Source organism: Calliphora vicina, chromosome 1 (assembly GCF_958450345.1).
Source record: "Calliphora vicina chromosome 1, idCalVici1.1, whole genome shotgun sequence".
NCBI classification, from domain to species: domain Eukaryota; kingdom Metazoa; phylum Arthropoda; class Insecta; order Diptera; family Calliphoridae; genus Calliphora; species Calliphora vicina.
In genome coordinates, this window is record NC_088780.1 from 13,527,561 (window position 1) to 14,091,843 (window position 564,283).

The following is a 564,283-nucleotide window of genomic DNA, read 5'->3' on the forward strand; positions in this document are numbered from 1 at the left end:
TTATGCTTTAAACCTTAATATTTTTTATAATTAAAGATTATTAAAGAAATATTTAGCTTGGAAATGAAAGCGCGTATCCTTTTTTTATATTTTAGACAAATTTCAGTTTTATAGCTTTTCAAATGAGGGATATATTCGATTTTGATTAAACCGGTTTTTAGTCAAAATAAAAGTGGGCGGTAACTAATAATGATTTTATTAAACAGGCTATAACTAGAGAACTACTTAAAATATTAAAACAAAATTTTCTTTATATAATAGACATAGAAGTCAGCTTTTAGATTTTGTATATTTTTACCTCCCAGTGCCACGCCCACTTTGATAGATTTACATTTTTATAGTTTTAACCCTAATATTTAATAGAAAAGTGGGCGTGGCAAAAATTTTGTGTAAAGAGATTTAAAGCTAATTTTCTTGGTTATAAGTGTAATAATTTTCAGTTTAATATCTTTTAGTACTGGGAAAATATGCCACAAAAACCAAAAAAATCTAAAAATTTTAATTTTTGAATTTTTACAAATTTCTTGATTTAGCAGGAGAACAAAATTGTGTAGAAGGTGGTTTTTTACTAATAAATTAATTTGAATCTTTATAACTCTTAAATTACCAAAGATATTTGTATTTAAATTGCTTTAAGTGATTGAATTTTTTGAAAAATTAAACATATTTCTTTTAGATTTCTTGTTTTCAATAATCTTTTTGTTTATTTTTAATTTATAGTTTACAATATAATTTTACAAATTCTTTTTTTTTCTATTTGGTTTTAACAATTAAAATATTAACTAACTTAATACAATTTATAAATTTATAGGTATTTTTGTTTATCATTTATTTATGTTTAACTATACATAACTTAATAATTAAGTTGGTTTTAAATTGTAGATTTTGGTTTAATGAATTAAAAATGTCTGCTTAATATACATTTGACATAAATACATTAAATAATAAAACTAAAAAAATAATAATAATAAACAATTTGCGACAATTTGATTCTATAAACTTTAATTTAAATTGAGAAGACTTACTTACAATACTAATAAAAACAGTTGAAACTTTTTATCATTTTATATTTTATAAATAAATTACAAACTTAGTTTTAGTAATTCATAAAAATAATTACTTTGTTTATACACAAAATGATAAATTACAAAAAGTTGCTTTTTTCTTTTTCTATAATTAGAATTATGTATTAAACGTTATGTATGTGTAAACATTTTAGCTATTACGTATAGAAAGAATTAATTCTCTTAATTGATTCTTATTGACTTGACTTGGTTTAACTCTAGTCCTGCGAAGAATCTCTAGAGGGTGAAGACTTTGGACTTAAATTACCATCTATGTTAACAGATACAGATGATGATGATGCTGGTGGTGGAGGTGATAAGGAGCGTTTTCTGGGTGGTGGGGATGGCGAATGATTTCGATGGGAGGGTGGTGAGGGTGAATGATTTCGTCTGGTGGGTGGCGGTGTTGGATGGATTTTATGTTGCATATTTTCCATTTCGATGTCAGAACAATTATCTGAATTTGAAAGAGCTGAATCCATAGAGGTCACAGTCATATTGACCTGTTTATCGCTGCAATCTTGTGGCAGCAGTAGAGGTCTTTCAGCTGCCGATTTTTCCACATCGTTGGGATCACTCTCTTTTAATTGATTTTGTACCACGAAACTGTTGCTGTTAATGTCTTCGATGGCTTTGCGCAACTGGAAAAGAAGAGAGGAATGAAAGGAAATTAAAAAAAATATTTTACAAAAAATCTAAAATTCTTTAAAATCTAAACTTTTGATTTAAATTCCCTTTCATTTCTTGTTTTAAAAATTAAGATCATGAACATTTGTTTAAAGAAAGTTTTCCTTGTTAAAAAGGATTGTAAATTTAAGCCACGCCCACTTTTTAACTCTTAATTAAGGTGTCAAATACATATCAGAAAATTTATCAAAGTGGGCGTGGCAAATTTATTCATAGAGAAAAGCTTACTTTAATCCCTACAAAATACTAAATATTTCCAGATAATATCTCTTATAGTTTCCAATATATAGCCTTTTAAAGGCTATATATAACGCCCACTATTATTGTTTACTTAAAATTTATACAAACTTTAGGGATTACAATAAAATATCTCACTCAGTTTTAAAGATAATTGACTGAAATTTGTAATTCTAATAGAAAACAAAGTCAGCTATTATTTCTATAAAAAATAATTCACTGAAATTCTTGTAACCCCCAGTAACACGAAGGCTGGCTATGTGTTAACTAATAGTTATACTGACAGTTTTCATACAAAAATAATTTTAACCGAGTTAAGGCATAACCAGGCTTCGTGTTAATGGGGGTTAGTAAGAAATATTCAACTTCAATTTTATTCAAAATAACCTACACTAGTTTATTTAGAACTCATAAACTAAACAAGTTATTAAAAGCAAATTTTCTTTATATAATAATGATGAAAGACAGCTTTGTGATTTTTTGCCACGCCCACTTTTCTAATGTTATATATTTAAAATTTTAACTTTAATATAAACAGGAAAAGTGGGCGTGGCAACAATTCTAAATTTAGAGATTTAAAGCTCATATTTTTGTTTATAATTAGACTAAATATCAGCTCAATATTGTTTAAAACTATAAATATATTTCATACAATTTAAAAAGAGAAAAATCCATATTTTTAAAATTTTCTAAATCATGGATTTTTGCTAACAAATTTACTTTGAAATGCTGCAGCTATAAAATTAAATAAGATATTCTTATAAAATTCCCAATTAGTGATAAAATAGCATCTCAGCTTTTTGAAAATGAGAAGTTTTTAGCTGATAGGCCACGCCCATTTTTAAGTATTTTGTATATTTATAATTTAAACTTAAATATTTCTAATACGGTTCATTATTATTAAATTAAATTGCTTGAAAATGAATGCCTATGCCTTTTTCAATATTTATGACAAATTTGAGTGTTGTAGCTTTTCAATCAAAGGATTTATTTGAGTTTAAACAAAATAAGTTTTTGTTAAAATAAAAGTGGGCGTTAAGTAATAATGCGGTAATTTAACAGTCTATAACTATTAAACTATCGAAGATAATAAAACGAAATTTATATGATAGAATAGAAAGAAAGTAAGCTATATGATTTTGTGTGATTTTTTGTCTTAGAGCCACACCCACTTTATTAATTCTATATATTTATGATTTTAACCCTAAAATACATTGGAAAAGTGGGCGTGGCACAAATTCTAAGTTAATGGTATTAAAGCTCAAGTATTTGTTTATAAGTGTGCTAAATTTCAGCTTATTAAATTTTGAAACAATAGAAATATTTCACAAATATGAAAAAAGTACAATAATTACATTTAGTTGGATTTTTGCTAAAAATTTTGTTGGAAAATTGATAACTACCAAATTAGTTAAGATATTTAAATGAATTCTGCTTTATAAGATAGAATTGAATGTCAGGTATTATAAAACTTGAAATATTTGTTTAATTTTGATAAATTTTGTTTAATTTTGATTAAACATATTGTTGGTTAAAATAAAAGTGGGCGGAAACTAATAATCATTTGCTTTATAAGACCACAACTCGTAAACTACTGAAGGTATTAAAACATAATTTTCTTTATATGAAAGGGCAGAAAGTCAGGTGTTTGATGTTAAAGAATTTTACCTTCTAGTGCCACGCCCATATTTACAGATTTACATATTCAACCTTTTAGCCCTAATATCTGCTAGAAAAGTGGGCGTGATACAAATTTTAAGTCAAGCAATTTAAAGCCCATTACGTTCTTAACAATTGTAACAAGTTTCAGCTCGAAATCTTTTACAACAATGGAGATATTCTATTTTGATTAAACATATTTTTAGTTAACATAAAAGTGGGCGGTAACTAATAATGATTTCATTCTCGTAAACTACTAAGGATATTAAAACAGAATTTACTTTATATGATAGGACAGTAACTCAGCTATTTGATGTTAACTGATTTTTCTTTCTAGTGCCACGCCCATATTTCCAGATTTACATATTCAACCTTTTAGCCCTAATTACTGCTCGTAAAGTGGGCGTGGCACAAATTTTGAATCGAACAACTTTACCTTCTTAACAATTGTGGCAAAGGTTTAGCTAGAAATCTTTTACAACAATGGAGATATTTGATTTTGATTAAACTTAATTTTAGTTAAAATAAAAGTGGGCGGTTAGTGATAATGATTTTATTTATAAAATCACAACTCGTAAACTACTGAAGATATTACAACAGAATTTTCTTTATATGATAGGGCATAAAGTCAGCTATGTGATGTTAATTGTATTTTCCTTTTAGTGCCACGCCCATATTTCCTGATTTACATATTTAAACTTTTAGCCCTAATCTCTGCTCGTAAAGTGGGCGTGGCACAAATTTTGCATCAAACAACTTAAAGCCCATTACCTTTTTAACAATTGTGGCAAGTTTTAGCTCGAAATCTTTTACAACAATGGAGATATTCTATTTTGATTAAACATATTAGTTAAAATAAAAATGGGCGAAAAAAAATAATGATTTCATTCTCGTAAACTACTAAGGATATTAAAACATAATTTTCTTCATATGATAGGGCAGTAACTCAGCTATTTGATGTTAACTGATATTTCCTTCTAGTGCCACGCCCTTATTTCCAGATTTACATATTCAAACTTTTAGCCCTAATATCTGCTCGAAAAGTGGGCGTGTCACAAATTTGGAATCAAACAACATAAAGCCCATTAACTTCTTAACAATTGTGGAAAGTTTTAGCTCGAAATCTTTTACAACAATAGAGATATTGGATTTTGATTAAACATAATTTTAGTCAAAAAATAAAAGTGGGCTAAAAGAGATAATAAATTTATTTTTATTTCGGGATATAACTCCTGAACTATTAAAGACATTAAAACGTGTTGTTTATAAAATAGATATGGAAGTCAGCTTTTTAATTTTAAGTAATTCTCCTCCCAGTGCCACGCCCACCTTGCTAGATTTACATTATTACACTTTAAACACTAATATAAGTTAGAAAAGTGGACGTGGCACACATTTTGAAGTGAAACAAATAGAAGCGCATTTTCTTCTAAACAATTGTGCCTTATTAATTCAGCTCAAAATCTTTTACAAATATCTACAAAGTAATTTGAAATTATTTAAGTTCTAAGTTTTTTAAATTTAAAATGTTTTTTTTTAGAAAATTCTTACCTCTTTGAGACCAACAACACCCACCAAACGGCCAATTTTCGTGACATACGCATGATTGATGCCGACCATCGAGAATAGGGAATGGACTTTGAGTATGGAGGTGCGTTCGACCAATTGAAATGGCGATGGATCTATATGGACATTCGATTTTTCCAAATCAATGGCTTTTTGCATTTCTTCCATTTCCCATTTCTTTTGATCTTCGGGAGACATATCGATGACACGTTCTCTAGGCTAAAAAAAAATTAAAGAAAACAAAATTAATTTCCATTCAATCAAATAAAGGGATTAAAGTTATAATTACAACAGTTTCAATATTAATATTCATACACGTCAAGATAACATGAGCAAGTCTTGAGTTGATAAAAGAGAGAGACGAAAGGGAAACATCTTTTTCTTCCCCTCTCTTCTATAAATTCAAGACTTGCTCAAGTAAACTTGACGTGTGTAAACCAGCACTAAATGTATTTTAAGGTTTGGACAAACTGTCATAATTATAACCTTTAAATAATAATAATTATTAATTTATTTTTACATATAACCCACATACCAATCTAACTCTTTTAATACTGCCTTTATATGACTGTTTATTTAGTTTTATATACATACAGTTTTTTAAATGAAATGATGATAAAAAAGAGAGAGAGAGAAAAGAAAGAGAAAGAACACAAAATATACATTAAAATGTTTGCTGTACTTGGAATATCAAAAACCCATTAAATTATTAAGAAAACATTTAATAGCAAACAACAATTCCAGCATTCTTAAGCAACCTACCGCAGCCTCATCTTCAGCAGTTTTTAAATCTTGGCTTCCGCCCAAACTTTTATCCTTTGCAGTCTGCAGCATGCATTTAAATATAAACCAATTAAAAACAACCTATCATTGCTTTGTTTTTAAATAAAAAATTTACCTCTTCTTCAGTTTTTTCCAAACCATTCTTGTCTTTATTCTCACTTTTATTTTCTTGCTCATTTTTTGAATCTACCTTTTCATTGCCAACATCCTTGGCTTCCTTATGATTTGGCATTTGCCCTTCTGTATTGGTTTCCTCCTTTTGTTGAGCTTGTTTTAAAATAGTTTTCAAATTATCATGTTTCTTGAGTATAGTTTTAATCGATGGCTTATTGATCTTATTTTCTTTGGTGTTCTCCATCACTTTGGCATCGAATTCTGCCTCCGTTAGATTGTGATAGTAGGCATCTTTGCTGATTTTTGAATTCTTTAGTATAGACTTTAAGGGTTGGATTTCGGGTGCTGTTTCGGTGACCTCTTCGGTGGTATTGAGCTTTTTAGTTTTGGCATTGCTTTTGTTTTGATCGTGAACTCTTCTCCATTTGGATGTGAAGGATTTGGTGGTGGTTAAATGATTCAAGTGTAGTTTCTCTTGTTTTGGTTGTGTACCGGCTGGTACTTGCTTGCAAATATTTGATTTTGCAATTAAAATTTTTCGATAAAGTAGTGAAAGAAACAAAAAATATTGGGTGAGAGCAACGTAGGGGAATGTGGATGATGTGAAAGTGACAACGATCTTCTAGATAGAAAACATCCATTGAACATTTTGAAAGCGCCGCAATATCGCATTTTAGCGTACTAATTCTTAGTTAAAAAATGAAGTCCATAATAGAAAATTTAAATAGTATTAAACCTTTCCAAATTAGATCTCTTAAAATTGATTTTTTGAAACATGTTTTATAGCAAATATTTCTGGAGATTTGTTGAAGAAAATATTTTGATACAAAATATGTTTATAGCGACTACTTTGGTACTAAACTCTTGGTACCTAATTCAAAAGAATAAAGCCTGACCTCAGTTAAGCCAGAACGACTTTTGTTTTAATCGGCAGAATCTCCTCGTCGTCTGCTAATAGCACCTCCAAGTAGAACTGATTGGGTTCAAGTCAATTCCGTGCTGCGATCAAATGGATGCTCTCCTCCTGGATCCTGTCTAACATGCCTCGTTGGTCTCCACCAAACTGTATGATATCAAAGTTTAGATGACTCCTCCGATGACACATCCGAGAAGGAACTGTTGGGTTGTGGTCTCTAATTGCTATAACCTTTGTTTCCCCCAGGAGATGATGTTTGGATGTTATTTTAAGGCAGCATTTAGACAGCTTTGATAATTTCAAATGGATGTTCTCCTCCTGGATCAGGTCTAAAATGCCACGTTGGTCTCCACCAACTGTATGATATCGAAGTTTAGATGACTCCTCCGATGACACATCCCAGAAGGAACTGTTGCGTTGTGTTCTCTAATCGCTATTATAACCTTTGTTTCCTCCAGAAGATGATGTTCGGAGGTTATTTTAAGGCAGCATTTAGACAGACAGCTTTGAATATATCTCCACTGGGTAGCACTAAACTAAGGTGACCAGGGACAATCATAGTTGATCACTGAACGATCGATAGTTTTGTAAGCAGTTAGCAAGGTTTCTTTATCCATACGCCAAGTACTGCCGGCTATCGCAATTTGTACATGTTAGCAGTGGCGAGTGAGGAGGTAAAAAGTCCATCAAAAGTGACATCTAAAATATTCTGGTGGTTTACTGTCGGCATCTATACGCCATCGACTACGATGCCTTAGTTGAATTGCTCATCCTTCGACCAAGCGTTGAATATTGTTGCCTATGACTTTGGTAGTGAAAATTTCATTTTTCGTGCGGTGAAGGAATTGTAGATTTCGTTGAGATAACTCATCAGTGTTTTAGCCTGTCCGCATATAAGTATCATCACCACGCCTTGAGATGTTAAACAGGAGCGGATGACAGGACCCTCCCCTGAGGCACTCCTTATTAAACTCTATGGGGTTTTGAGCATATTTCTCTACTCTCCACTATCTGACTGCCGATCACTATGCATCTATGGTATAGTTGGGCATTGTGGAGTAGAGGTTGTAATGGAAGATCGTGGCTGGCGGTATCGAAGGCCTTCGACAGGTCAAATGCCTCTAGGGTAGTTCGTTCACAAGACCTCGGCTCGTTCAAACCTTGCGAGACCTGAGTGAGTATCTATATGTTCCGGAATCCATGCGATTATGGAGGAGAAGAGCTTTCATCATTGCTACAGATGACAAAACGGAAATCGGGTATCTATATCTATGAGTATCTATATGTTCCGGAATCCATGCGATTATGGAGGAGAAGAGCTTCCATCATTGCTACAGATGACAAAACGGAAATCTCTCATTTACGATTTGACGGGTTTCAGTAACGGCTCACTCCTTGGGAGTGCGGTATATTGTGGCGACTTGAAAATGTGTCGAGTCATCAGGAAAATCGCCAGTGAGAAGCATGCCAACCACCTATAGCAAAGACACTCGAAGCCCCTGCCACAGCTGTATCTTCAGCTGCCAGATTCTCGCCATCTGAATGAAAATGCGCCATTGTCACTCGTATCTCACATCAGACCCAAGGAGTGAGCCGTAGCTGAATCCCGGAAAATCGTAAGTAAGAGAGAGATAGGCCGATTTCCGTTCTGAAATCTTTAGCGAAGATACACGAAGCTCTTCTCCTCAGACAACCAGCTGGTCAACTACCAGCAGCTCCTCAATCGCATGGATTCCACAAGATATATGTAGGTACTGACTCAGGTCTATATCGACACATTTTCCAGCCGCTTTATACCATACGATCCTCTTTGAAAATCGTTGTAAGCTACATGACTCCCATCCGGCTGTGATTAAGCTATGCGATCCTTGGGTTGGATGTGAGATCTTGTGATTAAGGACCTACTAGTAGTTGCGAGGCAGCTGTAGTAGGGGAAGAAAGGAGAAAAATCGGACTATCTCTTACTTCGGATTTCCGGGTTTTAGTAAAGGCTCAGTCCACCCATTTTCCGAGCGCTGTGTATAATTATGCTCTTCACTGACAAGTTTAAAACAATTGCAAGATATTAACTCCTCACTTGCCTGGTGATTTTGCGATTTTACTGGTTGATACTCGGACAGTCAACCAGCTTGAATGAAGACAGCGAAGTTCAGATAGTTTCGCGGAACCTCCACTCTGTTTCGTGTAGGGTAACGGAAAATCATTGACGGGAAATTCTCTAACGCCTTGCCAGTCTTTTGGTTGATGTAAATCGGGAGATCATTAAAGACACCATCGATAGATTATCTAAAGCCGTGTCAGTCCAATTTCTTTAGGTTGCCGTGAATTCGGTCTCCAGAGACAAATAGTTAGGCCAATCTATTTGTCTCTTCATTCAAGGTTGTGCAGTTAATCAGATCAGAACTCGCTATAATGATATCTGGCAATCTCTGAGGCCTACGCCATTCAGAGAGCAGTATATGGATGCGTCAATTTGATTAGTCCTCCAATGATTTGTGTGCCAGAGATGAAGGTGAGCGTTAAAGTTCTCTTCCAATAAGGCTCTGATGTCGGGACGGTAGCGTTTGAAGAATGTAGACATTGCAGAGTTATGACTCAGTTTTTCCCGTTTTCGTGCGGAATACCTTAACGAATAATTCGAGTCCAGAGACTCGAATTATTCGTTAAGTTGTCTCTAAAATCTTTCCCAATACAGTTAAATTGCAATAAACTATTCGTACTGTAATCGCTGGTGTGAACGGATTGTACATATGTGCGATTGTTGTGGGGAAGATGGCGTTGTTGGGAACATGGATTTCCCATCCACTCCCCTTTATGACTTAGTCCTGAACTGTTGCTGAGGTGACACCTGCCAAACAACCGTTGCAATAATTGGATTGACATTTGGTGAAGTAGTTTCTGACAAACAATGCAGAACCATTGTATGGAATTTTGATAAACTCCTGCTCGGATCAAAAAGTTGAATCGATTTCGATTTCAATACCAACATTATCGAAATTATTACTGATAACCCTATTTGCATATAAACTTAAGGAAACACATTTTATTTCGACTTCCAGAGAAAAAATTACGTTGTATGTAGAGACACAAATCGTAATCATAAATACTCAAATCGAATTAACCAAAATTAAGAAAACTAATCGACCAATGAAATCACAAACATCTAAGAACCAGATAGGAATGACCCAAAATGTCTATGAATTAATGTTAAATAGGAAATTTTAAAAATTATTTCAGAAAAAATTACCATAATGTCAGTTGTTATATCTGATCCTTCAGATGAGCTTTGTGCTTGCTTAATTTTATAATTAATTAAAACAACATTATAAATAAATAAGAAACAACATTAACAAAACATGCAAAACCCAAAAAAAACTTAAAACCAAAAATTTCACTACCATGCAACCACTTACCAATTGAACTTTTTTCGAAATACCCGGTGTACTGGGTGCCCTATGCACCGTGGCAGCACCCGGTGTCATATCGCCCGCACTGGTGGCGGCCGATATGCTGCCCGCATCACCAGCGGCCGGCTGAACATCTTGCAAGGTGGTTGATTTCTTAAATATCGCCTCAAAGGCATTGCGTATGCGATATTCGGTACCAGTTATCGTTGTATATGGCGTTATATTGGGACTATGTAATGAGGCAGGTGCAAAGGCTTTAAGATTAAAGGAATTTGTCTTTTTCAATATGGATTTACGAGGCTGTAACGTATTATTTAATGATTCTTGTTTCTTTTTGGGCGGTAACATTTCATCGTTGGCTATTTGACGCAAACTGATAATATCAGGGGCCGGCAAGACCTCAAAGCGTGAGGGTCTTCTCATTTTTTGCTCGGCTTCTTGCTTTTTGCGCTCTTCTTCGCGGGCTCGTTCTTCGGCCTCTTTTTGCCATTTTTGTGCCACTTCCATGCGTTTCTCACGGCCTATGTGCTTCTCAATCATTTTGATGAGTTCGTAGCGTTGTACAGAGCCCAACAGAATCATATTATCGGGACTGTCTACCAGAGGCAGGGAACGCAAGGTCTTATTGGATTTTAAAACTTCCTTGAGTTTTTGATAGGAAATACCCTGCCATATATACTTGACTTCACGCACCATGAAATCTTCCACATAGATGCTGTACATGCCCGACGAGGAGGGCAATAAATCGGGCAGGTAGGGCAATTTCTTAATTAAAATAATGCTATCGTACATGGACGGTTGCAGGAGAGCAGCAATGGCATTTGCAATTAAAACCGCTATCATGACAGGCACCACATGAGTTATTTGGCCCGTCATTTCGAACACTATCACAGCTACCGATACGGTATGGGTAACAGCACCTGAGAAGGCGGCCGCACCTACCACAGCATAACCACCCGGTATAATGGGTGAAAGACGGCCGCCATAGCGTACACCCGAGGGAAACCACAAGTGCATACTTTCGCCTATCAAACGTCCCAAACCGGCACCAATTTTGAACACGGGTATGAAAATACCCGATGGTACGGGTATGGTGGAAGCCACAATGGAAAACAAAAACTGTAAAAAAAGATAAAGAAATATTTAGCTTGTTGTGAAATACAGATTTATTTGAGGTTATATTTACCGTGAACAAAACATAGCAGGCTAAATTTATAAAAACATTCGTATAGGGTGTCATCCAATGGGTAACAATAGCTGCCTGCTCCACTGTCAGATAATCCTGGCACCAAGTAAAATTACTAAACAATTGTGTAACCTGTTCATGGGTGCCCAATTCACCGGCAATAAATTGTCCAGTGCCCAAAGGAAATGATAGTGTAGATACCAATAAGGCCAAGAAACCGGGATACAAAAACCGGCTGGAAAAAATAAACAAAAAGAATTAGATTATTTGAATTTTGTAAGCACTGAAATGATTCTATAAAAGTTTTTATACTAAAATATTGCAAATATAACAAATATTAAGATCCTAGGAAGATTGTCTATTGGACTTTACTGCTTTACATCAAACACTTGTCAAAGCAATTAATTACAGGGCAATGATGTCACACATTGCACTGTCAAATGCAAAATATTGCGGTTCGAAGGACCATTTTAGGACCTTCACCAACATATACAGTGACGGACATTACAATAGAATCACTATCAATATTTCATTTAAAACTAGGAGCAATCATAAGGATTGGTGTGGGCCAGAAAATATAAAGAAGTGGCAAAATATGTTGTGGACGGACGAAACGACCATTAATTTAATTGGTGGTGATGATAAGACATGGGTTAGACGTCCAACAAATGGCAAAAACCAAAAACGTTTAAACATGGTTAGGGAAATATTATTATATGGGGATGCTTTTCTTGGTATTGCGTTGGTCCAATTTATTGGATTAAAGAAAATATGGATAAGCACTTGTATGTAAATATTTTGGAGAATGTTATAAAGCCACATGCAGAATGGAATATGCCCTTAAAATGGCTCTTCCAGCAAGATAATGACCCAAAGCACACATCAGGTCTTGCCAAAAAATGGTTTTTATATAACAAAATTCATGTTATGGAATGGCCGTCTCAATAACCAGACTTAAATCCTATGGAAAATAGTAAAAGACAAACTCGGACCTGAAAAATTGAAAAACAAGGAAGAACTTTGTTTAGGAAATATGGTATGTAATTTCTCGATCTACATGCGAAAGTTTGTTAAATTCAATCCCGAAAAGATTTGATGCTGTTATTAGAAATAATTGATATGCAACAAAATATTAAGAAAACAACGAATTCTTACGATGATTTTTTATTTTTAATCATTTTAAAACTGATTGATTCTATTTGAATGTCGCATATTTTATTTAGTCTTTTAGATTTGACATCGTTTTTAACATAAGAATGTGTTATTTTTTTATTTTATTTTTTTCTATTTATTGTTTACAAACAAATTTTAAATTTTGAAATCAAATTTTGTAGTTGTACCGCTTTAATCGAATTCATACATACATATGTAGTGACTCTATTGTATTGTCCGTCACTGTACTTTAAAATAAAAATTTTAAATATTTTTAGGTAAACGAAATTAAATTTTTTTTCCAGTTGTTTTTTAAAATTTTTTTTTTAATTTTAAATTTAATAATTTTTTTTAATTTTAAAAAAAAAATTTTTTTAGTTTTTAAATTTTTTTTTTATATTTAGTGAAAAAAATTTTGGTGAAAAAAAAAAATTCGGGTTAAAAAATTTCTTTACCGATTTTGACCCATTGTAGATCCAACTTACTATGGTCTTATATACGTCGTTGCACAGGTCTTTGAAATATCTATCATTAGATATCCATATTGTCTTATTAATGATTTAGTAATCCAGATATAGGTCAAAAATAGGTCGAAAATCGAAGTTGTCCTAGTTTTTTCCTTATATCTCAGCCATTTGTGGACCGATTTTCTCGATTTTAAATAGCGTCCGAGCCGGAAGAATTTCGGAGATATTGATGTATGAATCGTGTATGTAAGTTATTTGGGGGCTTCGGAAAGTTGATTTCAACACACAGACGGACATGGCTATATCGATTCCGCTATCTATAACGATTCAGAATATATATACTTTGTGGGGTCGCAAATGAAAAATGTGGAAAATACAAACGGAATGACAAACTTATTATACCCTTGCCACTCATGGTGAAGGGTATAAAAAGAACATTTTAAGCAAAAATAAATTTCAAAGCATCCAAAACAAACTTTTTAATTTTAAATACTTCTTTCTGCAGTCTCTATATGGAATTCACATAAAACATATGGCTAAAAGACAGCAACATTTTCAACTCAAAGTTCGAAGGACCATGAAGGACGGATGAAAATTGTATTTCAAAAACGTTTCCATACAGCTTGTACAAAATAATTTCATTATGGGCTTCTTGTTTATTATTTAGTTTGGCTGTGATAAAAGATTCCATAATTTGAGGTTCGAAGGACCAACTCAAGCTAACAAAATGAACATTGTTATTAATAGGGTGAATTCCAAAATGTATGTATGCAATGCAGTCATATCTTTATCAAGACAAAGCATGCAAACGCGTAGTTAAAATTTAAAAAAACTTATCATACTGCCTGTTTTTACTTTTTCATACATTTTGCGATATGATACATTATCAAAGTTTACACGGTTGCGTTAAGAATCGCTCGACTTTTTAAGGTTGCATTGCATACATACATTCTGGAATTCACCCATACTGCTTAATGTTTAATTCTTAAAATTTCAATGAGGTTCGAAGGACCACTCAAACACTTTAATATTGTAAAGCAATTTTTATTATCATTCTGTAGAATTTTTTTTTTAAATTTATTGTAATGTTTGATGCTACGAGGTTGCATCAATAAATCCGTGACTTTTTTTAATTTCCCGCCTCTTAACTGAAAGGGCAACACTGCTCCTTTCAACAGGAATCTGGCTGTTGATTCCTGTCAAAATTTAAATAAGCTGCATCATTTAATTTGCGTTTGACAGCCATTGTTAGCAGACTATCTAGTGACTTGAGGAGAAATTGGAATTTTTTTGCTGAAAATCAAGACTATGCTTGATAAATACTAAAACTTTGCACCATTAATTCCAATGGTAAAAAGTCGTTTTATTTCGTTGTGTCTGTACAAGCATGAAAGATGTAAAACTTTCTGGAAGCCCAGTTGAGGCCTCTACACCCTAAACAACAGAAACAATTCACGATATGCTGTTGGCCATAGGCATGTCTCTTGACTCAGTGGTTTCAAGTGGAGAATGCAAGAAACAAGAAATTTTTGTATTGTTTCTTTTTCAAAAGTAATGAAAAGATTTTAACCCTCTAACCGGCCAATTTTATTTTGAGGTAATAAAATATACCAGGTTATTATTTGAATAAAAAAAAAATACGTTGGAATAAAAATAAACAAAAGCCAAGTGCACGTTCATATTTATCACAATAAGTAAATTGTTTGTCTCTTTACACATATTTACCGTTATAACGGGAGAAATAAGCAAATAAAGCAGCATTACATACATTTAACATACCTCGCCTAAAGGCAGCCTTGCCGGTTAGAGGGTTAAGATTTGAAGGACCATCCCAGCGGGTTTTTTAAGGTTATACATGTATTTGCAAACAGTTTAAACAATATATTTGCAATAAGATTCTTTACTAAATGAATTTTAATGATTTTAAGAATCGAAGGACCATTCAAGCTATTAAAAAGTGGAGTTTAAAAGTTAATTTTAGTTATAAATACATTTTCAAACTAGTTGAAACACGAAATTTTTAAAATCTTTGATATTGTTCATTATGCTATGAATTTAAAAGGTTTTAAGGTTTGATTTGGATGAAAACAGAACTCATAACAGATTGGAAAACGGGTCTATCCGGAGCGTAGATTCAATTGTCGTGGGAACAATCTTTAAATTAAAATCTTTGTTCTTAATTATGCTTAACAAATTATATGTGAACGGTTAGGAAACTATTGATACAAAAAATTTTTAAAATCATCTATCTGAGTTCCTAATTCTTTATTAAATGAATTGAAAAAGTCTTAAAGGTTCGATGAACAATCACAGCTTATTACAACTTGTTATTCAAAGAATTTGAAATATTTTATACAAGAAATTTGTAATATATTTAAAATGGTTCTGTATTAAATGATTTTAAGGTTCGAAGGACCATCTCAGTTTGATAGTAAAAATTTAACTAAAACGTATAAAAAATACTCACTTTTTCTGCAGAAATTTATTCATTTTCTTATTTGAACGCATAAATAACACATAACGGCGATGGACCCAAACATAAGCAGCGCCGCCCAAACCGCAAATAACACTAAAATAAAAATAAATAAAAATAAATCAATATAATTACTAAGAAGAGACAAAATATCAAAACTCACCCCATTAAAGCAAATACAAATAATTCCTGAGGATCAAAAGGAAATTCGGTGGTGAAATTGGTTAAAAATACCGCTCTCACAGTATCGGCATTTTGAAACCAAACGGCCAATAAACGAAAAACGGTGGCACCACAAACGGCCGCAAAGAAACCACGCCAATAATTGCGCACCGCAAAATACGTTGTAGTTACCTCTATGCTAAATAAGACACCTAAAATCATTTAAATAAATAATTAACTTCTAATTCTTATGAGAAACATGTGAATAATTGAAACTTACCCCCTACAGGAGCTGCAAAACAGGCGCCCACACCCACCGCACAGGCGGCTGCCAACATTTCTGAATTACGCGATTCATTTTCATAGATACCTTGGAATGATGTTACTAGCTTACTTAATAATTGTGCTACTATACTTGCTATATGTACGAATGGACCCTAGAAGATTTATGCCCAAATGAATTATTAATTAAATTAATTAATTTTTAAATAAAACTATTGTGTAATTATGAGAAAGAAGTTTGAGAATTTTGTTTGTTTGTTGGTTTTTTTTTACCAATTTAAATACTTACTTCCTTTCCCAATGGCATACCACTGCCCAAAGTTGCCGTTAAACCAACAATTTTGGCCACTAATGTTTTAAATGTTAAATATTCTTTTAGGGCCACGCCACGTAAAATTGTTTTCATTTCGGGTATACCGGAACCTAATAATAAAAATATTTGTATGTATTTATGTACAGAGATTTAATAAAATTCGTAATGCTTTAAAACTAAAAAACAATTGCAGGCACTTTGCTTTATTTAAAAGACCTAATAATAAATTATTTGCATACTTTTAGGCTGGATTAAAAATATATAAAACAGAACATATGTATAACCTTAAAAGTAGGCTATTGTTTATTTGAATTATTCCTAGATTATTGTTATTTTTAGGATTAGTAAGTTAATTTCTTAAATTTATGTTAATATTTCTTCTAATTAGTCAAAAAGGCTTTAATGGTTTTTCAGAAAAGAAAAAAATCTTCTAATTGGCCATATTTCTCCAAATAGGCATTAATGGTTTTAGATTAAAACAAGTAAGAGAGCTATATTCGGCTGTGACAAATCTTATATACCCTTCACCCAATTATACTTTAAAATAAATGGCCCATAATCATAGTCAAAAATAAAGAATACTTTAAGAGAATTAAACTCGACTTTACTTATGAGTGGACTTTAGGTCTATAATAGACACGTTAAAGTATACTTCTGACGTTGAAGTCGACTCTAAATATAAAACTATCTGAAGCTGTTATTAACTCGTTTAACAACAGCATCAGCTGTTCTTCACCAAGTAAAAATGTTCGGCAAGAAGTAAAAAATGTTTAAGTTACAAGATATTGGTAGAGATTTTGCAATTATTGAACAGTTATAAATAAAATTAGTAACAAAATATTTTTTGTTTTTTTTTTTTAATTTTGTATGTCAGCTGTTCAGCTATTCAGCGTTGCCATTTGTCTGTTTTTTGTTGTATATTGTATGAAAACATTTTCTACATTTGCGCTGGCACCCAGTTAAAGTCGGTTCAATTTAAAATATACTTTAATTTTGACTATGGTTGCAAATTAATAAAAATCAGGTTTTTATTTTAAAGTTGTTTTTAAAAAGAACCGACTTTAGTGTTTGACTAAGATTATGGGCCTATTTGTTTAAAGAATACTAGGACATTTTAATTATTAAATGATTTTAAGGTACGAAGAACCATTCTAGCGTCTTAAATGTGGAGTTTGAAAGTTTATTTCAGTTACAAATAGATGTTCAAACAGTTTTATCCAAAAATTATCAAAGTTACTTTTTAAATCGATTCAAGTAATTTAAAGGTTCGAAGGGGCAACCTAGCGGTTAAAAAATAATATTTGAAGGATTAGGAAACAAATTGTTTAAACATTTTTTTGTTAATTGGTTAAAAAATACATTTTAATTAGTTTAAAGTTCGAAGGACCATGCTATAGTCTAACCCGAATCGTAAGAGATCGTATGTATAATTTGACAGCTCCAAAGAAAAAATTTTGAAAAACTTTAAACTGTTCTTTATTAACATATTTAAGGCCTAATTTATCAGTGAAATTTTAAACTGTTACTACTCATTATGACTAGATAATCAAGAGATTCAATCGTTAAAAACTATGACATAAACTTGTCCCGTTTCAAGAAAATCGGAAAATAAGTCTATTTCAAAAATACTGGGACATTGTTTTGGACTATATGTCTAAGCGTTTTATTAGCTTGAATTCAGGATCTTTGTAAAGCTATCTTTTCTCACCCAGGTTATCAACATAGGAAGCGACGGTACTGAAACAAGGGAATGTATATCTTGCGTCTATCTATGTGCCTTTTGACTCCCCGACACCACCACCTACGTGGGAACTGACAAAACTGGTCCCGGAAGCAATGCGAAAAGGTAAGTAAATCTTAGTAGGTTGTTATGTTATCTCACCATGTAGCTAGGGTTAGTATGAATACTAACTACAGGGCCAAACCCTATTGGAATTTCTCAATACCAATGACCTGTTAACATTTAACAATTAAGGAATCGCGGCACAATATCCTGTCAAAACAAGAGGGACATTGATGTCAGCATAGCAAAGGTAACGAGCCTTGGTTGAATCGTTTGAGGTTAGTTACCCACTTCGTGAACGGAGATCAGCCTACAAGAATCGGGTACGTCGTAAAAACTTTCAGTTTACTATGAGGACTATTGTAGGAATATTGCAGGAATACTATTATAGGAATACAATAGAATCGTAAGAACGGCTAAACGAAATTCTCGAAAACTCTATTACGAACAGTTTGACAGCGTTAATGACGTTTCAATGATAAAGAAATTCCTATACAAAACCCAAGTCAATGATGATATGGGCAGAAGATTGGAGAGCATTGAGCAGACCATAAAACTCCTGATGGACGCACACTTTCGACCGGGTATAACCGGGGGAAGAAAGGGAAATTAAACAGGAAATCATCTTTACAGACCAAATGGTGAAGGAAGCGATCATTGAGGAGACCATCAAATTCGATATGGACGCAAACTTTTGACCGGATATAACGTGTATCGAGGAGTGACCATTGTGAGAAGAAATGGAAACCAATCAGGAAATCATCCTTACGGACCAAATGGTGAAGGAAGCGATTATAAGCACACCGATGCTGGACACACTGTAGGAGAACCTTAGGCTCAAAATGGGGCCTAAGTCCTAACATGATACACTAGCTTTATAGAAGCATGATTAGGCCAATTCCAACCGTACTTTTATGAACCGGAAATGTAGTGTTTGGTTACTACAGGCAGTTCAGAGCACATGCTACTTGGGTATAAGTGGGACGATAAGAACCACATCTACCAGGATCTTGAACACCTACGGTATATACTCCCTAAAGGAATGCATGTCAAATAAGAGGTATCACTCTAATAGTCATTAGTTTATACTCGATACCCTGAATGGATATACACAAACGAGACAAACTTAATAGGAAACTGTGAGACACTTATTCCAGATAGACAATCGTGGTCAAGCTAAATCCATTAGCAGATAACCGCGGGAATAGTTTGTTAAACAAACGGCTCTAAATTAAGGAATAAAACGGGTTTAGAGACCTATATAGAGAGATCCCATAGATCGAGATATTCCTCCGCCTTCCGGACCACAATACCAACTTCCAGGCGGAAATCCGTACCATCACGGAATGTATTAATTGGATTAAAGCAACTATGGGGCCGATAGATGGGAACATATTTACTGATAGACAGAAAACAATCAACGACCCATAAGGTCAAATCGAGAATAACATTGAAAAGGGCAATAATCGACTACTCAGCTAGTGCTAGGATACGCAACATCTGGGTGCCGGGTCACTCTGGGATAGTGGGCAATGAAGGAGCTAACGACCTCGCCATTAGTAGAAGGGAACTCGTTGAGACAAATTTGGACAATGCAAAATAGTTCGGGTAAGAGAAACTCAAACCTAGGATAGGACAAGGTACCTGCTCAAAAGGACTAAGTCTGGTTTAAGATCATGGATAAATGTGGAAACCTTTGAACATTTTCTCTGCGCCTGTTTTTGCCAGAATTATATCGACGCACTTCGGGCGGGATCAGATACCGGACAAAATCCTCAGCAATAACCTAGACTGGAGTAATCTAAGAAACTTTGTTGAAGAAACCGAAAACGTCGAATGATGACTAAGTATTGAGTCAGCGAGACTGTACCTGAGACCTAACCTAACGCTTTCTCCCTTTTAAGGTTAGGTTTGTATGGAAATTTTGTATAACTAAAATATAAAGTTTCCAATCAAAAGACTTTTTCTTTTAATAACCAATAAAAATCCTGAAAAAGCATTAAAATTTCTTTCCAATTTAGCTGCATAACCTACAAAAGCTTGACAATTAATGAAAGGTGGCCACTTTTGATTCATTGTCATTATTAATTTATGGCAACTCTGTGTTACAGAGGTGAATTTAACAGTGTTTAGAATTTCATTTAAACAATTTTAAAACAATATTAGATATATCAATAATTGAATAACCAATAACCATTAAAGTAAAGTAAGTAAGTAAAAAAATTTAGTAATTTATAAATTTTATTAAAATCAAATGAAAGAATTTTTTTTTTTTTTTGAAACCAAAACTACAATATTAAACACAAATTAAAAAAAAAACTGACTAATAAACCAAATAACAAAATAATTACTTTACTTGAATGATTGAAAAATAAAGAAATAAAAGCTTTAAAATAATATAAAAATAACTAAATAATTTATAAAAAATAATTAAAATTAAAAACTTACCTATACTTTGGGGTGCTATTAAGTGAACAAAACCAGCTGAGAATAAAATCAAACACACGGGCAACGAAACCCAGGCAAAATATTGAGCTATAGGTTGTGAGGTTAGATCCCGATATAACCAAACACGAGCTAGAATTTGAATAAATTAAAATAAAGGTGGTTAAAACCTTTTACATTTGTTTAGTTATGTTATTTAGAACTTACCGCTGGTACATATCGAAATGCCCTTGTCCATGACATAGGATAACAGAGCCATTATAATGCCTAATAATGCTAAAAATACCCAATCTTCGCCCAGCCGGGCAAATGTATGTTTCCATATCCATGATGTTACTTTAAATGCACGTGATTTGCGTTTACCTAAGAGTTCCTGAAAGTATTCCCCAGTTCTGCTACTTTATAATCAATTTGTTTTAATTTTAATTTCATTTAGCAGAAAAATCAGAATAAAATAAAAATAAAGAAGAAGAAGAAGAGATAGCAATAGATAGAATGGTGACAGTGTAAAAATACGTCATAGTGTTGAAATGTAGCGATTTTGTAGTGTTTGGATGGAATTTTATTTTTATTTTAAGTGTTTGAATCAAGGTTTTATAGTTAATTTGTTGCTGTTATTAATAATTTTTAAGCAATTAATTATTCATTTTATAAATTTGTTGTATTTGCAAAAGATTTTAAGTTAAACCGGGTTTAAACCAAACGGGAAATCATCTTTACGGACAATGTATGTAAACCGTATCAGAATCACTTTCTGAATAGATTTAATTATGTGAATCCGAATGTCAGTCTGGCTTTCGCAAATTTGTAAATATTTCAATAAGATTTGGGAAATTAGTTTTTTTTCGAAATATGGCAGCATATTCTGGGATTCAAACGAATCAGTTGCGTTCGGTACGGGTTCCCAATGATCGTCTGGTCAGATTTCAGCTGATCATAATAGATAGGACCATTTTGCTCCCACCAATTACAGAGAATTAGTTTAGGGCCATGGATATTTGGCTTCACATACGATCTGTTACGTTTCGGGTAATGTAAGTAATGATTAGGTTTCTTTTAAACGTTCAAGCATCATTTCGGACATGAAAAATCGTCTATCAAGGTCTCTCTCAAGGCTTTAAATTCGTATGGTACCCAATATATCTGCTTTTGGATGAATCCTTTTTCTCGCAAATGTTTTAGCTGCTTGAGTTGCTCCCAAAATTTAACAGGAATACGTTTTATATAGAAAGAAATCACGCGACCTAATTTCATGGCGATCGGTCGATAATTGGTAATAGTTCTATATAAGGCCAAAATGGGCTAGTTATTATATGATGGGGCTTGACCAACTATACTTTCTTATTTTTTTTTTCGATAAGTAGAAATATCGACAGATATTTATATGTAGAAAGAAAATTTTCAAGAATTTCTTAGCAAAAAACCGCTGCATTTCAACATTATTTCTATTAAACCGCCATTATTAAAATATTTTAAATAGAAATATGATTTTAAAAACATGAATTAAAACTAATATTAAACAAAACTAACAGCTGTATAAATATCAGCCTTAAATACTTAAAATATTTACAATAAATTTTATAACTTTTCAAAATAAAAAATTTTATCATATTTAACGAAAACCGAAATTGTACTATTTACCAGGCACTCGTGAAAAAAACAAAAATATTGAAAATGAGAATTACAATTAACATAAAAATTTACGATAAATTTTTAAAGTTGAGATTTTTCAAATTAAACATAAACCGAAATTAGATTTACATCAGAGCTTTCCTATGAAATAAGAAATTTAATTTAATTTGTGCCTTAAGTATTTAAAATATTTACGATAAATGTGAAAAAAAAATTAACGTTTTCCAAATAATAAAATTTATGAAATCTAGTAAAAACCGAAATTGTATTATTTACCATGATTTCAAAAAATAAACAAAATTTTCATTATTTTTGCTAACAAATAACTTAAACATTTACGATAAATTTTGAAAGTCGATATTTTTTAAATTAAACAAAAACCGAAATTAGACTTGAATTAGAGCTTTCCTATGAAATAAGAAATTTAATTTAATTTGTGCCTTAAGTATTTAAAATATTTACGATAAATGTGAAAAAAAAATTAAAGTTTTCCAAATAATAAAATTTATGAAATCTAGTAAAAACCGAAATTGTATTATTTACCATGATTTCAAAAAATAAACAAAATTTTCATTATTTTTGCTAACAAATAACTTAAACATTTACGATAAATTTTGAAACTCGAGATTTTTTAAATTAAACAAAAACCGAAATTAGCCTTGAATTAGAGCTTTCCTGTGCTATACTAAATTTAATTTAATTTGAGCCTTAAGTATTTAAAATATTTACGATAAATATGAAAAAAATTTTAACTTTTCCAAATAATAGAATTTATAAAATCCAGTAAAAATCGAAATTGTATTATTTACCATGCTTTCAAATAATAAACAAAATTTTCATTATTTTTGGTAACTAATAACTTAAACATTTACGATAAATTTTTAAAGTCGAGATTTTTTAAATTAAACAAAAACCGAAATTAGATTTGAATTAGAGCTTTCCTATGCTATAATAGATTTAATTTAATTTGAGTCTTAAGTATTTAAAATATTTACGATAAATATGAAAAAAATTTTAACTTTTCCAAATAATAGAATTTATGAAATCTAGTAAAAACCGAAATTGTATTATTTACCATGCTTTCAAATAATAAACAAAATTTTCATTATTTTTGCTAACAAATAACTTAAAAATTTACGATAAATTTTGAAAGTCAAGATTTTTTAAATTAAACAAAAACCGAAATTAGACTTGAATTAGAGCTTTTCTATGTTATAATAAATTTAATTTAATTTGAGCCTTAAGTATTTAAAATATTTACGATAAATGTGAAAAAAATTTTAACTTTTCCAAATAATAGAATTTATGAAATCTAGTAAAAACCGAAATTTTATTATTTACCATGCTTTCAAATAATAAACAAAATTTTCATTATTTTTGCTAATAAATAATTTAAACATTTACGATAAATTTTAAGTCGAGATTTTTTAAATTAAATAAAAACCGAAATTAGACTTGAATTAGAGCTTTTCTATGTTATAATAAATTTAATTTAATTTGAGCCTTAAGTATTTAAAATATTTACGATAAATGTGAAAAAATTTTAACTTTTCCAAATAATAGAATTTATGAAATCTAGTAAAAACCGAAATTGTATTATTTACCATGCTTTCAAATAATAAACAAAATTTTCATTATTTTTTCTAAAAAATAACTTAAACATTTACGATAAATTTTGAAAGTCGAGATTTTTTTATATTAAACTAAAACCGAAATTAGACTTGAATTAGAGCTTTCCTATGAAATAAGAAATTTAATTTAATTTGTGCCTTAAGTATTAAAAATATTTACGATAAATGTGAAAAAATTTTAACTTTTCCAAATAATAGAATTTATGAAATCTAGTAAAAACCGAAATTGTATTATTTACCATGCTTTCAAATAATAAACAAAATTTTCATTATTTTTGGTAACAAATAACTTAAAAATTTACGATAAATTTTGAAAGTCGAGATTTTTTAAATTAAATAAAAAACGAAATTAGATTTATATCAGAGCTTTCTTATGCTATAATAAATTTTATTTAATTTGTTCCTTAAGTATTTAAAATATTTACGATAAATGTGAAAAAATTTTTACTTTTCCAAATAATAGAATTTATGAAATCTAGTAAAAATCGAAATTGTATTATTTACCATGCTTTCAAATAATAAACAAAATTTTTATTATTTTATGTAACAAATAACTTAAACATTTACGATAAATTTTCAAAGTCGAGATTTTTTAAATTAAACAAAAACCGAAATTAGATTTACATCAGAGCTTTTCTATGCTATAATAAATTTAATTTAATTTATGCCTTAAGTATTTAAAATATTTACGATAAATGTGAAAAAAAAATTAACTTTTCCAAATAATAGAATTTATGAAATCTAGTAAAAACCGAAATTGCATTATTTACCATGCTTTCAAATAATTAACAAAATTTTCATTATTTTTGCTAACAAATAACTTAAACATTTACGATAAATTTTGAAAGTCGAGATTTTTTAAATTAAATAAAAACCGAAATTAGACTTGAATTAGAGCTTTCCTATGCTATAATAAATTTAATTTAATTTGAGCCTTAAGTATTTAAAATATTTACGATAAATGTGAAAAAAAATTTTAACTTTTCCAAATAATAGAATTTATGAAATCTAGTAAAAACCGAAATTGTATTATTTACCATGCTTTCAAATAATAAACAAAATTTTCATTATTTTTGCTAACAAATAACTTAAATATTTACGATAAATATTGAAAGTCGAAATTTTTTAAATTAAATAAAAACCGAAATTAGACTTGAATTAGATTAAATTTAAATTGAGTCTTAAGTATTTAAAATATTTACGATAAATGTGAAAAAAATTTTAACTTTTCCAAATAATAGAATTTATAAAAACCAGTATAAACCGAAATTTTATTATTTAACAGGCTTTCAAATAAAAAAATGTCATTATATCTGGTAACAAATAACTGAAATAAAATATTTCAAATAGAAATATGGTTTTAAAAACATGAATTAAAACTTAATAAAATTCTAATATTAAACAAAACTAACAGCTGTATAAATGTATAAAAGTCTTTTTAAAATAAAATAAATATTTAAACTATTTTATTTTTGCAGTCTATAATACAAAATTTAATTAGGTTTTTTTTCTATTTTTTAGCACACTATAAAAATATTATACTACATACAACGTCATTATTTCAATATTATTCTAATAAACAACTAATTATTTAAAGTATGTTTACCTTAAAAATATTGTTTGCTTATTGTTTATATAATTTTTAAACAGTGTTTTTTTTTTGCAAATATGTAGAATCCAGTGTTAATTTCAATTCAATTAAATATAGTAAATTTTGTAATAAATAAATTGTTAAAAATAAACTAATTTACAACTTACCTTGTTCCTCTGTTTGTCCTCCAATTTTCGTCTCTTTTCAAGTAATTTGAGTTTTCTGGCTTCATCTTTTGCAAATTCTCCTAAATCTTTGGTATAACGGCCATACATCTAAGGGAAACATAATTTCAAAATAATTTATTAAAAAATATTTCAAAAATTATTGAGAAAAGTAATAAAGAATTTTTACTACATATTAATTCTATTAAACAATTGCAAGTAATAAATTGATTATTTTATGAGTTTCCCATATAAAAATAACAAAGATTTTATAATTTATTGAGAACAAATACCCAACAAAATTTTTGAATAAAATATTGAAAATAAATTTGCACTCTTAATATCAAAGTTCTAAGTTTTAAATAGTAATTATATCATCATTTTAACCCATTACTTTGTAATAAAAGTTTTTGTATTTAAATAACAAAAAAATTCTTTTAACTTACTCATTTTTAAAACTCAAACACAAATCTGCAAATGCTTTATTTAACGTGATTTACTTTTGCCAGCACAAAGAACAGACTGAAGAATTTCGTTTATGAATTTTCTATAAATATGTAGACGACGACGTCATTAAATGACATTGAAAAAGATTTCAATTTAATGTTCATAAAGTGAAATTAATTTGCTTTTATAATAATTTTAACAAAAGTTTAAAATATTATTCAAAATTTAGCAAAGAGAAACAAAATGATTTGCTGGGTTATGTCCAGACGTTAAATTTCATTAACAACTCATTTTGTAAAGCAATAAATTATTTAATTTATTTTTATTTAATAATGTAATTGTTCGATTAGTTTAAAACTACAGGTTTGCAACATTTCATATTGTTTTTTACTTCATAATAAATTGTTTCCAAAAAATATTAACATTGTTTATTTTATTGTAACAACAAAATTTCCAAAATTCAATAAAAACCGAAATTGTAATACTTAACAGACTTTCACACAATATACAAAAATGTCATCAATGAGTACAAAAAATAACTCATAAATTTACGATAAATTTTTAAAGTCATGATTTAATGAAATAAACAAAAACCGAAATTTAACTTAAATTAAGGCTTTGCCATGGTACACTTTTTTTAATTTAATTACAGCCTTAAGTCCTTAAAATATTTACGATAAATTTGATTTTTTTTAAATTTTCTAAATAAACGAATTCTTTACATTTAACAAAAACCGAAATTAAACTAATATTAAGACTTTACTCTGATATAAGATAATTTATTTTATTGCTGTCCTAAGTACTTAAAATATTTACGATAAATTTGAAAATTTTTATAAATTTTCCAAATAAAAGAATTCAATAGATTTAACAAAAACCGAAATTAAACTAATATTAAGACTTTACTTTAATATAAGATAATTTATTTTATTGCAGTCCAAAAAACTTAAAATATTTACGATAAATTTTGGAAATTTTCCAAATAAACGAATTCATTACATTTAACAAAAACCGAAATTAAACCAATATGAAGACTTTCCTTGATATAATTTAATTTATTTTATTGCTGTCCTAAGTATTTTAAATATTTACGATAAATTTGAAAAATTGTATAACTTATACAAATAAAAGAATTGAAAAGTTTTAACGAAAACCGAAATTTTAATATTTTGCAGGCTTTCACAGTATATATAAAAATATTGTATATATATAGCAAAAATAACTAAAATATTTACGATAAATTTTTAAAATTTCGTTTTATCGAATTTAACAAAATACAAAATTAAATAAAAACCAACGCTAGTTTATAGTGTTACAAAATCGATATATACAGTACTTAAAGTATTTAATATATTTACGATAAATTTTAAAAAATTTATAACTTTTCCAAATTAACGAATTTATTATATGTAACAAAAACCGAAATTAGATTTATACCTTATCTTTTCTATGGTATAAGAAATGTAATTTAATTTGAGCTTTAAGTATTTAAAATATTTACGATAAATGTAAAAATTTTTTTAACTTTTCCAAATAAAATAGTTTAAGAAATCCAGTAAAAGCCGAAATTTTGTAACGTAACAGGTTTTCAAATAATAAATAAATTTTTTTTATTCCTGGTAATAAATAACAGAAATATTTACGATAAATTTTGAAATTCAAGATTTTTTAAATCAAACAAAAACTGAAATTAGATTTATATCAGAGCTTTCCTATGGTATAAGAAATTTAATTTAATTTGAGCTTTAAGTATTTAAAATATTTACGATAAATGTAAACAATTTTTTAATTTTTGCAAATAATAGAATTTATGAAATTTAAAAAAAATCTAAATTTTAATTGTTTACCAGGCTTTCTAATATAAACAAAATTTTCATCATCAAAAACCGAAAATAATTTTATATTAAGGCTTTCTTATGGTATAAGAAAAATTATTTTATTGGATCATTAACTACTTATTAGATTTACGATAAATTTAAAATTTTTAATAACAGTTCCAAATAAAATAATTTTTTAAATTAAATAAAAACCGAAATTTTACTATTTACCAGACTTTCTTAAAATAAACAAAAATATTTTAAAAATATATGACAAATAATTTAAACATTTACGAATAATTTTAAAAGACATGATTTTTTAAATTTAATATAAAACGAAATTAAACACAAATCAAAGCAAGCCTATAAAATAACAAATTTTATTTATTCCCTACTTTAACTATATATTATATTTACGAGAAGTTTCTATGTGACTCTACAACTATTCCCTAGACTGTTTCCTATACAGCAGCCGCACTCATGTGTGTGTGTGAGTGAGTGTATTTTTGTAAATGAAAAAAAAAAAGTAAAATTAAAAACAAATTAGCATTTTATGCATTTCATTTTGAAATGTGGACAAAACAAAGCATATAAAAACAAAAACAACAATAATAAGAAAGAAAAAAATACACACAACAATTATAAAATGAAATAAGTATGAAGAAAAAAATAAATAAAATATTTAAAAATAGTTTAAATTTAAAATGTATTTAAAAAGGCAAAAGAGTATAGAACAAAAGCAGACAGACATCTTAAATGAAAGAGAGAGAGAGAGTGAGAGGGAGTGAGAGTAAATGACTTATTTATTATGATTGCGGTTGTTTCAAAATAACGACAACAATAAAAACACATGTGTAAATAAAACCATACATAAACAAACAATAGACAACAACAATATAACGAATTTTCCATATAATTATTGTTATTGTTTTTGTTATATATCGTAAATTAGGATGAGGAAGGTTTGCATTTTACAGTTACAATTAAATGTTTTAATGGCCCTAGTCGGTATTTTAAACAAATAACAACTGAATATATTGTATATACAGTAAACATTAAATACATATTTCCTTTCATTAAGAAAACTAAACAATATATTGTTTTAATAAAATTTTAATTAGTCTGTAATTTGTTGTTTGATTATGAATAATGTTTATATGTAAGTGAAACCAATTCAAGGGAATTTTTTTAGGTTTTTTTTTCAATTTCAGTTTCTTCACCTTGTCTTCATTAAAAATCATGTAGTTTCCTTGATTTTGCTTAAAATAGATTACTTTTCATTCAAAGTTTTTTGCTTTAATTTCATTTATTTAATGAATATTTTATATTTGTTTGAGTATTGTTATTGTTGTAAATGTGCTTAATTATTAGGTGCTTTGTAAGATGTTTATCTTAAAATTGTTTAAATTTACATGATTACTTACATGTAGTAAAAGTAGCCATTAATTAGACACTTGAGCGTATAATTAATAAATATGAAATTTTGTTGCGTATACGTCTACGTACATATAATTATACCAGCAAACAATTTTGTTTTAAGCTTAAAGGTAAATTTTGGAGATATTCTAAATATCATTTTGACACTTATCGTCAAATAATTAGAAGTAAATTTCATTAAAAACTAGAAATAAGTATCAGAAAAATGATAATTTAAAAAATTCTTAATTAGATGTTGCGATTTTTTTAATCTGGCGTTTTTTTTTTGTAAAATTTATGATTTTTTGTATAAAATGAATAATTTATTGTAAAATAAGCAATTTTTTTAATTTCGTTTAATTTTAGTAAAAATATAGATTTCGTTGATTTGTAATACCCTTCACCATCGTGAGAAGTTTGTCATTCCGTTTGTAATTTCCCCAATATAATTTTCCGACCCTATAAAGTATATATATTCTGGATCCTTATAGATAGCGGATTCGATTAAGCCATGTCCGTCTGTCTGTCTGTCTGTTGAAATCAATTATAGAAGACCCCAGATATCTTCGGGATCCAAATCTTCATTAATTCTGTCAGACATGATTTCGGGAAGTTTCCTATTTAAAATCAGCTAAATCGGTCCACAAATGGCTGAGATATGAGGAAAAAACCAGGACAACCTCGATTTTTGAACTATATCTGGATTACTAAGTCATTAATTTAGAAAATATGGATATCTAATGATAGATATTTCAAAGACCTTTGCAACGACTTATATAAGACCATAGTAAGTTGGACCTACAATGGGTCAAAATAGGAACCCGAATTTTTTTTCACCAAAAAAATTTAAAAAACTAAAATTTTTAATTTAAAAAAATAAAAAATTTTAATTTTAAAAACAAAATAAAAATAATTCGAAAACAAATTATTCCAAAAAATTTACAAAAAAAAAAATTTGGAAAAAAAAATTTTTGTTTACCTAAAAATATTTAAAATTCGGCACAGCCGAATATAGCTCTCTTACTTGTTTTTCTAAATTTTGGCGTTTTTTTTTTTTGCAAAAATATCGTTTTTGTAAAAATCAAAACTTTCACGAAAAACGTCAACGCCAATTTTATAATAAACTAAAATTTTAAATTTCACCAAAAATCGCCAAAATAAAAACCGCTCAAAAAAATTCTGCAGTAAAAAATTTATTATTTCACAAAAAAGAGTCTTCATTTGTTACACTGTGTTATAAGTTTTTTTTTTAAATATTAATATAATAATAAAGGAGTTAATAAAAAATTATTCATTAAACGTCAATTTGAAAAAAATCTCTATTTTAAAACAAAAAATCCTAAATTTAATAAAAAAAATAATTAAAAAAACTTTTTTCTAAATCAAAATTAATATCTAAGCCTAAACAAATTGGCGAATTTCACATAAAATCAATAATATTGGTCAACAGCAAAACAAGGCTTGACTAGCCACCCAGCAGTTTGAAAAGTGCCAATTAGAAACCTTTCACTAGCTATATTACTACTTGTACAACTAACTAGTTCGATGTGGCTGCTAAAGTGGTAGTTAAATGGTTATTAATTGCACTACATTTCACCAGCATATTCAGTAATAAGCAATAGTCAGCTATTTGTCCTAAGTTTTTGAATTTAAATTCATGAAAAATAAAATCCTCTAAAATATACCACTTCGATGGCCACATGTAATGCTGAATGTGGACGTTTGTGTTTTCGTTCCCATTGATGATGTAGAAAATGCAAAAATTGAGAGCACAGTGGTTTAGTGGTTAGAGCATTTGACTAGAAAACGAGAGGTTATGTGTTCAACCCCGCTCTCAGAAAAATTTATTTTTTCTTTTTTTCTCAAATGTTGGAGTATTTGTACTACTGAATTGAATAGTGAAGTGTTATGCAGAGTGTGCCAATCGGCCACTTGCAATGACATCCCCGTGTTAAATTCACCAGTCAATAACGTTGCGAGTGGGTTGAAAATTCACTAGTAGTAGTTCTTAGTGGCCAACGAATTCGACGTAGCGGAACTAGTGCAATGAACTGCAGGGCATTATATAGATTTGATACATCATGGCTACCCAAGTACATAAATGGCCAAATTTTTCAATTCTATGAATAGATTCTTTTTTCAAAAAATTTTTAAGTAAAATTATAAATTTTGTTAGACATTTCTGCACATAATTAATGATAACTCAAAAAGGGTTAGTCCAATGTTATTAAAATAAAAATAGAAAAGTTGAGATTTACATAGCCTTTAATCCATTAATATATTGTGTTTCAATCGGCTCAATAGTTTCGGAGTTATAATAACAAATTGAAGCAAAAAATATATCTTTTACGTGATAATATCAATTTTTTTTGTTTTAAAAAATCATGAAAAATCGAAAACGGCAGAAATTGTTTAGATTTATTGCTTTATCGCAAAGCCACATATAATAGAAACAAAATGAGATATCGATTATAAAAATCGATGGATTCTTTTCGAATTTATTCATAATTAAGTGAATACGCTCATTTTCACAAAATTGTCCAATATCCATGGTGCTAAGGTAATGATCTGTATTTGGTGGGGGCATAAGAGTCCCATCTATTATGAGCTGCTAAAATCTGATCAGACCATCACAGGGAACCTGTACCGAACGCAACTGATTCGTTTGAAGCGAGAATTGGTAGAAAAACGACCAGAATATGCGGCCAGACATGAAGCCGTAATATTCCATCATGACTACGATCGGCCACATGTTGCAATACCTTTTAAAAAGTATTTAGAATGAAGTGGTTGCTATCAGTGTTTAAAAAACTAGACTACAAGTAGCAGTAGCAATGAAAAAACACAAGTAGTCTAGTTAAAAAATTAATAAAAACTCGCAGTCAATCAATTACTACTACTACTGCTACCTTCACATTTTGGTAGCAGTAGTTGTAGTAGTACTAATAAAAGAAAAATTTAAAAGTAGCAGAGTAATTTATTTTCTATTGCTACCTTAAAAAAGAAAAAGTTTTGATGTAGCAGTCATTAGTTTTTTATTAATTCTGCTACTTTTAAAATTTAGTAGTAATAGAAGTAGCAGTTGAGGTAGTAGAATAAGTAGCAGTTAAGTAGCAGTTGAGGTAGCAATAAAATAAGTCAGAAATAAAAATCTTCAGCCAAAAAAGTATTATGTGTTGTTGTTGTGAATGTATATTTGTGTAAGTTGGTCGTGTTGTAAACAAAAGTTCGGCTTTTTTGTTATACACACAGAAAACACGATCTTTCTGTTAGCAACACGAACATCTGAGACGAATAAAATCGAATAATTCTTTCAAACTCTATCAAAACAAAAACAACACACAGTGTTTAATTCTGCCAATTTTGGTGTTATGACTGAAGATTTTCTTTTTTGACTACTTTTATTGCTACCTTAACTGCTGCATCAACTGCTACTTTACTGCTACCTTAAAAATTAAAATATAGAGCAGTAGCAATGATTTGTATTTTTATACTACTACTCCATTTACAATTCATGTTTTATTACTACTGCTCTGTTAAGAGTTTTATATTTTGAAGGTAGCAGTAGTTTTAAAAAAACAAGAAAACGAAAAAAGACAAATGCTACTGCTACCGCTACATACACTTTTTTGAAGCAGTAGTTGTAGCAACAGTTAAAAATTTGTTAGTTATCGAAGCTTTTTAAACACTGGTTGCTATTTGTTTCGATCGATGCAGAACGGTCCTCTGGAACACATTTCACTTTGGAATACACTATCCGAAATTGGCTTGATTCGTTCTTGGCATCAACAGATAAGCAGTTCTTTTGGCTCAGAATCCATATGTTGCCAGAAAGATGGAAAAAGGTCATAGCTAACAATGGTCAATACTTTAAATAAATTTATATTGTACAAATGTTTCAAAATAATAGATAAACATTTAAAAAATCACAAGAGCTTCAATTTCATAAAAAATCTGTTATTTCATAAGAAAAACAATTTATAATAACTTTATTACTAATATTTTAAGTAATTTATTTAATAATCACAAAAAAATAAGTGGTAATTTGCATAATTTAAATAAAGGGACGAGTTATTTTAGTTCTCAGAGAAGTTTGTAAACAACACACACAGTTAAGTAAAATGGTAGCAGTAGTAATAGTAGTTGCAGCAAAGTAGGAGTAACATTTAGTAATGTCAACTTTATTATTTATTTAGAGGTTTTAGCTGCATATTTGAATTATTAATTCTATATTTATTTCATTAACACCTAATTAAGCCCCTTTATTATTGTTTCTAAATGTAAAAGTATGTGTTTTTGTGTAAAACTATTTTAATTTAGCAATTTGTTATTTTACTCATTTGTCTGCATGGTTTTTTTCTGCAACGAATATTATTTTTCTTGGCAAAAAATCTTTTTTCAAAGCAGACAAGCATTTTTTTTATATTTGATTTTTCTTTTTCTTCTCATGATGCATTTTGTTTTTATATGTTTGTATATCTGTTGTAGAAAACATGTGAAATTTTGTAAGAGTATTTTTATTTAATTCATAGTCAGAGGTCTATGCGAATATTTCGTAAATAAAATATTTGTTTGTTTGTATTTGTTGTTGTTGCTGTTAAATTTTGAAGACAACAGACGTTAGCAATGGCAGTGACATACAAAAATGCCACAACGAAATAAAAAAAAATAAAAATAAATTTAAATATTTATATAGAAAAAAGAAAAAAAGATTTCAAGTACTTTTTTTTAAGGCATTATTAAATTTTTGCTTTTATATTCATTTAGTCACTTGTTTTCTAATAGAAATGCTAAATAAAATTTAAATTAATTTAATAAAAATATTTAAGTTTTAGATTAGATTTATGTATTAGAGAAGGGGATTATTATTTTTTTTTTTTTTGAAGAGGATTATTTTCTATTATTAGCAAAAGATGTGGATATTTTTGGTGAATATTTTATGTATTAAAATTAAGATGAAACGTGTAAGTTTTTCTATTAGTTTATAAGATATTGTGGCCAATTTTATATTTTTAGTTTCAATTACAAAATTTTTGGAAGTTCTATTGCACGAATAGATTATTAAGAATATTTTGGCGAATAAAAGTAATATTGTTACGAAATTGTACTTGAATTCAAATGTAACGATTTTAACGGCTGATTTAAAAGTAGCAGAATGCTTTCAAATAGCAGTGCTGTAATAGCAAACTGTAACATATCTGTGGACATTATTAATATTGAATAAAAGCGTTCAGTTGACCATTGATCGTAAGTTGGCAACGCTGTTTGCTGCGACCGTATATTCGAATTCGAATATTCAGTTAAAGAACATTGTAGAAAGTACACCACAGATGGCGTAGACAGTTAAATAGAATCTAGATGGCAGTGTTATAAATAGTGGCAGAGGTTGCAGTCGTTAGTGAGTTTATCAGAGACGCTATTCGAATAAGCATCATCTAGTGCCTTAAAGTGTGTTGTGTTTTTCAAGTGAATTCGTGTACATTATAAAGTGTGTCTGTATTTCTGCGAATTTATAAACGTGTATAAAAAACATTGAGTGACTAATTCTGTTGTTGTACATTTTAAATAAATAAAGAGTTGTAACCATTTTCAAACTACTAAACGGCTTTTATTTGCAACCAAAAGTATCCGGTTTATTTAAAGGAAATAAACAAACGTTTTGAAAAGGTTAAAACGTAACAATATGAATTTCCATTCAAATTCAATTCGAATTCTGAGGATTTGGATCGTTAATTTCCCAAATTTATTTCGAAAAATCAAATATATTTCCTAAGAATCTTTAAAATCTTTCGAAAAATTCAAAATATTTCTCATAATTTTCTTGGAAAAACTAAAATCGTCGTTCGTCATTAGAAAATATTCAGTATGTTCAATATTTTGCCGAAAAATATCAAATATTTAAAAAATTTCAACTTTGACCTCTGCAGTAAAAAGGTCAGAAAATATTTTTCACAACTTTTTTTAAAATCCTTTAAGAAATGAAAAACAATAAAATGTATAATTTTTTGAAAAATCTCAAATTTTAAAAAATTGACCTTTGACCTTTATAGCTAAATGGTTAATTTTAGCCTTAAAAAGTAATTTTTCCAAGTTTCTTTAAAACGTATAAAATAATAAAAATATTCGGCTATATTTTCAGGACAAATCTGCAATATTTTAAAAATTTAACCTTTGACCTTTGCAGTGAAAATATTAATTTTATCCTTAGAAAATATTTCCTTCGACATTCCTTCAGTTGTATTAAAAATATGAAATATTTCATCATATTTACATATAAAATTTAAAATATTTGACCTCTAACCTTTACAACAGAAGGAAAATGGTTTGTTGAAACCTCTTATGTTTGATTAAGTATTTTCAGTATAAATTAAATTTTTTTTAACTATTTGAACTGTGTTTTCCCCAGTAAATATTTCTTCAAAGTTCTTTCAAATCTGTTAAAAACCACGAAATGTTTTGCTATATTTTCCTGAAAAAATATCAAATATTTACAAGTTTGACCCTTGACCTTTACAGCAGAGACGGCCAGAAAGTATTTTTAATATGTTTCTTTAAAGTTCGTCAAAAATTCACTAGGCTAATGCTCTATATTCATGAAAAATCGTTAATATTTAAAAAATTGACCTTTGACCTCTATAGTTAAAAGGTTATTTTTAGCCTTAGGAAGTAAATTTTTCTAAAAAAACGCATTAAAATAAAACCATTTGATTATATTTTCAAGGACAAATATCAAATATTTAAACATTTGTGCTTGAAAAATATAAATTTATCTTCAGGATTAATTTCCTTTAAATTGTTTTCAAATATGTTGCAAAATACGAAATATTTCTCTATATTTTCACGAAGAAATAACAAATATTGAAAAATTTGACCCTTGACCTTTGCTATAGAAAGGATCAGAATTTACTATTTTTCTCATTTTTATTTAAAGTTCGTCAAAAATACAAAATAAATCGCTATATTTTCATGAAAAATATAAAATATTTGAAATTTTAAACCTTGACCTCTGCAGTGAAGGTAATCATTTCATCCTCAGCAAATAGTGCCTTCAAGTTTCTTTCAATTCTGTTAAAAAATACAAAATGTTTTGCTATATTTTCCTGAAAAGTATCAATTATTTAAAAGTTTCACCCTTGACCTTTACAGCTGAAAGGGCCAGGAAATATATTTCCCATGAATTCATCATTTTGTAACATACTTAATGAAAAATCCTAAAAATTCAATAACTTGACCTTTGACCTCTGCAGTTAAAGTATTAATTTTTGCCTTGGGAAATATTTCCTTAAATTTTTTTTTAAATATTCAGGAAATGTTTCAAATAATTTAAATATTAGACCTTTGATTTCTGCTGTAAAAGTGATAATTTTATTCTCCGGAAATATTTCCTTCAAGTTACTTTCAAACCTGTTAAAAAATACTAAATGTTTTGCTGTATTTTCTTAAAAAATATAAAATATTTAAAAGTTTGACCCTTGACCTTGCCAGTAGAAAATGCCAGGAAATATTTCCCTTTAGTTTCTTTAAATATTTAAAAACCTGACCTTTGACCTCTGCAGTAAAAGTGATAATTTTATGCCCAGAAAATATTTTCATCAAGTTTCTTGAATAATTTTAAATATTAAAGATTTTTACCCTTGACCTTTGCAGTTTCTTTAGTTTCTTTAAAATTTGTTAAAAAAAATTAAATCAGTTTCTTATATTTTTATAAAAATCTTAAATATTTAAAAACCTGACCTTTGACCTCTGCAGTAAAAGTTATAATTTTATCCTCAAAAAATATTTTCATCAATTTTCTTGAATAATTTTAAATATTGAAGAGTTTGACCCTTGACCTTTGCAATAGAAATGGCCTGGAAATATTTTCCTTAAACTATGTCAACAAAAAAATTCATCAATATGTTGTATTTCCATAAAAAAAATCTTAAATATTTAAAAATGTGACCTATGACCTCCATAGTAAAAGTGATAATTTTATTATCAGAAAATATTTCCATCAAGTTTCTTCCAAATCTATTAAAAAAAAAAAAACATTTCGCTATATTTTCATGAACAATTTTAAATATTGAAGAGTTTGACCCTTGACCTTAGCAGTAGAAAGGGCCAGGAAATATTTTTCTTAAAGAAAATATTCATCAATTTGTTATATTTCCATAAAAAATCTTAAATATTTAAAAACGTAACCTTTGACCTCCACAGTAAAGGACTTAATTTTATGAAATATTTCCTAGTTTCTCCTAGTATCTTTCAATTTCCATAAAATATTGAAAAGTTTTCGCTATATTTTTATTAAATATTTGAAATATTCAGCCCAATTATGAAAAAAAATTCACCGCCAGTTTTGAATTCGTGTACATTATAAAGTGTGTCTGTATTTCTGCGAATTTATAAACGTGTATAAAAAACATTGAGTGACTAATTCTGTTGTTGTACATTTTAAATAAATAAAGAGTTGTTACAATTTTCAAACTACTAAACGGCTTTTATTTGCAACCAAAAGTATCCGGTTTATTTAAAGGAATTAAACAAACGTTTTGAAAAGGTTAAAACGTAACAATATGAATTTCCATTCAAATTCAATTTGAATTCTGAGGATTTGGATCGTTAATTTCCCAAATTTATTTCGAAAAATCAAATATATCACCGGTAGTTTTTCCCTTTTCGTTTTTATAACCTTCACCTTCGTGAGAAGGGTATATATAAGTTTGTCATTCCGTTTGTAATTTCTACATTTTTCATTTCCGACCCTATAAAGTATATATATTCTGGATCCTTATAGATAGCGGAGTCGATTAAGCCATGTCCGTCTGTTGAAATCAATTTTCTGAAGACCACAGATATCTTCGGGATCCAAATCTTCAATAATTCTGTCAGACATGCTTTTGAGATTTTTGCTATTTAAAATCAGCAAAATCGGTCCATAAATAACGGAGCAAAAAACCGCTACAACCTCAATTTTTGACCTATTTTTGATCTATATCTGAATTACTAAGACATTAATATAGACAATATGGATATCTAATGATAGATATTTCAAAGTCCATTGCAACGATGTAGATAAGGCTGTAGTAAGTTGGACCTACAATGGGTCAAAATCGGGAAAAATATTTTTTAACCCGAATTTTTTTTTCATCAAAATTTTTTTTTGTCATACATTTTTTTCAAAAAAAAAAAAAATTTAAAAAAAATTTGGAAAAAAATTTAAAAAAAATTTAAAAAAAAATTTAAAAAAAATTTAAAAAAAAATTTTAAAAAAATTTAAAAAAAATTTTAAAAAAAAATTATTAAAAAAATTTAAAAAACAATTTTGAAAAAAAATTAAATTTTGTTTACCTAAAAATATTTAAAAAAATTTATTTTAAAGTATAATTTGGTGAAGGGTATATAAGATTCGGCACATAGAATTTGAATAGGAAAAATGAGAAAAGGGAAAAAACTCCCGAGGAATTTTTTTTCATAATTGGGCTGATTATAAAATTTTACCTTTGACCTCTACAGAAAAAACAGTTTATTTTATGCACAGGAAACATTTTCTTCCTGACCTCTGCAAATAAAGGTTTAATCTTGGACAAAATTGCCATCTGTTAAAAAATGCGAAATATTTGCTGTATTTTCCAAAAAAATAAGTATTAAAATTTGACCCTTGGATAATCTTTCATATATTTTTCTGAAAAGTGTGACCCTTGCTGTAGACAGAAATGTTTTCCCTAAAGTTTCTTTAAACTTTGACAATAAACTACAAATAATTTTGTTATATTTTCTTAAATATTTAAAAACCTAACCTTTGACCTTAAATTTAAAGGAAGAGAAAAAAATTCCTAGTTTTTTAAGGCACTTACATGATAGAAAGCCTCAATCTCGATTTCAACTTGCGTTTTGTACTCATGATAGCTGTCGGAACTGACACGACGTGAATAACCCGATGTGGAGGCATCGTCTAAACGAGCCGCTGACTCCGCCGCCGATATGGATGATGATGAGGAGGCGTGGCGTTCTTGTTTCAAGAAGTCATCACGATTTATTAATAACTCCGGCTCGAAGGCATATTCGCGTATATATTCATCTTCGGGTTCTTCGGCTTGTATGTTTTTAAACATGAAAACGAACGAATGTTAAAAACCCCAACTCAAAATAAAAACTAAAATAATTAAACGGGCACGTGCGACGGCGACGACGACAAACAGCGAGCAAGGGGCAAGCATTTATAATCAAAAAAATAAAACACAGATTTTAGGCTGAAAAATTGATTTTTGATTGATTGTTTTTTTGGAAGAAAACTTTTGTTATAATTTAATAGCAGAATGTTTTTTTGTTAATTTTTATGTAATTTATTTGGTAAAAAAATTATGATTTATTTTGGTATGATGCAGCATAAATGCACCTGGTTTGAACATACACAACATTTTATTCTTATCACTTTTTGTTTGATCTTTGTTTTTTTATTATCTTATAAACTTTGCCAAAATTTTTCAATTTTACATTGTAATTTTTATGAAAATTTTGAAATCAAACAAGCACCAATTGCTTTTAATATGTCACATACATATATTTTTATTAAATTAATTTTTATTTTTATTGTATAATAAAAATCTCTTTACAATTTTAGAATCATTTCTTATTTAAATGAAAAATATTTGAAATTTTTGTTGAGTTAATTTTTTAAGGTTAACTAAACTAAAGGTGCAGCTTTATGGATTTTTTCACATTTTCCTTTACATTTCATTATTGCAATTATTGATTTATTTTTTTTTTTATATTTTCTAACTAAGACCACAAATTTGAATTTATTATATAAATTTTTATCATTAATGAAATCACTTAAACATAATTTTTTTATTATTTATTTAAATTTCATTTAATTTCCATTTTTATTTCTTAAAATTTCAAAACTTTATTCAAAAAATTTTTTTTTAAAAAAAAATTTCTTTTTTGCTTTAGAATTTTGAATAATTTTTTTTTGTGTTCTAATATTTGCAAAAACTTTTAGAAAACTAAAAACATTCGTTAAGCTTTTTCTTCTTGATGGTGGAAAATTATTATTGAAAAAAAAACCCCTCAAAAGATACAAGAACAAAACCAAACAGAATCACCAAGAAAATATTAAGAATAAGAATTATTTGAAATGTTTGTTACTCGTCGTATTGTGTTTTTTGATTTTCGTTGAAATATTCTTTTAGATTTTTTGAATCAGGGCAATCAACGAGCAAAGAAACAACAACAACAAAAAAACAGTGTTTCAATAATACTCGTAAAACATAAATTGTTGTTAAAACAATGTTTTCTTTAATAATTGAGTGAATACAGTGCCCAGCATAATAATACAGGCTGTAAAAAAATTTAAAAAAAATCAAATTTAGTAAAAATTTGAAATATTTCACTGCTTAGGTCATAGGTCACGTTTTTTAAATATTTGAGTTTTGTAAAAGAAACTGTAACAAAATGTAAAGGTCAAGGGTAATAATCTATATAATTTTATACTGAGGAAATATTTACCTCAAGATCTTAAGAAAATGTATCCTTGATCTTGATAGTAAAAAATCAGGAAATATTTTTCACAGGTTTCTTCAACATCCGTCAAGATAATTTCGCTATATTTACAAGAATAAGCTAAAATATATAAAAGTTTGACCCTTGACCTTTGTTGCAGAAATGGTCAGGAAATATAGTTTATCTTCAGGAAATATTTCCTACGTGTTTTTTTATAGTTTGTTTTTTGGAAAATATCAAATATTTAAAATTTGACCCTTGACCTTTGTTGTTGAAAATATTTTTTTTACCTTCGTGAGAAGGGTATATATAAGTTTGTCATTCCGTTTGTAATTTCTACATTTTTCATTTCCGACCCTATAAAGTATATATATTCTCGATTTTTGACCTATTTTTGACCTATATCTGGATTACTAAGACATTAATATAGACAATATGGATATCTAATGATAGATATTTCAAAGACATTTGCAACGACGTATATAAGACCATAGTAAGATGGACCTACAATGGGTCAAAATCGGAAAAAAAAAATTTTAACCCGAATTTTTTTTTTCACAAAAAAAATTGAAAAAACAACTGGAAAAAAAATTAAATTTTGTTTACCTAAAAATATTTAAAATTTTGAAGTATAATTTGGTGAAGGGTATATAAGATTCGGCACAGCCGAATATAGCACTCTTACTTGTTTTATTCTTAGGAAGTAATTATTTACATTTTCTTTAAAGAATATGTAAATAATTACTTCCTAAGGCTAATATTAACCCTCTAATTACAGAGGTCAAAGGTCAAGTTTTCAAAGATTTTAAATTTTCCATGAAAATTTTATATTTCTAGATGGATTTTAAAAAACTAAGAAAATATAGAAAAACATTTTGAATTTTTAATAGATTTGAAAGAAATTTCGTTGTAGAGGTCAAAGTTTAAATTTTAAAATATTTGAAATTTTCAATAAAAATACAGCAAAGTATTTTATATTATTTGATAGACTTTAAAGAGACTTTGGAAACCCCTAGATCTTGTCATATTTCCCTCACTGTAAGCTCTCATTTTAAAATACTCTTCAACATGGTCACCTTAAGAAAATATAATAATTAAATCAAATAATTTTGTAAATGAAAGCAAAAAAAAATGCCCTTTACCTTCACATTGTTTAAAGCCAAGCAACAAAATAACATAATATTCTTTATATTTATTATAAACATTTCATTTTTTTCCTTTAACAAAAACTTTGTTTTTCTACGCTCTCTTTAATAAATAAAAAAAATAAATATAAATTTAAACGAAAACAAACTAAAAGAATACTTAAAAATGGTAAATATTAAAAGAAATGAAATAATAAATAAATAATAAACATTTTCAATTATAATCCGATTATAATTTAAGAAAAAAAAAAAAACCAAACACCTTCCCTACGTATTCCTCATTTAATGGCTGCTTTGTTTTAGGTTTTTCGAACTCATTGAAAATGGCAAGTGTTAAAAAACAATTTGTTGAAAACTAAACTAAATTCCTTTATGGATTTTGAGGTATTAGTCTTAAACTAAAACTGCTACACTGTGTTTGGGGGCCATAATAAACAATAAAAATAAAAATTCAATAATTTGCTATTTACTTGTTATAATTTTAATGAAAAATAAAATCTCTTCAAACCAACAAATTTGAATTTGAATGAACAACAAAAAAAATTATTTGAGATTTCATCCAACAATTTATAAACACTTAAATATAAAAAAGTAATACAAATATAAAAAAGATAAATATAAAATATAACAAGGTGTTAATTGATTGCTTTGGATAGAGTTGAATTTTAAATATTTGTGTTGAAAAAAAGATTTAAAATAAAATTTAATAAAAACAAATTAAAAAAAGTAAAATAAATTAAACTGGGAAGCAGGAAATTGCAAAAGTTGTTCAATTAATTAAATATCAATCAAAATTGTTACAAAGGAAATATAAAAATTTTTAAAGAAAATACAAATTTTTATATTATTTTTTCAAAAAGTAGTAAATTATTTAATACTTTTTAAGAAAAAGTAGTAAAATATATTTTATTTTTGTCACAATCTATTAAAAATAATCAGCTGAATTTAAAAATGTAAATTTCAATCATATTTAAAATAGTAGTAGAAATACTACTTTTTTAGAAAAGTCTCAAATTAATTACTTTTTCCTGTAGATTATTGTTGTGCATAAAATCCATGTTAAGAAAATACAAAAATTTATATAAATTTTGTAATAAGTAGTAAATTATTTAATACTTTTTTTTAAAAAAAGTAGTAAAATATATAAAATTTGTATGACAAAATATGAAAAATGATCTTCTGAATTTAAAAATATAAATTTCAATAATTTTAAAAATAGTAGTAGAAATACTACTTTTTATATTATTTTTTAAATAAGTAGTAAATTATTTAATACTTTATAAGAAAAAGTAATACAATTTATTTAATTTTTCTCACAATCTATTAAGGACTCACCTGAATTTAAAAATGTAAATTTCCATTATTTTTAAAATAGTAGTAGAAATACTACTTTTTTAAAAAGTTTTAAATTTATTACTTTTTCAAGCAGACTATTATTGTGGTGAAAATTTATTTCAAGAAAATGCAAAATTTTTATATTATTTTTTCAATAAGTAGTAAATTATTTAGTACTTTTTAACAAAAAGTAGTAAAATTTATTTAATTTTTGTCACAATCTATTAAAGACCATGACCTGAATTTAAAAATGTAAATTTTAATCATTTTAAAAATAGTAGTAGAAATACTACTTTTTTAAAAAGTTTCAAATTTATTACTTTTTCATGAAGACTATTATTGTGCTTAAAATTCATGTTAAGAAAATACAAAAATTTATATAAATTTTGTAATAAGTAGTAAATTATTTAATACTTTTTTTAAAAAAGTAGTAAAATATATTTAATTTGTATGACAAAATATCAAACATGATCTTCTGAATGTAAATTTCAATCATTTTAAAAATAGTAGTAGAAATACTACTTTTTTGAAAAAGTCTCAAATTTATTACTTTTTCAAGCACACTATTATTGTGGTGAAAATTTACTTCAAGAAAATACAAATTTTTATATTATTTTTTCAATAAGTAGTAAATTATTTAATACTTTTTAAGAAAAAGTAGTAAAATTTATTTAATTTTTGTCACAATCTATTAAAATCAATCAGCTGAATTTAAAAATGTAAATTTCAATCATATTTAAAATAGTAGTAGAAATACTACTTTTTTGCAAAAGTCTCAAATTTATTACTTTTTCCTGTATATTATTATTGTGCTTAAAATTCATGTTAAGAAAATACAAAAAGTTATATAAATTCTGTAATAAATAGTAAATTATTTACTACTTTTTTTAAAAAAGTAGTAAAATATATTCAATTTGTATGACAAAATATCAAACATGATCTTCTGAATTTAAAAATGTAAATTTCAATAATTTTAAAAATAGTAGTAGAAATACTACTTTTTTGAAAAAGTCTCAAATTAATTACTTTTTTCTGTAGATTATTATTGTGCTTAAAATCCTTGTTAAGAAAATACAAAAATTTATATAAATTTTGTAATAAGTAGTAAATTATTTAATACTTTTTTTAAAAAAGTAGTAAAATATATTAAATTTGTATGACAAAATATCAAACATGATCTTCTGAATTTAAAAATGTAAATTTCAATCATTTTAATAATAGTAGTAGAAATACTACTTTTTTAGAAAAGTCTCAAATTTATTACTTTTTCTTGTAGTTTATTATTGTGCTTAAAATCCAGGTTAAGAAAATACAAAAATTTATATAAATTTTGTAAAAAGTAGTAAATTATTTACTACTTTTTTTTAAAAAGTAGTAAAATATATTAAATTTGTATGACAAAATATCAAACATGATCTTCTGAATTTAAAAATGTAAATTTCAAGCATTTTAAAAATAGTAGTAGAAATACTACTTTTTTGAAAAAGTCTCAAATTAATTACATTTTCCTGCAGATTATTATTGTGCTTAAAATCCAGATTAAGAAAAAACAAAAATTTATATAAATTTTGTAATAAGTAGTAAATTATTTACTACTTTTTTTTAAAAAAAAGTAGTAAATTATATAAAATTTTTATCACAATATATTAAAGACAATCTCCCGAACTTAAAAATGTAAATTTTTAGTATTTTAAAAATAGTAGTAGAAATACTACTTTTTTGAAAATGTCCAAAATTTAATAGTTTTTAATACCGTGATGAATATTTACTTCCAGAAAATAATATGTTTATATTATTTTTCTAATAATGACATGGTCACACCTTATAATAGATGCATCACTAGGATTTTATTAGGATTTTTAACCATATTCTTAATAATCCTTTTGTTCAGATTGTGATTTTCACAAATCTAAAAACAATTCAGGGGATGTTTTCAGGCTTTTGTATTTACATCTAGCTATAACTATTTTAATGGATTGTTAACAAATATTTAGGCTGACACAAATTGCTATAAACATGATCAATCTGTTATTAGTGCTGTATTTTTTAGTAGGATTTTCAATAATTTTCTTAATTATCCTTTTTGTTTTGATTCTGATTAGAGCAAAACCTGGAAAAAGTCTGAGGATGTTTGCAGGCAGCTGAAGCAGATATTAGTAATAGGAAATTTACAACTTACTCAAAAGGATTTTACAGAAAACACTTTATAAACATGATCAGATTGCACAGATAGATTCATATTTCAGTAGGAATTTTAAAGATATTTTGTAAAACACTTATTGTAATGGAATCTTTTTAAAAATTGTCTTTGTTTTAAACATTTCGTTTCTTTTCTCTTAATTTTAGTTTTCTTTAACATTCCTCTACACTTTTTTTACTATTAAACACCAATTGATTTTAATTTAAACATAAAATAATAAAAAAAAACTTTGAATTTCTTTTCAAAATGCTTACAAGTGTATCGATATAGCCAAAAGGATCATCATCGTCTGACGATGAATCGGAGTCACGGCCGTGTTCAGCTGGTGGTGGGCAAGGATAAAATGCTTGCGACTTAATACGTGGCTGTCGCTGGGCATGTCGCAATTCTTCCTCCATCGATGTGGTACTGCTGCGTCGCTGGCGAAATTCACGTATGAATTTCTCAAAATCCGCCCATTCAGAATCGACTTGTTCGACATTTTCTTCGCCGAACTCCTCATCATGTATGATGCGTTCGACTTGCTTTTGACGGCGATCACGATCGCGTAAATACACCATTTTTCAAAGGCAATAGCAATAACAATATCAATATTATTATAAATGATCGTGATGGTGATCGATAAATGTTATTATTGTGTTTTTTTTATTGGTTTCGTTTTCTTTCTTTTCTTTTCGTTTAGTTTATTTTGTTATTGTAATTGTAGTTTAAATTAATGTTGAAATAATTGTATCAATTGTATTCAATTTAACAAGGACGGCAAAAAGACTTTGTTATTAAATTGTTTAGCTATTAAATATAAAGTAATTTCATCTATTCTCTTTAATTTTTTTTCTTTCTTTTTGTTTCACTTAATGGCGTTATTTTGTTTTTATTTTATTTATTTTTTTAATTGTTTCTTTAACTTTTTTTTTCTTTTTTTTTTTTCTTCAAAAAATTCTTTCGTGTCTCTCGTTTATTTACAAAATTTCATTTAAACTTATCAACGTTTTCAACTCAACTAAAGAAATTTAATTCCATTTGAAATTTCTTAATAAATGAGGTTTAAATTTCAATCTTAAGTCACTACTCTCACATCCCTTCACCTTCCCCAATGTTTATAAATTGAGCTTTAACTCAAATTTTTCGCACGTAATTTTGACTCATTTAAGTAACAGATCTTTAACCCCAAAAGATTTATATATCTTGTATATAAGAAGATCTTTATTTATTTAAAATGTAACTTGTTAAATTGACTATAATGAAATTGAAAAGACTCTAGTATAGAGAAATATAACAATTGTAATAGACCCCCTCTTGCTGGCTTACAGGCGGCGATTTCATTGAGTTTGAGCTTAAACAATTTAATTGAGTCAAAGTGTTAAACGGTTTTTTTTTTGTTTCGTTATCATGTGTATCATCTTTTTATTCTTCTTTTTTGTAGCTGGCATACAATCCCAACCCATTTCAGTAGATCGTCGTTTTTTTTATCTCACAAATGATTTTCAAATTTACTTTCATTCAAATGGTTGGAGTGTGTTTAAATGTGTGTGTGTCTAAAGCGGCCGGCTGACTCTCTACATAATATTTATTTTATTTTTATTAAATTCATTAATTTAACCATTTAACATGTGTGTGAAAATGGTTCATTACACACACTGAACAAAAAAATATAAGTAAATGGCAAATAAAGCACTGAAATATTAGATAATAACCTTAATTATTATCACCTTTTCATGTAGAAAAAGTAGTAAAATTTATTTAATTTTTAACACAATCTATTAAAAACAATCACCTGAATTTAAAAATGTAAATTTCAATCATTTTAAAAATAGTAGTAGAAATACTACTTTTTTAAAAAGTCTCTAATTTATTACTTTTTCATGTAGATTATTATTGTGCTTAAAATTCATGCTAAGAAAATACAAAAATTTATATAAATTTTGTAATAAGTAGTAAATTATTTAATACTTTTTTTAAAAAAGTAGCAAAATATAAAAAATTTGTATTACAATATATCAAACATGATCTTATGAATTTAATAATGTAAATTTCAATCATTTCTAAAATAGTAGTAGAAATACTACTTTTTGGAAAAACACAAAAATTCAATACTTTTTTTAAGCTGACTATTATTGCGGTCAAAATTTACTTCAAGAAATTATAAATTTTTATATTATTTTTCAATAAGTAGTAAATTATTTAGTACTTTTTTAAGAAAAAATAGTACAATTTATTTTATTTTTATCACAATCTATTAAAGACCATCACCGGTATCTAAAAATGTAAATTTCAATCATTTTAAAAATAGTAGTAGAAATACTACTTTTTTAAAAAGTCTCAAATTTATTACATTTTCATGCAGATTATTATTGTGCTTAAAATTCATGTTAGAAAAATACAAAAATTTTTTAATAATTTTGTAATAAGTAGTAAATTCTTTAATACTTTTTTTAAAAAAAGTAGTAAAATATAAAAAATTTATATTACAATATATCCAATATGATCTTCTGAAATTAAAAATGCAAATTTTAAACATTTTAAAAATAGTAGTAGAAATACTACTTTTTGAAAAACACAAAAATTTATTACTTTTTCAAGCACACTATTATTGTGGTGAAAATTTACTTCAAGAAATTATAAATTTTTATATTATTTTTTTAATAAGTAGTAAATTATTTAGTACTTTTTAAGAAAAAGTATTAAAATTTATTTAATTTTTAACACAATCTATTAAAGACCATCACCTGTATCTAAAAATGTAAATTTCTATCATTTTAAAAATAGTAGTAGAAATACTACTTTTTTAAAAAGTCTCAAATTAATTACTTTTTTTTGTAGATTATTATTGTGCTTAAAATTCATGTTAGAAAAATACAAAAAAATTTTAAAAATTTTGTAATAAGTAGTAAATTATTTAATACTTTTTTTAAAAAAGTAGTAAAATATATAAAATTTGTATTACAATATATCCAAAATGATCTTCTGAATTTAGAAATGTAAATTTTAAACATTTTAGAAAATAGTAGTAGAAATACTACTTTTTGAAAAACGCAAAAATTTAATACTTTTTCAAGCACACTATTATTGTGGTGAAAATTTACTTCAAGAAATTATAAATTTTTATATTACTTTTTTAATAAGTAGTAAATTATTTAGTACTTTTTAAGAAAAAGTAGTAAAATATATTTTATTCTTGTCACAATATATTAAAGACAATCACCTGAATTTAAAAATGTTAATTTCAATCATTTTAAAAATAGTAGTAGAAATACTACTTTTTTAAAAAGTCTCTAATTTATTACTTTTTCCAGCAGATTATAATAGTGCTTGAAATCCATATTAAGAAAATACAAAAATTTATATAAAATAAGTAGTAAATTATTTAATACTTTTTTTAAAAAAAGTAGTAAAATATAAAAAATTTATATTACAATATATCCAATATGATCTTCTGAAATTAAAAATGCAAATTTTAAACATTTTAAAAATAGTAGTAGAAATACTACTTTTTGAAAAACACAAAAATTTATTACTTTTTCAAGCACACTATTATTGTGGTGAAAATTTACTTCAAGAAATTATAAATTTTTATATTATTTTTTTAATAAGTAGTAAATTATTTAGTACTTTTTAAGAAAAAGTAGTAAAATTTATTTAATTTTTAACACAATCTATTAAAGACCATCACCTGTATCTAAAAATGTAAATTTCTATAATTTTAAAAATAGTAGTAGAAATACTACTTTTTTAAAAAGTCTCAAATTAATTACTTTTTTTGTAGATTATTATTGTGCTAAAAAACCATGTTAAGAAAATAGAAAAATGTATATCAATTTTGTAATAAGTAGTAAATTATTTAATACTTTTTTTTAAAAAGTAGTAAAATATATAAAACTTGTATTACAATATATCCAAAATGATCTTCTGAATTTAAAAATGCAAATTTTAAACATTTTAAAAAATAGTAGTAGAAATACTACTTTTTTGATTAATACTTTTTTTAAAAAAGTAGTAAAATATATAAAATTTGTATTACAGTATATACAATATGATCTTCTGAATTTAAAAATGCAAATTTTAAACATTTTAAAAATAGTAGTAGAAATACTACTTTTTTGAAAAACACAAAAACTTAATACTTTTTCAAGCACAATATTATTGTGGTGAAAATTTACTTCAAGAAAATAAAATTTATTACTTTTTCCTTAATAAAAATATTAAGAAAATACAAAAATTTATATAAAATAAGTAGTAAATTATTTAATACTTTTTTTTTAAAAAAGTAGTAAAATATATAAAATTTTTGTTACAATATATCAAACATGATCTTCTGAATTTAAAAATGTAAATTTTAAACATTTTAAAAAATAGTAGTAGAAATACTACTTTTTTTCAAAAGTTAATTTCTTTTAAAATTTAAAAATTCTTTCTATACTTTAATAAAACTTTGCTGAAATCTTAAAAAAAGTGAGTGAGTAACCTTTTCATTAACATTTATGTATAAACAATTTAATTAAAACAACTAAAATGCTTGTACAACTATTAAGCAACATGTTTCTGTTTTGTCTATTAATTGAATTGTCACAATCACAGTAAAACAATTTAAAGTGAAGGTCGTCACTTGTCAAAAAAAGCAATTGTGCTTGTCCAGCAAACAAAAAATACTACTGATTTGAGAAAGTTTTATGATAAAAAGGCAGGTACGTTTACAAAAGGAAGGGAACAAATGAAGGAAAATACAAAAAATTAATAATAATTTTGTAATAAGTAGTAAATTATTTTATACTTTTTTTAAAAAAAAGTAGTAAAATATATAAAATTTGTATTACAATATATGAAACATGATCTTCCGAATTTAGAAATGTAAATTTTTAACATTTTAAAATAGTAGTAGAAATACTACTTTTTTAAAAAGTCTGAAATTTATTAATTTTTCCTGTAGATTACTATTGTGCTTAAAATCCATGTTAAGAAACTATAAAAAATTATATAAATTTTGTAATAAGTAGTAAATTGTTTAATACTTTTTTTTAAAAAAGTAGTAAAATATATAAAATTAGTTTTTCAATATATCAGATATGATCTTCCGAATTTAGAAATGTAAATTTTTAACATTTTAAAAAAAGTAGTAGAAATACTACTTTTTTAATAAACTCTGAAATTTATTACTTTTTCCTGTAGATTATTATTATGCTTAAAATCCATGTTAAGAAAATACAAAAATTTATATAAATTTTGTAATAAGTTTTAAATTATTTAATACTTTTTTTAAAAAAGTAGTAAAATATATAAAATTTGTGTTACAATATATCACACATGATCTTCCGAATTTAGAAATTTGAATTTTTAATATTTTAAAAATAGTAGTAGAAATACTACTTTTTTAAAAAAATCCCAAATTCGTTATTTTTTCATGCAGATTATTTTTGTGCTTAAAATCCATATTAATAAAATACAAAAATTTATATAAATTTTGTAATAAGTAGTAAATTATTTAATACTTTTTTATAAAAAAGTAGTAAAATATATAAAATTTTTATTACAATATATCAGATATGAGCTTCCGAATTTAGAAATGTAAATTTTTAACCTTTTAACTCCTGAAATTCTTTTAAATAATTCTTTTTTTCATATATAATTTTTTAATACAATTTAATCTCAGTGCCTGTTTTTTATGGCCTTTTCTTTTCTTTTTCTTTCAAATGTAAATAATAATTTTGTTTAAACAATTTGCTTGTGTTTTTTATTACTTCTTTATAAAGATAATTAGCATAGATTTGTTTATTTAGCATTTATTTTTTTTATTATTAGTATTATTTATTGATAACAAAGTCTTAATAAATAATTAATGAACGTTTCATGACTGCCAGAGCTGGGTGAAATTTGCATTTAAGACAAAACAGTAAAATATAAAAAAGAATTAGAAACAACTACTCTATAATAAATGATTAAATAAATAGAGATTTATGTAGATGAATATAATAAAGATTATTATTTAACACAATAAGTTAATTTATGATTTAGGTTATACAAAATAATTTGTATTTGCAATTTTCAACTTTGGAAACACTTTCCAAAATATCTAGACAAATTTTATAAAATATCTATTAAAGCCTACTAACTTTAAGAAGTTTTCTTTACAAATATCATTAATTTTAATGAAATTGTCTAACAAATTAAAAAGTTATTTAACAAAATGTATAATAACTCCTTCATTAATATTAATCATACGCCTCCAAGTAAAATTAATAGAAAGGCTTAGAAAATGATTTTAAAAATAAATTAATGGCAAGAAATTGTTTAAATTCGAAATTTTTGTAATACTGCTTCAAGTTTATTATGATTGCTTAACGTCAAACGTTTTTCCAGACAAATGGCAGACATTTCAATATGAAATCATCAACTTTGAAGATACTTGCCAACAAATCGAATAATGTTTTTTGATATAGACTTTCAAATCTACGAACTTTAAGAAGTTTTCTTTACAAATATCATTAATTTTCATAAAATCCTCTAACAAATCAAAAATTTATTAAACAAAATGTAAAATTACTCCCTAATTAATAATAATCATACGCCACCAAGTAAAATTTATAAAAATGCTTAGAAAAAGTTTTTTGAAGCACATTCTTGGCAAGGAATTGTTTAAATTCATAATTGCAGTAATATTACTTCAAGTTTATAGTAAGAAAGGATATATTTAATGTGATTGCTTATAGTAAAACGTAAACATTTAAAAATTTTAATTTTAAATTTTCAACTTTGAAGACACTTGCCAACAAATTGAATAAACTTTTTGGATATAGACTTTCAAATCTACAAACTTTAACAAGTTTTCTTTACAAATATGTTTTATTTTAATAAAATCCTCTAATAAATTAAAAAGTTATTAAACAAAATGTAAAATTACTCCCTAATTAATAATAATCATACGCCTCGAAGTCAAATTTATTAAAATGCTTTTAAAAACAAATGTATGTTAAGAAATTGGTTCAATTCGTAATTGCAGTAATATAACATCAAGTTTTTACATTTAAATTTTGTTTTCAAATCTAAACTCTTTATTTTGAATATAAATTTACTTAAAGCTGAAATAACAATAAAAATTTCTACTTAAAATGATGTATTAACCATAAAAATGTCAATATAATAAAGGCAGCTATTATTACAGATTATTTTTATAACAAAAGTAATAAAAAAAAAAACACTTAATCAGTCTTAATCAATAATTTTTTTTAAATGTTTCACTGAGAAATAAAGTTCTAAAGAATATAACAAAATAAATATTAGTTTTTTAACATAAATAAATATTTGAAATTTAATTAAATTATGTATTTAAATAACATTAATAGTGTTTATTGGCCCAGCTGTTTCATTTATTTAAAATAATGAATAAAAAAAATTCCATAATTTACTACTTTCATAACAATTTAAGCTTAAATTATACAACTTTCTTTAAATTATTTGTCATTACTACAAACTTTTGAATGTTTTAAATAAAATTCCAATAATATTTAAACAAATTTTAAGGAAATAAAAAAATTGTAATAAAAAATCCAATAAAACAGACCAATTAATACTAATCATACGCCTTTTTTTAAATAATAGACATTTGTTAGAAAATTTGTAAAATTTTATGAAAATACAAGATGTTTGTAAAGAAAACTTCTTTAAGTTTGTAGATTTAAAAGAGTATTTCACAAAATTTTATTAGATTTCTCAGCAAATGTCATCAAAATTAAAAAATTTCAATTTAAAATTTTTAAATTTTTTTGCCATTTATCTTAAAAAACATCTGACATTAAGCAATCACGCTAAATAAGACCTTTTGCACTGTAAACTTGAAGCAACATTACTGCAATTATGAATTTATTTAATTACTTGCCATTAATGTGCTTTCAAAACCTGTTTCTATGCATTTTTTATTCGTTTTTACTTGCTGGCGTATGATTATTATTAATTATTGAGTTATTTGACATTTTGTTTAATAACTTTTTTATTTGTGTGAAAATTTCATTCAAATTTATGATATTTGTAAAAAAAACATCTTATAGTTTCTAGATTTTAAAGTCTATATGACACAAATTTATTAGATTTGTTGCCAAGTATTCTCAAAGTTTAAAGTTTCAAATTAAAATTTTGAAATTTTTGCCATTTATCTTAAAAAAACGTTTGACATTAAGCAATCATGCTAAATAAGACCTTTAGCACTGTAAACTTGAAGCAATATTACAGCAATTAAGAATTTATTTAATTACTTGCCAATAATGTGCTTTCAAAACCATTTTCTAAGCATTTTTTATAAATTTGACTTCGAGGCGTATGATTATTATTAATTAGGGAGTAATTTTAATTTTTGTTTAATAACTTTTAAATTTGTTAGAGGATTTTATGAAAATGCAAGATATTTTTAAAGAAAACTTGTTAATGTTTGTAGATTTGAAAGTCTAAATCACAAAAGTTTATTAAATTTGTTGGCAAGAGTTTTCAAAGTTGAAAGTTTGAAATTCAAGTTTTGAAGTCTTGAAGCAATATTACAGCAATTAAGAATTTTACCACTTCCTTGCCAATAATAAGTTTACAAAACCATTTTCCAAGCATTTTTATAAATTTGATTTTGAGGCGTATGATTATTATTAATTAGCGAGTAATTTTACATTTTGTTTAATAACTTTTTAATTTCTTAGAGGATTTTATTAAAGTTAATGATATTTGTAAAGAAAACTTGTTAAAGTTTGTGGATTTGAAACTAAATTTCAAAAAAGTTTACTAGATTTGTTGGTAAGTGTCTTCAAAGTTGAAAACTTTCAAATTAAAATTTGGAAGTTTTTGCGATTTGTCTGTAAAAATGTTTGACGTTAAGCAATCAAGCTAGATATGCCCTTTCGAACTATAAAATGGAAGCAATATTACTTTAATTAGGAATTTAAACAATTTCTTATTATTCATTTGTTTTTAAACCCATTTTCTAAGCATTTTTATAAATTTGACTTCGAGGCGTATGATTATTATTAATTAGGGAGTAATTTTACATTGTGTGTAATAACTTTTTAATTTGTTAGAGTATTTTATGAAAATTAATGATATTTGTAAAGAAAACATCTTAAAGTTTGTAGATTTGAAAGTCTATAGCAAAAAAGTTTATTGGATTTGTTGGTAAGTGTCTTCAAAATTGAAAATTTATTTTTATTTTTATTTAAATTTTTCGACATTTATAAAGAATTTAAAAAAAAATGTAATAAAGCGAAACAAATTATTAAAAAAGAAAATATGTTTCTTATATGCGACTTCCTCTACCACCAAGAATTCTTAACTTCCCATATTAATTTAAAACTATAAATAAATCCAGACAATTTAGAAAACTATTCAAATTATCTCAACTTTCAATAAACAATTTTTCTTGCACCTGAAGTTTCTTTAAGAACATAAACCAACTAACTGCATTTGATATAAGAATTTAAATAAAATCCTACAAATTTGTTCACAAAATACATAAAACTTTGTTAATTTTATATTATATTTATAAGACTCAACCTTTATGTTAAGAAATCTTAAGTTCTTAGATATTATTTCCATAATTTAATTCATTGCAATACTTACTTTTTCTTTTAAATGTTTTGTATTAAACTGCCCATTCACTGTTATAAAGGAAAGATTTTATTTTTTAAATAAAAAATTTTGTATAAAAACACTTGAATTTCTTTCACAAATATGATAAATTTAAAAAAAACTTTTACTTCAAATACTTTTATTTAAAAACTATTTAATTAATTAAAAAAAATTTTTAAAACACTTCTTTAGATACTCAAATATTTAATTTTATTGAAAACATTTATAAATTAATAACACTCATACGCCTTGCATCCTTTAAATATAAAAACCGATTCGAACACTTACTATTTCCTGATTTTATTTATTGAATTTTTATTTTAAACAAAGGAAACCAAAACCGTTAAAAAGCAAAACAAATTGTGGCTAAATGCGTATAAACGTTACGCTCGCTTGCCAAAAAACTGTTGTCTGAAATTGTGTCCCCAATATTGTCAAGTCTAAAATCGTCTAGTATTATGTATTTTCTTTTCGCAAAGATGTGCTCCACATACTCTCTATATAAAACAAATAAAATAAACATAATAATACGAATACGATAAAAAAAAATCGTGTACGCAAATGTTTAATAAACAAAATTATAAGAAAATTTAATTAAAAAACAATTCGTACGCAAAATTATTCAACGCTAATTCCTCGAGTAAATACAAACAAAAGACACTTGACTTGGTAGTTCCACAACCACCACAAAGTGTGACTCCAGAAATGAAATTAATATTAAAAACAAATAACAAAAAAAAAGAACAAAAAAAATAACTTCCACCAAAATAGTGAATTAAACAAATATACAAAACAAATAGCCAATATTTGCCAATGGAAACCGACAAAGAAATTTTTTCAACAGGATTAAATCATGAACAAATTATTTAAATTGAAATGAATAAATAAATAAAATTAAATCGTCTTTTTCACTACTAAACAACCAATTTAAATAAACCAATATTTATGGAAAATTTAAAAAAAAAATCAAAATTTTTTTTTGAAACTTTTAAGTTTGAAACTAACTAGGCAACAAATCAAATAAACTTTTTTGATTTAGACTTTCAAATCTACAAACTTTAACAAGTTTTCTTTAATTATATATGACATTATCTTTAAATCATTTAACAAATTAAAAAGTTATTACACAAAATGTAAAATTACTCCCTAATTAATAATAATCATACGGCACCAAGTAAAATTCATAAAAATGCTTAGAAAATGGTTTTGAAAGCACATTAATGGCAAGAAATTAAATAAATTCATAATTACTGTAATATTGCTTCAAGTTTATAGTGCGAAAGGACATATTTAGTATGATTGCTTGAAGTAAAATGAAAAAATTTCAAAATTTTAATTTTAAATTTTCAACTTTGAAGACACTTACCAACAAATCTAATAAACTTTTTTGCTATAGACTTTCAAATCTACAAACTTTAACAAGTTTTCTTTACAAATATCTTTTATTTTCATAAAATCCTTAAACAAATTAAAAAGTTGTTAAACAAAATGGAAAAATAACTCCCTAATTAATAATAATCATACGCCACCAAGTAAAATTTATAAAAATGCTTAGAAAATGGATTTTGAAGCACATTCTTGGCAAGGAATTAAATAAATTCATCATAATTGCAGTAATATTTCTTCAAGTTTATAGTGCAAAGGACATATTTAGCATGACTGCTTAAAGTAAAACGCAAAAACTTTTTGAAATTTTAAATTTTCAACTTTGAAGACATTTACCAACAAATCTAATAAAATGTTTTGCTATAGACTTTCAAATCTACAAACTTTAACAAGTTTTCTTTACAAATATCATTAATTTTCATAAAATCCTCTAACAAATTAAAAAGTTATTACACGAAATGTAAAATTACTCCATAATTAATAATAATCATACGCCTCGAAGTTAAATTTATAAAAATGCTTAGAAAATGGGTTTGAAAGCACATTAATGGCAAGTAATTGATTAAATTCATAATTGCAATAATATTGCTTCAAGTTTATAGTGCAAAGGACATATTTAGTATGACTGCTTAAAGTAAAACTCAAAAATTTTAAAATTTTAATTTTAAATTTTCAACTTTGAAGACACTTACCAATAAATCTAATAAACTTTTGTTGATATAGACTTTCAAATCTACAAACTTTAACAAGTTTTCTTTAGAAATATCTTTTATTTTCATAAAATCCTCTAACAAATTAAAAAGTTATTACACAAAATGTAAAATTACCCCCTAATTAATAATAATCATACGCCACCAAGTAAAATTTATAAAAATTAATAAAAAATGATTTTGAAAACTCAATCTTGGCAAGGAATTGCTTAAATTCATAATTGCAATAATATTGCTTCAAATTTATAGTGCAAAGGACATATTTAGTAAGACTGCTTAAAGTAAAATGCACAAATTTCAAAATTTTAATTTTAAATTTTCAACTTTGAAGACACTTGCCAATAAATCTAATAAACTTTTTTGCTATAGAATTTCAAATCTACAAAATTTAAGAAGTTTTCTTTACAAATATCATGTATTTTCATAAAATCCTCTAACAATTTTAAAAGTTATTATACAAAATGTAAAATTACTCCCTAATTAATGATAATCATACGCCTCGAAGTCAAATTTATAAAAATGCTTAGAAATTGCTTTTGAAAACCAATTAATGACAAAAAATTTCTTAAATTCATAATTGCAGTAATATCGCTTCGAGTTTATGCTATTATTGCTTAACGTCAAACTTTTTTTAAGCGAAATACCAAAATTTTAATTTGAAACTTTCAACTTTATAGACTCTCGCCAAAAAATCGTATAAACTTTTTTGAAGTGTTCTTTGATATATACAGACTTTAACAAGTTTTATCTACAAATTCTTATGAAATACTCGAACAAATTAAAAGGTTATTAAACAACATAAAAAATTACTTCCTAATTAGAATTATCATAAGCCATCTTAATTTTTTATTTTGTAAATTTTTGTAATATGTTTTCGAAAACAATTTAAGGGCGAATATTGGGTAGACTTGTAATTGCAGTAATATTGCATTAAATTGATGCTACGAAAAAGCATATTAGTCATCACTTCTTTAGCCCCTGTCTATACCTGATAAATGTTTATCATGATAAACGTCAAAATGGTTGTCAAGAAAATTATCAGTTATAGTCTCCATTTATTAGTATTTTTATACCCTTCACCTTCGTGAGAAGGGTATATATAAGTTTGTCATTCCGTTTGTAATTTCTACATTTTTCATTTCCGACCCTATAAAGTATATTCTGGATCCTTATAGATAGCGCAGTCGATTAAGCCATGTCCGTCTGTCTGTCTGTCTGTTGAAATCAATTTTCTGAAGACCCCAGATATCTTCGGGATCCAAATCTTCAATAATTCTGTCAGACATGCTTTCGAGAAGTTTGCTATTTAAAATCAGCAAAATCGGTCCATAAATAACGGAGATATGAGCAAAAAACCGGGACAACCTCGATTTTTGACCTATTTTTGATCTATATCTGAATTTCTAAGTCATTAATATAGACAATATGGATATCTAATGATAGATATTTCAAAGTCCATTGCAACGATGTAGATAAGGCTATAGTAAGTTGGACCTACAATGGGTCAAAATCGGGAAAAATATTTTTTAACCCGAATTTTTTTTTTCATCAAAAAATTTTTTTTGTTATACATTTTTTTCCAAAAAAAAAAAAATTTAAAAAAAATTTAAAAAAAAATTTGGAAAAAACTTTTTTTAAAAAAAATTAAAAAACAATTTCAAATAAAAAAATTTTTGAAAAACAATTAAAAAAAAAATTAAATTTTGTTTACCTAAAAATATTTAAAAAAAAATTATTTTGAAGTATAATTTGGTGAAGGGTATATAAGATTCGGCTTTTGCTCAGACAACTTTGTCTTGACAACAAAACTTCATTAATTGTTATGATAAATATTTGTCAAGTATAGACAGGTGGTTACATCTCATTATTCTTATTATACCCTTCAGCTTCGTGAGAAGGGTATATATAAGTTTGTCATTCCGTTTGTAATTTCTACATTTTTCATTTCCGACCCTATAAAGTATATATATTCTGGATCCTTATAGATAGCGGAGTCGATTAAGCCATGTCCGTCTGTCTGTCTGTCTGTCTGTCTGTCTGTCTGTCTGTCTGTCTGTCTGTCCGTCTGTCTGTCCGTCTGTCTGTCTGTTGAAATCAATTTTCTGAAGGCCCCAGATATCTCCGGGATCCAAATCTTCAACAATTCTGTCAGACATACTTTCGAGAATTTTGCTATTTAAAATCAGCAAAATCCGTCCATAAATAACGGAGATATGAGCAAAAATCCGAGACAAAAAAAACAACAAAACGTATGCATGGATGTGCAAGCTTTGTGTATTTGGTTTTTTTTTGTGTTTTGTTTCTTTTGGCGTTGTTGTTGTTTTTTATACAACTAAAGTTTAGTTTGGTTGTGTGTTGGTTTTTTTGACAAAAAAACAACAAATAGTATGTTTGGGTGTGCATGCTTTGCGTTTTTTTGTTTTTTTTGTGTTTTGTTTCTTTTGGCGTTGTGGTTGTTTTTTATACAATTAAACGTATGTTTGGATGTGTGTTGGTTTCATTGCCTTGCGTATTTTGTTTTTGTTTTTTCTTTTGGTGTTTTGTTTCGTTTGGCGTTGTTGTTGTTTTTTGTGTTCTTGATAAATTTAGGATGCTGTACGCTGAAAGTGGGCAATGTACATACATATGTATATACTAATTATAAAAAATAAGAATGCATCCACAACAAAGGTGAAGGGTATATAAGATTCGGCATAGCCGAATATAGCACTCTTACTTGTTTTTCCATCACTTTTTCCTTTAAAAATATTTACATTTCTCCATATTGTTTCTACTGCATTCTATCTTTAATAATATTTTATTTAAAATATGTTTTACATATTAATTATTCATTAATAAATTATTAAAATCGCTTATTATTATTAAAACATGCTTAAAACCCAACAACAACAACAAAAGAAAATGCAAAAAGTAAACAAATAAGTCTTATCACGACATGATGGCGGTTTGTTTGTTTATTTGTTTATTTACACACAAAACAAACAACAACCACATGAACAACGACAACATGAAGCAAAAGCAAAACAAAATCAAAGTAAGATAAGTGATGCCAAGTATTTATAAAGAAATCAAGATGAGTAGTGCCCCTGAAAAAATGACGTAGACTTTTTTCTTCGCTACTTTTTGAAAAAATGCTTATATATAAAGTACTGGTCATTGCAGCTGATTATATAATGCATCAAATTAACCAATCAACTCAAGAAATAGAGAAAATTAACATAAAAATTTAAAATTTTTGTTGAAAAAATATAATTTAAATTCCAATATTTATAAGTCTCTTAAAATATTGACAATTTATATGTAAGTCTCTTAAAATATTGACAATTGGTCGATTCCCATCATGTCATAGAATAAGTTAATCAATTTTTCGATTTCGTCTTTTTTCAACAAAAAGTTATTCGAACAAACGACTTTTATAGGATTCATAATCGGGAAATATTTATTTAGAACTGTATTTCTGTATTTACAGTATTATTTCAGCACAGATTCATTGTAATTTTTTTGCCAATCGAATGATTCGTTTATATCAATCGATTTTTTTTAGTTGTAATAACCGAAATTGTTCTTTTTCTTAAGAATTCCCGGGAAATTTTTCTTTAGACTTATGGACCCTAATAAACTTAAAATAATCACATATACGAGTATTGTTTTTGTTCTCACATAGTTTTTTTTTCATATTTTGCTAAATATTTATTACTTTTTAGTATAAATATAATTATTTGGCCAACAAATTGGATGTGAAAAATTAATTTCCTCTTATTTAAGTTTATGTGGTTTTACTTAAAATGTACTTGATCAAATCTTTAGATAAAAGAACTAAAAATGTAAGTATTTTTTTTCTCCAAAAACCACTTGTTCATTTAAAATCGCTAAATTCGCCCTGCTGCTTAAACAAATAAATAAATAAATGATTGTGTATAAACATAAACCAAAAAAAAAATAAATAACAAATGTAAACCAACAAAGTAGTTTTTAAGAGTTTTAAGTAATAAACAAATTTGTTTATTTAAGAGAATTCAACAATAAGAGAACAATTTAGTCGAGACAAAAACCTTTTAACTTAAGAGTTAAAACAAATTAAGAGAACTTCTCTTAATAGTGTTTTAATAATGTAAGAAATATTAAGAAATTCTTGCAAACAATATAGAGATTTATGGACAATGTGGAATTCCCTATTAATAATTTATAAAGTTTAATAAATTGTATATAAAAAAATAACAATACATATTTATGATTTGTATTGTTTGTCTTCATGCGATTCGATGTTATCTGATAAAATTTATTAAATTTTGTATGGGAAATTAATAAATTGTATTAAAATTAATATAATTTATGGTTAAAGAATGTAATTTAAGTAGCTGCTGCTGGTCTTAAAGAATTGGAAATTTATTATAATTATGTACGTAGTTAATTTATTAATGGCGTTTTAATGATTATTTGGTGGCTTAATATTTTAACAGGTTGTTTGTTATTGTTATTGGTTTTTTTTTAAATTCAAATTAAATTTTAACAAGTAAGAGAGCTATATTCGGCTGTGCCGAATCTTATATACGATTCACCAAATTATACTTTAAAATTAATTTTTTTAAATATTTTTAGGTAAGCAAAATTTAATTTTTTTTTTATTGTTTTTCAAATTTTTTTTTTCCAAATTGTTTTTTAATTTTTTTTAAAAAAAGTTTTTTTCAAATTTTTTAAAAAAAAAATTTTAAATTTTTTTTTTTTGGAATATTTTTAGGTAAACAGAATTTAATTTTTTTTTAAATTGTTTTTCAAATTTTTTTTTTCGAAATTGTTTTTTAAAAAAAGTTTTTTTTAAATTTTTTTAAAAATTTTTTTTCAATTTTTTTTTTTGGGAAAAAAATTTATGACAAAAAAAAATTGTTTGATGACAAAAAAAATTCGGGTCAAAAAATATTTTTCTCGATTTTGACCCATTGTAGGTCCAACTTATCTACATCGTTGCAATGGACTTTGAAATATCTATCATTACATATCCATATTATCTATATTAATGACTTAGTAATTCTTATATAGGTCAAAAATAGGTCAAAAATGGAGGTTGTCCTGGTTTTTTCCTCATATCTCAGCCATTTGTGGACCGATATTGCTGATTTTAAATAGCAAACTTCTCGAAAGCATGTCTGACAGAATTATTGAAGATTTGGATCCCGAAGATATCTGGGGTCTTCAGAAAATTGATTTCAACTAACAGACGGACAGACAGACAGACGGACATGGCTTAATCGACTCCGCTATCTATAAGGATCCAGAATATATATACTTTATAGGGTCGGAAATGAAAAATGTAGAAATTACAAACGGAATGACAAACTTATATATACCCTTCTCACGAAGGTGAAGGGTATAAAAACGGGATGATGATGATGTTTAAATTTTAGCTATTTGTAATATTGTTTATATTGTAATATTGCCTACATTTGTAACCCCCTGTCTATACTGGACAAATATGTATCATAACAATTGATGACTTTTGTTGTCAAGACAAAGTTGTTTGACCCCCTGTCTATACCTGATCAATTTTTATCATGATAAACGTCAAAATCGTTGTCAAGATAAAAAAAATTAGCAGGTATAGTCCCCATTTATTAGTATTATTGCTTCGCTATGAAAAAAATAAAAAATTGTTAGTGCTTTTGCTCAGACAACTTTGTCTTGACAACAAACGTCATTAATTGTTATAATAAATATTTGTCAGGTATAGACAGGATATGAGCAAAAGCACAATTTTGTCATAACGAAGTAATAATACTACTAATAAATGGAAACTATAGCTATTGACGTTTATCATGACAAAAATTTATCAGCAATAGACTAGGGTTCTATAGCTGAAACAAAAAGTCGACTTTTCGACCTTTCGACTTTTTCCGTTTTTTAAAAAGTCGACTTTTCGAACTTGCGACTTTTTTCGTTTTTTAAGAAGTCGACTTTTCGAACTTTCGACTTTTGGTAATTTATAAAAGTCGACTTTTCGAACTTTCGACTTTTTAGTTAAATCGACTTTTTCGACTTTTTTAGACTATTTTCGACTATTTTCGACTATTTTCGACTTTCCGACTATTTTCGACTTTTTTCAACTTTTTACCATTTCTTGTTTGTACATTTTTTGATGCGCCTTTTGTAATGTTTAGCAATAAAAATGAAATTTATCAAGGCGATAATAGTTAGAAGAATGTTTTGTAGAAAAAAGCTTTAATTTATAAACATTTATTTATTATTTATATTAGCATATACTACAAAAAATGCAAGTGTACAAAATTGCAATAGTTTTAGTATAATGTTGCAATTAATTTTTTTTTTTAACAATCGACTATTCGACTTTTGAGATAACATAATCGATTGTTCGACTTTTTTCCGACCAAAAAGTCGATTTCGACTCTTCGACTTTTTTCAGCAAAAAGTCGATTGTTCGAACAATCGACTTATAGAACCCTACAATAGACATAGAATGAGTTAACAGCTGCATATTTGGCATCACTGCTTTATGTCTTCCTTTTCTTCTTCTTATCTGTGTCATTCATCATGGAATGATATCTAGAGGGGAAATGTACTGGAGACACGAAGTCGCAACAGCTTTATGGCAAATGATTTCTAATGCAAATTATTTGAAATAAATTATGTATTTTAACACGTAATTGGTTGCAGATCACTGACTCAATGATGCTCTAATTTACCGCAATTACCATGTCTTTATAATTAAACACCTTCTTTGGTAAATCACTTTATCATGAGAAATTTTTCATATAAATTTGTTGCATTTGTTCCAGACAATTTTGTAAATTTTTCTGAAAACATTTTTAGATTTTCAATAACTATTAAAGCTTTTTTTAAATTTATTTAGTTGTTTAAACAAAACTATTTTATCTGTAAATTTTCCGCTATCATATTATCATCTGCCTGGTAAAAAAAAAACAATAATTTCTTTCAATTAATTTGTAAATAATCGTAATTTTTTTAATGTGCTGCTGCTCAACGGAAGTGTGTCTTTTGTAAAGTTTTTTTTTTTTTGTATACAAATTGTTCGTGGTAATGAAATGCTGTTGTTATAAACAGTTAAAAACATAAAAATAGCATTTTATTTATAAAAAATCTAAAAATCTAGGATTCCTAATCAACGAATCAAGCCAATATCGGTTACCTTTTGTACTAAATTCCATATGGCAATGCCGTAAGAAAAACGTATGGCAACTCAATTGCATTACATATTTGGCATTACTGTTATTAGTGATGCCAAGTTTGCTTTTACTATTAGGAGTGATGCTACATGATTTTACAAAAATTCTATCAATTCAGCTATAAAACTTATTTCAAAACCTCGTTGCCAAAACTCTTATTATTTATTTAGATTAAAAATGTACGTTTTACATTCCTACCCATTTTTATGGTCTCTACTTTGAAGTGCAACAATTTATGTTGAATGCAGCACTTATTGAAATATGTTGTACTAAATCAAGTTACACATTAAAATAAATCAAGTTACAAACAAATCTGAAACTGAATGAAATACTATTTATTATGCCTTGAAATTGAAGCATCTCCTATTACTCCTGCATAAATACAACAAAAACGAAAACAATTGGGTTTATTACATTATGACAGTTTTATTTATTACGTCTTATGATTGCATATGACAGTTAACGATTACAATGTGATGGAAGTATTTATGTATTATGATGGATATAATATTGTTGTCAACTTATTACGACTTATTTATTTATTAAATTATGTGAATTATTTATTGAAGAATGCATTGAAATATTTTATCTAAAAAGAAATAGCTGCATAGGAGTTTAATGGTCTATATTGTGAGACATTTATTTTGTTTTGCTTATAAATTCTTTAAAATTTATATTACTTATAAAGCATAATAATAATAATAATAAATGTCATCATTATGTTGATAAATTATAATAATAATGAAGATGAAGTTGATATTTTTCTTGATTTTACTTTCCTTTTAAGTGTTTGCCTAAAAGTTGTATGACCTTTTGAAAGGTCAAAAATAACTCGTTCCCTTATTCAAATTAGCCAATATATCACTTATTTCTAGTTATAGAAAATAAATCACTCAAAATATTAGTTATAAATTGTTATTTTAATACTTGTGTTGAAAATATCCAAATCAATACCACGGTAATGGCTAGTCTATCAGTCTGGGGATTGCGGGCTCGATTCCCGCCAAAAACTCTCTGTCTGTTTCACGGTAAATAAAGTTAGAATATACATAATTTGTAATTGCATTGTAATATGAAATAAAGAAATTTCAATGAGATAACTTTTTATACCCTTCACCATGAGTGGCAAGGGTATATATAAGTTTGTCATTCCGTTTGTAATTTCTACATTTTTCATTTGCGACCCCACAAAGAATATATATTCTGAATCGTTATAGATAGCGGAGTCGATATAGCCATGTCCGTCTGTGTGTTGAAATCAACTTTCTGAAGCCCCCAAATAACTTACATACACGAATGATACATTAATATCTCCGGAATTCTTCCGGCTCGGTTGCTATTTAAAATCGAGAAAATCGGTCCACAAATGGCTGAGATATAAGTAAAAAACCAGGACAACCTCGATTTTTGACCTATATCTGGATTACTAAATCATTAATATAGACAATATGGATATCTAATGATAGATATTTCAAAGACCTGTGCAACGACGTATATAAGACCATAGTAAGTTGGACCTACAATGGGTCAAAATCGGAAAAAAAAAAAATTTTAACCCGAATTTTTTTTTTCACCAAAATTTTTTTTTTACTAAATATTAAAAAAAAAAAAATTTTAAAATTAAAAAAAAATTTATAAAATTTAAAAAAAAAAATTTTAAAAATTAAAAAAAATTTCGAAAAAAAAACTGGAAAACAAATTTAAATTTTGTTTACCTAAAAATATTTAAAATTTTTATTTTAAAGTATAATTTGGTGCTCTCTTACTTGTTTTTTAATAAATAAGATTTTTTTAATTTTTAATTTTTTTTTGTAAAATTTGTGATTTAAATTCAATCTTCTATAAATTAAAATCTTTTGTTAAATTTTAATTTTTTTACGGTCTGGACTATAAAGCATTCGAGGCAACTCTTTCCAACTACTTCATCTAAATAGTTTTTAATAGGTATTGCAACACGTGGTCTAGCTTTTTCATGATGGTTTCACTGGATATGGATATTACGGTTTCACTTCAAACGCATCAGTTGCGTTCGGTACAGGTTTCCTGTGAAGGTTTGGCCAGATTTCAGCAGCTCATACTAGATAGGACCATTAAAACCTGGCGATTTTATATAAAATTGGCGATTTCTTGTGCAATGGAGAATTATTATTTATTTTAGCGATTTTTTTTAAGTAGCGATTTTCTAAAAAAATACAAATTTTTTGTAAAATTTCAGATTTTATGAAAAATTTGCGATTTCTTATGAAATGACTTTATTTTTTTGTGAACTGAAGAATTTTTTTAATTTCAGCGATTTTTTAAATTTTAGCGATTTTTTGGAAAAACTGGAGATTTGATGTAAATTTTTGAATTTCTTCTAAAATCAGTGATTTCTTGTGCAATGAAGATTTTTTAATTTTAGCGATTTTCTTAAAAACTGCATGGTTTTTTTGTAAAATTTTGGATTTTATGAAAAATTTCCGATTTCTTATTAAATGAATTTATTTTTTTGTGCAATGAAGAATTTTTTTTAATTTCAGCGATTTTTTGGAAAAACTGGAGATTTGATGTAAATTTTTGAATTTCTTCTAAAATCAGCGATTTTAATTTTAGCGATTTTTTTTAAGTAGCGATTTTCTAAAAAATAAAAATTTTTTGTAAAATTTCGGATTTATGAAAAATTTCAGCGAAAAATCTGAAGAATTTTTTTTAATTTCAGCGATTTTTGAAATTTTAGCGATTTTTTGGAAAAACTGTAGATTTGATGTAAATTTTTGAATTTCTTCTAAAATCAGCGATTTCTTGTGCAAAGGAGAATTTTTATTCATTTTAGCGATTTTTTTTAAGTAGCGATTTTCTTAAAAACTGCAGATTTTTTTGTAAAATTTCGGATTTTGTGAAAAATTTGCGATTACTTATAAATGAATTTATTTTTTTGTGAACTGAAGAATTTTTTTTAGTTTTAGCCATTTTTGTGAAACTGGCGATTTTGAAATTTTAGCGATTTGTTTAAAAACTAGAGATTTTTGTAAATTTTTGAATTTCTTCTAAAATTAGCGATTTCTTGTGCAATGAAGAATTTTTTTTAAGTAGCGATTTTCTAAAAAAAAATTAAATTTTTTTGTAAAATTTCGGATTTTATGAAAAATTTGCGATTTCTTATTAAATGAATTTATTTTTTTATGAACTTAAGAATTTCAGCGATTTTTGAAATTTTAGCGATTTTTTTTTTAATTTTTGAATTTCTTCTAAAATCAGCGATTTCTTGTACAATGAAGATTTTTTTTAAGTAGCGATTTTCTTAAAAACTGCAGATTTTTTTGTAAAATTTCGGATTTTATGAAAAATTTGCGATTTCTTAAGAAATTAATTTATTTTTTTGTGTTTTTTTTTAATTTTAGCCATTTTTGTGAAACTAGCGATTTTTAAAATTTTAGCGATAAAGAATTTTTTTTTTAATTTTAGCGATTTTTTTTAAATAGCGTTTTTCTTAGAAAATTTTAAAATTTCGGATTTTATGAAAAATTTCCGATTTCTTATGAAATGAATTTTTTTTTTGTGAACTGATCATTTTTTTAATTTTAGCGATTTTTGAAATTTTAGCGATTTTTTAAAAACTGGAGATTTTGAATTTCTTCTAAAATCGAATTTTTTTAATAGAAGAAATAATATAGAATTTTTTTTAAGTAGCGATTTTTTTTGAAAATTGTAAAATTTCGGATTTTAAGAAAAATTTGTGATTGAACATTTGATGAAATGAATTTATTTATTTGTGAACTGAAAATTTTTTATTTAATTTTAGCGATTTTTTGTGAAATTTTTGAATTTCTTCAAAAATAAGTTGTTTTTTCTTTTATGAAATGAAGATTTTTTTAGTTTTTGCGATTTTTGAAAAACTGATGATTTTATGTAAAATTTGCGATTTTTTGTGCAATGTATAATTTTTTTGTAATTTTAGAGTTTTTATTAAAAACTGGAAATGTAAAATTTTCGACTTTTTATTAAGAACTTTTTGTGAATTATTTATTTCACGATTTTATATAATTTTTTTTTTTTTTAATTAGCGATTTTTTGTGAAATTAGTGATTTTTGATATTTTGGCGATTTTATTCAAAACTGGAGATTTAATGTAAATTTTGGTATTTCTTCTAAAATAAGCTGGTTTTTGTTTTATAAAATTAAGATTTTTTAATTTTAGCAATTTCTGAAATTTTTTTGGATTTTATAAAAAACTGTAGATTTTAGAAAAATTCAGGATTTTTAATGAAATTAATTGTTATATGTGAACTGAGGAACTTTTTGTGAATTATTTATTTTATTAAAAATTGGTGATTTTATGTAACATTTGCGATTTATTGTTTTATTATTATTTTATTAAAAATTTAATTTTTATGTAAAATTTCTGATTTTTTTTATCTATCTCGAATCAATATTCCACATGAAATATTTTTCCTTTTCCTTTTTCGTTCATCAACTTTGTTTACATGAAAAAATCCCGCATGTTGTGAAATTTTTAGATGTATTTTTGTAAACAATAAACAGCTGTTACGAACAAAATTAACTATTGTGAATGAAAAGTTCTGGGGAATATCACGAAAGCAATTTTCCCTTCGAGGGAAATGGAAATTTCATGGGAACAAAATTTCACATGTTATTGCCGATAGTGGTGAATATTTTTTTTTTGTAATTTTAGCGATTTTTTAAATTTTAACGATTTTATTATTTTTGTTATTTTGGCGATTTTATTAAAAACTGGAGATTTAATATAAGTTTTGGTATTTCTTCTAAAATTACCTTTTTTTTTAAATGAAGATATTTTTTTTTATTTTAGCGATTTTTTGTGAAAGTAGCGATTTTTGGGATTTTGTAAAATTTTCGATTTTTAATGAAATTAACTGATTTACTATGTAAAATGAAGAAATTTTTTGTGAATTAGCGCTTTCATTAAAAGCTGGCGATTTTATGTAATTCTAAATTAATTTTTTTTTGGTAATTTTAGCGATTTTATATTAAATTTGCGATTTCTTGTGAAATTTGCGATTTTATTAAAAACTGGAGTTTTTGTATACAATTTTAAATTTCTTGTGAAAATAGCTACTTTTGGTAACTTTAGCGATTTTTGTAACATAAGGGATTTAATGTAAAATTTTCAATTTCAATTTTCTTCGTATTTTTGTGATTTTTAAAAAATGGAATTTAATTATACCCTTCACCTTCGTGAGAAGGGTATATAAGTTTGTCATTCCGTTTGTAATTTCTACATATTTCATTTCCGACCCTATAAAGTATATATATTCTGGATCCTTATAGATAGCGGAGTCGATTAAGCCATGTCCGTCTGTCTGTCTGTCCGTCTGTTAGTTGAAATCAATTTTCTGAAGACCCCAGATATCTCCGAGATCCAAATCTTCAATAATTCTGTTAGACATGCTTTCGAGAAGTTTGCTATTTAAAATCAGCAAAATCCGTCCATAAATAACGGAGATATGAGCAAAAAACCGGGACAACCTCGATTTTTGACCTATTTTTGATTTATATCTGGATTACTAAGTCATTAATATAGACAATATGGATATCTAATGATAGATATTTCAAAGTCCATTGCAACGATGTAGATAAGGCTATAGTAAGTTGGACATAAAATGGTTCAAAATCGGGAAAAATATTTTTTGACCCGATTTATTTTTCATCCAAAATTTTTTTTTGTCATAAATTTTTTTTCAAAAAAAAAAAATTTTAAAAAACTTTTTTTAAAAAAAATTTTAAAAAAACTTTTTTTAAAAAAAATTATAAAATAATTTCGAAAAAAAAAATTTTGAAAAACAATTAAAAAAAAAATAAATTTTGTTTACCCAAAAATATTTAAAAAAATGTATTTTAAAGTATAATATGGTGAAGGGTATATAAGATTCGGCACAGCCGAATATAGCTCTCTTACTTGTTTTTTTTTTTAATATTTCAGTTTAATGTAAATATTTACGTAGAAGTTTCAAAATTTCAAGCATATTTTAAGTTTATGCTGCTCTATAAGTTCTTGCTACAAAAGGTTGGCATCATTGCTCTTAATTTAACCGTGTGCGTGAAGTTGTCAATCAAAAACCTAACAATTAGCAACTATGGGTAAAATAGTATAACAATTTCATTAAAAGTCTAAAATAAAATAAATTTAGTCTTGCATTTCAAATGTTTACTATATTTTAAAGCATTTCTATTAAATCCGAAATTGTTTTGTTGTTTAACATTAAAACTCTATTTATTACAATATAGTAAGGTTCTACTGTTTTTTAACAAAAAATTTACTTAAACATACATTCTAATCTATATAGTTTTTTCTTATTATTTTTTTTCACTAGGAAAACCTACGTAAGTATTTGAAGTGTGATATTTGTTTATATTTCTTTACGATTGACACTCTGCTCAATACTTTTAAATATTTTGATTTATTAGTTGGTGGTGCTTAGAAAACTCATCATAAAACAACAATAATAAAAAACAAAACAGAAACCAACACGAAAAAAAAACCTCAGTTTATGGCATAATTTATAACGTATTAAATTAACTGTTTAAATTTAACAATGATGGATTAATTTATTCCCGTCACATATTCCCAGGGCAAAAATTCCAAACGCAAAAATAACAAGTAAGAAAGCTATATTTGGCTGTGCCGAATCTTATAAAACCTTCACCAAATTATACTTTAAAATACATTTTTTTTAAATATTTTTAGATAAACAAAATTAAATTTTTTTTAATTGTTTTTAAAAATTTTTTTTTAAATTGTTTTTTAACTTTTTTTAAAAAAAGTTTTTTCCAAATTTTTTTTGACAAAAAAAATCTTTTTGATGAAAAAAAAATTCGGGTTAAAAAATATTTTTCCCGATTTTGACCCATTGTAGGTCCAACTTACTATAGCCTTATGTACATCGTTGCAATGGACTTTGAAATATCTATCATTAGATATCCATATTGTCTATATTAATGACTTAGTAATCCAGATATAGATCAAAAATAGGTCAAAAATCGAGGTTGTCCTGGTTTTTTGCTCATATCTCCGTTATTTATGGACCGATTTAGCTGATTTTAAATAGCAAACTTCTCGAAAGCATGTCTGACAGAATTATTGAAGATTTGGATCCCGAAGATATCTGGGTTCTTCAGAAAACTGATTTCAACAGACGGACAGACAGACAGACGGACATGGCTTAATCGACTCCGCTATCTATAAGGATCCAGAATATATATATTTTATAGGGTCGGAAATGAAAAATGTAGAAATTACAAACGGAATGACAAACTTATATATAAAACACTTTAGCAGATTTTCGATTTTTAGTTTCAAATGAATTTAATTCTTACAAGTCCAGTAAATAATTTTTGATAAGACAAGAGCTAGTAATAGGTAAACAAAGATTTTGTTTACCTATGTTTACATTACATTATTGTGAATGGTTTTGAATTTCTATTGTAAATTTTATCTTAAAACTGATAAATATTGCAAAATGTTAATTTTCTTAACCTTGGTTAACAAGTAAGTAAAAAAAAATAAAATAAATTAATAAATACTTGTCATATAAAGAGGGCTAAATTACTTAACAACTGGTTACAATATTTTCAATAAACAATTATTATTATTAAAATAACGTTTTATGCATTTTTAAACACTAGCTAAACTTAAATAAATCAAGTTAACATTTATAGCTAAAGACGTGCAAAAAATTGATTCATAAATTATTGACCCACCACCACCTGTTGCCTAAATATTTAACACCTCAATTTCATGTATAATTTTCAATTTAATATATCGGCTTTGTTGTTGTTAACTTTTTGGTTAAGCCAAAATAACGAACGCTTGATTTCATAAACAAGTAAATATTTATTTAAAAATGTGTTGTCCCTTAACTTAATTATTTCTTTGTGATTCATTTTTTGTCATTCATTTCTTTTTCGGTTTATTTTCTTCTTTAAATTCTAATAAAGTGACACGTGACTTTTAATTTAGCCTTAATAATGACAGCAGTGTGACATTATTGACTTTAAAGTCTGTGATTTAGTTTAGCACATCTTTAATGTCCAACTCAATCACTCACAACTTGATAGTTGTTATAACAAATAGAGAGTAATGGAAAAAACAAATTTTGTATTTTAATCAAATATTTACAGTAATGTTGAGGTATAAATTCAATTCTTAGGATAAAACACAGTTTAATAGTTTGAAAAACCTTAAACCAAATAATGTACTATACACCTTAGAGTTTACTGGGGGTGAGTAAATTCACTACTAATCAATAAAAGTACAGTTAATCTCGGCAAACATTTTTTTTTAAATTTTTATTGAAAAATTTTTTTTTCCAAAATTTCTTTTTCAATTTTTTTTTTTTAAATTTTGATAATTTAATTTATTAGTGAAACAAATTTTATCATATACAAAAAAACAAATTTTGTATTTTAATCAAATATTTATAGTAATGTTGAGGTATAAATTCAATTCTTAGGATAAAACACAGTTTACTAGTTTGAAAAACCCTAAACCAAATAATGTACTATACACTTTAGTGTTTACTGGGGGTGAGTAAATTCACTACCAATCAATAAAAGTACAGTTAATCTCAGCAAACATTTTTTATACCCTTCACCTTCGTGAGAAGGGTATATATAAGTTTGTCATTCCGTTTGTAATTTCTACATTTTTCATTTCCGACCCTATAAAGTATATATATTCTGGATCCTTATAGATAACGGAGTCGATTAAGCCATGTCCGTCCGTCTGTCCGTCTGTCTGTTGAAATCAATTTTCTGAAGACACCAGATATCTTCTCAATAATTCTGTCAGACATGCTTTCGAGAATTTTGCTATTTAAAATCAGCAAAATCGGTCCACAATGGCTGAGATATGAGGAAAAAACCAGGACAACCTCGATGTTTGACCTATTTTTGACCTATATCTGGATTACTAAGACATTAATATAGACAATATGGATATCTAATGATAGATATTTCAAAGACATTTGCAACGACGTATATAAGACCATAGTATGTTGGACCTACAATGGCTCAAAATCGGAAAAAAAAATTTAACCCGAATTTTTTTTTTCACAAAAAAAAATTGAAAAAACAAAAAATAAAATTTTTAAAATTTTTTCCAAAAAATGAAAAAAACAACTGGAAAAAAAATTAAATTTTGTTTACCTTAAAATATTTAAAATTTTGAAGTATAATTTGGTGAAGGGTATATAAGATTCGGCACAGCCGAATATAGCACTCTTACTTGTTTTAAATTTTGATTGAAATTTTTTTTTACAAAATTTCTTTTTCAATTTTTTTTTCAAAATTAAAAAAAAAAATTTTAATTTATTAGTGAAACAAATTTTATAATAAAAAATTATTTTTTTGGTTAAACAATTCGTGTATAAAAAATATTTTTTACTATTTTGACCCATTGTCCGACTTATTATGGCGTTATCTCGTCTTTGTGGGCCGATTGTCTCGATTTTAAATAGCAACCGAACCGGGTCTATAGCGAATATATTGATGTTTGAATAATGTATGTATGTAAGTTTTTTGGGGGCTACGGAAAGTTGATTTCAACATACGGAAAACAGTGAAAGTATTTAAAAATACAGTGGTTAACAAAACAATGGAAACTTTATCAAATATTCCATATTTTTTTAAAATATTTTTTTTTTTTTTGTATTTTACTTGTATAGTTTTATTTATATAAATTAACTGAAAAATAAACAACATAATTAATTATATTCTGAAAAAAGGAAACAAAATTAAAAAATATTCACTATTTCGCTACTGACAAAACAATGGAAACTTTTAAACTTCTGCAAGAAAGAAAGAAGTGTAAAACGAAAATAATATTTAAGAGAACGATGTAAAAAGCATCCTGTTTACAGTTATTTTTATTTTATTTTTAAATTCTGGTAATTTTTCACTATTTCTTTTTCCAAGTTTTTCGCATAATTGCTTTTTTTCAAAGTTAAAGAAAATGGCTAAAGTTAAGATTTGTGAAGACTTAAAAAATAAAATAATTAATGATTTTAAAGCTGGTTTAAAACAAAAAAAGTATCTGTGACAAATATTCAATCACCCCTATCGCGAATCAACATTTCACATGAAATATTTTCCCTTTTCCTTTTTTCGTTCATCAACTTTGTTCACGTGAAAAAAATTCCCCTTGTTGTCAAATTTTTAGATGGAATTTTGTAAACAATAAACAGCTGTTAAGAACAAAATCAACTATTGTGAATGTAAAGTTCATCATGATATTCCCGATAGCAATTTTCCATTCGAGGGAAATGGATATTTCATGGGAACAAAATTACACATGTTATTGCCGATAGGGGTGAATAAATAAATCAGCAGTTTCAAAAATTATAAAGAAATTTCGTGAGACCGGTTCTGTAAAAACTCAACATTTAGGTGGAAGACCTCGTAAGACTACTCCTACACAAGATAATTTAATTTAATAGCGAGAGAGTTCAAGAAATTCCCAAAAATAACTCCTCGATAGGTTGTTAATAGCCAGTTAGTCGCAGGGCAAATGAGGCCGGTCTTGGTTGCTATCGTCCTGTGAAAAAACCCCTCATTACTAAAAAGAACCGTTGTGCTCGTCTACAATTTGCCAGGGATCATTTAAACTGGTCGATACAGAAATGGAATACTGTCTGTCCTCTTTTCAGACGAATCCAAATACAATTTAAGAGTTAGTAATGAGAGAACATTTGTAAGACGACCAAAGGCAAAAAGATTAGATCCAAAGTACACAAATAAGACTGTAAAGTTTGGCGGTGGCAATATTATGGTATGGGAATGTTTTTCAGGGCAAGGTATGGACCCCATTCATATTATAAAAGATACCATGACAGGTATAGAGGATACAGAACCATATTAAACGATGTTATGTATCCATATGCTGAGGAAAATATGCACCTAGTTTGGAGATTCCAACAGGACAACAACCCGAAACACACCTCTAGGGTTGTTACCTAGTGGTTACAATCCAACGAGTTATGTGTTTTGAAGTGGCCTGCCCAATCGCCAGATCTCAATCCCATAGAAAATCTGTAGATCGTAAAATAAGTAGCCAAAATTACACCAGAAAGAAAGATTTATCGGAGGCGGTTATAATAAGGGAATGGCAAAATATTTCAAAGGCGACCATTGACTCTTTAATTGGTTCAATGCATCATCGATGTGTAGCAGTTATAAAAAATAAGGGATACCCAACAAAATATTGAATTATTGCAAAGTTTAGACAGACCTTATTTGTTAAAATAATACCAAAGTTTCCATTGTTTTGTCAATGCCGTAATAAAAATCTTTTAATTTTGTTTTCTCATTTTTAGAATTTAATTAATTATGTCCTTTGTTTTTTGTTAATTAATAAAATACTACAAAAATGTAAAAAAATTTTAAAAAATTATTTCAGATTTTAGGTCACTAATGAAATATTTGGAAAAGTTTCCATTGTTGTTGTAATATTTGCAAACGTTCTCAAATCCCTTAAATTTCAGCATAACTGAACTTCAGAGTCGCAATTTGTTGCATCTAAAGTTTAAAAAGTCTTTAATTACAAAAATCCGTTGCATCACTGGCCAGTATATTTGCCTTAAAAACGCTACAAAGTGAAACTGTAATGCTAAACACTCGTTTTTTAAAGCTAAACTTTTATTATCCTTTAATTGTTAACCTTTATATCAAAATAAAACTTAAATCATATGGGAAACCTTGATCTTAAACAAAATAAACTTAATAATTAGCAAATTTAAAAACTTACCAAAGTATGTGTATAGCCCAAACCCTCCTCCTCATCCTCGGTAACAATATCCACAGGAGTGCCATTTGGCTGAACACGCACCGGATGAACCGTAAATTTCGGCACCACCAATAAAGTTTCTTTAGCACCCGAATCTTCCAAAATATTTCGAGATTTCATTTTGTTTGCTTTTTTCTTATTTTTTTTTTTTTTGAAGTTATAAAATTTGTAAAATGTTTTAAATATTAAATAGATATCACAATTAATTAACTAGGTTTAATAAATTAATTAAGTAGGCACAGCACAAGGTATTTTATTGTAGAATTTAAAAAAACATGATAAATTAAAAAATCTTTTTAAAATAAAATCACAAAAAACTCGTTTTTATAGCTATAATTTTATTTATTTTTATAATTTATTGTAGTTATTATTCATATATATTCTTTTTATTATCAAATATTCGCGTTTAATTTCGTTGAAGTTTTATTCACGGCTTTCAAAAGACTGATAGACGTTGCTGAAGTTTGTCAAATGTTTAGCAGCCACCAGCCACCATTTTTGTTTTTTTCTGTATAAAATCAACAACTACAATAACAACAACGATAAGTACCTTTATATTTGTATACAAGTTAAGTTGTTGTTGTTATTATTATTACTACAAGTAGTTGTATTATTATTATTATTACTGTATGTATTTTGTATTGTTGTTGTTGTGTTTTTGTTTTGTTTTCATTTAATTTTCTTGTGACAGCAAAGCAGAGCAGAGAGTCTGTTTGTTATTTTTGTTGTTTATATAGATGAAAATGTGGAGTTTAACAGTAATTTACCGCTAATTTGTTATAAATGAAAATAAAAGCCAGCTGATTTGTATAATTTTAATTACAAATTCTTAATATTTGTTTAAATTCTTTTTGAATGTAATAAATTATTAACAATATTGTTTAATAAATAATATCATATGATGGCATTTGTCTTTTCTAAAGAAATTTTTTTGTTTCAGATAAGATTTAACTTTCCACTTTAGATTATAAAAATTTATTTATTTTTTGTGTACTTTTTTTGTAGAGATGTTCTTGTAGATTATGAAAAATATTTGTTTAAGGTTTATTAATTTGCTTTTTATTTTATTCTTTTTTTTTTGTTTAATTTTTTAAATGTTATTTATTTCAATGATTTTGATTTGTTGTTTTGTCACTGTTATTTTTTTTATCTATAAAATAAACTTAATATTATCTTTGAGATCACTTTAAGTACAATTTTTATTTTATTTAATAATTTGTTTATGATTTATTTAACACAATAATGTAGTTTAATTTATGATGTTTTTTTTAAACTAATTTATGTAAATTCATTTTTTTTAAACATTTACTTAAGGTGATTAATGGCCTGAGGTGGAAATCTGAAAATAGTAGGAAAAAAATAGAAAAAAATTGTTAATAAATAAAAACATTTATAATTATAGGTACTAAATTATTTATTTAATTAGCTACATAAATAATCAAATAAAACAAAAAAGCCAACCAGGATTTTTTTATAAAACTTTATCAATAACTAGTCGTTCTAAAACGAGTTGAATCAAAAATTAACTCTAGAATAATTCATATGAGAACAACTTTAATTTATAACCTCAATTATAGTCTTGAACTTTTTAGTATTATCTATCTTGAGTTAGTGGCAATTTTAAACAAAAATCGTTGGAGAACGAATATTATTGTTGTCAAATTATATCAGTTTTTGTTCAGCATTTGACATCACTGCCAGACACATTCCCAAATCCGAGATTTATTTTTCTGGGATTAAATGAAACTTTTTAATGAACCTTTTATTTTGCATTTGAAACCTATTATAGAAGAATTTGAGCTTTTTCTTGAATTCCCAAAACAAACGAGAAAATCCCAATTTCTGGGCAAGTGAAAATCAATGCAAAATTTACAAATCAATTATTTTTTTACAGCAACAACTTAAAATTTAAACAAATTAGAGAGATCTAAAAAACTCCTAAATAATACCAGAAGAATTTCCAAATCGGAGATTTATAATTTCTGGGATTCATTGAAATCTTTTAAAGAATTCTTAATTTTGCAGAATTCCAGCTTTTTAAAACAATTTTAGCTTTTTGCAGAATTCCCAAAACTAACGAAAAAAATCCCAATTTCTGGGGAACTAAAAATCAAGCAAAAATTAACCAAATTAATTATTTTCTTACAGCAACAACTTAAAATTTAAACAAATTAGAGCTATTTGAAGAATTCCTAAATAATATTAAAAGAATTCCCAAATCCGAGATTTATATTTTCTGGGATTCATTGAAATCTCTTAATGAACCCTTTATTTTGCATTAAAAAACTGCCATAGAAGAATTTGAGTTTTTTCCAGAATTCCCAAAACAAACAAAAAAAATCCCAATTTCTGGGGAAGTGAAAATCAAAGCAAAAATTAACAAATTAATTATTTTTTCACAGCTACAACTATAAATTTAAACAAATTAGAGAGATCTCAAGAATTCCTAAATAATACCACAAAAAAATACAAAATCCCAGGGATTCATAGAAATCCTACGTGTTTAACCTGTGTAACAAGAATTCGTGAACTTAAAGCAATTAACAAATGACGGATTATTTAAAAAATCCCAGAAAAAAATAGAACTCGTATTTGTGTAAAATTATAATTTCGAATAGTTTTTCTTAACTTTTTACTTCCCCAGAAATTGAGATTTTTGTCGTTGATTTTAGGAATTCTTGGATTAACTCCAATTCCTCCACAAAATGTTTTTAGTTAAAAATTAAATATTGTTTCCTAGATTTAAATGAATCCCAGAAAACATAAAACTCGGATTAGTTGTGGCTGTAAGAAAATGTTTATTTTTACTTTGATTTTAACTTCCCTAGAAATTGGGATTTTTTCGTTTGTTTTGGGAATTTCCAAAAATACCTACAATTTGTTAAAATTTTATGTTTTCGCTTTAAAAAAGCATAATTTCGAGTAGTTTTCTTTATTTTTTACTTCCCCACAAATTGGGATTTTTTTCATTGCTTCTGGGAATTCTTAGAATAACTGGAATTCTTCTACAAAATGTTTTTAGTTAAAAATTAAATATTTTTTTAGAGATTTAAATGAATCCCAGAAAACATAAAACTCGGATTAGAGAATTTTTCTGGTTTTTTGATAGGAATTTTTCAAATACTTCTAATTTGTTTAAATTTTAATTTGTCGCTGTAAGAAAATAAGGAGTTTGTTTATTTTTGCTTTGATTTTTACTTCCCCAGAAATTGGGATTTTTTCGTTTGTTTTGGGAATTCCCAAAAATACCCCAAATTAGTTAAAATTTAAACTTTTCGCTTTAAAAAATCTTAATTTCGAGTAGTTTATATAGTTTTTCACTTCCCCACAAATTGGGATTTTTTTCATTGCTTTTGGGAATTCTTAGAATAACTCCAATTCCAACACAAAATGTTTGTAGTTAAAAATTTAATATTTTTTAGAGATTTAAATGAATCTCAGAAAACATAAAACTCGGATTAGGGAATTTGTCTGGTATTTTTTAGAAATTCTAGAGATACCTCTAATTGGTTTAAATTTTAAGTTGTCGCTGTAAGAGAATAGGGAGTTTGTTTAATTTTGCTTTAATTTTTACTTCCCCAGAAATTGGGATTTTTTCGTTTGTTTTGGGAATTTCCAAAAATACCTACAATTTCTTAAAATTTAATGTTTTCGCTTTAAAAAAGCATAATTTCGAGTAGTTTTCTTTATTTTTTACTTCCCCACAAATTGGGATTTTTTTCATTGCTTCTGGGAATTCTTAGAATAACTCGAATTCTTCTACAAAATGTTTTTAGTTAAAAATTAAATATTTTTTTAGAGATTTAAATGAATCCCAGAAAACATAAAACTCGGATTAGGGAATTTGTCTGGTATTTTTTAGGAATTCTAGAGATACCTCTAATTCGTTTAAATTTTAAGTTGTCGCTATAAGAAAATAAGGAGTTTGTTTAATTTTGCTTTGATTTTAACTTCCCCAGAAATTGTGATTTTTTTCGTTTGTTTTGGGAATTCCCAAAAATACCCCAAATTTGTTAAAATTTAAACTTTTCGCTTTAAAAAAGCAAAATTTCGAGTAGTTTTCTTTATTTTTTACTTCCCCACAAATTGGGATTTTTTTCATTGCTTCTGGGAATTCTTAGAATAACTCGAATTCTTCTACAAAATGTTTTTAGTTAAAAATTAAATATTTTTTAGAGATTTAAATGAATTCAAGAAAACATAAATCTCGGATTAGGGAATTTTTCTGGTTTTTTTGATAGGAATTCTTCAAATACCTCTAATTCGTTTAAATTTTAATTTGTCGCTGTAAGAAAATAAGGAGTTTGTTTAATTTTGCTTTGATTTTTACTTCCCCAGAAATTGGGATTTTTTCGTTTGTTTTGGGAATTCCCAAAAATACCCCAAATTTTTTAAAATTTAAACTTTTCGCTTTAAAAAATCATAATTTTGTGTAGTTTATATAGTTTTTTACTTCCCCAGAAATTGGGATTTTTTTAATTGCTTCTGGGAATTCTTAGATTAACTCGAATTCCTATACAAAATGTTTGTAGTTAAAAATTAAATATTTTTTTAGAGATTTAAATGAATCCCAGAAAACATAAAACTCGGATTAGGGAATTTGTCTGGTATTTTTTAGGTATTCTAGAGATACCTCTAATTTGTTTAAATTTTAAGTTGTCGCTGTAAGAAAATAAGGAGTTTGTTTATTTTTGCTTTGATTTTTACTTCCCCAGAAATTGGGATTTATTCGTTTGTTTTGGGAATTTCCAAAAATACCCCAAATTTGTTAAAATTTTAACTTTTCGCTTTAAAAAATCATAATTTCGAGTAGTTTATATAGTTTTTCACTTCCCCACAAATTGGGATTTTTTTCATTGCTTCTGGGAATTCTTAGAATAACTCCAATTCCTCCACAAAATGTTTGTAGTTAAAAATTTAATATTTTTTTAGAGATTGAAATGAATTCCAGAAAACATAAAACTCGGATTAGGGAATTTGTCTGATATTTTTTAGGAATTCTTGATATTCCTCTAATTTGTTTAAATTTTAAGTTGTCGCTGTAAGAAAATTAGGAGTTTGTTTATTTTTGCTTTGATTTTTACTTCCCCAGAAATTGGGATTTTTTCGTTTGTTTTGGGAATTCCCAAAAATACCCCAAATTTGTTAAAATTTAAAGTTTTCCCTGTACAAAATCATAATTTTGAGTAGTTTATATAGTTTTTCACTTCCCCACAAATTGGGATTTTTTTCATTGCTTCTGGGAATTCTTAGAATAACTCGAATTCTTCTACAAAATGTTTTTAATTAAAAATTAAATATTTTTTTAGAGATTTAAATGAATCCCAGAAAACATAAAACTCGGATTAGGGAATTTGTCTGGTATTTTTTAGGAATTCAAGAGATACCTCTAATTGGTTTAAATTTTAAGTTGTCGCTGTAAGAGAATAGGGAGTTTGTTTAATTTTGCTTTAATTTTTACTTCCCCAGAAATTGAGATTTTTTCCGTTTGTTTTGGGAATTCCCAAAAATGCCTTCAATTTAAAGTTTTCCCTGTACAAAATCATAAATTTGAGTAGTTTAGTTAAGTTTTTACTTCCCACAAAATGGGATTTTTTTGTTGCTTTTGGGAATTCTTAAAATAGCTTGGAATCTTCCACAAAATGTTTTTAGTTAAAAATGGAATAATTTTTTAGAGATTTAAAGAATCCCAAAAATTATAAATCATCGATTTGGAATTTTTTTTGTACGAATTTCTTAAAAAACCTTTAATTGTGTAAATTTTAAGGTTTTATTGCGGTAAAATAATGTTTCTGTATAGGTATATCTGTCAGTTTCTTACTTCCCCAGAAATTGGGATTTTCTTTCGGGAAAGAATTAAAACTTTGATCATCAAGAGGTCTTATGTGAACCAATTCTTACCTCTGTTTAACTAAAATTGTACTAATAGCTATTTATTTTAATAAACTAACATTTTTAATTACTTTCAACGTTTCCGCTTACGTTTTGTTTTAGCAAAGACATTTTATTTAGTAAAAAACAGTTGCTATTAAATTACTACGTCACTAAATAACCGGCTTATCTTACATTTACTAAAAGTAAACACACGCACTCACACACACACACACCCATCAGCAACACATTGAAAGAGAGTCCCCAAATTTGCACACAGTGTGAGAGAGAGTGAGAGAACAAATCACAAACCAAAACAATGTTTGCAAAATATTTGTATAACAGCTGATTTGATAGCTGAGAAAAAAAATAATGATTTCTATGAACATTTAAACAAAATAGAAGAAAAAATACAAAAAATTCCAATAGAAATAAACTATACACATGGTATTTAGCGTATAAAAATATAGAAAAAAAACAACAATAATTAATAAAATAAAACGAATGCAAAATATTTACAGTTTTATTAAATAAAAACTCTTATCATCACCTTTTCCTTATAATAAAACTTCTAAATATGTAATTTAGTTTATCAAACAACTTACTTTGTTAAAAACACTTTTCTTTTATACGAAAATTCTAGAAATGAAATAATTATTTGCCTTAAATTGTTGAATTTTTTTTCCACTTAATGACTTTCTATTATAATTTTTCTGTTTTCAAAAACACTTGTTTCAATAATTTAAATGAGTATATTTACATATTTATTTTGTGTTTCTTATAAATTTTACAATTATTTCTTTATTTTTACATTTAGCACCACAATTTACAAAACGATCATCAATTTTTTTTACACGTATTTGTTGGTTTATTGTTAAATTTCTGTTTTCCAGCAGCAACCACCACTTTCCGTTTAGCGTTCGTTGCTTTTTTTAGACTGACTACAAAGATTGATAAAATCGTATTCCCAACTTTGTTTTATTGTTTTTTCTTTAAAAATAAATAAACCCAGCTTTAACATTTATTGCTCTCTTTTATTATGATTAGTGCTCTCGTTGTTGGAAAATTTAAAATCTCTATTAAACAGAGTTGTTAATTTAGTGATTTTCATTGAAGATTATTTAGTGATTTTTAGCTAGAGTAATTCTTAAACCTTTTTTAAGCTACAAAATTAAAAATTTAAAGTGTTTTTCTATGGAATAATAAGAATTTTTATCCCATAATTTTAGGTTTTGTTAAATTTAGGGAATTTTTAAAATATTTTGTAGCATTTTGTAATTCTAATTCACAACTCTATTAAAATTTATAGGAAAATCCAAGAAATCACAAATCTCGGATTTGGTATTTTGAATATTTTTTTTTAGGAATTTCTGATATATCTAAAATATCTTTAAATTAAATTTTTTCTTTGTGTAAAATTATAACATTGAATAAATCTGATTGTTTTTTTACTTCCCCAGAAATTGGAAATTTTTTGTTTGGTTTGGGAATTCTTGAAAAAGCTCAAATTCTTTTAAAAAAAAGTTTAAGCTTAAAAATCAAGAATTCTTTAAAAGATTTCAATGATTCCAAGAAAACATAAATCACAAATTTGTTTTTAATAGAAAATCTAAAAATATTTACTTCAAATTTGCTTAAATTTAAAATTTAAAGCTGTGTTAAATTAGAATTTTTAAAATTTTAGCTTGTTTTTGACTTCCCCAGAAATTGGTATTTTTCTTGTTAGTTTTGGGAATTCTTAAAACAGCTTAAATCCTTAAAATAATTCATTTTGTAACTAAAATTAATGAATTTATTTAATTTAAATGGATCTCAGAAAACAGAAATCTCGCAATTTGTCATATATAATCAATGTTTTACTTCCCCAGTAAAAGGCATATTTTTCGTTGGTTTTAGGAATTCTTACAAAAACTTAAATTCTTCTAAAAACTATTTGTCGAGTTCCAAAATAAATGATTGATTTAAATAAAGAGTTTAAATTTAAAGTTTTCACAGTTATAAAATGAAATATTTGAATATTTTTAGTTGTTTTTAACTTCCCCGGAAATTGGGATTTTTACACTGGGTTTGGGAATTTCCTAAAAAACTTAAAATTTTATAAATTTTCAGTTTTTATTATGGTAAAATCAATTTTTTGTATCTTAATGCTTGTTTTTAACTTCCCCAGAAATTGGGATTTTTTCATTGGTTTTAAGAATTTCCTAAAAAAATACCCTCCGAATTTCTGGGGAAATTCAATGTTTTTGGGAATTCTTAAACTGGCTCAAAATAGCCTATAAAATATTTGTAGGTAGTTTTTTGAGATTTTTTAAAGAATTTTAATAAACCCAGAAAGCATGAAAACTCGGATGGAGGAAATTTTGTTGTGTTATTTAGGAATTCCAAAAATAATCCAAATTTTTTTAATTTTAAAGTTTACGCTTTTATAAAATAATGTTTTTAAAAATTTATTGCTTTGTTTTTTTACTTCCCCATAAATTGGGATTTTTTCAATGTTTTTGGGAATTCTTAAACTGGCTCAAAATAGCCTATAAAATATTTTTAGCTAGTTTTTGAGATTTTTTAAATATTTTTAATAAATCCCAGAAAGTATAAATACTCCGATAAGGGAATTTATCATGCGTTATTTAGGAATTCCCAAAAAAATCTCGAAATGTTTTAAATTTAAATTTTAAGCAGTTATAAAATAATGTTTTGAACTTTTATTGCTTGTTTTAAACTTCCCCAGAAATTGGGATTTTTTCAATGTTTTTGGGAATTCTTAAACTGACTCCAAATAGCCTATGAACTATTTATAGCTAGTTTTTTGAGATTTTTTAAAGAATTTTAATAAATCCCAGAAAGCATAAATACTCCGATAAGGGAATTTATCATGCGTTATTTAGGAATTTCCAAAAGCACCTAAAAATTTTTTAAATTTAAAGTTTACGCTGTTATAAAATAATGTTTTTGAAAATTTATTGCTTTGTTTTTATACTTCCCCAGAAATTGGGATTTTTTCAATGTTTTTGGGAATTCTTAAACTGGCTAAAAATAGTCTATAAACTATTTATAGCTAGTTTTTTGAGACTTTTCAAAGAATTTTAATAAAACCCAGTAAGCATGAAAACTCGGATGGGGAAAATTTTCTTGCTTTATTTAGGAATTTCCAAAAACACCTCAAAATTTTTGAAATTTAAAGTTTATGCTGTTTTAAAATAATGTTTTGAACTTTTATTGCTTGTTTTAAACTTCCCCAGAAATTGGAATTTTTTCAATGTTTTTGGGAATTCTTAAACTGGTTCAAAATAGCCTATAAAATATTTGTAGCTAGTTTTTTGAGATTTTATAAAGAATTTTAATAAATCCCAGAAAGCATGAAAAATCGGATGGGGAAAACTTTCTTGTGTTATTTAGGAATTCCAAAAACACCTCAATTGTTTTTAAATTTAAAGTTTATGCTGTTTTAAAATAATGTTTTTGAACTTTTATTGCTTGTTTTAAACATCCCCAGAAATTGGAATTTTTTCAATGTTTTTGGGAATTCTTAAACTGGCTCAAAATAACCTATAAAATTTTTGTAGCTAGTTTTTTGAGATTTTTTAAAGAATTTTAATAAATCCCAGAAAGCATGAAAACTCGGATGGGGAAAATTTTCTTGTGTTATTTAGGAATTCCAAAAATAATCCAAATTTATTTAATTTTAAAGTTTACGCTGTTATAAAATAATGTTTTTGAAAATTTATTGCTTGTTTTTGTACTTCCCCAGAAATTGGGAATTATTTCTGTTTTTGGGAATTCTTGAAAAAACTTAAATTCTTCTATAAACTATTTTTAGCTACAAAATTTAAGATTATTTAAAGAATTTATATGAATCCAAGAAAATTTTTCGTTGGTTTTGGGAATTTAACATCATTTCGCATCACTTATTCCTTAAATAATTCCTCAATTTTCAGCCGAAAAAATTAACCAATAACTTATTCACCGCAAATATCTCAAAAAAAAAGTGAAATCTCGAAAGTAGCAAATAAGTACGATTAATGGGTCGATTATGGATGGTAATCGAACTTCAGTTGTGTTGTCAGAAAGCAACCAAAAAGTTCTGGCACCCAATTTGGCAACAGAAAATAATAGCTGCCAGTTGCCATCAACTTTAGTTCGGTTGCCCGTCCAAAATAACCCATAAGTTTTCAATTCTAACAAACAATTACAATTAACTGCAATATTTAACGTTTTCCCTTTTATTTTCATTTTAATTTAGCATCACTGACTTTATCTCTCTCTGTTAAATTTAACATGAAGAGGAAGCAGACAAAACAAAACAAAGTGTTATATTTCTCTGTGATCTTTTGTTATTGTTACTGTTGTTGCTGTTGTTAAGCGAGTATTTTTTCTTTTTGTTTTTTATTGTTTTGTTTTGATTTATGTTTGTAAATATTTTGCCAAACTGAATGGTGATAATTTTGATTTAAAACTTCTTCCGTTCTAGATTTTGTTTTATTATTATTGTTTGGTTTAAATATAGTTTAATATTTTGGGTACTGAATTGCATTTTGAACTCACTCATATTCTAAATTAAATTAACAAAACAAATGAAAAAATCATAAATATATTGGAAACTAAAGGCGTCACTGGGATGAAATGTATGGAAATCTGGGTTCACTTATAAAATGTATTAGAATTAGATGATGGGACCTTGAAGGAAAGCGTTTATTGGCATCATCGGACATTATTTCTTCACAAAATGAAGCCGAAGCTCGTTATCGCCCCATGATCAATTATTTTTTGTTTGAAAATATGGATGACATTGCTCCGGGCGAGATGTGGTTGCAACAGGATGGCGCTACGTTGCATACTTCGATTTATTGAAATCAAAATTTGGCGATGACTTGATTTCGCGGAATGGACCTGTCAATTGGCCTTCAAGGTCGTGCGATTTGACACCTCTTGATTATTTCCTGTGGGGCCATGTGAAGTCCCGGGTTTAAGCAGATAAACTAGCAACAATTAACGCCTTGGAGGCCAACATTGTTCGTGTTATTCGTGACATACAGCCCAAAGTGGCCCAAAACTGCACGTCCAGAATGCGCTTTGTAAATAACAGCTGAAGTCATTATGAAATGTTAAAGACATGTACTGATCTTTGGAATAAAAAAAATTTGGTTGATTAAAATTAAAACTTTTCACCTTTTTTGCTGTGCTACTAAAATCTCTTTTAATTTTTTACTATAATTAAGCCATAATCAACTATTTACACATTTATAAAAACAAATAACATCAATAGGAAGTACAATTATAAATTAATTTAATAAGACAATCAACTTTTCACGTGATTGTTGGGTCTTCACAGAATTTTTAAAACAATATTAATCAAGCAAACGCTTCAACAGTTTTGGGGATTAGAGTCCAATGACTCTAAAAATAAAATAATAATAAAAAAAAAATTCAACCACAAAAAAATCATCATAAAATGCGTCATAAAACTCAGCACAAATCTAAAAATTGTATAATAATTTTGAATAATTGTTTTACAGGCAAATTAGAATATAATATTGCTATTAAATACGAGTTATAAACAGTAGTCAACAAAAAAAATGCTAATTATAAATAAATTAACAATTAAACACAAATATTAAATGATAACTAAAATAAATATGTAATTAAAATCGAAATAAAAAAAAACAAAAACATTCAAATACCCAATATTTCTAGAGAGACAAACCCACGTACTCAATTATTAAGTAATAAGTTGTTTACGTAAACCTTAAGTGTGGAAATATTTTTTTAAACAATTTAGCAATACATAAATAAATAATTATTCTAAATTGTCAATCACTTTAAAACAAAAAAAATTATAAAAGTAGCAGTTGTGTTTTTTACTTTAGGCAGCAGGTGCTGAGTGTATTGATTACAGGGTATTTTAAAAACAGATGTGTGAAAGAATATGGTTTGTTTCTATAATTTATTGTTTGCGTTTGTAAGTAAAGTAAATTTGTGCATCACTGCTGCAATTGCAAAATTATTTGGCATCACTGCTTTCCGTTTGCAGTAAAAAATGACTGCCGTAAATTAGTGCTGCCACGTTTGCTTTTTCAAACGCTATACTTTAATTAAGCTGAAGTGATGCCAATTAATTTTGAATCAAATAACATCAATCTAAAGTACAACTGAAATTGTATTGTTTAATACGAGATTTATTCGAGTTTTTACACTTTAAAAATGTTCATTTTAATATTATTAGTACAAATATCAGTGTTTCTAGAAAAATTGTCTTACAAACTTAAAAAATTCAGTACTTTTATAATTTATTCACCAATTTATAAGTTCAAAAAATCGGGATCTATGTGAGTACTTGAAATGGAAAGCTGATGTTACCAAACATACATAAGTTATTTCTGGTCTTTGCTAAATAACACTTAATATTGGAACACTCTGTATAATATACAGTGGTTGACAAATATTCCATATGTAGCCCAAAAATTAAAATATTTTTTTAAAATAAAATTTTTTTTTTTAGTATTTTACTTGTATAGTTTTATTTATATAAATTAACTGAAAAACAAACAACATAATTAGTAATTATATTCTGAAAAAAGGGAACAAAATTAAAAATATTCCCTTTCACTGACAAAACAATGGAAACTTTTAAACTTCTGCAAGAAAGAAGTGTAAAACGAAAATAATATTTAAAAGAACGGTGTAAAAAGCATCCTGTTTACAGTTATTTTATTTTTAAATTCTGGTAATTTTTCACAATTTCTTTTTCTAAGTTTTTCGCATAATTGCTTTTTTTTCAAAGTTAACGAAAATGGCTAAAATTAAGATTTGTGAAGACTTAAAAAATAAAATAATTAACGATTTTAAAGCTGGTTTAAAAAAAAAAGTATCTGTGACAAATATTCAATAAATAAATCAGCAGTTTCAAAAATTATAAAGAAATTTCGTGAGACCGGTTCTGTAAAAACTCAACATTTAGGTGGAAGACCTCGTAAGACTACTCCTAGACAAGATATGTAATTTAATAGCGAGAGAGTTCAAGAAATTCCCAAAAATAACTCCTCGAGATGTTGTTAATAGCCTAAAATTTGAAATAAGTACCCGAACAGTTAGTCGCAGGGCAAATGAGGCTGGTTGGTCTTGGTTGCTATCGTCCTGTGAAAAAACCACTCATTTCTAAAACGAACCCTTCTGCTCGTCTACAATTTGCCAGGGATCATTTAAACTGGTCGATACAGAAATGGAATACTGTCCTCTTCCCCGACGAATCCAAATACAATTTAAGAGGCAGCGATGGGAGAACATTTGTAAGACGACCACAGGGAAAAGATTAGATCCAAAGTACACAAATAAGACTGTAAAGTTTGGCGGTGGCAATATTATGGTATGGGGATATTTTTCAGGGCAAGGTATGGGCCCAATTCATATTATAAAAGATACCATGACAGGTATAGAGGATACAGAACCATATTAAACGATGTTATGTATCCATACGCTGAGGAAAATATGCCCCTAGTTTGGTGATTCCAACACGACAACGACCCTAAACACACCTCTAGGGTTGTAAACGAGTGGTTACAATCCAACGAGGTATGTGTTTTGAAGTGGCCTGTCCAATCGCCAGATCTCAATCGCATAGAAAATCTATGGGAAATTGTAGATCGTAAAATAAGGACCCAAAATTACGCCAGGAAGGAAGATTTATCGGAGGCGGTTATAATAAGGGAATGGCAAAATATTTCAAAGGATACCATTGACTCTTTAATTGGTTCAATGCATCGTCAATATGTAGCAGTTATAAAAAATAAGGGATACCCAACAAAATATTGAGTTATTGCAAAGTTTAGACAGACCATATTTGTTAAAATAATACCTAAGTTTCCATTGTTTTGTCAATGCCGTAATAAAGAAATCTTTTAATTTTGTTTTCTCATTTTTAGAATTTAATTAATTTAGTTAATGAAGCAAAACTTCCCAATCACTTCTATCTAAATACTTTTCAACAGGTATTGCAAGATGTGGCGGAATGTTGTCATGATGGAGTGTTACGGTTTCAAGTATGGCCACATATTTGGGGCGTTTTTCGACCAATGCTTGCTTCAAACGAATCAGTTGCATCGGTACAGGTTCCCTGTGATGGTCTGGTCAGATTTCAACAGCTCATACTAGATAGGTCCCTTTTCTCCCACCAAATACATAGAGAGCCATGGATATTAGGCTTTGGTGTCGATTCTGCTGGATGGCCTGACTTCACATACGATCTCTTACGCTAAGAGTTATTGTAATGTACCAATTTTTCATCTCAAGTAATGACTCGGTGAAAAATGATTTTCTTTTATTGTTTTCAAGCATCATTTCGGATATGCAAAATCGTCTTTCAAGCTCTCTAAGTTCAAATTAGTATGTTACCCAATTTCCATGCTTTTTGATGAATGTTGATGCTCGCAAACGTTTTAAAATTGCTGATTGAGCAGCTCTCAATGATTTTGCAAGCTATTGTTGAGTTTTACAGCAATCTTCATGGAGTAATGCCTCCAATTCTTGGTCTTCAAACTTGTTTGGGAGGCCTGGACGATCTTTGTCTTCCGTGTTAAAATCACCACTGAACCGCACAAACCATCTATCGCACCTTGAAACCGATGGAACACATTCAAAATAAGCTTTGTTGAGCAATCGGTTTAAAAAAGTAAAGTAAAACTTCCCACATATGACGCTTTGTTGGTACAAAATTCGACATTTTCGAAGTAGAAAAAACTTTGTTGTTTACATTTTAATTAAGCAAATGTTTTGTACTCTGTTAAGTCGGTTCAATAAAATCAAAATATTTTTCAAAAATAACAAAAAAACAGAGTTTGTTCCAAAATGTTCAGCCCCTTAAGGAAAGTCTCTACGTTCGTTAATCCAGTAAATTTATGCCTCATTGATACAGCGAAATTTGTTTAAAAACGTTTGACGTAAAGAATAATCTTGAGCGATTTCCCGTATAGGAAACCTAGCGTTTACACATGCAAGTAACAGTTCGAAAAACACAATACATACATACTTTTGCACTAACACAATCACACATGCAGCCACTTGCAGCTCACTGCCTACTGAATTTAGGTGGACAGTGATTTTCGACACTTTCATACAAGTGATGACAAATAGAGTTGCCAATAAATAGCTTTTAAAAAATTTATCAGAAGGTGGTAAAATAATAATTATATTTTTAACTTATTTTATGTATTTTTGTAAAAGAAAATAGTACAAATGACCACTAATGCTTATCGTTTTCGTAAAAATAGAAATTTCATTAGTTTTAATAAATAAAATTGTTACTAATATCTATAAAAATTGTTAACCTAACATTTTCCCCAGAAATTTTTATATTTGAATATCATGGTAACACTTTATTGTTATGAATAAAAATAATAAAATTTGGTTTCAAGCCGCAAATGGACTTAAAAATAACAAATGCTGATATATAAAAGGTTTATTTATCGAATTAGCTGTAATATTCTTATATTTGTGGCATTTTGAAGACATCATTCTCCTTCGCTAACATTTACAAAATGAACTTTTACTTGCATGTGTAAACGCTCAAGCAACTTGTAGACATTTCGATGTATTTTCGACATTTTCGATAATAATACGTATTATCAACTTTCATCAATCTACTTGCATGTGTAAACGCAGCGAAAAAAAGGTAGGAATCAAAGATTAGCAAGGTTCCCCACCAAATATACAGAGGGCGTTGTTTCTAGGCAACATCAGAAGGCAGCCCCATTATCCTAGGACCTGCTACAGCAAATCAATCATGTACTTAGCTGGAACAGCAACCGATTAACGAAACAAATACAAGGCAAAATACCAATAGACTGAATCTTATGCCAACAACCTTTGGCACACGAAAAGGAAAGCGCATAGCGCAATGGAATGTACGAAACCTTCCTGAAGCATCAAGGCTTGCACAATTAGACACATTAGCGAAATGAAATGATAATGACGAACTTAACACTGGAAATGGTAATACTGTAAGCTACAATGGAAATGAAGATGGCGGCAATAGTGAACGGAATCATAATATCAAAGAAAATCAGAAACTCCCTACAAACATAGGAGACTACACCGAAGAGCAGAGTAAGACATATCACCACAATTAACCGATTAAACCAGAAACCCGATTAATTGAATACCCTAGTATCTATCCAATGCCCTGCTGAACTGTTGTCGAAAATTCCTCCCTGGTCTAAAGTATTACCCAAATTGTTACAGTTTTTCGCAGAGTTGACCATCTTTGATTGACTGATATGCGATTCGCTAAGCAGCGAAGATATAATTATCTTGGGAACGATCAGTCCTTGAACCCGAAGATAGAAATTATCACACGTTTGGAGACATATTGATTTCGTTTGACTTTCCAGACAAATACTAACAAAAGCTAGCTGTTAATACGGAATGTTGCACATTTTTTTTTTAATCTGTCAGATTAATATGTCTATTATTTATGTATATATGTATATTCAAAAGTCTGTTCAGTCTATAGCTAGGTACTACTTACCGTTTTAGTAAAATTCTCCCTAATCCAAAATAAGAAAAAATTTTGACAAAACAATTTTGCACATTCTCAGAGGATTTAAATTCTTATTTACTTGTTTACACTTATTTTAAATTTATTTTATGTTTTTTATTAATTTTGAAACCATTCCATTATTATTCATTGCGTTTTAAATATTTAAAAACAAAAATTTGTACAATTTTCTTTTATTTTAAAAACAATTTGTGCGGCATAACAACTCAACATATTGCTTTTTGTTAATAATATTAAAAATATTTTGTTCTTGTTTAAATGGAATTTATCACTTTGTATTTAATATGCACACGGTCACGACCACACTAAAATGTCTATATGGACTGTGGCTTCTTTTCCCGATTTATTTGTTTTGGTTTGTTTGTATCTGTTCCATTTTGTTTGTTTTGAAAATAAGAGTGGAGAGTAGTACGAGTGCGAGTACTATTGACTGATTGTCAAATTTTATTTGTATTTGGGGCTACTGCTGGCAGTTGTTAATGCAATGTTTGCATTAACAACTGTTAAGTTAACATTGGAATATGTCCCCCCTAACAGATTCCCATGCCTACATAATACATATTTACATACATTCCTATAAAAGCAACAACAAGAAAATTTATCAAAACAATAATAAGAAGAAAAACATGCAAAAATCAGCTGTTTTATTTACCGTTGACCAACAATGTGCTTTTTTGTTTGTTTGTTGTTATTGTTAAATAAATCATATTCGTTTTGTTGTGTTTATTATTAAACAGAGAGAGATAGAGATAAAAATAATAATAACAACTAGGAACATGGTAATAAAGAGAGTATAACAATTTAATTTAATTTCTCGAGTGTGTTTCTTGTTGCCTACTGCCTACTGCCTGTTGCTGATTTCTGATTTATTATCAAATTAAATTCCCGAGTCGTTTGTATACAATTTTTTATGACTGTGATTTGTAAGTTTTAACCTAATAAATATTTATTATGGTTAAAACTGATTACTTTTCCCTGCCATGCGTGAATTTTATATGTTTTGTTGTTAAAATGAAAGTAAATTAAAGTTTAAAATGCAAAGCACTTTGTAAAAATAAAAACCGTGACCTACAAAAACATAAAACTTGCTTTATTCTATGGAAATTACAGAGATTTGGTTTGTTAAACTCATGAAAATACAGTGGCTAAATTGAAAGTTTGCTTCGAAAGTATAAAATAAATAGAGTAGGTATCTCTTTGTTTTCCTTGTCTCTTGTCCCAGAAATCTGGGGCCTTGTTAATTGTTTAGTTTGTGTGTTGTTAAGACAAAAATATAGTTCATTTAGGACTACCCGGACATGTAGCTACATTTTTAGAATTCTACAAACCTTTTTCTCTTGCAAAATGTAAGATGGTTGTACAGCAGAGACTATATGAGACTGTACAGAACAGATGGACTAATGAATCAGCATGTGTTATCGCGAGGTCGACCTGGCCCCTATGCATGAGCAAATAAGACTAATTATTTGCTTTATTACAGGACACTGCATTATAGGAACACATGCTAGAAGATTGGGCCTACGATTTAAATATTACTGTAGAAACTGTCAAAACGAAGAAGAGGAGGAGAATGTGTCCCACCTATTCTGTCAATGGCCGGCTCTGACAAACTTGAGGTAACGTATCCTTGGAACCTTCCACCTTCCTCTCGTGTTTAGATGAGTTATCAAGAATGATTCTAAGACGCATCCACTCCTTCATCGGATAATCTGGTGGGTTCACCTTGAAAACAACGGCTGAAGTATAAATATCTTGCGGTGTACTTCTTGGATATCACAAAGGGATCAGTTTTGAATGGTTGGCTTGACGAGTGCCTTATAGTTGTAAATAGACTTTTCAAAAGTTAAGCTCGACATCCCTGTCGAATTTTAAGTCACCATCTTTGGGACTCTTCTCTTCTTTAGTGTTTCCTACTGTATTTTTTCTTTCCTTCAGTTTGACCAAAGACAGAAAACCTATTCAAATAACCGAAATTACCACACAAATATAGTTAGAACAAATTAATAACCGAAATTGTGATGACTTGGAGGAGCATATTTGTGTCCAAGAACCAAGGTTCCATAAAAACTGTGTTTCAGGACTAAATAAGGAAGGCTATAGTTTTCTGTAGGCAGCGATAATTATAGCACTGTCGCCATTGAGTACAGGAGGGGTATAGTGCGAGGTCCATGATCTGCTATATAGCACACAATCCCTGATGAAGAGCCACCTAACTCCATCACAAAGATGCACGAAGAAAAGGAATATCCGTCTTATTATTTCAAAATCGAAAATGTGAGTTGCTTTTGAACCTACTTTAATTCTTCAGTAGCCTCTCCGGGTTATCTGTAAAGGAACTAAGGTGTATAGACGCCTTTATCAGGGAAAGCGAATGGTTGATAATACCGGTTACGCAAACTTTACCTTTTAGGGACCCAGCAACCATCTGATGGTCTGAGTTTTTTCGAATTCTTTGAATTCTTAACCCCTCTCCTCTCCCCCTTTTCTCTCTTTCTCAATACTCTACTCTTGTTAACTTCACTATAACTCAATCTATAGATTTCCCTTTTCTTTAACTTCTGTTTCCCTTTCATTCTCCTTTCAGGTATCACAAAGGGAACGTTTGTTTATTAGACCCAAGTGAGCTGAACGAAATCAAGGTTTTGGACTGCTGCCTGAATACCATACCATACCTAATTAAAGAATGTTTAAAGTTTTCTAGCCTAACACATTACAAACTACGGATCTTTGGAGATAAATCAATCAGATTCCAATCCATATTGAAATTTTATACCGCAAATGCAATTGGATTGGTCAGATGATATAGGGAAGGAAACAAAGAGTAGGCAGACATCGAAGATAGCTGAATTAATTTAAGTTGGAGAGTGAAAGTGAAATAACTTTGATCAAACCGGAACGAATGGAAATGATTCATTGTGGCCCTTTCTTCACCTTTATTGTTCCTAGCTTGATGATTAATTGGAAACTGCCAAAGGATTGTTTTTTTTCGACCACATTTGTAGAGACTTCAATTTCTGTAGTAGGTTCTGAAAACTATTGCTTTACTAGAAGGAAACTCAATTGGTCTGAGTTACTAATGAACGCCATGGCTGCAGCAACACAGAAATTCTTAACAAAAATCAGGGAAAGTAAATCTGAGCCCACATAGTGGAACGCTGAAATTGCAAACAACAAAAAAATACAATGCAGGAAGCGGTTTAAGGAGGCTAATCGAAGTAAGAGCTGGCGACAAATATTTAAATTTGAACAGTAATTGGAAACTGTCGAAAGACTGCTCATTTTCCGACCACAAATATAGCGACTTCGATTTCTCTTTCGAGATATATTCTAAAAAGTATTTCTTGAAAAGAAGAGAGACCTATTGCTTTATTTATGATCATGCTCTATTGACGAACATCTTAGCTGCAGTAACATAGAAATTATGTAGATAAATTCATCCTACATGATTTCCTAAAATTGCGGAAATACTCAAAGAATGCAGAATGCTGCTCAATGAGGCTAATCGAAGTCATATATAAATCCTCGCTAAAAGGTTTTTAGAACCTAGTTGGGAAGGCTAAAATACAATTCTGAAGAAACTTCTGCAGTTCTGTAGAAAGCTGTTCAGAAACAAGTCGGCTACTTTAGAAACCTATCCAATAAAACCATGCTATATTTTAAAATTAATGGATCTTGCACAATTTAAACTAGAGATACTTATGAAAAATCATTTTTCAGACTGTCAGGAACTCAACTCTCAACACCAGGGGTAATAATACATATGATATGTCGAATATCACAATCACGGAATATCCCATACAATGGGCAACTAAAAGCTTCCATCCTTTTAAATCTTCAGGACCTGATGGTATCATTCCAGCGGCCTTGTATATATTTTAATGCCATGGCTCTTAATACTTTTCAGGATCCGCTTGTGCCCGTCTCATATCCCATCAAAAGGGACATCTTGCAATATCGTCTTCATAGGAGTGATAAGATAGCATACCAAGACAAATTCCACTCCTTTCTACTTAAAATCATTGATGTCTATATTAGTTCATCTCTCAAGAGATCTTTCGAAACTGTGTTACACTTATTAGTTAGTCATAGAAGCTACAGGCGTAATGAATTTGTTCTAGGCTTCTCGAATATTTTCAAAGAGGTTGACTTTCTCCACTGCTCTGGAATCTTAACATCAACACTCTGGTTTAAAGGACGGAATAAAACGTGTTTCATGACAATTTCATGAAATAAATTTTAGGTGTTGTCAGAATTGAACTACCTGTTAACTATTCAATACCAGAACTCGATTTACAACGAAAATCCTATATAGATAAGACTATAACAGCCACCTTTACCTTCTGGAAAATGTAATCCCTACATTAAATGACGGATCCAGATCTCTTTTATGTGTCGGTTGTATTCGGATCAGTTAAATTTAAGGTATTAAGCAGAACTTAAACTAGTATTAAGGGATATCTGGATACCTGTTTTCAATCCAGATTTTAGGGTGATTATACCGGAGAATGTCATAATAAATTTAAACAAATAACTATATAAAGACCTATATAAAGAAGAACGGATTGCAGCTCAAATATGACTATATCAAGGCCAACGATTGAGGCTAAGCTGGACTATATACCGGATAGATAAGACTATGACAGCGACCTTCACCTTCCCGAAAATACAATACCAACATTAAATGACGGATGAAGATCTCTTTAATGTGTCGGTTGTATTCGGACCAGTTGAATTTAAGGTATTAAGTTAAACTTAATGTAGTATTAAGGAATATCAGGATATCTGTATGAATCGTCCTGTTGATTTTGATATACCAGATCCATGATTTAGGACGATTATGCCGGATATATCAGACTATGGCAGCGACCTACATATTCTGGAGAATGTTATCCAAATATTCCGTAATCGATCAACGATTTATGACTATTATACCATATAAATAAGACTATGACAGCCGTCTCCACCTTCCGGAAAATGCAATTCATGATTTTAAGTCCATTGTTATAGAAATTCCAAAAAAGTGCCATTATATTAAAGAAAAAAGTACCATGAAGTATCTCCTAGCATTTTTATAGAAAATTCAGAAAAGTACCATTAGAATAAAGAAAAAGTACCATGAAGTATCCGCTTGAATTTTCACTCACATAGGACCATATACGCTTAATTTCATGTTTCTAGCTCCATTATTATAGAAAATTCAAAAAGTACCATTATAATATAGAAAAAGTACCAAAAACCAGTCACTTGTAGATGCCCACCAACTCTGGCCCATGTAAGCTTTATTTCATGTTTCTAGGTTCATTGGTAAAGAAATTACAAAAAGTACCATTCGATTAAAGAAAAAGTACCAAAAAGTCTCCCCCTAGAATTCTCACTCACTTAGGACCATATATGCTTAATTTCATGTTTCTAAGTCCATTGTCATATAAAATTCAAAAAGTACCATTAGATGAATAAAAAAGTACCTATAGTTCAGTTCTCAGATTTTGGTACCTAAATATTGTACCCTATTCCTAACACAAACTTCACTCAGACACATATCAGCTAACTTTAATGTCGATAAGTGAAATAATTTTAAATATTAAAAAAAGTACCATTAGGAGAAAAGTACCAATTTCCCTTTTCTTCCTTCAAACAATCAAATTCGAACTTTAAAAATATTCCATTTTGCCAAAATTGTTTATGCTACAGACATGTCTCAAAATATTAAAATCTGTGTTAATGTGCCCAAGAAAAAATATGTTTTAAAAAAAGTACCAAACTGTTTACCCGGATTTGGTCCAATATACAACTTGGCACTCGTGTTCCAAATAACACCCTGTTAGTTAATTTTTGTACGAATCCAGGAACCAATGTTAAAAAATTATCAAAATTGGCTTAATAATTTCAATAAAATGTATTTTCCCGATTTTATCCCCTTTTTGGTACCTTTTTTATCCCCATTGCTTTGGTAAAATTTAATTCAAATAAATTTGTGTATCGTGGTGGCAGCTCATAATAAAATATTCGTATGTCTATGTCAAATTATAGAAAAACATATTTTATGAAAAAGTACCAAAAATAAACACAATTTTTATCCCTTAAGGGTTCGAATTTCCAAAAAGTACCAAATTTATATTTTTTATTTTTTGTTGATTAAAGAATACGATTTAAAATTTGTTTCTATAATTATTGGTTTAAAAGATACATAGGGTGCAAAAAAAGTACCAAAATACAGTTTTTACCCGTTTTCTCCCCTAAAAGTTTCGAATTTCCAAAAAGTACGAAACACCTGTCAGCTTATTTTTTAAATGGAGTAACATGCTAATTTCCAAAAATCCCTTCTTATCGGATCGTTTTGGGGAGGGAGAACCCCACAGTTAAAATTTCATGATTCTAGCTTCAGCCGTTTGGGCTGTGCGATGATGAATCAGTCAGTCAGTAACGTTACTCTTTTATATATATATACTCAGGATATGAGGATATCTGTATGGGTCGTCCTGTTGACTTTTCGATCCACGTTTTAGGTCGATTATACCAGTTGTATTCGGAACAGTTAAATTTATTCAGTATTAAGGGATATCGAATAGGTAATGAAATTGATGAAAACTGCAGAGATTTCAACTATTACTGCTATTTTCACATCGAGTGTAAAGTATTAATGAATTTACATGTAAATCAAGTTTTAATATCGATAGTCTTTATTATTCATGTATTTTAAACTACATATTTCAAATAGTGCTAGATTTGTTAATGAAGGCTAACAAAATTCCAAAAAATATATTTGAAATTTGATTAAAAACAAGTAAGAGAGCTATATTCGGCTGTGCCGAATCTTATATACCAGGGGTGCCCACAAGTTCCTTATGGAAGAGTAAACACCAATACATTTAAAGAAAAGCTACTTTTTATTCAATATTTGTTGTTGCTAAAACCAATTCATACAAAGAAAAAAGAAAAAACTCACTTTCAACACACAAAAATTTTTAAAATATCATACGATAAACAAAAACAAAATCTACATGGATGATCGCAGTCGTCAATGTTTACCAGCAAAGCATACGAAAGTGTTGTTGGTTTCAACATGCGTGTATTCAGTGAAGAACGACAAAAAAAATAATAAGACAAAGTTGTTTGTGTATTTTGAATTGCTAGTGCTGATTGCTCTAGTGAGTATACAAAACACACAGCCTATAGCTAAGAGCAATTACAAAAACAAAAGAGTACCAAGAGTATAGGGCTTGGGCATGACTGTTATATACCCTTCACCAAATTATACTTTAAAATAAATTTGTTTAATTAATTTTAGGTAAACAAAATTTAATTTTTTTTTTCCAAAATTTTTTTTTTAAATTGTTTTTTAAAAAAAATTTAAAAAATTTTTTTTTTTTTAGTTTTTAATTTTTTTTTTGGAAAAAAAATGTATGACAAAAAACATTTTTTGATGAAAAAAAAATCGGGTTAAAAAATATTTTCCCGATTTTGAGCCATTGTAGGTCCAACTTACTACATTGTTGCAATGGACTTAGAAATATCTATCATTAGATATCCATATTGTCTATATTAATGACTTAGTAATCCAGAAATAGATCAAAAATCGAGGCTGTCCCGGTTTTTTGCTCATATCTCCGTTATTTATGGACCGATTTTGCTGATTTTAAATAGCAAACTTCTCGAAAGCATGTCTGACAGAATTATTGAAGATTTGGATCCCGAAGAAATCTAGGGTCTTCAGAAAATTGATTTCAACAGACAGGCGGACAGACAGACAAACGGACATGGCTAAATCGATTCCGTTATCTATAAGGATCCAGAATATATATACTTTATAGGGTCGGAAATGAAAAATGTATAAATTACAAACGGAATGACTAACTTATATATACCCTTCTCACGAAGGTGAAGGGTATAAAAACGCCTTTAAGGCACCACAAATAAATGGAAATTATGAACAAGTATTTTCGTCCAGATAAATGTAATTAAAATTGCATTAAATTAAACCTTGGACAAAGTTTTCAGAGCTCAAAGGAGACTATGTTGAAAAATAAAATTAATTTTTATACAAAAACCGATGTTTCATTCAAAAAGTCATGGACTTAATGACCCGGAAGAGCACATCGTATTCACGTTCGGCAGCTGGTGGCTATGAGAGCCGACCACTGCAATTGGAAGCTTTAAGAACTGTGGGATTTCAATCTCAGCGTTATAATGAAAGCCTGCTTTGGATGCTAGCAAATTGTAATTTTAATTAAGAATAACCCTTTGGAAACCCCTAATTTTTGAAGCAAAAGTGTCAAATACGAAATTTAATCGATAAGAATTAAATCAAAAACTATAATAAAATCGAAAGTATATAAAAAATTTTCCAGGCAAATATAAAATATTCAAACATACCTACATGTATGTATGTATGTAATTAAATTGATAAAATAATTTCAATTTTTATTAATTGAAGTTTACGTCACATTTTGTAGGTGGGTGACTTTATTTACAAATAATTAAAGATACCAAATATGTAGATAGATAAACGAAATAATTATGATATGAGTACTTGTACATAACTGTGGATTATTTTATTATGACAAACATTATTATTTAGATAATAATAATTATTATTATTATCAAAGTAATAGGTATAATAAAAAACATATTAGGGGGGTTAGGATTTTTTTATAAGTTAACAAATTTAAATTATTTATAAGTTGTACTCGTCCCTACATCAAATACAACTATGGAAAATCAACAGATAGACTATGTTCCGAACATTATTTATCATTTGGGATGACAACTAGTTACATATGTAACTAGCTACGTGGTTAGTTATTTTAACACAGGGTGTAAATTGATACTTTTTCGATTACAATGAGTCTGCCAAATAGCTGATCCAAAGTAGTCAACGGCAAATATCTTGCCCAACAACAAAACAGCATGCTAAATTTTCTTCTCCTTAACCCGACATTACCTCTGGCATCTACAATCACAAGAGACTTGAGACTTGAGCAACTAAATTGTCTAGTGTGTAATTGACCTCAAATACATCTCATAGACAGTCAAATAATTTTGCTTGTAAACAAACCTTCCGACAACTCTCCAATAGATTACTTTTAGTGGGTAAAATAACTACTTTTTAAAGTGCAGTATAAAATAAATGTTTAAAGTAACCACAGCCTAGATTACTTAGAGACACTAAAGTGACAATTGACTTCACGCTTATCTCTGCTCTACAAAATGCACATATATGTCAAATAATCCAACATGTTGTTACGTTTTAACCTTTTCAAAACGCTGGTTTATTTCCTTTAAATAAACCGTATACTTTTGATTGCAAATAAAAGCCGTTGAAAACACATTTTTGTTATTTTTTGTGTTTGAATTACGAAAATTATCTATTCAATAAGTTTTGTATTTGAAATTCAACCAATAACGAAAATTGTATATTCAATTGTCAAAATAATCAAATTCAAAATTCAATAGAAAATATCAAGAAATTTTGTTTTTGAGCAAATGAATACTTGATTTAATTATGAAATAATTGAAACCAGTTCAATATGGGATAAATGTTTGAATTGAAATATAATTTTTTCTGTGTAGTGGCCTAAAATCTGAAATAATTTTTTTTTAAAAATTTTAACATTTTTGTAGTATTTTATTTGTATACTTTTATTAACTTAATTTAACAAAAAACAAAGGACATAATTAAATTCTAAAAATGAGAAAACAAAATTAAAAGATTTCTTTATTACGGCATTGACAAAACAATGGAAACTTAGGTATTATTTTAACAAATATGGTCTGTCTAAACTTTGCAATAACTCAATATTTTGTTGGGTATCCCTTATTTTTTATAACTGCTACACATCGACGATGCATTGAACCAATTAAAGAGTCAATGGTCTCCTTTGAAATATTTTGCGATTCCCTTATAACAGCCTCCGATAAATCTTCCTTCCTGGTGTAATTTTGGGTCCTTATTTTACGATCTACAATTTCCCATAGATTTTCTATGGGATTGAGATCTAACGATTGGGCAGGCCACTTCAAAACACGTACCTCGTTGGATTGTAACCACTCGGTTACAACCCTAGAGGCGTTTCGGGTCGTTATCGTGTTGGAATCTCCAAACTAGGGGCATATTTTCCTCAGCGTATGGATACATAACATCGTTTAATATGGTTCTGTATCCTCTATACCTGTCATGGTATATTTTGTAATATGAATTGGGCCCATACCATAATATTGCCACTTTACAGTCTTATTTGTGTACTTTGGATGTAATCTTTTTCCCTTTGGTCGTCTTACAAATGTTCTCCCATCACTGCCTCTTAAATTGTATTTGGATTCGTCGAAAAAGAGGACAGACAGTATTCCATTTCTGTATCGTCCAGTTTAAATGATCCCTGGCAAATTGTAGACGAGCAGAACGGTTCGTTTTAGAAATGAGTGGTTTTTTCACAGGACGATAGCAACCATGACCAGCCTCATTTGCCCTGCGACTAACTGTTCGGGTACTTATTTCTAATTTTAGGCTATTAACAACCTCTCGTTTTAAACCAGCTTTAAAATCGTTAATTATTTTATTTTTTAAGTCTTCACAAATCTTAACTTTAGCCATTTTCGTTAACTTTGAAAAAAAGCAATTATGCGAAAAACTTAGAAAAAGAAATTGTAAAAAATTACCAGAATTTAAAAATAAAATAAAATAACTGTAAACAGGTTGCTCGTTCTTTTAAATATTATTTTCGTTTTACACTTTCTTTCTTTCTTGCAGAAATTGTTTTGTCAGTAGCGAAATAGTGAATATTTTTAATTTTGTTCCCTTTTTCAGAATATAATTAATTATGTTGTTTGTTTTTCAGTTAATTTATATAAATAAAACTATACAAGTAAAATACAAAAAAAAAAAAAAATTATTTTAAAAAAATATTTTAAATTTTGGGCTACATATGGAATATTTGGAAAAGTTTCCATTGTTTTGTCAACCACTGTATATTACTGTTATGCTATGTTGAGACATGCATTCTTAATTGTCTCAATTTAATTTTAATTCCGCAATTAAATTTAGTTTTCACACATAGGTACTCAATTAACATTTGGCCACAAGTCAAGCAGACATTATTCTCTGGCCTCACTCTACGCCAATCTCTTCCTCTTCAATTTGAGAAAGATATAATTGACTTTATTAATTACTAAATTTGTTTAGAAAATTAAATAAATTTAAAAACAACTTCGCCGGACATTTTTTTACTTTTTCATTTGTTTGTTTACTTTTTAGACATTCGGCTTGCCATAGTACAGCATTTTTTTTCTTCTTACTGAACATACTTCTCAGTAAACATACTTGCTGCTAGGTTGCATTTCGAATTTTACACAATTTATTAATTGGAGTTCTTGTATGATAAATCGAGCTCAATTAAGGCCTTAATTGTGTAAATAAAAATTAATTGTATAAAAATTGTATTTCAATTCAAATATAACGGTTTCAAATTGCATCATGTTTCTCAACATTTCTATTGTGGACAATTATGTTAAGTTAACAGAAGTTAACATAACTGTGGACATTATTATTAACATACAACATTGTATAAAAGCTTTGAGTTGATCATTGTAGAAATATAACTTTCATGAAGCTACTGGAAGAAAGTTTAGTTTAGGCGCTGTTATGCCATATTTCCACGGCAGTCTGAATTACTTAATTCGCGTTTTGAATTACGATTGCGAATCAACCTGTTTACACGACAACATTCGTAATTCAGTTTTGTTGTAACACGTTTTGTTTATTTTGTTTGTTTGGTGCGAATTTTAAATTTGTAATTTGGCAATGGATAAAAAAGGCAAGTAAAAACATAAAATTGTAGCATTATTAATTAAACAAATATAATTTAATTATTATTTTCATTATTAGAAAAAAGTGCAAGCAAGTGGGACCAGGGCAGCGAGCGGGCTTTATTAGAGGTGTGGGCTGAAAGAATGGCAGAGCTGTTACTTCTACAAATGAATTTAACTTTAATCAGACTTTTTATTTCTTTTAATTTATTTATTTAATACAAAAATCTTTTTCTTTATTTTGTTTTGTTTTGACATTTTTGTTTGGACAGCTGATTTTGATACATGAATAATCGATAAAAATTAGAGATGACAGTCATTCGTTCGTAATTCATAAGGTAATTCAAACTGAATTACGTACGAACAAGGTAATTCGAACTTGAAATTTTGTATGGCGAATCATGTAATTCAGTTCGTAATTGGGGGTTGAATGACGAATGAGAGCGTGAATGACGAATAATGTCGTCGTGTGAACATGGTATTAGAGTTAACATAAACAAGATTTTAAAGTGTTTAATATAAGTGTGTGTTTTAAAAAGAGAGTGACTATTTAATATTATTGTTGTACATTTGAATAAATAAAGAGTTGTTACAATTTTAAACAACTAAACTGCTTTTATTTGCAATCAAAATTAGCCGGTTTATTTAAACGAAATAAACCACCATTTTTAAAAGGTAAAAACGTAACATTATGCTGCTGTGATTCTATTTTGCTATATTTATAAACACTTGCCATATTTTCTAGTAAAAATAAATTTCAATCTATTAAAAAAATCATTATAGTTCCAAAAAACCGATATTTTCATTATGATCCTTGTTTTGATATCGCTATTAAAATTCATAATACGTCACGGCCATGCGTTAGCAGCTGTCAAAAACCCTTTTTTTTGCAATTTAAAACGTGTGCCGTTCGTTTATTTTTTTCCAGCTAATTATCATAATGACATTGCATCATACAATTTATGCATTATTTTGTTGTATTCTACTAAATAAATGAGATCATTTAATTTGATTCGTGCTAAAAAACATCATTTTATTGTTGTTATTACATGTATTATTTGTTATTATGGTTGTTGGGAGTGTAGCAGAGATGGGGATGATATATTTCTTGGCTTCGTTACTAGACTTGGGTAGTTCATGAATGAACTAGTTTAATTAAATGATTTACTTGATTGAGCTAAATGAACTAGTTTAAAAATTTTCGCTCACTAGTCATTGAATTGAACTATAAAGCACAAATTTATTTGTTGCTATCCAGTCCTTGAATTAATTAAATTTAAGCTTAATTCACTAATATCTTAATTCTAAATTTAAATATTTCAATAATTGAGAAGCCGCAGAACAAAAGGTACTTTTTCGAATTTTTTTACAAATTGATTTTTTGGTATTTTTATAAGATTTGTGTTGAAATCTTTTAGAAAAACTCAATTTCCCAAAATTTTTAAATTTTCAAAAAGTAACTTTTGCTTTGCGGCTCCTCAATTATTTCCATAAAACCATTCACAAACAAAACAAATTCTTTTTATACCCTTCATCATCAAAAACCCTTCACCATGAGAATGTATATAAATTTGCCATTCCGTTTGTTATTCCTACATTTTTGTGACCCCATAAAGTTTATCTGGATCGTTATAAAGCCTATTTGAACAAGCTGTGCCGAATCTTATATACCCTTCACCAAATTATACTTTAAAACAAAATTTGTTTAAATATTTTTAGGTAAACAAAATTTAATTTTTTTTAATTGTTTTTCAAATTTTTTTTAAAAAAAGTTTTTTCCAAATTTTTTTTTAAAAAATTGTTTTTAAATTTTTTTTTTTTTTAAAAAAATTTATGAGAAAAAAATTTTTTGATGAAAAAAAAAATTCGGGTTAAAAAATATTTTTCCCGATTTTGACCCATTGTAGGTCCAACTACTATAGCCTTATCAACATCGTTGCAATGGACTTTGAAATATCTATCATTAGATATCCATATTGTCTATATTAATGACTTAGTAATCCAGATATAGATCAAAAATAGGTCAAAAATCGAGGTTGTCCCGGTTTTTTGCTCATATCTCCGTTTTGCTGATTTTAAATAGCAAACTTTTCGAAGGCATGTCTGACAGAATTATTGAAGATTTGGATCCCGAAGATATCTGGGGTCTTCAGAAAATTGATTTCAACAGACAGACAGACGGACATGGCTTAATCGACTCCGCTATCTATAAGGATCCAGAATATATATACTTTATAGGGTAGGAAAATTATATTGTGGAAATTACAAACGGAATGACACCTTCTCACGATGGTGAAGGGTATAAAAAGAGTGCAGAAAAAGGGCAACATTTTTTTGCATGCACAATATTTACTGCATTTACGTACCCAGTGTATTTCCCATCCCCGCCCTACAATTATTTACAGTAATTTATTGTCGTTTTCATTCTGTTTAACAAACATCGCAGACGCGACTTTACATTTTAATTACCGATGCGTGTTGCCAGCCAATACAAACTACTGCTGCTGTTGAGTGTTTGACTGAATGTGAACTAAACCACAATCACCTGTTGAAAATGTGTGTAACGCTTGTTATTTGTTTTCTGCTATTAAATACATTGAACTTTTATTTTTTGCATAAACTACATACGTAAAACTGGTATTAATTGGTTTCGGCTGGTGTTTAAGAAATAATAAAAATGTTATACTTATTTATTCAGCACTGAAGGTAAAAACCGATCATTAAGTTTTAAATAATGTAACGGGGATTTTTTTTAAAGTTGGGGGTTTTAAACATTAAATTTCCAGTAGCTATAAATGTTTGCGATCGTTTTTAAATAGTTTTCTAATGTAAATATTTAATTCAATGGAATCGATTAATGATTTTTATGGCTATAAATATGTAGTTGATTGCCATAATTACAAATGTGGCAATTTGTAAGTTTTTTACTGAGAAATTTGTATATTTTTTAGAACTTCATTTAGATATACTTTAAAATATATGAAAATATTGGGAGTTGACTTAAAAATGCTGGATTAACAATAGATTGCGTATCTTTGGAAGGCGGATTTTGTTTTTAATAACTTATAATATTGTTACGAAATTGTATTTGAATTCAAATATAACGATTTTAACGGCTGATTTAAAGTTGCATAATGCTTTCAAACAGCAGTGCCTCTCAAACTGTAACATATCTGTGGATATTATCATTGAATAATTCTTTGAGTTGATCGTAGGTATGGCAACGCTGAATGTTTGCTGCGACTCGTATATTCGAATTCGAAAGCTTTCCACTTCGAATATACGAGTTTTGACAGTTAAAGAACATTGTAGAAAGCTCACCAGCGGTGGCGTGTGTATAAATAGTGGCCATAATCAGAGACGCTATTCGAATAAACATCAACTGAGTGCCTTAAAGTATGCTGTATTTTCAAGTGAATTCGTGTACATTATAAAGTACAGTGGTGGCCACCAATTTAAGACAAATACTTGAATTTTTTTCATCAATTGAATTTTAAGTGCGATAGAGCCAAAGTAAATGGACCTCTAAGGGTATGAAATTTATTATTAATGTTTCTAGTTTCTGAAAAATGTTTGGAAAATTCGGTAAAACATATATGGACAAAGATATGTGGAAATACGTTGACCCACCTCAGCGAACATCCGCTGTTAATAACATGATATGACCGAAACTAATGGAACTAAAAATACCAAATTTGGTCCGAATATTTTATAATAATAAAAATATAATGATATAAATGTGAGAAAATATGTTTATTTAAAAAATTTTTTTTTTGGTCAAGTTGTAGAAAAATTTTATATGTTCGTGGTGAATATGTATGAATTGACACAGTCGAATAAAACACACTTGTGTGTTAAAACAGTCCTCATGCATACATATTTGTGGAAATATTTGAAAAAATAATTGACAATGACGTGGAATTTAGCAAACAATTTTTGTCTTAAATTCCTGGCCACCACTGTATGTCTGTATTTCTGTGAATTTATAAACGAGTATAAAAAACACTGAGTGACTATTTAATATTATTGTTGTACATTTTAAATAAATAAAGAGTTGTTACAATTTTTAAACTACTAAACGGCTTTTATTTGCAATAAAAAGTATCCGGTTTATTTAAAGGAAATAAACCAACGTTTTGAAAAGGTTAAAACGTAACAAATATGTCATTTTGAAGGCTACATATCTGTCATTTATTATCACTTAGTTATTGAACATTATAGTGGAAACAACTAAATTTTTTTAACTTTGAAAATATCGAATTTTGTATCAACAAAGCGGGAAGTTTTGCGTTACTTCTTTAATTTGAAGGAAAAAAGTGCCGCTGAAGCACACCGATTGCTCGCCAAAGCTTATGGTGAATGTGTTCCATTAGTTTCAACCTGCGAGAGATGGTTTGTTCGGTTCAGAAGCGGTGATTTTGACACGGAATACAAAGAACGACCAGGCCTGTCAAAAAAAGTTTGTAGATCAAGAATTGGAGGCATGATGATTGTTGTAAAACTCAACAACCGTTTGCAAAATCATTGAGAGCTACTCAAGCAGCAGCACCTCCAAACCCTTCTTCCTGATGAACTTCGGTTTCTTAATCCCATCCAGTATGGAGCCTGCTGATGGTCTCTCCGTCGATGAAATGAGGCTATCCACCTAAACGGCTGGCTCTAAAAATGGGGATAGAGTGGGCGAGGTATCGGCCATTAGAAGAGCGGCAAACTTGCTCAAATATTACAGTGTATCTGGTAGAGATATCCGTATATATACTGACAGCAAATCCGCAATTGAAGCTCTGGTAGGTGTTAATACAAGGAATGCCGGACATCCTTAATGAGATGGCGAGACATTCGACAGTTGTACTCACATGGGTACGTGGACACAAGGACAATGAGGTCAATTGTATTGCTGATAATTTGGCGGGAATAGGAGCCTTGATGATTTCGGATGTCGAAATAGACTTCCTTTGTGGAATTCCGTTATCAACTTGCAAGGAACTGATACATGACGCTAATTACGAACTTGCCCAAGCAAAGGTGGAGTAATGAATCCACCTGTGCCAACACGAGGATGATATGGCCTGCGTTGGACTGTAAACTCAAGTCGTATCTACTTCGGCTACAGCGAATACGACCCAGCAACGTGGTGGCGATGATCACCGGACATTGCACTTTCGGTACTCATGCCGCAAGACTTGGGTTACCTTACCACGACTTCTGCAGAAGTTTTCAGAATGAGGAAGAGACCATCCTACACTTCAGGTGAGCGATCCTTTAGTACCCTCTCCGGGTTATCTGCGAAGGAACTAAGGCGCATAGACGCCTTTATCAGAGAAAGCAGATGGTTGATAAGACCGAACATGCAAATTGTACCCAGCAACTATCCCATGATGGTCTGCGTTTCGTTGAATTCTTTGAATTCTTAACCCCTCTCCTCTATTCTTACAAATTTGACTATAACTCAATCTATAGATTTCCATTTGAATAACTAAAAAGAGTTGTTTTATCTACTAACTGCTTTATCTACTAAACTGCTTTTATTTGCAATCAAAAGTATCCGATTTATTTAAAGAAAATAAATCACCGTTTCTAAAAGATAAAAACGTAACAATATTTATATTTAGATTTGAGTAGATCCACATTCTACCGAATGAATATTTTTAATCTCCTTTCTTTACTTTACAATCTTACCCCCATATGCATAAACATTTTATAAATTTATCAAAGGTTTATAAAACTGATTTTGGAAATTTTGTTTAATAAACCTTTGATAAATTTATAAACTGTTTATGCATATGGGGGTTAGTTTATTACAACATTTACTTTAAGCATACCATCCCCTTTATAATTACCATTATCGTGCTTTACTTTACTTAAATAAATTCTTGATTTCCCATTGAGTTTACATATGAAATTAAAACAATACAAATATGGATGATCACGTTTTAAGAAAGTGTTTCGCTTATAAATATGCATTATTTAAATCATGTACGTATTTGTTGCTGTTTGCATTTTCTTGCCCGATTTTATTGTAGTTCGTGTTGTGGCGTTTTGTAAACAAATGATTATTTTAATTGTAAACTGATTGAGGCGCAGTTTTTGTTATGAAGATTAACTAACACTGGGTTTAGACGACGATTTTTATATGTAATTTTTTCTTAATTCCCTTTTGAAGTTACTTCCAAAAATCTGTTTCTTATTGTTTAATTGGTTAATCTTCTTTATTAAACTTCAAAATAAGTAAAAGAGCAACAGGATCCATCCTTTTAGTCCCACTTAGATAGTACCGTCCTAAACTTATGCTCAGCATGGTTTTCAGGATTCATGAAGCTACTCGAAGGAAAATGGCGCTATATATAAATAGTGGCAGAGGTTGCAGTCGACTGCATTCTTGTACATTATAAAGTGTGTAATTTAAGTGTGTGTATTTCTGTGAATTATAAACGTGTTTAAAACACTGAGTGACTATTTAAACTGTTGCTGTATAAATTTTGTATAAATAAAGAATTGTTACAATTTTAAACTGCTAAACTGCTTTTATTTGCAATCAAAAGTATCCAGTTTATTTAAAGGAAATGAATCACCGTTTTTAAAAGGTAAAAACTTAACAATATTTAAACATGTGATTGCTTAATTATAAATTGCACGTGCTGCTAAATTACCCATATTGATATTTATTAGATTATTTACGTTTAAAGTCACCTGCCTTACAACAGTTATTTATAAAAAACACATTGATATTTGTGTTGAACAAACAATTGAATTTCTATTGTTATTTCAAAATAATCATGAGACAATCAATCGTTTTGTTGTTTAGATTAATAAAATTATCAGGCCTGTCACAGAATTCCATTCCAATCGAAAGTGGAATTAATTCCGTATTTTGCTTCTTCAGAAAAAGTAAAACGAAAATTTCATACGGAATGAAACCACTTTCAGTTTTCAAACTGGAATTGATATTTGATTGTAATTATTTGGAATTTTCGCCTTTTTTCTAGTTTTTAGAAAAAAGCCTTAGTTCTAGTTCTGGTTCTGTTCTAGTTCTGTTCTAGTTCTGTTCTAGTTCTGTTCTAGTTCTGTTCTAGTTCTGTTCTAGTTCTGTTCTAGTTCTGTTCTAGTTCTGTTCTAGTTCTGTTCTAGTTCTGTTCTAGTTCTGTTCTAGTTCTGTTCTAGTTCTGTTCTAGTTCTGTTCTAGTTCTGTTCTAGTTCTGTTCTAGTTCTGTTCTAGTTCTGTTCTAGTTCTGTTCTAGTTCTGTTCTAGTTCTGTTCTAGTTCTGTTCTAGTTCTGTTCTAGTTCTGTTCTAGTTCTGTTCTAGTTCTGTTCTAGTTCTGTTCTAGTTCTGTTCTAGTTCTGTTCTAGTTCTGTTCTAGTTCTGTTCTAGTTCTGTTCTAGTTCTGTTCTAGTTCTGTTCTAGTTCTGTTCTAGTTCTGTTCTAGTTCTGTTCTAGTTCTGTTCTAGTTCTGTTCTAGTTCTGTTCTAGTTCTGTTCTAGTTCTGTTCTAGTTCTGTTCTAGTTCTGTTCTAGTTCTGTTCTAGTTCTGTTCTAGTTCTGTTCTAGTTCTGTTCTAGTTCTGTTCTAGTTCTGTTCTAGTTCTGTTCTAGTTCTGTTCTAGTTCTGTTCTAGTTCTGTTCTAGTTCTGTTCTAGTTCTGTTCTAGTTCTGTTCTAGTTCTGTTCTAGTTCTGTTCTAGTTCTGTTCTAGTTCTGTTCTGTTCTAGTTCTGTTCTGTTCTAGTTCTGTTCTAGTTCTGTTCTAGTTCTGTTCTAGTTCTGTTCTAGTTCTGTTCTAGTTCTGTTCTAGTTCTGTTCTAGTTCTGTTCTAGTTCTGTTCTAGTTCTGTTCTAGTTCTGTTCTAGTTCTGTTCTAGTTCTGTTCTAGTTCTGTTCTAGTTCTGTTCTAGTTCTGTTCTAGTTCTGTTCTAGTTCTAGTTCTGTTCTAGTTCTGTTCTAGTTCTGTTCTAGTTCTGTTCTAGTTCTGTTCTAGTTCTGTTCTAGTTCTGTTCTAGTTCTGTTCTAGTTCTGTTCTAGTTCTGTTCTAGTTCTGTTCTAGTTCTGTTCTAGTTCTGTTCTAGTTCTGTTCTAGTTCTGTTCTAGTTCTGTTCTAGTTCTGTTCTAGTTCTGTTCTAGTTCTGTTCTAGTTCTGTTCTAGTTCTGTTCTAGTTCTGTTCTAGTTCTGTTCTAGTTCTGTTCTGTTCTAGTTCTGTTCTAGTTCTGTTCTAGTTCTAGTTCTGTTCTAGTTCTGTTCTAGTTCTGTTCTAGTTCTGTTCTAGTTCTGTTCTAGTTCTGTTCTAGTTCTGTTCTAGTTCTGTTCTAGTTCTGTTCTAGTTCTGTTCTAGTTCTGTTCTAGTTCTGTTCTAGTTCTGTTCTAGTTCTGTTCTAGTTCTAGTTCTGTTCTAGTTCTGTTCTAGTTCTGTTCTAGTTCTGTTCTAGTTCTGTTCTAGTTCTGTTCTGTTCTAGTTCTGTTCTAGTTCTGTTCTAGTTCTAGTTCTGTTCTAGTTCTGTTCTAGTTCTGTTCTAGTTCTGTTCTAGTTCTGTTCTAGTTCTGTTCTAGTTCTGTTCTAGTTCTGTTCTAGTTCTGTTCTAGTTCTGTTCTAGTTCTGTTCTAGTTCTGTTCTAGTTCTGTTCTAGTTCTGTTCTAGTTCTAGTTCTGTTCTAGTTCTGTTCTAGTTCTGTTCTAGTTCTGTTCTAGTTCTGTTCTAGTTCTGTTCTAGTTCTGTTCTAGTTCTGTTCTAGTTCTGTTCTAGTTCTGTTCTAGTTCTGTTCTAGTTCTGTTCTAGTTCTGTTCTAGTTCTGTTCTAGTTCTGTTCTAGTTCTGTTCTAGTTCTGTTCTAGTTCTGTTCTAGTTCTGTTCTAGTTCTGTTCTAGTTCTGTTCTAGTTCTGTTCTAGTTCTGTTCTAGTTCTGTTCTAGTTCTGTTCTAGTTCTGTTCTAGTTCTGTTCTAGTTCTGTTCTAGTTCTGTTCTAGTTCTGTTCTAGTTCTGTTCTAGTTCTGTTCTAGTTCTGTTCTAGTTCTGTTCTAGTTCTGTTCTAGTTCTGTTCTAGTTCTGTTCTAGTTCTGTTCTAGTTCTGTTCTAGTTCTGTTCTAGTTCTGTTCTAGTTCTGTTCTAGTTCTGTTCTAGTTCTGTTCTAGTTCTGTTCTAGTTCTGTTCTAGTTCTGTTCTAGTTCTGTTCTAGTTCTGTTCTAGTTCTGTTCTAGTTCTGTTCTAGTTCTGTTCTAGTTCTGTTCTAGTTCTGTTCTAGTTCTGTTCTAGTTCTGTTCTAGTTCTGTTCTAGTTCTGTTCTAGTTCTGTTCTAGTTCTGTTCTAGTTCTGTTCTAGTTCTGTTCTAGTTCTGTTCTAGTTCTGTTCTAGTTCTGTTCTAGTTCTGTTCTAGTTCTGTTCTAGTTCTGTTCTAGTTCTGTTCTAGTTCTGTTCTAGTTCTGTTCTAGTTCTGTTCTAGTTCTGTTCTAGTTCTGTTCTAGTTCTGTTCTAGTTCTGTTCTAGTTCTGTTCTAGTTCTGTTCTAGTTCTGTTCTAGTTCTGTTCTAGTTCTGTTCTAGTTCTAGTTCTGTTCTAGTTCTAGTTCTGTTCTAGTTCTAGTTCTGTTCTAGTTCTGTTCTAGTTCTGTTCTGTTCTAGTTCTGTTCTAGTTCTGTTCTAGTTCTGTTCTAGTTCTGTTCTAGTTCTGTTCTAGTTCTGTTCTAGTTCTGTTCTAGTTCTGTTCTAGTTCTGTTCTAGTTCTGTTCTAGTTCTGTTCTAGTTCTGTTCTAGTTCTGTTCTAGTTCTGTTCTAGTTCTGTTCTAGTTCTGTTCTAGTTCTGTTCTAGTTCTGTTCTAGTTCTGTTCTAGTTCTGTTCTAGTTCTGTTCTAGTTCTGTTCTAGTTCTGTTCTAGTTCTGTTCTAGTTCTGTTCTAGTTCTGTTCTAGTTCTGTTCTAGTTCTGTTCTAGTTCTGTTCTAGTTCTGTTCTAGTTCTGTTCTAGTTCTGTTCTAGTTCTGTTCTAGTTCTGTTCTAGTTCTGTTCTAGTTCTGTTCTAGTTCTGTTCTAGTTCTGTTCTAGTTCTGTTCTAGTTCTGTTCTAGTTCTGTTCTAGTTCTGTTCTAGTTCTGTTCTAGTTCTGTTCTAGTTCTGTTCTAGTTCTGTTCTAGTTCTGTTCTAGTTCTGTTCTAGTTCTGTTCTAGTTCTGTTCTAGTTCTGTTCTAGTTCTGTTCTAGTTCTGTTCTAGTTCTGTTCTAGTTCTGTTCTAGTTCTGTTCTAGTTCTGTTCTAGTTCTGTTCTAGTTCTGTTCTAGTTCTGTTCTAGTTCTGTTCTAGTTCTGTTCTAGTTCTGTTCTAGTTCTGTTCTAGTTCTGTTCTAGTTCTGTTCTAGTTCTGTTCTAGTTCTGTTCTAGTTCTGTTCTAGTTCTGTTCTAGTTCTGTTCTAGTTCTGTTCTAGTTCTGTTCTAGTTCTGTTCTAGTTCTGTTCTAGTTCTGTTCTAGTTCTGTTCTAGTTCTGTTCTAGTTCTGTTCTAGTTCTGTTCTAGTTCTGTTCTAGTTCTGTTCTAGTTCTGTTCTAGTTCTGTTCTAGTTCTGTTCTAGTTCTGTTCTAGTTCTGTTCTAGTTCTGTTCTAGTTCTGTTCTAGTTCTGTTCTAGTTCTGTTCTAGTTCTGTTCTAGTTCTGTTCTAGTTCTGTTCTAGTTCTGTTCTAGTTCTGTTCTAGTTCTGTTCTAGTTCTGTTCTAGTTCTGTTCTAGTTCTAGTTCTGTTCTAGTTCTGTTCTAGTTCTGTTCTAGTTCTGTTCTAGTTCTAGTTCTGTTCTAGTTCTAGTTCTGTTCTAGTTCTAGTTCTGTTCTAGTTCTGTTCTAGTTCTGTTCTGTTCTGTTCTGTTCTAGTTCTGTTCTAGTTCTGTTCTAGTTCTGTTCTAGTTCTGTTCTAGTTCTGTTCTAGTTCTGTTCTAGTTCTGTTCTAGTTCTGTTCTAGTTCTGTTCTAGTTCTGTTCTAGTTCTGTTCTAGTTCTGTTCTAGTTCTGTTCTAGTTCTGTTCTAGTTCTGTTCTAGTTCTGTTCTAGTTCTGTTCTAGTTCTGTTCTAGTTCTGTTCTAGTTCTGTTCTAGTTCTGTTCTAGTTCTGTTCTAGTTCTGTTCTAGTTCTGTTCTAGTTCTGTTCTAGTTCTGTTCTAGTTCTGTTCTAGTTCTGTTCTAGTTCTGTTCTAGTTCTGTTCTAGTTCTGTTCTAGTTCTGTTCTAGTTCTGTTCTAGTTCTGTTCTAGTTCTGTTCTAGTTCTGTTCTAGTTCTGTTCTAGTTCTGTTCTAGTTCTGTTCTAGTTCTGTTCTAGTTCTGTTCTAGTTCTGTTCTAGTTCTGTTCTAGTTCTGTTCTAGTTCTGTTCTAGTTCTGTTCTAGTTCTGTTCTAGTTCTGTTCTAGTTCTGTTCTAGTTCTGTTCTAGTTCTGTTCTAGTTCTGTTCTAGTTCTGTTCTAGTTCTGTTCTAGTTCTGTTCTAGTTCTGTTCTAGTTCTGTTCTAGTTCTGTTCTAGTTCTGTTCTAGTTCTGTTCTAGTTCTGTTCTAGTTCTGTTCTAGTTCTGTTCTAGTTCTGTTCTACACCATTTCCAATTGTATTTCAGAAATTTCTAATTGTATTTCAGAAATTTCTAATTATATTTCAGAAAATTCCAATTGAAGTTCAGAAATTTCCAATTATATTTCAGAATTTTCCATTTATATTTCAGAATTTTCCAATTATATTTCAGAAATTTCCAATTATATTTCAGAAATTTCCATTTATATTTCAGAAATTTCTAATTGTATTTCAGAAATTTCCAATTGTATTTCAGAATTTTCCAATTGTATTTCAGAAATTTCCATTTGTATTTCAGAATTTTTAATTTATACTTAAAAAGTTTCTAATTGTATTTCAGAATTTTCCAATTGTATTTCAGAATTTTCCAATTGTATTTCAGAATTTTCCATTTGTATTTCAGAAAATTCTAATAGCAATACAAAAGAAAATTTCTGAAATACAAATAGAAATTTCTGAAATACAATTGGAAAATTCTGAAATACAATTAGAAACTTTTTAAGTATAAATTAAAAATTCTGAAATACAAATGGAAATTTCTGAAATACAATTGGAAAATTCTGAAATACAATTGGAAATTTCTGAAATACAATTAGAAATTTCTGAAATATAAATGGAAATTTCTGAAATATAATTGGAAAATTCTGAAATATAATTGGAATATTCTGAAATATAATTGGAAAATTCTGAAATATAAATGGAAAATTCTGAAATATAATTGGAAATTTCTGAAATTCAATTGGAATTTTCTGAAATATAATTAGAAATTTCTGAAATACAATTGGAAATGGTGTAGTTCTGTTCTAGTTCTGTTCTAGTTCTGTTCTAGTTCTGTTCTAGTTCTGTTCTAGTTCTGTTCTAGTTCTGTTCTAGTTCTGTTCTAGTTCTGTTCTAGTTCTGTTCTAGTTCTGTTCTAGTTCTGTTCTAGTTCTGTTCTAGTTCTGTTCTAGTTCTGTTCTAGTTCTGTTCTAGTTCTGTTCTAGTTCTGTTCTAGTTCTGTTCTAGTTCTGTTCTAGTTCAAGTTCTACTTCTGTTCTACCTCCCTTATATTCTAAAAAATTAAAAAAATATTTAAAAAAAAAAAATTTTTTACTTAAAAAAAAAAAATTTAGTTTTTTAATTTTTTTTCTTTTTGATGAAAAAAAATTCGGGTTAAAAAATATTTTTTCCGATTTTGACCTATTGTAGGTCCAACTTACTATGGTCTTATATACGTCTTTGCTAAGGTCTTTGAAATATCTATCATTAGATATCCATATTGTCTATGGATATCAAAAATGGAGGTTGTCCTGGTCATATCTCAGCCATTTGTGGACCGATTTTGCTGATTTTAAATAGGAAACTTCTCGAAAGCATGTCTGACAGAATTATTGAAGATTTGGATCCCGAAAATATCTGGGGTCTTCTGAAAATTGATTTCAACAGACAGACTGACAGACTGACAGGCGAACATGTCTTAATCGACTCGGCTATCTATAAGGATCCACAATATATATACTTTATAGGGTCGGAAATGAAAAATGTAGAAATTACAAACGGAATGACAAACTTATATATACCATTCTCACGAAGGTGAAGGGTATAAAAAGCTGATATTATACAACGTATATTTATCTATTTAGCTACAATCACAATTTACTGTTTCAATTATATCATCCAAGTGGAACGGACAACAAACCCAACAAATAATAAATATGTATGAATTTAAGTGACAAACTTCCCATAATTATTAATACTGCGAGTATTATTATACACCCTTACGTTTATAACTTAAATATAATCGAAAAAATAGCTATAATATTTATTTTAAAATTGTATTTTTGCATTGTGTATCGATATTAATATAAATAAATTAGATAAACTAAGCAAATACTACAGCACTTACTAAGTATCACAATGTCAAATACAATTATTTTCTTTATATAAACAAAAAAAAAAAATAAATTTAATAAATTGTTCAACAATGTTAATGCTAAACAAATAAATACAAAATAATTTGATATTAATAAACTTACAAAAAATAAATTGATATAAACTACACCGTTTCCAAAAGAAATTGAGAACAGTTTAAATAGAGAATATTCTAGAAAGTATTATGGATTTCTAAAGGTAATTAAGACAATTTTGAATTTTATTCACCAAATTATACTTAACAAGTAAGAGTGCTATATTCGGCTGTGCCGAATCTTATATACCCTTCACCAAATTATACTTCAAAATTTTAAATATTTTTAGGTAAACAAAATAAAATTTTTTTCCAGTTGTTTTTTCATTTTTTGGAAAAAAAAATTTTCGATTCTTATTTAAATTTTTTTTTTTAAATTTTATTTTTTTTAATTTTAAAATTTTGTTTCCCGATTTTGACCCATTGTAGGTCCAACTTACTATGGTCTTATATACGTCGTTGCAAATGTCTTTGAAATATCTATCATTAGAAATCCATATTGTCTATATTAATGACTTAGTAATCCAGATATAGGTCAAAAATAGGTCAAAAATTTCAGCCATTTGTGGACCGATTTTGCTGATTTTAAATAGCAAAATTCTCGAAAGCATGTCTGACAGAATTATTGAAGATTTGGATCCCGAAGATATCTGGGGTCTTCAGAAAATTGATTTCAACAGACAGACGGACATGGCTTAATCGACTCCGCTATCTATAAGGATCACGAAGGTGAAGGGTATAAAAATACAAAATTTAAAAAAAAGGTTTCAAAATTGTTTTTGAAAATTTAAAAAAAAAATTCAAAAATTTAAAAAAAAAAAAATTTTCGAATTTGTTTTTAATTTTATTGAATTTTTTTTTAATTTTATTGAAAAAAAAATCGGATTAAATTTTGAACCATTGTAGGTCCAACTTACTATAGTTTTCTATACATCGTTGCAAAGGACTTTTATAATATCTATAATTAGATAGCCATGTTGAAATCAACTTTTTGTAGCCCCCAAATAAGACCCCTTTCACACTAGGCAATTTAGTTGCGCAAGTCTCTTGTGTTTGTAGATGCCAGAGGTAATGTCGGGTTAAGGAGAAGAAAATTTAGCATGCTGTTTTGTTGTTGGGCAAGAGACTTGCGCAACTAAATTGCCTAGTGTGAAAGGGGTCTTATTTGGGGGCTACAAAATTGTTTGCTTTGAATAAAATACCTTTAGACTATTTGCTGCTACAAAAATATATCAAAAGAAAATTAAATATGCAACAAAATGGAAAAATATGATAAATATATGCATTTAAAAGAAAAATATACATTTATAACAAAATATGCAACAACAAATCGATTCCATTTTGTTGCAAATTCTTCGATTCGGAAATGAATAAAAACTCCCCGGGAGTTTTTTCCCTTTTCTCAATTTTCCTATTCAAATTCAATGGGAAAAAACTCCCGGGGAATTTTTTATTCATAATTGGGCTGAAATTGTCAAAAGTGATTTTGAGTTACTGACTACAAAACATGCATTTGCATAGAAATCCTGGCCCTGGTCATAAATAAAAAAAAAATTTAAAAGATTTTTAAAAAAAAATTTGGAAAATTAATTTCGACTAATAAATTTTGAAACTTTCTCCAATAATAAATTTTGAAAAAAAAAATTTATTTTGAAAAAAAAAATTTAATTTTGAAAAAAAATATTAATTTTGAAAAAAAAAATGTTGCCTTAAAATTTTTATTTTAACATATAATTTGGTGAGGTAAGCACATATTTTTTTCCCAAAAAAAAATTTGTTTGCCTTAAATTTGATTCACTAATAAATTTTTAAACTTTCTCAAAAAAAAAATTTTGAAAAAAAAAAAATTTATTTTGAAAAAAAAATAATTTTGGAAAAAAAAATTAATTTCGAAAAAAAATAAATGTTTTAAAAAAAATGTTTGCCCTAAAATTTTAATTTTTATTTTAACCTATAATTTGGTAAGGTAAGGCAGAGCACAGGTACAAACTAAGATTTTCTCTTATAAATCCGTCTCTCAGTGATATAACACAAACAAATATTTTAAAATGGTTAATTAGGCTGAAATTGTCAAAAGAGATTTTGAGTTACTGACTACAAACATGCATTTGCATAGAAATCCTTGCCCTGGAAAAATAATTTCGAAAAAAAATTTTTAATTTTAAAAATCAGTAAAATTGAAATAATTAACTTTAATTCATGAGTTCAAAATAATTTATTTACTTGTTAATTTATTTATAAGATATTGTTACGATATTGTACTTGAATTCAAACATAACGATTTTAACGGCTGATTTAAAAGTAGCCTAATGCTTTCAAATAACAGTGCTGTAATAGCAAACTGTAACATATCTGTGGGCATTATTAACATTGAATAAAAGTAAGTTGGCAACGCTGTTTGCTGCGACCATATATTGGACTATTCAGTTAAAGAACATTTTAGAAAGTAGACCACAGATGGCGTATGTATTAGAAACCTCTAGACAGTTAGAGAAATCTAGAGTGCAGATGGCAGTGTTATAAATAGTGGCAGAGGTTGCAGACGTTAGTGAGTTTATCAGAGACGCTTTTCGAATAAACTGTGTTTTTCAAGTGAATTCGTGTACATTATAAAGTGTGTGTATTTCTGCGAATTTATAAACGTGTATAAAAAACATTCACCCTTATCACGAATCAATATTTCACATGAAATATGTTCCCTTTTGCCATTTTTCGTTCATAAACTTTGTTCATGTGAAAAAATTCCCCATGTTGGGAAATTTTTAGATGGAATTTTGTAAACAATAAACATCTGTTATGAACAAAATGAAAATGAACTATTGTGAATGAAAAGTTCAGGGGAATATCACGATAGCAATTTTCCCTTCGAGGGAAATAGATATTTCATGGGAACATAAATTTCACATGTTTTTCATGATTGAGTGACTATTTAATTCTGTGGTAGTTGTACATTTTGAATAAATAAGGAGTTGTTACAATTTTTAAAATACTAAACGGCTTTTATTTGCAGTCAAAAGTATCCGGTTTATTTAAAAGGAAATAAACAAACGTTTTGAAAAGGTTAAAACTTAACAGTATGTAAACGCACATAGTAGGGTTATATATAGTTGAAACAAGTATCGAAAAGTCGACATTAACCCACTAACCGGCAAGGCTGCCTTTAGGCGGGTATGTTAAATGTATGTAATGCTGCTTTATTTGGTTATTTTTCCCGTTATAACGGTGAATATCAGCCCAATTATGAATAAAAAATTCCGCTGGAGTTTGTTCCACGGGAGTTTTTTCCCATTGAATTTGAATAGGAAAAATCAAAAAAGGGAAAAAACTCCCGGGGAATTTTTATTCATAATTGGGCTGTATGTGTAAAGAGACAAACAATTTACTTATTGCGATAAACAAGAACGTGCACTTGTCTTTTGTTTGTTTTTATTCCAACGTATTTCTTTTTTTTTTTAAATAATAACCTGGTATATTATTTTACCTCGAAATAAAATTGGCCGGTTAGAGGGTTAAAAATCGAAAAGTCGAACTTTCGACTTTCATATGTGCACCCACGATCTGAAGAGATTATTATGCTGCCGTGTTGAATTGTTACTGCTTTTTACGAACATTCTCTTCAGTGTTTCCAATATAAAACATCTACGTTCTTCTCCAAACTCCGTAGCAAATTAAAAACTCATTTATTAAATTTATTTTTTTGTTGATGTTTTATTTTTTCTTGTTATCTGTATGCGTTATATTATTAATTATTTAAAATTATGTTCAGAATTGTATCAATTAGGTCTTTTAAAATACGTGTGTAAGTAATGTGTTTATTCACACATTTTTTTCTTTTGCGGTTTTATAATCATGAATAAATTACAAACTAAATTATATTATTATAAACTGTTAAGTAGAAAAATGTGTGTTTTTTTGTTGTTTGTTTGTTTGTTAATTGTAAACGTAAAATAAATTTAATTTACAAAAATTTGTAGGATTTAAGGTTTACATTTTAGGAATTGCAAGTGTCTAATTTTTTATACTTTGATTTTCAAGTTCAAAAACCAGGAATATTGGAAAAATAAAGGACGTTTTTTCTTAAGTGTTTTTGATGGTTTGTTTTTATAGTTAAAATTAAAAACTAAAAAAAAAGGAAGTGTTGTCATAATTAGCTTAAATTAGAAAAAAAAAATAAAAAGTTTTCTTTATGTAAATAAATAAAAGTGCTGGAAAACACTTTACGAGTAGAGGAGGAGATGGAAGGAAGGAAGAGTTGCAAATATAGAGTGTAAATTGAAAATCTACGTGTCTTAAACTTTTGTAAAGCAAATGTTTATAAGACCAGTTTTGTGAAACAAAAACTCTTTATCGCCATCTATAAGTAATCAATCAGTGGCTTTAGATACGTCTTGCAAACATACCACCACCACCGCCACCACCCATGCCACCTCCCACACCAATACTGCTGTTGCTGCCAACGCTGCCTCCGCCCATACTGCCGCCAGAGCTGTAGTTATTGCCGCCCTTAATAGGCTTGGACTTGGTGCCATTGAAGAATAACTCAATGTAGCGTGAACCCATTTTGCAACGATTGCGTTTCATGGCCGTTTGAGCATCATCATTGGTCTCAAACAGGGCCTCAGCGGTGCCATTATGACGGCCATTTTGTTTATTATAGTGTATGCGCACACTGGCCGGACGCAAAGGTTCAAAGAACTAAAAACAAAATACAGGCAGACACATTAATAAAAAGCAACTTAAACAACATTTTGCAATTACTCACTTTGTAGACATCATTTTCGAATGAACTGAAGGGCAAACCGCGCATCATAACCATATAGAAGTCATCGTTGCGACCACCACCAATGGGGCCAAAATTGCCGCCACCACCAGAACCGCCACCCATATTGTTGCCGAAACCGCCACCAATACCACTGCCTCCACCCATGTTATTGCCGCCACAATTACCAAAGTTGGCGAAATTATTGAAGCCACCATTATTTCCACCTCCCATGCCACCACCACCACCACCATTATTGCCACGATCATTGCCAAAGTTACCAAAGTCACCAAAATCATTTCCAAAATTGCCGCTGTTACCGCTGAAACGATTGAAACCGCCGCCGCCACCACCACCACCGTTGTTGCCGCTACCGCCTGAGTTGTTGCCAAAGTTATTGCCACCACCGCCGCCGCCGCCATTATTGCCAAATTTACCAAAGTTTCCACCGCCATTGTTGCCGAAATTACCCATGCCGCCGCCATTACCACCACCGCCATTGTTGCCAAAGTTGCCGAAATTGCCGCCACCATTGTTACCGAAGTTGCCATTATTACCAAAGTTTGGTATATTATTAAAACCAAGGGTATTATTGGCGCCTACCCCGAAGCCACCATTACCCCAACCTAAAAGATGAATGAATGCCAACGAATTAGAAAAAATTAAGAAAACTGCTTTATAGAAATAATTCAGATAAATACACATAGATAGATCGGAAACTCGCCTGTCAAAGACCTAACTCAGTTGTCAAAAACCTAAGTGGTGAGAATGTACATATTAGTAATGAAAATTATGTGAAAACCCGAAGCATAAGAGATCGTACTGGAAGCCTGGACAACCAGTCGAATCAAAACCAAAGCCAAATATCTGTTAAAAAGCATTTAGAATCTTCTTGGCCTCAAAAGATGAGCAGTTCTTGTGGCACGAAATCTATCACCCCTATCGTGAAAAACATGTGAAATTTATGTTCCCATGAAATATCCATTTCCCTCGAAGGGAAAATTGATATCGTGATATTCCTCTAAACTTTTCATTCACAATAGTTGATTTTGTTCGTAACAGCTGTTTATTGTTTACAAAATTCCATCTAAAAATTTCACAACATGGGAAATTTTTTCACGTGAATAAAGTTTATTAACGAAAAATGGGAAATGGGAACATATTTCATGTGAAATATTGATTCGCGATAGGGGTGTATATGTTGGCAGATAGTTGGGAAATAACCATATCTGCCATTCCGCCTGTATATTGAAATCAACATTCCGTAGCCCCCAAATAACTTACATACATGATTCATACATCAATATATCCTCTATAGCCCCAGTTTGGTTGCTATAAAAAATCGGCCGACAAATGGCTGAGATAAAAGGAAACAACCAGAAGCTCCCATTTTGACCTATTTTTGATCTATATCTGGATTACTAAGTCATTAATATAGACAATATGATAATAATATACAGTGGTTGACAAAACAATGGAAACTTTTCCAAATATTCCATATGTAGCCCAAAATTTAAAATATTTTTTTTAAAATAATTTTTTTTTTTTTAGTATTTTACTTGTATAGTTTTATTTATCAGCCCAATTATGAATAAAAAATTCCGCGGGAGTTTGTTCCCCGCGAGTTTTTTCCCATTGAATTTGAATAGGAAAAATGAGAAAAGGGGGAAAACTCCCGGGGAATTTTTATTCATTATTGGGCTGTATATAAATTAACTGAAAAACAAACAACATAATTAATTATTAGGGGGCGGATTTATATGCAAATGCATGTATTTTCTCGAACGTCCAAATACAATGTAGACTAATTATCTATCCGAATCGCACATTTTGCGGCAAAATGGCATCGATTTGTTAGTGCATATTTTTGCATATTTTGTTATATTTTACTTCAAAATGCATATTTATAGGCATATTATGCCAATTTTTAATAAAAATATAATTTTTTGTCGTTAATGGGAAATACATTGTTTCGACCAAAAATTGTTTGTCGAATTTGTTATAGAAATAGCAGTAAATGTTATCGACTAACTTATTTCGACATCGAGAAACTGGCATTAAGTTCTTCATTTCTCTATTAGTAATTGAAAATTATCATTTCAAAACATTTTTCTTCAAAAAAGTTTAGTTTTTTTAAGTATCAAAAATTCATTAAATGTATCGAAAAACATTCATATTTGTTTTCATTGCAAATTCGATTTATTATAGATTTCGTTATCGAAAGATTTTGTAACTTCACATACACAGTTACCGCTCCTGACAGTCATTTCCAAGCAGTTCTACGAGACTGTTGTAAACAAGTGATTTTGGATAACTTAGAGACAAATGCACTACACATGTGACCACTTCGTTTTTATTGGTTTAATATTTTTTTAATTTTGTTTCGATTTAAATGAAATTTATACTCACTGAACAAATTTTAGAGTTCTATAGAATATTATAGAAACATTTTAAACTTTTTATAAGGTTTTTTTAATTTTTAAAAATTTTGTTCGTCGCATATATGTATAGAAGTGCAGGACCACCCGGGTGGGTATTGGTAAACCATGTACATAAAAAAACCTTTGGTAAAGCGAAGGTTAAAGTCCCTACACTATAGATTACATAGAGACACTTAAGTGGCAATCGTCTTTATGCTAGATTACATGAGATGTATACAGTAACCAATTGACTTCTCTCTGCATTACAAATATCACGTCAAATAACCCAAAATATATAAATTGGAGTCAGCCAAGTGATCAGATATTATTAACATTTTCCGTCTATAAGGGATACATTTACTAATTGCTTAATTGCTGGGTTATTACGAGATGAAAATTAAGGTTGGATGCTACTTCACAGCACGATCAAAATATTGATGATTTTAAAAGGAAAGTCACAATATAGAAGCTTTAAAGATTATGGCTTTAAACAAGTATTCATACCAAGATATTACAATTAATATATCCATCGTTTTTTCAGTAGAAAAATTATTTTAAAAATAGTTTTAGAACTTTAATTGTTTAATTCCTGGTATAATTTAAAGATTTCTAACTGCTGGCAACAGTGTTATGCATTTTTTGGACATTTCGAAATCCATACTTAATTATTTTATGTTTCTGCATAAAAATATAAGTGCATATTTTTTAAATTTTTTGGTCATATTTTGATTTTTTTGAAGCATATTTTCCAATAATAAATGCATGAAAATCCGCCCCCTATTAATTATATTTTAAAAAAAGAGAAAAAAATTAGAAATATTCACTATTTCGTTACTGACAAAACAATGGAAACTTTTAAACTTCTGCAAGAAAGAAAGAAGTGTAAAACGAAAATAATATTTAAAAGAACGATGTAAAAAGCATCCTGTTTTTCTTTTTAAATTCTGGTAATTTTTCACAATTTCTTTTTCAAAGTTTTTCGCATAATTGCTTTTTTTCAAAGTTAACGAAAATGGCTAAAGTTAAGATTTGTGAAGACTTAAAAAATAAAATAATTAACAATTTTAAAGCTGGTTTAAAACAAAAAAGTATCTGTGACAAATATTCAATAAATAAATCAGCAGTTTCAAAAATTATAAAGAAATTTCGTTAGACCGGTTCTGTAAAAACTCAACATTTAGGTGGAAGACCTCGTAAGACTACTCCTAGACAAGATATGTAATCTAATAGCGAGAGAGTTCAAGAAATTCCCAAAAATAACTCCTCGAGATGTTGTTAATAGCCTAAAATTAGAAATAAGTACCTCTAATAGCGAGAGAGTTCAAGAAATTCCCAAAAATAACTCCTCGAGATGTTGTTAATAGCCTAAAATTAGAAATAAGTACCCAAACAGTTTGTCGCAGGGCAAATGAGGCTGGTCTTGGTTGCTATCGTCCTGTGAAAAAACCACTCATTTCTAAAAATAATCGTTCTGCTCGTCTACAATTTGCCAGGGATAATTTAAACTGGTCGATACAGAAATGGAATACTGTCTGTCCTCTTTTCCGACGAATCCAAATACAATTTAAGAAGCAGTGATGGGAGAACATTTGTAAGACTATCAAAGGGAAAAAGATTGGATCTAAAGTACACAATAAGTAAAGTTTGGCTGTCGCAATATTATGGTATGGGGATGTTTTTGAGGGCAAGGTATGGGCCCAATTCATATTATAAAACATACCATGACAGGTATAGAGGATACAGAACCATATTAAACGATGTTATGTATCCATACGCTGAGGAAAATATGCCCCTAGTTTGGAGATTCCAACACAACAACGACCCGAAACACACCTCTAAGGTTGTAACCGAGTGGTTACACTCCAACGAGGTACGTGTTTTGAAGTGGCCAGCCCAAGTGGCAGATCTCAATCCCATAGAAAATCTATGGGAAATTGTAGATCGTAAAATAAGGACCCAAAATTACACCGTAAGGAAGATTTATCGGAGGCGGCTATAATAAGGGAATGGCAAAATATTTCAAAGGAGACCATTGACTCTTTAATTGGTTCAATGCATCGTCGATGTGTAGCAGTTATAAAAAATAAGGGATACCCAACAAAATATTGAGTTATTGCAAAGTTTAGACAGACCATATTTGTTAAAATAATACCTAAGTTTCCATTGTTTTGTCTATGCCGTAATAAAGAAATCTTTTAATTTTGTTTTCTCATTTTTAGAATTTAATTATGTCCTTTGTTTTTTTGTTAAATTAAGTTAATAAAAGTATACAAATAAAATACTACAAAAATGTTAAAATTTTTTAAAAAATTATTTCAGATTTTAGGCCACTTATGAAATATTTGGAAAGTTTACATTGTTTTGTCAACCAAATCACCCCTATCGGCAATAACATGTGAAATTTTGTTCCCATGAAATATCCATTTCCCTCGAAGGGAAAATTGCTATCGGGAATATCACGATGAACTTTACATTCACAATAGTTGATTTTGTTCGTAGCAGCTGTTTATTGTTTACAAAATTCCATCTAAAAATTTCACAACAAGGGGAATTTTTTCACGTGAACAAAGTTGATGAACGAAAATAGGAAAAGGGAAAATATTTCATGTGAAATATTGATTCGCGATAGGGGACAATATGATAAAGATATACAGTACGGGCTCGATTTGTGCAACTACATATTATTGCAACTGACCGATTAGCGCAACAGCCTATTTTTTAACATTAGAGTCTTTATAACTGCAACTTTTTTCAAAAAACAGTCGCGATAAGTGCAACTTTATTTTTTTTTTCATATTTAATATTATTCAGAAGTTATTCTATTCTCTTCTCTATTTATTCTGGTTGTTTTTTTAATCAGAAGCGTAATTCAAAACTATTTGCCAAATCATAGGCACCTAAAAATATTTTCACGACGACACTGCTCTCATAAAGAATTTTGGCTGTTTATTCAGTTATTTTTTATTAAAATATTTTTTATTTATTCGAGTACATATTATATTTATTTCCACCATTTATTATACCCTTCAGCTTCGTGAGAAGGGTATATATAAGTTTGTCATTCCGTTTGTAATTTCTACATTTTTCATTTCCGACCCTATAAAGTATATATATTCTGGATCCTTATAGATAGCGGAGTCGATTAAGCCATGTCCGTCTGTCTGTCTGTCTGTCTGTCCGTCTGTCTGTCTGTCTGTCTGTTGAAATCAATTTTCTGAAGGCCCCAGATATCTCCGGGATCCAAATCTTCAACAATTCTGTCAGACATACTTTCGAGAATTTTGCTATTTAAAATCAGCAAAATCCGTCCATAAATAACGGAGATATGAGCAAAAATCCGAGACAACCTCTGAAAATTTCATCAAAAAACACAATGTATTGCATGCTTTGACAAAAAAACAACAAAACGTATGCTTGGGTGTGCAAGCTTTGTGTATTTGGTTTTTTTTTTGTTTTTTGTTTCTTTTGGCGTTGTTGTTGTTTTTTATACAACTAAACGTTTGTTTGGTTGTGTGTTGGTTTTTTTGACAAAAAAGCAACAAAACGTATGTTTTTGGATGTGCATGCTTTGCGTATTTTGTTTTTTGTTTCTTTTGGCGTTGTTGTTGTTTTTTATACAACTAAACGTTTGTTTGGTTGTGTGTTGGTTTTTTGACAAAAAATCAACAAATCGTATGTTTGAATGTGCATGCTTTGCGTATTTTGTTTCTTTTGGCGTTGTTGTTGTTTTTTATACAATTAAACGTATGTTTGGATGTGTGTTGGTTTCATTGCCTTGCGTATTTTGTTTTTTCTTTTGGTGTTTTGTTTCGTTTGGCGTTGTTGTTGTTTTTTGTGTTCTTGATAAATTTAGGATGCTGTACGCTGAAAGTGGGCAATGTACATACATATATACTAATTATAAAAAATAATAATGCATCCACAACAAAGGTGAAGGGTATATAAGATTCGGCATAGCCGAATATAGCACTCTTACTTGTTTTTACTTTGTTTTGTTTAATAAATGAATTAAATACTTTTTGTTAATTAAATTGCATGTTTTTGTTAAAAAAAGAATAAAAAATAATAACGTATATAGTGGTTGCTTATTGCAACATTTCGAATATCGCAACAACCTCGATTTCCTTTCGGTTGCGCAAATCGAGCCCGTACTGTACATATATTTCAAGACCTTTGCAACGACGTATATAAGGCCATAGCAAGTCGGACCTACAATGGGTCAAATATTTTTTAACCCTAGTTTTTTCCCAAAAAAAAATTTTTCCCTTAAATTTGATTCACTAATAAATTTTAAAACTTTCTCCAATAATAAATTTTGAAAAAAAATTTTAATTTTGAAATAAAAAATTTTTAATTTTGAAATAAAAAACTTTAATTTGAAAAAAATTTTAATTTGAAAAAAAAAATTTAATATTGAAAAAAAAAATTAATTTTGAAAAAAAAAATCAAATGTTTGCCCTAACATTTTTATTTAACCTATAATTTGGTAAGGTAAGGCAAATAGTTTTTTTCCCAAAAAAAAAAAATTTTTGCCTTAAATTTGATTCACTAATAAATTTTGAAACTTTCTCCAATAAATTTTGAAAAAAATTTTAATTTAAAAAAAAAAATTTTAATTTTGAAAAAAAAAATTAATTTTGGAAAAAAAATTATTTTGAAAAAATTCAATTGTTTTAAAAAAAAATTTAATTTTTATTTTAACCTATAATTTGGTAAGGTAAGGCACAGTACAGGTACAAACTAAGATTTTCTCTTATAAATCCCTCTCACAGTGATAACACAGAAAACTATTGTAAAATGGTTAATGCTGAATTTACCATTGAATTGAAAGAGTAGATCCGTTATTTTAGGTATCTGATTAAGATGCATTTTAAAAGATTTTTGTATATTTCCTCTTTTTTAACCCCTAAACATTAAAATTTCCAAAAATTCTCTCTTATTGGTTATATTGGGGTAGAGGGAACCTACTATCCAAATTTCATCAATATAGGCATCTGGGCCTGAATTATCAGACAATCATCCACTCCATGATGTTATTGTTTTATATACATAGATTTTTATATTTTATCTACGATTTTATATAAATATTTTGCCAGTTTAGTATTTCTTCAATATAGTTTTTTTTCCAAAATCTAAAGCCCTAAATTCTCTTTGACTATTTTGTCTGGCTCTCATGATACAACCATTAGAAGGTAGAATCACTAGGGAGAGAGTTTAAAATGCTATGCCTTGTTACGTCAAATAATAGAAAAATAAAAAACAGAAATCCAAAAATACGAATAATAACAAATGAAAATTGAGAAATATTTTGTTTATATTTGAAATACAGTTCAATATAATCGGAGTCATTGAAATGATGCAACACCGCAGGCTGCACTCCATTCTTTAATTTTATTTTCAGGACATTTTATAAATCTTACGACATTTTGTTCAAATAAACATTTAAATTGAATTTAAAATATTTTTCAATTTAGTTAATTTTTGATGTTTTTTTTCAATTGTACTTTTATTTTATATTAGTCTGACAATTCAAGGCATGTAGAATTGAGAACATATTTTGTAGTGATTCTACCTTTTATTGTTATATTATGTCTGGCTCTAAATCTTTAATTTACAATATTTTAACGAATTCATTCAATATAATAAATAATCTTCATCAACTTTCTTTGTGACTATTTCAAACATCATTTATTGTAATATTTAAAAAAAGATTGTACTTACGATTGTTACGGTTATTGCCACCATAATCACTGCCGCTGCCACCACCACGGTTGCTACCGCGATCCTTTAAATCATAAGGAACCATACGGCCACCATTATTACTATTGCCAGTAGAACGCTTCATCTCAGCCATAGAACTGCGGAATATTTCAATATACCTAAATAACAATAAAGAAACAACAAAATAACATACATTAAAAAAAACAATTATTTATAAAGTACACAATATATTATTAGGAGGCGTAGTCTGGCTGGCAACAGCTTTTGCTCTCATTGCAGAAACCAGCTGGAAAACAAAAAGAAATGAGGCGCGCTGCTTTGTTATATAAAAGTAAATAAATAAAAAAAAAAATATAAGAGGACTAGAACAAATCAGACTTCCTGAGCTAGTTGAAGAAAAACAAGTTTAATGTAAGCCCAATTATACAATCTAGCAGAAAAGTTTTTTTTAATAACTTTTAGCACTAGAAAATTAAAGTAGTTATTAGAGCGCCGTTAAAAATAGGATTTGAGAATTCATATATAAAACTGAAATTTAAAACCTTAATTATTAGTAAACTAATAATGTGTTTAAACAATTTGCATTTTTAAGTCAATGAGTTTTATAAGATTAATAAAAATATTTGTTTGTTTGTTTGATTGTTTTGTAAAAGTTATACATTTTAATTAATATTGGATTTTTGTATTTGTTTATTTTGTTTTATTTTTATTTTTTTTTTAATTAACAACCCACCTGTGCCCAATTTTTTGCCGATTACGTCCCAAGGCTTGTTCAGTGTCTTCTTGGCTTTCAAACTGAACAAATGCTTCCCCTGTGGCACGACCCCTTCTGTCCATTACGAAAACTATTCCCTCCCGATCCGCTTTGATTTCCAACCCTGCCCAATGTAACAATAACAGAAGAATAATACAACAAAAACGAAAAACCAACTTTTTTTTTTTTTTGTTTGTTTGTTTTACTAAATATTTGTATGTTAAATTTTTTATAGATTGTTTTTGAATTGAATATTCCTTTTTGCATTTTATATTCAAATAAAACCATCTGTGTGTTTTTTTTTAATTGTTAAAATTATACCAAATTTAAATTTATAAAATGAAAAGTATGAAAAAAAAGGAAAACTAAATTAAGAAAAACAAATAAAGAATTATGTATTTTAAAATAGGTTTGAAGGTTTGAATTAAATTTTCAAAGGCCTTTAAATGCCCAAGGTTTAATATTTGAAAAGAAAACCAAGCAAAATGTTCCCATTTGTTTTGTGGCCCATGTCCTAAAAGGGAGGAGAGGGGATTCATTTTTCATGTTCATTAGGTATTATGAAAAACACTTTGCCCAGAACTTTCTCATTATGTATTTTATATTTTGTCTGAAACCTGTGTTTTTTTTAAATTAGTCATGCATTTTTTTTTGTTCAAATTTCAAAAATAGTTCAAATATCTAAGAATCAAAAACAACTTAAAAAAACATATATTTATACATACATATTAAAACTAACTAATGGATGTACAAGAGTTAAGAGAGACACAAAAATAAATTTAACGAAACTTACCAACGAAAAATGCCTCAACTTGGTGTTCAGTTACAGAGTAGGGAAGACCACGCAACTTGACAACATACGAAGTGCCATGGCTAGTAGTTTTACGCATGGCTTCTTTAGCTTCTTTGGAGGAAGCATTAAACACTGTAAATTACAAAATATTTCCATATAAGTCTCCTTTAAACATATAAATTTTCTAATAAAAGCGATACTCACCCTCTATATAACGATGACCCATGCTAGCATTGTCCAATTTGAGGGCTGCTACAGCATCCTCTTGAGTTTTCACCTCTACATAGGCCTCACCGGTGTTTTTACCATCCCAACGGCGTGTTACAATATGTATACCTTCAGCACCACCCACCACTTCGATATCCTTAAGGAAATCTAAGATTTCTTTGTGTGTAGCAGACCAGGGCAAACCGCGCAAACGTATATACTTGGGACCATTAACATCGTCCTCATCATCATCGTCGTCATTATCATCATTGTTGTCATTGTCATTACCATCATCTTGATCGCCACCATTACCGCCATTATTTTGAGAATTATCATCTTGGGAATCATATTCTTGGTCTTGATCTTGATTCTCATCATCGTAGGTCTGACTGTCGTCATTTTGATTATCAAAATCTTGATTATTGCCAGACATGATTGAAATTATGAACTGAAAGAAATGAAAAAAAAACAATGTGTTAAAACAATTAAGAGCAAACAGAGACGTGAGCCCACTAAATTTCACGGCGAAGGTGGCTGAATCCAAAAAAGGTCAGCGGCTGTAGAAAACCGGCTTTTTTTATCAACGGTAGCAATTTTCAAGCCGACTTAAGAGAAAAATGTGTAGGCGGCTTTTATTCGGCGCAAGTCTCATGCTAACTCACTAAAATCTTAAATATCTCCTAAAATAATTATTCGATCTTAGATGTTTTGATATAATTTAAAAGATCTTGAAATTACGATATATTTCATATGAAAGCTGTCTTCATATCAAATTTTATAGCTCTAATATGGATTATCAAGTCTAGTGATACAAAAAAAAACAAAACTTCTGGAACAAATGTTTCAAAAATAGCAAATCACCGGCTGTCTTACAATAATTACAACAATAACCCACTTTCACAACTACACAAACTTAATTATTAAGATAATTCATTAATCAATCAAATATAAACATTTTTTCGTTTCATTAACCCTTATTTTCTTTTCTTTAGAAGTTATTTGTAAAAAAGCACGCTTAACAATAAATATTAGCCGCCATTTTGGATTTTTTTTCTTATGCCATTGTTGGCCTTGCGGTTTGGTTTTTTTGCAGCTATTTTTTTTTCAACTCTATATTACTTTAATTAAAACTTGATTTTCATATATTATTTTTATCACAAAATAACACTTACTTTGTTTACTATTAAATGTAAATAAATTTGTTTATATTTTTTATGTAAAACACCGAATTTTAATAAAATTTTTATGACGCAAAGTTTTGCAAAAAATTTTCACGTACAGTGCGTTTTGAGGGAGAGTTTAAGAATGACAAGCTATAGAGAAATTGAAAATTGTATTACCTGCAATGATGGTAATTTAGCGATTTTATGCTCTTTATTTAGCGGTTTTGTAGGGAATTCAGCGAGGGAAAAGTTTTGTTATTACTGGGAATTCTAGCGATTTCTTTACAGTTGTTGTTATTGCTAAAGGTAGGATCACACGATTGCCGCAATGAACCAATTTAATACAAATTTTATTGTGCTGAATTGGGGCCCAATAAAGAAATTGTCCCAATCAAATTCTCTGCAGTCACATGATTGCTTCATTTTATATAAATTTGATTGTCGTAAATTGGCGCAAAGCGATTTAGTGGCAATAATTGTCGCATTTCAGTCACACGATTGTTCTAGTTTACGGCAACTCAGAGAAACAGCTGTTGTGCTAGATGTTAAATTTTGTTTTGTTTACATAAATGTAAAACCAATCTATTTTTGAAAAAAATATTTGTTAAATAAAAAAAGAAAATTGCGTCGGCCTTAATTATCATATAAAAAAATTAATAAAGAAATGTTAAAAGATGCATGTGGGTCAGAGAGTGGCTCACAAAAACAATATTTCATTTACAAAAATTAATATTGGCGCTAATTGTCTTCTTTGATTGCCGCACTAGAACACAATAAATATTGTTGTATTTTTAACTTTTTTATTGGTGCATGTTGCCTATCAAGCATTCACATGATTGCCGCACCAGTGTTGCATTTGATTGGGCCAAATAAGCACAATATTGTTGTGGTTTGACATATGAGCCAATAAGTTGTGAAATCACACGATTGACGTATAAAATAGACCAATAATTGGTGCATTGCGGCAATCGTGTGATCCTACCTTAACACAATGCCGGTAAATCCACAGGCAGCATTATTCCAATTTATATAAGAAGTTGGGGAACAAATCAAGATCATAGTACCAGTTTATATATTTATGATTTTTTTCCGTTTATATTCAAATAAATTCAAAAAGGAATTATTGGTTCACAATGTTAATAAACAGTTATATATCATATTAAAGGTATTTTGAAGCACTATTCAATGATACCCATAATGATCAGATTATTTTCCAAATATATGAGAAATTTACTATTTTATATATTATTGACTTTAAAGTTATTATAACTCTTGATTTATGTCAAACTTTTATAATTTTTAAAAAGTTGAATTTTCGAACTTTCGACTTTTTTTTTTGGAAAGTTTATCTTATTTTAATGTAAAAAATATATGCTTGCTAGTTTTATTAGTGATAAAAACGTATTCCATGTAGCAAATTTTATTGCCGCAATTGTCAACTTTGTGTAGACCGCAACTGACATATGTAGGAATCCATTGCGCAATGATTGCTCTACTGATTGCTTGAGCAATTATTGCTAAGTCTGCTTTTACACAGGGCAAGTTTATTTGAAGCAAGTCTCTTCGATTCCCTTTTAAACTTGCTCGTCTGTTTACACACAGCAAGTCTGTGTTCAATTTTATATGTCAAAACCTAATAGACGCCATAGTGAAAATGAGTAAACAAAAGAGAATTGAAGAGATTTGCCAGTACAAGCAAGTGTGTACCCCTCTTCTTGCCACTCTCTCCTATAAACTCTAGACTTGCGCAAGAAAACTTGCCCTGTGTAAAAGCAGACTAAGTAATAAGCTGTAAGTTCAGTTGTCATAATGTAAAATCTATGATTCGGTGTGATTAAAAAAAAAACAAAGAAATTAGTGGAAAAAATCCTTCAAAAGCTAAATATACCTCAGTTTTTCATACAACCTACCTAAAGCATCTGTGCTATGGTTCTGCCCACGGTTTTGCTTGAGCTTAGCAATGCTACATGGAGACCTAGGGCAATAATTCGGCGTTCTTACACACATTTTGAGGGAATTGAACAAATAAGTTAGCATCACTGATTAAAGCGCTTTTGCTCACAGAGTTGCTTTGAAAAGGTATTAAGAAGATGTGTTTATTATTTTTTAACCCATTAACGCCCAAGAAGATACCACCATTGAAAAAAAAATATTTTTATTGTTATTAATTAATTCAAACTTCAAAAAAAAAGTATAGGTTTTTGAGAAAAGTAGTTGTCCCACTTGGGGACAATGGGCATACTATTTTTGATACGATTTTTTCGATTTTAAACAGCGACCGATTGCAGATATATTGATGTTTGAATCGTGTATGTATGTAAGTTATATGGGGGCTACGGAAAGTTGATTTCTTAATTAAGCCTTTAGAATGATATGTATCTTTATATTACAATATATATCGGTCTTTAAATAGGTATCCTCATATGGGGTCAGAAAGCTGTAATGGGTTAATAACATTTTATTTTTAAACCCTTAACTTATGACGTGGTAGTAAATTTAACACTATTTCTTATTTAGTTTTCTAATCAGTTCTCTTAAGCCAGTCCATAATTTTATTTGCAGTGCGTTTTGTTTTTCGTTTGAGTAAGTTTTTATTAGAAAATATTTTACTACCACGTAGTGGTTTGTGTGATTTTTCTCATACAAAATATTTTACTAGCACTTCCAAGCAAAACAAAATTACTACACGTCTCCTTAAACGTAAGTATTTCTAATTTGTTTTTGAGTTGCAGAAAAGTTTTTAACTTTTTGGAATTATTGTACAATTAAATAGTGGAGTCAAAAGATATGAATGTGGCGGTGATGTCTAGAGTCTTAGAGGAAGATGAAGAGTTTTACGATGACAAAACTGATGATGATGCCAGTTGCTTTGATGACGATATCGTTGATCCAAATTTATGCACTGTATTTTATAGTGATTCAGAAATATCGGAAAGTGAAGTCGAAGCAGAAGAGGAAGTGGACCTCAATTTGATTGAAGAAGAAGCTCAGGAAAACGAAGGTGAAATAAATAGAAATTCTATTTCACGTTATTACTATGGAAGAAACGGTTTTAAATGGTCTGACCAACCACCACAAAGTCTTAGTGCAACTCCTTTGCATAACATCATAAAATTACCAACTTCTGTGTGTTCCTCAAAGAGTGAAGATGATCCAGAAAATATATGTCAATATTGGTCAAAGTTTTTCGATGAATCTATTGAAAATATTATCATTGAACACACAAATACAAAGCTAGAAGTAAGATTTCTATCAACAAACAAAATAGAAGCCAAACCTTTGGATAAAATAGAATTCAGAGCATTTTTGGGCTTACTACTTTATACATCTGCTTTTAAATCTAATCGAGAATCCATAGACCTTCTGTTTGCCACTGATGGAACTGGCAGAGAAATTTTTAGAGCTACAATGTCCAGACTTAGATTTATTACTATACTTTCGTGTTTACGTTTTGATAATTCTACTAACCGAAAATCAAGATTATCAAGTGACCCCTTGGCAGCAATTTCAGAAATTTTTAATAAAATAATTGAAAATTGTAAACAAAATTACACTATTGGTACGCATGCCTGTCTTGGAAAAATGTTTGTACCATTTCGTGGCAGATGCAAGTTTAAAGTCTATGTGCCTCAGAAACCGGCACAGTATGGCATACAAATAATGGCCCTAACGGATGCTTGTACCCACTACCTTTCAAATGCTTATATATACTGTGGAAAAAACTCAGATAGTGCCAATCTTAGCAGTGAGGAAAGAAAACTAGCTGTACCAACTCAAGCAGTATTGAGTTTATGTAATAATATTGTAGGCAGCAATAGAATTATTACTGCAGGTAAATGCTTTTCATCCGTTCCGTTAGTTCAGAAATTAAAAGAACGTAAACTAACATATTTGGGAACTATGAGAAAAAATAACAGAGAAATTCCTTCCGAATTTTTACCAAACAAAAATCGATTAGTTGAAAGTTGTATTTATGGATTTACAAAAGACATGACACTTTTGTCTTATGTTCCCAAACAAAATCGTTCCATTGTATTACTTTCAACTATGCATCATCAACAAGCAACTGATCCACAAACTAATAAGCCAGAAATTATCGCCGATTACAACAATACAAAGGGAGGAATTGAAGAGTTGGACAGACAGATTTCAATTTATTCATGTAGTCGCCGTACACGACGTTGGCCTTTAGCTATATTCTATAAGCTAATGGATATAAGTGGTGCTAATGCATATATTTTAAACCAATCTGCTCGTAATTACAAGGAGATTTCAAGAATGAATTTTTTAAGAGAAACTGCTCGGAGTTTAGTTGTGCCACACTTGCAAAGAAGAGAACACAATCAAAGATTGCCTCGTTCTTTACGTGATATTATTCATACAATATTACGTTCTGATTCTCTACCTCAGCCTGTTATCCAAAAGCCTATACAAACAAGCAAATTATGCTATATATGTCCAAATAAATTGAAAAGGAAAACTACACATAGATGTTTAGAATGTAATAAACCAATGTGTATGGGCTGTAGCAAACGGCTATGTATTAATTGTACTCAGACTGAATTTGACGAATGATAATTGCATACAGTATCGATAGCGATATAGCCATGTACATCTGTATGTTGAAATCAACTTTCCATAGCCCCCAAATAACCTTCATACATGATTCGTACATAAATATATCCGCTATAGACCCGATTCGGTTGCTATTTAAAATCAAGCAAATTGGCCAACAAATGGCTGAGATATAAGGAGAAAAGCAAAACAACCTCGAGTTTTCATCTATGGATATCTAATGATAGAATAGAATTTTGTTCATAAAATAGTTTAAGCTAAAAGTTAAAATTTGGCTGCAAACATACAGACCCACTATTTCCGTTTTTTTTTTTAAATAAAAATTATTAAAATTCAAGTCGTAATTTGTTTAATTTTCTTTTTTTTATTATTTAGATGCCATTGCTTTGGCTGTTGTTACCATTTTACGTACTACATTTTTGTCAGTTATATCATAGGGCAAGACATCAGCTTTACCCATTGATACTTCACATTCCATTTTGTTCACATTATTGGTTTCCTCATTGCTATCTGCTGCAGCCTTGGCGGATGCATGAAACTCTTCACATTTGGTGGCCGTTAATATTTCCTCTAAATTTGCCACATTTATGCCTGCACCCGGCATTATTGTTATATCTTTGTGATGTTTAGCTATTAGCTGGGACAAGAAATCCAAACCTTCTACAGCGGTTTGTTTAAAACCACTAGATAAAATGCGTTTAAAACCCATGTCTATAATTGTCTCCACATTCTCGTGCATTTTCAGCGGATTAGTAACATCAAATGCTCTGTGGAAGGTAACGGGCAAACCCTTAGCTTTTGCCATCACTTGTTGGCATTGTTCCACATTAATATCTCGGTTTGTATTAAGAGCTCCAAAGACAAAACCATCTGCACCCTCTGTTAATAATAATTCCATATCGTGTAGCATGGCGGACATTTCGAGCTCTGTATAAACAAAATCATGACCCCTTCTCGGTCTCAGCATACAGTAAATGGGTATGTTAAGGGGTAAATCTTTTAAAGTCTTCAAAACACCTACAGAAGGCGTTAGGCCTCCTTCACTTAAAGCTGAACAAAGTTCTATGCGTGCCGCTCCACCCTCAGCTGCTGCTATAGCAGATGCTATGGAATCCACACAAACTTCCAATTTTATGCTTTGATTTCCAGACATAATTTATGTTAATTTTAATTTATTATCAATATGTTTTCTGAAAGTTTTCATATCAATATAATTTATTTATCTTTTTGCAAAGTGCTGCCAAGTTTTGCTAATCAATGATGTCTAAACACATTTCCCTCATGCTTACTAAACACAACTTTACCTTGTGTCAAGTGTGCTTGTTCTTCTTTGTTATTTTTTCTTCAACCAGAAAATTTGCACATTTTTTGTAAAAAACCTAGAAATTTAATTATTTTTCATTAATTATTAATAAAATTTATTAAACAATTATGGCTGATCATGAAATTAATGGTACTGAGGATGAGGTTCAGGATAAAAAACAAAAAAAGCAAACTAAACATGATGGTGGTGCCGCTGATTTGGAAAGAGTTACCGATTATGCCGAAGAAAAGGAAATCTCCACCGCAAATATCTCAAGTGTAGGTGTTCCCTAGTGTGCATATGGTAATTTTGTGGCAAATGTATTAATTTAATTTGTTTTTGCAGGCTGTTGATCAATTTGGCAAGCAGCGACAAAGAGAGGATGAATTGAAGGAGGCCAAAGAAAAAGAATTACAAATGGTTCAAGTTAAAAAAGAAGATATAGAATTAATTGTAAGTTTTGGTGGAGTGGGAGTTTGTGGGATGATTTTCTTATTTATCTTGTTTTTGTTTTTTTTTTTTATAATTTTAGATGAATGAAATGTTAATTACCAAAATGCAAGCTGAAATGGTTTTACGTGAACAAAGTGGTGATGTGGTGGCGGCTTTGGAAGCCATTATTGCTAATTAGTTTTTTTTTTATTATCTTTTTTAATTCTATAAATAAATATTTGTAAAAGAGCTACTAAAATAGCACAAAGCTAATCGTTATTTTAAAAGATCTATTTAAATCTGTTTTAAATTGCAACAGATTTGCTGTCGTTGTAAGATTCCGCTCGTTCTGGAAACAAGCTCCATTTTAAATGTTTCAGTGTGACCACAACACTTGATACCTTTCATTTTTATTGCAAAACATTACGAAAAGGCATCAATAAATGCAAAAACCATTTATTTTTTACAAGATATGGTAAAAAGTTGAGAAAAGTTGTTTCAACTATAGAACCCACTACCGGAGTATTTTATGGGAATTTCTCAATCTTGCCATTAAATTATCTTGGAGTAGTTCCTCCCAAAATGGCTCACGAATTTTTATACCCTTTTAAAACAATTTAACATTTTTGTAGTATTTTTTTGAATACTTTTATTAACTTAATTTAACATAAAAACAAAGGACATAATTAAATTCTAAAAATGAGAAAACAAAATTATATTTTTTTTATTACGGCATTGACAAAACAATGGAAACTTAGGTATTATTTTAACAAATATGGTCTAAACTTTGCAATAACTCAATATTTTGTTGGGTATCCCTTATTTTTTATAACTGCTACACATCGGCGATGCATTGAACCAATTAAAGAGTCAATGGTCTCCATTGAAATATTTTGCCATTCCTTTATAACTGCCTCCGATAAATCTTCCTTCCTGGTGTAGTTTTGGGTCCTTATTTTACGATCTACAATTTCCCATAGATTTTCTATTGAGATCTAGCGATTGGGCAGGCCACTTCAAAACACGTACCTCGTTGGATTGTAACCACTCGGTTACAACCCTAGAGGTGTGTTTCGGGTCGTTGTCGTGTTGGAATCTCCAAACTAGGTTCTTTTCCCCAGCGTATGGATACATTACATCGATTAATATGGTTCTGTATCCTATACCTGTCATGGTATCTTTTATAATATGAATTGGGCCCATACCTTGCCCTGAAAAACATCCCCATACCATAATATTGCCACCGCCAAACTTTACAGTCTTATTTGTGTACTTTGGATCTAATCTTTTTACCTTTGGTCGTCTTACAAATAAATGTTCTCCCATAACTGCCTCTTAAATTGCATATGGATTCGTCGGAAAAGAGGACAGACAGTATTCCATTTCTGTATCGACCAGTTTAAATGATCCCTGGCAAATTGTAGACGAGCAGAACGGTTCTTTTAAGAAATGAGTGGTTTTTCACAGGACGATAGCAGTTTTGGGTCCTTATTTTACGATCTACAATTTCCCATAGATTTTCTATGGGATTGAGATCTAGCGATTGGGCAGGCCACTTCAAAATACGTACCTCGTTGGATTGTAACCACTCGGTTACAACCCTAGAGGTGTTTCGGGTCGTTGTCGTGTTGAAATCTCCAAACTAGGGGCATATTTTCCTCAGCGTATGGATACATAATATAGTTTAATATGGTTATGTATCCTATACCTGTCATGGTATCTTTTATAATATGAATTGGGCCCATAGCTTGCCCTGAAAAACATCCCCATATCATAATATTGCCACCGCCAAACTTTACAGTCTTATTTGTGTACTTTGGATCTAATCTTTTTCCCTTTCACTGCCTCTTAAATTGTATTTCGGGTACTTATTTCTAATTTTAGGCTATTAACAACCTCTCGAGCAGTTATTTTTGGGAATTTCTTGAACTCTGTCGCTATTAAATTACATATCTTGTCTAGGAGTAGTCTTACGAGGTCTTCCACCTAAATGTTGAGTTTTTACAGAACCGGTCTCACGAAATTTCTTTATAATTTTTGAAACTGCTGATTTATTTATTGAATATTTGTCACAGATACTTTTTTGTTTTAAACCAGCTTTAAAATCATTAATTATTTTATTTTTTAAGTCTTCACAAATCTTAACTTTAGTTATTTTCGTTAACTTTGAAAAAAAGCAATTATGCGAAAAACTTAGAAAAGGAAATTGTGAAAAATTACCAGAATTTAAAAATAAAATAACTTTTAAATATTATTTTCGTTTTACACTTCTTTCTTGCAGATGTTTAAAAGTTTCCATTGTTTTGTCAGTAGCGAAGAAATAGTGAATATTTTTAATTTTGTTCCCTTTTTTCAGAATATAATTAATTATGTTGTTTGTTTTTCAGTTAATTTATATAAATAAAACTATAAAAGTAAAATACTAAAAAAAAAAATTTTATTTTAAAAATATATTTAAAATTTTGGGCTACATATGGAATATTTGTATAAGTTTCCATTGTTTTGTCAACCACTGTTTATGATCTGGATTCTTATAGACTGCGGAGTCGATTAAGCCATGTCCGTCAGTCTGTTGAAATCAATATTCTGAAGACCCCAGATATCTTCGGGATCCAAGTATTCAATAATTCAGTCAGACATGATTTCGAGAAGTTTCCTATTTAAAATCAGCAAAATCGGTCCACAAATGGCTGAGATATGAGGAAAAAACCAGGAGAACCTCGATTTTTGACCTATATCTGGATTAAGTCAGACTAAGTCATTAATATACATAGACAATATGGATATCTAATGATAGATATTTCAAAGACCTTTGCAACGACGTATATAAGAATATAGTAAGTTGGACATACAATGGGTTAAATTCGGAAAAAATATTTTTTAACCGGAATTTTTTTACACAAAAAAAAACTGACATTAAAGTATCGAGTATCTAGGTATTGATTACTGAATACATACTATTCCCTACAATACCCATACTTTCAAAACAAGAAATTAAATTTCGAAAATTTATCGAATAGGTAGAATTTAACAGATACTTCCATTAAAAATATTAAATTTTTATTTATTTTTATTAAATATTTATTTAAATCAATTTTATTATCTATACCATTATTTATTTTCATTATCATTTAAACTTCCATGTCCGCGACGATACTTTAAAGTTATTTAAAAAGAAAAGAAAAAATGCACAAACAAAATTTTACTAAATCCAAGAAAATAAAAATTAAACAAAGATTATTATTAATAACATCATAAATAATTCGTTAATAATTTGAATTAAAAGTATAATTACTATTTAAACAAACATTTTTCTTTAGTTGACATTAATGCCTTAAATTAATAATGGGGGTTTTTTTGTCAGCAGCCAGCTATGTATTCAAATACTTTTGTAGATTATCACACGAAGGCATGTTGATATTTTGGGCCTTGCGGAACAAATCACGATCGCCAAAACTGCGTGCTTTAGCCAGCATAGAGTCGCCTGAGGAATAAATGCAAATTGTTAAAAAATGTTTGGTATTTTTTAAATTAAGAAAAACTTACGATAATTTCGTTCACGACTACAAGAGTGTTTGAGATGATTAAAGAAGTCTTCTTCCACAGACTCTTCTAAACGCCCTACCGAACCCTGATACTCAGAATAGAAATTGTCTTTCACATAATAGGGAATTTTCAAGGTATTTGTTTCACGTTTAACCGAATATTTACTAAAAATAAATAAAACGTTGCTATATTTTCTTTAAAGTGGTTGTTTTTAAAGCCAACTTACTGAGAAGGTGACAAACTGTAAATGGGATCTGAAATAAAGAAGGAGGACATCATCGACAGTCCAATAAGCAATAAAATGGGCAATAGATTTATCAAAGCTGATGAAGAGGATTGATTCTGTAAGTAAATTTTAATAAATAAGCAACAAGTTGTCAATTTTCATGAATTATTTTTATAAACTAAAAACCTCTCTCTCCTCTCGCTGTTGCCTGCGACGCTGTGATCTCATGTAAACATTTTGTTGTGGAAATCCGGTACCAAAGAACATATTAAACAATTCCTCGGCACTTACGTCTGCCTGGAAACCACGCGCATAACCAAAATCATTAGCATAGTAATTGCCACGCATGCCACCATTACCACCACCACCACCGCCTCCACTGTGTGACTCATTAATGCCATACATATCATACTGTTTACGTTTCTCGGCATCCGTTAGGATGGCAGCGGCATTACCCACAGCCTTAAAAGCTTCCACCGCACCAGGTGCACGATTTTTATCGGGATGCAATTGCAGGGCTAACTTTTTATAGGCCTTTTTAATTTCCGAATCGGTTGATTGTTTAGTTACGCCCAAAATTTCATAGTAGTCCTTGCATTTCTTGACTTTGCGAACGGCCTCTAATTGATCAGATGAATATTCGGGTTCGGCATTACGTGAATCAGATAATTTACGTTTGCGAACACCTTCTCCATCCGCGGCGCTTCTGGCGGATGAAGTTGCGGAGCCACCACCATTTGTGGGGAAACTTTTAACTTTGGTTAGTAAATCTGTATTAAAAAAAGAAAATATTTTTTAAATTTAATATAAAGAAATCGATGTGCTCCAACTGAGCAGATTTACAGATCATAAATTTTTTGAACTTAGGCAAAAAATCCATATAAATTATAGATATAATGGACATTGTTCTTATTTATTATTATATTTTTGTTGCATTATCAACTCACCTTTAGCCTTTTGTGTGGGAAAAAGTTTCTCTGCTTTCAGCAAAAACTTTTCGGCCTTTTCCAATTTTCCTTCAGATAGTGATTGGACCGCTATATCAATACAGCGTAAAGCTTCATCTTTATTGCCCTCTATGATCGTCATTGTTTACTATGGATAAATATTTATTTCACGTAATTACTACACGAACCCCACTTCTATATTATCGTCTATTTTATTTTAAACCAACCTTTTCCAATGCTACTCCGTGTTTAACGAAAATGCCAGCAAAAAAAGTCTCAAAAAACAAACAATAAAAGGTATGGATATGATTTTGTACGGGTACGTGCCGATGTATTTAGTAAAATACGTACTACGCGATGTCTGAATGTAGTAAAATTTAATAAAAAAATTTTATATGGGTCAGGGGTGTTTTGGGGTAACAAATTTATTTTTCACTCATACAAGTGAAGACCCTTAACTGTAAAGGAAAAAAACACAATTTAACTTGCTATTTAACACAATTTTTATAATAATTTCAATAAATTAAAATACCTTGAATGTTTTTTATTAATATTTTACAACTTTTAACACTTTTGCTTTAGATTTAAGCAATTTTTCTTTTTAATAATAAATCCACATCATATTTTCCCTGTTATTAAATGTAATGCAAGACAGTAATAAAGAAAAAAAAGAAAGAGAGATAGAGAAAGAGTAAGAAAAAAGATGACAGTTCTTATTGTAATAAAGAAAATGTGTTTAGTAAACACTTGCAGTAAAACATACTAAACACTGCATTTACTAAGAAAAATCCAAATAAAAATAATAATTGTTATTAATAATTATAAAATAACAATTGAATTTACATAGTAAACATTAATAAAACAAATTATTTACAATTTGTTTTTAACATTTACCTTTTAGGAATTATCAGGTACGGAATGAAAATCGATTGATTTCAAAACTAACGGTTTTGAATATCGATCAATTTCAAGAGTAATTTTACATCAAAAATCATATTCTTATCTAGCAAAATGAAGCTCTGGTAACAAATAGTAAATAATTTAACTAAATTTATTTAAAAAAGTTAATAAGAATTAATACAAAAGCATCTTTTTCATTTTCGAAATCTATTTTCATCTTCGAAACTAAAATTCCATTAATAATTATCGAAATTGCAAATTATTTATTGGACATTTTATTTGGTATTGAACAAAATTTATATTCATAACTGATTTTTTATTCGAAATGAAATATTTATTTTAGAAGTTATGAGTTTTTATTTCAGAAGAAATTTAAAAATTTATTTTTGGAATTATAAATTGCTTTTCGGTTGTCTGCAAGTTTTACTATTTTTCAATATTTTTTTCAAACGAACAAGCCATAAATATACAGCCCAATTATGAATAAAAAAATTCCACGGGAGAAAACTCCCGAGTGATTTTTATTAATAATTGGGCTGATATCTATATATAAATTAAATGGTCCATGTATGTAATGGCATCACGTGAGAACGGCTGTTGGTTAAAGTTTTCCTGGGAAAAAAACTTTACTTAGATAGAGCTGTCGCTGGATTCACAATATTTGGGTAGTCTCGCCATGTTTTGCGGTTCTAACTATTATAGTTTCTTTAATACTGATCCAAATTTAGCATATGGTTACAGCCAACAATACCAAGAACAATGATTCCATGACAGAGGCATTCAGTGATCATTTCTAACAGTGATTTGAGTAAAGATCAAGAACTTCGTGCTTTACTTAACATGTTTTCGAACTAACATTTCCTTTGCATACTAGAACTGTGGATTGGTTTGCAGCACTATTTTTGGTTTCATTGCAAGCTGTTATTAAGTGCAATGTTGACCCAATGGCATTTTCCTCGAGATTTTCTTTAGTAACGACTGTGCGAACACATTTACTTTTTAAATACCAACCGCTGTCAGTCCTAAGGAAAATTTCTTAAACATCAAAATAACTAAAACAAAAAATTTATAATCAGTTTGGAAATGTACAAGCTAAATTTTTATTGCTCTACCTACCATTCTTCAATCGATTTGGATTAAATGTTGCCTTAGCTATTTAATAAGATAATATATTGGAAACTGTATTTGACTTGGTTGTCTATAACATTTGTTCATTCTTTATGTTGGTCTTTAAATTCGCCAACAATGAAGACTACGTAGAAGGATCCATATAAAATATTAAATGCATTCATATTGTTGTAACAGTACCGCTGTTGTTGGAAGTTCTTCCCAGGTGACAGAAACTTCCGGTTGATACAGCTGTTGCTGAGTTGACAATACTTGATCTATTGGGAATCGTGTTGTTCCGGAGCGTAGATCCATTTGTAGTGGGAATGGTATTTATATCGTCGTTATCACTGCCGACATCATTAGTATGATATAAATCTTACTCCTCCAAACGTAACCGTTTGCTGCATAATTCTTACGTTACCTTACTTGTGTATTTTGTAGGAACTTGTTTGGTCCTATACAATTTATTCAGTTTTCCTCAACATATATTTCATTGGAATTATTTGTATTAATTAAATGTTGCTCCAATAGTGCGTAGTTTGCCATTCATAATAACTTATTTGAAACCGGCAACCGTTGTTCGAGATTTCAAGTTCCTCCGGCAACAATGTCCCACTGCTAAATAATTATTTGGCTAATAAATTACAGTCATATTAGGTATATTTTAATTATAATTCTTACAAAAGTGACTTACAAAAAATCAGAACTTGTACTTTATAAAGTAAAGCAATTTCTTTATGTTGTTAAAATAATTAAATACATAAAAATAATTTTAATACAATTCTAACACAAATTCTGTGACATTTTGTTTGTTTTGTTTATTTTCCTTTGTCTACAATATTCAAGTGGTATATAGCTAGTTTCTTTTATACATTAAAGCTATCACAAAGCAATATAAGCTGTCTCTTTTTGCGAAAGCTGCCCTGACAACTGATTCTGGCCTTTAATGAAACGTCAAAATTGTCAACTCTGTTTACTTTGTGCTTGGGAATGTCGTTCGTCGGTCGTGTGTTGCTTTTGCTTAATTTTCCTCAACAATTGCTTTAATTTTTTACCAAATTCCTTTAAAATCTTAACATTCAATAAGAATTTTAATCAGATATTTAAAAAATTTAACAATTTGTTTCGTTTGAAAGTGCTAAAAAACGCTTTAAAAGTATCAAAAATCATTTTGAAGAGCTCATAGACGTCTTTTGCGAACTACAACAAAAACAACGTTGTTTTTAATTGAGTGCGTACGTTTGTGTGAGCAGCGAGTGTGTGTGTTTGTGTGTGGTGTAAAAATGGCGACAGCCTTTTAAAAGCTAAAAAACATATTTCAGCAAAATTGTTTCAGAAATTTAAACCAAAAAAAAATAAAATCCTTAAAATAAGTGCAACAAATTAATTAAAAAAAACTATAAAAAAATATTCGTATCATTGCTGTGGCATTAAAACAACATAAAGCAAGGTAGGTGGTTTTCTTTACCATAAAAGCATTTTTGTATTTGTAACCATAACACAGAGTTGCTTTTTGTTGGGCAGCTGTTTGGCGAGAAAAATGTTGATGTTACTCTGCTAATTGGAAGAAAAATAATTTTTATTTTTTTAGAATTTGACTTATTATTTGCAATTTTTTTGCAGAATTTAAAGGAAATATTTAAAATAAGCTTGAATTAGTCTTTTTTAAAATGTGTCTGTCGGAAATCTTTAGAGTTGTCTAACAAGGTAACCCAACATATTCTTGGTAAACAATGATGTGTGTTCCTTTACAAGTCAGATTTGCAGCTAAACAAAATTCTTATTTAAGACACACGTCTTAAATTAAGCTATATTTTTGCCATTATTAGCATTTTTAACCTAATAGTGCTGTAAAATTGTTTTATTGTACTTCAAATTCTGCTGAAAATCTCATTTTCCTAAAGCTGGCCACACACGGATGATTTGTGAGTCTGATTTGTTCGTGTTCGACGTCTTGTTACTTGTTAATGTGCGCGAACAAAATCACAAGTAATTGAAAATTTTCAATCACAAATCAGGCGAACAAATCATTCCGTGTGTGGCCAGCTTAAGGAAGACAAATTGTCTGAAAACTGTTCGACCAAACACCGGCCGGCTGTTAATGGGCAGAAGGAAGCTTATTAAAATACATATGTTTTTGCGATACCAAATGAGCTCTTATCTACAATTTATACAGCTTTTTTAAGCCCTTTTAAATGATAACCATGTCTTGGCTATTGATTAATTACTATAGAAGTTATTTAAGTGCTTTAGGAGCGTAATGAGTTAAATTTTATTATAAAATTGCTAAAAAATAATTTGCAAATTTAGATTTTTTTTTATAATTAAACATGTTCTTAATGTTTTAGAAATTTCTAACCCCCTGTCTATACTTGACAAATATTTATTATAACAATTAATGACGTTTGTTGTTATGACAAAGATGTCTGAGCAAAAGCACTAACAATTTTGTCATGACGAAGCAATAATACTAATAAATGGGGACTATACCTGATAATTTTGTATCTTGACAACCATTTTGACGTTTATCATGATACAAATTTATCAGGTATAGACAGGGGGTAATGATTTATTTGAATATCAGTCTGGCCTTTTATATTTTCAATGTTACAGGCTCTTGAAACGATCATTTTCCTAAGAAAGGCACATTCAGTCCAATTATGAATAAAAAATTCCGCAGGAATTTATTCCCCGGGAGTTTTTTCCCATTGAATTTGAATAGGAAAAATGAGAAAAGGGGAAAAACTGCCGGGGAATTTTTATTCATAATTGGGCTGATTGTCTGCAAACTTTTTGACCGGAGGTCGGCTATTAATGAAAACATTTCGGATTTTTGATAAAACACAGATTTGAAAATCTCATTTTCCTAAGAAAGACACATTGTCTGCAAACTTTTTGACCGGAGGTCGGCTATTAATGAAAACATTTACGATTTTCGATAAAACACAGAGTTGAAAAACTCATTTTCCTAAGAAAGACACATTGTCTGCAAACTTTTTGACCGGAGGTCGGCTATTAATGAAAACATTTCGGATTTTTGATAAAACACAGATTTGAAAATCTCATTTTCCTAAGAAAGACACATTGTCTGCAAACTTTTTGACCGGAGGTCGGCTATTAATGAAAACATTTACGATTTTCGATAAAACACAGAGTTGAAAAACTCATTTTCCTAAGAAAGACACATTGTCTGCAAACTTTTTGACCGGAGGTCGGCTATTAATGAAAACATTTTCGATTTTCGATAAACTAGTGACAGAAGGAAGTTTATTAAAATGTTTTCTCGTGAAATCAGTTTTTTTTCTCAATTTTTTTATTTCTTTTCTTTTGCAAAACATTTTCTGTAGATTATAAATATTCATTTAAGCCCTTTTAAATGATGATCATGACTTGGCGATCGTTTATTTATTACAAACGAAATTTAAGTTTTTTAGATAGAGCTTCGTAAATTCCATTTTATTATAAAAATGCTCACAAAAATTGAAAATTTAGATTTTTTGTTTTTAAATTTTTACATTTATTTTGTTTATATATTTCTAATTTATGATTTTAATCTTTTTATCTTATAGTTTTGCTAATTTCAATTACTCAGTCTTAATAAATTTTTGATTTTTTTTGATTTCTAAACATAATTTAGTTTCTTTATTACAAATTCCGATGGCAGCTTTTTTCAATTACTTAATTTTTCTGGAAAATTTCACTGGTATTCCTCCTTTGGGCATTATGGGTATGCCAAAGTTATCAATTTCAATTTCTTGGCGATTTGGATTGATTTCTATATTAAAGTTTGTTAATACTTGAGCAATGGCGGCTTTTACATTGACTTTACCCATACGTTGAGCTATAATTAAACAGAGTTTTAAGAATAAATCTGGATATTTTTGCATTTGCATCATCTTGTCTTTACTTACCTATACAATGACGTGGTCCTTCACCAAACGGCATATAGGCAGCCGGATCATAATTCATATTCTCCTCCAAAAATCGTTCAGGATCATAAAGCATGGGATTGGGAAAATATTCAGGATCACGATGCATACCAAACAATGATATTATAATGGGAGTGCCGCTCTTAATAACCAATTTTGTATCTGGTATGCTATAATCATGGGTACATATACGATTCAATATTGGCAAACCAGGATATTTACGTGTTGTTTCCATTATACACAAATCCAAGTATTTCATATCTTTCAAGGCCTCATAAGTCATTTTGCCATGATTTTCCAAAGCATGCTCAACATCATCTTGAGCCTTTTTCAAGAGTTCCGGATATTGGGCCAGTTCGTAGAGTGTAAAAGCAGTCGTAGAGGCTGAGGTCTCAAAACCGGCTACATAAAACAAAAACAATTGGGCGGCTATCATGTCCACTGACATGCTGGTTAAGGCATCTTTAATAAAGCAAAAAGTAAAAAGAGAGGAATTTAAATTTTAAATTAATACATGTGTTATCTTTATACGAATGTGTGTTGTTTTTATTAGTAAAATGTATGGTATGGTTTGTTCTTCCTACCCTTTGTTTTCTCTGCCGACCATTCCTCATCGTTGTCATCATTGATTTTTCCCGTGTTACGTAGTTGCAATAACAATTGCAACATATCCTTGCGTATCACATTATTCTTTTCTCTATATTCTATGGTGCGTCGTACCAGTTTCTTCATACTCTCCGGAGCCGGTTCTGTCCAACCAATACGTTGAAATAGTTTCTCTAAACTGTAACGAAATATGTAGATATTGCTGTTCATTATTAATCATTTTATAACAAAAACAAAATAGTAGTTTTTCAATAGCATTTTGTTTAAGTTTAGTATTACATTTGGGGTAAGAAATTGTTTAAAAAGATTAATGATTTTGTGTGACATTTTTTTTAAATTTAAGGTAGATAATTGAGACGTAATATAAACAAGAATTTAAAGGGGGTTTTGTTTTTCTGTTTTGTATGAAATAATTGGAAATAACTAAATTCGATTTTGAGTTAAAAAGATAATTCCAATTGGAAAATGAATTGTTATGCTTTAATTTCTTATTAGATTATGATTAAAGACATAACCATAGAATAAATTCATTGAAGGGAAGGAGGGAGACAAATTACTCTCTTTTCCTACACATCGCTGATACAATAACAAGATACTTGATAATACATGCTCATGATTTAGGTTTTTGACAACAGACTTAGGTTTTTTAGCTCTCAGTCATCTATTTAGATGTCATCTATGGACATAACCTATAAATATTTATTTTCGAAATGTCAATCATTTCGTGAAACCTATCGTGAAAAACATGTGAAATTTATGTTCCCATGAAATATTCATTTCCCTCGAAGGGAAAATTGCTATCGTGATATTCCCCTAAACTTTTCATTCACAATAGTTGATTTTGTTCGTAGCAGCTGTTTATTGTTTACAAAATTGCATCTAAAAATTTCACAACATGGGGAATTTTTTCACGTGAATAAAGTTTATGAACGAAAAATGGGAAATGGGAACATATCTCATGTGAAATATTGATTCGCGATAGGGGTGAATGACTTCAGAAACTTTAACTTATTTACAGATGATCGTCTTTTGATTTATTATGTAGATTATATTATAATTTGTACGTTGAATACTTTGTTCATTTTTGTTATATTCGGTTGAAAAAATGGTGAACAAAATTAATTTCGGGGGAATAAAAGAAATTTGATTTTAAAAAAATGTTGGGGACAAATATGTAGGTAAATTTGTGAGCTGATTTCAAATAGTAACCGAACCAGGATTATACGGAATATATTTCGAAAATTCGAACTAAACATTTTTGAAAAACTAGAAAATTTTATACAATAATTTCAAAAATTTCATATTCTCTTTATTGTGATTAAAAATTAATGAAATAAACTTAAAATTTTTTTTAATTTCGAAAATTCGAACTTGAATAATTTTTTCAAAAACTAGAATATTTTAAAAAAATTTAAATTTTATTTGCTTTTTATATTTATTATGTTTTTTTTTTTTTGAAATGTTCGAAAATTCGATTTTAGTTTCGTAAATTCGACTTAAAAAATTTTTGAAAAACTAGAAAATTTTAGCCAATAATTTCGAATATTCCAAACTATCTCTCTTTAATTTGTGATTACAATTAATTAAGAAAACTAGAAATTTTTAAGTTTTTTTTTTTAATTTCGATAATTCGAACTAAAAAAATTAAAATTTTTCAGGAAAATCTTAACAAACAATTTTATTTTTATTGTATTTATTAAAGTTGTCAAAGAAATGTCAAAAATTTCATTTATTTTTACAATATTTCAAAATTCGAACTTAAAATGTTCAAATTCGATAACTAGAATTTGAACATTATGTTCAAAATTTCGAACTTAATTTCGAATATTCAAAAAATGTGGCAAAATGTTTGTTTTGTTTAGCTATTTATTTTACAATTTTCTTTGATTTCCAAAATTAGAATTTGAAAATTTTTCAGAAAAATTTAAAAAATTTATTTAATTTTATTACAGTTTTCATAGGAAATTAAACAATTTATTTTATTTTTCTAATATTTGAAAATTCGAATTTAATTTCGAAAACTCGAACTTGAAATTTTTTCAGAAAAATTACAAATTAGAAGCAAATTTATTGTATATATATATACATACATACAATAAATACCCTTGAAAATTATTTTTGTTGAAAAAAAAAAAAAATTGGAAAAAAAATGTTTTTGTAAAATTTAAAAAAATTTGTGAAAACAAATTTCGCTAAAAAAAATATTTTAGTGAAAAAAAAAAATTCCGACTAAAAAATATTTTTCCGATTTTGACCCATTTACGGTCCGTCGACTGTCTTTGGAAAGGCCTTTGAAGCGCTATAAAATAAAATCATTTTTGCACCATTAGGAAGGATAACCCCAGGCGTAAGAGACCGTATGTGAAGCACGGCCAACCAACGAATCGACACCAAATATCCTTGGAGCTAAGGTAATTCTCTGTATTTATTGGTAGCAATTTTGAGCAATTATGAGTTGCTGAAATCTAACCAGACCATTACAGGGAACCTGTACCGAACGCAACTGATTCGTTTGAAGCGAGCTTTGGCCGATAAACGAACAGACATAAAACCATAATATTCGCTCGTCCACATGTTGCAATACCAGTGAAAAAGTATTTAGAATGAAGTGGTTGGGAAGTTTTGCCTCACCGGCTCTATAGTTCAGACCATTTCCCTCGAAGGGAAAATTGCTATCGTGATATTCGCATGATCTTCTCATTCACAATAGCGGATTTTGTTTGTAACAGCTGCTTATTGTTTACAAAATTGTATCTAAAAATTTCACAATGATGAACGAACAATTTGAAATGGGAACATATTTCATGTGAAATATTCAACTTTATCGGAAATGACATGTGAAATTTATGTTGCCATGAAATATCCATTTCCCTCGAAGGGAAAATTGATAACGTGATATTCCTATGAACTTTTCATTCACAATAGTTGATATTGTTCGTAACAGCTGCTTATTGTTTATAAAATTCCATCTTAAAAATTTCACAACATGAGGAATTTTTTCACGGGAACAAAGTTGATGAACGAGAAATGGGAAAAGGGAACAACTTTCATGAGAAATATTGATTCGCGATAGGATTGATTGATTTTCGAAAAGTGAAATAGCTTCAAATTTACAATAGGATTCACTGCCTTAGTCTCTGATCTCAATTCTTAATAAGTTCTCGTTACAAAAGTATATAGACAACATTTGTTAACGACCCACAAATGGCTGAGATATAAGGCAAAAAAACAGGACAATCTGGATTTTTGACAATATAATGATAGATATTTCAAAGACCTATACATATATAAGGCCATAGTAAGTCGGGCCTACAATGAGTCAAAGTTGGGAAATTATTTTTATACCCTTCACCTTCGTGAGAATGGTATACATATATAAGTTTGTCATTCCGTTTGTAATTTCCACAATTTCCTACCCTATAAAGTATATATATTCTGGATCCTTATAGTTAGCGGAGTCGATTAAGCCATGTCCGTCCGTCTGTTTGTTGAAATAAATTTTCTGAATGCCCCAGATATCTTCGGGATCCAAATCTTCAATAATTCTGTCGGACATGCTTTCGAGAAGTTTCCTATTTAAAATCAGCAAAATCGGTCCACAAATAGTTGAGATATGAGGAAAAAACCAGGACAACCTCGATTTTTGACCAATTTTGACTTATGTACCTATATCTTGATTACTAAGTCATTAATATAGACAATGGCCCATAATCATAGTCAAACACTAAAGTCGGTTCTTTTTAAAATCAACTTTAAAATAAAAACCTGCTTTTTATTAATTTGCAACCATAGTCAAAATTAAAGTATGTTTTAAATTGAACCGACTTTAACTGGGTGCCACCGCAAATGTAGAAATACAACAAAATCAGACAAGTTGCTGAACAGCTGACATACAAAATTAAAAAAAAATCAAAAAAACGTAAACAATAAATGTATCCGGGACATCTAAAGATAGCAGTTTGTTGTGGAAAAATGGTAAAGATAAGTTTAATTAATAATTACGATATTTTGGTACTAATTTTATTGATAACTGTTCAATAATTGCAAAATCTCTACCAATATCTTGTAACTTAAACATTTTTTACTTTGTGACGAACTTTTTTACTCGGCGAAGAACAGCTGATGCTGTTGTTAAACGAGTTAAAAACAACTTCAGCTAGTTTTATATTTAGAGTCGACTTCAGCGTCAGAAGTATACTTTAACTTGTCTATGATAGACCTAAAGTCCACTCTTAAGTAAAGTCGAGTTTAATTCTCTTAAAATGTACTTTATTTTTGACTATGATTATGGGCCAATATGGATATCTAATGGTAGATATTTCAAATACCTTTGCACGACGTATATAAGACCATAGTAAGTTGGACCTACAATGGGAAAAAATATTTTTAAACCAGAATTTTTTTTTTTACCAAAAAAAAATTTTATAATTTAAAAAAAAATTAAAAAAAAGTTTTTTTCCAAAAAATTAAAAAATAAAATATTTTTTAACCCTAATTTTTTTTCACCAAAAAAATTTTTTTTTTTAAATTTAAAAAAATTTAAAAATTTAAAAAAAATTAAAATAACAATTTGAAATTTTTTTTTTCCAAAAAATGAAAAAAACAACTGGAAAAAAAAATAAATTTTGTTTACCTAAAAATATTTAAAATTTGTATTTTGAAGGATATATAAGATTCGGCTCAGCCGAATATAGCTTTCTTACTTATTTAACCCGGCAATTCCCAGTGTCACCTACAGGTGACAAAGATTAACGGTAGTTTTAAACATAGAAACAGATATCATTGAAAAATAATAATATTATTTATATACAGACAAGATCCTGTTTTATATCTGATTTTATTTTGGCAACGCTAGAATTTTATTAACTAGGGGATTTTTAAAAATCTTTAAGCAGTGTTTTTGATTTTAACATACTGATGTGTGTTTTATGATAAATAAGTTGTTATAAAAATGCCAAACGGTAAAGTATCACAATAATTTTTTTTAATAAATACTGCTAGATATTCAGGCTAACAATATCAGCAAGTATTTTTAGAAAATTATTTTTTCTCTGCCCAGTGTCACCTATTGGTGACCCCCGCTATAAAATCGCAACTAGCTATATTTTTTTTCATTTTAAACTTATTTATAGTGTAAACTAGACGTATTTTTACTATTTCTAATAAAAACAAATTGTTTCTCCCTTTGGCGAGGTTATGGGAATTGCCGGGTTAACCTGATTTTTTTTTCCAAAAATAATTTTTTCATAAAAAAATTAATTTTTTTTTTTAAATTTAAAATATAAATTTTGAAAAAATAATTAAAATGAAATTTTTTTTACTATTAAATTAAAAAAAAATCAGACCCAAAAACCAAAAAAGAAATAATTTTGTCATAAATTTTTTTTCATTAATAAATTTTCATTCAAAATTTTTCTTTTCTGACAAAATTATTTTTTTTTTGGTTTTGGTTTTAAAATTTGTTTTTTGAAGTATAATCAGATTCGCCTCAGCCGAATATAGCTTTCTTACTTGTTTAACCTGAATTTTTTTTCCAAAAATTATTTTTTCATTCATTTTTTTTTTTCATTAAAAAATTGATTTTTTTTTTAAATTTAAATATAAATTTTGAAAAAATAATTAAAAAGAAATTTTGAAATGAAATTTTTTTTTCACTAATAAATTAAAAAAAAGTCAGACCTAAAAAAACAAAAAAATTATTTTGTCATACAATTTTTTTCATTAATAAATTAGAAAAGAAAAATTTTAAAAAATAAATTTTGTAATAACATTTTTTTCATTACCCCCTGTCTATAGCTGATAAATTTTTATCATGATAAACGTAAAACTGGTTGTCAAGATAAAAAATCATCAGGTATAGTGTCCATTTATTAATATTATTTATCTTGACAACAAACGTCATTTATTGTTATGATAAATATTTGTCATGTATAGACAGGGGGTTAATAAATTAAAAAAAAAAATTAATTTGAAAAAAAAAAATTTTAAATCAAAATTAAAAAAAAAAAATTAAATTTTGTTTAATTTGGTGAAGGGTATATAAGATGCGGCACAGCCGAATATAGCCCTCTTACTAGTTAAATTTATTCATTTGATGGCTAACAATATTGAGCTCAATCTAATGAAGCAACTGGAATAATCTGGTATAATGAATAATGGCATAATGCAACCTGGGTTATAATTATCCCATAACTTCTGTTTACGTAAAGCTTCAAATGACATTACATGTTATATGTAATAACATGCATTATTAATTACAGCAATTAAATAACGATCTGTGATATTTTTATGAACTTTAATTTATGAAATCATGAATTTAGGAAAGATTAGCTTAATTATTACTTACCCGGGGAACAAAAATTGACAAGTGCCACGGAAAACGCCAACATAAGTATTCTCATTGACAGTTCTGCTCAAAGCAAAGAACTCATTGTCGGGATTAACAAAACTATTGACATTTAAACCGAAAATTGCTGAAGCTATAATGTCAATGGCATAGCTGTTAAAAGAGCAAACAAATACATTAAAATAAAATCTTATTAAATTAATTAATTAGATGAAACTTACGTAACAAACAATTGTTTAGTCTCCACTGTACCAGCACTGCCATCCTCTGGCAATTGCGCTTTAATATGATCCACCATTTTATTGGATACATCTTCGATGGTACCGAACATACCCTTCAATTTGCCCGATGTAAATGAGGGTGTGAGTTTTGTTCTTAAACTCTTCCATTTTTTACCCTTCAAAAAGAACAGACCCCCGGACATGGCATCATGTTCCTCATCCACATAAACGCCACGATCATGAAAACTGCTAAAATCTTTGGTCAAAATATCGCGGGACAATTTAGCATCACGCACCAGCAGAGCGGGACGATTAATTAAATAAATGCCGACAACACGGTCTTTGGACTGTCTGTAGACATCATAAATGGCCATGCCTAGAGATTTTTTCCAGGTGCGTATAACCGGATCTAAAACACCGAATGGTATCTGGGCCTCTACATAGGGGAAACCCAAACGTTGCCAGTGACTGAAGCACCATTTCAAATACACAACAACTAATGTGCTCAAGGTTATTATTAAATAAATCAGCAACATGTTTGCAAAATTTAGTTTTAAACTAGAATTAAATTTATTAATGTTTCAGATTTTTTTTTTGATTTTTTTTAAACAACTCAACTTGTACGTTTAAATTTCTAATTACAACTGAAAGTTTTATTGAAAATGCCAACGACTTTATAGACAATTTCATTAATGTGTAGTACCTAGATTTTAAATTCTTATCAACATCTTAGAGATTTGGGGAGGGCTATTTTTTTCTCTTTAGAAATTATATCTCTACCGGCATGTGTTGTGATTAAATAAACAAATAAATAATTGAATTATCATTCCGGGCACAAAAACACACACAGTCTTATCAATATTTATTTTCAAATTTATTTACAATGTACAGAATATTGGTATTTAAATACAGGTAGTTTAGTTGGCATCAGTAGTTTTTTTTAGTCTGGTTGGTGGTCTCTTTTATAAATAAAGTTTATAATTTTAGATCCTATTTATAATTTGTACTCTATAAAAGGTAAAAACATTTGATTTTAAATATAGAATAAGGAAACTCTTATCAAGTGTCTATACTTGATACATTTTTGTCATGATAACTTAACAAATTGCTCCATTTATTAGTATTATTACATTGTTACCTGCTGTCTACACTTGACAATTATTTATCATAACAATTAATGGCGTTTGTTGTCAAGACAAAGTTGTCTAAGCTGAAGCTTTAATAATTTTGTCATAACCCCCTGTCTATACCTGATAAATTTGTATCATGATAAATGTCAAAATGATTGTCAAGATACAAAATTATCAGGTTAGTCTCCATTTATTAGTATTATTGCATTGTTATGATAAAATTTTTAGTGCTTTTGCTCAGACAACTTTGTCTTGACAACAAACGTCATTAATTGTTATGAAAAATATTTGTCAAGTGTAGACAGGGGGTAACGAAGCAATAATACTGATAATTTTTTATCTTGATAACCATTTTGATGTTTATCATGCTAAAAATTTGTCAGGTATAGACAGGGGGTTATGACAAAATTATTAGAGTTTCAGCTTAGACAACTTTCACATGACAACAGACCTCATTGATTGTTAAGAGATATATTTGTCTAGTATAGACACAGAGTTATGCCATGTTTCCACGGCAGTCTGAATTACTTAATTCGCGTTTTGAATTACGATTGCGCATCAACCTGTTTACACGACAATATTCGTAATTCAGTTTGACATTTATTTATTTCTTCTTCTTGTTTTTTTTCTTCTGTTTACATGTTTTGTTTTTTTGTTTATTTTGTTTGTTTGGTGCGAATTTTAAATTTGTAATTGTAGCATTATTAATTAAACAAATATAATTTAATTATTATTTTCATTATTAGAAAAAATAAAAAGTGCAAGCAAGTGGGACCAGGGCAGCGAGCGGGCTTTATTAGAGGTGTGGGCTGAAAGAATGGCAGAGCAGCTACTTCTACTAATGAATTTAACTTTAATCAGACTTTTTATTTCTTTTAATTTATTTATTTAATACAAAAATCTTTTTCTTTATTTTGTTTTGTTTTGACATTTTTGTTTGGGCAGCTGATTTTGATACATAAATAATCGATAAAAATTAGAGATGACAGTCATTCGTCATTCAACCCCCAATTATGAACTGAATTACAAGATTCGCCATACAAAATTTCAAGTGTGAATTTCCTTGTTCGTACGTAATTCAGTTTGAATAACCTTTTATAGCGTGAATGACGAATAATGCCGTCGTGTGAACATGGTATTACACATTTGGTGAAATGTCAGCGGTTCAAAATCAGCAGGTTAACAATAGCTACTAATAGAGTCAAGAAATTTCAAAAAAATTCACCCAGATTAAAAAATTTTAAATGTCCAGGAGTTAGAGCCAGTTTTTGACTTCGTATTTAAATATGAATTATATTTAAGTTCTATTTAAATACGAAAATCAGTTTCTCAGTGCTTTTTTAAATGATACTTAATTGGCCAACGTTGGTCATTTAAATTCTATTTAAGTTTCATAAACTACCATATGTTTTTGACAGCTGACTTTTGTTTTTTTTTCACTCTATTGTCGTGAAAAAACGGCGTCTTGCTAAAAACAGCGTCTTGCTAAAACTACAATTCCGATGCGGGGCAATTGGAGCTTATTTTGTACATTTTCCTTCCATTCATTTTTTGTTTAACAAACTTTTATTTTTTATTGGGCAAAATGTATCAATTTTTGTTTTGGTTGAACAGCTGTTTTAAGCAAAACTATCGATAAATTTTTGATATTTAGTAGTGCTACCATACTTTTATCGTATTTAAATAAGACAAATTATGTAGCACTGAAAAACTCAAACTGTATTTAAATACAACTTAATTTTAAGTAAAAATTAACTAAATACGTATTTAAATAACAAGTGAAAAACTGGGCATTAGGGTATCAAATAGTCTGCCTCTTTATACTCTCTCTCTAGATTCTTGTCCTACATTAATTTTAAAGCGTAAAAATTGATTTTCTTATCAAGTATTTTTGAAAAATCACTCATCATTCACATTCTCTAGAGCTCTGTTTAATAATCATTTTGCCAAGTCATCATGAACAAGGCCATATCTTGTTGTCCCCCTAAAGTAAACAAAGATTATTATATGAAATTTTTTAAAGAACATCGATGACTCTTGGAATATTTTGAAGCAAATATTAATTTATTACTATTTTGGTAAACACTGTCTACATACTATCCTCTGCACCACTTATCATTCTCCCTCTCTCTCTGTTTCTCACTTTGTCAACAAACAATGTTGCCGTCTTTTTTTTTGGTACTAAGAAGGTGTTAAAATACTCTGGCATGATAAAGCAAAATCACAACAAAACAAAAACAAAATAGTAGTAAACTACTCAAGATGCATTGATTTTAAGTGCTTGTGTTTTTGTCACTCATTAACAATAACAACTATAATTGAAACGTGTGCTAAATGTGTGTATTTATAAATGTCTGGATAATATTTGCACAGATAATAATAAACATTATCGATCATAATAATAATGAAACAAATTTGTTAAGACGTCTCCATTTAATAGCAGTTGTTGTTGTTGTTTTTATTGTTGTTATAAAGTGTATGTAGTACGTAATTGAGTTTAAAAATTGATTGACATTTAGATTTCGTGATAAAAATGTTTAAATTAGCTGTGGTTATTAGTTCAGATTTTTATAATCTAATGATAAATAGTTGGGTGCGTTCGAACTTTAAATTCCAGTGCACTGGGAGAAAAGAACACAGATGAAATAAATAAAATTGTCAGGATAAATGTTTTTATAACTTATGAAAAATGGAAAATATTGATATACATAAAATGTTCTATATAAAATACTGTTATACCCAAAACGTGCTACAGAAAGTACTGTTATACACAATAGTTTCTATAGAAAAAACTGTTATACGCAATATTTTATAGAACAAACTGTTATATGCAATATTTTTTATATAAAAAACTGTTATACTCCATCTTTTTCTATATAAAATATTGTTATACACAACATTTTTTACAGAAAAAAACTGGTATACAAAATGTTTTTATCAGAAATACACACATTTTCTACAAACTGTTATGAATAATTTTTCAGATAAACTGTTATACTCCTAATTTTTGGGATTTAAAATAATTATACAAAAAACTGTTATACATAAAATACAAAATTTTCTATATACATATACAGCGGTTGACAAAACAATGGAAACTTTTCCAAATATTTCATTAAAAAATCTGAAATAATTTTTTAAAAAATTTTAACATTTTTGTAGTATTTTATTTCTATACTTTTATTCACCCCTATCGCGAATCAACATTTCACATGAAATATTTTCCCTTTTCCTTTTTTCGTTCATCAACTTTGTTCACGTGAAAAAAATTCCCCTTGTGAAATTTTTAGATGGAATTTTGTAAACAATAAACAGCTGATACGAACAAAATCAACTATTGTGAATGAAAAGTTCATCATGATATTCCCGATAGCAATTTTCCCTTCGAGGGAAATGGATATTTCATGGAAACAAAATTTCACATGTTATTGCCGATAGGGGTGATTAACTTAATTTAACAAAAAACAAAGGACATAATTAATTAAATTCTAAAAATGAGAAAACAAAATTAAAAGATTTTTTTATTACGGCATTGACAAAACAATGAAAACTTAGGTATTATTTTAACAAATATGGTCTGTCTAAACTTTGCAATAACTCAATATTTTGTTGGGTATCCCTTATTTTTTATAACTGCTACACATCGACGATGCATTGAACCAATTAAAGAGTCAATGGTCTCCTTAGAAATATTTTGCCATTCCCTTATTATAACCGCCTCCGATAAATCTTCCTTCCTGGTGTAATTTTGGGTCCTTATTTTCCATAGATTTTCTATGGGATTGAGATCTGGCGATTGGGCAGGCCACTTTAAAATCTCGTACCTCGTTGGATTGTAACCACTCGTTTACAACCCTAGAGGTGTGTTTCGGGTCGTTGTCGTGTTGGAATCTCCAAACTAGGGGCATATTTTCCTCAGCGTATGGATACATAACATCGATTAATATGGTTCTGTATCCTCTATACCTGTCATGGTATCTTTTATAATATGAATTGGGCCCATACCTTGCCCTGAAAAACATCCCCATACCATAATTTACAGTCTTATTTGTGTACTTTGGATCTAATCTTTTTCCCTTTGGTCGTCTTACAAATGTTCTTTCATCACTGCCTCTTAAATTGTATTTGGATTCGTCGAAAAAGAGGACAATATTCCATTTCTATATCGACCAGTTTAATTGATCCCTGGCAAATTGTAGACGAGCAGAACGGTTCTTTTTAGAAATGAGTGGTTTTTTCACAGAACGATAGCAACCAAGATCGGCCTCATTTGCCCTGCGACTAACTGTTCGGGTACTTATTTCTAATTTTAGGCTATTAACAACCTCTCGAGCAGTTATTTTTGGGAATTTCTTGAACTCTCTCGCTATTAAATTACATATCTTGTCTAGGAGTAGTCTTACGAGGTCTTCCACCTAAATGTTGAATTTTTACAGAACTGGTCTCACGAAATTTCTTTTTAATTTTTGAAACTGCTGATTTATTTATTGAATATTTGTCACAGATACTTTTTTGTTTTAAACCAGCTTTAAAATCGTTAATTATTTTATTTTTTAAGTCTTCACAAATCTTAACTTTATCCATTTTCGTTAATTTTGAAAAAAAAACAATTATGCGAAAAACTTGAAAAAAGAAATTGTGAAAAATTACCAGAATTTAAAAATAAAATCAAATAACTGTAAACAGGATGCTTTTTACATCGTTCTTTTAAATATTATTTTCGTTTTACACTTCTTTCTTGCAGAAGTTTAAAAGTTTCCATTGTTTTGTCAGTAGCGAAATAGCGAATATTTTTAATTTTGTTCCCTTTTTTCAGAATATAATTAATTATGTTGTTTGTTTTTCAGTTAATTTATATAAATAAAACTATACAAGAAAAACACAAAAAAAAAAAATTATTTTAAAAAATATTTTAAATATTGGGCTAGATATGGAATATTTGGAAAAGTTTCCATTGTTTTGTCAACCACTGTATATAAGTTTGTCATTCCGTTTGTAATTTCTACATTTTTCATTTCCGACCCTATAAAGTCGATTAAGCCATGTCCGTCTGTCAGTCTATCTGTTGAAATCAATTTTCTGAAGACCCCAGATATCTTCGCAAATAAATAAATCTTCAATATTTCTGTCAGACATGCTTTCGAGAAGTTTGCTATTTAAAATCAGCAAAATCGGTCCACAAATGGCTGGGATATAAGGAAAAAACCAGGACAACCTAGATTTTTGATCTATATCTGGATTACTAAGTCATTAATATAGACAATATGGGTATCTAATGATAGATATTTCAAAGTCCATTGCAATGATGTTTTTTTAAAAAAAAATTTTAAAATTTTTTTTTCAAAAAATTTGGAAAAAACTTTTTTTTTAAAAACAATTTCGAAAAAAATAAATTTTGAAAAAGGACCTACAATGGGTCAAAATCGGGAAAAATATTTTTTAACCCGAATTTTTTTTCATAAAAAATTTTTTTAAAAAAAAGTTTTAAAAATTTTTTTTTCAAAAAATTTGGAAAAAACTTTTTTTTAAAAAACAATTTCGAAAAAAATAAATTTTGAAAAACAATAAAAAAAAAAAATTAATTTTGTTTAACTAAAAATATTTAAAAAAAATTATTTTAAAGTATAATTTGGTGAAGGGTATGTATATAAGATTCGGCACAGCCGAATATAGATCTCTTGCTTCTTTTTTACAAATCAGATGTAATTCCGGGATTTTTGATATTTTGGGAGCTTTCAGAAGCAGCCAAATGAATTCATTAAGCCTAAATATCCCAATACCTTACGATTATTCATTGTTATGCCGTTTAACCTCTAAAGTCATATTATCCCTGTTAAACAGTGGTTATTACATTTCACCTTGATTAAAGCAAGCAACAACAGGTGTATGCAATACAAGTATTTTGTAATTATGAGTGACTACTTTTTTTTAAGGACACATGTTAATGTGGTCAACCAATCTACATTGAAATGGACAAAATATATATATGACAGGTGTAGTTCACAAAACCACAAATTAAAAAATATTGTAATAAATAAAGTTTTACGCATATGTAGGTAATGGCTTTAAAATGAGTAGGTAAACTGCAAACAAAACCATTTCCAAAAAACCAGCCAGTACTTATTGAGAAAATTCTCTAAAAGAAAGTTACAAAGGTGTCAGCTAATAAATTAAAAATAAAAACTGGATATTAACAGAAACTCTTTTTGATGCAAAAATTTGTTTAATTGAAAATTAATATTTTTTTTAAAATTAGTTGGATATTTTTCTTTTCAAATTATATTTTTTAGAGGCAAAACTAATTACTAGTCATTTACTAGACGATTTAAACATTAAATTGATGAAATGTATTTAATTTATGTAGCATATCTTAGGGCTGCACAAAAATCATTACAATTTTCACTTTAACGGTAATTTAACAGTGTTTCCAACTAGTAATACTGTAAAACATGGCTACATGGCTAAAGAAAAATCTCACTTGAGCTAACATTTTAATAACAATACGAGATTTTTGCACCAAAATTTTAAAATAGATCTAAATTTTGATATAGATCTAACAATAGCCCGATTTTAACACTTTTTGGAGTTAATGGTTTTGGATATTCAAACTAATTAGTAAAAAACCTTTGTAATATTGATATTTTAAATTAAAATGTTTTTGAAACAAAATTAATATTTTTAAGTTTGAGAACAAATAATTTAGTTTTCTAATATTGTGGATTTACAATAGATGGCGTATCTTTTGAACGCGGTTTTTGTTTTTAATAATTTATATGTCGTTTTGAAGACAAATATTGCCCAGGCCAGTTTGAAGACCAAGAATTGGAGGAGTTACCCCATGAAGATTGTTGTAAAACACAACAAGAGCTTGCAAAAAAATTGGGAGCTACTCAAGTCTTTTTACTTCGTCAGCACAGGCCACTGCAATCACGCATAAACTGCGAAATAGGAACAAGGTCCTCAAAGCCCTATCCAGCAGTACTTGGGATATGGACAAAGAATCCTTGCTAGCAAGCTACAAGACAATTGGCCTTTCATTGGTTAACTATGCTGCTCCAGTGTGGTCGCCTTCGTTGCGTGATACTCAGTGCAGAAATATTTAAAGCTGTCAAAACGCAGGGCCATCACAGGCTGGCTTCAAATTACCTCTGAACACCACCAAATCACAAGGAAACTAAGGTTTTACCGGTTAAAAGAACACAACGTCATGTTGATGCAACAGTTCCTTCTGGGAAGACACTGGAGCAGTCATCCGAACTTCGACATCACACAGTTGCTCCCTCCGAGGCATGTCAGACAGGACCTAGGAAAATACGAGGAGAGCAAATTACCTCCGATCACCAGCTTCACAAGGAAACTAAGGTTCTACCGGTTGAGGAACACGACATCATATTGACAAAATAGTTCCTTCTGGGATCTCACCGGAGGAGTTATCCAAACTTCGACATCACACAGTTGGAGTCTCCCCCCGAGGCACGTCAGACAGGACCTACGGAAATACGAGGAGAGCAAATTACCTCCGATCACCAGCTTCACAAGGAAACTAAGATTCTACCGGTTGAGGAACACAACATCATATTGATGCAATAGTTCCTTCTGGGATGTCAACGGAGGAGTCATCCAAACTTCGACATCACACAGTTGGAGTCTCCCAACGAGGCATGTCAGACAAGACCTACGGAAATACGAGGAGAGCAAATTACTTCCGATCACCAGCTTCACAAAGAAACTAAGGTTTTACCAGTTAAAGGAACACAAGGTCATGTTAACGCAACAGTTCCTTCTGGAAAGTCACCGGAGCAGTCATCCAAATTTCGACATCACACAGTTGGAGTCTCCTCCTCAGGTGCAGAACCACCTGATTGGATATTGTAAAATTGTTTATGCTGCTATGAAAACAATAGCCAAAGTCAAATATCCATGGTGCTAAGGATAATGCTGCGTATTTGGTGGGAGGAAAAGGGTCTTAACTATTATGAGCTGCTGAAATCTGGTTAGACCATCACAGGGAACTTATACTGTCAGGTATGAAGCCATAATATTCCATCTGTTAAAAACTATTTACAATGAAGTGGTTGGGAAGTTATGCCTCACCCGCTTTATAGTACAGACTGTGCTTCATCCAACTGATATTTGTTTCGATCGAAGCTGCACGCTCTCTCTGGAGTACTCGTGACTTTGGAAGAGAGTATCCGAAATTGGCTTGATTCGTCCGTGGCCTCAAAAGATGAGCAGTTCTTTTGCAGCTTGGAATCCATTTGTTGCCAGAAAGATGGGAAAAGGTCATAGCTAACAATGGCCAATACTTTGAATAAATTTATATTTTTACAAATGTTTCAAAATTAAAGCTAAAACTTTGAGAAAATTCTGCATTTTTTAAAATGTTTCTGGAACAGAATTAAATGCTTGCTATTTTATCTAAAACGAAAAACTGTTTGGATGAGTCAGTGAGTTTTAACCAGCAAAAATATAAAACAAATTCTTTAAATAAATTACAATTTAAAGTCACTCCAACTTGTTGTAAACAGTATGTATCACTGAAAATACTTCTATACAATTTGATTTATGGCCATGCTGGGTTGCATGATCTTCCTGTTATTCCTCTACTAGGTAGTTTTGTATGCTACTTTATGGTGGAGGATAATATGAGTTTATGAAGTAGCTTGTGAAATTCTTAATTTTCTCATATAATTTTCAAAATGTTTGGGATTGATTTCAATATGTTTCTAAAAAATTGATCTCAAATTGCCCCTTTGAGCCATTCGTTTTTGGTTTGTGTTAAGCTGGCCACACATTTGGAATGATTTGTTCGCCTGATTTGTGATTGAAAATTTTCAATTACTTGTGATTTTGTTCGCGCACAGCCCCATTAACAAATAACAAGACGTCGAACACGAACAAATCATACTCACAAATCAAACGTGTGTGGCCAGCTTTAGATTCAATGCCTCCATAAAGTATTGCCTAATCTAGGCGGTCATTAATGTAGATCCCAAAAGTATGCCAAAAAATTCCAGAAAACTTACTTAAAGGAGGAACTTCCATCAATGTATGGTCACTGTTTAGATCAGTGATCGTTACAAACAGAGCATATCACAATTGTAACTACTGCAATGTTGCAAAGAAATTCATTTTCTAATTCACCCCTATCGCGCAACAATATTTCACATGAAATGTGTTCCCTTTTCCCATTTTTCGTTCATAAACTTTGTTCACGTGAAAAAAATCCCCAACATGGGACATTTTTAGATGGAATTTTGTAAACAATAAACAGCTGTTACGAACAAAATCAACTATTGTGAATGAAAAGTTCAGGGGAATATCACGATAGCAATTTTCCCTTCGAGGGAAATGGATATTTCATGGGAACATAAATTCACATGTTTTTCACGATAGGGGTGATTGTGTTTTTGATATACATATGTACAAAATTTCCAATTTGTTTCGCTTTTGATAATTATACCCTTCACCTTCGTAAGAAGGGTATATTATAAGTTTGTCATTCCGTTTGTAATTTCTGCATTTTTTATTTCCGACCCGATAAAGTATATATATTCTGGATCCTTATAGATAGCGGAGTCGACTAAACCATGTCCGTCCGTTTGTCTGTAGAAATCAATTTTCTGAAGACCCCAGATATCTTCGGGATCCAAATCTTCAATAATTCTGTCAGACATGCTTTCGAGAAGTTTCCTATTTAAAATTAGCAAAATCGGTCAACAAATGGCTGAGATTTGAGGAAAAAACCAGGACAACCTCGATTTTTGACCTACAGTGGTTGACAAAACAATGGAAACTTTTCCAAATATTCCATATGTAGCCCAAAATTTAAAATATTTTTTTTAAAATAAAATTTTTTTAGTATTTTACTTGTATAGTTTTATTTATATACAGCCCAATTATAAATAAAAATTTCCCGGGAGTTTTCTTCCTTTTCTCATTTTTCCTATTCAAATTCAATGGGAAAAAACTCCCGGGGAACAAACTCCCGCGGAACAACACAATTAATTATATTCTGAAAAAGGGGAACAAAATTAAAAATAGTCACTATTTCTCTACTGACAAAACAATGGAAACTTTTAAACTTCTGCAAGAAAGAAGTGTAAAACGAAAATAATATTTAAAAGAACGATGTAAAAAGCATCCTGTTTACAGTTATTTTTATTTTATTTTTAAATTCTGGTAATTTTTCACAATTTCTTTTTCCAAGTTTTTCGCATAATTGCTTTTTTTCAAAGTTAACGAAAATGGCTAAAGTTAAGATTTGTGAAGACTTAAAAAATAAAATAATTAACGATTTTAAAGCTGGTTTAAAACAAAAAAGTATCTGTGACAAATATTCAATAAATAAATCAGCAGTTTCAAAAATTATAAAGAAATTTCGTGAGACCGGTTCTGTAAAAACTCAACATTTAGGTGGAAGACCTCGTAAGACTACTCCTAGACAAGATATGTAATTTAATAGCGAGAGAGTTCAAGAAATTACCAAAAATAACTAATCGAGAGGTTGTTAATAGCCTCAAATTAGAAATAAATACCCGAACAGTTGGTCTTGGTTGCTATCGTCCTGTGAAAAAAACACTCATTTCTCAAAAGAACCATTCTGCTCGTCTACAATTTGCCAGGGATCATTTAAACTGGTCGATACAGAAATGGAATACTGTCTGTCCTCTTTTCCGACGAATCCAAATACAATTTAAGAGTTAGTGATGGGAGATCATTTGTAAGACGACCAAAGGGAAAAAGATTACATCCAAAGTACACAAATAAGATTGTAAAGTTTGGCGGTGGCAAGATTATGGTATGGGAATGTTTTTCAGGGCAAGGTATGGGCCCAATTCATATTATAAAAGATACCATGACAGGTATAGAGGATACAGAACCATATTAAACGATGTTATGTATTCATACGCTGAGGAAAATATGCCCCTAGTTTGGAGATTCCAACACGACAACGACGCGAAACACACCTCTAGGGTTGTAAACGAGTGGTTACAATCCAACGAGTTACGTGTTTCGAAGTGGCCTGCCCAATCGCCAGATATTAATTCCATAGAAAATCTATGGGAAATTGTAGATTGTAAAATAAGGACACAAAATTACACCAGGAAGGAAGATTTATCGGAGGCGGTTATAATAAGTGAATAGCAAAATATTTCAAAGGAGATCATTGACTGTTTAATTTGTTCAATGCATCGTCGATGTGTAGCAGTTATAAAAAATAAGGGATACCCAACAAAATATTGAGTTATTGCAGTTTAGACAGACCATATTTGTTAAAATAATACCTAAGTTTCCATTGTCTTGTCAATGTCGTACTAAAGAAATCTTTTAATTTTGTTTTATCACTATTAGAGTAGTGTTTTCACAACTTCGTACTGATCTTTATCTTCTTTAATATTTTTCTTTTTTTGGAAATTTGTGAATATTTTTTGAAGTTTCTTTCTTTTTTATACCCTTCAGCTTCGTGAGAAGGGTATATATAAGTTTGTCATTCCGTTTGTAATTTCTATATTTTTCATTTCCGACCCTATAAAGTATATATATTCTGAATCCTTATAGATAGCGGAGTCGATTAAGCCATGTCCGTCTGTCTGTCTGTCTGTCTGTCTGTCTGTCTGTCCGTCTGTCTGTCTGTCTGTCTGTCTGTCTGTTGAAATCAGTTTTCTGAAGACCCCAGATATCTTCGGGATCCAAATCTTCAATAATTCTGTCAGACATACTTTCGAGAATTTTGCTATTTAAAATCAGCAAAATCGGTCCACAAATGGCTGAGATATGAGGAAAAAACCAAGACAACCTCGATTTTTGACCAATTTTTGACCTATATCTGAATTAATACGACATTAATATAGACAATATGGATATCTAATGATAGATATTTCAAAGACATTTGCAACGACGTATATAAGACCATATTAAGTTGGACCTACAATGGGTCAAAATCGGGAAAAAATTTTTAACCCGAATTTTTTTTTTCAAAAAAAAAAAAAATTAAAAAAACCAAAAAAAAAATTTTAAAATTTAAAAAAAAAAAAATTTTAAATTTAAAAAAATTTCAATTTAAAAAAAAAAAAAATTTTAAATAAATTTTTTTCCAAAAAATGAAAAAAAACTAAAAAAAAATTAAATTTTGTTTACCTAAAAATATTTAAAATTTTGAAGTATAATTTGGTGAAGGGTATATAAGATTCGGCACAGCCGAATATAGCACTCTTACTTGTTTAATTCTAATTTGCATTTTGGCTGCTTAAAAAACATAAGTTTTGTGAAAATTGTCTTTAGTTTTCCAAAAAAAATAAGAAAAAAACAGAACATAATTCCTTAAACCTCTTTGGCCACATTTGCATAGAGAAAAGTGTGGCTGGGGCATTCGTTTCACTTTGTTTAAAAATACGGAAAGAAAAGGAGACATGAAAACAGAAATATCGTTTAATACAAACGTATTTGTATCAAATAAAATTAAACAACAACAAAATAATAAACATCAGTTCAATGTCTTTAGACGACGACTTCAGGTTGTTGTAATTGTTGTTGTTGCTGTTTGTTGCGATTACAAATGTGGTGAATAAAATCATTTCACGTTTAACGCAAAGACTCTGTGTGCCGGGTTCGTTTGGCGTTCGCCAAAAATCATCCAACCAAATTTTACAAACAAACATTGCACAGTGGGCCAGAATCAAAATTTTTTTGGAAAATTTTGAGCTGAACAGCAATCAATTTCTATAGGAAATTTTGAGCTGAACAGCGATCAATTTCTATAGGAAATTTTGAGCTGAACAGCGATCAATTTCTATAGGAAATTTTCAGCTGTACAGCGATCAATTTCTATAGGAAATTTTCAACTGTACAGCGATAAATTTCTATAGGAAATTTTCAGCTGTACAGCGATCAATTTCTATAGGAAATTTCTAGCTGTACAGCGATCAATTTCCTATAGGAAATTTCTAGCTGTACAGCGATCAATTTCCTATAGGAAATTTGGAGCTGTACAGCGATCAATTTCCTATAGGAAATTTGGAGCTGTACAGCGATCAATTTCCTATAGGAAATTTGGAGCTGTACAGCGATCAATTTCCTATAGGAAATTTGGAGCTGTACAGCGATCAATTTCCTATAGGAAATTTCGAGCTGTACAGCGATCAATTTCCTATAGGAAATTTCGAGCTGTACAGCGATCAATTTCCTATAGGAAATTTCGAGCTGTACAGCGATCAATTTCCTATAGGAAATTTCGAGCTGTACAGCGATCAATTTCCTATAGGAAATTTCGAGCTGTACAGCGATCAATTTCCTATAGGAAATTTCGAGCTGTACAGCGATCAATTTCCTATAGGAAATTTCGAGCTGTACAGCGATCAATTTCCTATAGGAAATTTCGAGCTGTACAGCGATCAATTTCCTATAGGAAATTTCGAGCTGTACAGCGATCAATTTCCTATAGGAAATTTCGAGCTGTACAGCGATCAATTTCCTATAGGAAATTTCGAGCTGTACAGCGATCAATTTCCTATAGGAAATTTCGAGCTGTACAGCGATCAATTTCCTATAGGAAATTTCGAGCTGTACAGCGATCAATTTCCTATAGGAAATTTCGAGCTGTACAGCGATCAATTTCCTATAGGAAATTTCGAGCTGTACAGCGATCAATTTCCTATAGGAAATTTCGAGCTGTACAGCGATCAATTTCCTATAGGAAATTTCGAGCTGTACAGCGATCAATTTCCTATAGGAAATTTCGAGCTGTACAGCGATCAATTTCCTATAGGAAATTTCGAGCTGTACAGCGATCAATTTCCTATAGGAAATTTCGAGCTGTACAGCGATCAATTTCCTATAGGAAATTTCGAGCTGTACAGCGATCAATTTCCTATAGGAAATTTCGAGCTGTACAGCGATCAATTTCCTATAGGAAATTTCGAGCTGTACAGCGATCAATTTCCTATAGGAAATTTCGAGCTGTACAGCGATCAATTTCCTATAGGAAATTTCGAGCTGTACAGCGATCAATTTCCTATAGGAAATTTCGAGCTGTACAGCGATCAATTTCCTATAGGAAATTTCGAGCTGTACAGCGATCAATTTCCTATAGGAAATTTCGAGCTGTACAGCGATCAATTTCCTATAGGAAATTTCGAGCTGTACAGCGATCAATTTCCTATAGGAAATTTCGAGCTGTACAGCGATCAATTTCCTATAGGAAATTTCGAGCTGTACAGCGATCAATTTCCTATAGGAAATTTCGAGCTGTACAGCGATCAATTTCCTATAGGAAATTTCGAGCTGTACAGCGATCAATTTCCTATAGGAAATTTCGAGCTGTACAGCGATAAATTTCTATAGGAAATTTCGAGCTGTACAGCGATCAACTTCTATAGAAATCGAATGCTCCTTGGCTATGCCCACGTCAAATTTTATCCCGATCGGACCAGCCGTTTAGAAATCCCAGATTTATTTCCAAAAAAATGTCGATACACATCGATTTCAGCAGCAACAGCAGCCAGTTTGTTTTAGTCAAGCATTCAACCAACCAACCATCCAACCAACCAACTATTTACAGCCAGCCATCATCCATTTAGCAAACATGTATGAAATTTGTATTGTACAGGGATTTGTCGTCGTGTGGTAAATGTTAATGTATGTTTGGATGATGACTATAAAATGTTGCCATCAAATTTTAAACAAAATTATATTTGGGAATAAAGAACTAGCTGTTCCATACTTATCTAAGCTAAAGAGCTTTATTTTATTCGCACCCACCAAATACTGCATTCAAGATCAACGGAGATCAAATCTGCTTTCATGCGGATCCTTTACATTCATTCTTCTATATGAGCTCTGCTTGTACATTAAATGTCTTCCTGATATCCTTGAAGTCTCACTAATACATAATAATATCCTTCACATGTTGACAAAATGCAGAGAAGTTGAAGTCTTTAAAAAATCTCCCCATGTTTGCTGGCAAACATTACAAATCATCTGGTAGCTCTGCTCTGTAAACTGATTGTGGCTGTAGCAATTGTTTTTGTATTTAAAAAGAGACATTCATCCATTGTGTCGTCCGCTGTTATTCCTGAGGTTTGTTTTTATTTATTTATTTTTTGTATATATAGGAAAACAACAACAAATTTTATATAAAAATAATAACAACAAAAGCTAAAAAAAAACATATAAATTGTGTTTACATTTGTTATAGTTGTTGTTTCATATTATTTTTTTTTTATTTGAGGAAGGCAATTGATCGCAAAATGTAACCAGCAGCTACATACTCCGAAAAACAACAAAAATGAGAGCACAAATGATACAAAATGAAAATATTGGCGTTTTTTTTTTTTTTTTTTTTGAAAGTTAACAACCTTTACGACTGCGAGTGTGACAGACTGACTGTGAGTGTGAAAGAGCGAGAGAGTGAGGACTGGTTAACTAACTGCCTGGTTACTTTTAGTTTAAGAATATATATTTTTTGGATTAACTTAAATTGGATTGTTTGTTTACTTGTTTGTTGACTGGGGAGAATGCACAAAGTTCGGATACTAATATTGTTAAATACACTTTTTAAATACATTTATTCAATTGTATATTTAGTTGGTGTAAATAAATATTGGTTTTAGTTCACAAATTATCAGGGTATTAAAAGCAAATTATCACAAAAACATTTTAGCGGCAGACATGAATTTTGAATTCTCAACAATATCAAAGCAAAAGACCTCAACTACTCATGGAATAAATAGAATAAAAAATGGAGTTCAGATCTAGTTCAAGTTCAGTTCTAGTTCTGTTCTAGTTCAGTTCCAGTTCAGTTCCAGTTCAGTTCCAGTTCAGTTCAGTTCCAGTCAGTTCTAGTTTAGTTCTAGTTCAGTTCTAGTTCAGTTCTAGTTCAGTTCTAGTTCAGTTCTAGTTCAGTTCTAGTTCAGTTCTAGTTCAGTTCTAGTTCAGTTCCAGTTCAGTTCTAGTTCAGTTCTAGTTCAGTTCCAGTTCAGTTCTAGTTCAGTTCTAGTTCAGTTCAGTTCTAGTTCAGTTCTAGTTCTAGTTCAGTTCTAGTTCTAGTTCTAGTTCAGTTCTAGTTCAGTTCTAGTTCTAGTTCAGTTCTAGTTCAGTTCTAGTTCAGTTCTAGTTCAGTTCTAGTTCAGTTCAGTTCTAGTTCAGTTCTAGTTCAGTTCTAGTTCAGTTCTAGTTCAGTTCTAGTTCAGTTCTAGTTCAGTTCTAGTTCAGTTCTAGTTCAGTTCTAGTTCAGACCCAGTTCCAGTTTAGTTCAGTTCTAGTTCAGTTCTAGTTCAGTTCTAGTTCAGTTCTAGTTCAGTTCTAGTTCAGTTCTAGTTCAGTTCTAGTTCAGTTCTAGTTCAGTTCTAGTTCAGTTCTAGTTCAGTTCTAGTTTAGTTCTAGTTCAGACCCAGTTCCAGTTTAGTTCTAGTTCAGTTCTAGTTCAGTTCTAGTTCAGTTCTAGTTCAGTTCAGTTCTAGTTCAGTTCTAGTTCAGTTCTAGTTCAGTTCTAGTTCAGTTCTAGTTCAGTTCTAGTTCAGTTCAGTTCTAGTTCAGTTCTAGTTCAGTTCTAGTTCAGTTCTAGTTCAGTTCTAGTTCAGTTCTAGTTCAGTTCTAGTTCAGTTCTAGTTCAGTTCTAGTTCAGTTCTAGTTCAGTTCTTGTTCAGTTCTAGTTCAGTTCTAGTTCAGTTCTAGTTTAGTTCTAGTTCAGACCCAGTTCCAGTTTAGTTCTAGTTCAGTTCTAGTTCAGTTCTAGTTCAGTTCTAGTTCAGTTCTAGTTCAGTTCTAGTTCAGTTCTAGTTCAGTTCTAGTTCAGTTCCAGTTCAGTTCTAGTTCAGTTCTAGTTCAGTTCCAGTTCAGTTCTAGTTCAGTTCTAGTTCAGTTCAGTTCTAGTTCAGTTCTAGTTCTAGTTCAGTTCTAGTTCAGTTCTAGTTCAGTTCTAGTTCTAGTTCAGTTCTAGTTCAGTTCTAGTTCAGTTCTAGTTCAGTTCTAGTTCAGTTCTAGTTCAGTTCAGTTCTAGTTCAGTTCTAGTTCAGTTCTAGTTCAGTTCTAGTTCAGTTCTAGTTCAGTTCTAGTTCAGTTCTAGTTCAGTTCTAGTTCAGTTCTAGTTCAGTTCTAGTTCAGTTCTAGTTCAGTTCTAGTTCAGTTCTAGTTCAGTTCTAGTTCAGTTCTAGTTCAGTTCTAGTTTAGTTCTAGTTCAGACCCAGTTCCAGTTTAGTTCTAGTTCAGTTCTAGTTCAGTTCTAGTTCAGTTCTAGTTCAGTTCTAGTTCAGTTCTAGTTCAGTTCTAGTTCAGTTCTAGTTCAGTTCTAGTTCAGTTCTAGTTCAGTTCTAGTTCAGTTCTAGTTCAGTTCTAGTTCAGTTCTAGTTCAGTTCTAGTTCAGTTCTAGTTTAGTTCTAGTTCAGACCCAGTTCCAGTTTAGTTCTAGTTCAGTTCTAGTTCAGTTCTAGTTCAGTTCTAGTTCAGTTCAGTTCTAGTTCAGTTCTAGTTCAGTTCTAGTTCAGTTCTAGTTCAGTTCTAGTTCAGTTCTAGTTCAGTTCTAGTTCAGTTCAGTTCTAGTTCAGTTCTAGTTCAGTTCTAGTTCAGTTCTAGTTCAGTTCTAGTTCAGTTCTAGTTCAGTTCTAGTTCAGTTCTAGTTCAGTTCTAGTTCAGTTCTAGTTCAGTTCTAGTTCAGTTCTAGTTCAGTTCTAGTTCAGTTCTAGTTCAGTTCTAGTTCAGTTCTAGTTCAGTTCTAGTTCAGTTCTAGTTCAGTTCTAGTTTAGTTCTAGTTCAGACCCAGTTCCAGTTTAGTTCTAGTTCAGTTCTAGTTCAGTTCTAGTTCAGTTCTAGTTTAGTTCTAGTTCAGTTCTAGTTCAGTTCTAGTTCAGTTCAGTTCTAGTTCAGTTCTAGTTCTAGTTCAGTTCTAGTTCAGTTCTAGTTCAGTTCAGTTCTAGTTCAGTTCTAGTTCTAGTTCTAGTTCAGTTCTAGTTCTAGTTCAGTTCTAGTTCAGTTCTAGTTCTAGTTCAGTTCTAGTTCAGTTCTAGTTCAGTTCTAGTTCAGTTCTAGTTCAGTTCTAGTTCAGTTCTAGTTCAGTTCTAGTTCAGTTCTAGTTCAGTTCTAGTTCAGTTCTAGTTCAGTTCTAGTTCAGTTCTAGTTTAGTTCTAGTTCAGACCCAGTTCCAGTTTAGTTCTAGTTCAGTTCTAGTTCAGTTCTAGTTCAGTTCTAGTTCAGTTCAGTTCTAGTTCAGTTCTAGTTCTAGTTCAGTTCTAGTTCTAGTTCAGTTCTAGTTCAGTTCTAGTTCTAGTTCAGTTCTAGTTCAGTTCTAGTTCAGTTCTAGTTCAGTTCTAGTTCAGTTCAGTTCTAGTTCAGTTCTAGTTCAGTTCTAGTTCAGTTCTAGTTCAGTTCTAGTTCAGTTCTAGTTCAGTTCTAGTTTAGTTCTAGTTCAGACCCAGTTCCAGTTTAGTTCTAGTTCAGTTCTAGTTCAGTTCTAGTTCAGTTCTAGTTCAGTTCTAGTTCAGTTCTAGTTCAGTTCTAGTTCAGTTCAGTTCTAGTTCAGTTCTAGTTCAGTTCTAGTTCAGTTCTAGTTCAGTTCTAGTTCAGTTCTAGTTCAGTTCTAGTTCAGTTCTAGTTCAGTTCTAGTTCAGTTCTAGTTCAGTTCTAGTTCAGTTCTAGTTCAGTTCTAGTTCAGTTCAGTTCTAGTTCAGTTCTAGTTCAGTTCTAGTTCAGTTCTAGTTCAGTTCTAGTTCAGTTCTAGTTCAGTTCTAGTTCAGTTCTAGTTCAGTTCTAGTTCAGTTCTAGTTCAGTTCTAGTTCAGTTCTAGTTCAGTTCTAGTTCAGTTCTAGTTCAGTTCTAGTTCAGTTCTAGTTCAGTTCTAGTTCAGTTCTAGTTCAGTTCTAGTTCAGTTCTAGTTCAGTTCTAGTTCAGTTCTAGTTTAGTTCTAGTTCAGACCCAGTTCCAGTTTAGTTCTAGTTCAGTTCTAGTTCAGTTCTAGTTCAGTTCTAGTTCAGTTCTAGTTTAGTTCTAGTTCAGACCCAGTTCCAGTTTAGTTCTAGTTCAGTTCTAGTTCAGTTCTAGTTCAGTTCTAGTTCAGTTCTAGTTCAGTTCTAGTTCAGTTCTAGTTCAGTTCTAGTTCAGTTCTAGTTCAGTTCTAGTTCAGTTCTAGTTCAGTTCTAGTTCAGTTCTAGTTCAGTTCTAGTTCAGTTCTAGTTCAGTTCTAGTTCAGTTCTAGTTCAGTTCTAGTTCAGTTCTAGTTCAGTTCTAGTTCAGTTCTAGTTCAGTTCTAGTTCAGTTCTAGTTCAGTTCTAGTTCAGTTCTAGTTTAGTTCTAGTTCAGACCCAGTTCCAGTTTAGTTCTAGTTCAGTTCTAGTTCAGTTCCAGTTCAGTTCAGTTCTAGTTCAGTTCTAGTTCAGTTCTAGTTCAGTTCAGTTCTAGTTCAGTTCTAGTTCAGTTCTAGTTCAGTTCTAGTTCCAGTTCTAGTTCTAGTTCAGTTCAGTTCTAGTTCAGTTCTAGTTCAGTTCTAGTTCAGTTCTAGTTCAGTTCTAGTTCTAGTTCAGTTCTAGTTCAGTTCTAGTTCAGTTCTAGTTTAGTTCTAGTTCAGACCCAGTTCCAGTTTAGTTCTAGTTCAGTTCTAGTTCAGTTCTAGTTCAGTTCTAGTTCAGTTCTAGTTAAGTTCTAGTTTAGTTCTAGTTCAGACCCAGTTCCAGTTTAGTTCTAGTTCAGTTCTAGTTCAGTTCTAGTTCAGACCCAGTTCCAGTTTAGTTCTAGTTCAGTTCTAGTTCAGTTCAGTTCTAGTTCAGTTCTAGTTCAGTTCTAGTTCAGTTCTAGTTCAGTTCTAGTTCAGTTCTAGTTCTAGTTCAGTTCAGTTCAGTTCTAGTTCAGTTCTAGTTCAGTTCTAGTTCAGTTCTAGTTCAGTTCTAGTTCAGTTCTAGTTCAGTTCTAGTTCAGTTCTAGTTCAGTTCTAGTTCAGTTCTAGTTCAGTTCTAGTTCAGTTCTAGTTCAGTTCTAGTTCAGTTCTAGTTCAGTTCTAGTTCAGTTCTAGTTCAGTTCTAGTTCAGTTCTAGTTCAGTTCTAGTTCAGTTCTAGTTCTAGTTCAGTTCTAGTTCAGTTCTAGTTCAGTTCAGTTCTAGTTCAGTTCTAGTTCAGTTCAGTTCTAGTTCAGTTCTAGTTCAGTTCTAGTTCAGTTCAGTTCTAGTTCAGTTCTAGTTCAGTTCAGTTCTAGTTCAGTTCTAGTTCAGTTCTAGTTCAGTTCTAGTTCAGTTCTAGTTCAGTTCTAGTTCAGTTCTAGTTCAGTTCTAGTTCAGTTCTAGTTCAGTTCTAGTTCAGTTCTAGTTCAGTTCTAGTTCAGTTCTAGTTCAGTTCTAGTTCAGTTCTAGTTCAGTTCTAGTTCAGTTCTAGTTCAGTTCTAGTTCAGTTCTAGTTCAGTTCTAGTTCAGTTCTAGTTCAGTTCTAGTTCAGTTCTAGTTCAGTTCTAGTTCAGTTCTAGTTCAGTTCTAGTTCAGTTCTAGTTCAGTTCTAGTTCAGTTCTAGTTCAGTTCTAGTTCAGTTCTAGTTCCAGTTCAGTTCCATTTCAGTTCCAGTTCAGTTCCAGTTCTAGTTCAGTTCTAGTTCCAGTTCAGTTCCAGTTCAGTTCTAGTTCAGTTCCAGATCAGTTCCAGATCAGTTCCAGATTAGTTCCAGTTCAATTCTAGTTCAGTTCAGTTCCATTTCAGTTCCAGTTCAGTTCTAGTTCAGTTCCAGTTCTAGTTCAGATCAGTTCCATTTCAGTTCTAGTTCAGTTCCAGTTCAGTTCTAGTTCAGTTCCAGTTCAGTTCCATTTCAGTTCTAGTTCAGTTCCAGTTCAGTTCCAGTTCAGTTCTAGTTCAGTTCTAGTTCAGTTCCAGTTCAGTTCCATTTCAGTTCTAGTTCAGTTCCAGTTCAGTTCCAGTTTACTTCAGTTCCATTTCAATTCTAGTTCAGTTCCTGTTCAGTTCCAGTTCAGTTCTAGTTCAGTTCTAGTTCAGTTCTAGTTCAGTTCTAGTTCAGTTCTAGTTCAGTTCTAGTTCAGTTCTAGTTCAGTTCTAGTTCAGTTCTAGTTCAGTTCTAGTTCAGTTCTAGTTCAGTTCTAGTTCAGTTCTAGTTCAGTTCTAGTTCAGTTCTAGTTCAGTTCTAGTTCAGTTCTAGTTCAGTTCTAGTTCAGTTCTAGTTCAGTTCTAGTTCAGTTCTAGTTCAGTTCTAGTTCAGTTCTAGTTCAGTTCTAGTTCAGTTCTAGTTCAGTTCTAGTTCAGTTCTAGTTCAGTTCTAGTTCAGTTCTAGTTCAGTTCTAGTTCAGTTCTAGTTCAGTTCTAGTTCAGTTCTAGTTCAGTTCTAGTTCAGTTCTAGTTCAGTTCTAGTTCTAGTTCTAGTTCAGTTCTAGTTCAGTTCTAGTTCAGTTCTAGTTCAGTTCTAGTTCAGTTCTAGTTCAGTTCTAGTTCAGTTCTAGTTCAGTTCTAGTTCAGTTCTAGTTCAGTTCTAGTTCAGTTCTAGTTCAGTTCTAGTTCAGTTCTAGTTCAGTTCTAGTTCTGTACCTAGTTCTATACCTGTAATGAACTTAATTGCCATCATTTTCCATTGATCATTACAAAACGATCAACTTGAAATCAACACCAAATATAAAATGTACTAGACAATCTGTGCTACACAATTGATTGGGAAGACTGAGCTGAGGATTGCTGATTTGTTTTTTTTATATTTTAAACTCTATTTACTTATAAAAATAATGCCCCCTAGAATCACAATAAATAAGTAAATACAACAAAAGATGCGTGTGTGTTTGACTCAAGAATGATACGAAAGAGTACTTTTTAACAACATTCAGTCTCGCAATCGTGATTATAACAAGATCGTGAGGTTTAATTTTTGCCATCATATGTAGTTGGGGTGTAGGGGTATGTATGGTTTAATGTTAAATGAATCAGTAGAGGAGACAAGCAGCAGCAGCATCACTCTTCTCTATCAATACAAACCAAAACTAAGTTCCATCATTTAGCTGCTTTTCAACTCTTTGTTGTTGATTTCTTTTATACAATTGCATGTACATACGTTACATTGTTGCATTGTAATTGATTTAGGTTTTATAAAAAAAACCACTAAAAAACTGAGAATTTTAAATGCGACAAAAAATGGAGTAATGGCTACAAAAGATTATGGTTTCCTAAGTGGAAACATTGTTGTAAATTGCAGTGTTATTGCTTAAAATTGTTAGCTGCACAGCAAAAGAGACAGGATACGTAAAGTGGCTACACAATTTAAAGCAAACATTTTGAAATAGAGTCATACGTTTAATTTTCCTGTAAATGTCAAAAAATTAAATGTTTCAATTGAAAAGTATTTTTTAATGAATTTATGATGGACTCAATAAATTTATTGCAAAATGTTACTTAGCTGTTTAAGTCACATTTTCTCAATGTCTGGTTATCGTTTTTCGTAACGATATACTTCCAATTAATATAATTTTTGTATGAGAAGTGTCAGTATGTCGTCACGATTTAAAATAAAAATATGTATTTTGGTGGCCACAATCATGTAAATAATTACAAAGACCATAATATTGTTTAAAAAAAAGACTTGTAAACATTTTTCTCTGGCTATAAAAACTAGAACAATTTCAGAAATTTTTACCTAATTTAACGTTTTTTCTCTAACCTATTGTCTATTTTCCATTTTATATTTACAGATATTTTTCTATTTTCCCCTTTAGCGACAGCCATATAAAAAACGGATACTAAAGAAATTTTGAAATAAAATAAGGTAAGTTTCTCTTGCAATAATATCCTTTTAAAAATCAAACAAAGATATGACAACTAATAAGTAATGGCAAAGTAAATACAACCAATGAACCGTCCATCAATAAATATACTAAAATTCTTGACATCAATTGCAAAAAAATATGGTCACATTTATAGTATGGTTTTTATTTAAGAATAATATAGAGGAAAAAACCTAATAAATAAATAATTTTTACAGCTGGCAATACTAAGATTTTACAACAATATGGTGGACACTCTCTCTCATTGCAAGATGCTCTCTGACAAGCAAATAAACAAACAAAAACAAACCAACAAACATGGTTGCTTTGTCATGGGGGGGTTTTTCTATTAACTTTTTTTGTTGTTGTTGTATTTTCTTGTTTGTTTCTTTTGGCTTGTTGTTATTGCAAAAACTACAACAATATTAAGTACAAAGTAAATGTAAGAAAAAAGCTCTTCAGTCGTCAGCTGCTGCGCGTAGAGAGAACATCAGATTTCGTGTATACAAAGTTTAGGTGTGTGCGTGTGTGTGTTTGTGTGTAAATGAAATGAAAATATAGTAGAAAAATAACAGCAGCAACAACAAGAAACGTAATAATACGACGAGTACTACTACTAAAATACAACTGAGTGCATTCAGAAGAAAACTCAACTCAGTTGTCATTTTTGTTTGTATTATTATTGTTAAATAAAAAAAATTTCTTTTTTGCCATATAGAGCAGGTTTAAAGGAAAATATCTATAATAAAAATTCAAAAAGAATTAAATAAAATGAAAAATTTATAATTTAAACAAATAAAAGTTTGACAAAATTGTCTTGTTAAAAATGTGTAAACGTTTTATGGGCTGCATATAAAATTTTTTTTTAAGTGTAACGTGACCTTAATTGTTAAAATGTTGCAAAACGTGCTTTTTGTTGTAATCATTTAAAACAAAATACCTTAAAAACTAGGTAAAAAACATAATTTTTGTAATAATCTACTAAAAAAGTTATTTAAATATTTTTTTTATAAAATAATAACAAAAACGTCGGTCTTATTTAAAAAGCATCATAATAAAAATAAATAAATAATGTTAAATTTAAATGTTAATTACTTTTATATGAGAAAAATTTCATGCCTGTGTGAGTGTGTGTGAATGTGTAAGAATTAAAATTTTGCAAATTTTCATAAATTTGTTCCAATATTTTTTGGAAAAAATTAAAATTTTTTGTCTAAATTTTTCTTAAATTTTAAGATTTTTTTAACAAAATTGTTTTTTTTTTGAGGTCATAAACCATGAAATTCAAGTACATATACACAAGAGAATAATAAGAAAAAAAGAACACAATAATAACAAGATGAGATGAACGTGTATGAATGAGGTGGCTAATGATGAGAACGAAGACTAGTTTTAATAGTAAACTTTAATAGAATAAACTTTATTCTATGATTTCCATTTGAAATTTCGAGAATTCCAAATGAAATTTGAGAAAATTTCAAAATTAATTCGAGAAATTCGATTGAAAATTGGGAAAATTTCAATTTTAAAAAGAAATTCTCAATTTCAATTGAAATATTTTCAATATTATTTGGAATTTGCTCAATTTAAAATGCAAATTCTCAAATTTCATTTCAAATTTTAAAAATAAATTCTCAATTTCATTTGGAATATTCTCAATTTCAATCGGCATTTTCTTAATTTAAAATAAAATTTTATTGGAATTTTCTCAATTTAAAATTGAAATTATCAATTTCAATCGGAATTTTCTAAATTTAAAATAAAAATTTTCAAATTTCATTTGAAATTTTCTCAATTTAAAATTGAAATTCGTAATTTTATTAAGAATTTTCTCAATTTCAATGAAAAATTGTGTAAAAGTTAAATAATTCGAATAATTCTTAATTTAAAATGGAAATTCTTAATTTCATTTGGAATTTTAAAAATAAATTCTCAATTTCATTTGAAATATTCTTAATTTAAAGAAATTTTCAATTTCAATTGGAATTTTCTTAATTTAAAATAAATTTTTTTTGGAATTTTCTCAATTTAAAATTGAAATTATCAATTTCAATCGGAATTTTCTTAATTTAAAATAAAAATTTTTAAATTTCTTTTGGAATTTTCTCAATTTAAAATTGAAATTCTTAATTTTATTAAGAATTTTCTCAATTTCAACGAAAAATTGTGTAAAAGTTAAATAATTCGAATAATTCTTAATTTAAAATGGAAATTCTCAAATTTCATTTTGAATTTTAAAAATAAATTCTCAATTTCATTTGGAATGTTCTCAATTTAAAGAAATTTTCAATTTCTATTGGAATTTTCTGAATTTAAAATAAAATTTTATTAAAATTTTATTGGAATTTTTTCAATTTAAAATTGAAATTCTAAATTTCTATCGCAATTTTCTTAATTTAAAATAAAAATTTTCAAATTTCATTTGGAATTTTCTCAATTTAAAATTGAAATTCTTAATTTTATTAAGAATTTTCAAAATTTCAATGAAAAATTGTGTAAAAGTTAAATAAATTTATGGTTTAAGCGAATTCAAATAATTTGTAGTCTTAATTGATTTAAATCAGCCGAATTATGAAAAAAAAGTTCTCCGGGAGTTTTTTCCCTTTTCTCATTTTTATTCTATGTTAAAAAAACGAAGAGGAAAAAAACTCCCGGGGAATTTTTTTGATATAATTTTTGATATGAAGAGGCTAATTTATGTCTTTATAATTAGATTTTTGGCTTTAAATTCCGCCACAGTGCAAAATTTCAAGGGAAATGGAAATTTTGTAAGTTAAAATTTTATATTTTTAACTTTAGTTTATAATATAAATTATTTGGTTACAAAAGACTGACAATAAAGTAAAGTTTTTGTTATTTAAAAGATTTAAACACATTTTTCTATTCCTACGCTTTTATTTATATAAAAAACACTCTATTGGCAGCACTAAATTCAACTAAACAAGACCAAGCAAACAAGAACAACAACAAAAACAAACAACTCAACACACAACCCAACCAAACCAGCCAGTCAGCTAAAATAATCACACAAAAACAAATCTTATTGAGCAGAGAAAATAAAAAATTCATATTAATTAATTTCTTTGCCATTTTCATAAATAAATTTGACAATTATATTTATTAGAACATTAAAATAAACTTTATTTTTTGTTATTCTTAATGTTTTCATTTCTATTTGTCTCTGCTTTTTACTCATCACACCCCCCCTCCATTTTGTGTGTGTTTGTTTGTGTCTCTTTTCACACAGCATTGCCAACTTGAAAATATTGCACACATTTTTGGGGATGTATAAAGAATTTTTGTGTTAAACAAAAAAAAAAGCTTTTTTAAGATTTGTTTTGCAGTGAGTAAGAGAGAGAGAGTTTTTTATATCTGCAAATTTCCATAGAGCTAGAGGAGAGTGTTGAACATGTGTAAAATTACATTGTTTTTGTGTTTGTGCTAAAAACCAAATTCGAGAGGTCAAGTGAATTTGTATACAAATGTTAACAAAATCAAACAGAGTTACCGGATATTTTATTTAATATTGTAATGTTTATAAAGTGGGGTGGGGGTAATTTTCTATAAATTTGCTTTAGTAGGAATGAAATTTAAAAAAATTTAGACATCTGGGAGATAAATAATTTTAATATAAATGTAGTTTTAATTAAATTTACACGATTATAAAAAACCCTTACTAATTTTGCACAAAATATCGAAGTTATAAAAATTGAATATTGATGATAAATGAACCCATTAAGAAAATATGTCCAGAAACTTGATACCTAAACTTAAGATTGCAAATATAGCTAATAACTTGATTAAATTCTATTCCAACATTGGCTAAATTCTATTGAGAAATGTAAATAAACGATCAATTAGTGGAAGCATTGAATAATGTTCATTAAACTCCTCATTATCAATAGAACTAACAATTTTATCATTAATTTCATCCATAATTTTGACAATTGTTACTAAAATTTTTGATTTTTTCCTGTAAAATAGCGAAATTAATATTTATTTGTTTCAAAAATTTCTAAAATTAAGATTAAGAAATAAACCATCGTTTTTACCTTTTAAAAACGATGGTTTATTTCATTTTTATTGACCACACTTAATACTGTTACGTTTTTACCTTTTAAAAACGGTGGTTTATTTCCTTTAAATAAGTCGTAAATCTTTTTGAATGCAAATAACAGCATTTTAGTGGCACAACATGAAAGTTCTAACGGTAAAAACTACAAAATTCTATTTCTACAGCTTTCCACAGCCTTAATGTTCATGATATCAGCTTAAACAGTTAATGTCAAACCGATCAATTGGTGGAAGCATTGAATAATGTTCATTATACTCCTCATTAACAATTTTATCATTACCCATCTTAATTTCATCCATAATTTTGACATTCGTTGCTAAAATTTTTAATCTTTTTCTGTAAAATAGCGAAATTAATATTTATTTGTTTAAAAAATTTACGATTTTTTTGCAAAATGAGTGATAATTTTTATAAAATTAAGATTTTTATGTGAAAATATTTTTCGCGATTTTTTTAAAATTTTTTTTTTACAGATTTTTATAGAATTAGATATTGAATTAGCGATTTTTTGTAAAATTTATCAAAACCGTTTTAAATTTCATCCATAATTTTGACAATTGTTTTTAAAATTTTTAATTTTTTCTGTAAAATAGTGATTTTTTATGGCATTGTGAAATTAGCATTTATTTTTTTTCAAGATTTACGATTTTTTGCAAAATAAGTGATAATTTTTAGAAAATTAAAAATTTTCATAAGAAAATATTTTGGCGATTTTTTTTAAAGTAGAGATAAATCTTCCTTTCTGGTGTAATTTTGGGTCCTTATTTTACGATCTACAATTTCCCATAGATTTTCTATGGGATTGAGATCTGGCGATTGGGCAGGCCACTTTAAAACACATACCTCGTTGGATTGTAACCACTCGGTTACAACCCTAGAGATGTGTTTCGGGTCGTTGTCGTGTTGGAATCTACAAACTAGGGGCATATTTTCCTCAGCGTATGGATACATAACATCGTTTAATATGGTTCTGTATCCTCTATACCTGTCATGGTATCTTTTATAATATGAATTGGGCCCATACCTTGAACTGAAAAACATCTCCATACCATAATATTGCCACCGCCAAACTTTACAGTCTTATTTGTGTACTTTGGATCTAATCTTTTTCCCTTTGGTCGTCTTACAAATGTTCTACCATCACTGCCTCTTAAATTGTATTTGGATTCGTCGGAAAAGAGGACAGACAGTATTCCATTTCTGTATCGACCAGTTTAAATGCTCCCTGGCAAATTGTAGACGAGCAGAACGGTTCTTTTTAGAAATGAGGGGTTTTTTCACAGGACGATAGCAACCAAGACCAGCCAGCCTAATTTGCCCTGCGACTAACTGTTCGGGTACTTATTTTAAATTTTAGGCTATTAACAACCTCTCGAGCAGTTATTTTTGGGAATTTCTTGAACTCTCTCGCTATTAAATTACATATCTTGTCTAGGAGTAGTCTTACGAGGTCTTCCACCTAAATGTTGAGTTTTTACAGAACCGGTCTCACGAAATTTCTTTATAATTTTTGAAACAGCTGATTTATTTATTGAATATTTGTTACAGATACTTTTTTGTTTTAAACCAGCTTTAAAATCGTTATCTATTTTATTTCTTAAGTCTTCACAAATCTTAACTTTAGCCATTTTGGTTAACTTTGAAAAAAAGCAATTATGCGAAAAACTTGGAAAAAGAAATTGTGAAAAATTAAAAGAATTTAAAAATAAAATAAAATAACTGTAAACAGGATGCTTTTTACATCGTTCTTTTAAATATTATTTTCGTTTTACACTTCTTTCTTTCTTGCAGAAGTTTAAAAGTTTCCATTGTTTTGTCAGTAGCGAAAGAGTGAATATTTTTAATTTTGTTCCATTTTTTCAGAATTTAATTAATTATGTTGTTTGTTTTTCAGTTAATTTATATAAATAAAACAATACAAGTAAAATACTAAAAAAAAAATTTTATTTTAAAAAAATATTTTAAATTTTGGGCTACATATGGAATATTTGGAAAAGTTTCCATTGTATTGTCAACCACTGTAAATTATTATAATATGAACAACAAAATGACTGGTGTTGAAACACTGACTGACCTCTTTATTTTTAGTCAAAACTCACTATAAAGCTGTGATAAATGGAAAATTTCATTACCAACCGGTATAAAAATAAGTACCGACTCAATTAAATAAAATAATGTGCTGGGTAACCACCACTCATTACAAAATATTGTAGGCGGTAACTGGTTGCCATTACCAATATTCACAAAATTTTAGCTGGGTTGCCCAACAATTTTAAATTCCAAAATTCAACATTCGTTCTATACAAAAAGCTTATTGTTTTTTAAACTATTCGTATTCTTTTTAATTTTATGTACTAACATTGACATTTTTCCTAATGAACATAATTTTCTAATAAATGGCAATACTGGCTACTCTAGTTAATATTTTAGTTTGTTTCCCTCTCTCTCTCTCCCTCTCTTTGTAATTATGTACTAGCAAATCAAAGGTGTTAAATGAAATTGAAAAATAACATAAAAAAACTAGAAAAACATGTGCTTCATTATAGTTTGTTGATTAATGAGCGAAACAATTAAACGAGAACCTAGAAAAAATTGTAGTTAAAATAAAAACAATAATAAATAAGCTTTTGTTTAATATTAATTACAAATACACTAGCATACCAATACACTGTCATACACACACTCAGCAAAAAAGCTCTCATTTATTTTAAACATTACTAGAGAGAAAGAAAGAGAGAGAGAGATGTAACTAATTTTGGCCAAAACGAATGTGAGCATGATAAAATCTGTTTTAAAATGCAATTTTAACCGGAACTTTTTCTTTTCAGGTTTTTTTTTTTAAATTAAAAGCAAATTAATTAGAAATTTAAGAGAACTACCTACAATATATATAATATTTTCCAAGTGAGGTCATTGCTTTTACTAGTAAACACAGTTTTTCTCTATTTTTATAAAGAATTTTTTCCTTTTCTATGTATTATTTATTAATTTTTAGTTATATTTTCTTTAGAGCTATTATCTATTTAGTATGAAAAATGAGTATTTTTTTTTTTAATTTAAATTTTAATTTTTTTTTTGTAGAATTTATGTAGGTATTTGATTGTGCGGTAATAATGTTGTGTGAGTCTTTATCTAAACATAGGAAGAACCTTGTATAATGATTTATACTATTAGCGCTACAGTAATGATAATAGCAATAATAACACATGCTTGTGACGTAGTAGATGAGGAGGTATGATGATAAAGAACGTTTTGCCTAGAATGGAATTTTGATGATAGATTTTTGAAAATACAAAATATTTGGCCGATCTAAGGATAAGCACGAATAATTGTTATCAAAACTGTTTTTCAAATTAAAATTAATACAATTTTATAGGTGTTTTTTGGTACAATGGAAAAATCTATTTTAGTTTCCTTTAAACTAAAATTTAAAGTAAATAGTGGTTGACAAAACAATGGAAACTTTTCCAAATATTCCATATGTAGCCCAAAATTTAAAATATTTTTTTTTAAAATAAAAATTTTTTTTTTTTAGTATTTTACTTGTATAGTTTTATTTATATAAATTAACTGAAAAACAAACAACATAATTAATTATATTCTGAAAAAAGGGAACAAAATTAAAAATATTCACTATTTCTTCGCTACTGACAAAACAATGGAAACTTTTAAACTTCTGCAAGAAAGAAAGAAGTGTAAAACGAAAATAATATTTAAAAGAACGATGTAAAAAGCATCCTGTTTACAGTTATTTTTATTTTATTTTTATTTTTCACATGTAATTTTTCACAATTTCTTTTTCCAAGTTTTTCGCATAATTGCTTTTGAAAATAGCTAAAGTTAAGATTTGTGAAGACTTAAAAAATAAAATAATTAACGATTTTAAAGCTGGTTTAAAACAAAAAAAGTATCTGTGACAAATATTCAATAAATAAATCAGCAGTTTCAAAAATTATAAAGAAATTTCGTGACAACGGTTCTGTAAAAACTCAACATTTAGGTGGAAGACCTCGTAAAATTACTCCTAGACAAGATATGTAATTTAATAGCGAGAGAGTTACAAAAATTCCCAAAAATAACTGCTCGAGAGGTTGTTAATAGTCTAAAATTAGAAATAAATACCCGAACAGTTAGTCGCAGGACAAATGAGGCTGGTCTTGGTTGCTATCGTCCTGTGAAAAAACCACTCATTTCTAAAAAAACCGTTCTGCTCGTCTACAATTTGCCAGGGATCATTTAAACTGGTCGATACAGAAATGGAATACTGTCTGTCCTCTTTTCCGACGAATCCAAATACTATTTAAGAGGCAGTGATGGGAGAACATTTGTAAGACGACCAAAGGCAAACAGATTAGATTCAAAGTACACAAATAAGACTGTAAAGTTTGGCGGTGGCAATGTTATGGTATGGGGATGTTTTTGAGGGCAAGGTATGGGCCCAATTCATATTATAAAAGATACCAAGACAGGTATAGGATACAGAACCATATTAAACGATTTTATGTATCCATACGCTGAGGAAAATATGCCCCTAGTTTGGAGATTCCAACACGAAACACAACTCTAGGGTTGTAACCGAGTGGTTACAATCCAATGAGGTACGTGTTTTGAAGTGGCCTGCCCAATCGCCAGATCTCAATCCCATAGAAAATCTATGGGAAATTGTAGATCGTAAAATAAGGACCCAAAATTACACCAGGAAGGATAATTTATCGGAGGCGGTTATAATAAGGGAATGTCAAAATATTTCAAAGGAGACCATTGACTATTTAATTGGTTCAATGCATCGTCGATATGTAGCAGTTATAAAAAATAAGGGATACCCAACAAAATATTGAGTTATTGCAAAGTTTAGACAGACCATATTTGTTAAAATAATACCTAAGTTTCCATTGTTTTGTCAATGCCGTAATAAAGAAATCTTTTAATTTTGTTTTCTCATTATTAGAATTTAATTAATTATGTCCTTTGTTTTTTGTTTTTTGTTAAATTAAGTTAATAAAAGTATACAAATAAAATACTACAAAAATGTTAAAATTTAAAAAAAAAAATATTTCAGATTTTAGACCAGTAATGAAATATTTGGAAAAGTTTCCATTGTTTTGTCAACCACTGTAAATACTATTACTTCTATATTGACTCTATAATTCCTAATTGTTTAAAACAAAATTTGCAACTCTTTTTATTAATAAAATGTTTTAATTACCGTTACTTTCGTTATAAAGCTTTTTTATCTTAATCTCTAATCTCTATTATTACTCCTCTCTAAAACTGAGTTACGTTACTTTGTTGTGTTTTTTTTTTTGTAAATGATTTAGTAGCAGATAACGAAATTAAGGGGTCCACTTTAATTTTAACGTTTATTTGTTGTTATTTTATATTTAAAATTTTAGATTTTTTTGTTTTATATCAAAAAGAGAGATATTTATGTTTTCAAGTTTTACATAGATGATAGCAAAGAAGTAGAAAATAATAATAATTTGAAGAAAAAAAAATCCAATTTAGAAAAAAACGCTCATTTAAAAAAAAAATCACAAATTTTATAAAAAAAAAAATAATTTTTACAGAAAATTAACCAAATTTATCATAAAACCACATATTTTTCAAAAACTCACTAATTCCATAACAAAATATTCATGAATACAAATTTGCTGGATCAAAAATCATCTATTTAATAAAGAAAAAATTGTTATTTTAAAAAATCTAATTTAAAAAATCTCCCATTTTATGGAAAAAAAATCGCCAATATGAAAAAAATCGTAAATTTACAAAATCTATTTCGAAATTTACAAAAACCGCTAATTTAGAAAAAACGTCAATTTAAAATTTACAAAAACCGCTAATTTAGAAAAAACGTCAATTTAAAAAAAATCGCCAATATAAAAAATTGCCATTCAAAAATTCAATTTTAAAAAATCTAAATTTTAAAAAATCTATTTCGAAATTTACAAAAACCGCCAATTTAGAAAAAACGTCAATTTAAAAAAATCGCCAATATAAAAAATTGCTATTTAAGAAATTCAATTTTAAAAAATCTGTTTCGAAATTTGCAAAAACCGCGAATTTAGAAAAAACGCCAATTTAAAAAAATCGACAATATAAAAAATTGCTATTTAAGAAATTCAATTTTAAAAAATCTATTTCGAAATTTACAAAAACCGCCAATATAAAAAATTGCTATTTAAAAAATTAAATTTTAAAAATCTATTTCGAAATTTACAAAAACCGCTAGTTTAGTAAAAACGCCAATTTAAAAAAATCGTCAATATAAAAAATTGCTATTAAAAAATTCAATTTGTAAAAACTAAATTTTAAAAAATCTATTTAAAAATTTAGAAAAACCGCCAATTTAGAAAAATCGCCAATAAAAAAAATTCAATTTTAAAAAATCTAAATTTTAAAAAATCTGTTTCGAAATTTACAAAAACCGCTAATTTAGAAAAAACGCCAATTTAAAAAAATCGTCAATATAAAAAATTGTTATTTAAAAAATTCAATTTTAAAAAATCTGTTTCGAAGTTTACAAAAACCGCTAATTTAGAAAAAAGCCAATATAATAAATTTCTATTTAAAAAATTCAATTTTAAAAAATCTATTTCAAAATTTACAAAAACTGCTAATTTAGATAAAACGCCATTTTAAAAAAATCGCCAATATAAAAAATTGCTATTTAAAAAATTCAAATTTTACAAAAAAAAATAAAAAATTTGATACTAATTTATTTTACTCTAATCATATTTCGGTACTAAATTGTTGTTGTACATATTTCAAAATATTCTTTTATTTTACAAAACAATCGCCAATGTGAAAAAAATCAAAATAATCATTTATTTCCAAAAACTGCTAATTTAGCAAAAAATTCCAGTTAAAAACTCGCCAATATGAAAAAAATTTTAATTAAAAAAAAAATCGCAAAAATAAAAATTTTGCAAAAAACAAACCTTTAGGTACTAACATTGTTATATTTCACAATAATCTTCTATTTTAGCAAAAAACGCTAATTTAAAAATCTCCCAATTCATGAAGAAATAAAATCGCCAAAATGAAAAAAAGTAATTTAAATAAAAATCAGCAAAAATACAAATAATTAGGTACTAATCATTTCAAAATAATCTTTAATTTTATAAAAATCGCTAATGTAGCAAATTTAAAAAAGAAAAACAAACTAATACTAAATAATCTCTAAATAAAAAAATCGCCAAAAACTGTAATTAATTTGTAGTTTTTTCAAAATTTTTAACAACAAAAATCGCTAATTTGTAAAAATTGCCAATTTAAAAAAAAAAACTCAAAACTAACAAATTATGTTGTAGTTTTTCAAAATCCACAAATTTCACAAAAAAAAAACGCCAATTTAAAAAAATCAGTGATGCAGAAATAATCCCAAATTTGTTAACAAATTTTAAATTTCATCTATTTGACAAACATGTTAACATTTTATATGAAATCATACATATTTCACAAAAATCACTAATTTTTGCAAAATAATCGCTAATTTGTAAAAATTGCAGAATATACAAATTCTCAAAAACTATAATTATGTCTTAGTTTTTCAAAATTCGATAATTTCACAAAAATCACCAATTTAAAAAAAAATCGCCAAGTTTATAAAAAAAACGCTAATACACAAATAATTTGTAATTTAACAAAAATATTCTCATCATTTCGGAAAAATAACAAAGAATTACTAATTTTACCAAAAAATCTCAATTTGTAAAAATCGCCAATTTAAAAAAATTTAAATTTCACACGTTTTTCTAATAATCGCAAATTTTACAATAAATTATTCACATTTTATATAAAATCGCTATTTCAAGAAATTAACAAATAATTGCTAATATCACAAAAATTACTCATTTTACACAAAAATAGCTTATTTGTAAAAATCGCCAATTTAAAAAAAGCAACAAAAAACTCATAATTTTACAAAACAAAAACACAAATATTGGTAGCTATATTTCGTAATTTTTCAAAATCCGCTAATTTCACAAAAATCGCAAATTTAAAAAAAAACGCCAATTTCACAAAATTCGTGAAATGAAAAAGAATCGTAAATTACACCATAAATTTAAAATTTTACGCATATTTAAAAAAAATGTTACAAAAAAATCGCCAATTTAAAAAAAGTCACAAAAACTCTTAATTTTACAAAAAAACACAAAACACGGTAGTTATATTTGGTAATTATTCAAAATTCGCTAATTTCACAAAAAAACGCCAATTTAAAAAAAATCGCCAATTTCACAAAATATCTGAAATGGAAAAGAATCGCAAATTCAACCAGAAATTTCCAATTTCACTCGTGTTTAAAAAAAAATTACAAAAAAATCGCTAATTTGTAAAAATCGCCAATTTAAAAAATGTCACAAAAACTCTTAATTTTACAAAAAAAAAACACAAATTTCGGTAGATATACATATTTCGTAATTTTTCAAAATCACCTATTTTCACAAAAAGCGCCAATTTCACAAAATACCTGAATTGAAAAAGACTCGCAAATACCACCAGAAATTTCCAATTTTACGCGTATTAAAAAAAAAATGTTACAAAAAAAATCGCTAATTTGTAAAAATCGCCAAATTAAAAAAAGTCACAAAAACTCTTAATTTTACAAAAAAACACAAATATATTTGGTAATTTTTCAAAATCCGCTAATTTCACAAAAAACGCCAATTTAAAAAAAAACGCCAATTTCACAAAATACCTGAAATGAAAAAGAATCGCAAATTCTACCAGAAATTTCCAATTTCATGCGTGTTTAAAAAAAATCGCTAAAACTCTTAATTTTACAAAAAAAAAACACAAATTTCGGTGATATATTTGGTAATTATTCAAAATTCGCTAATGTCACAAAAAAACGCCAATTAAAAAAAATCGCCAATTTCACAAAATAACTGAATGGAAAAAGAATCGAAAATACGACCAGAAATTTCCAATTTCACGCGTGTTTATAAAAAATGTTACAAAAAAATCGCTAATTTGTAAAAATCGCCAATTTAAAAAAAGTCACAAAAACTCTTGATTTTACAAAAAAAACACAAATTATTTCGTAATTATTCAAAAATTTCACAAAAAAAAACAATTTAAAAAAAAAAAACGCCAATTTCGCCAATTGAAAAAGAATCGCCGCAAATTCGAACAGAAATTTCCAATTTCACGCGTGTTTAAAAAAAATTTTACAAAAAAATCTGTAATTTGTAAAAAATCTGCAATTATATGTCGTAGTTTTTCAAAATCCGCTAAATTCACAAAAAACTTGCAATTAAAAAATCGCCAATTTCACAAAACAGCTGAAATGAAAAATAATGTCAAATTCGACTAGAAATTCCCAATTTACACTAATTTTAAACCGAAAAGGAGTCATTTCGTTTTATAAAGTTGTTTTTGTTTGGTTGTCTTGTTCCATTTGTTTCGAATTCTATTATAGTTGACATTAACATTCGAGTTAATGTTCCTTTTATAATTGATCAATAATATTTGTATATTGGTTGCAATTCGGTCAGGCTAGGTCAGTTTAAAATAAAGGTTTTGTTGAGAGAGATATTAGAGGACGAGTTATTTGGAATTACTATTTTCTAACTCTGTTTAGTTGTTATTTTTTTAAACTGCGTGCGTAATAGAGTGAACAACATCAATTAACTATTGACTTTATCCAAGTAAATTATTGTCATTAAAGTTTAACATGCAATATTCTTTTTTTTTAAACACACTATCTCAAATAATACCTATATAAAAATTCATACACACACTTGCTCACGGTTACACACCTTCAATTTCCGTATTCATTTTATTTTTTTTTTTATTGAAACTTTTTGCATTTCAAATATTTAACATTGGAAATAAATCTTCCTATTATATAAATGAAATGAAATGACAAAAAAAAATGAACAGAGATTTTATTAAATCACGTATTAAATGGGTTCTTTATTTAAATAAAACATTATTTTTTTAATGCAAAAAGAACTTTGTGGAAAAGAGTTTTTTTTAAAGCAGTGATGAAACCTTGAATTTGCAATATTTTAACAAAATTAGCATTTCTTTTTACTTTATTTTTATTATTAAAGGTCTGGGCGTTTGGTAGATTTTAAAAAGAAAATTGTGTTATAAATAAAAACAAATATAAAAGAAAATTAAAAACAAGAAGTTGTTAAATGTAATATGATCGTTTTAATAAAAAAACAACTAAACAATAAAGAAAAATAATATAAAAAAATCATAAAAAAATATGCTATTTTATTTAAAATTGTATAAATTTCATAAATTTTGTGTTTATCTAAACAAAAAATTGAATGTTATAAGAACAAAGTAAATATACAAAAAATATATTAAAAAATTAAGAAAATATATACAGTTTAAATAATTAAGAAAAGAAACTCAGCTAAAATATCTATTTTATAAAGATTTAGCTTAAAACCTTTGTTAAAACTTTCAAAAAAATTTTTCTAAATTTGTTTAAAAATGTGTTAAAAGTGTTTAAATTTTTCCCTTGTAAAAAAAACATTGTTTAATTTATATTTAAAAAAAAAGAAAAAATCATTTTATATTTGATATTTTTCTTCTTTTGGAGGCTGATTTTCATAAAAACTTCTTCAAAGTGGATTCAATATCGTTACCTCTTGGCGGACTTTCCCATGTTAGAATGGCACTGGCCAGGTAAGCTTGAAATTTGTTTAAATAGAAATTTAATTTTTGAAAATGCTTTAAAACATCTCCCTACTTGATTTTTTTATTATATTTCTTATACAAAACAACAAATTTCTTTAAAATCGTAGGATTTTTTAAGTAAATACAATTTCTCTGTTACTTTGATACCTAAAAAATGCAACCCTGTGCTATACAAACATATATAGTACATAAAGTTGCAACATTGCATTTTTTATTCATGTATAGATGTGTTAGTGATGGCCAAGAGTAAAAAAGAAAATGTAAACAAAACAACAGAAGAAATGAAAAAAACATGAAGATAACAACTTTACTTTATAAAAAATTGACAATTATTATATATATATTATATTTTTTATTGTATTTGATATAAAAAACAACAAATTTAAGGATTTTTTAAATAAGTACAATTTATCTCTCACTTTGATACCTAAAAAATGCAACCCTGAGTATAACAAACATTCAGTAGTACATAAAGTTGCAACACTGCATATATGTACATTCATGTATGTATTAGTAATGGCCAAGAGTAAAAAACAAAATGACATGTAAACAAAACAAAACAGGAGAAATGAAAAAAGCATGAATATCAATGTTGCCAAAATCGCTTTACATTAAATCTAAGATATCTTTAGAAATACTTGACGAATTAAAATAAAATTTAAGATTTTAATAGTTTACTATCTCTTTAGCTAGTATCAATAAATATATTTTTAATATTTAAATAAAAATTACAGAAAAATGTCTTGAGAATGAAGTTTTAATTTTTTATGAATATTAATAAACTTAAAGAGTTTTTCATAACTTTTATAGCAAAAAATCTGTAATTTAAAAGCTATTTTACAGCTTTTCTTTGACACATTAAAAATTTCAATAAATTGAATTTGCATTATTTTAGAAAAAATTTACTCAATAATTAATATTTTTGCTAGTTTTAGAAAATTTGTATAGCAACAAATAATTCAAAATTTTATTTAACAAATTTAGCAAAAAAAAACTAAACTTTTCGGAAAAAAATTATTTATTTTTTTAATTTTTTTCCCAAAATGTTTTTTTAATGCCTCAATAATCTCTGATATCACTATAAATTTTATAAAATTATTTAGTTTTTATCTTTGTTTTCACTAAATATGCATATATACTTGAACAAAGAATAAAATCCTAAAATAATTAATATACAGTGGTTGACAAAACAATGGAAACTTTTACAAATATTCCATATGTAGCCCAAAATTTAAAATATTTTTTTGAAATAAAAAATTTTTTTTTTAGTATTTTACTTGTATAGTTTTATTTATATAAATTAACTGAAAAACAAACAACATAATTAATTATATTCTGAAAAAAGGGAACAAAATTAAAAATATTCACAATGGAAACTTTTAAACTTCTGCAAGAAAGAAAGAAGTGTAAAACGAAAATAATATTTAAAAGAACGATGTAAAAAGCATCCTGTTGAAGTTATTTTATTTTTAAATTATGGTAATTTTTCACAATTTCTTTTTCTAAGTTTTTTGCATAATTGCTTTTTTTCAAAGTTAACGAAAATGGCTAAAGTTAAGATTTGTGAAGACTTAAAAAATAAAATAATTAACGATTTGAAAGCTGGTTTAAAACAAAAAAAGTATCTGTGACAAATATTCAATAAATAAATCAGCCGTTTCAAAAATTATAAAGAAATTTCGTGAGACCGGTTCTGTAAAAACTCAACATTTAGGTGGAAGACCTCGTAAGACTACTTCTACACAAGATAATGTAATAGCGAGAGAGGTCAAGAAATTCCCAAAAATAACTGCTCGAAAGGTTGTTAATAGCCTAAAACTAGAAATAAGTACCCGAACAATTAGTCGCAGGGCAAATGAGGCTGGCCTTGGTTGCTATTGTTCTGTGAAAAAACCACTCATTTCTAAAAAAGAACCGCTCTGCTCGTCTACAATTTGCCAGGGATTATTTAAACTGGTCGATACAGAAATGGAATACTGTCTGTCCTCTTTTCCGACGAATCCAAATACAATTTAAGAGGCAGTGATGAGAGAACATTTGTAAGACGAACAAAGGGAAAAAAATTAGATCCAAAGTACACAAATAAGACTGTTAAGTTTGGCGGTGGCAATATTATGGTATGGGGATGTTTTTGAGGGCAAGGTATGGGCCCAATTCATATTATAAAAGATACCATGACAGGTATAGAGGATACAGAACCATATAAAACGATGTTATGTATCCATACGCTGAGGAAAATATGCCCCTAGTTTGGAGATTCCAACACTACAACGACTCCAAACACACCTCTAGGGTTGTAACCGAGTGGTTATAATCCAACGAGGTACGTGTTTTGAAGTGCCCTGCCCAATCGCCAGATCTCAATCCCAAAGAAAATCTATGGGAAATTTTAGATCGTAAAATAAGGACCCAAAATTACACCAGGAAGAAAGATTTATTGGAGGCGGTTATAATAAGGGAATGGCAAAATATTTCAAAGGAGACCATTGACTCTTTAATTGGTTCAATGCATCGTCGATGTGTAGCAGTTATAAAAAATAAGGGATACCCAAGAAAATATTGAGTTATTGCAAAGTTTAGAGAGACCATATTTGTTAAAATAATACCTAAGTTTCCATTGTTTTGTCAATGCCGTAATAAAGAAATCATTTAATTTTGTTTTCTCATTTTTAGAATTTAATTAATTATGTCCTTTGTTTTTTGTTAAATTAAGTTAATAAAAGTACACAAATAAAATACTACAAAATTGTTAAAATTTTTAAAAAAATTATTTCAGATTTTAGGCCACTAATGAAATATTTGAAAAAGTTTCCATTGTTTTGTCAACCACTGTATGTATGTTAAAACATTTTTATTTTCAGCTAGATATTAAAGAATTTATTTTTATAACATTTAAAAATTAATGATTTTCACCCCATTTGCTCTACTTTATAAAACTATAATCGAAATGTTTCAACAATGGCATTTACTTTACTAAAATTATTTATAACACCCTGACCAATAATGATCCAAAAGGTCTCTAACATTTAAAATCTGTTTTCAAAATCTTTTTTTCCCACCACAACACGCGAGAAATATCTCACTTTATAGCATAGACTTCAAATGAATCAATAAATCAAACACTTTTCAAGTTTTGACAACATCAATACTTGATTTTTAAGGCTTTTTTGCATTTCGTTATAATGTTTTTCTCATGACAAACAATAAAATAAACATAAATTTTAATTGCATACACAATAAAATCTAAAAAATAAAAATTAAACATAAGTTCATAATATTAAAAATATTTTACAAAAATTTACATTGAAACTCATGGTTGTATTGAAACAATAACAACAAAAAAAAACTCATGTTCATGTGGCTCTTAATAGTACGTGCTCATAGTTACAACAATAATAATAATAACAAAAAAATAGAAAATAAAATTTTTATATACAAGTTTTTAGCCATTTAAAGCAAAAATATAAAATAAAATTAAATTAAAAGTGGAAATTCTTCCTACATTATGATGTTTTGTTTATACAGAAAAGTCACATTTGACTTTTACTACAACAATATTCGTACTTTGATATTTAAAGCAACAACAACCATGTAATTATTATTGATACACAAAAAGATACAAACAAACAAACATTCCATATACACAAACTTACAAACACTCATAATTATCGTAAATAATATGAGAGTGAGAGTAGTGTGTAAAGTGAGGGAGATTTTTGAAAGCTAAACAAATTAGTAAACAAATACAAACATATATACAAACCTACATATGTAAATGCATGCAAAACAAAATGCTGACATATGCATTTATATATTGTTGTTGTTATTTTCATATTGGATTTTGGCAAAAAGAAAGTCAAAAGCAAAACAATAATAAATGTAAACAACTGCACATGGTTGTATTTTCTAAACATGTAATGATGTATTTTCATGGTTAAATTCTGTTGGTTATGGAAAATATAAATTTTGTTTTAACAATATTTGAAAGCTATTAATACAAATAAAAATCCTGCTTTTAATTTAACTATTTTTTAATGAATTCTTCTAACAATAAGCTATAATTTTTTCATGTTCATCTTTTTTTTTATTTTTTTTTTGTAAATAAACACAGTGTCATATATTGTAACGTCATTTAAAGTCAAATGTAGAAATAAAAACGTTTGTGTTTCAATGAAGGTGAATTTGTTGTTTTTTTGTCATGTAGCTGTCATTGTTTATGTTGATAATTTGTTGTAACGGTTGTTATATTTTTTTTCCTACTTTATACCTATATATAATTATTTCAGTGAAAATCACATGTTTATGTTTTGTTTTTTTAAGGAAATAATTTTTAGAAAATTTTAAAATTTTTTGAAGGTATTTTCACCTCAACTCTCTCTGTCTTTCTACTTAGGTTTTAAAACGTTATAATAATAATGAATATGTAATAATGTCATCCTCATGTTTACCTTCGTATTGTAATAGTTAACGTTTGTAATTATTATTAATTTTTTTTTTTTCATTTTGTTAACCACATACTAATTTACTTTGTTTTTTCTCTCGCTATTATTATGAATAATTTGTGGTGATGTTGTTATTATTATCTATAAACTCAGAGGTTAAACAAAAAAATATTGAAATAAGAAAAAATTACACAAAAACAAAAGATAAGATTTCTTGTGTTTTACTTTTCTAATAGTAAAAAAAAGTTACAAGACTTTCGCAATTTTTTTTTCTATTACAAATTTTTTTTTGTTAACCCTGATATACTTACTTCGTCAATGTTATAATTGTAGAATGAATATTTGGTAATTTTGTTTTATTTTCGTTTTATTTCTTGTTAACATTTTGGTTTACATCAAGGGCTTGCTGACAGTTTCAAGATAAATTGTGTTATAGAGTAAATAATTGTCATAGTATCAGATATTGTGACAAGCTAAAAACATTGAAATATGGCAATAGGCCAGAGCAATGTTTTTTTAAAGTAATCTGGCTGCATTGTTATAAATACTTCAAATAAATATTTCAGCTGCGTCAATGAAAATGTAAATATTTTCTGACAGGAAGAAAATAGCGGAGATGTCAATGTCTTAAAGAAACAAATCAGATTAATTATAGCCAAGTCAAGTGACTCTAAAATTTAGAGTCACTTGAATTAGATTCCGGAGATATTAGTCAATTTATAAAATTCTGAGAATCTTTTTTTTTAAATTTTATTTTTTTTTTTCATAATTTGTTGCTAAAAATTATTAAACGTTTAACAAATAGCAGCATAATAATCATTTTGGTATATTTAACCACTTTTCTCCTTTGTTTTCAGTAAAAAACTTAAATTTTTCAATTTTTTAGGCCATGTTAACACATTTTTTAATTTAAAGCTGTACATACAACAACAACAATTTACTCGATTTCTAAAATCTTTACTGTAATTTAAAACCTATTTTCATAGCTCTTCTTTGACATATAAAACAAACATATTTTTCACATTAATGTGTTAAAAATTTTAATAAATTTAATTTCCATTTTTTTAGAAAAATTTTTAGAGTCTTTTTGCAATTGCATTTTTATACCTAATAATTAATATTTGTGCTTTAAATTGGGTTTTATATTGTTGGCAGTTATGTCTAGTTTTAGTAAATTTTGAAAGCAACAAAAAATTCAAAAATTTGTTTAACAAATTTTGCAAAAAACTAAAATTTTGTGGAAATTTTTCGAAAAACTAAAAAAAAATTTTTTTTACTTTTACTCCAAAAATGTTAAAATGCTTCAAAAATCAAATCAATAACTATCAATTTTATAAAATTATTCAGTTTTTATGTTTGTTTTTAGCGAAAAAAAATTTTTTTTTTAATTTTTAAGACTTTACACATTTTTTTCTTTTAAGTTAATCTTACAGCCTTTAAAATTGTGTTGACTGCTCCAATATTTACTTTAATTTAAATACTATTTTCATAGCTGCTTGCTGGTACCTAAAGCCTTTACATTTTTCAAATTAATATGTTGAAAATTTAACACAAATTTAATTTGCTTTAATTCTTAAAAAAAATTAAGGTCTTTTTGTCTTAGTTGTTTTAGACTTAATTTTTAATATTTTTTTCTATAGGTGGGGTTTTAATTTATTGGCACATCGGTCTAGTTTTAGTAAATTTGTAAAACAATAAAATATTACAAAATTTGTTTAACAGTTTTTGCAAAAAACTAAAATTCTGAAAATTTATTAGGAAAAATTTTAGATTTTTTCAACTTGTTTACAAAAATTATCAAATGCCCAAACAACTTGGACTAACAAAAATACTATTGCCATAGCTTCTCTTTGACACATAAAGCAAACATATGTTTCCATTTAAGGTGATAAAAATTTGAAAAAAATCAATTTATATTATTTGAGAAAAAAAATTAAGGTCTTTTTGCCAACTCCTTTTTAAACTCAATAATTAATATTTTTGCTATACATTGGATATTATATATTTGGCAGTTATGTGTAGTTTAAAAAACTATTTATGGAAATAAAAAATTCTAAAATTTGTTTAACAATTTTTGCAAAAAACTAAAATTCTGAGAATTTTTTTTGGAAAAATTTTAGAATTTTTTTTTAACTTTTTCTTTAAAAATTGTCAAATGCCCAAATAACTTGAATGTATACAATTTGATATATTTAATCATGCTTTTTCTTTTGTTTTAAGTGAAAATCTAAAAATTTTCACATTTTTAAGGACTATTTAACACAGTTTTTGCATTAAAGCTGCTCATAAAGCCCTAAAAATTTATTGAATTGCTAACATCTTTACACTAACAGAAATACTATTGCCATAGCTTCTCTTTGATACATAAAGCAAACATATTTTTGAATTTTATGAGTTGAAAATTTAAAAAAATTAATTTATTTTATTTTACCAAAAAAATTAAGGTATTTTTGCCATTACCTTTTTAAACTCAAAAATTAATATTTTTCCTAAAAAATTGGGTTTTATATTGTTGGCAGTTATGTGTAGTTTAAGAAACTATTTAAAGAAATAAAAAATTCTAAAATTTGTTTAAACATTTTTGCAAAAAACTAAAATTCTGAGAAATTTTTTGGAAAAATTTAAAAAAAAAATTTCAACTTTTTCACAAAAATTTGTTAAATTCTTCAAAAATCCTTGGCATCATAAACAATTTGATATATTTGATCACTCATTTCTTTTGTTTTCAACAAAATACCTTACTTTTTTTTTTAAATATTTAATATTTTTATGTTGAAACAACAATTTTTGTAAAAAGTCCTTAAATATTTACAAAACATTTGTTGTTGTCATTGTTATTTCGTTTTTTTATCTTTATATTTCCACTCTAATAAATTTGTCACTTGACTGTGACAAGTCTTCTAGTACAGATGTTTGTTTTATGGCCATATACAATAAGTGTGAATGTTTAATTCATAGAGGACACTTTTCCTTACGATTAAACTCATTTATTTAATGGCTGTGTTGGGTTTTAGCACATTTTCCAAGTAAAAAAAAATAAAAAAAATTTACAACTACATTTAAATATGTACAAGAGACAGAGACATTTTAACATGAAACAATGCAAATTTTACCCCTGACACATTATGAAGGGGATCATCATCATTATTATCAATAAAATTAACAAAAAATAATAAAAAAAAACACAAAAAAGTAGTAGAATACACAAAACCTTATCATTATAAATATGGTTGGTTATTTTTAATACTTGGTACTAAATAACACCCACTAGATTTACAACAACAACACATGCACCACTCTGTATGATTTTGACACCGACCCATGGTTGTTTATTATTATTATTACTACATACTGCTATTTTGTTCACTCAAAAACACACACGGACACTTATATACATTTGTATGTATTTATATACATACAAATTTACAAAATGTTGCCTTAACCTCGTTGCCATATTGATATGATATGGTATGACATCAGTCACTCCATTTTTTTTGTTGATTGCTTTTACAATGTTTGTTGTTGTTGCTGTTGTTGGTTGATTTCTTTTTGGTGACATTCATCAACAACAAGCCATCATCATGAGCCAGTTGTAAGTAATAATCTGCACAATTTCCATAGTAATTTTTGTGGATTTTTTACATTTTTAAAAATGATAATTGAAATTCATTTATATATTTAGAAGAAGTAGTTAAATTAAATAAAATTAAATCAAAGAGACTTAATACAGTTTAAACTTTTAGTTATATTTTTAGAGGTGTTTTGTTTTCATTTTTAATGAAATATTTTTTTTTTTGTCAAACTACGAAGTCAGATTCAAAAGTTTTTGCAAAACAATAGAAAGCTTTTTTGTTAAATTTTTAAAAATTATTTTTTTTTTAATTTTTAAAGTATTTTAAATTCTTTTAGTTTTATTAAAATTTGATTAGAGTTTTTTAATTTTTATTATATTTTTAAAAATATTTTAATATTTTCTTAAATTTTTCTAATATTTTTGTTGAATAAAATGAAATATTTTTTCTTTTTTTTATTATTTTTTAAAAAATATTTTAAAAATATTTTCAAATATTTTTTTTGAAATTTTTCTAACTTTTTTACATATTTTTAATAACTTTTTTAATAAAAAGATATAATTTTTCTTTAAATTTTTTTATTATTTCTTAAAAATATTTAAATATTTTTTTATGTTTTTAAAAATATTTAATTATTTTATTTGTTTTTAAGGAAGTTGTTAAATGCTTTTAGATATTCTTATAATTTTATTACAAATTTTTTAAATTTTTCCAATAATTTTATTGGATTTGGTTTGCTTTTACAAGTATTTTAGTTTTATTAAAATTTGAGAGTTTTTAATTTTTGTTAAATTTTTAAAAATATTTTAATATTTTCTTAAATTTTTCTAATAGTTTTGTTGAATTTTTCTAGTATTTTTTGTTGAATTTTTCTAATATTTTTTTTTTAATAAAATGAATTTTTTTTTTTTATTTTTAAAAAATATTTGCAAATATTTTTTTGGAATTTTTTCTAAATTTTTTACATATTTTTAATAAAAAGATATCATTTTTCTTAAAATTTTTTTATTATTTCTTAAAAATATTTAAATATTTTTTTATGTTTTTAAAAATATTTAATTATTTTATTTGTTTTTAAGGAAGTTGTTAAATGCTTTTAGATATTCTTATAATTTTATTACAAATTTTTCCAATTTTTTTTTTTTAAATTTTCCAATAATTTTATTGCATTTGGTTTGCTTTTACAAATAATGTTAATTTTTAGCTTATTTCGTTTAATTCTTTAGAGAAAAGTTAATTTTTTTATAAAAGAAACTTTGGATTACATAATTTTTATTATAAAAATCTTTATTTTTAAGTAATTCTATGAAAAAAATTAATATTATTTAGTTTTGGCAGCATTCTTATTATTATTGTTTTGCTCTCTTTTTATATTTGGCGCCATGTTGGTTTTTGTCTCTGCTATTGTTTGGAGTTGCCTATGTTAATTAGTGTTGTGTTGTAGCGTGTTTTTTCTCTACAGTTAAGGGGAGTTTTGTTTTTTATTATTAAAGATGGTTTGATAATGTGTATTTTACTTAATTTTCTTAAGAGTAGTTGTAAAATAAATTGGTTTTTCTAGAAATTGTTAAGTTTTTTCAAATATTTTCTATGTTTGGCTGTGTTTTTATATCTAGATCTTAAAGTCGATCATTCATACTCCATGTAATGGATTTTCTAATGTAAGTTAATTGCCGCATAATTGAGTCAAATATAATATTGAATAACAGGAAATAGGATACATCGCTGTCCTATCCCAGTGCTTACATCAATCGGATTGCTTAACATGCTTTCATGCAGTACTCGGCTTGTTGATTTGCCATAGAGAGCTCTGATAAGGTTGACTAGCTTAGGTGGAATTCACTTGCATCGAAGTGAGTGCCAAATTGTCTGATGGTGGATGGAATATAAGAAAGTGCAAATGTCCGCCGCGGCTTCGCTGGGTGGCGCTCATGCGAAATGTCCAATTTTCCATGAATCTGGCTCATAAATTAAACTGGATTTTTGCCGATGTCATGGATTATGTTGACTTTGAGGGTCGCTTATTAGAATAGAGCTGTGACTTAATAAAACCCACAAGAAAATAGAATAATAAAATAAGAGGTCTTCTCAAAATATGGCCAAACCAGCTGCATTTCCTCTTTCCAGGATTCTCAACCATATAGCAGGGTCATCGCCACATGACATGACCATGCCCTCAAATCGCTCGTACAGAATGTTCAAGGTATCAACAGCTGTGTGGCAGGTAGTGCCGTCCTTTTGATGTCCATATCATCCAAATCAGATCAAAATATGTTGATAATCATTGATCTATTACGCTCTCCGTTAATGGTGATGGCCTGGCCAAAGTCGTTGTCAAAAAGAAATGTGGATCGATGACGTCGCCAGCCCAAAATTCACTCCAAACAGTGACTTTTTCGGTATGCCTTGGACGCTCTTGGATCTCGTGTGGATTGGTATCGTCTCAAATTAGACAGTTTTGTTTGTTGAAGTACCCATTCATCTAGAAATAGGATTCATTTGTTGAAGATGATTTTTTTGATGAAAAACAAACATAACAGAACATTTATTTTGATAAAATAATTTTATCATTTTCACGTGTTGCTGAACTATTTTTCGTCCATGGTGATTCGGCAAAATAAACTGAATAAATGACAGCTAATTTGACAAATGTAGCTTCAACAATACGGCAGCTATAAACTGTCAAAGTATGGAAGCCCCTATTGGAAGATTATTTAGATGGAGCTTCAGTGCAGTAGGAATAAAAACCACATTCAATTGCTGGTCAGATTACAACAGAGAATGAAAGTTCATTCTATTTTTTTTATAATTCATATTCCAAGTTCTCTTTATGTCCACCACTGATCTAATTGAACCCAACAGGGCTCTTTCATTTGCACGTGTTGTTGAACGCTATATCCGTCCATGGTGATTTGGCAAAATAAACTGAATAGACAGATAATTCGGCAGATGTAGCTTCAACAATATGGCCGCTAACAACTGTCAAAGTACGGAAGTTTCTATTCGAAGACCCTTTAGATTGGGCTTTAGTGATGTACAAATAAAAATCACCATCAATAGCTGGTCAGATTATAACAGAGAATGCAAGTGCTTAACATGTTATTATAATTCATATTCCTTGTTCTCTTTATGCCCACCACTGATCTAATTGAATCCCAAAGGGCAGAGCCCTGTAAGGAAACAATCAAAGCAAACTAATATTTATATTGTTACGTTTTTACCTTTTAAAAACGGTGGTCTATTTTCTTTAAATAAATCTAATTATTTTGATTACAAATAAAAGCAGTTTGTAACAACTCTTTACAACAATTTAAATAGTCACTCTCTTTTAATACACACACTTTAAACACGTTATAATGTACAATAATACACTGGTAATGCAGCGCCTATGCAAACCTTTTGGCAAAAATTTTCTCTACAAATTCATTTCTTCCCGACTGCAATCAATCGGTGCCAGTGATATCCTCTGTATCTTGTATTATGCCTAAAGTATTCTTCAGAACTCGGGCAGTTAAGAAAGTTCTATCCGGACTCAATGTGAATAAATCCCCTGGTCCCGATTACATTCCAGCACTTGTTTTAAAAAAATGTTCATTATCGCTGGTCCGTCCACTTGGAAGGTTGCCAACGTCCAGCCAATCCCCAAAAAAGGTGACCCCACCAATCCCGAAAATTATCGCCCAATCACAATTTGTTCGGCGCTCTCGAAGGTTATGGAGAGCATGTTAAACTATCACTTAGTCAATTATTTAGAATCAAACAAACTTCTAAATGACAGACAATATGGCTTTCGTAGTAGTCGTTCAACTGGAGACCTAATGGCGTTTCTTTCTGAACAGTGGTGTCAATCAATACACCGCATGGGAGAGAGTAAAGTAGTCTCACTCGACATTTCGAAGGCATTCGACCGGGTGTGGCATGATGGACTATTTTCGAAATTGACCTTGTTCGGTGTCGGGGTAGAATATTCTCGTTTTATTTCTAGTTTCCTTCGTGGTCGTACTATAAGGGTAGTAATAGATGGTATTTGCTCCGAGAAATTCATATTGAACTCTGGAGTCCCCCAGGGTTCTGTTCTTTCTCCTTCCCTTTTTTTAATTTTCATGAACGATTTACTAACAATTACTTCAAATTCCATTTATTCTTTCGCGGATGACAGTAATATCTGTCACTCATATCCATTTGACCATAGACCTACTATTTCTGAGATTAAATTGTCAAGAATGAATATGGACGACTCGATAATGAACCGAGTTAATTTCAACGCACTCAAAACTCAGTGCTGCCTATTGACACATAAACGTCTCGAGATTTCACCGGAATCAATTCTACGTATGGGTAACACAACTGTTGGTGTTTCAGATAACCTTTTGATTCTAGGTACGAGAATACAGTGTGACGTCCGTTGGAATCGTCATATATTCGATGTTGCGAAGGAAACTTTTAGGTGCTTGGGTTTCTTGAGACGGTGTCGGACATATTTCTCTCCTTCCGATCTTCTTCGTATATACACAAGCTTCATTCGTCCAAAAATGGAATATAATTCCCACATATGGACCGGTGCTGCAAGGTCAAGTCTAGAGCTGCTGGACCGGGTTCAAAGAAGGGCGGTTTATCTTATAGGTGATGAAAATGTTACCCGGTTTATCGATACTTTAGAACATCGTCGTAATGTGGGCAGCTTATCCTTATTTTACAGATATTATCACGGGTGTTGTTCAGTAGACATAAGTAATCTTATACCCAATACGCGCACTTTCATTCGGAACACACGACTATCACACAGATCGCATCCATTTGCTATTAATTTGAGTACCGATCGCACGACACATTATAAGGAAAACTCTTTTTTTGGTCGAATCTTACGTATGTGGAATCTACTACCTGCCAACGTATTTCCGGCGGAATATAATATTTATCAATTCAAGTCAAACATCAACAAACACTTCTCCCTCTTTCCTCCTTCTCACAACTTTATTACATATATAGGGCTATCCCCTGAGTGTTGGTTATACCAAAAAAAATATATATAATGGTCAAAACTAGAATGTTCTATTTCTAGAGTTTTTAGCAGCTTTAACAGTTATACTTACAAACAATGTTAATAACTGCGTGTTATCAACATTGCTGTTGATAAGTAGATGTTTCTACTGATGGAAATGTTTATAAACATGAGAAATGTTGCAAGCATATATGTATATTAGGATATTAGTTTGACAGTTATTTTAAGAGGACTGCTAAATTTTATGACAAACTTTTAAACTTTTAACACCCTGTCTATACTTGACAAATATTTATCATAACAATTAATGACGTTTTGTTGTCAAGACAAAGTTGTCTGAACAAATGCACTAACAATTTTGTCAGAACGAAGCAATAATACTAATAAATGGAGACTATACCTAATAATTTTTTATCTTGACAAGCATTTTGAAGTTTATAATAATAAAAATTTATCAGTTATAGACAGGGGGTAAAAGGACTTTTCTATCTCACCTCGTTTTTTATACAAACATTTGATACACTACTATTTTTTTTGTTGTTGTTTGTTTGCTACCACTATTTTTAACCCTGTGCCCAATATCCGTTGGTCTCATTTCAACTATTACATATTTCTCTAAGCTCACAAAATATTAAGGTTATTATTTCTATAGCTTTTTTTAAAAAAAAAAAAAATTGTCATACAAACACTTGGCCATACATTCAAACAAACATAAATAAATATCATATTTAAATACAGTGAGAGTTATAATAAAAAAAAATATAAAAAATTTCGAAAAAAAAACTAGGGCTGTGCAATATTTACATACATTTATGTCCATGTCATGTGTACGTATGCTTGTATGTCAATGAGCACGATTAACACTGACATCATTTGACAGTTTATCATAAGATTTATATGATTTTTTCACTAAACTTTAAATTCACAAATAATTTTTGTAGCGTGTTAAAGTAAATTTAAATGTTATTGCAATTAACACCTACACTTTAAATAAATTATTGAATTTCTAATTTGCAAATTTTTGTGGTTGCTAAATACAACCTAAATTGACAAATATTTTAAATGTTTTATTTAATATAAGGCATTTTGTGTGGGGTTTTTGGAGGATGTCCTCTATTTTTGTCAATTAATTTAAGAAATTAAGTTAATTAAGGTGGTTTTTGGGGGTTATGAAACACCCTGTTATAAACAGCAAGTAGGGGGAGAGAGAGAGAGTGAGAGAGAGCAAATGGTTGCCAGATGCTCACTGGTAATATTGGTAACATCGTTCCAAGGTAATTCGTACAGAGAATACGCTTCGGGTTTATTGTACTGGGTCCATTTTTCATCTTAAGAACGGATTCGATAAATTAGATTAGATAATCTCTCAAATCAGAGCTGAAAAATTTAATTCTTTCTGCCTCTAAAAAAACATCCTTTAATAATAAGAAATTTTTGTGTTATTTTTATTTCTTTTAGTTTTTTTTTTAATTTAATTATTTTGTCTTAGCCTTGTTAATGATTTATAATTTATTTATTACAATAATAAATATTTCTAATTACAATTTAATACAATGCAATGTCAAAACATGACAAATGTCAACTTCTCCCTGTTAATTGTTAAAAAAAGTGCGCTCATTTTAAATGTTTTTTTCCATTTTTCTTTATTTTGTCATTAAATAAGCTGCGTGCAGTTTTAATTTAGTGTTTGTTTACATGCGGTTTGTTTTGTTTTCATTTCATTGTTTATGTTTTGAATGTTTGAATATTTAAACAAATAAATAAACAGACAGCAATATTACTTAATAAAAAAGATTTTTACAAACTTCTCACAAAAATAATTGTAATTGTTTTTGCCTACAATGAATAATATTTTGTTTTGTTTACTATTGACACCATTTTTTTTTCCTCACTCCAGTGTTGTAATAATTGTGATTGTACGTTTAGCGTACAAAAAAAAGGCAGCAGCAGCAATACATTGAGTATAAACTGCTGCCGCTACTTTAGTTTGTGTTGCTATTGCTGTTGTTGTGTGTGTTTGTATTTTATTTCTCCACAAAAGTGGGTCAATTGCACTAATTGCTCTCCTCGTACTAGAAACGCGGTCAAAGTTGACCTTTTTCTCTATGAAAGCGTTGAATTTTCATTCATTTATATATTTTTTAAAAAAGTGTGTGTATTTTTTAATCATCATGAATTTTAATTAGTTTTATTTAAACAAAAATTTTATAAATTCATGGAAAATCTGATCTAAATAATCATTGTCAAATTTTTGTTTAGCCTTCTAAAACAAAAATTTTAAACAAAATTTTTCAAGAATGAGTTTAATTATGCGCAAATGTTGGAAACATTTTCTATAGAATTGAAATGAACTATTTATTTCTATAGAAATTTGTAAACTGAAAGATTATAAAGAGCTTTATAAAAAAAGCTTTTGCAATGTTATGTATAGTAACATGGGGATTTTGTTTAATTTCAAAACTTTATTTTCTGAACTAAAAGCTTTTGCTATATTCGTTAAATAATAGCGTTTAATTATTAAAAAATAATTATTTTTGCGCAATTTAAAAAACTTAACGAAACTTTATTTTCTAAACCAAAAGCTTGTAACTAAAGCTTTTGCTATATTACTTTAATATGGGGAAAATATTTTTTAAATCATAAAAAAATTTTATTTTTGCACAATTTAAAAAACTTAACGAAACTTTATTTTCTAAACCAAAAGCTTTTAACTAAAGCTTTTGCTATATTACTTTAATATGGGGAAAATATTTTTCAAATCATAAAAAAATTTTATTTTTGCACAATTTAAAAAACTTAACGAAACTTTATTTTCTGAACCAAAAGCTTTGAAAAAAAGCTTTTGCTATATTTGTTTAATAAAGAGATAAAACTATTTAATTATTAAAAAATAATTATTTTTGGACAATTTAAAAAACTTAACGAAACTTTAATTTCTAAACCAAAAGCTTTTAACTAAAGCTTTTGCCATATTATTTTAATAAGGAGAAAATACTATTTAATGAATAATTTTTTTTTATTTTTTGACAATTTAAAAAAACTTAACGAAACTTTATTTTGGAAACTAAAAACTTTGAAAAAAAGCTTTTGCTATATTATTATGATATGGTTAAAATACTTTTGAATTCATAAAACAATTTTATTTTTTGACAATTTAAAAAACTTAACGAAACTTTATTTTCTAAACCAAAAGCTTTTAACCAAAGCTTTTGCTATATTTGTTCAACAAAGGGAAAAAACGATTTAAATATTAACAAATATTTTTTTTTGCACAATTTAAAAAACTTAACGAAACTTTATTTTCTAAACCAAAAGCTTTTAACTAAATATTTTGCTATATTATTTTAATATAGGTAAAATACTTTTTAATTCATAAAACAATTTTATTTTTGGACAATTTAAAAAACTTAACGAAACGTTTTTTTCGAAACCAAGAGCTTTGAAAAAAAACTTTTGCTAGATTATTTTAATAAGGGGAAAATACTTTTCAAATCATACAAAAATATTATTTTTGCACAATTTAAAAAACTTAACGAAACTTTATTTTCTAAACCAAAAGCTTTTAATCAAAGCTTTTGCTATATTTGTTCAACAAAGGGGAAAAACGATTTAAATATTAAAAAATATTTTTATTTTGCACAATTTAAAAAACTTAACGAAACTTTATTTTCGAATATAAAATCTTTGAAAAAAAGCTTTTGCTATATTCTTTTGATATGCGGAAAATACTTTGCAAATCATACAAAAATATTATTTTTGCACAATTTAAAAAACTTAACGAAACTTTATTTTCGAAACCAAAAGCTTTTAAGAAAAGTTTTTGCTAAATTCATTTATTATAAAGATAATAGTATTAAATTATCAAAAAAATATTAATTTTGCACAATTTAAAAAACTTAACGAAACTTTATTTTCGAAACCAAAAGCTTTTAAGAAAAGCTTTTGTCATATTTAGTTATTCTGCAGCAAATACTATTTAATTCATAAAATAATTTTATTTTTGGACAATTTAAAAAAACTTAACGAAACTTTATTTTCTGAACTAAAAGCTTTTAACTAAAGCTTTTGTTATATTATTTTAATATGGGTTAAATACTTTTTAATTAATAAAACAATTTTGTTTTTTGGGCAATTTAAAGAACTTAACGAAACTTTATTTTCTAAACTAAAAGCTTTTAGCATAAGATTTTACTATATTATTTTAATATTGAGAAAATACTTTTCAATTCATACAAAAATATTATTTTTGCACAATTTAAAAAAACTTAACGAAACTTTAATTTCGAAACCAAAGGATTTTAAGAAAAGGTTTTGCTAAATTCGTTTAAAATAATAATAATAGTATTAAATTATTAAAAAAAAATATTATTTTTGCACAATTTAAAAACTTAACGAAACTTTATTTTGAAAACCAATGGCTTTTAAGAAAAACTTTTAGCATAATCATTTATTCTGCAACAAATACTATTTAATTCCATACATTTTTTTCAGTTTTCTAGATTTATAAAACTTAACGAAACTTTAATTTTTTTAACGAAACTTATTTTTTTTATATAATTGTTTATTTTTTATTAAATTTTAAATTTCTAAATTGTTTGTAAAGAAATTTTATAATTTTGCACAATTTTAAAAACTTAACGAAACTTTAGGTTTTAAACTAAAAGCTTTTGGAAAAAACATTGTTCTTATTCGTTTGATTTGCAATAAATACCATTTAATTAAAAAAAAATTTCTCTTTTTTGATGAATTTTAAAACTTAGCGATACTTTAATTTTTTAACGAAACTTTAAAAATTATTTTTTTTTTTATAATTGTTTACTTTGGATTAAATTATTTATGATTGTAAGAGAAATTGCAAAGTTTTACTAATTTTTAAAACTTAACCAATGTTTATTTGCGAAACCAACAGCTTTTAAGAAAAGCTTTTGGTAAATTCGTTTATTGCAATGAATAATAATTGATTCTGTACAAATTTATCTTTTTGGAGAATTTTAGAAACTTAACGAATTTTTTAATTTTTTTTAAGGAAACTTTAAAATCTTTTTTTTTGTTACAATTGTTTATTATTTATTAAATTCTTTATAATTTTAAATGAAAATTCTTGATATTGTTAATTTTAAAAACTTAACGAAGCTTTATTTTGTTAACGAAAAGCTTTTAACAAAAAATCTTTGCTGTATTTTATAACTTACTTCAAATATTATTATTTCAAAGAAATAAATTTCATTATATCGTTCATTTTAAAACTTAACGAAGCTTTATTTTGTTAACGAAAAGCTTTGAACAAAAAATCTTTGCTGTATTTTATAACTTACTTCAAACATTAATTTATTCAAAGAACGAAAGTTCTTTTTAAGCCATTTAAAAAACTGAACGAAACTTTATTTTTTATTTTTTTTGCTAAAAAAAATATCTATCCTATAAATTTAGGTTATCAAATGTGTCTGCCTCTAACTGACCCGATTTTTTTAATACAATTTGCTCTTGGGAGTGTTTTATTTAGTTAAGGTTAGGTGTAACCTATATTTATGGCTATAAATCTTAATGACGAGCTCTTAAATCATCAAACAATTCTAGTGTTTTACATTTCATATTTATTTCAGACTTTATCTTAATCAAATATCAATGAAACCAGCAAGTGAACATTGAATTTATTTTTTTAAAATTACAGTTTCCAAACAAAATTTCAATTCTAAAGGCAGGCTATTTATAAACAAATTAAACATTGACGTTTAAAATGAAATTAATTTTTAGTTGGCAACAAACATAATGTTTAAACAAATTTACACACAAACAAGTAATTGTAGTAAAAAAAAAATACATAATGACAACAGCCTACATTTATTAGCCAGCCAGCCGCCTTCTTCGAGGCAATTGTCATAAATTTTAAATAAAATACATACAGAAATACACTTATAGTTAGCTATAGCTATCTGCTGCTCCCCTTGTAGGGAGATCAAATGTAATTGAATTGAGTAGAGATGATGATGTTGTATTGATTTTCATCTCAGGCATCTCAAAAAAATCACAAAACTCACGCACCTCTTTTTTATGTAGTTGTTGTTGTTATTGTTTTCTTACAATTTGTTTGTATTTCAAGTTTTTGTTTAATAAATAAACAAAAACTACACTACTTGCACACAATGCAACAACAAAATATTTAATACAACAACAACAACTACAGCAAAATGAGAAATGAGGTTAACCTACATTTAAAGAAGGTCAAAAACGACCCAAGTACGCTCACAATGAACATACTAAATACTCTATACACAATCACACACAACCCACAAACATGAATAAAGTATAAAAATACTAGCGCACACTGTAAAAATTGTATTACAAACATTTAAACACACACGACGCGAGTCTAGATCGAGTACACGAATCAAAACAACGAGCGAGGCAACCAAGCAACAAATTATTTATTCTTCTTCTTCTTCTCATATAAACAAACACTCTCCTACATAAACACTCTCTAAGCCCCTTGTATTCTCATCATCATCACATTATTGTTTTGGTTGTGATACATTTGTTGTTGTTGTTTTTAGGCTCAGCCAAAAACAACGTGTAATAAACAAAGAAGAAGAATCAGTCGACTAGTTAATGTATTAGTAAACAAAACAGCGTCATTAGTATGACGACAACTAAAAAACAACGTGACAATTGAAATGTAAGCAAAAAATCATACAGCAAACAACAATAAAAACATAAACAATAAATGCAAAACAAACAAACAAAACATCAGCCAATAACCATCATTTATTTCTACATTCACTTTGAACTGATAGCCTGATAGACTTAAAGATGCCACCAGAATAGCAGCAGCATAAAATATAATAAAATTATTAATATCAAGGTTTCAGAAAATGAAACGTAACGAAATAAATACAGTTTTTTTTCTTACATTTACACTTAACTTTAAACATATTCATATTCAATAATAATAATAATAAAAAACCACTACATCAAGGTTCTCTGCAACATAAAAATCGCCGTTTTTTTTAGTTTTTTTTTTACATATATCTGTAATATTTTATGAAAATAACTACAATCTTATATGGTTTTTAAACAATAATTACATTTTGCTGTTATTAAAATAATTATTATTTCAACTCAATACCCAGATAAACATAAATGTACTTGTGTGTTTCCAGGCCTGATCATCTCTTTATGATCTTGCTTTGGAACAATGTCAAATGAATTAATCAATGGAAAGGACACAGTTCAAAAAAAAATATAACAAGGATGTAACTATGACCCTGGCATACATTTGTAAAAATAAAACCACAGAGGAGAACAAGATTTTGTATTATATTAAGAAAAGAGTTATAAACAACTTTTCTTCAAAAACCATTTACAGCAAATGATTATTAATAGTAAAATTTTTAATAACAAAAAAATAAACAATTAGTTGCTAATTTTATTTAAACTTTGTTGAAGAATATTTTTTTCCTTTATTTATTCCGCTTGAGAATATAGGGCATCTACAATGTGTCTGAGATTTACGTGTATGACTTCCAAAGACCACACAGTTGGCAACTTCTTGTACATTGACTGCACAGATCAAAGCACAAACCCCTTGCTCTAGAGCTCAGGCTATCTAATCCCTGCCATCCATAGCTAGCTAGTCAATTAGCAAGCCAAGGACAATTATCAGAGCAGCAACATTCGGCCTGGTACCGACCGTGAACCAAGCCCAACGATCAGAATTTTCTCGTTTTATTTCTAGTTTCCTTCGTGGTCGTACTATAATAGATGGTATTTGCTCCGAGAAATTCATATTGAACTCTGGAGTCCCCCAGGGTTCTGTTCTTTCTCCTTCCCTTTTTTTAATTTTCATGAACGATTTACTAACAATCACTTCAAATCCCATTTATTCTTTCGCGGATGACAGTAATATCTGTCACTCATATTCATTCGACCATAGACCTACTATTTCTGAGATTAAATTGTCAAGAATGAATATGGACGACTCGATAAATCGTGACCTTACAACAATCTCCAGATGGGGTGAATTGAACCGAGTTAATTTCAACGCACTCAAAACTCAGTGCTGCCTATTGACACATAAACGTCTCAAGATTTCACCAGAATCAATTCTTCGTATGGTTATCACAACTGTTGGTGTTTCAGATAACCTTTTGATTTTAGGTACGAGAATACAGTATGACGTCCGTTGGAATCGTCATATATTCGATGTTGCGAAGGAAACTTTTTTAGGTGCTAGGGTTTCTTGAGACGGTGTCGGACATATTTCTCACCTTCCGATTATCTTCGTATATACACAAGCTTCATTCGTCCAAAAATGGAATATAATTCCCACATTTGGGCCGGAGCTGCAAGGTCAAGTCTAGAGCTGCTGGACCGGGTTCAAAAAAGGGCGGTTGATCTTATAGGTGATGAAAATGTTACCCGGTTTATCGATACTTTAGAACATCGTCGTAATGTAGGTAGCTTATCCTTATTTTACAGATATTATCACGGATGTTGTTCAGTAGACATAAGTAATCGTATACCCAATACGCGCACTTTCATTCGGAACACACGACTATCACACAGATCGCACCCATTTGCTATTAATTTGAGTACCGATCGCACGACACATTATAGGGAAAACTCTTTTTTTGGTCGAACCATACGTATGTGGAATCTACTACCTGCCAACGTATTTCCGGCGGAATATAATATTTATCAATACAAAACAAACGTCAACAAACACTACTCCCTCTTTCCTCCTTCTCACAACTTTATTTCCTAACATTAACACAATGCACTGCATACATATATAGGGGTATCCCCTGAGTGTTGGTTATACAAAAAAGAAAAATTGCTGTCTGCTACTTTCAATTTCCCGAAATTCGGCACTAGCTCAAACATCAGTACTTTAACCAACGACCTTCTTCCGGCTTTGGGTTCTAAACCACAACCACTACGTGTTCACCGAAGTGACCACACCATCGATCCAACAGGACAATTCTTGAGGCCAATGAAAGGCTCTAGTCAGCTGTGAATTTAAAAGGATTAACGATTACTGTAGAAGCTATTGAAACGTAGAAGACGAGGAGACTGTCCCTCCAATTCTGCCAATGTCCGGCTCTGATAAAACTTGAGAGAATGTATCCATGGAACCTCTTTCCTCTTGTGTTTAGATGTGTTATCAAGGATGAATCTAAGACTCATCCACTCCTTCATCGGAATATCTTGTTTCTTCAACTTGGAAACTGTAGAAGCTGTCGAAACAAAGAAGAGGAGGAGACTGTGTCCCAACTATTCTGCCAATGCCCGGCTCTGACAAATTTGTGGCAATGTATCCTTGGAATTTCCTTCCTCTGATGTTTATAAGAGTTCTCAAGGATGAATCTAAGACGCTTTCACTCCTTCATCGGAGAATCAGGTTGGTTCACCTTGGAAACTGCAGAAGCTGTCGAAACGAAGAAGAGGAGGAGACTGTCCCATATATTCTGCCAATGCCTGGTTCTAACAAACTTGAGGGAATGTATCCTTGGAAACCCCTTCATCTTGTTGTTAGATGAGTTATCAAGGATGAATCTAAGACGCGTTCACTCCTTCATCAGAGAATCTGGTTGGTTCACCTAGGAATCTCCTGAAGCTGTCGAAACGAAGAAGAGGAGGAGACAGTGTCTCACCTATTCTGCCAATGGCTCTGGCAAACTTGAGGAAATGTATCCCTGGATCCTCCTTCCTCTTGTGTTTAGATGACACATCCACTCCTTCATCAGAAAATCAGGTTGGTTCACCTTGGAATCTCCAGAAGCTGTCGAAACGAAGAAGAGGTGGGGAGACTGTTTCTCACCTCTTCTGCCAATGTCCAAATCTAACAAACTTGAGGAAACGTATGCTTGGTACCACCGATCCTCTCGTGTTTAGATGAGTTTTCAAGGATGAATCTAAGATGCATCCACTCCTTCATCATAGAATCTGGTTGGTTCACCTTGGAAACTGCAGATGCTGTCGAAACGAAGAAAAGAAGGAGTCTGTCTGCCAATGCCCGGCTCTGACAAACCTGAGGGAATGTATCCTTGGATCCTCCTCTCGTGTTTAGATGAGTTTTCAATGATGAATCTAAGACACTTTCACTCCTGCATCATAGAATCTGGTTGGTTCACCTTGGAAACTCCAGAAGCTGTCGAAACGAAGAAGAGGAGGAGAACGTATACCAACTATTCTGAAAATGCCCGGCTCAGACAAACTTGTGGGAATGCATCCTTGGAACCCCCTTCCTCTTGTGTTTAGATGAGTTATTAGGGATGAATTTAAGACACATTCACTCCTTCATCAGAATATCTGGTTGGTTCACCTTGGAATCTCCAGAACCTGTCGAAACGAAGAAGAGGATGTCCGGCTCTGAAAAACTTGAGGGAACGTATGCTTGGTACCCCCGTTCCTCTCGTGTTTACATGAGTTATCAAAGATATCCACTTCTTCATCAGAAAATCTGGTTGGTTCACCTTGGAAACTGCAGAAGCTGTCGAAACGAAGAAGAGTATTAACAAGTAAATCCATTAAAATATGTATAAATTTGTATTATATTAATAAAGTTTGTTCTTAATTATTTTCTCTGCTACTTTTTTTTTATTTGAGTTTATTTTTTACATTTTTTGCTGTATAACAGTTTCCAAGTTGCTGTGTTTAAATGTAAGCTTTATTCTTTAATCTCAATTTTCCCAAGAAATCGGACACGCCTCCTTAACCTCTGGGGGGCTATTTTAAGGCTATTAACCTTGTAAAATGAATTTCACATGGAAACAGAAAATTGTTTTGTCTTTTTGGTGGATGTGAGTTCATATTTTTTTTTTTTAGTTAATTTCATTTTAAACATTTTAATTTATGAGAGATTTTTGGCTGAACTTGTAGTTAACAATTGCCGCGCTTTGTTTAACCAACTAATTACCACAAAACGTATAAAACATTTGGTACAAGTATGTTAAAATTGCGGTCCTTCACATTTGATTTTTTTTTTTTTGTTTTTTTTTTTTAATAATGACATTAAAGTTAAGAGATCTCCAACTCCATTATTAACAACGCCCCTTTGAGTATTATAGCTTTAAGCCGATTTTATGATCTTGTTCACGTAACACCACTAAATAATTGATTACACACAACTTGAGATGTAAAAGAGCAGGAGAGTACTTAAGGTTTATGTTAATTTTTTTATAATTTTGTTTCAACTTTAACACATTTATTATTGATTATGCTTCTTGTTTAAAATCCCATAACTTTATTTAGATACTTTTGGTTTTTCGGTTTTTTTGATTATAGATTTCGTTGTGTTTTATTTATTTTAAAGTACTTTTTCTGTGAGTTTATTTATTTTGGTGGCTGTGGTATTTGCTGTTATAAATAATTGCTGCCAAAAGTAGGTCAAGAAATGGTTCAAAAACACATTCTCTCATTCAGTCAGATCACACACACTCATGGTAGGTACTTACTCAGAGACTTATTTTTCGTTCAATATTACTTGCTTCACTGTGAAAACTTTTTTTTTTTAAAATTTAAAAAATAATTAACTGAATACTCATAAATGCAACATGTAAAAAACATGTTTAAAACAGTGTTTTCTAAAATAATGCAAGGAATTGGTTTTAAAATTAAAAAAAAATTAAAATTAATTTCCCAAAAATTAGCACAAAATGCTTCCTTTAACCGGTAGCTAATATCTTAAATGACTAAATCTATTAAATTTAAGCAAATCGTTTACTATATATTTTTATAGCTACTCTTGATTACTTAGAGACTCTAAAGTGACAATTGTCATCACGCTAGATTACCTAGGATGTATAAAGTAACCAATTGACTTCTCTCTGCTTTATAAAGAGCAATATGTGTCAAATGTCCAAAATATATAAATGGGAGTAAACCAAGTGACCATACATTAGTGACAATTACTGTCTACAAAAGATATATTGACTATTAGTGGCGACATGCAGTCAGTTTCGATCCCTGGCTGAGGACTAAAAATGTTCATCTTGGTTTTCGAGTTTTTACAAATTAACCTCCTAGGAATCAAAGGCTAGCAAGGTTCCCCACCACACCAGGGCGTTGTTTCTAAGCAACGGTAGATGGCAGCACCATTATCCTAGACCAGCTACAGCAGACCGATCATCTACTTAGCTGGAACAACAACCGATTAACGAAACAGATACAAAATAACAATAAAAAAACTGGATCTAATGGCAACATCGAACTTGGAGAAGCACGAAGCACAATGCTCCCAAGCAGGGTAATGGAGAAAAAAACTCAATAAAATCTTTGTCTAACTCTTTCAATTCTCCGCAACTCTTGCCAATGGTATTTACATCGGCCTCAATTTGTCTTCTCTGAGCTGGGCTTCCCCTTCTTCTGTTCTCTTGCGGGTTGCAGTTCAAGTGATGCGTTAGTCTGCCTTCTAAGGAAGGGACCGATTCAATCACATATTCGTCTCCTTATTTCAAATCGATAGGATTGGTTGGCTCGTTCTTTCCTAGAGTGTAGGATCTTGTAAAGATAGCGGTTCACGAATACTTGCATTTTTCGTTTGTCACGAGTGGCAGCGTTGCATGTTTCGCAGTCTTACAGAATGGTAGATTACATTGGCATTGAAGATTGGAAGAGACAAATCGAGACTGAGACAAACACAACTGGATCCGATCTAAAGCCGCCGATCCAAAGCCGCTTTCGTCTTCTTATTTCAAATGGATAGGATTGGTTGGCTCGTTCTTTTCCAGAGGGTATGATTAGATATGTTACTCGGCCGAAATAGATGTAGGATCTTGTAAAGATAGCGGTTCACGAATACTTGCATTTTTCGTTTATTACGAGTGGCAGCGTGAAGATTGGCGGAGACAAATCGAGACTGAAACAAACAAAAGTAAAACTAATTGCACGGAATATATCACAATGGAAAAATGTTGTTGTTGCCCTTTGTTCCACTATAGGAATGAATATATATTGAGGATTTCAATTTTCGTACACAGAGATAAAGAGGGTGATTTCCAAATAGGTTTTAGGCGGCCAAATGTTTGATTTGCCTTCTGCAAGCGATTATCGATCTCCCATACGTAGATATAATGCTTCCAAGATAGCAGAATTGGCGAACATCTTCTATTTCGCTTGCACCAATTGCAAATAAATCTCGGGAGGTTGCATTAAAGTAAATTATGGTTTTTTTTTGTCTTCATGACATTTAGTTTCAAACCTGCTGATTCCGCTGACAGTGTTACGCTTCATACGTTCACCTCGAGATTTGAGTAGCTGTGAGCCAAAGAAGACAAATATCGTTTCCATAATCAAGATGCATACTACCCCCCTTCCACCATTACTTCCTCTCGGAAACCCATCCCAACTCTCATCGTTTCACTTGCCATTGTTCTTTCTGACAACATATCGATTCCGAGCCAAAAGAACTGTTCATCTATTGAGACCAAGAACGAATCAAGACAATATCTAATACTCTGTTGCAAAGTGATACGTATTCCAAAGAAAGCATGCTTACTGCTCTCCGGGTTAATAAAAAAAAACCTTTGGTCATTCATTAAAAGACTAAAGGATAATGCTAGTTCCTCAATTCCTACTATTTTAAAGGATGACCAAACATTTACTGACCCGCTTAATGAAGCTAACCTTGTAGCTGAATTATTCGCAAGTAATTCTCACTAGCCGGAAAAAGATCAACCACTGGCCGCACTCGACTATGCCAAGTAGATCGAGCTCGTGTTGTTAAAAGGGTTTTATCGAATCTCAATGTAAATAAATCTCCTGAGGGTCTGATGGTATACCAAGCACTGGTCTTGAAGCAGTGTTCTTCGACGCTAGCTCTTCGATTAGCTAACCTTTTCAGTACTTTATGCTGTGCCGGCAAATTTCCTGTATGTTGGGAGAGGCTTACAACCCTGAAAATTATCGCCCAATAGCAATTTGTTCAGCACTTTCCAAAGTTATGGAGAGTATGGTTAATTACCATCTTGTGAAATATTTAGAGTCCAACAATCTACTCAGCGACCGGCAGTATAACTTTCGTAGAGGACGCTCTACGGTATACTTTGCTAGCCTTCCTATTGGAAAAATCGTGTCGTTCCATTTCACCATTTTGGCGAAAGTAAAGTGGTGGCTCTAGATATTTCGAAGGCATTCGATAAAGTTTGGCATGTTGCGCTTTTATCAAACTTTATTGCGATTTATATCGAGCTTTCTCAGAGATTACACTACGAGTTGTTGAAACGAGTTAATGATAAATTCAGGAGTCCGGCAAGTCTCCGTTCTTTCTCCTACTCTATTCCTTACTTTTCTAAACGACCTTACACGTCAACCATCTAACCGTATCTATTCTTTTGCATTTGTCATTCATGTTCATTTAGTTATAGACCAAACCTTACGGAGATTGGGGCAATGAGTTAAAACATGAATGAGTCCCTTAATCGGGACCGTGTGATAATATCTGTGACAAAAACGAACGACACACCATGTCGCTTCATCTGTATTTATGGGTGGTGTAAATATTGTGGAATCAGACGCTCTTGATGTTCTGAACCTGAGAATACAAATTGATGCGCGCTGGTCTAAACACATTTTTCGAAGTGTCGAAAGAAGCATTCAAGTGTCTCGATTTTCTGAAAAGGTGTAGGAATTACTTCACTCCATCTCCATCCCATCGAAAATGGAACACAACTCCAATGTATGAACCGGTGCTTCCAAGTCTATTTTGGAGCTTCTCGACTGCGTACAGGAGAGGGCGAAGGTGATTATTGGTGACATTAGGTTATCCAACTCTATTGATTCGCTGGAGCACCGAGACAATGTGGCCTGCGTTTCACTGTTCTCTTGGTACTACCAAGGAATGGGTTCTAATGAAATTAGGGAACTTGCTCCTGATACCGGCAATTTTTTACATAATACACATTTTTCATCAAGAACTCATACCTTTGAGGTCGTTTAGCTACATTACAGTGAAAATTTGTTCTTTAGCTGTACAAAATTCCCGTCTTTTCCTGTCATTTTCAATGTAGGAAAGTTCAAATCGAATGTCCACAATTTTCCACTCCCTATTTCCTCCCTCCCATAACCAATTTTCCTACTTCCACCACAATTCTTTGCATGAGTAGGGGTCATCACCTGAGTGCTGGTCCAAGAAGAAATAAAAACGAATCAGTTGCGTTGGGTACAGGTTTCCTGTGATGGTCTGGCCAGATTTTAGCAGCTTATAATAGATTGGACCCTTTTGGTGCTACCAAATACACAGCATTACCTTAGCGCCACGGATATTTGGCTTTGGTGTCGATTTGGCTGGTTGGACGGGCTTTACATACGATCTCTTACTCTTCGGGTTAATTCATCGCAATTAATGATTCGGTGCAAACATGATTTTCTTTTAATGCGTTCAAGCAGCATTTCGAACATCCTCTTTCAATCTATTGTAAATCCCACATTTTTAAGTCATATTTTTTTTCCTTTCGTAGCCGCTGTCTTCAACTGCATTTCATACAAACGTTTTTTTTTTGTTTTTTGGTTCACAATTTAGTTTATTAATCTTTGTGTAAGACAAATCATTTTATAATAATTTATATATTTTTTTTTGTTTTTTTTTCTCTACAACATTTCGCTTTAAGGTGTTTCCTTTAACATTTTGTTTTTTTGCATAAATTTACAATATTTTAAACCGTTTTTGGTACCGCTATTATATTTTATTAATAATGTCAGTTTATTTATTTTTTTTGCGCAACTAAAAGCAAATTTGTTTCTTTAAGTTTTCGGTGCGTATTGGTTGATGAAAGAAAAATATAAATTTATAATAATCATTTTAAAATGTTTAACAACATGTTCATACAACGCGTTATAATTTCTTTGATTAAAATCATAAAAAAAAACTAAATTAAACAAAATTGATATTTTGTTGGTTTGATTGCAGTTTGAAATTATTTGGCTAAAAAAAAAGTGGGTCATTTATTTTAAACATACTACAAATCTAACAAATAAATAAATATCTTAAGGCAAAAGTAAATAGTACAAGGGAGGTAGGAGAATTTGTTATAATTAAGATTTCCAAGTAAAAAAAAGTATTAATTCCTTTCGATTATTATAATATTTTAATTATTTCAAGAAGTTATGCCAGATAATAATTGTCCCTGTTGTCTAATCACTTGGCTAACTCCAATTGATAAATTTTGGTCACATTTATGATATTTATAAAGCAGAGAGAAGTCAATTGATTACTTTATACATCCCAGGTAATCTAACGTGAAGTCAATTGTCACTTAAGTGTCTCTAAGTAATCTAGAGTGTAGCCAATTTAAACGTTTTGGGAAAAATTCTTAAAAACAGGTTTTATACAAATTATGTTGATAAATTCTCATACAGTTGCCGGTAGTTAAGCAAGTAAACAATATATTCCTTTATAGACGGTAATTCAGGCTCCAATTGTTATATTTTTGGTCATTTGACATGTATATGCTCTTTGTAGTGCAGAGACAAGTCAATTGGTTACTTTATAAATCCCAGGTAATCTAGCTTGAAGTCAATTGTCACTTTGGTGTCTCTAAGTAATCTAAAGTGTAGTCAGTTTAAACTAAAATCTCAAATTGTGTTGATATAACTCTCATACAGTTTATTTTCTTATTGCTTAAGTATACTGACATCCCAGGTAATCTAGCGTGAAGTCAATTGTCACTTTAGTGTCTCTAAGTAACGTAACGACTGCACTTTAGAAAGTTGTTTATTTTTTATGTAAAATTCAACTTTAGGGCAAAAATTCTAAAATCGCATACTCGATATCAAAATATAGTAACCTATTTTAGATGGCCCAATAAGTTCTTAATTATTTTGTAAAGGGTTCCGATAACCCGGGCGGGGTTATAGGGGCGCTATTATGGATATTATAGCCAAAAAACGAAAAAATCCCATTTTGGGATTTTTCAAGATTTTTTTGGGAATTGCGGGATACTTGATTACAAATTTCAAAATTTGTTTTTATTTTTCCATTTCAAATAGAAAAATCTACATAACTGTGAAACTTCATTAAAAAATATTCATAAATAAAAATTTTATTTCAATTTGAAAAATTTGTATCTATGCAAAATTCAATAAAAAGCATTTTTTGTCATATTTTTCAAAAAAGTATTCCATGAATTTTTTAATTGTCAAAAGTTATATACATTTTTGAAAAGTAGACAAAAATCTCTATCCATAACATATATAACATGTCTACCTTATGTTTTTTACGTGTCAAATAAATTAGGGAAAACTAAACAACTCGCTGAGAATTTGAAATCAATTTTCCGAAAACATCAAAATAAATATAAACGCTATAATCCAAATCAGATTGCTATTTAAAATCTTCCCACGCATGTCTAGCTAGATATAAGACAGAAAACACGACTACCACGAATTTGTAAAATTTTTTTTATTTTTTTTATCGTTCGTCTGTATGTTGAAATCAACTTTTCGTAGCCCCCAAATAACTCACAGACATGATTCATACATTAATATATCCGCTATAGTTGCGGTACGTATGCCATTTAAAATCAAGAAAATCGGCCCACAAATGGCTGAGATATAAGCAAAAAACCACGACTACCTCGATTTAAACAGCTATAGTTTTGTTAAATCTATATCTGGATTACTAAGTCATTAATATAGACAATATGGATATCTAATGATAGATATTTTAAAGACCTTTCCAAAGACATATATAACGCCATAGTAATTCGGACCAAAAATGGGTGAAAATCGGGAAACATATTTTTTAAACCCGAATTTTTTTTCCAAAAAATTTTTTTTTTAAATTTTCAATCTTTATTTTAAAGTATACTTTGGTGAGGGGTATAAAAGAATCGGGACAGCCTAATATAGCTCTCTAACTTGTTAAAAATATCAAAGACTGTGGCAGTTTATTAAAAAATTTATTAAAATTTCTTCCCATTTTCATTGTAAAGGTCTTTCTAGAAGTTTTGTTAATATGATTTATTTAAGCCTTTTGCTACCAACCTCATTAAGTAAATAGTTTGTTGATGGTGTTGTTGTTGTATCAGTTATTTAGTTGTTATAATTTTGTGTGTGTCTGACTCGTTCGCTTCCATTCAAATACACTTCATTGACGTAAATTAATAGTTAGACATTGTCTATTTAACATTATATTAGTAACTAGCCCAGATCCAGGTAATGCTAGATTAGAGCGAGGAGCGGGGGTGTTCGTTTAATAGAGGTAATAAAATTTATTAGTTCAGTTTGTCGCAAGTAGTGCGAGTATTAAAATTAAACACTACACTATCAGTTCAATACAGTTCAGTTCACTTCACTTGATTTAATAGTTGGCCCACAATTATTTTTTTTCTATTTTTTTTTCATTATTAATAATGTTGTAGTTGTTGTAAAACTACATTAAAATTATAATTGTTGTTGTTGCGGTTATATGAAATCAATGAATTGTTTAACATTCATTTTAATAATAATAAAAAAAAAACTTTTAGCTAAAATGTATTTGATGGTTGCTATTTAAATAATTATTTCAAAAGCTATTTGTTTTAGGCCTCTTGAAATGAGTTTTTTTTGTTTTTTTTTTTTGGTCAATTTCAAATTAATTATGAATTTATATTCACACTACCAGTTTTATTTTAAAGTCTATTAAATAAACATCATTATTGTATGTATGTTTTATGAAGTGTAAAAATATGCAACAAAATATAAAATTTTTTATATAGAAAGTTGTTTAAATAAATAATAGAAATTTAATAGAAACTTAAATGAGAGATTTTGTAATACATAAAGAGAAATTTGGTTATAGCCAAAGAGAGATAAAACATGCTTTAAATCAGTGGTGGGCTCTAATAGCCAGCATGGATCGATAGAGTTAGGTTATTTAGCTGTAAACAAGGAGTATGAAAAAGCTCAATCAATAGCTGGTTAGATTACAATAGAGAAAAATTGTAAATATTACTATAATCCAATTCATTTTAGGGCGACCACCGAGAAAATCGGCCATTAAATGGCTGAGATATAAGGAAAAAACCAGGACAACCTAGATTTTTGGCCTATTTTTTTATATATATCTGGATTACTAAGTCATTAATATAGACAATATGGATATCTAATGATAGATATTTCAAAGACCTTTGCAACGACATATATAATGTCATAATGAATCGGACCTACAATGTGTCAAAATCGGGAAAAATATTTTTTTAAACCGAAATTTTTAAAAAAAAAAATTTTTGTCGTGAAATTGTTTTCACTAATAATTTGAAAAAAAACAACTTTTATAAAAAAATTAAAAAAAAAATTCTGAACAAATTTCTTTTTTTAATTTTGTTTAACTAAAAATATTTAAAATTTTTATTTTAAACTATAAAATTTCTTAATTTTTAAGGGTTTTTTGGTATTGTTTACATTATTTACCTCATTTTTTACATTGTTTACAGGTTTTTGACCTATTTTTTATCTATATCTGGATTACTAAGTCATTAATATAGACAATATGCATAACTAATGATAGATATTTCAAAGACCTTTGCAACGAGGTATAATGAATCGGACCTACAATCGGACCATAATGAATCGGACCAACAATGTGTCAAAATCGGGAAAAATATTTTTTTAAACCGAAATTTAAACATTTTTTTTTTGTCATGAAATTGTTTTCACTAATAAATTGAAAAAAAAAACAACTGTTTTAAAATTCTGAAAAAAAAATTTTTTTTTTAAAAAAAAATTTTGTTTACCTAAAAATATTTAAAATTTTTATTTTAAACTATAAAATTTCTTCATTTTTAAGGGTTTTTTGGTATTGTTTACATTATTTACCTCATTTTTTACATTGTTGTTTACATTGTTTACAGGTTTTTGACCTATTTTTTATCTATATCTGGATTACTAAGTCATTAATATAGACAATATGCATAACTAATGATAGATATTTCAAAGACCTTTGCAACGAGGTATAATGAATCGGACCTACAATCGGACCATAATGAATCGGACCAACAATGTGTCAAAATCGGGAAAAACAATTTTTTAAACCGACATTTTTAAAAAAAAAAATTTTTTTTGTCATGAAATTGTTTTCACTAATAAATTGAAAAAAACAACTTTTATAAAAAATTAAAAAAAAAAATTCTGAAAAATTTTTTTTTTTTTAAAAATTTTAAATAAAATTAATTTGTTTTTTTTTTAATTTTGTTTACCTAAAAATATTTAAAATTTTTATTTTAAACTATAAAATTTCTTTATTTTTAAGGGTTTTTTGGTATTGTTTACATTATTTACCTTGTTTCATACATTGTTTACATGAGGTAAAATTTCCTTTGTAATTTTAGCTACAATTTTTAAATCATTATTGAAATTTTTGTACAGTTTTTGGTTAATTTTTTAATTGTTTACATTATTTACCTCATTCTTTACATTGTTTACATGAGGTAAAATTTCCGTGGTAACTTTACATAACATCTATAAATCTTAAATGTCTATTTTGTTTAGTTTTTGGTATGTTTTGTAATTGTTTACATTATTTACCTAATTCTTTACATTGCTCACATGAGGTAAAATTTCATATGTAACTTTAGCTACAATTTCTAAATCACTAATGAGATTTTTGTACAGTTTTAGGATTAGTTTTTAATTGTTTACATTATTTACCTAATTCTTTACATTGTTGACATGAGGTAAAATTTCCTTGGTAACTTTACATAACATCTACAAATCATAAGTATCTATTTTGTTATATTTTTTAATTGTTTACATTATTTACTTAATTTTTTACATTGTTTACATGAGGTAAAATTTCCTTGGTAACTTCAGTTAATATTTCAAAATCATTAATGACATTTTTGTACAGTTTATGGTTAGTTTTTAATTGTTTACATTATTTACCTCATTCTTTACATTATTTACATGAGTTAAAATTTCCTTGGTAACTTTACATAACATCTATAAATCATAAGTATCTATTTTTTACAGTTTGTAGTTTATTTTTTAATTGTTTACATTATTTACCTCATTCTTTACATTGTTTACATGAGGTAAAATTTCATTGGTAACTTTAGCTACAATTTCTAAATCACTAATGGCATTTTTGTACAGTTTTAGGATTAGTTTTTAATTGTTTACATTATTTACCTCATTCTTTACATTGTTGACATGAGGTAAAATTTTCTTGGTAACTTTAGTTAATATTTCTAAATCATTAATGACATTTTTGTACAGTTTTAGGATTTCTTTTTAATTGTTTACATTATTTACCTCATTCTTTACATTGTTTACATGAGGTAAAATTTCCGTGGTAACTTTACATAACATCTATAAATCATAGGTATCTATTTTGTTTAGATTTTGTTATATTTTTTAATTGTTTACATTATTTACCTCATTCTTTACATTGTTGACATGAGGTAAAATTTCCGTGGTAACTTTACATAACATCTATAAATCATAAATGTCTATTTTGTTTAGTTTTTGGTATATTTTGTAATTGTTTACATTATTTACCTAATTCTTTACATTGTTGACATGAGGTAAAATTTCCGTGGTAACTTTACATAATATTTATAAATCATTAATAACATTTTTGTACACTTTTAGGGTTAATTTTTAATTGTTTACATTATTTACCTCATTCTTTACATTGTTGACATGAGGTAAAATTTCATTGGTTACTTTACATAACATCTATAAATCATAAGTATCTATTTTGTTTAGATTTTGTAATATTTTTTAATTGTTTACATTATTTACCTCATTTTTTACATTGTTGACATGAGGTAAAATTTAATTGGTAACTTTAGTTAATATTTCTAAATCACTAATAACATTTTTGTACAGTTTTAGGGTTTGTTTTTAGTTGTTTACATTATTTACCTCATTCTTTACATTGTTGACATGAGGTAAAATTTCCTTGGTAACTTTACATAACATCTATAAATCATAAGTATCTATTTTTTACAGTTTGTAGTTTATTTTTTAATTGTTTACATTATTTACCTTGTTTCATACATTGTTGACATGAGGTAAAATTTCCGTGGTAACTTTACATAATATTTATAAATCATAAGTATCTATTTTTTACAGTTTGTGGATTATTTTTTAATTGTTTACATTATTTACCTAATTCATTACATTATTTACATGAGGTAAAATTTCCTATAGCATTAGAAGTTACATTTGTTATCAAAATTATTTAGTTTTTCTTTGTTCTGAAGGATTCTGGGCATTGTTTACATTATTTACCTCATTCTTTACATTGTTGACATGAGGTAAAATTTCCTTGGTAACTTTACATAACATCTATAAATCATAAATGTCTAGTTTGTACAGTCATTTGTCTATTTTTTAATTTTTTACATTATTTACTTCATTCTTTACATTGTTTACATGGTGTAAAATTTTCATGGTAACTTTAAATATGATTTATAAATCATAAATGTCTATTTTGTTTAGTTTTTGGTTTGTTTTGTAATTGTTTACATTATTTGCTTCATTCTTTACATTATTTACCCTATGTAAAATTTCCTTCCGAATATAAAAAAAATATTTTTGTATTAAACTCTCTTGGTTTTTAATATTTTTAAGATTTTTTGGAATTGTTTACATTATTTACCTTACTTCTTTACATTGTTTACATGAGGTAAATTTGCATTAGTAACTGTAGATAACATTTTTAAATCATTAATCGGCATTTTTGTAAAGATTTAGAGATAGTTTTTAATTGTTTACATTGTTTACTTCATTCTTTACATTGTTTACATGAAGTAAAAATTTCCATGGTAACTTTAAATAACATTTCCAAATCATAAATGTCTATTTTGTTTAGTTTTTGGTTTATTTTGTAATTGTTTACATTATTTACTTTATTATTTACATTGTTTACATGAGGTAAAATTTCATTGGTAATTTTAGATATTATTTTTAAATCATTAATGACATTTTTATACAGTTTCAGAGGTAATTTGTAATTGTTTACATTATTTACCTAATTCTTTACATTATTTGTAATGTAAAATTTCCTCCTGAATATACAAAAAATATTTTTATATTAAATTCTCTTGGTTATTTATTTTTTTAAGATTTTTGGAATTGTTTACATTATTTACCTAACTTTTTACATTGTTTACATCAAGTAAAATGTTCATATTTAGTTTATATAACATTTTTAAATCATTAGTGTAAGTTTTGCAAAGTTTTTGGAGATATTTTTTAATTGTTTACCTAATTGTTTACATTATTTACCTGATGTAGAATTTCCTTTAGCTTACCAAATTTAAGTATTTTCATCAAAATTATTTAGTTTTTTATTGTTTTAAGGTTTTGTTTACATTGTTTACATTATTTACCTTATTTTTTACATTGTTTACATCAAGTAAAATTTTCATATTTTTTTATTTATTATTTTTAAATCATTAGTGCAATTTTTGTTAAGTTTTAGGAGCTATTTTTTAATTGTTTACATTGTTTACATTATTTACATCATGTAAAATTTGCTTGATTTTAGTAAATTTATGTATTTTAATTAAAATTGTTAAGATTTTTATTGTTTTAAGTTTTTTTTACATTGTTTACATTATTTACCTTATTTTTTACATTGTTTACATCAAGTAAAATTTTCCTATTTTTTTTATTTATTATTTTTAAATCATTAGTGTAAGTTTTGCATAGTTTTAGGAGCTAGTTTTTAATTGTTTACATTGTTTACCTAATTGTTTACATTGTTTGCCTGATGTAGAATTTCCTTTAGCTTAGCAAACTTAAGTATTTTCATCAAAATTATGTAGTTTTTTTGTTTTAAGGTTTTGTTTACATTATTTACCTTACATTTTTACATTGTTTACATCAAGTAAAATTTTCATAGTTTTTTTTATTTATTATTTTTAAATCATTATTGTAAGTTTTGCATAGTTTTAGGAGCTACTTTTTAATTGTTTACATTGTTTACATAATTTACCACATGTAAAATTGGCTTGATTTTAGCAAATTTATGTATTTTAATTAAAATTGTTATGATTTTTATTGTTCTAAGTTTTTTTTACATTGTTTACCTTATTTTTTACATTGTTTACATCAAGTAAAATTTTCCTATTTTTTTTATTTATTATTTTTAAATCATTAGTGTAAGTTTTACATAGTTTTAGGAGCTATTTTTTTAATTGTTTACATTGTTTACCTAATTGTTTACATAATTTACCTCATGTAAACCTTCCTTTACTTTAGCAAATTTAAGTATTTTCATTATAATTATTAAGTTTTTTATTGTTTTAAGTTTTTTTTACGTTGTTTACATTATTTACCTCAATTTTTACATTGTTTACATGAAGTAAAATTTTCATAGTTTTTTTATTTATTACTTTTAAATCATTAATTTAAAGTTTCAGAAGAAATTTTTAATTGTTTACATTATTTACCTAATTGTTTACATTATTTACCTAATGTAAAATTTCCTTTACTTTAGCAAATTTAAGTATTTTCATTAAAATTATTAAGTTTTTTATTGTTTTAAGGTTTTTTTTACATTGTTTACATTATTTACATTGTTAAATTATTTCATGTAAATAATGTAATGATTAGTCAAAATAACATATTATGGCTTAGAATTATTTATGTTTCAAGTTTATAACCAAAATGGAAATTCCTAAATAGTTTACATAAGGTAAATAATGTAAAATATGAGGTAAATAATGTAAAAAATACCAAGACCTTGAACAAATTTAACATATGCCTCATTTTCCATTTGTAAGGCTTTATTTATCTAAAGTAAACAATGTTTAAATATAAGTAATTAATGTAATTCAAAGCTTTGGAGAACATTTACTTTATATATTAGATATTTTACCAAATATGTTGCTAAGCATTTCCAAAAAAATGTTTGTCATTGAAATCTAATCTTGTTGTTCAATTTGCATGATGGCCCCAACAAACCAAATTTAAGGTTTTTACTCAAGGGAAAACACTTGAACTTTGAAATATAACCTTCACTGTTTCAAACAAAAACCATAGCCAATGGAAATTGCTTTTTACCCCCAACCAATAAAATATGTTAAATATTTAAACATTATCAAGCAAATTAACTATATGACTGACTACCAACCGACAACTGTGTGATAATAAATGATTATAACAACAACAACTACTACACACATACATTTACACAGCTAAAAGTCAGAATTAGTATCTGTGTGTAACTGAAGTCAAAGTCACACAAACTCACACAGCATAAATACTAATAAGTTCCTAGCTGTTGGGCTAGCAGAGAGAATAAATAGCAGCAGCAGCAGTTAAAAAGTACAAACTCTGGTGTAAATGTATTAGAGTGTATCTGTGTGTCCAACTGAGTAGTCAGCAGAGACCTGCGGCGAAAGGCCGTGTGAGCCGAGCCGCCGATAAATTTTTAAAAACCTCCGCAGCCGAAATTTTTTTCATCTTGAAAATAGCCGCTGTTTTTGATAAAAGTTCCTTAGGAATTTCACTTTTTATATGTTTAGTTTTTTAGAATTTGAGTAAATATTCTTTAGTCGGCTGACAGCCGGTTTTGAGCTGCCGCCGACCTTTTTAGGAGTGAGCCGCCGCCGCCGTGAAATTTAGTTGACGCAGGTCTCTGGTAGTTAGTCATGACAGTAGCAGTATAAAATATCATTATTATTGTTATTGGACGACAACGTTGGTGCTGGCTGGCTGGTTGGTTGAGTGGCTGACTGGCTGGTTGGTTGGTTGGTGGTGATGATGTTGACGGCGACGATGACTTTGACAAGCATCAAGGTTAGAGAATTCTATGGTCAACGAACGTATGAATGAACGTGCCACCAGTGTACACAAGTTTTATTTATACGAATACCAACAGCAACATTTACAATACGAAAAAAAGTACTCTTTTCTTCTTTTGTGTTTAATTGAAAAGAAGAATAAAACATTTTTTTTTGTTTTTATACATTTCAAGCCAAGTAGACAGAATGCGATTAGGCAGACAGACAGACATACAATTAAATCTATTAGAATTATATTAAATAAAAAATAATAATGAAACAAATCAATAATCTATCAATATATTTAATCTTTCATTCATAAGAAAAACAAAAATCAATCATTAAACAGAGAAATAAGGGAGAGTATTATAAATCAAGGCCAGACGTGGATCCTGGCCAATCAATTGGGGGGTGAGGGGAAATAAATTGAAATTTAAAATTTTCCGGTTTTGATGGAGAAGTTTCCTTTTTTAATTTTACCTATAAATCACTTAAACAATACAATTTAACTGGATTAATATAAAAATTTAAAAAAAAATACCTTAACAAACCATTTTTACCCAATTTTTGTAATTCTTTACATTGTTTACCTAATTGTTTACATTATGTAAAATTTCCTACTGCTCTATTGATACAAATTTTTAATCAAACTTATTTAGATTTTTATTAATTTAAGGATTTTTGGAATTGTTTACATTATTTACCCAATTTTTTACATTGTTTACATAACGTAAAATGTCCAGATTTTGTTTGTGTATCATTATAATAACATAAATGTTTATTTTATTTTCATTTTCAGCGAATTTTTTAATTGTTTACATAGTTTACCTAATTGTTTACATTGTTTACCTTATGTAAATTTTTTTCTTGGCTGTAAATAATAATTTTGTTAATTGAATGCTTTTAGTTTTTTGTTCATTTTAGGTGTTTTGGAATTGTTTACATTGTTTACTTAGTTGTTTACATTGTTTACCTTATAAAAAATTTCCTAAGTCATACTAATTACAGTAATTTAATTAAAAATATTTAGTTCCCATAAATTTTAGGAGTTTTGGAATTGTTTACATTATTTACCTTATTGTTTACATTATGTAAAATTTTTCTAAGATACTTCTAATCACATGTACAAATGATGTATGTAATTTTTATACAGTTTTGTAAGAATTTCTTAATTGTTTACATAGTTTACCTAATTGTTTACATTGTTTACCTTATGTAAATTTTTTTCATGGCTGAAAAAAATACTTTTGTTAATTGAATGCTCTTAGTTTTTCCTTAATTTTAGGTGTTTTGGAATTGTTTACATTATTTACCTTATTTTTTACATTGTTTACATTATGTAAAATTTCCACACATTCTTACAATAAGATTTGTATACCATAAATTTTAGTTTTTTTTGTTCTGAGAGATATTTTTAATTGTTTACATCATTTACCTTATTGTTTACCTTATGTAAAATTTCTTCAAACGTAAACGATTACAGTGTTTTAATTATAATTATTTAGTTTTTCTTTTTAGCAATTTTGGTATTGTTTACATTATTTACCTAATTTTTTACATTGTTTACATTATGTAAAATTTTCACGCAATCTCATGATATAATTTTTAAATCATAAATTTAAATTTTTAGCAGTTTTGAAAGGTATTTTCTAATTGTTTACATTATTTACCTAATTCTTTACATTATTTACATGGGTTACATATCATGTTTTTTAGTTACATAAATTAACATTTTAAATCATAAAATGCTTATTTTCTGTTCAAATTTTTGGTATTTTTTAATTGTTTACATTATTGACCTGATGTAAAAAATAATTTTACATTGTTTACATTAAGTAAAATTTAAAAATTTTGTCAAATTTTATGTTATAAACATATAAATGATCATTTCTGCTAGAAAACTTCTAAATTTTTATTTGTTTACTTTATTTACCTGATGTAAATAATTAATTTACATTGTTTACATTAAGAAAAATTTTAGAATATTGTAAAATTTTGTATTATAATTATATAAATGATAAATTTTTTTAGAAAAATTATAAATTTTTAATTAATTTACATTGTTTACATTGTGTAAAATTTCCTAATTTTTTTTTAAATTACAATTTTATTAAACTAATTATAATTTACGGGGTTTAATTTTCATTTTCTTATTGTTTACATAATTTACCTAATGTAAACCATAATTTTAGATTGTTTACATTCAGTAAAATTTTGGCAAATTTTGTGTTATAAACATATAAAATGATAACTTGTGTTGCAAAAATTATAAATTTTTAGATGTTTACATTATTTACTTAATGTAAAAAATAATTTTACATTGTTTACATTTTGTAAAATTTAAAAATTTTGCCAAATTTTATGTTATAAACAAGAAAATGATCAGATCTGTAAGAAAAATTTTATTGTTTACCTTATGTAAACAATTACTTTACATTGTTTACCTTGTGTAAAATTACCAAATTTATTTTAAAATTATGTTTTTAATACGCTATTTGTAAATTACGGTGTTTAATTTTCCATTTTTGTCAGTTTAAATTATTTACCTAATGTAAACAATTAATTTACATTGTTTACATAAAGTAAAATTTCAAAATGTTGACAAATTTTATGTTATTAACATATAAATGATAAATTCTGTTAGAAAAATTATAAATATTGTTTTGTTTACATTATTTACCTGATGTGAACAATAATTTTACATTGTTTACCTTAAGAAAATTTTAAAATTTTGAAAAATTTTATGTGATAAACATCCAAATTATAACTTTTGTTAGAAAAATTATAAATTTTTATTTGTTTACATTATTTACTTAATGTAAACAATTAATTTACATTGTTTACATGAAGTAAAATTTAAAAATTTTGCCAAATTTTATGTTGTAAACTCTTAAATTACAATTTCTTTTAGAAAAATTATAAATTTGTATTTGTTTACATTATTTACCTAATGTAAACAATTAATTTACATTGTTTACATGAATTAAAATTTAAAATTTTTGCCAAATTTTATGTTGTCAACATATAAATGAAAATTTCTGCTAGAAAAATTATAAATTTTTATTTGTTTACATTATTAACTTAATGTAAACAATTAATTTACATTGTTTACATGAAATCAAATTCAAAAATTTTGCCAAATTTTATGTTGTAAACATATAAATGAACATTTCTGCTAGAAAAATTATAAATTTTTATTTGTTTACATTATTTACCTAATGTAAACAATTAATTTACATTGTTTACATGAAGTCAAGTTTCAAAATTTTGCCAAATTTTATGTTATTAACATATAAATGATCATTTCTATTAGAAAAATTCTAATTTTTTTATTGTTTACAAACAATTAAAACAATGTTAAATGTAAACAATTAATTTACATTGTTTCAAAAATGTTATTAAATTTTATGTTTTAAACCTCCAAATTATAACTTTTGTTTGAAAAATTATAAATTTTTATTTATTTACATTATTTACCTGATGTAAACAATTAATTTACATTGTTTACATTAAGTAAATTTTTTAAAAATTGTCAAATTTTATGTTATAATTATAAAAATGATAACTTCTGTTGGAAAAATTATAAATTTTAATAATTTTTTTGTTTACCTTTTGTAAACAATTAATTTACATTGTTTACTTTGTGTAAAATTACCAAATTTATTTTTAAATTACGATTTTAATCATTAATTATAATTGACGTGGTCAAATTTTCCATTTTATTTTGTCTGTTTACATTATTTACCTGATGTAAACAATAATTTTACATTGTTTACATTAATTAAAATTTAAAAATTTTGCCAAATTTAAGTTTTAAACATGTAAATGATCATTTTTGTTAGAAAAATGTTACATTTTTATTTGTTTATCTTATGTAAACAATTAATGTACAATGTTTACATTAAGTTAAATTTAAAAAATATTTGCCAAATTTTATGTTATAAACCTCCTAATTATAACTTCTGTACGAAAAATTATAATTTTTAATTAGATTACATTATTTACCTGATGTAAACAATTAATTTACATTGTTTACATTAAGTAAAATTTTTAAAAAATGTCAAATTTTATGTTATAATTATAAAAATCATGATAAAATTATAAATTTTAATAATTTTTTTTTGTTTACATTTTGTAAACAATTAATTTACATTGTTTACCTTAGGTAAAATTACCAAATTTATTTTTAAATTACGATTTGAAACACTAATTATAAGTTACGTGGTCTAATTTTACATTTTTTTGTTTGTTTACATTATTTACCTGATGTAAACAATAAGTTTACATTGTTTACATGAAGTAAAATTTAAAAAGTTTGCCAAATTTAAGTTTTAAACATGTAAATGGTCATTTCTGTTAGAAAAATTTTACATTTTTATTTGTTTATCTTATGTAAACAATTAATTTACATTGTTTACATGAAGTAAAATTGCAAAATGTTGCCAATTCTATGTTATAAACCTCCAAATTATAACTTCTGTAAGAAAAATTTTAAATTTTTGGTCGATTACATTATTTACCTAATGTAAACAATTAATTTACATTGTTTACATTTTATACATTTTGAAGATTTTTTTTAATTTTTTTAACTTATTTGCTGGATATAAAATATTTTTATATTTTAAGAAATAATTTTTACCCCTACCTTATTTATATTATGCTGAATTAATGCCCATGTTAATGGATTTTTTATGCCTATTTATCCACATGTGTGTATAAAACACATTTATTCTCTGCCAAAATGTGCTGCTTAATGCTTAAGTATGAGTTTAAGTACTAAAGCAAACGACCCTGCTGCTGCTGTCATTCCTTAGTTTATGCTTGTTCTTTTTAGATCTGTTTTAAACTGAATCTACCACTCCTCTGGTATTGAATTCTGTTTTTTTTTTCTTCATTCTATTAGTGCTTTGAACCTAGAAAAAATAGAGCTTCTTTTATTTTTTTGTTGTATTAAATTATTTCTAGAAATAAGTATGTAGAGTTTGGTTTTTCTGTTTTCTCCATGTGGTTGTCTCTGGTTCTTTTATATTTTTTCGTTATATTTAAGTAGAGCTACTATAATATCGAGCTAACAGAAAGAAACCTTTAACCTTTTATACGCATCCTTGAGATTGCCTTCTTCTTCTTTTGCTTTAGCTACTGCTTCATGTTGAAATTTTTTTTCTTCGCAGAAGTCTGTGTAGATATTTATTTTTGTGTTTTATTTTATTTTATATGATATGTTTTCTGTTTTTTTTTTGTTTTTTCATTGAGGGTTATAAAATACAATCGACCAGTTTGAGGGCCATATTATTTTAAGTTTATTTTTTTTTCGTTTTATTAAAATTGTATAGAATTATTTTATTGTTGTTAATGTGAATTTTGGATGTTTGAGTTTTTATCTTCTTTTTTTTTGGGGGCCAAAAGGGAGTTTTTTAAAATATAAAATGGAGCACCCAGAAAAATTTTAATCAATGACTTTAAGTAGAATTTTTGATATCTTGGTTGATATCTTCGCTAAGCCAAAGAGTTTGATTTAACAATATGGCAACTTTCATCGTTTATTATTGTGTGCAGAGATGCCCAATAGTTTAAAGAATATATCAGTGTAGCAATAAATTTACAAGTTTTCAAGATTTTTCTAGCTTTTTTAAAAAAATATTGCTTAATTTCCAAATTTAAGAATGTTTCTATAGCAGTTTTTGTTTCAATTCAGTAGCCATTATTAAATTGTTTTCGGCTGCTTTTAAAGGTCTTTTGGCAACAATAAAAAAAACATATTCTACACAATTTTCTACTTAAATGGTTTAAAAGTTGGAATGAGCAACGATTTTAAAATGAAGGATTTATCTCACTTTTGCATGGTTTCCTTTTACACAAAGAAAATTTCAAGGTTTTCTTTCACTGAAAAAAGAAATAAATATTTTTACATAGAAAAAAAAAAAACATTTGGCTAAATAAATATTAAAACTAGAAAGAGAATTTTCAGGGTAAAACAAAGACAAATTTAAGAATGAGAAAAATACAATTTTTATATATAAAAAAAAAACTAGTTAATCTTAGGAAAGAGGTCATTTAAGACCATATTTTAGCTTAAAAATATATAAATGTTTAAATTTTATCTTCTTTTAAAATAAACACAATTTGTAAAATCATGCTGTATTTAATTTTCTTAATAAATTGCTAAAATTTTGTATATAAACAAGTAAAAATCATTTTAGAACATCATTTACATAATTTTAAATCATTTTGCTTATAAAAATTATTAAATAGTTAAATATTCCTCTAAAATTCCTTTAAAATTTAAGGATTTCATATAAAACTACTAATTCTCTCTTACTCTGGTGTGTTTGCTTTGTTTACATACCTAAAAATACAAGTCTGTGCTTTAACAACAACAACAATTACAAGCATACATAAAATTGTTACGCTGCATACGTGTGTGTGTGTGTGGTAGGGAGAGTAGAAATAAAATGGCTAAAATGTAAACATAACATACCAAAATATGCAAGCATGTACTTTACAACAACAACAATTACATAAAGTAAAAAACAAAATTGCTGAAATGTAAGCAAAATAATGAAAATCTTTAAATATAAAATTTAATTACAATTTTTACTTGGAATAGCAAACATTTTAATATAATATGAATACTAAACTAATAATAACTACAATTTTAATAAATATTTTAGAGAAATTAAAAGAAAATCTTAAATTAAAAGGATTTAAAGAACATTTTTGTGGAATTTCTTAAATTTTTTTCCTAAAGTTTAACAGTTTAAGAAATCTCCAATAATGATTGAATTGAATGTTGATAAATTCTAAAAATTATAACTAATTTCAATAATTTTATCTTAGGTTATATACAAATTTATAATAATTAATTTATTTAAACAAATTAATTACTTGCATTCAGTTAACTGACACCACTCAAACTCTCCAACATGTTATAAATACAATGACTTTATTTTTATTTAAAAAAATAACATAAAATATTATTAACCATAAAAAATTAAACGTTTTTCTTTTAATTTAAATGATTAATGTAAAAAATTCATTTAACAAATGTGTTTTTTCTTTATTATTTTTTTCTGTAAAACGTCTTCCTGTAAGCGAATACTTATAAATTTCACTCAAACTGAAAAAAAAAAATATTAAAGAAAAAGAAATCCAACAAACCTCAAATGCATACTTTTATTTTCATTTGTTCGCATCATAAATAATTTTCACAATTTTTTTTTTACAATGCTCAACAGTTTTAATAATAATATTGTAATAAAAAACAAAAACAATTGAACAGAAATTATTAAATATACAGGAAGTAAATGTTTTAAATACTTGCTCATAAAAAAAAAATATACATTTTTTTGCCAGATTTATGAGTGAAAATTAAGGGGAGAAATGATATTTTAAGCACGCTACTTTTATTTCAATATTAAGAAGAGAAAATATGAAATTTAGATGTAAAAAATTATAAAATTTTAAAAAAAATTCCATCCAGCATGGTTAAAATATTAATTTTCTAAAAGCTTACACTCTCTTCTATAATTTGTATATAAATTATTTTGCAAACAAACCAGTAGTTTAAAAGTTACATTAATTTTAACAAAATCATTTGCTATTGCCAATCTCTATGTAGGTTTTTTGCACTTCTTATACATCCCTGTATGTCACCCACTACTAGTTTAGGTAACTGTGCAAATGTCAGCTGTATTGATTCACAATAGTTATATAAACATTATGTGATTGTTTAAATGCCTAAACATGAATCAAATGAATGATTTTTAGTTTTGAAATTAAAATTTAAACAAAATCATAAATAAAAAGCTTGAATTTTATTATTTAATAAAATATTGATTTAAAACTTCTATTAAATAAATATTTTTTGTAACAAACACTGCATTTTATTTAATATACTCATTCATTTTATTAGTTTTAAGGGTATTTATTGCAAAAAGCAAAAAATCATTTAAACAAACAATAAACTAAAAATGCATTTCACTTTAATAAAAAAACCCCAAACGTAAGAAAAACATATAAACTCTGATATGTTTAAATGAAACTGTGTTTAAATGTCTATTTAATTGTGAGTCAAATCCAGCATATCTGTATTTATTATAAAAAATAGTTTGTAAACGACATGATATTCAAAGCTATTTCACTCACAATGTTACGCTTGCTGCAAATGCAACATTTGCCACACAGCCAGCCTCACTACAGCAAAACAAAAATAAGACGTTTGACTCAGTGAAAGATGTTGCCACTCAGGCCCCATACGTCAAACATTCAAACCGACATTTAGTCAGTTTGTTGCTTGCTGTTTTTGATGTTGCCTAGCCAAACAGCCAAAAAAATCATGTTAAAAGTGATTTTTTTTATTATTTTTCTTTATTTATTATTATAAATAGCAAAAATCTCTAGCAGGAAGAGAAAGTACTCCCAATAATGTGAAACGTAATAGAAAATAATAATAAAAACAAGTAAAAATATATTGTAAAATAATAATATTGAAATTAATACAACATGTTCAACGATTTTCTTTTACAGCGATTGTTTTTTTTAGATCCTTTTCTTTCTTTGAAACTAGATAACAAAAAAATTGTATTAACAACACATTTTCCAACGTTTAATTATCATAAAACTGCCACTAATCTCAATTAGAAATCTTAATATTTTAAGAGTAAAGAAAAAGATTAACCAGTTGTAAATGTTTTAAGAAAACATCTAAAATTGTCTAAAATAGTGTTTTTATAAACGTAACCAGCCTTTAAACTTGTTTATATTGGGAATTTATTCGATTTTATCCCATTTAGCTTTGAAATAAACAGTTGGCATCGCGACAAAGGCAAATTTTTGCATTTAACAATATGGCAACATTCAATGTTTATGTTACTGTTTGTTTAGAGTTGCCAATCATGTGATTTTATAAAAATCGCTGGACAGTTAAGGAATAAATTAAAAATTAATGAAAAATTTAATTAAATAACAATTTAAAATAACCATAAAACAATTAATTTCATTAAATAAATAATAATTTAAAATAAAATTAGACAAATTTTAAATTTAAAAAAATAAATTTTGTTAAAAGACAATTTAAAAAGTCTTAAATTTTTTTTAAAGAAAAAAAAAAATAGAAACATTTTCCCTCAACCAACTTGAACCTTATTAAAAAAACAAACTTTACAAAAGACAGACCTGTAGCACACAACTCAAAATTTTATATGAATAATATGCAGCAGCACAATATTGTTTTGACCGTCATAAAACAGGCATTAACAAGGAAGTTGGTTGCTTGCAACATTTTACAATGAACTAATTCAAGCATGAATCCCAAAACAACCAGCCAAGCATCAAGCAACTATCCAGCCAGCCAGACACCGACAGAGGAAGACAGAGAAGATATTTGCTGTAGAACAATGCTTGCAAAAGTAGGGACAGACAAACATAAGGATGGATGGGAAAAACAGTGTTGTTTTATTAAGAAAACTACTATGTACTTGCCAAGTACTTTTTTTGCTTTTATTTAACCAAGTACTACTTGGTTAAATAAAAGCAAAAAAAGTTTTAAAAGTCTAGCACAGACTATGATGTACTTATCGAGTATTAAAAAAGAAAACTGACAAAATAAGTTTTAAATAAGAATTTCTTAAAGATGTTATAGAAAATATAAATGAAATTTATGATAATAACATGACTGTATACAATTAAATGAAGTAAAAGCGTTAAATAGCTGATCAAACTTTTAATTAAAGATAACATATTTATGTCATGTCAGAGTCAATGTTAGTTAGAGTCCAATCAGAGTTTATGTCAGAGTCTATACCAGAGTCTATGTCAAAGTCTATGTCAGTGTCTTTGTCAGAGTCTATGTCAAAGTCTACTCCAGACTCTATGTCAGAGTTTATGTTAGAGTTTATATCAGAGTCTATGCCAGAGTCTATGTCAGAGTCTATGCCAGAGTCTATGTCAGAGTCTATGTCAGAGTCTATATCAGAGTCTAGTCAGAGTATATGTCAGAGTCTATGTCAGAGTCTGTGTCAGAGATTATGTTAGAGTCTATGTCAGAGTTTATGTCAGAGTCTATGCCAGAGTCTATGTCAGAGTCTATGTCAGAGTCTGTGTCAGAGATTATGTTAGAGTCTATGTCAGAGTCTATGTCAGAGTTTATGTCAGAGTCTATGTCAGAGTTTATGTCAGAGTCTATGTCAGAGTCTATACCAGAGTCTATGTCAGAGTCCATGTCAGAGTCTGTGTCAGAGTCTATACCAGAGATATGTCAGAGTCTATGTCAGAGTCTATGTCAGAGTCTGTGTCAGAGTCTATGTCAGAGTCTATGTCAGAGTCTATGTCAGAGTCTGTGTCAGAGATTATGTCAGAGTCCATGTCAGAGATTATGTCAGAGTTTTTTTTTTTTTTTTTTTTTTTTTTTTTTATAGGTAGGTGTAAATCTTGCATAGATACCCGGATTGGCTCGGGTTATGTCGGATTCTTACCGACTAAAACCACCTCCTTTCTCTTCCATTTACCCTGCGGAACTGTCTGTTACGATATTACCTCGCAAGGCCGGACAGACTTAAATAGTCTCCACCTCTATTTGTCGCGAAATCTTTCTCCCCTTTTCTTCAATTTCAAGCTTTTTGTGGATACTTTTCAATAGGCTACATATCGCATCCCAGTTTTCCCTTTTTTTAAGCATGACTTCGATTATGTTATGTACATTAAGGCTCTCGCCGACACGATTTTCCGCGCATCTGCGCTCTTCTTCAAATCTTGTGCATCGGTATACAACGTGCTCAGCATCTTCTACAAAGTTTGGACACCGGGGGCAGTTCGGTGAGATGTCGAGTCCAAATTTGTATAGATAACTCCTATATCCTCCATGTCCACTTAAAAACTGCGTTAGGTAGTAGTTTACTTCACCATGCTTTCTATATAGCCATGTCTCAATTTTTGGTATAAGTCTAAAAGTCCACCTTCCTTTGCGGCTTTCTTCCCATCTCGTCTGCCATAATCGCACAGATTTCTTTCTTTCTGTGTTTGAAATTTGATTGCCGTTTGATGTTCCCAGTCTCTTTGTTTCATACACGCGTTTAGCTTCGTCCGCCAGTATATCAATTGGAATCATTCCAGCTATGACGAGGACTGCTTCGTCGGATGTTGTTCTATATGAACTACATACTCTTATGGCACATAGTCTATACACCGAACTCAATTTTCTTTCTACTGATTTTATTGACAGGGATGTGGACCATATGGGAGCTGCATATAATATCGTTGAGCTAACTACTGTTGTTATTAGTCTTCTTTTGTTTTGTCTAGGGCCTCCTACGTTGGGCATCATTCTTGCCAGCGCTGCTCTGATATTGGATGCTTTACAACATATACTATCTATGTGGGCCTTAAAGTTCAACCTTTCATCAATTATAACACCGAGATACGTGAGGTGAGGTCGAGACGTAATGGTGTGGTTTCCAATTTGTATGTTTATTTGTTCTCGTTTGCGATGACTGCTTATCAGCACGACTTCTGTTTTGTGTTCCGCTAATTCTAGGCCACATGATTTCATCCAGGAACCTATGACGTTTATGGTCTCATTCGCCACTAGCTCGACTTCGTCGATATACCTTGATGTAACGGTAACTACAATGTCATCAGCAAAGCATATTGTGTTTGCTTCTTCATTTATTCTCAGATTCAGGACATCATTATACATAATATTCCACAAAAGTGGCCCTAGAACGGAGCCCTGTGGAACTCCTGAGGAAACTGCGTAGGATTGTTCACCATCGTCCGTATTATAGCATAGTTCTCTTTCAGAAAAGTAGCTTGCAATAATCCTCGTTAAATACGTTGGTACCCCAAGTCTATGTAGATTATCAAGTATTCGTTTCCAGTTTGCAGTATTAAAGGCATTTTTTACATCAAGAGTTATTACTGCGCAATATTCCCTTTTTGAACCTTTGCCTTCAATTGCCGTTTTCGCTGTATTGACTACCATATTTATAGCATCTATGGTTGATCTCGACTTGCGAAAGCCATACTGCCGGCATGAGAGTCCTCCCTGTGCCTCAATAATTGGAAGTAATCTCTTGTATATCACACTTTCCAGAATTTTTCCGGTTGTATCAAGAAGACATATGGGCCTATATGATGAGGGCTCGCCTAATCGTTTGTTTGGTTTCGGAATTAACACCAACTTCTGTTTCTTCCAACGTTCTGGGAATACTCCTTCTTCCAGGCAACTATTAAACACTTTGGCGAACATGCTTGGAGCATTCGTTATCGCAATTTTTAGTGCGTTGTTTGGAATCTCATCGGGACCGGGAGCTTTATTATCTCCTATTTTATTAGCTAATTGTATGATTTCTTCTTCTGTTACCAACGGAATTATTTCCGAGTTCAAAGCTGGATCTCTATTGTAAGAGAATGTTGTGTGTTTTGGAAATAACGTTTCAACAATCCTTCTTACTAGGAGGGGACAGGTTGGTTGTGGGGATTTTTTGCCTTTTAGCCTAGATGTGACCACTTTGTATGCCTTTCCCCATGGATCTGCGTCTGCTTCTAGGCATATTTGTTTGAAGCACTCTCGCTTGCTCTTTAAGATCGCGTTTTTAAATTCTCCTCTCGCTTTTTTGTACTCCAGTTGCTTCGCCTCAAAGTCGGGCCGATTTCTATGACGTTGGTATTGTCTTCTGGCTTTTAGACAACGTGCTCGAAGGTTACTAATATCTGAGTTCCACCAGTAGTTTGGGGGACGATTCCCTGCTACCCTGCGCCTTGGCATAGAGGCGTCACAAGCCACTCTGAGTTTCGACATTAGCTGTCCGGTCATCTCTGTTACCGAACCTTGCACAAGTGTGTTATGTAGAATTGTATCCCTAAAAACTTCCGGGTCCAATTTGTTAGATGCCCAGCCCCGGTATTTTGCCGGCATTTTATTTCCCAAATTGGTTTTGTTCTCCAAATGGTCCACAGAAAATATTATTGCTTGGTGGTCACTGTGTGTATAGTCTTCGCTGACTTTCCACTCCATTCTTCTTGCCAATGATCTGCTTACAAATGTGAGGTCTACAATTGAACCTACTCCTCTTGCTCTAAATGTATTTGCCATGCCACTGTTTGCCAAAACTAGGTCGTCTCTAGAGAATGTTTCCAATATGGTGCTTCCTCTGATGTTGGTTGTTCGACTTCCCCAATCAATTGCCCAAGCGTTGAAGTCTCCAGCAATGATTTTAGGGGAATGAATTTCCGCATCTCTACATAGTCGATCTAACATTTGTTCAAACTGTTCTTTTGTTGCGCTAGGTGGAGCGTAGCAGCTGTATATATAGATTCCGCCAATCTTAGCTCTTACAAATCCCTCCTCAGGGTGTTCCTGGATGCTCTCTATTGCACGATTTCCGCAGGCCCATATTGCTGCTTTTCCACTTATATCTTTGACCCAAATATTTCCGTGTAGGTTCCTATACTGTTCACATATGATGGCGACGTCAACACCAGTTTCGCAGATTGTCTGCGAAAGCAGGTCCTGCGCCGCTTGGCAGTGGTTGAGATTTAATTGCAGTAATCTCATTTACGCATTTTGTTGAGCGCCTGTTTGAAAACGGGACATCTCCCGCTACCTGCTACGTGGTTCGTAGCCGCGCTTCCCATTTGAATGCAAAACATACATTCTGGCTCTTTGTTGCATTCCTTTGCAATGTGCCCGCTTTTTCCGCACCTTCTGCATAGCTTTGATCTGTCTTGGGAATTAGTACAAGACTTAGCCATGTGGCCAAACTCCAGGCATCTATAGCATTGTCTAAGAATAATCCTTTCTCTAAGACGGCATACTACCCATCCTATTTTTATCTTTCCAGTTTCCAGGACTTTACGACCTATGTCTGTTGGTAGGCAAATAATTGCGGTCTGTGTGCCGCCATAGCCTTTTCTTATACTCCTAATATTCCATTCCTTTAAATCGGTAACTCCGAGTTGCATATTAAAGGCGTTGCATATGTCGTCTTTTGTCGTGATCTCGTCGATGTCTTTGCATTCAATGATTATTTCTTGCCTTCTTGCTTTAATCTCCGCTTTAAGGCCGATAGCTTTCTCCATTTGGCCGTAGAATTTATCCATGGTGTCCTTGTCCTTGGAGTTAATTTCTAATAGGAGATCTCCCTTTTGGGTTCTTCTTATTCGAGAAACACGTTCTCCTAGATCTGTCAGAGTTGGATCCGCTTTAATTTGTCTCAATATGTCTGCGTATGTTGTCTCACCTTTTGCCGAGATGATTATAGCATCGTTTCTGTCCTGCCTCTTTCTGGGTTTTCTCTTTCGCTGTACTGCTTTCCATGTATTGGAGTCCTCGCTGAGGGAGACTTTATTGTTTGTATCCTCCTCTCCCTCTTTAGGTTTCTTCAATCTAGTGGTGGCTTTTTTACTTCTTTTCGCTATTTGAGTATTTTGCGATTCTTCTTCCTGGTCTCTACCTCGTTTAGAGTCATTTTCAAGTGCCACTTTTGGGGATGTCTGTGAAGACTGCTCGTTCGTTTCTGCGACCTGAGCCTGGTCGTTTTGCGCCATTTCATCTTTGGCCTTGTTATACATTGCTTTTATTGCCCTCATTTGCTCCTTTATGGCATGATGTACGTTATTTTTACCCTTCATAAATGTTAATAACTGAGTTATCATGTTTCCTAGCTCTGAGAAAGACGTCTCGCTTGGTGTTGTCAGCAACGCGGGTGTCGGAGTGAATTGCGTTGTTGGTGGTGACCTCGCTAATCCATTTATAGCAGCATTCAACTCCTTATTAGGTTGAGATGAATGTGTTGCTTCATCTGCAAGGGGCTTATCATGCGGCGGGGTTCTCTTTATGACCGTTTTTCTCTGAAACGGATTCTCCTTTAGCGAAGCTTCAAGAGTTTCTGTGTTTACTGGTGCCCTTATAAAGCTGGAAACTGGGGTAAAGAAGCATTCCATGCCGCCAGTAGACAATAGATTGGTTGCTTCACTATTATTGTTGTTTTTCTTAGTATTAAGACTCATTTCTTTACTGGGTCCCAACTCATAGCCGTTGTCTCCGTTCGATGTGTAGTCACGTTATGCGGTCCCATGGTTGTCTATGCAGGCAGGGAGGCCATGCGAGGGTTGACACGGGGTCCTCATGAGACCCTGCGTTCAGAGCCAGACCCGTGTTAATCAGGACGAAGTCAACTGAACCTACACCACCAACTTAACGGCGACGAACATCGATCGTACCATGAGATTTGCCAGGTTTTAACGGGACGGATGCGACAGCGATATTAGCCCAGAAGCCATTTCTGCCAGGTTTCACTCCGACATACTGAAGTTCTGGAATACCGGTGTCGGCAGGCCAAGGGTTCACACAAAACATGTCCATGTATTCCAGTATACCATAATTAAGATCTTACTGGTCTCGATCTTAATGCCGTAGAGACGTATCGTTGGGGGTACTGCCGCCCCTCCTGGGGTCAGACGCAGACCAGATAGCCGCCCAATGTGGGTCAGACGCTTCTGGATTTTTGATTGAGAATCCACGGAGGCATCACTCTCCTAATCTCTCCTCTCTTGAGGGAGTCCCTGTGGGTGAATACATATTTAGATGGCGGCATCCATTCGCCATTGTCGCAGATTCATCTTTGGGCACATGTACCTTTTTGTAGTACGCCCTCCGAGTCTGCCGCTCCCGGTCGGGGACTGCTTATTTATCGCAGCTGACCTACATATCTGTAGGCCGTTCAGCTATCCGCCACCCGCTGACCCCGATAGTAGCCTGGAGCTCGGCCCTATCGATTATGTCAGAGTCTGTGTCAGAGTCTATGTCAGACTCTGACACAGACTCTGACATAATCGATAGGGCCGAGCTCCAGGCTACTATCGGGGTCAGCGGGTGGCGGATAGCTGAACGGCCTACAGATATGTAGGTCAGCTGTGTCAGAGTCTATGTCAGAGTCTATGTCAGAGTCTATGTCAGAGTCTATGTCAGAGTCTATGTCAGAGTCTATACCAGAGTCTATGTCAGAGTCTATGTCAGAGTCTATGTCAGAGTCTATACCAGAGTCTATGTCAGAGTTTATGTCAGAGTTTATGTCAGAGTCTATGTCAGAGTCTATACCAGAGTCTATGTCAGAGTCTATGTCAGAGTCTATGTCAGAGTCTATACCAGAGTCTATGTCAGAGTCTATGTCAGAGTCTATGTCAGAGTCTATACCAGAGTCTATGTCAGAGTCTATGTCAGAGTTTATGTCAGAGTTTATGTCAGAGTCTATGTCAGAGTTTATGTCAGAGTCTATGTCAGAGTTTATGTCAGAGTCTATGTCAGAGTCTGTATCAGTGTCTATACCAGAGTCCATGTCAGAGATTATGTTAGAGTTTATATCAGAGTCTATGTCAGAGTCTATGTCAGAGTCTATACCAGAGTCTATGTCAGAGTCCATGTCAGAGTCTGTGTCAGAGTCTATACCAGAGATATGTCAGAGTCTATGTCAGAGTCTATACCAGAGTCTATGTCAGAGTCCATGTCAGAGATTATGTCAGAGTCTGTGTCAGAGTCTATGTCAGAGTCTATACCAGAGTCTATGTCAGAGTCTATGTCAGAGTCTATGTCAGAGTCTATACCAGAGTCTATATCAGAGTCTATGTCAGAGTCTATGTCAGAGTCTGTATCAGTGTCTATACCAGAGTCTATGTCAGAGTCCAGGTCAGAGATTATGTTAGAGTTTATATAAGAGTCTACGTCAGAGATTATGTCAGAGTCTATGTCAGAGATTATGTCAGAGTCTATACCAGAGCTATGTCAGAGTCTGTGTCAGAGATTATGTTAGAGTTTGTATTAGAGTCTATGTCAGAGTCTATGTCAGAGTTTATGTCAGAGTTTATGTCAGAGTCTATGTCAGAGTCTGTATCAGTGTCTATACCAGAGTCCATGTCAGAGATTATGTTAGAGTTTATATAAGAGTCTATGTCAGAGATTATGTCAGAGTCTATACCAGAGCTATGTCAGAGTCTGTGTCAGAGATTATGTCAGAGTTTATGTCAGAGTCTGTATCAGAGTCTATACCAGAGTCCATGTCAGATATTATGTTAGAGTCCATGTCAGAGATTGTGTTAGAGTTTATGTCAGAGTATGTGTCAGAGTCTATACCAGAGCTATGTCAGAGTCTGTGTCAGAGATTATGTCAGAGTCTATGTCAGAGTCTATGCCAGAGTTTATATCGGAGTCTATGCCAGAGTTTATGTTAGAGTCTATGTCAAAACCGCTAACAGAGTCTATGTCAAGGGAAATGTGCTATCGCGAATTTCCCCTGAATTTTTCATTCACAATTGTTGATTTTTTCGTAACAGCTGTTTATTGTTTACAAAATTCCATCTAAAAATTTCAGAAAATGGGGAATTTTAATACGTGAATACGTGATACGATGATCTATCTAGATTTCAAATCTTTAAAAAGCAAATGATTGTCATAGATTTAAAAAAAAACATTTCTTTATAATAAACATAAAATTGTTTAATGATTTTTGATAACTTTAGCAATAATGTAAAGCCTTCAGATAATCTTCTCAAACTTTCAAAAACAATTGCAATTTTTATCATAGTATTTCTACAATATTTTTTATTACAAAAAAAAAAAAAATCAACCATTCCATTTTCATTTGTTAATGTAGTATTTTTCCAACATTTGCATTAATTAAAGCAGTTTTCAAAAACAACCAAACACGTTACATTCATTTTAACACTTTAAACGCCAGAAAATAAAAAAATAGAGAGCAAATGGAAAAAAAGGAAAGAAACAATTCATTGTAATACATATTTTTTTACTACAATAATTTATTTTTCATTTAAGTACAAATGCAAGTCACAATTTTTACAAAATATTCAACGAACCTTATAAAGCAAGTTAAAAGAATTGATTGTTTTATTGTAATTTAGCGATACTTACTTAGATACATACTTAGTTGGCAACACCGCTGTGTCAGATGGTTTGTGTTGACAAGATGACGGCCATCTTTGTTGGTAGTGATGCCCAATGCTTTAAGAAAACCCGCTACTTAAAGAAATGTGTAAATTTAAGAAAACATCTTTCAATTCTTTCAGGCATTAGTAATTAAAAACAATAAATTACATTTACAAATTATACAAATAATAAGATTTAATTAATTTAATGATTAAATACCTTTAAATTACTAGACTAATAAAACTGCAGTCTAGTTACTACTTTGCTACATTTGTATTAAAAAATCAGCTCAAATATTTATGCAGCCAGTCATTCAGTCAGTCAGACCTACAATCATAAACACACAAATCTACGAAATTTCCGTTAAATTTATTTTATACATTTGTTTTGAATTGTACAAAGAAGTAGTGAACAGAAAAAAAACTCAACTCCATGTTGTAAATTTACACCCACTTCAAAAGTTTTTGTAACAAAATCCAAAAAAAAAAAATTTTAAAAATCAAAAAGTCATTCAGTTTTTGTTCATATGCTGGTTGTTGTAAGTTATTTTTTGTTGATTGTGTGTTCCAGATTTTCACTTTGAATTTTAAAGTTACAAAATTTTATGAACAGCAACAACAACAAAAACAAACAATTGAAACTGTATTTATTTGTTGTTAAAGCATTTGATCTATAACAAATAACAGTAGACTCCTGTTGGGGAAGTTTACTTTGGTTTTTCAAAACGTCCGGCCTATTTTTGATTTCAAAACTAAATCTATTTTACAGGAGAGTTTTATTTAAGAGTTTCTTCTGTCTCTTTCTACATTTGGGTTTAAAATGTAATGTTTTCTTTACGTTATACTTCCCCTACTTTACTTTTTTTTAAAGAAATCTTATTGTCACGTTGTTTTTCTATCTCTGGTTGTGGATATCTAAAATTGTGTTGTTTTGTTTTCTGGTTTTAATCTTAAGTTTACTTGAGGCTGTTTTAATTTAATTAAATTTTATGTATTTAGTTTTTAAAGTTAAACCAATTGAATTGAATACGATTTCACAACAATTTCATTCACTGTTTTAATCACGGGCGACAAATTTTCAACTGATGTTAATTCAGAGATAGAGAGATGTTTGCCAATTAGATTAGAAGCAATAATTATTAAATTTAAACAACATTTTAATTCATATGTTTAATTATAGACATTTAAGTTAAGTTTATGTTAATTTTGTCTATACCAGAGTCTATGTCAAAGTCTATACCAGAGTCTATGTCAGAGTCTATATCAGAGTCTATGTCAGAGTCTATACCAGAGCCTATTCCAGAGTCTATACCAGAGTCTATGTCAGAGTCTATGTCAGGGTCTATGTCAGAGTCTATGTCAAAGTCTATGTCAGAGTCTATATCACAGTCTATACCAGAGTCATGTCAGAGTATATGTCAGAGTATATGTCAGAGTCTATATCAGAGTCTATGTCAGAGTCTATACCAGAGTCTATGTCAGAGTCTATACCAGAGTCTATATCAGAGTCTATACCAGAGTCATGTCAGAGTATATGTCAGAGTCTATGTCAGAGTCTATATCAGAGTCTATGTCAGAGTCTATACCAGAGTCTATGTCAAAGTCTATACCAGAGTCTATGTCAGAGTCTATACCAGAGTCTATGTCAGAGTCTATATCAGAGTCTATACCAGAGTCATGTCAGAGTATATGTCAGAGTCTATATCAGAGTCTATATCAGAGTCTATACCAGAGTCATGTCAGAATCTATGTCAAAGTCTATGTCAGAGTCTATATCACAGTCTATACCAGAGTCATGTCAGAGTATATGTCAGAGTATATGTCAGAGTCTATATCAGAGTCTATACCAGAGTCTATGTCAAAGTCTATACCAGAGTCTATGTCAGAGTCTATACCAGAGTCTATGTCAGAGTCTATGTCAGAGTCTATACCAGAGTCTATGTCAGAGTCTATACCAGAGTCTGTCAGAGTCTATATCAGAGTCTATACCAGAGTCATGTCAGAGTCTATGTCAAAGTCTATGTCAGAGTCTATGTCAGAGTCTATACCAGAGTCTATGTCAGAGTCTATACCAGAGTCTATGTCAGAGTCTATGTCAGAGTCTATACCAGAGTCTATACCAGAGTCATGTCAGAGTATATGTCAGAGTCTATGTCAAAGTCTATGTCAGAGTCTATATCACAGTATATACCAGAGTCATGTCAGAGTATATGTCAGAGTCTATGTCAGAGTCTATACCAGAGTCTATGTCAAAGTCTATGTCAAAGTCTATACCAGAGTCTATGTCAGAGTCTATGTCAGAGTCTATACCAGAGTCTATGTCAGAGTCTATGTCAGAGTTTATGTCAGAGTCTATGTCAGAGTCTATACCAGAGTCTATGTCATAGTCCATGTTAGATTGTATGTCAGAGTCTATATCAGAGTCTATACCAGAGCCTATTCCAGAGTCTATACCAGAGTCTATGTCAGAGTCTATGTCAGGGTCTATGTCAGAGTCTATGTCAAAGTCTATGTCAGAGTCTATATCAGAGTCTATACCAGAGTCTATGTCAGAGTCTATACCAGAGTCATGTCAGAGTATATGTCAGAGTCTATACCAGAGTCTATACCAGAGTCTATGTCAAAGTCTATACCAGAGTCTATGTCAAAGTCTATGTCAGAGTCTATATCACAGTCTATACCAGAGTCTATGTCAGAGTCTGTATCACAGTCTATACCAGAGTCATGTCAGAGTATATTCAGAGTCTATGTCAGAGTCTATACCAGAGTCTATGTCAGAGTCTATGTCAGAGTCTATATCACAGTCTATACCAGAGTCTATGTCAGGGTCTATGTCAGAGTCTATGTCAAAGTCTATGTCATAGTCTATATCAGAGTCTATACCAGAGTCTATGTCAGAGTCTATGTCAGAGTCTATATCAGAGTCTATACCAGAGTCTATGTCAGAGTCTATGTCAAAGTCTATGTCAGAGTCCATGTCAGAGTCTATATCAGAGTCTATACCAGAGTCTATGTCAGAGTCCATGTTAGAATGCATGTCAGAGACCATGTCAGAGATTATTCAAGAGTCTATTCCTTAATCCATTCTGTGTTTAAATTTGGTTATTTTCAGTTTAAAAACAACAATCCTCCCAAATTATCTGAATAATTTGCAACATAATACTTTCATTTTATTAAAATTTTTCTTTCAATAGTTTTATTAAATTTAAATATTTGTGGTTTATTATGACTTCAATTTGCAAAATTTCAACTCACCCACCCATCATGTTTTAATTTGTTTAAATCTGTTTTATTTTTTATTAAATTAAAAAATACAAAAGAAAAGATTTAAAACGATAAGTTTTTAAAGCAGCTAAATGGAAATTAAAAAAAAAAAACTTCAAGACAGATGTAGACAGTTTAAAAATGTTTAAATTTTAACACATACAGCAGATCTTAAAAAGAGACAACGCGAAATGTTAAGTCAGTCGTCTACAGTAGTAGTTTAAAGTAATAATTTAAATAAAACTTTTTTTATATATTTTATTATAAAGTGATTTAATAAAGGAACTCGTGGTAGTGGAAGTAGTAGTAGAAATAAGTAGTAAATGTAGTAAAGACCACTACTGCGAGTGGCAATAAGTAGTAAATTTTATGTCAAGTCAGTGGCGTTTTTAAATAAAAATTACGAATGTTTTTTTTTTCTTTTACTTTTGCCGTTCTTAGTTTGTTTCATTTATTTGGAAGTTGTTAAATTTTATTTTTTCTTTGCAGACAGTTGTTGTATAAGAAAATATTGTATAAAAACGTACTTTCGTGCCAAAATATAACAACAATATAAATGTGAAATAATATTTTCGAGTTTCTTTGTGCATTTTTTTAATGGTCTTAAAAGTTGTCTGCCCTTTTTGTTTATTTTTGGGTGTTTTCTGGTTATTTTTTTTCTTCTTGTCGTTGTCTTAACTGGTCCATTATGTCTACTTTGTTTTAAGCATGCAGACAGAAGTCCTTTCTTTAGTGGCCGCCGCCACTAAAATTTCGAAAAAAAGAAACGCAACATTTAAATTAAATTTAGGTCTGTCTTATTTAGTAAATCATTTTTAACCTTCATATGATAATAATATTAATAATTTTTATGTTTTTTTTTCTTCTGTTTTTATTTTCAGGTATGTAAATTATATTTTGATGGATTTATGTTATTGAAAGAGCAAAATGTTTCAAGTAAGTTTTAAAGAATCAAGGCTAAAAATTTAATTTTAAGAATTCGGAAAATTTGAAATAAATCTTTAAATTATGTCAGAGTGTATATTAAGGTATATGTCAGAGTCTTTGTCAGAGTCTATGCCAGAGTCTATATTATTGTTTATGTTAGAGTCTATTCCAGAGTCTATGTTAGGGCCAATGTCAGAGTCTATGTCAGAGTTTATGTCAGACCCTATGTCAGAGTCTTTATTAAAGTTTATGTCAGAGTCCATGTCAGGGTTTATGTCAGACCCAATGTTGAGTCATTATTAAAGATTATGTCAGAGTCTATATTAAATCTTTGTCAGAGTCTTTATCAATGTCTTTATCAGAGTCTATATTAAAGTTTATGTCGGGGTCTATACCAGAGTCTATGTCAGAGTTTATGTCAGAGTCTTTGTCAGAGTCTTTTTCAAAGTCTTTGTAAGAGTCTATATTAAACTTTATATCAGAGTCTTTATTAAAGTTTATACCAGAGTCTATGTCAGAGTTTATGTCACACTCTCTGTCAGAGTCTTTATTAAAGTTTAAGTCGGAGTCTATGTCAGAGTTTATGTCAGAGTCTATGTCAGAGTTTATGTCAGAGTCTTTATTAAAGTTTAAGTCGGAGTCTATGTCAGAGTTTATATCAGAGTTTATGTCAGAGTCTTTTGTAAAGTTAATGTCGGGGTCTATACCAGAGTCTATGTCAGAGTTTATGTCAGAATTTATACCAGAGTCTATGTCAGAGTCTATATCAGAGTTTATATCAGAGTTTATGTCAGACTTATGTCAGAGTCTTTATTAAAGTTTATGTCAGAGTCCATGCCAGGGTCAATGTCATAGTCTTTTTCAAAGGCTGTCAGAGTCTATATTAAAGTTTATATCAGAGTCTATGTCAGAGTTTATGTCAGAGTCTTTGTCAGAGTCTATACTAAAGTTTATGGCAGAGTCTTTTTAAAAGTCGTTGTCAGAGTCTGTTCTAAAGTTTATGTCAGGGTCTATGTCAGAGTTTATGCCAGAGTTTATGTCAGAGTTTATATCAGAGTCTTAGAGTCTATACCAGAGACTTTGTCAGAGTCTATGTCAGAGTGTTTGTCAGAGTTTATATCATATTTTATGTCAGGGTTTATGTCAGCGTCTTTATTAAAGTTTATGTCAGAGTCTATGTCAGAGTTTATGTCAAAGTCGTAGAGTCTATACCAGAGACTTTTTCAGAGTCTATGTCAGAGTTTATATCAGAGTTTATGTCAGGGTTTATGTCAGAGTCTATATTAAATCTTTGTCAGAGTCTTTATCAAAGTCTTTATCAGAGTCTGTATTAAAGTTTATGTCGGGGTCTATACCAGAGTCTATGTCAGAGTCTTTGTCAGACTCTTTTTCAAAGTCTTTGTCAGAGTCTATATTAAAGTTTATATCAGAGTCTATGTCAGAGTCTTTATTAAAGTTTATGTCGGGGTCTATACCAGAGTCTAGGTCAGACTTTATACCAGAGTCTTTGTCAGAGTCTATGTCAGAGTTTATATCAGAGTTTATGTCAGACTCTCAGAGTCTTTATTAAAGTTTATGTCGGAGTCTATGCCAGAGTTTATGTCGGAGTTCATGTCAGAGTCTTTTTCAAAGAGTCTATATGAAAGTTTATGTCATATTCTATGTGAAATTCTTTGTCAGAGTCTATGTCAGAGTTTATGTCAGAGTCCTTTTAAAAGTCGTTGTCAGAGTCTGTACTAAAGTTTATGTCAGAGTCTATGTCAGGTCTATGTCAGAGTCTATGTCAGAGTCTTTGTCAGAGTTTATATCAGAGTTTATGTCAGGGTTTATGTCAGAGTCTTTATTAAAGTTTATGTCAGAGTCTTAGAGTCTATACCAGAGACTTTGTCAGAGTCTATGTCAGAGTTTATATCAGAGTATATGTCAGGGATTATGTCAGAGTCTTTATTAAAGTTTATGTCGGAGTTCATGTCAGAGTCTATGTCAGGGTTTTTGTCAGACCAAATGTTGAGTCATTATTAAAGTTTATGTCTGAGTATTTGTCAGAGTCTATGTCAGAGTTTATGTCAGAGTCTTTGTAAGAGTATTTTTCAAAGTCTTTGTCAGAGTCTATATTAAAGTTTATATCAGAGTCTATGTCAGAGTCTTTATTAAAGTTTATGTCGGGGTCTATACCAGAGTCTATGTCAGAGTTTATACCAGAGTCTTTGTCAGAGTCTATGTCAGAGTTAATATCAGAGTTTATGTCAGACTCTCTATCAGAGTCTTTATTAAAGTGTATGTCGGAGTCTATGTCAGAGTTTATGTCAGAGTCAGAGCTGTAAATGAATCACTCATTTTTGAATTAATTCGCGAATCATTCACACAAAAAAATGAATTGAATGAAATTTGAGTCAATTCAAATGAATTTGGTAAAAATGAATTGCAATTCGTTTCCAATTCAAATGAATTGAATTGATTTTGAATTAATTCAAATGAATTTGGTAAATATGAATTGCAATTCGTTTCCAATTCAAATGAATTGAATTGATTTTGAATTAATTCAATTCATTTACAATTCATTTGAATTGAATTGATTTTGAATTAATTCAAACGAATTAAAAAAAAAAATAGCAATTCATTTCCAACTCCGACGCGAAATTCGCAGCATATTTAGCAGATTCTTCAATGTCATTAAGTATGCAGTATAATTAATCGACGGTTAAAAAGTCTTCCTTTAAATATAATGCGCCGTTACCATCGTCAGCTGGTGTTGAAAGATTATTTTCGTACGCCTCTATTCTAAACATCCCTAAACGTGGATTTCTTTCAGATGATAATTTTGAAAAGCTATTGTTGTTTAAGGTGAATGATGCATTCTAATTAAATCTAATTAGCCTTATTTATGAAACTCAATTGTGTTTTGAACTACATACATTGTTATTTTTCCTTATTTTTGATTATTTTTGGAAGATAGTTTTATTTTTTTGAAATAAATATAATATAAATATTAGCAAAAAGTTTGCTGTTGGGTGGTCGTGGGTCACAAAATTTCAAAAATTATTAATTGCTTCTTGAATATTAAATATGTTTTGTCGTTCAGCGTATTTCAAAATAAAAATCAGTTCTTCTTGAATAAATAAACTCCAAACACCATGTTTTCATTGATCAGGCGCGTATACAGGACAAGGCTTTTCAATTTTTGTACTGGATATTTTCATTTTGGTAGGAGAAATCTTTCATTCCCCCTAGAGATCTGCTCTTGAATTTGATTGATTGCAACTCATTTTTGAATCATTCATTTGAATTGCTATTCTTTTTTCTAATTCATTTGAATTAATTCAAAATCAATTCAATTCAAATGAATTGTAAATGAATTGCAATTCATTTTTACAAATTCATTTGAATTGGAAATGAATTGAAATTCATTTCTGCCTAATTCGTTTGAATTGATTCAAATTTCATTCAATTCATTTTTTCAATTCAATGAATTAATTCAAAATTTAGCTAATTCATAATGAATTAAAATCAAAAAAGAATGATTCATTTACAGCTCTGGTCAGAGTCTTTGTCAGAGTCTTAGAGTCTATTCCAGAGACTTTATCAGAGTCTATGTCAGAGTCTTTGTCAGAGTTTATGTCAGAGTCTTTTTCAAAGACTTTGTCAGAGTCTATATAAGAGTTTATGTCAGATTCTATGTCAGATTCTTTGTCAGAGTCTATGTCAGTGTTTATGTTAGAGTTTTTGTCAGAGACATTTTCAAAATCTTTGTCAGAGTCTTTCATAAAGTTTATGTCAGAGTCTGTATTAAAGTTTATGTCGGAGTCTATACCAGAGTCTAGTCAGATTCTATTTCAAAGTCTATATTAAAGTTAATGTCAGTTTATGCCCATGTTATAATTTATTTAATTTCAGAGCAGCAAACAATCGCTAGAGACCAATTTAAGCTTTCAACCATTAAAAATATTCAAAAGTACTTACAGATAATAAAAATAAAGACATAAATTAACAAATACTAACGTTTTTTTTTTGTTGATACTTTTTAAAGTAGTACAAATATTGTAGGTATATTTTTATTTAAACAAAAAGTTAATAAATAAACAAACTATTTTTCAATTATTTTTATTACGTGAACACCGGCACTATTTTCCCCCTAAAAAAATTATGCAAAGCCTGTGTATAACCCACCTTTCCCTTGGTACTCTCTGGTGTTCCCCTACAACTTCAGCGTAAAATGTGGCAATATTTTGTTTGTCCGTCCAAGCAGAGTTTCTGTGTGCGTTTTATTTTTAAAGTTTTGGGGTCGTAAAGTAAATTGTTTTTTTATTAATGTAAAATAGTAATAAATAAAAAAAAAATTATAAACAATTGTTAAACGTATTGAGGGCTTTTGTGTGCAGCACGTTTTGCATGTGGTTAATGTAAAGAAATTATGTTGGGCATGAATGACACACATGTAATTTATGTGAACCGTTTTTGGAAGTATGAACGTGCTGCAAGAAGTAGCTTTTTAAATATCAATATTTTAATGTTAAAAAATTAAAATAGTAATAATAATGGTTGTAAAGTGACCTTTATTTGGTAAAATTTTTGGTTTAAACTAAAGTAAGTTTGAAAGAGTGTTGTCAGCATATGAATACCAAAGATTTAAAGTTGATAATCATATTACAATTAGTTCAGTTCAAAATTACTAAGGAGTGAGATCGAAAAATTCTTAACACACGTTTTTCATTACATTTTTTAACCCAAGTATTATTTGAATTTTTTTTTGATCAAGTTACCTTTGAAAAACATGTCAGTTATTATGTGTAATGTCAATTATATTAATTTTTTTGTTAATCTGATTAAAATGAGTGACCAGAAAAAAGTGCGTACTGAAATTATTAAATATTTTCAACAAAACCCAACTTGGTCTTACAAAAAGTTGGCCAAGCATACAAAGGTCTGCCGTCAAACTGTTTCCAATGTTATTAAACAGTACCGGGAGAACTTGTCAGTTGATAGAAAACCTGGTTCAGGTAGAAGGAATGGTCCACATGATGTTTCTAAAGCCAAAAAAATAGAACGCATTTTCAAAAGAGCTCCCAACACATCCGGTAGGAAAGCAGCCCGGTTAGCTCAGTGCTCGGACTATTTGGTACGAAAAGTTAAAGCTAATGCAGGTTTAAAAACATACAAGGCTCAAAAAGTTCCTGACAGGAACGCTACTAAAAATTTAGAGGCCAAAAACAGAGCACGGAAATTGAAGTCAAGTTTTATAAAAAAATATTCTTGCTGCATAATGGATGACGAAACGTATGTTCTGGCAGATTTTTCGCAACTTCCAGGTCAAAAATTTTATGTTGCTGATGCTCGAGGGAATGTTGAAGAAAAGTTTAGGACCCAAAAGCAGACAAAATTTCCCAGAAAGTTCTTGGTATGGCAAGCAATATGCAGTTGCGGCAAAAGAAGCCACTCATTTGTTACAACGGGCTCTATAAATACCGAAATTTACATCAAGGAATGTTTACAAAAAAGGCTGCTTCCATTCATAAGACTTCATAATGTGTCCACTTATTTTTGGCCTGACTTGGCATCCTGTCACTATGGCAAACAAGCCCTTGAGTGGTACAAGAACAATAATGTGGTATTTGTACCAAGAGAGGCAAATCCTCCAAACTGCCCGGAGCTAAGGCCAGTGGAGAGATATTGGGCTCTTGTTAAAAGAAAATTGAAGAGTACAAAAAAGGTGTCCAAAAGTGTGGTAGATTTTAAACGGAGATGGACTACATGTTCGAGCAAAGTGACAGAAAGCACTATAAAAACGTTAATGGAAGGGTTTCCGAAAAAGGTTCAAAATTTCATCACTAGTGATTAAAACTATAAAAATAATTTTTTTTGTAAATTGTAATAATAATTTCAATCAAATAAAAAAAAAATTAAAGCTGTAAGTTTAGTGGTTTCTTTTTTATAAACATATATGTATGTTAAGAATTTTTCGATCTCACTCCTTAATTATTACAAACTTGAATATGTTAAAAAATAATTCTTTGCTTTAGAAATAAGTTAAAATTCCAACAATCTGGCCTACATTTCTTAATATAGTCTTATTTTAAACCCTATAACTCTTGTTGCTTAACAAACGGATGCTTAAAAATTTAATTTTCTTAAAGCTTACATCCTTCTCTATAACTTGTATATAAATTATTTTTCAAACTAACCGATAGTTTAAAAGTTACATTCATTTTAACAAAATCATTTGCTATTGCCAGTCTCTATGTGAGTTTGTTTACTCTTTTTATACATCCCTGTATCTCACCCACTACTATTTTAGGCAACTGTGCAAATGTCAGATGTGTTGAGTCACAATAGTAAAACAAACACTATTGTGATTGTTTAAATGCCTAAACATGAATCAAATGAAAGATTTTTAGTTTTGTAAATTAAAAATAAAACAAATTTATAAATAAAGTGCTAGAATTTTATTAATAATCTTGGATATCTTGTTATGTATATGACTTTTTGAATGAAACACATGTTTTTGGATAAAAAATCATTTTAGTTTTCAACATAGTCTGCTTTGAGCTCTATGCACTTTGTCCAAGGTTTCTCCATTTGCAAAAAGAGATGATTTATGAGATGATTTCATCGTTTGGAGTCAAATCGCTTTCCGCCGAGTCAGTTCTTCAAGTTTGTCATTATGTTTGTAATTTCCACAATATAATTTTCCGACCCTATAAAGTTTATATATTCTGGATCGATTAAGCCATGTCCGTCTGTCTGTCTGTTGAAATCAACTTTCCGAAGCCTCCAAATAACTTACAGATTCATACATCAATACCTCCGGAATCCTACCGGCTCGGTTGCTATTTAAAATCGAGAAAATCGATCCACAAATGGCTGAGATTGAGATATAAGGAAAAAACCAGGACAACCTCGATTTTTGATCTATATCTGGATTACTAAGTCATTAATCTATATATATAAAAAAGTAACGTTACTGATTCACTGACTGATTCATCATCGCACAGCCCAAACGGCTGAAGCTAGAATCATGAAATTTTAACGATCCGATAAGAAGGGATTTTTGGAAATTCGAACGTTTAGGGTATAAAAAGGGTAAAAACGGGTAAATTCGGTAACCTTATATCTTAAAAACTAATAAAAATACAAAAAAACTTAAAATTGCATGTTACTCTATTCAAAAAATAAGCTGACTGGTGTTTCGTACTTTTTCGAAATTCGAAACTTTTAGAAGAGAAAACGGGTAAAAACTGTATTTTGGTACTTTTTTGGCACCCTATGTATCATTTAAACCAATAAACATAGAAACAAATTTTAAATCGTATTCTTTACTTATCAAAAAATAAAAAATATAAGTTTGGTACTTTTTGGAAATTCGAACCCTTAAGGGATAAAAATTCTGTTTATTTTTGGTACTTTTTCATAAAATATGTTTTTCTATAATTTGACATAAACATACGAATATTTTATTATGAGCTCCCACCACGTTACAGAAATTTATTTGAATAAAATTGTACCACCTCAATGGGGATAAAAAAAGGTACCAAAAAGGGGATAAAATCGGGAAAATACATTTTATTGAAATTATTAAGCCAATTTTGATAATTTTTTTTAACGTTGGTTCCTGGATTCATACAAAAATTAACTAACAGGGTGTTATTTGGAACTCGAGTGCCATGGTGTATTTTAGGCCAAATCCGGGTAAACAGTTTGGTACTTTTTTTAAAACATATTTATTATTGGGCACATTAACACAGATTTTAATCGATTGAGACATGTCTGTAGCATAAACAATTTTGGCAAAATGAAATATTTTTAAATTTCAAATTTGAGGGGTGTTCAAGGAGGAAAAGGGAAATTGGCTCTTTTCTCCTAATGGTACCTTTTTAATATTTTAAATTATTTCACTTATCGACATTAAAGTTAGCTGATATGTATCTGAGTGAAGTTAGTGTTAGAAATAAGGGATAATATTTAGGTACCAAAATGTGAGAACTGAACTATAGGTACTTTTTCATTCTTCTAATGGTACTTTTTGAATTTTCTATTACAATGGACTTAGAAACTTTTTGTAATTTATTCACCAATGAACCTAGAAACATGAAATAAAGTTTACATGGCCCCAGATTGGGTGGGAATCCACAAGTGGCTGCTTTTTAGTACCTTTTCTATATTCTAATGGTACTTTTTGAATTTTCTATAATAATGGATATGAAATTAAGCGTATATGGTCCTAAGTGAGTGAAAATTCAAGCGGATACTTCATGATACTTTTTCATTAATCTAATGGTACTTTTTTGAAATTTCTATAACAATGGACTTAGAAACATAAAATTAAACATATATGGTCCTAAGTGAGTTAGGATTCTAGGGGTAGATTTTTTGGTACTATTTCTTTATTCGAATGGTACTTTTAGTAATTTCTTCACCAATGAATTTAGAAACATGAAATAAAGCTTATATGGACCCAAGTGAGTGGGAAACTACAAGTATATATGGTCCTAAGTGAGTGAAAATTCAAGGGGATACTTCATGATACTTTTTCATTAATCTAATGGTACTTTTTTGAAATTTCTATAACAATGGACTTAGAAACATGAAATTAAACATATATGGTCCTAAGTGAGTTATGATTCTAGGGGTAGACTTTTTGGTACTATTTCTTTTTTCGAATGGTACTTTTAGTAATTTCTTCACCAATGAATTTAGAAACATGAAATAAAGATTATATGGACCGGAGTGAGCGGGAGACTTAATAGTACTATTTCATTCTTCTAATTGGGGTGGCGAAGCGCACCGGGTCAGCTAGTGATAGATATTTCAAAGACCTTTACAACGACGTATATACCATAGTAAGTTGGACCTAATGAGTCAACAGCGGAAAAATATTTTTTAACTAGAATTTTTTTTCGCTAAATATTAAAAAAAAATTTTAAAAGAAAAAAAAATTTTAAATTTTAAAAAGAAAAATAAAAAAAAAAAAAAAACCCGAAAAATTTTTTTTTCCAAAAAACTTTAAAAAAATTTTAAATTTAAAAAAAAATTTTTAAATATAAAAAAAAATTAAAAAAAACAACCCGAAAAATTTTTTAAGATTTAAAAACTTTAAGTCCTATTTTCTTCAGTTAAAAATTAATTAAATTTTTAAAAAAAAAAATTCAAATTTAAAAAAAAAAAATTTAAATTTCAAATAAAGAATTTAAAAAAAAACAACCCGAAAAATTTTTTAAGATTTAAAAACTTTAAGTCCTATTTTCTTCAGTTCAAAATTAATTAAATTTTTTTAAAAAAAAAATTTCAAATTTTAAAAAAAATTTCAAATTTCAAAAAAAGAATTTAAAAAAAAACAACCCGAAAAATTTTTTTTTTCCAAAAAATGAAAAAACAACTTTGGAAAAAAAAATTAATTTTGTTACCTAAAAATATTTCAAATTTTTATTTTGAAATATAATTTGGTAAAGGGTATATAAGATTCGACATTGAATCATTGAAATTTATGGTGCAGAGTTTCAATTTGAATCTATTAAAAATTAGCTGGCAGATATTTGGTACTTTTTTGAAATTCGTACCTTTTGGTCTATAAAAAGGGTAAACACAGTAGTTTGGTACTTTTTTTTTTGCCCCATATATCTTTTAAACCAATAAACATAGAAATAAATTTCAAATCATATTCTTTACTTATTAAAAAATAACAAAGGAGCAGCCGCAGAACAAAAGATACTTTTTTGCACATTTCAAATTTTTTGGGAAATTGTGCTTTATTTCGTCCCCTTAAAATACAGCAAGAAGCTGGAAATAGTGACAAGTTTCTGAATTATTAAATGTTAGGAATGTTTGATATAAAATCACTTTTATATCGGAAATAGTACCTTTTGTTAAACAAAAGTACCTTTTGTTCTGCGGCTCCTAAAAAATAAGTTGGGTACTTTTTGGAAATTCAACATTGAATTTAACTAACAGTGTTAACAATCGAGTGTAGATGGGGAAAAATCTGCTTAAACAATTTGGTACTTTTTTTTAAATAAAAAGACAGATTTGAATCGTTTGAGTCATTACAGAAAAATGTCCTTAATTTGGATATTTTAAAAATTCAAACTTGTCGGTTGGTTCAAGAGTGAAAAAGGGATTTTGGTACTTTTTTTATAATATTTGAAATTATTAAATTTATGGACATAAAAGTTAGCTGATGTACAGATTTAAAGGTACTTTTTCGTTGTTCTAAAAGTACTTTCTTTATAATAATGGAACTGGAAACATGAGATTAAGCATAATATAGTTCTGAGTGAATGAAAATACAAAAGTAGGGAGTAAATTACTGGTACTTTTTCTGGTTTATAGTTTTGAGTGAATAAGAACTCAAAAAGGGGTAAATTTTTGGTACTTTTTTTTTAATCTTGTTAATATTTTGAGTGCATAAGAACTCAAAAGGGGGTAAATTTTTGGTACTTTTTGTTTATTCTTGTTTATAGTTTTGTTTTTATATTTAAAGCTATAAATTTATGGATTAAATATTTTTTAATAGAAAAAAATAGACATATTTAACCCAATTTTTTTAAATTATCATTTATAATTTACAAATTTGTTTAGTTTTTTTTTTTAAAAGATAAAAACTTTAGACAAAAAACCCATAATCATTGCTTATACATCATTAAGTAGCTGCTTATTTTATAAAGGTGGGTGGCTGGCTGGCTGGCTGAAATATTATAATAAAAATAAAATTAAATTTTCTTAAATTCTCACACAACAACAACAAAAAAAACCAATAAAAAGTAGTTGCTTGGCTGTTGCCACTTTAGCAAAAAAAAATGATTGCACAAAACTTTTAATACAATTTACCACAAGTAGTATTGAGGCAGGCAGTATGAATGAGGCAAGTAAAGTCTTAGGAAAAAAAAAACAAAATTAAAATTTTGTTGGCGTCGAAAATTGTTGTTTTTTTTTATGAAAAAAAATGCGAAGGTGGTTGTGCTTGATTTAGACTCTATTGTCGATGGTAAAATATTTAATGGTTTGTTTTGGTCATGCTTTGCCCTGCTAAATATTTAGTGTTGCATGCAACACTTATTACTTAAACAAATACTTGTATGATTAGCAAAATTATAAGCTGATTTTTTTTTTAAGCTAATAAAATGCTTGAAATTTGTTTTGGTTGGTGGAAAAGTAGGCAGGTTTGTATTAGATTTAAAAACATATTTATAAAGGGATTTAGACAATTTAACTTATTTTAAATAGTTTAAAGTATTAGCTATTGAATGCTATAAAAATATTTCGATTTTTTTTAAATTTTATCAATTTTATTAAATATTTAAATTGTTGAGCCATTTTTTTTGAATGATTTTTAAAGAGGTAAAATTTTAAAAATAAAAATATTGAAATTTTTAATTATAATTTTCTTTATTTAATAGCTTATAGTGTTAGCTTTAAAATACCTTAAAATTATTTTGCATTTTATAAAATATTTTTCATATTTTGAGGCTACAAAAGTAGACAAATTTAAAATTTATAGAAAAAATTAAAAAAAAGTTTGTTAAAGATTTTAAAAAATATATATGAAGAGATCTACACAATTTAACTTATTTTCAATAGTTTAAAATATTAGCTATTGAATGCTAATAAAATATTGTAAATTTTTTAAATCCTGTAAATTTTATTAAGTATTTAAAATCTTGAGCCATTTTTTTGAATGATTTTTAAAGAGGTAAAATTTTGAAAATAAAAATATTGAAATTTTTTATTTTAATTTTCTTTATTTAAAAGCTTATAGTGTTAGCTTTAAAATACCTTAAAAATATTTTGCATTTTATAAAATATTTTTTATATTTTGAGGCTACAAAAGGAGTTTCATTCAGTAATTTAAAAAAAATAAAAAAATACAAAAGTTTGTTAAAGTTTTAAAAAAATGTATATGAAGGAATTGAAATATTTAAACAAATTTAAATATTTTAATGAATTATCTATCAAATACCAAAAAATATATTATGCTTTTTTTAAATTCTGTAAATTTTATAAAGAATTTAAATTTTTGAGCACTTTTTTTTACTAATTCAAAAATAGTCAAATTTGCAAAGAATTTAAAAAATGAAAATATTGAAATTTTCAAATTTATTTTGCATTATTTAGTAGCTTATAATGTTAGCTACAAAATACCTTAAAAATATGATGCCTTTTAACAACAATTTTTCTTATTTTGCTGCTAATGAAGGTATAGCAAAATTTTTAACCAAAATTAAAAAAAAAAATTGAAAGTTTGCCGAAGTTTTTAAAAAATATATTAAAGGAATTGAAATAATTTAAACAAATTTAAATAGTTTAATGAATTATCTATCAAATGCCAGAAAAATATTTTGCTATTTTTCAAACCTCTCCATTTTATTAAGAATTAAACACTTTATAACCTATTTTGTTTAGTTCAAAATTAATCAAATTTTTTAAAAAAAAATTTAAAAGTAAATATATTGCAATTTTTAATTTTATTTTTCATTATCTAATAGCTTAAAGTATTAGCTAAAAGGTGCCTTAAAAATAGTTTGCCTTTTAAAAGCTTTTGTTGTTATTTTACTAATTAAACTTTTTACCCAAAATTAAAAAATTACCAAAGTTTGCCGAAGTATTTAAAAAAGTATATATAAAGGAATTGAAGTAATTTAAATTAATTTCAATAGTTTAAATAATTATCTATCAGATAATATAAAAATATTACGCATTTTTTAAAACCTCTTTATTTTATTAAGAATTAAACACATTAAGTCTTTTTTTCTTTAGTTCAAAATTAATAAAATTTTTAAAAAAAATTTCAAATTAAATATATTGAAATTTTTAATTTTATTTTTCATTATCTAATAGCTTAAAGTCCTAGCTAAAAGATAGCTTAAAAATATTTTGTTTTTTAAAAGCATTTGTTCCTATTTTACTAATTCAACTTTTTACCTAAAATTAAAAAATTACCAAAGTTTGCCAAAGTTTTTAAAAAGTATATATAAAGGAATTGAAGTAATTTAAACTAATTTCAATAGTTTAAATAATTATCTATCAGATATCATAAAAATATTATGCGATTTTGAAAGCCTCTCAATTTTATTGAGAATTAAACACTTTAAGTCCTTTTTTCTTTAGTTCAAAATTAATCAAATTTTTAAAAAAATTTTAAAAATAAATATATTGAAATTTTTAATTTAATTTTTCATTATCTAATAGCTTAAAGTCTTAGCTAAAAGATAGCTTAAAAATATTTTGCCTTTTAAAAGCTTTTGTTGATATTTTAATAATTCAACTTTTTACCCAAAATTAAAAAATTAGCAAAGTTTGCCCAAGTTTTTAAAAAATATATATGAAGGAATTTAACATAATTTCAATAGTTTAAATAATTATCTATCAGATAATAACCAAATATTATGCGATTTTGAAAGCCTCTCCATTTTATTAAGAATTAAACACTTTATGACTTATTTTCTTTAGTTCAAATTTAATCAAATTTTTGGAAAATTTTAAAAATAAAAATATTGAAATTTTTAATTTAATTTTGCTTTATTAAATAGCTAAAGGTCTTAGCTAAAATATGCCATAAAAATATTTTGCCTTTTAAAAGCTTTTGTTGTTATTTTACTAATTCAACTTTTTACCTAAAATTAAAAAATTAGCAAAGTTTGCAGAAGTTTTTAAAAAGTAGATATAAAGGAATTGAAATAATTTAAACTAATTTCAATAGTTTAAATAATTATCTATCAGATAATACAGAAATATTATGCATTTTTTAAATCCTCTCTATTTTATTAAGAATTAAACACTTTATGACCTATTTTCTTTAATTCAAAATTAATGAAATTTTTTAAAAAATTTTAAAAATAAAAATATTGAAATTTTTAATTTTATTTTTCATTATCTAATAATTTAAAGTATTAGCTAAAAGGTGCTTTAAAAATATTTTTCCTTTTAAAAGCTTTTGTTGTTATTTTACTAATTTAACATTTTTAGCCAAAATGAAAAAATTACCAAAGTTTGCCGAAGTATTTAAAAAAGTATATATAAAGGAATTGAAGTAATTTAAATTAATTTCAATAGTTTAAAGAATTATCTATCAGATAATATAAAAATATTAGGCATTTTTTAAAACCTCTCCATTTTATTAAGAATTAAACACTTTAAGTCCTTTTTTCTTTAGTTCAAAATTAATCAAATTTTTAAAAAAAATTTAAAATTAAAAATATTGAAATTTTCAATTTTCTTTTTCATTATCTAATAGCTTAAAGTCTTAGCTAAAAGGTGCCATAAAAATATTTTGCCTATTAAAAGCTTTTGTTCATATTTTACTAATTCAACATTTTTAGCCAAAATGAAAAAATTAGCAAAGTTTGCCCAAGTTTTAGAAAAATGTATATGTAAGAATTGAAATAATTTAAACCAATTTCAATAGTTTAATGAATTATCTATCAAATGCCAGAAAAATATTTTGCTTTTTTTAAATCCTCTCCATTTTATTAAGAATTAAACACTTTAAGTCCTTTTTTCTTTATTACAAAATTAATTAAATTTTTAAAAAAAATTTAAAAATAAAAATATTGAAATTTTTAATTTTATTTTTCATTATCTAATAGCTTAAAGTATTAGCTAAAAGGTGCCTTAAAAATAGTTTGCCTTTTAAAAGCTTTTGTTGTTATTTTACTAATTTAACATTATTACCCAAAATGAAAAAAAAATTAGGAAGTTTGCCCAAGTTTTTAAAAAATATATATGAAGGAATTGAAGTAATTTAAACTAGTTTAAATAGTTTAAAGAATTATCTATCATATGCCAGAAAAATATTTTGCTTTTTTTAAATCCTCTCAATTTTATTAAGAATTAAACACTTTAGGACCTTTTTTCTTTAATTCAAAATTAATGAAATTTTTAAAAAAAAGTTTAAAAATAAATATATTGAAATTTTTAATTTTATTTTTCATTATCTAATAGCTTAAAGTCCTAGCTAAAAGGTAGCTTAAAAATATTTTGCCTATTAAAAGCTTTTGTTGTTATTTTACTAATTCAAAATTTTTAGCCAAAATGAAAAAATTAGCAAAGTTTGCAGAAGTTTTAGAAAAATGTATATGTAAGAATTGAAATAATTTAAACTAATTTGAATAGTTAAAAGAATTATCTATCAAATTCCAGAAAAATATTTTGCTTTTTTAAAAACCTGTAAATTTTATAAAGAATTTAAATTTTTGAGCACTTTTTTTTACTAATTCAAAAATAATCAAATTTGCAAAGAATTTAAAAAATGAAAATATTGAAATTTGCAAATTTATTTTGCATTATTTCGAAGCTAATAATATTTATAAAATACCTTAAAAATATGTTGCCTCTTAAATGCAATTTATCTTAGTTTGCAGCTAATGAAGGTATAGCAAAATTTTTAGCCAAAATTAAAAAAAAAATTTTAAGTTTGCCGAAGTTTTAAAGAAATATATATGAAAGAATTGAAACAATTTAAACTAATTTCAATAGTTTAAATAATTATCTATCAGATAATAACCAAATATTATGCGATTTTGAAAGCCTCTCCATTTTATTAAGAATTAAACACTTTAAGCCCTTTTTTCTTTAGTTCAAAATTAATCAAATTTTTAAAAAAAATTTTAAAAATAAAAATATTGAAATTTTTAATTTTATTTTGTTTTATTTAATAGCTAAAGGTCTTAGCTAAAATTTGCCATACAAATAGTTTGCCTTTTAAAAGCTTTTGTTGTTATTTTACTAATTTAACATTTTTACCCAAAATTAAAAAAGTAGCAAAGCTTGCAGAAGTTTTTAAAAAGTATATATAAAGGAATTTAAGTAATTTAAACATCTTTCAATAGTTTAAAGAATTATCTATCAGATAATATAAAAATATTAGGCGTTTTTTTAATCCTCTCCATTTTATTAGGAATTAAACACTTTAAGTCCTTTTTTCTTTATTACAAAATTAATTAAATTTTTAAAAAAAATTTTAAAAATTAATATATTGAAATTTTCAATTTAATTTTTCATTATCTAATAGCTTAAAATCTTATCTAAAAGATAGCTTAAAAATAGTATGCCTTTTAAAAGCTGTTGTTCTTGTTTTACTAATTCAACATTTTTAGCCAAAATGAAAAAATTAGCAAAGTTTGCAGAAGTTTTTAAAAAATATATTTAAAGGAATTTAAGTAATTTAAATTAATTTCAATAGTTTAAAGAATTATCTATCAGATAATATAAAAATATTAGGCATTTTTTAAAGCCTTTCCATTTTATTAAGTATTAAAGACTTTATAACCTTTTTTCTTTATTTCAAAATTAATCAAATTTTTAAAAAAAAAATTAAAATAAAAATATTGAAATTTTTAATTTAATTTCTCATTATCTAATAGCTTAAAGTATTAGCTAAAAGGTGCCTTAAAAATAGTTTGCCTTTTAAAAGCTTTTGTTGTTATTTTACTAATTAAACTTTTTACCCAAAATTAAAAAATTAGCAAAGTTTGCAGAAGTTTTTAAAAAGTATATATAAAGGAATTTAAGTAATTTAAACATCTTTCAATAGTTTAAAGAATTATCTATCAGATAATAACAAAATATTATTCGATTTTGAAAACCTCTCCATTTTATTAAGAATTAAACACTTTAAGTCCTTTTTTCTTTATTACAAAATTAATCAAATTTTTTAAAAAAAAATTTAAAAATAAATATATTGAAATTTTCGATTTTATTTTTCATTATCTAATAGCTTAAAGTCTTTGCTATTAAATACTTCAAAAATATTTTCGGTTTTTTGCTTCACTTCCCATTTAAAACTGCCTTACAATTTTCAATTTTTATTTATTGACATCCCAGCTTAGTGTGTGAAAGTTGAAAAAAAACCAAACTCCTAACAAATTAAAATGAAAGTTCAAACTGACATCAAGTCCCTATTAGTTGAACAATTAAATTAATTTAATAAATTTGTGTGTAATACACTCGACTGATGGTGGTTACCACAGCATGTCAACAAGATCTTGAGCAAAGAAAAGCTACAAATAATTACCCACAAAACTAACAACTTTTAAAAAATAATAATAAAATAGAAAAATTTATATAAAAGCTGATAAAAATTTACCAAATTTGAAATTTGTTTATTTGAACTCGTACATTGTATGAATTGCTAGTTGTTTTTTTTTTTGTTACCAAACATTGTGAAATTTTTTGAAATGTGTGTGTTGTACAGTATCTGTTTTTCTGTTTAATGATTTTTTGTATTTAATGGATGCATAAAGACAACTGAATTACAAAAAAAAAACACGAAATCCACAAATATACACCCGCTGATCTGTTAAAAAAAAAGTAAAAGTACATGAGTACCTTCCCAACACCAAACCATCGAACCAAGCAGCAGTTGCTGTATTGTGATGGACAAACAAAAGTTTCCCTTTAATAGTTGAATTCAAGAAACAATAGAAATTTAAACAGAAATTATACAAAAAACACAATGTATTTCTAAATATGTTTTGTTTGTTTGTTTTTAATCAAACAATTGGTCATAGCCAATAAATGAAATGGCCCAAACGTTACATTAATCTTTTCAGCCCAAAAAAAACGAGAAAAGTTTAAGGAAGTTTTTCTACTTCAGTTTAGAAACGACAGACAAGCTTGAGATACATATGTTGTACATTTGGATTTGAGACAGCAAACACATATAATTACAATAAAGAGCAAAAATACAACTCTAGGAGGCAAGGAGAGACATAATCTATGTCTACTTTAGAGCCTCTCGGAGTCGGTTACCCCTATCGGTAATAACATATGAAATTTTGTTCCCATGAAATATCCATTTCCCTCGAAGGGAAAATTGCTATCGTGATATTCCCATCAACTTTTCATTCACAATAGTCAATTTTGTTCGTAACCGCTGTTTATTGTTTACAAAATTGCATCTAAAAATTTCATTTTTAGATGGAATTTTTTCACGTGATCAATGTTGATGAACGAAAAAAGGAAAAAGGGAAAATATTTCATGTGAAATATTGATTCGCGATAGGGCTGTATGTCTTCATAGATATGAATCAGAATTCATTATGTGAGATTCAGCTACTGAGCAACCTACTCACTAAACCGCTTTCCCATTCGTCAACCGCACTGCCTAAGGTATTACATTGAGGGGCTCTGGTCTGCATCTAAGCTAGCTCCAAATTTGTTCCAACTTCTCTTTGCTCTTTTCGTCTCCTTTCCTCAGTTTGTAGCAATGAGTTTATTTCACTTATAAAGTTCGAAATTAAACGCCAATTTCCTTCTGAATCCCAACATGATCTCCATTATGCTTTCTGGAGTAATTGTGTTGTCCTATCTCTGACTCAATTAGACATGTGCTATTCTGGAATCTAGTGCTCTGCGTTTTTGGTCTCCATGCAAATTCCATTCCATTAATCTCCCCATGTTTTCGCTCCATATATTTCTTTATTACTGGAACAATCCTCTACCTCCATCGAGGGCTTACATAATATTGTTCCATCCTACACTGTTAAACGCATTCTTTATGTCCAGGGTAATGATAAGCGCTGTATTTCCTATTCATGCCCTTTCCATTTACAGCTTCTTCCGCCATATTCCTCACCGTGATAATCGCGTATATTGTGGAGCGTGCTTTTCGAAAACCATGCTGACTTTCCATGAGTCTTTTTCCAGAATTTAACCTATAGTATCTAACAAACAAATCGGTCTATCAGATGGCTCTCCGAGCGTGACTGAACTTATGTGATTTCCATGGAGCAGGAAATTTCCCTATAAGAGTCTTTATCAGAGTCTATGTCAGAGTCTTTATCGGAGTCCTTATCGGAGTCTTTGTCAGAGTCTTTATCGGAGTCTTTGTCAAAATCTATATCCGAGTCTTTATTGGAGTCTATGTCAGAATCGTTATCGGAGTCTTTGTCAGAGTCTTTATCAAAGTCTTTATCGGAGTCTATGTCAGAGTCTTTAGCTGAGCCTTTATCGGACTCTTTATATGAGTCTATGTCAGAGTTTTTGCCAGAGTCTTTATCGGAGTCTATGTCAGAGTCTTTATCGGAGTCTATGTCGGAGTCTTTAGCTGAGCCTTTATCAGACTCTTTATAAGAGTCTATGTCAGAGTCTTTATTGGAGTAATTATCGGAGTCTTTATTGGAGTCTTTGTCAAAATCTATATCCGAGTCTTTATTGGAGTCTATGTCAGAGTCTTTATCGGATTCTTTATCAAAGTCTTTATCAGAGTCTATGTCAGAGTCTTTAGCTGAGCCTTTATCGGACTCTTTATAAGAGTCTATGTCAGAGTTTTTGCCAGAGTCTTCTTTGTCAGAGTCTTTATCGGAGTCTATTAAGACTCTGACTTAATCAGAGTCTATGTCCGAGTCTATATCAGGGTCTTTATCAGAGTCTTTATAAGGGTCTATGTCAGAGTCTATGTCAGAGTCTTTATCGGATTCTTTAGCTGAGCCTTTATCGGACTCTTTATAAGTGCCTATATCAAAATTTTTGCCAAAGTCTTTTTCAGGGTCTATCTCAGAGTCTTTATCAGAGTCTATCTCAGAGTCTTTATCGGAGTCTTTGTCAGAGTATTTATCAGAGCCTATGTCTTTATCGGAGTCTTTGCCAGAGTCTTTATTAGAGTCTTTATCGGAGTCTATTAAGACTCTGACTTAATCAGAGTCTATGTCCGAGGCTATATCAGAGTCTATATCAGAGTCTTTATCGGAGTCTTTTTCAGAGTCTTTTTCAGAGTCTATGTCAGAGTCTTTATCGGAGTCTATTAAGACTCTGACTTAATCAGAGTCTATATCAGAGTCTTTATCAGAGTCTTTAGCTGAGTCTTTATCGGAGTCTTTGTCAGAGTCTTTATCAGGGTCTTTGTCAGAGTCTATGTCAGATTCTTAATCAGAGTCTATATCAGAGTCTTTATCAGAGTCTTTAGCTGAGTCTTTATCGAAGTCTTTGTCAGAGTCTTAATCAGAGTCTATGTCCGAGTCTATATCAGAGTCTTAATCGGAGTATTTGTATGTATTTTGTCGTCTCTATGTTAACCTAGGACAATTTTTCTAAGTTACTCCAATCGCATCTACGCAGAGCCGTATTTAGTGAAATAGTGCACTACGGCAAATTGTAAAATGGTGGCAAATATGAAGGCAAATGAGAGGAATACAAAAAAGTCCAAGGCCGTGGGATAGGGCACTTTGGATAGATCGGTACTTGCCTCTAGGCCCAAGAAAGTCATGGTTAGGACGGTGGTTATGCCCAGAGAAACACGATCAGCGGTAGCTTCCCTGTTAAGCCAGAAAGAGACCCAGGAGAGCACCACTAACAAGCAGCAGGGTCCATAGACTTGTATGAGAAAGTTTCCCATGTGACGCTGTTAATGGAAATTCACCATGAGCGTGGAATATTCGGCTGAAATGGTAAGGGTTTTGAGAAATTGAGAAAAATAAAAATTTTTGGGGAATTCATAATTTAAGCTGGGGGAAAGGAAAAACAACAAAGCCAAGCATTATTGAATAACTGAATTTAGACATTATAATGAATAATGAAATAAGGGATTTTTAACAGTTTTTTGGGAATTCAAAAATTGAGCTGGGGAAAAACAAAAATAACAAATTATTAAAAAATTTTGATGAATTGAGTTATTTCCAAAAATTTTTTATAAAAAATATATAAGAGATTTTAGGAAATATTTTGGGAATTTTAAATATTTTACTGGGGAAGTTAAAAAAACAACAGGAAAATAATTTAAAACAAAATTAAAACATATTTTTTACGTTTTTATTTATAGTTGTGTTCAAAAATTGAAAAAAAAAAAATCTCAAATTATAAATAAGGGATTTTTGAAATTTTTTTGGGAATTCAAAATTTTAGATGGTGAAAAACAAAAACATCAAAATTTTAAAATTTTTAATGAATTGAGTCATTATTTCCATAAATTTATTACAAAAAATCTATAAGAGATTTTTGGAAATATTTTGGGAATTTTAAAAAATTTTACTGGGGAAGTTAAAAAACATCAAGAAAATTATTTTTAAATTAAATTAAAACTTATTGTTTATATTTTTATTTATTATTCTGTTAAAAAAATTAAAAAAACAACTAAAATTATAAATAAGGGATTTTCGAAATTTTTTTGGTAATTCAAAATTTTAACTGGGGAAGAACAAAAACATCTAAATATTCATATTTAGTGAATTGAGTCATTATTTCCATAAATTTATTTTACAATATAGTCAAATTTTATAACATACTTTCCGGCTTTCCTGCTGGCTGATTTAAAATTTAATTTTATACAAAATGTTCATATTATGTTTCAATCAAAGCAATAGTTTATAGAAGTTATATTTATTTAATTAAAATTATTTGCATTAGTCACTCACTGTATGATATTTCGTACACTTTTTAGACGCCCCTGTGATTCGCCACTACTATTGTAGGCAACTGTGCTGGTGTCAGCTGTGTTGAGTCACAATAGTAAAGCAAACACTATTGTGATTGTTTAAGTAATTAAATAAGTAGCAAATTAATGATTTCTAGTTTTTAAATTAAAAATTAAACAAAATTATAAATAAAATGCTAGAATTTCAATAAAAATGGGTCATTATTTATTATTAAAAATGTTTTTAATCTTAGAAATATTTTAAATTTTAATAAATTGATATATTTTTACATCGTTTGCTTACAATATACTACTTGATAAAAGTTTTATATATTATTTTGTTAAGGTATAGCGATTTATTTTCCATCATCGATATAGTCATCTTTAAAACCCTATAACTCTTTTTAATTTTCCTTAATTGGTTGACAATTAAGGAAAATTAAAAAGACAATCCTCTAAAAGTTTTAGATTCATTATGATTCAATCAAACCTTTAATTTAATGAATTTACATTAAATCAGAATTGCTTGCTATTGCCATTCACTGTGCGAGGTTTCTTACACTTTTTCTACGTCTCTGTGTGTCACCCACTACTATTTTAGATAACTGTGCTGGTGTCAGCTGTGTTGAGTCACAATAGTAAAGCAAACACTATTGTGATTGTTTAAATGCCTAAACATGAATCAAATTAATGATTTTTAGTTTTGTAAATTAAAATTAAAACAAAATCACTTTAAAATGTTAGAATTTCATTAAAAATGGGGCATTATTTATTATTAAAGTGTTATTAATTTTAAAAATATTTTAAATTATAATAAATTGATGTCTTTTTCATTGGTTTGGTTACATTACATTAAATTAATACAATATACTATTTGACAAAGGTTTTATATATTACTAGTTGACCGCCCCGGCTTCGCCCGTTAACATTTACTAATGTAAGTTCATCAAGTTTCTACAACCCTGCCTGTTCTTATTTATTTGCAAATAAAATATCTAAATTTGTACTGCATACTTTAGGAGCTTTTTTATTACAGTTGACTGGAATCAAAAAAGCCGGTTTTAGCCGTATTTATTTAATTTTTTTTTTCTTTACAAACCATTTCCATTTCTAATCGAATAAAAAATCAGCGAAATCGATCCAGCCGTTCTCACGTGATGACATTACATACATGGACCATTTAATTTTTATATATATAGATTTGTTTTAATAAGGTATAGCGTTTTATATTTTGTTGCAATTCTTTTACATCCTCTATATAGTCATCTTTTAAACCATATAAATCTTATTAATTTTCCTTAATTGCTTGACATGTTTAATTTTCTAAAATATTATGACCTCCTCTAAAAGTTTTAGATTCATTAGGTTTCAATGAAACCATTAGTTTAGAAGTTACATTTATTTAATTAAAACTATTTGCATTAGTTACTCACTGTGTTAGGTTTCCTACACTTTTTCTACATCCCTGTTTTTCGCTACTACTATTGTAGGCAACTGTGTTGGTGTCAGCTGTATTGAGTCACAATACTTAAACAGACACTATTGTGATTGTTTAAGTAACTAAATAAGTAGCAAATGAGTTATTTTAAGTTTTTAAATTAAAATTAAAACAGAATCACTTTAGAATGTTAGAATTTCAATAAAAAAAGGGGCATTATTTATTATTAAAGTGATATTAGTCTAAGAAATATTTTAAATTTTAATAAATTGATTGATCAAAATTTTTTTCTATAAAAAAATTCCTTACAACATTTGTTTTATATAATCCTTTAATAAAATAGAAATGTCAATATAAATAAGGGGTTAGAGTCAAAGTGTATGTATATCTGGATCAATTTTTAAGATCTATCTGATTTTTATAAATCTTCATTATTAAAACTTAACCTTATTTTTAACTCTTATTTATTATTTACATAAACAATAAAAATAAACTATTATTAACAGAAAAATCCATTATTTACTATTTTCATTTGTCACTGTTGCTATTTACTGCGCCTACCATGACACTGCTGCTATTGGTAGCAGCAGTTTGTTTATTTTGCTGTGTGAGCATTTTAAGCAGCGCTGTGTAGCAGCGATATTGCTGCTGTTCCAAAAAGAAGAAAGTGTTTTTTTTTTATAGCGCACAACAACTACTAGCAGCAAAAATAAAACGCTCATAAAGTATTATGTAACAATAAAAGTAAAAAAAAAAGAAAAAAAAATTAAAATAAAATTAAATATAAAAAAAAGAAAATTTGTTTAAAGGAGAAATCGTTAAAAAGTTTCTTTACATTTATAGCGAGCAACTAACTAACTATTCATATGATGATCATTGGCTTTAAATGTTTTTTTTTAATATTTATATGCCATAGAGTTTTTATGTATAATTTCACTTTATGTATTTCAGGGGAGAGGGGGCAGATATGTTTTATAAAATTTAAGAAAGATTCTGGTTAGAAATAGGTTTTGGAACTTTAAACCTGACATTATTGTGAATTATTTAAATTTTTACCATAAAATTATTGTGAATTTTTTTTATTTTTTTATTTCAAATATGCATTTTTATTGTTATACATAAAACGTTTATTTGAAATGTATTTCAAATTCAACACAAAAAAGAACTACTTACAAAATAGATTGTTAGTCAAGCATGAAAAACAGAACAGAAAAAAAATCATTATCATCTTTACTTTACAAAGTGATAATGATCATGATGATCGTGGTAGCTTTCAACACAATTCATTGTTTGTTACTAAATCATTTCTAAAATACTTGATTTCATACGTTTTTAAACTTTAACTTCATCATCATCTGGTAGCATTCGCTTATGGGATTATAAATCATTTACGGAATCAAATGCTTAAGAAATGAACAGCAAATATTTATGGTCTAGATCAGTGATCGCCTTTCATAGCCACCGAAACAGGGAGAACATGTTGTATTAACTACTTGGATGTCAATGAATTTCTTACAATGGTTATAGCTTTTGATCAATGATCTCATTATGCCGATCTCTACTTTATATAAAGTAGAGATATTAGTGAACGCATAGTTTGTTTGGCAACAAGCAGCAGAGTAGTAGAATAATAATTTTTAATGAGAGTTATATAAAGTTTAAAAGCACGTACATTTAAGCAAACAGTAGACACTCTAATGAAAAGACTTTGTAGCAAGCAAGCAGTATGATCATGAACTAAATAAACTATTTTCATAGTGAAGATCATTTAGATCTTTTCAAATATTTTCATTAAATTCCCAGCTTTATTTTGTTGTAATTTACTAGATCTCCAAATCTCAGTAATGAAATTATTCTAAAGATCTACCAACTAAAGATCATTGAAGATCACAAGCTTCCTTACTATCCCTTAGCTTAAGATTTTACTGTCTTGGCTCAGTGTCTGCCAACCCCCTTCCCCCTTTTTTAGTGCAACACTATGCCTACACTATTGTACGTCTAGTTCACACGTTGTACGTGAGTTGTGTGATCAAGTGATCTGTTCTACTCTTCTTAAATACTTAGAAATACAATTCCACAACATTGTTGTATTTCAACAATAAAAACAACATGTATCTAGTTAAATGCTTGTTGTTGTTATAATTATTTTGTTGTTGTTGTTGTTTTAAGCTTATTTTTCTTGGGTATTTGTTGTTGTTGTTTTAAGTATCATTGTAGTTTATTATTATTGGCGGTATACTACTACTCAATCTGCTTTTAATGGGCGATAATAAATTTTTATATGTTTTCAGTTGGTTTTTTTTTTGTATTCTGGACAGGCTGCTGCTGCTTTACTTTATTTCAAAGCTGCAAGAATCTTTTTGTTTGTTTAAGTTTAAAGTGTTCAAGGGACAGTGGGTTTTAAATAGGAATGACGTTTTAATGAAACAAATTTGGAATCTAGAAATGAAGAAAGAATTTTCTTTGAGAGAGGAATTTATAAAAAGTATTTAAAGAGTTCTAGAACTCATAACAACGATTAACAATAAATTTCTGAATTAAAGGCTTGAAAATCCAGTCTAAAATTTTCCAAAATTTTAAAAAAATTCAAGGAAATGTCAGGGAATTTGACTGTATTAATTACATTTTGTATATAAAAAATAATTGTAAATTTTAATAAAAATTTTTGAAATTTTTTTTTTTTTTTAAAAATGAAATTTTTAAATTTATCAAAAAATAGATATAAACCTAAAATCGTAAAAAAAAATTTCATCATTTCATTAACTAAAACATGAACTTTTAAATACACTAAAATCCAATTCAATATTTTAATATATATTTGTTTAATAACCCAGCAAAATTTTATAGTTATTGAAAAAAATAATTTTTTTTTTAACAAACATTTTTAACAAAATAAATAGATTTTTATAAAAAACGGCAAAATATTTCTTTACTAATTAATAGATAACACCAACAACTACTAAATAAACTAAATTTTAAATCATTTAATCAATATACTTTTGTTATATAACCCAGCAAACTTTATAGTTTTTCAAAAAAAATCAAAATTATTTAAATAGTCTAAAAATTAATGTTTACCTAAGAATTTTAAAATATTTTTTCATTATGTAATAGTTAATATCACTAGCTAAAAAATAAACCTAAATTTAAATTATTATTTTCATATATATTTTTTTATATAAACCAGCAAACTTTCTTAGATTTTGAAAAATTTCTGTAAGTTAAATTTGAAAAATATTAAACTGTTAAAGGAAATCTGGTAGGAAATCTGGTAAGAACTTTAAAATAAATTAAAATTTACTACAATATTTTAATTATTTATTTCTGATATAATCCAGCAAACTTTTATAGTTTTCCAAAGTATATTTGAAAATTAAAATTTTTTATAATATAATAAAAATAAATTGCAGCTTTAAAATAGCAAAATATTTTTTCATCAACTTAGAGATAATAACATAAACTTTTAAAATTACTAAAATTTAAATCAATATTTTTATATACACATCTGCTCAAAATAATAGATACACCAAAATTTATTTTTTAAAAACGAAAAAAATAATGGTATATTGTAAAATTATAAAAAAAATTCAGTCGATTTTTATTTATAGTTAAAAGGAGAGTAAAAAACAAAAACAAAAACAAAATATTTCATAATTAATAATAAATATTATAAAGTAAATTAAATTTCTTAAATTTCGAAAAATTTGGTGCTCATAATAATAGATACATTTTTAAAAATTCTTATTAAACAAAAGCTAATAAATTTTATCTTAAAAAAATTAGTTTATTATTAAAGTAAAGCTAGTATCCAGTATATCCACCTTTGTTTTGTAAAACTTTCTCCACTCTTCTGGGCATACTGGATATCAAGTTCTGACACTTCTCCAATGGAATCTCGTACCATATTTTTTGCGTTTTCTCCCATAAATCGTCTTTATTTTTGAAAACTTCCTTCGAAAGCCTTATCTTTAATTCACTCCACTAGTTTTCTATTGGGTTTAAATCAGGGGATTGGCTGGGCCAGCTTAAAACAGGTACGTTATTCTCCAAGAACCAGTTTTTAACTAATCTTGAACTATGTTTTGGGTCGTTGTCCTGCTGGAATGTCCATATTAATGGCATATTTTCCGATGCATATGGAAGCATTACGTTTTCCAATATGTCTCTATACCCACTAGCATTCATGGTATCTTCTATTCGGAATATCGGACCAACACCATTCCATGAAAAGCAACCCCAAACCATTATGTTTCCCCCGCCATGTTTTACCGTCTTTTTTGTAAATTTAACGTGGAATTCTTTTCCTTTTGGTCGGCGTACATTTCTTTGGCAGTCGTTTCCAAACAAATTTATTTTTGTTTCGTCGCTCCATAAAATATTTCTCCATTTTTTTTCGCCTTCACACCCGGACCATTGTAAGTGCTCTTTAGCAAATTCTAATCTTGTCTTGATATTTTTTTGGCGCATTAGTGGCACTTTTCTGGCAATTCTTCCCGGCAATTTAGCTTGTAAAAGACGACGACGAACTGTTTGTGGACTGATTTCGTTACATAGCTCCGCAGAAATAGCTTTCGATGATATGAAAGGGTCTTTTTTAACCATAAGGACGATCCGCCTATCTGTTTCTGGACTGGTTTTCTTTGGTCTACCGCGAGTTTCTCTTTTTTGTTTTTTAGATAAAGCATTTTGGACAAAATGTAAAGATCTTCCTATGCTCTTTGCTATTTCCCGTAATGATTTTCCTTGATTTCTCATCGTTTGAATAATTTTTTTCTCATCTTCGGTACAATGATGATTTCGTCCCATTTTCTTCAAAAGAGTCCTATTTTTTATAAAATTGTTGCTAAAATTTAAATTATACTTACTGTTTCACGTAAATAGGAACAAAAAATTGCACAAAAAAAAAATTGTATATAAACAAATTACAAATTACTGATGTGTATCTATTTTTATGAGCAAATAATTTTTTGTAATTCAAATAAATTCGTTTTTAAAAATCAACATGAAAGCAAATAGTTGCCAGATTTTTGACTGACATGACATTGCCAGATAGAAATTTTAATAATATGATGTATTCTTAACGCTTGCGAGGAAATTTTCAATGTTACCGCCATTTAAATTTTTTCCAATTAGATGTATCTATTATTTTGAGCAGATGTGTATATGCTTTATTTCATGTTTCTAGGTTCATTGGTGAAGAAATAACAAAAAGTACCATTCCAATAAAGAAAAAATACCAAAAAGTCTCCCCCTAGAATTCTCACTCACTTAGGACCATATATGTTTAATTTCATGTTTCTAAGTCCATTGTTATAGAAATTTCAAAAAAGTACCATTCGAAGAACAAAAAAGTACCTATAGTTCAGTTTACACATTTTGGTACCTAAATATTATCTCCTATTCCTAACACTAACTTCACTCAGATACAAATCAGCTAACTTTAATGTCGATAAGTGAAATAATTTAAAATATTAAAAAGGTACCATTAGGAGAAAAGTACCAATTTCCCTTTTCCTCCTTGAACACCCCTCAAGTTTGTAATTTAAAAATATTTCATTTTGCAAAAGTTGTTTATGCTACAGACATGTCTCAATCGATTAAAATCTGTGTTAGTGCCCAAGAATAAATATGTTTTAAAAAAAGTACCAAACTGTTTACCCGGATTTGGCCCAATATACACCTTGGTACTCGAGTTCCAAATAACACCCTGTTAGTTAATTTATGTATGAATTCAGGAACCAATGTTAAAAAAATTATCAAAATTGGCTTAATAATTTCAAATATAATGTATTTTCCCGATTTTATTCCCTTTTTGGTACCTTTTTTTTCCCCATTGAGGTGGTACAATTTTATTCAAATAAATTTCTGTAACGTGGTGGGAGCTCATAATAAAATATACGTATGTCTATGTCAAATTATAGAAAAACATATTTTATGAAAAAGTAGCAAAAATAAACACAATTTTTATCCCTTAAGTGTTCGAATTTCCAAAAAGTACCAAACTTATATTTTTTATTTTTTGATAAGTAAAGAATACGATTTAAAATTTGATATTATGTTTATTGGTTTAAAATATATAGGGTGCCAAAAAAGTACCAAAATACAGTTTTTACCCGTTTTCTACCCTAAAAGTTTCGAATTTCGAAAAAGTACGAAACACCTGTCAGCTTATTTTTTAAATGGAGTAACATGCAATTTTAAGGTTTTTTGTATCTTTATTAGTTTTTAAGATATAAGGTTACCGAATTTACCCGTTTTTACCCTTTTTACCCCCTAAACGTTCGAATTTCCAAAAATCCCTTCTTAACGGATCGTTTTGGGGAGGGAGGAACCCACAGTTAAAATTTCATGATTCTAGCGTTTGGGCTGTGCGATGATGAATCAGTCAGTCAGTCAGTCAGTAACGTTACTCTTTTATATATATAGATTACAGATTTTTTTCAATGCGCCATATGTTGGTAATCCCGCATTGTTAATATTCTATTCTATATTTCTATATTCTATTTTTTGATATTCAAGTTGAAAACAAGTGTAATTCAAGCCTTGATTCCAGTGTCAAGCAACTAAATTATAACTCCAATGAAATGGAAATAGAAATTTTTCACAATAAAATATTTTTCAAGTTTAAAATTCAAGTTAAATTCCAACAAAATTTTCAAGTGCTTGAATTTTAAGGGGTATTTTTTTATGTTAATTAACAAACTTTCAATATTTTTAACAAGGTGTAATGAAGAAATTAGAACAATGCTTTTTTAATTAATGTGCAGTTTTTCTATAGCGAATGAGCGTTTTGAGTGGACGTTTTACGTGTATTTTGTTTTTGTTACAATAACAAAACACATGTTAAATTTTCACTCAAAGTACTCGTTCGCTATAGAAAAACAGTCTTCTAATAAATGACTCAATAAGTTGTTACTATTACAGGATTTTACTAAAATTTTCTAGTGAAAATTTTAATTTCTTAAACTATATTTCCTTATAATTGTGTCCTTTTCAAGTTATTTAACATTTCATTCCATTCTAACCCACTGTCTCTCCCTAGTGTTAAAATGTTTTCAGTAAATTTTATTTTTTATTTTTTTTACTGTAAATTTATACCAGCCTGTAACTAAAGTTGTTTATTTTCTTTTTATTTTATTATTTTTCACAGATTTTCTTATTATTTTATACATTTAGCTTCTTCTTTTTTTTAATTCAATTTAATAGTTATTTTTCAATGTTCATGTTTCTATAATGGCGAGAGTCACATAAAATTACAACCAACACAATAACAACAACAACAACAGTAATAATAATATACAAGAACAAACAGCAACAACAACAGCAAAATATGAAGAAAAATTGTTTCACGTGTATGTGTTTGTGTGTGAGAGCACCTTGAAAATTACGCTCAAGGTTGCTGTGTTTACTTACGTTTGTTTGTACTTTGTGCACTACACATCATTACTATTTACTACAACTATGTATGTAAATACTACTATTTACTACAGCTATGAGTATGAGAATCTCCATAGCGATTAAATGACAATTCTAAAGTATGAGAAGACAGAAATGCAGAAAAAACCGATGTTGTTAGAATAAAATAGTTTTAATAACTTATTCCGATAAAAAAAGGTTTAATATTTTAAAGATTTTAGAAAGTTTAGAACAGGAACTTAAATATTATTAAAAATTAAATTGATTAATATATTTATATTGTTTTTAAATGTCAGTAAGAAATGAGTAATTTAGAAGATTAACAAATTTTAGACAATTTTTTAAATTAAGAAAAATTTAACTGCTAATAAGAAAATGTACAATATTTTTGTTACTGTGTGAAAGTTAATAGCTTGAACTAACAAAATAAAGGACAACGAATAAAACACATTAATATATTGGCCCATAATCATAGTCAAACACTAAAGTCGATTCTTTTTAAAAACAACTTTAAAATAAAAACCTGCTTTTTATAGTCAAAATTAAAGTATGTTTTTAATTGAACCGACTTTAACTGGGTGCCACCGCAAATGTAGAAAATGTTTTCATACAATATACAACAAAAAACAGACAAGTGGCAACGCTGAACAGCTGACATACAAAATTAAAAAAAAATCCAAAAAACGTAAACAATAAAAGTAACCGGGACATCTAAAGAAAGAAAGTTGTTTGTTGTGGAAAAGTGGAAAAGATAAGATTAATATCATAATTATGATATTTTGGTACTAATTTTATTGATAACTGTTCAATAATTGCAAAATCTCTACCAATATCTTGTAACTTAAACATTTTTTACTTTTTTACTCGGCGAAGAACAGCTGATGCTGTTGTTAAACGAGTTAAAAACAACTTCAGCTAGTTTTATATTTAGAGTCGACTTCAGCATCAGAAGTATACTTTTACTTGTCTATGATAGACCTAAAGTCCACTCTTAAGTAAAGTCGAGTTTAATTCTCTTAAAATGTACTTTATTTTTGACTATGATTATGGGCCATTGTTTTTAAATTACCTTAAAACTGAACAACATTTCAAATTAAAATTTAGTAATTTAAAGAAGCGATTTAACTTTTTTGTTTTTTTTAAATGTTTGCCTTATTTAATAGCTAATACCATAAGCTATTAAAATAAATAAAATCTAAAATAAATTTAAGCTTCATAATAATAAAATATTTTTTCTTGATCTTAGAGATAATAATATAAACTTTTAGAAAAACTTAAATTTAAATCAATATTTTTATATAATTTTTTTTAATATTCAAAAAAAAAACTTTTCAAATTTTTGAAAAATCTGTTTAAAATGAATTTTAAAAATAAAAGTATTTTATAAGAAAATGCAAAATATTTCTTCACTATCTAATAGCTAACAGCATAAGCTTTTAATTAAACTAAATTTCAAAAAATTATTTTAATATACTTTTTTTATATAAGCCAACAAACTTTTATAAACTATAAATGAAAATAAAAAAATTTCGAAATATCTTAAAAATAAATTTAAGTTTAAAAATAGTACAATATTCTTACGTTATCTTAGAGCTAATAATATAAACTTTTAGAAAAACTTAAATTTGAATCAATATTTTTATATATATTTTTTTTAATATTCAAAAAAAAATATATAAGCCAGCAAACTTTCGAAATATCTTTAAAATAAATTTAAGCTTGAAATAGTAAAATTTTTTTCATGGTCTTAGAGATAATAATAAAAACTTTTAGAAAAACTTAAATTTAAATCAATATTTTTATATAAATTTGTTTTATATTCAAAAGAAAAAAAAAACTTTTTAAATTTTTGAAAATTTCGTTGAAAATAAATTTTAAAAATAAAAGTATTTTAGGGGAATAGCCAAAATATTTCTTCACTATTTAATAGCTAACAGCATAAGCTTTTTATTAAACTAAAGTTTAAAGCATTATTTTTATAAACTTTTTTTATATAAGCCAGCAAACTTTTAGAGTTTTTCAAACTATAGATGATATAGAAAATTTTCGAAATATCTTAAAAATTAATTTAAGCTTAAAAATAGTACAATATTCTTACGTTATCTTAGAGCTAATAATATAAACTTTTAGAAAAACTTAAATTTGAATCAATATTTTTATATATATTTTTTTTAATATTCAAAAAAAATATATATAAGCCAGCAAACTTTCGAAATATCTTTAAAATAAATTTAAGCTTGAAATAGTAAAATTTTTTTCACGGTCTTAGAGATAACAATATAAACTTTTAGAAAAACTTAAATTTAAATCAATATATTTATATAATTTTTTTAATATTCAAAAGAAAAAAAACTTTTCAAATTTTTGATAATTTCGTTGAAAATAAATTTTAAAAATAAAAGTATTTTAAAGGAAAAGGCAAAATATTTCTTCACTATCTAATAGCTAGCATTATAAGCTTTTAATTAAACTAAGGTTTAAAGCATTATTTTAATATACTTTTTTTATATAACCCATCTAACTTTTAAAATTTTTCAAACTCTAAATAAAAATGCAATATTTTCGAAATATCTTTAAAATAGATTTAAGCTTAGAAATAATAAAATATTTGTTCATTAACTAAAAGCTAACATTATAAGCTTTTAATTAAACTAAAATTTAAAACATTATTTTTATATACTTTTTTTATATAAGCCAGCAAACTTTGAAGGTTTTCGAAAAAATTCATTTATATTGAATATGAAATATCAATTAAGAAAATTTTAACTTTTAAAGCCAATAAGTTTGATATTTTTGTTAATAATTAAGAGATAATATTTTGAAATAACAAAATATTGAAAATACTAAAAATCTGTTTAAGAAAAAAATATTTTTAAAGGAATTGCAAACTAAAAGAAGTTTTGAAAAGTGGTGGATTTTTAAAAGTGGTTCAATATTGAAAATTTTTGAAAATTTTTTAATATATTTTTTTCTAGTTTAATAGCTTTTATTAAAAGCTATTTAGATAAATAAAATTTAAATAAAAATTTTAATTTAAATTTTTTATATGAGGCTTTAAACTTCCAGAGTTTTCAAAAAAAAAAAAAAAATATTTTTTTTCGATATTAAAACTTAATGAATATTAATATTTGTAATGAATTTGAAAACAAAATTAAAACTCCTTAAAGAATTTTTGTTTTCAAATCTCTTTTCAATATTTTTTGGTTTAATTGTTAACTGATTACTTATATTTATAATTATTTTAATGTTAATATTATTTTTGTATTTGTTTTTTATGAAATATGTTAAGAGCCAGATTTTAGTGTCTTTAAACTTTAAAGATTTTGTATTTAATTAAACGTTTTTAATTGTTCACATAAACTAATCACGTTTATTAATATTTCCCGAAACGAAATACAACTTTTATCAAGTTTTTTTTTTTTTGTTTTTTGCATTAAAATAAAAGTTATTAAACGCAGACCATAATTTGTTTAATAAATAAATAAATTTTATAATTTGTACTCAATTTGTATACTTTTAACAGAAACGTGACGAGTTTAATTAATTTCAAAATTGAATTTTAATTGTCTGATTACAAAGATTAAAGATTGATTTATAAATTAATTGAATAAAAATTTAAGATTGAGATATTTTGGGTTTAACAGATATTTTTTAGATTTTAACTTCTTTGTGAAAATTTAAAAATTTTCCTGAAAAATTTCTTTATTTTCAAAAATTCAAAATATTTTTTTGGACTCACTCTTTATATTTATTTTAAATATTCGCTTGAACCCAAAACTTTGCACCGTTTTTAAGAATTTCAAGAAAAAACCCTTGACAAAACTTCTAATTTATGCAATATTTATTACTTAAGCCTTAAATTATAATATTTTTATAATTTAAAAACTTAAAAACCAATAAAATATTTAATTTATTTCCTCTACTCCAACACATACCTACCTAAACTTATACAAATACATTTTTAAAATACACCGAAATTTGTTTAACCTTCTTAGTTCATTTGCAGCATTTAAATAAATGTTTATTTAACAAACAAGCAAACAAACTAATAAATAATAAAAATAAATAAAACAACAACTAATAAAACAAATAATTGTCAAACAAAATCACATAGAATTCTTCACAAACTTCAATATTGAGCAAATGAAGCTATTGTGAATTATAAAGAGAGTAAGAAAAAAAGAGTTTACTGCAGGGTTGTATAAAAATACTACATATTCCCCAAATAAAACAATAAAAGTACTTGTGTAAAGAGTACTTTGTTGTTGTTGTTTAAGATTATTATTTTCTTTCCATTTTTTTGTTTAAATATATTTTGCGACTAGGAAAAAACTACAAAATTCGAGGTCAAATGCGTTCTTTAACCTCAAACATTCATCCATTTAATATAGTAGTAGTAGTCATGACAACAAAACTATTGATGTTGTCGTTTATTTTTTTTTGAGTGTGTTTGCTGTTGTTGTTTTTTGTTAGAAACATTAGAATCAGCCAGCTCCCATTCCTCAGCCAGCTCGTTCAAAATTATTCTACTCGTGCTTATTTTTTTTATTTGTTAATTTTATCTAATAGTTTTTTATTTTAGCAAAAAAATCGTACTTTTTTTTTGGTTGGGGGGATTTATACTATATTGTGTAAATCAGTTGTTGCTATTTTTTTTCCTTGCTAAATGGTATCTAAACTACAGTTTATTAAAGGTATAAATTCATTTTTAAGCTTGTTAACATCATAAATAAAAAAGAGAATCTTTAACGGGAATTTTTATTCGAATAATCTATAAAAAAAAATCTATAACATATATTATTTTTCTATTTTAAATTCATAAAACCGGTTTTTTTTAGTGCGAATAATTTTTTAGTTTTTTAGGCTGAAAATAAGAATTTTTTTGTAGAAATAAAATTGTAGCTTTTTCAATTTAAAAAATATAATTTTTTTATTCGAATAATTTTTAAAACCGGTTTCTTTATTCGAATAATTATGAAAATTTCAGTTATTTAAGGCATTAATTTGGAATTTTTAGTAATGAAATAAAATTTAAAAAATATATGTTTTTTTTTATTCGAATAATTTTTAAACCTGGTTTCTTTATTTGAATAATTCTGAAAATTTCAGTTATTTTAGGCATTAATTTCTAATTTTTAGTAATGAAATAAAATTTAAAAAATATGTTTTTTTTTATTCGAATAATTTTTAAAACCGGTTTCTTTAATCGAATAATTCTGAAAATTTCAGTTTTAGGCATTAATTTGGAATTTTTAGTAATAAAATAAAATTGTAGCTTTTTCAATTTAAAAAATATAATTTTTTTTATTCGAATAATTTTTGAACCCGGTTTCTTTATTCGAATAATTCTGAAAATTTTAGTTATTTTAGGCATTAATTTGGAATTTTTAGTAATGAAATAAAATTTAAAAAATATGTTTTTTTTTTATTCGAATAATTTTTAAAACCGGTTTCTTTATTCGAATAATTCTGAAAATTTCAGTTATTTTAGGCATTAATTTGGAATTTTTAGTAATGAAATAAAATTGTAGCTTTTTCAATTTAAAAAATATGGGATTTTTAATACAAATAATTTTTAAATCCGAGTTTTTATTCGAATAATTATATAATTTTTAATTTTTTAGGCTAAAAATCGGAAGTTTTAGTAATGAAAAAAAATTGTAGCTTTGTCAATTTAAAAAATTATATTTTTTAGTACGAGTAATTTTAAAACCCGGTTTTTTTATTCGAATAATTCTGAAAATTTTAGTTTTTTAGGCGGAAAATAAGAATTTTTTAGTAATGAAATAAAATTGTAGCTTTTTCAATTTAAAAAGTATAATTATTTTATTCAAATAATTTTTAAACCGAATAATTCGAATAATTCTGAAAATTTCAGTTATTTTAGGCATTAATTAAAAATTCCAAATTAATAATGAAATAAAATTTAAAAAATATGTTTTTTTTATTCGAATAATTTTTTAAACCCGGTTTCTCTATTCGAATAATTCTGAAAATTTCAGTTATTTTTGGCATTAATTGGGAATTTTTAGTAATGAAATAAAAAATATATGGTTTTTTAGTACGAATAATTTTGAAACCCGAGTTTTTATTCGAATAATTATGAAATTTTTAATTTTTTAGGCTAAAAATCGGAAGTTTTTTAGTAATGAAATGAAATTGTAGCTTTTCAATTTAAAAAAATTAGTTTTTTTAGTACGAATTATTTTAAAACCCGGTTTTTTTATTCGAATAATTCTGAAAATTTTAGTTTTTTAGGCTGAAAATAAGAATTTTTTAGTAATAAAATAAAATTGTAGCTTTTTCAATTTAAAAAATATAATTTTTTTTATTCGAATAATTTTTGAACCCGGTTTCTTTATTCGAATAATTCTGAAAATTTCCGCTATTTTAGGCATAAATTTGGAATATTTAGTAATGAAATAAAATTTAAAAAATATGTTTTTTTTTATTCGAATAATTTTTTAAAACCGGTTTTTTTATTCGAATAATTCTGAAAATTTCAGTTATTTTAGGCATTAATTTGGAATATTTTTTTAGTATTTGAATTTTGAAACCCGAGTTTTATTCGAATAATTATGATTTCATAACTATTCGAATAAAAACTCGGGTTTTAATTTTTTAGGCTAAAAATTGTAAATTTTAGTAATGATTGGTGATAGGTCTTTTTATTCGAATAATTTTAAAACACGGGTTTTTTACTCGAATAATTATGAAATTTTATGTTTTTTAGGCAGAAATTAAATAAAATCATAGTCTGCTTTTACACAGGGCAAGTTTACTTGAAGCAAGTCTCGTCGATTCCCTTTTAAACTTGCTCGTCTGTTTACACACAGCAAGTCTGTGAGCAATTTTGTATGTCAAAACCTAATAGACGCCATATTGAAAATGAGAAAACAAAAGAGAATTGAAGAGACTTGCCAGTACAAGCAAGTGTGTACCCCTCTTCTTTCTTCTTGCCTCTCTCTCCTTTAAACTCTAGACTTGCGCAAGAAAAATTGCCCTGTGTAAAAGCAGACATAGTCTTTTTAATTAAAAAAAATATTTTTCGATTAATAATGAAAATTTATGTTTTTGAATTGAAAATTTAAATTTTTAATAATGAAATTAAATAAAAAATTTATATACAAAATTTAAATTTTTTTATTCGAATAATTTTAAAATCCCGTTTTTTTATCCGAATAATTATAAAATATTAAGATTTTTTAGGCAGATATTTGGAATTTTTAGTAATGAAATAAAATTGTACTTTTTCAATTTAGAAATATTTTTTTTTAATGCGAATAATTTTAAAACCCGGTTTTTTATTCGATTAATAATGAAAATTTATGTTTTTATATTGAAAATTTAAAATTTTAATAATGAAATTAAATCTTATTCTTTTAGTATAAAAAATTAAGTTTTTTTTATTCGAATAATTTTAAAGCTTGGTTTTTTTACTCGAATAATTATGAAATATTAACTTTTTTAGGCAGAAATTTTGAATTTTTTTGTAATGAAATAAAATTGTAGCTTTAGTACAAAAAATAAAAAAAAAAAATTTATTCGAATAATTTTAAAATCCCGTTTTTTTATTAGAATAATTATAAAATATTAAGTTTTTTTTAGACAGATATTTGGAATTTTTAGTAATGAAATAAAATTGTACTTTTTCAATGTAAAAATATTTTTATTCGATTAATAATGAAAATTTATGTTATTTTATGCTGAAAATTTTAATGTTTAATAATGAAATTAAATTTTATTCTTTTAATATTAAAAATTAAGTTTTTTTATTCGAATAATTTTTAAACCCGGTTTTTTTATTCGAATAATTATGAAATATTAACTTTTTTGGGCAGAAATTTTGAATTTTTAGTAATGAAATAAAATTGTACTTTTTCAATTTAAAAAAATGTTTTTTTATTCGAATAATTTTAAAAACCGGTTTTTATTCGATTAATAATGAAAGTGTATGTTTTTATATTGAAAATTTAAATTTTTAATAATGAAATTAAATTTTATTCTTTTAATATAAAAAATTAAGTTTTTTTTATTCGAATAATTTTTAAATCCAGTTTTTTTATTCGAATAATTCGGAAAATTTGAGTTTTTAGGCTAAAAATCTGAATTTTTAGTAATGAAATATAATTGTAGCTTGTTTAATTTATATAAATAAGACTTTTTAAACGAATAATTTTTAAATCCAGTTTTTTTATTCGAATAGTTCCGAAAATTTATGTTTTTAAAGCTGAAAATCTAAATTGTTTGAAATAAAATACAAATTTTAGTGTCTTTAATTCAAAAAAATATTTTTTTTATTCGAATAATTTTAAAACCCGGTTTTTTTATTCGAATAATTATGAAAATTTAAGTTTTTAGGCTAAAAGTCGTAATTTTAAGTTATAAAATAAAATTGTAGCAAATTTTATTTTCTTTAATTCAAAAAAATATTTTTTTTATTCGAATAATTTTTAAATCCGGTTTTTTTATTCGAATAATTCTGAAAATTTAAGTTTTTTGGCAGAAATTTGGAATTTTTAGTAAGGATATAAAATTTTAGCTTCTTTTATTTAAAAAACTAAGTTTTTTATTCGAATAATTTTAAAACCCGGTTATTTTATTCGTATAATTAAACAAATGTTAGGCTAAAAATCTTTATTTTTAGTAACGAAGTAAAATATTTGCTTGTTTTTTATTCGAATAATTTTGAAACCCGGGTTTTTTTTTACTCGAATAATTATGAAAAACTAAGTTTTTTAGCAGGAAAAACGGAAATTTTGGTAATGAAAGAAAGTTTTAGCTTTTTTTAATATAAGAAAATTAGCTATCAACTAAACTTTCATAAATCTTTATAAAAAAAAATTAAAAAATTGTAAAATCATAGGTTTTATGTTGAAAAGTCATAATATTTTTATTTCAACTAATAGCCAGTACTTTAACAAATTAAATATGAAATACAAATTTTAATATATATTTTTTTTTATTTTAATACTTCCTTAAAACGTTAACAAATTTGCAAGACCTTGCAAAATTATGAAAAAGAGCTCAGTCTTTGGAATCTCTCTAAAATAAAATGACTTGCTATTATTTTATTTCTCTCTCTTTCTCTCAATCTATTTACTGTTCTGTTATTGTCGTCATTTTTAATGTTATTGTTGTTGTTTTATTCTTCTATATATAAAGTTCTCTTGCAACAACAATCTATAGAAGAAGCAAAAAAAAAAAGACTAGGAATATTTAAATATTTGTTTGGTTTTTTTATTTTATATTTCTTTTGTTGTTGTTGTATAATATTGGACATTGTTGTAGTTTATTGCCGGTTTTTATAAATGTGAGTATCTGTGTGTATGAATGAGTTAGTTGCTCATATGTTTGTATTGAGTATGTTTGTATGAACTACCTTGACTTCTAAAACAAGGCATTTTTAGCTGAAATAAAAAAAAAATCACAAAAAATTGTACTGAACTCATCTAAAAGCGTCAGAGTCAGTCGGTTTGTTCTTGGAACTTTGTGTAGGTTCTGTGTTGTTGTAGTAATTTTGCTTGTTAAGCTCTTAGAAACAACAAAATATTAGGTACGCGTATCATATATGTTTGAATATTTTATGCTAAAATACAACATAAGAGTGATGAAAATACATAAATTTTGTTTGGTCCCTTGAGAATTTTTTTGGAACTTGTTTTCTTCTGTAGAAAAAAAAACAACTGAAACAGAAACATGACATTACAACATTGACATGCAAATTTTATGTAATTTAGAAATAAAATTTAGGATATTTTTTAAATAAAAATTTCGAAATAGGTATAAATGATTTTGGTTAAATTTTGCGAAGTAGGTATAAAAGCATTTACATATTTAACATTTAAAGTGTTTTTTGTAATATGTTATTCGAATCAATAAAAACTGGTTTAAAAATTATTCGATTAAAAAGACACAAAAACAAATTAGAGGAGCTAAAATTGATTATTACCAAAAATTTGAATTTCCCGTCTAACACATTTAGTTTTTCATAATTAATTGAATATAAAACCGGGTTTTAAAATTAAATTAAAGAAGCTAAAATTTTTAATTATTACTAAAAATAGCGATTTTAATAATTATTCGAATAAAATCCGGATTTTATTCGAATATAAAAACATTTTATTACTAAAAATTCCGATTTTGAGATTAAAAAATTAAAATTGTCATAATTATTCGAATAAAAAAAACCGGGTTTTACGATTATTCGAGTAAAAATATATAAATTTGAAAATTAAAGAAGCAAACATTCTTAATTATTCGAATAAAAATTCGGATTTATTTCATTTATTAATTTCATTACAAAAAATTCAAAATTTCTGCCTAAAAAAAGTTAATATTTCATAATTATTCGATTAAAAAAACCGGGCTTTAAAATTATTCGAATAACAAAATTTTAATTTTTTATATTAAAAGAATAAGAATAATTTCATTATTAAAAATTTAAATTTTCAACACAAAAACATAAATTTTCATTATTAATCGAATATATTTTTAGCCTAATTTTCATAATTATTCGAATAAAAAAACCGGGTTTTACGATTATTCGAATAAAAAATTATACATTTTAAACTTGAAGAAGCTAACATTTTATTACTAAAAATGTTGATTTTCAGACCAACATTTTCTTAATTATTCGAATAAAAAAAACCGGGTTTTGAGATTATTCGGATAAAAAGTTATACATTTTAAAATTAAAGAAGCAAACATTCTTAATTATTCGAATAAAAATTCATGTTTATTTCATTACAAAACATTCAAAATTTCTGCCCAAAAAAGTTTATATTTCATAATTATTCGAGTAAAAAACCGGTCTTTAAAATTAGTCGAATAAAAAAATGTTAATTTTTTATATTAAAAGAATAAGATTTAATTTCATTATTAAAAATATTAATTTTCAACACAAAAACATAAATTTTCATTATTAATCGAATAAAAAAACCGGGTTTGAAAATTATTCGTACTTAAAAAAATATTTTTTTTTAATTAAAAAGACTACGATTTTATTTCATTACTAAAAATTCCAAATTTCTGGCTAAAAAACATAAAATTTCATAATTGTTCGAGTAAAAAAACCGGATTTTAAAATTACTCGAATAAAAAGACCTATTTTTTAAACCAAAGAAACTAAAATTTTTGTTTTATTACAAACAAATTAGATTTTTAGCCTAATTTTCATAATTATTCGAATAAAAAAACCGGGTTTTACGATTATTCGAATAAAAAATTATACATTTTAAAATTAAAGAAACTAACATTTTATTACTAAAAAGATTTTCAGACCAACATTTTCTTTTATTTTTAATTATTCGAATAAAAAAAACGGGTTCTGAGATTATTGGAATAAAAATATATAAATTTGAAAATTAAAGAACCAAACATTCTTAATTATTCGAATAAAAATTCGGGTTTATTTCATTTATTTATTTCATTACAAAAAATTCAAAATTTCTGCCTAAAAAAAGTTAATATTTCATAATTATTCGAGTAAAAAAACCGGGCTTTTAAATTATTCGAATAAAAAAATTTTAATTTTTTATATTAAAAGAATAAGATTTAATTTCATTATTAAAAATTTAAATTTTCAACACAAAAACATAAATTTTCATTATTAATCGAATAAAAAAAACGGATTTGAAAATTATTCGTACTTAAAAAAATATTTTTTTTTAATTAAAAATACTACGATTTTATTTCATTACTAAAAATTCCAAATTTCTGGCTAAAAAACATAAAATTTCATAATTATTCGAGTAAAAAAACCGGATTTTAAAATTATTCGAATAAAAACACCTATTTTTTAAACCAAAGAAACTAAAATTTTTGTTCTATTACAAACAATTTAGATTTTTAGCCTAATTTTCATAATTATTCGAATAAAAAACCGGGTTTTATGATTATTCGAGTAAAAAATTATACATTTTAAAATTAAAGAAGCTAACATTTTATTACTAAAAAGATTTTCAGACCAACATTTTCTTTTATTTTTAATTATTCGAATAAAAAAAACGGGTTCTGAGATTATTCGAATAAAAATATATAAATTTGAAAATTAAAGAAGCAAACATTCTTAATTATTCGAATAAAAATTCCGATTTATTTCATTTATTAATTTCATTACAAAAAATTCAAAATTTCTGCCCAAAAAAAGTTAATATTTCATAATTATTCGAGTAAAAAAACCGGGCTTTAAAATTATTCGAATAAAAAAATTTTAATTTTTTATATTAAAAGAATAAGATTTAATTTCATTATTAAAAATTTTAACTTTCAACACAAAAACATAAATTTTCATTATTAATCGAATAAAAAAAAACCGGGTTTGAAAATTATTCGTACTTAAAAAAATATTTTTTTTAATTAAAAAGACTACGATTTTATTTCATTACTAAAAATTCCAAATTTCCGGCTAAAAAACATAAAATTTCATTATTATTCGAGTAAAAAAACCGAATTTTAAAATTATTCGAATAAAAAGACCTATTTTTTAAACCAAAGAAACTAAAATTTTTGTTTTATTACAAACAATTTAGATTTTTAGCCTAATTTTCATAATTATTCGAATAAAAAAAAACGGGGTTTTACGATTATTCGAATAAAAAATTATACATTTTAAAATTAAAGAAACTAACATTTTATTACTAAATATTTTGATTTTCAGACCAACATTTTCTTAATTATCCGATTAAAAAAAACGGTTTTCAAGATTATTCGAATAAAAAATTATACATTTTAAAATTAAAGAAGCAAACATTCTTAATTATTCGAATAAAAATTCGGGTTTTTTTATTATTCGAATAAAAAATAAAAATAATAATTCATTACTAAAAATTCCGATTTTCAGCCTAAAAATCTTAGTTAGTTATTCGAATAAAAATGCGGGTTTTAAAATTATTCGAATAAAAAACCAAAATTCTAAATATACAAGTTAATATCTACTTCAATTTTTAGCCTAACAAACTTAATTATTCGTATAGAAATCGTATAGAAATCTGAAAATTAAAGAAGCATACATTTTATTTCATTTCTTTAAAAAAAATCCGATTTTCTTAGTTTTGTATAATTATTCGAATAAAAATTCGGGTTTTAAAATTATTCGAATTAAAAAATAAATTTTTAATTAAAAAAATTAAATTATAATAATTAACAAAAATTCTGATTTTCAGCATAAAAAAATAAAAATTTTCATAATAATTCGAATAAAAAAACCGGGTTTTACGATTATTCGAATAAAAAATTATACATTTTAAAATTATAGAAGCATACATTTTATTTCATTTCTTTAAAAAAAATCCGATTTTCAGCTTAAAAATCTTAGTTTTGTATAATTATTCGTATAAAAATTCGGGTTTTAAAATTATTCGAATTGAAAAATAAATTTTTAATTAAAAAAATTGCAAAAATTGCGATTTTGAGCCTAAAAATCCTAGTTTATTATTCGAATAAAAAAACCGGATTTTAAAATTATTCGAATAAAAAGCTAAAACTTCATTTAATTACTAAAAATTTTAATCTTCAGCTTAAAAAGCTTAGTTTTTAATAATTATTCGAATAAAAAAAACCGGGTTTCGGAATTATTTGCAAAAAAAAATTTTATTAAAAGAGCCAAAATTATATATCATTATTAAATTTACGATTTACAGCCTAAAAAAAATTAATTTTTCATAATTATTCGAATAAAAACCCGGATTTAAAAAACTTATTTTTTATTAAAAAATTATAAAAATTCGTATGTATTTTCAATCTTAAAAATATATTTATTTTATAAATTAAAGCTTTTAATCTATTTTTTTTACTGAAATTTCCGATTTTCAGCCTAAAAAACATTTTTTTTAGAATTATTCGAATAAAAAACCGGGTTTCAAAATAATTCGCCAAAAAAATTTTTATTAAAAATCTAAAATTATGTTTCATTACTAAAATTTCCGAAAAAAAAACTTATTAGTCATAATTATTCTAATAAGGAAATCGGGTTTACAAATTATTCGATTAAATAAAAAAAAATTTTTTGATAAAAATTGATAATTATATTTTATTAAAATTTTCGTATTTTTAGTAAAAAAAAAATAGGCTTAACATAATTATTCGAATAATAAAACCGAGTTTTAATGTTATTCGAATAAAAAACAAATATGCCTAAATTAAAAAAAAGGTAAATTTAATATTGTTACTAAAAATTCGGATTTTCAGCCTAAAAAACTTAATTTTTCATAATTATTCGAATAAAAAACCGGTTTTGAAAATTACTCGATTAAAAAAAATTGTTATTCAAAATGATTTTTAGTCTAAAAAAAACTAAGCTTAACATATTTATTCGAATAAAAAATCCGGGTTTCAAAATTATTCGAATAAAAATTTTTTTTTTTTTAATTAAAGAAAATTCCTACAGGAAAAATTTCTCTGCATTAACTTTTCAATAGAAAAAGTTGCACAATTTTTTTTAAAAAATCACTTATTTTTAATTCTAATGTTTCGTTTTTTATTTTTTCTTTCCAGGTATGTACCTTCTTTATATGATCTACAAAAAATACTATAATTAAAACACCAAAAAGTTCTGAAATTTATGATAAAATGTAAGTTTACTACAAAAATGGTAAAGAAAACTCTTCAATTATGTAGAGAAATCTATCTGAAATTACTACATAGAAGTAGAGAGAAAAACTAATTAAAATGAAATCCTAATTTCACCAAACATTTCAAATGATCAATTTCATTTTTATTCACTGGCGTATAAATAATACTGCAGCTACTTTTAAATTTTTGAGATCATGACAACAAACACTGAATATAAAAAAACAACAATAAATGTAAACTCTTCCCTGTTAGGTCAGGGCATTAATACAAGAAGAAAACCACCAGCACACTATAGCAACAACATTTAAGAAAAAAAACAAAACAGAGAAATAAAGTGATTGCAAAACTCCCCATATCATCATCATAACATAAATAAACAAACCCAAATCAAACAAAACCAAACCAAAAAGCTAAACTTTCCTTATAAAAACAAAAACAAAGAAATTGAAGACAACAGCAACAACAACATACAAACAGACATTCAATACTTGCAGCAACAACAGCAACACTAATAATAATAATAAATAGCAACAACAGCAAAAATAAATAAAAGAAAACAAAGGTTATGTCATACCTTTTCAAAGTGAAAGAAACAGCAACAACAATAACAACAATAAAATCATAAACAAACCAAACAAAATGAAAGAAAACAAAAGAGAGAGTCTGCATGAGTAAAATACAACAACATAAAACGAAACCCCCCGAACCCCCCAACTACCAACATTTGAAAAAAGAGAGAGTTGCAATCGTTGTAGTTTTACAATTTTAACGCTTTTTTAGAGAGTTTTTTTTTTTAGTTTCTTTTTCATTTCATTTTATATTGAAGTGAAGTCAACTTCATAACAAAGTGAAAATCTATGGTTTAAACGCACGCTCACCTTAACTTTTTTCAGCCATGATTTTTTCCTTTTTTTTTGATTTTTGTAACAACGTCCCACATGCAAGCCCCCACAATAAACTAAATTGTTTAAGCAAATAAAATGAAACTTTTTGCTGGTTGCATGTTACCAGTTATAGTGTCTTCTTTTAAAGAAATGCACTCACTCACTTACCTACTCTGTTTAAATGTTTATACAAAAAAATATGACAATTTCGCCAACAAAAAACAAAGCAGAAGAATTATGATTTTAAGATATGCATAAATTAATAAACCAAAAAAAGAAGAATAATATTTATAGCCATTCAAAGAGCTGAATATTTATGAAAACTAACAGGCTGCCAACCAGAAATTTGGTAAGAAAAGGTGGCCATGTTTCTTAAATGTAATAAAATACCAAAGTTAAAAGAAAAGTTGCCCTGCGACAAGTTTAATAGAGAAAAAGTTGAGAAAAGTTTAGAGGAAAAGTTGCCCTGGGAAAAGTTTTTTACACGAAAAGTTGCCTTGCGACACGTTTTTACAAGATAAAAAGAGAAAAAGTTGCCCTGCACCAAATTATTTGCAGGAAAAGTTGCCCTGAGACATCTTTTCAAGAGTTTTCTAGAGGAAAAGTTGGTCTGTCAGAAGTTTTTTAGAGGAAAAGTTGCCCTGCGACACTGTTTCTAAAGGAAAAGTTGCCCTGCGACAAGTTTATTAGAGGAAAAGCTGCCCTGTGAAATGTTTTCTAGAGGAAATGTTGCCATGCGACAGTTTTCTAGAGGAAAAGTTGGCATGCACAAAGTTTTTTGGAGGAAAAGTTGCCCTGCGACAAGTTTTTTAGTGGAAAAGTTGCCCTGAGACACGTTTTCAAGTGGAAATGTTGCCCTGTGACAAGTTTTCTAGAGGAAAAAACGCCCAGCGACAAGTTTTTTAGAGAAAAAGTTGCCTTGCTATAAGTTTTCTACACGAAAAGTTGTTTCAAGAGGATAAGTTGCCCTGTAACAAATTTTCTAGAGAAGAAGTTGCCCTGCGACAAGTTTTTTTGAGGAAAAGTTGCTCTGCAACAACTTTTTTTGTAATAATAGTGTGGCTTTGCAACAACTTCTCTATAAGAAAAGTGTAGCGCGACAACTTTAAACAGGCAAGTTTTTATAGAAAAAAGTTCAATATACAATTTTTTTAGAAAGTTTAAAAGACACTTTTTTTGAAAAAACTTGAACAGACAACTTTTATGTGAAAAAATTTGAACAAACAACTTTTCAAAAAACTTTTATATGAAAAAATTTTTTATATAAAAAAGTCGCTGTGACTTAATTCCTACAGAAAAGTTGCTCTAAATCAGACAACTTTTCTCTAGAAAAAGTTGCTCTAAATCAGACAACTTTTCATCTAGAAAAAGTTGCTCTGCATCAGACATATTTTCTCTACAAAAAGTTGCTCTGAATCTGACGACTTTTCTTTAGAAAGTGGCTCTGACAACTTTTCTTTAGAAAAAGTTGCTCTGACAACTTTTCTTTAGAAAAAGTTGCTCTGACAACTTTTCTTTAGAAAAAGTTGCTCTGACAACTTTTCTTTAGAAAAAGTTGCTCTGACAACTTTTCTTTAGAAAAAGTTGCTCTGACAACTTTTCTTTAGAAAAAGTTGCTTTGAATCAGACAACTTTTCTTTAGAAAAAGTTGCTTTGAATCAGACAACTTTTCTTTAGAAAAAGTTGCTCTGAGTCAGACAACTTTTCTCTAGAAAAAGTTGCTCTGAGTCAGACAACTTTTCTCTAGAAAAAGTTGCTCTGAGTCAGACATCTTTTCTTTAGAAAAAGTTGCTCTGATTCAGACAACTTTTCTTTAGAAAAAGTTGCTCTGAATCAGACAACTTTTCTTTAGAAAAAGTTGCTCTGCATCAGACATATTTTCTCTAGAAAAAGTTGCTCTGAGTCTGTCGACTTTTCTGTAGAAAAAGTTGCTCTGAATGAGACAACTTTTCTTTAGAAAAAGTTGCTCTGATTCTGAGAACTTTTCTTTAGAAAAAGTTGCTCTGATTCAGAGAACTTTTCTTTAGAAAAAGTTGCTCTGATTCAGAGAACTTTTCTTTAGAAAAAATTGCTCTGATTCAGAGAACTTTTCTTTAGAAAAAGTTGCTCTGATTCAGAGAACTTTTCTTTAGATAAAGTTGCTCTGATTCAGACAACTTTTCTTTAGATAAAGTTGCTCTGATTCAGACAACTTTTCTTTAGAAAAAGTTGCTGTGATTGAGACAACTTTTCTTTAGAAAAAGTTGCTCTGATTCAGAAAATTTTTCTTTAGAAAAAGTTGATCTGCATCAGACATATTTTCTCTAGAAAAAGTTGCTGTGAATCTGATGACTTTTCTGTAGAAAAAGTGGGTTTGATTCAGTCAACTTTTCTTTAGAAAAAGTTGCTCTGAATCCGACAACTTTTCATTAGAAAAAGTTGCTCTGAATGAGACAACTTTCGTTTAGAAAAAGTTGCTCTGAATCTGACGACTTTTCTGTAGAAAAGGTGGCTCTGAATCAGACAACCGTTCTTTAGAAAATGTAGCTAGCAATTAGACAACTTTTCATCTAAAAAAAGTTGCTCTGACTCAGACAACTTTTCTTTGGAAAAAGTTGCTCGGAATGAGACAATTTTTCTTTAGAAAAAGTTGCTCTGCATCAGACATATTTTCTCTAGAAAAAGTTGCTGTGAATCTGAAGACTTTTCTGTAGAAAAAGTTGCTCTGAATGAGACAACTTTTCTTTAGAAAAAGTTGCTCTGATTCAGAGAACTTTTCTTTGCTCTGAAATAGAAAACTTTTCTTTAGAAAAAGTAAATTTTCCTGGAACACAATTTTTGGATAGAAAAAAGTTGTTCAGAAATAGAAAACTTTTCTTTAGAAAAAGTTTTTGCTCTTTCTTCAACAAATTGGATTGGTCACTCTAAAAACTCTTTAAAACCAGCAACAAAATCACAGTTTAAAACAGTATCAATGTGGTATTTACCAATTCAATGCAAGACGCCATCAAAAACATAAATTGTTCAAGCTTCTTCTTATTTCGTATTTTTTTTTTGTTCAACTGTGATGAAATGAAAACGAAAGTGAAATGGGGTTTTTAAAGTTTATTTTAAACAAATAAAATGAAATTTGTGCCGTTTTTTTTTTCAAAATGTTGCAATACATAAACAAATACAAACAAACAATATTAAAAGGCCTAATTGCAGAGAGAGACAGCTACACAAAGCAACAAACACATTTTACAGCAACAATTTGAACATTAACATGAATAAAAATAATAAATATTTCAATACAAAATTGTTGTATTTTATTTTTTTTTTGTTTTCGTTAGAGTGAGAGTTGAAACCATCACTCAATTTTTTATTTTTATAAATTTTTTGTGAAAAGAAAAGGCGATTGTTATTATAACCTCAATAATTTCTAACAGCAACAAAAATGTAAATATGAAAATCAAACGGAGCCATAACCATATTCATAGCAAACACACACACTTTCTTACATGTAATGTACTCTTTTTTCATACTTACATTCAAACAAACAATTACTGTTAATATTACACTCTTACTTACTTATTAACCACCACTCTTCTTCTCATAACAACGATTGAAGACGATGATGATGATGGTGATGACGACGATGCTTATTATGAGGGTGATGATGAACCGAGTATCAAAGATACATATTTGTTGTTATTTATCACATGCATGTTTAAGTGAGTGAGTTTGTGTGATTGAGTTCAAAGCAGGGATGCAAAATAAAGGAGTTAATAACCGTACTTTTTACGTAGAAAAGGTATCCACTAACAGCTGGTATTAAAAGTAATAAATAAACTACTTCTACTGATGGGATTGTTTTAAAATTTGGCATAGAAGTAGTATAGAAGTTAAGCTTTCATTATATAATTTAAAGGACTATCCAATCTGTAGGTATATACAGAAAATCAAAGTTGACCTCCTTAAAAATAAAACATTTCTAAAAACTCTTTAAAACCACAATTCCTTTCATTCACATTACAAATTATTTCCTCATATTACACAGATTGCATTTATTTGGCGCCCCACAAAATATCGCAACAAATATTGTAGCTTTATACTGCAAAATCCATCGTCTGCAGCAACAAAGTAAATGTATAAATGATACATAGTTTAAACTAAAATATGAATGTACATAATAGCTAAAAATCAAAATTATTTTTGATTTTTTTATTTCAAATAATTTTCCACATCATTATGATGTTTTACATTGCTGCTGTTGGTCTTTCTTGTTTGTTTCTTTTTGCTTGCTGTTAATATTGCCACAATCCTCCATATTTCAGTTGCAAAACTAGATACTAGACATAAAGACTCTACTTACACTACGACTGCGAGTAGCAGAAACTGTGAGTTAGTACTCAAATGTTGCATTCTCGTTTTTGTTGTGGCTTAAAATACAGATTTCTGCCTTTATTCATTGTTAATTTTTTAAGATTTTTTAACTACGATTACTTTCACAATAACTGAAAATAGTATTGATATTAATTTCATGCGATTTAACAAACTAGAGGGAATAATTTAACGTTAGGAAGAGGATTTTTTGAAAATCTGTAAACCACACAACTTTTTTGTAGAAAAAGTTGCTCTGAATCAGACAACTTTTCTCTAGAAAAAGTTGCTCTGAATCAGACAACTTTTCTCTAGAAAAAGTTGCTCTGAATCAGACAACTTTTCTCTAGAAAAAGTTGCTCTGAATCTGACAACTCTTCTCTAGAAAAAGTTGCTCTGAATCAGACAACTTTTCTCTAGAAAAAGTTGCTCTGAATCAGACAACTTTTCTCTAGAAAAAGTTGCTCTGAATCAGACAACTTTTCTCTAGAAAAAGTTGCTCTGAATCAGACAACTTTTCTCTAGAAAAAGTTGCTCTGAATCAGACAACTTTTCTATAGAAAAAGTTGCTCTTAATCAGACAACTTTACTCTAAAAAAAGTTGCTCTGAATCAGACAACTTTACTCTAGAAAAAGTTGCTCTGAATCAGACAACTTTACTCTAGAAAAAGTTGCTCCGAGTCAGACAACTTTTCTCTAGAAAAAGTTGCTCCGAGTCAGACAACTTTTCTCTAGAAAAAGTTGCTCTGAATCAGACAACTTTTCTCTTCAAAAAGTTGCTCTGAAACAGACTTTTCTATCGAAACAGTTGCTATAAATTCCATTTTATACTTTGGGAAAACATTTTTCTGTTTTTCTTTTTTATCCCTCAATTCTAAACCAAATTAAACACTTTGTTAATTAAAGATTCTATGAAATAATCACACATCTTCTTGTAAATTGTTAAAACAAACATATTCTCCTCAATAATAGCAATGCGACCAAACATTATTTTTTCTATTTAGAAAGTACCAACAATCTTGTGAAGTAAAAAAAGAAACACAAAAATTTATACAGCGGCCTATAAAGTGAAATGTTACAAAAACAAATTCCAAATAAAAAAAAAGATACCCAACAAGCCCAAAAAAATTAGTTTACGAAAAACTTTCATTCAAATGAGTTGGAAGTAGATTTTCGTTTCGTTGCTTGTGAAGTAAAAAACCAAAAAAAAATCTTTTGTTTTTCAGATTGTAAATTTAATAGACGCAGATACAAGATACAATATCAAAGATCTTTCCATTTTTACACACATATGTGGAGTGTGTAATAGATAGAGAGTGAGTGAGGACAAGAAAACTTACAACTTCAAATGAAATTGTAACAAATGCGATCACATGGCAACAACAAAGTTGTTAAGAAATGCCTGTGAGGGGTATTTTCAGTTGCTGCCTCACACTGATTTAAATTATTGTGATGTTGCTGCTGAGAAAAATGTTATTTGAAATGTTGTGTCGTGTCGATGTCGGTTTTTAAGCCCCTGTTTATGATGTTTAACGCATAATTAGTTTTTTTTTTAATTCAAAGGAAGACGTTAGATGTTGATGTTGAATTGATTCAGACATCATTTCCTACAATAAAATTGTCTGAAAAAGACAATCTTTCCGAGCTATTTTTTCTCTAACTCCAGAGCAACTTTTTCTAAAGAAAAGTTGTCTGATTCAGGGCAACTTTTTCTAAAGAAAAGTTGTCTGATTCAGGGCAACTTTTTCTAAAGAAAAGTCTGACTCCAGAGCAACTTTTTCTAGAGAAAAGTTGTCTGATTCAGAACGACTTTTTCTGCTGAGAGCAACTTTTCCATAAAAAAGTTGTCTGATTCAAAGTAACTTTTTCTAGAGAAAAGTTGTCTGATTTTAGAGGATAGTTGTATGATTAAGAGCAACTTTTTCTAGAGAATAATTGTCTTATCGAAAGCAATTTTTTCTAGAATAAAGTTGTCCGATTCCAGAGCAACTTTTCTATAGAAAAGTTGTCTGACTCCAGAGCAACTTTTCTATAGAAAAGTGTTCTGACACCAGAGCAACTTTTCTATAGAAAAGTTGTCTGACTCCAGAGCAACTTTTTCTAGAGAAAAGTTGTCTGACTCCAGAGCAACTTTTTCTAGAGAAAAGTTGTCTGACTCCAGAGCAACTTTTTCTAGAGAAAAGTTGTCTGACTCCAGAGCAACTTTTTCTAGAGAAAAGTTGTCTGACTCCAGAGCAACTTTTTCTAGAGAAAAGTTGTCTGACTCCAGAGCAACTTTTTCTAGAGAAAAGTTGTCTGACTCCAGAGCAACTTTTTCTAGAGAAAAGTTGTCTGACTCCAGAGCAACTTTTTCTAGAGAAAAGTTGTCTGACTCCAGAGCAACTTTTTCTAGAGAAAAGTTGTCTGACTCCAGAGCAACTTTTTCTAGAGAAAAGTTGTCTGACTCCAGAGCAACTTTTTCTATAGAAAAGTGTTCTGCATCCAGAGCAACTTTTCTATAGAAAAGTGTTCTGCATCCAGAGCAACTTTTCTATAGAAAAGTGTTCTGCATCCAGAGCAACTTTTCTATAGAAAAGTGTTCTGCATCCAGAGCAACTTTTCTATAGAAAAGTGTTCTGCATCCAGAGCAACTTTTCTATAGAAAAGTGTTCTGCATCCAGAGCAACTTTTCTATAGAAAAGTGTTCTGCATCCAGAGCAACTTTTCTATAGAAAAGTGTTCTGCATCCAGAGCAACTTTTCTATAGAAAAGTGTTCTGCATCCAGAGCAACTTTTCTATAGAAAAGTGTTCTGCATCCAGAGCAACTTTTCTATAGAAAAGTGTTCTGCATCCAGAGCAACTTTTCTATAGAAAAGTGTTCTGCATCCAGAGCAACTTTTCTATAGAAAAGTGTTCTGCATCCAGAGCAACTTTTCTATAGAAAAGTGTTCTGCATCCAGAGCAACTTTTCTATAGAAAAGTGTTCTGCATCCAGAGCAACTTTTCTATAGAAAAGTGTTCTGCATCCAGAGCAACTTTTCTATAGAAAAGTGTTCTGCATCCAGAGCAACTTTTCTATAGAAAAGTGTTCTGCATCCAGAGCAACTTTTCTATAGAAAAGTGTTCTGCATCCAGAGCAACTTTTCTATAGAAAAGTGTTCTGCATCCAGAGCAACTTTTCTATAGAAAAGTGTTCTGCATCCAGAGCAACTTTTCTAGAGAAAACTTGTCTGATTCTGAGCAACTTTTTCTAGAGAAAAGTTGCCTGATTCAGAGCAACTTAAAGTTTTATTACAATATTTAATGTAGGGCACCCTAAAGTTCACTTAAAGTTTATGACAGTCATTTATTAATTTAATTTTTCAAAAAATTTTAAGCCTCAACTGTATTTTTTTCTTGCATGAAGGCTTCTTTAAAACGCCCCTCAATCCATCCATTCATCTACGTGTGTGTTAAAAGTTCATAGAGAATTATAACAAATTAAAGGTTAAATAGCAGCCACAACTTTTGTTAAATAATAAAGTGAAAATATTAGTTTCTCCCTTCATATTTTAGTTAACACGATCGCTGAGATCATATACAAAAGTGTTTTCTATTTAAACCTTTTCTTTTGCTTAACATTGTATATATTTGAGAAATTGTTTGTCAAACTAAATTTTTGTTTTTGGGTGGGTTGTTTCTTCTTCTTCTAGCGAATGTTACAACTCCATCCAAGCGATCAAATCATTATTACAATCATTGATCGAGTTGAGTGATGTATTTATTAATGATAAATTATGTTTAAAGTGAAATGTCGTGTATTGAGGCTGGATGTTGTTTGTCTTAAGGGAAAACAAAACACAAACCAAAACTTATTTTACACCAAAACTGTATGAATAATGAAGTGTCTTGTAACTCTTGTGTTTTTAGGCCAAAAAAAAATAGTGAAAGGTTTATGTTTAATTTATGATCAATTGATAAGAAATCGATAAAGAGACAAATTTATTTAAATTTACATGAAAAAAATCCGACATTATTTCAAAAGTCCATTAAAATTGGGTCAATTATCTAAATTTCCTGAGATTCTGTTTCAGAGATGCCAGTTTTGCTCTGGTTTTTCCTTAATGTTGCCATATTTTATGACAAAGTTGCCAGACATTAATGCTGCCAATCATGTGCTAATTTTGATTGTATTTGCCATTTTTTTTGTCGTTTTTATTTAAATAATGTTGTAACCATAAATATATTTGGAAATTGTAATAACTGGAAACATTGTTTAGCAAATTACAATATTTTGTTAGGCAAAAAACACAAACTGGCCTAAAATAAAGTCAAAATTATTGTCTATACAGCTTAAAATTGGAGTTGAAAAAGCGAAAAGAAAAAAAAAGTAATAAGTTAAATATCTATATATTTATTATGTAATTTAACATACATACATCGTTGTTGTCATTATAAGCTTGTCGTAGTAGTTTGGGTCCACAAAAAAACTAAAAATAAGTTTTTTTTTTGTTTTATTTTTTAAAAATAATCAACAGAAACCGTTTGTCAAGAGGCGGCAACGGTGCGGAAGTTAGTGGTAAGGGGTCGCTGTTTAAAATAATAAAAATATATTTAAAATAAAACACAAACACAACTCAGAAATGAAACGAAATAAACACAGTTAAATGCCGAAAAAAGGGGGCACGACAACTGGCTGACTGTCGTAGTGGCCGATGGTTGGTTGGCTGCTTGATTTCATTTTGCTCGATTAGACTGTTTCTTTTTGTTGTTGTCGTCCGTCCGTCCGTCGTTGCTCCAAAACATGATAAGTGAGTAAGCTTTTGCATGCTTGTGCTGTAACAGCGACTGTCTGCGGACTGCTGCTGCAAATTACAACTAGCTCAGCGCACCGCACCACACCATTCATTCAAACATATTGCTAAAGTTTGGAGCTGCTACGTCATTTTTTTAAGCTGATTTTTTATGTTTTTTTTTTTTTTTGTAGTAATTTTTTGCATAAACATAAAACCTAAAAATAAATTTAGTTTCTTTTTTATTTTTTTTGGGGTTTTGGAACATTAAAAAAAATAAAATAAAACAAAAATATAAATTTATGTAATAGCCAGCCACTGATGCAGCACAATGGGCACAGTTTCTGAAAAGTTGCTCTGAATCTGACAACTTTTCTGTAGAAAAAGGTTGTTGTGACAATTTTTTTGTAGAAAAAGTTGTTGTGACAACTTTTCTATACAAAAAGTTGTTGTGACAACTTTTCTATACAAAAAGTGGTTGTGAAAACGTTTCTATAGGAAAAGTTGTTGTGACAACTTTTCTATACAAAAAGTTGTTGTGACAACTTTTCTATACAAAAAGTTGTTGTGACAACTTTTCTATACAAAAAGTTGTTGTGACAACTTTTCTATACAAAAAGTTGTTGTGACAACTTTTCTATACAAAAAGTTGTTGTGACAACTTTTCTATACAAAAAGTTGTTGTGACAACTTTTCTATACAAAAAGTCGATGTGACAACTTTTCTATATAAAAAGTCGATGTGACAACTTTTCTATATAAAAAGTTGTTGTGACAACTTTTCTATACAAAAAGTTGTTGTGACAACTTTTCTATACAAAAAGTTGTTGTGACAACTTTTCTATACAAAAAGTTGTTGTGACAACTTTTCTATACAAAAAGTTGTTGTGACAACTTTTCTATACAAAAAGTTGTTGTGACAACTTTTCTATACAAAAAGTTGTTGTGACAACTTTTCTATACAAAAAGTTGTTGTGACAACTTTTCTATACAAAAAGTTGTTGTGACAACTTTTCTATACAAAAAGTCGATGTGACAACTTTTCTATACAAAAAGTTGTTGTGACAACTTTTCTATACAAAAAGTTGTTGTGACAACTTTTCTATACAAAAAGTTGTTGTGACAACTTTTCTATACAAAAAGTTGTTGTGACAACTTTTCTATACAAAAAGTTGTGACAACTTTTCTATACAAAAAGTTGTTGTGACAACTTTTCTATACAAAAAGTTGTTGTGACAACTTTTCTATACAAAAAGTTGTTGTGACAACTTTTCTATACAAAAAGTTGTTGTGACAACTTTTCTTTGGAAAAAGTTGCTCTGAATCAGACAACTTTTCTCTAGAAAAAGTTGCTCTGAATCAGACAACTTTTCTCTAGAAAAAGTTGCTCTGAATCACACATCTTTTCTCTAGAAAAAGTTGCTCTGGATTCAGACCACTTTTCTAGAAAAAGTTGCTCTGAATCAGACAACTTTTCTCTAGAAAAAGTTGCTCTGAATCAGACAACGTTTCTTCTAGAAAAAGTTGCTCTGAATCAGACAACTTTTCTCTAGAAAAAGTTGCTCTTAATCAGACAACTTTTCTTCTAGAAAAAGTTGCTCTGAATCAGACATCTTTTCTATAGAAAAAGTTGCTCTGAATCAGACAACTTTTCTATAGAAAAAGTTGCTCTGAATCAGACAACTTTTCTATAGAAAAAGTTGCTCTGAATCAGACAACTTTTCTATAGAAAAAGTTGCTCTGAATCAGACAACTTTTCTATAGAAAAAGTTGCTCTGAATCAGACAACTTTTCTATAGAAAAAGTTGCTCTGAATCAGACAACTTTTCTATAGAAAAAGTTGCTCTGAATCAGACAACTTTTCTATAGAAAAAGTTGCTCTGAATCAGACAACTTTTCTATAGAAAAAGTTGCTCTGAATCAGACAACTTTTTCCAAAGAATAGTTGCTATGAATTAGACAACTTTTCTCTAGAAAAAGTTGCTCTGAAGCAGACACTTTTCTTCTAGAAAAAGTTGCTTTGATTTAGGAAACTTTTCAAAAAACTCTTAAAAAAAAGTTTGAATAAAATGAATTTTAACAAAAGATTTGGCTTTGGCTTATATAAAAAAATAGCCCCATTGTGCTATTATCTTTATTGTGATTGTCTTTTGTCGCCTGTTTGTCCCCAGTGCTGGTTGCTGGCTACATGCATGATGTCCATGCAGCTGGTTTAAACACAGCCCATTGTCTTGCGACCCAATACAACAAAACTGATAATTCAAACAAGTAGTCGAATTACGACCAGCAGCAGATAGTCAAAGTAGTAGACCACTAAGTAGTAGTAGTAGTTGTAGTACCATTAAAATAAATAATAATAAAAAAAATGATTGTAAAATTTAAAATTTCATATACGAGTAACGTTTCTTTAGTTTCGAATGGTAATTTTTGGCAAAAGCTGAAAAAATAATAATAAAAATGAGATCAACTTTCTTTTGTAAATATAATTTTTTTGGTTTTTGTGACTTAAACCAAAAACAAAAAGTTAAGAAGAAACATAATTTTGTTGTTACGTTTTTAATTTATGATGATTTTTGTTGCTGTTGTCGGTTTGTGGGGATAATTTTTGATTTTTTTTGTATTTTTAACATCTGTACTAAACGTATTCATCGTATTTTAATGGTTTATGAACTTCTTGTTCATCATCTGCTGGGGTTTCTTAAACCAACATCTTCTACAAACTTCATTCGATTCATTGTGAAAAAGAAACAGTTTTATTTTTTTATATATTTTTTTTTATCTTTTTGTGAAGGTCTACATGTTTTCATGTATTTTTTTGGAAGGTTTTTTTGTTTAGAGTTTTTGCTCTCGTATTTCGAACATGGGTGATGATCATAAACCAGAAGAAGAGTCAGCGCCGTTACACACAGAAATTCAAAAATTGTGAATAATACAGAAAAAAAAACAAAAAAAACCATGCCGAAAAAAAGCTGCTAAATTATTGCTTCATTGAGTTAAAAATGAATTTTAATGTTGCTGTTGTCTGGCCCCTAAATGTACTTACGTACAACGTACAGATACTTATTTGTATCTGTATCTCATCGCTACAATTCATATTGTAGATCATCGTATTGTCTGACTGTGGCTGGCTGCTTAAAGAAGAGTACAAGAGTTTGTAAGTGTAATATTGCTTAAATGGACTATAATGTTTAATGTTAAATACTGATGTTGTTGCTCTTGCTGTTGAGGTTGATGATGATGACGACGCCCTAATTTCGCTAAATTACCACACAAAATAAATCAATTAGGAGCAAATATTATTAACGAAAAAAAAAATGTGAAATAAATATAAGTTAACACATGCTCTTCATTTGTGTACGTTTGTACTTGTGCTCATTATCAGACAATAATAACATTTTTTTTAATGAAATACTAAAATTTTAAATTAACTGCATCACTATTTCTGCAAAACTCATAAGGGGGAAGAAGTCCCACTCTTCGCACAGCAACTTTTCTAGAGAAAAGTTGTCTGACTTTAGAGCAACTTTTTCAAGAGAAATGTTATCTGATTCAGAGCTACTTTTTCTGGAGCAAAGTTGTCTGTTTCAGAGCAACTTTTTCTAAAGAAAAGTTGTCTGTTTCAGAGCAACTTTTTTTGTAAAGAAAAGTTGTCTGATTCAGAGCAACTTTTTCTAAAGAAAAGTTGTCTGATTCAGAGCAACTTTTTCTAAAGAAAAGTTGTCTGATTTAGAGCAACTATTTCTAAAGAAAAATTGTCTATTCAGAGCAATTTTTTTTGTAAAGAAAAGTTGTCTGATTCAGCGCAACTTTTTCTGGAGAAAAGTTGTCTGATTCAGAGCAACTTTTTCTAAAGAAAAATGGTCTGACACCAGAGCAACTTTTCTATAGAAAAATGGTCTGACACCAGAGCAACTTTTCTATAGAAAAATGGTCTGACACCAGAGCAACTTTTCTATAGAAAAATGGTCTGACACCAGAGCAACTTTTCTATAGAAAAATGGTCTGACACCAGAGCAACTTTTCTATAGAAAAATGGTCTGACACCAGAGCAACTTTTCTATAGAAAAATGGTCTGACACCAGAGCAACTTTTCTATAGAAAAGTTGTCTGACTGCAGAGCAACTTTTCTATAGAAAAGTTGTCTGACTGCAGAGCAACTTTTCTATAGAAAAGTTGTCTGACTGCAGAGCAACTTTTCTATAGAAAAGTTGTCTGACTGCAGAGCAACTTTTCTATAGAAAAGTTGTCTGACTACAGAGCAACTTTTCTATAGAAAAGTTGTCTGACACCAGAGCAACTTTTCTATAGAAAAGTTGTCTGACTACAGAGCAACTTTTCTATAGAAAAGTTGTCTGACTACAGAGCAACTTTTCTATAGAAAAGTTGTCTGACTGCAGAGCAACTTTTCTATAGAAAAGTTGTCTGACTCCAGAGCAACTTTTTCTATAGAAAAGTTGTCTGACTCCAGAGCAACTTTTTCTATAGAAAAGTTGTCTGACTCCAGAGCAACTTTTTCTATAGAAAAGTTGTCTGACTCCAGAGCAACTTTTTCTATAGAAAAGTTGTCTGACTCCAGAGCAACTTTTTCTATAGAAAAGTTGTCTGACTCCAGAGCAACTTTTTCTATAGAAAAGTTGTCTGACTCCAGAGCAACTTTTTCTATAGAAAAGTTGTCTGACTCCAGAGCAACTTTTTCTATAGAAAAGTTGTCTGACTCCAGAGCAACTTTTTCTATAGAAAAGTTGTCTGACTCCAGAGCAACTTTTTCTATAGAAAAGTTGTCTGACTCCAGAGCAACTTTTTCTATAGAAAAGTTGTCTGACTCCAGAGCAACTTTTTCTATAGAAAAGTTGTCTGACTCCAGAGCAACTTTTTCTATAGAAAAGTTGTCTGACTGCAGAACAACTATTAAAGATACTGGAACTATGAAAAGTCTCTTTAATTTTATGTATATTTATTGTTTACATAAAAATATGTCATAAAAATTTAACGCTTTAAATGAAATATTAGAGTATTTGAAAAAAACCAACCAAACTCTATTAAAATAATAAATTTTATGATCTTTAAATCGAAATGTTTATGTTTTTATCTTAATTGTCACTTGTAAATGTTTCAAATTTCATCATAAAATTAAACTAAACAAAAAATTCTTTGAAAAATCTTACAATAAACTAAGAAAATATACAAAATGTTCATTTATATTCGTTTCAGATGTGACATCTAACAAGACATCAGCTCTGTGGTATTGTTTTTATTATTTTAACAAAACGTTTGTCTACGAACTTCCACTTAAATTAATCTCTAAAATATGATGATGGTAATCTTGTGTAAAAGAACCTTTTAATAGTTTTATGTTTTGTTGTTGTTATCCTAAATGAAATTCTTGTAAGTGGAAATGTTGGAAATAAAGAAAAACCACAAATTGAATGTGTACTTGTTGCCTGTTGCTAGTAAACAGCATTTTTAAACTGAATTTTGTGGGATTTAATAAAGATTTCAGACAACGACTTACAAATACCCTTTACATGGGAAAATCTTTGCGTTAAAGTGTTTTTCCAAGCAATGGCATCATTGGTTTTTTAATGTACTCTGGCTACTCTGCAATTACTATCAGCTGTCATTTGTTATTGAGGCCGCCATATTGTAAGCAACAAAATATCGCTAGTTTGTGTTAATTTAACTAAAAATCAATTATTTCTTGCTGTTGCATTCCTAAGAGTAAAACTAATATTACTTGCCTGTTCACAAGTAGCGTTGGCATCAAAAGGAAATTAATCGCTTACAAATCTATTTGTATGTTTCAACAAATCGTGTGTGTGTTTCTGTCGAATGAAGTCAACATGCACATGCTGCAGTAATTTGGCCACCAACGCGGCAAAGTTGCCTGCAACTTAGAATTGTAATTGTTTTAAAGGTGTCTGAACGTTCATTCATTCGTGCCACACAATATGCAAACACACTCATTGACGGGGCCAGACAAATAGACGGACAAATAGCCAGCCAGCCAACCAGTCAGTTAGACTTCTATGATGGTGGCATTCTTTTCAATTTTAAATGTGTTTAAATAATAAAGAGAGAGGGACCAAAAAATATGTTAAATTAAACTCCTTTAATTCCTGTGTGTATATTTTTGTTGTTGTTATGGCCTTTTTTAATTGTACGTGCTGTCATTTGTTTAAGAATTATGGAATGTGTGTGTTCTTTCGATCTTCTTAAACATCTCACGTTGTATGTGGTGTCCACTAAATGACAGATATTCATCATTTCTTCTTCTAACATTCATTATTCATTTGTTTCGTTTTCCTCTCTTTAGCTTTTATTACCTGCTTTTAAAATTTATGATGTTTCCCAGCTATTAATAATGGGTTTTTTCATCATAATTCTAAAACACAATAGAGGGGAACTTTTCAATATGAAGAAGAAGAAGTTTTCAAATCAACTTTTTCCACAGAAAAGTTTTTAGAGCAACTTTTCTATAGGAAAGGTTTTCAGAGCAACTTTTTACAGAAAAGTTGTTAGAGAAACTTTTTTTATTGAACTTTAAAGTTGCTTTTCTAAAGAAAAGTTGTCTGACTTCAGAGCAACTTTTTCTAGAGAAAAGATGTCTGATTCAGACAACTTTTCTTTAGAAAACGATGCTCTTAATCAGACAACTTTTCCTTAGAAAAAGTTACTCTGAAAGGCAAGTTTTCTGTAGAAAAAGTTGCTCTGAAGTGAGACAATTTTTCTCTAGAAAAAGTTGCTCTGAAGTCAGACAAATTTTCTCTAGAAAAAGTTGCTCTGATTCAGACAACTTTTCTCTAGAAAAAGTTGCTCTGATTAAGACAACTTTTCTCTAGAAAAAGTTGCTCTGATTAAGACAACTTTTCTCTAGAAAAAGTTGCTCTGATTAAGACAACTTTTCTCTAGAAAAAGTTGCTCTGATTAAGACAATTTTTCTCTAGAAAAAGTTGCTCTGATTAAGACAACTTTTCTCTAGAAAAAGTTGCTCTGATTAAGACAACTTTTCTTTAGTAAAAGTTGCTCTGATTAAGACAACTTTTCCTTAGAAAAAGTTGCTCTGATTCAGACAACTTTTCTTTAGAAAAAGTTGCTCCGATTCAGACAAATTTTCTCTAGAAAAAGTTTCTCTGATTCAGACAACTTTTCTGTAGAAAAAGTTTCTCTGATTCAGACAACTTTTCTGTAGAAAAAGTTACTCTGAAGTCAGACAACTTTTCTTTAGAAAAAGTTGCTCTGATTAAGACAACTTTTCTCTATAAAAAGTTGCTCTGATTCAGACAACTTTTCTCTAGAAAAAGTTGCTCTGATTCAGACAACTTTTCTTTAGAATATTTTGCTCTGAAGTCAGACAACTTTTCTTTAGAATATTTTGCTCTGAAGTCAGACAACTTTTCTTTAAAATATTTTGCTCTGAAGTCAGACAACTTTTCTCTAGAAAAATTTGCTCTGAATCAGACAAATTTTCTCTAGAAAAAGTTGCTCTGAATCAGACAAATTTTCTTTAGAAAAAGTTGCTCTAAAGTCAGACAAATTTTCTTTAGAAAAAGTTGCTCTGAAGTCAGACAACTTTTCTGTAGAAAAAGTTGCTCTGATACAGACAAATTTTCTTTAGAAAAAGTTGCTCTAAAGTCAGACAAATTTTCTTTAGAAAAAATTGCTCTGAAGTCAGACAACTTTTCTTTAGAAAAAGTTGCTCTGAAGTCATACAACTTTTCTGTAGAAAAAGTTGCTCTGAAGTCAGAAGTCGGACAACTTTTCTTTAGAAAAAGTTGCTCTGAAGTGGGACAACTTTTCTTTAGAAAAAGTTGATCTGAAGTCAGACAACTTTTCTTTAGAAAAAGTTGCTCTGAATCAGACAACTTTTCTTTAAAAAAAGTGGCTCTTAATCAGACAACTTTTCTTTAAAAAAAGTGGCTCTTAATCAGACAAATTTTCTCTAGAAAAAGTTGCTCCGTTTCAGAAAAATTTTCTCTAGAAAAAGTTCCTCTGAAGTCAGACAACTTTTCTCTAGAAAAAGTTGCTCTGAAGTCAGACAACTTTTCTCTAGAAAAAGTTGCTCTGATACAGACAACTTTTCTCTAGAAAAAGTTTCTCTGAAGTCTCTAGAATTAATATTTGTATTTACATCTTTTGGCACACTTCCGTTCAAGGGATGCCTTGAGACAGATTTAAATGTAAGCATTGCCCCTCTGTTTTTAAGTTGACCTTGTGACCTCTCTACTACATTTATTTGCTTGCATTTCAGATGCAGGCAATTTATTTTAATTGAATTAACTTTTCTGTTTCTGTAAATTGTCAACACTAGTATTTCAGCTTGCAGCATTAAACATTTAACCCAGTGGCATAAAAATCCTTGGAATTAGCAAAATGTACGAGAATAATTTGCAAACCTTGCAACACAAAAGCAACAACCTTCAATCTTCAATCTCTCTTCTCGCTCTATCTCTGCCTGTATTTCTGAATCACTCAGTGTAAAATTGTGATTTATTTAGACTACTGACTGACGGTAACAATACAACGCAAGGACACTAAAACAATTTCCATTATTTTATTTTAGCCACAAAGAAATTATGATTTTACGGTATCTTTTGTCAAACGCTTTAGGACTTAAAAGTCTTGTTGCAAATAATAATTTGGAAACATAAATAATTGAATTAAAACAAAAGACAGTAACTAGGTGGTCCTTTAGCAAAATAAACAACTCCTGTTGTGTTTATTTTGACACGCATTTAGGGGAAGATGGATAGAAACTATAGACAAGTTCTTGCCACCTACAAACAAAACCTTCAACAAAATCCTTTTTCAGAGTTTTCAAAATAAAACAGGAAACTGTTTATGAAAACAAAGACAAAATCAAAGGTAAATAAATGTTAGGTACAAGGTAAGCGATCGCACCACACACGTTTCAAAACACAAAGAAAAAACATTCTATGTGTTTTCTATAGTTTTAAGAAACCCTATACAAACCATCAAGGTATTCTTGGGAACAAAATTTCAATTTTCTGTTTAGGTTTGATTTTTTGATGGACAGCTTAACAAAAAACCTCAAAATTAATTATTATTAAAAAAAACTGTTCTTTTTATTATTCTTATTCATCTTACATTCTTCTCATTTTTCATTGTTTTATTAAAAGGTTTATAGTTTTTATTTTTATTTTTGAAAAAATGGCAATAAAAGTTATAATAATAAACCGAAAAATCAATAAAAACGAAAAAGATCATTTACGCTGATGAGGGTCTCTGCTTAATTTTGTTTTATACAAAATATATTATTGAATATTAAAACAATAAAATGCCAAGAAATTAAACATAAAATAAGCAAATAAATATCAATCTCTTTTAGGTTTGTTTTTTTTTTGTTCTTCAGAGATCACCCAGTCAGTCAAGTAGTTAGTAGTTTATAAAGAAATCGGGTGGGTGAATTTTTAGGTTTCTAAAAAATAATGTTTTATGCTTTAAAAACTGTGACAAAAATTCATTTTTATTCATCTGAACTTGTTCTGAAAAATATTTATTTTTTGTACTATTTTAAAGGGAACTTTTTAAAATACTTTTTCAAAGGGTACATTAAGGGGTAATTCTTCTAAAAGCGTAATTGCTTAAAAGTGTGCTTTCTTAAAAGAGTACTTAAAAGGGTACTTTTTAAAAATACTAATTAAGGGGACCTCTTTGGAAAAGAAAAAGGGTACTTTTCTAAAAGGGTACTTTCTTAAAAGTGTACTTTTTTGAAATAGTACTATTCTTAAAAGGGTACTTTTGTAAAAAATACTTTTGTAAAAGGGTACTTTTGTAAAATGGTACATTTTAAAAAGTGTACTTTCTTATGGTACTTTATTAAAAGTGTACTTTTCTTAAAAAGGTACTTTTCTTATAAAGGTACTTTTCTTAAAATAGTACTTTTCTTAAAAGTGTATTTTCTTAAAAGGTACTTTCTTAAAATTGTACTTTTTTGAAAAGGTACTTTTTTAAAAGAGTACTTTTAATGGGTACTTTCTTAAAAGTGTACTTTATTAAAATAGTACTTTTCTAAAATGGTAAATTCTTAAAAGGGTACTTTATTATAATGATGCTTTCTTAAAATGGTACTTTATTAAAACGGCACTTTTCTTAAAAGGGCACTTTTCTTAAAAGGGTACTTTTCTTAAAATGTATTTTCTTAAAAGGTACTTTCTTAAAAGGGTACTTTTTTGAAAGAGTACTTTTACATTTACATTTTAAAAGAGTACTTTTTTAAAAGGTTTCTTTTTAAAAAGGTTCTTTCTTAATAGGGTACTTTTTTAAAAATGCACTTTTTTGAATAGGTACTTTTTCGAAAAGATGCTTTTTTGGAAAGGTACTTTTTTAAAAAGGTACTTTTTTAAAAAGTTACTTTTTTAAAAAGGTACTTTTGTGAAAAGGTACTTATTTGACTTTTTTAAAAAGGTACTTTTTTGAAAAGATACTTTTTTGGAAAGATACTTTTTTGAAAAGGTACTTTTTTAAAAGGTTCGTTTTTAAAAATGTACTTTTTTAAAAAGATACTTTTTTGAAAAGGTACTGTTTTAAAAAGGTACTTTTTTAAAAAGGTACTTTTTTAAAAAGGTACTTTTTTAAAAAGGTACTTTTTTGAAAAGATACTTTTTTGACTTTTTTAAAAAGGTACTTTTTTGAAAAGATACCTTTTTGAAAAGATACTTTTTTGAAAATGTACTTTTTTGACTTTTTTAAAAAGGTACTTTTTTGAAAAGGCACATTTTTCAATAGGTACTTTTTTGAAAAGATACTTTTTTTGAAAAGGTATTTTTTTAAAAGGTTATTTTTTAAAAAGGTACTTTTTTGAAAAGGTACTTTTTTTAAAAGGTGATTTTTTAAAAAGGTACTTTTTTAAAAGGGTACTTTACTAAAAAGATACTTTTATAAAAAGGTACTTTGTTTAAAAGTTTCTTTTTTAAAAAGGTACTTTTTTAAAAAGGTACTTCTTTAAAAAGGTACTTTTTTAAAAAGGTACTTCTTTAAAAAGGTACTTTTTTCAAAAGGTTCTTTTTTAAAAATGTACTTTTTTAAAAACTTGCTCCGACAACTTTTCTATACAAAAACGTTCTTAGAACATTTCTGTAAAAAAAAATTCCTCTGACTTTTTTGTTAAAAAAAGTTGCTCGGACAACTTTTCTTTAAAAAAAGTTCAACTTTAAAAATCATGTCTTCTGACATATTTTCTATACAAATGCAGTTACTTTAACAATTTTCCTATAGAAAAAGTTCCTCTGACAACTTCTATATTAAAAGGATGCTGCTTTGCTAACTCTGTAAGAAATTGTTTCTTTGACAACTTTTCCATTGCAGGAAAATTGTTCTGGGTGGCTTTCTATTAAAAGAAAGATGCTCTGACAACTTTTTTATAAAAAAATTTTGGACTGAAAACTTTTCTATTAAAAAGGTTTCTCTGCAGGCGTTTCCATTAAAATAATATTTGCTGACATCTATTCTATAGTTACTCTGATAAGTTTACTATTAAAATAAAGTAGCTTTGACAGCTTTTCTATTACAAAAAGTTGCTCTGAAAACTTTGCTTTAAAAAAAAGTTGCTCAGAAGACGTTTCCATTAAAATCATATTTGCTGGCATCTATTCTATTCATTTTTCTTATAGAAAATGTTACTGTGATAACTTTTCTATTAAAATAAAGTTAGTTTCATAACTTTTCTTTAAAAAAGAATTTTTCTGATAAGTTTTCTGTAAAAAAAAAGTTCCTCTGAAAATGTTTTTATTAAAAAGTTGCTTTTGCAACTTTTCTTTTAAAAGAAAGTTGCTCTGACAACTTTTCTATAACAAAAGGTCTTCTGAAAAGTTGTTAATAATATTTGCTGACATCTATATTATTCTATAGATAACTCCCTGTCTATACTTGACAAATATTTATCATAACAATTAATGACGTTTGTTGTCAAGACAAAGTTGTCTGAGCAAAAGCACTAACAATTTTGTTATAACGAAGCAATAATACTAATAAATGAAGACTATACCTGATAATTTTTTATCTTGACAACGATTTTAACGTTTATCATGATAAAAATTTATCAGGTATAGACAGGGAGTAACGTTATTATAACATTTTTCCTATAGAAAAAGTTACTATGATAACTTTTCTGTTAAAATAAAGTTAGTTTGACAACTTTTTTATAAACAATAATTTTTCTGACATTTTGTCTGTAAAAAAAAAGTTCCTCTGAAAATGTTTTTATTAAAAAGTTGCTTTGGCAACTTTTCTTTTAAAATAAGTTGCTCTGACAACTTTTTTATATAAAGAGTTCTTTTGAAAACTTTTCCCTTAAAATAATATTTGCTGACATCTATACTATTCTATAGGTAACGTTCATATAACAATTTTCCCATACAAATTTGTCTCTGATTAATTTTATATTAAAATAAAGTTGCTTTGACAACTTCTATACTAAAAGAAAGTTGCTCTGACAACTTTTCTTTAAAAAAAAGTTGCTCACAAGACGTTTCCATTAAAATCATGTTTGCTGGCATCTATTCTATTCTAAAGGAAACGTTAATATAACATTTTTCAAAACATCATTCAAAAAAGTTACTGTGATAACTTTTTTATTAAAATAAAGTTGGTTTGACAATTTTTCTATACAAAAAAAATGCTCTGCTAATTATACCCTTCACCTTCGTGAGAAGGGTATATATAATTTTGTCATTCCGTTTGTAATTTCTACATTTTTTCATTTCTGACCCTATAAAGTATATATATTCTGGATCCTTATAGATAGCGGAGTCGATTAAGCCATGTCCGTCTGTCTGTCTGTCCGTACGTCTGTCTGTTGAAATCAATTTTCTGAAGACCCCAGATATCTTCGGGATCCAAATCTTCAATAATTCTGTCAGACATGCTTTCGAGAAGTTTGCTATTTAAAATCAGCTAAATCGGTCCATAAATAACGGAGATATGAGCAAAAAACCGGGACAACCTCGATTTTTGACCTATTTTTGATCTATATATGGATTACTAAGTCATTAATATAGACAATATGGATATCTAATGATAGATATTTCAAAGTCCATTGCAACGATGTAGATAAGGCTATAGTAAGTTGGCCCTATAATGGGTCAAAATCGGGAAAAATAGTTTTTACCCCGAATTTTTTTTCATCAAAAAATTTTTTTGTTATTATTAAGGAGTGAGATCGAAAAATTCTTAACACACGTTTTTCATTACATTTTTTAACCCAAGTATTATTTGAATTTTTTTTTTGATCAAGTTACCTTTGAAAAACATGTCAGTTATTATGTGTAATGTCAATTATATTAATTTTTTTGTTAATCTGATTAAAATGAGTGACCAGAAAAAAGTGCGTACTGAAATTATTAAATATTTTCAACAAAACCCAACTTGGTCTTACAAAAAGTTGGCCAAGCATACAAAGGTCTGCCGTCAAACTGTTTCCAATGTTATTAAACAGTACCGGGAGAACTTGTCAGTTGATAGAAAACCTGGTTCAGGTAGAAGGAATGGTCCACATGATGTTTCTAAAGCCAAAAAAATAGAACGCATTTTCAAAAGAGCTCCCAACACATCCGGTAGGAAAGCAGCCCGGTTAGCTCAGTGCTCGGACTATTTGGTACGAAAAGTTAAAGCTAATGCAGGTTTAAAAACATACAAGGCTCAAAAAGTTCCTGACAGGAACGCTACTAAAAATTTAGAGGCCAAAAACAGAGCACGGAAATTGAAGTCAAGTTTTATAAAAAAATATTCTTGCTGCATAATGGATGACGAAACGTATGTTCTGGCAGATTTTTCGCAACTTCCAGGTCAAAAATTTTATGTTGCTGATGCTCGAGGGAATGTTGAAGAAAAGTTTAGGACCCAAAAGCAGACAAAATTTCCCAGAAAGTTCTTGGTATGGCAAGCAATATGCAGTTGCGGCAAAAGAAGCCACTCATTTGTTACAACGGGCTCTATAAATACCGAAATTTACATCAAGGAATGTTTACAAAAAAGGCTGCTTCCATTCATAAGACTTCATAATGTGTCCACTTATTTTTGGCCTGACTTGGCATCCTGTCACTATGGCAAACAAGCCCTTGAGTGGTACAAGAACAATAATGTGGTATTTGTACCAAGAGAGGCAAATCCTCCAAACTGCCCGGAGCTAAGGCCAGTGGAGAGATATTGGGCTCTTGTTAAAAGAGAATTGAAGAGTACAAAAAAGGTGTCCAAAAGTGTGGTAGATTTTAAACGGAGATGGACTACATGTTCGAGCAAAGTGACAGAAAGCACTATAAAAACGTTAATGGAAGGGTTTCCGAAAAAGGTTCAAAATTTCATCACTAGTGATTAAAACTATAAAAATAATTTTTTTTGTAAATTGTAATAATAATTTCAATCAAATAAAAAAAAAATTAAAGCTGTAAAGGTACGGTCACACACAGCTAATATTTGACGTTTATCGTCAAATATTTCATTGCCTGAATCTGACCACAAATAAAATTTAGAGCAAACAACAAAACAGATGATTTTAGTCAAACAAAATTATTTGTCGGCAAACAAAATATTTTCTTAATGTGAACAAAGTGTGACCACTAGCTTTATAAATATCTAAAAAATATATAATTTGATCTTGCAAATATTTTTAAGGTTAAAGCACTTATTTCGAATTGTAAAGTAATCATTTTATTAGAGATTTATTGAATTTTGTTATCATATATTGAATTTAATGTTTCACTTTTTGTTTGACCAAACTGCTGCGAAAAAGAATCAGTAAATATATTTGCCGTGTGGTCACACTATATCAAACACTTTCATAAAATAATTGTTTGATCAAATAGAAAAAAACAGAAAATTATTTGCTCAGCATGGCGGAAAAATAAGAGGAGATTATTTAAATATTTTTCGTACTAAATTAAAGACACAAATTCACTATTTTTTTTTTAACATAAATACATATTCAATATTTCTTGAATATTTGTTATTTAAATTATTTTCACTAAATAATTGCATCAATAAATGAAGTCTTCTTCTTCACATAAAAGTAATTCAGCCTAGGATGACATACTGGGAGAAAAACTAATTGAAGACATGAAGTCTATGTTGCGATTTTTGCAATTTTATGCGATTTATATTTTTATACGTTTAACATAGTCTGATGTTTGATTATTTTTTATTTATACATGGAGTTTGTCTATTTTCAAAATTTAAAATTGCTCATATGTACATATGGAATATTAACTGAAATTTTATACAGATTGAATTTAAAATCAAAGAAAATTTTTTATACATACATAAATAGTATGAATTGATTGTAATTAAAAAATAATTCTTAAACAGTATGATCTGTTTAATTTTTTTTTACTGCAGAAGAAGAATATGTCTAATAGCATTTTTCACTTTTCTGATTTTATAAAAAATAATTCTTAAACAGTATGATCTGTTTAATTTTTTTTTTACTGCAGAAGAAGAATATGTCTAATAGCATTTTTCACTTTTCTGATTTTAGTATCACACAAAAATTTTTATTATAAATTTTTAGATAATGCGATTGCATTGGAATTAATTAAAAATTTATGTAAAAAAAGTAAACATTTCCATAAAATTTAACAATATTTGTGAACATGTTCTTATTCTGAATGAAAAAAGTTTGGAAAAAGTCGTGTTCGATTAATAATATGTATTAAAAAACCAATAAGCATTTTTACTGGAATTCAAGTTGATAGCAAGTGTAATTCAAGCCTTGAGTTATAGTCAAGCAATTGAATTACAGTTGTATTACTCTTTATTTCAATAGCATTCTCCAGTAAAAAGGAAACATAAATTCAAGCCATATGTTTTTTGTTTGAAAAATATTTAATATTTCAAATATTTTTCAAGTATAAAACATGATTACATTTCCATTCAATTTCAATTATGAATTGTGATAGTAATATAATTTAATAAATAAACATTTAATAATTATATTATTAAATTGTTCAAGCTTGTGTTCTTTAAGCGATTTGTTTTCATTATTTAGCGATTTTTAATTTAAGATATAGCAACACTACTTTTGCGATAACACATGATGCAACAGCTGTTATTTGACGCTGTTTGATCTTGCAAATGAATTGCAAGATCAAATAAAAAAATACCCAAAATGCAGGAAAATATTTGCTGTTTAGTGGTCACACATTGGTCACATTACAAGAATGTTTTGATATTGGCAAATAAATTTGTTTGACCAAATTCAGCTGTTTTCTTGTTTGCAGTGCAAAAATATTTTGTGTTCAAACTAGAAACACAAAATATTTGACGCTTAAATAAAAGTACTGAAATTTCATAATTCTTTCAAATGTAAAGCAAAATCTGGTAATATTTTACTTTCTAGAAATGCCTTTTTTATTGACGAAAGAAATTAAAGTTGTTTTGCAGCTTTATTTAATAATTATTTAGAACAAATATTACCATAAATGTGACCACAAGTCAAATATATTTTCCCCTTTGTGTGTTTGATAGTATTTCGGTGTAGTTTGATTAAACAAATATGGCAAATAAATGTGTACAGTGTGAACACAAAATCAACCCATGAATTATTTGATGTAGTTTTGATCAAACACATGAAACATCTTGTGTCAAATAATTTGCGTAATCTGACCCTACCTTAAGTTTAGTGGTTTCTTTTTTATAAACATATATGTATGTTAAGAATTTTTCGATCTCACTCCTTATTAAAAACTGAAAAAAAAATTTTAAATTTTTTTTAATAAAATTAAAAAACAATTTCGAAAAAAAAATTAAATTTTGTTTACCTAAAAATATTTAAAAAAATTGTTTTAAATTATAATTTGGTGAAGGGTATATAAGATATAGATCTCTTACTTGTTTTTCTATAAAAAAAGGTTCCACTGGAATTTTTTTTATTAAAAAGTTGCTTTGGCAACTTTTCTTTTAAAAGAAAGTTGCTCTGACAACTTTTCTATAAAAAAAAGTTCTTTTAAAAACTTTTCCATTAAAATAATATTTGCTGACATCTATACTATTCTATAGATAACGTAGAAAAAGTTACTCTGATAAGTTTTCTATGAAAATAAAGTTGCTTCGACAACTTTTCTATAAAAAAAGTTGCTCTGACATTTTTTCTATAAAAATTAAATTCCATTAACAATTCTCCTATAAAAAAGATGGTCCTATGACAATTTTTTTATTAAAAAGTTGCTCTGTTAATTTATTTCATTATCAATTTGGCCACCTTTAGTTACAATAAAAACAAATAAAAAAAAATTTATCAACATGCCAGCCAAATAAAGGGAAAAATTATTGTATTGCTTTTTGGCTAATTCTAGCCATATATAACAATAAGAACAGCAAATGTGAAATGATGGTGATCATGATGATCATCATCATCAGCAGCAGCAACAATATCACCCATGATCAAATCAAATACGTACAAAAAAAAAGAGAGTGAAAAAAAGAAAGAATTAAAATTTATAAAAATAATACTGAAGTTTGTATCAACAACTTGTGTGGTCGTCGTCTAAGAGTAGAGTAAATGCCGCCAACAAAACCGAAATGAAATGAAACCAAACCAAAGCAAATAACCAAACAACCAACCAATCATGCCATTCCAGCCAACAACTGACAACAGCACCACCACACAAAAATATTCTATAGAACATGAACCACAACGTCAAGTCAAAGGAACAGAAAAAAAATGAAGAAGACACTCAAATATGGATGAAATTATCAGAAAAACTCTAAGAATTAAAGTTTTTAAACAAGCAAATAAACAAATACAGGCAGTCAAGTCAGTCAGTCATTCAGTTAGTTAAACCAACGCACGCATATTCCAAACCATGCACAACACTGTACACAGAAATGGATGGATGGTTGGTTTTCCCAAAGAACAAAACCATCCACATATTCTTAGATACAGATACAAAATACACTACACTATTCGCAGGAATTCTAAAGGGGAAGTTAACCCCAGACAATTCAAAGAAATGTTTAAACTAAAGTTAACTATTCAGCTTAAATGTGAGCAGATTTCAAATTTATTTATTTTTAAAAACAAATTCCCTGAATTGATTTATTTATACAAATTTCAATTCTATTATTTGCCATACTTCCCCTTAATTCCCTCTCCCCTTACACCAAAAAAACCCTATAGGGGGAAACCTAAGCAAATATTGAAAGAAGCGAATAAAAAAAAAAGTAAAACAACAAACATTAAGTAAGTGGCCTTAAAAGATTTATAGATACAACAACAACAACACCACTACAACAAGAACAAAAAACCACACTCTCTTTTGGCTTTAAAACTCTAGAAAAAAAGAACCAAAAGGATTTATACTCAAATATATTTATGCTGTGTGGTTTTTGTTATTTTTTCTTTGTAAAAAACAACAAAAAAAACTTTATTTTGTTATAAAAACAAACATTAGTGTCATCGCTGTCAACTCTAAAACATAGAATAATAAACAAAACCCCAATGAGAGGGGAGAAGCAAACAAGCAAGAACTCTGCTCCTCAAGTTGATAAACGAGTACATATTTAGTTGGGCAAGTGGGAACCCAGCGAGATTTTTACTGGATGAATTACAAAAAATTTATAAAGAAATATTTCTGTACAAATAGAGCGACGAATGACGATAGTGGCTGTAAATATAAAGTTTAAAAATAGAGCTAGGATTGACATTTTATTGGGACTATATCGAGCCCTTAGCGCCAAATTATCGCAAGCGACATTTTTCAAATTTTTTTTTTATTGCAAAAATGAAAATTTTATGGACCGACTGATGTTTTAGAGTTCTCAGAATATCAAAATTGTGTTAATAACTTTAAAATTTATAGGGGGTAAGATTTTATCGTAAGTCAGTGTTTATATTTTACAGTAAACGATTTTTATCGTAAGCGACTCATAGTGATATAGAAAAAAAAGAGAGGAAATAAATCTGTAACTTCTAAATGGTTAGATTGGTTTGAATGAAATTTCACATGCGTAAAGAAGAAGGGTTGTGGAGTTAAAGTTTTGAACGTGGACCTCATGGGCCGACCAGGTGCGCGACCATGGATCCTCAAAGTAGGACACATCGTGTATGTTACATTTTTAAAACGATCCTATTTCTTCGTTTATCTCCTCATGGAGACCTAGTCGTAGCTATCAATTATCTCTTATAGCTAAGAAGATATTCGCATTTGAAAATTAAATTTTCAACATTTTTACCCACCCTACTCCAGTTTTTTGATAACAGCGTCTCCAAATATTTCCCAATTTTCTGCAGTTTTCCTCTATTGGACTAACATCATATGTTGTGTATGAATAAAAAAGAATTGTTTAAAAATAATGACTAAGTCCAAAGTTATATGCATTTGAATTTAAAAAATTTTTAAAAAGGCGATTTTTCGCTAATTTTTTGGGAAAGAAGAAATTTTTTTCTTTTTAAGTTATCGCAAAAAATGTCTAAAAGGATGTATAAGGAATTTATACTTTCTGAAAGCAAAGTTTTCATAAAATATTTTAAATGAAAAAAAATTTAAAAATTGTTGTTACCGAGGTGACCAGATTCATTCAAAAAACACCTATTTTTATGTAAAATTAAATTTTAGGGCAGAAATTCTCAAATCGCATATTCGATATCAAAATATAGTAACCGATTTTAGATGGCCCAATAAGCTTTTAATTATTTTGTAAAGGTTTCCGATAACTCCGACCCTGTTTTGTTTATTATAGCCAAAAAACTATAAATTTCAAAATTCGTTTTTATTCTTCCATTTTAAATAGAAAAATTTATATAACTGTGAAATTTCATTAAAAACTATTCATAAATAAAACATATTTTAAATATGATTAAAAACATTTTTTGTCATATTTTTCAATAAAGTATTCCATGAATTTTTAATTGTCAAAAGCTTGAACGAAATTATATTATATCGCATCATAACATTTTTAATTTTATGTATAAATTTCAAAATAATAAAAAACAACATTCTCCTGTAAAATTTGTTTTTTTGTCGCTTACGATAATTTGGCGCTAAGGGCTCGATATTATGACTAAATATACATGACAAATATTTGCTCAAAAAATCGTAACCACTTTTTTTAGCACAAATTTGTTACAAGTGTTTTTTGTAAGATAATATATATACTTTATAGGGTCGGAAGATTATATTGTGGAAATTACAAACGGAATGACAAACTTATATATACCATTCTCACGAAGGTGAAGGGTATAAAAATAGGGCAACGATTTATACTTTATAATGACTTTAAATGGACCCAGGCTTGAGACTATATATAGATCGATAATTGATGTTTTCTTAGGACTACAATAGTATAACAATTGCAGCTATAAATAGAATGACAATTGACGCTCGATTGACACTTTATTGGGACTATAAAAAGAGCGACAATTGACGCTTTATTAGGATTATAAATCGAGCGAAGATTAGAGCTAATAATTGACGCTTTATTTGGACTATAAATAGAACCTCGATTAAAACTATAATTAGAGCGACGATTGATGCTTTACTTGGAATATAAATTGGGGGCGATTGAGGCTACAAATAGAGCCACAATTGACGTTTTTTTAGAACTATAAAGACACAATTGAGATTGTAAATAAAGACACGATTGAGATTATAAATAGAGCTACAATTGACGCTTTGTTAGAACTATATATAAAGCCACGATTGAGACTATAAATAGTGACACGATTGACGCTTTATTTGGACTATAAATAGAGCGACCATTGAGACTACTAGTAGAGCCACAATTGATTATTTGCTAGGACTATAAATAGACCGACTATTGACGCTTTACTTGGAACATAAATCGAGGGACGATTGAGCCTACAAATAGAGCCACAATTGACGCTTTGGTAAGACTCTAAATAGAGCGACGATTGACGCTTTTTTAGAACTACAAAGACACAATTGAGACTGTAAATAGAGCCACGATTAACTCTTTGAAAGGTATATAAATAGAGCCACGATTGGTGCTTTATTTGGACTATATATAGAGCGACAATTGAGACTACAAATACAGCCACAATTGACGCTTTGGTAGAACTAAATAGAGCCATGATTAAAGCTTTATTAAACTATAAATAGAACCTCGATTAAGACTGTAATTAAAGCGACTATTGACGCTTTATTAGGAATATAACTAGAATGACGACTGAGACTACAAATAGAGCCACAATTGACGCTTTAGTAGGACTATAAATAGAGTCACGATCGACGCTTTGGTAGACTATAAATAAAAGCACGATTGAGGCTATAAATAGAGTCACTATTGATGCTTTATTAGGACTACAAATACAGCGACGATTGATGCTACAAATAAACCAGAATTTACGCTTTGTTAGGACTATAAATAGAGCGACGTTTGTCGCTTTAATAAAGTGTAAATAGAACCACGATATAAACTATAAATAGAGCCAAAGTTGATGCTTTGGTAGGACTATAAATAAAGCGACGATTAACACTTTATTAAATCATAAATAGGACCTCGATTAAAACTATAAATAGAGCGACGATTGACTACAAATAGAGCCACAATTGACGCTTTGGTAGACTATCAGCTCAATTATGAATAAAAATTCCCCGGGAGTTTTTTCCCTTTTCTCATGTTTCCTATTCAAATTCAATGGGAAAAAACTCCCGGGGAACAAACTCCCGCGGAATTTTTTATTCATAATTTGGACTAAATATAGAGCGACGACTAAATATAGAGCCACAATTGACGCTTTTTTTGGTAGGGCTATAAATATAACCTCGATTAAGACTATAATTAGAGCGACGATTAAGACTATAATTAGAGTCATGATTGCTGCTTTATCTGCACTTCAAACAGACTATAAACTGAGCCATGATTAACGCTTTATTTGGTCTAATTAGACCTATAATTGACGCTTTATTAAGACTATAAATAGAGCAACCATTGAGACAAAAAATAGAGCGATAATTGACGCTTTATTTGAGCTATAAATAGTTATGTTTTATTAGACTTTAAATAGAGCTACAGTTGATGCTTTATTGGAACTATAAATAGAGCCACCACGATCGAGACAATTTATAAAGCGACAACAGAAGCTTTAACAGGAATGTAAATAGAACCATGAGGGAGGCTATAAACAGAGCCATGATTGGCGCTTTATTGGGTCTGATTAGAGCGACATTTGAGGCTTTATTAGGACTATAAATAGGGTCATAATTGATGCTTTATCTGGACTTTGTATAGAGCCACAAGGCATGCTATAAATATAGCCATGATTGACGATTTTTTGGCGCTATATTACAACTATAAATAGAGCAAAGAGCCATTTATTTCCCATTTACTTCTCAGAATATTTGCCTTAAGAATCTTGCTGGGTTATTTACCATGAACATTTTATTACCATATTTGTTTTTTTTTTTCTTAATATTTTTTTTTCGATTGAAAATTTATACACTTGAAGTGCAACAATGATTTATTGATAATTTTGGTGTAATCGTAAAACATTGTTAAAGAGTTTCCTATAAAATATAAAGTAATATGACAGTTTATGCAGTTAAATTTATAAAAAAAAAACTATTTGAAATAAATTCAAGGGTTTTATAAATTCTCATAAATTCCACTTTATTTTTGAAAAAAGAAAAAAAATTTCTTTCGGTTTTAAAATGCTTAATGCTTAATTTTGCAATTAAAAACACATTTCAATTATTATTATTTTCTATTAACAAAAGCTCTCAAAAAATATCAAAGGCTTTGTTCTCAAAGCTTCTTTGCTTTTGTTAAGATGTAAACCGACTTAAAATTAAGAAACTTAGGTGTAAAATAACGTATGTGTATAATGTGTTCTATATAAGATGAAAAAAATGTATGAATGATAAATTGTTTATTAAAATGAACTTGTCTTAACACGCTCTCACGCCTTTAAGCTAAATCAGATATTTCGGTTTCTTTCTTTGTTCTAAGAAGTTTTTGTTTTTTGGTTAAACAAAGAAAATTACAAAGGAAATTAACAAATATGATTTAATTGTAGTTGGCAAAGTTTGAAAAAATAATAGGGAGTCATATAAATGTAACACAAATTGTTGCATTTTACAATTCTTATTTGAGAATCAGTTTGACTCTTTATTAGGTCTATACGTAGACAGACAATTGTCGCTTTGGTAGGAGTATGAATGGAGCGACGATTGACGCTTTCTTAGGAGTTAAAACATTGTGATGATTAACACTTTATAAAACTATAAGTAGAGCCATGATTAGAACTAGAAATGGAGCGACAATTAACGCTTTACTAGGACTATAAACCCAGCGACGATTGAGGCTACAAATACTGCTACAATTGTCGCTTTGATAGGAGTATGAATAGAGCGACGATTGACTATTTATTGAGACCATAAACGAAGCTAAATTATTGCGATGATTAACTCTTTATTAAACTATAGGTAGAACCACGATTGAAACTATAATTCGAGCGTCATTTCAAGCTTTATCAGGAATGTAAATAGAGCTGCGAGGGAGACTCTAAAAAGAGCCATTATTGACGCTGAATTTGGTCTAATTAGAGCGACAATTGACGCTTTATTAGGACTACAAATAGAGCCACGATTGAGACAAAAAAATGGGCGACAATTGACACTTTATCAGGACTGTAAATAGAGCCACGAGGAGGACAATAAAAAGAGCCATTATTGACGCTTAATTAGGTCTAATTAGAGCGACAATTGACGCTTTATTAGGTCTAATTAGAGCGACAATTGACGCTTTGTAAGGACTACAAATAGAGCCACAATTGAAACAAAAAAATAGAGCAACAATTCCCAGTATGCAAAATGATTCGAAGTTATATCGAAAATGAATAATTTTTTCGTAAAATTTTATCGATATCGACTTCGATATAATGTCGAGAATGTGCGTGTTTTCCTAAGTAGAGTGCAGAGCGATAAAGAGTCGAAAATCGTTTATTATTCTGATTCTAATTTTTATCGATATACTATACCTTTTTCGGTATTAAAAATGTTATAAAATTAATCGATTTCGATTAAATATATGAACAATTTCGTATACTTTATACCATCGAGCAATTTCTTCTTGAAATAATGCATATTCAATACCTTTATTATTAGCCAATAATGTTGCGTTAGATGTGTTTTCATTTTCAAATGCAATAAGCTCTGCACATATTTCTGATGTTTGCTGATTTTGAAGATTCGAATTGTCAAAAACAACATCAATAATTGGCTGCGCTTTTCTTTTAAGGCGTCTTCGATCCATTTTTCGTGTTAAACTATATTTTTATGAATATGTTATTGATAGGATAAGAAATAAAATTTTATTTTCTCACAAATTGTATATGAATTTGTCAATTTGTGAAAAAATAAAATTTGACATTAAAAAAAACTCGAACATTATTCGCCATTTCTACAAAATATTAAAATACGATATTCTAAAAAATGTAGATTGGATAGAGCATCATAATAAATTCATATTTTCGATTTTAATTCGAAATAAGTTCAATAAAAAGAACTGACTCGAAATGTTGCATACTGGGTTGACGCTTTATCAAGGCTCTAAATAGAGCCACGAGGAAGACTATAAATAGAGACGTTATTGGCGCATAATTAGGTCTAATTAGAGCGACAATTGACTCTTTATCGGGACTGTAAATAGAGCCACGAGGAAGACTATAAAAGAGCCATTATTGACGCTTAATTAGAGCGACAATTGACGCTTTATAAGGACTACAAATAGAGCCACAATTGAGACAAAAAATAGAGCGACAATTGACGCCCTATCAGGACTGTAAATAGAGCCACGAGGGAGACTATAAATAGAGCCATTATTGACGCTTAATTGGGGTCTAATTAGAGCGACAATTGACGCTTTATTAGGTCTAATTAGAGCGACAATTGACGCTTTGTAAGGACTACAAATAGAGCCACAATTGAAACAAAAAAATAGAGCAACAATTGACGCTTTATCAGGACTGTAAATAGAGCCACGAGGGAGACTATAAATAGAGACATTATTGGCGCATAATTGGATCTAATTAGAGCGACAATTGACGCTTTATTAGCTCCAATTAGAGCGACAATTGACGCTTTATAAGGACTACAAATAGAGCCACAATAGAGAGAAAAAATAGAGCGACAATTGTCGCTTTATCAGGACTGTAAATAGAGCCACGAGGGAGACTATAAATAGAGCCATTATTGACGCTTAATTGGGTCTAATTAGAGCGACAATTGACGCTTAATTAGGGTCTAATTAGAGCGACAATTGACGCTTTATTAGGTCTAATTAGAGCTACAATTGACGCTTAATTAGGGTCTAATTAGAGCGACAATTGTCGCTTTATAAGGACTACAAATAGAGCCACGATTGAGACAAAAAATAGGGCGACAATTGACACTTTATCAGGACTGTAAATAGAGCCACGAGGAAGACTATAAAAAGAGCCATTATTGATACTTAATTAGGTCTAATTAGAGCGACAATTGACGCTTTATTAGGTCTAATTAGAGCGACAATTGACGCTTTATAAGGACTACAAATAGAGCCACAATTGAAACAAAAAAATAGAGCGACAATTGACGCTTTATCAGGACTCTAAATAGAGCCACGAGGAAGACTATAAATAGAGACATTATTGGCGCATAATTGAGTCTAATTAGAGCGACAATTGACTCTTTATCGGGACTGTAAATAGAGCCACGAGGAAGACTATAAAAGAGCCATTATTGATACTTAATTAGGTCTAATTAGAGCGACAATTGACGCTTTATTAGGTCTAATTAGAGCGACAATTGACGCTTTATAAGGACTACAAATAGAGCCACAATTGAGACACAAAATAGAGCGACAATTGACGCCTTATCAGGACTGTAAATAGAGCCACGAGGAGGACTATAAAAGAGCCACGAGGGAGACTATAAATAGAGCCATTATTTACGCTTAATTGGGGTCTAATTAGAGCGACAATTGACGCTTTATTAGGTCTAATTAGAGCGACAATTGACGTTTTGTAAGGACTACAAATAGAGCCACAATTGAGACAAAAAATAGAGCGACAATTGTCGCTTTATCAGGACTGTAAATAGAGCCACGAGGGAGACTATAAAAAGAGCCATTATTGACGCTTAATTGGGTCTAATTAGATCGATAATTGTCGCTTTATTATGTCTAATTAGAGCTACAATTGACGCTTAAATAGGGTCTAATTAGAGCGACAATTGACGCTTTATAAGGACTACAAATAGAGCCACGATTGAGACAAAAAATAGAGCGACAATTGTCGCTTTATCAGGACTGTAAATAGAGCCACGATTGAGACAAAAAATAGAGCATCATTTGACTCTTTATCAGGACGTTAAGTAGAGCCACGAGAAAGGCTATAAACAGAGCCATGATTAACGTTTTATTGATTTTAAATAGAGCGACAATTGATGCTTTATTAGGACTATAAATAGAGCCACAATTGAGTCAATAAATAGAGCTAAAATTTTCGTTTTATTTGAACTATAAATAGAGCCATGATGGATGCTTTATCTGAACTGTAAATAAGTAACACGAGGGAGTCTTTAAAAACAGCCATGATTGACGCTTTATTGGGTCTAGTTAGAGCGACAATTGTCGCTTTATTAGGACAAATAATATATTGATGATTGGGACTTTAAATACAACGACGATTAACCCTTATTGGACTTTAAATAGAGCTACGATTGATGCTTCATTATAACTATAAATAGAGCCACGATTACCGTTTTATTTGAATTATAAATAGAGCCACAATTGAGACAATAAATAGAGCGACAATTGACGCTTTATTTGAACTATAAACAGAGCCATGATTAATGCTTTATTGGGACTATAAATAGGGACGCAATTAAGTTTATAAATATAGCCAGGACTGAGGCTTTATTAGGTCTATGTTTAAAAAAAAGTTAAATTTTAATGCCTTTTTTTAAATCTTGTTTAAACATTTCTACCTAATTGTTTTAATATTTAGTTGATATTTTTTTTTTACATAATTTCCATGAAGGTGTTCATGTTCATGCTTACTGTCGGCATGTCTGTAGCTGTTATATGCTTAGCCAAGTATCTAGTTGGTTTCTAATTGCTTAAGCAGTTTGTAAGTGGTGGGAGGGAGGTACTGAGACTTATATAAATCACCACCCCCTTTTTCTGTTTAACAAAGTTTTTGTAATTTTTATTAAGTTTTTTTTCTAAACTATGTGCAAATAATTGTAAACAATACAATTGTATTTACTTTAGTTTAGATTTCAATTATATTATTAAACAAAACTTAACTTAACATTCTATTGGCTCATATTTTGAAGCAATTTTTTTATTATTTTCAAATTCTAATAATGTCAAGTTAATCTTGTTTGAAAATAATTTTCAATAAATGAAAAAAATGCTAAAAGTGTTTATATATTAAAGCTTGATTTTGCTATTAATAATGTAAAAATTTACTGTTAGAATTTGTGGATGTTCCATGAGTACTGCAAAGTTGTAGAAAAGCAAGCATTACATTCAATCAATTAAATGGATCTATATTTATATGAATATTTAAATGTGTGTGTAAATCACTCTCATGTCCAAAATGCCCAACCTTAATTAATAACTTAAATACAGAAATGTTTATCATGTTACTAAGCAGTTTGGTATTGAAAATCAGCCAAATCGTTCCAATAGGAAAAAAGTTATAGACCTGAATATACAGCTACCTCGAAAAAACATTATTACACTTTATTGTAATCACTACTTTTCTTTAACAAGTCTAATAATAATGTGTCATAAATGCTAAAATCTACTTATTATTTCCTTGTTTTCCAATTATTCTACTCGCACTTGCCACAAAACATTTTTTTCCTTGTAAAACGTCTAAATTGTTTTAGGATTTTAGTTGAAAAAAAAACCTCACATTTTATGAACTTGTGAATTTTAGCACTTCACTTAACAAAATGACACATTGAAACAAAGTGCTAAAATAACATTATACAACGGCCGATCTTTAAAACACACATTAATGGAGTCTGTAAGGGACTTTTGAAATACCCTACATCATGTAGAAAAGTTTGGAATTTCTACAAATATTTTTCTGAAGCCTTATTCTGGATCCTTATATTTATTGAAGTTAATATAGTAATCTCCCTCTGTCTTTATGTTAGTGGCAATCATGTTGCTGAAGACCTTGGTTATATTAAGGACCCCGGACCTGGATCAACATATCAGCTAAATGTTCGGGAAATTTGTTATTGAAAATCAACAAAATCGGTCCATCAATAGCAGAGATATGAGCAAAAAATCATGACTAACTCGAGTTTTGAAATATTTTAGGATATATCTCGGGTATTAAGTTTGTTTAATAGACAATCTATATATCAAATGAAAGGTATTTTAAAGGACTTTCCAACGTCATTGATTTTTTTCAAAAAGATTCTTTTTTCTTTTTCCTATAAATGTTTCTTTTAAATTATACTAAGGAGAAGGGTATATAAGATTCGGCCCTGCCGAATATAGCACTGTTTTACTTGTTTTAACACTATTTGTTTTAGATATAGAAGCTTAACAGATTTTATTAAATGGTATGAAGAAACAACAGTGGGCATAAAAGACATTATTATAAGGAATATTAAATTCGAATGTGAGAAAGTTTTTTTTGTAAAGAAAGTAATCATATACAAGATCAGTTATCAGAAGGATTGAAAGGGAGATGAAAAATACACTTGGCAAAACAGAACTTACGGAATTCAGGAACCAACAGTGGAATGAATTTTACGATATCGGATCGAGGATGAAACTTATACATTCAATAAGGGTGAGGAAATTGAGACACGAGGGAGTTTTATAATGATTAAATTATGAATTTGGTAAAAAATGAACTATGTATATTAGAGTGACAATCAGTTGTATGGAAAAAAATTTTAGTTAAAATTTTGAAGAGTGCCGGGTGGAATATTGTGACACTATGCCTAAAAGTTAAGTGCTGAAAATATGAGCCAAATCGGTCAACGATTTCTGGACGCGCATCGAGGTCAAAGTTCAGATATATGCAAAATTATACTATTTATATGGAATAAATAGGTGAAACTCGTTAAATTTGTGCATTGTTTTCTAGAAATGTATAGATTTATTTATATTAATGAATATTACATTAAAAAAAATTTTTTGGAAGTTAACCCTGCATCTCCTTTGGGTCAAAATGACCCAAAAACTGTATTATCGCCAAAATTCGGGAAAAATGCAAATTTTTCAGATATTTTAAAAATTTTGCTACTAAATAAATACTTTTGCAATTGAATGCAAAATAATCGAAATGTGTACGTAATTATCGTTGTAATGAGATATAAATGACAAAATTTGGTTAAAAAATGTTAAAGTTATTACAAATTCGCCAGACCATTAACGTGTTTCAGGCCACTTGAACAAAAAATTTAGGAAAAAAAATTAACATATTTCGAGAAAAATTAAAATAAAAGCTAATTTTTATTTAAAATATGTCCGTATTTACTTCTGTGTGAGTTTTTGTCTTCGTAGGATACCGTTAACCTATTCGCAGGTATGGCCAAAAAAAATATTTTTTTTTAACGGATGTTTCAAATCTCCATTTTCAAATTTTTAAAAATTTTGTTAAACAAATTTCAGAATTTTTTGATCATCACATTGGGATTTATTGAGATCAAAATAGGGAATAAAAATATGAAAAAATTATGTCAATACCTCTTCCAGTTTTTCCGTACCTGCGATTTAAATTTTGCGATTTTCAAGAAAAACTATTTTTTTGTCCATATTTAGGCGAATGAGCCCAATTTCCTTAATGTTATAAATTTTAATTAAAACCTATTCATAATATTATAGTCCCTGTAATTCTAAATATGGTCTGAAAGTTTTACTAAAATCGGAAAACGATAACCTTAAATCGTGAAGGTCAAAGGTCAAATTTTTCAATATTTGGAATTTCTAAAGAAAAGATAGCGAAATGTTATATATTTTTGGGCCGATTTTAATGAGACTTGAGGAAAGTATAACTTGAAGTCCAGAATTTAAAATAACGGCACAATAATGGAATTTAACTCTTAGCAGCACTTGGGGTCCAAATTACCCTTAACATTTAAAATCACGAAAAACACAGCCATTTTGACCCCAAGTGCTCTTAAAGGATTAAATCCATTTTTGCACTGTTGTTGTAAATGTTAGACCCCAATGTATATTTTGTTCAAGTTTCATTAAAATCGGCCCACAAATATATAACATTTCGCTATCTTTTCTTTAGAAATTCCAAATATTGAAAAAATTGACCTTTGACCTTCACTATTTAAGGTTATCGTTTTCCGATTTTAGTAAAACTTTCAGACCATATTTAAAATTACCAGCACTATAATATTGTGAATAGGTTTTACTTAAAATTTATAACATTATGGAAATTTGGGCTCATTCGCCGAAATATGGACAAAAATTAGTTTTTCTTGAAAATCGCAAAATTTAAATCGCAGGTACGGAAAAACTGGAAGAGGTATTCACATAATTTTTTCATATTTTTATTCCCTATTTTGATCTCAATAAATCCCAATGTGATGATCAAAAAATTCTGAAATTTGTTTAACAAAATTTTTAAAAATTTGAAAATGGAGATTTGAAACATCCGTTAAAAAAAATTATTTTTTTTGGCCATACCTGCGAATAGGTTAACGGTATCCTACGAAGACAAAAACTCATACAGAAGTAAATACGGACATATTTTAAATAAAAATTAGCTTTTATTTTAATTTTTCTCGAAATATGTTAATTTTTTTTCCAAAATTTTTTGTTCAAGTGGCCTGAAACACGTTAATGGTCTGGCGAATTTGTAATAACTTTAACATTTTTTAACCAAATTTTGTCATTTATATCTCATTACAACGATAATTACGTACACATTTCGATTATTTTGCATTCAAGTGTAAAAGTATTTATTTAGTAGCAAAATTTTTAAAATATCTGAAAAATTTGCATTTTTCCCGAATTTTGGCGATAATACAGTTTTTGGGTCATTTTGACCCAAAGGAGATGCAGGGTTAAATTCCAAAAAATTTTTTTTAATGTAATATTCATTAATATAAATAAATCAATACATTTCTAGAAAACAATGCAGAAATTTAACGAGTTTCACCTATTTATTCCATATAAATAGTATAATTTTGCATATATCTGAACTTTGACCTCGATGCGCGTCCAGAAATCGTTGCCCGATTTGGCTCAAATTTTCAGCACTTAACATTTAGGCCTAGTGTCACAATATTCCACCCGGCACTCTTTGAAATCTAAGAAAAAAAAATCGGCTGTCACTCTAATGTATATATCAGATTAGATGTGAGTCATTACCAAACTACTTCTAAGTAATGCATATGGTATGAAGTAGTCTTTGAAAAGTAAGTTGTTCAGTAATTGCAATTTTTTTGCTGGTTTATTAATAAAAAATTAGTCAAATTAGTAATTTTGGATAGTTTTGAATTAAAAAGTAAAGTTTTTGTTAATTTCGAAATTTTCGAACATGATTTTGAAGTTTCGAAATTAGGAAAATTTTTATTTTTGATTACTTTTGACATGAAATTTAGGTTATTTCGATTATTTTCTATTAAAAATTTGTTATTTTTAAATTTTGAAATTTTCGAACTTAAGTTCGAATTTTCGAAATTAAAGGAATTTTTATTTTGAATTACTTTTGACATGAAATTTAGGTTATTTTGATTATTTTCTATTAAAAATTAGGTTTTTATAAATTTCGAAATTTTCGAACTTAAGTTCGAATTTTCGAAATTAGGGGAATTTTTTATTTTTAATTACTTTTGACATCAAATTTAGGATATTTTGATTATTTTCTATTAAAAATTAGGTTTTTTTAAATTTCGAAATTTTCGAACTTAAGTTCGAATTTTCGAAATTGAGGAATTTTTATTTTTTAATAACTTTTGACATCAATTATATTAATTGGGCCAATTTTATTATATTTTATTAAAAATTTGATTTTTTTAAATTTCGAAATTTTCGAACATGATTTTGAATTTTCGAAATTAGGGAAATTTTTATTTTTAATTATTTTTGACATCAAATTTATGTTATTTTAATTATTTTCTATGAAAAATGAGGCTTTTTTAAATTTCGAACATGATTTTGAATTTTCGAAATTAAAGGAATTTTTATTTTTAATTACTTTTCACATGTAATTTATGTACTTCGTTTATTTTCTATTAAAAATTAGGTTTTTTAAATTTCGTAATTTTCGAACTTAAGTTCGAATTTTCGAAATTAAAGGAATTTTTATTTTGAATTACTTTTAACATCAAATTTAGGTTATTTTGTTTATATTCTATTAAAAATTAGGTTTTTATAAATTTCGAAATTTTCGAACATGATTTTGAATTTTCGAAATTAGGGAATTTTTAATTTTTTTATTACTTTTTACATCAAATTATATTAATTGGGCCAATTTCATTATATTCTATTAAAAATTAGATTTTTTAAATTTCGAAATTTTCAAACATGATTTTGAATTTTCGAAATTATGGAAATTTTAATTTTTTATTACTTTTTCCATCAAATTATATTAATTGAGCCAATTTTATTATTTTCTATTAAAAATTAGGCTTTTTTTAATTTCGAAATTTTCGAACATGATTTTGAATTTTCGAAATTATGGAAATTTTTATAACTTTTGACATCAAATTATATTAATTGAGCCAATTTTATTATATTCTATTAAAAATTAGACTTTTTTAAATTTCAAAATTTTCGAACATGAGTTAAAATTTTCGAAATTTTTTGTTTTTAGCTACAATTTATATTTTTATTTAAAAATTAAGCCAATTGGTTTAATTACTATCAAAAAATATTTTTTTTTTTATTTCGAAATTTTCAAACTTGAGTTCGAATTTTAAAAATTTTTGAAAACATTAGGTTTTTACGTAAATTATCTTAAGAGTTGTGAAAAAAATAATTTTTCAGTAAAAAAGCATTTTGGGAGATTTCAAACTTGAGTTCGAATTTTTAAAATTGCTGAAAATTTTTTTTTTTGCCTTACAAATTGTGCAGAGTAGAATTTATTAATAATTTTTCAGTAAAAATAGCATTATGGGAGATTTTAAATTTTCGAACATGAATTCGAATTTTCAAAATTAGTGGTATTTTTATTTTTAATTACTTTTGACATCAAATTTAGTTTATTGGCCATACTTGATTATTTTCTATTAAATATTTGTTTCGAATTTTCGAAATTCTTTTTTTTTAGCTACTTTTTGCATAAAATTTATATTTTTATTTAAAAACAAAGCCTATTGTTTTAATTACTATCAAAAGTTAGTTTTTTTTTATTTCAAAAATTTTCGAACATAAGTTCGAATTTTCTATATTGTATTTTTTAGCTAATTTTTACAAAATATTAATAGTTTTTATATAAAAACTAAGCTATATAAAAAAAAATTTTTTTCATTTCGAAATTTTCGAACTTGGCTTCGTTTCTTCAGTAACACTAGCATTTTGAGAGATTTTGAAATTTTCGAACATGAATTCGAATTTTCGAAATAAGTGGAATTTTTATTTATAATTACTTTTGACATGAAATTTAGGTTATTTTCTTTTAAAAATTAGGTTTTTTTTAATTTCGAAATTTTCGAACATAAGTTCGAATTTTCGAAATTGTTTTTTTGAGCTAGTTTTTGCATAAAATTTATAGTTTTATTTAAAATTTAAGGCAATTGTTTTAATTACTATCAAAAATTGGTTTTTTATTATTTCGAAATTTTCGATCTTGAGTTTGAATTTTCGATATTGTGTTTTTTAGCTACTTTTTACAAACTATTAATATTTTTATATAAAAACTAAGCTAATTGATTTATTTTTATATGAAAAATTAATTTTTTTCATTACGAAATTTTCGAACTTGTCTTCGTTTTACTTCAGTAAACGCATTTTGGGAGATTTTGAAATTTTCGAACATGAATTCGAATTTTCGAAATAAGTGGAATTTTTATTTATAATTACTTTTGACATCTAATTTAGGTTTTTGGCCTTATTTGATTATTTTATATTAAAAATTATGTTTTTTGTAAATTCGAAATTTTCGAACATGATCGAATTTTCAAATTGTTTCTTTTTAACTAGTTTTTACATGAAATTTATATTTTTATTTAAAAACTAATCCAATTGGTTTAATTACTATTAAAAATTATTTTTTTTTAAAATACAAAATTTTCGAAGTTGAGTTCGAATTTTAAAAATTTTTGAAAGTTTTAGTTTTTTTAGTAAATTGTCTTAAAAGTTGTGCAAAGTACAATTTATTAATAATTTTTCAGTAAAACTAGCATTTTGGGAGATTTTGAAATTTTCGAACATGAATTCGAATTTTCGAAATTAGGGAAATTTTTATTTTTAATTACTTTTGACATCAAATTTAGTTTATTTGTGCTTATTTGATTATTTTCTATTAAAAATTAGGTTTTTTTTAATTTCGAAATTTTCGAACATAATTTCGAATTTTCGAAATTCTTTTTTTTTGCTACTTTTTGCATAAAATTTATATTTTTATTTAAAATCTAAGGCAATTGTTTTAATTACTATCAAAAATTGGTTTTTTTAAATTCAAAATTTTCGAAGTTGAGTTCGAATTTTATAAATTTTTGAAAATTTGAGTTTTTTAGGAAATTGTCTTAAAAGTTGTGCAAAGTACAATTTATTATAAAACTAGCATTTTGGGAGATTTTGAAATTTTCGAACTTGAATTCGAATTTTCGAAATTAGGGACATTTTTATTTTTAATTACTTTTGACATAAAATTTTGTTTATTTGGCCTTATTTGATTATTTTCTATTAAAAATTATGTTTTTTGTAAATTCGAAATTTTCGAACATGAGTTCGAATTTTCAAATTGTTTCTTTTTAGCTAGTTTTTACATGAAATTTAGATTTTTATTTAAAAAATAATGTAATAGTTTTTACATAAAATTTAGATTTTTATTTAAAAACTAATCCAATTGGTTTAATTACTATTAAAAATTAGTTTTTTTTTTAAATTCAAAAATTTTGAAGTTGAGTTCGAATTTTAAAATTTTTTTAAAATTTGAGTTTTTTAGGTAAATTGCCTTACAAATTGTGCAGAGTAGAATTTATTAATAATTTTTCAGTAAAACTAGCATTTTGAGAGATTTTGAAATTTTCGAACATGAATTCGAATTTTCGAAATTAGGGAAATTTTTATTTTTAATTACTTTTGACATCAAATTTAAGTTATTTGGGCCAATTTGATTATTTTCTATTAAAAGTTAGGTTTTTTTTAATTTCGAAATTTTCGAACATAAGTTCGAATTTTCGAAATTGTTTTTTTGAGCTAAGTTTTGCATAAAATTTATAGTTTTATTTAAAATCTAAGGCAATTGTTTTAATTTCTATCAAAAATTAGTTTTTTATTATTTCGAAATTTTCGATCTTGAGTTTGAATTTTCGATATTGTGTTTTTTAGCTACTTTTTACAAAATATTTATATTTTTATATAAAAACTAAGCTAATTGATTTATTTTTATATAAAAAATAAATTTTTCAATTCAATTTCAATTTTTTAAAAAATTCTGAAAATTCGGTTTTTTTTAGTCAAATTGTCTTCAAAAATTTTAAAAAAAAATTGTATGGGAGATTTTAAAATTTTCGAAAATGAATTCGAATTTTCGAAATTTGACATCAAATTTAGGTTTTTTGGGTCAATTTAATTATTTTCTTTTAAAAATTTGTATTGTTTTTAATTTTGAAATTTTCGAACTTGAGTTTGAATTTTCGAAATTGTTTTTTTTTAGCTATTTTTCACATAAAATTTAAGTTTTCAAAGTTGAAAATTTAATTTTTTTTATAGTTCTTGCTTTGCCCCACTGTTTTCTTCATATTATGTATGTATTTACTTATTATTGTCTATGGACTTTGACAATATGAGTGTTTGTGTGCTGCTGTGTGTGGTCTTGTCATCATGTGAGATATTTTTAGCATATGTTTTAAATTATTCAACATTTGCAAGTACAAAAGTACAAGCACAAGCACAATTATGCATTTCAAATCAATTCAGCATACAAACAACTGTTTTTAACACTTCAAAAAAAAAAAGGTGTGAAATTCAAGACCACCCAAAATAATCTCTCGGACACACACATACACACTCAGTAGAGATTAAAAGGATTTAGAGACCTCGTTAAATATTACGGAAGTGGCATTGGTACAGGCTTAAGCCACAAAAGCTGTAATAACAAAATTAGCTCTAAAACAAATTATAATTTTACAACATTTTCAGAGTAATATAATATATATCAGGGATCGGCACTCATAAACAGCAGGGACAGAATGTGTCTATGGGAGAGTAACTCGTTAAAATTGAAAATTAGTTCGCACAATCAAGAAATCATTTACTAATATGGTCTATGTTCTTTTCTCTTTATAACGATCACTGCTATAGATGTAAGATGTTGTTAAGAGAGCGAGAGAGAGAGATGAAGATTACATTTATCTTGTAACAGTTTATCCAAACCATTACAAAACCCTATTAACAAGTAGGCGTAGATTAAACTATAAAACAAAAAAGAAAATTTAATTTAAAGACGCCCTATAAAACTGAAACCGAAAAACCATTAACAATTTTAACCATATGTTGTAAAAAATTATAATAAATGTTATGTTAAGGTTAGTTAAATTCAAATAAAATTTTTAATAAAAAAAAAACAAAAAAAATAAATTGAATATTTTTTCCCCATCAGTTGAACTAACTAGACTCTGTCGTTTCTGTTTTCCTGCTTGTTCGAAAGAGCCTCTGGGTGGTGGTCATCTTCATCATCTGGGTGTTCATGTTCATATATATTTTTGAGTTTTTTTTTTGTTTGTCATGCTGTGTCAATTTTATACGGCCAACAAATTATATGAGCCATAACAGACAAAAATTTGTGTATGTACTTAGTTTTCTTCTTTTTTTTCGACATAATCCAAAGCAGCAACATTTCAAATGTTAGAAAAAGGCCAGCCAGGCTGATGATATGAGCCTGCCTGCGGTTGGTCTTGCTCTTTTCATTCAGTCATTAGAGTTTTGTTTTTAAGGAAAGCGCAAGGAAAAAACACACACACTAGAAGGAATAAATAGGCAGAGGCAGGCATAGGCAGGCATCTTTAGAATTTTATTTGTTAAACAACTTAAAACTTAAATTGACCACACAGTAGTTATTTTAGGGTTGAAGTACCTGTGTGAGGTAATTACACAATTGTCATAAACTGCTGTAGGTAAAAATGATAATAAAACATGGAATATACAAATTATTCTACAAATTGAACACTTAAAGAAACCTAATTTTGAATTACAATTGTTTGAAAATTGAAAATTTTTATATTTTACTATAATTTTGAGTTAATTTGGAAATTTCGAATTCTAATTTGAATATTCGAAATATAGTTTAAAAGCTATTTTACTTCTTTAAACAATATTTCAAAGTTCCATTTTTCTGATTCATATTAATTTTGGGATTTTCGAACATTATTTCGAAAAACTCGAATTGACTTAAACGTTACAATTGATCCTAAAATATGATTTACTAAGTCATTTTAACTTTATTTAAGCAAAATTTTACTTTTTAGCAAATTTAAAAATTTTCGAAATTAAGTTCGAATTTTCGAAATTTGTGTAAATCATTATTTTTAGCTACTTTTCACTTAAAATTTAGTTTCTATGTAAAAATTGCACAATTTAGTAGTTTTAGCTCATTTAGAACTTTTCGAACTTAAGTTCGAATTTTCGAAATTATTGGATTTTTTTACTTTATTTAGCAAATTTTATAATCGACCTTAAAATTTGAGTTTTTTTAAGTTTTTAGCAAATTTAAAAATTTTCGAAATTAAGTTCGAAATTTGTGTAAATTTTTTAGCTATTTTTCATATAAAATTTGACAAATTAGTAATTTTATAACAAAAAAGAAGTTTTAGCTAATTTTCAGCTTTTCAAGCTTAAGTTCGAATTTTCGAAATTAATGGATGTTTGACTTTTTTACTTAATTTTCGTATAAAACCAAATAAAATTGCTTAATTTTGTAAAATTTTTAAAGAAAAATATGTTTTGAACAGTTTTGGAATTTTCGAACTTAAGTTCGAATTTTCGAAATTAATGGAAATTATTACTTTTTCCATAAAAACATGTGAAATTCGCTATTTTAGAACATTTTGCAGAGAAAAATGTAATTTGGACATCTTTGGAATTTTCGAACATAACTTCGAATTTTTTTAAATTTTATTTTTAGCTACTTTTCACATAAAATTTAAGATTTTATGTAGAAAATTGGCAAAATTAGTAACAATATAACAAAAACTATGTTTTTACATATATAAAAATTTTCGAACTTAATTTCGAATTTTCGAAAATAATTGATTTTTTATTTTTTTTAACTAATTTTCACATAAAAACTAGAAAAATTAGTTATTTTTGAATATTATGCAGAGAAAATTATGTTTTTGGCATGTTTGAAATTTTCGAACTTAAGTTCGAATTTTCGAAATTAATGGTATTTTAATTATTTAGCTACTTTTCGCATAAAAACAAGTGAAGTGAGTTATTTTTGAACATTATATTGAGAAAATTATGTTTAAGGCAGTTTGGAATTTTCGAACATAACTTCGAATTTTTTAAATTATTATTTTTAGCTACTTTTCACCTAAAATTTCAGATTTCATGTAGAAAATTGGCAAATTTAGTAATTTTATAACAAAAAGTAGGTTTTTGCAAATTTCAAAATTTTCGAACTTAAGTTCGAATTTTCGAAATTAATGGATTTTTTTACTTTTTTAGCTAATTTTCGTATAAAAACAAATAAAATTGTATAATTTTGAACATTTTGCAGAGAAAAATAGGTTTTGGACATCTTTGGAATTTTCGAACATAACTTCGAATTTTTTAAATTAATGAAAATTATTACTTTTTTCATAAAAACATTAAAATTCGCTATTTTAGAACATTTTGTGGAGAAATATATAATTTGGGCATCTTTCGAATTTTCGAACATAACTTCGAATTTGTTTAAATTATTATTTTTAGCTACTTTTCACCTAAAATTTAAGATTTCATGTTGAAAGTAGGCAAATTTAGTAATATTATAACAAAAAGTAGGTTTTTGCAAATTTACAAATTTTCGAACTTAATTTCGAATTTTCGAAATTAATGGATATTTTACGTTTTTATCTAATTTTCGCTTAAAAACAAGTAAAGTGAGTTCTTTTAGAACATTTTGCAGAGAAAAATGTTATTTGGACATCTTTGGAATTTTCGAACATAACTTCGAATTTTTTAAAATTTTATTTTTAGCTACTCTTCACATAAAATTTAAGATTTCGTGTAGAAAGTTGACAAATTTTATAACAGAAAAGCTAATTTAGAACTTTTCGAACTTATGTTCGAATTTTCGAAATTAGTAGAAATTATTATTTTCAGTTACTTTTCTCACAAAATTTTATTTTTAATTTAAAAAATTGGCTTATTTAAAAATTGTACAACAAAAATTTGTTAGTTCCTCTAACATCGAAAATTCGAATTTATTAAACACTCCCTTAATACTAATTTTTAATGAACAACTATTTTTAAAATCTTTTTTAACAAATTTTTAAGGCTATTCACCTCAAAAACTCGATTTTTAAACTATTTCGGAAATTCGAATTAAAGTTCGAAAATTTTGAAATTAGCAAAAACTAAATTTCAAAGAAAATAATCAAATTTGTTCAATTTTTAAATAAAATCATTAAATTTTATTTGAAAACAACTAAAATGCCATTTCTCAAATTTCGAAAATTTGTTAAAAAACTTATTTTTATTGCAAAATATTTGAGAATAATAAACTCTTCAATTTTGAAAATTCGAACTTATGTTCGAAAATTTCGAAATTCAATAATGAGATTTTTTTTTGAAAATAACTAAATTAAACAATTATTAATGAATTTCTTAATTTTCAACAATTTCGAAAATTCAAAGTTATTTTCGAAAATTTCGTTATTAGCTAAAACTTTAATGTTAAAGTAAAATTATATTAAAATATCAAATTTTATGATTTAAAATTTTAATTTCAAAATTTTCGAACTTAAATTCGAATTTTCGAAAATGTTGAAAATGTTTATCTTAATAAGTAATTCAATAATTTAATTATTTTCAACAAAAAATCAAATTTTTGAATTTCAAAATTTTCGAACTTAAGTTCGAATTTTCAAAATTTTTTTTTTATTTTTCATATTTTATGGAAAATTTTATAAAAATTATGTTTTTACAGCCAAAATATCAGTTTTATGCAATATTCGAATTTCGAATATCAAGAATATCGAAAGTTTTAAAATCGTTTAAATTAATATTTTACTCAAAATTAAATTGTAATTATAATTATTTCTCTCTTTTCTTTTTAGGTATGTAAACAAATCGCAATTGTATTTAAAAAAGAAAATGCTTTAAATAATTGTAAGTAACAATTAAATTTCTTTTATTTTTTAAAGTGTAAACCCTGTTCTTTTTTCAAAATTTCCATAAATTAATTCTTTTCTTAATATCATCATCATCCTCTTTGCTACATATTTGCCCTAACGAAACCACACAAATGTCAGAGTTGCCGGCACAGCCATCATGTTAAAAATGTCTGTCTCTGAAATTGAAAGAAAACAAACTAACTACAAACAACATCAGAACAATAAATAATAAAAAAAAATTGTGCCTATTTAATGATAATTTGACACTCTAGATATCATTTTTCTTGACAGCCATAAAACATTTACATGCACATGCATCGCATCAACGTCATCATTACTCTCAGGCGTTTTATTCATTGACTTTTTCAAAGCAAAAAAAAAAAAGTTAAAAGAAATGTAATAAAAACCGAATACAATTAATGAAAAAAAAAGAACACAAGAAATAATAATAAATAAATGTGAATGTAAATGTAAATGTACATTCTTTTAACCAACCATTCATTCATTTGTTTCCCTTGAGTCATCATCGTCATCAGCACATCATAATCATTATCATTATCATAGATACAATTCTTTTTTCTTCTTCTATCTTTCTTTCTTTCGAAATAATAACCTTTCATGTGTGTTCTTATTACAACATGACATTTATGTTGTTTTTATTTTTTTCATTTCATTTTGTTTTATTTAAGGTTAAACTATTGAGGCATTAGTTTTCCTCATTTTCTATGAATTTTGTGCCAATGTGGAATTCATTTGCCATTTTAATTGATTAATTTTTTTACTTAATGACTGAATGAATGGCTGCTCGACTTGGTTAGTGGCATAACAGGAAATAAAGTCAATTCGTTTAGTTTCAAGACTATACAAAATAAAATTTTGAATTGTAAAAATACAAATTGTAATGAGTTGAGGTAAAATAGATAATAAAAATATGACACTTATCAAGATAATAAGTATTGATAAATCATAAATTATGTAAAGAATATTTCAATTTAAATTGAATATCGACATTTTCAAACATGGAAATAAAAATGTAATTTTATGGAAATTATAGATACAAATTTAATGATTCAAATTTGTAAGTTATTTTAAATAAAATTTTAAATAAATTCGAAAATAGAGTTTTAGCTAATTTACAACTTTTCGAACTTAAGTTCGAATTTTCGAAATTAGTAGAAATTATTATTTTCAGTTACTTTTCTCACAAAATTTTATTTTTAATTTAAAAAATTGGCTTATTTAAAAATTTTACAACAACATTTCAAACTCAGGAAAATGTTTTTATCCATTTTTTTCTATTTTACTTCAAATTTAAGCTAATTTCGAAATTTTCGAACATAAAATAGAATTCTCGAAATTGCTAAAAATTTGTATTTTATTGTAAAATTTGAATTTTACATACAAAAATTTTTTTTCAATTTCGAAATTTTCGAACTAAAGTTCGAATTTTCCAAAATTTTAAAATTGCTTAAATTTTATTGTAAAATTTTTATATAAAAAATTGGGCAAATATTTTATTTTACGGGCAAAAAAAATAGATTTTTTAATTTCGAACATAAAATCGAATTCTCGAAATTTCTAAAAATTTGTATTTTATTGTAAAATTTGAACAAATTTGAATTTTACATACAAAAATTTAGTTTTTTTCAATTTCGAAATTTTCGAACTTAAGTTCGAATTTTCAAAAATTGCTAAAAAATTTGTATTTTATTGTAAAATTTATAAAAAAAAAAATTTGGAAATTTTTTATTTTATTGAAAAAAAAATAAAATTTTTCAATTTCGAAATTTTCGATTTAAGTTCGAAATTGCTAAAAATGTGTTGTTTATTGTAAAATTTGAACAAATTTGAATTTTTCATAATAAAATTTAGTTTTACAATTTCGAAATTTTCGAACTTAATTTCGAAACTTTTAAAATTGCTTGAAAATTTGTATTTTATTGTAAAATTTATAAAAAAAAAATTTGCAAATATTTTATTTTACGGTCAAAAGAAATAGATTTTTCAATTTCGTACATAAAATTTGAATTTTACTTAAAAAATATATTTTTTATTTTTAATTTCGAAATTTTCGAACTTAATTCGAATTTTCAAAAATTGCTAAAAATTTGTGTTTTATTGTAAAATTTGAATTTTACTTAAAAAATATTTTTTTTTCAATTTCGAAATTTTGTATTTTATTGTAAAATTTATAAAAAGAAAAATGTGGAAATTTTTTATTTTATTGAAAAAAAAATTAAAATTTTTCAATTTCGAAATTTTCGATTTAAGTTCGAAATTGCTAAAAATGTGTTGTTTATTGTAAAATTTGAACAAATTTTAATTTTTCATAATAAAATTTCGTTTTTTACAATTTCGGAATTTTCGAACTTAATTTCGAAAATTTTAAAATTGCTAAAAAAAAATTTTTATTTTATTGTAAAATTTATAAAAATTGTGCAAATATTTTATTTTACGGTCACAAAAATAGATTTTTCAATTTCGAACATAAAATCGAATTCTCGAAATTGCAAAAAATTGGTATTTTATTGAAAATTTTTTACTTAAAAAAAAATATTTTTTTTTCAATTTCGAACTTAAGTTCGAATTTTCAAAAATTTGTATTTTTGTAAAATTTATAAAAAAAAAATTTTTTTGTTGAAAAAAAAAATTCAATTTCGAAATTTTCGATTAAGTTCGAAATTGCTAAAAATGTGTTGTTTATTGCAAAATTTGAACAAATTAGAATTTTTCATAATAAAATTTAGTTTTTTACAATTTCGAAATTTTCGAACTTAATTTCGAAAATTTTAAAAGTTGTATTTTATTGTAAAATTTATAAAAATTGTGCAAATATTTTATTTTACGGTCATAAAAATAGATTTTTCAATTTCGAACATAAAATCGAATTCTCGAAATTGCAAAAAATTGGTATTTTATTGTAAAATTTGAATTTTACTTAAAAAAATATTTTTTTTCCAATTTCGAAATTTTCGAACTAAAGTTCAAATTTTCAAAAAATGGCTAAAATTTTTTATTTTTTTGTAAAATTTTACTTAAAATAAAATATTTTTTTTTTTCAATTTCGAAATTTTCGAACTTAAGTTCGAATTTTCGAAATTAATTGAAATAGTTATTTTAGCTTGCTTAAAAATAAAGTTAATGATTGAAAAATTAGGTTAATTTAATTATTTTGCAAACAAGATTTTGTGTTTTTTTTTAATTTCGAAATTTTCGAAAATAAGTTCGAATTTTTGAAATTGCTGAAAATTCTACTTTTTGAGGTAAATTGCCTAAAAAAAGTTTTTATTAATCATTTTTCATTAAAAATCGTATTTTGTGAGACTTTGATATTTTCGAACTTAAGTTCGAATTTTCGAAATTAATGGAAATTGTTATTTTAGCTTGCTTAAAAATAAAATTAATGATTGTATTGAAAAATTAAGTCAATTTAATTATTTTATATACAAAATTTTGTTTGTTTTTGAATTTCGAAATTTTCGAAAATAAGTTCGAATTCGAAATCGCTGAAAATTCTAGGTTTTTCGGTAAAATTACTTAAATAAATAGTTTCAATTAATAATTTTTCATTTAAATATATATATATACTTCATTTTGTGAGATTTTGATATTTTCGAACTCAAGTTCGAATTTTCGAAATTAAGTTCGAATTTTCGAAATTAGTTGTAATTGTTATTTTTTACCTACAATTTATGTTTTCATTTAAAAATTTCAAAATCTTATTGTTTTTTATCAAAAATAATGTTTCGAACTTAAGTTCGAAAATTTTTAAATTACTGAAAATTCGAGTTTTTGAAGAAAAATTGCTTAAACAAGTTTTTATTAACATTTTTCATTGAAAATAGTATTTTTGGGAGTTTTTCAAACTTTCCAACTTCAGGTGGATTTTTTGAACATTTTTATTTTTAGCTACATTTTTTTATTTACTTAAAATTATTATTTTTTTATTTCGAAATTTTCGAACAAATATTCGTATTTTCGAAATTGTAGAAAATTCGAGGTTTTGGGGCCTAAAAATTGCTTAAAATAATTTTTATGAATCAGTTTTCATTTAAAAATTGTATTTTGGTTGATTTTAAATTTTCGAACACAACTTCGAATTTTCGAAGTTACAGAAAATTGTTAATTTAGCTTAATTTCACATAAAATATTGGATATTATTTAAAAATTTGGCATATTTATATAAAAAAAATATGTTTTTTTAATTTCAAAATTTTCGAAATTGCTTAAAATCATATTTCGAAATTTTCACTCATGTTGCATTTTCGAAATTTGTGAAATTTTAATATTTTATTGCAAGGTTTTTGATAATTGAAGTAATTTTGATAAAAACAAAAGATCGGCTTACAGTTAAATTCAATTATCGAATTTCGAATATCAAGATTTAAGCATTTCTTTGAATTTAATAAAATTTTTTAGTCATTACTACAAATTAGAGTATTTTCCTTGGCTAATTTTCAATGATTTCAAAGTGAAATCCTTAAATGTAATTCAATTCCATATGGGTAATTCCATAAAATACATTATGTTTATTCCTAAAACATCTCTAGCGATTTTCAAAGCTAACTCTACCTTTACCTTTTCGTCTACTTCCCTTATTTAAACATTCAAACAAAAAGCGGAAATCAAATGATTAGAAGATTCATGATTCATATGTAAAACTCAATAAAAATCATAATGACACTAAACGCTAATAACAACAAACACACAGAGCAGAGACAGCTAGTTACAGATGAGAACAAAAATATTTCAAGATTATTCATGCACATAGTAGAAATACAAAATGAATAAACGAATAAACCCTGTGTGACATAAACTAGAACAGGGTCAATACAAGGACCTTTTTAAATAAAGAGGTCAATACAATACAAACGAATATTATTGACAAACTTTTATTTTTACTTTTTTTTTATTATTTTTTTGTATCAAGGAAATATGTATTTAATAATAATAATCTTGAAATATAAAAAAAAAATAAATTCATATATGATAATGTAATGTGTGTGTGTGTTTGTGTGTGGTATAAATATGATTGACTGTGTAATAATTGATTAACCTTTACAACACCAAAACACACACATGCGTTTTATATAAATAAATATAGTTAAAGTTACAAATATGGAAATGCCCATATTGTAACTAACAGATTAATGAGTTTTATCACTTATGAAACCAAACATTCATTCACTTACACTTCACTCACTCACTCACTCACTCACACTCGCACTTGTTCAGTGCTCACTCTCTTGCACACCTTAATGTGTTTTGTTTTTGTTGCCTGCAATTGAGAGTGTGTTAAAGTTGTTGTTGTTGCTGTTTTAAGTAAATGTAAACCCAAATGAAAACATTATTGCAAAATGATTTTTTATTGTAAAGAAACAATAACAACAACAAGGTAAGTGAGTGCTGTCAATGTGGACAATTTAGTGATTTTTTGCATTATAGCTGTAACTAATTTGAATTTATCGAACTTAACTTTGAATTTTCGAAAGTTTCTAATTCTGGCTTTAGTCTTTTATTTTTAGTAATTATTAGCTAAATTATTAAGTTTTGCCTAATTTCCAAATTTTCGGACTTTTTTTTGTTGAAAAAAGTAGCATTTCTACTACTATTTTTTTAAAAAGTAGTATTTCTACTGCTATTTAAAAAAAAAGTAGTATTTCTACTACTATTTTTTAAATAGTAGTAGAAAATTCCAAAATTATATCTAAAATAGAAAATTTTATATTTTATCTATATTTTAGTAATTTTTTAACTCTAAAGTAATGTTTTGCTTAATTTGTTGTCATTTCTTTAATTTCAAAGTTTTCGAAATTGACTTCGAATTTTTTAAAATTATATCTAAATCGCTTAATCTTGGTTTTAGTCTTTAATTTTAGTAATTTTTAGCTAAATTATCTAAATTTTGCGTAATTTCGAACATAAATTCGAACTTTTGAAATTATGTATTTTTATATTTTTTAAGTCAAAAATAATGTTTTGCTTAATTTTTTGTCATTTATTTTGCTAAAGTATATTTTGCTAAATATAAAAATATTTCGAATTTTTCGAACTTAACTTCGAATTTTCGAAAATTCATAATTTTTGTTTTATTAGTCTTTATTTTTAGCTAAATTATAAAGTTCAAAATTTTCGAAATTATGTATTTTTATATTTTTTAAGTCAACAATAATGTTTTGCTTATTTTTCGAACTTAACATTTTTTGTTTTAATTTATTTTTTAGTCTTTTTTTTACTTTGCTAAAGGTTTTGTGATGGTTCCCACTTATCAATCTTTCCAATCACATCTTCTCTCTCTTTTATAAACTCAAGACTTGCTCAAGCAAACTTGACGTACATATGTAAATCAGCACTTTCTTGAATGTCAAATTTTTCGAACTGACCTTCGATTTTACGAAAATTTCTAAATTATAGCTACATAAATCTCTTAATTTTCGTTTTAGTAATTTTTAGCTAAATTATCAAATTTAAGTAATTTCGAAATTTTCAAACTTATGTTCAAATTGCATAATTTTTAGAAAAGTAGAAATACTACTTTTTTAAAATAGTTATGGAAATACTACTTTCTTAAAATAGTAGTTGAAAATAGTATTTCTACTACTATTTTTTAAAAAAGTAGTATTTCTATTACTATTTTGTAAAAAGTAGTATTTCTACTACTATTTTTTAAAAAAGTAGTATTTCTGCTACTATTTTTTTAAAAATGTGGAATTTTTACTACTACATATTTTTTAAAAAAGTAGTATTTCTACTACTATTATGTAAAAAGTAGTATTTCTACTACTTTTTTTTAAAAAAATGGTATTTCTACTACTATTTTTTAAAAAAAGTGGAATTTTTACTACAACATATTTTTTTAAAAAAGTAGTATATCTACTACTATTTTATAAAAGTAGTATTTCTACTACTATTTTAAAAAAGTAGAATTTCTACTACTATTTTAAAAAAGTAGTATATCTACTACTATTTTTTATACTATACTATAAAAGTAGTATTTCTCCTACTTTTTTTTTAAAAGTAGTATTTCTACAACTAATTTTTAAAAAAGGGTAATTTTTACTACTACATATTTTTTAAAAAATAGTATTTCTACTACTATTTTTTTTAAAAAAAAGTGGTATTTCTACTACTATTTTAAAAAAAAGTAGTATTTTGTACTACTATTATAAAAAAGTAATATTTGTACTACTATTTTTAAAAAAAAGTTGTATTTGTACTACTATTTTTAAAAAAGTAATATTTCTATTACTATTTTTAAAAAATGTTGTATTTGTACTACTATTTTTTAAAAAAAAGTAGTATTTCTACTACTATTTTGTAAAAAGTAGTATTTTTGCTATTTAAAAAAGTAGTATTTCTACTACTTTTTTTAAAAAAGTAGTTTTTTTAAAAAATAGTATTTCTACTACTATTTTTAGAAGAAGTAGTATTTCTACTACTATTTTTTATAAAAGTAGTATTTTTACTACTACATATTTTTTAAAAAAGTAGTATTTCTACTACTATTTCTAAAAAAAGTAGTATTTCTACTACTATTTTTTAAAAAAGTAGTAATTAAACTACTATTTTTTAAAAAAGTAGTATTTCTACTACTATTTTTTAAAAAAGTAGTATTTCTACTACTATTTTTTAAAAAAAAGTAGTATTTCTACTACCATTTTTTAAAAAGTAGTATTTCTACTACTATTTTTTAAGAAAGTAGTATTTCTACTAGTATTTTTACTACTATATATTTTTAAAAAAGTAGATTTCTACACAGTGTTTAAAAAGCTACGATAACTAACAAATTTTTAACTGTTGCTACAACTACTGCTTCAAAAAAGTGTATGTAGCGGTAGCAGTAGCATTTGTCTTGTTTCGTTTTCTTGTTTTTTTTAAAACTACTGCTACCTTCAAAATATAAAACTCTTAACAGAGCAGTAGTAATAAAACATGAATTGTAAATGAAGTAGTAGCATAAAAATACAAATCATTGCTATTGCTCTATATCGAGTTTTAATTTTTATTATTTAGAAATAAGGTAGCAGTTAAGTAGCAGTTGATGCAGCAGTTAAGGTAGCAATAAAAGTAGTTAAGATAGCAATAAAAGAAAATCTTCAGTCATAACACCAAAATTGACAGAATTAAACACTGTATGTTGGTTTTGTTTTGAGAGTGTTTGAAAGAATTATTCGATTTTATTCGTCTCAGTTGTTCGTGTTGGTAACAGAAAGATGGTGTTGTCTGTGTGTATAACAAAAAAGCCGAACTTTTGTTTACAACACGACCAACTTACACAAATATACTTTTTTGGCTGAATATTTTTATTTTTGACTTATTTTATTGCTACCTCAACTGCTACTTAGCTGCTACTTAACTGCTACTTCTTCTACTACCTCAACTGCTACTTCTATTACTCCTAATTTTAAAAGTAGCATAATTAATAAAAAAACTAATGACTCTGCTACATCAAAACTTTTTCTTTTTTAAGGTAGCAATAGAAAATAAATTACTCTGCTACTTTTAAATTTTTCTTTTATTGGTACTACTACAACTACTGCTACCAAAATGTGTAGGTAGCAGTAGTAGTAGTAATTGATTAACTCCGAGTTTTTATTAATTTTTTAACTAGACTACTTGTGTTTTTTCGTTGCTACTGCTACTTGTAGTCTAGTTTTTTAAACACTGTTTCTACATACTACTATTTTAAAAAACTAGTATTTCTACTACTAAAAAATAGTATTTCTAATACTATTTTTTTTTAAAAAAGTAGTATTTTTAGTACTATGTATTTTTAAAAAAAAGTATTATTTCTACTACTATTTTAGAAAAGTAGTACGTATTTCTATAGTAGTAGTATTTTTACTATTTTTTTAAAAAATAGTTGTAGAAATACTACTTTCTACTACTATTTTAAGAAAGTAGTATTTCTACTACTATTTTAAAAAAGTTGTACATATTTCTACTACTTTTCTAAAAGGCAGTATTTCAAATACTAATTTTTTTTTGGTAAAAGTATGTAGTAGAAATGCTACCTTTTAAAATACATATTCGAAATTGTAGCTAATATTTAAAACATTTGCTGTAAATCTATCCAGGTATATTTTCCTAATTATACCCTTCACCTTCGTGAGAAGGGTATATATAAGTTTGTCATTCCGTTTGTAATTTCTACATTTTTCATTTCCGACCCTATAAAATATATATATTCTGGATCCTTATAGATAGCGGAGTCGATTAAGCCATGTCCGTCTGTCTGTGGAAATCAATTTTCTGAAGACCCCAGATATCTTCGGGATCCAAATCTTCAATAATTCTGTCAGACATGCTTTCGAGAAGTTTGCTATTTAAAATCAGCTAAATCGGTCCATAAATAACGGAGATATGAGCAAAAACCGGGACAATCTCGATTTTTGATCTAAGACATTAATATAGACAATATGGATATCTAATGATAGATATTTCAAAGTCCATTGCAACGATGTAGATAAGGCTATAGTAAGTTGGACCTACAATGGGTCAACATCGGGAAAAATATTTTTTAATCCGTATTTTTTTTTCATCAAAAAATTTTTTTGTCACACATTTTTTTTCAAAAAAAAAAAAATTTAAAAAAATTTTTTAAAAAATTTTGCAAAAAACTTTTTTAAAAAAAAAAAATTTGAAAAACAAAAAAAAAAATAAATTTTGTTTACCTAAAAATATTTAAAAAAAAATATTTTAAAGTATAATTTGGTGAAGGGTATATAAGATTCGGCACAGCCGAATATAGCTCTCTTACTTGCTTTTATTTAAGAAAACTATTTTTTGGCTAATTTTGAAATTTCTATTTGTGATTTATTTTCTTTATATCTGTGATATTTTCTAAAAGAAAATTCATAATTTCCAAATAAAACTAGGTGCCCTAAATAGCATTAAAAACAAATATGTATGTATATTTATCATTGAAAATAAAATTAATAATATTTCATAGAACCCTCCACATTTTCCCAGCCTTCAGAATTACTTTTCGCAACATTTGCATTTGTTGACATCACTGCCTGTTTGCAATTGGTTTATTGGTAATAGAGAGGAGGGGTGTATGTACATTTATTAAACCTGTACTCATTTACTCATTATCACTGCTTTGTTTTGCTTTGGGTGATTTTTCTTGTTTTTCATATTTTATTACTCTCCCTATCTCTCGATATATAAAAGGAATTTATGCTCTCGACCTCTGTTAGTGGGTTTTTAAAGGAGAATTATTTTATTGTATCTACTAGCAGACCCGGTGCGCTTCGCCACCCCAATTAGAAGAAAGAAATAGTACTATTACGTCTCCGTTTGTGAATCTAATTGTAAATGTCTAATTTCATATTTCTGGGTCCGTTATTATAGAAAATGCAAAATGTGTTCCTAATTTTAAATTTTTATGTTTATATTATTATAAAATATTCAAAAAGTACCATTGCAATAAGGAAATAGTACCACTGATTATCACTTTTAAATTCGCATTCACTAAACCATAACCCGTCAAGTTTGAATTTTAGATTTGTATATCATTTCCTATATTATCAACTAATTTTGTTTCTATAATACTTAAGATTTAATAAATTATCACAAAACCGAAACCGGTCGGTTTTTAATTTTTTAAAACCGAAACCGCGGTTTTGAAATTCTTCGATTTTTTGGAAACTCTAGGTCCATTATTATAGGAAATTCAAAAAAGTACCATTAGAATATATAAAAAGTACCAAAAATCCCCCACTTGTGGTTTCCCACTCACTCGGGTCCATATAAGCTTAATTTCATGGCTTTAGGTTCATTGGTGTAGAAATTACAAAAAGTACCATTCGAATAAAGAAAAAGTACCAAAAAGTCTCCCCTAGAATTCTAACTCACTTAGGACCATGTAGTATGCTTAATTTCATGTTTTAAGTCCATTGCTATAGAAAATTAAAAAAAAGTACCATTAGAATAAACAAAAGGTACCATGAGGTATCCGCTTGAATTTTCAATCACTTAGGACCATATACGCTCAATTTCATATTTCTAGGTCCATTATGTTATAGAAAATTCAAAAAGTAACATTAGAATATAGAAAAAGTACCAAAAAACACCCACTTGTAGTTGCTCACCCACTCGGGTCCGTATAACCTTTATTTAATGTTTCTAGGTTCATTGGTGAAGAAATTACAAAAAGTACCATTTGAATAAAGAATAAGTACCAAAAAGTTTCCCCCTAGACTTCTCACTCACTTAGGACCATATATGTTTAATTTCGTGTTTCTAAGTCCATTGTTATAGAAAATTCAAAAAAGTACCATTAGAATATAGAAAAAGTACCAAAAAGCAGCCACTTGCGGATTCCCACTCACTCTGGTCCATATAACCTTTATTTCATATTTCAAGGTTCATTGGTGAAGAAATTACAAAAAGCACCATTAGAATAAAGAAAAAGTACCAAAAAGTCTCCCCCTAGAATTCTAACTCACTTAGGACCATGTATGCTTAATTTCATGTTTTTAAGTCCATTGCTATAGAAAATTAAAAAAGTATCATTAGAATAAACAAAAAGTACCATGAAGTATCCGCTTGAATTTTCAATCACTTAGGACCATATACGCTTAATTTCATATTTCTAGGTCCATTATATTATAGAAAATTCAAAAAGTAGCATTAGAATATAGAAAAAGTACCAAAAAGCACCCACTTGTAGTTTCCCACTCACTCGGTTCCATATAAGCTTTATTTCATGTTTCTAGGTTCATTGGTGAAGAAATTACAAAAAGTACCAATCGAATAAAGAAAAAGTACCACAAAGTGTCCCCATAGAATTCTCACTTACTTAGGACCATATATGCTTAATTTCATGTTTTTAAGTTCATTGTTATAGAAAATTCAAAAAAGTACTATTAGAATAAACAAAAAGTACCAAAAAGTCTCCCCCTAGAATTCTCACTCACTTAGGACCATATATGCTTAACTTCATATTTCTATGTCCATTATTACAGAAAATTCAAAAAGTACCATTCGAATATAGAAAAAGTACCAAAAAGCAGTCACTTGTAGATTCCCACTCACTCCGGTCTTAATTTCATGTTTTTAGGTTCATTGGTGAAGAAATTACAAAAAGTACCATTCGAATAAAGAAAAAGTACCAAAAAGTCTCCCCCTAGTATTCTCACTCACTTAGGACCATATATGCTTAATTTCATGTCTCTAAGTCCATTGTTAAAGAAAATTCAAAAAAGTACCATTAGAATATAGAAAAAGGACCAAAAAGCCCACACTTGTGGTTTCCCACTCACTCGGTTCCATATAAGCTTTATTTCATGTTTCTAGGTTCATTGGTGAAGAAATTACAAAAAGTACCAATCGAATAAAGAAAAAGTACCAAAAAGTCTCCCCCTAGAATTATCACTTACTTAGGACCATATATGCTTAATTTCATGTTTCTAAGTCCATAGTAATAGAAAATTCAAAAAAGTACCATTAGAATATAGAAAAAGTACCAAAAAACCCACAATTGTGGTTATCCCCTATTCCTAACACTAACTTCACTCAAATACATATCAGCTAACTTTAATGTCGATAACTGAAATAATTTAAATTTTAAAAAAGTACCATTAGGAGAAAAGTACCAATTTCCCTTTTCTTTCCCGTCAAGTTTGAAATTTAAAAATATTCCATTTTGCCAAAATTGTTTATGCTACAGGCATGTATCAAAATATTAAAATCTGTGTTAATGTGCCCAAGAATAAATATGTTTTAAAAAAAGTACCAAACTGTTTACCCGGATTTGGCCCAATATACACCTTGGTACTCGAGTTCCAAATAACACCCTCTTAGTTAATTTTTATATGAATCCAGGAACCAACATTAAAAAAAATTATCAAAATTGGCTTAATAATTTCAAATATAATGTATTTTCCCGATTTTATCCCCTTTTTGGTACCTTTTTTATCCCCATTGAGGTGGTACAATTTCATTGAAATAAATTTCTGTAACGTGGTGGGAGCTCATAATAAAATATTCGTATGTCTATGTCAAATTATAGAAAAACATATTTTATGAAAAAGTACCAAAAAATTAACACAATTTTTATCCCTTAATGGTTCGAATTTCCAAAAAGTACCAAACTTATATTTTTTATTTTTTGTTAATTAAAGAATACGATTTAAAATTTGTTTCTATGTTTATTGGTTTAAAAGATACATAGGGTGCAAAAAAAGTACCAAAATACAGTTTTTACCCGTTTTCTCCCCTAAAAGTTTCGAATTTCCAAAAAGTACGAAACACCTGTCAGCTTATTTTTTAAATGGAGTAACATGCTATTTTAAGTTTTTTTATATCTTTATTAGTTTTGAAGATATAAGGTTACCGAATTTACCCGTTTTTACCCTTTTTTACCCCCTAAACGTTCGAATTTCCAAAAATCCCTTCTTATCGGATCGTTTTGGGGAGGGAGGAACCCACAGTTAAAATTTCGTGATTCTAGCTTCAGCCGTTTGGGCTGTGCGATGATGAATCAGTCAGTCAGTCAGTCAGTCAGTCAGTCAGTCAGTCAGTCAGTAACGTTACTCTTTTATATATATAGATTAAATATTTAGTGTGATACTTGCTCTCTGCTGGTTATTAAATGAGTTTCTCGTTTCGTTTGTTGGATGGTTGGTTGGTGTGTTTGTGTATTTGCTTTTAAGAAATGATTTCGCCATAAACATTTTGTTACACATTTTAGACATGTGAATGTGATTCAGCAGCAACAACTACAAAAACCTTAAGACCAAAAAAAAAAAATGTGAAACGAGGAAACATTAACTAAATAACAATAACAACAACTACAACAGCAAACAGTCAGTAGTAGTAGCAGCAGCAGCAGAAACAAAAATGTAAATCGAAAGCCAACCAAACCAGCTCTTTATAAATATTTAAGTATTTAAGTGTGTGAGTGTGTGAGTGAGTTAGTGTGAGAGTGTATGTGAGTATCTGTGTGTGTTTGCTATGAGTGTAGATATATTAAATTGTATTGAGCTGAACATAACGTGTGTTAACTTTTTATTATCATACATTCAGTTTATTATTAACTTTCGTACTGTTAGCATCGTGCGCTTGTTGTGATCTTTATTTCATATATATTATTATTATTTTTTTCAAATTTTTACTGAGAAAATCTATATAAATTTAACGTGAATATTTTACGTTTTTTTTCTTCGGTTAGTGTTAATAATTCAAAAAGAAAACAAATTTAATAAATTGAAAATAAAAGCATAGCTCTATACAAAGAAAATAAAGAAATTTTATGCTTAAAATAAAGAAATTTAAAACAAAAAGAAAATGTTTAAAATAAAAATTCAGCAAAATAAGTGAAAATCTAAATTGTTTAAAAAATTTAAGAAAATTACAAAAAATAAAAAGTTTTATTTAAAACATAAAACTTAAACCTAGAGTTTCATATATTTACTTACAACTTTTAAATTATTTATGAAGAAATATTAACAAACAAAACACAAATTTTTAAGTACAAAATAAAGAAATTAAATTAATAAAAAAAAATCACTTTAAAAAATTGTTAAAAAATAGTGCAAAAAGAATTACTTTACTTAAAACCACACCAAATTGTTGTAAAAAATTAAAGCTATTAAAATAAAATATTTTTGTAAAAAAAAATTGTGATGTTAAGAATTTTATAAATTTTGAAAAAAAAAAAATCTTTGAAATAAATAAAAAGTGTTGTGCTATTTTTATTGTGTCTAAAACAAACCCCTGAAAACCCTAAAAAAATAACAAAAAAATTCCTTTTGCAAATAAAAAAATGTTTGATCCCTTTGTGAAGATAAAGAAAAAGCAAAATATTGTCAATGATCTAGAGTCTATAGAAATAGTGGATGATTTAAATGAGAATTCTGCGGATTCGGAAAATGATTGCTGCTGTTTGACACCGCCACCCACAGCAGCCACCACTCCTACATCGCCCAAATCGCCTGCAATAATACAACAAACTTCAGCCGCAACTGCTAAGGCAGCAGTTCAAGCCATTGCTAATGAATTAGCAGCTTCCACCAGCGCCAGTAGTACAACCGCCGCCTCATCGTCATTAAATTTAAATAATTGCAGTCGTTTGCAACAATTAATAGCGGCACCGCCTATTATACAAACCACGCACCATCAGCAGCAGCAGCAACAACAATTGAATACCCCACCTACACCACCGCCCTCAACACCACCAACACCTGCCTTACACAGATCCGATATATTGCAGCAACATTTACAGAACAACAACTCCTCCTCCTCATCCTCCTCTCAGAGCTCACCCAATTCTAAGGCCAGTGGCCAGCAGCAACAACAACCCTCGGTATTACAACAACATTTGGGTCATTTGCCCCTAACGCCAGCAGCGCCTACCGCAGAAAGACAATCTTTACAAACTTTGGCCAGACATTTAACAACGCCTTCCTCTCACTATTCCTCACTTAGCCAGCAATTGTCTTCATCCTCCAGTTCTTCTACTGCTGCAGCTGGCTCCTTGTTGCAAGAAGTTTTCTCCACAAATAATTTACAAAATGTATTAAAAAGACAAAGTTCCTCAATAAGTAACGCGAGTACAAATTCAAATTCTACTTCTTCTGCTTCTGCATCTACTTCTTCGTCTACGTCTACTGCCTCGGCCTCCTCCTCCTCCCTTACAAATTCGACTTTAAGAAGTTTGGTTTCAAATCCCTCTTCGCTGATAACATCAAGTACAACTTTAAATAGTATTATAGCAAATCGTTTAAATTCGCCACCTGCTTTAATCACCAACTCGACGAATTCCCATACAATAGCAGGAGCATCTTCGTCGTCGTCCTCGTCATTATCAGCGGCCTCCTCTTCTGCGTCATCATCTTTGTATCATCAGCAACATTCCGCTTTAACGAATTCAATAACACATCGTATACATCAATCGATACGCCGACATTTAAATCAGCAACAAAATCAAGCCTTGGCAACAAGTCAGCAACAACAATCTGCCACACCACAACAACAACAGCAGCAGCAACACCAACATCATCACCATCATCATCAGCAGCAACAGCAACATAGGATACAGCAGCAGCAGCAACAACTAAACTCTCAACAACAACCGCATTATCATCATCAACATCATCACAATCACCCGCAGCAGCAACATTCCTCCTCTTCTACGTCTTCTGCCTCAAACTCTAACGGATCTTCGACTTCTTCATCATCATCATCTTCGTCGTCCTCCTCAAATAATAATAATAACAATAATAGTAATTCAACAAATTCACCTTTATGTGTAGTATTATTGGTTAAATGTCCAAATTCTAAAGAATATTGTAATGCTTTGCAACAGCAAAATAATCAAAATCAATTAATAAATCCCAATCCTGCATCGGTTACACTACAACAACAACATAACCAACAACACCACCACCACCATCATCACCAACAACAACAACACCTACATTGCTGTGATAACAAAAGGTAACAATACAAATAATCATTGAGAACAATTAAAGGATTCTCTCTCTCTCTCTTACAGTAATTACAGTTACTTTAGTAATAATGCTCTTTTCGTAAACAGAGAGTTAGAAAAAAGAGTGCTTATAAAATTGTCACAGAATTAAGGGAATTTTGTGTAATAAAAAAGCTTTTTAAGTGTTGGGGTTTTTAAATAGGGTACTTTTTAAGTATTTTGGTGCTTAAAGAAGGATAGTTTGATTGTTTAAACTGTTGGTTAGTGATATAAAGTTAATTATGACACGATTTTGTTAGAAATTCGCTATAGATACGATTTTTTTTGGAGATTTCATGAGTTTAATGATTTAACTAATTTTGAATTTCAGTTTTTGTACTTTATCGTAAATTTTTTAATAGTTTCTGCATTATTTAACGATAAATTTATTATGTCTTATAAATGTTTGTAACATAAGCTTATTTCGAATTTTTAAATATATTAAAAATTCCTCTCAAATTTTGGCAAAATCACCATTTAATACAAATATTTTATGGAAATTATTTTAACTTCTCGTAATATTATTAATAATTTCTGATTCAGTTCTATGTATTTATAGTAGCATAGGAAAGCTTAAGAATTAAACTAAAATAAAAAAGGAACTGAATAAAAAAATATTTTTTTTTACTTTATCGTAAATTTTTTAATAATTTCTGCTTTACTTAACTGAAAAATTATTATGTCATATGAAGTAGTGAACGGTAAACTAATTTCGAATTTTAAAATATAATAAAAATTCCTAAAATTTTTTTACAAAAAACTCATTTTTTATATTATCAAATATTTTTGTTGCAATTTTGTAATGATTTCTACTTTACTTAACGACAAATTTAATATGTTTTAATATATTGTGAAATGTAAGCTAATTTCATATTTTAAAATATAATAAAACTTGCGTAAAATATTGTTTAAAAACAATTGGTCAATTCACAAGGTCTCTTATCAGTCATATTGTCATAATGTCCTAATATATGATGACTCGGCAGTTCGGCTTAACCGACTCTTAGGCATTCGGCGCAGGTCTCTGCTTGTTGGTTACGATAACACAATAAACATAGCATACAGAGTAGTATTATATTAGAACATTTTTTGCTTGAATAACAATAAAAACCATTGTGAAATATTAGGACATTATGACAATATGACATGATAAGAGACCTTGTGAATTGACCAAATATTTTGTATTAACTTTTAAGCTTCTCGTAAATTTCTCTATGATTTCTGCTATAGTACTCTCAAAACTTTATAGTGTTATAGGAAAGCTTACTCATTAAACTAAATTCGATTTTTTTTAAATATTAAAATTTCATTTATTTTAAATTTATAAAGATTTTTTTTTAAAATTTCAAAAATATTTATTTATTTATTTGTCGTTTTTTAAGCTTCTCGTAAATTTCTCTATGATTTCTGCTATAGTAATCCCCTATAATTTTAGTGTTATAGGAAAGCTTAGTAATTAAACTAATTACGAATTTTTTTAAATATAAAAAATTCTTTTATTTTAAATTTATAAACTATTTTTTTTTAAATTTCAAAAAAAAAAATAATTTTATTTTTTTTTTTTAATTTATCGTAAGTTTTTCAAGAGGTTCTACGTAAAGTTTCTTAAATTTTTATATAAATTTAAATAGTTTACTTAATAAACTAATTTCGGTTTTTGTTAAACTATTTAAAATTCTTACGATTTTGGACAATATTCATTAATTTTTTTTATATAAAATTATTTTATGTAATCGTAATATAGTGTTATAGCTTAGTCATTAAACTAATTTCGGATTTTTTTTAAATATTAAAAAATCTTTTACTTTTATTTTATAAAATTTTTTTAAATTTAAAAAAAAAATTATTTTAATTTTTTATCTTGAACTTTATCGTAAGATTTTCAAAAGGTTCTCAGAAGTATTACTTAAAATTTTATATAACATTAAATAGCTTACTTAATAAACTAATTTCGGTTTTTGTTAAACTGTGCAAATTCTTCACATATTGGACAATCTTTTGTTTTTAATTTATAGCATTTCTTTAAAAATTTAAAAAATAATAATTTTAATTTTTTTGTATTTTATCGTAATTTTTTCCAGAAATTTTATATAAAATTGAATAGTTTACTCAATAAGTTTATTTCGGTTTTTGTTAAATTGTTTAAAATGTTTACAATATTATACAATATTCATTAATTTTTGTATATCAAATTATTTTATATAATCGTAAATTTTTCATGTAGGTGTGTTAAAATTTTTTTTAAATTTTGTTTGTTATCAAACAGTCTATTCAATAAACTAATTTCGGTTTTTGTTAAATTTTAAAAAGTTCCTATATATAATTTATCGTAAATTTTGAAAGCAGGATTTGTTTTTATTAATTTTTATATATTTTATCGTAAGTTTTTCAATCAGTTTTATGACATTTTTTATAAAATTGTTTGTAATATTAATAAGTTTGTTCAATTAACTAATTTCGATTTTTGTTAAATTTTTAAAATTCAATTTTATGCATTTTATCGTAAAGTTTTCAAAAAGTTCTGGTACACTTTTTAACAAAGTTTATTTGGTATTATACAATTTAAGCAATAAACTAATTTCGGTTTTTGTTAAATGTATAAAATTAAATATAATGCATTTTATCGTAAATTTTTCAAGGAGTTGCTTAAATTATTTTAATAAATTTTGTAAGCCATTAAGTAATTTATTAATTAAGCTAATTTCGCTTTATGTTTAATTTGTATAAAAAAAATTTATTTAAACATTTTCTTCAAATTGTTTTAAATTTAATTTAATCTTTCCCCTATATTTTGTATGTCACCCTTAAAGGTACGAAATATTACCAAGGCTTTTTTATATGTATTTCTCTAAATAAAAAAAGCTTGAATAAAACTAGTTTTCTAAATTTCCTTTCAGTTAATAATAAACAAAAAATCCCACACCTCTCATCTCACTGCTTTACACTACTCTAGTTTTGCACACTGTTACTAATATGTAGTTGTTGTTTGTAGTTCAATTCTTGTTGTTGTTGTTATTTTTGTTCTCCTAGTTGTGGCAAAAATTTTGCTCAGCCTAAAAAAACACAAAAAATAAATGTTGACACACTTTTCCTGACTCACATACATTTATGTGGATGTGTGTATGTTTGTTTGTATATGAATATTGCTCTCTATTAAATGTTGAGGCGTCTGTTGTAGTTGTTGGTGGTTTATTTAGTTAAATTTTTGTTGTTGTTGGTAATATTATTCCTTTGGTAGCAAAGGAATATGTAAGAGAGAATGTGTGTGTGTGAAAGTTTGAGACCATATGTGTGTATGTATTACACTAAATTAAATATCTACTTTTTTTAGTCCTTTTTGTTGTTGTGCTTAAAATGGCCTTTTTTTGTAGGTTGTGAGGTCAAATCTATAAGAATGACAAGAACGACAATGATTTTTTTTTCTTTTTTTAATCAACAAATGTTGAATGTACACATGAGAGAGTGTGTGTGTATATTTAACCTCAATTTGAATTTAGATTAAACACAATATTTTTCCTACTTTCCTCTTGCTCTCACTCCATGTGGTGAAAGGAAATAGGAAGTGTTAAGGATTTTACCTAAAATTTTTGCAAAAAAAAAAAATTGAAAACAAAATGCGTGTAAACTAAGGGAGAGTCACATTTGTAAAGAAAACTTAAAACGCCCCATACATTTTAATTTCATTTGGAATATTTAACCTAAATTTAACAATTGTATTTAAAATACTTATTACCAGGAGGGGTTCTTTTCAACAAAAGTTACATGATACTTTACTTAAATATTTATTTAGCAAATAAATTAAAGTAAAATTGTAAGATTTCAGAAATTCACAAATTTATAAGTAGCAACCAAAATTCGATTTTCTTAAATTTTGTATAACATTAAACAGTTTTTTTAATAAACTAATTTCGGTTTTGCTTAAATTTTTAAAATTTATTTTTTTATATTTTATCGTAAATATTTCTTGATGTTGTGTTAACTTGATAATTAAATTTTGTACGTGACATAGAAGTTTATTTAATTAGCTAATTTCGGTTTTTGTTAAATTTTAGAAATTCTTATGATGTTAGAGTAAATAATTTTTTTTAAATTTATCGTAAATTTATTTAGCAGTTGTATGACTTTTTTAGTCAACTGTTTTATTAGATTCAAAAGTCTATTAAATAAACTAATTTCGGTTTTTGTTAAATTTTAAAAAAATCTTTCTGTAAAAAATTTAGAAATTTTATCGTAAATTTTTCAAGTAGTTTTAAGAATTTTTTCATAAAACTTTTAATAACATTAAACATTATATTCAATAAACTAATTTCGGTTTTTTGTTAAATGTATGTAAATTTTTTTTTTCAATTTTATCGTAAAATTTTCAAGCATTTTTAGGAATTTTTTCATAAAACTTTTTATTACAATAAAAAGTTTATTCAATAAACTAATTTCGGTTTTTGTTAAATGTTTAAAATTCTTTCTGTAAAAAATTTTGAAATTTTATCGTAAATTTTTCAAGTACTTTTAGGAACTTTTTCATAAAACTTTTTATAACAATAAAAAGTTTATTCAATAAACTAATTTCGGTTTCTGTTAAATGTTTAAAATACTTACCATATTACCAATTAAAAAATTTTGTCATACAGTTTTCAAGCAGTTTTAGGAAATTTTTCATAAAACTTATTATAACAATTTAAATCAAACTACTGCATGACTCATAAACATTTAAGAAATTCTCATATATTTATATGTAGCCTGACATTGCAACATAATTTATTGTCAGTTGTCTATGCTCTGCTCAAATACATAGTTTGTCTTTATTTCAATGTAATTTTCAAAACAAAAAAAAATTCTTTTTCCTGCCTTCAGTTTTATGTTTTAATTTATAAATGAAATAACCTTTATAAACATATTTTATAAATTTATTATATTTTTAGTTAAAAACTAGCAGCTGTAGATACACATATTAACTTTAATTGTGAAATCATTAACATTTACTGTTAAAAATGTATTTCCTTATTATTTTAAGGTTAACATTTTAGCCTTCAAACTGTTTTTAATTACTAGCTGAATCGTCTATGACAGCCTTCAAATTGCTGTTAAATATATTAAATGTTAAACTCTTATTAGCATAATAATGTTAAACTTAACATTTATAACGGCAAAAGGAAATGTAACTGTTAAATTAACATTTATTGAAAATATTTTATATTTTACAAATTCCAGCCTTCATTTCTGTAATAACATAGCAATTTGCTGTAAATTTACAACCTTGTTGAAAAGAAAAATAACAACCTTTGATTTGTTTTATTGAAATTATTTTGTTTTATTTATATTTTTTTTTTCAATTCAATCAAAAAGCCTTCAATTTGTTAATTTTTTTAATGGCAGAAATAATTTTCTTTGATTGGCTAGTATTAAATAGAAATCACCAGGAAACTTTTTGAACAAAAGCAGGGTGATTTTTGTGCGATTTTAAAAATCTTAGGATATTACGGGATATATAAGAGAATTTTTCAAGCATTTCCATGAAATATTTGTTTTATCGTAAATTTATTTCTGATTTCTGCTGCAATTACTAAGACATTTTTAGTGTCATTTGAAAGCTTACTAAATAAACTAATTTCGAATTTTGTTAATATATTTCAATTTTTACGATATTCTTGAAATTTTTTACATTTTTTATGAAATGAATTTTTTTTCTTATCGTAAATTTATTAATGGTTTCTGCTATAATTTTAGAGAAAGTTTTAATGTCATTTGATTGTTTATTAAATAAACTAATTTCGGATTTTTTTTTATTTAAATAACAGAATTTTTCAAGCATTTCCATGAAATATTTGTTTTATCGTAAATTTATTTCTGTTTTCTGCTGCAATTACTAAGAATTTTTTATTGTCAACTGATAGCTTACTAAATAAACTAATTTCGAATTTTGTTAATACATTTAAATTTTTACGATATTCTTGAAATTTTTTACATTTTTTATGAAATGAATTTTTTTTTCTTATCGTAAATTTAGTAAGTATTTCTGCTATAATTTTAGAGAAATTTTTAATATCATTTGATAGTTTATTAAATAAACTAATTTCGGATTTTTTTTATTTAAAAAAAATGTACGAAATTTTTTAAAATTTGTCTTATCGTAAATTTTTTGGTAATATCTTTTAAAATTATGGAAAAAATATTAATGTCATTTGAAAGACCACTAAATAAACTAATTTCGAATTTTGTTATTTTTTTTTAAATTTTTCTTAAATTTTTTATTTCATTAATTTTTTGCTTTATCGTAAATTTATTTCTGATTTCTGCTACAACTATTAAGATATGTTTAATGCGATATGAAAGCTTACTAAATAAGCTAATTTCGAATTTTGTTGTTTCATTAAAATTTTACGATATTTCTTAAAATTTTTACGATATTTCTTTAAATTGTTCTTCTATTTTCAATTACATGCGTTTTTTGTCTTATCGTAAATTTTGTTGAGATTTCTGTTAAAACTATGGTAAAATGAAAGTCCACTAAATAAACTAATTTCGAATTTTGTAATTTTATTAGATTTTCGATTGTTTTTTTTTTCTTTATCGTAAATTTATTTCCAATTTCTGCTATAACTATTAACATAATTTTGTTGTTTCATTACAATTTTTAACATTTTATTATTTTTTTTTTGTTGCAAATATTGATGACCTTATTTTTTTTGTTTAACTTGTTCACAATATTTGTTAATAATTTGTTATTAAATCAAAGTACTTTATCTTCATACATGTTTTACGTGCTTGTATGATTTCCTCATTTCCCATTCCAATGCTAAATTTAACGTAGTTAATTGTGAAAAATAAAAAATAATCTGCATATAAAATTTGTTTCCATATCAAGGGTTTAATAAATTTATCTTTCACTGATAACGCACGCTCAAGTACTTGACTTTTAATTGTATTTCATTTCATTTAATTTCACAAAAGAACAAACACATCAGTACCCCACAACTAATTATGATTCATCATTATGAAGCTTAAAACCTCGAAATTCTTTTTACTATATGAAAAATAAATAAAAAGAACCACATTTTATTCTTCATTTTTTTTTTTCATACTCTTTAAAGTGGGCAAAAAAGATATGAAAGTACTGAAAACCACAAATATAATATTCTTATTGCTGATATCAGCAAAATAAGGGAGAATCAGAGAAAAGCATACACAAGATTTTACTTAATAGAGTCTAGCACATGGCCATGGCAAAAATGAATTATTTTATTAAAATTATTGAAAATTAAATAAAATAAAATAAAGTAACCAAACTAGATTATGAGATCAAAATGTAAAACAATCATCATGTATATTAAATTAAAACAATGACGTGATAAGCTTTAAAAGTAATAATTTCTTCATTACAAAGATTTTATTTACATTTTTGTAAACTTGTCAGAAAAAAATTTAAATAATTTTTTAAACAAATCTATTAAGTTTTCTTTATCGTAAATTTTAAGGGGATTTACTGTAACCTATAGTTATTTGAAAGCAAGTTTTTATTTTATCGTAAATATTTCATTTGAATTTTCTAATATTTCTTTGAATCCCTGAATTTTTTTTAATAATCTTTTTCAGTTTTTGCTTATTCGTCATTTAAAATATTTTTTTGCTTAATAATTTATTTAATTTTATCTCAATTATTCCCTAACAAACACAAATCTAAGTATTTATTTTGTTTAACACATTTAAAATTTTTGCAAACTTTTACTGTTATTTCTTATCGTAAATATTTAAAATTAGTATTTGCAGTTTTCTAAGAATTCCTCAATACCATAAGAAATATTGATAATTAAATTAATTTCAATTTTTGTTGACAATATTTTAAACAATTTTTTCTTTGTTCAAGAAATTCTAAAATTTGTAAACAACTTTATCGTAAATATTTTAATAATTCTAGTGATATTTTCCAAAAAATATTTGAACTTATATGAGAGTCTACAATTAAAACTAATTTCGAATTTGGTTTTTACATTCAAATTTTTGTTATAATTTTTTTATCGTAAATTTATTTATGATTTCTGCTAAAACTATTAACAAGTTTTTAATTGCATTTAATAGTTTACTATCTAAACTAATTTCGAATTTTGTTGTTTCATTAAATTTTTTAAGATATTTTCATTTTAAGATCATTTTCTTAAGTTTTTTGCCTTATCGTAAATTTCTTGGTGATTTCTGCTTAAATTATTTAGAACCTTTTAGAGTCATACGATTGCTTACTAAATAAGCTAGTTTCGGATTTTGTTAAATTCATTAAAATTTGTGTTGTTTTTTATTTAATTAAATTTATTGTTAAAAAAATTTCAGTTTCAAAGTATAAATTTAACTTTATCGTAAATTTTTTAATAACTTCTGCTCTATTAATGTTAAATTTGTTAAAGTTATATTAAAGCTTATAAATTAAACTAATTTCGAATTTGATTAAATGTTAAAAATTTTACGAAATTATTTAAAAAATTTAATTTTTTAAATTTAATTTTTTTTATAATTTATTACATTTCTTGTAATATATAAAAGCCATTTCATTAAAATAATTTCGATTTGTATTAAATTTATGAAAATCTCTATTTTAAAGCTGTATTAATTAAAAATAAAGTTTATCGTAAATTTTTTGGAATTAAAAGTTTGTATATTTTTAAATATTCCTTTGGTATTTAAAAGTGATTTCATTGAACTAATTTCGAATTTTGTTAGATTTATTGAAATCAATTGTTTTCTATTTTATTTAATAAAATTTATTATAAAATTTTGCATTTACAGAGAATTTTAGTTTATCGTAAATATTTTAATAACTAGGAATGTATTAAAGGCATATTTGTTTCAGTTATATTAAAGCTTATTTATTTAACTAATTTCGAATTTAGTTAAATTTAAAAAAAAAATCTTAATTAAAATAAAATTTTAAAAAATTTAATTTTTTAAAAAAAAAATTTTAACAAAATTTTTTTTTTTTAATTTAAATATTTTTCTCTAGGGGTTCATATTGTTTGAAGTAAATTTATAGCAAAAAAAAAATTCTATTAAATAATGGAACTTTATCGTAAATATTTTGTTAAAAAAATTTCACTTTCAAAGTATAAATTTAACTTTATCGTAATTTTTTTAATAACTTCTGCTCTATTAATGTTTAATTTGTTAAAGTTATATTAAAGCTAATTAAACTAATTTCGAATTTGATTAAATATTACAAATTTTATGAAATTATTTAAAAAATTTAATTTTTTAAATTTATTTTTTTTATAATTTATTACATTTCTTGTAATATATAAAAGCCATTTCATTAAAATAATTTCAACTTGTGTTAAATTTATTAAAATCTGAATTTTAAAGAGGTTTTAATTAAAAATAAAGTTTATCGTAAATTTTTTGGAATGAAAAGTTTGTATATTTTTAAATATTCCTTTGGTATTTAAAAGTGATTTCATTAAACTAATTTCGAATTTTGTTAGATTTATTAAAATCACATGTTTTCTATTTTATTTAATTAAATTAAATTTATTATAAAATTTTGCATTTACAGAGAATTTTACTTTATCGTAAATATTTTAATAACTAGGAATGTTTTAAAGGCATATTTGTTTCAGTTATATTAAAGCTTATTTATTTAACTAATTTCGAATTTAGTTAAATGTTAAAAATTTTTCTTAATTTTAATGAAATTTTAAAAAATTTAATTTTTTTAAAAAAAATGTTTAACGAAATTTTTTTTTTAATTTAAATATTTTTCTATAGGTTTTAGTTTAATTAAAAAAAATTCTTAATTTTAATAAAATTTTAAAAAATTTAATTTTTTTAAAAAAAAATTTATTAAGGACATTTTTTTTTTTATTAAAATATTTTTCTGTTGGTTTGAAATTTACTTCAAACCTATAGAAAAATATTTTAATAAAAAAAAGCAAAAAAAAAAATCCATTAAAAAATCAAACTTTATCGTAAATATTTTGTTAACTTCTGCTGTTTTCTTTTGAAAAATTTTTCCGCCATTTTTAAGTTTTAAACTAATTTCGAATTTTATTAAATTTAAAAAATTTTCATTTATTTTTCATAAAATTTTCATTTATTTTTCTAAAAAAAAAATATTTTTTATTTTTTTTTTGTATTTAACTTTTTTGGATTTAAAATTTTTTTTAAATTTGTTTGATTTTTTACTTTTACTATAACTTTTATTTGTTAAGGGTTGTTTTCTGTAAAAAGCCTTTACTATTTTTTATTGTTTTTTGTTTATTTGATAAGTTTTTTTTATAACTAATGATTATAATCAAACAAACAATTGACCCATTTTGTGAGTATGTTTTATTATGTTTGTATCCAAAAATTCTCATACCCTGAATTTTCTTTTCATTTAGTTTATTTGTATGGTTGTGGCTTGCTTCATATAGCAACAGATGAATGAGTTCATATACTAAATTATAACATAAATACAATTAGGTGTATGTATGTATGATGACCTAAAAAAAAAACGATGTCACAAATTACCACTCAAATTCTAAGGCAAATGAGCTAGATACAAATACAAGCTATTATTATAAATTGTATAGTTTACACGGAAGTATTTTTCAATAAAATTGAAAACACAAAGCTTTGGCTGGCTATAAAATACAATAACGAACGCACTCATGAGATTATTATAGGAACTTGCTTGATGAATTTGCTCTTGAACACACACAATTTAAACACATTCATTCATTCAACAGCTACAACAACAACACCAACAAAAAGTAATTTTAGATCAAAAGGTTAATTAATTTCAAGTACTTACACATAAATATAAATCTCATGATTACTCACCAATACCACATACATATTTTTGTATCTGTGTAATAGGAAAAGCTCCCCTTTAAAATGCTTAACAAAAAGTAAAAAATTTAATTTTTTACTTTGTGATGAAATAAAAAAAATTTATGTTTTATTTTGACATAAAATCGACATCATCATTATCATCATCATTGTCGTCACAGTCGTCGCCGACGAAGTCTTCATCAGCACCATCATTTACTATGTGTAAATGTACGAGTACGTTATCCAATATTGAGGTCATTTATCAAGGAACTCTAGTAGTATGACTTCTTCTGTCTTTACTCGTACTCTTTTTATATAAAACATTTATGTCTGTTTGCCTGCCTATCTGTATAAATATTTCATTTAAGTACGAGTATTTATTTCAATTTTTATTTATTTTTTTTTTTTTGGTTTATATGCAAACTGTATGTACATAAATTGCTTTTGTGGTTTATTTAATTTTACCAAGCAGTGTAATCACAACGTACGCATAGTTTACCATAACACTGTTGTTGTAAATTTACTATACATTGTTAGTCCCTCCAGCCAGCCAACCAACCAACAAACCATGTATGTAAGTAAGTAAGTAAGTGTCTCTTTAAACACCAAGCAACAAACATTGACTCTTTATTTTATTTAAAACAAAAAAAAAATCAAACAACCCAAAAAGTTAAAATAAAAAAAATCGAAAAACTATTTGTATGAAGCTTTACACACGCACGTAGCGTCATCGCCACAGCCGTTTGCTGTAGTTAGTCGTAGTCGTCGTAACAGAAAACACTCCACATACTGAAAAAAATATTCATTACGACAGAAATTGTGAACTGAAATAAAAAGTAGACCATGACCTACAAAAATCCAATAACATCCAAAAATATTATTACAATAAATGGAAATACACGCACAGCTCAGCACAAGCACACACTCTCTCTATAAATAAATATTTCACTATATAACCCCAAACATACATACCCTACATACTTTACTATACTTTACAACAATACAATACAATTGATTGTAATCAATTTTAATGTAACATACATACGATACATCTCTTATTTGTTTGTTTGTTTCAAAACCATAAACCTAAAAACTCTATACAAACAAATATTATAAAAACGAGTATTAATTTTAGCCCCACATGAAACATAATTACATAATTTTGGTATTTAGTAAAAGAAAATCTTCAACAAAATGAAGTAATTAAACTGTTAATTAACCCCAAATATTATTTAGAACAAACTATAAAAGTCAGCTGAATAATTAAAGTAATTATTTATATTCAAATTAATTTTTTAGCTAAACACCACATTTATCGTAAATATTTTATGCTGTTAAGTTTAAAATTTTTTATAAGTTCTTAAACTATCTAAAAGCTATATTAATGAACTAATTTCGAATTTTAATAAATTTATGAAATTCTGAATTTTAGTATTTTTTCAATATTTTTTTCATAATTTTCACAAAAATCTGTTTTTTCATTTTAATTTTTTATTAATCATGTGCCATCTAAAAGCCACATTACTAAACTAATTTCGTATTAAATTATATTTATTAAAATCAATATTTTTGTACTGGTTTTCAGAATTTTTAAATAGACTTTTTAATTTATCGTAAATTTTTTAGACTTTTAAGTTTAAATTTTTTTATATTTAATTTCGAAATATTTTAAAATCCTGGAATTATGAATTTTTGTATTTTTTTAATATTTTTTTTTTTATTTTCACAAAAATAATTTTTTTCATTTTATCGTTAATTTTTTAGTCATTTAAGTCTTTAATGTTTTATAAATACTTGTGCTATCTGAAAGCTAGATTAATAAACTAATTTCGAATTAATTTATATTTATAAAAATCAGTATTTTAGTACTTTTTTTAGTATGATTCCTTGGGTTCACAAAAATCAATATTTTAAACGACTTTTTAATTTATCGTAAATTTTTTAAACTTTTAGGTTCTAAATTTTTCAAATATTCTGATGGCATCTAAAAGCCACATTAATAAACTAATTTCGAATTTAAATAAATTTATTAAAATCCAAATTTTAGTATTTTTGCTTAGTGTTGACAAAAATCAATATTTTAAACTACTTTTTAATTTATCGTAAATTTTTTAGATTTTTTAGTTCTAAATATTTAACCTATTCTGATGGCATCTAAAAGCCACATTAATAAACTAATTTCGAATTTGAATAAATTTATTAAAATCCAAATTTTAGTATTTTTTCATCGTGTTCACTAAAATCAATATTTTAAAAGACTTTTTAATTTATCGTTAAATTTTTAAACTTTAAAGCCTTAACTTATTTATAAATTAGAATGCCATCTTAAAGCTTTATTATTACACTAATTTCGAATTTAAATAAATTTATGAAAATCTGAATTTTGGTATTTTTCCAATAATTTGTTTCTTCATGTTCACTAAAATCAGCATTTTAGAAAACTTTTCATTTTATCGTAAACTTTTTAGATTTTAAAGAGTTAACTTTTTGTAGAAATTCGTATGCCATCTTAAAGCTGTTTTATCAAACTAATTTCGAATATGAATAAATTTATTAAAATCAGTATTTTAGTATTTTTTCACTATTTTGTTTCTTTTTCACAAAAATCTATATTTATCGTAAATTTTTAAGACTTTTAAGTTCAAAATTTTTATAATATTCTTATGCCATCTGAAAGCCACTTTAATAAACTAATTTCGAATTTAAATAAATTTATTAAAATCACAATTTTAAAGATTTTTCCTTGTATTCACTAAAATCAATATTATACAAGACTTTTCATTAAAAACAACCTTTATCGATAATTTTTTAAATTTTTAGCTTTAAATATTTTTAAATATTCTTCTGCTATCTAAAAGCTATTTTATTAAACTAATTTCGGATTAAATTTTTTATGCAATTCCTTAAAATTGTTTATTTTTTTTTGTCTTATCGTAAATTTATTTTTGATTTTTACTTAAATTACCCAGAAATTTATTATGTCATTTGAGAGTTTACTAAATAAACTAATTTCGAATTATGTTTTTTCTATAAAATGTTTACGATATTTATTAATATTTTTTTTTACATTTTCCAAAAAAAGAAATCATAAATAAATTTACGATAAGACAAAAACAAATTTGATTAAAAACGCAAAATTATTGAGAATTGTTTTATATACTATACTAGTGAAATTGTTACGATATTCCTTAAAATTTTTTAAATCATTTGTTGGCTTATCGTAAATTTATTTATGATTTCTGCTGCAATTATTAACAAATCTATAGTGTCATATAATTGTTTACTAAATAAACTAATTTCGAATTTTGTTTGTTCAATAAAATTTGTATGATATTCATTTATTTTTTATTTTTTTGTTTTCAATAAAATTTGATTTTGTCTTATCGTAAATTTATTTTTAATTTCCCCAGCAATTAATAAGAAATTTGTTATGTCGTAAGATAGATCATTAAATAAACTAATTTCGAATTTTGTTATTATATTAAAATTTTTACGATATTCTTCAAAATAATTTTGTTTAATATGATTCATATATTTTCTAATAGTTTTTGTGTTTAATAAATTTTCTTATAGTTTTGTTATTTGTTCTCATTTATTTTGTGTTATTTTTATTGTGTACTCTCATGTATTTGACAAATAATTTCTAACGTTCTCTTAAAGTTCTCTTCTGATTTAAAACCAAGATACTCTTGCTGACTTTGTTAACATAAGTTTAATTGGTTTGAGAAGCAGGCAAGGAGAAGTTGATGTAATCATAATTTGTTGATACTATTTCAGTTTACTAATTTTATTCTCCCCACAAATGTTCAGTTTTTTTATATTATTTTATCCCAGTTTGAGAATATTTTAAAAAACTGGTTTGAGTTTAGCATTAATTACAATTTTTTTTAACTCTCTTTCTCTGTTACGGTCTCTTAAGTTGTTGGGCAATATCATTATTAATTCAATTTTGAAAACTTATTTAAACATTATGAAACACCTACACATTATTTATTTAAACGGTTTTTTTACACTTTCTTTAGTTGGGGAGAAAGGTGGTAATTTATCATGTTTAACCTTTTTATTTCTTTTTTTACTGGCTTGATTTGTTTGAAACAATTTTCAATTTACGTAATCTTATAATTATAACAAAAATGTTATAATTTCTCTCTTAAACATTAGAGGGGAAAAAAAACTTTCATTTGTTGAAAAATGATTGCAACACCAAATGGTTTTTTTTCTTCGTTTTATTGTTATTATAAGGTAGATTTCATTTAGGTTTTTAGCGTAAGATTATGTAAATTTTGTAGTTATTTACAAAAACTCTTAAACAAAATAATCATATTTGTAGTAGAGTGTTAACAAAATGTGATTACTTTGAAGTTTGAATGTTTATTTAAATGATGATGATGATGTTTGAATTTTGCGGTTGGTCGCTTTAAAGGGAAATTGAGGACAAACTACATTATTGTGTTAGCTGACATGTCATTTCCGTAATAAAAATTTTGTTGTTATAGTAATGTTTTTTAAATTAACATACAATTTATAAAAAATAACAAACTTTCAAAAATCAATGATCTTTGTTAATTTTTAAAAAAAAAAAAAAAAACAAAGAAAAAGAAAATTATTTGGAAAAAAGTGAAATTTTTTATAACAAAATTTTCCCCTCATTTCACTATGTGAGTGTGATGATGATGATGATGATCAATTTCATTAAAACTGCGAAAAAGTAAACAACAATAATCATTTTCTTCAAACTTGCTATTCAAACTGACTGCTAGATAGTAGATGATCATGATGATCAGCATACAATTTCCATGCATTTTTACTTGAATTAGTTAATGAATAAAATGAAATGACTGAATGTATGAATAAATGAATTGTTTTTTTGTGTTTTTAAATGATTTTTCGGTGATGCACTTTTACTCTACTAAAATTGCTGCTTACATTGGCAATAATAAAATTAAATTTATATAAAAACAAATACGATCACTTTTTCACTTCTCTCTCGTTGTGTTTTTTTTTTGGGAAAGTTTAAAAAGAAAGTTTGTTTTAAATAATTCCTACATTCACTTAAACTAAAAGGCTTTTGTCTTTATTTTTTAATAATGATGGATGTTGGTTGGTTTTTATTCCAAAAAAAAGGTGGGTGGGTGTTGAGAAAACTTCATAATAATGTATGTATTATGATTTAAACTCAAAAGGGTTAAAGGTGTTAAACAAACATTTGAATGAATAATGATTCACACACAACACATTTGAAAGTTAAACTTAAAGTCAAGTAAAAATCACTGAAGTTTACTTCCGCTTAAACTGTGGTTTGTAATTACAGCAAAAAAGCGCCCCGATCATACTCCTCTGTTATACAAAAAACTATATAAAAAAATCATGAATGAATAAAACAAGTAAAAGGGTGTGAATGAAAAGAACACACACAGAAAAAACAAGTGACAGTGAAAGGAAATCCTTTTAAAACCACAAAAAGGGATATAATTACAGCCACAAACACAACAAAAAAATAAATAACATGACTTAAAGTGAACTTTTAAAGAATATAAGCTAAAAAAAAGAACTAAATTAATATTAGTGGTTATTTTTTCGAACTTTTATGATTGAGTTCATTAAACTTTTTTTTTATAAATTACTCATTTCCCACAAATATACAAACTATTACAAGCAATTGCTTTATTTTAAAAAAGTTTATCGTAAATAATACAAATATTTTTAATAATTTTTATGTAATGTTTTCAATATTTTATGTAATCTTGAGATTTTCTTTAATTTCAATTTATATAAAAATTTTAAAAACTCTTAATTAAAAATTTATCGTAAATTTTTAAAATACTTAACATAATCTCTAAATTAATTTTGTTATATAAAATAATAGCTATGAATTTTCTTTAATTTCAATTTTTATAAAATTTTCCAAAACTCTTAATTAAAAATTTATCGTAAATTTTTAAAATACTTAACATAATTTGTAAATACATTTTTTTATATCAAATAATAGCTATGAATTTTCTTTAATTTCAATTTTGATTAAATTTCCAAAAACTTATATTTAAAAATTTATCGTAAATTTTAAAATTATTTACCATTATGTTTAATTGAAATTTTTTATAAGAAATGAAATCTTGGAATTTTCTTTAATTTCAATTTATGTTAAATTTTCAAAAACTTGATATTAAAAATTTATCGTAAATTTTTAAATTGCTCAACATAATTTTTAATTAAAACTTTATATATCAATAGAAAGCCTAGAATTTTATTTAATTTCGGTTTTTATTAAATTTTTGCTAAATTCATAAAATAAGAATTTGAAAATTTATCGTAAATCGAAAAAATATTTAGCATAGTTCTAAATTAAAATTGTTGCTATTAAATAAAAGCTAAGAATTTTATTTAATTTCAATTTATGTTAAATTTTCAAAAACTTAATATTAAAAATGTATCGTAAATTTTTAAATTGCTCAACATAATTTTTAATTAAAACTTTATATATCAATATAAAGCCTAGAATTTTATTTAATTTCGGTTTTTATTAAATTTTTGCTAAATTCATAAAATAAGAATTTGAAAATTTATCGTAAATCGGAAAAATATGTAGCATAATTCTAAATTAAAATGGTTGCTGTTAAATTAAAGCTGAGAATTTTATTTAATTTCAATTTATGTTAAATTTTCAAAAACTTAAATTTAAAAATTTATCGTAAATTTGTAAAATACTTAAAATTATTATAAATTAAAACTTTATATATCAATATAAGCCTAGAATATTATTTAATTTCGGTTTTTATTAAATTTTTGCTAAATTCATAAAATAAGAATTTGAAAATTTATCGTAAATCGGAAAAATATTTAGCATAATTCTAAATTAAAATTGTTGCTATTAAATAAAAGCTAAGAATTTTATTTAATTTCAATTTATGTTATATTTTCAAAAACTTAAATTTAAAAATTTATCGTAAATTTTTAAAATACTTAACATTATTTTTAATTAAAACTTTATATATCAATATAAAGCCTTGAATTTTATTTAATTTCGGTTTTTATTAAATTTTTGCTAAATTCATAAAATAAGAATTTGAAAATTTATCGTAAATCACAAAAATATTTATAATAATTCTAAATTAAAATAGTTAATATTAAATAAAAGCTGGATATTTTATTTAATTTCAATTTATGTTAAATTTTCAAAAACTTAAATTTTAAAATTTATCGTAAATTTTTAAAATACTTGGCATTATATTTATTTAATATTTTTTATAGCAAATGTAAGCCTAGAACTTTATTTAATTTCGGTTTATGTTAAATTTTTGCTAAATTCATAAAACAAATATTTGAACATTTTTCATAAATTTTATTAATCAAAATTTGTATAACAAAAAATAAATTGCTTTAACTTAACTAAGATTTTTACATTCTAAACATCTCTTAAGCTGTAATTATTTATAAACAAATTACAACTCTGTTAGATCTTTTTGTTGTCTCTGGCTCTTAATAAATGAGAACTTTTTAATACTTATTTAATTTGTTTTACATACTGCACTTTTCTCTATGTATTTTTTATTATTGTTATTGTTTTTTTAAGTATTTAGATTTCACATGCGTTTTTTGTTGCTGTTGCCTTTTCATTATTGTTGGTTTTTAGGCTTTCTCGCTACTTTCTAAACAAAACAACCAATTTGAACAGCAGCAACAAAAACAAACCTCATTCCCTCAAAACAGTCAAAGCAAAAGCTCAATGGTGAAAAGAGAGTGTAATGTGTAAAGTAGTAGATAGATGAATGGAATGGAATGAAGTGAAGTGTAGAAAATAAACAAACATGACGGAAAACAACTACAACAAACCACATGAAATGTGTAACCTCACATTTATTTTTATTTTTTTATTTAGTTTATTCACTTTGTCTCCTCGTTGTTGTTGTTGTATGGACAAACGACACTTAAGATTAACACAGATCGATATTAATAAAGTGAAATGTGAGTGTGTGTTTTCGATATTGAAGAAAAAGAAAAGAAATTTCTTTTTTTTTATTTATTTCGGGGTTAATAATTAAGAAAAGTGATTAAATTAAATTGATAAAAGAGGTTGTTGGTTGATCTGATCTACAGTAAAAAACGATGTCAAAATATCTTCAAAGATTTTGGTGAAGTTTTTTTTTATTTTTTAATTAATTGAAATTTTTGTGTTTAATTGCATATTTTGAAAGCTATTTCCATTGGGATATAAAGCAAAATGTTTGAAACTTATAAAATGTAAATGTTTTAAAATTATGAAATTTTTATAAACTAAATTTTAATATTTTTGTGTATTTTATGAAAGCTTAATAAAATAAATAATTTTGATTTTTATTTAATTTATCAAAAAATTACTTTAAACATTTATCGTAAATTTTTAAAATTCTTATAATAGAAATTTATAATATGTTTGTGTATTATATGACAGCCTAGAAATTAATAAAATTTTGGTTTTTATTTAATTCTTCAAAATATTTAATTAGGAAAAGTTATAGATTTTTTAAAATTTATCGTAAATATTTAAAATACTTACACATCTAATTTAATAAATTTGTGTACAAAATAATAAAGCCTGGTTATTAAATTAATTTCAATATTTATTTAATTTGGTAAATTATGACTTCAAAAAATTATCGTAAATTTTTAAAATTCTTATGATAAAAATCTTTAATATTTTTATTTATTTTGGGAAAGCATAATGAATTAAATAATTTTGGTTTTTGTTCAAATCTTTAAAAGTTTACATTTGTAAAAGTTATAACGTTTTTAAAACTTATCGTAAATATTTTAAATACTTCCATATGGAATCTAACAAATGTGTTTACAAAATATGTTAGTCGTGATTTATATTTAATTTTGAAATTTATTTAATTTGCTAAATTATGACATTAAAAATAATCATAAATTTTTTTTAACTCTAAAAATTTAGATTTTTTGTTAATCATGACTTTTAAAATATTTTAAATAGAATTTAGTTTCTCTTGATCCTGTAAAAAAAAAACATAATTAAATAAAGTGTTAGAATTTTTACAATTTCTAATAAGAATATTTACTTCTCAACACGTTGCTACACTATCTATACTTTCTTGGGATTTTCCTTTATATGTAGTCTAGCAACATTCCTTTTTTTTGTTGTCTCGCATACTATTAATACAAAACAAACTTTCTCATCTGAAAACAAATTTCTCTGCAAACATTACAATAACAATAATATTTTCCCAAAAACATTTTCTTACAACTTTTACCTTCATACTTTACTCGTACTCTTACTGTACCCGTTTGTTAGTTTGTCAAACAACGATGAAAGCTTTAAATAAGAAAAAGAAAACTTCAGTTTATAGTAGTGGGTGTTTATAAACAACAACAACAACAAAACTATACCGGAAGTAAAATAAGATTGTATGAAGAAGAAGAAAACAAAAAATAAATTTTCACATGTCAAATCATGATCATTCATCCTGGCACCAAATAAACCAAACGTAACGCCAACCAAACCAACCAAGCAGCAAAAGCAAAAAAAGAAATAATTTTTTTATCATATTTGTTGGTAAAATCATGGCAAATGGTCTGTTAACTGCACTGCCTCTGCATTTTATGTAGTTGTGTTTAAATTTCTCTTGTTTTTATGTGTTGTATCGGGGATGGAATACTAAAATTTAATATTTTTATTATTTCCATTGGAAAACTGTGAAACATAATTTTTTATAACAAAAAGTAAAATTTTATATAGAAAAAGCGTTATACACAAAATGTTTGTTGGAAAAACTGTTGTATAAAAAATGTTCTATAGAAAAAACTGATATACACAAATGTTTCCTTAGAAAAAGCCTTAATTTTTATTCTTTATTAAATCATAAAATTTCGGTTTTTGTCAAATACAAAAAATGTTTACATTTGAAAAAGTTATAGACATTTTAAAACTTATCGTAAATATTTAAATTACTTACACATTTAATTTAATAAATTTGTTTACAAAATATTAAAGCCAGTATATGTACTTAATTTTAATTTTTATTTAATTTGATAAAAAGTGAATTTTAAAATTTATCGTAAATTTTTAAAATATTTAAAGTAAAATTTTGTAATATTTTTATTTTTCATAAAAAAGCTTGATAAATTATAAAATTTCGGTTTTTACTAAATCTTATAAAAAATTGTAATTTGAAAAAATTATATAATTTTTTAATCTTATCGTAACTATTTTAAATGCTTACACATCTAATTTAATAAATTGGTTTATAAAATGTTAAAGCCAGTATATGTACTTAATTTCAATTTTTATTTAATTTGATAAAACGTGAATTTTAATATTTATCGTAAATTTTTAAAATATTTAAAGTAAAATTTTGTAATATTTTTAATTTTCATATAAAAGTTTGTTAAATTATAAAATTTCGGTTTTTATTAAATCTTATAAAAATCTGTCATTTGAAAATATTATATAATTTTTTAATCTTATCGTAAATATTTTAAATGCTTACACATCTAATTTAATAAATTTTTTTATAAAATATTAATGCCTATATATTTATTTAATTTAAATTTTTATTTAATTTGATAAATAGTGAATTTAAAAAAATTTTATTTTCCATATAAAAGCTTGATATATTATAAACTTTCGGTTTTTATTAAATCCTATAAAAATCTGTCATTGGGAAACGATATCGAAATAAAAAACAGAAAATTGTACATTAAAATTACGAACCTCTCTACATTTCCATGCCTGCTATAAACGAATAATAATTTTTCTTGTTGTTGTTATTCAGCTACTTTTACTCTTGTATAAGTTTTCACGTGTGTGTGCGAGTGTTTGTTTATGTTTTGTTTTTATTGAAATTTAAATACAACAATAATAACAACAACAGCACAATAATGTTTATGTCATTTATTTAATAGAGTATGATTTTTTTGTTTGTATTCGCTGCGCTCTCTTGCAAAAAAAAGAAACCCCAAGAAATTTTCAATTTAATTTCCATTTTTTACAATTTCTTTGATGTGGATTTAGTTGAGTGAAAATCACTTTTTTTTCATATAGTTTTTCTTTAAACATACATTTGTTTTTTGCAGTTAATGCTTTCTTTTTTCAATATTTTCCCATTTATTTTCCTCTGCTTGTATTAACAACAATATGATGAGTGAAAATTATTTAGTTTTTATATGCAGACTTTTGAAAATAATATTTTCTTTCCTTTTACTCCTGTTTGCAAACAAACAAAATTTTCACCTTTTCATGGCAAATTGAAAAATGTACAATACATGAAAAATTGTTGCTGGTTTTAACTCTGCACCAATGAAAGTTTATACACTTTAAAATGAATTTATTTTAACCAAAAAAAAAAAAAACTTTCGAATTAATTTATTATGTAACTCTAACCATAAAAGACTTGATTTTTTTTTGTTTCTTTTATAAAATTGTTATTGTTATGGATGGATTGTTGGTGTTAACATTAATTTTTTTTACGATTGTTGTTGTTATTAGTAATCATGTTTATCATGATGATGATGACGTCTATGATGATGATTGTTTTTGTAAATGATCATCATGTTAATTATTATCCATTTTTTATTGTCATGATCACCACCAAAAGTTTGGTGATATTTTCAGATGAAAATATTTATAGTTTTCACTCTTCATTTTGAAATTTTGCGTAATAATTGAAACAATTTTTTATTTAAGTTTTTTTTATGTCTAAATTTTGTGAAAGTATAGACATTTATTTAAAATAATCATGTGTATACATTTGCAAAAGAAAACTCTTCATTTATATAAAACAATTTGACAAATCGTTATTTTCTCCAAAAAAAACATTTAAATGAAAATAAATTGCAAATTGTTTAAAAGCATTTTAAATAATTGAATAACTGCATTTAAAAAAATCATAGATTTTTTTTTAATATTACAAAATTTATCTTGTCAAAAATATGAATTTTTACATTTTTCAAATGTTTTTTTTGCTTTGGATTAAAAATATTTTTTTAAAAAACTATAGCTTACCTCAAGGTGTTGAATTTTCTTTTACTTTTTTTTTTGGAAATTACAAAATTTATCAATAAATTAATTAATCTTAATGTATAATCTTATTATATTTATCTCTATGAATAGCTCTCCAGCTGCTTGTATTTAGTAAAAATGTGTGTTTCATTTATAAAAACAATATTTGTCTTCCTCATTCTATTTAACTCATTGTAAATGTTTTACAGATACGTGCCATTCTCTTTAACAATTTTGTTAACAAAAGTGTGTTAACAAATTCTTTGGAAAATCTGTTGAAACTGGTCACACTTTAATAAGATTTTTTTGATTTCTGGTTGATCTTTTCTTTCTTTTATTAGCCCTTTTACTGTTGCGCTTCCCTGCTCTGCTGACACTTTTGACTTTTGGTCTTTGTTTTCATTTGATAAACAACACCTTTCCATTTTGTCACGTCTTTTTTTCAGAGTTTTCTCTGGTGTGTAATTGTCTGTATGTTCATTGACGTGTGTGTATTTATTTCAGTGTTGGCGCTTTCTTTATTTTAATTGTAGAGTTTAAAGAACATCTTTAGAAGGTTATAACCCCAATGTTTTTCGTCTGCTTTTATATTATCTGTAGACATTTTAATGAAATATTCTTTTTATTATATATTTTGTTATTGTTCAATAAATTCGTTAAGCTTATGGCCTTTCTTTTGTTGTTGCCTATGTGTTTATTTTCGTAAAGGAAAATCCGTTACTTTTTTCTCATTGTTTTTTGGCGCTCTCTGAGTGATGTTAAAAATCACAGGACAAACCATAATTTTGTAAATATTGCATTAACCGGGTGTTTCATTGATGAATAAATATTAAATTTTAACAGGATTCTTAGAAATTTAACTAGTTTTAACAAAATTTTTATAAAAAAAGACTAGAAATTGAAGGTAATAAACCAGTAAATTGTTTAAAACGTTTTAAATTTTTTTTTACCAAATTTTATCACTAAATTATTGAAATTTTTTAATTTATATAAATATTTTTTAAATATATAAATTTATTTTTAAACTGTATGATTATTTATCTATAAGTAAGCGTTAAAAAGTCTATATGTATTATTTTCATTCAATGTTATTTATATAAAAAAAAGTTCAATGAAATTGCCTTATTCTTTTCCTCATATTTATGTTTCCATTTAGCAAGATTTTTTGTTTTAACCTTTGTTGTTATTTTCAAATGCGTTTGTTTAAATCATTTTTTTTTTTCAAAAAACCATACAATTTTTATTTCAATACCTTTATTTACCTTTTAAATTTACAACTGGTTTCGAAAAAATATTTAACAAAATCATACAGTTTGTTCACCTTGATGACAATACACATAACAACAAAAAAAAATCGTAAAACACCTTTAGAATCTCCACCACCCTTGAGTCAATATACTCATCATCTGAGCAGCATATTTTATAATGGATTTTTATTTGTTGAAACAAAGCAATCGCCTACATTTGCTCAAACGGATGTGTTAGTGGATAAAACAAAAAGGTCCTTTTTGTTTGTTTTAATGTGTGTGTGTAACACCTTGAAAATTTTTAGATTTAAAACTACCTTGATGGCCACACGACTACTGCAATCTGCAATGTTTCTTTCTAGCTGCTATGACATATTTGGTTTTGAGCAGATTTTTCTTTACTTTAATTGAGCGCCAAGTTTTAACAAAAGAAGTAGCAGAAATCTTCGTTACATCTGTCTTTACATGATGAGTAAGGAGTTTGAGTGATATTCTAAGGATATATTGGCTGCTGCAAACAAATCTTTTGATTCAATTGTTTGGGGTTTATAATCCTTGAAATGTTCTTTTACCAAATTAAAAAAAAAAACTGTTGCTATATTTTCATTTTGCTGTAATATAAAAACACAATTTCAATTTAGTTTATTAAAGTCCAGCAATCATTAAAGACGTGCAGCAGTAACAGAAATTTAAGAAAAATTTTAAAAAAGAAAATAATTCCTATAGGAATCACTCTGTGTTGTTTTGTTTACATTTAAAACCAAAGTGCTCTTATTACATTTAAAAACAAACCGTTATTTTTGTTGTCTCTCTCTCTCACACACTCTCGGGTTTATAAGAAAACAACAACAATAATTTAATAACTGTATTATGTTCATTATTTTTAACTAAAAAAATTTATAAAGAAAAATTACTTTAAAGTTCATTAACTCGTTTTATGTAACCGTGTTTCTAGTCTTAATTTGTTTAAATTGTTTTTTTGTTAAATATTTTTTTTGTTTTTTATGTGTTAAATTATTTGTTTTTTGTTAAAATTTTATGCATTTCTATAATTTATTGTGGACATTTTCTTTGGAATTTTTTATCAAACTGGATAATAATTCGTTATTGTTGAAATTATTAAATGTAATGTCTTCACCACCGTCTCCATACTCTTCGCCATCCTCCTCTTCATCTTCATCCGAATATTCACCCAGCACATCTAGTCCCGAGTCGAACTCATCATCGTATTTAAATTTAATTAAAGTAGAATTTGATCGTAATATTATGGAATTAGTTTACCAGCCAAGGTGAGATAATTCTTATTGAAAAAATTCAAAGATTAGGATTAAAATTAAACAAAAATATTGCAAAGAGTTTAGAAAATATTACAAAATTAAACTGTGAAGAGTGAAAAACTTTAAATGATTTTGATGTATAAATTTAAAAAAGATTATTGTTTTTTATTTTTACTTATTTTTTAATAAAAATTTATTATAAATAATGGTTTTCAAAACAAAATTATACTGCGAATTAGTAAAAATGTCCAGCTGCTTTAATATTTGGGTATTTTTGCAAGATTTGGATGTAAACATTTTAAAAAATTATTGTTTTTTTTATTATTATTAATTTTGTGTCTGCAACATGTTTATAAACATTAGGAATGTTTCTTTTTTTTGTTGATTTTTATCTAAAACTGTAAGAATTATTATTTGTTTTTCAATTTAATTAAATTTGCTTTGAAATTTGTCCTGTATTATTAATTTTAATGATTTTATGTCTGCAACATGTTTCTAAACATCTTGACTCATAAAGGTTGCGAAAATTTCATTTCATCCCAATGTTTTGTTAGATTTTTATGCAAAACTGTAAGACAAATGATTTGTTTTTAAATTGTAGCCAAGTTATGTGAAAATTTTTATAATTTTTGTGTATTTTATTGATGATTTTATGTGTCCCTTATCTAAAGCATTTTCTTATTACAAATTTTTTATAATCCTTTTTAAAATTTTTATAAATTTTACTAATTTGTTGTTTTTATTTATATTTTTAGATTGCCGGTGAATGAATGTCAGGCAAGTCAAACTGCTAGAGTGACATCTAACCTTAACGCATCCAGTAGTACAATGGCGGTTAGTCGCGTACCTTCACCGCCTTTACCGGAAGTAAATACACCAGTTGCTGAGAACTGGTGTTACACACAGGTAGGTTTTTCTTTTGCAAATATGTACTTCTTAAAAAAAGATAATGTTTCTCTTTTAACAATTGTAATATAAAACCTCTTAAGAATGTATTATCCTTAATCTTTAATCTCAGCTCATATTACAATACTTTAAAAGATTCCTTTTGTCTTGTTAAAAATTCTTTTTTTAAGACTTCCTGCTTTTAAAATTTCTTTAGCTTATATTTGATTTTGTTTTTTTTTTTTTTGTTTGATTACAGGTGAAAGTGGTTAAATTTAGTTATATGTGGACCATAAATAATTTTAGTTTTTGTCGTGAGGAGATGGGCGAAGTTTTAAAATCCTCCACATTCTCTGCCGGTGCTAATGACAAATTAAAATGGTGAGTTTTTCAGTTGAAAATTTGTTCGAATTTTTTTATTGATTAATGTTTTTTTTTTTGTATTTTCTAGGTGTTTACGTGTTAATCCAAAAGGTTTAGATGAAGAAAGTAAAGATTATTTATCCTTATATTTATTATTAGTTTCCTGCAATAAATCAGAAGTTAGAGCCAAATTTAAATTTTCCATATTAAATGCTAAAAGAGAAGAAACCAAAGCCATGGAATCACAGAGGTTGGTACAATGAAAACTATCTATATATTAAACCTTTTGTTTAATATAAGATTAACTTAAAAAATGTCTCGCAACATGTTGCCAAAGCCAATGAATTAAAATCTAATGTTTGGATTACAATAATCTTTTAAAATATGAAACAATTTTGATATATGTTGTTTTATCAACAAATTTCACTCCCAAATTTATTTAATTTGATTAATGAATATTAAATGCTTTATTATGTTATATTACAATGGATTAGGCAACATGTTGCTTAAGAAATAATGTTTACAAACTTCTTTTTAAAGGCACAAAATTTTAATATTTTAATGTTTACATAATTTGTAACACGTTCACCTTTAAAACTAAGAAAAATTACTCCAAAATATAATTAGCAACACCTATAAGTTTTTTGTGGGAAAAAAATGTTTCGCAACATGTTGCAAAAGCAACATAATTCAAATCTGCCAAAATCATGTGAAATATAAATAAAATAACATGCTTTATTATCAAATACGTGTCCTAAATGTTCAGTTGAATTCAAATTTTTAATTGTTTAATTCATTTCTATAGCAATTGATTTGGCAAAAACATTTTTACGAAATTACTAACAAATTTCTTTTCCTTTTTTTTCCCCCAACAGAGCATACCGTTTTGTACAAGGCAAGGATTGGGGTTTCAAAAAGTTCATTAGACGAGATTTTCTATTGGATGAAGCCAACGGTCTACTGCCCGAGGACAAATTGACAATATTCTGCGAAGTTAGTGTTGTGGCCGATAGTGTTAATATTTCTGGTCAATCAAATATTGTACAATTTAAAGTGCCCGAATGTAAATTGAGCGAAGATTTGGGCAATCTCTTTGATAATGAGAAATTTAGTGATGTAACGTTAGCCGTAGGTGGCCGTGAATTCCAAGCACATAAAGCTATATTGGCAGGTTAGTAAAACCAACCTTATTCGAAATTAAACAAAAACTAATTAATATTTTTCATTTTGTTTTTTTACATTTAGCACGCAGCGATGTCTTTGCTGCCATGTTTGAGCATGAGATGGAAGAGCGTAAATTGAATCGTGTCGCCATAACGGATGTTGATCATGAAGTTTTAAAAGAAATGTTACGTTTTATTTATACTGGCAAAGCGCCTAATTTAGATAAAATGGCCGATGATCTCTTAGCAGCAGCTGATAAGGTAATTATTTCTGAGCAGGATTTGCTTTAATGAATTTACTAATATGGCATTTCCTTTTCTTTTCTTTATTTTATTTTTTTGTTGTTGTTTCCAGTACGCTTTGGAAAAGCTGAAAGTAATGTGTGAGGAAGCGCTGTGCGTTAATCTCTCCGTTGAAACAGCAGCTGAAACCTTAATATTAGCCGATCTCCATAGTGCGGATCAATTGAAAGCACAAACGATAGATTTTATAAATACGTAAGTATATTTATTTATTTATTTGTTTTCAAGCAACACCATTATTTAAAATATTGGTTTTTTAGATTTAGTGATGTTTAGAAACATGTTTATAATGTTGTTTTATTGGCCTTCGATTATGAAATTTAAGTTATTTTTAGTTGGGTTTGTAAAGAAATTTTAATTATTTTAATTATTTTAAATTTGTAAAATGTCTACATACTATTTATGTTGAGTGATGTGTGTTTAAATAATAGGCATATTTTGTATTTATTTAAAAGCTTGTTTAAGTTAAATATTGCTAAAAAACAAAAAAATAAATAGAAAATTAATAAATATGTGGTCAGTTTTTCAAGTTTAAATTATTTAAAATAAAATTTCTGTGTTCATTTTGATTGTAGGGCTTTTTCGTTTATCGAAACATATAGAAAATATCATCAAACATGTTGCTAAACATTTTTATGTTTTAAACATGTATCAGTCAACTTATATATTTGACAATTTGTTGACAAATTCATGCAATTTAAGAGTTTTCAATTACTTACAATTAGTTTCCTATAATCTCTGTAAACAGGGGTTTAGTTTTTGTCAAGAAATGTTTCAACATGTTGCCATTAGTTTTTCCACATATGTATACACTTTTCAATTAGGAAAACATTTGGTTTGGAAGTTAGAATTATATTTCAAATGTTTGGCAACATGCAGTCAGCTTTTGAGAAATTTTAAATATTTGGTTTTAGTTTAAATTTGATTCAGATATGTTCTAGGCAACATGTTGCTGAAATGTCTCTGGATACCAAGTTTCTTGGAAAATTATGAAATATTTAGTTTTAAATGAAAATGTTCACTCCTATATTAGAGTTTTAAATCAAGCAACATGCAAGAGTTCTTTTTTTAAATACATGAAGCAGAATTTTTACAATTTCTTTAAAAAAAAAGTTTGCCAACATGTTGCTAAGGATCCTTTTGTTACCAATTTCTATTTTGCAATAAAAATGTATGACTATCTAACGAAAATTGAAATTTGTTTAAGAAAACTTAACATTTGAATAAATATGTTTAGCAACATTGTTGTTAAAATGTCCGTGTATACCAAGTTTATTTCAAAATTATTAAATATTTGGTTTTAAATGAAAATTCTCACACTTATTTTAGAGTTTTAATTCAGGCATCATGCAAAAGTTATGATTTTAAATTCAGGAAGTAGACTTTTTTTTAAATTTGATAAAAATTGTTTAGCAACATATTGCTAAGAATCCAATTGTTGCCAAATTTTATTTTGCAATGAAAATTTAATACTTTTTTAAAGAAAACTTAACATTTTAATAAATATGTTTAGCAACATTGTTGTTAAAATGTCTCTGGATACTAAGTGTTTTGTAAAATTATTAAATATTTAGTTATTAATGAAAATTCTCCACTTAATTTAGAGTTTTAAATCAGGCAACATGCAAGAGTTCTTAGCAACATGTTGCTAGGAATCATTTTGTTTTAAATTTTTATTTTGCAATAAAATTTATGACAACCTAACGAAAATTTAATAATTTTTTAAAGAAAATTTAACTTTTGATTAAAAATGTTTAGCAACATGTTGCTAAAAAATTTATATTTTAGAGTTTTAATTCAGGCAACATGCAAGAGTTCTAATTTTAAATTCAGGAAGCAGAAGTTTTATATTTTCGATAAAAATGTTTGGCAACATGTTGCTAAGAACCCAATTGTTTCCCAATTTTATTGTGCAATAAAAATTTAATAATTTTTTAAAAAAAACTTAACTTTTGAATAAAAATGTTTAGCAACATGTGGCCAAAATGTCTCTGGATAACAACTTTATTGAAAAATTATTAAATATTTTAATTTTAATGGAAATTATCACTCCAATTTGAAAGTTTTAAATTAAATATTTTTAAAATTTGTACTTTTTTAATTTCTGAAGATAGAAGTTGTTATATTTTTAATAAAAATGTTTGGCAACATGTTGCTAATAAGTCTTTGGTAAACATTTTCTGCAAAAATATAAAATATTTAGTTAAGCTATAAATTTTTTTAATATTTTGCAAAAAAAAAAAATTTTTTTACTGAATTTTGTTTCAGTCCTTTTATAAACATGTTGCTAAACATTACCGATAAAACTTTTTTTTATTACGACTTGTTTTACTTATTATTTTTTTCTAATTTTAGTCATGCCACCGATGTTATGGAAACTCAAGGTTGGCAAAACATGATCACAACACATTCACATTTAATTGCTGAGGCATTTCGAGCGCTTGCAACACAACAAATCCCACCGATCGGACCACCCAGGAAACGTGTAAAAATGAGCTGAAATTTTAGTAGTAGCAACACAAATAATAACAACAACAGCAACAACAAATACATAGATAATCATCATTATAATAATAATAATAATAAAAACAACAACAACAATAATTATTATTATTATAAAAATAAAACAAACAACAACAAAAACTATTCTTACTACTACAACTATTATTATTATAATTATTATTACAATTATTACTATTATTACAATAATAACTACTATAACAACAAAAACAAATACAATACAAACACAAATAATAGTAATAATAACAACTACTACTACAACAAAAACAACATCAACAATTTGAACCAGATAAACCTAATTAATGATTTAATAATAACCTTAAAAACCTTTAATTTTATTTTGAAATTGTCTAAAATCTTTAAATATTTTTATGTTCATTTCTTTACCCCTTTAAAGGACAACAATAATAATAATAAATACAATAGCAAATATATAATGGCCAACTTAAGCAACATTTTCATTGATATTTTAAAACAAATTCCTTTAAAATCTCTTAAGGACTTGAAATTTTCAGCAAAATGTTTAAAAAATTCTTAAACATTTTCTTTAACCACTTATGTTGTTTTTTGCTTTATATCAAGAAAACAAAAAAATGTTGCTTAAGCTTTAGATTTCCAAATACTGGACTATCTTTTAATTCCTTTGCTGCTTCTATATGTTATACAAACAAACAAAAAAAAATAAAAAGAAGATGTTTTGCTTATTTTCAACAACTTATTTTCTATAATTTTAAGAATCTTTTATTGTTTATTATTTTATAACTTAAGTTTTAATTTTTATTATAATTTTTTTCTTAATTTAATTTTTATGATTTTTTTTTTTTTGATTTTGAGTTTGTATAAAATTTAATATTATTAATGATAATTTTTTTTATTAATTAATTTAATTATCTATTGGTTTAACCAACATATCTTTAATTAATAATATTTTAGAATTTTATTTACCACACACAACCCGCCAATTAAGCGTAAAATCAAAATATTACTTTCACTATTTCAAAACTAAACAAAACAAAAATTTTTTTTAATTTTTTTCTCTTTAAAACTTGAAATTTCAAAAATGTGTTTTTGTATTAGCAAATTACTAATAACTTTTCCAAGAACGTCTTAAATATTTTGTTAATTTATCAATAAGTTTTAATTTTAAACACAATTTTATTCATTCAGTTCTATTTTTTTTTCTTACACTTTAAAATAAATCTCTAGCTTGATGTGTTTTCTTTTTAATTAAACTTAAATTAAAGTAAACTTTTTAATTTTTTTTCCTGCTATTATACTTTTTAATAATTATAATTCTAATTCTGTTTTTTTTATTGTTTAATTAATAAGTATTTTTTTTTGTATAATTGTCTTTAAAATTTTAAGTAAATTTATCTACATGAAATGCAAATTTATTATAGAAACAACAGCAACAAACAAAACAAATTGATTTTAAACATTACAAGAATATAAAAGAAACACAGATTTTGTGCAAGTAAAACCTAAAAAAAAAAAATTACAAGTGTTTTTATTTTTCTTATTTATTTTAAAAGTTTGACTGACTTTTTGACTTTCACATTAAAGGGTTACAAAGAAGGGATTTTCTAAAGTTTCCAAAAAAGGCAATGAATTTAAAATATATTCAGATAATTATTCAAAAAAGGGGTTTTCTAAAGTTCCTAAAAAATACAATGAATTTAAAATGTATTCAGATAATTATTCGCTCATAGAAGGATGTGGTAAAGTAAAATCAAAACCGTATCCATGTTCTTTTCTTTACAAACAATTATTTTAAAACTTATAGTGACATTATTTTTGGTACATTTAATATTTTGAGCTTATAATAGCTTAATTTTTTAACTCTATATCAACAGCATTCAAATAATATCAAAGTTATAGCTGATTTTAGCTATAATTTTGAATTTTTAAGTATAAAGCATAAACTAGATTTCAATAGCTTTCAAATGTTATCAATTTTATTTAAATCGGTCCAATAATTGCTGAGTTATAGCCGATTTTAGCTGTAATGGAAAACTACAAAACTTGGCAGCACTGTTCAAGTGTGTCAACAGCGCCATCTAGTGTTTCACATGATTGAAAATCGGCAGTTAATTTGCATTTTAAACAAATTTCAGAAAAACTATAATAACTTCGTTATTACTGATCCGATTTCAATGAAATTTGTGTTATTATATAGAAAAAGAAATTGTCTATTTAATAATTGCTTATATAGCAAGTTTGCTTGTTTATTTTAGAAAATATTTAGCGACAAACCTTGCATGCTTAAAGTGTGTTTGAAAAAATGTTTCAAATGGAAAAAATCAGAACCCATGATACATGATAACACATAAGGTAGAAACATTAGGGAGAGTTTTCAATATTTACCCCTACAACATCAAACTATGATTTTAATTCTTCACTTTTTTTATATTATTTTCGTGATATTTTATAGATTTAAGACGTTTATTTTGAAACGGAAACACACTTGTTTACGAAATATAATATTTCTTCAACAATTTCCAAAAATTATATATTTGAAAATATTTTTTTCCAACATAACTTATTTTTTTTCGTAGACATTTCATTTTGAAATTATTCTAATATACAAAATGTATATCAGCTCTATTTAAAATACTTTGTATACGATTTTTAAAACTATTTCCTATAAAATTCCACAAATTACGTTATTATTTTTCGAAATATCAATGTTGAAACAATATGTGTATTAAAATACAAAATATTTATTTAATGCACAAACTCTAACCCTAAAAACGTGATAAATTATTGTTAAATAAATATTTATCACATTTCTAAAACTGTTTTTCAAGAAATAACATAAATTTTATAAAAATTGTTGTACAACTTGCAAAAATATACAATTCCTCTAAAAAAAACTTCTAAAATTTATATGGCAACCCTGGCAAATATAAATCTCAACAGCTTCTTAAAACTTCCTTCTATTAAATGCTACTTAAATCATTAAAATCGGTTTTGTATTTCCTTAAATATTTATTATTTAACTAAATGTATATTTAAGCGAATTTGTTTTTCTTAGTTGTTTTCCCTAAAATTCCCCATTATTAAGTAAATCAGGTCTTAAAATAGGCTTACTTTTGATAGCTTATATTTCACTCTCTTAATTCATACAAATTTCAAGTTAATCCGAACATTAGTTTCCGAGTTATGGCAATTTTTGCAAAATTTTCTTTAACTCACAAAAATTTTGCATTAATTGAAACATGTCAACCAATAGATGGCGCTGTTGATACATGTTAACAGTGCTGCCAAGTTTGGTAACTTTTACGTATATTATATAGAAATATAAAATCGTTTATAACTCTGAAACTACTTATGCAAAATTAACAAATGGTGTGTCGTTGAAAAGGTCTTGGAAAGTAGATTTGGTTAAATATTAGATTTAATAAAACTTTCTATTTGTTTAGGAGGAAATTGAAGAAAATCTTTGAGGTAGATTCTTTATGCATAAGTTAATATTGTGAAATCTGGAGTCAAGCTGGCTTTTCCAAAGATATTGTGCTAAAACTGGGGTAAGATTTTAGACATATACAATATAACTTAATCTGACAGAGGGGGTTTAAATGGGAAAATTTCAATACTAATAAACTTTTTGAAGTACCTTTAATATCCTGCCATATCCTGCACAAATAAACTAGTTTTCTCTATTTAAAAGATTTAAGAAACTTATAGTTAATGGAAATAATTTGTTAACATTTTAATAACATTGTTTCTATCACTATATTGATGTAAGATTCTTATTATCTTAATATTTAGAGATTTTCACTACGTCTACAATTCCTTTAAAAAAAACTTCTAAAATTTATATGGCAACCCTGGCAAATATAAATCTCAACATCTTCTTAAAACTTCTTTCTATTAAATGCTACTTAAATCATTAAAATCGGCTTTGTATTTCCTTAACTATTTATTATTAAACTAAATGTATATTTAAGCGAATTTGTTTTTCTTAGTTGTTTTCCCTAAAATTCCCCATTATTAATTAAATCAGGTCTTAAAAGAGGCTTACTTTTTATAGCTTATATTTCACTCTCTTAATTCATATAAATTTCAAATTAATCCGACCATTAGTTTCCGAGTTATGGCACTTTTTGCAAAATTTTCTTTAACTCACAAACATTTTGCATAAATTGAAACATGTCAACCAATAGAGGGCGCTGTTGATACATGTTAACAGTGCTGCCAAGTTTAGTAAATTTTACGTATATTATATAGAAACATGAAATCGTTTATAACTCGGAAACTACTAATGTAAAATTAACAAATGATGTGTCGTTGAAAAGGTATTGAAAAGTAGATTTTGTTGAATAACACATTTAATAAAACTTTGTATTTGTTTAGGAGGAAATTGAAGAAAATGTTTGAGTGGATTCTTTATGTACGAGTTAATATTGTGAATTCTGAATTCAAGGAGTTTTCCAGAGATATTGTGGTTAAAATGAGGATAGATTTTAGACAGATACATTATAACTTAATCTGACAGATAAATGGGAAAAATTCAGTACTATTTTATTTTTTTAAGTACCTTTGATATCCTGCCACATATAAAGTATTTTACTATTAAAAAATCGTAGGAAATACTGCCCAATAATATAGTTAGTGGAAATAATTTGTAAAGATTTCAATAATACTGTTTCTATCATTCTTATGATGTAAGTTTCTTATTATCTTAATATTTATAAATTTTGGCCTATGTGAAGCAACAATTTCTATATTCTTTATATACAAAGTAAATAATAGTCCAAAATGATTTAAATTCATGTTCAATATTAAAATTTACAATTAAGTAATTTCAACTTTGATTCCTATTAAACTATATAAATGCAGCCATTAGAAACATTTTTGTAAACGTATTCAAATACTGTTTTCCGGCATAAAATTTTACTTTAATACAAATAATTGAATCCCTAAAAAATTCTGCTTTGTAAAGACTTTAAAACCCTCTCAAAATCTATTTTTTCCAAGCTTGTAAAGTGGTTTATTTATGTAAATATTTATGCACAAGAATCATCACAGTCCACTGTAAGTGTTTCAAGATTAAAAAATTCAATTTTACACACAAATTTAAAAGCTAAAGCAATTCATATACAAAAAACCATAACTACTTTAACAAATATGAAGTAAATCACAGGTTTCCAAAAACAATTTAAAATATTTTAGCTTAATTCTAAAACTAGATTTCAAGAGCTTTCAAATGTTACCAATTTTACCGAAATCGGTTCAGTTTTAGCCAAGTTATAGAAGAATTTAGGTGTAATGGAAAATTACCAAACTTGGCAGCACTGTTTAAGTGTAACAACAGCGCCATCTAGTGTTTCACATGATTGAAAATCGTATTTTTTTTGTGTATTTTAAGCAAATTTCCGAAAATCCTCTATAACTCCGCAATTACTGAACCGTTTTGAATGAATTTTATGTTGTTCGATAGGAAAAGAAATTGTGTAACAAAAAAGTGTTTGTTTATCTAAAATAAATATTTATGTTAGAAATTATTTTGCGTTAAACATTACAATTTGTTAAAGATGTTTGTAAAACCTTTGTAATGTGACAAAATAGAAACAAATCAGCACAGATTTATATTCTGGCTGTTTGGAATTGTTTTTTAAATAATAATTTTTATAAATGGTTATTTTTTTATTTTTCTCTGCTTGTTTTGTTGCTAGATTTTCCGTTTTTTCTTATATCCCTTAACTAAAAATTTCTAAAAATAAAAATGTTCAACAAAACAATAGTAGTTATATTATACAATAAGTTTATCTAGATAAATGTCTTAGAGATGAAACAAATTCATACAATAAATAAATAATTAACTTTTGAGTAACAATAACACAAAGTAATGACCACTTTTTTTTAATTAACAAAGAAGAACAAATAAAATAAAATAGAAATAACTAAGTTTGTGTTAAAATACAATAAAATAAACAATACAAGTGTAAGTAAAACAACAGACCACCATTAAACTTAAAGAAACTTAATAAAAATTAAACAAAATACATAATTAAACTAATTTATAATTTTGTTTAAGTTTCTTACACAAATGTTTTCATTAACAAATTTTATTTTAAATCAAATATTTTACATTTATTTAGTTTTCTTTATATGAAACCAAACTTAGTGACAAATATTGGAAAACCTTTAAAATAATGTAAAAAAAAATCACAAAGAACAAATTGCAAAATGGCGATGATATGTTTAGAAAATCTCGTTAAATTTAATTAAATGAAAAACGAAATGCATTATTAAGCGTAGTACTTTAAAAACTAAAACAAAAAATCCGACAAAAACAATTTAATACTTAAGCACACTTTAAAAATATTTAAAAAATAATAAATAAATAAAAAAGAAAAACAACAACTACAACAAATAATTTAAAAATAAAAAATTATAAATTCTCATAATTTGAATTGGTTTTTATTTAGAAAAAGCTATATAATTAAAAAAAACTATTTCATTAACACAAACGAACTTCAAAAACAATAAACTAACTCTTTAATAAAATTGATGGTGAAACATATAGCATATTTTCGGGGTTTTAAGGCAACATTATTTGTCAAGATCACAAAAAGGTGTAAAGGCAGAATAAAGATATCGGCAGAGTAATTTCGGAGATATAAGCGATCTTTACTATGAAGCATAATTAAAAAACTTGGCAGTACTGGCTTAGTATGCGAACAGCGCCATCTATTGTTTCACATGATTGAAACCGTAGGTTTTTTATACATCTGCACAAATACTGAACCGATTTCAATCAAATTTAATTCAATATATATAATAAAAGATGGTCTATCCTGAAGCATATTTTTTACATAATAACCATATCTATATGGTTTCAAACTTCGTGGTAATCGATTTAAAATTAATTTTCTTTCAATCATATATTTGCCCTTCATAATCTTCAATAATTAAGAAGTTTTACCCGCAATTTTTCAACAATTTTTTAGGATTTTATTACAAAAAAAAGTATCAAAAATCTAAACATATACTTTTAGAATTAATAAATAACTTTAAATCTTAACTAAAAGCAAAAGTAAATATTTATTATTATTTTTTCTCATGCTCATCCAAAAACTGCTGCAACAGTGCAGCATCTATGGGTATGGTTAGCTGTTCGGAACCATCTACGCTTCTTTTCGATTTCACCAATTTATGATCTAAAAATTCGGTTAATTGTGCTCTCAAAGCCAAATCTGAACTGACTAAAAAGGCTTCTCGACAGCTCCAATATAGATCCTTGAAAGGCATGCCTATAAATATTAAAAATAATAAGAAAACTTATATAAAAATAATTTGAAAATTAATTCTTACCTTGATAATTAGCATTTCCTTTATTTTTTAACTGATGTTTAACGATAATCATGTAAATGCCTCTAGTATTTGTGGTCAATGACAAAAACACACTGCGCATAGACGATAAAGCCAACTCGCCAGAATTTTGTACCAATAGGGAATTTTCGAATGCAGTTTCATCTGAATATGGCAGCATAGTGGTGCAATCCCACCAGGAGAAATTAAAGTTGCTAAGTTTTGTGTGATCCCATACTGAAAATGAAATAAGAAAAATTAAATGTATAATTAATTTATAATTAATTTATAATATTTGTATTTTGTTTAAAAGTTTACGTATGTAACGTTTAAACTTTATCATCAAAAATTCGTATATGAGCGAATACTAATTCGAACGTGGGATTTTTTTTAATTTTTGTGATTCGTTTATTCGACCTGGATTTTATTGAGAACAAAAATATATAAAAAAAATACCTATACTTACTTAAAGGTGTATTAATATGATCCACCGATGCCAGCATATGAATATTAGGTACTTTGGCCAAACGTGCCAATATCGACTGAGCCTTTGAATTCCTCAGCATAGAACCATCCAAATTGTGAACAATTAAATACAAATGTGTCTGAGGAATTAATGCAAATTCCTCTTCAATCATATCCACAGCCTCATGCGGATTGCCCGGACTAATGCCAGCATCTAAAATATCATTTGTAATACTATCTAGAATATCTTTCACCGTTAAACTGGGAAAGAAACCATTGATTACCAGGACAGGTTGTTGTGACAGCACGCTGCGATGAAATGACTGTAAAAGCTGGCGTTTGGAGCCTAATCCATACAGCAGTATATTATAGCCCTCATTTAAAATATAAAGCCATTTGGGAAAGTAAGATTTGTACTCATCCATTATGGCATTAATGGACGATTCATGTTCTGTAGACAATGTCATTTCCGATAATAAAGAAAACAGACGATCTGCAGGTAATCGTGGATTTTTCAAACGATCTAGCGTATGATCGGAAGTGAGAATTTTAGTGCTGGAGTGTGAATGAAAGTAGCTTTCACATTCGGGTATATAATCAGCATTTTTCTTAACACGGGATGATTGCCTTAGACGAGCCGCAGAGGGTGTTTTGGGTAGTATGGGCACAACTATGGGTTTACGTCCCTTACATGGTGTTTTAGGCTCATCATCTGCTTCGTTGTCGCTAGCGGAAGAGTCATTGTCACTCGATGAGCTTTCGCTACCCGAGGGCGCAAAATCACTTTCATCGGCCGAAAAATCTGAACCAGAATCAACCTCCACTAATTTGGCGATTTCTGCAAATTTTATTAAATGTTAGTTAAATTAAGAATTTCAGCAACCGTACAAAGAAAAACTTACGATTTTTAACTTTAGTACGCACTCTAGAGGGAGTTTTTGGTTCCAATGCTTTTTTGGCTCTTTTACCATCCGGTGTTTTACCCAACCTGCCGGGTGTTTTGGGAGTTTTTGGTGTTACCGGTGCTTTGGGTGTATTCAAGGCCGCCAAAGCCATGCCACCCTTCTTCTTAGGTGTATTAAAACCAAACATTGCCTTACCGGCCAACTCTACTTCTTCTTCCAACAATTGTAAATCGCCTGCTTTGGGTTTTGCCACTGTATCTACTACAAAATCAACATCTGTATCATCATCTTCCTGCTCATCATCCGTTACCTCATTTCTCTTTGCAGCATTTCTTTTGCGATTACTACCACGACCTCCTGAGCCTAATACAAAATCTGCATTATATCTTTTATTCGGGCTTAACATACGGCCCGATTTTCTACGGCTCTGGGAGGTATCCAAGGAATTTTCATCACCAGGATCCTCAACTATTACCTCAATGGGTTCATCTGTTGCTGAACTGTCTGTGGTTGTATCATGGTGCATTAAATTTTCCACAGCTTTAAGGCCTTTTGATTTAGGTGTTCTAACTTTGGATCTATCATGTTTTTTTGGTGTTTTATAATCCGGTTCGCGATTATTAGTTTTAGTAGGTGTACTCGACATGTTTTTTATGTGTTTTAATATTGTTCACTTAGTTTTTTATTTAGTTTTGAACTGTTTTTAGCAAATTTTGTTTGTTGTTTGGAATTTTAGCAGATGTTTGTTTTTTGCATTTTTTGACATCAGCTTTGCGCCATTTGTAAACAAAACCAGGGTTGTTTTAAAACAGGGTGCATACGAAATATATTTAAATTGATTTTTTTTATACAGGATGATTCAAAAAGAGATAAACTTAAACGTTACATTTTAAATTTGAAAGATTTAAAGAAAACGGGATAAATAACTAAAATTAAACATGATTACAGAGAACTCCAAGGAAATTATTATTTTAGTTGGTAAAAATATTAATTAAACAATTTTTTAAATATTATTGTCATGCTGCATTATTTACCTAACTCCAATTTGTATTTTACAATAATTTTAAAAAAAACTTAATTAGTTTGGTTTAAATTTTAAAGTGTATTCTTTTCAGATTACTAAAAAAATATTAAATTTTTAAACTTTAATGATCATAATTCAGCAATTATAGTTTTCTTCTTCTTACTTGTATAGGTAATATTAACATTTTGCTCAAAACAAAATTAGGCCAAATTTCTATTTGTTTCTTCTTTTTATACATTCGCAACATTTGTAACAATATTTTCTTAATCAAATAGGTATGTATAAATTACATATTTCACACACGAGTTTATTATCAAAATTTTAAATTTGAACTCTTCAAATGTATTTTGTTTTACATTTTCACATTCAAAATTTAAGTTCATTCAACCAATTTTATTTAAAACTCGATAAAAATTTAAATTTTTTTCTGAACAAGTACCTACGTTATTTTGTTCAACAATTCAATAAAATTTGTTACAATAATACTTAACAATCAAGAAACCCAGCAGGATAATTTAACCACACAATTCACAAAGTCATACATACATACACGTTCATGTTGGGAGAGATAAAAGAAGCAACTATTTAGAACATGACAGTAGTAGGAATTAACTTTTATCTTTCACATGTTGCCCACCACCCGCTTCTATCATCCTTTTCACAATCTGTACAGGAAAACTACAATTATCCCCACATGCATACTGACACACACACACGTATAAATTACAAAACACAGTGGGACTTCTATAAAATGATAAACAATGCACTTAATTTTAATAACAAAATGAAGGAATAGTAGAAGAAGTAAAGCAGCAACAAAAAAAACAACACAGAGACAGACAAGAGCAGTCAGTGTGCGAATTTAAAAACAAACACAAGTTAGCAAAAACGAAAACAAGTTTTGTAATTTGTTGTTGTAAGAAAAGCTAAACACAATGATAGCAAGGCAGCCAGATTGTTTTGTTGAAAACCGGCAAATTTTTAATACAAATTGATATCTGATTTATTAATAGTAAAAAAAAACTTTTTTTCCGAAAAATTATATTGAGATACGAAAAGGAAGATCAAGGTATTTAATAAATTAAACTTTTTACCACCCTATAGAAAAACAGTGGGAGCTACAGGCTGTCAAAACTTACTAACTGAAGTGTGATAAAAAGTTTAGATATTGTATATCGTTAACAAGTTTGGATCAATTTGAACTTTCCGTGATTTAAAATTTGATAAACTGACTGCCGACTGCAACCTCTGCCACTATTTATACACAGCGCCTTCCTTCCAGTAGCTTCATGAAAAATCGAATTCTAGAGCTTTTAACAGCTTTAATGTTAGCTGCTTAAACAATTAGTGTTGCCGTACTTACAAACAATGCTAATAACTGAGTGCTATCAACATTTTTGATAAATAGAAGCTTCTACTGATGGCCATGTTTATAAACATGAGGAATATTGCAAACAGTCTTTAAAGACCATTAAATTAATATTGTTAACTTCCTAACAATATTTAAGTTTTCTAAACTTTATGCACAACCCACCAAACGTTTTCAAGATTCAACCAAAGAAGAAGTCATTTATACCCTTCACCAAATTATACTCCAAAATACAAATTTTAAATATTTTTAGGTAAACAAAATTTTTTTTTTCCAAAGTTGTTTTATTAATTTTTTGAAATTTTTTTTTTCGAATTGTACTTTTAAATTTTTTTTTTAAATTTTTTAAATTAAAATTTTTTTTTTTTTAAATTTAAAATTTTTTTTTTGATTTTTTAATTTTTTTTTTGGTGAAAAAAAAAATTCGGGTTAAGAAATATTTTTTCAGATTTTGACCCATTGTAGGTCCAACTTACATCTTATATACGTCGTTGCAAAGGTCTAAAATATCTCAGCCATTTGTGGACCGATTTTGCTGATTTTAAATAGGAAACTTCTCAAAAGCATGTCTGACAGAATTATTAAAGATTTGGATCCCGAAGATATATGGTGTCTTCAGAAAATTGATTTCAACAGACAGACGGACATGGCTTAATCGACTCCGCTATCTATAAGGATCCAGAATATACATATATACTTTATAGGGTCGGAAATTATAAACGGAATGTCAAACTTACATATACAGTGGTTGACAAAACAATGGAAACTTTTCCAAATATTCCATATGTAGCCCAAAATTTAAAATATTTTTTTAAAATAAAATTTTTTTTTACTATTTTACTTGTATAGTTTTATTTATAAAAATTAACTGAAAAACAAACAACATAATTAATTATATTCTGAAAAAAGGGAACAAAATTAAAAATATTCACTATTTCGCTACTGACAAAACAATGGAAAGTTTTAAACTTCTGCAAGAAAGAAGTGTTAAACGAAAATAATATTTATAAGAACGATGTAAAAAGCATCCTGTTTACAGTTATTTTATTTTATTTTTAAATTCTGGTAATTTTTCACAATTTCTTTTTCTAAGTTTTTCGCATAATTGCTTATTTTCAAAGTTAACGAAAATGGCTAAAGTTAAGATTTGTGAAGACTTAAAAAATAAAATAATTAACGATTTTAAAGCTGGTTTAAAACAAAAAAGTATCTGTGACAAATATTCAATAAATAAATCAGCAGTTTCAAAAATTATAAAGAAATTTCGTGAGACCGGTTCTGTAAAAACTCAACATTTAGGTGGAAGACCTCGTAAGACTACTCCTAGACAAGATATGTAATTTAATAGCGAGAGAGTTCAAGAAATTCCCAAAAATAACACCTCGAGAAGTTGTTAATAGCCTAAAATTTAGAAATAAGTACCCGAACAGTTAGTCGCAGGGCAAATGAGGCTGGTCTTGGTTGCTATCGTCCTGTGAACGGTTCTTTTTAGAAATGAGTGGTTTCATTTCTAAAAAGAACCGTTCTGCTCGTCTACAATTTGCAAGGGATCATTTAAACTGGTCGATACAGAAATGGAAGGCAGTGATGGGAGAACATTTGTAAGACGACCAAAAGGAAAAAGATTAGATCCAAAGTACACAAATAAGACTGTAAAGTTTGGCGGTGGCAATATTATGGTATGGGGATGTTTTACAGGGCAAGGTATGGACTCAATTCATATTATAAAAGATACCATGAGATGTATAAGATACAGAACCATATTAAACGATGTTATGTATCCATATGCTGAGGAAAATATGCCCCTAGTTTGGAGATTCCAACACGACAACGACCCGAAACACACCTCTAGGGTTGTAACCGAGTGGTTACAATCCAACGAGGTACGTGTTTTGAAGTGGCTTGCCCAATCGCCAGATCTCAATCCCATAGAAAATCTATGGGAAATTGTAGATCGTAAAATAAGGACCCAAAATTACACCAGGAAGGAAGATTTATCGGAGGCGGTTATAATAAGGGAATGGCAAATTATTTCAAAGCAGACCATTGACTCTTTAATTGGTTCAAAGCATCGTCGATGTGTAGCAGTTATAAAAAATAAGGGATACCCAACAAAATATTGAGTTATTGCAAAGTTTAGACAGACCATATTTGTAAATATAATACCTAAGTTTCCATTGTTTAGTCAATGCCGTAATAAAGAAATCTTTTAATTTAGTTTTCTCATTTTTAGAATTTAATTAATTATATCCTTTGTCTTTTGTTAAATTAAGTTAATAAAAGTATACAAATAAAATACTACAAAAATGTTAAAATTTTTTAAAAAAATATTTCAAATTTTAGGCCACTAATGAAATATTTGGAAAAGTTTCCATTGTTTTGTCAACCACAAAGGTGATGGGTATAATCACAGCTATGTACCCTTCAAAATGACACATAAGTTATTAAAACCAAAAACTACGTTCTAAAGATACGCCATTAATTGTGAATCCCAATAGTAAAAGGGAAGAAAAAATACTATTTCTTGATGTACTTCCAATTACATAATAGAATTTTTGTATGAGAACTGTCACGATTTCTAATAGAAATTATCTATCAAGCGAATATAACTTTCTTAATAAAAGTGATATTCTAGATGAAATAATGTTAATATGAGCATTAAAATTTGCATATTTCTTAAACATTAATTCAGATTTCTCAATTTCAATATGAATTTTCTGAACAATAAATTGGATTTCTCATCTTTAATTTGTATTTAAATTATGCTTATTATTAATTTATTTATACATTTTTACAAATTAGACTCAATTTCCTTTCGGGTCATACAAAATATGTCATTCCCCTATGTAAAATAAACAAAAACAAACTTAAAATCTTTCATTAAACCACAATATCCCCAAAATGCCCACAAATCTGGCAACTGTAAACAAAAGGTAGAATTTTTCATCATTGCTGTTGTGTGGCGATGGTTGTTGAATCGTTTCGAATTTTGTTTTTTTATTTTTTGTTAAGAAACTTGTGGTAGTTTAGACGATTTGCACTATAAGTTAACAGTGGACGTTAAAACCAATAACAGTTAACCACAGACAAGCGTTGGTAGTGGTTGTTCAAGCTGTTGACCAAAAACAACAGCAACAGGAAAATTTAAAAAAAAAAAACGTTATTTTAAAAACTAAGTGGAAATAAAGGTGATTGTTAAAAAAAACTTAATAAAAAAAATAAATTAAACATAAAACAATTTGCTAGCAGTGACTTATGAACATAATTTTATAAATCAATTATTTAACAAAACAAATTAAAAAACTATTTATTGCAAAATTTTTTTCAAAAATCTTTATGTTGTTTTATAACAATTGTTTGTACGTTTCACTTTTCAAACGTACATATGTATGTAATTAAAACCACAATTACAAAATTAAAAATATGAAAAAATAAATAACAAAAATTACATTATTTTACAAATTATTATTAGTTCAAGTTAACTAAACTTTATTATAAAGAATCAATGAAGCGTTGTCTGACCACTTTTAATAAATATAAATTGTTTATGTGTTTTTTTTTTTAATAAAAAAAAAATTAATTGAAATCATTACTTGGGTTTTAAATTCTTAATACTAAATTTTATTCATTATTCACGCAACGTATTCCATGTTATAACTTTTTACGTTTAAAATTTTTTATTTAAACGTTTTTTTGTAAGAAATAAATTAATACAACAACATTTAAATTTACAAACAAAAACAAAAATATTATATGAATGAATTAAAGTGACAGTTTTGCATAATAATTAGTTGCCAATTGATTTCGATTTAAAATGTATTAAACAACCAAAAACAGCTAAAAAGCTATACAACCTCAACCTTCATTATTTTTATTAAATTGTTATTTTTTGTCAGTGTATTTTTTTGTTGTTGTTTTTATCTGTCTCCAAAACTAATTGTAACGGTTTTGTTTCATTGAAATTTCAATATTCTTATTGAACTTTAGGAAATTTGTTAACAACTTTTCTAAAGTCAGGAAATGTTTTAATCTTAAAATATTTCCACAAGGATGATTGAATGTTTTACTAAAATAAATCGTATTTATTAGTGTCATTGATTGTAATTTCCTATTTGTAATCTATTTGAAATCTTTGCAAAAGTGAAATCATTAAATTTAATTGTATTAAATAAAACATCAAATTACAGAAACAGTTTTGTGTTTGAATACAAATTCATGTCCCAAATTCAAATATTTTATACTAGGGAGCAGCTAAAATATGGCAAAATTTTCACGTTACATTCTCGAAGTATTAGCAAATAAAATTAAAAAACATTTTGTGTTTGAATACAAATTTATGCCCTAAATTCAAATATTTTATACTAGGGAACAGCTAAAATAATTTTGTCCGCAACTCCTTCAGAATGGCAAAATTCAAACGTTACATTCCCGAAGAATTTTTTTGCAAATTAAATTTGTGTTTGAATACTAATTCATGCCCCAAATTCAAATATTTTAAATATAATAGGGAGCAGCAAAACGGAACAAATTTTGACCGTTTATTCTTATTAATATTGCCTATGATTCATTATTAATATAGTTATCGAATGGGGTTCCTAATCCGGAACATTTTGCCGAGAATTCTTGGCTTACAGATTATCAATAAATAAATTGAATTGAAATTGAAATTCCCAAGAATATTTTTTCAGATATTCCCTAGAAATTTAAGGAATTTCTTCATAAGTTATCGTCTTAAAGTTACATTATTATTACTTCTTAAAACAGAACAAATGCATTGAGATGTTTTGCCAATCGAATTAGGGTCCAAAAGTCGATTATGCAATTTTTTGAACAATCGACTTTTTGCTAAAAACAAATCGAAATCGACTTTTTGGTAGGAAAAAAATAATTACGTTATCCCAAAAAGTCAACTAAAAAAAATGTTTAAAATTAGTTTTCTCATTAATAAATCTAGAAAATATATATTTTTATACCCTTCACCTTCGTGAGAAGGGTATATATAAGTTTGTCATTCCGTTTGTAATTTCTACATTTTTCATTTCCTACCCTATAAAGTATATATATTCTGGATCCTTATAGATAGCGGAGTCGATTAAGCCATGTCCGTCTGTCTGTCTGTCTATCTGTCTGTTGAAATCAATTTTCTGAAGACCCCAGATATCTTCGGGATCCAAATCTTCAATAATTCTGTCAGACATGCTTTCGAGAAGTTTGCTATTTAAAATCAGCAAAATCGGTCCATAAATAACGGAGATATGAACAAAAAACCGGGACAACCTCGATTTTTGACCTATTTTTGATCTATATCTGGATTACTAAGTCATTAATATAGACAATATGGATATCTAATGATAGATATTTCAAAGTCCATTGCAACAATGTAGATAAGGCTATAGTAATTTGGACCTTCAATGAGTCAAAATCGGGAAAATATATTTTAAACGAATTTTTTTTTTCATCAAAAAATTTTTTTTGTCATAAATTTTTTTTCAAAAAAAAAAATTTTAAAAAAATATTTTTTCAAAAAAAAAATTAAAAAAAAAATATTTTTTCAAAAAAAAAAATTTTAAAAAAAATTTGTAAAAAACTTTTTTTAAAAAAAAATTAAATTTTGTTTACCTAAACAAATTTATTTTAAAGTATAATTTGGTGAAGGGTATATAAGATTCGGCACAGCCGAATATAGCTCTCTTACTTGTTTTATATTAAAATATGACTTTTCAAAGTCGACTATTAAAAAATTTTAAAAAGTCGAACGTTCGAAAATTCTTGTTTTCAGAAATCGAAAGGTCGACGTTTTAGAAACGGTCGAAAAGTCGACTTTTTATTTCAACTATAGAATTCTAAATCGATTAGAAGAATTTCGATTTAAATAACCGACTTTTTGTCACTCCAACTAAAAATTGTTTAGCCATAAACGAAAATATCGATTATTTAGACTAAATTAATTTATTAGCAATAAATTCTCTTATCACAACCAAAACTAATTTCTTCGTGTAAGAAAATTAGAAAAATGTTTATTCAAACCAGGAAAATTAACTTTTCTAGTAGATCGACTTAATACAAATTAAAATTTTAAGTTCTTAAATGTATATTAAGATGCTTAACATTTAAACAGATCTTCGTCAGCCAATTTAAAATATATTTGAATTGATTCAATTGAATTAAGCTATTTTGCAATGGATTTGAATTAATGAAAACTTCATTGACTTTATAAAGAATAAATTCAATATGATTGAAGTGCTAAGAAAGATTTAATTCGATTTTGAAAATTGAATTCGGAATTAATTCATTTCAAATTTAATAAACAAAATATTAAAATATCTAAAGTCAAATAAACACATCAATCACATAGTTGTGTGCGTGCAGTCGTTCTTTTTCGGCTACACGTACGAGTTGTCGGCAATGATTGATGGAAATCAAAAAGTTTTGATTTTTTCATTTGATGGCTGATTATTTGATCGTCTCCTGTTCTGATTGGCAATCAAATTTCATTTGCTTTGTGTTTGCCGTTCACGGATGAAATAAAATATTCATATGTGTTTTACGTCTCTGATTAACAAAAAAAAAATCAGTTTCTTCGAGATTTTTGGTAATAATGGAAAAGTGCGTCCAAATACAAATGGTGATTGACTTATTTATTTGTACGTCTCCTTTAGCTTCAAGCATACGACACTCACACATATGCACTGATTGACGGGTTTATTTGATCGTCTCCAGGGCACTTATTTATATTTAGAGATAATAATGACAATAATACTGGTTTAAATATGATTTAAAAAGGTTCTCTTTGGAAACGAATTAAATTTTCGAACGCCCTGATCAGATGGGAAATATCGACTGGCAGAACTGTAAATGAATCATTCTTTTTTGGATTTTAATTCGTTACGAATTAGCTAAATTTTTAATTAATTCTTTTCACAACAAAAAATAATTGAATGATATTTGAATCAATTCAAACGAATTAATTCCAATTCAAATGAATTTGTAAAACTGAGTTGCAATTCGTTTTCAATTCAAATGAATCTGTAAAATGAATTGTATTCAAAATCAATTCAAATGAACTGGAAATGAATTGCAATTCACTTTGACAAATTCATTTGAATTAGAAGCGAATTGCAATTCATTTGAATTGGAAATGAATTGCAATTAATTTTTACCAAATTCATTTAAATTGACTCAAATTTCATTCAATTCATTTTTTTTTTGTGTGAATGATTCGCGAATTAATTCAAAAATTAATGATTCATTTACAGCTCTGCCGACTGGGCGGACCAGTAATTTATGAATTTGTTTATTATTATTTATTTTTATTTGAAATATTATGCAGTGACATTTAAAAAGGCATGAAACAAATGCATTACAAATCCGTTAAACAAAAAGTGAAAGAGAAATTGAGTGTAAAAATAATAAAAATAAAATTTGTTAATATTTGTTTAGGTATTAAGTAATAATTTATTAATAGAACATTAGTATGAAATATACTATTGAAAATCTTATAAAACAGATTGGTTGTGACAGCCGAATTTTTACAACTAAAAAAATCACTAATGATAACTGTGATTTAGCGTTAATGGTAATTTCGTTTATTATGACAACGGTATTGTAATGAAAAGGGAATTACGATCTGACTTAATTGAATATATAGTTTACAAAATTCGAAAATTAACCTGCAATACTCAATTATTGAAAGTAAACTTTTATTATTTCGGTAACGATAGTTAGAATTATTTCGATAACAATATTTTATAGGTTACGGTAGTCAAGCTTAACCTTTATTTTTATTATCGGTAGCTTAGCGGTAACGGTAGACAATCTTGCCAAATATTAAATATTCCGTTCACATTCATCTAATGTAGTGGATCTATCAATGATGTTCTTACTTTATGTGAATTTAAACATAACCTACAACTTTGACCTACTTGAAAGAAAATCAAAGAAAATAATAATCAGTCTGTTCACATTAGGCTCAAAATCAAATTTAAAATCCATACCCCAATCAAGGTTGTGTGTAAAAGGAAATCTATTATGAAGATTTTGAAATAAACTTAAGTCGTTTTTCTCGAAAATGACTTTTTAACCTTCTTTGTGCCAAACCAGTAATCAAATGGCGATTAAAGTATTTTTTGTAAAGTCATGCTTCTTGCAATAGTTTCTGCTCCGCTTGATGTTCTTTAAATCATGACTACAATGAAAAAAAAAAACTAAAAACATATTTCATGCCATATTCTGCACAATTTAACACCCAAGAGTATTTGGACAATTTTCCATAACTTGTTTTTTTTAAAACTCCTTATAAGACATCTTGATGTTTATTGACCATCGTCATGGCCATAGACAAAAAAAAGTAACTACGAGTATGTAAATGCAATGTGTTGTATATTTACAATACAGTGAGGAACAAAAATGTCTCAAACAAAAAACGAAGAAAACATTTTTAAAAATTATATTTTTTCTTATAGAAAATTTCTCGGAATCTGAGATAGTTTTCTTATAGAAAATTACTCAGAATCTGAGTTAGTTTTTCTATAGAAAACTTCTCAGAATCTGAGTTAGTTTTTCTATAGAAAACTTCTCAGAATCTGAGTTAGTTTTTCTATAGAAAACTTCTCAGAATCTGAGTTAGTTTTTCTATAGAAAACTTCTCAGAATCTGAGTTAGTTTTTCTATAGAAAACTTCTCAGAATCTGAGTTAGTTTTTCTATAGAAAACTTCTCAGAATCTGAGTTAGTTTTTCTATAGAAAACTTCTCAGAATCTGAGTTAGTTTTCCTATAGAAAACTTCTCAGAATCTGAGTTAGTTTTTCTATAGAAAACTTCTCAGAATCTGAGTTAGTTTTTCTATAGAAAACTTCTCAGAATCTGAGTTAGTTTTTCTATAGAAAACTTCTCAGAATCTGAGTTAGTTTTCCTATAGAAAACTTCTCAAAATCTGAGTTAGTTTTTCTAAAGAAAACTTCTCAGATTCTGAGTTAGTTTTTCTAAAGAAAACTTTTCAGAATCTGAGTTAGTTTTTCTCTAGAAAACTTTTCAGAATCTGAGTTAGTTTTTCTCTAGAAAACTTTTCAGAATCTGAGTTAGTTTTTCTCTAGAAAACTTCTCAGATTCTGAGTTAGTTTTTCTATAGAAAACTTCTCAGAATCTGAGTTAGTTTTCCTATAGAAAACTTCTCAGAATCTGAGTTAGTTTTCCTATAGAAAACTTCTCAGAATCTGAGTTAGTTTTCCTATAGAAAACTTCTCAGAATCTGAGTTAGTTTTCCTATAGAAAACTTCTCAGAATCTGAGTTAGTTTTCCTATAGAAAACTTCTCAGAATCTGAGTTAGTTTTCCTATAGAAAACTTCTCAGAATCTGAGTTAGTTTTCCTATAGAAAACTTCTCAGAATCTGAGTTAGTTTTCCTATAGAAAACTTCTCAGAATCTGAGTTAGTTTTCCTATAGAAAACTTCTCAGAATCTGAGTTAGTTTTCCTATAGAAAACTTCTCAGAATCTGAGTTAGTTTTCCTATAGAAAATTTCTCAGAATCTGAGTTAGTTTTCCTATAGAAAATTTCTCAGAATCTGAGTTAGTTTTCCTATAGAAAACTTCTCAGAATCTGAGTTAGTTTTCCTATAGAAAACTTCTCAGAATGTAAGACATTTTTCCTATAAAAAACATGGACGATCTTCATTACTCTCAAAAACAATTCTAGCCTTTTTTGTGTGAATTATTGAAATTTATAATTGATTAGAAACTTCCATTTCACACTGTATATTGAATATTTACAATAACCGGATTAATTCAACAAGTTTGTTGTAAAAGAAGGATTCTTAATACAGAATTTTTAAGGTCAATGTTTGGCAAAAAGGCAAAACACGATATGATCATATACATAAATGTCTATGCTAACCAATATATTTGTTCAAATACATAGATGATTTTAGGATTTCAGAAATTTCTTTATTATGCAGTATTTTTTGGCATTTTGGCATGTACTCAGCTTTAAATGAACTTTGTTTGACCCATCATAACGATCACTTTTTTTAACCTTAAAATATTGAAAACTCTTTGAATATTTGAACAATATCACATTTTTGTAGAATCATATTATATTTAGAAAGTAGGCTAAACACTCGTTTCAATAATTGAAACTAATTTAATTCTAATGTTCCATAATTTCAATGAGATTGTCAATAACATGCAAATCTCATTAAAATTTGGAAAGCGTCCCACGGCAATTTGTCAAGACAATTACTAGCCCTGAATAATAATTTAAGTAAACTCATTTAAATTAATATATTTTTTTTCATATTTATGTAATTAAAACCTAACAAAAAAATCAATAAATGTAGGTACATAATTCCTGGCTTATGTCAATCAATAACAAATAAAATTGAAAGTAGTAAATCTTTATAAATAAAACCAAGTATAAAAAACACAACAGCTTTAAAAATAAATTAATATAAATATTCATATGCAATGCAGCTTTAAAATTAAATTAATATAAATAAATAAACATTTTTTATTTTTATCTAAATAACATTTCAAAAAGGTGTCAATTTTATTTTTTTATTTTATGTAAACAAACTTTATTTATGGCCAATTTAAAATTTGTATACTCCAAAAAAAGTTTCACTTTAAATTTCTATTTAACATTCAATATTTGCTGGGCATTTATTACTTGTTTTAGTTTTGTTTCCCCTAAACCTGCTAATATCAATTTACAAGTGTTAAATTATTCATGACGTAGAGTGAACGCGGTTTTATTCAATAATAAATAATTTCTCGTTAATTGTGTTTTAAAAGAAACCCAGTTTTTTTATATATTGTTTGTTTGTTAATTAATAAATTAAAACAGATTAGAACAAATATGAGTATTTGTATGAAAATAATTGAGAGAACCATAGATAAATGCACATAGATTGGAAACTCTCCTGCCAAAGACCTAACTCAGTTATCAAAAATCTAAGTGCTGAGAATGTTTTAATCATAGAGAAACAACAAGAGCGGAAACTAGAAAAAAATCAAACCAAAATTTTACTCAAAATAATTACACATACGAGTGTTGTTTTTGTTTTCACATTATTTTATTTACTAATACATTCTTACCACTTAGGTTTTTGACAACTGAGTTAGGTCTTTGACAGCAGAGTTTCCGCTCTATGTATATTTCTCTATGGTTTTAATAAACAAAATTATGTGAAAACAAAAACAATACTCGTATGTGTGATTATTTTGAGTAACATTTATGTTTGATTCTCTTTATAGTTTCCGCTCTATGTGTATTTCTCTATGGTTAAAACTTTTAAGTAAGACAATTTGCTAATATATTTTCCGACATACAGATTCAAGTGTCGTAATGATGACAACTGTAAGTCCCCTTTTTTAGTCTTATTTGTGATTTTTTAAACAACTTTTAAAAACTTAATTTGATTTAGTTTATTGAAGTCTCCCAACCTGATTATACTACTAAGAAATTATAAAAATTAAAAAAACATTGATACTAATGTAAAGTAAAAATATGTTTATTAATAATGGAATATAATGAAAGGGTATTTTGAGGGTAACGATAGCTTAGCGGTATCGGTAGCGTTAAATCATAAGAGGTGGCCAATTGACATCGCCAAACGAGAAATTTCGCCACCGCGAAAGGCAACAACTGAACAACTGGATGTGTGGCTTGTGCCGCCGTCTTACAGGAACCAAATATCGCTGATGTCAACATTACCTCATCACTAATGATGATCTTGTTGAAAATGCATTGTTTTTATTCAGTTTTGCCCAAAAAAATTCACAAATTTTCCATTCGTTCAATAGTGAAAATTTTCTAAGTTTGTGCTAAATAAATGTCAAAGGATGACGGCACAATTCTTGACATTAAATTAGTTTTACTTCATAACCTCAAATTTAGCAAACTTTTATTACAAACTATTTTTGATTACAACAAACACAATTGGGAATTTCACATTCCTCCTATAAATTACCCCCCGTCATAACAAGACATCTAATTGTTTACGCAGCAAACTCTTTTTTGTCCTTAAATGTGGACAGCTCTTGACGGTGTTATGTTCAGGAATTATACCGGACACAAAAAAAAAAACAAAATTTCCCAAGAAGTTTCTTGTGTGGCAAGCCATTTGCAGTTGTGGCTATAGAAGCCAATCATTTGTGACATTAGGCACGATAAACACAGAAATATATATTATGGAGTGTCTACAAAAACGGCTCTTACCTTTCTTAACAGTACAGTACCGAGTGCCTTCATATTTCTGGCCCGATTTGGCATCATTGCACTATGAAAAAAGACCCTTGAGTGGTATAGAACATTGGAAAGTTATCCCAGGAATTATCCTCGTCCAAAAAGGTAACGGAAGCATCTAAAACATTTTTAATGGGAGAGTTCCCGGAAAAAGTGTATAAATTTATAAATAATGAGTAATATGCCAATATTTTAATGTTTACTGAATTTGCACAATATTTGAATAAATTTACGTATTTTCGCGAATTTTTATATTGAACAGTTTAACTTAAGTTTAAGTGTTTTTTTCCTCACTCCTTATGTCTGACATCAAATGTCATTTTCATACAAAAATACCTGAACTTTTATACCCTTCACCTTCGTGAGAAGGTAAGTTGGACCTACAATGGTTCAAAATCGGGAAAAATATTTTTTAACCCGAATTTTTTTTCATCAAAAAATTGTTTGTCATAAATTTTTTTTGTAAAAAAAATTTGGAAAACACTTTTTTTTTAAAAATTTAAAAAACAATTTCGAAAAAAAAAATTTTGAAAAACAATTAAAAAAAAAATAAAATTTTGTTTAAAAAAAATTATTTTAAAGTATAATTTGGTGAAGGGTATATAAGATTCGACACAGCCGAATATAGATCTCTTACTTGTTTTATTTTGTTTATTTATTCATTCAGTACATAATCCTAGCCAATAGGCAATATTAAGGTTCAAATTTAAATAAATTACAAAGATAACTATGAACATAAATTAATATTGATACGTTTTCCCCACACCGAAGAACATGAACAAATTTTTGTCCGTTATTCTGCCGACGTTTTGTCCATGTGCGTATAAAATGATGGCTTGTCAAGACATGGGGTCAATGGACTGGTTAACATTTACAATTTAATTTGATTTTTAAAATTTAATTAACCATTTTAAAAAATGACCAATAAAACTATGAATTTAAATAAACATTGACTCGTTTTCCCCACACCGAAGAATATGAACACATTTATGTCCGTAATTCTGCCGACGCTTTGTCCATGTGCATACAAAACGATGGCTTGTCAAGGCAAGGCCTTGAATTTACCACAAATTTTCTTTTAGTGTTAAACCTAACAGTTATTGTTATTATTTATGTTAATGACATTTCACAAATTTCTTTTTAGATTAATTTTTTTCTTCCTTACACCCTACTAAAAAATGATTGGTATCATTAGTTATTGCAAAAGTTTATTAAAATGGTAAAACCACAACAATAATATATTTAATTAAATGATAATCGAAAAAGAATTGAATAAATGGCATAATCAAAATAAAATTTTGAATTGAACTACAACATTTTAGTCAGAATTTATAAGAAACTGGCTCTATCGATTCGTAAACTTTATTCTTACTAAAATTAGGATTAATATTTTAATATTTGTCTTATTTTGTTTCAATTTCACACCATTTCTGCAGAATACTAATAAAAAATAAAATTGGTGGCTTGTTTTCTAATGAAAGAAAAAAGAACAGCTGCAATGAACAGACCACAGGCTAAAACTTATAAATCTGAATAGCATTAAAACCGGTACCTTCTTCTAAAAATAGCCTATTCTCTAGTCGACCTCTACTACTGAAATATCCACACTTTCTTTTTATTTTACCTCTTATTTTATATTATTGAAAATAAAAAAATCAATTCTTAGTCTAATTAAATTTTTTAACCCATAATTTGTTCCCTTATACTATTATCTTTTAGTTTCTCTTTACCCTCCACCATGAAGCAACTACTCACCTACTTGGTCCTGCTAGTCTTGGGCTTAAGCTGGTTTTCCTGCTGCTGCGATGCCGCCATCATCGACAACAGCTATAGATATTATCGTCTACCCACCTCCATACAGCCGGATCGTTATAAATTGAAAGTTATCACGCACTTGGATAATCCTGCTAATCTAACCTTCGATGGTCAGGTTTCCATACGTTTCAAGGTGCTACAGGACACCACCAATATTACGTTGCACTCTCAGAATTTAACTGTGGATGAGTCGCGTATAAAATTGAAGAGTTACGATGATGATCAGAAAATGGATTGCTTATTGACGGTAACTCAGGTGCCGGAACAGGATTATTTCATTATACAACTGTGCCAGACCTTGCGTAAGGGCCAAACGTATAAATTGAAATTGTATTTTACTGGTGTGTTGAATGAGAAATTGCATGGTTATTATCGTAGTTCGTATGTGGTTAAGGAGACCAATGAGACTAGGTTTGTAAGGAATTGGGGAAGTTTTTGGAAAAGTAGTTTTCATAAATTTCGTATTATTTATAATTGCAGATGGCTTTCGGTTACTCAATTTGAGCCGGCACATGCTCGTGCCGCTTTCCCTTGTTTAGATGAACCCGCATACAAGGCCAAGTTTGTAATATGGATGGGTCATCATAAATCCTTGACGGCCTTAAGTAATATGCCTTTGGAAAAGCAGGCACCTTTGTAAGTAATAAATAAAAAGGAGTCTATAGGTTTCCTAAAGAAAATTTCTCAGAATTTGAGACACATTTTCTAAAGAAAATTTCTCAGAATCTGAGACAATTTTTCTATAGAAAATTTCTCAGAATCTGAGACAATTTTTCTATAGAAAATTTCTATTTCTCAGAATCTGAGACAATTTTTCTATAGAAAATTTCTATTTCTCAGAATCTGAGACAATTTTTCTATAGAAAATTTCTATTTCTCAGAATCTGAGACAATTTTTCTATAGAAAATTTCTATTTCTCAGAATCTGAGACAATTTTTCTATAGAAAATTTCTATTTCTCAGAATCTGAGACAATTTTTCTATAGAAAATTTCTATTTCTCAGAATCTGAGACAATTTTTCTATGGAAAATTTCTATTTCTCAGAATCTGAGACAATTTTTCTATAGAAAATTTCTATTTCTCAGAATCTGAGACAATTTTTCTATAGAAAATTTCTATTTCTCAGAATCTGAGACAATTTTTCTATAGAAAATTTCTATTTCTCAGAATCTGAGACAATTTTTCTATAGAAAATTTCTATTTCTCAGAATCTGAGACAATTTTTCTATAGAAAATTTCTCAGAATCTGAGACAATTTTTCTATAGAAAATTTCTCAGAATCTGAGACAATTTTTCTATAGAAAATTTCTCAGAATCTGAGACAATTTTTCTATAGAAAATTTCTCAGAATCTGAGACAATTTTTCTATAGAAAATATCTCAGTTTCTGAGACATTTTTTCTATAGAAAATATCTCAGTTTCTGAGACATTTTTTCTATAGAAAATATCTCAGTTTCTGAGACATTTTTTCTATAGAAAATATCTCAGTTTCTGAGACACTTTTCTATAGAAAATTTCTCAGAATCTGAGACATTTTCTCTTTCTGAGTTTCTGGGACTTACAATATATTTGTTTTCTCCAGAACTGGTCTCAACGATTTTGTCTGGAGTATCTTTGAAGAATCTGTACCCATGTCCACATATCTGGTAGCCTATACTGTCAACGATTTTGCCTACAAACAGTCCGAACCAAATGCGGAATCAAATAATAATATTATGTTCCGAACATGGGCTAGACCTGAAGCCATCGATCAGTGCAACTATGCCAGTGAAGTTGGACCGAAAGTTTTGAAATACTACGAAGATATATTCGGTATACCATTCCCGCTCAAGAAGGTAGATGAAATTGCCATACCCGATTTTAGTGCAGGCGCTATGGAAAATTGGGGTTTGGTTACATACCGTGAGACTGCTCTGCTCTTTGCTCCCAACGTGTCTTCCAACTCCAATAAACTGCGTATTGCTCAGGTGATAGCACATGAATTGGCCCATCAATGGTTTGGTAATTTGGTAACCATGAAATGGTGGTCCGATTTGTGGTTGAATGAAGGTTTTGCCACTTATGTGGCCAGTTTGGGGGTGCAGCATTTAAGCCCCGAATGGCAGTCCTACAATGAGGAATCGTTGGAGAATACTTTGGCTATATTCCGCAGAGATGCTCAATTATCCAGTCATCCCATATCGCAACCCATATTAAACACCAGTCAAATAGGTGAAAGATTTGATTCGATTTCCTATAAAAAGGGTTCGGCTGTTTTGAGAATGTTGCATTCCATATTGGAAAAGGATGCTTTCTTCGAGGGTGTCAGCGATTATCTCAAGAAACACAAATACGCTAATGCCGAACAAGATGATTTGTGGGCGGCCTTTACCGAAAAAGCTCATCGTTACAATCGTATACATCAAGAGTACGATATGAAGACCATAATGGATTCCTGGACTTTACAAACCGGCTATCCTTTGGTTAAAGTAACACGTGATTATGAAACTGGCTCGATAGAAATTACTCAGCATAGATTTTTGGAGAACAAAACCCTAACCGAACAGCAAACTGATAAGGAGCAATGCTGGTGGGTGCCTCTAAGTTATACCACGGGATCTAAGATAAACTTTGAAACTACCACGCCACAAAATTGGTTGGAATGTGATGAAGCGGGCAAAAGTAAAAATTTAAGACTAAACAATTTGGCCAAAAAGAATGAATGGGTACTGTTCAACATCCAGTTGTCGGGTGTTTATCGTGTGATGTACGATATCGAGAATTGGAGTTTGTTAAACGCGACTCTGAATAGTAAAGATTTCAGTGGTATTCATGTTATGAATCGTGCTCAACTGATTGATGATGTTATCTGGTTGGCCTGGAGTGGTTATCATGATTATGATATTACCTTTGATGTTTTGGAATATTTGATACAAGAGCGTGAATACTTGCCCTGGAGAGCAGCCTTGGATGGCCTTAGCAGTGTGAATAGATTGTTGAAACCATTCGAATCCAATTATGAAATGTTTAAGGTAAGTTTTTCGCTTATTATATTTTAGGTAATTTTTCATTTCTCTTTAATTTTTCTCACAGCGTTACATGCGTTATATTATTAAGCCCACTTACAACTATTTGGGCGGTGTTAATAATACTAAATTTGAGGATTCCAGCGCATTTACCAAAGTCTTGCACAAGTCTCTAATTGCCGGCTGGGCGTGTCGTTTGGAAATGGAGGATTGTGTACAAAACTCCATTAAATACTTTAAACAATGGAAATCTTCCCGTAATCCAAATACCGAAAATAGTATACCCGTAGATCTTAGACCTACTGTTTATTGTACAGCCATACGTCATGGCGATCAGGATGATTGGCAATTCTTGTGGCAGCGGTATAAGGAATCAAATGTGGCTACGGAAAAACGTACCATTATCTTCTCCTTGGCCTGTTCTCGCAATCAAAAAACTTTAGAAAACTATGTGGACATGACTTATGACAAGTCTGGCCATATACGCAAACAGGATGCTACTTATGCCTTCAGTTCCATAGCACGTAACGAAGTTGGTTTCCCCATAGCCAAGCAATATTTTATGGAAAATATTGATAAACTCAATGATTAGTAAGTGAAATGAAAATACTAACTAAAATTTCATTCATTAAATATTAAATTTCTTTATAAAATCTCTAGTTATGGTCAATATTCCAACGATTTGGGTCATTTGCTATCACCCTTGGCTAGCCAAATCATTAACTCCGAAGATCTCAACAAACTTTCCTCTCTCATTGAAACGAAAAAGGAATTCTTCAAAAAGTCCGAAAAGAGCGTCCAGAGCGCCTTTGAAACTATCAATTTCAATCTACAATGGATTGATCACAATGTACGCGATACCAAATCTCGTCTACAATCGCGTCTTACTTTTATGGATTTCATCAAACCCGAAGAGGCTTAAAGGAGTAAATTGTATGTGTGATGTTGCTTAGAGATATGGTGATTTCCATGTTCCATGTTTAGAATTTTATTAGTTTATTAATAAAAAATAAAAATACATTGTAGGATTTAAATATTAACAACATCAGCCCAGTAATTATAAATACTAATTCTAAGAATTACTTAAACATATATTTTTTTATGATTTTATTGCGAATATTTTTTGTATGATCAGCCCATATTTAGAAGTGATGTATTTTTGTCATTATTTTTATTTTTTATTTTGAAAATATATTTGTTTTAACAATAAATGTATATTTATATGTACTATGTATAAGTTTTATTAAAGAAAAGAAAGCGGTGTTTTATTTTGAAAAGGTTTCAATGGACTAAAGTCGTTCAAGTATTTTATAAGATATTAGTTTAATGCCTAGAGAAAGGGGAACTGAAACAGAACTGCTCCCGTGATTGGTGTTAGTTCCATCATTTTATATTAAAGATATTCACCCTCGATAGGTAGGTTAGGTCGTACAAAAATGGACTACCCTTTGTCGAAGTCCTGGTCATCGATAGAATACAGCAAAGAGTTGTTCCACACTTTCCTTCCCATCATGACAACTTCTACAGAGGTCATTGGAAGGAATATTCCTTATTTAAGCTAGTGAACCTATTAAACAGTGTCCTTTCAACCCCAACGACCCCGTGAGGGGCCCGACGTTCTGTGGTTGTGGTATATGGACCATGTATGCTTCGATAACGAGCAAGTAGTCAAAGTTGACCATCTGGTCTTAGCAGATCCATAAAGTTCAAGCTGTACTAGTAAATTTCAGCATGAAAGCGGTACACCAACCAGCCTGATTTAGGAAGTTCTTCCGCGATAACATTAACAGATTTATTTGCAGGTTTACTGCAGGTACAAATGCGAATTTTCTCACCTAACATCCAGTACTACCACTACCAGTGTAACGCTCTCTTTATGGCGAAAATGTAAGCGTTTATAACACTGCATTAATTCTGCAGACTTTTGCAAACACCCCTCCGAAATCGGTGAATGTAAAAGCCTCTATCCACCCCAGTCACTGACTTGTAGATCTATACATATCGATATCGAACGTGTATCTGATTGGAGATGGCCCTTCTGCATGCATATATGGCAATACTTGCCTTGGACGCATTCGCTTGGATATTCAAATTCCAGTGTTGGAGTCAAATACTTCCCACTATCCTAGATTCAGAATTCTACCCAATTTAGGCGTAGTTTCCCAAAATGATTACGAGTTCCGTTTTTCTAGGATTCACTAAGTCCACTATCATTGCTCCCACCGCTAAATATACTTAGTGAGGTTTGTAGGCAGATGTTTCCCGGAAACAGCCACAGCAAGATCACCAACATTCCCACGACAGCCGGTTTTACGCACCGGAATGACCCGAGTTCACTCGGCCAAGGGCTGTCAACTCAGCAAATACTGCTGCTACAACAACAACATACCCAACAGTTTTACACATTATGGAATCAAGTTCCGAAAGCAAAAAATTCCACATGATTGTCGAAAACACCGGTCTTAACTGATTTACCCTTTATATCTATATGTATGCTGAGAAGCAGAAAGTCAGGCTGGATTTATAGGCGATCGCAAATTCTAGTGTGAGAGGTCTTTATCCCTAAGAGTTTGACGCAGCCATCTGCGTCGCACTGGATACTGCACATACCACTATATTATGTTAAGGTTTGGAACACACCTCTGATGACAACCCTAGAAGAACCTGCTGTGTCAACTTGAATTTGCCGTCACCGGGACAATACATATAGTTTCCATCGTGCTGATGGTGTTCCAAGATGATTTCCTTGAAGCCTGCGACAGTCTTTTAGGCTGCGTTTCGTCAGCTGTAATTAGTTTTCCACTCAACGAAGGTGATTAACCAAAGATCGAGGGAGGTACACCGCCAAAATCAGCATGAATATACCATCAATTATACTGAATCAGGTTGTAGACTCCTCTGATGACTTCTTCATTCGTCTCCTCGTGTATATGGTGTTCCAATATGATTTCCTTGAAGCTCTGACGGTCCATAAGGCAGCGTTTTCCCAGCTTTAAATATATTTCCACTGAAAATCACTCAACGAATGTGATTTACCACATACCAAGATAGGGATTCCTTATTTAATTCTACGGGGTTTTCTAGATTTGAATCTAAATTCTACGAACGATTGCAGGGCACTCAAATAATTCACGATCCATACTTACAATCACTCACCAACATCACCATGAATAAACCGTCAACTATAATGTACCAGGTTGTGGTTTGGAAGGCTCTTCTGAAGACCCATATGTCAAATTGATGGAATGTTCCAAAACCGGGAGAATATTAGATGGTGTTCCGAGATTATTTTAAATAATTTTCCACTGGATAGTACTGAACAAATGTGATTAACTACAGATCAAGAGAAGGACTCCTATTTTGTCTATAAATTCTAAGAATTCAAATAATTCACGATCCATCTTTACAATCATCTGGTACTCAACAACATTAGCATGGATATATCGTCATGGCCAATAGTCTTATGTGATTTGGTTGCAACTTCAACGTTGGGTGTAAAGCTGTATTGTGTCCGAATCCGGAAAGTTGTGATGTTTGCGAACAACATTTCGTTTTGCTTGTCTCTTTCCTACAAAAAGCATATTTCCTGAGTCAAAAGTCTAAAATTTGTTTATATTTTTGCTAAAGAAATCATTATCTGATTTTAACTAATTTCAATAGGCTTTAAACTTGGGCCAAAAAGAAAAACTAAATTGCTAAATTTTATCAAATTTTTGTTCGAAGTTACATCAACAGATAGATAGAGGAATGGTAATCGTTAAATCTACTCAGAAAGTCACTCTGGGATTGTTAAACTTTTAGGATTTTGTAAATGAGACCAGCACAAACTTCTAGGGTGGTGTAGGGTACAAAAATGTGCCATTTTTATAGTTAAGAGAAGAAGTTCCATGACCTACCATAAAACGATTGTGTAACATTTAAGCTCTTAACTAACTAATTGCACTTCAAATTTAAATTGGTCAGCAACGATCGAATGTTCTTACAACTAATTAGAACCTTTTTGCAAATTGATGAAATTAATAAAATACATTTTCCAGCACGTTTCTTAAGTAAACAATGACCAACTAAAAACTGTTGTTAATTTTCCAAAGCACGTGTCGGTTTCTAGCTAGACTGTTGTTTAGAAAAGTAATTCTAGTATTCGTTTAACCCTTAAATGGATATTGTATATTTAGGGGTATAAAACTGATATAATTTTACTTAACTAACCTCCATTAATACGAAGACTGGTTATGTGTTAACTAATAGTTATAGTGACAGTTTTCATACAAAAATAATTTTAACCGACATTATAACTATTGGTTAACACATAACCAGACTTCGTGTTAAATGGGGGTAAATAACATTTGATTTTAATAATACAATTTTGAATTTGGAAATATGTATTAATAAAAACAAGTAAGAATCTTATATTCGGATGTGGCGAATCTTGTATTTTTATTTTTATACCCTTCACCTTCGTGAGAAGGGTATATATAAGTTTGTCATTCCGTTTGTAATTTCTACATTTTTCATTTCCGACCCTATAAAGTATATATATTCTGGATCCTTATAGATAGCGGAGTCGATTATGTCCGTCTGTCTGTTGAAATCAATTTTCTGAAGACCCCAGATATCTTCGGGATCCAAATCTTCAATAATTCTGTCAGACATGCTTTCGAGAAGTTTGCTATTTAAAATCAGCAAAATCGGTCCATAAATAACGGAGATATGAGCAAAAAACCGGGACAACCTCGATTTTGGACCTACAATGGGTCAAAATCGGGAAAAATATTTTTTAACCCGAATTTTTTTTTCATCAAAAAATTTTTTTCGTCATACATTTTTTTTACAAAAAAAAAATTAAAACTAAAAAAAAAAATTTCAAAAAATTTGTAAAAAACTTTTTTTAAAAAAAAATTAAAAAACAATTTAAAACAAGTAAGAGTGCTATATTCGGCTGTGCCGAATCTTATATACCCTTCACCAAATTATACTTCAAAATTTTAAATATTTTTAGGTAAACAAAATTTTATTTTTTTCCAGTTTTTTTCATTTTTTGGAAAACAATTTTTTTCGATTATTTTAAATTTAAATTTTTTTTTTTTAAATTTTTAAATTTAAAATTTTTTTTTTTAAATTTAAAATTTTTTTTTTTTTTAAATTTTAAAAATTTTTTTTTTGTTTTAAATTTTAAAATTTTTTTTTTGTTTTTTAAATTTTTTTTTTGTGAAAAAAAAAAATTCGGGTTAAACATTTTTTCCGATTTTGACCCATTGTAGGTCCAACTTACTATGGTCTTATATACGTCGTTGCAAATTTCTTTGAAATATCTATCATTAGATATCCATATTGTCTATATTAATGTCTTAGTAATCCAGATATAGGTCAAAAATAGGTCAAAAATCGAGGTTGTCTTGGTTTTTTGCTCATATCTCAGCCATTTGTGGACCGATTTTGCTGATTTTAAATAGCAAAATTCTCGAAAGCATGTCTGACAGAATTATTGAAGATTTGGATCCCGAAGATATCTGGGGTCTTCAGAAAATTGATTTCAACAGACAGACAGACAGACAGACAGACAGACAGACAGACAGACAGACAGACAGACAGACGGACATGGCTTAATCGACTCCGCTATCTATAAGGATCCAGAATATATATACTTTAAAGGGTCGGAAATGAAAAATGTAGAAATTACAAACGGAATGACAAACTTATATATACCCTTCTCACGAAGGTGAAGGGTATAAAAAAAATTTAAAAACAATTAAAAAAAAATTATTTTGTTTACCTAAAAATATTTAAAAAAATTTATTTTATTTTAAAGTATAATTTGGTGAAGGGTACTTGTTCTCAACTAATATTAATCTCAAGTTTGTTTTGAATATGCAATTTTTCAGGCAAATTCTAAACCTATTAATAATTTACTATTGTAACATTTTAATTATTTCCATAAAGAACCTTTGAGCATTATAGGGTTAAAAATAAGTTTTTGACATACATACATACCTGTTCACACTGCTTAAATGTTTACTTTGATTGGCTTGTTGATTTTGATGATAAAAATTAAATTTTGTTAAAGGAACTTGTGAATTAAAGATGTGACTTTATGTTGAAATTTATTTAACTAGAATAAAAAACCATCTTTCTTAATAATTTACTTTCTTTTTCTTTGAATATGTATGTATATATATATTTCAGTTTTATTATTATTTTATTTATTTCCATTTCATAATTAAAGTTTTATGTGTGACTTGTAATAAGTAATTATTTTATTTTATTTGTTGTTATTGTTTTTATTATTATTATGTATAAGGTGTACTTAATAATTTGTTTTTATATATATATTTCTTCTTTTGTAATTTAATATTCACTTTATTTTTATTTATCGAAAATACAAAATGTAATCGATAAATAAATTAACACTTAATACCTTTTTCTTACTTTTTTTTTTGGTTGGTTGTTAAATTTATTTATGCATGATAATTAATAATAATAATAATATTTATTTATGTATACTTTTTGTTGTTGTTTTGTTTTATAATGTATAATACAATATTTATAGTTAATAATTTAAAAAAAAAAACTTTTTGACAAAAATAAATTATTAATTAATAAAAATAGTTATTAATTTGTAATAAAAAAGCCTTTTATAAAACTGGTTTCTTCGTAAATTTAGCCTCATTGCATTATTGTAAAAGTTTTGAGTTTGAAAAACAGCATGTTTGGCATCATTACTTTATGTCAAATCTGTTGTAGTGCAAATGGTGTCCTTCAGTGAAGCCAATACAACAACTTTTTGCAAATATGTACCACAATTTTATTATTTTTAAACAAACAAGCACAGATCACTGCCTTAAAATAATTCATACTCAAATTCATTTTACTACAATAAATAATATTTAAAAAGTGTGGCATATTTTTAGGATTATTTATTAATAGTGCGAATCACTTGAAAAAGGAGTGAAAACCTCTCGAGAAACTTAAATTTTTTTCAATTCCGAACAACATGGAATTAGTGGAATGCTCCCCCTTGATCCATACGGACGTCTCTAAAAGAGGAGATCGAGTTGATCCAGGAATTTGGGATAAGGACCTTTTGGTTGATGTAATTTTGCGTGTGATGAAAAGTGAAGGAGGCTGTCGAATATTAGCCCTAAAATGTTCACATCTCAGTCGACCTATTTAACATCGTCCTGCGGATTTATGGACCAACCTAGCAGTAGTAGCTCTATAATTTTGAATGGAACTCGATGCAGAACCCTTTGGATTAGAAAATTGTATAGTTTTAACAACTTTGGTACAAAATATGGTTCTGCTTATTAGCAGATTTTTCTTTCTTGATCTATATAGTTGATTTATGCCATCAAGATATTGACAAAATTTATATTTAAAAAAAATGCAACTCTGCAATATTCGATATTCCATTCAATTAATTCCTACTACAATATTTAATTGAAAATATGTAACCATAAACTAATCAAAATAATACTAAAAAGTAACATTTTTAAAATGCTTTGTATATCATAAGCAAAATTTTGAAAATTATATAAATATTTTTTAAATATTCGTTTTTTTATTTAATAATAGTTTAATTTATTTGTTTGTTTGTTTTTGCAATAATTTTTGTTTATTTTTTAAACAAATTTCAACAACATTTTTTTTTGTTATTAATTTAATTATTATTTGGTTTATTTTAAATTGTTTTGTTTCATAAAGAAATTAACTTTTGTTTGTTATTGTTATTAAAGCTTTGTTAGCAAATGGTTTTATAAGCTTGGTTTTTTTTTATTAATTTTACTTGTTTAATAATAATTATATTTAAAAAAATATACATTTACAAATATGTAGAAAAAAAAACAAAGAAAAATTAAATAAATGAAATATTTTTTTTTATTAAAGATTTTTAATTTTATTAAAAATCTGTTTTCAATTGGTTTATTATTGAGATGAGTTTGGATTGAGGGTAATAAGAATTTAATGAATTTATTTGAATAGTGATTTAATGTTTGTAATAAATTTGTTTGTTTTCTTTTTTAATTGTTGTAAACATATATTGAATACTTTTAGGCATTTATTATTTTAGAGTTCATTGCATATTTCAGGGGTTTGTTTGTTTGTTGTCTTTATTTATTTATAATAATATTTCAAATTTGGTTTAATTTATTAAAATTTCTTTGTTATTAATAAATTCGTTATTAAATTTCTTTATTATAATTATAGTAATATTTATATTTGTTATGTTATTTTGGTTTATTTTTTGCTAAAGGAAGGATGTTTTTGTTTTGTTTAGGAATCTTTGACTTTTATTTTTATTCAAATGTTTTTGTCGAATTTCATTTCATGGTTTACAAAAACAGACTAGGTTTTTATTTATTAAGTTTATATAATTCTTTTTTTAAATATTTTGTTGCTTTTAATTTTATAGAATTTGTATATTTATGCATAATTTGAGATCTGATTATGGTTATATATTACTATATTTGTTTTATTTACAAGTTAATATTTATATAACAAAAATTGTTTATGCTTAAATGCCTAATACTGTTCCTTCTATTTTATTTGTTTATTTATATGTGTATGTAAATATTAAAAATTTTAAGAAATTAATAAAAAATTAAATAAATTTTTCAAAATTTATATTTGAATAATGTTATAGAAAGATCACTTGTACACTTCACTTTGGATAACTGACGATTGCTGAGGACGTCTGTAGAGGGTCAGAAAATTCATTAGTTGATTTTACAGTGAATGATTATACAATGGAAACTTTTTTTTTAAAAACTATATTGCGTAATTTCAGTTTTCAAAAACATCACCTCTTACTGGGATTCTACTTGAATTTAGTAAATTTCTGTATAGAAGTTTAAAATCATTTATAGAAAAACAATGGAAATTTATACAAGAAAGAAGACTAAAACAAAATGAATATGAATGAAAATGATGTTAAAAGCATAATGTTTTATCGTTAATCCAATATTTTTTTTTGTAATTGTATTCCCACAAAAAGCTTAGCGATAATTTTACAAGTAAGAGAGCTATATTCGGCTGTGCCGAATCTTATATACCCTTCACCAAATTATACTTTAAAATTCAATATTTAAATTTTTTTAGGTAAAAAAAATTAATTTTTTTTTTCAAAGTAGTTTTTCAATTTCTTTTTTCGAAATTGTTTTTTAATTTATTTTAAACAAGTTTTTTTCAATATTTTTAAATTTTTTTAATTTTATTGAAAAAATTTTTTTTTTAAAAATATTTATCCAGATTCTGACCCATTGTAGGTCCAACTTACTATAGGCTTATATACGTCGTTGCAAAGGTCTTTGAAATATCTATCATTAGATATCCATATTGTCTATATTAATGACTTAGTAATCCAGATATAGGTCAAAAATCGAGGTTGTCCTGGTTTTTTTCTTATATCTCAACCATTTCTGGCACGATTTTCTCGATTTTAAATAGCAACCTAACCGGAAGAATTCCGGAGATATTAATGTATGAATCTTGTATGTAAGTTATTTGGGGGCTACGGAAAGTTGATTTCAACATACAGACGGACATGGCTATATCGACTTCGCTATCTATAACGATCCAGATATATACTTATATATACTTTGTGTGCATTTTAAAAATTTAAATTTCCAAAAAAAAAAATAGCTAAAATTTTGTTCCTTATTTTTGCAAAACATTTTCTATGAATTTTTTAATTTTTAGAAATTTTATACATTTTTAAAAAGACACAATTTTCTACATTTTGATATATAATATGTATATAGGGCATGGGGAAAGATTTGGATCCGCCAATAGCAAAAAACCAGATAAAGTAGGTAAAAAAAAATATTTTAAATTTCAAATGCGAATATCTCTTAAACTAGACTCCATATATATACAAATCTTTCAAATAGGATCGAGAACAAAAAGTTGGCATCATTTTCAATTTTTCAAATACCCAAAGAATCTCACTGTGGGGACTTAAGGGTTCCTTCCCCCGTTTGTGTTAATATCAAAATTCAAAACTTAAAATCAGCTACACCTTCTCAATATTAAAATCGTATTTATACGTTTAGAATTTACTGAATTATTTCAACTTTTTATTAATTCCCCCACTGTGCAACACATTTCAACATAAAATCTTTTACTATGCAGAAAAAAAAATCTACTTCTTTTTTGATACTTTGAAAATTCGTTTGTTTTGATGGATTATAACAAATATAAATTGTTTTTATAACAAAAATGTAAAAGATTCTGTTTAAAAAAACTAAAAATTAACAACAAATTAAAATAAAAACCAAAATACTAATTTGAACGTTCGTAAATTTAGTAATATTTCAGCACTGCAGCATAATACAGGTTTAACCTTCAAAAAAGCCCTACTTGACATCACTGCTTTATGTCAAACCTCTTGCAATGAAAACAAAGGCCAGTGATGCCCCACATAGCTGCATTGAGCGATTCTTTTTATTTTTATAAACCTTAAAATTACTGAATTTACGAACATTCTCCAACTTACATAAAAAAAATAAACGAAAATTGATTTAAAATTGTTTTTTTTTTTAAATTTTATTATTAACTTTTTAACTTTTAACTCATCATAGGTAACTTAAATAATTAAAGCCAAATGTTTATTGTTTTTTTTTTTGTGAAATTAAAAAGAAAAAGAAAAAACAAATTAAAACTAAAAGAGAGCTAAGCTTATTATAAACAACTATAAATGGATTAATCATTAAAAATACTTAATAAACAATTGATAATTGATGTAATAATAATAATAAAGAAAAATACCTAAGGAAAATAAACAAATTTGCAAAAATATATTTAAAAAAATAAAGGAAAAAATATAACACAAATAAAAACAAAGTTAAAAACCATTTCCAAATCTGCTTTTTTCGCTAAGATATACTTGACAGATAAAACTGTCATATATAAATTAACAGATTTTGAGAAAATGGCTTTGAATGTGTTAAATATCATTATTACTAATGTTAGTTATTATAATAATGTTTTCATATAGTTATTATTAGTTAATTAATTAATATTTACTCAATTTTATGGTTTACAACATGTATACTTTTGTTTTTGTTTTTTTTTGTATGTGTTTCATTAATTAGTTTATATAGTTTAGTACATAACAAGGTATGCAGCAAATCAGTCCAATAGAGAGTTATATATATATATAAATGTATTTATGTAGATAGTTAGAGAATATAGATAGATAGATAAATATATGTATGTAGATAGTTAAGATAATAAATGTAATGAAAATGTGTTAATATGTAACAAATAATACTATTTTATAATAAAACGGACCCAAGGTAAAATAGCCGTTTAAATAAAACCTATTTGAAGGTCAATAATTTTGTAAAATTTCCTTAAATATCCCATTTTTTTAAAGCAATTATCACTTTCCATATTAGTCAGTTTATAATTACAATGATTTTGTTCTTCAAATGTAAAAAAAAACAGAGAAATACACATAGAGCGGAAACTAGAAAAAACCTCAAACAAAAAAAAGGTTATATAGTTTTATTTACTAATACATTCTCACCACTTTGGTTTTTGATAACTGAGTTAGGTCGTTGACAGGAGAGTTTCCGATATGTATTTATATGACTAAAGCCCTAAAAATTTAAGCACTTGAACATTTTGTTGGAATTTGAATGCAAATATAATTATGTTTTAAGCAATGTTGAAGTCATAGATCGGAAACTCACCTGTCAAAAACCTAACTCAGTTGTCAAAAACCTAAGTGGTGAGAATGTATTATCAAAAAAAAAAACTATATGGAAACAAAAAAACATTTGATTATTTTGAGTAACTTTTTGTTTATGGTTTTTTTAAGTTTCCGCTCTCTGTATATTTCTCTATGGATGGAGTACTCCACTCTGCAGCAAATTATATTTCTTTCTCTTTTGTATTTACAAATTTGATTTAAAATTTTGTTATCTCTTTTTATTCCACACCAGAGATGAACGGTCGGCTAACCCAGCCTTAAAACATAATTATATTTGCATTCAAGTGAAATTTTAAGAAAATTTTTAAATGCTTCAATATTAAGCTATTTAGTGCTCAAATGCAAATACATATTAGCAGATAAACAAATTAACAATTGAACCATATAACAAATTTAGGAAAATCTCTTAAAAGAATTGTTATTTAAAAGAAAAATTTATTTTTATTTTTAAATAAATTGCACTTTTATTAAAAAAGGTACTTTTATTAAAAAAGATACTTTTATTAAAAAAGGTACTTTTTTATTTAAAAGGTACTTTTTTATTAAAAGGTACTTTTTTTTAAAAAAGTTACTTTTTTATTAAAAAGGTACTTTTTTATTAAATAAGGTACTCTTTTAATAAAAAGGTACTTTTTTATTCAAAAGGTACTTTTTTATTAAAAAGGTACTTTTTTATTAAAAAGGTACTTTTTTATTAAAAAGGTACTTTTTTATTAAAAAGGTACTTTTTTATTAAAAAGGTACTTTTTTATTAAAAAGGTACTTTTTTTATTAAAAAGGTACTTTTTTTATTAAAAAGGTACTTTTTAATTAAAAAGATACTTTTTTATTAAAAAGGAACTTTTTTATTAAAAAGGAACTTTTTTATTAAAAAGGTACTTTTTTATTAAAAAGGTACTTTTTTATTAAAAAGTAACGTTTTTATTAAAAGGGTACTTTTTTAAAAAAAGGTTCTTTTTTAAAAAAAGGTACTTTTTTAAAAAAAGGTACTTTTTTAAAAAAAGGTACTTTTTTGAAAAATGTACTTTTTATAAATAAAATTCTGCTGGCATACTAAATGAAAATATTAGTTCCGAAATGGGCTACACAACAAAATGCTGATTCTGTTTTGCTGACATTTGAAAAATGTAGGTTAAAATTCTGGGCATGTCAGCAGGTTTGGTCCTGCTGACATTTGAATGATAAGTCCCGGTCCACACTGTGAAACATTTGCTGCAAAACATTTTTAAATTCTCTTTTAAACTGCATTCGTATCTATACAGTGAAGTTTTTGCTCATCACATTTCTGTACAGAACTAATGAGAACGAATAAATGTGGAGAGTACCCTTTTCCATTCCTCTTTTCCCTTTCATCGTCAAACTCTAATGTTTTGCAGCAAATGTTTCACAGTGTGGATGGGGACTAAAACATTTAAAAAACGTTATGTAGGAAACTCTAAAAGATTTTGTTTCTAAAATAAAATAAAAGCAAATATTTTTAAAAATCCCACAAAAATAATAAAATATAAAACTTTAAGGAACAAAATTTCAAATGCCAACTAGAATAGGTCCAAAATATCAAAATTAAAGGCATGAAATAAATGTATAGTGGTGTGATACTAAGAAAGAGAATAATGAAAATATAAAGAGTAATAAAAGAGAGTGTGAGTGAGTATGTTAGTATTTATGTAACAACATGAAAGTGTGTGATAAATTGAAAATAGTAATAGAAATTTTAAATACAAAATATGTCGGCTAAATCTTAATTGTTGTTGTTCTTGGAAATATTATTTATCATTTTAATGTTTATTTGTTGTTTATTTAATTGTGTTGTATGTTTTAATTTTGAATTAAATATTTTGTTTATCTGTTTTTGTTTGTTTGTTTTTAAATAAAGTTTAACTTAAATTACCTGTTCTTTACAATTGCATTTAGTCAGGCTTTTATTATTACTAGTATTATTATTATTAATCATAATATTATTACTACCACTACTATTGTAAATGTTGTTGTTGTTATTATTATTACTATTATAACTTGTATTATTGCTCTTATGCTTACTTTTAGTTGTTGCTGTCACTGTTACTGTTGTTTTTGTTGTTGAATCTCACATGCGCATACCTGAACTGTGTGCACTATGGCCACTACTCTGTAAACTTTCATTGGACCACGAGGTCTGTGGCGACGATGTGACCGGACCCGGTGACGACGAAGACGCCGTAGCCGATTTCGGTGGTGTGGATTGTAGATTGTAACGGGCATAGAAGAGTAAATACGGTGTTATGGTGATTTTACGCGCCGGTGATAATAATTCTTCAAATTCTCTTTGTGTCATGGCTTTGATTTTGTCATCATCGCACATATACCAGATGGGTTCACTGCAATTGTTTTGCGTGGTGGCATACGAAGCTTTGGTTGAACCTCTGCCCGTGCTGCCGTAACCCGAGGTATTTGCCGATGTTGTGTAGGGTGTATGATGTATGTTATTGTTGTAGTTGGCTGGGGTATTGTAACCGGAACCATTGGAATATTGGGAAGATTCTTCACTAAAATCACTAGTACTATTGTTGGCTGACTGGTATTGCAATTGCTGTTGTGCTGTCAGGCGCATGGCACAACAATTAATACTTTGACAAGTGATCGGACACTGGGGTGTTGCTGCGCCCCCACCAACACCTACACCAACGCCCGTATTATTCATAGACAATTTCCCTATGCCATTCGTTATGGCTTTGCTGCTGCTGCTATTCAGGCCATTCAATTGTTTCACATTTTTACTCATATCTCCCGAACTGGAGGCCTTACTGCGTCCAAATTTCATCTTCATTTTCATAAAACCGGTACTGGACGAACCCAAAACCGAAGAGCCGGCTGAGGATTGTGAACTATTGCCGGCACCCACACTTGTACCATTACCAGCCGCCCCTACATTGCGCTCTTGACTAGCTCTTCTTCGTTGCTCTTTGGGACAATTGATGTACTCATTGGCCCAGTCCAGCGAACAGGTGTAGGCAATGTAATGACCCACCGACATGGTAGCGCCCACATGCGTTATAACACTGTACAGTTTGTAAATGTGCAGCTTGTTGGCGTCACTTAATTCACAGCATTTGGAACAGAAACATTGTAGGGTAAATGACGTTGGAATGTAACTGTTAATCTTTTCCATGCCGCCGCTAAACCGGCTCAGTTGTATGATCAATAGACGTGGCAAGACCTCATAAGATATTGATCGTATGGCCTCGGTGTAGCCACAACATTGTTCACAGCGATATTTGTTCTCATTGCGAAAATACTCGCGAGTAATGCAGGAGTTCTAAGAGTGATAAAGATGGAGGGGAAAAACAAACGTAAGAATTGGGAATTTTTAATTTCTATTTAAAAATTGCAGACATCTGTGGATTTTCTCAAATATGTTTCACATCTGCCCTTTTTTAAACTGTTGACATTTATTTATGAAGTGTAATGTAAAAAAGGTACTTTTATTGAAAATGTACTTTTATTAAAAAGGGTACTTTTATTAAAAATGTACTTTTATTAAAAAGGTACTTTTATTAAAAAGGTACTTTTATTAAAAAGGTACTTTTATTAAAAAGGTACTTTTATAAAAAATAAACTTTTTAAAAAGGCTATTTAAAAAAATAGTTAAAATAAAATACTTTTCTAAAGTTTAAAAAATACATACAAAATCAATGAAAAAGCTCTACAAAAAAGTGCCAAATATTTTCCCCCAACTCACCTGTATAAATGAACTTGGTCTATTCATAAATTCGTTGCTTTCGTAACCCGCTTGGGGCACAGGTACAGCAATATCAATCATGGTTTCCTTCTGTTCCGTTATCGTTTCACAGCTCAAACACTTTGTGGTCGACACCGTAATGCCCTCGAAATCCTCATTGAAAAAATCCAAACCCAATTCTCGAATTTTACCCTCCAAACGTTGTTTGTCCTTTAGTATTAAGGCCACAGCAGTAGGAGGATCCGTTTCATCGGACGCACCCGCCGCCACATGCGCCAAAGAATTTGAGGGTGAGGTTAGCGAACCGCCAGCTGCCGCCACAGCTGCTGCTGCCGCGGCAGAGGCGGGAGACGTCGATGTCGTATTGAGATCATTTGTATTTAAATAGAACAGACTGTTGGCCGTGGTTGTGGTCTGGGTGTTGCCAGCCATAAGGGCATCTTTGAGTGGCGATTGAAGGCGGGAGTTTTTGGAATTTTTGCTTTCATCTTTTCGCTTGGATTTGCGTGAGAAGAATGAGGAAGTTTTTGAACTTGCTGAGGCTAAACTATTACTATTATTACTATTACTAGTGCCGCCAAGGCCAACAGCACTGCCACTGCCAGACGAATGGTTTTTCATTAAATCACGTTCAATTTCATCAGGGTTGGAAATGTATCTGAAAGCAAATCAAATCAAAACAAAATAAAATAAACTCGTTTCATAAACTCATTTAAATATCAGCTTACCCATTCAATATCACATCTGGACACTCAGCTATGGCTTTAATTAATGTTTGACTTGTTTCTCTTATACTATTCAATAGACACATTAGAAACTCATGCGCATCTTGTTGTTGATTACCCTCAAATATGCTGCTCACATCTTGTATAGCATGCAATAGAGTATCGGCATGATGGGGCTCCGTAGATTCATTGATCTCATTGCGATGCAAACTCTGATAGAGCTCGTGCAGTTTCTCCGTCAACAACTGATGACTACTTTTCTGGGTGACTTGTGTTAGAGCAGTGGAATTGGTGGCCACTGCATTGGCGGGACCAGCTACTGTGCCACTGTTATACTGTTCCATGGAGGCTAAATCCTTGCTACTCCAACTGCGTGCATTTTCCATGTGCACTGCACTTATGCCGCGACCTAAGGAAGACGATTTTGCTCGCGCTCTCGCAATATTCTGTTGCAGAGCATTCAAATCCGCCAGCAAATGATGAAGATTGTGCAGAAACTGTGGCGCAAAACGCAGAGTGTAGACGACCGAATTCAAATAGCAAGTGTTGCCAATATTACACAATGTTCCCATGGTGGGCGCATGATTGATGGCACTGCCATTACCCACCAATGATGGATTCGAATTGCCCGCAATACCTGAACCACTGGTTCCCGACAAATAATATTGATTTGCCATTTCCTGTGTATCAGCGGTGTCATTCAAAACCATGGCACCACCGGCTCCACCGCTGCTGGCACTCGAACGACTCGAAGTCATATAGCCATTGCCCACAACACTTGCACGACCATCAGTGGCCGTTTGAAATGGACGCTCATATAGCGACATTATACGCGCTCTTTTCTTCGAATTCGTATTTGTTGTTTCGATTGGCAATGGTTTAAGAAAGCCTCCGCCACCCGCTTGTTTTTGTTCTTTTTTATTGTTATCTAGAGCAGCGTTTGCTGTTGGTTGTACGCCTGCAACCGCTGTGTAAGGTTTATCAGCAGCTGCTGGTTGTGCTGGAGGATTGGCTGCTATACGTTTGGATCGTGGCTGGTGCAATGTCGCAAGACCCAAGAGTACAGCTGTTGTATTATTACGTTTACGTTTGTTATTGGGTTTCTTAATTTCTTCGCTCAAGGTCTCGATAAGATTTAAAGTTGCGTCATCAAGGACTGGAGCAACTAGAGGGAAGATAATAAATAAGTTAATAAAATATATGGTAAAGTTCCTATAATTCTTATGAATCAGTTCTAAGTAATTAAATCAGTTTGGAGACATGACATTTTACTAACCCTACGTAATCGAGAAAGTAAACAGTCAGTGTTTTTAGGGTAACAAATCTTCCATGATATGAGTGTAATTTTTTTTTAAACTTTTAGAGTCCCACCGAACACTGATTTTTGGTGAAACTGTAATTTCACTAAAAATCGCTAATTCCAAAATATGTATTCGCTTATATCATAATAAATCGATAGCTTCACAAAAAAGTCGTAATTTCAACAAATATTGCTCAATATTGCTCATTTTATAAAAAATTATAATAAAAATCGCTATTTTTACAAAAAATTTATGAAAAATCAAAATAAAAATATTATTGGCACGCTTGATGTCACTTTTTGGTGAGTGTATGGTGAAGAGAATATTATTTTTCTTTTTTATAAAGTTGCATCCGATATAGACATTTTATTTCGAAATCTATTTTTTTTTTGAGGTTAGTTTTCTTAATTCCTCTATATCTTTTGAACCAAAAGCAAAAAGTTAATTTCAATAACAGAATTTGGTGTAGATTTTAGGTTAATTTCTTAAAATATTAAGCCGCAAATTCATATTTACAATAAGCTTTGCTTTAAAAGCTTTATTTCGAAATCTTTTTTTGTGGTTAGTTTTCTAAAATCCTCTATAACTTTTGAACCACAAGACATAATTTAATATAATTTTATATATGAAATCGCCTTAACAATTAAAGTTAACTTAAATAAAAGAATTGGCTCTAGATTGCAGTTTAAAAAAATATTTTTTTTTGGAATTTTTATGATAACTTTTAAATTTTTTTAAACATTAAGCTCAAAATTCTTGTTTATAATGTGCTTTATTAGTAAATTTTAATTACGCTAAAAACATTTGCTTGAAAAGCTTTATTTTGAAATCTTTTTTTTGTTGAGGTTAGTTTTCTAAATTCCTCTATAATTTTTAAACCAAAAGACATATTTGAATAACAATTAAATTTAATTTAAATACAAGAATTTGCTCTAGATTGCAGTTAAAAAAGATATATTTTTTGAGGTTATGTTTTTGAATTTTTATGATAACTTCTGAATTCTTTTAACAATTCAGCAGAAAATTTATATTTTACTATAACCTTTGTTATTTAAATTCTAATTATGTAAACATATTGGCTTAAAACACTATCAGTAAAAATAAAAATTAGATAGAAAATTAATATTCTTGCTATTGATGTTAACTCCACAAATCTAAAAAAATGCATGATTGAAGGGTCATCCAGCAAGTGTACATCAAACCATCAAATAACACATAAACGAAACTGACACCAAGCATTTTCAAGTGTATGGTGCCATAAAAAATCACTAATATCACTTGTATCATTAACAAGCAAGAGAGCTATATTCGGCTGTGCCGAATCTTATATACCCTTCACCAAATTATACTTCAAAATAAAAATTTTAAATATTTTTAGGTAAACAAAATTTATTTTTATAGCCTTCACCTTCGTGAGAAGAGTATTTATAAGTTTATCATTCCGTTTGTAATTTCCACAATATAATTTTCCGACCCTATAAAGTATATACATACAGTGGTTGACAAAACAATGGAAACTTTTCCAAATATTTCATTAGTGGCCTAAAATCTGAAATAATTTTTTAAAAAATTTTAACGTTTTTATAGTATTTTATTTGTATACTTTTATTAACTTAATTTAACAAAAAACAAATGACATAATTAATTAAATTCTAAAAATGAGAAAACAAAATTAAATGATTTCTTTATTACGGCACACATATGAAAAAATGTACAAATTTGTCAAAGCGGGCAAGGTTTGTGGAACTTCTGAGGAGTAAATAAAGGCTTTTTATATAAGTATTTGATACTGTTGAAAACATTATGACCTGAGGATTGATATTTTAGTAAAATTAAATAATTTTATAAAATTTTGGGACTTCATTTACCTTAAAAACTAAAAAAACTTTCATATGGTGATTTTCCACGAATAAAAATATAAAATTTGATTTAATGTAAAATTTTAATGGTTAAAGATATCATAACAAAATTGGGAACTAATTTAGATCCAAATGTCCTTAAATTAATGACATTATAATTTTTGACATTTTTTATTTTCAAATACCGAAATTCCTAAAACGGGGAAAATGTGTTCCAAAAACTGATTTTTTTTTAGAAAAGTGCATACTGTGACGCTATTTACCGTGTGATAGTAAAACAACTTTCTAAGTATTTAAACAACATATAGGGTTATACAAATACGGAACTTTTTCGAGGATCGGTGCTTTGCCTTTTTAGAATTTTTTACTGAAACCTAAATATTTTTTTTTTAAATTGTCCAAGTTTGGATAGGTCTGGGGGATACTGTGTCCGCTTAAGTGAGCCCAATTTTACTTTACATGCTTTTGCATTAAGTTTTCTTTCCGGAACATATAAAAATTGTATATAGTCCCAAACAAAATTTGTTTCTACAAAAGAAAAAATATAGGGACTTTTTTAGGAAAAATCGTAAAAAATTAGGCCCATTTTACATGTTCCAACTTTGGATGCGTGTTACTTTTTACACGGACGAGATAACTGTTACCAAGTTTTTTTTATTTTATTTAGAATTTTATTGGCAATATAGCTGATATTTTGAAAAAAAAAATTCGACCCTCCGTAGGGCCGCCATATCTAAAAAACAAAAAAAAATCGAGCAAAATTAAAAAAAAAAATAAATAAACCTAAATATCTCTTCAACTGAAGGAGATAACCTACACATGTAAGCGTATTTTTTGTAGGTCTTCTCAAGGAATATTTATATTTTAAATTTCAGCTCATTCGGATCATAAATGAATTTTTGGGGATTTTTTTAAAAATTTTGAGACCCGAGGTGACCAACTTTGAGGGGACACAAACTGGCCCGTATTACCCATAGGAAGCTGAACAAATGTAGTTCAACTCAAAAACACCTCAGCTCTAACCATGTGAAATTTTGTAATAATATCTCCAATAGTTCCCGAGATACCGAATTATTTCCAAAAAAAAAAGTTTCTAAACCACTGTGCGGCATTGACAAAACAATGGAAACTTAGGTATTATTTTAACAAATATGGTCTAAACTTTGCAATAACTCAATATTTTGTTGGGTATCCCTTATTTTTTATAACTGCTTCACATCGACAATGCATTGAACCAATTAAAGAGTCAATGGTCTACTTTGAAATATTTTGTCATTCCCTTATAACCGCCTCCGATAAATCTTCCTTCCTGGTGTCATTTTGGGTCCTTATTTTACGATCTACAATTTCCCATAGATTTTCTATGGGATTGAGATCTGGCGATTGGGCAGGCCACTTCAAAACACGTACCTCGTTGAATTGTAACCACTCGGTTACAACCCTAGAGGTGTGTTTCGGGTCGTTGTCGTGTTGGAATCTCCAAACTAGGGGCATATTTTCCTATACCTGTCATGGTATCATGAAAAACATCCCCATACGATAATATTGCCACCGCCAAACATTACAGTCTTATTTGTGTACTTTGGATCTAATCTTTTTCCTTTTGGTCGTTTTACAAATGTTCTCCCATCACTGCCTCTTATATTGTATTTGGATTTGTCACAGATACTTTTTTGTTTTAAATCAGCTTTAAAATCGTTAATTATTTTATTTTTTAAGTCTTCACAAATCTTAACTTTAGCCATTTTCGTTAACTTTGAAAAAAAGCAATTATGCGAAAAACTTAGAAAAGAAATTGTGAAAAATTACCAGAATTTAAAAATAAAATGAAACAACTGTAAACTGGATGCTTTTTACAAAGTTCTTTTAAATATTATTTTCGTTTTACACTTCTTTCTTGCAAAAGTTTAAAAGTTTCCATTGTTTTGTCAGTAGCGAAATAGAGAATATTTTTAATTTTGTTCCCTTTTTTCAGAATATATTTAATTATGTTGTTTGTTTTTCAGTTAATTTATATAAATAAAAACTATACAAGTAAAATACTAAAAAAATTTTAAAAAATATTTTAAATTTTGGGTACATATGGAATATTTTGAAAAGTTTCCATTGTTTTGTCAACCACCTATATATAATAATAAAATTATTTTACGAGATAACATAAATTTTCAATAAATTTTAATATTTTCTGATAAATTTTTGGAGAAAAAATATTGGCGGTATTCATTTAAAAACAAGTAAGAAAGTATGGTCGGTCAAGCCCGACCATATAATACCCTACACCAAGTAAATGAGTAAAAATATTTTTCTTTTAAAATTTCAATTTATATTTTTGAGTGATTTTCGGAAGTGGGCCTTATATGGGGGCTATGATCAATTATGGACCGATCACCATAAAATTAGGTCGTGTGATTTATGTCTATATGAAAGTAATTAATGTTGAATTTTGTGTATATACTAACATTTTTAAGAGATTTATGCACATTAAAGTGATTTTCGGAAGCGGGTCTATATGGGAGCTATGACTAATTATGGACCGATCGTAACAAAATTTGGTGACATGAATTTTGTGTATATAAAACTTATTTGGAGCGGAATTTGTGGAGATACATATGTAAATTAAACATTTATGACCGATAAAGTCCAATTTCGGGAGGACATTTGTATGGGGGCTAGGAGAAATAATGGACCGATTTCAGCCAGTTTCAATAGGCTTGGTCCTTGAGCCGAAAAAATAATATGTATCAAATTTCATCGAAATATCTTAAAAATTGCGACCTGTACTCTGCGCACAAGATTTACATGGACAGCCAGCCAGCCGACCAGACGGACGGGCGGACGGACATCGCTTAATCGACTCAGAAAATGATTCTAAGTCGATCGGTATACTTTAAGGTGGGTGTTAGACTAATATTTTTGGGCGTTACAAACATCTGCACAAACGCATAATACCCTCCCCACTATGGTGGTGTAGGGTATAACAAGTTAGTAAATAATGTCAGTCAAGTCCTACCATAAAAAATCCCTCCACATTTTGAGTAAAAAAATCGACCAAACATAAATATTGGTGAAAATTGTTTGCTAAGTTTGATGATGATTTTATATTTGAAAATATTCTGGCTGGAGCTTATTAAATGCTTCAGTATAAATTGGGATGTAAATATTTTCATTTAACCCAGAGATATACATAAATTTCACAAATATTTATAAATTTAAGGAAAAAACACCAAAAATGTTTGAGTAAAAATAATTAAAAAAAAAAAATTAATGTCGGTATAAATTTATTGCAATTTATTGTTGGAGGATAACCTAGTTCATTCGCTTATTCTATCTTACCTTTCTTTATATAGTATTTTCCAGCCTGAGGAGCCCTACTAATAACGTCTTTAGCCTCACAACTTTCAGTGTCTTTTTCAGTGGTGGACTCTAATGGTGCTGTTGTTACAGCTGAGCCAGTTGCCTTTTGTCCTTTTTCTAATGTTTTATCCGATTGTTCCTGTTGTTGTAAAACTTTTCTGCGAGTTCTTAATGTCGCCAAGCGGGCTTTAACCTCTTGACTTTGATTTGATGATGTTTCTGATTGTGTTAATACTTTTGTTGCTGCTTTTTGTTTAGTATTATTATTATTATTATTGTTGTTATTACGTTTAGATGTTGTAATATTATTGTTGTTGTTGTTGTTTTGTGACTTGTTGTGTTGTTTTAAAGTGTCAACTGCAGTATGACAACATGTACAATTATTATTATTGTTATTATTATTATTGTTGTTCTTGCTGCAATTGCAAATGGAATGTAGTTTCTTTTTCTTGCTATTTAAATCGTTTTCTGCTCCTGCTTGCTGCTGTTTCTGTTGTTGTTGTTGTTGTTGTTGCTGTTGTTCTTTATCTTTATCATCATGTTGAAAAGTTTCTGATGTTTCAATAACAATGGGATATAAAGATGATACCGAGGAATTGGGTGAGGGCAATGAAGCTGTTGCGGCTGGTGAGGAAGGCTCTGGTTCTGTTAAGGATTTTCTTTCAGTTTCTGTTTCTAACAATGATGTTAATGTTAATTCTGCTAATGTTTTTGTTTCACTTTGTTCGCGACTACAATTGGATTTACAAATATTTAAATTGTTGTCGTTTGTTGAAAAATTTTCAATATTCAAATGTTGATGATGGTCTTTTAAAGCAGACTCATTAATCTCTGCTAAATTAAATATTGGCTGTGGCGGATCTTGTGAATTTTTAGATTCTTTGCTGTCTGCAGAATTCTTTTCAGGTGTTGAAGATATTATTGTTGTTGTTGTTGTTAAGTTTGTAGTGATATTTGCATCACAATTATCTGCTTGATTGTTATTAAATCGAGTAAAAGTTGCGTTAACAATCGCTTTCTTAGCTTCAGTATTTTTACGTTTCTTTTTCGGTTTTGTATCTTTTATAGTAGTATTGTTGTTTCTACTTTTGTTGCTGTTGTTGTTTTTGTTGCTATTCACCTTTTTCTTTTTATTGTTTATATTTATATTTGTTAACTTGATTAAAACTGGAAGACGTTTTGCATTTTTATTCGTTTTCTTTGCAGCATTTCTGGGCATTTTTTGCAAACCTAAAAAAAATTAATTAAAAAAAATATAAAAACTGATTAATTAGACGGCATTAGAAAGAGAGAGTATAAAACAATATATTTTTAAAATTAAACAAAGAGTATTAGAGATTTTAGAAGAGCAGAAATCAATAAATTTTCGAGTCCCAACAAATATGAGGTTTTGTTTTCGGATTAGACCAAAAGACAGTATTCGGTATTCAGTCAAATACCGAAAACGAAACTTTTATAAAGTTTAAACATAGACTATTCAATTTTAAAGTTTTTAATTTTGAATATAAAAAATTCGGCATTTTTTTCAAATAGTTTTCTTTCATTTTGAAACATTTGTACAATATAAATTTATTCAAATTACTGGCCATTGGTAGCTATGAGCTTTTCCCATCTTTCTGGCAACATATGGATTCCAAGCCAAAAGAATTGCTCATCTTTTGAGGCCAAGAACGAATCAAGCCAATTTCGTATACTCTGTTGAAGCGTATCCCAGAGAGAGCGTTCTGCATCGATCGAAACAAATTGTATTCGGACGGGGCAAGGTCTGGACTAGAAGGCGGGTGAGGCAACACATTCCAACCACTTCATTCTAAATACTTTTTAACAGGTATTGCATAATGTGGCCGCATATTCTCACTTCAGTCGAATAAGTTGCTTTCGGTACAGGTTCCATGTGATGGTCTGGCCAGATTTCAGCAGTTCAAAATAGATAGGACTCTTTTGCTCCCACCAAATACAGAGCATTACCTTAGCGCCATGGATATTTGACTTTGGTGTCGATTCGGCTGGTAGGCCGGACTTCACATACGATCTCTTACTCTTCGGATTATCGTAACGGATCCATTTTTCATCGTATGTAATGATTTTCTTTTCAGGTCACATTGAACATTCTGCGCGAGATATAATTTGAATATAATATTTCGATGTGTTACAATGGAATACCACCCAGTATTTCTTAATGGAAATATAAAAATGTTCTGCGGGTTGTCGTAAACTTTCAATCGGCTAACATTCACCCCTATCGGCAATAACATGTGAAATTTTGTTCCCATGAAATATCCATTTCCCTCGAAGGGAAAATTGCTATCGGGAATATCATGATGAATTTTACATTCACAATAGTTGATTTTGTTCGTAACAGCTGTTTATTGTTTACAAAATTCCATCTAAAAATTTGACAACAAGGGGAATTTTTTTCACGTGAACAAAGTTGATGAACGAAAAAAGGAAAAGGGAAAATATTTCATGTGAAATGTTGATTCGCGATAGGGGTGATTATTTATCCACTTTCTATATCTCCAAAAATCAAAAGTATTTGGTAGAAATTACTAAAGGGAAAATGACAAATCATGTTGTCGATCATGATAACGAAATTATTGGTCTGACAATTCCATTTTTTTTTTTTGGTAAAATTGTCAGACATTTATTGAAAGTTCTTAATTGTGAATATATTTAAAAAAAAAAAAACTTTTTAAAGCAAAATTCCATCTATTAATAACAATTATATAATTCATTTATAATTATGAATCATTATTTTATTTACTAATCTTATCAACAGCAAATTAGCCAGGGTCATGGTTTTATTATAAATTTAAACAATTTTAAAACGTTTATTATAAAATAATAAGTAATAATCATACATAGAAAGTGTGTGTAATCAGAAAGCGTAATATAAAATTTTGCAATTAAAAACATTTATAAATAGAAAAGTATAACCAACATGTGGTAATTAAAAAGTTGCAAGAATTTTACTAAAAATGAAATGATATTTTTTCATGTTCTAAAAAAAATTAAATTTTTAAAAGGCTAAAAGATTTTCTAATTTGGGTAATGATGAATGCCGGCATCGCTTAATATAGAGATCAAATATTTCTTCTTTAATATTATTCATAATAAATTTTGAATTTTATAAAAATTTTATTTAATTTGTTTTATTAATCTTTAATAAATTTAAAAACCCGATTAGGAATAAAATTATAAGTAATACGTACATATTTGATTTATTCATTCGAATAAAATTTATTCGAATAATCGAGAAAAAATTTTTTTTTTATACTTTGAAATAAATTTTTTTAAATATTTTTAGGTAAACAAAATTTAATTTTTTTAAATTGTTTTTCAAAAAATTTTTTTTTTTAAATTTTTTTTAAAAAAATTTTTTTTTTTTTAGTTTTAAAATTTTTTTTTTTTTTGGAAAAAAATGTATGACAATAAAAATTTTTTGATGAAAAAAAAATTCGGGTTAAAAAATATTTTTCCCGATTTTGACCCATTGTAGGTCCAACTTACTATAGCCTTATCTACATCGTTGCAATGGACTTTGAAATATCTATCATTAGATATCCATATTGTCTATATTAATGACTTAGTAATCCAGATATAGATCAAAACTCGAGGTTGTCCCGGTTTTTTGCTCCGTTATTTATGGACCGATTTTGCTGATTTTAAATAGCAAACTTCTCGAAAGCATGTCTGACAGAATTATTGAAGATTTGGATCCCGAAGATATCTGTGGTCTTCAGAAAATTGATTTCAACAGACAGACAGACAGACAGACAGACAGACAGGCAGACAGACAGACAGACAGACAGACAGACAGACAGACAGACAGACAGACAGACAGACATACAGACAGACAGACAGACAGACAGACAGACAGACAGACAGACAGACAGACAGACAGACAGACAGACAGACAGACAGACAGACAGACAGACAGACAGACAGACAGACAGACAGACAGACAGACAGACAGACAGACAGACAGACAGACAGACAGACAGACAGACAGACAGACAGACAGACAGACAGACAGACAGACAGACAGACAGACAGACAGACAGACAGACAGACAGACAGACAGACAGACAGACAGACAGACAGACAGACAGACAGACAGACAGACAGACAGACAGACAGACAGACAGACAGACAGACAGACAGACAGACAGACAGACAGACAGACAGACAGACAGACAGACAGACAGACAGACAGACAGACAGACAGACAGACAGACATGGCTTAATCGACTCCGCTATCTATAAGGATCCAGAATATACATATATACTTTATAGGGTCGGAAATGAAAAATGTAGAAATTACAAACGGAATGACAAACCCTTCTCACGAAGGTGAAGGTATAAAAATGAAATGGTCCATGTATGTAATGTCATCACGTGAGAACGGCTGGAGCGATTTGGCTGATTTTTTTTATTCGATTCGAATTTTTCAGGAGATGGTTTGTAATGAAAAAAAATTAAAAAATTCCGGGTAATACTCGGAAATTCTTTTTTTTTTTGTGAGTCCAGTCAACTGTAATAAAAAAGCTCCCTAAAGTATGCAGTACAAATTTAGACATTTTATTTGCAAATAAATAAGAACAGGCTGGTTTGCGTGGATTGGAGAAACTTGAAGAATTAACATTAGTAATAGGGGGGTCAGACGGCATGTATTGCTTGTGTATTGGGACATGTATTCGATACATATGGAATTCCATGTGTATGTCAAAATTCACGTTATACATACGATTCATAATTTCCACGATCAAACGTACATATGTAATTGCATGTGACATAACCTCAATTAGTTTATATGTTTGTTGTTTTTAACAATATATTTATTTAAAACATTTTTAAATCACAATACATATATTTAATGCAATGAAATTTATTTTGTTATGATTTTTCTTTACTATTTTTTGTTTTGTTTATTTATTTTGCACTCACACAGTGTTGTATTTCAAAATACAACACTGTTATACACACGAAAATAGAACATGCTCTAATTGCAAAAAATGTCACGAGTAATAAACATGTATTTTACATACACAAAGTTTCATATGGATCACACGGTATGTACATGTTTACATATGGAAAAATGTCCCAATACATGGCACAAAACACAAGCAATACATGCCGTCTGACCCCCCTTTAAATGCTACCGGGCGAAGCCGGGGCGATCAACTAGTATAGAATAAAAATTATTCTTTCAATAAATTTAGGGCCTGGCTCACTAAAAGCGAACGAACATTTTTTTTCATTTTTTATATTGAAAACATTAAAAAAAAATTTCAATTTATTTATTGTTTTCAATATAAAATAAGAAAGAAAATTTTCGTTCGCATTTAGTGAGGCAGGCCTACATAAAAAATCCCAAAGGAACGATTAATTCAATACTTTGACCTAAAAAATCTAAGAACCTACAATCAACAATAATTTGTTAGCGAAGCCGGTTTTCGGCATAACCCAAGTAGAAAATTCCAGCTGCCGCCCAAATTTCTGCCATCTATTAACAGTAAATGTACTCAAACTATAAGAATTTGTTCCAAAATTTCTTATTGTGAAAAATATGTAAACATTTATGCATTTTTATAAGATTAGTACCTATGTCCTAAATTTAAGTTTTTTTTTTTTGCCCTCTTCTCTGAAAATTTAACCCCATCAAAACAAGGTAAATATAAATTTCACCACAAAATTCTGTTAAATAAATCAATTAAATATAATACTGTCGGCTTGCTATGCGATAACAGTAAATTCTATAATAATGTCACAAAAAAAGCCCTACAAAATCTTATCAGTTAAAAATAATTCTTAATATTATCAAAAATATATTGATTATTTGTCATTTACAAACTAATAACAATAATAATAATAAACACTGAAAAATAAAAAAAAAAAACAACAAACTTACACTACTAATAGTACTCATAATAATAGTAGTAGTAGTAGAAAATAGTAGTAATGCTGACATGAAGGTCATGTTGCATGAATACCTAATGTTAAGGTAGGCTTAACGAGAAAATTTAATATTCACTCACTCACTCATCACAACTCAATAAACAAACAATATATGTACTTAGGAAAAAGGGGAAGATAAATTGTAAATAAAAACCAACAACAATATTAAATTGTTATTAAAAATGAATGAATGACACATTGCAAGCAAAATATCACACAAATCTACACACATACCTCCCATCTAAAAACATCATCTCTACAATTAGACAATTAAAATACAACAACAAATAATGGGGAGCTTTTTTTGAACACACACCACAACACACAAAATATGAAAAGAGCAACAAAAATAACAGTTATCTAAGGTTAGGTAACGTTACAATGTTAAACAAAAAAAATGGCAATATCAACAATTCAAGTCTGTAAAAAAAATGTTAAGGCATCACAGCAGAGAGGCAGGAGTGTGAGTAAGAGAGAGTGGTGATGCCAGATAAGGGAATTGATGATAAATATACGTTCTAAGAATCATGTGATGAAATTGTAGGCCTCATAAGCAAGGTTGCCAACTCTACAGCTCTGAAAATGGCTAGATTTTGAATTAAAAATGGCTAGAAATGGCTAAAACCCAAAAATAACTGAATACAGATTCATAAATATTACATTTCTTGCCTCCATTACCACGAAGTCTGGTTATGTATTAACTAATAGCTATACTGACAGTTTTTAAAAATAATTTTTGCCGACTTCGTGTTAATGGGGTTTAGCAGATTAACCCCCATTTTCTCAATCTCCGGTTATCGTTTTTCGTAACGATATACTTCCAATTAATAAAATTTTTGTATGAGAACTGTCAGTATGTCGTCACGATAAAAAATAATCAGAGATTGGGAAAATGCTAATAAATATTGTAATATCAATAATTTTTTATTCCTTTTTGATAAATTAAACAAATTTCTGGGCACTTACATTCAAAATGGGATCCATTGAGGAAATGCAAAATTAATTTTTGAATATGCCTGATGTGTTTGCTTTGGAAACAATTTCGAAGCCTGTTTTCAAAAAAACCAATAATATTCTCATTAAATCTTTTTCATTTGATAAAAAATACTGTTTTATTTTTAAAAAATTCCAAAAATGTTCAAGAAAAGTATAAAATAAAAAAGGGTAAGACAAAATAAAATGGCTAGATCTTCCGGCTAGATTAAATCTAGCCATTTTTTTATGGCTAAATGAAAATAAAATCGCTAGATCTAGCCGGAAAATGGCTAAATTGGCAACCTTGCTCATAAGTCATCGTTCAATAAACACAACTTTATACAATTCATTTTAATGAAATTAAAAATTATAGCATAAAAGTGTGATGGTTGTGTGATGTTTGATATGATTTTAATTAAAATTGAGACAAATTAGCTGATAAACTTTATAGCATTTTTTATTAATTGTTTATACCTACTCTTCAGATGGTTAGGTCAGTGAATATTGACCGTCGATTTAGGAAGTATTCAAAGACAAAACTTCCCTTAAATATTGGTTTGCAGAACTCAACATTTTTATTAAAGAAATAAGATAGAAATCGTTAAAATATTATTGATGTTTTCTATTTTCAAATCTGAAAATATTTTTTTCTGTTCTCGATTATTTTAAAAGATATTTGGTTTCATATGTAGAATTTTAAGGTAACTAATGTTTTGATTGATGTATGCACCAATTTTAAATGCCATGTACCAAATTTTCAATTAAAAATTCTAAGAATTTGACAAAAAAAACATTATTATATAGAATTCGTGTAAAACATGCAAATTGATCTGTAATCTCGTAATTTATAACAGAAAAATATCTACAGAAATATATTGATTAACTACATAACTGACATAACCAATTTTATGAATGCGACTGTATGGTTTCTTTAAGGGAAAAATTTCCAGGAATTTTTATAAAATTTCTTCTTTAAATCACCAAAGTTTTTTGCAGAAATAAAACGAATTGTTTAAACACCCAATTTTAGTCAGCTACAACAAAAAAAATCGGAACTTTTTGGCCACAAAGGCTTCTTTGTATTGAAATTCAATAAAAATAAATAAATTTAGACTATATGTATCATTTGTTTAGCAATAAATTCGGATGTCACTATCGCAGTTTCTCAGTGTTAAAATACGAAAATAAAATTTTATTGTAAATCGACTTAATAAAAATTTAAATTTCAAGTTCTTAAACGAATTATTAAGATGCTTATAATAAAACTTCAGAGGTAATAAGAATCACAATAATACTGGTTTGCATTTAATTTAAAAAAAAAACTAATTATCAATATTTTCAAGATTTAACTTGTAAGGTCTTACTTAATTTCGAGCTTTTTTTCTGGATTTGTTGTTAATTTAATATTAACAAATTTTTGTGAATGAGCAGAATTTTGTATTATTTCCCTTGACTGAAAACGGCTGAACGGGATACTGCCTCTGTACTTCATGCAAAAATGATATAAATTTTACTCAGAATGTATTTTTTATATTTAGACTCTGTTTACATCTATCAGTTCCGATCAGAAAATGGCAATACATGCATTTAAATATGAATCTTATAAAAATAATACTTAAATTGCACTATATAAATAGAGATACAATGCAATATCCACCAAAAAAGTTTATATTTCAATATTTTATACTGCTGATATCAAAAATCTATAAATTATTTTTCAAACTAGGCTCTTTTTAAGAATTTTTCCACAAGCCTCATCTGGCAACCTTAACTGCATCACACAATGATGATGATGATGAGAAAGATGGTATAAGTAGAGAGAGAGCGAAAGAGAGAGAAAATCAAAGGGGGGAATAGTTGAAAAATAAACGAGAGAAACAATAACTAAATTATTTATCTTTGTTTATATGTCATTTACAAATCTTGTAAATGTATTTATATTTAAATTAATGCAAATTTATTTTTTTATTTATCTTTCAATTTTTTTTTTTTGTAATTGAAATAAACTTACATATTTTGCTGGAATACCAAACATTTGTGGCTTGAAATTAAAAAAAATGTGTATTTCCTTTTCTGCCAGACGACGATATTAAAACATCCAAAAAACGTCAACGTCTATTTTTCCAGCTCAACAAATTAATTGGCCAATAAAAAAACAACTATATGCAGTTTTAATTAACATTTATAACAAACATTTTTCTTGCAGCGACAATTATACTTTGTAAATTTTTTTAGATTTTCAACACTTTTTTTCTTGATTTCATAAATTTTTTTCATATTTTTTTCACATTTAACCACTGGTATACAATTTTTGTTCAATCACTTTCTTAATTTTTCAATACAATTTCTTTAAGATCTCTTAAATGCTAGTTTTCTTTTAAATAAAAATTTTCTTTTAAATTGCTTGTAAAAAAAATTTTCACTTTGATTTATATTTTTTCTTTTCTTTTGGCTTTTTTTATTAGTTTTTCTCGTTTTCTTGCTTTTTTTCCACGCAAGTCGCAAAAATAGTTTCCTTTTGTAAAAGTTTTCTTTGGAAATTTTGCCAATATTTGCGGAGATTTCTAGAGAATTTTTGGTTGTATTTGTTCTTTAGTTATTGCAGTAGGGGTTTAAACACAATTTATTAAATAAATTTTGATTTTATGTGGAGAAATTAATGAAAAATTGCACGGCCGGTTCTAGCACGGCTGATATTCCATTTTTTCGAGTACTCGTTATGTAAAAAATATATGAAACTCGTTACTTAAGTTTGTCAAACAACAAACGAGTAGACGAATGACAGGTGTAATGACAACTGGCAAAGAAGGAATAGTAGAAGATGGAAGAGCTGCCAGATGCGTGTGTAAATTAACCTTTAAAATTTTAAAAAAATATATTGAATAAAAAAAAACTAATTTCAAATGATTGAATCAGTCATGTAGTATGTATACAAACTATGTAAGCAATTCGCCATTAAAAAGAAATTACATGAAGATAAATAAAAACAATACAAAGGGAAAAACTCTAAATTTGTAAGCTAGACATTTTAAATACATCTTTCGGTTCGTTGTATTAAAACAAGCATTCGGTTTGTCACACTATATATGTTATCCAAATTTAAATCCCTAATATATTAATGATGTGATGATAACAACTCAATATTGTTATTTATGTGAGCCGATTTCACCGAAATTAAATATCAACTTATGCAGGACTATATTCAATACCCTCTATCTTTGATTTCCATAAAAATATACAGAAAAAAGCCCACTTTTTTCTTTAGCAATTTTATTGATATTACTGTAATTCTTCTATCTTAAAAAAATTATATTTATGAATGCGCAACCCTCTAACTTCTTGTATAATTTTCAATTACAGAATATATTTTCTTATTAATTTGGACATGCTCATGATGAATCTGATCAAATATTTTAAATTGACTAAAGCGTTTTCGATATACTAACAAACCTCTGAATTAAATTAAAATTATCTTCAAAAAACGTGCTGGAATTGACCAAAGTCCCCAATGAATATTTCTGCTATCATGAAAAATTGTTTAATGAATTACAATTTTCACTTTTAATATTTAATTTCATGATAAACGTCAAAATGGTTGTCAATATAAACAATTATCATAAATAGTCCACATTTATTAGTAATGCCTTGACAACAAACATCATTAATTGTAACAGACAGGGGGTTAGTTAAACATAACCAAAAAATAAATGTAAATTAGAAAATCGTCAAGTTTATCACAAAAATCGCCAACAATTGACACTGAAAATCGTCAAAAATTAAAAAAAAATCTAAAAATCTGGCAACAGTAGTTGTCAGACACTCACACGGTGTCTAAAATTTGCGGCTGTCAAACTTCTTTCTCTCCGGCAAAATCAACGATGGCGACAGGAGTAAGTAAAATTTTTTAGCTAAATTAATTTGCAAAAATCTAAAACATCGCAAAATTTTAATTTGCAAAATTATGAGAAATGCAAGCATATGTTAATTGTGCAACCGTGACTAATGTTGTTTTTGTAATATCTTTTCCACTTTAGACTATTTACACATACCCAGAAAATTTCCGTGCCTACAAGGCATTGATTGCTGCCCAATATTCGGGTACTCAAGTAAAAGTTGCTGATAACTTTGTCTTCGGCGAAACAAACAAATCGGCTGAATTCTTGAAGAAGTTCCCCAGTGGCAAGGTAAGTGTGTGAAATATTGTAAACGTCATCATGCAACGGTTATTATTAATTCATTCACACATTTGCGAATTAAAACACCGCATAATGTCATCATATAGGAATTGAGGTTAGGTTGAAAATGATTAATTTCTCTTTTTATTTTGTTTGGTTTTCATAGGTGCCTGCTTTCGAATCGAATGGCAAATACCTTAGCGAATCCAACGCCATCGCTTTCTTCTTGGCCAGTGAACAATTGCGTGGAGGCAAATGCCCCTTCGCCCAAGCTCAGGTCCAACAATGGTTGTCTTTTGCCGACAACGAAGTCGTCCCTGCTTCCTGTGCCTTGGTCTTCCCCTTGTTGGGCATCATGCCCCAACAAAAGGGCAGCACTGCCAAACAAGATGTTGAAGTTGTGTTGGAGCTGTTGAACAAGAAATTCTTGGAATCCACCTACTTGGTTGGTGAACGCATCACTTTGGCCGATATTGTTGTATTCTGCAGTTTGATGCACGTCTACCAATACGTCTTGGATGAGGCCACCCGCAAACCCTACACCAATGTCAACCGTTGGTTCAACACCATGCTCCACCAAAAGCAAGTGCAAGCTGTTGTAAAGAACTACACCGTCTGCGAAAAGGCTTTGGTATTCGATCCCAAGAAGTATGCTGAATTCCAGGCCAAGACTGGTGGCAAGACAACTCAACAAAAGCCCAAGGAAGAGAAGAAACAGGAAAAGAAACCTGCTGCTAAGAAGGAAGAACCTAAAGAAGAGCTCGATGCCGCCGATTTGGCTCTCGCTGCCGAACCCAAGTCCAAGGATCCCTTCGATGCCATGCCCAAGGGTACCTTCAACTTTGATGATTTCAAGCGTGTCTACTCCAACGAAGATGAGAAGGTCTCCATTCCCTACTTCTTTGAAAAGTTCGACCCCGAACACTACTCCATCTGGTACGGTGAATACAAATACAACGAGGAACTCACCAAGTCCTTCATGTCTTGCAATCTCATCTCCGGCATGTTCCAACGTATCGACAAGATGCGCAAGCAATCCTTTGCCTCCGTCTGCTTGTTCGGTGATGATAACAACTCCTCCATCTCCGGTATTTGGGTATGGCGCGGTCAAGGTCTCGCCTTCGACTTGTGTCCCGACTGGCAAATCGATTACGAAGTCTATGACTGGAAGAAATTGGATGCCAAATCCGAAGAAACCAAGAAATTGGTTGAACAATACTTCTCCTGGACCGGTACCGACAAACAAGGCCGCAAATTCAACCAAGGCAAAATCTTCAAATAAACTATTAAAAACACCAGTTAAAACAACAACAACATCAATAGCTATGGCCGCTTTAGCAGCATAAAATCAGTCGAGCCGTAATTTTTTTTGCTACTAAAAATAAACTACAAACAAAAACCACTATTATTTATGTTAAATTTTTTTTAAGTGCAGTGAAGGCGTAGTTATGTCTTGTGTCCCATTTATTTGATTTTAATTTTTAAATCTTAGTACATAGTAGTGTGTTAAAACAACTTGGCCATATAACGATGGAACATCAAACGGCTTGTTTGTCTGATTTGTATTTTGCATTGTACTATTTTAATTCTCGCCTATTTTTTTTTTATATATATGTAATTAAAAGAAACATGTTTTTGTAATACATTTTCCACAAAACAAAACTCAACACAACTCTTTTTTTTTTCTTTTATTCTTCTTATTTATTCTAACTAGAGTTTTTTTTAAAGTTTTTCAATGGAAATAAAAGAACTGGCATCTAAACAAAACTGCAAAAATTGCATTTCATAATTGATTTTTTATTCTGGGTAACGGCTGAATTAGAACAGCTGTTTAGATGTAAACAAAAGGGAGAAAAAAATATGTATTCAGCTAGAATAGCTGAATTGCATGCACACACACATGTAGGAATTATTAAATGCGTGTGTTCATGCATATACACTGAGAGAAATGGAATGTGTTCACACAAATTACGAAATTTGTCAATATTGAATAGGAAACTAATTTTTTTTTTTAAAGAAAAAATTTAACACCAACAAGCAATTCAATACATTTTAAATGATATCAAAACATTTTGGATCAAATAATTATTTATTGTATCAAATTCAATATATTTAGAAATTCCCAATATTGAAGTATTGTCAATAGAATTTCACAATTTTAAATTTTTCAAAACGTTTTAAATAGAATTGAAAAAAAATGTTCAATTAAAAAAAAATCAAAATAAATTATCAATATTAGCGGTATTCACAAAGTAGAATAAAAAAAAAAAATTCAATTTTTTTTTTCAAAAATTGTTATTTTATTTGTTTTTGTTATTGAAATTACATACTTCGATTTGTCTATTTATGCTATTTAAAAATGAGTAAATGAGTTCCAAAATCAATATATTTGTTACAAATTCGCAATATTAACAAAAAAAATTCAGAATTTCAAAATCTGTTATAAAAAATCTTCAATTTAAAATAAATTTAACACAAATTTTCAATATTAACAATAGGAATTCTTAATTTTTTAAAAATAAATTTAAAAAATTTAGTTAAAAATTTTATATTTTTGACCCAATTTTTAAAATAAATGGTCAATATTGACTGTAGTATTGAAATTCTGAGAATAGAAATTCTTAAAAAATCTTAATTTTTTCTACAATTTTTAAATTTTATAAAAATTCCAATTTTTTTTTAATTTTATTTGAAATAAAATGTTTAAAGAAATTCTGGATTTTTAAAAGTAAAAAACAAAATCTTAATATTGAATACAAATTCTCCATTTTTCTTATCTGTCATTCGATCGATTCCAAAACGTACGATTTGGAAAGTTGTGATGAATTTCGATCGATTTCAAGATTAATTTTTTATCCAAAGGCATATTCTCTTCTAGCAAAATCCAGCCCAGATGACAAATTTTTTGAAAGTCCATATTGGATTTTTTAAAAGTTTTAAATATTTTTTCAAGTACTTTTTAGATTTCTGAAATTTTTTTTTTAAATTCTGAAATAAAATTTTTTAAAAAATCTTAATTTTTAATAAAATTTTTCGATATTTTTTTAGAAATTCACAAATAATAGAAACTTCAATAGGTACTGAATAATATTTCTTGTTTGAAAAAAAATTAAAATTTTTTCTAAATTAAATTTGTAATAGAAATCGCAATTTTCACCCTAAAATCATAAAAAATAAAAACCATTTCGAAATTTTTTGTTTGTTTCATAAATTTTTTTTATTTTGTTCACAGTGTATGTTCATTCTAATTGCGTAATTAAACTATTGTCTTAAGCACAACAAAACAAGATTGGTTTTTTAGTAGGAAAATCTGCCACAATTTAATTATTAAATTCTTAGAGAAAATATGAATATGTTTTAAACAAATAACTATTTTAACACACCTGGTGAGAGCGCTTTAAAAGACGAATATCGGGCGAATATCATAAAAGCAATAATGTTAATAATAACCGGTTGGAACCAAATAATAAATAAAAAAACAAAGAAAGGAAAAAAAAAATAAAAATTCCAAATTAATTGTACAAATATCAATTATATTTAAGAGTTTCTCTTGAGCACTACAGGACCAACATTGTCGCCAGTTTGTTTATTGTGTTCACCATGGCTGCCATCACAATAGGGCCACTGTTTAAAGAATTTTAAATAAAATTTGTTTTAAATTTATTTGGAATTAAATTAATACAAACAAAACTTACATTCTTTGTCTTCCAGCAACGGCAGAATGCTGCCTTTTCGGCAATATTTTCAATATCAATCATATCAACAACTTTAGCTTCATGTTTGCGTACCGATTGATTGCATATGCCGGCTTTAGAGCAGCCACCAGCACGAGCAGCTGGACAATAAGCCAAATAAATGGTATAACCAATACCGGCAGCAACGGCAGTGGGTGGTATTAGGGATAACCAATCTTTGACTGAAAATAAATTGGGAATTTTATACAAAATTTTGAGAAATTTAATAAAAAAATATATTCTAGGTGACATCTTAAATCTGTATTAATAAGAGATTAGTGTTGGTTCGTTATCAATAAACTCAAGAGCAACTGCTTCAAATTGGACAACTATTTGAAGGACTTTTTATACTTAAAAAGATAAAATCGGGTACATTTAGTACCTTTAGCCTAGTAGTCGCAAGCCACATCAAAATTTTCTAAAGAAAGTGCAAGTAATCGCCAGCGACAACAAAATTTTCTACAACAAAATTCCATTAATATCCGACGACAAATAAATTTTATAAAAAAAATTCCAGTAATCGCCGGCGACAAATAAATTTTATAAAAAAAATTCCAGAAATCGCCGGAGACAAGAAAATTCTCTGAAGAGAATTCCAGTAATCGCCGGCGAGAACGAAATTTTCTAACGAAAATTCCAGTAATCGTCGGCGACAGTAAAATTTTCTAAAAAAAAATCCAGTGAACGCCGGCGACAATAAAATTGTCTAAAAAAATTCCGGAAATCGCCGGCGACAACAAAATTTACTAAAGAAAATTTCGGAAATAGCCGGCGACAAATAAATTTTATAAAAAAAATTCAAGTAATCGCCGGCGACAATAAAATTTTCTTAATTGGTTTACGAAAAATCGTCTCAACTAATTTTGAAATAAAAATCAAAAATTCTTACAAATATTACAAAATAAATCTGTTGATCACTGTATCATTAATATGAGTAATCAAATTATTCAAAAAAAATCTAAAATTTAACACAAACATTTTTAATTTGATGATTAAAAAAAACTGGTTCATGTATTCTTTACAAATGAAAAGATAAGAAACGGTCAAGGTCGATCTTTTAATAAACTACATCAAATAACTAAATAGTTGTTTTTATTGCAAAACCTAAACAACAATTGTAACTAATCTATTACATTAACAGATTATTTTTAATTATTTTCAAAATAAATTACAAAAACCGGTGAAAACTTTCGATTTACCCTCAAATCACAACAACAATAATGACAAGAGTGAAAGCACTCTCGCACTCACACAATAACAACAACAGCAACACATTTACAAAACAATCATGTCACCCTACAAAAACAACAAAGCACGAGTAAAATTTTTATAAAAAGAAATAAACATGATAAAATAGAGACAAAAAATAAAACGGACAAAACGAGCAACACAAAAAAGCCATCCATTCCAAAGGTGCTTAAACGAACAAAAAAAAACTCTTGTTGCATAATCTTTTTCTTAAAACAATAATACTTTTAAAACACTCAAACAATAACAACAATTCATAATTAGCTGATGAGGAAAAATTCCCTAATTAAATAAAAATAAATCAAAAATATTCTTTATATAGATAAGGAACGCACAATTTTCTAACAAAAATCTTATCTAAAAAAACCACAACATTTTTGCCTTAAATTCTCTGTGACCTTATTTTAATTTTAATGCTAATAAATGTGTTCACTTATTGCACTGCAGTTTTGCACAATTATTTTTCAATTATCATTTACACTGCACATCTGTGCACACAAAAAAATAAATTAAACCATTAAATTGTTTGTATATTATAGCATGATCTACTTACATGACAATTTAAACCAGCCCGAAAATGTATCGGGTACTGGCAAACTGGACAAATAATTTGGCAGGGTTTCCTTTACAAGTCCCGAAATGCTATTCATTTTGTTAATTTCGTATGCCTTTAAAAGGAAAATTAATGTTTTATTTCAATTTATATTTAAAATATCGAATAAGATTCGTTTTAACAACCACTTACTAAATAATACCGCAAGAAACTAAAGTCTTTTTACAATTCTCTTTTGTTATTGACATTCGTTAAAGTTGGCAATAAGAAAATTGTGGCGATCTGGCAGTTTATTCTTAATGTGAGGTGGCCAGATAGGACGATTGTTGTAAATGAGTAACAGGGTTGATTATGAGTGGTACTTTTTGTACAACTATGAGCGGCTCACATGAGCAAAACGATTTTTATTAGATTATTTTTATCCGAACTAGAAATAGGGGGACTTCAAACCTATAAGTCTCATAAGGAATACATGGCGCTAGTATGTAAAGTGTTTGACGTGAGCCAGATGAGCCAAAAAGTATTTCTGCTACTACTTTTTACAATATTATTGTCAACAACATTTTCAACTGTATTATTAAATTTATTTATTAATTAATTATTGATCGCCGTGAACAAAACAAATTTTTTTTAATAATATGTTTGGCATAAATCAAGATCGTCGAAACAGCTTGCTTGGAATTTAAAGTCAATACATATTGTTACGTTTGTACTTTTTTAAAAACGATGTTTTATTTCTGTTTTTGACTGAAAATAAAAGCAATTTAGTAGTTTAAAATTGTAACAACTCTTTATTTATTCAAATGCACCACAACAACAGTTTAAATAGTCACTCAGTGTTTTTATACACTTTTATAAATTCGTAGAAATACACCCCGGAGTTTTAAGTCCATTTGCCTGGTAATACAGAAAATATGAATAGTAACAGAAAAATAATTATGAAAATATAAACTGTTACTGGTATTTTAATTCTATAAATGCGGTTGATTTACAAATTAATGTTAAAAAATTATTTAAAATAAACTTGTGAGCTGCTTAGATTACTCGCACACTTTCATTCGTTCCATAAAATGCAACTCTGTGTATTAAGGCATTACTAAGTGCTCTGCTATAACGAATACTGGTTATTCGTTAATTAACCGTGAGCGTAGAATGGCGTTTCGAAAAAAGTGTTTATTTAATGTGCGGTCGGTCGGTTGATTTTTAAAGCAGAACAAATCCCCAAAAATATGTAAAATAAATAATAAAACTATTTAAAAAATTAACAAATTTTAAATAAAATACCAATTCAAATATAAATGATAAAATAAAATTGATTGATTTTTGTGTGATCCATAAAAAATAAGTAACTAAGAAAAGTTGCATCAACAGCAGAAGAAAAGAAAAAAGAACGGGTGGCGACGTCGTCGGTAAAACCAAAAAAAAAGAAGAAAATTAAACTGGAATTTTTTCCTCAAATATTAAAGAAATTAATTTAAAGTTAGTTTTAAGCGAATTATTAATTAATTTTCAGAGTTTTAATATATAAGCAATGGAAATTGAAATAAATGAAATTAATTTAAGTGTTGTGTAGAAAAAAACAAGTGCATTTGCAAAAAAAAGTGGTGACGCTGGAAGAAAAAAAAACACACACACCTTTTAAAGCAGAGCCGTATATTTATTTTTTTTTTGTACAACAAAGACAAAGCAGAGTAAAGAGAGTGAGAGCAGAGGCTTGACAGAAGAGAATTTTGTGTGCGTTTTTTTTTTCGTAAAGCTAAAACAATAACAACAACTGTGACTCCTTTTTTTGGTGTTGCTTTTCTTTCGGAAAAAGAAAACTATTGAAATAACAAAAACAATATGAGTTTTTTGTAGTAGTAAAGAAAAGAAAGAGTTTTTTGTTGTTGTTTTTTATTTTTGTAAAATAAATAAGAAAGAAAAACCTTGCTTTTTTTCTTATTGTTGTATTGTTGTTGCTTTAACTTTGTTATTATTGTTTTTAGTTTTGTATTGTTCGTGGATTTGTTATTATTTGCTGGTTGTTGTTGCTGTCGTGTGTATGTTTAAGAGTGAGTGAGTGTGTGTGTGTGCGGCTTCCATTCATATTGTTGGCGTAAACGTTGTAGTCGGCGTTAATTTTTACGGAAGATAACTTGTATGAAAAATACACAATTTACTTGAAAGCTAAATACAACAACAACAGCAGCGTCAACGCCGACGAAACGCGGAGTAGCGGCATCGTCATTGTGACGACGATGATTTAACAACAACAACAACTAAAAGAACAACGAAGTCTTAACTTTTTATATGTACGACCAAGCCCAAAAACCAAAAAATCCAGTCAAGCATTTCAGATGCAGCTAAGCATAAATTAAAAAGAAATTAAATAAAAAATAATAGAAATAACGTCTTAAAAAATAAAACGAAAAAGTGTTTAAGAAAAATGAAATTGTAAAAATATGAGTTAAAGCTTCCAAAAATAAAAATCTACGAAATAAAAAACGAATTTTATTAATCAAAATCTCATACTCTTTTCTCCAACTTCCTTCAAATTTCCTCTATCACACAGTACAATTATCCAAAAAAAAAAAGTTAAAAATTTGTAAAAAAAAAATATAACTAAATGTCGTCGATTTCGCTGTTAATTAAAACAATTTGTGAAAATTAACAAAAAATATTCATTAAAACAAAAAAAAAAAAAATTACTTGTAAAAGAAAAGAAAAAAAGTTATTCGCCTAAAAATGTCAACCGAAGAGTTGAAAGTGGTTTTACGTCGCAGTAGCGAATATTCCGGTTTTGGTTTTTCTCTGTTGGGCACTACGGGTCCCCCACATGTTATCTATGATATTGTAGAAAATTCACCGGCTGCTGATTGTGGTGTGGTAAGTTTTTAATTCAAAGTACATACATACTTTTTCTGTCATATTATAATAATAAATAATTAGCTAATACTACCAGCTAATTACTTAATACATAGTAGATTATATTTACTGTTGAGTTTTTTCTTCTTTTAGATTATTAAGTCATGTTTTTTTTTTTTTTTAAAAAAAAGATTGTGGTAAATGGAAATATTATTTTTCATAATTGCTAATTGTTGAGAATACGTTTTATATTGCTTTCACTTTATGATTAATAGTCCCTATCGTAAATAATTAAGTGGCTATTAAGAAAATATGTATTTGATTTCAATTAAAGCTAAAACGCCTACCTTTATTAGGTTATATTTTGATTTTAAACTTGGGTCAAAAATAAGCCGGATTAAAAACAGATTTTTGTTAACTCACCTTCCTACCCCCTATTTCAAGCATTTGTTATTTGGTTTTTGAATTACTGATGAAACATTTTAAAAAAATTGCGTTTTTTTAGATTCGACTTTTTTTAAATTGACTTATTTATTCATAATTAGCAGTTTTGTTTGCAAAAATTTTGTCTGTGAATGCAATATTGCAGCTCTGCATTTTTTATACAAATTTAGCTTTATTAGAATCCCACCGAAACCGGGTTTTCAGGCCAAAACTGATCTAATAATAATATCACATAGGATTCACCAAAAAAATCTCCATTCACCCTAAATTTAATTTTTTGGTACAACACAAAATCATTGTTATATCACAAATTAATAATAATTTTATAAAAACGCCAATATCATGGAATAAACGTAAATTTTCCAAAAAATCGATTATTTTACAAAAAAAAAAAAAAACACAAAATTAGAAAAATCACCAATTTGAAAAAAAAAAAAAAAAAAAAAAAAAAACGCAAATATAATTTTACAACAAAAATAAAATTGCCATTTTGACATACAGTGGTTGACAAAACAATGGAAACTTTTCCAAATATTCCATATGTAGCCCAAAATTTAAAATATTTTTTTAAAATAACAATTTTTTTTTCAGTATTTTACTTGTATAGTTTTATTAATATAAATTAACTGAAAAACAAACAACATAATTAATTATATTCTATATAAAAAGGGAACAAAATTAAAATATTCACTATTTCGCAACTGAAAAAACAATGGAAACTTTTAAACTTCAGCAAGAAAGAAGTGTAAAACGAAAATAATATTTAAAAGAACAATGTAAAAAGCATCCTTTTTACAGTTATTTTATTTTATTTTTAAATTCTGGTAATTTTTCACAATTTCTTTTTGTAAGTTTTTCGCATAATTGCTTTTTTTTCAAAGTTAACGAAAATGGCTAAAGTTAAGATTTGTGAAGACTTAAAAAATAAAATAATTAACGATTTTAAAGCTGGTTTAAAACAAAAAAGTATCTGTGACAAATATTCAATAAATAAATCAGTAGTTTCAAAAATTATAAAGAAATTTCGTGAGACCGGTTCTATAAAAACTCAACATTTAGGTGGAAGACCTCGTAAGACTACTCCTAGACAAGATAATTTAATAGCGAGAGAGTTCAAGAAATTCCCAAAAATAACTCCTCGAGAGGTTGTTAATAGCCTAAAATTAGAAATAAGTACCCGAACAGTTAGTCGCAGGGCAAATGAGGCTGGTCTTGGTTGCTATCGTCCTGTGAAAAAACCATTAATTTCTAAAAAGAACCGTTCTGCTCGTCTACAATTTGCCAGGGATCATTTAAACTGATCGATACAGAAATGGAATACTGTCCTCTTTTCCGACGAATCCAAATACAATTTAAGAGGCAGTGATGGGAGGGAGAACATTTGTAAGACGACCAAAGGGAAAAAGATTAGATCCAATGTACACAAATAAGACTGTAAAGTTTGGCGGTGGCAATATTATGGTATGGGGATGTTTTTCAGGGCAAGCTATGGGCCCAATTCATATTATAAAAGATACCAAGGCAGGTATAGGATACAGAACCATATTAAACGATGTTATGTATCCATACACTGAGGAAAATATGCCCCTTGTTTGGAGATTCCAACACGACAACGACCCGAAACACACCTCTAGGGTTGTAACCGAGTGGTTACAATCCAACGAGGTACGTGTTTTGAAGTGGCCCTGCCCAATCGCCAGATCTCAATCCCATAGAAAATCTATGGGAAATTGTAGATCGTAAAATAAGGACCCAAAATTACACCAGGAAGGAAGATTTATCGGAGGCGGTTATAAGGGAATGGCAAAATATTTCAAAGGATTTCATTGACTCTTTAATTGGTTCAATGCATCGTCGATGTGTAGCAGTTATAAAAAAATAAGGGATACCCAACAAAATATTGAGTTATTGCAAAGTTTAGACCATATTTGTTAAAATAATACTTAAGTTTCCATTGTTTTGTCAATGCCGTAATAAAGAAATCTTTTAATTTTGTTTTCTCATTTCTAGAATTTAATTAATTATGTCCCTTGGTTTTTGTTAAATTAAGTTAAGTTAATAAAAGTATACAAATAAAATACTATAAAAATGTTTAAATTTTTTAAAAAAATTATTTCAGATTTTTAGGTCAGTTTCCATTGTTTTGTCACTCATGGTGAAGTGTATAAAATTATATCTAATATCACAAAAAATTACTAATTTACCAAAATAATCGTTAACATGGAAAATGATAATTAAAAAAATATACAAAAACTCCACCGAAGTAAAACAAATAAATAAAGGTTGTTGGCTTGAATAATGCGCCATCTCACTACCAGAGGCGCTGCCACCTGCATTGATAACAAACATAACGCACAATTGCAGAGTTGTCAATAAAAAGCCTTTCTTCTCCTATCACCACCTATCCATCTACAATCTATCCTATTTCCAATGAAAGTAACACAACTAATATATACTCGGGCATATTAATTGCCCGAGTGTTACTTCTCTTTTTTTTTTAAATGTTGATTGTAAATAATGGTTAGGTTAGGTTCACAGGTAAGATTTCCGTCTTATGTACAGCTCACCTAAGTCCATTTGATTTGTCCCTTTGTGTTACCTGAAAAAGAAGAGAAGAAGGCTAGGAGTAACATGTGTAAGTTATATAAGAGTAGATTTTGTAAAAGAAAAAAGAAATAATATATAGAAGTTAGAGGAGAGAAAAATTCGAAGAGCGCAGATCATCTTGCGACAGATACGTTGCTTTTCTGAGGTGCTATTTGCATGTCCGGTCTCACTAAGCACCTACTTTTCCTAATAAAGGCATCTATGCATCTTAATTCATTCCCTGATAACTCGGAGAGGTTGCTAAAGGAGTGTTTCCCTAACAATTTGGCACGCAGATCACCTAGTGCCGGACAATTGCAGAAGTGTAAAATGGTTTCTTCCTTCTCCACCTACAGCAATCATAGGTAACCCTGCTGCAAGACCCAAGTACCAAAAGTGATTATCGCCACCAACCATATTGCTAAGTCGTATTCGTTACATTTCAGTTAAAGTGCGGCTAAAGTCCAACGCAGGCCATATCATCTTTGAAATAATTCATTATCAGGGCAAGTTCATAGTATGCATTATTTATCCGTTGTTTGTACGTCGACAGCGGAATACCACATAGGAAGTATATTTTATCTTCCGATAACTCCTCCTCTTCTCACCAAGTTATTAGCAATACAATTGCCTAGATTACCCTTTGTCCACGTACCCAAATAAATACAACTGTTTAATGTCTCGCTATCTCATTGAAGGATGCCCGGTATTCCTGAACTATACTTGATGTTGTATAAATAAGGGATTTAATTGCAGCTTTAATGTCAGTATATATGAATATCCCTCCCTACCAGATATCCTGTAGTATCTGAGCAAGTTCCGCGGTCTCCTATCTCCACCTTTTTGGCAACATATGTATCCCACTCCAAAAGAACTGCTCATCTGCTAAGAACGATACAGCCCAATTTCGGATACTCTGTTGTAAAGTGAAGCGTATCCCGGAGAAGCATTCTGCATCAATCGAAACAAATAGTATTCGGACGTGGCAAGGTCTGGACTATAAGGCGGGTGAGGTAAAACTTCCCAACCACTTCATTATGGAATATTACGCATATTCTGGGCGTTTTTAGGCCAATGCTCAATGCTATTATTCAGCAGCTCACAATAGGTAGGACCCTTTTGCTCCCACCAAATATAGAGCATTACCTTAGCGCCATAGATATTTGGCTTTGGTATCGATTCGGCTGGTTGGCCGGGCTTCACATACGAGATCTTTCGCTTCGGGTTATTGGAATGGATCCATTCCAATAACCCTTATCGCGAATCAATATTTCACATGAAATATGCTCCCTTTTCCCATTTTTCGTTCATAAACATTGTTCACGTGAAAAAATTCCCCATGTTGGGACATTTTTAGATGGAATTTTGTAAACAATAAACAGCTGTTACAAACAAAATCAACTATTGTGAATGAAAAGTTCAGGGGAATATCACAATAGCAATTTTCCCATCGAGGGAAATGGATATTTCATGGGAACATAAATTTCACATATTTTTCATGATAGGGGTGAAACATGATTTTCTTTTAAAGCGTTTAAGCAGCAAAAAAAAATAGTCTTTCAATGTCTCTCGGCTTCAATTCGTTTTTTCGGCTTTTGGATGAATTATGCTGCTCGCAAACCCTTTGAATTGATTGATGCTGGAGCAGCTACCATTGATTTTGCCAGCTTCAAACTTTTTGGATGGCCTGAGCGAGAGCAACATTTTTTCCATACAATGTCCCCCTCAGAAAATTACTTCAACATTCATAATCATTCTTCTACTTGTTCTTACTAAATCATTCTCACCACTTGGGTTTTTGACAACTGGGTTAGGTCTTTGACATCAGAGTTTCCGCTCTATAAGTATTTCTCTATAACCTAAAGTTCTTGTTAATACAATTTTTGTTTTTTCTAAATTAAGGTTAATTCAAAAGAACTTAAACGAAATTAGCAATTGAACTACTTTTATTTGCAAATTAAACGCTCAATTTGATAAATAAATGGAAAAAATTACATTAATATTTTTATGTGTAACGAGCAAGTAAAACAAAAAACAGAAAAACCATAAAAGAAATAATACGCAAAGGTTTATTTTTTTTTTTATAGTAAACATGTATTAGGTTCAGGCAATTATTGAAAGAAGACGTTTGAAGATGAAGTAAAAATGAATTAAAAACTGGGTCAAATAAGTGGTTATTAATTTTAATAATAACTGATGTTAAACATTACTTGATTGAATAATGACTTATTTAGATTGACATAAACAAAATCTAGGCTGTCTAAGAAAATACTTGACAGCACGTAATACATACAATTCTAGCTTTCATTGGTAATTTAAAATATTAAATAAAATTAACATAATTACATACTTTTATTAGCTAGCTACTTAATCAGGTTAATAATAAGTATATAAATAAATAAATAAAAAACAAAACTAAATGATGATGTGGTGAGAGAGGAGATGCAAAATGTGGTTAAATGGGGTCTTAAATTAAATTCTTTATGACACAAGTGCTGACAAAACTGTACAAGCAGCAGGATATTTTTTGCAACACCTTGGGCGTTAAAATATCACAACAAAAACAAAAGACTTCAACATGTGTCACAAACACTTAACAAATGTCAATGACAGTTGAAATGACATCAGCTGACATAACTACAGCTACATAAATAAATAAATAAATAAAAAACAAGTAGAAGCACCAGCAGGCAGACAGAAATATTAAAATAAATAACAAAAAGTCTGCTTTAAACCTATTTAAAAATACAAAAACTAATTATAATGTGAAAACAAAAAACACAAAATTGCAACAAAACAAAAATTAAAATGCAAAATGAAAAAGCAAAAATGTTATAAGTCACATTCATTTCTTCATAAACCTGAAACCAGAATTTTATGGTGGTTTAGTGAAGAAGACAAACAAACAAAATAACCAAAAAAAAGAGAGAGATAAACAAATAACAAAAAACAACAATAACAGCAAGCAAAACAATGTTGCCAGTTTGCTGTTAATATTTTAATCGAAATAAAATACACGTTTCTATACAAATAATTGTGTACATATTTTCTTATAACGACAATGGACTGACTGATAATGATTAAGACAATGCAGCAAAAACAACAACAACAAAAAAAAGGAAACTCATTACGCATGTGCAACAACATTGCATTAAGCAGTGTTGTTCAACGTGCCACCATTAACTGCTGGCTGGCTGGCCACTGTTCAATAGCCAGACATGTTTTTAGTCACGCTTATTATTATTTTAATTTTTTTCCTTCTTTTTTTTTCTTCGTTATCATTGAAACTTGAAAAACTTGACAGTTTTTTGTTGTTGTTACTGCAGTTTGTATTTGTACAAAATAGACAATAACAATAAAAAAAATTAATAAAAGAAAAACTATAATAATAATAAATGTCGGTAGCAAATAAATGTGTATTATGATGATGATATTTTCATATAATTTATGTAAATTATCAAGTTTTTTTTCTGTATTTCTATTGTATGAATTTTAAAGAAATAAAAAATAGTAGAGATGATATTCAATTTAAAAACAATTAAAAAGTGTTATGTATAAAAATATTTTTGTATAAAAATATTAATTTTTCTCAGATTTATGTTATAGATACCGAAGACGATATAGCCCCAAATACCTTACAAACATGATTGATACATCTATATATCGGGAATTCTCCCGGCTCGGTTACTATTTAAAATCGGGAAAATCGGCCTACAAATGGCTGAGATATAAAGAAAAACTGCGACCACCTCGATTTGTGGCCTATTTTTTTTCTATAGCTGGATTACTAAGTCATTAATGTAGACAATAAGGATATCTAATGATAAATAAGTTGGACCCAAAATGGGTCAAAATCGGGAAAAATATTTTTTAACCCGATTTTTTTTTTTCATCAAAATTTTTTTTGTCATAATTTTTTTTTCAAAAAAAAATTAAAAAAAAAATTTGGAAAAAACTTTTTTTAAAAAAATTAAAAAAACAATTTCGAAAAAAAAATTTTGATTTTGTTTACCTAAAATATAATAATATAGACAATATGAATATCCAATGAATATATATTTCAAAGTCCATTGCAAAGTAAGTTGGACCTACAATGGGTCAAAATCGGGAAAAAGTTTTTGAACCCGATTTTTTTTCATTAAACAATTTTTTTTCAATAAATTTAAAAAAAAAAATTTTACAAAATCAAATTATTGAAAAAACTTTTTTAAAATTAATTAAAATACAATTTCGAAAATAAAAAAAAATTTTAAATTTTGTTCACCTAAAAATATTTAAAAATTTAATTTTAACCCTTTGGGGAAGGGTATATAAGATTTAGCACAGCTTTCTTACTTGTTTTTCACTAATAAATTGAAAAAAAATTTTAAAATTAAAAAAAAAATAATGACAATTTTTTTTTAAAATTTTGAAAAAAAAATTTTAAATTTTGTTTATCTAAAAATTTTATTTTAAAGTATAATTTGGTGAACGATATACAAGATTAGGCATAGCTGCCTTACTTGTTTTTCACTAATATTTTGAAAAAAAAATTTAAAAATTAAAAAAAAATATTGAAATTTTTTTTTTTAAATTTTGAAAAAAGAACAGCTAACTGTCATAACTTATTTTTTTTTCCAAATATTTCATTAGTGGCCTAAAATCTGAAATAATTTTTTAAAAAATTTTAACATTTTTGTAGTATTTTATTTGTATAGTTTTATTAATTTAATTTAACAAAAAACAAAGGACATAATTAATTAAATTCTAAAAATGAGAAAACAAAATTAAAAGATTTCTTTATTACGGCATTGACAAAATAATGGAAACTTAGGTATTATTTTAACAAATATGGTCTGTCTAAACTTTGCAATAACTCAATATTTTGTTGGGTATCCCTTATTTTTTATAACTGCTACACATCGACGATGCAATGAACCAATTAAAGAGTCAATGGTCTCCTTTGAAATATTTTGCCATTCCCTTATAACCGCCTCCGATAAATCTTCCTTCCTGGTGTAATTTTGGGTCCTTTTTTTCGATCTACAATTTCCCATAGATTTTCTATGGGATTGAGATCTGGCGATTGGGGGGCAGGCCATTTCAAATCACGTACCTCGTTGGATTGTAACAACTCGGTTACAACCCTAGAGGTGTGTTTCGGGTCGTTGTCGTGTTGGAATCTCCAAACTAGGGGCATATTTTCCTCAGCGTATTTATACATAACATCGTTTAATATGGTTCTGTATCCTATACCTGTTATGGTATCTTTTATAATATGAATTGGGCCCATACCTTGCCCTGAAAAACATCCCCATACCATAATATTGCCACCGCCAAACTTTACAGTCTTATTTGTGTACTTTGGAATGTGGGTGAAGTTAGCTACGAAAGTTAGCTCCGTTTTTTAACATTTCTATGTTAATGTATAAACTAACATAGCTCCTACTCAAAGACTGTTAAGTTAACAGAGCTGCTTTATATTACACTCAGTAAACATTTTATCAATAAAAACAAAAAAAGGGGTTTACCGATCATTCAGCTTTAATATATAATAACATTTTTTTTGGATAAAAAAAAAATAAATATTTATTATGAACAATCATTGATATTTTTGCTTGTACAGTATTATCTCCTTTTGAAATCCGAAAAATTGGCCAAAAATGGAAAGGTGCTCCTTATCTACTTAATGGGGTCGAAAGCCATGTATTCATAGATTTCAGAACTGTATTGCTTATATTCAGAATCAGTATAGCATTTTTGCAGCAGCATTTTCAAAATTATGAAATTGTGAATTTTGTCATATAAGGATTTTTTGAAATCCGAAAAATTGGCCAAAAATGGAAAGGTGCTCCTTATCTACTTAATGGGGTCGAAAGCCATGTATTCATAGATTTCAGAACTGTATTGCTTATATTCAGAATCAGTATAGCATTTTTGCAGCAGCATTTTCAAAATTATGAAATTGTGAATTTTGTCATATAAGGATTTTTTGAAATCCGAAAAATTGGCCAAAAATGGAAAGGTGCTCCTTATCTACTTAATGGGGTCGAAAGCCATGTATTCATAGATTTCAGAACTGTATTGCTTATATTCAGAATCAGTATAGCATTTTTGCAGGAGCATTTTCAAAATTATGAAATTGTGAATTTTGTCATATAAGGATTTTTTGAAATCCGAAAAATTGGCCAAAAATGGAAAGGTGCTCCTTATCTACTTAATGGGGTCGAAAGCCATGTATTCATAGATTTCAGAACTGTATTGCTTATATTCAGAATCAGTATAGCATTTTTGCAGGAGCATTTTCAAAATTATGAAATTGTGAATTTTGTCATATAAGGATTTTTTGAAATCCGAAAAATTGGCCAAAAATGGAAAGGTGCTCCTTATCTACTTAATGGGGTCGAAAGCCATGTATTCATAGATTTCAGAACTGTATTGCTTATATTCAGAATCAGTATAGCATTTTTGCAGCAGCATTTTCAAAATTATGAAATTGTGAATTTTGTCATATAAGGATTTTTTGAAATCCGAAAAATTGGCCAAAAATGGAAAGGTGCTCCTTATCTACTTAATGGGGTCGAAAGCCATGTATTCATAGATTTCAGAACTGTATTGCTTATATTCAGAATCAGTATAGCATTTTTGCAGGAGCATTTTCAAAATTATGAAATTGTGAATTTTGTCATATAAGGATTTTTTGAAATCCGAAAAATTGGCCAAAAATGGAAAGGTGCTCCTTATCTACTTAATGGGGTCGAAAGCCATGTATTCATAGATTTCAGAACTGTATTGCCTATATTCAGAATCAGTATAGCATTTTTGCAGCAGCATTTTCAAAATTATGAAATTGTGAATTTTGTCATATAAGGATTTTTTGAAATCCGAAAAATTGGCCAAAAATGGAAAGGTGCTCCTTATCTATTTAATGGGGTCGAAAGCCATGTATTCATAGATTTCAGAACTGTATTGCTTATATTCAGAATCAGTATAGCATTTTTGCAGCAGCATTTTCAAAATTATGAAATTGTGAATTTTGTCATATATGGATTTTTTGAAATCCGAAAAATTGGCCAAAAATGGAAAGGTGCTCCTTATCTACTTAATGGGGTCGAAAGCCATGTATTCATAGATTTTAGAACTGTATTGCTTATATTCAGAATCAGTATAGCATTTTTGCAGCAGCATTTTCAAAATTATGAAATTGTGAATTTTGTCATATAAGGATTTTTTGAAATCCGAAAAATTGGCCAAAAATGGAAAGGTGCTCCTTATCTACTTAATGGGGTCGAAAGCCATGTATTCATAGATTTCAGAACTGTATTGCTTATATTCAGAATCAGTATAGCATTTTTGCAGCAGCATTTTCAAAATTATGAAATTGTGAATTTTGTCATATAAGGATTTTTTGAAATCCGAAAAATTGGCCAAAAATGGAAAGGTGCTCCTTATCTACTTAATGGGGTCGAAAGCCATGTATTCATAGATTTCAGAACTGTATTGCTTATATTCAGAATCAGTATAGCATTTTTGCAGCAGCATTTTCAAAATTATGAAATTGTGAATTTTGTCATATAAGGATTTTTTGAAATCCGAAAAATTGGCAAAAAATGGAAAGGTGCTCTTTATCTACTTAATGGGGTCGAAAGCCATGTATTCATAGATTTCAGAACTGTATTGCTTATATTCAGAATCCATTTTTGGCCAATTTTTCGGATTTCAAAAAATCCTTATATGACAAAATTCACAATTTCATAATTTTGAAAATGCTGCTGCAAAAATGCTATACTGATTCTGAATATAAGCAATACAGTTCTGAAATCTATGAATACATGGCTTTCGACCCCATTAAGTAGATAAGGAGCACCTTTCCATTTTTGGCCAATTTTTCGGATTTCAAAAAATCCTTATATGACAAAATTCACAATTTCATAATTTTGAAAATGCTGCTGCAAAAATGCTATACTGATTCTGAATATAAGCAATACAGTTCTGAAATCTATGAATACATGGCTTTCGACCCCATTAAATAGATAAGGAGCACCTTTCCATTTTTGGCCAATTTTTCGGATTTCAAAAAATCCTTATATGACAAAATTCACAATTTCATAATTTTGAAAATGCTGCTGCAAAAATGCTATACTGATTCTGAATATAGGCAATACAGTTCTGAAATCTATGAATACATGGCTTTCGACCCCATTAAGTAGATAAGGAGCACCTTTCCATTTTTGGCCAATTTTTCGGATTTCAAAAAATCCTTATATGACAAAATTCACAATTTCATAATTTTGAAAATGCTGCTGCAAAAATGCTATACTGATTCTGAATATAAGCAATACAGTTCTGAAATCTATGAATACATGGCTTTCGACCCCATTAAGTAGATAAGGAGCACCTTTCCATTTTTGGCCAATTTTTCGGATTTCAAAAAATCCTTATATGACAAAATTCACAATTTCATAATTTTGAAAATGCTCCTGCAAAAATGCTATACTGATTCTGAATATAAGCAATACAGTTCTGAAATCTATGAATATATGGCTTTCGACCCCATTAAGTAGATAAGGAGCACCTTTCCATTTTTGGCCAATTTTTCGGATTTCAAAAAATCCTTATATGACAAAATTCACAATTTCATAATTTTGAAAATGCTGCTGCAAAAATGCTATACTGATTCTGAATATAAGCAATACAGTTCTGAAATCTATGAATACATGGCTTTCGACCCCATTAAGTAGATAAGGAGCACCTTTCCATTTTTGGCCAATTTTTCGGATTTCAAAAAATCCTTATATGACAAAATTCACAATTTCATAATTTTGAAAATGCTCCTGCAAAAATGCTATACTGATTCTGAATATAAGCAATACAGTTCTGAAATCTATGAATACATGGCTTTCGACCCCATTAAGTAGATAAGGAGCACCTTTCCATTTTTGGCCAATTTTTCGGATTTCAAAAAATCCTTATATGACAAAATTCACAATTTCATAATTTTGAAAATGCTGCTGCAAAAATGCTATACTGATTCTGAATATAAGCAATACAGTTCTGAAATCTATGAATACATGGCTTTCGACCCCATTAAGTAGATAAGGAGCACCTTTCCATTTTTGGCCAATTTTTCGGATTTCAAAAAATCCTTATATGACAAAATTCACAATTTCATAATTTTGAAAATGCTGCTGCAAAAATGCTATACTGATTCTGAATATAAGCAATACAGTTCTGAAATCTATGAATACATGGCTTTCGACCCCATTAAGTAGATAAGGAGCACCTTTCCATTTTTGGCCAATTTTTCGGATTTCAAAAAATCCTTATATGACAAAATTCACAATTTCATAATTTTGAAAATGCTGCTGCAAAAATGCTATACTGATTCTGAATATAAGCAATACAGTTCTGAAATCTATGAATACATGGCTTTCGACCCCATTAAGTAGATAAGGAGCACCTTTCCATTTTTGGCCAATTTTTCGGATTTCAAAAAATCCTTATATGACAAAATTCACAATTTCATAATTTTGAAAATGCTGCTGCAAAAATGCTATACTGATTCTGAATATAAGCAATACAGTTCTGAAATCTATGAATACATGGCTTTCGACCCCATTAAGTAGATAAGGAGCACCTTTCCATTTTTGGCCAATTTTTCGGATTTCAAAAAATCCTTATATGACAAAATTCACAATTTCATAATTTTGAAAATGCTCCTGCAAAAATGCTATACTGATTCTGAATATAAGCAATACAGTTCTGAAATCTATGAATACATGGCTTTCGACCCCATTAAGTAGATAAGGAGCACCTTTCCATTTTTGGCCAATTTTTCGGATTTCAAAAGGAGATAATACTGTACAAGCAAAAATATCAATGATTGTTCATAATAAATATTTATTTTTTTTTTATCCAAAAAAAATGTTATTATATATTAAAGCTGAATGATCGGTAAACCCCTTTTTTTGTTTTTATTGATAAAATGTTTACTGAGTGTAATATAAAGCAGCTCTGTTAACTTAACAGTCTTTGAGTAGGAGCTATGTTAGTTTATACATTAACATAGAAATGTTAAAAAACGGAGCTAACTTTCGTAGCTAACTTCACCCACATTACTTTGGATCTAATCTTTTTCCCTTTGATCGTCTTACAAATGTTCTCCCATCACTGCTTCTTAAATTGTATTTGGATTCGTCGGAAAAGAGGACAGTATTCCATTTCTGTATCGACCAGTTTAAATGATCCCTGGCAAATTGTAGACGAGCAGAACGGTTCTTTTTAGAAATGAGTGGTTTTTTCACAGGACGATAGCAACCAAGACCAGCCTCATTTGTCCTACGACTAACTGTTCGGGTACTTATTTCTAATTTTAGGCTATTAACAACCTCACGAGGAGTTATTTTTGGGAATTTCTTGAACTCTCTCGCTATTAAATTATCTTGTCTGGGAGTAGTCTTACGAGGTCTTCCACCTAAATGTTGAGTTTTTATAGAACCGAACTCACGAAATTTCTTTATAATTTTTGAAACTGCTGACTTATTTATTGAATATTTGTCACAGATACTTTTTTGTTTTAAACCAGCTTTAAAATCGCTAATTATTTTATTTTTTAAGACTTCTTAAGTCTTTTTAACTTTAGCCATTTTCGTTAACTTTGAAAAAAAGCAATTATGCGAAAAACTTTGAAAAAGAAATTGTGAAAAATTACCAGAATTTAAAAATAAATTAACTGTAAACAGGATGCTTTTTACATCGTTCTTTTAAATATTATTTTCGTTTTACACTTCTTTCTTGCAGAAGTTTAAAAGTTTAAAAGTTTCCATTGTTTTGTCAGTAGCGAAATAGTGAATATTTTTAATTTTGTTCCCTTTTTTCAGAATATAATTAATAATGTTGTTTGTTTTTCAGTTAATTTATATAAATAAAACTTGTATAGTTTTATAAAATAATAAAAAAAAAATTGTTATTTTAAAAAAATATTTTAAATTTTGGGCTACATATGGAATATTTGGAAAAGTTTCCATTGTTTTGTCAACCACTGTATATTTCAAAGTCAATTGCAAAGTAAGTTGAACCTACAATGGGTCAAAATCGGGAAAAATATTTTTTAACCCGAATTTTTTTTTAATGAAAATGAAAATTTTCAAAAGAAACTGTATTAAACACGAGTTTTTTAAGCCGTTATTATAGAGCTGTCAGACAACATAATTAAACATCAAATATGTTTGTTTCCTTTTTGATACGGCATCTCTAGAAAAAACAATAGGGAGAGAGAGAGATATCAAAGTTGCCAGAGTAAAGGTTTCAATGACACAGTTCTTATTAGACTTTTCTTTAAATAAAATTTTGCATAATTTAATAAAAAATCAAAAGATTTTCTTTCCATTTAAAACACATACAAACTAATTAAAAGGCCATACATACAGTCTTAATTTTGTATAAACATAAAACAAAAGAAAACCATTTGAAATCTAACAAGAACAAAAATCAATATAATTCTATAGACATTTAGAAGATTGAAAATGAAATATACACACGTATTTAATGACTGAAGTTTTTATGGTCATTTTGACTAAAGTGTACAAAGAATATTTGGTACATTTTCGGTTTAATGGCAACATTATAATACGGAAGTTTAAACAAATTATATTCGTAGCACTGTATAAATGTATAAATACATATTTACAAGGGACGTTTTACTGTACTTAGTTTATATTTTTGTATCCATATTGTTTATTAAAACTTAAACACAAAAGTGGAGAGGAAAAAAAAAACTAATTTTCCATAAAACGTTGAATTCTTTATTTAGTAAATTACAAGAAATGCCGTTAAAAAAGGAAATGCATTTTGAACAAAATAAAACGTGTGCAGCATGAAATATTCAAATTACTTGAAAGAATTATGGAAAAAAAAGTATGTATACAAAAACATTATTAACAACAACCTACCAAGCTGCATTAAATTTTCTTGACAAATAAAGAATATAATTTACATAATTTCATTTGGGTTTTTTTTAAATGAAATTAAAAAAAACAAGTAAGAGAGCTTTATTGGGCTGTGCCGAATCTTATATATACCCTTCACCAAATTATACTTTAAAATAATTTTTTTTAATTGTTTTTCAAAATTTTTTTTTTTAATTGTTTTTTAATTTTTTTAAAAAAAAGTTTTTTCCAAATTTATTTAAAAAATTTTTTTTTAAATTTTTTTTTTGGATAAAAATTTATGACAAAAAAAAATTTTTTATAAAAAAAAAAATTCGGGTTAAAAATATTTTTCCCGATTTTGACCCATTGTAGGTCCAATTTACTATAGCCTTATCTACATCGTTGCAATGGACTTTGAAAAATCTATTATTAGATATCCATATTGTCTATATTAATGACTTAGTAATCCAGATATAAATCAAAAATAGGTCAAAAATCGAGGTTGTCCCGGTTTTTTGCTCATATCTCCGTTATTTATGGACCGATTTTGCTGATTTTAAATAGCAAACTTCTCGAAAGCATGTCTGACAGAATTATTGAAGATTTGGATCCCGAAGATATCTGGGGTTTTCAGAAAATTGATTTCAACAGACAGACGGATAGACAGACAGACGGACATGGCTTAATCGACTCCGCTATATATAAGGATCCAGAATATATATACTTTATAGGGTCGGAAATGCAAAATGTAGAAATTACAAACGGAATGACAAACTTATATTTACCCTTCTCACGAAGGTGAAGGGTATAAAAATTGAAATAAGAAATAAATGACAATAATGTTTATTTAAAAGCCAGACTTGAAGGTAAATGTAAATAAAAATATAAAAAAATTTTTTCTTTAAGTTTAAAAATTTAGAGTTTTTTAATTTTATTTTCACGCAACTTTTTTTTTGTGTTTATTGATATTTTTTTTGTAAAATTTGAGGTTTTTTTTGATAATTTTTTCCAAAATTTTTAGATTTCTTTGGGTAATCAAATAAAAATTTAGTTTTTGTGTAAAATGTCATATTTTTAATGTTTTTATTTGTAAATTTGCATTTTTTCTTAAAAATTATGGCTGACAAATATCTTTCTCTTAAAATTACCGTTACACACTCTCTTTCTTCAAAAAACTGTTAAATTGTTTCTTCTTGCTATCTTTTCCAATGTTGCCAATGTTAAGAGTTGGAAAACACTTGTATAAACTTGAATCACAATATGTGTTCACACTATAAAATATTAAATATCATTTAAAATTAGAATAACAGCTAGCTAACTTTTTATATCAGCTGGCAGTTTTTTTTGTTCATGTATATTTTTAAAACAAAACTTTCTGCTTTCTTTTTTTTTTATTTAATATTTTTAATTTTATTTAACGACAAAGTCACCATTTTTATACATAATTAAGGTAATGTTTTTATGTTTATTTCCATAAAAAATTTCTTTCACTTTTCGTAAATTAAAGGGGTCCAACTAAAAAGTGGAAACGGAACTGCAATGACAATTTAAATTGTTAAGTGTAACAGCCTTGAAAATTCTATAAAAATATACCTAGTTAAATACAAATTTAACTTATACCAAAAACTGTGTAAATATATACGCTCTCGCGTCACCCAGCATTTTAATGAAAACATGACACCAGCAATTTATTTATATGATGACGATTTGCCAAAAATAAATAAATAAAAACGAGTACACGTCAGTTTTTTTTTTCTTCAGCCACCAAAGTTTCAAAATTTTTCAAATTTTTATTTAACATACTAACATTTATTCATGCTAAAAGAATTTCCGAGTGAATTATCGTTTAATTTTTTAAATTGAACATAATTTTTATGCCTTCCATAGGCAAAATAAATTTAACATTTATAAAAAAAACAACAATTGAAAGTTTATCAAACCACCAGCCAGTAATTAGTAGACACATATTAAGAGAAATAAGTAAAAAAAATAACAAATGTTTTAGTTACTTGTTTTTTTTTGTTCTCCCTTTTTCTTTATGTTATTAATGAAATGTGCTTTTTTAGAAATTTTGAAAAAATGAAATCATCTTTATTTTGTTTTATTATGAAAAAAAAATCTTTTATTTTTTCTTTTCCACTTAACATTAAATAAAATAATAAACACTTTAAGGGAAGAAATAAATATTTAAAATATTTAATTAAAGATTTGTGTTAGAAATTTTAAAAATTTAGATAAAAACACTTAATGGCAAAAACACTCCCCCTTTTTTTTAATAATTCAAACTAAAAACCTATAAATAACGTTTATTCATAACAAAGATAACTAAAATTTCCATAATATTTATCTTTATCTTGATAAATACAGTGGTTGACAAAACAATATTCCATATGTAGCCCAAAATTTAAAATATTTTTTAAAATAAATTTTTGTTTTTAGTTTTATTTATATAAATTAACTGAAAAACAAACAACATTATTAATTATATTCTGAAAAAAAGGGAACAAAATTAAAAATATTCACAATGGAAACTTTTAAACTTCTGCAAGAAAGAAGTGTAAAACGAAAATAATATTTAAAAGAATGATGTAAAAAGCATCCTGTTTACAGTTATTTTATTTTATTTTTAAATTGTGGTAATTTTTCAAAATTTCTTTTTCTAAGTTTTTCGCATAATTGCCTTTTTTCAAAGTTAACGAAAATGGCTAAAGTTAAGATTTGCGAAGACTTAAAAAATAAAATAATTAACGATTTTAAAGCTGGTTTAAAACAAAAAAGTATCTGTGACAAATTTTCAATTAATAAATCAGCCGTTTCAAAAATTATAAAGAAATTTCGTGAGACCGGTTCTGTAAAAACTCAACATTTAGGTGGAAGACCTCGTAAGACTACTCCTAGACAAGATATGTAATTTAATAGCGAGAGAGTTGAAGAAATTCCCAAAAATAACTCCTCGAGAGGCTGTTAATAGCCTAAAATTAGAAATAAGTACCCGAATAGGTAGTCGCAGGGCAAATGAGGCTGGTCTTGGTTGCTATTGTCCTGTGAAAAAACCACTCATTTCTAAAAAGAACCGTTCTGCTCGTCTACAATTTGCCAGGGATCATTTAAACTGGTCGATACAGAAATGGAATACTGTCTGTCCTCTTTTCCGACGAATCCAAATACAATTTATGAGGCAGTGATGGGAGAACATTTGTAAGACGACCAAAGGGAAAAAGATTAGATCCAAAGTACACAAATAAGATTGTAAAGTTTGGCGGTGGCAATATTATGGTATGGGGATGTTTTTCAGGGCAAGTTATGGGCCCAATTCATATTATAAAAGATACCAAGAGAGGTATATGATACAGAACCATATTAAACGATGTTATGTATCCATACGCTGAGGAAAATATGCCCCTAGTTTGGTGATTCCAACACGACAACGACCCGAAACACATCTATAGGGTTGTAACCGAGTGGTTACAATCCAACGAGGTACGTGTTTTGAAGTGGCCTGCCCAATTGCCAGATCTCAATACCATAGAAAATCTATGGCAAATTGTAGATCGTAAAATAAGGACCCAAAATTACACCAGGAAGGAAGATTTATCGGAGGCGGATATAAGGGAATGGCAAAATATTTCAAAGGAGACCATTGACTCTTTAATTGGTTCAATGCATCGTCGATGTGTAGCAATTATTAAAAATTTGTTAAAATAATACCTAAGTTTCCATTTTTTTGTCAATGCTGTAATAAAGAAATATTTTAATTTTGTTTTCTCATTTTTAGAATTTAATTATTTATGTCCTTTGTTTTTTGTTAAATTAAGTTAATAAAAGTATACAAATAAAATACTACAAAAATGTTAAAATTTGTTAAAAAAATTATTTCAGATTTTAGGCCACTAATGCAATATTTGGAAAAGTTTCCATTGTTTTCTCAACCATTGTATATGATTCATTTTATATTTCTTGATTTAATTAACTGATTTTCATTTATCCTAAGTAATTTAATACCATTTTACTTAAAATTCTTTAATTTAAGTACTTTTTACAGCAACTGTGCTAAAAAAATGGCAGGATTAATAACAAAACAAAAAAAATAACAACAACCACACACAACATAGCTTAACATAGACAAATGACCATAGAAACATCCTCATACACATTGACACACATGTGTAATTATCGTACATGAAAGAGTGAGTGAGTGAATGAATGAATGTATGATTGTTTATGTGCGTTTTTATTTTCTTTTAATGAGAGTGAGGTGACGTTTGTTTTTATGTTCAACTACCTCACCACCCCCCCCCCCCCCTCACAGTAAAATAAACTAAACAAACATGGCTGATAGACATTCCCTTTTTTTGTTACTGTTTTTGTTGTTTTTCCCTCATTTTGCTAAAAAAGTCATGAGTCAAAAGTGCAAAAAAATTTTCTTCAATTCACTTTAATTGAATTATAAAAAAAAGTTGTACACACACAAAAAATAAGCGAAAAATAGAAGAAGACTTATAAAAAAAAGTAAAAACAACACAAGAAAACATTACAAATTTACTATATTACTGATGGAAAAAAAAAGAAAAGTTTTGTTTTACACACAGAGCAAAAATATATGGGCAAAGAAAAGTCGTTGACTTTGGCCAGAGATTACGATTATCGAGAGTAAGTTTTAGTAGAAGTTAGTAAAAGAATTGATTCAATTTTTAGAAAAGAAGTTTAAATATGTACTTTATTTAATAGGAAAGTGTAATACTGAGTTGCTTGATGGCAAGTTTTATGAGCAAAGCTGTCCTAGTTCCGGCGCGGATCCAGGGGTGTTTGAAACTCGAAAAGTTTTCATATAAAACAGGAGAAAAAAGCTAAATGTAAAACAAATTTCAATTTCCCAACCCCCCAAAATGATTGACCTGGATCCGCGCCTGTCATAATTTTCCCTTCTAATTTTTTTTTAAGAAAAAATTTACTTTGGAGCAAAAAATAACAAAATATATTGATATTTTTAATACGGAAAGGATTTTCTGCTAGTACTGGAACAAATCTCTAATTTAAATTTTGTTTTAAAGATTTGTCTCCCTAATATTCCACATAAAATTCTCATTATTATCAAAAATATTGCCTAACCATTCTGTTTGCTACTTACTACATATAATAAAACAAATTAACTTTTTTTCCTCCAACAAATTAATGTTAAAAAATTCACAAATTCGTCCCAATTCCTCAACACACAAAAAAAAAAACTTTTCATTCCGCCACTCAAACCTTGATGATGATGTTCTATGCTAAAAAAAAGATGAAAAAAAAATACCAAAGAAATGTAAAAGTTATTGTTCCTACTATATAAACACAATAATAAATACACTTTAAAAAATAAAATGTTGCTATAAAAGTCCTTATATACAGGTCAGCACTCGCAATATTTTTTTTGTTTGTTATTTAAAAAATTTATTAATACAACAAACAAAATTGGAACATAAACCATCCTTTATGGTTGTAGTATGAGCTTAACAAGAACAACAAAAAATAAATTGTTTATATTCTTTAGGTATTGTTGCCATTCCTACAAAAATGCAGGTGGTTGAACTTATATGGTAAACTACGACAATGTAGAAGAAATTGTTATCACAAACAAAAAAAATAAATAAAATAGGAAACACCTTAAAATTCAACATTTTTAGCTTTATGAACATTGATTTTTGTTTTTGTACTTCTTTCTATAGTTTTGTTTTTATTTAGAAAAATAAAAACGCAATGATTTTTTTTTAAATTAAGGTTACTGTATTGGTTTCTTTGTTCTTATGGTTAGTTTACTTGGCCACACAGCTGTCAATGAGGGCTAGTCTATTTGTAACTAAACACACGTACTTGGAGAAAATAGTTACATTGCTTTGTAGTAGGGGCAAATGGTCTGGCAATATGTAGCAGCTTTTTTACAATCCCGCAAAATTACAATTGCCATATAATGCAGTTTTTCTTTAACTCCAAAGCCTTTAGCGATTTTGCCATGTAAATCACTCTCTCTCTTTGTCAAAATGGCGAAATTAGAGTTGCCAGACGCTTTTGACACACAATAACCATATTATGCATGGAACACATTGAAGACAGCAGGCTACCAACTACAATCTGTCAAAATTAGAATACACACGTTTATATGAAGACGATTCTTTTGACGACAGCACAGCTACACGACCATACGATTGCTTTTGCCGCTGTAGCCGAATTAGACTAATTTCTATTTTTGTCAACAACAAAACAGAAATAGTGTTGCTAATATAATAAAAAATGTAAATCAAATTAGTGCTTAAAAAAAAAAATATTTTTTTTACTTAATTAAGAGAAGTTTTTGTTAACCATATTGATGTAAATTAATAACAGGTACATAATTAATTATAACCATATATATATGTTTACTCAAATTAATTGTTTAAATCTTAATTACTTTGGAATTTTATTTATTTTTTTTTTATTGAAGTGGCACCACTGAATTATAAATCAGCTGTTTACTTTGTAGCTGTCGTCTTTAAAATAATTCAGTAGCTGCCACATGACTACAACTCCAGCCAGCAGAATTTGTGTTCGTGTAGTCTGTTGTCTTGAATGTGTTTGATGCATAACACGTTTAAATCACTCTCTCTCTCTCTTTATCAAGATGGCGTAAATACAGTTGCCAGACGCTTTTGACACACAATCATAGCTGCCAGATTTGACATTTTGTCATTTTGACGATTTTTGGTTTTAAAAATAGCAATTTGACGATTTGACGATTTCTTTCTCGAAAATGACGATTTTCTGCATTATGAAAATATGGTACTATTTTATAAAATAGTTAAAGAATATTCTCATTTTGTTGGTGAATATGAAAAGCAATATATAGATTTTGAATTTGGTCAATTAAAATTTTTAGATTTTAAATCAATTTTTGTAAATAAATTACTGAAATAAAACGGGAAAATTCTAAAGCAACTTTATATAGACATTACCCCATTCAATTGAAGCCGCCAAGCTTGAATTTATGCTTTAATCTCAGGCATTATTACCTTCCAAATGGACCACATACAGCGTGGTGCTATATTTTAATGAAATTATCTTTAAATAGTAATGTCAGATTGTTCTTTCGGGTCTTAATAGAGATTTAGACATTAAATACTATTTTATGTGTTTTATTTAAAATTAAAAAAAACTTCTGAATGAAACCTTATATTATAATTAAATTGAGCTTTACTTTTTTATTTTAGGGATCCCTTATTTATAAACTTAAATTCTAAGAAATATTTTTTGATATACGTTATGTTTTCGTTCACTTTTTAAATAGAAATTTAAAATTCCTGTTAGAAATCTTGACCTTTTTAATTTTTCGATTTTTTTTTGACGATTTTTAAAATTCTAATTGACGATTTTTTACTTTTTTATCGGGATATTGACGATTTTTTCCCAAATTCATCTGGTAGCCCTGCACACAATAACCATATGACTCAAAAAATCACTCTCTCTTATTCAAGATGGCGAAAATAGTGTTGCCAGACGCAATAGCTTCATATGACCCAAGAAAAATCATTATATTTATCTAAAAATTAATAAAAAAGTTACATTTTATTACAAAATATTTGATTTGCTTAAATAATGAAGAACATAGACAGTAAAGCAATCTAGAGCAAAGTCTTTTATTTATTTTTTATACCCTTCACCTTCGTGAGAATGGTATACATAAGTTTTGCGGAGTCGATTAAGCCTTGTCCGTCTGTCTGTTGAAATCAACTTTCCGAAGCCCCAACATAACTTACATACACGATTCATACATCAGTATCTCCGGAATTCTTCCGGCTCGATTGGTATTTAAAATCAAGAAAATCGGTCAACAAATGGCTGAGATATGAGGAAAAAATCAGGACAACATAGATTTTTGACCTATTTTTGACCTATATCTGGATTACTAAGTCATTAATATAGATAATATGGATATTTAATGATAGATATTTCAAAAACCTTTAAAACGACATATATAAGACCATAATAAGTATGACCTACAATGGGTTAAAATCGGAAAAAATATTTTTTAACCCGAATTTTTTTTTTTACCAAAATTTTTTCTTTTCGCTAAATATTAAAAAATAAAAAAAACAAAAATTTTTTTTCCAAAAAATTAAAAAACTTGAATAAAAAATTGTTTAAGTATAATTTGGTGAAGGGTATATAAGATTTGGCACAGCCGAATATAGCTCTCTTACTTGTTCGTTCATCAACTTTGTTCACGTGAAATAATTCCCCATGTTGTGAAAATTTTAGATGGGATTTTGTAAACAATAAACAGCTGTTATGAACAAAATCAACTATTGTGAATAAAAAGTTCATGGTAGTATCACGATAGCAATTTTCCCTTCGAGGGAAATGGATATTTCATGGGAACATAAATTTCACATGTTATTGCCGATAGAGGGGTGAATAAAACACGATTCAATTAACAATAAAGCTAACGTTTTAGATATGTTTTTAAATTTTTTTATGGAAAATATTACAGCTATTGATGAATTTATTTTATTTTATTTCATTTCATTTTAAATTAACTTCTTATATGCTTTATGAAAATCAAATAATAATTTTTAAGAAAAATTCAATAAAATCCATAAATTCGAGCCCTTAGCGCCAAATTATCGTAAGCGACAAAACACAAATTTTACAGGAGAAGGTTTTTTTGATTATTTTGAAATTTATACATAGAATTAAAAATTGTATGATGCGATATATTATAATTTCGTTTAAGCTATTTGTCTATTTTTCAAAAATATTTATAACGTTTGACAAAAAATATTTTTTATTGAATTTTTGCATAGATACAAATTCTTCGAATTGAAATAAAATATTTATTTATGAATAGTTTTTAATGAAATTTCACAGTTATGTAAAATTTTCTATTTAAAATGGAAAAATAAAAACGAATTTTGAAATTTATTATCAGCAATCCCGCAATTCCCAAAAAAGTTTTGAAAAATCCCAAAAATATCCATATCAGGGTCGGAGTTATCAGAATCCTTTACAAAATAATTAAAAGCATATTGGGCCATCTAAAATCGGTTATTATATATTGATATCGAATATGCGATTTGAGAATTTTTGCCTTAAAGTTTAATTTTACATAAAAAAATAGGTGTTTTCTGAAAAATTTTTAATTTTTTTTTTCATTTAAAATATTTTATGAAAACTTAGCTTTCAGAAAGTATAAATTCCTTATACATCCTTTTAGAAATTTTTTGCGATAACTTAAAAAGAAGAAAAGGTATTTTTTCCCAAAAAATTAGCGAAAAATCGGCTTTTAAAATGTTTTAAATTCAAATGCATATAACTTTGGACTTAGTTATTATTTTTAAACAGTTCTTTTCTTATTTGACACATACGTATGTTGTTAGTCCAATGAAGGAAAACTGGAGAAAATCGGATAATATTTGGATACGTTGTTATCAAAAAACTGGAGTAGATTGGGTAAAAATGTTGAAAATTTAACTTTCAAATGCGAATATCTCCTAAGCTATAAGAGACAATTGATAGCTACGACTAGGTCTTTTGTAGCACTCAATGTGTAATTTTTTTTGAAATCGAAACACAAACGAAGAAATAGGATCATTTTAAAAACGTAATATACCCGAGGTGTCCTACTTTGAGGACCCTTGGTCGCGGCCGTGGTTGGCAAATGAGGTCCACGTTCAGAACTTAAACTCGAGAACACTTCTTCTTTGCGCATGTGAAATTTCATTCAAATCAATCTAACCATTTAGAAGTTACAGATTTTTTTCTCTTTTTTTTCTATACCACTATGTGTCGCTTACGATAAAATTCGTTTACTGTAAAATGTAAACATTGACTTACGATAAAATATTACACCCTATAATTTTGAAGATATTAACAATTTTGATATTCTGAGAACGCTAAAATATCAGTCGGACCATAAAATTTTAATTTTTGCAATAAAAAAAAAATTTTGAAAATGTCGCTTACAAATTTATCAATATAGGATAAAAACATCATTCTGGCAACTCTAAGCTAAACGAAAAGGTAAACAATGGAAAAAAATGAGAGAAAGGAAGAAAATAAACAGAGAACAACAGTGTGTAATTAATTACAAGGTTGCCATATTTCAGTTGTTTTTAGTGAAAAGGCTGCAGAGTTGCCAAAGAAAGCGAAGGCTTACAATTATTAAATTAAAAATTGCAATTTTTCAGCATTAGCCAACCAAATTACAGATAATAAGGAATGCCTCTAGTATTTTTTCATGCACATACAATTTGTGTATCTCTTTCATAAGTAATTAGATGAATTTTCAATTCAAATTTAATTACTTATTTTAGGGTAAATACTGTATAAGTCTTAACTAAAAATGTTACATGTACAAGTACTTTAAAGCACAAACGAAATAGAATACATGTAGTTTTATGAACTCAATGAATTGTACAAACTTGTACAACAACAAATGACGTTTTCATAAACAAGGTAATATCATTTTTATTTTTTTTAATTTTTTTATTATTCTTGTTTCTTGTGTGTGTTTCAAAATAGTGTAGTTGTGTTGTTGTGTATTTTAAAGTAGGTGGTGTGCAATTTACACATGTACAAGAGTACATATGTACATATTTCTAAAGAAGGAAGTTGAATCAAATTACAAAAATAAAATAAAATAAAATAAAACGAACAAACAAATTTAAATTGAATCGATAATAAACACACACCGTATTACGATGATGTGTGTGCCGATTGGGGTTTTGAATTACTGCTATGAATTGTACTATTATAGGTTGTATTCGATCGTTTTACTTAGTTCCCAGCAGTTCTAGGAGACAGTTCCGAAGTAGTGATTTTATACCTAACACTTGGGGTGGCAACTAGTTACTTCAATAGCTACGTGACTAGTTATTTTTAATCTGGTCCAAAGTAGTCAACGCATTGGATTCACATAATGGTTAAATAGCGTCAGTTACCTTACTAGCTACCTAACAACTGGTTACTTAATCAGCTATAGAACTAGTTATTTCAACATGTACGGGTGCTAATTGACCTCAAATAGTCAGCTAAAACCACATATCATAGGCAGTCCAATAAACGATTGCTTGTAAAATTGTTTAAAATTGTAACAACTCTTTATCTATTTAAATTTATACAACAACACTAAGTGTTTTTATACATGTTTATAAATTCGCAGATGTCTTTACTTAACGATGTTTCAAATTAGACTCATTGACGATTGCAACCTCTGCCACTATTTATACACTCGCCATCTTTCGTGATCCTTCTACAATGATCTTAACAGACAACTACTATATTCGAATTCTAGAGCTTTCGATGTTAAAGTTCGCAGCTTAAACATTCAGTGTTGCCATACTTTCAAACAATGCTGTCAACATTGTTGATAAGTAAATGTTTCTATTGATGGAATTGTTTATAAACACGATGAATGTTGCTGGCAGTTGCTGGCAGTTGCTTCCGACCGTTAAATTCAAATCTCTAGTGCAAATTCGTAACAATATCACCACAATTTTCATGTAGGAATTAATCACACTCTAGATTACTTAGAGACACATATGTAAGTGACAATTGTCTTCACGCTATATTAACTGGGCTGTATAAAGTAACCAATTGTCTTCTCTCTGCACTACAAAGATTACACACATGTCAAATGACCCAAATATACTATAAATTGGAGTCAGCCAAGTGATCAGACATTAGTGAGAATTACTGTCTATAATGGATACATTGACTACTTGCTTAACTGCTGGGTTGTTTATTGATTTGTAAGATTGTAATAGTTTGAAGAGAATTTAAAAATGTTGTAAACAACAATATACAATATCGTTAAGTTTGATAGATTATAATTGATAAAATTTATAATTCTTTCAAGCCCACTGTTTTTCTTTACAAACTATCTAAATTAATAGAACATTATGTTTCAATTGACACTTCTATTTTCAAATAAATTATGATAATTTTATCAATTTATTTTTTACTTAGTTTGTTTATTCATTTAACAGCAAAGCAACTATTTTAAGTGGTTATCATTTTTTGATAATCTTTCTTGGTTTTTATACCCTTCACCTTCGTGAGAAGGGTATATATAGGTTTGTCATTCCGTTTGTAATTTCCATAATATAATTTTCTGACCCTATAGTATATACAGTGGTTGACAAAACAATGGAAACTTTTCCAAATATTTCATTAGTGGCCTAAAATCTGAAATAATTTTTTAAAAAATTTTAACATTTTTGTAGTATTTTATTTGTATACTTTTATTAATTTAATTTAACAAAAAACAAAGGACATAATTAATTAAATTCTAAAAATGAGAAAACAAAATTAAAAGATTTCTTTATTACGGCATTGACAAAACAATGGAAACTTAGGTATTATTATAACAAATATGGCCTGTCTAAACTTTGCAATAACTCAATATTTTGTTGGGTATCCCTTTTTTTATAACTGCTAAACATCGACGATGCATTGAATCAATTAAAGAGTCAATGGTCTCCTTTGAAATATTTTGTCATTCCCCTATAACCGCCTCCGATAAATCTTCCTTCCTGGTGTAATTTTGGGTCCTTATTTTACGATCTACAATTTCCCATAGATTTTCTATGGGATTGAGAAATGGCGATTGGGCAGGCCACTTCAAAACACGTACCTCGTTGGATTGTAACTACTCGGTTACAACCCTAGAGGTGTGTTTCGGGCCGTTGTCATGTTGGAATCTCCAAACTAGGGGCATATTTTCCTCAGCGTATGGATACATAACATCGTTTAATATGGTTCTGTATCCTATACCTCTCTTGGTATCTTTTATAATATGAATTGGGCCCATAACTTGCCCTGAAAAACATCCCCATACCATAATATTGCCACCGCCAAACTTTACAGTCTTATTTGTGTACTTTGGATCTAATCTTTTTCCCTTTGGTCGTCTTACAAATGTTCGCCCATTACTGCATCTTAACCCGGTATTGCCCAGAACTTTTTTTGTTTTGTATTTTGATCAAAAGATGTATACTCATGTATTTTGCCCTTCTGAGCACGAAAATGAGGTCGATTTTTCAATAAATTGTTTAGTTTTTCCGGAAAACGTGAAAAACTAGCGTTGCCATATGGTAATCCTGGGTCGCCTAGGGTACAGGTTTTTTTCGAAAAAAAAATATTATTTTTGGATATGCTTAAAAAAAAAACGATGTTTCAAACATGTTTATTGAAATTAAAAATAAAGAAAATAATTCATTTTTGTGAAAAGAAGGAAAAAAAATGTTGAACTTATGTAAATCATGGTTTGGTATGGTAACTTGCAAAACACTTTACGCAAAGCCCAACGTTGCATTTTACACATGCTGTTCTTCCGTTAACTTTGCATCGATCACCAGCACAGTGTCTACGATTTGATGGTACTACAAAATGTCCAATTTGATCATAACGGAGAGTGTGTTCAACTCGACCCGGCTGTTGTGCATATCTGTGGGAGGTCATAGGACCAGATGTTTTGGCTTTTGTACCATAATGTTTGCAGTAGTATACTGCAAGTTGTTTTCGAAACTCAAGCTGAGTCATTGTCGGTTGGTCTTTTCGATAAAGCTGCCAAGCATTTTGAATACAAGCATCTATGAGCCAGGTAAAAATACTAGACCACCACTTCTTTCCTCTATATGCGATTCGATATTGAGCCAAATTTTGGTCCAATCGATCTACTCCGCACATATATTTGTTGTATTCCGTGATTGCAAGAGGACGGGGTACATTTATTTTATAATTAAACCAATTATAAACTTAAATTTTTTCAAACATGCCTCCAAGTTCATCTTCTTCATCAATGTTTTGTAAATGGCGTCCACTAGCCATTACAAGTTCACAGCCACCTTTTAGCTGACCCGGGCAAACATTATCTGGAACTCCATCACATTCTTCTTCAGCATCATCTTCGCCAGATATGTTTCCATCTATAGGAGGTTCGATGTAAATGGCAGTTGGTAAATCGGTAAGCTCATTATCATCTTCAGCTTCATCAAGCTCTTGAATATAATCGAGCATTTGTTGTAATGACAAACCCCTAAGACCGCAAAATTTATGAAATGACAACAAAATATTAATAACTATACAAGAAATGTGCAAAACATCTCAGAAATTCATATGAAACGCGAATAATTAAACCTGTACCCTAGGCGACCCACGATTACCATATGGTAACGCCTTGAAAACAATATAAAAAAATAGTACAAGGAAATAAATTTTCTTAATAAATTAAATCACGTTTCATAGTTTATTTCTTTAGCTACTAACGGATATAGTTTTTATTAAAATTCGTTAAAAAATTATTACTTAAAATGAGTACTTACCGACGTGCCATGTCTTAAAACGGAAAATTTATTTTTTTTTTGTGACCACAATTGAAGATGCTATAACTTCGGTAACTTAACTCAGAATAAAAAAAAAATACACTTGTTTGGCAAACAACAAATGTTTTACATTAATCTGAATGTCTTTCTTTTACTTCTGTTATTTCTTTTTAGATTAATTCGTGAAAATATAACGGCATATTTTGCGTTACCATATGGTAACCGTGGGTTATTTCGGGTTAAATTGTCACCCCTATCGTGAAAAACATGTGAACTTTATGTTCCCATGAAATATCCATTTCCCTCGAAGGGAAAATTGCTATCGTGATATTCCCCTAAACTTTTAATTCACAATAGTTGATTTTGTTCGTTACAGCTGTTTATTGTTTACAAAATTTCATTTCACGTAAACAAAGTTTATGAACGAAAAATGGGAAATAGGAACATATTTCATGTGAAATATTGATTCGCGATAGGGGTGTGTATTTGGATTCGTCGGAAAAGAGGACAGACAGTATTCCATTTCTGTATCGAACAGTTTAAATGATCCCTGGCAAATTGTAGACTTGCAGAACGGTTCTTTTTAGCAATGAGTGCTTTTTTCACAGGACGATAGCAACCAAGACCAGCCTCATTTGCCCTGCGACTAACTGTTCGGGTACTTATTTCAAATTTTAGGCTATTAACAACCTCTCGAGGAGTTATTTTTGGCAATTTCTTGAACTCTCTTGCTATTAAATTATCTTGTCTAGGAGTTGTCTTACGAGGTCTTCCACCTAAATGTTGAGTTTTTACAGAACCGGTCTCACGAAATTTCTTTATAATTTTTGAAACTGCTGATTTATTTATTGAATATTTGTCACAGATACTTTTTTGTTGTAAATCAGCTTTAAAATCGTTAATTATTTTATTTTTTAAGTCTTCACAAATCTTAACTTTAGACATTTTCGTTAATTTTGAAAAAAAGCAATTATGCGAAAAACTTAGAAAAAGAAATTGTGAAAAATTACCAGAATTTAAAAATAAAATAACTGTAAACAGGATGCTTTTTAAATCGTTCTTTTAAATATTATTTTCGTTTTACACTTCTTTCTTGCAGAAGTTTAAAAGTTTCCATTGTTTTGACAGTAGCGAAATAGTGAATATTTTTAATTTTGTTCCCTTTTTTCAGAATATAATTAATAATGTTGTTTGTTTTTCAGTTAATTTATATAAATAAAGCTATACAAGTAAAATACTGAAAAAAAAAAATTTTATTTTAAAAAAATATTTTAAATTTAGGGCTACATATGGAATATTTAGAAAAGTTTCCATTGTTTTGTCAATCACTGTATATCTGGATTACTAAGTCCTTAATATAGACAATATGGATATCTAATTATAGATATTTCAAAGAACTTTGCAACGACGTATATAAGACTTACAATGGGTCAAAATCGGGAAAAATATTTTTTAATCCGAATTTTTTTTCATCAAAAGTTTTTTTGCGCTGAATATTAAAAAATATTTAAAAAATTTGTATTTTGAAGTATAATTTGTTGAAGGGTATATAAGATTCGGCACAGCCGAATATAGCTCTCTTACTTGTATTTTTTTTTTATGTTGATTTCATTTTCGTTTATCTCCTGTATATGACCATTTTCAGTTAAGACTTTCGCTAATAAATTTTGTTTATCTTTTAACACACGTTTTCATACTTATCTGTTGGTATGTATTTGTTGTTTTAGATTTTTTTAGGTGGATATTATTTATATTTATTATTATTATTAAAACTCAGTACATATCATGTTGTTTGTTACTTTATATTGCGTGTAGATGAGTCATTATCATAGAGTTATTGAGGCATAAACATCCATACAAACACACATAAACTGTATACAAATTTTTGATTTAACACCAACAACAAGTGTGTGTTTACATTTTAATATGCTCGTTCACCCTGCTGTGAGGCGGGGGAGATTTACTTACAAACAGACACACATACACGCATAAACATATGTGGGAGAAACAAACATTCGTTGCTTTCACGACAAATTCGTAAACAAATGAATGAATGATTTATTGCGTAGGGTCAGTTATGTTTGTTTAAAAAAAAAGTACTTTTTTCATCACCCATGCCTACTTATTTACACAAGCACTAGAAGAAAAAGAAAATGTAATTGAAAATCAAATGAATATTGATCTGTAATGTAATGAAAAGAAATAATAGCTATTTGTTAATATTATTAACACATTTGGTTTGTATTTTTGTTTTTCTTCTTCTGCCTTCAGCTTCTTATTGTTATTTTATGTATTAGGTAGGCTTAAGTATCAGAAACAGAAATCAAAAAGGTTATTCAAGTTTATTGTGAGGAGAGAAGGTTACGCAATTAATCGTTAAACATTTGCAAATGACAATAAGTATTTTGTTATAAATAAAATACACCAACATAAGAATTTAAAAACATGAGTTTAATACTTAAATTAAATAAGTACATATGTATGAATAGGCTACCATCATTAATAAATGATAATAGTGATAGAGTATAAGAAATGTTATTGAAGGGTTTAATGATCTAGACCTAGATCCCATAATTATATTATAATTCTTTATAACTGTAATTTTTTACATACATACCTATTATTTTTTTAATTTTTTAGAATCATAAAATTTTTTTTTATAACAACTAAAAGAAATAATGTCTAAATTTCAACACATGTTTAATGGCACAACTTTTAAACTATTAAAAACTAAAAATAACATACAGTATGTAGGTTCAACTATGGTAAAAACATTTAAAAAATGTTGTACTACTGAATAAAATAGCCACCATGTGTTGGCCGTTTTGCTGGATTTTCCAAATAAAAAAAAATGTATTTTATATGGCATGGTTAACCCAGTTAAGAGTTGACTTGACACAGCTCAAGGTGGTATGCTCAATTTGTACATGGGCTGAAAATGGCTACTTATTTAAATATACAATAACCAGCTGAATTTTATACAAAACTTAATCAAATTTTTGTTTAACAAGGTTGGACAATTAAACATTTATAGCTGGATTAAAATAGTGCTTGCTCGGTTCACGAACGCTAAAATATGTCAAAGTTGACCATCATAAATTGATCACATAGTAGCGTCGGTCCATCATTATACCCTACACCACCATAGTGGTGTAGGGTATATATATTTGAAGTTCTGAGAGCTTACGATCTTATCATGATTAATATCTTATCAAGATTAAGATCTTATCACGATTCTATCAAGAATACGATCACGATCTTATCAAGATTACGATCACGATCTTATCAAGATTACGATCACGATCGTATCAAGATTACGATCACGATCTTATCAAGATTACGATCTCATCAAGATTAGGATCTCATCAAGATTAGGATTTGATTAGAACTAGACTAGAACTAGACTAGAACTAGACTAGAACTAGACTAGACTAGAACTAGACTAGAACTAGACTAGAACTAGACTAGAACTAGACTAGAACTAGACTAGAACTAGACTAGAACTAGACTAGAACTAGACTAGAACTAGACTAGAACTAGACTAGAACTAGACTAGAACTAGACTAGAACTAGACTAGAACTAGACTAGAACTAGACTAGAACTAGACTAGAACTAGACTAGAACGAGACTAGAACTAGACTAGAACTACACTAGAACTAGACTAGAACTAGACTAGAACTAGACTAGAACTAGACTAGAACTAGACTAGAACTAGACTAGAACTAGACTAGAACTAGACTAGAACTAGACTAGAACTAGACTAGAACTAGACTAGAACTAGACTAGAACTAGACTAGAACTAGACTAGAACTAGACTAGAACTAGAACTAGACTAGAACTAGACTAGAACTAGACTAGAACTAGACTAGAACTAGACTAGAACTAGACTAGAACTAGACTAGAACTAGACTAGAACTAGACTAGAACTAGACTAGAACTAGACTAGAACTAGACTAGAACTAGACTAGAACTAGACTAGAACTAGACTAGACTAGAACTAGACTAGAACTAGACTAGAACTAGACTAGAACTAGACTAGAACTAGACTAGAACTACACTAGAACGAGACTAGAACGAGACTAGAACTACACTAGAACTAGACTAGAACTACACTAGAACTAGACTAGAACTAGACTAGAACTAGACTAGAACTAGACTAGAACTAGACTAGAACTAGACTAGAACTAGACTAGAACTAGACTAGAACTAGACTAGAACTAGACTAGAACTAGACTAGAACTAGACTAGAACTAGACTAGAACTAGACTAGAACTAGACTAGAACTAGACTAGAACTAGACTAGAACTAGACTAGAACTAGACTAGAACTAGACTAGAACTAGACTAGAACTAGACTAGAACTAGACTAGAACTAGACTAGAACTAGACTAGAACTAGACTAGAACTAGACTAGAACTAGACTAGAACTAGACTAGAACTAGACTAGAACTAGACTAGAACTAGACTAGAACTAGACTAGAACTAGTCTAGAACTAGACTAGAACTAGGCTAGAACTAGAAATAAACTATTATTAAACTAGAACAAGACTACAACCGATCTAGAATTGAAGTTATTGTATTACTCAGTAATTTAAAGTCATTACTAAGTTTTTCCATTTGCTCAAAAGGCCACCATATAATCATGTGTATAAATTCTCTGCCCAAGAGAATGATTATTACAAAAATTACACCAATTAATGTCTGCATCTTAAACTGCTATAAGTACAAATGCATGTTTGAGTATATGACTATTTGCGCCTACACTATGACTGGGTCATAGAGTAATAGAGCAGCAGACTATTAAAGAAAAATTTCATTAATATTAAATTGTACAAAAATTCATTTATTTCTAACGACATTTGTTTGTGTAATTTAAGTTTTTATTACAAGAATTCTTCCTAAACGTCACAGCACACAACATTTATTTTCTTCACATGCACTCAAATCAACTCATTTAACATTTTTATATAAACTTCAATTAATATTAAATTAACATTAGTAAACTTCCACCTACACGAGCTCATAATAAAATGGCTGTAGCGTCGTCGCTGACGCCGTCGTCGTCATTACAAACAGAGTAAGAAGGAGAGTGTGCAAGTATATAAATGGTGGCATACACGCAAATAATCACTCTAATGACAATTATCACATTTTGTTAAAATCGACGTGTTTAAACATGTTACTTACATATTTACATACATACAAACATATGTACATAATAAACACACAAAGCCTGTGTGTATGTGTGTTAATTTTACTGTTATTTACTCGTATTGCAACACTTTCATATTATAATTTTATCCATTTATGCAGTTCCAATTACCATCGTGTTGTTGTTGTTGTTTTTTCTTTCATTTTGTTTTTCTTTACTTTTTGTATTTGTTTTAATTGCTGCACTCATTTGTTTTTTTTTTGCTCTAACAGCGACGCAGCGTTGTGTTATTTTCATTGTTTTTATTTACACTTTGCATTTGTTCTTTTATTTTACTTATTGTTTAGACATTTTCTATGCTCATTTTTATTATTGTTACTATTTGTTGTTGTTGTACATATTACTCTAATCTACAATTATTTTGTTTGCTTCTTTTGTTTTTGCTACTAAATGTTTAAAAATAAACAACAACAATAACAAAAATGGTGGAAAATAATATGCAACAAAAATATTTTTCTGCTTGGCCCTCATGTCGTATACTCATTTTATGTTTTTTCTAATTCTTTTCATTTATTTATTGTAGTTTTTTGTTGTGTTTCATTTTCTATTGTTTCATTGTGATTTTTGTTTAAATGGCAACACACATACGCTCTGTGATTTTCCTCTCTCACACTCAGTTTGTCACCACACCGAGTGGAAAATGATTTGCGCTGATGGCGGTGGTGTGCAAGCCCAGGGGCTCGCAGTCTATATAATTATTTCTGTCTGTCCGTTGAAATCAACTATTCGAAGGCCCCAAATAACTTACATAACAGATTGATACAGCAATATGTCCGCTCAACTTGGTCCTACAAAAAGGTGGCCAAACAATCAAAGTTCAGCCGTCAAACTGTTTCCAATGTTATTAAACACTATCGGGAGAACTTGTCCGTTGATAGAAAACCTGGTTCAGGTAGAAGGAATGGTCCACTCGATGTTTCTAAAGCCAATAAATAGAAAGCATTTTGAAAAGAGCTACCAACACATCCAGTAGGAAAGCAGCCCGGTTAGCTCAATACATCGGACTATTTGGTACGAAAAGTTAAAGCCAAATGCAGGTTTAAAAACATAGAAGGCTTAAAAAGTTCCTGACAGGAACTCTGTTAAAAATTTAGAGGCCAAAGACAGAGCACAGAAATTGAAGTCTAGCTAAGGCTAGTGGAGAGATATTGGGGTCTTGTTAAAAGGGAATTGAAGAGCACAAAAAGGGTGTAAAGGAGAATTGAAGAAGCCAAAAATAAAAAAAGTACCTTTAGAAAAAACCTGAAATTTGTCCTAAAAATCTATACAATTGAATTTAGCAACTGAAATCAGCTTAGAAAGAAATTTTAAATTGTAATAAATTTGGGGCCAAATAAAAAAAAGTAGCAAAAAAGTACTTTTTGAAATAACATTAAATTTAGCTTAACAATTAATATAAATTTAAAGAATTTGGTTGCGATTCAACCTAAAAATCTATATAATTTAAGTTTAACAATTAAAAATTAAAACAAATTTCGAAATATAACTAAAGCTATATTTGAATTTTAATAAATTTGGGGGCCAAATAAAAAAAGTAGCAAAAAAGTACTTTTTGAAATAACATTAAATTAGCTTAACAATTAATACAAATTTAAAGAATTTGACATTTTTACAAAAAATAAGCCAAAATAAAAAAAGTACTTTTTTAAAAAAACATGAAAATCTGCATAGAACGAATAATAAAATAAAAAAAAATAATTTTGGAAAAATTTAAAACATTAAAAATTAAAACAATTTGATATTTTTACAAAAATTAAGCCAAAATAAAAAAAGTACCAAAAAAGTACTTTTTGAAATAACATTAAATTTGCTTAACAATTAATATAAATTTAAAGAATTTGATATTTTTACAAAAAATAAGCCAAAATAAAAAAGTACCAAAAAAAGTACTTTTAGAAAAAAATCATGAAATTTGACCTAAATCTGCCTACAACGAAATTAAAATAAATTTTTTTTAAATGTTTAACAATTCTGAGCAAAATAAAAAAATGCTTTTTGAAAAATTGGAAATTTTGTTTAAAAATTAAAACAAAAAAATTAAGCCAAAATAAAAAAGTACCAAAAAAGTACTTTTAATACAAATTTAAAAAAATCTATATAATTGAATTTAAAAACTGAAATCTGCCTATAACGAATTTAAAATTATTTTTTTTTGCATTTTTCACAATTCTGAGCAAAATAAAAAAAAAAAAATTTTTGGAAAAATTGGAAATTTGCTTAAAAATTAAAACAATTAGTAAATAAATATCTACCGAATGAAGTCAGCTAGTTTTTAATAAAAATCTAAAAATCAATTGATATTTTTACAAAAATTAAGCCGAAATAAAAAAAGTACTAAAAAAGTACTTTTTGAAATAACATTAAATTTGCTTAATAATTAATACAAATTTAAAGAATTTGACATTTTTACAAAAAATAAGCCAAAATAAAAAAGTACCAAAAAAGTACTTTTAGAAAAAAACATGAAATTTGACCTAAATCTGCCTAGATCAAATTTAAAATAATTTTTTTTTTAAATTTTTAACAATTCTAAGCAAAATAAAAAAATGCTTTTTGAAAAATTAAAATTTGCTTAAAAATTAAAACAATTTGATAATTTTACAAAAAATTAAGCCTAAATAAAAAAGTACCAAAAAAGTACTTTTTGAAATAACATTAAATTTGCTTAACAATTAATATAAATTTAAAGAATTTAATATTTTTACAAAAAATAAGCCAAAATAAAAAAAGTACCAAAAAAGTACTTTTAGAAAAAAAACATGAAATTTGACCTAAAAATCTATATAATTTAAGTCTAACAATTAAAATTTAAAACAAATTTTGAAATATAACTAAAGCGAAATTTAAATTTGTAAGATTTATTTAAATTTTAATAAATTTGGGGACAAATAAAAAAAGGTAGCAAAAAAGTAATTTTTGAAATAACATTAAATTTGCTTAACAATTAATATAAATTTAAAGAATTTGACATTTTTACAAAAAATAAGCCAAAATAAAAAAAGTACCAAAAAAGTACTTTTAGAAAAAAACATGAAATTCGACCTAAATCTGCCTAGAACGAATTTAAAATTAAATTTTTTTTTTAATTTTTAACAAATCTGAGCTAAATGAAAAGAAAATACATTTTGAAAAATTTAAAATTTGCTTAAAAATTAAAACAATTTGATAATTTTACAAAAAATTAAGCCAAAATAAAAAAGTACCAAAAAAAGTACTTTTAGCAAAAAACATGAAATTCAACCTAAAAATCTAAATAATTTAAGTCTAACAATTAAAAATTAAAACAAATTTCGAAATATAACTCAAGGGAAATTTAAATTGTAAGATTTATTTAAATTTTAATAAATTTGTAGCCCAAATAAAAAAAAGTAGCAAAAAAGTACTTTTTGAAATAACATTAAATTTGCTTAACAATTAATACAAATTTAAAGAATTTGAAATTTTTACAAAAAATAAGCCAAAATAAAAAAGTACCAAAAAAGTACTTTTAGAAAAAAACATGAAATTTTAGCTAAATCCGAATTTAAAATGAAATTTTTTTTTTAAATTTTTTGCTTAGAAATTAAAACTATTTGATAATTTTACAAAAAATTCAAATTGGGGTCAAATAAAAAAAGTAGTAAAAAGTACTTTTTGAAATAACATTAAATTTGCTTAAAAATTAATAGAAATTTAAAGAATTTGACATTTTTACAAAAAATAAGCCAAAATAAAAAAGTAGCAAAAAAGTACTTTTAGAAAAAAACATGAAATTTTAGCTAAATCTGAATTTAAAATTTAATTTTATTTAAAATTTTTAAAAATACTTTTTGAAAAATTGGAAATTTGCTTAAAAATTAAAACAATTTGATAATTAAAAAATTAAGCCAAAATAAAAAAAAGTACCAAAAAAGTACTAAATTTTATGAAACGCTGGTCTACGCTATAAGGTTTGCTTGCATATTTTCAAAAGGTTGGCCATTTCCTTTCTCTAGCATTTTATTTACTAAGTAGAATAAAGAGATTGATTAGAACAGAAATTTGCTATCAATTATTTTACAATACATTTTTTTAAAATTATCTATAACCCTTTCCTAGTTGTTTTTTTTTGTTGTTTTCAAAATCTATTTTTATTGTTTATGTTAGAATATTATTGTAGTTGTTGCAAGCAAATACTTGCTACAAGTTCATATCAACATATATTTTTTTTAAAAATCTATTGACAATAGTTTATACTGGTTCATTGTTGGAAAGGCATCATTACAATAACATTTTGCGGTTAGCCGTTGACGAGCACTTGATTACTATTGTACATTTAAACGTAGTAGTACGTTTTGGCGTCTAGTTCCCGGTTGTGGTTGGTCATTCTATGATTTTAAATTGTCATTATTATTCTTAATTTTTTTTTTTATTAAATGATAAATGATTTTTAAGAGAAATTCGTTTTTTATATTGTTTTGTTGTTCAACCAATTAAAAAATAAATTATTTATAAATGTGTAGAAGAAAAAAAAAAACACGAAAATTAATTTGAAATGTAGAAAACATTTGTTGAAGAAAAAAATAAAAAATAAAATAAATTTTAATGAAATATTAAAGATGAAAACAATTCATCTGTATATATTAATAGTGTTAAATGATCATAGACATGAATTAATGTTTTTTCAATGAAATTTATTTTTAAAAATAAAACAAATTTAAACAAACGTTGAGATGATGTTGCTGTTGTTGTGGTTGTATTTAATCATAAAAGCGAAACCACGTAATTAAAGCTTTATGTAAATATTTACTTTGTTTTAATATGGCAAAAATAAAAATACAAACACCGACATCAACAACAGCAAACTTAAATTATTAAATAAATATTATTTTCTTTGCAGTATTTACGTGTTTATAAATATCTCTTGTTCAATTGTTTTTATAAATACCAAAAAAAAAATACTTAAATAAAAGCTATTTAGAGATAAAACTACATAATGGGAAACAAAATCTATAAAATTGATTATGATTATCTAAACAGCAAATTTGAAAAGTAATAGTACTTGAAATCCTACATAAATACACATAGATCGGAATATAATAAAATTTTTAACTTTTATTCGCTTAAAATTAAACTCGAATAACAGATAACCCTAATATAAACCTAAATATTTCAAGCATAGAGAAATACATATAGAGAGGAAACTAGAAAAAAACTCAAACAAAAAATTACTTTAAATAATCACTCATAAGAGTGTTGTTTTTGTTTTTGACAACTGAGTTAGGTCTTTGACAGCAGACCTAACTCAGTTGTCAAAACCCTAAGTGATGAGAATGTTTTAGTAAAAAAACTATGTGAAAATCACGAATAGGCCAAATTAAGACAAGAAATTTCAAAGTTTTCTTGTCTTAATTAAGATCTTATTAATAAATGTAGAAATTTCCAATGATGAACATGTCTGTTTAATATTATAAATTATTGGTTTTGTTTATTTGAGAATTTTTTTTGTTTTCAATAGTACATAGTACATTATATTTAAATAAACAATTATTTAAAATTTAGCTGGAAAATAAATTTATTCGAGTATTCGATTTTTTTATTCTTAACTGAAAAATTTTGTTCATTTTAATAAAAAAATCCTTCTTTTTATTTCCTTGATTATTCAAATAGTTTTTATTCGATTGACAGCCTTATTTCATACATTTAGTACTTGTCAAAAACTTACTACTTTAGTTACTATAACTTATAAATATAACAAATCATTGTTTGTGTTTAGAAAAAGAAAAAAAAAACTATAATAAAATCAAAACCACAATATTTTTTTTTTGGCATAAATCCCATTCATGTAGCCATTTATATTACACATTTATACATAACTACATTTTACTTACTCACTCTCTCTCTCTTGCTCTTTATCTTTCTCCATGTAATCATCAATAATCTATAGTCGTAACGGTAGTTTTATGCATACTGCATAAACATTGATTCATAGCCATACATACATATGTACATACCACATGTAAATATGTATGTTTGTCTGTTTGTTTGTTTATTGTTATTCTCTATTGAGCCGAGAAAATTTTATACAGCAACAACAACCCCTTCCTTCATCATCATCCATTTTGTAAAGTCAGAGTGTTGTAATAACATTGTTGTTACTATAACACACACATCCACTCACTCACTCATTCACTCACAACATATCATATCAATCTGCTGTGTGTTATCTGATGGAAAATGACAGTGTACACAGGGTGTGACATTTGAAATGGGCAGACATATTTGTAATAATTAAGATTTACTATTTATAGCCAAGCTTTTTCGTCCTTTTATTACTGATTTGTAGCAGGGAACAAAATTGTTTTTTTTTTTAAAGAAAAACCTTAACTGAAAATTTACATATTTTTTTTTTTAATTTTTATACCATTCATTCCGTTTGTAATTTCCACAATATAATTTCTGACCCTATAAAGTAGATATATTCTGGATCCTTATAGATAGCGGAGTCGATTAAGCCATGTCCGTCTGTCTGTCTGTTGAAATTAACTTTCCGAAGCCCCCAAATAACTTACACGATTCATACATTAATATCACATATACATACATAAAGTGGTTGACAAAACAATGGAAACTTTTACAAATATTCCATATGTAGCCCAAAATTTAAAATATTTTTTTAAAATAAATTTTTTTTTTTAGTATTTTACTTGTATAGTTTTATTTATATAAATTAACTGAAAAACAAACAACATAATTAATTATATTCTGAAAAAAGGGAACAAAATTAAAAATATTCACTATTTCTTCGCTACTGACAAAACAATGGAAACTTTTAAACTTCTGCAAGAAAGAAAGAAGTGTAAAACGAAAATAATATTTAAAAGAACGATGTAAAAAGCATCCTGTTTACAGTTATTTTATTTTATTTTTAAATTCTGGTAATTTTTCACAATTTCTTTTTCTAAGTTTTTCGCATAATTGCTTTTTTTCAAAGTTAACAAAAATGGCTAAAGTTAAGATTTGTGAAGACTTAAAAAAATAAAATAATTAACGATTTTAAAGCTGGTTTAAAACAAAAAAGTTTCTGTGACAAATATTCAATAAATAAATCAGCAGTTTCAAAAATTATAAAGAAATTTCGTGAGACCGGTTCTGTAAAACTCAACATTTAGGTGGAAGGAAGACCTCGTAAGACTACTCCTAGACAAGATAATTTAATAGTGAGAGAGTTCAAGAAATTGCCAAAAATAACTGCTCGAGAGGTTGTTAATAGCCTAAAATTAGAAATAAGTAACCGAACAGTTAGTCGCAGGGCAAATGAGGCTGGTCTTGGTTGCTATCGTCCTGTGAAAAAAACACTCATTTCTAAAAAGAACCGTTCTGCCCGTCTACAATTTGCCAGGGATCATTTAAACTGGTCGCTACAGAAATGGAATACTGTCTGTCCTCTTTTCCGACGAATCCAAATACAATTTAAAAGGCAGTAATGGGAGAACATTTGTAAGACGACCAAATAGAAAAATATTATATCCAAAGTACACAAATAAGACTGTAAAGTTTGGCGGTGGCAATATTATGGTATGGGGATGTTTTTCAGGGCAAGGTATGGGCCCAATTCATATTATAAAAGATACGATGGCAGGTATAGAGGATACAGAACCATATTAAACGATGTTATGTAACCATACGCTGAGGAAAATATGCCCCTAGTTTGGAGATTCCAACACAACAACTACCCGAAACACACATCTAGGGTTGTAACCGAGTGGTTACAAAACAATGAGGTACGTGTTTTGAAGTGGCCTGCCCAATCGCCAGATCTCAATTCCATAGAAAAGGAAGGACCCAAAATTACACCAGGAATGAAGATTTATAGGAGGCGGTTATAAGGGAATGGCAAAATATTTCAAAGGAGACCATTGACTCTTTAATTGGTTCAATGTATCGTCGATTAAAAATAAGGGATACCCAACAAAATATTGAGTTATTGCAAAGTTTAGACAGACCATATTTGTTAAAATAATACCTAAGTTTCCATTGTTTTGTCAATGCCGTAATAAAGAAATCTTTTTATTTTGTTTCCTCATTTTTAGAATTTAATTAATTATGTCCTTTGTTATACCCTTCACCTTCGTGAGAAGGGTATATATAAGTTTGTCATTCCGTTTGTAATTTCTACATTTTTCATTTCCTACCCTATAAAGTATATATATTCTGGATCCTTATAGATAGCGGAGTCGATTAAGCCATGCCCGTCTGTCTGTTGAAATCAATTTTCTGAAGACCCCAGATATCTTCGGGATCCAAATCTTCAATAATTCTGTCAGACATGCTTTCGAGAAGTTTGCTATTTAAAATCAGCAAAATCGGTCCATAAATAACGGAAATATGAGCAAAAAACCGGGACAACCTCGATTTTTGACCTATTTTTTATCTATATCTGGATTACTAAGTCATTAATATAGACAATATGAATATCTAATGATAGATATTTCAAAGTCCATTGCAACGATGTATATAAGGCTATAGTAAGTTGGACCTACAATGGGTCAAAATCGGGAAAAATATTTTTTAACCCGAATTTTTTTTTTCATCAAAAAATTTTTTTGTCATACATTTTTTTCCAAAAAAAAAAAAAAAATTTTAAAAAAATTTGAAAAAAAAATTCAAAAAAAAAAATTTGTAAAAACAATTAAAAAAAAAATAAATTTTGTTTACCTAAAAATATTTAAAAAAATGTATTTTAAAGTATAATTTGGTGAAGGGTATATAAGATTCGGCACAGCCGAATATAGCTCTCTTACTTGTTTTTTTGTTAAATTAAGTTAATAAAAAAAAGTATACAAATAAAATACTACAAAAATGTTAAAATTTTTTAAAAAATTATTTCAGATTTTAGGCCACTAATGAAATATTTGGAAAAGTTTCCATTGTTTTGTCAACCACTGTATCTATCCGGCTCGGTTTCTATTTAAAATCGAGAAAATCGGTGCATAAATGTCTGAGATACACATAAGGAAAAATCCAGGACAACCTCGATTTTTGACCTATTATTTACTAAGTCATTAATATAGACAATATGGATATCTAATGATAGATATTTCAAAGACGTATATAAGACCATAGTAAGTTGGACCTACAATGGGTCAAAATCGGAAAAAATATTTTTTAATCCGAATATTTTGTTTAGCTAAATATTAAAAAAAATATTTTCAAAAAAAGTAAATACATATTTCACAAAAAATGTTGCAGCAACATGTTGCCTTAACACATTAAAGTAATTTGATGCTGCCACTTATAAAATGTTTTTATATAAAATCAGAAACATTTTGTTTAATCATATTGTTACGCAACATGTTGCTGCAACATTTTTTTAAACTCAGTTCTTACAGAACTAGAACAGAACTAGAACAGAACTAGAACAGAACTAGAACAGAACTAGAACAGAACTAGAACAGAACTAGAACAGAACTAGAACAGAACTAGAACAGAACTAGAACAGAACTAGAACAGAACTAGAACAGAACTAGAACAGAACTAGAACAGAACTAGAACAGAACTAGAACAGAACTAGAACAGAACTAGAACAGAACTAGAACAGAACTAGAACAGAACTAGAACAGAACTAGAACAGAACTAGAACAGAACTAGAACAGAACTAGAACAGAACTAGAACAGAACTAGAACAGAACTAGAACAGAACTAGAACAGAACTAGAACAGAACTAGAACAGAACTAGAACAGAACTAGAACAGAACTAGAACAGAACTAGAACAGAACTAGAACAGAACTAGAACAGAACTAGAACAGAACTAGAACAGAACTAGAACAGAACTAGAACAGAACTAGAACAGAACTAGAACAGAACTAGAACAGAACTAGAACAGAACTAGAACAGAACTAGAACAGAACTAGAACAGAACTAGAACAGAACTAGAACAGAACTAGAACAGAACTAGAACAGAACTAGAACAGAACTAGAACAGAACTAGAACAGAACAGAACTAGAACAGAACTAGAACAGAACTAGAACAGAACTAGAACAGAACTAGAACAGAACTAGAACAGAACTAGAACAGAACTAGAACAGAACTAGAACAGAACTAGAACAGAACTAGAACAGAACTAGAACAGAACTAGAACAGAACTAGAACAGAACTAGAACAGAACTAGAACAGAACTAGAACAGAACTAGAACAGAACTAGAACAGAACTAGAACAAAATATTCGTGATCGAATGAGCTAGTACTGAAAAATAATTTCGTTATCGAAATTATGATAAAATGTACTAAATTTCGTGCTGGATATCGAATGCCATAATCTCAAATAAGAAAATTACGATAAATTTTACTCGATATCGAATGCGGTAATTTGGCCCCTGAACTAGAACTGAATTATACATAGATACACTGAACTAGTTACTACAAATTACTCTTACAAAAAAGTGCAGTACAAAATAAACGTTTAAAGTGACTACACTCTAGATTACTTAGAGTAACTTAAGAGACAATTGACTTCACGCTAGATTACAAAACAATTTTTATTTTTCCAAAGTTGTTTTTATTTTTTGTAAAAAAAATTTTAAATTTAAAAAAAAAATTCTAAAAATTTAAAAAAAAAATTTTAAAATTTTAAAAAAATTTTTACAGAAAATGAAAACAACTTTGGAAAAAAAAAATTTTGTTTACCTAAAAATATTTAAAATTTTACTTTTCAAATTCCCATTTCCATTCGTTACTTTGTTTCCTTTTAAAAAAATCCTATACGGTCTTTTTCTTTTAAATAAAGATTTGTTTCATGCCAATCGATTTAGCGGTAACTGTTTTTTAGCTTATTTTAGTAACGAAACGGTAATTTCCTTTCGTTTTATGATCAAATATTGTTATAATATTCGCTGCTTTTAATCAATTGAGAGCTAGTTTACTGTCTAAAGACAACATACCCTGTTTATTGCCTCTTCACAATTTTTTTTGTTGCAATATTCTTGTTTCATCATCTTCATTCAAATGCATATCAATGTGGATTCATTTTTTTTTTAAAGCATTTATGTTCAAAATCTTTTTTTTGTTTTGTTTTAGTTTTGTGTCAAAATGTTTAGTTTATACCTCTTTTCTATATATAGAAACTTAGTCTTACAATAAATCTATATAGATGATGTATCACTACAACTATTCAAATAACGTCTATATTGTCTTTTCAAATACTATAAACAATTTTTTTTTATTTTAGGTTTTTCTTAACACATTTTCTCTAAAGTTTTTTTTTTTATATATATTCTATTAAAGAACCCAACAAAAACAATGCACACATACACAAAATCATCATCTAAAATAAAATACGGGAAAAAATCAATAAAATATCACGCATAACAAGAAATCGTCTTATATATAATATAATAGTATAGTATATAGTATATAGAGTAGATGAAATCTAGCACATTTGTTTCCATTTACCCCACCTATTTACTTATTTACTACAAGGTGGTTACTCTTACCATAATACTATGTAAAATGGTGTAAATGCATTTACTGTAAAGAATACCCGAAGAATGCATTTGGATTTTGCGTTTTCATAGTTTCATTTCCGTTTGATTTTATTTTATTTTTTTTGTTGATGTGGTGTGATAACAAAGTTTACGATTTTATGCGATTTTGTGGTGTGAGAGTAAAGGTATTTTAGTTCATGGGTTTTTATAAGATTTAGAGCTAAAGATAGAAAGAAAGAAAAAGGATTGTTGCTATTGATGTATTAAAGTTTATTTTCAAACAAAAATCCCCAATTCCTAAATTCAACAAGGAATTGGTAACATTGTTTATTAATTTTATACTTTTAAATATTAGCAATAAAACCATAGAGAAATTACAATACATAGAGTGAAAACTCTTTTGTCAAAGACCTAACTCAGTTGTCAAAAACCTAAGGGGTGAGAATGTTTTAGTAAAAATAGCTATGCCAAGCAGTTAAACAAGTAGACAGTAATTTTCACTAATGTCTGCTCACTTGACAGAATCCAATTTTTATATTTTGGGTCATTGGCACTTAAGTGCTATTTGTAATGCAGAGAGAAGTCAATTGGTTACTTTATACATCCCAGGTAATCTAGCGTGAAGTCAATTGTCTCTTAAGTTTCTCTAATTAATCTAGTCACTTTTACTAACTAGTTCAGTGTATCAGTGTATCGAGTAAAATTGATCGTAATTTTCTTATTTGAGATTATGGCATTCGATATCCAGCACGAAATTTAGTACATTTTGTCATAATTTCGATCACGAATGTTTTGTTCTAGTTCTGTTCTAGTTCTGTTCTAGTTCTGTTCTAGTTCTGTTCTAGTTCTGTTCTAGTTCTGTTCAAGTTCTGTTCTAGTTCTGTTCTAGTTCTGTTCTAGTTCTGTTCTAGTTCTGTTCTAGTTCTGTTCTAGTTCTGTTCTAGTTCTGTTCTAGTTCTGTTCTAGTTCTGTTCAAGTTCTGTTCTAGTTCTGTTCTAGTTCTGTTCTAGTTCTGTTCTAGTTCTGTTCTAGTTCTGTTCTAGTTCTGTTCTAGTTCTGTTCTAGTTCTGTTCTAGTTCTGTTCTAGTTCTGTTCTAGTTCTGTTCTAGTTCTGTTCTAGTTCTGTTCTAGTTCTGTTCTAGTTCTGTTCTAGTTCTGTTCTAGTTCTGTTCTAGTTCTGTTCTAGTTCTGTTCTAGTTCTGTTCTAGTTCTGTTCTAGTTCTGTTCTAGTTCTGTTCTAGTTCTGTTCTAGTTCTGTTCTAGTTCTGTTCTAGTTCTGTTCTAGTTCTGTTCTAGTTCTGTTCTAGTTCTGTTCTAGTTCTGTTCTAGTTCTGTTCTAGTTCTGTTCTAGTTCTGTTCTAGTTCTGTTCTGTTCTAGTTCTAGTTCTGTTCTGTTCTAGTTCTGTTCTGTTCTAGTTCTGTTCTGTTCTGTTCTAGTTCTGTTCTAGTTCTGTTCTAGTTCTGTTCTAGTTCTGTTCTGTTCTAGTTCTGTTCTAGTTCTGTTCTAGTTCTGTTCTAGTTCTGTTCTAAGGAGTGAGATCGAAAAATTCTTAACATACATATATGTTTATAAAAAAGAAACCACTAAACTTACAGCTTTAATTTTTTTTTTATTTGATTGAAATTATTATTACAATTTACAAAAAAAATTATTTTTATAGTTTTAATCACTAGTGATGAAATTTTGAACCTTTTTCGGAAACCCTTCCATTAACGTTTTTATAGTGCTTTCTGTCACTTTGCTCGAACATGTAGTCCATCTCCGTTTAAAATCTACCACACTTTTGGACACCTTTTTTGTACTCTTCAATTCTCTTTTAACAAGAGCCCAATATCTCTCCACTGGCCTTAGCTCCGGGCAGTTTGGAGGATTTGCCTCTCTTGGTACAAATACCACATTATTGTTCTTGTACCACTCAAGGGCTTGTTTGCCATAGTGACAGGATGCCAAGTCAGGCCAAAAATAAGTGGACACATTATGAAGTCTTATGAATGGAAGCAGCCTTTTTTGTAAACATTCCTTGATGTAAATTTCGGTATTTATAGAGCCCGTTGTAACAAATGAGTGGCTTCTTTTGCCGCAACTGCATATTGCTTGCCATACCAAGAACTTTCTGGGAAATTTTGTCTGCTTTTGGGTCCTAAACTTTTCTTCAACATTCCCTCGAGCATCAGCAACATAAAATTTTTGACCTGGAAGTTGCGAAAAATCTGCCAGAACATACGTTTCGTCATCCATTATGCAGCAAGAATATTTTTTTATAAAACTTGACTTCAATTTCCGTGCTCTGTTTTTGGCCTCTAAATTTTTAGTAGCGTTCCTGTCAGGAACTTTTTGAGCCTTGTATGTTTTTAAACCTGCATTAGCTTTAACTTTTCGTACCAAATAGTCCGAGCACTGAGCTAACCGGGCTGCTTTCCTACCGGATGTGTTGGGAGCTCTTTTGAAAATGCGTTCTATTTTTTTGGCTTTAGAAACATCATGTGGACCATTCCTTCTACCTGAACCAGGTTTTCTATCAACTGACAAGTTCTCCCGGTACTGTTTAATAACATTGGAAACAGTTTGACGGCAGACCTTTGTATGCTTGGCCAACTTTTTGTAAGACCAAGTTGGGTTTTGTTGAAAATATTTAATAATTTCAGTACGCACTTTTTTCTGGTCACTCATTTTAATCAGATTAACAAAAAAATTAATATAATTGACATTACACATAACTGACATGTTTTTCAAAGGTAACTTGATCAAAAAAAAATTCAAATAATACTTGGGTTAAAAAATGTAATGAAAAACGTGTGTTAAGAATTTTTCGATCTCACTCCTTAGTTCTGTTCTAGTTCTGTTCTAGTTCTGTTCTAGTTCTGTTCTAGTTCTGTTCTAGTTCTGTTCTAGTTCTGTTCTAGTTCTGTTCTAGTTCTGTTCTAGTTCTGTTCTAGTTCTGTTCTAGTTCTGTTCTAGTTCTGTTCTAGTTCTGTTCTAGTTCTGTTCTAGTTCTGTTCTAGTTCTGTTCTAGTTCTGTTCTAGTTCTGTTCTAGTTCTGTTCTAGTTCTGTTCTAGTTCTGTTCTAGTTCTGTTCTAGTTCTGTTCTAGTTCTGTTCTAGTTCTGTTCTAGTTCTGTTCTAGTTCTGTTCTAGTTCTGTTCTAGTTCTGTTCTAGTTCTGTTCTAGTTCTGTTCTAGTTCTGTTCTAGTTCTGTTCTAGTTCTGTTCTAGTTCTGTTCTAGTTCTGTTCTAGTTCTGTTCTAGTTCTGTTCTAGTTCTGTTCTAGTTCTGTTCTAGTTCTGTTCTAGTTCTGTTCTAGTTCTGTTCTAGTTCTGTTCTAGTTCTGTTCTAGTTCTGTTCTAGTTCTGTTCTAGTTCTGTTCTAGTTCTGTTCTAGTTCTGTTCTAGTTCTGTTCTAGTTCTGTTCTAGTTCTGTTCTAGTTCTGTTCTAGTTCTGTTCTAGTTCTGTTCTAGTTCTGTTCTAGTTCTGTTCTAGTTCTGTTCTGTTCTAGTTCTGTTCTAGTTCTGTTCTAGTTCTGTTCTAGTTCTGTTCTAGTTCTGTTCTAGTTCTGTTCTAGTTCTGTTCTAGTTCTGTTCTAGTTCTGTTCTAGTTCTGTTCTAGTTCTGTTCTAGTTCTGTTCTAGTTCTGTTCTAGTTCTGTTCTAGTTCTGTTCTAGTTCTGTTCTAGTTCTGTTCTAGTTCTGTTCTAGTTCTGTTCTAGTTCTGTTCTAGTTCTGTTCTAGTTCTGTTCTAGTTCTGTTCTAGTTCTGTTCTAGTTCTGTTCTAGTTCTGTTCTAGTTCTGTTCTAGTTCTGTTCTAGTTCTGTTCTAGTTCTGTTCTAGTTCTGTTCTAGTTCTGTTCTAGTTCTGTTCTAGTTCTGTTCTAGTTCTATTCTAGTTCAGTTCTAGTTATTTTTTATATAAAATCTGCAACATTTTGTCTCTTTGCTTAAACAAATTAATCATTTTGTTCAAATCTATTAAAGGATTTAACATAAAACCAAATATTGATACATGCAGCAACATGTTTGCTTCAAAAAATATTGAGCAACATGTGGCTGCTACATTTCTATGCATATTTTCAAAAAAAGTAAATATTTCACAAAAAATGTTGCAGCAACATGTTGCCTTAACACATTTAAAGGAATTTAATGCTGCCACTTACAAAATGTTTTTATATAAAATCAGTAACATTTTGTTTAATCATATTGTAACGCAACATGTTGCTGCAACATTTTTTTTTAAACTCAAAATTTTCTTATTGAAGCATAAATTAAGAAAAAGAAAGAGTTTCAAAACAATTTTTTTTATTTTCAGCAACATATTGCCCAAATTATTACGCAACATGTTGCTGCAACATTTCTAGAAAAATACACAAATCTATGTAAAATGTATCTATCATTTCCATCATGTTTCGTTTTAAGGTGGTCACACAATAAAGCACTGTTTTAGCAATATGTTGCGCTGTAATTGTTGGCAACATGTTGCTGCAATATTTTTTAAAAACAAAATTTTTGTAAAAATTATTTTTTTCTTTTGATTTCGTTTCATAAGATAACGATATTGTTAAAAATGTGAGTTTAGTTATTGCAACATGTTGCTGTAACATTTAAAATATTTTGAGAAAAAAAAATTATAAAATTTGCAGCAAAATTCTAGTAAATTTAAGCAATTATTGCTTGAGGATAAATTTTAATTTCTGTTGTTAAAAAATTTTAAGGCATTTTCAGACACTTATATTAATTATTTCTTTAAGTTTCCTTTTAACACATTGTAATTGATTTGTTTTTAATTGTAATTTCTTTCAGGTCGAAGCTGGCGATGTGATTTTAAAAGTAAATGGAACCGATGTACATCGATACACAACGAAAGAGGTCTTAAAATGTTTGCGTTTATCGGAGGATTTAGTAACATTGGAACTGAAAAGAGGTAAAATTTCAATTAAATACAGTGGAAACTTTTACAAATATACACGAAAAAACTAAACAATTAGTTTATATTTTAAATTATCAAATATTCTTTTAAAATTTAAATTTTTCTTTTGAAATTTCAGATCCAAAGTTGAAAGCACGCATTAAAGAACAATTAGCAAATACAAAAAGTCCCCATTATATAGATATAGAAACAACAAATAATTACGATTATCATCATTCAAGAACATCATCACCTCATCATCATCATCAACAACAACAACATCACGAAGCTGCCAATAAATTACACTACGATACGACGCACAATTATACGACGATACAACAGCAACAACAATCACCAACATCTAGTTCACCCGCCGCCACACGTTACAAATCAACGACAACTGCAACATCAGCAGCAACAAACTTGCCACAACGTCAACAATCAAGCAATACGACCAATCACAGTCGTAGCTCGTCAGCCTCATCGGCCAAAATACAATTGGTTGAGGGTTTGGGCGGTGGAGGAGGCGGCGGAGGAGGAGGCAGTGGTGCCGGTACAGGAACTTCAACAACAGCCACCTCACCAACGAGTCGTCCCTCACGTATACCTCAGGCTCTGAAGTGTCCCTCACAAAAATCTCAACAATCACCACAACATAAACGACCCAGACCCTCACAAATACCCACAAAAGCCTCACTGGCAGCAGCGGCAGCCGCAGCAGCAGCTGCCACTTCCACCATAACTACGACAGCAACAACAACAAATGGTACAAGTTTTATGGTGGGCTCCAATAACTTGCAACATTCATTTTCGTACAGCGGCAATACAACGAGACAGGCAGGCAAATCCTCTTCCTCCTCGTATGCAGCGGAGGAGCGAGAACCGGAGCCCAACTCAGCACCACCACAACCAACAAAGGCACCACGTTTTGAGGCCTACATGATGACAGGTGATTTGATATTGAATCTATCAAGGACACCACAAAACAGCAATCTTCTGCCAGTGCAAGCTAAAAAAGTTGACTCGCTGCGAGACTCTCCCAACAGAGCCGCCGTGGCACGAGCTAATGGTGCCCTGGCACCCAAAGCTTCTGGTGAATCATCGCCCACTTCGTCATCATCCCAAGAGTCTCCCACTCATAGTACGGATTCGGCGGAATTACAAAATAAGGCTAAAGCACGTTTACGTAAACATCAACAAGCGCAGGCGCAACAAGACAGGGAACAGGAGCAACAGCAACAACAATATCAACGTGATAGTATTAATAATAGTTATAACAACCGCAAGGATTCTCTCACCAATGACACTCTCCTACTGTGTGAAGAATTGGAGAAGGATGACGAAGATGTCGGCGATGATGATGACGAAGGGGATGTGCACCGCAATCGGCCACATCATCACCATCATCCACACCACAAGACTAAACACCAGCACTATATGCAGAAGCACAAGCAACACTGCTATCAGCAGCAGACACGCCAGCAGCAGCAACAAAACAAATCCTATGAATACTATCAGAATGAGGATGAAGAGCCAGACGAAGAATACGATCGCTATGCTGGCGAAGAGGAGGAGGAGGAAAACGAAGAGGATCAAACTAATTATGATATAACCAATTTGGAGACCTACAATAGCGGCGGCGGTGGTGGTGGCGGAGGCGTGGGCAGTATGGCTATCAGTGGTCAGGCCGATGATGAGGCTAGCGATCGCCAGTGCTTAATGCAATACGGTGATGAGGACGATGATGAGCAGGCCGAAGATGAGGAATATTCCAATTCCGTAGCCTCAGCCTCGGCCAAACAGCGACTAAAAGCTTTAAAGAAACAAAAGGCTGCCCTTAGATACAAACAGCAGCGCAACTCCCAGGACAATGTCGATTGTCCACGCAATCAACGCAGTTCAGCTTCTTCGACCTCCTCAACAACGGTGGGCAATACAGGGGCGGCTAATACATCACAAGATGAAACCTCATTTTCAGTGCCCACTTCACCCATTTCCCTCTCAACACCGCTCATCGACAAAGAGACCGCCAATTCGGTGCCCACCAGTCCAGAACCCTCGAATTTGGCGGGCGGCAGTGGGGTGGGCGGTCCCGACAGCTCGGCCGTGGTGCGTCGTCATAATGGCCAGATGGTGCGCAAATGTGATTCGGCTGGCTTTCGCACCAGCAAATCGGAGGATCATTTACAGCAGATACAGCGTGAAGGTATGGGTGCTGTTATACCAATTGATATTGATGAGGATGTAAATAGTTCTTTGAATACACTATTAGATACCAGACAAGATTCGGAAGATTCTCAGGTAAGTTGGCTTTATATTTATGTTTTTTCTTTATTACAAAATTAAAGTATTCGTTTATAGAGTTTTAGAAATATACTAAAGGTCTTTTGTGTATAAGTATTTTACTCATAAGGCCTTTAGTAGTTATGTTATTTTTTTAATAATTTCTAACTGACAAATTGTAGGCTAAGTTCCATAAAAAAAATAATTAAGTTTAAGCTGATTTTATTCCTTTTCAAATTTAGCTTAGTTTTAAAAATTATTCCTTTTTCCACTTTTTATCCCCCTTTTAAAAAACCGCTTTTTTAGTAACAATTTAAAGTAGTCAATTGTTGTGTTGTTTGTGTTTAATATCTCTCCTTGACACCTTGAAAGTCCCTTTAGTTGAACTTGTTTTTTTTTTAAAGGGAATTTCGATATGCTTTTTACATAAGATATCATTTATATGATTTTTTAAGACTTTAAAAGGACTTTATTTTTTCTAAAATTTACTTTTTAAAAAGGTACTTTTTTCTGAAGGTACTTTCTTTAAAAGGTACTTTCTTTAAAAGGTACTTTCTTTAAAAGGTACTTTCTTTAAAAGGTACTTTCTTTAAAAGGTACTTTCTTTAAAAGGTACTTTCTTTAAAAGGTACTTTCTTTAAAAGGTACTTTCTTTAAAATGTACTTTCTTTAAAAGGTACTTTCTCTAAAGGGTACTTTCTTTAAAAGGTACTTTCTTTAAAAGGTACTTTCTTTAAAAGGTACTTTCTTTAAAAGGTACTTTCTTTAAAAGGTACTTTCTTTAAAAGCTACTTTCTTTAAAAGGTACTTTCTTTAAAAAGTACTTTCTTTAAAAGCTACTTTCTTTATAAGGTACTTTCTTTAAAAGGTACTTTCTTTAAAAGGTACTTTCTTTAAAAGGTACTTTCTTTAAAAGGTACTTTCTTTAAAAGGTACTTTCTTTAAAAGGTACTTTCTTTAAAAGCTACTTTCTTTAAAAGGTACTTTCTTTAAAAGGTACTTTCTTTAAAAGGTACTTTCTTTAAAAGGTACTTTCTTTAAAAGGTACTTTCTTTAAAAGGTACTTTCTTTAAAAAGTGCTTTCTTTAAAAGGTACTTTCTTTAAAAAGTACTTTCTTTAAAAGGTACTTTCTTTAAAAGGTACTTTCTTTAAAAGGTACTTTCTTTAAAAGGTACTTTCTCTAAAGGGTACTTTCTTTAAAGGGTACTTTCTTTAAAAGGTACTTTCTTTAAAAGGTACTTTCTTTAAAAGCTACTTTCTTTAAAAGCTACTTTCTTTAAAAGGTACTTTCTTTAAAAGGTACTTTCTTTAAAAGGTACTTTCTTTAAAAGGTGCTTTCTTTAAAAGCTACTTTCTTTAAAAGGTACTTTCTTTAAAAGGTACTTTCTTTAAAAGGTACTTTCTTTAAAAGGTGCTTTCTTTAAAAGGTACTTTCTTTAAAAGGTACTTTCTTTAAAAGGTACTTTCTTTAAAAGGTACTTTCTTTAAAAGGTACTTTCTTTAAAAGGTACTTTCTTTAAAAGGTACTTTCTTTAAAAAGTACTTTCTTTAAAAGGTACTTTCTTTAAAAGGTACTTTCTTTAAAAGGTACTTTCTTTAAAAGGTTCTTTTTTAAAAAAGTACTTTCATTAAAAGGTTCTTTTTAAAAAAAGTACTTTTTTAAACGTAATTTTTTTAAAAAGTACTTTTTTTTGAAAAAAGATACTTTTTACAAAATATACTGTTTTTGCAATTTTTTTTAATTTCGCTTTAAATTTGATATTTAAAAAAAAGTTTCAAAGATTTCGAAATTATGTTTTTTAGCTTTTGTTGCAAATTCTCCCAAATACATATCGAAATTTCTAAGCCGTAGTGTTGTTTCTTATTTAATGTTTGAATTTCTGTTTAATTTCAATATTAATCAAATGTACTCTACTATTTCTAAACTACACTATACTCTTCAAATGCAAATATTTTTTTACAAAAGCTCTATTTCTATTCTCTTTCTTTCTTTGTTGTTTTCTTTCATACCGTGTTTCTTGTCTATTTTCTATATATTCATCTTGATTTCTACTTTTTTTGTTTACTTTTTTTTTAATTTACTCCTTAAACTAACATAAATATATTTTCGGTTGATTTATTATTATTCAATAACAAAAATTTGTTTTAATTTAATTATTTTTTTATGTTTTTTATATAAAACAAAAATTAAAATATGTCTCTTTCTCTCTATCTATGTGTGTTTATTTACTAATTACTCAATTTTATTCAAATGTTTTGAAAATGTGTTTATGTGTGTGTGTGTGTATTATGTTTTGCCTAAAAAACCAAAAAAAAAAACAAACAAAAAACAAAACATTTTATTTTAGCAATCTTCTTCATCTACTAAAACTTGTATACAATTAACAATTAATAATAATAAAAATAACAATAATACGATTACTGCAACAACAACAACAATACTAACAACGACCTCGGCTACAAGCACAACAACAACATCACCCACAACAATACTATGTGCTTCGCCGGAAGCTCGTAGTCAACGCGATATATTCAATAAACGTCGTCGTAAAGTGAGAATTATTATAACACCAACATCAACAACAACACCCCAATCTCCTACTACTACAACAACAACTATTACTGTAAAGAAAATTGTAGCAACAACTAGTACAGAAGAAGAAGAAGACGACGAAGCAGCAGCAACAACAACAACACCCAATATATCATGTGCAACAACATTATCTTGTATAACAACCACTCAACAACAAGAACAACGACAACAAACACATACAAAAACTTCTTCTAGTCCTACCATACAAAAGGTTGTTGTCACATTTTCCTCTTCTTCTTCTTTTTTTTTACTTAACAAAACGTCATACAAAAAGGAAAAATATAATAATTTTTCTCTATTTTAGAGTAGAGATCTACTGCTACTTACATATTTGTACATTACTTGCGTTTACTTTTCTTTATTAATTAATAAGTTTATTGTATGTATCTTTATTGCTTTTTGTTGCTATTTAAACATGTCTGCAGAATGCTATTTTTTTTTACTTCTTGGAATACAATAGTAACCACTAAGAGGTCATCATCATTAACATCTTCACAATCAGACAATAGTCATTATTTAGTTGATGCAGACTGACTGACACATTCATAGACAATTTATTGGTCATTTAGCAAGCAAGTGAATGACCACACTAAGTTTAAATGCTAAATAACAGAAGAAGATCAATATCTTGATTACTATAGGGAGGGGTTTTACATTATCATCACTATTTGAGGGAAGAAAACTGAAACATTTGAAGGGAAAGGGTTGGAAATCGAATTTTATTATCTAAATTTTATTAATTATGTTGAGGAGATTGTTGTGGAACATCGGTCCGCGATGTGAAGAAAAAAGAGCTCACATAGGTTCCTTTGTGTTACCTGAAAGTAGAAAGTCAGAAAAAGAGGGACAGATAGAAATGAAAAGATAGAAGGGGAAGATTGAAAAGTTAAGAGGAAGTTGTCCGAAGAAAGAGAGAGGGAGGAGATTTTGAAATTGCGTACCAATGAGTTGGCGGTTATTAGGTCACTCTAAAGCCATGGTAGGCGTTCATATTGTTCAGGTTACGATGATTTTTCGTCAAACAACCCGAATGTGGACAAAAGAGCGTCAAAATACACACAATTCATTCAGTTTCTTGATGTTGTTGTGGATATTTTATTTTTTACCCAAAAGAGCACACAAATTAAATGCCTCCTTTTGCCTACCAATGCTCTAAAGAGATCCCCATGTTTGGTTTTTTAACCAATTACTATTCCTTATAAAGGCATTAATGCCCTCTAGCCTCATATTCGAGAGCTCAGAAAGACTATTTAGGGAACGATGTCCCAGGAACCTTAAGCGTAGATCTCCTAATGCTGGACAGTGACAAAGAAGATGAAAAATGGTTTTATCCTCCTCCTCGTTTTGACAACTTCTGCAGAAGTCGTTGTAGGGCAAGCCTGCAAGTGTCCTCGGGTGATCCCCACTACACCACTCAATTGTGTCAAACCAAGAAGATATGTTGTTCGTCCACGATTCAGTCGGGGCCATATCGTTCTGGTTATAGTGTATGTGGGATCACAACCCCATCTTGTCTGAGCGAGCTCATAATAGATGTAACTAATGTGAAGCATGCATTTGGATAACGGATTCTCACATAGGAAATCTGTGTCTACGTCAGGTATCATGGCGCCATTTTGCCCGTTGTGTCTCCGTGTCCCCGTACCCACTTGAGTACGACTGTTGAATGTCTCGCCATCCTGTTCAAGGATGACCGGCATTCCTGGACCAAATTAGATGTTGTGTATGCACCAGTTAGAGATTTTATGGCGGCCTGACGGTCAGTATATATACGAATATCCCTGCCTGATATCTTGTTATAACTGAGCCGCCCTTTTAATGGCTGATATTTCAGCCCGAATAATGCTACATTCATTTGGAAGTCTAAAAGATAGCCTAGTGTCGAATTCCTGAACGTAGACACCTGCGCCAACTCGATCTCCTTTCCTAGAACCGTCTGTATAGACTGAGAGACCCGTTGTGTCATGTAAAGTTCCATTCATTACTTACATATTGAGAAACCGAAATTACACGCCATGAAGTTTTGAAATAACTCGTCACGTAACTAGTTATCATTCTAAATGATGGATAAATTCACTAGTTCGCGATAGTCAACAGTGGGGCAGAATCAAAATTGTTTGGAAATAAATCTGGCATTTCTAAACGGCTCATCCGATCGGGATAAAATTTGACATGGGCGTAGCCAAGGAGTATTCGAGTTTAAGTTATTAAAATGGGCCCTACAAATGATCCAGGAGCGGGGCTATGGGGGCTCAAAGTAGGAAAGCGCTCGGCTAGATCTTGATAAATAGCACATGCTTACATGTGCTATTTATCTCTTATAATCGAGTTATGGGCATTTCAAAATTTAAATTTTAAAATTTTGCCATACCTTGGTGCCCTTTTTAAAAATATACGTCGGATTTTTGGACCGAATGGACTCGAATTTTTTTTGTTGGTTAGATACCTAAATTACAAATAACATACAAAAGATTTCAGAGCAATATCAATTATGGATCCAAAAATAAACGATTTTCAATTTATATATTTAAAAAATAGTTGATTTTTGTTGTTTTTTGGGCGAAAAGGTGACTTAACTATTTTTTTTATTAAAAATAAACTTTCTTGAAGAACATATAACAATTTTATATTTTACTATAAGGTATCTTTACGAAGAACATTTTGGTATAAAAAACATGTCCTATTTTTATACCCTTCACCTTCGTGAGAAGGGTATATATAAGTTTGTCATTCCGTTTGTAATTTCTAAATTTTTCATTTCCGACCCTATAAAGTATATATATTCTGGATCCTTATAGATAGCGGAGTTGATTAAGCCATGTCCGTCTGTCTGTCTGTTGAAATCAATTTTCTGAAGACCCCAGATATCTTTGGGATCGAGAAGTTTGCTATTTAAAATCAGCAAAATCGGTCCATAAATAACGGAGATAAGAGCAAAAAACCGGGACAACCTCGATTTTTGACCTATTTTTTATCTATATCTGGATTACTAAGTCATTAATATAGACAATATGGAATCTAATGATAGATATTTCAAAGTCCATTGCAACGATGTAGATAAGGCTATAGTGAGTTGGACCTACAATGGGTCAAAATCGGGGAAAATATTTTTTAACCCGCATTTTTTTTTCATCAAAAAATTTTTTTGTCATATATTCTTTTTATAAAAAAAAATTAAAAACTAAAAAAAAAAAAATTTAAAAAAATTTGGAAAAAACTTTTTTTAAAAAAATTAAAAAAAAAATTAAATTTTGTTTACCTAAAAATATTTAAAAAAATTATTTTAAAGTATAATTTGGTGAAGGGTATATAAGATTCGGCTCAGCCGAATATAGCTTACTTGTTGGAGTATATTTTTGATGGACGGAGTTTTAAACTGGCATATTTTTGAATCTAATTGAGATATTTTAACGATTATACAGTTAAAATAAGGATACATTCATAAATTTTGTGCATCATCTGACAACAAAATAATGAGGTTATAAAAAAAAAATTCATGATATGGCATCACTGCGATTTACGTAAACAAAAACTTTGACGTACAGAGCAGTGATGCCAACTATGCTTTTTCGAAAGCTTAATTATTATATTGTGTTTTATTACTGGATTTCTAAGCATATACTTTACAACCATTTTGAAGTTTATTATCACAAAAATTTAGCAAGTTTAGGCATAAGAAATTTATAATTAATGACGAACCATTTTAAGTTCCCACCTTCTATTTGTCTGAACATTTTTCTTCTACTCCTTAAAAAAAATAGCATTCTATGAAATCGATAAATACAAAAAATAATAAACATCCATCATTAAATTAAGTCTGCTGCTTTTATCATCAAATATTGCATGCATTTCTTCTTTCTTTTTTGAAACTCAAAATGGCATGCGGTTCTTAATGCACGCTTATAATTTATTAAATATTTTTGTTTTTTGTTGCCTTAAAATTTTTTGATTTTCTCTTTCATTTTTTTCTAACACAAATACACTGGCACCTGTAACACAACAATACTACACCATATACATACATACTTATTTAATATATATTTATGTATAAATATAAAGGAAAATATAATTTTTGTGTATAGAGAAACTAGGTTTGTTTCTTTTTAGAGCCATTTTCATAGAGAAATATACATAGAGCGGAAACTCTGCTGTCAAAGACCTAACTCAGTTGTTAAAAACCTAAGTGGTGAGAATGTATTAGTAAAGAAAAACTATGTGGAAACAAAAACAGCACTCTTATGTGTGATTATTTTAAGTAATTTGTTTCTAGTTTCCGCTCTATGCATATTTCTCTATGGCTATTTTTACTAGTTTAAAAAACAATTGGTATTTTTTTTAAAAATAAAATTAATAACTTATCCCCATTACTGGTTATTTATATAAACATTGGTGATAAACTTTAATCAGACATTGTGAAAATCGGTGTTTTGAAGTAACTTTTTTGGCGTTTTTTTAATTTGTATATAAAATATATAGAGAAAAGCGAGAAAGTTTTGGCAAAAATCTTTTAGTTTTAGTGAGTTATTAGTCAATATAGTAAATTTTTTAAAAAAAAAACTTTTCAAAAATTGATTTCTTTTTTGAAATTTGTATAAATTTTTTTATTAATAACTACTAAAAATTGCATAAATTGTTTATTTTTAGATTTTTTAAAGACAATACACTTTTCCATTAGACTGGTTTCTAATAGAAAAGTGTCTTCTTAAGACAGTTTTCTTATAGAAAAGTGACTTCTTTAGACAGTTTTCTTATAGAAAAGTGTCTTCTTATAGAAAGTTGTCTTCTTAAGACAGTTTTCTTATAGAAAAGTGTCTTCTTAAAACAGTTTTCTTATAGAAAAGTGTCTTCTTAAGACAGTTTTCTTATAGAAAATTGTCTTCTCAAGACAGTTTTCTTATAGAAAAGTGTCTTCTCAAGACAGTTTTCTTATAGAAAATTGTCTTCTCAAGACAGTTTTCTTATAGAAAATTGTCTTCTCAAGACAGTTTTCTTATAGAAAATTGTCTTCTCAAGACAGTTTTCTTATAGAAAATTGTCTTCTCAAGACAGTTTTCTTATAGAAAATTGTCTTCTCAAGACAGTTTTCTTATAGAAAATTGTCTTCTCAAGACAGTTTTCTTATAGAAAATTGTCTTCTCAAGACAGTTTTCTTATAGAAAATTGTCTTCTCAAGACAGTTTTCTTATAGAAAATTGTCTTCTCAAGACAGTTTTCTTATAGAAAATTGTCTTCTCAAGACAGTTTTCTTATAGAAAATTGTCTTCTCAAGACAGTTTTCTTATAGAAAATTGTCTTCTCAAGACAGTTTTCTTATAGAAAATTGTCTTCTCAAGACAGTTTTCTTATAGAAAATTGTCTTCTCAAGACAGTTTTCTTATAGAAAATTGTCTTCTCAAGACAGTTTTCTTATAGAAAATTGTCTTCTCAAGACAGTTTTCTTATAGAAAATTGTCTTCTCAAGACAGTTTTCTTATAGAAAATTGTCTTCTCAAGACAGTTTTCTTATAGAAAATTGTCTTCTCAAGACAGTTTTCTTATAGAAAATTGTCTTCTCAAGACAGTTTTCTTATAGAAAATTGTCTTCTCAAGACAGTTTTCTTATAGAAAATTGTCTTCTCAAGACAGTTTTCTTATAGAAAATTGTCTTCTCAAGACAGTTTTCTTATAGAAAATTGTCTTCTCAAGACAGTTTTCTTATAGAAAATTGTCTTCTCAAGACAGTTTTCTTATAGAAAATTGTCTTCTCAAGACAGTTTTCTTATAGAAAATTGTCTTCTCAAGACAGTTTTCTTATAGAAAATTGTCTTCTCAAGACAGTTTTCTTATAGAAAATTGTCTTCTCAAGACAGTTTTCTTATAGAAAATTGTCTTCTCAAGACAGTTTTCTTATAGAAAATTGTCTTCTCAAGACAGTTTTCTTATAGAAAATTGTCTTCTCAAGACAGTTTTCTTATAGAAAATTGTCTTCTCAAGACAGTTTTCTTATAGAAAATTGTCTTCTCAAGACAGTTTTCTTATAGAAAATTGTCTTCTCAAGACAGTTTTCTTATAGAAAATTGTCTTCTCAAGACAGTTTTCTTATAGAAAATTGTCTTCTCAAGACAGTTTTCTTATAGAAAATTGTCTTCTCAAGACAGTTTTCTTATAGAAAATTGTCTTCTCAAGACAGTTTTCCTATAGAAAATTGTCTTCTCAAGACAGTTTTCCTATAGAAAATTGTCTTCTCAAGACAGTTTTCTTATAGAAAATTGTCTTCTCAAGACAGTTTTCTTATAGAAAATTGTTTTCTCAAGACAGTTTTCTTATAGAAAATTGTCTTCTCAACACAGTTTTCTTATAGAAAATTGTCTTCTCAACACAGTTTTCTTATAGAAAATTGTCTTCTCAACACAGTTTTCTTATAGAAAAGTGTCTTCTCAAGACAGTTTTCTTATAGAAAAGTTTTGTCTTCTCAAGACAGTTTTCTTATAGAAAATTGTCTTCTTTAGACAGTTTTCTTATAGAAAATTGTCTTCTTTAGACAGTTTTCTTATAGAAAATTGTCTTCTTTAGACAGTTTTCTTATAGAAAATTGTCTTCTTTAGACAGTTTTCTTATAGAAAATTGTCTTCTTTAGACAGTTTTCTTATAGAAAATTGTCTTCTTTAGACAGTTTTCTTATAGAAAATTGTCTTCTTTAGACAGTTTTCTTATAGAAAATTGTCTTCTTTAGACAGTTTTCTTATAGAAAATTGTCTTCTTTAGACAGTTTTCTTATAGAAAATTGTCTTCTTTAGACAGTTTTCTTATAGAAAATTGTCTTCTTTAGACAGTTTTCTTATAGAAAATTGTCTTCTCAAGACAGTTTTCTTATAGAAAATTGTCTTCTCAAGACAGTTTTCTTATAGAAAATTGTCTTCTCAAGACAGTTTTCTTATAGAAAATTGTCTTCTCAAGACAGTTTTCTTATAGAAAATTGTCTTCTCAAGAAAGTTTTCTTATAGAAAATTGTCTTCTTCTCAGGACAGTTTTCTTATAGAAAATTGTCTTCTTCTCAGGACAGTTTTCTTATAGAAAATTGTCTTCTTCTCAGGACAGTTTTCTTATAGAAAATTGTCTTTTTCTCAGGACAGTTTTCTTATAGAAAATTGTCTTCTTCTCAGGACAGTTTTCTTATAGAAAATTGTCTTCTTCTCAGGACAGTTTTCTTATAGAAAATTGTCTTCTTCTCAGGACAGTTTTCTTATAGAAAATTGTCTTCTTCTGAAGACAGTTTTCTTATAGAAAATTGTCTTCTTCTCAGGACAGTTTTCTTATAGAAAATTGTCTTCTTCTGAGGACAGTTTTCTTATAGAAAATTGTCTTCTTCTCAGGACAGTTTTCTTATAGAAAAGTGTCTTCTTCTCAGGACAGTTTTCTTACAGAAAAATGTCTTCTTCTCAGGACAGTTTTCTTATAGAAAAGTGTCTTCTTCTCAGGACAGTTTTCATATAGAGAAAAGTGTCATCTCAAAACAGTTTTCTTATAGGGAAAAGTGTCTTCTCAAGACATAAAATTTTTGATTATTTATAAAAATAAGGAAATAATTTAATGAATTTTTGAAATTATTTAAGGGCTTCTATTTAATTTTGATATTTAAAATACAGAAACAATAGAACAAATTAGTTTTAAAGCTAAAAAAAAACATAATAAAAAGCTTTTAATAAATATTCTATTTTTTCACATACTAATATCGTTTTCATAAAATTTTTCTTCTAAACAAAGGCTTCGGATCGTGATCGTATTGTGTGGACCTATAATGCTCCCCTGCAACCGCATCAATTGGCAGCTTTACAGCAACAACAGCAGCAGCAACAACAACAACAGTATTCTACTAACTATGGTTCAAATAATTCTCATAATCATTCACACTCCAGTTCGATAAGTTCATCACCACATCATTCAGCCGGTAGTCCTGCCTCGCCAACCTCGGTATCGAGTTCTGTGATGTCGTCGTCGGGTTCCAAAGGAGCCTTAGGTATTGGTGGTAATTTTACAAATAATAATGGTCATAACTATCAGCAACAACAACAGCAACAGCAACAATATCAGCAATATAATGTCGTTGTTACTAACGGTAGTATAAATAATTCTTGTGGTACTAATAGTATAACAACCAACATGGGTTTATTGCACTGTCCTAATGGCGGTGGCGCTGGTAGTGGTGGTGGTGGTGGTGGTAATAATAGTAGTGGTGGTAATAATAGTTGTACTAACACAAATAATACATTAGGTGGTTGTGGTGGCGGTGCTGGAGGCGGCGGAGGAGATCAAAGTGTCTCCGAAGCTATATCCAATATTTCTAGTCCTGACTATCAGGACGACGATAACTTACTCAGTTCTCGCGATCTTTTAGGCGGTATGATACTTAGTGATCCCAGCGATTCGGATTCAACAATATTGGTTTCTGATGCTGCTGTGCAGCGTCAACAGCAACAACAACAACAAAGACATCACCAACAACAGCAACAAAAGTCATCCGAACACAAAGTTGTTATACAAGTGCGTGGTGCCGACAATGCCGCCAATTCCCATAATTCTCATAATAACAATGGTTCCTCAATGAGATCTCTGGGTTCAGAACATAAAAATTCCGAAGATGAACTTGCCACACTCGCCGAAGATGCTGCTGCTCCCATGCATCAGCAATCGACATCACCAAATAGTAATTCCGGCACTTTGGGCGATGGTCGTGAATCATCGCCGCCCGTATCCGATGATGGCAGCGATGTAGAGTCACTGCATTCGTATCATTATTCTCCTAAGGCTGTGGATATGCCATCGGCAATACGACTGGCTAAAAGACTGTATACTCTTGATGGTTTCAAGAAAAGTGATGTGTCACGCCATTTAAGTAAAAAGTAAGTGGTAAACAAATAAAAGAAAGAATTGTAATTCAAATTAACTCTAATTTTGCAGCAATGACTTCAATCGTGCCGTGGCTGATGAATATTTGAAATATTTCAGTTTCGAAACCAAAACTTTAGATCAATCATTAAGGGAATTTCTGCAACAATTCTCGCTATCGGGTGAAACTCAGGAACGAGAACGTGTTTTAGTGCATTTTTCCAAACGTTATTTAGACTGTAATCCGGGAACATTCAATTCTCAGGGTAAAATTTCTTAGATTACTTACTTAATAAATAAACCTTATTATTTATTAACCGTTTTACCTACAGATGCTGTTCATACTTTAACCTGTGCTATTATGTTGTTAAACACCGATTTACATGGTCAGAATATTGGACGGAAAATGACATGTAATGAATTCATAGAAAATTTGGCTGAACTAAATGATGGCGAAAGCTTTCCCAAAGATGTACTCAAGTATTTATATCAGGCCATCAAATCGCAACCTTTGGAATGGGCACTGTTAGTTTTTTTTTCTTTTTTTCATTATTTTATTATTATTTATTGTTTGTAATTTGTGTATTTGTTTGTTTGTTTTTAGTGATGAGGATCCTTCAGATTTACAGAAACTTCAAGGTGATAATAAAAATCTTCAGCAGAACTCTGGCCAATTGGGTCAAAATCCATTTCTGGATATACCCGAGGCAGCCAATGCTGTGGAATATAAAAAAGGCTATGTTATGCGCAAATGTTGTTACGATGTTAATTATAAGAAAAGTATGCTGATTAAAATTATCTTAAGGTTTTGAAATTAATTAATTTTTGTTTCTATTTTCCAGCTCCTTTTGGCAAACGTTCTTGGAAAATGTTTTATTGTACTCTTAGAGATTTAGTGTTATATTTACATAAGGATGAGCATGGTTTTCGTAAAAGTCAAGTAAGTTTTTTTTTTTTAAATTTTGAAAAGAAAAAGAAAATTTCAATTTCCTTTGTTTTTTTTACAGATGTCCGACAATGTACACAATGCCATACGAATACATCATGCCTTGGCCACAAAGGCCACCGACTATACCAAAAAACAACATGTATTTCGTTTACAGACAGCCGATCAGGCTGAATATCTATTCCAAACTAGTGATTCGAAGGAATTACAGTCGTGGGTAGAAACTATAAATTTTGTATGTGCCGCCTACTCAGCGCCTCCTTTGGAAGGAGGAGTGGGTAGTCAAAAGAGATTCCAAAGACCCCTACTACCCAGTTCGCATACCAAATTGTTATTGGTAAGTATATAATGGGACAAAACTAATTTGTATTTAATTTTAAAAACGATCGAATGTTCAATAAAGCGTCTTCTGCCTTAATATCTATGACAGAGTCTTTGCCAAAGTCTGTTGTGTAGGAGTCTGCCTCAATGTATATGTTACAGTCTGTATGTTATACAAATATTTCATTAGTGGCCTAAAATCTGAAATAATTTTTTAAAAAATTTTAAAATTTTTGTAGTATTTTATTTGTATACTTTTATTAACATAATTTAACGAAAAACAAGTAAGGAAGTATGGTCGGTCAAGCCCGACCATATAATACCCTACACTAAGTAAACGAGCAAAAACATTTTTCTTTTAAAATTTCAATAATTTATATTTTTGAGTGATTTTCGGAAGTGGGCCTTATATGGGGGCTATGACCAATTATGGACCGATCACCATGAAATTAGGTCGTGTGATTTATGTCTCTATGAAAGATTACTATGTTGAATTTTGTGTGTATACCAACATTTTTAAGCGATTTATGCACGTTAAAGTGATTTTCGGAAGCGGGTCTATATGGGAGCTATGACTAATTATGAACCGATCGTAACAAAATTTGGTGACATGAATTTTGTGTATATAAAACTTATTTGGAGTGGAATTTGTGGAGATACATATATAAATTAAACATTTATGACCGATAAAGTCCAATTTCGGGAGGACATTTGTATGGGGGCTAGGTGAAATAGTGGACCGATTTCAGCCAGTTTCAATAGGCTTGGTCCTTGAGCCGAAAAAATAATATGTATCAAATTTCATCGAAATATCTTCAAAATTGCGACCTGTACTCTGCGCACAAGGTTTACAGAAAGTGATTCTAGAAAGTGATTCTAAGTCGATCGGTATACTTTAAGGTGGGTGTTAGACTAATATTTTTGGGCGTTACAAACATCTGCACAAACGCATTATACCCTCCCCACTATGGTGGTGTAGGTTATAACAAAGGACATAATTAATTAAATTCTAAAAATGAGAAAACAAAATTAAAAGATTTCTTTACTACTGCATTGACAAAACAATGGAAACTTAGGTATTATTTTAACAAATATGGTCTGTCTAAACTTTGCAATAACTCAATATTTTGTTGGGTATCCCTTATTTTTTATAACTGCTACACATCGACGATGCATTGAACCAATTAAACAGTCAATGGTCTCCTTTGAAATATTTTGCCATTCCCTTATAATCGCCTCCGATAAATCTTCCTTCCTGGTGTAATTTTGGGTCCATATTTTACAATCTACAATTTCCCATGATTCTAATGTTATTAAACAGTATCGGGAGAACTTGTCCGTTGATAGAAAACCTGGTTCAGGTAGAAGGAATGGTCCACATGACGTTTCTAAAGCCAATAAATAGAAAGCATTTTCAAAAGAGCTCCCAACACATCCGATAGGAAAGCAGTCTGGTTAGCTCAGTACTCGGACTATTTGGTACGAAAAGTTAAAGCCAAATGCAGGTTTAAAAACGTACAAGGTTCATTTAGAAGCCAAAGACAGAGCACGGAAATTGAAGTAAAATTTTATACAAAAACAAGTAAGGAAGTATGGTCGGTCAAGCCCGACCATATAATACCCTACACTAAGTAAAAGATCAAAAACATTTTTCTTTTAAAATTTCAATAATTTATATTTTTGAGTGATTTTCGGAAGTGGGCCTTATATGGGGGCTATGACCAATTATGGACCGATCACCATGAAATTAGATCATGTGATTTATGTCTATATTAAAGTTAAGTATGTTGAATTTTGTGTGTATACCAACATTTTTAAGCGATTTATGCACGTTAAAGTGATTTTCGGAAGCGGGTCTATATGGGAGCTATGACTAATTATGAACCGATCGTAACAAAATTTGGTGACATGAATTTTGTGTATATAAAACTAATTTGGAGTGGAATTTGTGGAGATACATATATAAATTAAACATTTATGACCGATAAAGTTCAATTTCGGGAGGACATTTGTATGGGGGCTAGGTGAAATAATGGACCGATTTCAGCCAGTTTCAATAGGCTTGGTCCTTGAGCCGAAAAAATAATATGTATCAAATTTCATCGAAATATCTTCAAAATTGCGACCTGTACTCTGCGCACAAGGTTTACATGGACAGCCAGCCGACCAGACGACCAGACGGACGGACGGACATCGTTTAATCGACTCAGAAAGTGATTCTAAGTCGATCGGTATACTTTAAGGTGGGTGTTAGACTAATATTTTTGGGCGTTACAAACATCTGCACAAACGCATTATACCCTCGCCACTATGGTGGTGTAGGTTATAACAAACATAATTAATTAAATTCTAAAAATGAGAAAACAAAATTAAAAGATTTCTTTACTACGGCATTGACAAAACAATGGAAACTTAGGTATTATTTTAACAAATATGGTCTGTCTAAACTTTGCCATAACTCAATATTTTGTTGGGTATCCCTTATTTTTTATAATTTTTATATAATTAAAGATTCAATGGTCTCCTTTGAAATATTTTGCCATTCCCTTATAACCGCCTCCGATAAATCTTCCTTCCTGGTGTAATTTTGGGCTCTTATTTTACGATCTACAATTTCCCATGATTCTAATGTTATTAAACAGTATCGCGAGAACTTGTCCGTTGATAGAAAACCTGGTTCAGGTAGAAGGAATGGTCCACATGACGTTTCTAAAGTCAATAAATAGAAAGCATTTTCAAAAGAGCTCCCAACACATCCGGTAGGAAAGCAGTCTGGTTAGCTCAGTACTCGGACTATTTGGTACGAAAAGTTAAAGCCAAATGTAGGTTTAAAAACATACAAGGTTCAGTTAGAAGCCAAAGTCAGAGCACGGAAATTGAAGTAAAATTTTATACAAAAAATATACCTGCTGCATAATGGATGACGAAACGTACGTATGGAAAATTTTTCCTGGTGAATATTTTTATGTTGCTGATGCTCGAGGGAATGTTGTATAAACGTTTAGGACCCAAAAGCAGAAAATTTTCCCAAAAAAGTTTTTGGTATGGCAAGCAATATGCAGTTGCGACAAAAGAAGTCAAATATTTGTTACAAAGGGCTCTATAAATACCGAAATTTACATCAAGGAATGTTTACAAAAGAGGATGCTTCCATTCATAAGACTTCTTAATGTGTCCACTTATTTTTGGACTGATTTGGCATCCTGTCACTATGGTAAGCAAGGTCTTGAGTGGTAAAAGAACAATAATGTGGAATTTGTACCAAAAGAGGCCAATTCTCCAAACTGCCTGTAGCTAAGGCCAGTGAAGAGATATTGGTCTCTTGTTAAAAGAGAATTAAAGAGCACAAAAGAGGTGTCCAAAAGTGTGGTCGATTTTAAACGGAGACGGATTTGGATCCGCTTTAATTTGTCTCAATATGTCTGCGTAGGTTGTCTCATCTTTTGCCGAAATTATCATAGTATCGTTTCTCTTTAGGGGTTTTCTCTTTCGCTGTACTGCCTTCCATGTCTTGGAGTCCTCGCTCAGGGAGACTCTCTGTTTAGGTTTCTTCAATCTAGAGGTGGATTTTTTACTTCTTTTCGATAATTGATTAAATGGCGATTCTTCTCCCTGGTATCTACCTCTTTTGAAGTCATTTTCAAGTGCGACTTTTGGGCTTGTCTGGGGCGTTTTGCGACATTTTATCTCTGGCCTTGTTGTACATTGCCTTTATGGCTCTCGCTTGCTCCTTTATAGTATGATGTACATTATTTTTACCCTTCATAAATGTTAATAACTGTGTTATCATGTTTCCTAGCTCTGAGGAAGGCGTCTCGCTTGGTGTTGGAGTGATTTGTGTTTTTGGTGGTGACCTCGCTAATCCGGAGTTTTTCCAAAATGGGTTTTCCGCATTCCACGGTATTTTATCCTTGGTATTGCCTGTAGCTTTAGATTATCACCCCTATCGCGAATCAATATTTCACATGAGATATGTTCCCATTTTTCGTTCATAAACTTTGTTCACGTGAAAAAATTCTCCATGTTGTGAAATTTTTAGATGAAATTTTGTAAACAATAAACAGCTGCTACGAACAAAATCAACTATTGTGAATGAAAAGTTTAGGGGAATATCACGATAGCAATTTTCCCTTCGAGGGAAATGGATATTTCATGGGAACACAAATTTCACATGTTTTTCACGATAGGGGTGTATATTTTAGCCTGTTGTATTACAGTAGTCTGATTTCGAAGACTGAGAGCCCGCTTTCACACTATCTAATGTCGTCGGTACTGGGGTTATTAGTACCGACAATCTTGTTCCATATTGTTCAGGGGTTATTTCAGCCGCTCCTACCCTGCAAACAGACGCTGACCAGGGAACCACCCATATGTATACCGTCGCACCTTGAGATTTGTTTTGATTTGGGATCCACGAAGTCGTCATTCTTCCAGTTACTCTTCTATAGAGAGTTCCCTTGTGGATGGATACCTAATTAAGGGCGGTATCCTCGCCCTGTCAGAAGACTTCGCCCAGCTCTACTACTTCTTTAGTATGATCTCCATACCTGCCAAAACTAGGCTCTGCGGGGTCATTACTCTCGTTATCCTCTCCAGATGATACCCTATGTGAGAGTCGTTTGTCAGAGTCTAAATCATAGTCTACGACAGAGTCTTTGTCGGAGTCTTAGACAGAATCTGTGTCGGAGACTAAAAAAGAAGGAGTCTAAGTTTTCGAAATTAAATACATTTTATCTATTAACCATTCCTTTTATGAATTCATTATGAATTAATTCATATGCCTAATTCCTTTGAGAATTCATTATGAATTAATTCACCGGTGAATGAATTCTAATTAAATAAATGCCTTTAAATTAAGTTAAAGAATTAGATGTTGGGAATAGATTCATGGATTCTCAGGAGCTCAGATACCAGTGTCTTTATCAGAGAGAATTTAAGTCTGAGTTAGGGTTTTTAATTTTCCGACCTTTATTGATTCCCGGGAAACGGGAAATTTTTTTCTACATTTCCGGGTACCCGGCTATTCCCGAAATATATAATGATACTATAAATTAGGAATATTATAGCCAAATTTCATATAAAAACTTAGTGTTTTAATTATTAAATATCAGATCTACGAATTTATTAATAAAATTTGAGCTTAATTCACTAAAATCTTAATCCGTAATTAAAAAATGTCAGCCTTTCTTTCATTCCATAAATCCCTTCCTAATACTATTTAATTTTTTAGATTCATTCCAAACCTTTGTTTAAACTGAATTAATTTTAAAGTTAATTAATAACAGAATTTATTCAAACTTTGAATGATTAAATTTTTGTTAAATCAAATCATTTCCAAAATTAATTGAAAAAATTGTCTTAAACCTTTTTGTACTAGATTTTAATTGAAGAAAAATTTAATCATTTAATAAATTTTTCAAGTTATTTTGTTATGGATTTGAAGAAGAAATTTAAAGAAATTAGAACGATTCAATAAGAAATAAATTCTATAAATAATGAATTCTCTTTTTAAATTTTCATACGAAAAACCCCAGATAAATAATAATAATAAGCGGTCTATTATTGCCAAGATATATGCAAAAAACTTTTCACTGTTTTTTGTTAAAAAAAAGGAGTTCTAATTTGTTTTCTATGTATTTTCGTCAGTTTTTAATTCCCGGGATTCCCGACTAAAAATCCCGGGAATCGGGTAGTGAAAAAAAATTGGCAAAATTCCCGGGAAATTTGTACCGGGAATTCTCGGGATAAAAACCCTAGTCTGAGTCTAAGTCAGAGCCTAAGTCAGAGTTTTTGTCGGAGTGTATGCCTGAGTCTAAAGTCAAAGTCTATGTCAGAGTCTATATCAAATGCCTGCGTACTAAACCACACCACCATTCTTTAGATTCTCATCCCCGCGGAACTGTCATTCGGTTTTACTTCGTGGGGGGTTAATATCATTTTACTTCTTGATGGGCTAATCTCATTTTATTACTCCCACTAATTCAGGAGAGCCTATTTGTTTCCTATTTGCGTCTTGTTTCTGGTAACATTAGTGGGTGGTTCACAATGTATATAAATATTTTCATTGCCTCCTAGTTACTTTCGTTCGAAACATAACTCCGATCACGTTTTCGGCTGACTGGTTTTCGCACAACATAGCTACAGTTGAAGCCTTTGGCTTATAAAGCGCGGACATTTGAAAACGACATGTTCCGCTGTTTCATCTTCGTTTGTACATTCCATACAGCTAGGTGAACTGTCATGATCATGACTGCCATGTCAAAATCTAAGTCGCTATATCAGAGTCTATATTAGATACAATATCGGAGATTAATTTTTAATTTTCCATATTTATTCTCCTTTATATTTGCAGAAAGAACAATTGGAGTCACATGAACAGCAATTAAATAAATTGGAGAATACAATATTAGAACATAAAAAGGGCCCTATACCCTCTAAAGGTTTAGCTTTACAAAACTACAAAGAAAAGGAACTATTTTTACAATATGAGGTAAGTAAAAAACAAAATTTAATGCTTTTAAGTTAACCCAAACCAAAAATCATAGAATTCTAATTAAAACATTAACATAAAATATCATTTGTATAATTTGTAGGTACGTCGCTACAAGGCGTATGTGTCAATTTTAACAGCTAAACTCTTAGCTGATCAACAACAATTCGAATTGCAGCAGTGTAATCAATTGAACGAAGAGGATACCGATAAATTCTTTAAAACTCAGGTTGTCGCCACACAACCCATATGTTTACAACCAATGCCAACGTCTTCAGCAGCACCAAATAGTATTAATGCTAATGAGCAGCAACTGCAACTGCAGCAGCAGCAGCAACTTCAACAATCATCACAATCTCAACCTCAATTGCAACAGCAGCAACAACAACAACAACCAGCAGCAGCATCTGGAAACAGGTACAGTAGTAGTAATCGAGCAACCATTTATCGCTCAGATCGTAATGATCAACAACAAGATCTTGGCTGACGCGTAATGGGAGTTTTCTCAGCTTGTGTGGTCTAAATGTTGTGCTAATTATTATGACTTTCTTTCTTTTTTTTTTTTTTGTTGTTTTAAATTCCTTTTTTTTTGTTTGTTTTTTTTTTGTATGGGTTTTTATTATTGTTTTATGTTTGGTTTTCCCCCCAATCATTTCGTCGATATCAATCAACCAGGTTGTTTTGAAAACAAAAATAAATCAAACGAAATTCAGTACCTTCGTTTTTACGTCCATTTGTCTTTTTAAACATTTATATCATAACAAAAATATATCATAAAAAATGTGTGATTATTTTTTTATTTGTTTTATTTTTTGGTTAAAAGGTTTCATCAATAGCCTATAAATATTTTAATCAAGAAACAAAGTTTTTAATTTAGTTTATAGTGTTTGAAATAGCCGGTAGTCTTTATTACATAGATTTGAGGCAATTGCTTTAATAACTCTAATGAAATTTGTATTTTATGTGAAGTATAAAATAAGTAGGATTGTTGTAGCAGTATAAAGGAGTTAGTTAGTTGTGTGTGTAAAGTTATAAAACTTTCAAGATTATTTTTTCTTTTAGATTTCAAATCAAAAGAAAATTAAATTAGGAAAGTAATGAAAAAAGATTTGTTTTTTTAAATATCTTTTATGATGGCAGAAACATTCATGTTTAGGAAGTATTTTCCAAAATTGTTTGCACATATAATTTTAGTTTTTTTTAATTTTTTTCAATTTCATTTATTATTTTTTTATTTTTCAAAATATTTTTAGTTTTAAACAGCCTGTACATTAAAATATGCCAATTAATTATAAAATACAATTTAATTGTGATCATTTAAATAATTTTGAAATTTAACATGTGAATTTTTGTTCCATATACATTAGAGTGCTCCAAGATGGACGAAAAAAACTTTCTAGGTACAGGCCGTCCCCCCCTCTAGAATTGTTCTATGTATTGTAGAAACACGTTGTGTAAAATATTAGGATGATAGGATAACGTTAACTGGTGGCGCAACGACGCTGAAGTTTTGAGGTGCATTTACAAGGGGAAAATATGCAATTTTTTCAGTTTTTGTAAAAATTTTGCCATTAAATAATGACTTTTACAATTTAATTTAAAAGAATCGAAATGTGTACGTAATTGTCGTTATAATAAGATATAAAAGACAAAAATTGGTGAAAAAATGTTAAAGTTATTAAAAAATCGCCAGGCCATTAACGTGTCTCAGGCCACTAGAACAAGAAATTTATGAACAAAATTAACATATTTTGAGAAATATTAAAATAAAAGCCCATTTTTACTTAAAATATATCCATATTTACTTGTATATGAGTTTTTGTCCTCGTAGGATACCGTTAACCTATTCGCAGGTATGACCAAAAAAATTAAATTTTTTTAACGGCAGTTTCAAAACTCCAATTTCAAATTTTTAAAAATTTTGTTAAACAAATTTCAGAATTTTTTGATCATCACATGGGGATTTATTGACAACATAATAGGGAATAAAAATGTGAAAAAAGTATGTCAATACCTCCCATAGTTTTTCCGTACCTGCGATATAAATTTTGCGATTTTCGAGAAAAACTAATTTTTTGGCCATATTTTGGGGAATGACCAGAATTTCCTTACTGTAATGATTTTTAAGTAAAAGCTATTCAGAATAATATAGTCCAGGTAATTTTAAATATAGTCTGAAAGTTTTACTAAAATCGGAAAACCTTAACCCTTAAATCGTGAAGGTCAAATGTAAATTTTTTCAATATTTGGAATTTCTCATGGAAAGATAGGGAAATATTATATATTTTTGGGCCGAATTTGATGAAACTTAAGAAAAATATAAAATGAAGTCTAGTATTCACAATAACAGTACAAAGATGGAAATTAACCAGTAAGAGTACTTGGGGTCAAAATGAATGTGTTTTTCGTGATTTTAAAAGTTGAGGGTCATTTGGACCCCAAGTGCTATTAAGGGTTAATTTCCATTTTTGTACCGTTATTGTGAATACTAGACTTCATTTTATATTTTTCTTAAGTTTCATCAAAATCGGCCCAAAAATATATAATATTTCGCTATCTTTCCACGAGAAATTCCAAATATTGAAAAAATTGACCTTTGACCTTCACGATTTAAGGGTTAAAGTTTTCCGATTTTAGTAAAACTTTCAGACTATATTTAAAATTACCTGGACTATATTATTCTGAATAGCTTTTACTTAAAAATCATTACAGTAAGGAAATTCTGGTCATTCCCCAAAATATGGCCAAAAAATTAGTTTTTCTCGAAAATCGCAAAATTTATATCGCAGGTACGGAAAAACTATGGGAGGTATTGACATACTTTTTTCACATTTTTATTCCCTATTATGTTGTCAATAAATCCCCATGTGATGATCAAAAAATTCTGAAATTTGTTTAACAAAATTTTTAAAAATTTGAAATTGGAGTTTTGAAACTGCCGTTAAAAAAATTTAATTTTTTTGGTCATACCTGCGAATAGGTTAACGGTATCCTACGAGGACAAAAACTCATATACAAGTAAATATGGATATATTTTAAGTAAAAATGGGCTTTTATTTTAATATTTCTCAAAATATGTTAATTTTGTTCATAAATTTCTTGTTCTAGTGGCCTGAGACACGTTAATGGCCTGGCGATTTTTTAATAACTTTAACATTTTTTCACCAATTTTTGTCTTTTATATCTTATTATAACGACAATTACGTACACATTTCGATTCTTTTAAATTAAATTGTAAAAGTCATTATTTAATGGCAAAATTTTTACAAAAACTGAAAAAATTGCATATTTTCCCCTTGTAAATGCACCTCAAAACTTCAGCGTCGTTGCGCCACCAGTTAACGTTATCCTGTCATCCTAATATTTTACACAATATGTTTCTACAATACATAGAACAATTCTAGAGGGGGGGACGGTCAAAATTCACAATTTTATTTTTTTGGAGCACTCTAATATACATACATAATTGTATGGCTATATTATTATTTCTCTATTTCTATCCTTGTAAAAATGCATAAATATTTTTCTTTGAATATTTTTGTTTCATTGCCAAAATTTTATTTAAGTTTTGGTTGCAATCATTATTTGTTTTAATGTGTACTTATATGGCAAATATCTCTTTTCCCGTTATGTCACAAGTTTTGTGAGAAAATATATATTTTTTAATAAAGTACCTTTTTACAAAATAAAGTTTGAAAGAGTACCTTTTCCACAATTTTGAATAAATAGGCCTGTCACAGAATTCCATTCCGATCGAAAGTGGAATTAATTCCGTAATTTGCTTCTTCACAAAAAGTAAAACGAAAATTTCTTTCGGAATGAAACCACTTTCAGTTTTCAAAGTGGAATTGATATTTGTTTGTAATTATTTGATTTTCTTAAAATTTTAATAAATTTCTGTACCAAAAACTTCACTTTTGTTTTAATATAAAAAAGCCTGTCAAATTAAAATCTGAAATACAGAATTAAATTAAATATTTTTTGAATTAACAAATTACACGGAATCTGAACAACCTAAAACGAAATCGATCGGAATAAAAACTACGGAATTGAAACCATTCCGAACGAAATGTGTGACAGGCCTGAAAGTATCCTTTTTCAAAGTAAATTTTTAAAAAAGAGAACTTTTACTAAAAATCAAAACAAAAAAAAAATTTAAATTTAAAAAAAAATAATTCGAAAAAGTTTTTTTTTTCCAAAAAATGAAAAAAACAACTGGAAAAAAAATAAATTTTGTTTATCTAAAAATATTTAAAATTTTTATTTTGAAGTATAATTTGGTGAAGGGTATATTATATTCGGCACAGCCAAATATACAGTGGTTGACAAAACAATGGAAACTTTTCCAAATATTTCATTAGTGGCCTAAAATCTGAAATAATTTTTTTAACAAATTTTAACATTTTTGTAGTATTTTATTTGTATACTTTTATTAACTTAATTTAACAAAAAACAAAGGACATAATTAATTAAATTCTAAAAATGAGAAAACAAAATTAAAAGATTTCTTTATTACGGCATTGACAAAACAATGGAAACTTAGGTATTATTTTAACAAATATTGTCTGTCTAAACTTTGCAATAACTCAATATTTTGTTGGGTATCCCTTATTTTTTATAACTGCTACACATCGACGATGCATTGAACCAATTAAAGAGTCAATGGTCTCCTTTAAAATATTTTGCCATTCCCTTATAACCGCCTCCGATAAATCTTCCTTCCTTGTGTAATTTTGGGTCCTTATTTTACGATCTACAATTTCCCATAGATTTTCTATGGGATTGAGATCTGGCGATTGGGCAGGCCACTTCAAAACACGTACCTCGTTGGATTGTAATCACTCGGTTACAACCCTAGAGGTGGGTTTCGGGTCATTGTCGTGTTGGAATCTCCAAACTAGGGGCAGGCATATTTTCCTCAGCGTATGGATACATAACATCGTTTAATATGGTTCTGTGTCCTATACCTGTCATGGTATCTTTTATAATATGAAAAACATCCCCATATCATAATATTGCCACCGCCAAACTTTACAGTCTTATTTGTGTTCTTTGGATCTAATCTTTTTCCCTTTGGTCGTCTTACAAATGTTCTCCCATCACTGCCTCATAGATTGTATTTGGATTCGTCTGAAAAGAGGACAGTATTCCATTTCTGTATCGACCAGTTTAAATGATCCCTGGCAAATTGTAGACGAGCAGAACGGTTCTTTTTAGAAATGAGTGGTTTTTCACAGGACGATAGCAACCAAGACCAGCCTCATTTGCCCTGCGACTAACTGTTCAGGTACTTATTTCTAATTTTAGGCTATTAACAACCTCTCGAGGAGTTATTTTTGGGAATTTCTTGAACTCTCTCGCTATTAAATTATCTTGTCTAGGAGTAGTCTTACGAGGTCTTCCACCTAAATGTTGAGTTTTTACAGAACCGGTCACACGAAATTTCTTTATAATTTTTGAAACTGCTGATTTATTTATTGAATATTTGTCACAGATACTTTTTTGTTTTAAATCAGCTTTAATCAGCGTTAATTATTTTATTTTTTAAGTCTTCACAAATCTTAACTTTAGCCATTTTCGTTAACTTTGAAAAAAAGCAATTATGCGAAAAACTTAGAAAAAGAAATTGGGAAAAATTACCAGAATTTAAAAATAAAATAAAATAACTGTAAACAGGATGCTTTTTACATCGTTCTTTTAAATATTATTTTCATTTTACACTTCTTTCTTGCTGAAGTTTAAAAGTTTCCATTGTTTTGTCAGTAGCGAAATAGTGAATATTTTTAATTTTGTTCCCTTTTTTCAGAATATAATTAATTATGTTGTTTGTTTTTCATTTAATTTATATAAATAAAACTATACAAGTAAAATACTAAAAAAAAATTTTATTTAAAAAAAATATTTTAAATTTTGGGCTACATATGGAATATTTGGAAAAATTTCCATTGTTTTGTCAACCACTGTAGCTCTCTTACTTGTTTAAAAAGTACTTTTCTAAAATATTGTTAAAAAAAGTACTTTTGTAAAAAATATTTTAAACAGAATATCAAAATTAAAATTTTTAAAAAATATTTTTTAAAAATTAATTTTTTAAAAGACTAGTAAGGAGCTAAAGATTGGTGAACAAAAAAAAATATGGGGAAACAAAATTTTTTCCTGGAAAAAAATGTTATGCACTGAGATCGAAAAATTCTTAACATACATAAATGTAAATAAAAATACAGTTTTGATTGAAATTATTATTACAATTTTCCAAAAATATTATTGTTATAGTTCTAATCAATAGTGATGAATTTTTGAAACTTTTCCGGAAACATTTCCATTAAGGTTTTTATAGAGCTTTCTGTCACTTTGTTCGAACAGGTTGTTCATCTCCGTTTAAAATCTACCACTCTTTTAGACACCTTTTTTTGTGCTCTTCCATTCTCTTTTAACAAGAGGCCAATATCTCTCTACTGGTCTTAGCTCCAGGCAGTTTGGGGAATTGGCCTCTCCTGCTACAATTATTGTTCTTTTACCACTCAAGACCTTGCTTACCATAGTGACAGGATGCCAAATCAGGTACACATTAAAAAAATAAGTGTACACATTAAGAAGTCTTATGAATGGAATCATCCCATTTTGTAAATATTCCTTGATGTAAATTTGTAACAAATGTTTGGATTCTTTTGCCGCAATTGCATATTGCTTGCCATACCAAGAACTTTTTGGGAAAATTTTCTGCTTTTGGGTCCTAAACTTTTCTACAGCATTCCCTCGAGCATCAGCTACATAAAAAAATTTCCACGGAACATACGTTTCGTCAGCCATTATGCAGCAGTTATATTTTTTGTATAAAATTTGACATCAATTGACTTCAAGTTTTAATAAAAAACGTGTGTTAAGAGTTTTTCGATCTCAGTCCTTAATAAAAAATATGGATGAAAAAATGTTTGGGGTAAAAAATTTTGTTGGTGAATTTGTTATAAATTTTCCATTAAAGATATTAGTTGCTTCCGTTCCACTTAATCTTAAAATCGGACATGTCCTGGTTCTTAAATTCTTTTTTTTTACAGCAGCCCAATACCTATTCACAAGCCGAAGTTTTGAACAGTTGGGTGGATTTGCCTCCCGTGATACAAAATTCATATTATTGTTTGAATAGTGGCATGATGCCAAATCGGGCCAGAAATATGCTGTTTTAAGAAAGACAAAAGCCATTTTTCCGTAATATATGTTTCTGTGTTTATCATAAATTTGTTTCTTTTGCCACAATTGTAAATGGTTTGACACATAAGAAACTTCTTGTGGAATTTTGTTTGTTTTTTGTCCGGTATTGTTCCTGAACATTACCTTGTCCATCATCTACATAAAAATCTTGAAACGGATATTCTGAAAAGTCTGCCTCATCAAGTAAGCTTCGTTGTCCATCACACCACAGTTGTATTTTTTCATAAAATTTTAAATCAATATTTTCGCTCCCTTTTTTTATACCCTTCACCTTCGTGAGAAGGGTATATATAAGTTTGTCATACCGTTTGTAATTTCTAAATTTTTCATTTCCGACCCTATAAAGTATATATATTCTGGATCCTTATAGATAGCGGAGTCGATTAAGCCATGTCCGTCTGTCTGTCTGTCTGTTGAAATCAATTTTCTGAAGACCCCAGATATCTTCGGTATCCAAATCTTCAGACATGCTTTCGAGAAGTTTGCTATTTAAAATCAGCAAAATCGGTCCATAAATAACGGAGATATGAGCAAAAAACCGGGACATCCTAGATTTTTGATCTATATCTGGATTACTAAGTCATTAGTATAGACAATATGGATATCTAATGATAGATATTTCAAAGTCCATTGCAACGATTTAGATAAGGTAGATATAGTAAGTTTGACCTAAAATGGGTCAAAATCGGGGAAAATATTTTTTAACCCGAATTTTTTTTTATCAAAAAATTTTTTTGTCATAAATTTTTTTTACAAAAAAAAAAAATTTAAAAAATTTTTAAAAAATTTGGAGAAAAAAAAATTGAAAAATTTTGAAAAACAATAAAAAAAAATTTGGTTTACCTAAAAATATTTAAACAAATTTATTTTAAAGTATAATTTGGTGAAGGGTATATAAGATTCGGCACAGCCGAATATAGCTCTCTTACTTGTTTGCTTCTAAGTTCTTTAAATCATTGCAATCTGGCAATTTTTGAACTTTATACGAATTCAACCCAGCAACCCAGCCTTAGCAATATCTGTCAGACCTATTTTCTTCCTGATTCAGGGGGGTTACTCTGTATTGCGATGCAAGTTCGATGCGAAAGGTAAATGCGATAAGAATACAATTTAGTACTCTGTATCGTCTACGCAAACGCTTTCGCAAAATAAGTTGAAAAATAAGCAACACTGGTACCACAAAATAGACAATAGCGAAATGAAATGTCAAAACTTGTAAATAAAAATATTTTAAACACATTTGTTTGCGATGCGAAAACGGAGTAGAGGGTACCAATTGTTCAGTTTTTCTTTCGCATCGCAATAGAGAGGATTTCTTTCAATGTTCAAGTCTTCCTCATACGGTTTAATGGCTTTTGAAATAGTATGACGATGAACCTTCAGATTACAAATATATTTTGAAAAAGGATAGTTTTTCTAAAAAAAAATTTATAAAAAGTACCTTTTTCAAAAATAAATTTTCAAAAAGTTCCACCATTATAAAAAAAAATAAATTAAAAAAGTACTTTTTTAAAATAAACCTTTTCTAAAAATTAATTTTGAAAAAAGCACCTTTTCTCACAAATAAGATTTTGAAAAAGTACTTCATCAAAAAAAAAAAATTTTAAAAAGTACCTTTTCAAATTTTTTTTTTTTTGAAAAAGTACCTTAAAAAAAATTTTGGAAGTACCCTTTCAAAAAATAAATTTTTGAAAAAGTACCTTTTCAAAAAAATAATTTTGAAAAAAGTACCTATTTTACGAATACATTAAATTTTTAGTACCTTCTTTCTTTCTGCTTTATTTTATTTAATATTTGTCTGTGAATACAGTGCTTGCAAAAAAACTTTTAAGCATTTAAAAAATATTTTAATTTTCATTTATATTCTTTAGATATTTGATTAATTTATTTATTTTTAAATTGCAGCCCCTCATTTTAAACAGTTGAATTCTTTAAAAAAAAAAACAGAATACAAAAAATGAATATAGAAATAAATTTAATAAAAACAAAAACAAAAACCACATAATACTAAGAAAACTCTATATTATGATATTTATAACAAACAAAATACATATATACATAACTAAATAATAATTTACCAATAATAATTATAATAGAAAACATTTGATAGAAACTTATTAAAGTAATTAAATAACAAACAACAACAAAAAGTACACACCTATAAAGATTTTTATTTTTATTTTAGAAGAGACCTAGAAGAAAAAAAAAACTCAAATAATGAGCTTTCTTATAGTGGTCTCCTTTTTTTAACATTTTAGTAAGGTTTTAAAAAACTACTTTAAATAAAAAAAAAAACAAAACAAAAACCTTTTCATTATCATTTTTTTTAAATAGCTTTAGGTGGTTGTTTTTTTTCTTATATAGTAAAACAAACAAAGAAAGAAAATAATACCACAAAAACTTAAAAATAAAACAAAAATTAATTAAATATAATACAATTTTCATAAAATGTAGTTATTTACAAAAGAAAAAACAATAAAGTTAAACACTTGACTAGAGTAGTATGCCATAGAAAACTATTTAAATAGTTAGTCGTCATTCACAATAATAATTGAGAAAATTTGAGAACTAATAAAAATCACCTTAAATCTTATAAACATTTAAAAAAATAGTAAATGTATTTGGTATAAGTTACACATTTTATATTGAATTTTTATTATTTTTTTTTTTTTGCAATTTATGTATTTAGAAATTTGGTTGAATTTTTTTAAACTGAAAACTATAACAATATTATTTTGGAAATCTGTAATATTTTGAGTAAAATAATTCATGGCTTATTTTAGAGTTTTAATTAGGTGTACATAAGTTTATTTGATTTGTTTTGAAGCACTTTAAAGTATTTTGCAATAATTTGAATATTAAATATTTTTGTTAACATTTTCTTTTTTAACACTTGTCAAATAGATAGGCTGATTTTTGCTCGACTGTCGTTTTCAATAAACTACAAATACGAATCATTTGTCCAATTGCAATATAAAAATTAATTTTTGGCAAAGGCTACATTCTTAGGGTGACATTTTTAGAAAAAAATATGTGTCTAATCGAAGTTATCGTTATTCTGCCAGCGTTATTTCTTTATTGCCAACATATTTATTACTAGTCTAGTCTAGGGGGGTAAGAAATGTTTATGCAAATTTTTTCAAATTTATTCTTTTTATTCATAAATTACTCACTGTTTTGATAACAAAGTGTGACATTTTCTGACGTTGTGTATGGCAATACTCCGAAGTTTAAACTAGAACCCAAAAACATCAAAGTTTATTAGAGTTTGATTAGTTTTATGTTTAAATAAACTAATCTGATTAAATCCGAAATTAATCGTAAGCTCTCTTTTGTTGTGTCTTATTTCTGACTTTCTGGTTGAATTTTCCGTTTTGGTGTATTCAGGGACTTATAGTAAAATTTGACGTATAATTTTTTTGCAGAACTGTTAACCCCTTAAATCCCTGTTTTAATGGTGATTTTTGCAATTTTTTTAAAAGAAGGACAAAAAAGTCCCATGCCTTGAGGATTTAGAGGGTTAACATATTCTACAAAAATATTCTTCGTAACATTTTACATAACTTTGCGGAATACATTTTATACCTAAAATGTAAGGATCATGAAAAACTTGTGAAATTTATGTTCCCATGAAATATCCATTTCCCTCGAAGGGAAAATTGCTATCGTGATATTCCCCTGAACTTTTCATTCACAATAGTTGATTTTGTTCGTAACAGCTGTTTATTGTTTACAAAATTTCATCTAAAAATTTACCAACATGGGGAATTTTTTCACGTGAACAAAGTTTATGAACGAAAAATGGGAAAAGGGAACATATTTCATGTGAAATATTGATTCGCGATAGGGGTGAATAAGAATGTGCCACAGTTGGGAAACTTTAACCCGCCCTCAAATGAAATTCAGATGTAAACTTTCAAAACGCCGATACACGTGTCTTTTTTTTTGTCTCCTCTATCAAAATTTATTGGTCGGACCTTGTAATTTTGGAAAAAATTTCATTTTGTTGTATAGTGTTATTGATTGGCTTTTGATTTTCAAGTAAATACCCGCCCTTAGAGTCGTATACTTATTTAAGGCAAATTGAAATCTTGCAGTTGGATTTTTGAAGAATGTGTCAACCATTTGCATTAAAAAAAACATTTGAAATAATCCCATATCTATACTTGATAAATATTTATTACAGTGAGATCTCGATTATCCGTAATGGTCGGGACCGGGAGCATTCTGGATAATCAATTTGTCCGGTTAATTGAGTACCAATTTTAAGTAGTTTTTTAATACATATAGTTTTTCGATAATGACGTTTACGGCTCCATCAGTTGGATCAATATCGTCAAATTTGGTGGACAAAATTTCACAATAAAGTTTTCAGCCTTAAGGCAAACTGCTCTCAGGTAAACAATTTCAAAAAATTTCTGTTTAATCTCCATTATCTCATTGGTGAGTTTTTTCATTGATATGAATACATTTAATTTTTCCACGAAAATTGTAGCAGCTATATAATCAGCTGCATATTTTTCTCCTGCTGCATTAAGTTTGTGAATACAATGTCGCTTTTTTATTTAATTTTGAGTGAAATATTTTAGCCTTTTCTTCGCTGTTAATCCAGAAATTGGAGTTTCTTTAAATCTTTCCTTCCGGAACCATTCATAAACAGCAAAATCTACTTTTGTATATGCTTCCGAATCATCGTATGCAACAGAGGGAATTCCCCGTTTTATTCACATTGTTCAAATTGATTGTTCAAAAATAATCGAAAAAAATGATGCTTATAATCCCGGATAATAGAGGTAATTACGGTTAATCGATGAAAAAAAATGATCCAAAAATATTTAAATTTTCTTTCCCGGTTAATTGATGTTGCCGGTTAAACGAATCACGGATAATTGGGGCCTCACTGTATAGCAATTAATGACTTTTGTTGTCAAGACAAAGTTGTCCGAGTTGGAGCACTAATAATTTTTGTCATAACAATTTGTTCACTTATCGAATGATTTGACCATACGATACAAGTTCATGATTGGACAAGAAATTGTTCGCTAAGTAAACAAATTGATGGCTCGTCAAGACATAGTGTAAAGATGCAATAACACTGGAGAATATACCAAATAATTATTTATCTCTACAACCGTTTTGAGGTTTATCATGACACAAATGTATCAAGTATAGACATAGGGTAAACCAGTGTTGACATATACAGTGGTGGCCACCAATTTAAGACAAATACTTGAATATTTTTCATCAAATGAATTTTAAGTGCGATAGAGCCAAAATAAAAGGACCTCTAAGGGTATGAAATTTATTATTAATGTTTCTAGTTTCTGAAAAATGTTTGGAAAAATCGGTAAAACATATTTGGACAAAGATATGTGGAAATACGTTGACCCACCTCAGCGAACATCCGCTGTTAATAACATGATATGACCGATACTAATGGAACTAAAAATACGAAATTTGGTCCGAATATTTTATAATAATAAAAATATAATGATATAAAGTGAGAAAATGTGTTTATTTAAAAAAAAAATTTTTTGGTCAAGTTGTTGAAAAATTGTATGTGTTCGTGGTGAATATGTATGAATTGACACAGTCGAATAAAACACACTTGTGTGTTAAAACAGTCCTCATGCATACATATTTGTGGAAATATTTGAAAAAATAATTGTCAATCACGTGGAATTTAGCAAACAATTTTTGTCTTAAATTCCTGGCCACCACTGTATATATGCTTTTTCGAATGCTTAAAGTTTATTATGATAAAATGACACTGTATTACTCTGCATTTAAGAATTGATTCTATTAGATTCAAATATTCGATGTTGTTGTTGTTGTAGCAGCAGTGATTGCTGAGTTGACAGCCCTTGGCCGAATGAACTCGTGTCATTCCGGTGTGTAGAACCGGCTGTCGTGGGATTGATTCAAATATTCGTTATAGTATTCAGTTTTAAAATATCCAAATATTAAGTTATCTGTAAGCAGAGATTATTTTTACCATTAATAATTGTTAATAAATGTTTAATGCAATCAAGTCTTTGTCCTTTATACGTTAATTATTTGATTTCTATAAAAAACTAATTTCAAATTCTCCCCAATAAATGTCAAGTCCTATGTGTTGTGTTGTTCTGCTGATTTTTTGTATTTTACGCTTGTTTTCATTTGTTTTTCTGTGGCTTTAATTAATGTCTTTCTTGTGTTATAAACTACATATTATTATATAGAATATTTCCCGTATGCCATTCCATTATATTGTTGAATTTACGAAAATATGTATGTGTACAATTCTGTTTGCAAAATTGATTCAAAATTATTATGTTTTTTCTCTTATATTTTCCTTCGTTTAACTTTGCAGATGGTATGGCTGTGGTAGTTTTGCCTGGTGGTCGTGTTTATTTTCCTAAATTAAATTTATTTTTAATTTTATAAAATATACAAAAATAATAATAATTAAAAGAATCAAAAAAATAATCTATTCATATTTTAAACCTCACTTAAATATTATTTTTATTTCTAAAATTAGAAAAAAATGAAATAAATGGTTGAAAGAGTTAAAGGTAAATGCAACAACATTAAAACAAAACTGCACTTTTACATGTTTCAATTATCAACAACAACAAAAATCATGAAATACAATTTATACTCACAAGGACATTTTACACAGTTTTCATTGTTTTTCATAAAAAAAAATTTTAATTTTAGTTTCAATTCAATTTTTCAAGATTTTTAGCAACAACACTGGCACAATTTTTTAGTATTTTTACACCAATTTCAAATAGAATTTTAGGAATTATTTTATTATTTTTAATTTTATTAGTAAAATCATAAGCTCAAATGGAAAAGTGTAAGACAGTTTTCTAATAGAAAATTGTCTTGTTAAGACAGTTTTCTAATAGAAAATTGTCTTGTTAAGACAGTTTTCTAATAGAAAATTGTCTTGTTAAGACAGTTTTCTAATAGAAAATTGTCTTGTTAAGACAGTTTTCTAATAGAAAATTGTCTTGTTAAGACAGTTTTCTAATAGAAAATTGTCTTGTTAAGACAGTTTTCTAATAGAAAATTGTCTTGTTAAGACAGTTTTCTAATAGAAAATTGTCTTGTTAAGACAGTTTTCTAATAGAAAATTGTCTTGTTAAGACAGTTTTCTAATAGAAAATTGTCTTGTTAAGACAGTTTTCTAATAGAAAATTGTCTTGTTAAGACAGTTTTCTAATAGAAAATTGTCTTGTTAAGACAGTTTTCTAAAAGAAAATTGTCTTGTTAAGACAATTCTCTAATAGAAAAGTTTCTTTAGAAGACAGTTTTATATATTTTATTAAAACATTGAAATTGTTACTCTTAACAAGATTTAGAATAGCCAGAGCGAACTTTAACAATTATTGCCAGTTATCTAGCTAGGCCTACTATGCTAACCTACTATGATCCACAAAACTGAAATGTAGTTACGTTGGAAATGCAGTAAAATTGTACAACATTGAACTACAACAATTTTTGGCACTTGCAAATAAAAAAATGCAGTGACATCATTGTCCACCATTTGCCTTAAAAAAAACGTTTGACGTTTAGCAGTGATGCCAATATTAAAGCATTTAATGCTGCAAAATTACTGCATTTCCTAACGTAAACTGATTCTAAATAGTTTTATTAAATATTTCAATTAAAAATAATAAATTTTGTTTAATTTGGCCATTATATTTTAATTTAATGAGTTTAATTTTTTCCATTTTCTTTATTTTTACAGGAAAAAAGAGAAAAAGAAGTAAGGCTTTTGTTTGAAAGCATATTTAATTTTTGGTTGTTTTCATTCAATATCATATCAACAACATTAAATCATTATTTATTTAACAAAAAGAACACAAATAAACGAACGAAACAATAATTGGTAAGTTTTTTTTTATAAACTATACTCTCTATATAGATTTAATAACGTAGAGGAAAGAAAATCTTAAGCAGGTACTAAATACAAACAGATTTATGTATTTAACGAAATTGCAATAATTTTGAAATGAATTTATTTAATCTATTTAAGTTACTACTGTGTTTTTATATAACAGCTTTTGCTTTTAAATTTATTAAATTTACTTTATTTATGCGCTTAAACAAATCTGTATGGAATAATATGTTAAAAAAAAGTCCTCAAAATTTCAAGAAAATCAACCAGAATTAAATTAGATTTTATTTTTTTATAAAAAAGCAAAATAATTCGTGATATATCCCCCTTAACTTGTATTTTGTGTGTATAAATTTAGTTTTTTTTTTATAAAAAAAAGAAGAAATTCTCGTATAAACGAAAGTGTTAATTTAACTTAAAAATTAAACTCATTTAATTGTTATACAGAAAAGAAAACAAATAATTAGGCTTTATAAATTTATTATATATAACAAACAAACATTAACCTTAAAATAATAAATATATTTATATATACATAAATATAATAAAACATTTAAAAAATAAGTTAACAAACAAAGAAACAAAAAAGAATCTTTTTAATGATAAACTAAAGAAAAAAGAAAGAAAATAAATTATAATAAAGTTTATATAGTATATATACTTAAACATTACCTAAACTATCATTTTAAATGATAAAAAATTAAGAAACATTTGCAAAAAAATAATATTAATACAGCTGTATTTTAATTGTTTTATATACATACATACAATCATTCATTCATTCAAACTTACAACATAAAATATATTTTAATTTACAATACTTTTTGTTTTGTTGTTTCAAATAAAATAAATGTTTAAAAGAAAATAAAAACTAAACCAGAAGCCAGCCGTATTGCTTGGTAATAACAAAATTCCATATTTTGATTTCAATTTTAATTTGCACTCAAATGTGCTTGGTTGACTGATATTTTTTATTGCAAAATGTTCCTGTTATAGGGTAATATTTTTAAAATGTTGCCCTCTTAACAACGTTCATATGTGTGATTGAAAAAATAGAACAAAAATCATGTGATTAGAATGTGTTGAAATATTGTTTACTGTTTTTCACACTATAAAGATGACTTGGCACTCTGGAAATGTTCAATAATCATGGTGAATTTCAATTAAATTTTGCTCATATCCAATTAAATTTGATTAAGTGCGATAAAAATAGGGAGAATGTAAAATAATCCAACATACAGGGTGCATAAATTTGTGGTTAGGAAGTAAATTGTCTTTATTTTTTTGACAAATTCAGTTTTATTGACCCAATATAATGTGGAATATGATAATTAATAAAGGAATATGATCCGCTCTTTTCACAAAAATTTAGAAACACATTTTGCAAAAACGCTACGCTTATGTCGCCAAGGCAGCACCGAATTTCAGTATCAATTGTTTGAGGTTTCTTCACGTAAACCCGGTCTATAAAATGGCCCCAGAATAAATATTCCAGCGGCGTTAAATAACAAGAAGAACGGCCAATTGATATCGAAAATTTCACTGATGTCAACATTAGTTTGTTTGTTTGTTTGTTTACATAAATAAAGAAGATTTTGTTTTTCAAAAAACCCAATTCTAAAACGTTAAATGCTTCTAAAGCTTTACATGAATAAAATTTCCCAAGTTTGTATTAAATAAAAGTCAAAAGATGACAGCTCAATTCTTGATATTTTATATCTTCATAACCTAAAATTTTTTCAACCTTTTATTTTGAGATATTAATGATCTCACGAGAAGTAAGAGGCGGCCAATTTACATCGCAAAGTTCTCTCGCAACAACTGAATTGTTTAGCCGGCTGTTTGGCTCGTGGCGCCGTCTTGCTGAAACTAAAGATCTCTGATGTCAACATTAGTTTGTTTATTTAATTAAAGAAGATTTCGTTTTTCAAAAAACCCAATACATGGTTAAAATATCGAAGGATGACCTCATAACCTCAAATTTCTGTAACCTTTTATTTTGAAATATTCATGATCTCAAGTATTTTCTCCAAAAATATTCCGATTTTAAATATTTAATAGTTAATCACACCAGATTGGCGATGAAAACTCTTTTTGTTGGCATAATTTTCATATTCTGGGTTGTCATAGAATCCAATCATTGTCGGAATAGGTTTTGAAAACGACAGAAAAAGTACATTGGTCTTGTGAAATCGAAAGTTATCGGTTTTTTAATCGATCTAGAATTAAATTCTTTATCGATTAAATAAAAATAACATTGGATTTCATAAGTCAAATGTATTTTTTTTGGACGTTTTCGAAACCGATTCCGACAATGATTGGATTCTATGACAACCACGATTATAAGAGAGCCGCAAGAAGTAAATTTGAATTAATAGTTTTCATCTCCAATGCAGTGATTGATGTGCAACATTTGCCTCTTTGAATTAAAGCAATGATTGGCAACTTAGGGTTCCTAATTTCACCGACTTTTTTCTTTCTGCGGAAATATGTAAAAAAATCAGTTCATTTCCGCCCATTTTTTAATGGTAAATCCAAACAAAACTTAGTAATGTTTTTTCGAATAATAATCAAAAAAGTACTTTTTCAAAATTTAAGTTTAAAAAGTACTTTTTAAAATGACTAAGTTGTTATTACGATTTTACAGCGTATTTGTTTGAAAAAACATATTTTTATTGAAAATTTAGCTATATAATAATTTATAACCTCAATTATGGTATTTTTCAATACCAATTTATTATATTTAGCGAAATTTCCAATAAAAATACCACAAATTTTTTTTTTTTAAAGTACTTTTTTTTATCAAAAAAACACGTTTTTCAAAATAGGACTTTTTTATAAAATTCCATATTTTCATGATTTTGACAATAATTAAGGATTTTTTTTTTCTAAATTTGAATTTAAAAAAAAAATACTTTTTGGTACTTTATCAAAAAGCTTAATTTTATAGAAAATTTAGCTACAATTTATGATATTTATCAATATACTTTTTTTAATATTCACAATTTTCAAGGATAAATTTGTAGTTTTTATTTTTTTCAATTTTGAATTTGGGATACAAATAATTTTTGGTACTTTTTATGATATTTATCAATATCAATTTAAGATATTTAGCTGAATTTTCAAATATGCTTTTAAAAAAAGTACTTTTTTCTAATACAAGATTTTTACAATAATTAAGGTTACATTTGTATTTTTTAATTTTGAATTTTAGAAAATGGTACTTTTTTAAAAAGTATTATTATTGAAAATTTAGCTAAATAACAATTTATGATATCAAAATATTTTTAGTTGAATTTTCAATAAAAATATAAATTTTTCTAAAATTCACGATTTAAAGATAATAATTAAGGTTACTTTTGTAGTATTTTTTTCCAATTTTGAATTTTAGAAAATGGTACTTTTTGGTACTTTTTTTAAAAATCAATTTATTGAAAATTTTGCTAAATATCTATTTATGATATAGATATTTGATGCTTAGCTAAATTTTTAATAAAAATATGTTATTTAAAAAAAAAGTACCAAAAAGTACTTTTTTCTAAAATTCTTAAATTCACGATTTTTAAGATGTGTTCAGTGTTTTTTTTTTGTTAATATTTAGAGATGAAATATGTAAAATGCAGATTAAAAAGATTTTAATGGATTTTAAGACATTTTTCTAAAAAAAATATTACAAATTGTTGTACCAATGTCTTTAACAACCTTTTCTAGATCATAGTTCCTCGCTAGTATTGTCCAGAATACGAAGATTTTCGTCAATTTACACGTACACAACCCGAATGTAAACAATAGATCATTGGTAGGCAAATAGAGGCATTTAATTTGTGTGCATGTTTGGGTAAAAAATAAAATATTCGCAACAACATCAAGCAAATGAATGAAATGTGTGTATATTAACGCTCTATCACGCTCTTTTATTCACATTCGGGTTGTTTGACGAAAATCATCGTAACCTAGGTTATATGAACGCCTACCATGGCAATAGATAGTAAAAATACAAATATTTCAATCAGTTGCTTGATGTTGTTGCGGATATTTTATTGTTTACCCATACATGCACACAAATTGTGTTGCCTCTATTTGCGGGACTATGTTCTAGATGATAAATAGATGTAGATCAGTATTTGACATTGACAGAACATTGATTATAATAACATGCTTAGCACTCTTTATCTCTGTTGTAATCTTACCAGTTAATGATTGTGATTTGTCTTTCTAATGCGGCCTGGAGATTGATTTTCATCAATCATTGGCGAAAAGAACGATTGCACTATGTCTCCAGGGTGATTAACGTAATCTTTTTTATAAACTTCGTTGACATTCGTATTGTTTACAGCTAAATAGCCGATCATGTTCGACCTGTGTTAGCTATAAATGCAAACCATTGATGTAGAACAATGAAATATTAGTGCGAAAATTAATTTTAGTTTCAAGATAACTTTTTCAATGTGATAATAACGAATGTAATTGTTTATTTAACAATTACTTTAATCGTTTCATATTTGGCAATTTGAACAGCTACGAAAATTATCTGCCACATTGCATCATTTGCATTTGAGGTAAAGCAGTGATGACAAATAGGACTTTTTGAAGGTCAAACCTGTGTTATTCAGCAGCTATGCAATATTTACGCATTTAAGAAAGAAAAATAAAATTAAAATAATCAGCCTTATCGTGTAAGGCGCTGGCGTTTTAAGCGATCGAAAGTTTCGTAATAGATTAAAGAAACGGGTTGCATTTTATCTTTAATCCTTATTCAGTGAAATCTTTTAACAAATATTTAATTTTCAATTTATTAATTGTTTAAATGTTTAAACTGGTATTTTTGTTTGGTTTTGTTTATTAAACATTTATTTTTTTTTTATTTATTTTTATAAATATTTAATAAAATACATACATTTGTGTTCTAGAGACTCTTTATTACTTTTTGTTTTGTATAAACTGAATTTATTATTATTTATTTTTTATGCAGTATAATGTATTATTTTTTTTTATTATTTTATAAACTTTTTTTAAATAATTATTAATAAAAATACATAAACATACACACACTCACTCACTCAATCAATCACTTTAATTTAATAATCTAAAAATATAAAAAAAATATAAATCTAAAACAAATAAGAACTTATAAATATGATTTTTTCATTAAAAACCAACCTGTATTTCTTAAGGCTTAACAATAAAAAATAAAGAAACCATTAAAACAAAAACGTTTTTAATAAACATTTTATGCTTAAAAATAATAAATAAATACACATTTCATGTATGATTTTAAATATTAAAAACAAAACAAACGAAAAAAACATATGTATTAAAAATATTATAAAAATAAAACGGAGGAGAACAAAAAAAACTAGTTATGCAAGAAAACAAAAAAAAATAATAATTTATTAGAAATGTATTCAAAATACAAAACACACACTTATGACAAAATAATAAACAAATTAATAAAAAAAGAAAAACAATTATATAATAATAATAATAATAATAAATAAGCATTTACAAGGAAATCTTAAAAATTTTGGGTCAAACTATACCAGGGAAGAAGTATTTTTCTTTAGTTGTGGTTTAATAAATCATTATTAAGATTTTCACCCTTAAACAAATATAAAGTATTTCACATTTCTCATTACAAAATAATAAACGAAAAATAACTTAGTCTTAACAATAAACAATAAACAACAAATAAGAATAATCTATAAAAATTATTAACAAAAGAAAGAATGAAAAAAAAAAATAAAATAATAATAAAACTGTTATATTATCGACAAAACAATAACATTAAACAAAAAACAAAACAAAAAAAAACATGTGAAAAAAAAATAGTTAAACAAAATAAATAAAATACTTCCAAAATAAATACAATTTAAACAGTCTTTTTCTTTTTATTATTAAAAAAATAAACAATTTATAGCAAAAAAAAAGAACAAAGACAAATTTTAACAAGACATTTTCTATTAGACATTTTTCTATTAGAAAACTGTCTTAACAAGACATTTTTCTATTAGAAAACTGTCTTAACAAGACATTTTTCTATTAGAAAACTGTCTTAACAAGACATTTTTCTATTAGAAAACTGGCTTAACAAGACATTTTTCTATTAGAAAACTGTCTTAACAAGACATTTTTCTATTAGAAAACTGTCTTAACAAGACATTTTTCTATTAGAAAACTGTCTTAACAAGACATTTTACTATTAGAAAACTGTCTTAACAAGACATTTTTCTATTAGAAAACTGTCTTAGCAAGACATTTTTCTATTAGAAAACTGTCTTAGCAAGACATTTTTCTATTAGAAAACTGTCTTAGCAAGACATTTTTCTATTAGAAAACTGTCTTAGCAAGACATTTTTCTATTAGAAAACTTTTCTTTTTTCTTTTAGAAAACAGTCTTAACAAGACATTTTTCTTTTAGAAAACTGTCTTCAGAAGAAGACAATTTTTCTATAGGAAAACTGTCTTCAGAAGAAGACAATTTTTCTATAGGAAAACTGTCTTCAGAAGAAGACAATTTTTCTATAGGAAAACTGTCTTCAGAAGAAGACAATTTTTCTATAGGAAAACTGTCTTCAGAAGAAGACAATTTTTCTATAGGAAAACTGTCTTCAGAAGAAGACAATTTTTCTATAGGAAAACTGTCTTCAGAAGAAGACAATTTTTCTATAGGAAAACTGTCTTCAGAAGAAGACAATTTTTCTATAGGAAAACTGTCTTCAGAAGAAGACAATTTTTCTATAGGAAAACTGTCTTCAGAAGAAGACAATTTTTCTATAGGAAAACTGTCTTCAGAAGAAGACAATTTTTCTATAGGAAAACTGTCTTCAGAAGAAGACAATTTTTCTATAGGAAAACTGTCTTCAGAAGAAGACAATTTTTCTATAGGAAAACTGTCTTCAGAAGAAGACAATTTTTCTATAGGAAAGCTGTCTTCAGAAGAAGACAATTTTTCTATAGGAAAGCTGTCTTCAGAAGAAGACAATTTTTCTATAGGAAAACTGTCTTCAGAAGACAATTTTTGACCTTGACCATACATATATTTTAATTTGGCTGATGTTGTAATGTTTG

The 564,283-nt window shown here is 28.2% G+C and overlaps 13 protein-coding genes across 29 annotated transcripts; 5 read left to right on the forward strand and 8 right to left on the reverse strand.

The window, feature by feature from the left end:
• Positions 1-666: 666 nt before the first annotated feature.
• Positions 667-76,976, reverse strand: ClC-a (chloride channel protein 2). Of its 10 annotated transcripts, XM_065499065.1 has the most exons (13): positions 55,438-55,456; positions 55,141-55,178; positions 25,718-25,825; positions 20,904-21,069; positions 20,700-20,828; positions 16,445-16,578; positions 16,154-16,310; positions 15,875-16,085; positions 15,706-15,807; positions 11,620-11,854; positions 10,440-11,552; positions 5,199-5,432; positions 667-1,705 (listed from the first exon to the last, which is right to left on the reverse strand). In XM_065499065.1, coding segments are annotated over exons 1-13 (3,051 nt in total). In that variant the 5' UTR covers positions 55,439-55,456; the 3' UTR covers positions 667-1,282. The 10 variants fall into 10 exon arrangements, with proteins under 10 accessions (XP_065355137.1, XP_065355136.1, XP_065355143.1 ...); XM_065499064.1 differs by lacking the exons at positions 55,141-55,178; positions 55,438-55,456 and adding an exon at positions 76,203-76,976; XM_065499071.1 differs by lacking the exons at positions 55,141-55,178; positions 55,438-55,456 and adding an exon at positions 76,203-76,344 and having other exon boundaries at positions 20,904-21,088.
• A 44,614-nt stretch (positions 76,977-121,590) lies between these two features.
• On the reverse strand, positions 121,591-133,857 carry glo (glorund). Its single transcript, XM_065499075.1, has 7 exons — positions 133,738-133,857; positions 132,563-133,013; positions 132,359-132,490; positions 131,545-131,689; positions 130,812-130,969; positions 122,674-123,296; positions 121,591-122,606 (listed from the first exon to the last, which is right to left on the reverse strand). The coding sequence occupies exons 2-7, from the start codon at positions 132,996-132,998 to the stop codon at positions 122,289-122,291; spliced, it is 1,812 nt and encodes a 603-aa protein (XP_065355147.1). The 5' UTR covers positions 132,999-133,013; positions 133,738-133,857; the 3' UTR covers positions 121,591-122,288.
• Positions 133,858-138,644: 4,787 nt separating this feature from the next.
• Positions 138,645-139,530, reverse strand: LOC135964070 (copper homeostasis protein cutC homolog). The gene has a single exon (XM_065516132.1). It carries the CDS (start codon positions 139,454-139,456, stop codon positions 138,671-138,673), a length of 786 nt encoding a protein of 261 aa, XP_065372204.1. The 5' UTR covers positions 139,457-139,530; the 3' UTR covers positions 138,645-138,670.
• A 104-nt stretch (positions 139,531-139,634) lies between these two features.
• Positions 139,635-140,288, forward strand: LOC135964075 (huntingtin-interacting protein K). The gene is made up of 3 exons (XM_065516137.1): positions 139,635-139,884; positions 139,952-140,059; positions 140,139-140,288. The coding sequence occupies exons 1-3, from the start codon at positions 139,735-139,737 to the stop codon at positions 140,235-140,237; spliced, it is 357 nt and encodes a 118-aa protein (XP_065372209.1). The 5' UTR covers positions 139,635-139,734; the 3' UTR covers positions 140,238-140,288.
• Positions 140,289-143,095: 2,807 nt separating this feature from the next.
• Positions 143,096-145,421, reverse strand: LOC135949492 (dnaJ homolog subfamily B member 12). Its single transcript, XM_065499076.1, has 7 exons — positions 145,290-145,421; positions 144,985-145,215; positions 144,758-144,905; positions 143,997-144,580; positions 143,811-143,926; positions 143,585-143,748; positions 143,096-143,522 (listed from the first exon to the last, which is right to left on the reverse strand). Exons 3-7 carry the CDS (start codon positions 144,897-144,899, stop codon positions 143,410-143,412), a joined length of 1,119 nt encoding a protein of 372 aa, XP_065355148.1. The 5' UTR covers positions 144,900-144,905; positions 144,985-145,215; positions 145,290-145,421; the 3' UTR covers positions 143,096-143,409.
• Positions 145,422-147,749: 2,328 nt separating this feature from the next.
• On the forward strand, positions 147,750-400,885 carry rdx (BTB/POZ and MATH domain-containing protein rdx). 4 transcript variants are annotated; one of them, XM_065499085.1, is made up of 9 exons: positions 147,750-148,217; positions 181,648-181,721; positions 395,023-395,173; positions 395,412-395,533; positions 395,604-395,765; positions 396,391-396,686; positions 396,761-396,939; positions 397,034-397,176; positions 399,337-400,885. In XM_065499085.1, the coding sequence occupies exons 3-9, from the start codon at positions 395,096-395,098 to the stop codon at positions 399,479-399,481; spliced, it is 1,125 nt and encodes a 374-aa protein (XP_065355157.1). In that variant the 5' UTR covers positions 147,750-148,217; positions 181,648-181,721; positions 395,023-395,095; the 3' UTR covers positions 399,482-400,885. The 4 variants fall into 4 exon arrangements, with proteins under 4 accessions (XP_065355157.1, XP_065355156.1, XP_065355154.1 ...); XM_065499084.1 differs by lacking the exons at positions 147,750-148,217; positions 181,648-181,721 and adding an exon at positions 196,306-196,447; XM_065499082.1 differs by lacking the exons at positions 147,750-148,217; positions 181,648-181,721 and adding an exon at positions 367,005-368,929.
• On the reverse strand, positions 150,261-158,500 carry LOC135949495 (probable cytochrome P450 6d5). The gene is made up of 5 exons (XM_065499077.1): positions 157,870-158,500; positions 157,649-157,801; positions 151,281-151,480; positions 150,679-151,158; positions 150,261-150,608 (listed from the first exon to the last, which is right to left on the reverse strand). The coding sequence occupies exons 1-5, from the start codon at positions 158,403-158,405 to the stop codon at positions 150,442-150,444; spliced, it is 1,536 nt and encodes a 511-aa protein (XP_065355149.1). The 5' UTR covers positions 158,406-158,500; the 3' UTR covers positions 150,261-150,441.
• Positions 400,886-406,441: 5,556 nt separating the features above from the next.
• Positions 406,442-408,909, reverse strand: Orc2 (origin recognition complex subunit 2). Its single transcript, XM_065516185.1, has 4 exons — positions 408,186-408,909; positions 407,285-408,121; positions 406,822-407,055; positions 406,442-406,760 (listed from the first exon to the last, which is right to left on the reverse strand). Exons 1-4 carry the CDS (start codon positions 408,832-408,834, stop codon positions 406,558-406,560), a joined length of 1,923 nt encoding a protein of 640 aa, XP_065372257.1. The 5' UTR covers positions 408,835-408,909; the 3' UTR covers positions 406,442-406,557.
• A 4,710-nt stretch (positions 408,910-413,619) lies between these two features.
• Positions 413,620-428,899, forward strand: LOC135949503 (aminopeptidase N-like). The gene is made up of 6 exons (XM_065499087.1): positions 413,620-413,769; positions 424,541-425,047; positions 425,117-425,272; positions 426,220-427,648; positions 427,710-428,233; positions 428,303-428,899. The coding sequence occupies exons 2-6, from the start codon at positions 424,560-424,562 to the stop codon at positions 428,562-428,564; spliced, it is 2,859 nt and encodes a 952-aa protein (XP_065355159.1). The 5' UTR covers positions 413,620-413,769; positions 424,541-424,559; the 3' UTR covers positions 428,565-428,899.
• A 12,222-nt stretch (positions 428,900-441,121) lies between these two features.
• Positions 441,122-460,031, reverse strand: Usp1 (ubiquitin specific protease 1). Its single transcript, XM_065499088.1, has 5 exons — positions 459,257-460,031; positions 450,292-451,542; positions 443,802-444,963; positions 443,074-443,731; positions 441,122-442,650 (listed from the first exon to the last, which is right to left on the reverse strand). Exons 2-5 carry the CDS (start codon positions 451,529-451,531, stop codon positions 441,442-441,444), a joined length of 4,269 nt encoding a protein of 1,422 aa, XP_065355160.1. The 5' UTR covers positions 451,532-451,542; positions 459,257-460,031; the 3' UTR covers positions 441,122-441,441.
• Positions 460,032-460,999: 968 nt separating this feature from the next.
• On the forward strand, positions 461,000-463,092 carry eEF1gamma (elongation factor 1-gamma). Its single transcript, XM_065499089.1, has 3 exons — positions 461,000-461,135; positions 461,280-461,429; positions 461,587-463,092. Exons 1-3 carry the CDS (start codon positions 461,124-461,126, stop codon positions 462,700-462,702), a joined length of 1,278 nt encoding a protein of 425 aa, XP_065355161.1. The 5' UTR covers positions 461,000-461,123; the 3' UTR covers positions 462,703-463,092.
• A 1,519-nt stretch (positions 463,093-464,611) lies between these two features.
• On the reverse strand, positions 464,612-467,211 carry Cisd2 (CDGSH iron sulfur domain 2). The gene is made up of 4 exons (XM_065516186.1): positions 467,148-467,211; positions 466,956-467,070; positions 465,116-465,336; positions 464,612-465,044 (listed from the first exon to the last, which is right to left on the reverse strand). The coding sequence occupies exons 2-4, from the start codon at positions 467,050-467,052 to the stop codon at positions 464,958-464,960; spliced, it is 405 nt and encodes a 134-aa protein (XP_065372258.1). The 5' UTR covers positions 467,053-467,070; positions 467,148-467,211; the 3' UTR covers positions 464,612-464,957.
• Positions 467,212-468,095: 884 nt separating this feature from the next.
• Positions 468,096-557,532, forward strand: Efa6 (Exchange factor for Arf 6). Of its 5 annotated transcripts, none has more exons than XM_065499093.1 (14): positions 468,096-468,364; positions 468,941-469,820; positions 520,514-520,634; positions 520,759-522,920; positions 533,240-533,591; positions 533,871-534,375; positions 534,434-534,627; positions 534,694-534,886; positions 534,966-535,141; positions 535,204-535,301; positions 535,369-535,644; positions 541,981-542,118; positions 542,222-542,535; positions 555,680-555,829. In XM_065499093.1, the coding sequence occupies exons 2-14, from the start codon at positions 469,680-469,682 to the stop codon at positions 555,726-555,728; spliced, it is 4,719 nt and encodes a 1,572-aa protein (XP_065355165.1). In that variant the 5' UTR covers positions 468,096-468,364; positions 468,941-469,679; the 3' UTR covers positions 555,729-555,829. The 5 variants fall into 5 exon arrangements, with proteins under 5 accessions (XP_065355165.1, XP_065355166.1, XP_065355167.1 ...); XM_065499094.1 differs by having other exon boundaries at positions 533,240-533,501; XM_065499095.1 differs by having other exon boundaries at positions 533,240-533,492.
• The last annotated feature ends 6,751 nt before the right edge of the window (positions 557,533-564,283 follow it).

What these genes read in the sequence shown, in the direction of transcription:
- Orc2 (XM_065516185.1), bottom strand. Translation starts at nt 408,834, where the DNA reads ATGTCGAGTACACCTACTAAAACTAATAATCGCGAACCGGATTATAAA. An exon ending in GCGTACTAAAGTTAAAAATC is followed by an intron (nt 408,122 to 408,185) that starts GTAAGTTTTTCT and finishes TAAAATTTGCAG; the next exon opens with AAATCGCCAAATTAGTGGAG. An exon ending in TCATATTAATACACCTTTAA is followed by an intron (nt 407,056 to 407,284) that starts GTAAGTATAGGT and finishes TTTCATTTTCAG; the next exon opens with TATGGGATCACACAAAACTT.
- glo (XM_065499075.1), bottom strand. Translation starts at nt 132,998, where the DNA reads ATGTCTGGCAATAATCAAGATTTTGATAATCAAAATGACGACAGTCAG. An exon ending in CGGCAAAAAATTGGGCACAG is followed by an intron (nt 130,970 to 131,544) that starts GTGGGTTGTTAA and finishes ATTGTTATTTAG; the next exon opens with GTATATTGAAATATTCCGCA. An exon ending in TGGCAATAACCGTAACAATC is followed by an intron (nt 123,297 to 130,811) that starts GTAAGTACAATC and finishes TTCATCTTTTAG; the next exon opens with GTTGGGGTAATGGTGGCTTC.
- eEF1gamma (XM_065499089.1), top strand. An exon ending in AGAAGTTCCCCAGTGGCAAG is followed by an intron (nt 461,430 to 461,586) that starts GTAAGTGTGTGA and finishes TGGTTTTCATAG; the next exon opens with GTGCCTGCTTTCGAATCGAA.
- LOC135949492 (XM_065499076.1), bottom strand. Translation starts at nt 144,899, where the DNA reads ATGACGATCATAGAGGGCAATAAAGATGAAGCTTTACGCTGTATTGAT. An exon ending in AACAGCGAGAGGAGAGAGAG is followed by an intron (nt 143,927 to 143,996) that starts GTTTTTAGTTTA and finishes ATTTACTTACAG; the next exon opens with AATCAATCCTCTTCATCAGC. An exon ending in TACAGTTTGTCACCTTCTCA is followed by an intron (nt 143,749 to 143,810) that starts GTAAGTTGGCTT and finishes ATTTATTTTTAG; the next exon opens with TAAATATTCGGTTAAACGTG.
- LOC135964075 (XM_065516137.1), top strand. Translation starts at nt 139,735, where the DNA reads ATGGCTGATCATGAAATTAATGGTACTGAGGATGAGGTTCAGGATAAA. An exon ending in CCACCGCAAATATCTCAAGT is followed by an intron (nt 139,885 to 139,951) that starts GTAGGTGTTCCC and finishes TTGTTTTTGCAG; the next exon opens with GCTGTTGATCAATTTGGCAA. An exon ending in AAGAAGATATAGAATTAATT is followed by an intron (nt 140,060 to 140,138) that starts GTAAGTTTTGGT and finishes TTATAATTTTAG; the next exon opens with ATGAATGAAATGTTAATTAC.
- Cisd2 (XM_065516186.1), bottom strand. Translation starts at nt 467,052, where the DNA reads ATGAATAGCATTTCGGGACTTGTAAAGGAAACCCTGCCAAATTATTTG. An exon ending in GGGCTGGTTTAAATTGTCAT is followed by an intron (nt 465,337 to 466,955) that starts GTAAGTAGATCA and finishes ATTTATTTTCAG; the next exon opens with TCAAAGATTGGTTATCCCTA. An exon ending in GTTGCTGGAAGACAAAGAAT is followed by an intron (nt 465,045 to 465,115) that starts GTAAGTTTTGTT and finishes TTCTTTAAACAG; the next exon opens with TGGCCCTATTGTGATGGCAG.
- LOC135949503 (XM_065499087.1), top strand. Translation starts at nt 424,560, where the DNA reads ATGAAGCAACTACTCACCTACTTGGTCCTGCTAGTCTTGGGCTTAAGC. An exon ending in CCAATTATGAAATGTTTAAG is followed by an intron (nt 427,649 to 427,709) that starts GTAAGTTTTTCG and finishes TTTTTCTCACAG; the next exon opens with CGTTACATGCGTTATATTAT. An exon ending in ATTGATAAACTCAATGATTA is followed by an intron (nt 428,234 to 428,302) that starts GTAAGTGAAATG and finishes TAAAATCTCTAG; the next exon opens with TTATGGTCAATATTCCAACG.
- LOC135949495 (XM_065499077.1), bottom strand. Translation starts at nt 158,405, where the DNA reads ATGTTGCTGATTTATTTAATAATAACCTTGAGCACATTAGTTGTTGTG. An exon ending in GTCGGCAGAGAAAACAAAGG is followed by an intron (nt 151,159 to 151,280) that starts GTAGGAAGAACA and finishes GCTTTATTAAAG; the next exon opens with ATGCCTTAACCAGCATGTCA. An exon ending in AGGACCACGTCATTGTATAG is followed by an intron (nt 150,609 to 150,678) that starts GTAAGTAAAGAC and finishes GTTTAATTATAG; the next exon opens with CTCAACGTATGGGTAAAGTC.
- rdx (XM_065499082.1), top strand. Translation starts at nt 367,257, where the DNA reads ATGTTTGATCCCTTTGTGAAGATAAAGAAAAAGCAAAATATTGTCAAT. An exon ending in AAAGCCATGGAATCACAGAG is followed by an intron (nt 395,766 to 396,390) that starts GTTGGTACAATG and finishes TTCCCCCAACAG; the next exon opens with AGCATACCGTTTTGTACAAG. An exon ending in TCTTAGCAGCAGCTGATAAG is followed by an intron (nt 396,940 to 397,033) that starts GTAATTATTTCT and finishes TGTTGTTTCCAG; the next exon opens with TACGCTTTGGAAAAGCTGAA.
- ClC-a (XM_065499063.1), bottom strand. Translation starts at nt 46,118, where the DNA reads ATGGTGTATTTACGCGATCGTGATCGCCGTCAAAAGCAAGTCGAACGC. An exon ending in CATTTCGATATGTACCAGCG is followed by an intron (nt 20,829 to 20,903) that starts GTAAGTTCTAAA and finishes TTCAAATTCTAG; the next exon opens with CTCGTGTTTGGTTATATCGG. An exon ending in GTATGCCATTGGGAAAGGAA is followed by an intron (nt 16,311 to 16,444) that starts GTAAGTATTTAA and finishes TAAATCTTCTAG; the next exon opens with GGTCCATTCGTACATATAGC.
- Usp1 (XM_065499088.1), bottom strand. Translation starts at nt 451,531, where the DNA reads ATGCCCAGAAATGCTGCAAAGAAAACGAATAAAAATGCAAAACGTCTT. An exon ending in CCAGATGTGATATTGAATGG is followed by an intron (nt 443,732 to 443,801) that starts GTAAGCTGATAT and finishes ATTTGCTTTCAG; the next exon opens with ATACATTTCCAACCCTGATG. An exon ending in GACCAAGTTCATTTATACAG is followed by an intron (nt 442,651 to 443,073) that starts GTGAGTTGGGGG and finishes TATCACTCTTAG; the next exon opens with AACTCCTGCATTACTCGCGA.
- LOC135964070 (XM_065516132.1), bottom strand. Translation starts at nt 139,456, where the DNA reads ATGTCTGGAAATCAAAGCATAAAATTGGAAGTTTGTGTGGATTCCATA.
- Efa6 (XM_065499091.1), top strand. Translation starts at nt 469,680, where the DNA reads ATGTCAACCGAAGAGTTGAAAGTGGTTTTACGTCGCAGTAGCGAATAT. An exon ending in CGATGTTAATTATAAGAAAA is followed by an intron (nt 535,142 to 535,203) that starts GTATGCTGATTA and finishes TCTATTTTCCAG; the next exon opens with CTCCTTTTGGCAAACGTTCT. An exon ending in GCAGCAGCATCTGGAAACAG is followed by an intron (nt 542,536 to 555,679) that starts GTACAGTAGTAG and finishes TTAACTTTGCAG; the next exon opens with ATGGTATGGCTGTGGTAGTT.